Here is a 500,494-nt window from a genome sequence, read left to right on the forward strand (position 1 = left end):
GCATAAGAGCACCAACATGCCTACCGTTCCTGTCCTAATGTTCCCTTTGATTGTATGCCATTTCATTTAGTTATTACATACTTATGATTATATTTATGCTTATATATCGTATAGTTATTTCATGCTTATGTTTACATATACTGTTGTGACAAATAAATAAATAAATAAGTTTATTAATTGAGTAATTAAGCTTATTTAGCCTACCAGGCCCTTAAAACAATCCTTTTATATTCATTTTTAGCTCTGACAACATACAGTTGTTTTATCAATCTCTTGCACTACTGTCAAATGGCTTGCTGTGGAACCAGCTAGTTTTACTCCTGAAGAGTGCCATCTGTTCTGTGCCATGCTACTAGTAAATAGTAAATGAAGTCCTCAATTTTCTCTGGTGCTTAGAACAGTGCTAAGAACATGGTGGTTGGGGAATTCTGTGAGTTGAAGTCTACATGTCTTAAATAGCAATAGCACTTAGACTTAAATACCGCTTCACAGTGCTTTACAGCAAGGGTCATCAATCTTTCAGACCTCAGGGGCCACTAACTTCATAATTTTAAATCCTGCAGATTACTAATATGATTTGCCTACTGACTGGCTGGGTAGGCGTGGCTAGGTGGTCATGTGATTGGGTATGTGTGGCCAACTCCTCACATCCCCGCCCAGGCTCCTTAGGGCCCCAACAGGAAGAAGTTGTTGGAGCTAAGCAGCCACCACAAGAAACAATTGGCGAAACAGCTCAGTTCAAATTGGATCTGACCGAGAAGGAGGCTTAGCAGGAGCACCTCATTGAGGACTACGAGCATAGGGAAGACCTGCAGGAGTGCAAGGCCAGGTACCGGCACTTGGAGGCTCAGCGGGCTGAGATGGTCAGCCAGTTCTAGGCCATAATGCAGTCCCACTGGAACAAGGTCCTCTGGCTCTTCACCACCAACAGCACTACCCTCCAGCCTTCACCCAAAGCCCCGCACCAGGAAGCTGAAGCAGAACTGAAGTCGGAATTTCTGGCCCCCTCTAACCCACACAAAAAGACCTCAAAGGGGACACAAATGTTCATTGCATGTATCTGTCCCAGGGGACGTAGTTGAGGACCCCTGATTTAGTGTAATATTAAAAATGCAAATAATTTTTCTGCAGACGACCAAAATTTTTGCGTGGACCGCCAGTGGTCCATGGACCACCAGTTGGTGACTGCTGCTTTAAACTCTAAGGAGTTTACAGAGTCAACAATTGCCCCCAAACAATCTGGGTCCTCGTTTTAAAGACCAGGGTGGAAGTCTGAATCAACCTTGAGCTGGTGAGTATCGAACTGCTGAACTGGTAGCAGAATTAGCCTGCAATACTGCATTCTAACTACTGCACCACCACGGGTCTAAAGTTGCCAAAGTTGAGAAATACTTGTTTAGAACAAAGACTGCTATGATTTAATGGTATAAATGCATTGGCTATTTTTAAGAGATTTGAAATATATTCATCATGATGAAGAGCTTTGGCTTCTAACCTACCAAGCAGCAATTCTTATTCAGTTTCTCTGGAAATTTTGTTTTCTTATTTTAAAATGGTATTTTATTTTTTCTACTATTTCATTATTAGAAAAAAATCATTCTGCTTCATTCTAAACTGGCTCTGGATATGCACAAGAAAATGAAATAAAACATAGCCCACACAATAATGATGCTAGGGCCAAATTAACATCCTCACAACCCCCCCCCAACTTTATTAAGTAACTACGTTTTTATAGTCATGCAGACATCTACCAGAAGGTAACAGGAGGAATGTGTGAGATCAAACAGCTCCACAAAAGCAATTCCAGCACTGAGAAGACTTGATTACAGATTCTCTGAAAATCACTGAGCCGGTTCATTTAGAAAGAAGTATCCTGGAGATATCAAAGTCCATAACATGTAAGACCTGAAAACTGATAACTTTTACTATATTATCTGTCAGGCTGCAGGCAGGAGGATGTAAACATGGATTTCATCAATATATTTGTGAAACCTCAACCTATGTATACAAATAACTTAACTCAATTGCTTCATGCAGAAATTGAATACTGTATCTGATAGATTGGCTTGTGAAGAGCATTAACAAGAAATTCCTGATTGTACACACATCTGTTTCACAAATGGGCCATGAATGAAATCTCTAAAAAACTTTGTGGCGTTCATTAATCATTTGGGGGAGTGGTAGTTCTTCCTAAAGTCAGAAAGTGTTTTGTTGTTGAATGATATTCAGCAACACTGAATAGAAAGGAACTCTTTCTCTAGTTTGTGGTGCACCCTGTGTGTATCAGCTCATCACCATTACAGGTAAGTGTGCAGAAGAGATATCAATAGGCAGTTTTGTGTCAATCTCTTCAGCAGGTCATCTGGAAACAGCCAATCATCTTCTGACAACCATTTATTAAAATTACTGTCACCTTAGGTTATATATGAGATTTTTGTGGTCAATATTTGAAGGCATACAATGATACCATTGTGAATAAGAGAGAAGCAACTGTAAATTCTGGACAGCTTGCTCATGCAGGACCTGCCTTTTTGAGTCTCTGCAATGTTATGAAACTTTTGTAGGGGTTGAAAATTGAGCAAATTAATTAAAATTCTGGAAGATAGTTTAACAGCATGTTTTGCGGAGTTACAGGATTGACCGAAGTCTGTAAAGATTCTCAGTCATCCAGCTCATAGTTGTCCCAAAGATGCTTTTTCAGAAGGCAACTGGACTTTCTTGTTTTTCCTTTGAAGATGTTTCACTTCTCATCTACAGACTTTAACTATACAGTTTGGGATGGACCACCCTTTGAATGGTGTGGGAGTAGGAATGGATTTCCAGAGGAAAAATTGCAGACCACAGGAAGCAGGAGCACTGCTCAGGTGACCCTGAGGACACAGATAAACCTCCAAGTGCTTCAAGGACCCTCTAAAAGGATGCAAATGACCAGCTGTCTGCAAGGAATATAAATCCTTCCATTCCACACTATCCTGTCAGAGCTGAAGAAGCTTCTTGGATGAGAAGAGAAACGTTTTCAAAGAAAAAACAAGAAAGTCCAGTTGCCTCCTAAAAAAGCACCTTTGGTACAGGATTGACAGTTTTTCATTCACGTTTGCCTCATCATACCTCTTGGGGGAGTTTATTATCTGGTACATCTTGTCATTGGTTATTGAGTCACACAAAAAGTAGCTTTCCATTCCCCCCACACAGTAGCCTGCTGAGGAGTTTTATTTTTTTTTTCCTCATGAAGAAAAGGAATAATAAGTAGGAAAGAGCAGGAAAAAGATGGCTGCTGTTTTTCGAATTTCCAATAGCCAGAAAATAAGACTAGCTTGACCTGAACATGGAAAGATGCTAATGATGGGAGGGTGTTTAAAAAAAAACTAAAGATAGCAGTCACAATCACACAATTAAGCTCCACCCCTTTTAGCATATATTGCACATGCAACACAAGTAAAAAATGATTATGCCTCCAATCATTTCAACATTATCTTGATTTTTTTTAAACTCCCTCAATGGTTGCCCCGTAGTGTAGAGGCCAGTGGCTGTGTAGATGTGCCATAAACATGACAATCCTAATTGTAAAAGAATGCCAATATGCATACAGAACAAATATGTAAAGTAAAATTCACAACCTTCATATGCATTTTGAACAATCTTGGTTGTGTAAATAAAAAAAAGATGTTTAAAATACAGGAGTTTAGAATGACTGTCTAAGTACTGTTTTTTAAAAACTGAAACTATGCATTCACTACATTTTTTCTTTTGAAAATATTCTAATTTAAAACTGGGATTCATATGCATTTGGTGTCTTAGATTAAGCAATTTGAAAAAATATTGGTAAAAATTATGTCTCATCTTTCTGTTTCTAATTTGTATGTAAGAATAACAGTATTAAACAGTATCTCTATAATAGTAGAGATATATTATGTCTGCTCCATTTCCCTTATCCACTAAGCCTTTCATCCTTTCAAAAAACAAAAATTAAATTGATCTGGTTGATCAGTTTTTCACAAACAAGAGTTGACTGCTTTTTATCACCTAATTATCTCTGCAAATTAGCAGATTCATTAATCATTACAGCAATTTACCACTTCCAATATTAATCTTAAAGACATCCTTGTATAAAAATTTGACTTTCTTATTTAATATTTCTTTCATCTTTGTCCCAACAAATGTTTGCTTAATCACAAGTGCTGAGATGACATTTTTAGCTTTGACACGTATTTATTATATATATAAAATTCCTTGATGCACTTATGTATGTAAAGAGAAAATGTATAAATACACTGTTTAAAAAATTCCTTAATGTATGAATACCATAATTTCTATGACATGAGGAAAAGATCTTCTGATAAACCACAGTTTAATGCAGCTTTCTTGATGTCTTCAAAAATATATCTGGAACATAAAGGCCAAATACATAACATAACATAACATAACATAACATAACATAACATAACATAACATAACATAACATAACATAACATAACATAACATAACATAACATAACATAACATAACATAACATAACATAACATAACTGTTCACCAAAGCACCTGAGGGTAGAACAAGAAGCAATGGGTGGAAACTGATCAAAGAAAGAAGCAACTTAGAACTAAGGAGAAATTTCCTGACAGTTAGAACAATTAATAAGTGGAACGACTTGCCTTCAGAAGTTGTGAATGCTCCAACACTGGAAATTTTTAAGAAAATGTTGGATAACCATCTGACTGAGATGGTGTAGGGTTTCCTGCCTGGGCAGGGGGTTGGACTAGAAGGCCTCCAAGGTCCCTTCCAACTCTGATGTTATGTTATGTTATGTTATGTTATGTTATGTTATGTTATGTTATAACATAACATAACATAACATAACATAACATAACATAACATAACATAACATAACATAACATAACATAACATAACATAACATAACATAACATAACATAACATAACATAATAACAGAGTTGGAAGGGACCTTGGAGGTCTTCTAGTCCAACCCCCTGCCCAGGCAGGAAACTCTACACCATTTCAGACAAATGGCTATCCAACATTTTCTTAAAAATTTTCAGTGTTGGAGCATTCACAACTTCTGCAGGCAAGTTGTTCCACTTATTGATTGTTCTAACTGTCAGGAAATTTCTCCTTAGTTCTAAGTTGCTTCTCTCCTTGATTAGTTTCCACCCATTGCTTCTTGTTCTACCCTCAGGTGCTTTGGAGAATAGTTTGACTCCCTCTTCTTTGTGGCAACCCCTGAGATATTGGAACACTGCTATCATGTCTCCCCAGTCCTTCTTTTCATTAAACTAGACATACCGAGTTCCTGCAACCGTTCTTCATATGTTTTAGCCTCCAGTCCCCTAATCATCTTTGTTGCTCTTCTCTGCACTCTTTCTAGAGTCTCAACATCTTGATGTTCTGCCAGGATTCACAACATTATATAGCAATAGCACTTAGACTTATATACCACCCCAAAATGCTTTACAGCACTCTCTGGGTAATTTACAATGTCAGCATATTGCCCCCAATAATCTGGTCCTCATTTTACTGACCTCAAAAGGATGGAAGGCTGAGGCAACCATGAGCCTGTTAAGATTTCAAGACTGTGGGCAGAGTGAGCCTGCAATACAGCATTCTAACCACTATGTCACCACAGTGCCTAATTCATCTAACTCCTGTTTGTTTTGAAATAAAATCCACTCTATTTCCAGGAGTTCCTTCCACACATTGACCATTTTGTTTCCCACATCTTTTAAAAGCAGTTGTCTTCAGTTGTGCTAACACAAATATCGCTGCTGTGTCTGGACTTGCTGCAGAATCTGCAGCAACAACAGCAACAGTGAATATACTTCAGACTTAAGAGAAAGAGGATAAATTACTGGTACAGGCCGCTTCCCTGCCTCCTAATTCACACTGTGTTTATCTGTCTGCCAGTATGCCAGACAGTGGGAGGGAGATGAAAAGCTGTCGATCCACCTTTCTCCTTGAAAGACCTGTTACTCCAGCTATAGTTAGAAGGTATTATAAGGCAAGAATTTCCCCAAATGACAAAAATATCCTCCTACAACTTCTATAAAACTGCAGCATCTAAAAAAAAAAAATATTAGCTTTCAGTAGTTTCAAATACGCCTAACTGGCAATAAATCACAGGACAGCTATAACAGGAGACAGTTTCAGGCCATCCAATATATGTATAATACACTTATTACTGAAGTAACTGATGTAGCTGAGGTCACACTATCCCTGAGCAAGGTTCAAATGAATCTGATAGTTTGGAGAAAACACACACACACAAAACCCCCAACACACAAATGTGGATCCCAGGCAGTCCAATTTGGAATGAACATTCTGATTGCCAGAATGCTATGTATCTCCTGGAACAAAAACTGAAAAGATAATGAACAGAATAGAGTATCTTGGGAATAAGCAAACTTGATTGGCTGCAGTTCAAACAAAAGCAATTCTACACTGCCAACTTGCATGGTTTTAAAATATAACTTTAAAAGAGACAAATGCATGATGGATAAAACTGTCAATGTCAGCAATTCCGATCTTGCAGGATCAGTATCCCTCTAAAGGGCCTCTGGTGGCTCAACAGACTAATGCAGTCTGTTATTAACAGCAGCTGCTTTCAATTATTGCAGGTTCAAGTCCCACCAGGCCCAAGGTTGACTCAGCCTTCCATCCTTTATAAGGTAGGTAAAATGAGGACCCAGATTGTTGGGGGCAATAAGTTGACTTTGTATATAATATACAAATGGATGAAGACTATTGCTTGACATAGTGTAAGCCGCCCTGAGTCTTCGGAGAAGGGCGGGATATAAATGCAAATAAAATAATAATAATTTTAAAAAAAACAGAAATTGGTAAACAACAGTAGAGGAAGGGTATCACCGCCATATTATGGCCATTGGCTTCCTTTATTGGCTGGGCCAAGCCTGAACCAGCAGAGCTTTTTTAAGGGCAATTCCACATCCATTCTGTTTCATTTTTCCATCTCTTAAAAGAACTTGAAGACATTTCGTGATTATCTCCTCTTACGTTGATCACATCATTTCAGGTACAGTACTATGGAGAAACAGCAATTTCCTAACTCCACTACATGCAAAAGACAAATATACAAATGTTGACCCTGTCCTCTCTACAGAACATTCTAGAACAAGGGTCTTCAAACTTGGCAACTTTTAAGACTTGTGGATTTCAATTCCCAGCCAGCATGCCTGAATGATGAATTCTTAGAGTTGAAGTCCACAAGTCTCAAAGTTGCTGAGTTTGGAGATCCCTGCTGTAGAATAAATGAATTATACGGGCCTTTGTAAATCAGCATAAGTGTATGGGATGGGAAGGAGATAGCAGTAGTTCTATTAGTTGATTACCTGTGTTCAGGCCTATATGGGAGAACTGTACCTCTACTTCTGGTCCTAGTAGATATCTCAGCAGTTTTCATTACTACATAATATGGTACTGTTCTGGACCACTTGCAAGGGCTGATAATTGAGATTTGTTTTATAATAGTTCTGTTTTTTTCTAAGTAGGTGTTTCTAGTTTGGATTATTGTAATGTTCTCTACATGGGGCTCCCCTTGAGGTACACCCGGAGGCTTCAGCTAGTCCAGAATGCAGCTGCGCGGGTGATAGAGGGAGTCTCACATAGCTCCCATGTAACACCACTCCTGCGCAGACTGCACTGGCTGCCTGTGGTCTTTCGGGTGCACTTCAAGGTTCTGGTTACTACCTTTAAAGCGCTCCATGGCTTAGGGCCTGGGTATTTATGGGACTGCCTACTGTTACCGCATGCCTCCCACTGACCTGTACGCTCACACGGAGAGGGACTTCTCAGGGTGCCATCCGCCAAACAATGTCGGCTGGCGGCCCCCAGGGGAAGATCCTTCTCTGTGGGAGCTCCTACCCTCTGGAACGAACTTCCCCCTGGTTTGTGCCAAATATCTGATCTTCGGACCTTCCGCCGCGAACTGAAAACACATTTATTTATTCGCACGGGGCTGGCTTAAATTTTGTTGGTTTTTAAATTTATATTATGAATTTTAATGGGTTTTTAGAATTTTAAACGTTTTAAAGTTTTAGGCCAATTGTGTAATAAGTTTTTTAATTCTTTTTTTAATTGTATATTGTATTGTTTGTTTTTATTTTGGCTGGACACCGCCCTGAGTCCTTCGGGAGAAGGGCGGTATAGAAATCTAATAATAATAATAATAATAATAATAATAATAATAATAATAATAATAATAATAGTAGTAGTAGTAGTAGTAGTAGTAGTAGTAGTAGTAGTAGTAGTAGTAGTAGTCAGTGATGGTAGAGGAGAGATCAGCCAGGAGGCCATTCTCCATTATGGGATATCCAAGTCTTGGTACTCGCCTCCTTATTTTTAACATCTATATGAAACACTCTGAAGTAGGTTATTTGTCCGTTTAGGGTGTCGTGTCCCACTCCTCCGCTGACGGCCGGGGCAGGGAAATCCGAATCAGGCTTGCCTCTGCAGCTCTGCCCAAAGTCCTAGCAAAGTCCTCAGAGCAGGCAGGAGACCAGAAAGTGACTTCAGCAAGATAAGTTCGACTTTGCCTGACTCAGAGACTGCCAGAAAGCAGATCCTTTATATAGGCCATGGGGTGTGGCTCCATGACTCAGCACTCATTAAGGCCTGCCCCTCCCTTCCTTCTGTTGCCTCCGCCTATCCAGTCTTCTGATGCGAGGGTCACTCCAAACAGCAGCTGTTGGAAATAAACTTTCCTCAGGCTCACATGCTGTGGAGGAGGGGGAGGGGTCTAGCTGATCCGTTTGCCTGGGCATGGAGCCAGGGCTGGGGCCGGGGGGTGCTCCCTCCTCTGCAGCCTGCTTGGGCATGGAGCCAGGGCTGGGACCGGGAGGTGCCCCCTCCTCTTCAGCTTGTCTGGGCATGGAGCCAGGACTGGGGCCGGGAGGCATACATTCCTCCGTGTTCGGGAGCAGATAAGAAGGCCCCGACTGCTGTGAGTGCGGGCAAGACACAACATAGGGACTGGCATCATCTGCAAAGCATTGAGATATAACTGAAGCCTTGCTATGGTGCCTGCAGTTGTCAGGGTCTAGATCAGTGTTTCTCAACATTGGCAACTTTAAGATGTTTGGACTTCAACTCTCAAAATTCCCCAGCCAGCATGGCAGTTGAAGTCCATACATCTTAAGTTACCAAAGCTGGGAAACACTGAGGCAAAACTAAGTGAAGCTGATTCTAACCAAGACAAAAGATGTGGTTTCTACATCAAGGCACTTTGTGTTATAGGGAAGAGATGCTCTGAAAGGAGCATTTCCATAACCTAGAGGATTCCCTTGAAGTCATAACTGCTGCCACTTGAGCAAGTGATCTGGTCTAATGTGAAATTGCAGCTCTAAATGAAGCAAGATGTTCCTGCGACAATTATTCATTACAATACTTCATTCCTTTATCACTACCCACTGCAATTTCCTCTAAATGGGGTTGCCTGTGGCCTAGGACCTGATTGAAAAGGGTCTAAATAATCTGTTTCCTACAGACTCTTCAGGCCCAAATTTTCTAACACAATTGAGTCAGGGGTGAAATATAAAATTTGTTACTACCAGTTCTGTGGGTGTGGCTTGGTGGTGGGGGGTAATATGATTGGGTAGGCGTGGCCAACTTTTTTTTGCCTTTAAAAGGAAAAAAAGCCTCTGACAATCAGGCAACTCAGCTGGGATCATCAGAGGAACTTTTTAAAAGCATTTTTTTACAACCTCTTTGGCTGAAGAGGTTGTAGAAAAAATGCTTTTAAAAGCCTCTGACGATCCCAGCTGAGCTGCACAATCATCAGAGGTTTTTTTTTTACTTTTAAAAGCATTTTTTCAGCCAAAGAAAAAATGCTTTTAAAAGTTAAAAAAAAAAAACCTCTGATGATCGCGCGGCTTAGCTGGGCCTGGGGGTGGGCAGGGATTTTTGCTACCAGTTCTCTGAACCACCCGCCGCCATCACTACCGGATCGGGTGATCTGGTCCAAGCCAAGAGCATTTCACCCCTGAATTGAGTACAGAGAAGGTTCCTTGGAGATAGGGCATATCTTTACCTTCTTCAAAATCGGTGGAGCCACCCTCTCCCTGTGCTTGCAATGGCCACCACCATTGCAAGGACCCAACAGCCTGTCATCTCCCAGGTGATCTTAATTAACCAGAAAGGACAGGGCAGTAATAATCAGGTAACCATGCTAACAGCATTGACGTTCTCCATTCTGCTGGACTCACAAATTTAAACTCTTTAAAAATAATCAAGATTATGATGATGATGATGTTGATGAATTTCCTTTTAGTGAACATTTGTCTGGTTGCATTGGGGGGGGGGGAATGATACGAGTAGATAAAGAAGTGTTGCAAAACGGCCGATCTATCTTCTTTCTCCTTGAAAGTCCTGAATTCCAGGAGCTGAATTCCAGGAGCTGGATAAAGCAAGCATTCATGTAAATGGGGAAATGGACTGACTACCCGCAAACCTCCAGAGCCAAGCCTTTCAAAGAAAATGCTAGTTTTTCCAGCTAAATTGCTACTGAGCCAGAAATAGCACTTGAACACAGCCAGTGTTTTGGGATCATAGTGATCTACAGCTGCAGAGTCCTCATGTGGAAATATACAGAGTTTTTCTGTGTGGGTTTTTTGGGGGCGGGGGGGGACATATTGGAACTAAGAACAGAAGTAAGGACATTTTATCTTCCTGTTTCTTCCAGAGGTTGCCAATTACCAGTTTGCTTAAAAATGTTATCAACATTTCTACTGAGAAGCCAGCATCTTACCCTTTTTTCTGCTAAGACAATCTGACTAGCTTTGAAAACCACTGGCAAACTGCCCACAAACTAACCTAACTAATTAACCAAATGTAGCCTAGTAGAAAAATATGCATATTTTTTTTCAGGGATAAATTGGCCTTTGAGTTGTTGGAAGAAATGTCCAACTGGGTTCAGTTCCAAGTGGGGAAAAAGACACTGGAAACATGGAGATTGCTTGGAAAGATGGTTTAATGGTGGACAGGATCACATGGTTTGAGTTCCTGAGCAGAAAAGGGATGAGATGCTGAGAGTGCCTTGGTTTTATGCCCTCTCTGAGCTTTGAACTTCCTGGGGCACAGGAAGAGTACCCTGATTGGTTGTCAGACTCCCAGGGGATGGGAGTCTTAGCTAGCCTTGCTGGCTGATGTAATCTTCCCAGGTGCCATGTGGTGAGTTTCTGTTGCTAGATGGGTCCTATTGTGTTGCAGATGATGGTCCATTGACAAAGGTGAGTGGGGGATTGGGTTTCTGCCTCTGGCCTATTGACAAAAGTTGTGGGGGGGGGAGGCAGGAAGGTGGGAACTGCTTTATCTTTAAAACATGTTTCACCATTTCTCATCCAGGGAAATATATGCTGCCTTTTTAATATTTCCCAAAATATCTCATTCTGCTAGGAGAGAAGTGGGTGCTAACTTCCTACAGAGTAATACACCAGAGGCTAAATGTCTATGGAGATTCTCAGTCATTCAGGTCATGGTTGTTCCAAAGCTGCTTTTCAAAAGACAATTGGACTTTCTAGGTTTCTTTTTTTTTCCTTGAAAATACTTTCCTTCTTATCCAAGAAGCTTCTTCAGGTTGATTTCAATACTGAAGAAGCTTCCTGATAAGAAGCAAAATGTTTTCAAGGGGGAAAAAACACAAGAATATCCAGTAGCCTTTTGAAAAGCACTTTAGGGACACCAGAGCCTATATTCCCAAAAATAGTCAATGCAAGCTGGGCAAATGATTGATTACCTCAGTTATTTACATTCAAGTTACAATATGATTCAGTATGTCATATGGATTCCAAAAACTGGGTTAAATTAAACCATAGTTAACCATGAATACACCACACAAAACATAACCTTACACCGCTGAGCCCTTGAAGGCATATATCTGTTAAATGCTCATCGCTAAAGAAAAAGCAATGAGAAAAATCGTCTTAGGTTATTTCTCCACTTGCAAAGAATAATGTCTTGGAGAGTTATCCAACCATCATCATTGTGCCAAAATAACTCTTACAAAGGCAGGCTTTATATCATTTCAATGACATGTGAGCAACGGTATGAAAACTCTATAAGTCACTAGTACAGAAATGATCTTAATCAAGTCTCCATCTTACATCTCTTCGATGCATACAGAGTTCTTCTATCCCCTGATCTGCAGCATAGTCTTTCAGTCTGTTGCATGGAAAGAACCATAATTTGCTTTAATTAGTGAGCATATTCATTAGACTTATTAATGAATGAATTAATGAATAAGGTGCCTCCAGAGGCAGCATACACAACATGTTCCTCCAGATCTATTTGCCACTGTTCAGAGCATTATTTGGCTCAGCAGGCTTGGAGATCAACTGGAAGCATAGAACTAGTCAGCTATTCTCTGTAACTCAGTATTGAAATTGCTATAAATTTTTATTAGCCCTAGAAAGAAGGAAAGGGCAATTAGAATGCAATTAGTGTTTGCTAAAGAATATTTCTAAGTGAATGTTTGCTAAAGAATATTTGTAAGTGAAGATTTGTAAGAATAGTTCTCTTTTAGTTATGCAGGAGAATACTGCTTTATTAGTACTCTTAATTATTTTTATTTTTAAACTAATCCACCTTATGTCATGATGATTTTTTTTTAAAGTCCAAACTTGGTAGTATAAACATGATTCCAGCTATTATTTGAGCTACATACCCTATGTTTCTACTTCATTGAATGTCATTATCAAATCGTATCGATGGGATTAAAATAATTTAAAAGATAGTTTTATATGTAAACTAGTGCTCTTTCACTTATATGTAACTCCTGCTGAATCCGTAAAGCTTGATCTGAATATTTTGTACTGTTAACAAAAAAAAAAACCACTCATATATATTTTCATGGATACATTGATGAAGTCACCAGAAGTTGAGCTTGACTTGAATGAAAGTTTGCTTTTAAACTTCTGAAGGATTGCTGTGTTAAGGAACCAAACTTGTTTTTCAAATTTTGATGTGTATAGTATGAGTACAGTATCTTAGTCATCACTGAAGAGGGGTCCAATTAAAAGAAATCAACATTCAAGATACACAGCTCACACTACTTTGTACATGTTGCACAAATTGCAATGATTCTTAGACCAGTATATTCAGGATAAAGTCCTTATTTCCTGTGTGTAATTAAAATGTGTGTATGTGTAATTAAAATGGATTGTGCTTTGGCTGGTTTTCCCAGCTAAATATAGGGTGTTGAATGGGATCAAGAGGAAACAGTCTCCAGATATTCTGAATTTTACTTTTTAGAATCCCGGACATTAGCCATGGAGGGACTCATGAGAACCATAGAAGACAACAGGCTGCTGATGCCTGAATAAGACAAAACTTTTCTCAACTCCAACAGAGCCATTTTCATGTTCTTGGCAAAACAATGGATCACTCAGAAATTGCCCTATTGAATTCAGTGGGGCTTACCTCAAGGGAACCTCCCTGGATCTGTAGCCTTATATTGCATTCCAGTCTATTCAATGGGGCTTGCTTCATTATAGATAAGGTAAAGGTAAAAGTTCCCTTTGCACAGATGTGCTAGTCATTCCTGACTCTAGGGGGAGGTGCTCATCTCTGTTTCAAAGCTGAAGAGCTAGTGCTGTCCAAAGACGTCTCGGTGGTCATGTGGCCGGCATGACTAAACACCAAAGGCACATGAAACGCTTTTACCTTCCCACCAAAGATGGTCCCTATTTTTCTATTTGCATTTTTTATGTGCTTTCAAACTGCTAGGTTGGCAGAAGTAATGGGAGCTCACCCCATTATGTGGCACTAGGGATTGGAACCGCTGAATTGCTGACATTTCAATCGACAAGCTCAGAGTCTTAGCTGAGCCACTGAGCCACTTTCATAACAGATAGACATACTGTAAATTTATAGTAGCTACAAGAAGGTAGGTAAGATAGATATAAGGCAATCCTTTGAGGTTAGGGGACACAACTGAGAATTCTGAGAATATCATAAGGGCACCCAAGTTTGCCTCTATCATTTTTTTCTGGGAATGTGGACATAATTTCCAAATGGTTACATGAGCAGCATGTTAATTTTCTAACAAATTCCATTGAATCCAGGTGGGATCTAAAAGCAAGTTCTTGTAAATAAAGATGATGGTGTTGTGGTCCGCCAGCAGCTGCAGAGCTTGCAAGGGAGTTGGACAGTGATGAGGCTGAGGAAAAATATGGGCCAGTTTTGGAGGCTGGGGAAGGCCCAGATGAGGGCTCTGCGTCAGAAGCTGAGGTGGGGCCAGGGCCATCTGGTAGTGATGTGTGGACTCTGGAGCCTCTGGAGGCTGACAGTAGTGAGACAGTGGAACAGGAGGACCCTGTTTCTAATGCACGCATGAGAAGAGCTGCCAGAAGGCAAGAGCAGCTAAAGCAAAGACGATGACTTGGGAGTAGGGGCAAGAGATGATTGGCCCCTCCCATAAGGCTTAAAAGACCAGCAACGGCATTTGGGCTCTTTGTCGGAAAACAACATTGATAGCCTTGCTCCTTGTCTTGCTACATTTATTTCTTGAAAGGTAACAATAAGACAGGAATGGTAGGCACTCTTGTACTCTTATGCACGCCCCTTACAGACCTCTTAGGAATGGGGTGAGGTCAATAGTAGACAGTTTTTGGTTAAAGCTTTGGGGATTTTGGGAAGAAACCACAGAGTCAGGTAGTGTATTCCAAGTATTAACAACTCTGTTACTGAAGTCATATTTTCTGCAATCAAGATTGGAGTGGTTAACATGAAGCTTAAATCTATTGTGTGCTTGTGTATTGTTGCAATTGAAGCTGAAGTAGTTTTCAACAGTAAGGACATTGTAATAGATGATTCTATGTCGTGGTCATGTCAAAGGCAGCGGAGTTCTAAATTTTCTAAACCCAGGATGTCAAGTCTGGTGGCATAAGGTATTTTGTTGTATTCAGAGGAGTGGAGAACTCTTCTTGTAAAATATTTCTGGACATGTTCAATTGTATTGATGTCAGAAATGTGGTATGGTTCCAGACAATCGAGCTGTATTCAAGAATTGGTCTAGCAAATGTTTTATATGCTCTGGTTAGTAGTGTAGTGTTTTTGGAGAAGAAGCTACACAAGTTTAGGTTTACAACTCTTAAAGCCTTTTTCGCGATGTAGTTGCAGTGGGTTTTGGCACTTAGATCATTTGATATGAAAACTCCAAGGTCTTTAACAGGGTGGGGTCATCTGTGTTTTTTTTTTCTTGTTCGCGTCTTCTGTTTTTGACCTTTTGCCAAGAAAAGCCTTTGGCAGTTTTCCTAATTAGACCAAGATTGTGATAAACAACAATTGTGTTATGAAGAATTTGCTTTGATTTAGTTTGGATGATGCTGAGAATGAGTTAATCCTTAGTTGCTCTAATAAAGTTTGTTTGTTTTTAAACTGATTGCGTCTACTACTACCTACTTGGGCCTGGGTCACAAAAGATGATGAAAAGTGTTTTGTGATATATCATCAAAATAATATTTTCCAAGAATAAATTGGGTTGTAGCCACAAAGACTGGTGAACATAACAAAGAAATTTGTTATGTAGGTACACTAGTGATCAAAGGCTATCCATTTTCTACCAGTTTTGTCAGTTTAGTCCATTTAGAATTGAATTTCTTTTTCTAATACACTGATTCCACTACTTATTTAACATATTTTCTTCTTCATAGTAATATACGCAGTCCCCATTTCTGTTAAAAGTTAAATAGCCTGATCATGAAGATCAAAGGATTGGGATAATAAATATTACAGAGGGGACAAACAGGCACATTTTAAGGAACACTGCATTTCTATCATTTATATCAGGGAAACTCATATAAATAGTAAAGAAAACCAATTTTTATTCCCAATTTTTTAATATACATAATCTATAGTTTGCCTAAGATGGATCAGTTGAATATTATCATTTCAATTGAACTAGGCAGAGGATGGTTATTTTCTTTATTTCAGGAACTGAAGTTTAAGCATGGCATGTCAGGGGAAAACATAACACAAGCTTATGAAGTCTTCTAATTTCACAATTTTCGCAACATGTCCTCTGCATAGATCAAACAGTCTTTGTTCAAATATATGTTTAAACTATAATATAGAAGAGAGAAAATCTCTAAATACAGTGTTATTAACATTGGATAAGTCTGAAGCTGTTTCACAAGTTATGAAGTATTGCAGTGATGAGCGTGCAAAAATCACAGCTAGAATAATTCTAGAAGGGGCGACACAAGAACTTTTTTCAGACAAAGATTACATTATTTCAATAGAAATTATCTTATAACTCAGCAAACAACACAGGTGGGAGAGTGTCAAAATGGTTATTGTGATAAAAATCCTGCCCCTTTTGAATCTGCATGTGATGACTGCACTTGCCACCTGTTTCAAACGCGCACACACCTATCTTGCTTTTACTTTGGTGACACCAAAACTAGAGAGAGACAGAATTATGGGCACATGTTTACTGAGTGCCTTAAGACAACCATCAAAAAGGGAGACAGTGCAGGGGGAGTTTGAAGAATAAAAAAGACTTCAAAAGTATGCCGTAGCTAAACTATTGTTCAAAAGTGTTCCTTCAGAAGTTCCCAGTTTCTCTAATAATCTACTGCTTTAGCAGCTGGTTGGACCAGCAGTGAAATCCAGCCAGATCTATCTGGCTCGTGTGAGCCAGTAAGGTTGGCGGCGAGAGACTCCATACACCCACCAGGACGTCGTTATGCATGCACAGAATAGGCTCGCACACGCTCACATTTCCAAACCGGTTGCGAAGGTAAGCACATTTCACCCTTGGGTGGGACTAAAAGACATTCTGAGGTCTCTTCCAACTCTTTATTCAGTTCTGTTAGAAGTACTTAGTGGACAACTGTGTGTTACTTCTGGTAAATCTATTTTTCAGGGATAACCAGGTAGTAGTTCCAACATGTAGTATGAATTTTAATGACTAAACAATGATATTTTGCTAGTGGCAGATTTCTTGAAAGATGTTGGAATCCTCTGCAGGCATTAGACACCTAAAAATGGACATCCAAGGATGAACTTAGTAAGCATCTTCTCCACATACATTTTTTTTTAAAGCAGGATGGTTTCATGAGAAACTATAAGGCATGTTCCTTTTTTATCATCTTCCAATAATGATATGCAAATAATACGTCAAATAGGAAGCTGTGATAATTAATTACAGTTTTTCAAAACTGCATTAAATTTCCTTATAAAATATACTGCAAAACATACATCTCTTATTATAGTTATTATAGAATGTGGCATTTAATCTACATTTAATAAAATATTTGCCCTGCTGCTTAGTGTGTGTTTATGTGTATGAAATAGCTGCATTCAGTGTATTTTTTTCTTGAAAAAAATAATATTAAATTCATTTAAACTTTTTGGTAGGCCATAAAGCCAATATAAGAGTAAGGTCTCCCATTACAATAACTTATAGATTGTATGCTTCTTTACATAAAATATTTTGCAGGTAGATATATTGTCATGAGATTCTGCCAATTTTCAGAGTCACTTCCTTATAAGCTTGTCCATATGTCCGTGAAAATTCCAATAATTTAGCATAACATGGAGATCAGCACCACGAGGAATATGGATTTCTTTTAATACTTGCTCCATACCCCATACCTCAGACTGCAGTACGAATGTCAATTTTTTATCAGCATGAGCTGTTGACATGGAAACAGATATGCTGAATGAAAAGCCGGGGGAAAAAATGCATAGCTCGTCTGAGTTATACTTGGAAGGGCTGAATCTGCATGTGTTATAGCAGATTTAAATTCTAACTATACTTAAGTAGAAGAAGCATGCAACTATTTTTGGTTGACTGACTTATTACTAGTTTACATCATCTGGCTCATTTCTGATGCTTCATTGAAAAGCAAAAGCAGCTATGGTGTCCCTATGAAAAAAAAATTCCAAATTTCAATTAAGATCAATAGAAAGATCACCAACTAGCATGTGAAATTTTAACACGTGGAGATTTCTTCATCAGGAACAATGGCAAACAACCAGGTGACACTACTTTTTTCATCTCCCTTCTCTGCCACATCTTTCCTTGTTTATCTTTTTTCCCTGACGAAGAGTTCTGGAGAACCTGAAAGCTTACACATTATTTGTGTGACCTTGGAATTGGACTGATTGACAAATTGCCTCCATCTATGATTTGGTGTTTCTATGGTAACTATTTGTTCACTGGAATTGTAGGTGGGCCTTGCATGATCTTATGAAAACAAAGGTAGAAATCTGAAACAGAAAAAAAAACCTGGAATTTAATACTTCTTTTACTGTGAATGTTTCCTATGTACCATGATTTATTTTTCCTATGTTATTGCAAAAATTGGCAAACAAAAGTAAAAATACTTAAATGACCAGCATACCTTTAAAACTGATAGCATAACAATACATAAGGGCAAAAAAGACAAATAGGCTTTGAAATATTATAAACAGAAAAACTTTTACCAGATTACGCAAAGATTGCTTTTTTGTCTCTTTGTCAAAAAAAAAAGTCTAATAAAAAGGTTGACAAACAGCTCATATCAGGAATCTATGGCTGCAAATCAAGGATAGATTTCTTGTTCCTGTGTGGTACAATTCGTTTAGCCAATCAACATGACCAAAATCCCCACAATTGTTGGTATTCTTAATAAATTTGAAATATTGGAAATTCAGACAAGTAAAATGCATCCTTAATACATAGTCATTGATCCAGTAGTCAAACCGCAATCTTGTTGATGTCAGCCCAAACTGCAACAATAGTAGAGCAGTACCAAATAACATAACTCTTTCCCTGCCAGCAGCATGGAAATTGAAACTGTCTCTTAATGAAGATTCTCTGATGTATCCAGTACCAATGAAGCGTTTTAATTATATTAGCCTTTGTATTATATTATGGGAAATGAATGTTCCACTCTTTTATGCAATTCTTCATCAGAAATGGGTGTTCAAGCTTAGAACAATTAATAAGTGGAACAACTTGCCTCCAGAAGTTGTGAATGCTCCAAAGCTGGAAATTTTTAAGATGTTGGATAACCATTTGTCTGAAGTGGTGTAGGGCAGGGGTCTCCAACCTTGGCAACTTTAAGCCTGGTGGACTTCAACTCCCAGAATCCCCCAGCCAGCAAAGCTGGCTGGGGAATTGTGGGAGTTGAAGTCCACCAGGCTTAAAGTTGCTAAGTTTGGAGACCCCTGGTGTAGGGGTTCCTGCCTGGGGAGGGGATTGGACTAGAAGACCTCCAAGGTCCATTCCAACTCTGTTATTCTGTTCTGTTCTGTTCTGTTCTGTTCTGTTCTGTTCCGTTCCATTCCATTCTACTTCAACAATTTCTGGTTTAGGAGCCACATATAATTATTTCAGAACTTCTAAATGTCCCATGATTTGTATAACATCTATTAAAACTATTAAAAGATCTCCAAACCCCATTTTCCATCTTATACTTTCAGTTCCATTTTAGGAATTTAGAAGCTTTGTCTTCTTACAATCACCCATTCACTTCACCAAGAACGAAACAGGAAAAAGGCAATAGTGGAAGCTTCCTAGTGTCTCTTGCAGTTGGAAAGATCAAAAACAAGGGAAAAATACCAAAGTGGATGGAAGAACCTTTGGAATCAGAAATGCTGCAGGCTTTCATTAGGTTTTAGCCTAAGACAGAACTCAGCAGTTGTCAGGTAAAAAACAATTGAATTGAAAAGCAGTTACAAAAGCAGAGCACTAAAAAGCAACCATTTTTTTTAAAAAAAAACTCATCATTTTGTTGCTATTGTTTTTATTCTTAGGTATTTTTTTACTTTCTTTGTTGACAAAGATTAATCTCCTTTTGTGTCAAAGTGTGACAATTCTGGTAAGGCATGCCTTACAGGTAGTCCTCTACTTACAATAGTTCATTTAGTGACCATTCAAAATAACGTTCAAAGTTACAACAGCACTGAAAAATGTGACTTACGATCATTTTTCACACTTAAGATCTTTATAGCAGTCCCACATTCACCTGATCCAAATTCAGATGCTTGGCAACTGGTTCATATTTATGACTGTTGCTGTGTACCAGGGTCACACGATCCTTTTCTGTGACCTTCTGGCAAGCAAAGTCAATGGGATAGCTAGATTCACTTAACATCTGTGTTACTTATTAACTGCAATGGTTCACTTGGCAAGAAAGGTTGAAAAACGGGGCAAAACAGTGAACAAACGTTTCACTTAACAGAAATTTTGGGCTCAATTGTGGTCGTAAGTTGAGGATTACCTGTGCTTTAGAGCAGAGGTCCCCAATCTTTTGGACCTCAGGGACCACTTAATCATAATTTTAAATCCCACGGGCCACTAATATGATCTGCCTAAGGACTGGCTGGGTGGTCATGGATGGTGGTCATGTGACTGGGTGGGTATGGCCAACTCAGTGTCACTCACATCAAGGGGTGCCTCGCCAGCCTCTACTCACCCCTCCCCTCCCAGCCCCTCCTCATCTGCCTGCCCAGGCTCTTTAGGGCCCCAACAGGAAGCAGTTGGGGCCCTAAGCAGCCTCCATGAGAAAGAGTTGGCAAAACAGCTGGCTCAATTCAAATTGGATCTGACCAAGAAGGAGGCTCAGCAGAAGCACCTCACCGAGGACTAGGAGCATAGGCTTTCCAAGCAGAGGGAAGACCTGCGGGAGTGCAAGGCCAGGTACCTGGAGGCTCAGCGGGCTGAGATGGTGAGCCAGTTCCAGGCGATGATGCAGTCCCACTGGAACAAGGCCCTCTACCTCTTCGCCACCATAGGCGCTTCCCTCCAGCCCCACACTAGGAGGCTGAAGCAGACCTAAGTCGGAATTTCTGCCCCCCTCCAACCCCTGAAGGGGGAGACTCTCTGGAGCAACACAAATGTTCATTGCACATATCTGTCCCGGGGCCGTAGTTTGAGGACCCCTGATTTAGTGCAAGATAAAAAATGCAAATAATTTTTCTGCGGACCACCAACATTTTCTCGTGGACCAGCAGTGGTCCACAGACTATCAGTTGGTGACCACTGCTTTAGAGGACAGACCTTCTCAATCCAGCAGCTACATGATTTGGGACTGAAGATTCTAGAGCAAAAGTTCTTCAACTCATTGTTTTGATACTGCAGTTTCCAGACTACCTTGTATCCTAAAATAATAATATAGCTCTGACAAAATTGAATCTCCTTGGTTGTATGACTAGATATAGAAAATTATCCAGACTAGTAGAATAGATCTGGGATATCTACATAGGCCTGAAGCTGGATTTCTGCCAAGAATAATTCTTCTATCCAAAATCCTTCCTCATCCTTTAAGCCCTGCCCTTTAGGTCTTAATCATCGGAAGCTAGGTAGATCAGAAAAAGTTTCCCCTTTTCTCCAAGCACAAAAAAGGAATGGAATAATTAATCACCAAAGATTGCCTAGTGTTGCTTAATTCTTTCTGAGGAGAAAGCAGGGTGGAAAAAATCTTATCCAGAAGGCTGGAACCTCAGGGCAAGGGATCAGACTTCAATTAGGTGGGATAGATAAGTCTTGCAAGCTGCTTTTGGCCTGTTTGCCAGACATTCTTCATTCTTTCATCTCAAAAGCAGGGGTGAAATGCTCCCGGTTCAGACAAGATCACCCAATCTGGTAGGGATGGCGGCGGGTAGTTCAGAGAACCAGTAGCAAATTGAATAAATAAATTGAATAAATAAAAAATCCCTGCCCCCTCCCGTGCCCGGCTGAGCCATGCGATCATCAGAGGCTTTTTTTTTACTTTTAAAAGCATTTTTTCTTTGGCTGAAAAAACACTTTTAAATGTTTTTTAAAAAGCCTCTGATGATCGTGCAGCTCAGCTGGGATCATCAGAGGCTTTTAAAAGCATTTTTTCTACAACTTCTTTGGCCAAAGAGGTTGTAAAAAAATGCTTTTAAAAGGCTCCTCTGACGATCCCAGCTGAGTTGCCTGACTGTCAGAGGCTTTTTTTTTCTTTTAAATTTTTCTTTCAAAAAAATGCTTTTAAAAGAAAAGAAAAGCCTCTGGCGATCAGGCAACTCAGCTGGGATCGTCAGAGGAGCCTTTTAAAAGCATTTTTAACAACCTCTTTGGTTGAAGAGGTTGTAGAAAAAATGCTTTTAAAAGTAAAAAAAATTTGGCCATGCCAACCCAGTCACATTACTCCCCCACCCACCAAGCCACACCCACTGAACCGGTAGTAAAAAAATTTAAATTTCATCACTGCTCAAAAGGTAGTCACATTTCTGAGTCACCATTCTCAGAAGAAAGTCTTAAAGTCAACTGAATGGGGCTCAATCTTTTGGTGATCCTCCTATCATTAACTCCTAGTTGTCACTTCCTAGCTGCTTAAAGGCCTTTATCATAAAGATTTGATCAATAGTACCAACTTATTTTAGCAAGTAAATGTAATGAAGGACCAAGGTATATGGAGACAACATTGTGCTATGTCATACATGTGCTAAATGATCTGGTGAGATTTTACTTCAGGATGAAGAGCATAGAAACAGATGGAATACAGAACTGATTTTATGCTAGTAGTAAACAACTATGACAACGTTATGACCTGTGGACTTCAACTCCCAGATTCCTGAGCCAACTTTTAAAAGATGTCTTTTTGTATATATTTTAGTGCCCCTAAATTCCATCACTTTTCATTAATTTCTTTTTTAAAACAGTTTAAATAGTTTCTAGTATTTGACTATAAATCGGGGTGGGCTGCTAGGGGTTCGGGAAAACCTCAGGCTAACATTCTGTGCCATTCAGAGAACCTCCAAATCCCACTCCTGGCTGGCCCTGCCCAACCCACCCACCCTGCCCCTCCCAGGAATCCCCACGGGGCCTGTTTTGGATACAGGTAAGTACTGTAGGAAGTAAGCACCCAACCCTCTCCTAGAAGAATGAAATATTTTAAGAAATATTAAAAAGGCTGAATATATTTCCCTGGATGAGAAATAGAGAAACATGTTTTAAAGATAAAGCCACTCCCACCTTTCTGCCTCCACCTCACCTTTGTCAATGGGCCAGAGGTAGAAACCCAATTCCCCCCCCACCTTTGTGAATGGACCATCATCTGCAACACAATAGGACCCATCTAGCAACAGAAAATCACCACATGGCACCTGGGAAGATTACATCAGCCAGCAAGGCTAGCTAAGACCCCCATCCCCTGGGAGTCTGACAACCAATCAGGACACTCTTCCTGTACCCCTGGAACTTCAAAGCTCAGAGAGGGCATAAAACCAAGGCACCCTCAGCATTTCGTCCCTTTTCTGCTCAGGAATTCAAACTATGTGATCCTGTCCACCATTAAACCATCTTTCCAAGCAGTCTCCATGTTTCCAGTGTCTTTTTCCCCACTTGGAACTGAACCCAGAAGGATATTTCTTCCAACAGTACAGGGTGCATGCAGAGGCTGGAGGAGAACGAAAAATGGGCCTACCGGACATTCGGGCCCATTTCCGGCCTCCAGAGCCTGGGGAGGCCATTTTTGCCCTCCTGGGGGCTCGAGGAAAGCCTCCAGAGCCTGGGGAGGGCAAAAATCCCTACCCACTGTGGTACAGGAGGCTGCATAGGCCACATCCACCATGGCCACACCCTGGGCAGAGAACCCCTTGCTAAAAATTTTGAAGCCCACCCCTGCTATAAATCCTATTTTGTCTTATTAGTTTATGGGTGAGGAAGGGAATATATATGGATAATTAATTGTCAGTTTCCAAACTGATCAAAAATTGAAGGACACAAACAAACCAGGTTTGCTGTTGCCTCTTTATTCTTGGTACTCACTGGCACTCCTAGAAGGAATTATTGTTAGGGATTTCCATCACCTTTTATACAATACATCAGTGAACCCAGACCCTCATTTTCCAATCCCCAACACCTACCCTCCCCATGTGACCCAGAAACATGGTTAATGTGTTCTACTCTAACTGTAACTATGACAGTCAGTCCCTTAAGGGGGAGGTTCTACTCCAGTAACTGTAATTATTAAAGTCAGTCTCTTAAGGGGGAAGTTCTACTCTAGTCACTATAATTATTAAAGCCAGTCTCTTATGGGGGAAGTGTTTATGTGGTTTCTTTGGAACATGCTGCTCAATCCTGGCTCTGAGCCTAACAGCTGGTTCTGGGATCAAAAGAGGACAGCAGGGGGAGTCATGATGAAGTGTTGTCCCTCTCTTCCTGATGGAACAACTCCTTGCCCTCTGTCCCGAGTCCTCAGCAGCTGGCAAGGTAGCGTGCAGGGTCGTTGTCCTCTGCGGCTGTAGCGATGGCCGTTCCCCACCCCGCCCCCCGAATGGCAGCTCCGGGCCATTGGGCACGGTGGAGCTGACATTCATATTACCAGGCATGTTGAAGTTAATCTATGGTTGAGTTTTTTCTCAACCTTGGCAACTTTAAGACTTGTGATTGGGTGGGCATGGCTGGTAAGCATGGCTGATTAGGGGAATTCTGAGAGTTAAAGTCCACCCATGAAATTTACACTTGGGAGTTTAAGTCCATGTTCCTTAAAGTTGTCAAGGTTGAGAAAAAGGAGTTTTGTTGAAACTATATTGGCAAACTGCAAAACTAGCTTGAAGAAGCAAAATCCTGTGACTGGAAGCCCCTTGCACAATTTCAAATGTGGATGGTATGTTTTTAATGCAATTTTCATTATCTACAAAGAAAAGCAAAACAACAACAACAACAACACTCAATTATGGATACTTCAGTGATCCAATTTGTAAAGGAAAAAAGTCTGACTTTAAACATAATCACTCACTTCCTAGTAAATTTAGCAGGCTCATCTCATAATGGTATAACTTTTTAAAAAACATCAGTATTATATTTTTCCCATGCTAGATAATGGAAGAACATGCTTTGTCTTCCAAAACAAATACAAATACTTGAATAAAGTATTTCTTATACTAACATGAGATTGGTGAATTACATAGTGGACCTCTGCTAACGTTGCTAGGAATGGGAGCAAAATTCTCATAAGCAGATAAGACAATTGCTTATTTTTGTGAATCTTTGTGTAAGGTAGCAGGAGAGAGAAATACTAAAAGTTAGAAATGGCTACCTATATCCCTCATTTTTAACAAGTCATGGTTATTTTTGCATAGGGAGTTTCAGGTGATATTTTCAGCGAGTGATGGTAGAAAATGTGTAGTGTTTCTTTGAATTTTGAAAAATCAGTCATCTGGTCAAATTTTTTTATTATTATTATTATTATTATTATTATTATTATTATTATTATTATTATTATTATTATTTAATTTTTATACCGCCCTTCTCCCGAAGGACTCAGGGCGGTGAACAGGAAAAATAAAAACAACAATCAAATACATACAGTAGAATAAAATATTAATTAAAAAACTTATTTAAATTAGCCCAATCTAAAAATACTTTTAAAATCCCAAAACCTAATTTAAAAATTTAAAACCCTAAAAAAAACTAAAATTCTATGCCAGTCCCGCACGGATAAATAAATAGGTCTTAAGCTCGTGGCGAAAGGTCCGAAGGTCCGGAAGTTGGCGAAGTCCAGGGGGAAGCTCGTTCCATAGGGTAGGGGCCCCCACAGAGAAGGCCCTTCCCCTGGGGGCTGCCAGCCGACATTGCTTGGCTGACGGCACCCTAAGGAGTCTCTCTCTGTGAGAGCGCACGGGTCTATTTCAAATTCTTTGAATAGAAAAAAATGTGCTCATTTTGGAAATGGTGAGTTTATCTGACATACCCCTTCAATTAAACATAACTATTTTTTTTCTTCTGTTTTTTTTTTTAAAGACATTCTTATCTTTTTTCTGAGACATATCTCAGAGGGTTTCTCTTTTTTTTTAAGCTGATAGACCTCAGAGGTTGGATTAGAGCTTGGGACACATCAGTTCAAATCTTTGCTAATTAAACTGGAGCTTTGTTTTATTCATTGCAAACCAATCTATTAAAGCTAAAAGCTCAGTGGTGGGTTTCAAATTTTTTTACTACTGTTTCTATGTGTGTGGCTTGGTGGATGTGGTATGGATTGATGGGCATGGCTTGATGGGCATGGCAGGGGAAGGATACTGTAAAATCTCCCTTCCCTCCCCACTCCAGAGGAAGGTTACTGCAAAATCCCCATTTCCTCCCGATCAGCTGGGACTCGGGAGGCAGAGAATAGATGGGGGCAGGGCCAGTCAGAATTTTTATTATCGGTTCTCCGAACTACTCAAAATTTCCACTACTGGTTCTCCAGAACTGGTCAGAACCTGCTGAAACCCACCTCTGTAAAAGATGGTAAGCAGGAATTGAAGTAACCAGGAACTATAAATTTACAGGTGCTGTACATAGCAGCAAGATCTTTCATTCAATATTTGAATGGGGGAAAGCATCTGAAGATTACGCTGGTTTCCCCCCCCCCTCCCCACTCCCCCGTCCCCCCCATGGTAATTGTGCTGCCCAGATTTCTCTAATGTCATCTGCATGCCAAATGCAAAATCGTTTTTCAGACTTATGGTGGTTTGTGATTGCTATAGCTGTGGATTTGTACATTAGCCCAATTCTGGGTGGAAAAATTAACACTGAAATGCATCTGGACTAAATTAGCTGCTCAGAGTGATGGGATCTTGAAATAAATGGGAAAGGTAAAAGAGAATGAGGAAGGCAGGCGACATGACTATAGAGACCCATTTACCACAGAGCTTGGGGATAGAGCAATCATTCTTATTTTCCCCAGACATAAAATGACTTGATGCGTACGACTGACAAATGCATATACTCCAATCTCTATATTGAAACTATTTATTTTTATTTATTTTTTTGTAATTCCAGGCTTCATGACCAAAATACACAGATTACTCCCTAGATATCCATGCTTCTTCCCCATTCATGATTTTGTAAAATTGTGCCTGATGATGTTCTAGAGAAAGCAAATGCTTTTACACTCTTGAGTCATTTCAGCTGATTTTCATAAAGCTGAAATTTACAGGTTTTGGATTTATCACTAACTAACCTATGCAAAGCCCCTGCAGAGAGGGGGAAAAAAGAAAGTTAATACATAAGTTAATACATCTTTGAACATAAGACAGTCTTACTGGATCTAGTTTTATATTTTCAGTCATGCAGTGATGAACTGTAGATATTTGGGAAACTTATAGGCCTGGACTGGACGAAGGGCCTCTTTCGACTATTGTGTTGTGGTCTGCCAGCAGCCTGTGGAGCTGGCAATGGAGTTGGACAGCGATGAGGCTAAGGAAGAACATAGGCCAGTCCTGGAGGCAGGGGAAGGCCTGGATGAGGGCTCTGCGTCAAAGGCAGAGATGGGGCCAGGGCCATCGGCGAGTGATGTGCAGACTCCGGAGCCTCCAGAGGCTGACAGTAGTGAGGCAGAAGAACAGGAGGACCCTGTTCCTAATGCATGCATGAGAAAAGCTGCCAGAAGGCAAGAGCAGCTAAAGCAAAGACGATGACTCGGGAGTAGGGCCAAGAGATGATTGGCCCCTCCCATAAGGCTTAAAAGACCAGCAACGGCGTTTGGGCTCTTTGTCGGAAAACAACATTGATAGACGTGCTCCTTGTCTTGCTGCATTTATTTCTTGTCGGCGTCTTCTGCTTTTGAACTTTAGCCAAGAAAAGCCTTTGGCAGTTTGCCTAATTAGACCAAGGTTGATGAGAAGACTGAAGAATTGTGTTATGAAGGATTTGCTTTGATTTAGTTTGGACGATGCTGAGAATGAGTTAATTCTCAGCTGTTCTAATAAAGTCTGTTTGTTTTTGAACTGATTGTGGTTACTACTATCTACTTGGGCCTGGGTCACAACATATTGTTTCTTAGGCCAGTTGCCAACTGTCCTTGAATTTGTGCAGTCCCTTTAAAAACCACCTAAACCGAAGTCCCATCACGTGGCATCTAATACTCTGGCAGGAATTCTAATGATCTATCATTATTGTCAAAACATTCTCCTTCCCCCAATTAATTGATATGCTTCACTGATGGGATTCCAGGTAGTAAAAACAACATCCTTCCATTTCTGAAACGGCAACTCCAAATCAAGGCGGAAGCGTTGTACTGAAACCTGATTTGTTTCTCTCAATTCCAGACACATTAATGAAAAGTCAAGGGACTTTGTTCTGCCTGGCTGTCAAAACTCCCACTTTTTATTAGCTTTAGATGACTTATTTCAAATGCTCAAGGCAGCTCTGAATATTGAGCAAATTAATGGTAATTGTTGAAGAAGCTGAGCAATTGTGAAGGGGTGTTTTTTTTTTTAGGCTCCCTTAAGCTTCTGCAATCTTCACCATTGGTGCATAGCCTGAGCTTGTTGGGAGGAGATGCGCCTTGATCTAACAACTAGGTGCATGTGTAAATTACACTTACGAAAATCTGCATATGCATATTTTAGCCAGCATGAAAGATAAGGGAAAGTCTTAAAATTATGCCTTTTTTTTTTTTTTTTGTAACTGTTGCCATGATATTCTCTAAAGGATATTTTACATTATTTGTTTGTTCAAATAATGGAATGTTTGCTCACTGCTTAGATGGCTACTTTGCCTTTCTTCCAGAATCTTAAGATGGCATTCATAGGGAATTCCCTTCAGTTTACCCCCACAACAGTGAAGCAGGATAGGTTGAAATAATCTTCCTGAAAGACTCCATGGCTGAGGCTAGATTTGAAATAACAGTCTCCAAGATTCTAGCCCAATGCTGTAATTTTTTTAGATAATCCTTGAACTTAAAGAAGAATCAAAATTCTTAGACTGGTGCATGAAAGAGAAACATGTATTTCAACAATAAATGGATTTTACAGGTTTCAACGTGAATTCCACCCTCACCATTCACCAACAGGGAAGTGACCATTGCTCAATGCAGAGTATCTCATTTGCTGTCAATATCATGAGTTCCTGTTGTTTCATAGAGCAAGAGGTATAAAAGATGTTTACTGGAGATAGGTAACACTGTCAATCAGAGTGGACAGCTGAGATAGAACAGCTTCTCTCGATCTCCATCTTCACCGGTGGCAAAGCTCTTAAAAGCAGTATTTCACAGTCAAAACAATTCCATCATGTTGTACCAAAATATTCTTAGGCAGATATTCCAGGTTTTATAACTGGAATAAAACAAGGTTAGAATGCTTGCCTCCTGTGGAACAGAGATATCAACATACTATGACAGCCTTCTAGAAAATCTTCCAGGTGTGTCAGACCACAAGATCCATCAAACCCTACCAACAATCCTCAACTCATTTTCCTTCAGATGTTTTGGTATACAACTCCCACTACCTACTTTAGAAAATTATTTGAGATGATGTAGGATGAGTCCAGGATACCTGGCAGCAAGAGATAGAGAAAGTTTGATTTGGGGTTATTATTAGGCATCTATTAGAAACTTTGTTTCTCCTACCCATTATTTAAACCTTCGCTGATACATCTGCCCCCCCCACCCGTATTTTATTTTATTTTTCATTTAATAAACTGCTTAAATATATTGCTTCATTTTGGAAATTCTAGGTAGAATTACCTGATTTTCAGAAAGACATGCTTACATTTTTTTTTCACAAGAAGCCCAGGTGATAGAAATTAAGCTGATAAGGTTCATCAGTAGTTTTCACCTTCTCTTCATAATGTGGTTAGATTTAACAATTTCCTCATAGATCTGTGTCAGGGTTCAAAGAAGTGCACAGTCCTAGCTGTTAATATAAATGTGGCCATGAGTAAGCAAGAAGCCTGATACTTATAGTTCTCTTGGATAAGAGAAAACTTTGATGTGGATGGTATTTTGCTGCACAGGCCAACTTAATTTATATAAACATTTAGATATTATTGTAGAACTTTGCTTATTCTTTATCTAGTCAGAATTACAGGTAGTCCTCAACTTATGATCACAGTTGGGGGGGGCAAAATTTCCATTGCAAGGCAGTTGTTAAGTGAATTGCACCCAATTTATGTCCCTTTTTGCCATGGTTGTTAAGTGAATCATGCAGTTGTTAAATAACAACAACAACAACAACAACAACAACAACAACAGAGTTGGAAGGGACCTTGGAGGCCTTCTAGTCCAACCCCCTGCCTAGGCAGGAGACCCTACATCATTTCAGACAAATGGTTATCCAACATTTTCTTTAAAATGCCCAGTGTTGGAGCGTTCACAACTTCGGCAGGCAAGTTGTTCCACTTATTAATTGTGGCTTCCCTCATTGACTCTGCTTTGTGCAAGCAAACTGGAAAGGTCACAATAGTGACCATGTGACCAGGGGACGCTGCAACTGCTGGTTGCCAAGTGCCCAAATTTTGATCAGATTTCTGTGGGGATGCTTCAATGGTCGTAAGTGTGAGAAGTAAGTCACTTTTTCAGTGCTGTTCTATCTTTGAATGGTTGGTAGTGGAACGATTGTAGAATAAAATAATAGAGTTGGAAGGGAACTTGAAGGTCTTTTAGTCCAACCCCCAGCTTACGCAGGGAACCCTATACCATTTCAGACAAATGTTCGTCCAATCTCTTCTTAAAAACTTCCGGTGTTGGAGCATTTACAACTTCTGGGGACTAGTTGTTCCACTGATTAACCATTCTAACTGTCAAGAAATTTCTTCTTAATTCTAGGCTGGTTCTCTCTTTGTTTCCATCCATTGCATCTTGTCCTGCCCTCAGGTGCTTTGGAGAATAGCTTGACTCCCTCTTTTTTGTGGCAGCCCCTGAGATATTGGACCATTGCTATCATATCACCCCTAGTAAACTAGACATACCCAAATCCAGCAACCATTCTTTATATGTTTTTGCCTCTAGTCCCCTAATCATATTTGTTGCTCTTCTCTGCACTCTTTCTAGAGTCTCAACATCTTTTTTACATCATGGCGACCAAAACTGAATGGAGTCTTCCAAATGTGGCTTTTCTAAGGCATTATAAAGCGTTATTAACACTTCACATGCTTTTGATCTTCTGCTAATGCAGCCTAAGACTTTGTTGACTTTTTTGGCAGCTGTAGCACACTGCTGGCTCATATTTAAATGATTGTCCAGTAGGACTATTGAGCAAGGTGCCACCTATAATGTATCTGTGCATTTGGTTTTTCTTGCCTAAATGTAGAACCTTACTTTTTTCACCATTGAATTTTATTTTGCTAGATAGCACCCAATGTTCAAGTCTGTCAAGATCTTTCTGTATCTTAAGCCTAACTTCTGCCAGCTTGGTGTCATCTGAAAATTTGAAGAGTTCCCCATCTATCCCCTCGTCCAAATAATTGATGTAGTACATTTTTTTAAAAAGAAAAATACATGAGTTACTTTTTAACAGTATTCAGGGAGTTCTATAATAAGTATCATAGGACTGCACACAATAAGAAACAAAATTCAACAACAATAAAAGTATAAAACAATAAATAATGCAATAGAATGTCATCACTCAATTAGCAAAAGTGAAAATATTCAGGCTAAAATAGATTCTATAAACCTCGGAAAATACAAATGTCTTTATCTGGGATGGAAATACCAGCAAATATTGGATCCAATAAACACAGGCAGATCATTCTGAGGACCATTCTACACAATGGTCCTCTACATTTCACCAAGTGGGATGGTCCTCTACAGCTTATCAAATAATGGCCCTCAAATAAGACCTCACACCTGAATTATGGAAATGAGAACAGAAGTAGTTCTTCAGGAATCCTGGGCATCACCATAAGAGAAACAGCCACTAAACTACATTCATAAAATGAAAAAAATGATCTTCCCTCCCCCGGACCTATTCAGCAATTTCATGAATCAAGGGAGATCAAATAAGATACTAGGAAGACTTCCTTGAAAAGCAAGAAAGCCACATTCCTTCTTATTTATCCTGATAAATATGACCAAAATAGTTTCCATGTCTAAAATCCAACTTATTTATGGTAAAATTAAAATATACTTAATTCAACATGCATACATAGAACAGTATTCTCTTTCAGGGTAATCAACATTCTGCAGAGAGCAGAAGCAAAGTAAATAATAATAAACCAAAGAAGATACAAGCTAAGTAAAAGGCAGATGCCTATATTCAGAATGAACATTTTCTATAGCTTGCCACACTATTTTTATTACCAATCCACACACTGCTTTGTACATTGCCTTTAGGGTTTTTTTTAATATATCTCACTTTTCAAGGATCTCATCAACTTCATCCAGTCATGATTTTCTTGGTCATGTCTTTCTTTCCACCTGTTTTACTTTATTTTCATATATTTGTTTCGCAATACAATTTTCATTTGTTTCCTATGTGATTAAACCATTAATTCAATTTCTTTTTCATTCTGGTCATTCATTTTTGTATTTAGTCCACATTCATTCAGCACTACTTCATTCTGGATCCTATCACTTCTTGTTTGACTACATGAACTTCTTAAGTGACCCACTCCTTTTGCATTCATTTCCTTTCATGTTTCTCTTGGCATACTTAATTCTCATCTCCACAAAACAAAATGGGAAGAAGAATGCTCTTATTCACAGTCATTTTTGTTTTTTTCAATCTTTAGTTTTCCTAACAGACCACATATTGCCCAGTAAATTCTTTAAGCATTTGCACATATTAAACATTGTCTGTGTATTTTCCATATTTAATATATGTTATACCAAGGTGCACAAATAAATCTACTTGTTCTTTGGTTCTTGGTTTCTTTTTTCTGATCATTTTTGCAATCCAATATCCTGTCAAACATAACTACTTTAGTCTTTGATACATTAATGTTCAGATCCATATTTCTTATTCCAATCTTCTTTTTACAATTCAACCATAATCCCTTTGTAAATCAACAAATGTACAAAATATTTTACTTATTATAGTCTTACTTCTCAGTGACCAACTGGGAAGCAAAAATCTAGTAAACATCTCTCCTGACAAAGTCATACTGCATTTTCCAAATGTTGCTTATTGTCATTTTTCATATCCTTTTAGTTGGTATTCTGCCAAAATTTCCCAGGCCTGCTTGACAGACAAACCTCCCAAATTCAAATTGATTGAAAATCAGATTTGCATTGAATTTTAGATAGAATCTATGGTGGAATAAGTAATATAGATCTGAACATTAATGTCTGGAAGACAAAAGCTGTTGTATTTGACAGGGAATCGAATTGCAAAAATGGCCAAAAAAAAATATGAAATTACATTAATTAACACCTTTGAATAATGATTTTAGGCAAATTATGTACTTTATTTATTTTTCAAATTTGTATGTTGCCTATCCCTCCATAGCAGAGGTGGGTTTCAGCAGGTTCTGACCAGTTCTGGAGAACTGGTAGTGGAAATTTTGAGTAGTTTGGAGAACCAGTAGTAAAAATTTTGACTGGCCCTGCCCACATCTATTTTCTGCCTCCGGAGCCCCAACTGATCAGGAGGAAATGGGGATTTTGCAGAAACCTTCCTCTGGAGTGGGGAGGGAATGGAAATTTTACAGTCTCTTTCCCTTGCCATGCCCACCAAGCCACGCCCACAGAACTGGTAGTAAAAAAATTTGAAACCCACCACTGCTCCAGAGGCAACTCAGGGTGATTTACAGACTAATGCAGCCTGTTATTAACAGCAACTGCAATATTGCAGGTTCAAGTCCCACTAGGCCCAAGGTTGACTCAGCCTTCCATCCTTTATAAGGTAGGTAAAATGAGGACCCAGATTGTTGGGGGGCAATAAGTTGACTTTGTATATAGTATACAAAATGGATGAAGACTATTGCCTGACATAGTGTAAGCCGCCCTGAGTCTTTGGAGAAGGGCGGGATATAAATGCAAATAAAATAAAAAATAAATAAAAATAAATTGGGTAAAATTTATAATAATAAAATTTTAAAATAATTAAAATAATCAATGCAGATCTTAACTTTAAAAATTGAATTAAAATAAAGCTAAGCAGAATGGAGAGGGAGGGTGCAAAGTGTGCACAGAGAGGAGGTGTGGTGTTCTCTACTCCAGAGTCCCCCAAACTTTTCAGTTTTGTGGGCTAGCAGGACAGGCAAGGGGATGGTTTCACGTATGTGAGGGAGAAGCATATGCGCATGGAGCTCCATTGCCCACCACGTCCCAATGGCCCAGTTCCAAAAGGCTCAAGGCCTGGTAGTGGGCCTGGAGTTGGGGACCCCTCCTCTACTCCATTAGCTATCTCCAAGTGCCACACTTCCGTTAGACACCCCCCCCACCCCAGGCTAGTTGGCATAGCCATGTCTTCAAGGCCTTTCAGAAGGCATAAAAGGTAGGAGCAGATCTCACCTTGGGTGGGGACAAGGTGTTCCAGAGGCAGGAGCCATACTTCCACAATCAACAGGCAGTAAAGAATAATAGTCAATCCTTTTTTTTTTTCAATTAGTCTGCTAAAGTAAGAGTTTATCATATCAGTGACCTATGGAATCTACTTTTCTCACATCGGACCACAGCAGTCCACATGATACCAGTTCATACTTTCTTATATATACTTTTTCTCTTTCATTCTTATTTAACCTACATATTTATTTACTTGCATGTATTCAGTCACAACATCAGACCACTTTGATTCAGATACAGTGCTTCTTTCTCCTTTCTCTTTATTTTGCAGAGACAGCATATCAATTCTTATTTCACTTCATTCATCCTCTTTACCATTTACTCTTTCATAAATCATGGTTCTCACCAGATGTATCCAAAGAGCCTTTGGATTCTGGCAGTATATAAATACAAGGGATAGGGAAATCTATATTATCTTTTACCATCTTTTATGGTATTGGTCAATCAAGGTTTTCTCATGATGTATAAAATAAAATAAGATGTGAAGCTGTCGACTATTTTATTAATCTTAATATCAACAATGTCACAGGCAGCATTCTCTGCTAATGATGAGATCAGATTTCCAGTCAGATTTCCCACAATTTGGCTACTAAGCACAAAATCCAATTTTGCCTCAAGCATGCTCATGCTATTTTATGCAAGCAGGGATTTCTAATCTATAGACTTCCTTATAAATCTATTTTATAATATTTTATAATTATATATTATATACCTATTCCTTATACTCCTGTTGTTAATGGCATGATGATTTGCTACAAAGATGTATGCAATGTGACCATTTCAATAAAAATATTGAAAATAGGGAATGATATATTCAACATTATCTCAAGGAAGCAATGCTTAGTAAAAAGGTAGTACAGTATTATCCCTAGCCTGATTATTGTTGTTCTGTCATTTCACTGTCATAGAATTAGTTGGAAACCGGAAACTATAATTATGGAATGATCATTTGTTTTTATTATAGCTTTGGTTTATTTTTGTTTCTTAAATGTTAATGCAGAATTTGGTATATTTTTTAAAAATGTATAAATACCACAAAGCTAGTTAAAACTATATTACATCCATATTAAGAAAGTTAAGTTTTCTCCACTTCTCTATTCCTGAGCTAGAAAAATCTGCATTCCATCTATTGTTAAGGACACATTAGTAGGGAAGTAAAAGGAAAAGATAATTGCTAGCCATCTAATAGTTGGGCTACAGCTTGTCTCCATGAAATAAAAGCAGAGAAAACAGTTTATGGATGGATGGAGGAGGGAGGGAGGGAGGGAGGGAAGGAGGGGGGAAGAGAGAGAGAGAGAGAGAGATTTCACTTATCCTAGAGGGCTGGATTTTATCACTAAAGCCGAGATCTCAGCCTCTGGCAGCTTTCAATAATCTGTAATATTTATCGAATGTGCCAATGTTTGCACACCTAACATTCAGCTCATTCTCTGGGCCAGTAAAATGGCCAGTTTTAACACTTAATTAACTCCCGAGGTCTTGAAATCCTTCAAGATAAATTCCTTTTATTTCGCCAATCTCCTCCTCAACTGTTTGTTTGCCAGACTGTAAAATGTTGTCAATTAAAAGGCAGGATAGCGCAATATCATCAGATTCAGAGTTTCTTTAATCAGCCCAGTCTCTTTAAGGCCCCCTCCCACACCCCACAGACCGTCCTCTTTCTTTCTCCCAATCTACAGCATATAGATTATTCTTATAAGACTTGAATTAAATTATGGAAGGTGGAGAACATAATTGTTCTCTTCTTATCCCCTATAGATTAATAATTAAGAATGCCCTTCAGAGAGGAAACCACAACCAGAAGCATCTTTACATTAAGCTAGGATGCATAAAAAATGAATGACAGGTTCAGTTTAATTCAAGAACAGGTAGAAGAGCGCTGAGGCAGCTACCAGCCCACTACCCACCTCTGAATTATTATTTGAGAAGGATGCCAGAGGATTATAGAAGAACCTTGTGTCTGCTCCAATTAAGATCAACATTTTTCCCTCTTCTTCGGTTGAGCTTCTGGCTTGCAAGAATGAAAACATATTGACCCCTGCTGGAACTGTGATGTACTACAGACCTTTTTGGGAAAAACAGAACATTATTTTTTATGCCTGTAAGAAATCATAGCCATGCTATTGCCAATGTCAGTGGGGTAATATACAGCTAAATCGTCCCTTGACTGTAGTTGAGATTAACAAAAGCAGACTGAACACAGATGAAAGCTAGAATCTGACATAGGCTAAGTTACACTCTTTTATGAAAAGGAAGCCCACTTGGTTTGGCAATTGCAACAACATGTAAAATAACTTTTGAAACTTCAGCAAGTTTTTTTATTATTTATTTATTGAGTACGTATTAGATAATATATATATAGTATAAGCATGAATTGAATATATAAAATGAATACAATTAAAGGAAACATTAGGACAGGAACGGTAGGCACGCTGGTGCTCTTATGCACACCTCCTACAGACCTCTTAGGAATGGGGTGAGGTCTACAGTAGCTAGTCTAAGGTTAAAATTTTGGGGATTTTGGGAAGAAACCACAGAGTCAGGTAGTGCATTCCAGGCATTGACCATTCTGTTGCTGAAGTCATATTTTTGGCAATCAAGTTTGGTGTGGTTTACCTTAAGTTTGTATCTATTGTGTGCTCGTGTATTGTTGTGGTTGAAGCTGAAGTAGTCATTGTAGCAGATGATTTTATGAGTTATGCTTAGGCCATATCAAAGATGGCGTAGTTCTAAATTTTTTAAACCCAAAATTTCAAGTCTGGTGGCACAAGGTATTTTGTTGTGAGCAGAGGAGGAGGATTCTTTTTGTGAAATATTTCTGGACACGTTCAATTGTATTAATGTCCGATATAGAATGGAATAGAATAGAATAGAATAGAATAGAATAGAATAGAATAGAATAGAATAGAATAGAATAGAATAGAATTTTTTCATTGGCCAAGTGTGATTGGACACACAAGGAATTTGTCTTGGTGCATATGCTCTCAGTGCATATGCTCTCTACATAAAAGAAAAGATACGTTCATCAAGGTACAACATTTATAACACAATTGATAGTCAATATATCAATATAAATCATAAGGATTGCCAGCAACAAAGTTACAGTCGTACAGTCTTAAGTGGAAAGAGATTGGTGATGGGAACGATGAGAAGATTAATAGTAGTGCAGATTTAGTAAATAGTTTGACAGTGTTGAGGGAATTATTTGTTTAGCAGAGTGATGGCCTTCGGGGAAAAACTGTTCTTGTGTCTAGTTGTTCTGGAGTGCAGTGCTCTATAGCGTCGTTTTGAGGGTAGGAGTTGAAACAGTTTATGTCCTGGATGTGAGGGATCTGTAAATATTTTCATGGCCCTCTTCTTGATTCGTGCAGTATACAGGTCCTCAATGGAAGGCAGGTTGGTAGCAATTATTTTTTCTGCAGTTCTATTTATTCTCTGAAGTCTGTGTGTTTCTTGTTGGGTTGCAGAACCAAACCAGACAGTTATAGAGGTGCAAATGACAGACTCAATAATTCCTCTGTAGAACTGAATCAGCAGCTCCTTGGGCAGTTTGAGGTTACTGAGTTGGCGCAGAAAGAACATTCTTTGTTGTCCTTTTTTGATGATGTTTTTGATGTTAGCTGTCCATTTTAGATCTTGCTATGATAGAACCTAGAAATTTAAAGGTTTCTACTGTTGATACTGTGTTGTCTAGTATTGTGAGAGGTGGAAGTATGGAAGGGTTTCTCCTAAAGTCTACCACCATTTCTACGGTTTTGAGTGTGTTCAGTTCCAGATTGTTTTGGTTGCACCACAAGGCTAGTCGTTCGACCTCTCGTCTATATGCGGATTCGTCATTGTCTCGAATGGTCGAATGCGACCAACCACCAAATATGCAGTGTGGGTCCCAGACAGACGAGCTGTATTCAAGAATTGGTCTAGCAAATGTTTTGTATGCTCTGGTTAGTAGTGTAATATTACTGGAGAAGAAGCTATACAAGATTAGGTTTACAATGCCTTTTTGGCAATGTTATTACAGTGGGCTTTAGCACTTAAATCATTTGATATGAGTACTCCAAGGTCCTTGACAGAGTGAGGGTCATCTACAAGGTCATGTCCACTCAGTTTGTATTTTGTGTTCTGATTCCTTTTGCCAATGTGTAAGACAGAGCATTTGTTGGTTGAGATTTGGAGTTGCCAATTTTTTGACCATTCCAACACAAAGTCAAGGTCTTTGGCATTGTTGGTGGTATTAAATAGTTTTACATCATCAGCGAAGAGAACGCAATTATCTATAATATGATCACAAAGGTCATTTATGTATAGTATGAAGAGTGTTGGTCCTGGAACGCTGCCTTGGGGGACACCGCTATTAACAGGTGCAGGATTTGATAGGGCGCTCCATATTTTGACCACTTGTTGTCTGTTTGACAGGAATGCAGTTATCCAATTATGGAGGGGTCCGGAGATGCCATAGGATTTTAGTTTTAGAAGTAGTTTGTCATGTACCACTGAATAAAAGGCTTTACAGAAGTCTATGTAAATTGCATCTATTGCTTTGCCCTGATCAAGATTTGTAGTCTATATGTTTTTGCAGTGTAGAAGTTGTAGATTACAGGATAATTTTTCCTGAATCCAAATTGTTTATTAGAGAGTAGGTTGTTTGTTTCTAGGTGGAGGGAATGGATTAGTTGATGATTGATTCCATGACTTTGCAGGTGATGCAGCACAAAGAGATTGGTCTGTAATTTTCGACTAGGCTGGGGTCTCCCTTTTTGAAGATAGAGATGACCATGGATAGTGACCATAGGTTGGGTAGGGAGCTGGTCCTGAAAGAGTTTTCAAAGATTATGCTTAGGGGTTCTGCTATAACAGTGGAAAACTTTTTTAAGTAGTATGCACATAGTCCATCAGGTCCAATAGATAGAGATGGTTTTAATCTACAAAGTGCCTCTTCAACATTATCTTCTGTAAAATCTATTTGTGTTAGATCGTTGTAGTTATTAGTGGTATGACTAGGGAATGTTGGGCATGAGCCATTGCTGTTTACAAAGAATACGTTAAAAAGGTTTGCTTTAACTGCTTCGTCATTGCATTCATTACCATTAGTTCCTTTTAGAGGTGGGATGGATCTCGAATCTTTAAGTTTGTTGTTTATCACTTTCGTTGAACTATATCCCTACCATAATCACTCTCACCCTAACCTTGAAAATTACATTTTATGTTTTTGCTTATCCAAATGAATCTTGTTTCATGGTTTCATGAATCAGTTCAAACTTGATTATTTTTGGTTTCGGGCAAAAATCATGTGAAAGATCACACCAGCTTGTGACTCAAAACTAAGCCAATACAGTCCAGTTCCAGAGCTGCCACACCCTACAGCTCCACCCTACCCCAATAAACAACAGATGACTAAGTTAGAGCTTTGCTTTTTAAAATATATATATATGAAGTTATATTTTGCCCTAATCTCTTTGCAATTATTGAAAATCAGGATGCATTTCCCCACCATGTTGAAGCAGAAAACATTGCAAATTTGTAGCATCTAAATGACGTAATCTGGTCCCCCAAAAAGCTAAACTCTTCGTCAATATGTGCATGGGTTTTCAGGACTGTAAACAAGACCTCAGGATGTTTACTTCAAGAAAATCTATTTCTATATTGTTTCTACCATGCCCATGTAATTCCTGAAGTTGAATGGCATGGTTGTGTCTGTCTCTCTTGAATGGATTCAATATAATTAAAGACTAAACATACCAGTGTCCTGGTTTTGTCCACATACAAGATGTGGCCCTTTCATTTTATTTTGACACTCATCACTGTGGCCTTCGGCCACCCTCTCGTTCTCCAGGGGTGGCTTGTAGCCTCCAGCAGATTGCCCACACTTTCTGTAAACAAAAATAAGCAATATATAGGATGGTAAAATAAAATGACAGTATCCTTTGTATCTTTTTTTCCCCCAACTGATACTCTAATTCCACGCCCAACAAATTTCATCTCAGCTTGTGTGGCGAGGCTATACTTTGTCTCTCTGTGTCATAGCAACACCAAAGGTCCACAAACCTATTATTTTCTAGGAAAAGTAGCAGGTAGATCCGACCATTTTCATTGCTGGGTAAGCATTTCATCCATCATGCAGAGATGTGAAATAGTTCCCATTTGTTATGGTGGCACTTGCCGGTCATGGCTTTCTCTCACAACTGTGCAAGTAAAACTATAACTAAAAAGGGCCCAGCAATAGGAAAATATTACAATGTCTGTCAATACCTTTCAGGTGGGATATTATAGAACAGAACATCAAAGTGCAGAACTGAATTTTGAGAAAAAAGGTTCTCGAAAGAGTGCTTCAAATGTCCAATTCTTTTTTTTATTACAAGTCAGTGACCCCCAACTAAATAAATCTTACTCAATGAAACCTGCAGAATATAATCTACAAAGTAGAGCACACAAAGTAAATACTTGCACAATTGTGCTCTCAATAAGTAGGATTTACAAACTCCAAAAACAAACTTTGCAATAATAATAGTTACATAGACTTACATACTGCTTTACAGTGCTTTTATAGCCCTCTGTAAGTGGTTTACAGAGTCAGCTTATTGTCCTCCAACAATCTGGGTCCCCATTTTACCCACCCCACCTCGGAAGGATGGAAGGCTGAGTCAACCTTGAGCCTGGTGAGATTTGAACTGTCAAATTGCAGTCAGTCAGAAGAAGTAACCTGCAGTACTGCACTCTAACCACTGCGTCACGTGTAATGATTGTTCAGGTCAGAAAATAGAAATCCTGAATTGAAACTGGAAAACACAGGCAAGGGTTGCATTTGCAGTGAGCTAGGAGGAGGACAAAGACTATCTTCTCCTCCTGCACTGAGGAAGCAATGATTGGCTTGTAATGGTGATCAGGCAGCAGAAAATGCACACCTAGAATTACTAAGAGTAAAAGATGGATAGTCAAACAGCATTGAAAAGGGTTTAAAAGGAGGGCTGATTTGGATAAAATGCGCATGTACGGGTAATTGCATTTAACAACTATAAATGGGACCAGCAATTCAGTTGTCAAGCAAAGCAATCAATAAGCGATTCTCACCCCAGTGGGATTGGCACACAAACTCATTTCAAGGAGCCAAAGAACTTTGACTGGCAGAGTCTAGGAAAAGAGCCTTTTCTGCGGTGGCCCCTGCCCTTTGAAACATTCTGCACTAGAGAGATCCACATACTCCCTTCTGACCTTCTGGAAGGGCCTTAAAACCTGGCTCTTCTATGCTGGAGATGGTTGATGGGATAAGAGAGAAGACCCCATGCCGTCTGTCTCCTTGTTTTTTAGTCTCTATTTAACAATTATTAATTTTAACTGTTTTTATTTTCAGCTATTTATTTTTTTGCAAGCCACCCTGAGTTGCTCCAACTGTGAGATGGGAGGCATATAAATTTAATAAATAAATGAATAAAATTTTCCTCACACACACACTTCCCTTTCACTAAGTCAGGGGTCTTCAAACTTGGCTCTTTTAAGACTTGTGGGCTTCAACTCCCAGAGTTCCTCAGCCAGCAAAGCTCTGGGAGTTGAAGTCCACAAGTCTTAAAAGAGCCAAGTTTGCAGACCCCTGCACTAGGTGGATATTCCTTCCTTCCTTCCTGCCTGCCTGCCTGCCTGCCTGCCTGCCTGCCTCCTTTTTGTATAAATGTATACCTTCCTTTCTTCAATTTGAATGTCTCAATAGTTGAAAAGGTTGTAACAGATGAAATTTCCACAGTATACAGTATACAATGAATAAACATCTCTGCTGTAAGAACAAGTTAAAAAAATAACATCCATGGTAAAATAATAAAAATTGTCCATTAGGTACAATTAAAACTGTATAAATGATATCCTTATCACACATCAGCATAGATTAAATAGTAATAAACACTCCAATATATATCGAGAATTCAAACTTTAGCTTAAAATTGACCATCAACCTGTGGTATTTTAATTTAAAAGTCTGCAGGACACCCTGCAATCTGTTGAATATTCCTTATTGAAGATATACGGTGGATCATATCTGATACTTCACCATCTGGTGCAAAAATATACGTACAAAAAAATCCTCTCTCTGCATGGCTTTTCTTGATTTTAAGCAGGCCTTTGACTCAATATCCAGGAACACCCTATGGGAGAAATTAAAATGCACTATAATCGATAAATGCCTCCTTTTACTCATACAAAAATTGTATTTCCAATTCCACCTTGATGTAATCCTCAAGGGACTTTAATCGGCCCAGTAAGGGTTCAAAAGGGATACATCAGGGCTGCATCCTGTCCCCCTCCCTTTTTAACTTCTATATTAACCCCCTGATCAATCTTTTACAGAATCCTGGTCTACATCCTCCTAACATAAGGTCAAGGTAAAGGTTCCCCTCGCACATACGTGCTAGTCATTGCCAACTCTAGTTGGTGCTCATCTCCGTTTCAAAGCCGAAGAGCCAGTGCTGTCCGAAGACATCTCCATGGTCATGTGGCCGGCATGACTCAATGCCAAAAATGCACGGAACGCTGTTATCTTCCCACCAAAGGTGGTCCCTATTTTTTCTACTTGCATTGTTATGTGCTTTCGAAACTGCTAGGTTGGCAGAAGCTGGGACAAGTAACGGGAGCTCACCCCGTTACACGGCAGCACTAGGGATTCGAACCGCCAAGCTGCCGACCTTTCTATCAACAAGCTCAACATCCTAGCCCCTGAGCCCTGAGCCACCTGAGCCCCTGAGCCACCGTGTCCTAACATAGCACAACGCAAAATCCCAATTCTCCTATATGCCAACAATGCTGCTTTTATTTCACAAACTCCCATAGGACTGAAGAGAGCAATTAGGGCAACACTTGACTTTTGCAGACAGAACAAATTGGTCTTTAACTTCAATAAATCAAAAATTTTAGTTTTTGCTAGAAGACTCAGGCAATACTTCTGGAAAATTGAAGGACACAGATTGGAATAGGTTAGGACATTTAGATACCTTGAAGTGGTTTTCCACTCACAAGGGACATGGAAGGCATACCTGGAGCAGACATTGCAAGCAGCCAATAGGTCCTCAAATGCAATTAAACACTTCTTTTATACAGGTGGAGGTCAATTAGTACCTGCTGCCTTAAAACTTTTTGAGGCCAAAACATTGGCACAAATTCTTTATGGGGCATAAACAGGAATCCTTGCAAAGAAAAACTTGCTAGAAACCATACAAACCAAATTCCTGCAAGCCATCTTAGCTGCACCCAAAGGAACTCCAAATGCCCAGCTAAGAATTGAGACAGGTATACCTCAAATTCAGGTAAGAGCCTGGAAGATGATGATCATTTATTGGCTAAAAATTCATTTCTTTCCAGAGGGAGTGTCCCCGCTAGTGCTGATGGACAACTTCCCCTCCTGCTGGAAACAGGCAATAGATCACAAGCTGGGCTCTTATGGGCTGTCATCGGTATTCATAATGTCCCTAGGCTTTGACAAAGCAAAGCAAGTAGTAATTGATAGAAGGACATGGAGTTCCAGGAAGGTTGCCTCTCCACAGGCAAAGATTCTGTCCCGACTGTGGAGGTTGCCTCTCTACAGTAGGGACAGAATCAAACAGGGTGTGTGGGAACCAGCAAGATTTCTAAATGATCTGATCTTCCCAAAACAAAAAATAGCTTTCTTCAGAGCCAGGTTTAATATTCTCCCCTCAGCACTTTTCCAGGGTAGGTATAAGAAAACACCAATAGCAGAATGGGTTTGTATATGTAGAAAAGGAGAAGTCAAAGATATCTCACATGTTTTATTGTACTGTGAATTATACAGAGTATGTAGGTCAAATGTGGGTTCTATTTACCTTTACTACCGGTTGGCATCATGCATGTGCAAAAGAGTTTTGATGACATTTGGATCAGTGGGCGGAGCCTCCTGCCAGTTTTACTATAGAACCGGTAGTAAAACCTTTACTAGAGAGATTGCCCTTATTAGAGAGATTGCCAGGGAGGATAGACGACTTTTATGTAGGCTTTCTCCTCCAAGACTCAAACCGGGCTACCACGCATCCTGTGGCAAAATTCTGTGTCGCTGCAATGTCCACAAGAAAAAAATTGGTTACAGAATTATAGATGTCGACCTGTGCCAATTTTTTGGAGATATCTTTAACAATTTTTGAAAAAATACATTTAGCCACATACTTATCGGCTCTCCACTCATGCAAATTAGGGAGTGACGCTAACGGTTTGAGATCATGTATTTTCATAACAGGGATGTTATTATTCACGATTAATATCAGTATTATTTTTAATTTACTGTATTTCTATTGCTGGTCGATGACCGTAATAAAGTTTATATTCTATTCTTACTATCTGCCTTGCATAGATGTAACTATTCTGCCTATCAGAAGAAAGTCAGCCATTTAATACAAGGACTTGGAAGGGAGATATTATTTCATCCTGTGCCAGGTCTGGGTTGTTGTTGCAGGAATCAAATAGTTGTTAGGTTTCTGCACATGATAAATTGTAATTAAACCTTTTGCTGGCAGTCAGTAGTACCCCCTGCTTTGTCTTTTCCACAGCCAGAAACATTTGAGCAGGACTTGCCATAAACCAAATACCAGTCAGCCATCCCATCAATTGCCAGTCCATTTTTAATAAGGGCTTTCAGGATCAGTTGATGTCTGCTGGCAATTGCAGGCACGTCTAATGAGGTTTGCTGCTTTTTTCCCTGCTGGCTCCAATCTCTTGCTCCTTTGAATCCTCTGGGCTTCACTGCGCTTTGAGGCCTGAGGCCAGAGACCAGAATTCCTTAATTGAATTAAATCTATCTTGGAAGGTTTCCACCAGAGGCATCATCCTTCTCCAAACAGGAGGCCTCATACTCCACAGGCAAGTTTCTCCTTCAGAAATCTCTATCAATAGATGGAGCGATATTAGAGATGAGAAATAGGAAGATAGAGAAATTCAGAACATTCTTTAAAACCATTTAACAATTTAATAAAATAAATTATTGTCATTATTATTCAGTCTCCAAAACTTCTACCATCTTCTAGATCAGTTTTAAATGAGTTCTTAGCAAGCTTATATTAAATTTCTGGCATGGGTCTTATTTAAATTATGGAATATACTTGTGGCGAAGTTGAAAATTTTACATGCCAAAATGCATCCCCAAAATTGAGTGCACTCAGTCTGCAAATGGGTCTATCCATGAATATATGCCATAATATTTTTTAATTTTTTATTGAATTTCAGCAAAGCAAAAGATAAAACACAAAACAAGAGGGGTGGAGGAAAAGAAAATGCAATCAGGAGTGCAAGGAGAAATAAAAAGAAGAAGAAGAGAGCAAAGGAGAAGAAGAATAACTTCCAACCTTTTTCAGTAAAGATACAATTATTAAATACAATAATAATAATATAAAATCAACAATAATACACAGTATTTAAATATTATCATAATAGTCCTAGTGGACAATAACTTAAATATGAGCCAGTAGTGTGTGGCACCAGCCAAAAAAGCCAATGCAATCCTAGGCTACATTAATAGAGGGATAGAATCAAGATCATGTGAAATATTAGTACCATTTATAAAGCGTCAGTAAGATTACATTCAGAATACAGCATCCAGTTTTGGTCACCATGTTATAAAAAAGATGTAGAAACTCTGGAAAGAGTGCAGAAAAAGAGCAACAAAAGATGATTGGGGGAGTGAGGCTAAAACATATGAAGAACAATTGCAGGAATTAGATTTGTTACTCTAGTGAAAAGAAGGACTAGGGGTGACAAGATAGCAGTGTTCCAATATGTGAGGGGCTGCCATAAAGAAGCGAGGGTCAACCTATTTTCCAAAGCACCAAAAGGCAAGACAAACTTAATGTTTTTATTATTCAAATTATTCAATAATTCAATAATTCAAATTTATTCAAAATTATTCAAACTTAATCTTAACCGCTTCAATCTTGATTGCAGAAAATATGACTTTTGTAACAGAGTTGTTAATGCTTGGAATACACTACCTGACTCTGTGGTCTCTTCTCAAATTCCCAAAAGCTTTAACAAAAACTGTCTATCATTGACCTCACCCCATTCCTAAGAGGACTATAAGGGGCGTGTATAAGTGCACAAAAGTGCCTACCGTTCCTGTCCTATTGTTTCCTTTCAATATATGTTCTTGTATATAATGTTGTGACAAAATAAAATAAATAAATAAAAATAAATAAGAAACAATGGATGGAAACTAACCAAGGAGAGAAGTAACCTGGAACTAAGGAGAACAATTAACCACTGGAATAATTTGCCCTCAAAAGTTGTGGGGGCTCCATCACTGGAGGCTTTTAAGAGACTGGACTGCCACTTGTCTGGAATGGTATAAGCAGTTGTGGGATTCAGCCAGTTTGCACCACTTCGGAAGAACCGGTTGTTAACTTTCTGAGCAGTTTGGCAAACTGGTCATTGGAAGAAATCATTAGGGCAGAGAACCGGTTGTTAAATTACTTGAATCCCACCACTGGGTATAAGGTCTGCAACCTGAGCAGTGGTTTAGATTAAAGACCTCCAGGTTTTTTTCCAACTGTTATTCTGTTAAATCCCAAAGTTAAAGGTTTATTTTTTTCAATTTTTTTAGCAAAATGTCACGTAATGGTTTCAAAACAGAAACAAAGTTAGACAAAATCCTGTCTTTAATCAGTGTAGACAATTTCCCTATCTTAACCAATTCCATTAGCTTCACCATCTATTCTTCCTTTGTAGGAATTTGTGAGTTTTTCATCTCTGTTGATACAGGTCTTGCTGCTATTGTCATATTGTATAAAGAAACAAATTCCCATGTTTTCTTTCAATCTGTTTATCCATCATAATAGTTTTAAAGTATCAACATATCCCATATACTGTACTCGTATATATATATACGACTATATGAAGATAAGTTAACCCTTGTATTTTTTAACTAAAATAACATAAAATGGATAATCTATGGATTACACTTGGGTAAACCAACTGTGAAAATTGAAACATAGAAAAATTTCTAGAATTGGGGGAGGGGTTATCCACAAGTAAATAGAGTATACATCAACAAATTCTATTCATGCCTACCCTTCAAGATAGGTCAGTCAAGGAATAGGATAGGAGCCCAGGTGGTTAAATTGCAATTTTGTGACAAACAGCCTGGAATTCAGTCCTAATGGAGTTCAAGGTTGACTCAGCCTTCCATTTTCTAATGCCAGTAAAATGAGGACCCAAATTGTTGGGGGCAATATGCTAACATTGTAAACCACCCAGAGAGCGCTACAAAGCACTATGGGGAGGTATATAAGTTTAAGTGTTATTGCTATTGCTAATAGACACTGCAAGAACTATTTGGACTTTGCTTCCTCTTACACCAAAAAGAATCAAGGCAGGATTATCCTGAGTTTCTCTGTCACCTCCTCTGATTTTTCTTCAAGATTGTCTCTAAACACCTCCACTACTGATTCAAGTAATTGAGAAAGCCTTTTCTTTTCATTTTTGACTGTAGAAGGTGGATTAATTTGACATATTGAGAGACTCAAATTTGAAGAATGAATTGGGAATGGTATAAATAGGGCCCCACAATGGGAAGGTGGCCTGGGGTGTCTGGGTAGGTTAATTCATGTAGCTCAGATGTGACTGATCCAATACTACCAAGTTTTATAAAACTAAAAAATCAAAAACCTGGTTTATCGTGTGAACCATACTGAATTTAAACTTTTTACAGTTTCTAACACCAGCTGGTTGCCAAGTGATTACTCTAAAATGTTAAATTCTTTTCCCTTAAAAGAAGATTTAAGGAAAAGTTTTATTTATATTTTTATTTATAGTATAATTAAGTTATGTATCATTAGTTGAAAGTTATTAGTTGCAACAGAGACATTTGTACAATTTTGCACAGTCCTTTATTTAAAGGATACTCTGTAATCTGGAAGATGAGTTACGCAACTGATTTTCTTTTCTTTTTTGGTTTGAAATTTTTCTCTGTTTATTTAAGTAGCTTCTTCAGTCCAAAACATTTCAAACAAAAAAAGAAAAGAAATCCAGTTGCCATGATTCAACTTCCACACAACACTATCTGGATGACTGAAAATCTTCATCAACACTAATTGTAAGATTAATTCATTAAAAAAAATAAGGAACTATGAGTACAGAGATAAGGACTATGGACTATGCCTAACAAGATTTAATACTGAAGAACTTATACTGAGTATGGTTACAGACTTCATTATAGAAATCATCTAGACAAAATTTGAACTCTATATGCAAATTTTATTGTTTTATTCAGTTATTTCCTATTTGATGATGCAATTCTTCTGTAAGAGAAGGCAATCTTAGAGAAATATTAATTATAACCAAAACTTTAAAACTCAGCTATTTTATTACAGCATTGCTTTGTTCTTGTTAATATATCCATTATCACTGCTCTTTAAAAAATTGATTGGCATTTTAGACAAATCAAGAGTCCATCAATCAACATCTCAGAAGTGAAACTCCAGTCTTGTACCTGGTACTTTTCAAGAATCTAAAATAGATTATTTTTATTTTAATGATAGTATGGTTGTCTTCTAGCTATTTCCTTATTGAGTCAAGATATCAAAACATCAAAACCCTGTAGGTGTGTATATGTATTGGATAGTTATTGGATAATTACTTCTAACAGGAAATGCCATTTCAAGCAATTAATACCAAACTACACTTTAGGTTTAAGTATATCTATAAACCTACAGTAAACTATACTTCTATCTCAGTCCTATAGAATTTAATTATCATCTGTCTGTCTGTGTCTCATCTATCTATCTATCTATCTATCTATCTATCTATCTATCTATCTATCACAAAATAGATTTTTATGAAGCTTCATCAATGCTGCAACAGTCATTTGGGAATCTAGAAACACTACTAGCATTTAGCTCATTTCAATTAAAAAAAAAGTCTAATTAGCATGCCAGCTGTTAAAATGTATGCTACCAACCGAGTCCTTCTGCCAGCCTTAAGGAAAGAAACCTTAGTTACTACACAATTTGCTATCAATGGAGCCATTGTATTTAAAAATAGCTTTTCCTTGAGTTGTGGGCCATAGCCAAAGAAACAATTAGTAAGTCAGCCTTAAAAAAATTTCATTTGCCTTCTTGAAAAGAGGCTTGATTTGGTGCCTTTATGCAATTTCTTGAAAGGCTGCTAAAATGTTGTTCTGTTACTCAGTTAGCATTGTTACCTTTGAAAAAGGATGAACAAATAGAATCTGCATTTGAGCAGTGAAACCATTCACATGAACTTTGTAAGAACAGGAGCAAGATGATATTAAGCCAAACTGATTTCTGCTTCCAGTTGCTGAGATTAAATCCAAAACTCCTGATGCCAGCAATGGACAACTGTGAAACCGATGGCATGCTACAGCTGCAAACACATTATCCTATTTCTTGAGGAGTGACTTGGAGTGACTAGATATAGTCTACTTGTAGGGAAAGCCCTGTACCATTCTAGGTTATCATCCATACCACTTTTTAAAATATATTTGGTATACTCCTTCTTGATGCCTTTCAGATCAGTTTCAGACTAATAAACATATAATTTAGACATTCTGGCAGTTTTAGTAAAGTTAATAAATAATTAATCTTTTATAAATAATTAATCTTTATTTACGACAGCTTACAATGTTTACAATTTCCACTTCTGTTTCAGAAACCAAAAAGTTGCCATTTGATATTAAGAATATTATTTTATTTTAATGGATTTATAAATTGCTCAAATTGAAGAAGATTCTTACATTAGATACTATCTAGATCAGTTTTTCTCAACCTCTGCAACATTAAAATATGTAGATTTCAACTCCCAGAATTCCACAGCCAACAAGACTGGCTATAAAATTCTGGGAGTTGAAGTTCATACATCTTAATGTTGCTGAGGTTGAGAGATGTTGATTTAGACTGTAAGGATATCAATATGTCATAAACCAGAATCCAGGATTGACGGTTTTTCAGTTTAATATTTGGTTAACAGATAAATCATCTAAGCAGCCACTGAAATGTTGCAACTTTTCTAGCTAACTGAAAGAAATGCCTTCTCTACAAGATATGGTGCATCCTCTAGTCTGAAATTCATTAAGTTAATAATCCATCCACAGTCACTTCTTACATTTTTAAAAATCCTCATCTTAAGTGTGACATTGGTATTCTTTAAACTTGTTTCCATATTAGTCTTTAACCTGGTTACAGACAAACTATCTTTATCTTCAGATTATCTTTGGGGATTCTCCAGACTTACGAAGAGAGAATGGCTTAATAAGAAGCTGACGGAACATACAAAGATCCAGGTCTATAGTGCTTGTGTCCTGAGCACACTCTTTTACGGCAGTGAGTCTTGGACCCTTTATACACAGGAGAGAAAGCTGAACACCTTTCATATGCGTTGTCTCTGACGTATTCTTGGCATTACCTGGCATGACAAAGTTCTGAATAGTGCAGTCTTGGAACGTGCTGGAATTTCTAGCATGTATACACTATTGAAGCAGCGACGTCTATGCTGGCTTGGGCATGTTGTGAGAATGGCTGATGGTCAGATTCCAAAAGATCTCCTGTATGGAAAATTAGTGCAGGGAAAGCACCTTAGAGAGAGACCACAGCTGCAATATAAGGATATCTGCAAGAAGGATCTAAAGGGAATGGACATTAATGACTGGGAAACCTTGATCTCTGATCATTCAGCTTGGAGGCTAAAGACACAGCATGACCTTCTCCAATTCGAAGAGACACTTGTTCGGCAGACTGAGGCAAACAGGCAGTCCCAGAACCAGCGAAATCTGGCGCTGGGCAGGGGACAGAATGTATCTGCCCTCAGTGTAGAAGGGATTGCCACTCTAGAATGGGCCTTTTTAGTCACACTAGATGCTGTTTTAGGACCTTTTTGCAGAGCATGATATCATAGTCTTTTGAGACTGAAGGTTGCCAATGTATCTTTGGGGACAATACTATGTCAATCACTTCCATACATAGAAATGTGTCTGCTAAGTCTTTTCTATACTTACTAAGAAGAACAATTCATAGAGTTCAAAGATCATTAGATTATTATTATTATTAGATTATTAGATTAGATTAAAACTTGAACGTGATCTAGATGACCAACTTCTTCCAGGTTCTAAGCAGAAACATGTTTTGCACATGTGTCCTGTTATTGACTCACATTTTACTCTAGGAAAAGAGGATGCGTAGACAAACTAGCTCTTCCTATTTGCTTTCTGGAGTGGCACACCATTTGCTTGCAAGTACAAGATGGGAACTAGCAAGCTCACTGTTTTGACCTTAATACGTTAATTGCTAACCACTTTAACTTACAATAAAGTTAAAGAATATAAAGGTTAAAGAAAATAACAATACACTACCTTTCCTAGATATCTTCATCAGTAAAAGATATGGTGGCAAATTAGAAACACAAGTCTGTTATAAAACTACATACATAAGTCAGGTGATCCATTACCAAAGTAAGAACCTAACCTTACACAAAAGGAGAGAGCATTAGTCACATAAGCACAAACACACTGCAGAAACCCAGTACACCATAAATAGAGCTGCACACACTTGTATGCACACCCACTGCTCACACAAATGGATCCACATGAGCTTGCATGCTGCTTTTGTGTGGCCCAGTTCCAAACAGTGTCACAGACCACTACCAGGCCATGGTCAGGGGTTGGGGACCCCTGTGCTACATAGTTAAGTAATGAAATTTCTGCATGAAAAGCTCAAAGAGCACCAAGTACCACAGTACCATCCTCAGCTACATGTATTTTCTTCTATTGGTATTGTGTATATTACTTTTTCTATTGCTGTATAAAACCATCTCTTCAATAGTCTGTAATCTCCATAGCTTCAAACCTTTCAGTTAACATTATACAGAAAGACGTGAAAAATTCTCCACTTGATTTTTTTTTCAGATCAGAAAAGGTGAATAGCCAAGAGGCTTCAGAGGAATGAGAAAATAAGTAATAGAAAGTAAACAGCAACAACAGCAATGCCACAACTAATAATCTATTAACTCAAAAACTTCAGACAGAAATTCTAGAGAGATTTTCAAGTTTTCCAAGAATGTAGTAAAAAGAAAAAAGAAGTCTCTTTCACATGCTGGAGAAAATATTTCAGAAATAGCAAAGTTTGACTTAGCATTAGCCTCACAAGATACACACAATTGGTAAAGACTTTAGGAACTAGATGTGCTGTGCACATATGGATTTCCAGCCTGTATTTTTATGAACCAGGCTTAAAGCTACACCTTGCATTTTATAATTGAGCAGGGATATAAAAATAGATTTTCTATATCTAAATTCATCATTCAATTCACAGAACTATCCTGACCTGTCCTTAGACTCATTAACATTACATAAATCTAAAGAACCAAAAGGAATTCTTTGGCTTAATTTTTTTCCTTCTTCTCTTGTGACAGTTAAAAAGGTTTTTTATTCCTCTTTTATACAAAAACTTCTATTCTCTGAAAAGACGGCTGCCAAAAGGTTTAGAATTCTTGGCACACCTCCATAGAGAGCTACAATTATGGAATCCTTATCCTTTAGCTTCAGGCTCAGCACAATGTCTGTGTATAAGAAAAAAAAATAGCTCCCATTTTCTCCTCTGTTCCTTCACCTCCATCAAACCTTTTAATTATTACCTTTGTCTCAAAAGAGAGAAAAAAGGAAAACATTTAGCAAGGAACACATGCAGCTGAAGTGATTTATGTAAAGTGTAAAGTTCTGTCAACTATGTAGGCTTTTCCATATCAAAAATATCAGCCCCAGAATAGAGCAGCTCGCTCTACTTTCTATGCAACAGGCGCTGCGTGAAAAATACAGCCAAGTACAAAATGAACTACTTATTTTGAAAGCATATCTCAAATCTCTTTGCAGAACAACTTTGAGAAGAAATAGGAAAAAATAATGTCTTAAAAATCAGGTGAAGATGTTGCTTAAAATAATGAGTCCACTGTCCATAGAGTTCTTTCAGAAAGTCTCAGATTCAGTTCCCAGCAGACTCATGAAAGTCCAGAAACTGTTGCCAGTCAGGACAAGCAGTACTGGGCCAGATAAGACAACTACCATTTTCTTGCCTGCATATCAGGGACAAGTATTACTATTTTCAAAATGTTGAGCAACCTGCTTTATAAAAGTCAATATGTGTAAAATCCATCACTTAGACTAGGGGTCTCCAACCTTGGCAACTTTAAGACTCATGGACTTCCCCAGAATTCCTCAGCCAGCTTTGCTCTTATGGCTTATTCTAAATATGACCAAAACAAATAATGGCTTAGTTTGATTTATGGACTCATATTTAACAAAGGATTAAACTAGAAAAAAGTTAAGGTGGACTAGAGAACTGCTAGCCACCGAGCTCCACAGGTTTGAAGGAAAGGCCATTTTTAAGAGACCAAAATCAATTTGTTGCACCATGACATGGAATTGCACAACAGCTATCCAGATGAAGTCAGAAACACTGACCCAAACTTGTCTTTTATATAAATATATTTAATATTCAAATTTACAGCAGGATTAGGAAAAACATAAGATAGGAACACAGGAACATTAGGATGTAAATGAAACAGTATACACAGAACAGAGGGAAGAAAAATGGAGGGGGGGAAGGGAAACTCCCCCTTAATAGTAAAAAACTATTTACTAAATCTGCACTACTATTAATCTTCTCATCGTTCCCATCACCCATATCTTCCCACTCATGACTGTAACTCTGTGGCTTGTATCCTTACGATTTATGCTGATATGGTTTCCTGATTGCTTATTTGTACCCTATGACTATTATTAAGTGTTTTTTGTTTGTTTGTTTTTTGAATTTATATCCCGCCCTTCTCCGAAGACTCAGGGCAGCTTACATTGTGTAAGGCAATAGTCTCATTCTATTTGTATATTTATATACAAAGTCAACTTATTGCCCCCCCAACAATCTGGGTCCTCATTTTACCTACCTTATAAAGGATGGAAGGCTGAGTCAAGCTTGGGCCTGGTGGGACTCGAGCCTACAGTAATTGTAATTGCAGGCAGCTGTGTGTTAATAACAGGCTGCATTAGCCTGTTGAGCCACATCCCAGCCCCTGTGCTGTATTTGTTGTATCATTAAGTGTTAAATTTGTACCCTATGACTACTATTAAGTTTTGTAAGTGTTGTACCTTTATTTATTTATTTATTTGATTTATTTGATTTTTATACCGCCCTTCTCCCGAAGGACTCAGGGCGGTGTACAGGCAAAATAAAACAAACAATACAAAGTACAATTTAAAATGCGATTTAAAAAACTTATTTAAATTAGCCCAGAAATTTAAAATTTACCATACATTAAAAACCCCATTTAAAATTGATAAAAATTTGACATTAAAATTCAATTCAAGCCAGCCCCGCGCGGATGAAAAGGTGTGTCTTCAGTTCGCGGCAGAAAGTCCGAAGGTCAGGTATTTGGCGTAAACCCGGGGGAAGCTCGTTCCAGAGTGTGGAAGCCCCCACAGAGAAGGCCTTTCCCCTGGGGGCCGCCAGCCGACATTGTTTGGCGGACGGCACCCTGAGAAGTCCCTCTCTGTGAGAGCGTACGGGTCGGTGGGAGGCATGTGGTAACAGCAGGCGGTCCCGTAAGTACCCAGGCCCTAAGCCATGGAGTGCTTTAAAGGTCGTAACCAACACTTTAAAGTGCACTCGAAAGGCCACAGGTAGCCAGTGCAGTCTGCGCAGGAGCGGTGTTACATGGGAGCTGCGCGTAGCTCCCTCTATACCTCCTTGATGAAGGTATCTTTTCTTTTATGTACACTGAGAGCATATGCACCAAGACAAATTCCTTGTGTGTCCAATCACACCAATAAAAATTCTATCCTATTCTATTCTACTTACGACAACCAATCATAACTTAGATTACCTCATGCATGAGTCAGCACTCTCTAACTAATCAACTACAACTGTGTGTTCTGGTCTCTTGTACACTTTCCTGTTCCAGCTACTAAATTCAATATCTGAACATACCAATTAACCTAGGGGAAGCTCTAAAACAGAAAGTCCAGATCTAGAAAATGCTATAAACCTGAACATGCTGAACCGAGAGCCACAAAACCCCTGTGAAACATCGGAGTTGCTACATTTTGAGTTGAATTACATTTTTTTTATTTTTTTTATTTTTACATTTATATCCCGCCCTTCTCCGAAGACTCAGGGCGGCTTTCATTGTGGAATTACTCTTTAACAATCCTTGCAAACAGGTTGTCTACTAGCTATGTGCCAGAACCTACCAGGTTTAACATAAAAGAGTAATTTCTAAAGTGATTTGAATCTCCTGAATCAAGAGATTATTAACAAACTTTAGAGTTTAAACCACAAAATCAAATAAAAGTCACAATATTTCTTCTCATCTGTAAATTCCAAGATAAGTTATTTAAGACTTCCATGTCCCAATAGATTCTGTTCTCAAATAAATATATAGAAGTATGAAAAAGAAGTAGCCTGCTTTTTATCTGGAATAGCTCATGCAAATAACAAAAAACCAAAACTTTTTAAGATTTCTACATGCTCAAGGACACAAACAGAAAGATGGAGCAATATCAATTCATATTAAGCCATATCACACTGAGATCAGAGGGAAACATAGCTTTCCATTACAGACTCCCTTAAATATATTGCCATTATAGTTTAGTACAGTAGAATAAGTATAACCTTTGTAAGTATCTTCTTGAAGGCTGCCTTACCCTGCACATTGAAAATTATTTTTATATGGAACCATGGAGGTAACTATCCACAGATCATTCCTAGAATACAATTAATACCTGCATTAAAATCTTTACACACAAGGCAAAAATATTTTTATTCTTCAGGTCTTTTAGTATATTTTGTCTGTGGCTTTAAATATGTATTATAGAATCATTTAAATTGCTGTACATTGCCTCCTCCTAATGCTCTTATTGTTCAGATATTGTAATTGAATTACTATTTTAATTCTTTTTAATTACTATTTTAGGTTTTTTGTAAAACTGAACAGTTACACGTATTTGGATAGACATGGCATAATTTCTTTCAAATTTGTCAACCTGTATTTTAGAACCTTATAGCACCATTCAAAAGTTCATATTCTAAGGTTTGATCTTATAGTAATATTGTCACCTCTCTTGTTCTTTTGATAACACAGTAACTTCTGTGGTGGAAAAATTGTCTACAACTCATTTACTGAGGGAACAATACAAGCATGAACAACTAAAACTATATTTAACTATAACACCTTAAGAACAAATATTACTGGATACCGTGCATAATTCTCCTTGATACCATGCATAATTACAAAATAAATTACTATAATTAGAGAAGATTTTACTATAGTCTCTTTTTATTCTTTGCAACCCAAATGAACACTGGAAAGAAATTATGAAAAGGTTCAGGACTTCGTCTGTCCATTTGTCATCTGAAAAACATTCTGAAAACAAATTTTGGTAGGAGAAAGTTCAGAAACTCACCATAGATTGGATTGCTATTAATTCCATTTCGTTTTCCCCAGTCACATGACCCAGACCCAGGAATTATGTAGAGAAACCCATGTTTCCTAAAGCAAAAGTACAATAACAGACAAAAAGAGAGCAGAGCAGAAATTGATACATTAAGAGAACATATATGTGTTCATGTTGATTATATCTCACATACACAGGTGACATGTATGAAACTCCCTGATTTTATTGTGGAGTGAAAGTACACACCAGTGGTGGGTTTCAAAATTTTTTACTACCGGTTCTGTGGGTGTGACTTGGTGGGCATGGCATGACTTGGTGGGCATGGCAGGGGAAGGATACTGTAAGATCTCTATATCCACCCCACTCCAGGGGAAGGATACTGTAAAATTTCCATTCCCATCCCACTCCAGGGGAAGGTTACTGCAAAAATCCCCATTTCCTCCCAATCAGCTGAGAATTGAGAGGCAGAGAATAGATGGGGATGGGGCCAGTCAGAATTTTTACTACTGGTTCTCTGAAATACTAAAAATTTCCGCTATCGGTTCTCCAAAACTGGTCAGAACCTGCTGAAACCCACCCCTGGTACACACCCAACCAAATATTTAGATATCTCAGAAGTAAATGCAGATGCTTCTTATGGCCAGAAGTGGGTTTCAGCAGGTTCTGACAACTTCTGGAGAACCAGTAGTGGAAATTTTGAATAGTTTGGAGAACTGGTAGTAAAAATTCTGACTGGCCCCGCCCCCATCTATTCTTTGCCTCCCAAGTCCCAGTTGATAGGGAGGAAATGGGGATTTTGCAGTAACCTTCCCTGGATTGGGGAGGGAATGGAGATTTTGCAGTATCCTTCCACCGGAGTGGAGAGGGAATGGAAATTTTACAGTATCCTTCCCCTGCCACGCCCACCAAGCCATGCCATGGGCACCAAGTCACACCCACAGAACCGGTAGTGAAAAATTTTGAAACCACCACTGCTTATGGCCACTGTTGGTAAAAACTTGAAAATAAATGTAAAAGTTACACTCTCCATACATTCCTTATTTCACTTTTTTTTTTTTGCCTCTCTTTGTTCCTTTTTCTGCAGCATAACTATCCATGGCCCCTTTCTTGTCTTACTTTCTCTCCAAGTTCTTTTAGCTTCCTTATGAAGAACTGGCCATTAAACCTTTACCAAAGATTTACTCCAGTGCATTAGGCACCAACTAAGAGTGACTGGCCTCACTGGCAAATACTAAAATATGCAGTGGTGCGATTCAAGTAATTTAACAACCAGTTCTCTGCCCTAATGATTTCTTCCAACAACCAGTTTGCCAAACTGCTCAGAAAGTTAACAACCGGTTCTCCCAAAGTGGTGCGAACTGGCTGAATCCCATCACTGAAAATATCCCTTATTTATTCTCCATGCATCCAGTCCTTATTTTCAAATCCCAGAGGCTTATCAGATTGCCTGGAATTGACAGTGTTGAAATCCTAACAATTTTCTAACCATTAAAGGAGTTAGCATTCTGAACAACAAATGATTTTTCAACACAGAGCAAAATAGGGTAATAAGATTTATGAGTTTTAAAGCCAAGCTTTACCAATGCAATATTACAGATAACCAGAATAAGGCACAGTATGCTGAAATTGTAGAAGGTTTTATAGTTGCTTGGAAAATAGTTACAATTCCATGACTCCAAATTATAGCAAACTTTCCAATTATTGATAATACAGGTTAATATTCTGTGATTACAAGTTGTGTTTAGAGTGATAAACTAGCATGATTATAAGAAGACTCTAATAGAAACTTTGTAAATGTATCGTGAAGAAAATGTATCGTGAAGCTTCAGGCCACAGTGCTGTTAAATCACAATCTGTCCCTTGTTTTTTATGAATTATAAAGGAAAATGTAAATAGTTCTATAGCACAAGTTCATAAGAGAGAGTTAACAGCAGGTTGAAAAAATTACAAGTATAGAACTAAGCCTATTCCTGCGCCATAAAATGACAAGGATAGCTCACATTACATTTTTATTGTCCAAACTACTTACGTTTGCTCTTGAGAGGGAAGGTGTTTTTAGGAGGAAGCAAAGTACAACAACTCAATGAGCACAAGTTTCTATTTTCCTCTTTCAAAAATTCTATTCCCAAGATCATTAGAACTTACATTTCAGAATCAACTATTTTTAGGGTCATTTCTAATTGAATTCAATTATCATTGGAACCATAAATGTCCAGCTTCAAATTATCCTAAACTGGTCATTAGTGAGTTACTAAAAATTCACAACTTGGTGGCTTGTAATCAATCAATTAAATATATTGTTTCTTGTTTCCTTTCATTTTCTTATTTATACTTTAGCTTTACCATTTGGAGTCTGATTCAAAAAATGTTTTGAATAAAAGTCAAAACTTTTGAAATGTTTTGAATGAAACATTTTTGAGTCCATAGTATATTCAAGCAAAAACCTATTCCTGGTAATGTCAAGTTACTTATTTCTGCAAGATTTAATCCCGGGGCAATCATTTTGCCACTATTGTTGTTAAATTCCTGGAAGGTGACAGAAATTTTTGTCAATCTATTATGAATCACCAGAGATCTAGTAGATCCCAATCTTCTTTGATCTGTTCCTTCCCTAAACCTGTTTCCTATACTCTATTTGAAGTAAGCTGTTGACTACTTGGCATGGCAGCTGTCAGATACCATCAAATGCTGACAACTGTGATGTGTCACCTGCCAAATACTGTCAAACAGTAACAGCTGTACTTCAAATATGATCACATCTTAACTGTTGCTCCAGGACAGTTGTCAGATACTGTCAAATACTATTTACAACTGGAAGGAAAAGTATGACAAATGCTAACATTGACTGTTAACTATTTGGTTAATTCCAGAACCATCAAATTGTGCATAGAAGTTTGGGCAAACAAAAGAAGGAGGTTGGACAAGCAATACTTTTTAATTTTAATGTAGATTCTAGGAACATTCTGAAACCACATTTAAAGTAAAGTTGTCTTTTCATGCTGTCCAAACATTGTCTTTTATTGAAATGTTCAACATAATTGTGGAAGCTATGTTTTCATAGCTTTCATCCATGCCCAGAAAAACAGAAGTAGAAGCTGTATCACTCATTTATCAATTTGCAAAAAACTGCAATCTAAAGTAGCATCATGCCTTTCCTGCTTCTTGGCTTGAATTTTTTTTGCAGCTGTAGGAATTTGAAAACTTCAGGCCACTTCCAAAGGTTGAAAGCCTAAAAGCTTTGATCATTTGAGTTCATGTGATTCTGTCTCCTGAAAATACTCTGGAGACTGAAATGAAATCTCGACTTGTCCTGCAATCTGTCAAAGAATAGTTGAAGACAGTCCTTGATAAACTGTTGAATAGAATGGGTTTCACCTATTTCATGGGGATACTGCAAAATGAAACAGAACTGGGCAATCAGATTAAAATCAAGACTTTAAATGTTATAAAGATTTTTTTAGAGGCTGATAGCCAAAAGGTAGGCAGTAGGTGTAAATAGGGAGATATGTACTCCAAAGATCAAATGACTACTAGATAGCTACAGTAGAAACTATTCATTGCTTTGTTGCTATCTAATGATTACAGAGTTGAGGGATTTTAACTATAAATTAATAGACCTAAAGACAAATGCAAATTAAAAAAGGGAGAAAGAGGGAGTAGTGGTAACATATAAATAACTATAATGAATATTAAAACATTTTATTCTGTGTTTTGTTTTGATTTTTGCCTTAGCAGAATACTATTAGTACTAATTTAAAATGCTAATTATATACACAACATTCTACATTTAGGGTGTAGAACTTTCTTATAAGTAAGGGTTGAATTTTAAAACAAAATGCCCTCCAGAGATTTATGATGTTGAAATGAGCAGGATCAGACAAATTTTTGCATTATTTGGAGCAGGAGGTTAATGGATACAATATAAGGTGGTGTAAGGCTTATACGGATTAGATTTTTTCCTTTTAAACTCTTAGCCATACATGAAAAAGTAGTTAATTAGATACTTGGGGTGCGGTTGAAATGAAAAAAAAATCAGTATCTTAAGTCTCTGATAGTTTTGTCTATTAAACCAAAATCTCCAAAACATCTCAGAATATAATTCTTTCTTTTATTTGTGGCAAGAGGCTAGCACTGCCTTATTGATATGTGTGAACAGCTTGTTCATTTATTAATATATATTATATATTTTAATATATGCACAGTATATATAAAGTATGTATTAAAATATTAAAAACTGGTTTAAACATATTTTATTATACTAGTTTATACAGACTTGGTTACCATCTAGAGCACTGTTTCTCAATCTTGGAGACTTTAAGATGTGTAGAATCCAATTCCCAGAATCCCCCAAGGCAGAATTTCCCAGCCAACACTGCTCTCAATTGTGCACAAATGAAACTGAAATTATTGCTGGGCAATCATTAAACCAGCAATAAAATCAAACAGGCATGGTTTTTCGTTTCACTAATTAAAACTTTGAAATTGGTCTCAGATACACTTAGATGCACAGAGCTATTGAAGGGACGTAGCTGGGGTAGAATGGTTCCTAAACTCTGCAGCAATTGTTCTGCTCTCAGGGAGTGACGGAATCGGATATAATGTTCCATATTCAAATTGCTTTTACTCTAATCACTGGAAGGCAGTTGTTTTGCTTCTTTCAGATACATTTATTTGTTCCCAATTTATTGGTTTATGAAAATACATCCTGAAGCAATTTTCAGCAATAATATTCATAATCAGGTTGTTTACAATTGCCTCCCCCACAATTTCTTTGTTTTTCAAACATGAGTATTCTCAATTTGGTCTCTGTGCCAAAAAGGGGGTGGGGGGAAATGCAGACTTTTCACCAAATGTTTCATGGTTAACTCAGATAAAAGAAAACAAAGCTGGTAATCAGACAGATAACATCTTTGATGGATGTGTTGTTAGTGTAGCAACTATACCATTCTGAGTACGGATTACAAATTGCAATATTCATTTCCAAAAACTGTAATGCACAATCAGAAAAATATTTAATGGTCAATTAGCCCATCCATAATTCAGAAGCCCAAGTTGTTGGATTCCTAAACAAAATTCAGAGAGCAAAAACAAAATAATGAAGACCAAAGTCCAGACAAGAAAGAGTTAGTACATTAGAATATTTGTCAATTAAGGTACAAGGCTAACCAGTTGCACAGGTTTGTAAGTGGTAGGTGTTCCTTCTCGCTATGAGCTATCCTGAAATACAGCTTCTTATTAAAAGCTAAAGCAACCCCACCTTTACTCATCTGATATTTATTGAAATTAACCTGACTTCCTTGAGTTAATAGCATAACTTAGCTGGTATGAATCAAGCCTGATCATGCTAGACTATTCTGAAGGGCATGAGTAAAAAGTGAAGCATGGATAATTTTATGGTATGATACGTTGCTTTTGTTCCTGGAATAATTCCCAGGTTTTTACAGCAAAGAGATTAAAAAATGTATCAGGGCTTTGTATACTACCATTTGATAAAATCTTGAATGTTTGTAATTATTTTTTAATAGAATTGTTTTTGAAAATCTCTTAACCTGAATTCTTACCATGTATTGGAGCTTCTTTGTTGGGTGGTTTGCATCCCAATGTTCTGAAGGCATTTATTTTTATTTATTTTTTCATCAAGCATGTATTTTATGACAGATACGAGTGTAAACATAATTATAAATACATGTAAAGGGTATGAATAAAAGAAAACATTAGGACAGGGATGGTAGGCACACTGGTGCACTTATGCACGCCCCTTACATACCTATTAGGAATGGGGTGAGGTCTACAGTAGACAGTCTAAGGTAAAAGTTTTGGGGATTTGAGGAAGAAATCACAGAGTCAAGTAGTGCATTCCAGGCATTGACAATGCTATTACTGAAGTCGTATTTTCTGCAGTTGAGTTTGGATCAGTTTACCATGAGTTGGTATCTATTGTGTGCTCTTGTATTGTTTTGGTTGAAGCTGAAGTATTCATTGACAGGTAGGAGATTATGGCAGACGATTTTATGTACTATGCTTAGGTCAGACTGAAGACAGCGAAGTTCTAAGTTGTCTAAGCCCAAAATTTCGAGTTTTGTTGCAAGCAAAGGAGTGGAGGACTCTTCTTGTGAAATATCTCTGGACACGTTCAATTGTATTAATGTCTGATATGCAGTGTGGGGTCCAGACAGATGAGCTGTATTCAAGAATTTGTCTGGCAAAAGTTTTGCATGCCCTAGTTTGCAGTTCAATATTACCGAAGAAGAAGGTATGCAAGATTAGGTTCACAACTCTTAATGCTTTTTTAGCAATGCTGTTACAGTGAGCTCTGGAACTTAGATCATTTGAGATGAGTACTCCAAAGTCTTTGACAGAGTGAGGGTCATTTGTTAGGTCGTATCTGTCCAGCTTGTATTTTGTGTTCTGATTTTTTTTTGCCAATGTGTAAGGCAGAACATTTGTTGGTTGAGATTTGGAGTTGCCAATTGTTTGACCATTCTGACACATAGTCAAAGTCTTTTTGTAGAGTAGTAGCATTGTCAGTGGTGTTGAATTGTTTAATATCATCCGCAAAGAGAACACAGTTGCTTATAATATGATCGCAAAGGTCATTTATATAAAGTATAAAGAGTGCATTGGCAGATTTAATCTCAAAATCACTGAACGTAATCTTTCAAAGCTCCTGTAGTACAGGGGAACTACCAGGAAAACATCTAAGGAGGTTCTAATTTATAAAAAGGGGAAAAATAGATCAAGGAAATTATAGGTCAATCAACTTTGACATCAGCACCTGTGGAAATCCTGGAAAAGGTAATGAAGCAGAGGATTTGTGAGCACCCAGCAATGATCAAGGTGATTATTAGGATTTGTTAAAAACAGATCGTGCCAGACAAACCTTAAGTCCTCCTTTGATAAAGTGAAAAAATTAGTGGACCAGTGAAATGCTGTAGACAACCTACTCCATGATAAGATAGAAAAATATGGGATAAACAGTGGATATGCAATTGGCTGATCAACTGCATCCAGCATGTGGTTCTTAAGGAACTACATTTACATGGAGGGAAGCAGGCAATGGGGTACCACAACATGCTCTTCAACATCTTCATAAATGATCTAGAGAAGGAATAGAAGAGAAATCAAATTTGCATATGGCACTAGCTGGGGGGGGGGAATGACTAACACTTTGGAAGATAGACTCAAGATTTAAAAAGATTTTAGTAGTGTAGAATTAGAATATTGAGTGAAATATGACAAATCCAAATGCTGGAACATTGGGCCCTGTCCAACAAAATGTAGCTCAGTGCTGGGAAAGTTCTGCACTTAGGCAAGACAAACCAAATGCACATGTACATGTCAGGTACAAATACAAAATGTATTTGTACCTGACGCAACAGCAATGCATGTGAGGGGGATCTATGTGTCCAGATGGACCACTGCCTAGATATGAGTCAGCAGTGTGCTATAGCTGCCAAAAAAGCCAATGCAGTCCTAGACTACATCAACAGAGCATTCTATACTGCACCTAGAGGTAAGGAGAAATTTTCTGACACTGAGAACAATTAATCAACAGAATAGCTTGCCTTCTGGGGTTGTGGGTGCGTCTTCACTGGCAATTTTCAAAAATAGACCAGGCAATCATTTGATTGGTATGATATAAGGTCTCCTGTGTTGAGCAGGGAGCTGGACTATAAGACCTTTGAGATCCCTTCTAGTTCTATGATTCTATGTTCCATAGACGGAACAAATAAAGTAGGAATTCTATTTTATTCAGTCTGTATTAGTGTTTGTATTAACTTTGGATAAAAGTCTACATTCATGGTATTGCAAATTTTAGTTCATTTATCCCCTTGCTTAACTGATCTGCACATGAATGCTATTTTTTTTAAAAAAAATGAAAATACATGAAGAAAAAAATCCCCATATAATCTTGTATGCTTTCACATTATTTTTCAAGTGTTTTATCATTATGCAAATGTGGACACGATGATAATCTAGGAAGCTGAAATCTCTGGCAAACGGACTGTAGTTCTAAAATTAAATCTTTGAAATTCTCACCGTTAAACTGGGATTCAGGAAATGTTGAGCTCTAAAATGAGACAAACAGCTGAACAATAACAGAACAGAGGAAATATGATCATCACTGTGCCTTAGTCTCCATAGATACATATTTAATTCTGAACCGACCCTGTAAATGGAGTAGCATTATGAGGAAAGTGTTCAGAACTATCCGTCTTTGCAGACAAGTGGTTATTTAGCAATCTCTTCTCTATTTGATTCCATCTAGTTTTTTTTTCCCCTGACAGCTCAATAATTCCCAATAGTAGAGCCCTGAGGTAGACAGCAGAGCATTCCTTGGCATCAGAATATCTGTAGACATTTCCTGCCCTTTCTGACTTCAATTTTCTCTCCAATTTTTTTAATTTTAAAAGATGACAAATTGGAAATGTTTAGCTTGTAGATCAAAGAGTCAACCTATAAAGTTTATTTACAAGAATGTTTCTGGGCCCCATGTATAACACACATATTCTTAGAAAATCATATGCAATTATAGCCCAATGCTTTATTTAAGTGTGTCTTCCGGTCCAGAAAAAAAAGTCGTACTTAAGCTGGGTAATGAAAATTATACATGGAATATTGAAGTACAACTTTTTCAGTTTGCTTCTGAATATTTTCTGGTAATATTTTCTGACTTTCTCATTAGGGCAGCCATTTTGCAAAAGTAGGAAAGTAGTACCTTTTTTTGGTTATTTTTTTATTTTTTTAAAACAAATAAACAAACATAAACAGTACATTTTTTCTGAATAGAGTATTGACCGAAATTATAACATTATAATTATAACATTATCTTCTATAAGACTATATATAGGTGAATTCCACTGAACTTATTGACCAGACTGGGTAAGTTTGAATAGCTTTTCAGCACAGTCTTATCATCCTACATCATCTTAAGGTTCTTAGCATCACATTCATTTGAATAATATGTATACATAATCACTCACTGCAATGAGAGGAAGGATATAAAAGAAAAATTAAACACTGAAATTCTTTAAAGCTGACTTCAGCTGAACAAAGCTAGAAATAACTGAAGTTGTGTTTGATGGTAAGGAGAGGAAATGAAAATCTCAGGTCGTTTTAACCTTACCCAGACTATTCTTTTGTATAAGAAGTATACAGTAATCAGATTTGTTAACTATGCTTTCAGAGCACAGTAACCTTCTTTGAGGCTTCGAACAAGATACGTTTTGCATATTTGCCACCTGTCCTGTGTGGAAACTACCTTTAAAAGGGTGCTGCACCTGCAGTCCTGAGAAGCATAGGCTAGATCTGAGGATACCATAATTTCCTATAAAACTTGCATATCTGTTCAAGACACCGGCTGTAAATTTCTAAATGTATCTGCTAGCCACCAGTGCACTTTAACAGCTACTGGTGTACATTTTTCATTATATTTACTTGAGGAAAGAAATTCTGGTGTCATGGCTTGCTTTAAGAAGCTGAATAAGAATGAAAAGTAATCTTGAACAGTAACAGTTTATGTCTTAAGTTCTTGCCAGGCCTGCTTTCAGTTGCCATCTTGGGAACAGATTCCAAACTCTTCTGGACATTGCATATTTTCACCAGAAATAACCTATTGAATCTTCATGGAGAGTGATTATACTACTTACCAAATAATGACCAGCAGCAAAATTTATATCTTTCAGACTAAGAATTGCGGATATTTCAGAGCCTTTTTCCTGATAACAATAGAAGAAATGTGAAACGCAATTCGCTTACAACTATAAGAATCCCTTGTTTACTTAATTGCTTAACTATATGCTTTAAACAAGCAACACCTGTTTGTTCACTATAGAGGCAGAGTGGGAGCCTGCTTCAGCCTAACATCTGAAGTTATTATCACTTAACGTAACATAACATAATAACAGAGTTGGAAGAGACCTTGGAGGTCTTCTAGTCCAACCCCCTGCCCAGGCAGGAAACTCGACACCATTTCAGACAAATGGCTATCCAACATTTTCTTAAAAATTTCCAGTGTTGAAGCATTCACTTAAATTAGACCTTGATGTATACCAGAATGGACAACGGCTGTTGGGCTGGCCTTCTTCCCTGCAATGAAAAAGGAAATGTCAGTTACTGCAAGTAAATGTGAAACGCAGCTCTTAGTTATGGAACAGAGCTGTCACGTAGCTTGTTATTTGCACGGTTTTAACAATTCTTCATGGTTAATATTTCAATTGTTTTTATGTCTATTTTGATTGTGCAATTATGGTTTGATCTGACAGATGTATACGACTATCCTTTTACTTCTGTTATTATACACAGAAAAAAGGAAATTAAAGTCTTGCGGTTTTAAACAGTTAATTTGTTGAAGACTCATATTTGAAATGCAAAGTAGTTTAGATTATCTTAAGAGGGACACATTGATTTTTGACAGAGAGATTCCTATTTGCCATAGACATTTACAGTGAGAAGACTTTAAACATCATCCAAAAAGGTGAGGTTGATCTGTACATCCCAGGACTAACTCTTTCAATGAGATGAACTTGTGGAAGTATACATGGCTACACTGAAATTACATCTGTTCATGTCTGAAATGGAAAAGATCATTGCCAACAATGCAATAGACTTTATCATTCTTGCCTAATGAAAAACTTTTTTTAAAAAAAAAATTGTTATCTGTAGTACTTCAAATTACTGAAACTTCACCTTGCCCCTCCCCCCTAAAAAAGATGGAGGAGAAAAAGCCAGTGATGAGATCATTTACAATTTTCCTTCCCAAATATCATGAAAACTTTGACTAATTTTGTGGTTTTGGGAAGCCTTCAGATAAAAAGCTCATTCCAGTATTGAAATCCTGAGGAATATGTTTATTTCTATAGAAGCTCAAATATCAGATAAAATACTTAAGTATGTGAGACCACTTTGATAGAAATCCATAGAATCAAACAGACCATTCTGCAAGAATTAAGAGGTTATTGAGACAACAAAGCATGCATATGTGAAAATGATGCCATGTTATCTGTATACATACAAGCCAATTTTGAAACCAGAATTCTTTCAATATAATTGTTCCAGGGGTGAAATCCAGCAGGTTCTGACAGGCTCTGGAGAACCAATAGCGGAAATTTTGAGTAGTTCAGAGAACTGGCAAATGCCACCTCTGGCTGGCCCCAGAATGGGGTGGGAAGGGAGATTTTGCAATATCCTTCCCCCAAGAGTGGGGAAGAAATGGGGATTTTGCAGTATCCTTCCCCTGGATTTGGGTGGGAATTGAGATTTTGCAGTATCCTCCCCCTGCCACGCCCACCAAGCCATACCACACCTACCAAGCTACGCCCACAAATCCGGTATTAAAAAAATTGGATTTCACCACTGAACTGTTCCTATCAGTGCATCAGAGGTGGTATTCAGCCGGTTTGGACGGGTTCACCGCCCACCCACTCCGGCTCTATCGCATCCTATTTAGGCATGTTTTGAGGTTGGGCACATGCACGGAAGGCTGGGCGCATGCATGGAAGGTAGGCATGCACATGGACTGGGCGCAATTGTGCACGAAGCAAGCATACACACACAGGGCAAACCGATAGTAACATAAGGTGAAACCCAGCACTGTAGTGCATGCATATAGTATGAATAATGTACAGTTCACTGTTACTCTCTCTTAATGTGCAACAGATTATAAGTAACAATAACATCTATTCCTCATATTAAATTAAAGTTAGAAAAGTCTACATTAAAAGAACCTGATTATTACTTGGTTTGACAGCAGCTCTATAATAGCCGTAAAAAGGGCTTTTTCACCAGAGATCATTAAAAAGATGATGTTAAAGTTAATTCTTAACACTGATAACATAAGTCACTTTGCATCATGTATGAAACAAATAATCACAATTATCTAGCAATTACATGTATAGCTATTAAAACCTCACAAGCTATTAAGTATACTTATGTTCTTTACTATCTGCTAACATTCTTTCTCTGCAGAACATCATGCATGTGGTTCAATCAACTGAAAATAGAGAAACAATTGGTTCCTAACCAATGGTAGACACTTGCTTAGGTCAGAAAAAAGTGTAACCCCATAAATAAGGGTTCATCCATTATCTTCAATGCAAATTGAGTAAGCAACAGCAGCAAAACTGGACCTGAGATAAAAATTTTCATTGTCTATTGCCCTAGGTGATGTGATAATCAGATAAAACTTCTAAACCGTCTTTTCTTCCATTTTTCATTCTGACCAATAGCATACATTTTTCCCCCAATATTTGTACAACCCAATTGCAGAAAATGCAATTGTCACTGGTAACATCTGTCATGCTGTTCTGCAAAAAATAAAAACTCAAAGAACTTAAAGGCGGTTCCACTAAAATGGAAAACCTTGAGAATTTAATCATGCTTTGCAGTTAAGGGATGTGACAATAACCTTAAGGCAACAGTAGGAATGACTGAACTCCTGGAATCCATCTATGCTGAAAAGTGAGCCGTGTACAATCTAGTTAGCAGTGAGTTCTGTAACTGTAGGAGATAACCAGACAATTTGGCCTGTAACTCAATATTAAAAAGTGTGAATACTTAAGAGACCAGCCCAAGTACTGCCACCATAACAGCAGTGAAAATCTAGGGAAGACCAACTCCATCTGCTACTTAGAATCTTTTCAACAAAGTGATAGCAGCATCAAAGAAAAAATATGCACAAGAGTGAACAAAGTATGGTTACAGTGGAAGGAGATCACTGGTGTGCTCTGTGATTGAAGCATTGCCAATCCATCTAAAATCAAAGGTATATAAAACAATGGTGCACCCAGCAGCTCTCTATGGTACTGAGTGCTGGCCAATCCCCAAATGCATTGAGCGCATTTTACACACCATGGAGATGAATATGCTTCATTGGTCATTAGGTGTTTCTCTCCCTGACCGTGTCTGCAATGACACAGTTTGGAAGCAAATGGATACTGCATCAATACAAAAGAAAATGTGAAAGAAATATCTACAGTGGTATGGCCATATTCTACAAGCAGCTTCCACACCATTGCCCACATTGCTTTTCACTTTAATATAGATGACAAGTGCCACATAGAAGGCTGAAGCAAAGATGGCAAGATACAATAAATGCAGACATGAGAAATGCCCAGTTGGATACAAATGCTGCATTTGATCATGCAAGATGGTGCTTGTTCGCCAAAAAGCAGACCCTGCACCTGCAGGGAAAACACTAGGATGATGATGATGAGCGGTAGACAAAGACAACTTGCAGAATTTAGGATAGGCTACATGGCACATAAATTTTATTTTGAAAAACTGGATTTGAAAATAGAATGCACATTTTAAAAATAAATCAATCTGGGATTGCTGCTTGGCATCTGCCATGTGTGATGACCATCTCCAGCTGCTTAATGATAAAGCCAATTCTGGCAATACTTTGCAGAGTGTTCTTGTTACTGCCAGATGATATATGCAAGTTTCCATTAGGATATATGCCTCTAAATAACAATTTCTGGGGATCAAAATCAGCAGAAGAAAATTGCCCATTTGCCTTGATTGGTCATGTTGGAAGCAGGATGCTGAGCCAAATAAGCCTTTAATTGGATACTCCAGATGTTTAACCATTAGAAAGAAGAGCATCTCTCAAGAAGCTGAGCATATATCTTCCGGTTCCTGAAAAAGAACATTAATGAAAGAACAAGTTTATGATACCAAGAAAAAAAGCAAAAGTGAAGTTGCCAAAAAGTTGTTTAAATTAAAAAGGAATTATTGATTTGCTATTGGCCTTATTAATGTTTCAAATTTGACTTTGAGAATCTCTAGATATTCCTGCTCCATTTCTTGTATGCAGTAACTAACTAATAAACAGTTACACACATTTTATAGATTGTAGTTAACATTTTCTATTGTCATAATTGAATAAGGTCTTTAGGACGTGAACAATATTACTCTGATGGAACATAATCACTGAATATACACAGTCATACAGCACAGATAATTATAAAGAACCAGGGGAGGAAAGTTAATATTAGCTAATGTTTTTTTCTAAAGACCCATCTGCGCGGCAGAGTTTTAAAATATTTTCATTGAAAAATTCTGTGCCTTTTATTTTTCTGGTGAGATGATGGCACCATAAAATTATTTACTATAATTTTGTCAACAGCAGGGACCATGGCTGACTGGGGAATTTAGGAGTTGACATCTGTAAATTTTAAAGTTGTCAAGGTTGAACACCGCTGGTCTACAGTTTTGTTCCAAAGGTCAGACTAACACAATTTCAGTATATGCAGCTGCACCAAATTCCAGAAAAGTGGGGTACCTCTCCAGTACTCAAACATTCTTGCCTCCCTGTATTCTGCCCTTGCAAACATCTCCTGCTGTGATGGACAGACGTCTGGAAATTATGCCAAATAATCTCAATTTTTTTAAAGTTTGCTCCCTTGTGGACTCATCTGTTTATCTTGTTTGTCTGATGTGCAAGAAACTCTTAACCCTTTGCTGCCATCAGATGGTCATCTGGATTTTTGGAGCCCAAATAATGTGGCCTCCATGCCTCCCTGGTGGTGAAGCAAAACAGTCTAGGTGAAATGAAAATCTGTGGGGCATAATAATAAATGATCTATGTCAGGGGTCTCCAACCTTGGTCCCTTTAAGACTTGTGGACTTCAACTCCCAGAGTTCCTCAGCCAGCTTTGCTGGCTGAGAGACTCTGGAAGTTGAAGTCCACAAGTCTTAAAGGGACCAAGGTTGGAGACCCCTGATCTATATATCCCAAGGACACAGATAAACCTCAAAGTGGCCTCAATGACTCTCTAAAAGAATGCAAATGACCAGCTGTCTGCAAGGAATATAAATCCTTCCATTCTCCACCGAGTCAGAGCCGAAGAAGCTTCTTTGATGAGGAGTGAAATATCTTCAAAGAAAAAACAAGAAAGTCCAGTTGCCTTCTGAAAAAGCACGTTTGGGACAGACATCTTAAAGTTGCCAAGATTGAGTAACACTGAATAGGCTAAGAATTAATTCATTTAGTCCCAGGACATTCATGATTCCAATAATCTTGCCATTACAATAAAAATAGAGATAGTCCTCGATTTATGACCATAACTGAGCCCAAAAGTTTTATTGCTAAGCAAAACAGTTGTTAAGTGAGTTTTGCTCCATTTTATGACTTTTCTTGCCACAGTTGCTAAGTGAATCTAAGTTGCTAAGTGGCTAAGTTAACAATATGGCTTTCCCATTGACTTTGTTTGTCAGACGGTCACAAAAAATGATCCAGAACACCTCAACCATCATAAATAAGAGTCAGTTGCCAAAAATCTAAATTTTGATCATGGGGATGATCATAAGCAGTCCTAAGTGTAAAAACAGTCAAAGGTCACTTTTTCCAGTACGGTTGTAATTTTGAATGGTCACTAAACAAATTGGTGTAAGTCGGGGACTACCTGTACTTTGTTTAATTGAAAACAATCAAAAGAAAATACATGCGTAATGAAGAATATATAAAGGATGATTATTAAGCCATTTTGTTCCCTGTGGATATTAGCAGCAAGGAAGCAGCAGCAGCTCTTCCAAAGAACAGTTTGTCTAAGAAGCACAAACTGAACTCTCCCCTGGGTAGGAACGTCACCTTTATTTTCTTTCCAAAATAAACTGTGATACCTTAAGATGGTACAAGAAGTACTGCTGAACTTTGCAGAGTCTACCACACTGTGAAGTTTCAACTAACCCAGAGGCAGCAAACTTCTTCCGTAAATGACCAGATCAGAAAAAGAAAAAAGAAAAAAAATCTTGTGCCCTGGGGATGCAGTTGTCTGGTTGACAGGTTAAGGAATGTGGCAGCATTTTATGTGTGGTACCAGCTCACCAGCAAAGAGGTTGTTAATAGGCCACTACTACCTTGCAAAGAAAGACACCCAGACTTCAACCCCTTGCTTGGTTGAGCCTTGGTTCAGAAAAAAAAAAACCACACCACTCATTTCAGGCTATGCAAATACAGACAATGAATCAGATTTGGCCCATGGGCTATAGTTTGCTGACTCCTGGCTTCTCCAATGCAAGTATAGATTTGGTGTAAAGGTTGATAAAAAAAATGTACAGTAAAATATTTGTCTTATGATAAAATAAAAGTCAAAACTTTATGTGAAAATGCTCTAGCACCATATTTATCCAAAAGAATTAGGATTTTATCAAAGCAAAAGATGGTAAATTTTATTTTACCTTTTGTCTCTAACAAAGGAGATATACAGCATTTCCCCATGTATTGATAACTACCATGAATCTACCTGGTTTCTCAGATAGGCAGGAAAACCCTTCTAAAAGTAGTCTACCTTTAGAAGTTCAACTATCCTGGTCTGTGAGAAATAGTTATCTTCCTTATGGCTTCTAAGTTTTGAAATGCATTTGCCTATAAAGTTTAATCTATTCTCCCAATATTTAGGAAGTTGGTAAAACCACATCTCTCCTATCAAGATTTTACCTGTTTATTTAGTTTAAATTTTTATTTTATTTTATTTGGATTTTACATGGTGTTTATGCTTGTATTCTGCACCTTTGTTGTTTTAAGCCACCCCAATTGTTACAGAGCTAGAAAGCTAAGATATAATTCTTATAAACAAACTAAAAATATATTTTTGAGAAGGTACATGTTTTGGAATTTATAAAGTGATACTTGGGAGGCTATGAAATACATAAAAAGTCTATTATGTGAGCTTGAACAGCTCTCTAAACTGTCAGTGTACAGTGTGGACAATGTTAGATACTGCTGTTTTCCAGTCTTAATTTTATCAAAAATCCAACATATACTGTACCTTCCAACATATGGCTGCTGAAAATTGTCTGTTGCATGTTCTGCACATACAACACAATACACTGCACGAATAATTGGTTTAGATGCATACAGCACTCTTCTCGAGATAAGTACATATATTAGTGTTCTGTTAGCAGAAGAGATCAATTTAAGGATTTCTGTGATTCTGTTCATCACTGCAATCACTTTCCACATTGTTCAACAAGATGGTATCTCGGCTTCCGGCTATTGACCAGTTGTTAAAATGACAGGATGTTTTCAAAGTTCAGGTGAGGACAAATGCTCCAGGATACTGTGGGATTGTTTTAGAGATGAAACAAATGAAAATAATGTGTCAAGCTTTTTTTTCTTCTTTGCCATGGAATCAAATCCTTTACAAATTGTGTTGAAATGTTGGAAGCTAAGTCACTCAGCATCTTTGCAAAACATGAATTCATGACAGGTATCTCTATGAAATTTAAAAGAAGAATTAGGGGCAGCTTTGGACCATTTGCAATGGATACCAAACTCAACAAGCAAATTCCAGAAGCGAGAGATCGCAAAGAAACAAAGCAATGATTTCACAATTTTCTGTAAAAGTACCAAGAAATATTTGAGTGACAGATATGATTCCTCAGAAAGTAGCTTTCAGTGATAGGTGTACCAATTAGCCCTGGCAAGTGCTTTGCTTTTTGAAGAACTTTATGATGAGGTAGATGAAATCTTTAAAAAAATGAATTTTGATGTACTGAATGAAAAATGTGAAATTGTGGAGAGTTGTTAATTCTCCTAAACTGGTAAATTGGCAGACAACTTGAGAAGTTATGGTGGCTCTATAATTTCCAGCATACTTCACCATTGATCTTGCTTCAAATTGCTGGTTGTGTTATAGCGAAACTAAATATTTAAATTCAGCATCAGAATGAATTGAATGCATGGTATGCCTGGCTTGGTACAAATTATTGACTCTAGATAGGCCAGGCCCAATGTGGGAAGCAGGTCATATAAATGATGCAAAAGGGTAAAGTATCCAAATGTATAAATTAATATTCACAGCCACTATTTAAATTACAAAACCATTATTCATATTTGTGTATATCTGTTTAATTGCACTTCATCCCTGTACAGATTCTAAACTATATGAGATCAAAACAGAGCAAAATAATGATCAAGAGTCCCAAAGGTGCTTTTTCCAAAAGGTAGCTGGACTTCATTGGGGTTTTTTTTTTCTTTGAAAATATTTTGCTTCTCATCCAAGAAAAACATTTTCAAAAAAAAAAACCAAGAACACTCAGCTGTCTTTTGGAAAAAGCACCATTGGGACAACCATGACCTGGATGACTGAGAATCTCCGTAGACAATGATCAAGGGTTAAGTTTCTGTCTTATAGCTGGTTTTCATTAGTTTGCAGGGTTAGGTTTTTTTTAAAAAACATGCTAAACATTCATTTTTATGTTACATTCATGTCTCATTCCCTTCTTATATTGTTAATTAAATTTGTATAAATTGTAATATGATGGGATGTATTTCAGTGAAAAGCACAGCAATCATCTTCGAACAACTATTCAAGGAGGCTTAGTTTAAAAAAAACCAAAGATAGGAGCCACTAACATATGGTTGAAGTTCTGCCTGTTTTTGCTTTAATTTGTGGTATGTGCTTAGTTCAAAACAGTGGATAATTTTCCATAGCAGTTTCGCATAGAGGTTGAATAGCATGGGCGGGGCATTGAACTCTGCAGTATTCTAAAGAGTAGAAACCAAAGGCTGGACTTCCTATTCCCACGTACCATGAATTAATACTATTCCCCGTAATATAGCACCTCCCCAACTTCTATGTGAAGTTGGATGTGAAGAAGAATGTCATAGTAAGTGGAATCAAAAGCTTCTGGGAATTCTATAGGACTAGAAGAGTTGAACTTCCACAACACAGACACCAACGAACTAGTGACCACTGCCATTTCTGCTCTTTCCAGTATGAATCCTGAATGAAAGTGATCTAGATAATTCACCTCACCTGGGATCTTTGCTGCTGATAGCCTACTCCTTTTCCCACAATCTTCTCTAAAAAAAATAATTGGAGATTGGTTAGAAATGTCCTACCATGTTGCTTCTTCATCTTCCAGAGCTCCTTAGTAATCCAAGAAAATCCTGGGACCAATTAAGGAGTCAAAATCCTGTGCAAAGCCTTTTTTTTTTAAATTTTGTCACAACAATATACACAAACATAATATATAAGCAAAAGTATGCAACAACTATATTAATTTGATATAATGAAAGGGAACAATAGGATAGGAACGGTAGGCACTTTTGTGCTCTTATGAACGCCCTTATAGTCCTTTTAGGAATGGGGTGAGGTCAATAGTAGACAGTTTTTGGTTGAAGTTTTTGGGATTTTGGGGAGAGACCACAGAGTCAGGTAGTGTGTTCCAAGCGTTAACAACTCTGTTACAGAAGTCATATTTTCTGCAATCAAGATTGAAGCGGTTAACATTAAGTTTGAATCTGTATTGCTCTTGTATTATTGCGACTGAAGCTGAAGTAGTCTTTAACAGGAAGGACATTGCAATAGATGATTCTGTGTGTTAAACACAGGTCTTGTCAGAGCCTTAGTTGTCTACAAATTCCAGACGGCAATTAGGCCTACCAGAGAACTCCCACTGTATGGCTGAGAAATTCCCCAAACATCTATTAGTCCATCACCCTTGCAGAGATCACAAAAAATAGCTGATTTCAGGCTGACCAGAAAGTGATTTGACCTCCACAAAGGACTGATAGCCTTTGTGGAGATAGATTCTACCTTTACTTCCTGCTCCAGCAGTTCCAAGATGAAATATAGATTATTACATATCCACCTATGTGGAGTAGGGTTTGACACTTTGGAACTCTCAGTTCCAAAGAAAGATGGAAGAATTAGGTTATTTTCTTTATTGTACTAAGTAAAGCCATATAGTCGAAGGCTTGTGAAATTAAATTTTACTTTCTTTCTTTTTTTTGACTGAAAATTTTATTCACAATAATTAGCCTACAACACACACACAAACCGCAAAACACACTAGATCCATGGTGGTGAATCTATGGCATGCATACCAGAAGTGGCATGCAGAGCCATCTCTCTGGGTATGTGAGCTGTTGCCTGTTGCTCTTCCAGGTTTGGCATGCTGGCCAGCTGGTCTTCACATGCACGGGAGCACCAGAAACTGGAAAATTAGCTGCCCAGTGCGCATGCGTGCACCAGGAAGATGATCTTCCAGTTTCTGGCACACTCATGCGCACTGTCCATTTAGTGTTACGGTTTCTGGCACGCATGCTCGCGCAAAGACCAGCTGGCCAGTGCACGGGAAACCACCAATACTGCACTAGATATTGTAAGAAATCTACCGTAAATATACAAAGTATTTTAACATTTCAGAAAGTTAAGTAAAAATTTTAAAACTAAACATTAGCTAATACCTTCCTTTGAAATAAATACTTCCTGGAACATAAATTTTACTTTCTCAACGCATGATTGTTTCTTTATTTTTTCTCCCAGTCAGGAATGGTTCAGTTTTCAGCAACTTTTTCCCCAAAATAGTGCTCCAACTTCTTTTAAAAGAAAAAAGGGAAATGAAGAGCAGTGCCAAGCAGCCATTCACTCACACAAGCATGCATTCAAACATGCAATTGATTATCCAATTTTCATATAATTAACTTTTCAGAATCTGACTGTGCTTTGCTTATTCATTTGACCATGTAATAATTAATTAGCATTAATTACAATAGATTGCACCTTCACACTTTTCAAACACATTCAATTAAGAAAAGAACACAGGCTTTTGTGACAATCCCATTTTGATACAGAAAAAGAAAAGCATCTGCAAACTCAGAAAGAGTATCTAATGGGAGGGCACATCTGTTAAAAAAGATATTTGGAGTAATGGAGTGTTGCAATATTTTTTCAACTCTCTGTTACAAGTGGATTTTTTTTTAGAATTAAACATGTTTAAATACAAAATCTTAAAAATTATATATTTAAAAAACTAAATTAAAATAATACTTTTAAAATAGTTTAGTATACAACATATAAATAAAATACAAAGCTTCATATATACAATCAGTATAGTACACACATACACATATTTACACACTATACTATAATTTGTATATTATTGAAAGTTTTATAGCAAACTAATGCAAACTAAAATAGAACCGAGACAATAAAAAGGAGGAAAAAAATAGAACAAGCTGAAAGTGAAATAAGAAAAATATTACAAGAATAAAAAGAGAAAAAGAGAAACAAAAATATAAAGGAATAAAGAAGTAGCTTCCGATATTCTTCATAGTGGTTACAATTACATTTTAGCCTTTTTCTCTAAAGTTACATAATGACTCTTTTTATAATCAATCCCGTCTAATCATCAAAACCATAATTTACAAGTTCATTTTTTTAACTTTTTTGCAAAAAAAAGTCCAAAAGGAATTTCCGGTCACCAATAAATGTAGATATTCTTTCTCTAATCAAAGATGTTGGTTTGTCCATCTGAGCAAATCATTCTTGCCCGACAGAAAATTTCAAATCTTTCCATCTTTGTGTATACAAAAATCTTGCCATGGTAATTATGCTGTATATTGAAATAAACTTCCATGGCCTTTTAGCAACTGCTTAACCATCAGTCCTGGTAAAAGTTCTGGCTACAGCTATATATTAATCTTTAAAATCCTCTGTATAAATGTATGTATATGAATCCAAATTTTTTAGCTTTTTTACATGTCCGCAAAACATGATAAAATGCTGTGCATATTTCTAATATATTTGAAAGACATTTATATATTCTAGAATAGTTTTTCTATTCATTTGTTATGTAACTCATACTTCAATTCTGCAATTCTGTGCAAGGTCACTGATAAATGTTTCAGGGGACTTAGGTCAAATTAGATTTTCATTTTCTCTTCTTTCTTTAAATAAATGCAAATCATATCAGCCAGTGGAAAATAGGTCTGTGCAAATCCTTGGAGGAGAAAAAGCTTTCTAAAATATGCAGCAATATCTACAAAGGACATCTTGAATTGTTAAAGCAGCCATGTCATTTTCCAGGCCAGCTCAGCTACTCTGGAAGCTGCTCCCAGCTGTTATTATATGAATATTCATGAATAGCCACTTCTCAGCATTTTTTCTGTGAAGAAGCTTTTAGGTGCATAGGCACGTAGTAACTGAAAACTCTAGTGTAGTGAATCATTATATGTATTTCTTTCAAGGATATATGTCAGATTTGGCCAGATTCTGAAGCAGCACAGAGTAGAGAAGAGCTAGGTTTTAATTTCTCTCAAGAAGTTCAAGAACTGCTCTATTCTAATCCTGGACCTCCACAGAATCATTGTCCCAGTGTGGGACAATTAATGCAGCATCTAGAATTTTCACATATGGCTGTAAAACTCCAGGTAACCCCTAAAGAGCAAACACACTATACTATACTATTAAAAATCTAGTGTCTGTAATCTTTAACAGTGCATCATAGGACAAAACTTTGCCAACCAAAACACCTAAAAAGGGATGACTTACAGAATACTTCCAATATTCAGGATCCATGACTCCTGTGAAATTGAAATTTTATAAAACATTTTATGACATAAAAATTATCATAATGAGCCTTGATGGCATGGTGTTAGAATGCAGTACTGCAAGCTATGCTGACTGCTGGCTGCAGTTCAGCAGTTCAATTCTCACCAGCTCAAGGTTGATTCAGCCTTCCATCCTTCCGAGGTGGGTAAAATGAGGACCCAGATTGTTGGGGGCAATATTCTGACTCTGTAAACTGCTTAGAGAGGTTTGTAAAGCACAGTAAAGCAGTATATAAGTCTAAGTGCTATTGCTGCTGTTATAAAGTACTAGCTGAATACCTGTGCTCTGCTATAAAACTATGTGATCGGGCTTCATAAATTGACACTTACATCTTGAAAATTAATGAATAGTTACGATCGGCCTCTCCTCTCCTCTTCTCTCCCTCAGCCTTGCACCACAGAAGGCTCCCCTATCCTATCCCCTTCTCTCCCTCAGGATTGTCCCACAAAATCCTCCCCTACCCTATCCCCTTCTCTCCCTCAGGCCTGCCCCACAGAAGCCTTTCCTATCCTGTCCCATTCTCTCTTAGGCTTGCCCCACAGAAGCTTCTCCTGTCCTAGCCCCTACTCTCTCTCAGGGTTGCTGCACAGAAGCCTGTCCTATGCTATCCCGTTTTCTCCAGAGTTATTTTCAGGTCGCGAGGGGGAGTAGAAGGTGTAACTAATTACCATCAGAGCATGTTAATAATAATATAAGAAATACTAATGATCTGATGGCCATTTTGAAAAATCCTTTCTTAGCGAGCACCTAGAAGCCAAGAGGAACATATATGCCAAATTTCAAGTTTGTAGGCTTTACAGTTCTGGAGTTTTCACGATCGCGGCATGAGTGGTTTTAGCTTTTATATACAGTATATACAGATTTTATGACATAATACAAAATGTCACAAAACATTTCCTGTGGTCAACTCCTGATCTTTGACTGTGCTACACAATTCAGCATGGGCTACTTTTGAGGCAGATACATCTCTGAATATTTCCCTGAATTTTTAAGACTTCTATTATCCCATTCACGTTATAAACTCTGTCATTGTTGAAAGCACTGAAGAACCTGATAAGGAAATATTTCTGAAACAGTGACCTAAGACAAGAATTGTCTAGTAATTAATTATAGTGGTCATCTGGATTTTGAAACTATATGCGGTTATTCTTTAAAACACCCATAGTAGGGAGCAGTCAGTGATTTCATATCTAATGATACTTGCTGTCAGGCCACCACTGGAGGGTGCAGAGACCTTGGTGCTGAAGATCTTGTATTACAAATGGTTTTGTCTCATTGGAGAATTGTGTAACAGCCTTTGTAAACTGCATCAGCTTACTTTCTAAGCCTAGTAATTTATTAATTTTTATTCTTTAATTGCATAATTTCTCTCCCCTAACACACACTATCTAAAATGCAATTATTATTTGGAATAATTAAATTCTCATTTCCTCTGTCTCCTTCTCATTATTCACTAATGATACCATGTTAAGGTTACCCTCCTTTCCACATTTCTTAATATATATTAGGATAGTAAGAGAGAAGTCCTTTACTTTATGAGATGCCTCAGAAAGCTATCCTTTTCCTGCTTCTTTTCAAAAACAATGAATGTGGATGAACAGCAAGGAATGTGGAATAATCTACATGACTACAGTATATGGGAGCAGTGGTAAAATCCAATTTTTTTTACTACTGGTTCTGTGGGAGTGGCTTGGTGGGCGTGGCAGGGAAGGATACTGTAAAATCTCCATTCCCACCCCACTCCTGGGGAAAGATATTGCAAAATCTCCATTCCTACCACACTCTGGGGCTAGCCAGAAGTGGTATTTGCTGATTCTCTGAACTGCTCAAAATTTCTGCTACCGGTTCTTTAGAACCTGTCAGAATCTGCTGGATTTCACCCCTGTATGGGAGACAGAAGAACCACATACTATTAAAAAAATCAGATAAGAGATATCTCAACCCACAGAAGGAATGAGGCCATGGAAAGCATTTTAGAAGGGACCCGCCTTAATCTTTGGAGCAGAAACAAGGGAAGAAAAGAAGAAGTACTTTCAGACTTGCAACGTTCTGTTGATATAATCTTACAATAAAGGCAGAGTTGGTATTCATTGGTGTGCTTCTTATCTGGACTACCTCAAAGGGCTAACATCAGTTTGGCAAATCTGAAAGGGTAGAATGGTAATCTGAGAAAATGTCTCAGACCAAACCCTCCCTCTAGTTGTCATGAAGTTAAAGGAGGGGGGGATATAGGTTAATATATCTTTAAATAATATTGGTCTGCATGACTTTGGTTTCCTAGTCTGATTTACCTTGAAGGAGTGACAGTGAGATACATTATTTCATAGAGATTGGTTCCAAAGTTTCATGCAATTAAAGTTCCATATCATTTTTTCCATCATCAAACTGCACCAAAATTTCAGAAGCCAAATAAAATCAACTCAGATTAGAATAGCCTCCTATACAGACATAAATGTATGCACTTATAAAAACCAGGCTCCAGCACAATAGCTCAGGCGTATGAAATATGCAGCCCAAGGGCCAAATCCGGACTGGGCAGGCTGTGCCCATCCTAGCCCCAGAAGGGCAAATAAAAAATAAATCCCGATACGTCACAATACGGCACAATGTGATCAGGTTTGACACCCCTGAAATAGCAGCAGCAAACATATAGAAAAGAAGTGACAAAGAAATCAAAAATTACTTGCCAGAGGCTAGAGCCAATGAAAGAATTTTATTTGACTCTTTCTGCACTCCTTTATGTACAAAAGAGATGCCCTATAAATTGTTATGCAGAGACCGAAATGGCTTAGTTAATCTAACTTTTGAGTGGTTCTGATCAATTGGACAGCACATCTGTCTAATCTTTCCCTTCACTTGCTAATATTTTTTAACAACCACAAGTAACCCAAAGATAACTTTCTTAGTTTCTCATAGAAAGGAATTTAAATTCAGGTAGCACCACCTCTGGGAACCCAGAGTGAATCAAACTCTAAAGGGCTACCCCATCCAGAGGTCAACGGTTAAAATCACAGATAGCCTGTTGATCCCAATTGCATGCTTTCTTCTTTGATGCATGAGAAGCTAATAGCAACCTAGGACTTGCTGTAATGGGATAATATATTAAATAATATATAGTTATATAATATATAAAACAGTCAGATTTCAATTACAAATTCAGATTTCTGTAGAAAGACACAATATCACAAGCCAAATGGAAACATATCCTTCCAAGCAAATAATTTTTTGCCCATTTGTAAAGTACTTTTCATCCTTTTCAAATCAATTGGCTTATGTGACACAGTTCTAAATGTCAATGTTTTTCAACCTTGGGAACTTTAAGAACTGTGAAGTTGAAGCATGGCTGGTTGGAGAATTCTGGGACTTGTGGTCATACATCTTAAAGTTCCCAGGTCTGAGAAATCCTGCATCATGGGATCAGGCTGTTAAAAGGACAGTTTGGTATGATGGTTAACATGTTAATAGAGCCCTTTGGTTCTAGTCTACTCTAAGCTGGGACTCCTCCCCAAGATGACTGCTGAATGGTAGGAATTTTTCTTTTTCTTGCCAACGATCTGCTGAATTTTCTACCAAAGCTGGTACTCAGTGCTACTCCCTGGATTTGAATGGGAGCACTTAGGAATGACCCACGTTGTGTTTCAAACAACTAGGGACCCATCTGGGAAGGGGAGTCTTGAAGATTCCAGTTCCTTTGGGAGCAGTCAGAAGGTCACTGGCCATCCAACTTCCTCTTGGCAGTTAATTTTCTTAAGTATGATTGGATTTTAACTTCGTCTTTTGAATTTTTTGTTTCACTTTGCTTTTTATCTTTAAAAATTGACCAGCTGGCTGAATGCTGATTCATTTTAACCCCCAGCTGGGCTTTATATCTTCTCCTCCCCCACACTTTTCTGGTGTTAATTTGAATAACTTTTACTTTTCCATAAGGAAAGATGGCATGTTCCTGGATAATTAGTGGTTTGGGCTCTCAGGACAGGGTTTTTGCATTTTATTAATTTGCAAATTATCTGGAGCTTTTAAAAAAAATATTTTATCTTTGGATCAAAATATCCCAGAAATATCTTCCCTGTTTCTTTATCTATTTCTTCACTTTGATTCAGCATGCTTTGTTCCTTGTGTTCTCTTATTCATCATTGTTAAACTGCACAGAGCAAGAAAGAGCATTATTAAGTTACACAGAGCAGGAATGCATCGTATTACAGGTAAGCAAATGTGTCTGAAAAGAAGCCATTTGGTCAATGCAATCCTTCGTTGAAAACTTTTTTAAAAAGTTTGATCAAATGTTAATGTCTGTGGAAAATATTCAGATGCATGTAGCTCTGGATAAATTAGATTCACAAAAGAACATGATTTGAAAGCAGAAGATTCATTGGAAAGAAATATGGACTGTACAGACTTAGAACCAAGTTGACTGCATAATATATGTACAGGTGTTACATATACATATATTATGCACTTTTTATGCACTTTTTTCAATGTCTTGTTCTGTCTTTTTCTTTTTTGGGGGGAGTTTTATATTTTTTTTAAAAAATAAAAAAAATAGAGGGTAAAAACAGTCTACCAAAGCCATTGATGTTTACGGGTAAATCCCATCCATTCATTATCTCTCAACCCAGTCTGTCTCAAATATGGTTATTCTGAAGGCAACATGGAGGTTGTAAGGTTGTGTATTTCATTTGGAAGAAAAGCAGGCTATAATTCTAACAAACAATAACCCAAGCAAGACTGATCCTTTAAAGAGCTTCCAGTTGAAATGGCACAGTAGTCAGACAGGCATCAACATACTCTGGCATTCCCTGCAGTTTTATTATCCTGACAATTGTTTAAATGTTACTGTTGGAAGGAGAAACAGGTGATTAACTCCAGTTTTATTATCAAAGGGGGTCTGTTTGTTGATTGCTTGGATGGCACCCAAGAAAGTTCTGCTTCTACTTTCCCCTGAAGGCAACAGCTGCGTAGACTTAGATAGATGTGTCTTCCTTCAAGGGATCAGGGAGAGATATAAAAGATATTAAATCTACTGTTATCGCCATAACTACCAGATTGGATATGGTGAAAACAGACTATCTCAACTGGAAGATCACGACAAGTCTGTTGATCCATCTAAAACTGATTTAATGAAGTCTAATAGGAGCCTCTAGGACAAAGGCATGTACAGTACCTAAATCTCTGTCTTGTTGGTCCAATTTTCACATGGTGGGAATTTAAGAACAAGATGGGAGCGGGCAATCTGTTCCCCTTACAGAAGCACTAATAAATACATGGAATATTAATCTTTTTAGAAGATTTTTAACAGAATATCAACTTCTCTTTTGCTATCACTTTTTGCATACTTAGCCTTAATTATCGTGAAGTTTCCCCAATTTTCTATGATGGATGAAAGAAAGCCAAATCTACTGAACAAAGAATAATTCCTGCATTATGGGGGGGTTTTTTGGGGGGGGAGAAGACAATACTATAAAAAGATGTTTGGTTTTATGAAAACCTGCCTTATGTGATGAATTTTCAATATATTATTAAGCATTGAAGAAAATGTGGGGTGGGGGAAAGAATTCAGCCCCAAATGTTCAGATACAGAAGAACTAAAGGAAAACTTAAATCTCATCTGTATGTCAAATAAAACTAACTTGTTAGTCTAGGTAGTAATAATAATAGTAACAGAGTTGGAAGGGACCTTGGAGGTCTTCTAGTCCAACCCCCTGCCCAAGCAGGAAACCTTGCACCATTTCAGACAAATGGTTATCCAACATTTTCTTAAAAATGTCCAGTGTTGAAGCATTCACAATTTCTGAAGGCAAGTTGTTCTACTTGTCTGTTAATTGTTCTAACTGTCAGGAAATTTCTCCTTAGTTCTAAGTTGCTTCTCTCCTTGATTAGTTTCCATCCATTGCTTCTTGTTCTACCCTCAGGTGCTTTGGAGACTCCCTCTTATTTGTGACAACCCCTGAGATATTGGAACACTGCTATCACGTCTCCCCTAGTCCTTCTCTTCATTAAACTAGACATACCCAGTTCCTGCAACCGTTCTTCATATGTTTTAGCCTCCAGTCCCCTAATCATCTTTGTTGCTCTTCTCTGCACTCTTTCTAGAGTCTCAACATCTTTTTTACATCGTGGCAACCAAAACTGAATGCAATATTCCAAGTGTGGCCTTACCAAAGCATTATAAAGTGGTATTAACACTTCACGTGTTCTTGATTCTATCCCTCTGTTTATGAAGCCCAGAACTGTGTTGGCTTTTTTGGCAGCTGCTGCACACTGCTGTCTCATATCTAAATGGTTATCCACTACGACTCCAAGATCCCTCTCACAGTTACTACTATTTAGCAAAGTACCACATATACAGTACCTATGCATTTTTTTCCACTAAATGTAGAACCTTACTTTTTCACTGTTGAATTTCATTTTGTTAGATAGTGCCCAATATTCAAGTCTGTCAAGATCCTTCTGTACTTTGAGCCTATCTTCTGGAGTGTTGGCTATTCCTGCCAGCTTGGTGTCATCTGCAAATCTGATGAGTTCCCCATCTATCCCCTTGTCCAAGTCATTGATGAAGATGTTGAAGAGGACTGGGCCTAAAACAGAGCCTTGGGGTATTCCACTGCATACTTCCCTCCATGTGGATGTAGTTCCATTGAGGACTACACGTTGAGTGCGGTTGGTCAGCCAGTTACGAATCCAACTGGTGGTGGTGCTGTCTAACCCACATTTTTCTACTTTATCTAGTAGTAGGTTATGGTCTACTTTATCAAATGCTTTGCTGAAGTCCAAGTAAATTATATCGACAGTATTCCTCTGGTCCACTAATTTTGTCACTTTGTCAAAGAATGCAATAAGATTATTCTGGCATGATCTGTTTTTGACAAACCCATGTTGGCTTTTGGTTATTACTTTGCTTCTAGGTGTTCGGTGATTCGTTGCTTGATTATCTTTTCCAGAATCTTCTCTGGTATTGAGGTCAGGCTGATAGGTCTGTATTTATTTATTTATTTATTTATTGTTTATATTTATATACCGCCCTATCTCCCGAAGGACTCAGGGCGGTTTACAGGCATTTAAAAGCAAATAAATACAATCTAAAAACAATTAAAAAACTTATTCAGAAGCCTAATAATTAAAAATATAAAAAAATAAAACCCAAGTTAAAACCCATACATTAAAAACCTAGCTCAGTCCTGCGCAATTAAATAAGTATGTTTTAAGCTCGCGGCGGAAGGTCCGAAGGTCCGGAAGCTGACGAAGTCCTGGGGGCAGTTCATTCCAGAGGGTGGGAGCTCCCACAGAGAAGGCCCTTCCCCTGGGCGCCGCCAGACGACATTGCCTCGCTGACGGCACCCTGAGGAGTCCCTCTCTATGAGAGCGCACGGGTCGGTGAGAGGTATTCGGTAGAGAGGTCTGTAGTTTCCTGGATCTGTTTTTTTTCCCCTTTTTTGAAGATGGGAACTACATCAGCTCTTTTCCAGTCCTCTGGCAGTTCCCCTGTGCTCCAGGATCTTTGAAAGATATAGTTCAGTGGTTCTGAGATCTCGTCTGCCAGTTCCTTCAGAACCCTGGGGTGCAATCCATCCTGGGGTGCAATCCTGGTGATTTGAACTCGTCTAGGGTAGACAGGTGTTCACTTACCATTTTTCCCCTATTTTAACTTGTGTTCCTAATCTGTTTTTTGTGGTGCTGTTTTTGATAGGTTGGATTGTTTTTTTCCTTTTGTGTAAAGACAGATGCAAAATATGTCTTGGATATGTTCGAATATTTTGGAAGAAGCTTTTTTTTAATTATTTTTACTTTTGTTGCTAACCTTTGTTCATTGTGAGCCTCAGCTTTCCTCACTTCATCTTTACAGACTCGGGCTATTTGCTGATAGTAAACAACCAAAGCCTAGGAAAATTAATTATTAAAGGAATTGAAAGGTTTTTCTCTTAGAGGAGCTTTAAATAAAAGACTGGGACAGAACAGATTTGTCTTGTTTTGGGCTCTTTTTTTTTTCACAAGAACTGAATCATCTCTTCTTGTGTTGGTGCCAAACTAGGTAAACTGAAGCTCCACCTCCCAGTAATCTGGAATTGGAGATTCAGAAACAGAGTATCCATCCAGGGAACAGTGGAGCTAGTTACATGTTAGAATACCTGATTTTAAATTTGGAAGATGATATAAATTGTATTCCTTTGTTATAGTGTCTGAAATGGTATACTGTTTCCTGCCTGACACTAGAAGTCCTCTAACTCTGTTATTCTGTTATAAAAAGGTAAGGGTTCCCCTCGCACATACGTGCTAGTCATTGCCGACTCTAGGGGGCAGTGCTCATCTCCGTTTCAAAGCCAAAGAGCTAGCACTGTCCGAAGACGTCTCCGTGGTCATGTGGCCGGCATGACTAAATGCCAAAAGCACACAGAACGCTGTTACCTTGCCGCCAAAGATGGTCCCTATTTTTTCTACTTGCATTTTTACGTGCTTTCGAAACTGCTAGGTTGGCAGAAGCTGGGAGAAGTAATGGGAGCTCACCCCGTTACACGGCAGCACTAGGGATTCGAACCGCCGAGCTGCCGACCTTTCAATCGACAAGCTCAACGTCCTAGCCCCTGAGCCACCATATCCTGTTCTGTTATACTATGTTATATGTTATACTATATTATAATATATGCTATGCTATGTTATATGTTATACTATATATGTTATTCTGTTATACTATGTTCTATTTGATCTCTCCAGAATCTGTGTGGACATTTGTAAGTGTTCTTGGTTTGGGAGTGGTCTGAGATAAGCTCTGCAGAAGGCCTGGTTATTTTTCCCTGTATACATCTTCCCATTTATATCATGAATATATGGAACAATATTATTTTGTTTGTGTCTAGAGACAAATAATTTATTTGCTGATTTATTATTATTTCTCACTATCAGTCCCTTTACAAAATATAAATTTATTTATTTAAAGAGCCTATATGGTCACCTATTCCACACACTGATCCTAAGTAGCTCACAGTAACCCATAAAAACAGCATAAATCACATCAAATCTTTCTACCTCAACATTCCATAATACTAACCCTGACAATCTCACCTAACCCAATGTCTAGGGGAAGAATCAGCTCTTCATAGTCTTCCAGAAGGCTAAATGGGATACAATATATGATAACATAACATAACACAACCTAACCTAACATAGATGATGATGTAGATGATAGATAGATAGATAGATAGATAGATAGATAGATAGATAGATAGATAGATAGATAGATAGATAGATAGATGATAGGTAGGTAGGTAGGTAGGTAGGTAGGTAGGTAGGTAGGTAGGTAGGTAGGTAGATACCAGTAGATACCGGTAGATACCAGTAGATACCGGTAGATACCAGTAGGTAGATAGATACCAGTAGATAGATAGATATCAGTAGACAGACAGACAGACAGAGATAATGGGATAAAAATTCTATTTTAGAAACACAGTTTGTGAAATTCACATTTAGCAGTGATCAATGTTTTCTATCAATCAAAAGATGGATGAGATGCACAGATAATTCTTAAATAATTATTTTGCTCCTCTAACAATTTAAAATTAACTAACTGTTGTTTCTTTTAGTTGAAGCATATGCTATAATTTTGGTGGTATTGCATACAAAAAACAGTAATGTAAGCAAGTCCATTAATTTGAAGTATCATTTCCTGTTACACTTGATTAACAAAATCTTTCTTTCAGCAAAAATACAAAGATCCCTTAAAGTATGTAAATTATCATCAGATAAATCAATGAGCTTCAGAAGCATGGTCTGAATTTAGAATAGTATTTATACTGTATGCTTTAACTTTAGATATTAAAAAATGAGACACCATCTAGCCAGAAGTCACTTCTATATGTGGAGAAAGAAATATATGTCTATATTTCAATCGATTTTGACTTATTTTTATTTTACACAAAATGTGTTGTGGATTGAATGTGATTTATTCAGCTTCTAATAAGTGATTGGCAATAGTGCACCTTCATCTTTGTTAAGGCTATATCTCACCTATCACAAATTGTCTCATCTTTTCTTTCTTTAATTTAGTTTTAGAATGTTTTGCTTGAATTGTCACTACTTTTTAAAATAGCAATGGAATTATAGTAGAAAGCACTTTATCCAGTTTTATATTGCTGTTAATATTTTATGTTTTATAAATAGTTTCAAATTGTTTCATTTGGAATGAAATGGAATGGAATGGAATGGAATCAGTGGTCGGATTCAGCCGGTTCTGTCCAATTTGGGAGAACCGATAGCAGCGACTGCGGGAGGCTCCACCCACCCGCCCGGACATAATGTGCGACTACTGCGCATGCACAGAAGACCATGTACAGAGGCGGCCCACATGAGCATAGCGAGCACACACTCACATTTGTGAACCGGTAGGGAAGGTAAGTGAATCCCATCTCGGAATGGAATAGAATGCAATGGTTGAAATATGTTTGAATATTAGTAGCTCAGGTTGGTAGTTAAGCTGTTGGTTTGAGCTCCGAGCTTGGCAATTTGGTTGAAATGCTTAGTCACCATTCAAGGAGACAATTCGGCTCAATTATCCTTGTTTCAAAGAGATTAAATACCTAATCAATGTCAGTAAGGTGAATACAGGTAGTCCTCGAATCATGAGCACAGCTGAGCCCACAATTTCTGTTATTAAGTGAGACATTTGCTAAATGAGTTTTGGTCCATTTTACAACCTTTCTTGCCACAGTTGTTAAGTGAATCACTGCAGTTGATAAGTTACTAACCCGATTGTTAAGTGAATCTGGCTACCCAATTGACTTTCCTTGACAGAAGTTTGCAAAAAGTGATCACATAACTCTGGGATACTCCGACGGTCATAAATATGAACCAGTTGCTAAGCATCTGAATTTTGATCATATGATCATGGGGATGCTGCAAAGGCTGCAACTGTTAAAAAGGGTCATAAGTCACTTTTTTCAGTGCCATTGCAACTTTGAACAGTCATTAAATGAACTAAGTTGAGGCATACCTGTATAACTAATATAATATATTTGATTTTTCTTTAGAGAAGTCTTCCTATATTGATGTCATCAATTTAGGTGAATTTACCTGTTATCCAATCAAATTTTGTAACATTTTCATTGTGTAAATTATAGTTTGTTTATTTATTTATTTATTTATTTATTTATTTATTTATTTATTTATTCGATTTTTATACCGCCCTTCTCCCGAAGGACTCAGGGCGGTATACAGCCAAGGTAAAACAAACAGTGCAATATACAATTAAAATACGAATTAAAAAACTTATTACATAATTGGCCTAAAAACTTTGAAACATATAAAACTAAAAACCCATTAAAAATTAATAATAAAAATTTAAAACCAATAAAATTTAAGCCAGCCCCGCGTGAATAAATAAGTGTGTTTTCAATTCGCGGCGGAAGGTCCGAAGGTCAGGTATTTGGCGTAAACCCAGGGGAAGTTCGTTCCAGAGGGTAGGAGCCCCCACAGAGAAGGATCTTCCCCTGGGGGCCGCCAGCCGACATTGCTTGGCGGACGGGACCCTGAGAAGTCCCTCTCTGTGTGAGCGTACGGGTCGGTGGGAGGCATGAGGTAACAGCAGGCGGTCCCGTAAGTACCCAGGCCCTAACAGTTACCTGTTAGGAAAGTGGATTTAAATGTTCACACTTTCAAATTCACCATTGGCCATTTATCCTAGTGCTGCTATCCTAAAGGGGCATATAACTAGAACAAAATACCAGCAAATAGCCCAAATCTGGAAGGACAGAATCAGGAAGTCTAAGGTTCAAAATAAGACTTGCAATAAAATGGCAAAAACAACACCAAAAAGATTCTTTCAATGTTTAAGGAGCAAGTTAAGAAAATGGGGGGTCTATTAATGGGAGAAGATGAAAAAAAGATGACATACACTAGGGAGAAAGCTTTATACCTTCTTTGCATCTGTGTTTATGCAAAAAGAAAAGAATATTTTTCTCAGCACTGAACTGCATCTTGTTGGACAAGGTCCAATGCTCAAATCTGTCAAGAGTCCTTTTGACTCTTGAGTTTGTCTTCCAAAGCAATTCCTTCAAGCTTAGTTTCATCTACATATTTGATGAGGGACCCTTCAATCAGGTTATCTAAGTCATTTATGAAGACATTGAAGAGCATTGGACCCAAGACGACAACCTTGTGGTACTCCGCTGCATGCTTCCTTCCATGTAGATGTAGTTCCATTGTGGATCGCATGCTGCATGTGGTTGGTCAGCAAATTCATCTGGTAGTGATACTGTCTATCCCACATTGTTCTAGTTTACCAAGAAGTAGGACTGGGGTTTACTTTATCAAATGTCTTACTAAAGACTAAGTATACTAAATGTACATAAGTTCTTCTGTGGTTCTGATTCTGTGATTCTGATTCCTCCAAAGACGTTTTTCTACTTCACAGTCTTTCTTATGGCCCTGCTATTTCCAGTAGTCTCCTATACTGTTGAAGTATTAAACAAAGCTGAGATTATTGAGATGAGCCAAGACTGGATAGGTGTCACCATTTGACTGGAGCCATAAAACAATACTAATAAGGTATTTATTGTCCAAGGGTGAATCGCTCTGTAACTTAAACAGTAAGAAGAGGATTAGCTGGTACTTTCTAGAAGTAATAAAAATAGGAACAAATGTGCTCATCTGGAACAGCTTAAGAATTATTTAAGTACTCATTGAGCATGGCTAATGGTAGAGAAAACAAAAAATGGAAATGAGATCATAGAACTGGAAGGGCTCATAAAGTTCATTTGAGTGCAGCCCCTTGCTTAGTCTTGGAATCCAAATTACTGTATTTCCTGCTTAGCCACATCCTAAACATAGCCTGTGAATTAAAAATACTAACTCTGGAGTAATAGATGCTGGTAGTGGTCTGTTTTTACTATTTTTCCTAACACTCATTTAGAATCTGCCTTTCTCTAACTAAATTATTATTCCCTGTCTTGCATTCTAGAACAAGGGTTCTTCTCTATTGCATTGAAGTATTTGATTATTGTTGTTTAATTCTCTTCTGTCTGCATTTTTCAAGTCTTAACACACCAAGTTCCCACAATCTCTCTTAATAATTTCCATCTACATCTTCCCTGCCCTTTTCTGTGACTGCTCGACTCGATTCTGTATCCAGATTTGGTAAAGATCTTATGAGTGCATAGTATAGTATTATTTCTTTCTATGCTTTTGAATTTATACTACTCTTTGGGCAGCCTAAAATGTTATTTGCTTTTTCTGCAGCCACATGGCACTGTTGATACATAGTTTATGATCAGAGTAATTGTTAGTTTCTTTTCATATGTGTATCAAGCTATGTATGCTTCATCCTGTATCTTGGTTTTGATTTTCTTTCCTAAGTAAAAACCTTGGCTTCTGTTAAATATCATTATGTTTTTTTCAGCCCCCAATTCAATCCTTTGAATTTGTTTTGTGTCTTTTAGTGTACCTTACATAACATCGTGTCATCTTGAAAAATTGACAGTCATTGCCTCCACCTTGTCCTTCATATAATTAATTAAAATGCTGAAAACATGGTTCACAGCACCAAATTTTGTGGGCCCCTCTTAAGTCCTCTCACCATTTAATTGAAGCATCCATTGAATATGGTGTTGGATCCCACTGAGTGTTTACTTAAGCACTGTGCCATATAGTCAAGTTGTCAAGCTTGTTAATTGCTTGTGAGAGCCCTAAAAGGGAACATACTTGGAGAAAGAGTGAAATCTCTTGCTGTGCTTACCATACACTATTTTTCTATGCTCCTTTTAAGCACTGTGGAGAAATAAGGAATGTGCATTTCTTTTTTGTTTTTTTTTAATAGTTTAGCATTTAATCTTGATCAGGCTTAAATGGTTAGCTGTTCCAAACATATACAAGATACATGCAGATAACAATTACAAAAAGAGAGGGAATCCGAATCCCTTTTATATTGTTTAGGAATGTCATAAACCTCCAATCCTGGCAAAGGAATCTCACACAATGCGGCAGCTGGAAAACTGAGGCTTGGAGGAGACATTGAGATGGGGAAAAATGATGGAATAGAGGGAGAGGAAGTTTGAGTTGCAGCAATGGAATAGACAGTACAGTACATCTGAAAGGGCGCTAGAAAGCCCCTTGCCCAGTGACTCTTCAGATCTGACCAAGTCATTGATCAACTCGTGTCCATGTATCTGATAGTGGCAAATATTAGAGGCTTAGTAGGAGGAAGGCAAGAGAGAAAGCCTTTACGTTTATTAAGATCTTTCAACTATGCTGTAATGAGACAACAGAAATCTGATAGAAAGAGAGCTGGTTGCATTGTTCCCCCATGGAGATATAAAATAATCTGTCTCCTGTTCTTTAATGAACAAATAGCCTACTCCCACAGCTGGCTGCTTTTTGGCTGGGAAACCTCAGCACCTCCCTGCACTTCCTCTCTTTTTATGCTGCGTAAATCATTGGTTTTGGTGATTCATCCTTCTGGGGTGGATTTTTCTAAATGAGAATTTAAATGGCTGCCAGCCTATCTGCTGATAACAGAAAACAGATTGTCAGTGTAACAGGGAGGCAATCAAGTCAAACAATTCCAGGGAGAGTGGCAGAAGGCTTAATATTAGGATAACTGGCATTCACAGTCTTTGCTAATGAGTTAACAATTATTTGTGCTGATTTCTGCTGGCACTGATATGCAGGAAGACTCTCTTTCAAGTGAAAATCAGAAGAAATTGTTAATGGATTGTTATCCAATCCAAGTGTGATACTTTATGTATTTTCACCTTAAAAAAGAAAGAGAATGCATGACTTTCATTCAGTAAAGGCTAATTCAGATGAAAATTTGAAATATCCACCGAAGAATGGACATTATTTTTTGTTTCACAAATGTATAGGTTGAATATTTCTATAGATTCAAAGTAGCTTACAAGTAATCAAAAATGCAATATTATAATCACAAAAAAATCAAATAATTATCTAATACACACAAATCACTGGAATCCAAATGCTCTGCAGAACAGCCAGGTTTTCAGTAGCTTTCTAAGAGTTTCAAAGTTCACAATGGCCTAGAACACAGGAACTGAAGTATTTCTGAGTGTGTGAACATTTTTTGAGAAGGCATCTCACTGGACTCTTTCTATGTCATTCCATGTGGAATGGACACTTAAGTAAACCTTCCTTACAAGAACACATGAGACAGGACAATTGTGAATGGGGGACAGAATGTTTCATTCTCTAAGAGCCAAGCAATTCAGCACTTTAAAGTTATTACCAGTACTCTGAATGGGACCCAGAAGCAGTTCAGTAACCAGTGTAGGAGCCACAACATTAGTTAGATGACTGTATCTCTAGGCTACTGCACTTTGGGTCAACACATTGCACTTTGGGTCAACAAAAATTTCTTAAAAGGCTGCCCCATGTAGAGTATGTTGCAGTTATCTAGATGAAAGGTGATAAGACATGTCAAGGCTTCCTGATCCACATAGGTACAAAACTGATCCATCAGCCAAAACTAGGCAAAGTCCCCGTATCACTCTTTATTTGTAGCTCTTGTAGGAGCAAAGAGGACCCCATGGGTCAGGGGGGGTTCCTTTGGGAACAGTGGGGGGGTATCATGTAGATGTTTAGAGCAAAGACTGAAACCAGGATAGAACCAGATGTATCACTGACAAACAACTCTATCTTTTCTGACCTTGTTTTGACTAATCTAGACCCTTATATTCTAAAAGCAGATCAGGACTTTTATAGCATTCCTGGCATATCCTGGGCTTGAAGTGAGTATTATAACCATATTCAAATTGAATGTATAAAACAGGGATGGGCAAAACAGGAAAGTATGTGAGATAAGATCAAGTTTTTGATACTCTTTGTGTAAAATATTGTTTTGGAAAACACAGTATCTACATTATCTGTAGTCTTAAATATTTGGCACAGTAAAAAAAGAGAAGAATCGAGCATTCAAAAATAGCTTTAACTGGTAAAGCAATAAAAATGAAAAGCAATTACTCTATTAACCCTTTATTTGAAAGAATCTATTTTTAAAAGTACATTAATATATATTTAAAGAAGGCATAATTCAAAGCAGAATCTCTATGCCATTCTTTCTTTACAATTTATTCAATGATTTCAAAATAGTAGGACTAGAATATTTCATTTCTCTTCAAATAAGTCACTTGTGTGTTCCTTGTAGAGTTATTAGAGTGAGATAAAAAATGTTGCCATATCTTATCTTTATCATATGTTTTCCTGGTGATACTAACCCAACTTATGTGTTGTAAATTAATAAGACTGACTAATGGCTTTAACAATAAAAGTTAGGAAAAAGCAGAAAAGAGGTGACTCATAGTAGCAAAACTGTCGTGAAGTAGAAGAGTCAAAAATATTGTATAAACTCCATGGTGCCCTTTTAATCTTGAAATCATTTCTTGTAAAGTAATATACAAGTGCCTCAAAGACATTTAGATTGGATTTGTATTCCTTCCTTCCTTCCTTCCTTCCTTCCTTCCTTCCTTCCTTCCTTCCTTCCTTCCTTCCTTCCTTCTTCCCCATGCATATTTCAAATGAAATTCATTTTATTCAATAATTTGATGTAACTGTGAGCATTAGTCATCACGCCTAATAATTTCACAAGAAAGTCAGAGTGAGAAAATTTGTAAAATTATCCACGCACTCCAAAAAGTGTTTATTCTGTATATTCTACCTACTTACTATCCATGTATTGAACAAGTACAGTATTGAATGTAAAAATGCATCCTTCAAACACAGTATAATATTCATAATCCTGTACAATAAATAAGAGATATTTTTCTTTTTCTGAGTATTTATTGTAAACAGGGAGGTGACTGTTAGGCAATTCAGAAAACTTTTATCAAATGTCTCACTATAAGAACATTGATTTGATCTCAGAGTGACCAATCAACTGCACAACAACGCCCACTGTTTTCCAAGCAGAGGGCCTTTAGAGAGTCACACTGCTAATCCATTCCTCATCCCCAGGAATGCTTCAATCCCCCCCTTTTTTTTTAAAAAAAAAGCTGGAAACCAATATTACAAACCCCTAGCAAACCCCAGAGGTGAATTACATAATGTGGGGGGGGGAAATTTGTCGCTCTTGATTCTTCCATTATTGAATTTCATTGTGTGATTTTTGGTTCTAGAATTTTGGGAAGAAGAAAATAGTTTCTCTTTTTCCACTTTACTTGCACTAGGCATAATTTTGTACTTCTCAATATGTCCCCATCTCATTTGCCTCTTTGCTAGATTAAAAACAAAAACAAAACCAAAGTCACAAGTTAGTTATTGTTTCAGTTAACTTCTTGCAGGACTCTTGCCTGGACTTTCTGTTGGTGAATGCAGTTAATTCCCAATGTGTAAATAAAGAGGGGTTTTTGTTTGTGGGGACTCTGTTTCTTGCTTCTGGGAAGGCTGGGTCAGAACAGAGAGTCTTTTTCAAAGGTTGTTTTTTGAAAATCTAAGTCAGAGGTGTCATGCCTTCATGTGACGTATTGGGACTTTTTTCTCCTTTGCTAAAACGGGTGGGCGTGGCCAGCATGTGACACATCTGGCCCATGGGCCACGAGTTTGACACCCCTTATCTAAGTAAATAGTATCTACTGGCTTGCCTTTATTCTGAAAGGTGCAAGAACCAAGAAAAACATGTAGTTTATTTCTGAGTAGTTTCCTTTATTATTCCTTGGCAATATACAAATATCTTGTCAACAAAAGCATCTATTTGCCTCATTATATAATCTAAGAATTGTTAGGGAGGAGCCTTTTAAATTCTCTTTCTCCCAATCAAACTATCTAAGCTTCATTATGTCTTTGCCTTCTGGATTGTAGCTCCGCCCTGCTGGGAATTCAGACTACATTCCACCACAATCTACACGATTATTAACAGTCTCAAAAAACTCTAGAAGTTTAGTTGGACAGGATCTTCCCTTAGTGAAGTCCTACCAGTTATCCTTAAGTAAGTTCTGTTTCTCCAAATGTTTTTTAATCTTTAAATATAAGAATAGTAGTAGGCCCGGTCAGTTTAACATCTATTAAATAGATGTTAAACTGACCGGGCCTACTACTATTCTTATATTTCTTAATGAGCCTTGTTATCTTTTTTGGGGGGACTGTTGCAAATCTAAATATATACATAATTTTACACAAAAAATAGGAACTCAATCTACTTTAGATTTTAAAACCATTAAGACTTCATTATTGTTTACTAAGAAATGTTGAATGGTCAGTTACCAGTGATATTTCATTTGATATTAATGTTATATTAATGTTTTAATATTAAAATTCTGCTTGCAAAACTAAGCTTGATTTAAATAATCTGTTTGTTGAGATACAGTGTTTTTATCTTCTAAATTATACAGAAATAATATCTCCTTCACTATTCCTCAGGTGAACATAAGCTGCAGATTTTGAAAACTCTATTGCTAATTGCTAGCTATAACATTTCTGGTTTCTATATATTGAAATCAGACCCCTCTAGGCTATTGGCTCAGCCTGCTGAGTTCTAATGGAATGTTTATTAACTTTCCAACTGCTGAGAAGGATAGAAAAGATCTGTAAACATAAATATTCAGATAAAGTTAACTGATGCAAAAGATGCACAAAAGAGACAAGGCAACACTGTAACAGTGAGGTAATTCAACTAGTAAACTGAACGTGTGAATGGCATTGGTGTGAAGAGACTGCTACATGAATGGAAAGTGTGAGGAATTGAGGTTCAAGTGTGAATTGCATCGGTTATCAAAAAATGAAAAGCAAGCAGAGAAACAAATAGAAAGTATTTCAAGCAAGCAAGACAAAAAAACCCTAGACCTTTTTTTGCAAGTTATCATTTGTAGGTAAATAATCCAATAGCTATGGCTCTATGCAATGTTTGAGGAAATGAAATATTTGCTTAGGAGAGGAAAAAGCTGTATTGTTTCAGGATCCAAACAGTTGGTCTGCAAACACTGAAAAGTTGTGAGGGGTTTTTTTTAACTGTATATATAAAGGAAAGTGAGGATTGTAAATGACTCTATGTTGAGGAATCATAGTAACAGGTCTTTGGTGACAAAAGACTAGATGAAAACTTGCCAAGATCATGTTTATAATTACATTAGAATAGAATAGAATAGAATATTTTTATTGGCCAAGTGTGATTGGACACACAAGGAATTTGTCTTGGTGCATATGCTCTCAGTGTACATAAAAGAAAAGATACATAAAAGAAAAGATACGTTCATCAAGGTACAATGTACAATACAAGGTACAATACAAGCTACAATTTATGTAGATGAAAATAGCCTTTAACCCAGGAAGAAGTAAATAAACTGTGAATTTCTACTGCTATGGTCAGTGAGATAATTCTGAGAGAAGCTTCCTAACATATGAAAAATTACTTTGCCCACAACACTACCTTCTTGGTTCCTTAGAGCACAATTCTATCAAGTTACTTTCACACCAAGATCCCCTCCTTGTGATTTATATGGTCTGATCCATCATGATTTCTTACTGCCTTCTTCCAGGATATTTCTTGATCATTCCAGTTTAGCCTACAATCCTGGACTTCTCAGACTCAACTCAAATGGTCCTCCATTCAGGCAAATCAGCTTAGTTTCTATATTAACCAAGGCCAGCTAAGTGCTGCTGCATACCTGGACCCACAATCCTACAGGAATATCAGGGATGTTTGCAGATATGGTAAAGAAAAAAAAAAGGTATGTTTCAAACCTAGAAAGGAACATAACTATTTGTTAACATTCTGTAAAAGAAGTCAGCTTTAATCAGTGGTGGGATTCAAATTTTTTTACTACTGGTTCTGTGGGCATGACTTGGTGGGCAGAGCTTAGTGGGTGTGGTAGGGGAAAGTTACTGCAAAATCCCCATTTCCTCCCAATCAGTTGAGACTCAGAAGGCAGAGAATAGATGGGGGTGGGGCCAGTCAGAGGTGGTACTTACTGGTTATCCGAACTACTCAAAATTTCCCCTACTGGTTCTCCAGAACTAGTCAGAACCTGCTGAATACCACCTTTGGCTTTACTGTTAAATTTAATTTCACATTTCAAATTTGTTCCCTCTCACACATCCTAGGTTTGGCAGTGTGTTTATGAAAAAAAAAATAGGCATCTAATTATTTAAAAAAACCATTCATTATTGTGGACTACAAGCAATAAGCTAAATTCCTTAGCAATCTAACGATTTCAGTGCTTCACCCACATCTAATGGGTAATTTTTCACTATCTAAAATCACTCATGAGTTGCACTTTTTTTTTTTTTGGTTTACATTTATATCCCGCCCTTCTCCGAAGACTCAGGGCGGCTTACAGTGTATAAGGCAATAGTCTCATTCTATTGGTATATTTTTTACAAAGTCAACTTATTGCCCCCCCCACAATCTGGCTCCTCATTTTACCTACCTTATAAAGGATGGAAGGCTGAGTCAACCTTGGGCCGGGCTTGAACCTGCAGTAATTGCAGGCTGCTGTGTTCTAATAACAGGCTTCTTAACAGCCTGAGCTATCACGGCCCCTTAATGTCATGGATATTCAGGCAGTCACTGGGATCTTTAGCATCTACTGGATATTAGTTCCTATCCAGAAATGGAGCAAGATTAGGAGGAAGAGGAGGAAATGAGTTATAAAGAGAAAATCAAAAGAGAATGGCCAAGGAAGTGAATAGCAGGGGTGAGAAGGCAACAGGCCAAGGCATTAAATACTCTTTTAAGGGACTCGTTAGGTTGATGGCTAACATTTACCAGAAGACATGCCAAACCTCTAATGCTGTCATTAGTTGATTCTATTTTGGATGGATAGATCACACTTCCAAAAGGCCAGCCTCCAGCTATGTCACAGTTTTTATTTTCCAAAACCTGCTTAGCAAGCCTATCTAGCATTTTTAGGGTGAAAAGACCACCAGGCTGATGTTATACAATGGTACTCTGATTTCATTAATTGAAAGTTAAAAAGAAAGAATTAAGTAGAATAAACAACAATGGGGAGATGGCTGCAGGAAAAGAGGTGAAGAAACAGAGGTGAAGTCTGAAAGGGATGCAAATAAAGACACAAAAAAAAAAGATTCTTAGAATGATGAATTCTTTGAAGTAGCTGGCCAAATTATTGAGTAGTGACCTTTTTGAAATTTGGTGCACCATTTTACACAATGGATCATCTTAAACACTTCCCAGGATTTTTATTATATTTAAATTCTCTGTTTATTCCAAACTAGCATTCTCAATTTTTTTTAATTTCCATTTATATCCCGCACTTCTCCGAAGACTCAGGGCGGCTTACACTATGTTAGCAATAGTCTTCATCCTATTTGTATATTTATATACAAAGTCAACTTATTGCCCCCAACAATCTGGGTCCTCATTTTACCTACCTTATAAAGGATGGAAGGCTGAGTCAACCTTGGGCCTGGTGGGCCTAGAACCTGCAGTAATTGCAAGTAGCTGTGTTAATAACAGACTGTCTTAACAGTCTGAGCCACAAGAGGCCCCTGAATTTTCCTCCCCCTGACTGTATACTGTCAGCTTTCTTTGTGGGTGGGCCAAACCATCCAATGGCTGCTGTGCTCCTTCGCCATAGACCTGCCAGCCATGGCTGCAGGGGGAAGAAGATGGGTTGGATTGCTATAAAGTTGCCACCCTCTGCTGTAGAGCGAAACAACAATAAAAATTGTGTGTGAGAGGGTATTTCTCAAATAAGTATATAGAATTTTGTAAAAATTTCAAGAAAGAATGACTGTATTTCATTGTTATTTTCCATATATAGAATAATCTACTGTAAGCAACACATTCATAAGTCATGAATAACTATAAATTAATACTGTTTCTCTCTCTCTCTTTCCTTTTGTTTTTTTCTCTTTGTTTTTTTTTCTTTGCTCTGTTACATTAAATGAATAAAATTAAAGATGGCAAAAATAATTTTTGACAAATCTTGGACTCCACATAAAAAAATTATACTGCATAATGCAACATGTTAATATCTTTGTAGTACATTAGGAGCTTGGAGTCTGGGTTGTTTTTTCTTTTTTTAAGAGTTGTAACAATATAACTCTACAAGGTAGGCAACAAGATTTATTCCAAGATATTATAAAAGTAGTTAGGATTATAACTATTCCAACAATAGTAATAACAATCACATCTATGAGATACCACATATGAAAGACATCCATAAACTAGCATTATTAAAACAAATTATAACATTATAATATAACACTTCATTCTTAATACAAAGGTTTTGATTTTAAAAGATATTATAAATGAAATTAACAAATATAAAAGATAATACAGCAGCAACTGCATAATTAAAACATCATTATGAAGATTTGAAAAAAGGAAGAAGATACACATAGCAGAATTTCAGAAAGGAGTACTAACATAGAGCTATTAATAGCTATTAATAAGTTATTACATTAATAACCTATTAATAAGGTATTACATTTAGGGTCATTGAAAGTCATTTCAAAAATGTGTTTAAAAGAAAACATATCTCTTGAATCCTCTCCTTAACATCTAAAACTTTTTTTTATAAATAAGATAATTCTCTTGGCTGATTTCCAGGCTCAGTAGAGCTAAAGTTCTTTATAAAATGTCAAATTACATTAAAAAGTACCAAATTTTATGATCTTTTTTCCAGTAGTCATTAAGTAACTATGAAAGTCATTAAATGAATGCATTGTTCAAAATGGGGCATTGAACATGGGGCAAAACCAAAAATAAATGCCAGGTTTTAGCAAAAACATCATAAACCATGGTCAGGTGTCTATGGGATGATGCAAATGGCCACAAATGCAGTCTACTTGCTGAGCACCCAAACTGCAGTTACATGACAAGAATAACTGTTGGAAGTTCAGAACCAGGTTGTAAGTATTTTGGAGGGAGGGGGGGTTCCACTATAACTTTAAATGGTTTCTAAGCAACCATTTAGGATTACCTATAACAGGAAAGAGACATGGTGGCTTAGTGGGTAAGACGTTGAGCTTCTTGATTGAAAGATTGAAAGATTGACAGTTCAGCGGTTCGAATCCCTAGTGCCACATAACGGGGTAAGCTCCCATTACTTGTCCCAGCTTCTGCCAATTTAGCAGTTCGAAAGCATGTAAAAAATGCAACTAGAAAAAATAGGGACCTTTGGTGGGAAGATAACAGCGTTCCGTACCCCTTTGGCATTGAGTCATGCCAGCCACATGACCATGGAGACGTCTTTGGACAGCGCTGGCTCTTCAGCTTTGAAACGGAGATGAGCACTGCCCCCTAGAGTTGGGAACGACTAGCATGTATATGCGAGGGGAACCTTTACCTTTTTATAACAGGATAACAAATGGAATACCAGGGTGTGATTCTTGTCATTCAGTCATTTGTTTAGTTTGCTGTAAACCAAATAAGCCTGCAAATGTCTTCTACTGCCTGTAGCAGAAACCCCAGCATGTGTTATTTTCCATATATAGAATAATCTACTGTAAGCAACACATTCATAAGTCATGAATAACTATAAATTAATACTGTTTCTCTCTCTCTCTTTCCTTTTTGTTTTTTTCTCTTTGTTTTTTTTTCTTTGCTCTGTTACATTAAATGAATAAAATTAAAGATGGCAAAAATAATTTTTGACAAATCTTGGACTCCACATAAAAAAATTATACTGCATAATGCAACATGTTAATATCTTTGTAGTACATTAGGAGCTTGGAGTCTGGGTTGTTTTTTCTTTTTTTAAGAGTTGTAACAATATAACTCTACAAGGTAGGCAACAAGATTTATTCCAAGATATTATAAAAGTAGTTAGGATTATAACTATTCCAACAATAGTAATAACAATCACATCTATGAGATACCACATATGAAAGACATCCATAAACTAGCATTATTAAAACAAATTATAACATTATAATATAACACTTCATTCTTAATACAAAGGTTTTGATTTTAAAAGATATTATAAATGAAATTAACAAATATAAAAGATAATACAGCAGCAACTGCATAATTAAAACATCATTATGAAGATTTGAAAAAAGGAAGAAGATACACATAGCAGAATTTCCAGAAAGGAGTACTAACATAGAGCTATTAATAGCTATTAATAAGTTATTACATTAATAACCTATTAATAAGGTATTACATTTAGGGTCATTGAAAGTCATTTCAAAAATGTGTTTAAAAGAAAACATATCTCTTGAATCCTCTCCTTAACATCTAAAACTTTTTTTTATAAATAAGATAATTCTCTTGGCTGATTTCCAGGCTCAGTAGAGCTAAAGTTCTTTATAAAATGTCAAATTACATTAAAAAGTACCAAATTTTATGATCTTTTTTCCAGTAGTCATTAAGTAACTATGAAAGTCATTAAATGAATGCATTGTTCAAAATGGGGCATTGAACATGGGGCAAAACCAAAAATAAATGCCAGGTTTTAGCAAAAACATCATAAACCATGGTCAGGTGTCTATGGGATGATGCAAATGGCCACAAATGCAGTCTACTTGCTGAGCACCCAAACTGCAGTTACATGACAAGAATAACTGTTGGAAGTTCAGAACCAGGTTGTAAGTATTTTGGAGGGAGGGGGGGTTCCACTATAACTTTAAATGGTTTCTAAGCAACCATTTAGGATTACCTATAACAGGAAAGAGACATGGTGGCTTAGTGGGTAAGGCGTTGAGCTTGATTGAAAGATTGAAAGATTGACAGTTCAGCGGTTCGAATCCCTAGTGCCACATAACGGGGTAAGCTCCCATTACTTGTCCCAGCTTCTGCCAATTTAGCAGTTCGAAAGCATGTAAAAAATGCAACTAGAAAAAATAGGGACCTTTGGTGGGAAGATAACAGCGTTCCGTACCCCTTTGGCATTGAGTCATGCCAGCCACATGACCATGGAGACGTCTTTGGACAGCGCTGGCTCTTCAGCTTTGAAACGGAGATGAGCACTGCCCCCTAGAGTTGGGAACGACTAGCATGTATATGCGAGGGGAACCTTTACCTTTTTATAACAGGATAACAAATGGAATACCAGGGTGTGATTCTTGTCATTCAGTCATTTGTTTAGTTTGCTGTAAACCAAATAAGCCTGCAAATGTCTTCTACTGCCTGTAGCAGAAACCCCAGCATGTGTTATAGTCAGTAAAATCATATAGCAAAAATATATCATCAATATTAAATATCTTACCTGCAATGTGAAATGCCCTACACCAGGAAGAATTACGTTAAGTCCTTTTTTGTTTACTTTGAATCACATTTAAGAACTGGTAGAAACATCAGGGGGAAACTGTTCAATAAGACATCTAGTTCTTGGATGGCTTATTACTCTTGCTATAATTCTAAAGAGATTTCCAGTTATCACAGACTTTATTGTATCCAGTGCAAAGCATTTAGAAAGCACATCAGCTGTCTTCTGGAAGCATTACCATTGGCATGGATACTTAGTCAGAGAGGCTGCCAGAATTATGTGTCTCAGGCAGTCGTATGACCTTGGTATGGTCAATGAAAGGGCATTTTCTCTTGCATTCAAATGGGACTGAAACATGAATACATATTAGTATACTTGCTGATAATGCTCCAAGCAATGGGTGCCTCCAAAAGATGACAAGGATGCTAGCGTCTTTGAGTTTTCAAAAGGAAAGGCAGCATTTTAGAAGAGTAATGATAATGCCATGCAGAATTCATTTGGGCTTTTTCCTCAGTCTATTGCCTCCTCCCCCCATCCCCCCCCCCGCTTTTCCTATTATAATGAAGCTCTTTTATTCATGCCAGCAGGTTAGTTTAGGAGAAGACAGATGGACAGACAGATGTGCTAAAATAAATGTTATATTGTTGGAGATAACCTGATATGGGATGAGAAAAAGTGGTATTCACAAAAGAAGTTAGGTAAGAGATGCAAAGGTTTGCTCCAGAAAGTTAGTGTCCACTTTTTAAAATAGCACACCACTATTTTATTTTTAAAAACTCTGCAGCATCAAAATATAGGATGAATGCTATTTCCTCTTTGACCTTTGCTAAGAATGATGTGTTTCTACTTAAACCTTGGTTGCTTTATTTCATGATGCTCTTTCTCTTCGGTGACTATCAAATTGACATGATATATTTATTTATTCATGGTATAAATAGAAACCACCCAAAGTTTCATACCCAAAGCCTTTTCCAGGCTTTTCTAAGTGAGTGTATGGATGAAAAACATTTTCAATCGGCTCAGTTTTTGGCTATAGGTTCAATGTGATGATTCTGCATTAATTTGTTTATTATTTATGAAACAAACCTATACTTTTGCCTATCTTAACCAATATAATACTGAGGTGAACAAGAACATGAAAACATAATGAATGAACACAAACTGTCAGAAAGCTAACTGAGGCATCTTTAAAATTGTATTCAGTAACATCAGTTACCCCAGTACCTGGATGAATCTGTCTATCTAGACCCGTTCCACCGGTTTCCGACCCGGGTACAGCACGGAGACAGCTTTGGTCGCGTTGGTGGATGACCTCTGGAGGGCTCGGGACAGGAGTTATTCCTCTGCCCTGGTCCTCCTAGATTTCTCAGCGGCTTTTGATACCATCGACCATGGTATCCTGCTGCGGCGGTTGGGGAGTTTAGGAGTGGGAGGCACCGTGTTTCGGTGGTTCTCGTCCTATCTCTCCGACCGATCGCAGACGATGTTGGCAGGGGGGCAGAGATCGACCACAAGGCGCCTCCTGTGTGGGGTACCACAGGGGTCGGTTCTCTCGCGTCTCCTGTTCAACATCTACATGAAGCCACTGGGTGAGGTCATCAATGGTTTTGGGGTGAGTTATCAACTGTACGCAGATGACATCCAGCTGTACATTTCCACCCCTGACCACCCCAATGAAGCTGTCGAAGTGTTGTCTTGGTGTTTGGAGGCCGTGCGGGTCTGGATGGGGAGAAACAGGCTCAAGCTCAACCCCTCCAAGACTGAGTGGCTGTGGATGCCGGCATCCCAGTACAGTCAGCTGCAACCGCTGCTGACTGTTGGGGGTGAATCATTGCCCCAATGGAGAGGGTGCGCAATCTGGGCGTTCTCCTGGATGGACGGTTGTCCTTTGAAGATCATTTGGCGACCGTCTCCAGGAGAGCTTTTTACCAGGTTCGCCAGTTGCGCCCCTTTCTAGACCGGGATGCCTTATGCACGGTCACTCATGCCCTCGTCACTTCTCGCCTGGACTACTGCAATGCTCTCTACATGGTGCCCCTTGAGGAGCACTCTCTCCGGGTGCCCCTTCAGGAGCACCCGGAGGCTCCAGTTGGTCCAGAACGCAGCTGCGCGGGTGATAGAGGGAGCCACTCATGGCTCTCATATAACACCTATCCTGCGCAGGCTGCACTGGCTGCCTGTGGTCTTCCGGGTGCACTTCAAGGTGCTAGTTACCACCTTTAAAGCGCTCCATGGCTTAGGACCGGGATATCTTCGGGACCGCCTTCTGTTACCACATGCCTCCCACCGACCGGTACGCTCCCATAGAGAGGGTCTCCTCAGGGTGCCGTCAGCCAAACAGTGTCGGCTGGCGACCCCCAGGGGAAGAGGCTTCTCAGTGGGCTACCCTCTGGAATGAGCTTCCCCCAGGACTTCGACAACTTCCTGACGTCCAGACCTTTCACCGCGAGCTGAAGACGTATTTATTCTTCCGAGCAGGACTGGCTTAAAATGGGTTTTTTAATTGGATTTTAAATGGGGTTTTATATTATATTATGTATTTTATATTTTAATTTATAGACCATATTGAATAAGTTTTTTAAATAGTGATTTTATTGTAGTGTATTGTACTGTTTTTTATCTGGCTGTTCACCGCCCTGAGTCCTTCGAGAGAAGGGCAGTATAAAAATTAAAATATTATTATTATTATTATTATTATTATTATTATTATTATTATTATTATTATTATTATTATTATTATTATTATTATTATTATTAACATAAAACAAAACACACCTTGTTGGGTTAGTCCTGAAAAAAGTACATTAAGTTTTATCTTTTTTTACATTTATTTTAACCACTATCTCTCAATATTTTTTTCCTGCTCTTACATATCATATGTCAAGGAATTGTGCAGCAGGTGTTCAAATGGAGCCAGATATGCTAACATGAACTTGTAGTTTTATATAAATAAATATATATTTACATCAATATGTACAGCAAACTTGTTGTGGCTCCAGCCCCCCGGGCCTGGCCCCCTGCCAGAGAGTGACGGGGAAGGGCCGTCAGGGCTCCCTTCTGCAGGGCCAACTTCCCTGGCTCAGCTCCAGGAGCCAGAGGCAGGCCAGATGGAAGAAATAACAAGGCCTCTGTCTCCTGTATCTCCCACCCCCAGGCAATGCTCCCAGACCCAGCTGAGGACAATCAGTCCTGGTTGGGCCCTAGGTTTCATAGACAGGAGAGGCGGGAACAACAGAAGCAGGGGTGAGGCAGGCCTAGGAAGTGCTGAGTCAGCCACATTCCACAGGGTATAAAAGCAGCAGGGACTGCTATGCTACTCCATGGCGAACAAATCAACTGCTTAGAGAGAACTTGAGCTGAAGTATTGTTTGTTCCTGGTTTCCAGGTTGACTCGCCAGCATCAAGAAAAGATAACAGAGAAACTTGGCATACGCTCTCTAGTTTGCTGCCAGAGCTGATAGCTGCCATGGACTGAACTGCTGGCTAATTAAGTCATCGCTTGTGCCTCCCGGACTGAGGTGTGGGGGGACAGAACAAAACTAGACATTCAGGCAAACAGGAGCATCACAAAGCAAACAGGGCACACAGAAAAAAAAGGCGGGAAAAAGGGGAACCTCCCCTTCCACATCTAAAGCAACCAATCACAGTGCTGATTGCCTCACGCAGGAGCCAGCCCTCTCCAACCCATCAATAACTCTTGTGTTCTGGCTCATTGTACAACCCCACTGCTCCAGCTACTAAATTTAAATATTTTAACATCTTGCTCATGCCAAGAGGGAATAGCAAAACTATTACATACATACATACATACATTCATACATATATATATACATACATACATACATACATACATATGCATGCACACAATGTATGCACAAACACATATATATTACCAGTATTATTTATCAATTCATACATGGAATACAGCAAATACCTTGCATTATAATTTCCTAATCAGCATTTTAACTGGAGATGATGTCTTTCAACACATATAAATGTTATTGGATAGGGAAAGATGAAAAATTAAGCAAGGAACAAGTGATGAGATACTCCAATTTTGTTTTATTATTATTATTATTTGACTTACAATAATAATAATAATAATAACATCAACAACGAGTTGGAAGGGACCTTGGAGGTCTTCTAGTCCAACCCCCTGCCCAGGCAGGAAACCCTACACCATTTCAAACAAATGGTTATCCAACATCTTAAAAATTTCTAGTGTTGGAGCATTCACAACTTCTGCTGGCAAGTTGTTCCATTCATTAATTGTTCTGACTGTCAGGAAATTTCTCCTTCGTTCTAAGTTGCTTCTTTCCTTGATCAGTTTCCACCCATTGCTTCTTGTTCTACCCTCAGGTGCTTTGGAAAATAGTTTGACTCCCTCTTCTTTGTGGCAACCCCTGAGATATTGGAACACTGCTATCATGTTTCCCCTAGTCCTTCTTTTCATTAAACTAGGCATACCGAGTTCCTGCAACTGTTCTTCATATGTTTTAGCCTCCAGTCCCTTAATCATCTTTGTTGCTCTTCTCTGCACTCTTTCTAGATTTTTCTGCACTCTTTCTAGACAAATTTAGGGCCACCCATTGATTGTTGAAAAATATGATAAGGGATGAAGAACACTCAAAATTGTTGTTTAGCAGCATTTAAAAGGTCACAAAGTATTAAAAAATTGCTTCAAAGGAAGAGTTAGATTCCCACCCACCCCCGTAGGTATACAGTATATGGGAAATTGTGATTCTGCTCAGCCAATGACGCACCAAATACCTTTGGTATTCATTATATGTGAATGTTTTCATGTACTGTACAAATAAATACAACTATTTACTTTTAAGTGGTTGAGGGGTAACATTTGTTATATTGTTTTAGCCATTGTCTATTCACTGCAGGATGAAGGCCTCTTCTGCATGTTTCCAACCAATATTGTCCTGAGCTTCTTCTTTTTTTGCCAATTGGGCTCGCGATACCTGCTGATATTGTCAATCCATCTTGTTTAAATCTTTTTTTTTTTTTTTTATTAAAATAGTTTTACAACAATTAAATTTTTTTCCCCTCCCCCCCTCCCTCCTAAACCCCCCTCCCCCCCCCCGGACTTCCCGGAGCAAACACAAGGTATAGTTCCTTAAACAAAACATTCATACATTAAATTTTTAAAATCTAACACAATTATAGTCTTTCTCTCTCACATAACCTGACTTCTTCCATTAAAATCAAAAATAACATCCTTCATTCAAAAGCAATCCGAAATTTCTTAATCTGATATCTATTTTGAATATAATCAATCCAGTTCTTCCATTCATTTAAATATTTTTCTTGAGTACTGTCTTTCAAGAAGGCTGAGATTTTAGCCATCTCAGCCAAATTGGAAACTTTCAATATCCATTCTTCTATTGTGGGTAATTCTTTTTTCTTCCAATATTGTCCAATCAACAGTCGTGCTGCTGTTATTAAGTTCAAAATCAACTTAGTCTCAATCACTGTACAGTCCGTTGTTATTCCCAAAAGGAAAAATTGCGGTAGGAACTTTATCTTCTTCTTCAAAACATTCTGCATAATCCACCAGATTCTTATCCAGAAAGACTTAATTTTCTTACAAGTCCACCATACATGAAAATATGTAGCATCATCACAATTACATCTCCAACATTTCGCTTGCATATCTGGATACATACATGATAATTTCTTAGGATCTAAATGCCATCTATAAAACATCTTATAAAAATTTTCCTTAAATTCTGCGCTTGCGTAAATTTAACATTTCTAACCCAAATTTTTCCCATGTTTCCAACATTATTGGTTCTTGAATATTCTGTGCCCATTTTATCATACAATCCTTTATTAAATCTCTTTCAGAATCTATTTCTATCAACACAGTATACAATCTCTTTATATGCCCCTGAGTTTGATTTCTAATTTGTTTAACCAAATTTTCTTCATTTTGAATGATACCAATTTTCTGATCTTCTTTCCATCTAGCCTTTAACTGTCCATATTGAAACCAAGTATAATTCCTCCCTTCTTCTTTTAATGTATCCAAAGATTTTAGTTGTAAATTTCCCTCTCATTGTATAAAAGATCTTTATAAGTAATCATTTCTTGTTCCTGTTCTATATTTATATTCTCTACTGCGTGCCTAGGACATGCCCATATAGGAATTTTGTAATTTAACTTATAATAATATTTTTTCCAGACACGCAGAAGAGAAATTCTCAACACATGATTCTTAAAAGCTTTATCTACTTTCTTATCATACAATAAATATGCATGCCAACCATATAATAAATCATAACCTTCTATATTCAAAATCCTTTCCTCCGTCAAATTAAACCAATCACTTAATACCGAAAGAACAACTGCTTCATAATACAATTTTAAATTAGGCATTTTTAATCCTCCTCTTTCCCGTGTATCTTGCATTATTTTCATTTTGACTCTCGCTTTTTTCCCTTCCCATATAAATTTATTAATTCCAATCTGCCATTCATCCAAATTTTTATCTTTCTTAATTATTGGTATCATCTGAAACAAGAACAAGAATTTAGGCAAAACATTCATTTTTATAGCTGCTATTCTCCCTAACAAAGATAATTGTAATTTTTTCCAGGTATTCATTTCCTTCTGAATTTTTTTCCATAACACATCATAATTATTCTTATACAATTTTCCATTTGATGATGTACACCTCCTGTTCCGCTATTTGCAATTTCTTTTGGTATGTAGCTTGCAAAATCTGATTTCTTATTGTAGAAGTTAAAAAATAAATTACAATATCTCTTGGAAGCTTTTTCTGCCTCGCTACCCAAGAATTAACCCTGTATGCCTTATCAATTTGAAAATCAACTTCTCGAGGGTCCATGCCTAACATTTCATCTTGTTTAAATCTTATATCTTAAATTATGTCATTTTGTTTATATACAGACCAATTATTTGCTATTGAATTAACAGTCAGGTTACACGATCAAATTAATCAATTGAATTAATATTATTAGTACTTTACATATACATAACAAACAAAAGAGAACATTTGTAATATGTATTTGTAAAGTATTAATAATATTAATTCTGTTGATTAATTTGATCGTGTAACCTGACTATTAATTCAATAGCAAATAATTGGTCTGCATATAAGCAAAATGACATAATTTAAAATATAGTCCTACGCAAGCTTCTATGGATGTCAATTCCAGTATTATTAATTTTTATTACAGTAGTTTAGGCTGAGATTCTACACATCCCTTCTTGGAAATCAATTCTCATGAACTCAGTAGAACTTTCTAAGTAGATTCATGAGTAGATACTGAACAGAAATATTTAACAACTGTCTATTGAAAACATTCTTGGCAGTGATTTTTTTAAAAATGGAAATACATTTAAATTTTGAAGGGTAAAAGTGTTTAACAACATATATTGGCATCATTTCAGCTTAATTCATGGTGCAATATTTAAAATATGCTGAATATCTTCACTTATTACTCAGCATTTCTGAATGATTCAAATGTGGAAGAATATGATTGGCCAAGGTTTACATTCTGCTGTGACATGATACTTCTATGCATGATATAATGTGTTAACAAAAGAGCTTAGTTTGTAAGCTACCTAAGGCTACTCTAAACCCAAATTAGTTCTGTGGAGTACTGCTGTTTGGAAGTAAGCAGGAAAGACTTTTCATTGAACCCTTAATGTGAGGGTCTGAATTAAGTTTCATCAAACATGAAATACTTTACCTATAATATTTCTGGGTCCTTAAGGATGTGATGGGAAGGAAATGTAGATCTATTGATTGAAATATGTGAAGTCAGCTTGGAAGTCAAGCTACTTCAGGAAAGCATAAGGCATACACTTTGTATTCAAAGATTAATTTGTGTTGTGAGATAATATCCTGTTAGCTGGGCTAATGTAGCTTTATTAACCCTTAAGCAGTAAGATTTGTTGCTTTTATAACAAGTAACTTCTCAAAAATAGTCGGCCACACCTATAGAATAAGCATTTCAAGAATGCAGTCGTGTTCTGCTTTTCAAAAGTAAAGAGAAAATAGGTGAATGTTTGCATTTTCTTTCATTATATAGCAAAACAAAACTATATCATGTTTTATAGGAAGTATGTGGTTTTTTTAAAAAAATGAATTGCAGGCTACACAGATCAGCAGCTGCTTCTTTGTGGATGGGAGGGGAGAAGGCACAAAAAGGATCAGCAGATGTCATGGCATAGATGGAGAAACATTGGCAAGGAAAGGAGGATAGGCTTCTTTCCAAGTAGGAAGAAAGCCAAAGAAGATTCCAGACAGACAAAAACCACCTGTTAGAGATCAGGGCTGGCAGAGACTTTGAACATGAGGAAGAGGTGATTCTACTGATCATTTTAGTAAACGTAACGAACAAAGCAAAGAGAAAAGAAGGGTTAGGAGTGACTTGCTAGTTTTCTTCCAGTACTTGAGGGACTGTTACAAAGACGGGATCAACTTACTGTCCAAAGCACCTGAAGACAGCATAAGAACAGGGTGAAATCCTCCCGGTTTGCACCAGATTGGGGAATCCGGTAGCGATCTTGGCAGCTGGTTCGGTGATCCAGTAGCGATGGCGGAGTGAAGCTCTGCCCACCCGTCTGGGTGTTGTTACTTCCTGGTTTTAACCAGGAAGTCATGTATTCATTACCTTCTGTGCATGCGCATGCACAGTAGGTCTGAGCATACAGCGCATGCACTTCCAAACCGGTAAGGAAGGTAAGTAGATTTCACCCCTCCATAAGAAGCAATGAGTGGAAGCTCACTGAAGAGAGATCCAATCTGGAACTAAGAATAAATTTCCTGATGGTACAATTAAACAGTGGAACAGCTTGCCTGCTGGAGTTGTGAGTGCTCCATCCTTGGAGGTCTTCAAGAAAAGATTAGCTAGCCATTTACCTGGAATACAATAAGGTCTCCTATCTTGGACAGGGGATTATTATAGCAAGTTCGCTAAAATAAGTTAGTGCTTTTTTTTTATCTTTATAGTCATTCTTCAGTTGTGAAAGTCAATGTGATATAAAGGGGAAAGCTCTAGATAGGAGCAAGAAGACTAAGACATACAGGTGACTGGGTGATATTGGGTCAGTTGCTGTTTCTCAGCCATAGACTGGGAAGAAATAAAACATCTGCCTCCCAGTTTACCCTAGACTATGTTAATAGATTATAGTATACAATCTTTAGTAAAGAAACTCATCCTGGAGGGGATTGATTCAGGAGGATGATAATGATAATAAATTGTGCTGTCAAATTGCAATCCTATAAATTTCATTGAGTTGCAGCATATGCAGCCTTTTGAAAATAAAACCTGAACAATAATGTTGAGTTTTAAACCTGGGATTATTAAAGTCTGTGAAAAACATAACAATAGCAGATTCAGATACAAAATAATGTGTACACTTTTACAAGGATGTTCTATAATTATCTTCCTAATCATAAAATATATGCAGTGGCCTGAATTGTCCTAGGAAATTGCAAGCCATGTTAATTTCAAGGTTTTTATAAATCAAGATGTCTTAGTAGGTGGCAACCCTGGCCAGCCTTGTCTGTGACTGGAAACTAAGGAGGGTTACACCTGATTTATACTTGCAGGGAAGACCTAGTGGGACTCATTAGGCTCTAGATCAGGGGTGTCAAACTCACAGTCCATGGGCCAGATGTGTCATGTGCTGGCCACGGCCACCCCCATTTTACGAAGGGGGAAAAAGTTGTGATACGTCACGTGACAACAATATGTAGTCACGAGTTTGACACTCTTGCTCTAGATTACCCTGAGAAGTTAAAAAAAAAAATAAACCTACTATTTATTTATTTATTTATTTATTTTTTATTTATTATTTAAATTTATATACCGCCCTATCTCCCAAAGGACTCAGGGCGGTTCACAGGCATATAAAACATCAATATACAAAATTAAAATAATCTTTAAAAAACTTATTCCAATGCCCTATCATTAAAAATAGAAATATAAATATTAAAATCAATTTAAAACCCCTATAAAATTTAAAATCTAAGCCAGTCCTGCACAGATGAATAAATGTGTCTTGAGCTCGCGACGGAAGGTTCGAAGGTCCGGAAGTTGACGGAGTCCTGGGGAGCTCGTTCCAGAGGCGGGAGCCCCACAGGGAAGCCCCTTCCCCTGGGCGCCGCGAGAGGACACTGCCTAGCTGACGGCACCCTGAGGAGTCCCTCCCTGTGAGAGCGCACGGGTCGGTGAGAGGTATCTGGTCGCAGTAGGCGGTCCCGTGATAACCCGGCCCTATGCCATGGGCGCTTTAAAGGTGGTCACCAAAACCTTGAAGCGCACCGGAAGGCCACAGGTAGCCAGTGCAGCCTGCGCAGGATGGGTGTTATGCGGGAGCCACGAGGGCTCCATCTATCACCAGCGCAGCCGCATTCTGGACTAACTGTAGCCTCCGGATGCCCTTCAAGGGAGCCCCATGTAGAGGCGTTGCAGTAATCCAGGCGAGACGTCACGAGGCATGAGTGACCGTGCATAGGGCCTCCCGGTCCAGAAAGGCGCAACTGGCGCACCAGGCGAACCTGGTAGAACGCTCTCCTGGAGCGGCCGTCAAATGATCTTCTAGAGACAGCCGTTCATCCAGGAGGACGCTAAGTTGCGCACCCTCTCCATCGGGGCCAGTGACTCGCCACCGATGGTCAGCCGCGATTTAGCTGACTGTACCGGGATGCCGGCATCCACAGCCACTCTGTCTTGGAGGATTGAGCTTGAGCCTGTTTCTCCCCATCCAGACCCGTCGGCCTCCAGACACCGGGACAGCACTTGATAACCGTTGGGGTGGTCCGGTGTAGAAAAGTACAGCTGGGTGTCATCCGCATACAGCTGGTACTTCACACCGAAACCACTGATGATCTCACCCAGCGGCTTCATGTAGATGTTAAACAGAAGGGGCGAGAGAATCGACCCCTGCGGCACCCCACAAGTGAGGCGCCTCGGGGCCGACCTCTGCCCCCCTGTCAACGGCCGGAAAGACACCCTCCACCAAAGAGGCGCTCGTAATCGCCTGGAGCCAGCCTCGTGTCACCTCCTGCGTGGCCAGCACCAACCAGGAGGGGCACGGGTCCAGTAAACATGTGGTGGCATTCAGCCTCCCCAACAACCTGTCCATGTCCTCGGGAGCGACAGGGTCAAACTCATCCCATACAATGTCACCAAGACCACCCTCAGCCGTCTCACCCATATCACCGCAATCTTGGTCCAAGCCATCCCGAAGCTGAACGATTTTATCGTATAGATAACCGTTAAACTCCTCAGCACGTCCCTGCAACGGGTCATCCCGCTCCCCCTGGTGTAGGAGGGAGCGGGTCACCAAACAGGCGGCTGGGCGGTTATCTGCCGATGCAATGAGGGAGGAGGCGAGGTACGCCTCGCTTCCTCATTGCCACTAGGTAAGCCCTAGTATAGGACTTCACTAGTGTCCGATCAGCTTCTGAACGGCTAGACCTCCAGGAACTCTCTGGCGTCTTCTCCGGCGCTTCATCCTCTCAGCTCCTCGGAGAACCAAGGAGCTGGTTGGGACCCGCGCCGGGTCAGAGGTCGCAAAGGCACGACCGGTCTAAGGCCCCGCGCGCCCGTTCCCAGGCCGCAACAAGTTCCTCAGCCGAGCCGTGAGCCAGACCCTCAGGAAATGGCCCAAGCTCCGTCCGGAACCCCTCCGGGTCCATCAGGCGCCTGGGACGGAACCAACGTGTCGGCTCCGTCTCCCTGCGGTGGGGAATGGCGGGCAGAAAGGCCAGGCGAAGAAGAGGGTGATCTGACCATGACAAAGGTTCAATGACTATTTCCTTTAAGTCCAGATCTCTCAACCACTGACCAGAGACAAAATCAGGTCCAGAGTGCCACCCCAACGTGAGTAGGGCCATCAACTACTTGGGTCAGGTCCAAGGCCGTCATGGAAGCCATGAACTCCCGAGCTACCGTCGATGACGAGCCGGACGATGGCAAGTTAAAGTCCCCCACGACTAAAAGTCTGGGGGTCTCAACTGCCACCCCAGCAAGCACCTCCAGGAGCTCGGGCAGGGCAGCTGTCACATAGCAAGGAGCCAGGTACGCGACCAGCAAGCCCATCTGACATCTATGACCCCATCTCACAAGAGGATTCGCACCCGGCAATCTGAGGTACAGTGGTCTCCTCAGCTCTAGACTCTCTCTAATCACAACCGCCACCCCACCACCCCTACCCTGGCCCTCGGCTGATGAAATGCTCGGAAACCCGGTGGGCACATCTGAACAAGGGCACGCCTTCTGGGCCCAACCAGGTCTCCGTAACGCCCATAAGGTCCGGCACCCCTGAATAAGATCGTGAATTAGGGGGCCTTATTGGCCACGGACCGAGCATTGCATAACATCAGCGAAGGCCAGGGCCCTGAGGATCCTGACCATCCGGGAACGGGAGAAGTTTGAGGCTCGGGCGCGCGATCGCCTGTAAGCATCGGCGCGCACCCCTAACACGATATGAGCCCCACTTCCGCCATATCTGCCCCTCCCCTTACCGTGGAAATAGCACCACCCTCGACCAATGGAACACCGACTCCCCATGACCCTCGGACCCACCAACCCCGCCACGAGCATGCGCAGAACTGGACTCCCCGGCGGGTTACCCCAACACCCACCCCTCCCTCCCACCCCCAACCCAAGCCCGTCGGTTTCCTCCCCTTAAAATCCCCTTTAAAACTCCCCTTAAAAAATCTATTAAAACAGCCAATTAAAAAACCCCTAAGCCTCCTATTTTTCGCATGCCACCTCTCGGGACTCCAAAGCCCGTCCTCAAGGTGGGCCCTCGATAATCTGGAGGGCCAGACCCGCGAGAGAGGGGCATCTCGCAGGGCAAGTAGGTCAGCCGCGGTAAATGTTCGCATCACTGAGACGGTCCGGGCAAGGCCCATCCTGGGCTGGTCAAGTTGGCAGCAAAAGTCATAACAGATGTCCTCTAACAGATGTCTATACTATATTATTGCCAATAAATTTGTATGGATCTATTCCTGAAGTCACCAGGATTCAAACTGTTTCTGAAACACAGAATAGAGGAAATTCTGTATCTCATAGCAATCAATTTTTGAAAAATCTATAGGCACATAACATTATTACAGGACAACATGTTGTTATTGTTAGGACTGCTTCTAGGCAGTGAATGTTTACGCTTTTCTGTTTATGTCAGTCAAAAGTAAACCCTACAGAGTTCATTAAAACTTACTCCTAGAAATATGAAGTTGTATATCCTGGAACAACTTTCGTGGATTTAACTTTTTAAACTCGCCATATTCAAAAGGTTAGTTGAAGAATAGGCAGTGTGGTGCTCCCTTTCCAGAAAGTTTTGTCTTTGCAAAAGATTGTGTGCCTGTCCAAAATGGGATGCAGTGTTGTCTACCACTGTTTTCCATCCTTGCAGAATAATTCATAATTTGTTGTAATTTTATTACAACAGCATTACTTATAATTTTCTGTAGCAAAGCATTAATAGTACTTAGACTGATATATTCAGAAAAAGGTCTGTATTCCCAGACAAGTAGTTGTGAGATTGTGCTGTAAATCTATTAACTCTCAAAAGAACACTTATCAACAGTTTATAAACTAGTAGTTATTCCTAGTTACAATGTTTATCTCCATTGTTTTGTTTCAATGCTACTATGTCTATACAAAGTTAATAATTGTTATATTTGAAATATTTCTATATCATACCACTTTTCTGCTTAGGTTTGATATACAATAAAAACAAGCCATAGAAGCAATCTAATATAAAACACTGGAACATTTTGTGGACCATTTGGACCGAAAGTTATTATTTCATTTTCTTTATCTTCTTAAAGTTGTAATCGGCTGTATGTTACTGCTAAGAAATTGTTAATGTCAACTTGCAATTGTAAACAAGGATTGCTGGCAACAGGAACCCCAAACGTTTTTTACCCTTATATGCCTTTTGCCAACTTGTCATTCTCTGCACCGACTTGGACTTTCTGCTCAATGAAAAACAATAGTTAAACCTCTCCCACCCACCCACCCCACCCCTCGATCTATTTTTCTGGGTTTTAGAATGTTAAATTCGCGAAAATGCATTCATGCTGGGTTTCCGATGAAACTGTTTTGGAAAGAAAGTTTTGCGAGAGGGGTATCCTTTCTATGCAGGGGTAGTGGGGGCGGGGGAGAGGGAGGGGAATGTATAGAGATTAGGGAAGTGGCACAAAAGGACGCGTGTGCCCTGCAACCGGCGCAGCTAAGTCACAAGGAACTACGCTAAGCGAGACCTCATCAACTTTGGGGAAGTTCCGAGGCAACCTTTGAAAGAGACCCCCAATTCTCCCGGAGACTCTCGCCACCAATGAGCGCTGACTATGGAAATTGGAAGGGCGGGGCTTGCGAGTGGGATGACGCTCGGCAGCGAGCCATTGTGAAAGCTTCCTTCTGCTTAAAGGGAGCGAGGATGCGTGTTTCTCCCCCCCCCCGCCCACCAGGAAACAACATCTGTTAGGAATGACAGCTCCTTGTTTTGAGCCCTTTGTTTGCAATTGTCTCCCGCTGCTGAAAGCTCATCTAGCACTGGTTTTCGGAGACCGGTCTCCTCTCTGGACGCATCTCCCTTTTCCAAGCTATTTCTCCGCCCCAAACTTTGCAAACTCCGCAGCTTTACGGCAACCCTCATTCCCCCCCCCCACACACCCACTAGAGACTCTACTGTGCACCCCTAATCCTGAGTGGGACAAGTGCGTGAAATAATTCCCATCCCCATAAAAAGCTTTCCAGGGAAGTAGTTCTTGGATTTCCCTGGGCAAGCGTATCAGAAGGGGCTCTTCCCGCCCCCCCGCCCCAACCCAAGGGGACAGTTGCGGAGGCCGGCCTATCGCCCGCCCCGGAGCCGGCAGAAGCGGCGGATCGTCCCCTTCCACCTCTCCCTCCTCTCCCCGGTGGGTCTGGGAACTCGTTCGCATGGCAGTCACGTCCGGCAGTGGGAGCGTCGCTGGGGCTTCATCGAGTGATGAGAGAACAGACGTCAAAACGGCCTTATGAATATTGATGCGGAGGCAAGGCTGCTTTCGCAAAGGAGCAGAAGGAAGCAAGATGGCTGCCCTTTAGGATTGGATCGAAGGCAGACCAGATTGCTTTGGCTGGAGTCGGCGAGGCGGAGGGACAGCCGAAGGAGGTCAGAGCCCTTCTCGCGTTCGTTCTTTCTCTCCCTCTCCCTCCCTCTCCCTCTCTCATTCATCCTGCCTTCTCCAGCCTTTCCCTTCCCTGCGTTATCCGTCGAGCTTTGTGGCATGACTTAAAGACTGTGGGGGTTTTTTTGAGGGGGGGAATGGGGGAAGCCCCCCACTTAACTCTCCGAGCCTGCAGGACTAAGTACAAAGGTGGGAGCGGGGAAGAGGAGAGAAGAGAAAATTATAGGTGTCAAGTAGGAACATGGCTGTCAAATAGGGGTTTTTTAAAGCGAAGGTTTAAAAAGAGGTTCCTCGCTCGCGCGTTTCTCTTCCCCCTTTTTTTCTGGACGCGCCGCCGTCGCCTGGAGAACTTTGCTCCGGAGCCCTTGCCCCTGCAACCCCGGAGGGGTGGCTGATTATTCCCGTCCGGTTCCACTCTTGTCATTTTAAGAAAGTTCTTGGTTTTATTTAAGTTGGCGCTTCTCCTTTCTTTCTGCCTTCTTGCCTTTCCTCCGCCCTTTAAATATACGTTTGCTCGCTCACACACGTGCGGACTTCTCCATCGCTTTGGCTTTATTCTGGAAAGCGTCTTCTAAGTGGGGGGTGTGGGAGCACTTTGGATGGTAGCTTAAAAGAAACCGGGGGGGGGGACGGACGGACGCAAAGAAATCAATGGCTGGGTGAGCTGGACAAAACTTTTCAGAATTTATCGGGGTTTTTTGAAGTGGCGGGTGCGTGATCTTTCAGCAGAAAGCGAACTCTTTCTAGAGAAGTATCTTGAGCGTTCTGTTTGCTGGGACAGACAGCGGGTTGGCTGGGCGAATTTTTATTTTTATTATTATCTATACAAACGTTTCTCCTGGGTTTGCATTTTTCATTGACTGCACCTTCATTTTGATTTACCGGTGAGTGACAAGCAGACACAAAGACAGGCGCAGTACAAGGGGGGGGGGGGGAGCTGGCCGAAGGGAAGAAAAGAGGGGGGGGGATTTGTGGAGTTTTGAGGACTAGATAGAAGGTCAGCGCGCTTGGTGAAACTGAGGTGCCGTCCTAGGAGAGGAGACGAGAATTTGAAAGAATTGAAAACATTAGGGTGCCCCTCCCCTCCGTTGAACAGTCATCGTCCCCATTATCTATATTATGGCTATTACTATTTTGTCATAATAACTGCTGGCCTGTTTCAGTGTGGGCTCCAGAAAAAAAAACACAGAAACAGGCATCCCTCAATAAAGATCGCCTGGTGACAACCTCAAGGATCATGAATAATATTGGCAAGGAATGCTCCATTCAAAATGCTTCATTTTAGCACCGAAAAAAGAATCCCAGCCGCCTCTTCAGTGATACTTTGGATCTGTAATGGGAGCCTTTATAACATTGTTTCAATCCAGCTAAGTTTTCTCCAAAGCTAATTTATGTGCAGGTCAGCTTTGTGAAGAGGAAAAAAAATGTGGATTCAGCTCTCTATCATGGGTACAGTATTCTTTTTGTGACTGTTTATGGGGATAGGAGATAAGGAAGGAAGGGAACTGAACTGAGGCTTAGAGACACATTCACTCTTAATGATCTCATTTTGAGTGTTTCCTCCCTCCCCCTTCCACAGGGAGCATATGCAGATGCAAAATCTGATACTACAACATGGCAAGTGATGTAAGAGAGAGGTTTGTTTCGTATTTTTAAAATGGAGAGAAATCTCTCTATGTTAAAGAGAAAGGCAGGGCTGTTTGTCAACTAATGAGGCCATTGTATTTGCATTTTAATAGCCAGCTAACATTGGGAAGGGGGTGGGAAGACAGAATAGTGGTAGCTTGTAAATTCATTTGCTTAATTGAATGTGTATTTTGTGATGGCAGTGAAGAAGGGGACATTACAGGACTTATTTGTTAAACAAATTCAGCAGATAGATGCTAATGGTCAAGGATCACAAAAAAAGTCTCAGTTATAGGCCTGATAAAAAGGCAAAGAAATTCACATTACCAGATATCCCCAAAACAACATTACGTGCTGAAAGTCACTTTTCTCAATTTTGCCATCTTTCTTGAAGTTAACAAGCTGCAGACTTTTTAGAGCACACCCTGAATGGCTGAGATAAAACTCATTGGGCTACAGTACACTGTAGCTGTTTCAGTTACAGTACACTGGCAATTATTCTGTGAATTTAAGAATTAGCATTTCCCCCTTCTTTCTCAAAACCGGCAATAGAAGCTGCTAGATTTATTGAATTATGTAAATTTTGGATAAGTGTTCAGGCTTTTATTTTGAAGAAAGCTATTGATAGTCCCTTGGTACACTAAGCTTCTCTGTCAATGACTGAATCGATCATAATGCTCTTAAATGTATGTATCAAGCTTTTATCAAACGTGCCTATTAAAATCTTTAAATATTTGGATCTTGAATGCTTCTGCCCACATACTGCCTTTTTTAGTTAGAAAATCCAGCATAAGATCATACGCAAACCCAGTATATACACAATTAACCAGTGCATTACAATACAGTTCACGTCCTCAATTACTGTTGTAGATTTCACATTTGTGGATGGATAGAGATATGTCTGGATAGTAGTACCAATGTACATATAGTAAAATAAGTAATTAATTACTTCCAGCTCACAGTGTTTTCTGCTTTAACCTGAAGTTAAACTAGCGGGAATTGGTGTCCGATCCAAGATCTCAGGTTAATGTGGTTCAGGCAGAACATGCTCACCAATTCTTAGTTGCTTTTTCATACTTATTTCCTCCCAAACTTCCTCTAAATGTTCATGTTTCTTTTGAGGTTTAGCGCAATTGATTTCTCTCTGTTGATTGACAGAATTAGAAGAGCCTCTGTTTGTAATCTTAAGAGAATGTTATTTTTTCCCAAGTTGGAGATAACTTTTTGCTGCCTTTCCACCAAACTAATAATTGATGGCATCCTTGAAGACTTCCCCTCCCTCAAACACTTCTAATGTTCAATTAGCACCTTGGGACTATCTACATGACCCTTGGCTGTTCAGAAATAGACAGATGTGTTCCATCTGAAATGGTTCAGTCTACTGTTCCCGAAGTTCCAAACAATAAGGAAAGTGGTTATAAGCCTCAATACAGTTAGTATATACAGTATGCATCAAGGTAAGAAATTTAAATATTTCCTTCTTATCACAGAATACCATTGAAAGCATTTCTTTAGAGGAAAAGACTTTATCATGGTATGAAGCATCTTACAGAGCTTTTGAGGATATTTAATTTACAGTATGTTTTACAGAGGTGGGGGAGAGAGAGATTATATGTTTTGGGGGAAGGAAGGAATATATTATTTGAAAATGTTAATATTTTTTCACTAGGTAGGTTAAAAATAGTGATCTTTTTTCACTAAGCGTAAGATAACTGAACTGATTTTGTTCAAGAACAATATGAATCTATTATTGACTTGATCTTCTGGCCAAAAATGTTGCATTTCATGAACTATTATTGTAAACAATAGTTTTAACATTGGTAATAATGATTTAAGCAAATTCTAGCTGCAGTCAGTGAGGCTTTCTTTTAGATTTTTAACAATCCTGAAGCTGACACCAAATTTATTGGAAAAGTGACATTCAGAATATTTATACAACATGGTTTTGGCAAATAAATGTGCTTTGGGCTTACTGATATTATTCACTCACTCACCCACTCACTCATTCATTCACTTCTATTAGATTTATAGCCCACATATTGTTCAAGAAATCTTCCATTTTTATTTTTTTTTTAAAGTTTTATTTTGACATTCTTATCCAATAACATATCCAATAACATATTTAATGTACCCTCATATACAATTAATCGGGTCTGCCCGGTCACCACCCCCTTCCTTTTCCTTTTACTCTCCTTCTCTACCTTCTTCTACTTTCCATAACCATCCTCCCCCTCTCTTATCTACATCCTCTCCTCTTTCCTCCCTACTCCTTTCTTCTCCCTCTTCCCCTCTTCCTTCCTTCCTTTCCTCCTCCTCCTCTTCTCTTCCATTTTCTTCATAGCAACAATAATCCTATGAGGTAAGTTCAAGTGGGAGCAACTGGCCCAAAGTTATGCAATGAACTGCGGGGAGTTGGGTCTCCCCAGTTCTTGTCGAACACCTTAACTCCTACACTGTAATAGCTTTATTGTTGTTGTCAAAAACATTTTTACCACTAAGATTACATTGAAAACAATGATTACACATTGCATTAAAAAGTCCTCTTAAAATTCACATCTTATTCAGTTATTTATTTATTTATTTATTTATTTATTCAAATTTGTATACCGCCCTATCTCCCGAAGGACTCAGGGCGGTTCACAGGCACATAAAACATTTATATACAATTAAAATAACTATTAAAAAACTTATTCTAATGCCAAATATTAAAAAATAAAAATATAAATCTTAAAACCAAATTTAAACCCTTGTAAATTTAAAAATCTATAAATTTAAAATCTAAATTTAAAATCTAAAATCTAAGCCAGTCCTGCACAGGTGAATAAATGCGTCTTAAGCTCGCGACGGAAGGTTGGAGGTCCGGAAGTTGACGGAGTCCTGGGGAGTTCGTTCCAGAGGGTGGGAGCCCCACAGAAGGCCCTTCCTGGGCGCCGCCAGACGACACTGTCTAGCTGACGGCACCCTGAGGAGTCCCTCTCTGTGAGGCGCACAGGTCGGTGAGAGGTATTCGGTAGCAGTAGGCGGTCCCGTAGATAACCCGCCCTATGCCATGGGCGCTTTAAAGGTGGTTACCAACACCTTGAAGCGCACCCGAAGGCCACAGGTAGCCAGTGCAGTCTGCGCAGGATAGGTGTCATACGGGAGCCACGAGGGGCTCCCTCTATAACCCGCGCAGCCGCATTCTGAACTAACTGCAGCCTCCGGATGCCCTTCAAGGGGAGCCCCATGTAGAGAGCATTGCAGTAATCCAGGCGAGGCGTCACGAGGCGTGGTGACCGTGCATAGGGCATCCCGGTCTAGAAAGGGGCGCAACTGGCGCACCAGGCGAACCTGGTAAAAAGCTCTCCTGGAGACGGCCGTCAAATGATCTTCCAAAGACAGCCGTTCATCCAGGAGGACGCCCAAGTTGCGCACCCTCTCCATCGGGGCCAATGACTCGCCCCCAACAGTCAGCCGAGGACTCAGCTGACTGTACCGGGATGCCGGCATCCACAGCCACTCTGTCTTGGAGGGATTGAGCTTGAGCCTGTTTCTCCCCATCCAGACCCGTACGGCCTCCAAGCACCGGGACAACACTTCGATAGCTTATGTGTGTTTTATTGAATAAAATGGATGGTTCAAACTGCACAAACTGTGCAACTTAATTAAAGTTTATCTTTACTGTATACCTAGCCTTTAATTTCTGACCACAGTCCTTTTCTACTTTATGATTACAGAGTCTTCATGAGGCTGCTTTATTCAGAATTACTTCTGAAAGTCTGAATTACAGTATTTATTCAGAATTACTTCTGAAAGTCTGAATAATTGTTGTCTTGGTATAAATACCATAGAAGAAATATAAACTTAATAGGTTGCCCATTTGAAATTCAAATAGGCATAACAAGTTGTTGAAATTAATGTTGGGGAAAAGTTTTATACTAAATATTATCGCTCTTATTTTAAGGAGAATTTTTATATAGCAACCATATTCAGAATTCAGCAAGAACAGCTTTGCAACCTTATTCTCTATGCAATTAATGGATTTGTTGACTGGCCTGTTTCTTATGGTTTAGCTATTATTAAATATCCTACTTTCCTTAAACACTTAAAAATAACCCAACAGCAGGAAGCTCATAAAGATAACAAACCACACACACAAAAATCCATAATATCCATGAAAATGCCAATCCCAGCAAGACCAGCATAGAGATTCTTTATATTTATTTCATGTATATTTAACAGAATTCTGTTAAAATTCTATGTTCAAGCATGTTACTTTCTTAACCTTCATGTTACATGCAAATGTGGAGTACATAGATGAGAATGGGCCCTGGAATTAGAAAATTATATTACTTCATGAAAGTAAGTATATATTGAAGAGTCATGATGGCACAGTGGTTAGAAAGCAGTATTGCAGTCTAACTTTGCCCCCATTGTCAGGAGTTTGATCCTAAGTGTCTTAAGGTTGACTCAGCCAGGTTGGTAAAATGAGGACCCAGATTGTTGGGGGCAATATGCTGACCCTGTAAACTGTTTAGAAAGGGGTATAAATCACTATGAAGTGGTATATAAGTCTAAGTGCTATTGCTATGCCAACTGCTATATTACCCCTATCATTAAATATATACCATTATATTGAGCAATATAACACTACTTCCAAATCTTGTTGGTATGACAAAATGCTGTAAATTTCTCAAAAGTAACTGCCAAATATTCTTCGGCCTATCAAAAATTAGTAGTTATGTTTTTGTGAGTCAAGATAGCTTAGTTTTATTATATCTGTAATTACTCTAGATGACCTCACTCAGCTGCTACAGCTTCAGCAATTTTTCCCCTAGGATTTCCATTGTTATAGCATAGCTTTCTCACTTTAATATGGGCTATTATTGGCCAATTCTAAGTTACAGCATTTCCATCTGTATTTACATAATCATAGAAAGGGTCGTAGAGGCCTTGAAAGCCATCCCTCTGGTTAATTCAAAAATCCCAATTAAAGCTTCACAATGGATGGCTGTCCAACTTCAGTTTAAATGCACCCGATGAAATAAATGCTTCTATTCCAGGTGGCATGTTCAGCTGTCCGACTTTTATGGTATTAGAAAGGTTTTCATCACATCTAAGTGTAATTTGATTTCCTATATAAAATTCTTTATTCCTTGTCCTCCAGTCTGGGATAATAGAGAATAATTTATGACCAACTGTGTATCTTTTTAATATATTTGAATTATATATCTACTCTGTGTTTGTCTCTTTCTTGGTTTTTTTAAACACTTTTAAGACATTTTTAGGTGGTCAGTTTTAAAAAGGCTTGATAAATATCTAAGAAACATGAGGCTATGGTCACAAATTAATTTGTCTAACAAGATAAAATTATTGATTTATTTCTGTTTCCTGATTGCTGCAAAGGCATTTTGCCAATTCTTAGTACTGTGACATCATTCAAAAAGGCAACTTGCTTGATATGCTTCTGAAACACAGTGGGATGCATTATGAATCATAAAAAATTGACTGCAGTCTGAATCAGAAATACAATAATCATATGACTAGATAGAAACTAAAATCCTATGTATATCTACTGTTTTTGCATATGTATATCTACTGTTACTAAGACTTGCAGGTAACAGCACATATACGGTATTTTACTTGACCTATAGAAACTTAGTTAAGAATTTTTTTTAAATGGTGTTGATATTACTGATTCTATGTTGTGTATTGTACAGAATTAAAAAGTATCTTCTCTGCATTGGAGCTGAGATGCTATTTTCCACTTCCAGATCTTAGCTGCCTGAATGATAAGCACCAGCATCTGTTAGTCCTGATCTATATTAGTTACTAAGAATTTGAAACATTAAAGAAGAGCTATCCAATTTGATTCTTCCTTTTATACACTAATGAACTTACGAACTGTGGCCTTAGCCAAACTATTTTCTATTGAGCGCCATATTTTCCTGTTATACAGAAAGCTACTTGATAAGGAATTAGATCGTTAGGAATATCCACTATAGTATTAGATGGCTAAAGTGGAGATTATCTACCACTGATGGATAGGGATTTATAAATAAGAGACTCTCCTATCCTGGCATGTCAAGATGTAACTTGCAAAGTTCTTCAAAACCAGAACTTTCTATTAAACTGTAAGTTTCTTCATTATCATACACTTTTTTCAGGTAACATAAACAGTTTTCCTTTAGGTTATCCCATTGTAGCAATCCTATGGTATCTGAACAGTTGTGAAATAACTGAATGACATAGAAGATATGGACTATAGAACTTGATAGCCAGTGGATCTTCTGCACATCTTTATAGAATCACAAGGCTGATGGACTCATTTACAATACTTAGTATATCTCACTGCCCATGTTTAAATGAACCTCCATTAGAAGGAAATTAAGTCTTGCTTTTCAACAGATGGTGGCCTGAAAAGCATTAATAAATTGATTAGATGTCTTGACAGAGTGTATGCCTTTTGTGTGTCCATATTATGATTATTGTCAGTAATACAGCAGTAATGTATATTATACACTACTTTGCCATTGGTATAATTACAACTGAGGTAATTGTTTTGTTCATTTGCCTGAGGTATTTAAGGAAATTATAATGTACCAGAATTAGGTGATATTTAGGTCTAATACAGTATATTGGAGAGTGATATTTAGGTCTAATACAATACATTAGAGAGTAAGCTGCTAAGCAGGCTGCAAAATATGGATGAAAGGCATTGTGGCTATAGCTATGTATAATTATTCTCTTGAATGTATTCTTTTATCCCATATTGATATGGACTAAAGTAGCTTTCAGACTCTTTCTGATTGAACTTTGAAGAATTTTGTCTGAATCTTGAGCAGAAAACATACTTTGAAACTTCATTTTTCAATGACATTAAATAAAGAGTGGTTAATTATATACAGAGGTTTGGATAGAAGTAGTAAATTAGTAATCATTCTATTTCCATGCCTATATTTTCCATGTTTTACAGATAACTTCAAAAACATCTTATGTTGAAAGGGAACAGAACTCCTTGAAAATATGTGTGTAGTCAATGCTTCAGTTAAACTGGAATCGGAAAATATACAGGCAGCATATATGGGAAATAAATATAAATCATTTGTTATACAAGCCCTTCTCCAGAGTACTGAACCTGAAAATACTTGTGGGTAGAAAAGAAAAGTAGGAATCTTCAAACATTTAGTTTCACAGCAGTGAAGAAAATACAGGTAACCCTCGAATTATATCTATTCATTTAGTGACCAAAGTTACGACGGCACTGAAAAAGTGACATATAACTTTCACACTCACAACCGTTGTGGCATCCCCATGGTCACATGATCAAAATTTGGGCACTTGGCAGCTGGCATGTGTTTATGACAATTGCACTATCCTGGGATCATGTGATCTGTATTTGTAATCTTTCCAGGTGGCTTCTAACATGCAAAACCAATGGGAGAAGCCAGATTTGCTTAATGACCAAATGATTCACTTAACAATTGCAGTGATTAACAGCTGTGGTAAAAGAAGATTGCAAAATGGAACAGAACCTGCCTTGCTTAACAATAGAAATTTAGGCTCAGTTGTGGTTGAATCTCCAGGACAATCTGTAAGGAATAGTGGCTTTAAACAAAACAAAAAAAAACCCTATCCCACGAGGAATTATCCCAATTCATAATGAAGTTTGTTGAAAGCAAACATTCCTAAATAAATATAAACTCTACAGCTGAGTCTGAATGGTCTTCAGTTGGTTAAGTCCTACTATAGACTTCTGTTTGAACAACTCAGTGCTTGGGAAAATAAAACTTTATTCTTATTTTAGATATCAGGGAGTAGGATCTATTGAATTCAACTGCTAATTACCCTGCCCATGTTTTATGCCTGACTCACAGGAGAGAGCTTTTAGTCTCACTAGATTCAAAGTTTTGCTATCATTGTTATCGGGTGGGTTTCACTTACCTTTACCACTGGTTCGCCCTGTGCATGCGCGCTTGCTTAACACACATGTGCTGTCTGCACATGCGCACAGCCTTCCATGCAGTGGTGGGATTCAAGCAATTTAACAACCGGTTCTCTGCCCTAATGATTTCTTTCAACAACCAGTTTGCCAAACTGCTCAGAAAGTTAACAACTGGTTCTCCCGAAGTGGTGTGAACTGGCTGAATCCCACCACTGCTTCCGTGCATGCGCTTTGCTCACTCAAGCACCTTCCACACATATGCCTGGCCTCAAAAACGTGCCTAAATAGCATGACTTGGGGCCGGGGCAGGTGGGCCGCGATCTCTGCTACTGGTTCAGGCAAACCGGTCCAAACCACCTCTGATCGTTACATATGTACACAGTGTAATGTGTGTACACACAAACACACTTTATTTAATAAAATATCAGCAAAGAAGAAAGTAAAATGTTAACGAAAATCATCTATATAAGAGTTTCTCACATATGTATGTACTGCACATAAAATTTTAGGCAACGTTTTAAATAAAGTCTGACTTTATTTATTATAATTCCCCATATATAATCTGTGGTAATAAACAACATGTACATAAAATGTACATAAAGTAACATTATAGTAGGCCTTCAATCCACTGAATAACTGGCCCATAAATTTATCTTTCCACACTGAAGAACTAATCATTTGGTAAGAGGGTAAAGAATCCATTTCTATTGTCCATTAATAAATTTCCATGCAGGAGAAATACCAGAAAGAGCTTAAAAGAATATGGATGTCCAAAAATACTAAATCTCATATCAAAGTTAAAATAACACATGTAATTTAGCAATAATTTAGTAATTAAATTTAGCAATTTTAGGTCTTCCAAATTCATATTCCTTTTTTGTTCAATTCAATGGTATACTTTAAGTTGAATTTTAAAAAGAATATTCCTTTCCTCTTAACTGATAGTTTGGTGGTGATTCCAGAAGAGTTGTGAAATTTTTCTAATGTTGCTGCCTGTCATTCAATGTGGTAATTACATTTGCTTAGTATATTTTCTGCACAAATTTTCTGTTGCTATAGAGATTAATTTTTTGGATTGTTAAAGAAAAGGATGATAATGAGAATTCAATCAGACATCGATTGAGTGGAAATCTTCAATATCTTATTTTAGACCATAAAAGAATATTGTTCAGTTAGGAAATTGGCTGGCAACTTTTTACCTTTAAATCCATTAAACAGCTTGAGACATAGTACAAATAGTAGTTGTGGTAACTTTCAAGGGATCTAATTGTAAGAACCAGTCAGATATATGTGATCCATAGAATTTGAAAGCTCTGCTAGTCCCTTTTAAAACTCCACCCCAGATGTTGGAGGGAAAAAACTTCCTAGGAAATCAATAGAAAGATGTAGCTGTTTTCTCTTTTCTCAATCCAGAACTCGGAAGGGTATATAAGAAAACATACCAAACTAATTTTTAAAAATCCTTTAGGCTATTTCTGTTGTTGGGTATAAACATTGCTATGTTATTTCAAACAAGAACGTTTCCATGATGAAGGAAGGGCATTGGGTTGTAGCAGGTCACTTCAACAAACAATTGATCCAAATTTGTAGTATAAAATGTATGCACTGAGGCAGATCACATGCCAAATACATGCCACATACTTTCATAAATGAATTCATATTTAATCTATCTGTATCATAATAACATGAACCTATAATGCTGATTTAGCATGTTGCATAAATCACTTCAACTGTATAATTGTCCAATGAATATGAACTTGCATCAACATTAGCACCTTTTAGACTATTTTACAATCATTTATTTGGGCTGGAGGGACAGTATGCCTTAGTTAGGAGTTTTATATTTCCATCTTCACAAACTGCTACTATATAAACCTACATATTTGTACCCTATGCATTAAGTGTTGTTCCTTATGATTCTTGATAAACATTTCTTTTATGTACACTGAGAGCATATGCAGCAAGACAAATTCTTTAGTGTGTCCAATCACACTTGGCCAATTAAAAAATTCTATTCTATTCTATTCTATTCTATTCTATTCTATTCTATTCTATTCTATTCTATTCTATTCTATTCTATATCCCCAAACAAAAGTACAGTGGAAATAAAAGGAAATTGCTACAAGGTTACTTCAGTGAGATTAGATTGAGGGTAATAAAAGAGCAATAATCAAATGGCATCTCTAATTTTAAATTTTAAACTCTCAAAATAAATTCCAGGCTTTTTGTTTCAACTGATAATTTTAACTCCACCACCACCACCTCAATGCACCTTGCATGTTTTTGCTTAACTTTTTTTTAATCTATTCTGGTATTAAATATATTTGCATTGCAGTCTTTTCTTCATATAACCCTTTTAGTAATCACTGAAGTTCGGTACTCCATTTGGTCTTGTTTCAGAGTGAGGACAGCAAAACTAGTATTGAAAATGTCTGTATTGCTTCCAGAATTCAAATACGTTCCAGGACTGATCTTCCTGTAAAAAAATTTGTAAGACGTATTGCCTCTGTTCTACCATGGACTGAGTATTTGTTTTTCCCTATTCAGCATTTCTTCAGATCCAGGCAGAGTAAAGTCACCACGTGGACTTTGCGCACATGGCTACACTGTTTACAAACACCCTCCCAGAATCCTCAAAAGCTGTGTGTAATAGCCAAGCAAGCGCAACGTATCACTAGTTAACAACATTAGTCTGCACAAGTTCCACAGTTTCTACTATATTGTTTGCTACTGCCCACAACCACTACATATTTAATGCAGGCTGGATGATATATTCATGCGGGATGGGGAAGTTGCCTCCCTTTTAAAAAAAAAAAAACTTGTTTTGGTGACACCCGGCTCTGTAGCGTACAATAAGGTCATCTGTGGTGAGCCAAAAATAGAAGCGTCACTACTTGACAGCCAACTGGGCAGTGTAAGCTAGAGATTGTGTGACATAGTGAATAAATATTCGTTTCGGCTTGCCAAAAAGGCTAATAAAAAGTCTGGGGTTACAAACACATGTAAGTCAGGATAAGTAAGTTCTGGTTTGGGGGATTGTAAAAAGTATGGCACAATCCAATCGGCATATATTATTAACCAGAGCTGCAATATGTTTGGGTGCTATAAATCAAGCGAATAGAATGGATATTGGAAAGCGGGAATGTAATCTAAGCTATGTCTTATTAAAAATCCTGTATTATTATTGTTGGTTTTATTATTATTATTTTGGGATTCTCTTTAGCTAGAACCTTTAGTGCATTAAGGCCAGTAAGATGGACAGATACTACCAATTCACAGTTATTAAAGCAGAGAGTGCTTTTTCCTATTTAAACAGCAAGGCACAAATTATAATAATTTTGAACCAATTTGCCATACATGTTTTATGTGACAGGCCCAGAGAACTGTTAGTACCAACCATCATGAAAGCACATAAATATATTTAATTCTCAAAAACCCTCCTTCTTTCAGCAGGACTTGATTTTGAAACACTATGCCAAAGGTAATAATTTTAATTGTTCTTTCAAGTATTTATTTAAAAAAACATAGGTATGTAATAAATTTTGCAATATCTTATTATATTTTCTGCACTTTAAGTAACTTTATTGAATGACCACTGTTTAAAAAATCCCTCTTAATTTGTTAAAGTCTGTTATCATAACACATGCTCACTGTTGCTCTGTGAGTGAGATGGGCAGTCTTTAAATTTGATATATAAATAAATAAAATACTGCCCGCTTCAAATAGCTTATAATTTCAAAGGTCCCGTCTTTGACTTGACTTGATATGAAGGCTATAGATTTTCCTTGTTCCAGATTTAAATAGTCTAAATCAGGTGTAGTCAACCTTTTTATACCTACTGCCCACTTTTGTATCTCTGTTAGTAGTAAAATTTTCTAACTGCCCACTGGTTCCACAGTAATGGTGATTTAGAAAGTGTATTGTCGTCTGCGCATGCCTCTCGCGCATCGTGGATTGGGTTTGGGGGGGCGCCGGGTACCAGCTCTGCTTGTGTGTCACAGCTGGTGATGTGGGGGGAGATGTGCAAGCTATTCTGGGACAAGGCTCTTTTGTTTGTGGTCGCACTATAGCACCATTTAGTTTCACTTTAGTAATGTAAACTAAATTTATGCGCGGGTGATACAAATAGTATATATTTGAAAATTTAAATTGTCACAGAGACTTTTATGAAAATCTAATGAAAATGTTTTTAAATAATGCTATGAAAATTGTTTTAAAAGTCAATTCAATTAAAAAAGGGAAAGTGCTTCAGTATCGGACAAAACCCTTACCGCCCACCATGAAAGCTGAAACGCCCACTAGTGGGCGGTAGGGACCAGGTTGACTACCACTGGTCTAAATCAAGGGCCCTTAAACTCTGGGCCATGGCCCACTCCTAAGCGGCCTATTTGCAGCCAGGCCACATAACTAATGGGCTGGCACACACAGACACATGCACAGCTCAACTTGAGCAAGTAGGCCCAGTTCCCCTCTCCTCCCCATCAGCTGGGCTGCCAAGCTGCAAAGACTGAGAACCATTGGTGTAAATTACTCAAGCTCAGTAGGTTTAATTTGGATGGATGGATGGATGGATAGATAGATAGATACCCTGTTTTCCCTGAAATAAGACATCCCCTGATAATAAGCCCAATCAGGCTTTTTGGCGCATGGCAAGAAGGCCAAGCGATTATTTCAGGATTCAAAAAAATATAGCACAGGGTCTTATTTTTGGGGAAACACGGTAGATAGATGATAGATAGATAGATGATAGATAGATAGATAGATAGATAGATAGATAGATAGATAGATAGATAGATAGATAGATTTTATAAGGATGCCCAATTCATAACTTATGACTCTGGGTAACATACATATATAAGCATAAAACTATATATATATAGTGTATACACAAACACACACACACACCAAAGTAACAATGCATAATCACATACATATTAACTCATTGTGTAAAAGCTTATAACATTTCAAACCAATGGAATGAGACAAAAGTAAATAAATAGTAGATGATGGATGGATGGATGGATAGATAGAATTGATAAGGATGCCCAATAATTAGATAGATGGATTTTACTATACCATTGGTAGACCTGTGGAACAGTTGAAATAAAATAATCCTAATGATAATCTCACTAATCTATAATAAATAGTGGATATGTAAACTTTAATCAGATGTTGAAAACACTTCCATTTAGTAAATAGAATATAAGGGAAAAAAAGTAATGTCTAATGTTTGAGTTGTTTTAAAAATTAGGGTTCTTTTTGTTGCTGTATTTGTTAAAGAAATTTTGCCAGGTTTGTTTGAGATTAATAAAATATTTGTACAGATTATAGTTCTTTTTTTTAAATAGTTACTTTTTTCTTAAAAGGTGAGATTTAGCAATGGACCATTTGTATGGACAACAAACTGACTATAATTAGCTACATTAAAATTGACCAGAAATATTTAAAATATTTTCTATATTATTTGCTAAATAAGGCTGAATGTTTTTCCTTGGATTAATTTTCTTTCTGTAAGTGCAAATTGTTTTTAAAAGTTAATTGTAATGGAAGAAAGCAGAGACCTTAGCCTTTCCTTGAACTTAGGGACATTTTAGAATTAGAAATAAAGGTAAATTGTTTTTAAGACAAATTTTTGACAGCATCTTACCAGCTATGACAAGAGAACTCATTGGCCTCAAAAGAACCTCACATTATTCTGTACAACAAAGACTTAGATGCATAAACTATGTCACGCCAGAGTATCTCCAGAGCTACAGCTACAGGTCATTTTGTCATCTCACAACGTGTTCGCGCGCACATGGCTATAATGTTTACAAACATGATCCCAGAATTCCTGAGGGTGGTTATGTAACAGCGAGCAAGTACAGTATCAGACTGACTAAATGACCTGGATCGCAGATGTCGGTGTAGCCTCAGCGAAACCGTTGGATGAGGAAAAAAAAGCAGAGCCTGGGAAAAACTGCACATTAGATATACCTGAGCAGATAATGTTCCTTTTGCAGCTATTTTCAGTATCATGAGCAAAAAAGCATCAGGAATATAGAATAAATGCAATGATATATTCTCTGTATTACACTGTAAGCCTTTGTGATTTAGAATATATTAGAATAGAATAGAATAGAATTTTTTATTGGCTAAGTGTGATTGGACACGTAAGGAATTTGTCTTGGTGCATATGCTCTCAGTGTACATAAAAGAAAAGATACATTCATCAAGGTACAACATTTACAACACAATTGATGGTCAATATATCAATATAAATCATAAGGATTGATTATGAACATTATAGCAACAAATATCTCTTTCTCAAGGATCTTCTTAGTTATTAAAATGTATTTGACATTTAAATTGTATTTTGAAAAGAAAGACTGGAAGATCTGCTTGCAAATGCAAATATTTGTCCAAGCTATGAGTTATGTAAAGGACTTCATCTGCAACAGCCTTGCTCTTTGTGCAGAATGCTGAATATTGTGAAAGATCATATGTAGTTATTAGAAATCTCACTGGAAATCATGCAGTATTTACACAACCTATGGTAATAATGAAGCCAGTGGGTGTTAATCAACTCATTTGCCATATGTTAAGATTCCATACATGCTGTGAAAATCCTAAAAGTTTATTGTGAACGCCATGCTAATCATAGGAAGAGCTGGTCTGTTGTATTTATAAATATAGTCATAACAGATTTTTAGGGATATATTTTTCTCTTCGTATAGCATATTAAAAACAATCTGTTGCCATAATATATTTCTTCTTGTTTTCACTTCTGGAATTAATTTTATGTTTTCAGTGTTATTTTTATACCATCATAATTCATATTGTTTCCTGCAGTTTCTAAATTGTAAAAGTAAATATTAGACATGTTTTGTAGCTCATCACAGATGTAACCTTAAATGTAGTGTTTTAATTAATACTGATTTTCAAATACAAGTATTAGCTATACAAGTATTAGCTATATACTGTAAGTATTAGCTAGTATGGTATTAGATTAAAAATAATTCAGGGGGAAGTTTAAATGATTGATGCAAATGTTGTCCACAATGTCTTATCATACATTAAGTAAACAATCATCATTGATATTAATCAAATATATAAGCTGAATATGATGGTGTGGATCCTTTAAAGAGCAAAAGGGATGTACATACACACTCACTCAGAAACCAAGGAGCAGCTTATGAAACAACTGTGCATCTTTTAAAAAGGCATGGCTGCTTTATTAATTTGAAGAAATGTTCTTTGTATAGACTTCTGCCCTTGGCAAAATACATTTTTCAAAGGATTTTTAAACCCTGATGTTGAACCATTAAATAATCCAGCATCCATATAGTATCTCATTTAAAGTGTGCGTAAAGCATTATTATATGATGTTTTGTTAGTAATGTGGTATACTTACACATTAATTTAGAAGTTCTGAAGGTAGAATGTCACTGATACCATGAATGAATTTAATCATTATAGCTTAGTGTTACAGCTCCCAGAGATATAGGAAGCTTCATGTTGGGTGTTCGTTCAGATGAATTCATAGATTGTAGTTGATTTGCAATTCTATTACATCTTTGTATCTTATTTTAGTTGCTTCAGAATATATATATAAGGAAAATCAGCAACTCACTTTACTCTTACTTTAAATGGAAACATTCAGAAACAGAATAAAATGTTAGAAGGTAAAGTTGGCACCTCTGCTATCAAAAGTTTATGAAACTCTATATTAAACTGGAAAGGTTCAAGGGCAAAATCAATGATAAGTTCAGAACATGAAATATTCTTGTCATTTACATACTTTTCAATAATTAATGTCTCTATCATATCTTTCCTTGCCCCAGATTTGTTGAGTTCAGTGTCTCTAAATATGTACAAACAGTGGAGATGAATCTCTGCTGATCACATTCGATTATTTGCTAAAGTAACTTGATGGTTTCAACTATTGTTTCATATGAATGAGGTAACCAGTGGCATATACATTGCTGACATCTCATGGTTTTTATATATTTTTAAATGCTATGAGCCCTGCTACAAAAGACTATATTTTAAAGCATGAATTCACTATCATAATCAAATAGTCTTGAAGATACAGTACAACAGTACAAAGTCCCTTAAGATTCAGGATGAGAAATAATAAAGGCAAAATCCTTTGCACAGAATTAAATGTTTGAAGGCTGTAATTGTGAACCTTGAAGGAAACTTCACTGAGCTTAATGAGACTTATTTCTGGCTAGACATGTAATACTGGAAGTATTTTACATCATTCTTCTGACCTCAAGAGCCTTTGAAGTAATATACTATTTTAAAACAACATACAACTTGATAAGTAGAAAACAAAACAATTACTATTTCAGTAAAAGCAGAGCATTAAAATCCATCAACTGTGCAATAATATAATGCAACTTTTTTACCATCTAACATTCAGTGCAGATAGAATAATCTGTTATTCTTTTCACAGTCAAACTGCTGTAATAAAAGCAACTCTGTAAAGCATACATTTAGAATAATCATGACCAAATGTCACTGATGTACAATTTATTGTTTTTGAGGAATGGTATAATTTTTTTGTAACATCAAAACACATTTGCAAGTTTTTCTCTGTACTTTTGAAGTTAACAGATCTTAGCCTAGGACAATGATGGCTAACTTTTTTGTCATGCATGCCAAATGTGGGAAGAGCACAGGGGGGTTGCGTGTGCATGTGCCCACACCCATAATTCTATGTGCCCTGCCCTCCAGCGCATGCACGCGTGACCACCCCGCTGCCCCCCCATTTTTGGCACGTGATGGGAAGGTGGGCCCATTTTTCACCCTCCCCAGGCTCCAGAGCCTTTCTAGGAGCCTGGGGAGGGCAAAAACGGCTTTCCCCACCGCCTCAGAGGCCCTCCGGAGACTGGAAACAGCTTGTTTGCTGACTTCTGGTGGGACTGGAAGGTCCGTTTTTGCTCTCCCTAGGCTACAGAGCCTTTCTAGGAGCCTGGGGAGGGAAAAAACAGCCTTCCCCACCCCCTCAGAGGTCCTCTGGAGACTGGAAACAGCTTGTTTGCCGACTTCTGGTGGGTCTGGAAGGTCTGTTTTTGCTCTCCCTAGGCTCCAGAACCTTTCTAGGAGGCTGTGTAGGGCAAAAGCGCCTTCCCCACCCCCCTCAAGGCCCTCTGGAGGCCAGAAACAGCCTATTTCCCTACTTCTGGTGGGCCCAGAAGGCCCAAAAATGGAGCTGGGCTTGCGTGCCCACCAATATGGCCACCTGTGTCACAGGTTCGCCATCATGGGCTTAGGATATATCATGGATTCAACTCTTTTTTCCTTGTGTTACTATTTTAGTAGATCAAGATTTCCAAAGAGACAGTGTTTAAAATGATATTCAGCATTTCAACAATTTCAGCTATTTTGGTGAAGGTATAAATTGTCTCTAAAGATCATAAAAAAATTTAAAAGTTATGCTATTTAGGGACACATGTAGGCCCAGTTTTTTTATAAGCAGCAGATGCAAGACGTCTGTTTTTGTGTTTTATTGAGTCACTTGAGATGGAAAGTGGGGATTTTAAATTTGAATATTTCTACATTGGAAAGATATTCACTTTAAGTACAAAAATAGTTTGGTAAGAAAAGGGTATTTCTGTATGTAGGCTTTTATTTATTCACTATGTACAAGAAACTGTCAAGGTCTTACATTCTAAATCTGGTCTGATATCTTCATTGTTTAAAAGCATCATAGTGCATCTATAATGAAATAATTTTTCTGAGGATTCTACCCCTTACAGTAGCCCTACTTTACATTCTCTGAAGGAAATACTTCAGAGAATGTAAACTGGGGCTACTGTATCAGGGCTGACAAGGACCAAATTACAACAAATTGACATAGCAATCTAACCCCTTGCTCCCATGTAGAAGTGATCCATATTTTTGGAAGTCGTATTCTAGTAGTAGTAATAATCTATTAAGTATAACAGGGGACACAGGCAATATTCAGAGGGAGAAAACACGTCTTTTTAGATTTGCAAAAAGCAATTACTGCGTGTGTCAGATTTATATTAATGACTCAGAATAAATACAGATGCTGTCATGGGTTTGTCATCTAAACAGCAAAAAGGAAGAAAGAAATCTTGTCCAGCAGGTTTAGCAAAGCCACACCTTAAGTTTGAACGATCAGTCCTTTTGCTGTAACAGAAGTGAGCTCCAGGTATTGAAGGATTAGGTTTAGAAGCCAATTTTATGCAACAATTTTCTTTCTGTAGGAAAGAACTGAAGGCATACTAGAAGGCTTTGGAGGATGACTTTTCATACATGGGCTGCTGAGTTCCTGAACTATAAATAAAAGCACCATCTTCAGACAGATAATATTTCAGCAGTTAGAAACTAGCAGTCTGGGATATAAACCTCTTCTTCTGAAAGTTCTGCATAGTTCATTCCCTCTCCAATAGTCCTTGAGTAACCTTATTTCAGAGTTTTTGAAAAGAACATCTAGACTTAGATAACCTTGTTTCAGAGAAATGGGGAAAGGAGTGATGGGAGCAGAATGGACTGAAAATATAAAAGCAGAATCCTTTTCCTGGGCTTTGATTTCTGAGATTTGGAGCATAAAACTTCCTAGAATTGTAAGAAAAGACGCACAGTATCCTTTAATAATCGAAAGATATGAAATGTCAAGAATAAAATTGCCACATTTTAAACAGAAAAAAAACCCTCGATGAATAATACAAAGAGTTGCTACATAAGTAAGGTAGATCATTGAGAAACAGTTTGAAATTTGTCCACTTGATTGCTTAAATCAGCTCTGTGAATATAAAAGATGTGATTATTAAAGGTATTGTGTAAAGGTCTACTACAGTCTTACATTTCTAAAGAGTTGAAACAAGTTCCAGGAAATTCCAGGAGATGTTAAAAATGTTCAAGAAAGATATTTTTGCATGCTCTCCTTTGTTTCCCATTTTAATATTTCATGAACATGTGATATTATTTTAAAGCCAGCAGTGATGGGCTTGCAAAGTTTAATATTTAAAGCAGATGGCTGCTTTAATAAGATGGTTGCTATAGGAACTGCACTCTGAATGCAGCGGTTAGTATAATGACTGTCTCCTTGCTAAATAGCTGAAATGCTCTTGAAGCAAACACTTGGAGTAGTAGCATAAGATGGAATATAATGGTAATATGGTCACGTGGGTGGTCTCTTTATTTTAAGTGGGATGCACTTGAACTGGACCCTTGATATTTCTGAGCTTTTGCTCAGGTTTTCCTTGACTCTACATAAAATGAGAGTGAAGATATATTCTAAAAATAGCTCAGTTCAGCTGCTGCTGTATGATACGGCAACTGGGATAATTCTGTGTACATACTATTCAGGAAGAAAAAGGAAAGCAATGCATCAGAACCGCCTGTTGTATTTTGATGATTAAAAAAGGCAGAACCGGTCACAACTCGATATGAGAAGCTCTTGTTCATGTAGAAGTTACCAGTCAATACCTGAAATCCTCACTTAAATCATCAATGACAACCTTAAGGGAAAGAAACTCAGTAACTTTCGGTTGAAGTAAAATACTGAGGCGGAGATAGTCTGGATCCAAAAGACTGAGCTTAAGATGAGGAAATGTCTTTGTGATAAGCAATAATTTGGTTTGCTACTGCTTATTAAAGGCACAAAATAATGGTAATCTTTACAGCAAACATGGATTTTTTTTTTCTGCCTTTGAATTCCTGTTGACTCCAGGTGACTGCCTGGACCAGTCCCTGCAGTTTTCTTGGCAAGATTTCAGAAGTGGTTTTCCCTTGCCTTCTTCTTAGGGCTGAGAGTGAGTGGCTGGCCTAGGACAGTGATGGTGCCCAAACTGTTCGCGTGTGCATGCCCAAACTGAAAGGTATGTGCATGCATAGACATGTGCAAATGTGCGGACATGCGCAGGTGCGTATGCAGACATGCAAATGTGCGTAGACATGCACAGCAGAGACCCAAAGGCCAGCTGGCTGGTGGGAGGCGGGGCATCCCAACACCGACAGCATGGCAAGAGGTAAGATCTTTTTCTTTCGTGAGCTTCTGTTTTGTCGTTTGCAGGGAAACAGTAACTCACAAAAGAAATGCCACGGAGATCTGACCTTGGGCGATGTCACATGTGCCAGAAGAGAGGCCTCTGGCACACGTGCCATTGGCTCCCCATCATGGACTTAGGTCACTCAACTTTCTTTGTGCCTAAGTCAGGACTAGAACTTGAAGTCTTCCAGTTTCTAGCTGATGCCTTAAACACTACACCAAACTGATTCTCCAATATTTATTTAAGTTTAAAATTGCCTCACTCTAGGCCAGGGGTCTCCAACCTTGGTCCCTTTAAGACTTGTGGACTTCAACTTCCAGAATTCCTCAGCCAGCTTTGCTGGCTGAGGGACTCTGGGAGTTGAAGTCCACAAGTCTTAAAGGGACCAAGGTTGGAGACCCCTGCTCTAGGCACTGTATCCTCGCTCTACAGGTAGTCCTTGACTTAAAACCATTCATTTAATGACCGTTTGAAGTTATGATGCTGATGGTCTTCACACAACCATCGCAGCATCCCTATGGTCACATTATCAAAATTTGTGTGCTTGGCAACCAGAATGCATTTACAAGGGTTGCAGCATGCTAGGGGTCACATGATCAACATTTCCAAGCTGACTTCCCACAAGCAAAGTCAATGAAGCTGGATTCATGTAATGACTGCATGATACATTTAATAAGCCAGTGTTTTGCTTAGGAATTGTGGCAAAAGGTCATAAAATTGAGTATGACTCACTTAACTGCACCTGTCACTTAATGACAGAAGTTCTGGTCCCAACTGTGGCCATAAGCTGAGGATTACTGGGATAAAGCTAGACCAATAAAATGAAGAAAAAAAAAGAGATGTGCCTCCCTACCTCTCAAAAAAAAAAAGAAAGAAAGAAAAGAAAACCCCACACCCCAATTCATACAAAATAATTAACCAGCTTTTCAACATCCTTCTTTAACATCCTTACACTTGGCACCATATCTGGGGGTAGGTGCAGAAGACAGGTGTTGCAAAAATGAAGATATACTTTATCACTAGATTACACCATTTAATTGAGAGAGCCTGAAGTGTAACTATTCAGAAATAGGTAGTCCATCAAATAATCAATCATTATGTCATAAAAGGCTTTTATATGTGATAGCCATCATCTTGAATTTCATTCAGAAGCTAATGGCAACCAATGCAGCTCCCACATCTCACATTGGTGTACTGTGACATGCTTATTATTGTACCACCGCATTCTGTACCAGCTATGGTTTCCTAGCTATGACAACTAAAGCAGGGTGTCAAACTTGATTTCATTGAGGGCTGCATCAGGGTTGTGTTTGACCTCGGGGGGTCGTTTGGCCAGTGTGGGCATGGCCAGCTCAACATCATTCGGGGTAGTGCCTGTGGTGGCCCAAGCGCTCTATCAGTGAAAACGGGCTCCCGAGTTCTGTTTTCGGCTGTGATAGCCTCTTGCAACCCTCTGCCACAGCCCTCCCAAGCTCCATTTTCATTGGTAGAGGCACCCCAGGCTGGTCCTTCTCTGTTTGCAGGGTAGTCCCGCAGGCCAGATCTAAGCACCCCGTGGCCTGGATCCGGCTTGCAGGCCTTGAGTTTGACACCCCAGCCTAAATTATACCACATTGCTGCAGTCCATACTTAAAGTGATAGAGCAGTGACTGTCCAAAGGGCCTCCTGATCCAGGAATGGGCACAACTGGCATGCTAGAGGGATCTGTAGAAAGGGTCTTATGACCGCAGCTGTCCAAATGTGTTCTTGAATGTGGAGATCCATCCAGGCTTGCACAACCTCCATACATTAGGAGTATGTAGTATGCATATAAGTTGCACAGGGTTAAGTTATATAATTGGCTATCATCAATATATCACTGATACCAGGCTCTGTATGAGTATCCTCAGCAGTTTCATGTAGTTGTTGAACAAAGGGGAGGAGGGAGAGCATTGAACACGAAATACCCCAAAGATGAGGGTTTGTGGGCTTGACTGTGTTTCATTCACAATAATTTAAGTTGACTGGGGTGGGGGGGAAGAAGAGCTTGTCTGCCCTTACTTTCAATAATAATAAAAAAATAGTGGTAAAAGTCTGTGGTAAGAGAAAAGGCTAATTATAGTATCCCTTGTGACCACAGAAAAACTCAGTGTATGTGATGTGTTGAGCCTCCGTCGGCTAATGTGGCTTTCTCACTTTGTACTCTGGTGGAACTCTGGTGGTGACTTGATCTTTAGATTAAGGCAGTGGTCATTGCCACTTTTGACAAGCTTCTATCGCGTGAGAAGGGATTCTTTTTTCTCCCTCCAGATTCAGACCTGCTCACCATCATTTTAGCTTCACAGGCTGAATATTGTCATAAGAACTCTGTGTATAGGCAATTCACAATTATACTCAGAAGCGTAAAACCCATTCTTTTCATGAAGCAGTCAGGATTCTGGCAGTCTTAACACATTTTCAGAAGAGAAATTACAGGTAGCCCTCAACTTACAACAGTTCATTTAGTGACTGTTCAAAGTTACAATGGCACTGAAAAAAAGTCATTCAGAATTGTTACGACCTTTGCAGCATCCCCTCATCATGACTCAGGATTCAGATACTTGGCAACTGGTTCATATTTATGATGGTTGCCATGTTCCAGAGTCACGTGGTCACCTTTTGTGACCACCTGACCAGCAAAGTCAATGGAGTAGCCAGATACATTTAACAACCAGGATAGTAACTTATCAACTGCAGTGATTCACTTAATAACTGTAGCAAGAAAGGTTGTAAAATGGGACAAAATCCTGACAACTGACTTAACAAATGTCTCCCTTTACAACAGAAATTTTGGGCTCAATTGCATATATATGCATGCTTACACATACCTTTTAGGTAGCAAAAGTGGGCTTTGAAAGTATGTGACACAATATTAAAAACTAGCTCATCAGATAGAAAGAAGAGTAAATTTTTAATAGTACCATTTAGCTTTTAACGTATCATTTACTTTCTCCCTTTTGTGACTAATGAAAATGGAATAATTTTTCCAAAGCAAACAAATAAAAATAGAAGTATTGTTTGATCTCATAGTGTAACTGTTTGTCGATTACACAGGTCAATTTTCCTTGGGACAGGCTGACTAACTAACTGGCTGGCTGGCTGGCTGGCTGGCTTAAACTATTGGCTAGAATGTTCTTGACAGTATCACCAAGGCGCACAAATATATCTTAGACTTTTGCAATATCAAAAATAAAAGTATAGCAGTTATTGTCTTTTCAGAGCAAGAAGTTAAGAACATGTTGACGTATGTTTGGGACTTTTATTTTGGCAGCATGTTTCTGAAGTAATATAGCAACTTGCTTGATAGAACTGAAATTCTAGATATGATTTTGCAAGTAACAGTTAAACTCTCATCTGGTTTTTCTTGCCCTGTGTTCCTTTAGGGACTGCTAATAGATATTCATAAGATTGCAGATTTTGTTTTGAATGGAAAAATGATTCACGAATCTCTATTCCAATTACAAAGAATAAAATCTTCACCTATGCGTAATATTTTGGAAGGAGAAGAAGAATAAAATGATTTGATGCTTACAAAAGCAGAACCAGCCAAGGAAAGACGTTTTAAAGGAAACACAGAACATAGTAAGAAAATGCAGCTCTGTTAAAAAAATTCACTTAAAGAAGAGCAGAACACGCTTCCCTTTATCCAGTGGTGGTATTCACCAGTTCAGGCCGGTTCGGAAGAACTGGTAGTTAAATTGCTGGGTAGCATTGTCACAATGGTATAAATGCAAACAAATTTATTTGAAAAGCACCCTCCATTATTTTTTTTTTGAGGTTCTATTCCAAAAAAGCTCTTTCTGTCTTCCATAAAAGCTCCATTTGGTTCAGTGGTTAAGAGTGGAATAAGATATCTTTACTGCCATAGAATAAGATTAGTGGAAGTTTCTTAGTGTTTGGCTGAAGTTGGGCTTTAATAATTTATGCTCCTGTTCCTTTGCCTCCATTCCCTTGAAAAATAAGAAGCTAATGCAAACATTTGGGTTTAATAGTATTGAGAACCTGGACCTTGTGTCCTTCCAAAGTAGCATTTAGGCTACATCAAAATCATTAATTAAGCCTGCTTGAAATTTCCAAAAGATGAGGGGGAAAGATTGCTTTAATCTTCTTCCTTGACAGGATAGAGAAACTGTTTGATAGTGAGAAGATACCATATATCTCAATTAAATCTACATCTCAACATAAAATATTGTCAAGGCAGCAAAACCAAGATAGACGTATGGAATTACTTCTGAGTAGTTTCCTTTTTTGTTCCTCACCCATAGACAGAAATTTTGCCAAACTAAAGCAACTATTTTCATCACTATAGGTATACTTAGAGAACCTTCTTGCCTCTCTTTCTTCTGACCAAACTTTCCATGTTTTGCTGCCTCTTTGCCAACGGTGGGTTTCAAATTTTTTTACTACCAGTTCTGTGGGTGTGGCTTGGTGGGTGTGGCTTGGTAAGCGTGGCATGGGAAGGATACTGTAAAATCTCCATTCCTTTCCCACTCCAGGGAAAGATTACTGCAAAATCCCCATTTCCTCCCGATCAGCTGGGACTTGGGAGACAGAGAATAGATGGGGGTGGGGCCAGTCAGGATTTTTACTACCGGTTCTCCGAACTATTCAAAATTTCCACTACTGGTTCTCCAGAGCTGGTCAGAACCTGCTGAAACCCACCTCTGCTCTTTGCCCGCTGGAATGTAACCCTTCCTCCTGACTTCCTCCAGACTACATTCCACCTCCGATATAGTCACTGAATGCTCACATTTATAACTGGATTTGGTACTTGTTGAAGGAGACTGATTCCCTATAGTATAAGACTGCTGTTTTTCTAGATATATTCAATACAGGCAGTCCTCGACTTATGACTGGTCATATAGTGGTCCCACCCAAAATTATTTATGACCTGGTTCCAAAGTTCTGACGGCTGTCCCCCTTTCCAGCCCCTGCCTTTTGGGCACTCAGCAACTGGCTCATATTTATGGCTACCTGCGGGATCCCACAGTTACATGATGGTTTTGCCAGAAATCAGCATTTACTTCCTGTTTCTGGTAACAACAACAAAAAGCCCATTGTGAATAATGGGTTTACTTAATGACTACAGCATTTGCATAAGGACTTCAACGATTTAACGACTGCCGGAAAAAAGGTCATAAGATCAGATAGGTTGGTCTGCTTTTTGACCATCAAAACTTACAACCGTAATTGCCAGTCTCAATTATGGTCATAAATCAAGGATTACTTCTTCATCCTATGAAGATTGAGTAATACAGATCAGATCAGCATGTTCTTCTGGAATTAAGATAAAGCACTCTGACCAGTTTAATTGACTGTACAGAAATAAAAATTATCCACTAACTAAATGGTATTTGAAACAAGCACTTTGGATCATTCACACTTAGACATGATTTCAAAGATGAACTGGCTCATAAATGTCTCATCATGTACTGTATATTTTTGGACCCTTCTCTGAATGCCAGAACATACACAGTTGTGTTCACTGTTTTTAATCTGTTGCTTGGCCCTAAAGTTACAGGCAGATTCATAGGAACTCAAGGTGATTAAAAATGGGTTCCCTACTAAGAACTCAGATGTCTCTCCACTTCTGTTTTCAGTATAAATATTTATTTTGATTGTGGAAGTTATCTTTGTGGGGAGCACATTAGATAGATGACATACTTTAAATGCAGAATGCGGTAGACACATTTTGAGACACCTCCAAGTTAAAATACGGGATGGAAAACACTCTGCCTAAAGTCTTAACAGAACTTCTGTAGACAACACTTGGCTAGATGCCTGTACAGTTTGTCATGTAAGAGAGCTTCCTAAGATCTCATACTAAATACGTTTCTTAGAAAGGACTTGAGGGCTGCAACACAACCCTCTTTTGTTCAAAGAGGTTATTTAAGTTACTGCTGACCTTCCAGTTGATAGCACATGAACTCATTTATCATGTTTGGTCATGATGCATACTACCCTCTGTCCTTATGTGAACTTGGTAGGCTTTTTTCCAGACTTCTGCTTAATAAATCACCCTGCAGTTAGGCTGCAGTCTGATTTTGAACAAATGCATGCATCAATTACAGAGGGTGGTGGGGTTTGGGGGGTTTGGGGGGGGCATATTTGTCCAGCTTTCCTCAATCTAATGTTCTTATGCTACTTTTCTCTATAGTACATTACTGCTGTTTTAAAATACGCACTGATTTTCCTGCTTAGGTTTTAATTCATATAGCCTCATTCTTATGGGTGCTGATCAACTATAAACTGGAGGCTGTAATTGTAAATTACTATTTCAGTAAACATAAGCTCTGTTCATGCATCACTGTTTCATGCATCGCTGTTTTATGTCTGCTCGCCAGTTTGTTCTCTGGAAAATCCTCCCACTTCCACTGATGTTGCTCAGTCATGCAGACTCTTGGCACACATGGAAGCCAACTCCTGTGTAGGCATCAAGCGTTCTTCCTGTAGATAGTCATGCTGAATGTACAATTGACTGCAGGTTGCTGGCATGATCTGAGCAACATTGTCAGGGATAGGACTAATGTGGGATTCTCTCACATGAGAGAATATTATATTCTCACGCATATTAACAGAAATCTATTTGTATTTTGTCATGCTACAAAAGGCTACAGACTCCCACTGAGTTATCTGTGAATTTAAGTTACTTTGCTTAATAAAACATGAAAAAGATTGTAGTCTACCTATGATTTTACTTGTGTTCTCTGGCTGACTGGCTGGCTGGTTATCTCACACACACAACTTGTTTCTCACCTTAACTTCATCCTTTTAGGTCAAACTGGTAGGATGACCACCTCCTCCTCCTCCTCCTCCTCTTCCCCCCCCCCCCCCGTAGCGTATTCCCACAGGTGCAGGGTCCTCTGTTTGGATCATTGAACCTCATTTTGCACGGTCAGCTGCTTCTCCAGAATGCAGGCCCGTCGCTTCCATATCTTTGTTGATGGTGTCTTGCCATCTCTGTTTTGGACACCCATGAGGTCGCCGGCCATTGACTTCTAGTTGGTAGGCAGTCTTGGCCACGGTGGAAGGTGCTACTCTCTGGACATGACCATACCAGTGGAGTTGGCCTTGTGCCGTCATAGGATGGCATTGTTGCCCAACTTCTGTTTTCATGTATTCTTAAAAGCAGGGAGCTCAAGCCAAGAGGTTATCGGAGGGCTTCCTAAGCAGGGAGGGACAGCCAATATTATGATTATCATCTTTACTTCTTTATTTAGTAAGGATAGAAAGGTGCTCAAACTAAGAACTCTGCTGTATTTCTACAGCTAGTGTGGAAAGGCTATTGTGAGTGCATTTTATAAGATGAGAGTAGACAAGTATCTATGATAATGCTAACACATAAAGACTAGATATCACAAAACGCAGCTAATGGCCAGACAATACTTATTTTCCAGTTTTCTTGTTACATGTTTATTTTGGGACATGGCTTTTGGTCAATGGCTCTTGATTGACATCTTACTTGGAAAGCAAACTGCAAGGAAAATAAAATCTCTGCAGGGGAATGTCAAGCTAATTCAAAGCAAAAATTGCATCTCTTGCAAGCACACATACACTTATCAAACAAAATAAAACATACCTTTCTCAAATCTCTCATGTTTGGTTCAGATTTATTCTCTTTTTCCTTTAAATTCAACAGGTTATATCATAGCTCAGTAAATTTATTTGTGTGTGTCTTTATATGATATCCACTATCCAAAGGTTTTTGTGGTGGGCTACATCTCAGAATAAGCATCTCAGAATAAGAATCTCAGAATAAGCAAAATAAACAAACCCAAGTACAATAAACAATGCTTTAAAACCACATCATAATAATACTGATGGAGAGGCACTTAAAGGATAAAGAAATCAAAGTGAGGTTGTAAACACAAAATCTTGAATGTACAAGCAAAAGACTAGGTCTTCACTTAATGCTAAAATACATAATATCAGCACCAGCCTAGCATCCAGAGGAATAATACTGCAAAGCCAGAAATCCTGTTCCTGTCAAAAGTGGCATTCCTCAAGGCAGCGTTCTTGGACCAACACTCTTCATACTATACATAAATGATCTCTGTGACCATATCTCAAATTATTGTGTTCTCTTTGCTGACGATGTCAAACTATTTAACACCACCAACAATACTACTACCCTTCAAAAAGACCTTGACTTTGTATCCGATTGGTCTAAAACTTGGCAACTCCAAATCTCAACCAGCAAATGCTCAGTCTTACATATTGGAAAAAAGAACCCAAACACTAAGTACAAGCTTGATGGACATTACCTTACTGATGACGCCCACCCCGTAAAACATTGCAACTACATAGCAAAAAAGGCTCTAAAAGTTGTAAACCTAATTTTGTGTAGCTTTTTTTCTAAAAACACCACTACTAACCAGAGCATACAAAACATTTGCAAGACCCATTCTTGAATACAGCTCACCTGTCTGTCTGTCTGTCTGGAACCCATTCCACATCTCTGACATTAATACAATTTAACGAGTCCAGAAATATTTTACAAGAAGAGTTCTCCGCTCCTCTGTAAACAACAAAATATCTTATACCTCCAGACTTGAAATCCTGGGATTAGAAAACTTAGAACTCCGCCGACTCCGACATGACCTGTGTTTAAAACACAGAATCATCTATTGCAATGTCCTTCCTGTTAAAGACTACTTCAGCTTCAATAGCAATAATGCAAGAGCAAACAATAGATTCAAACTTAATGTTAACCGGTTCAATCTTTATTGCAGAAAATATGACTTTTGTAACAGAATTGTTAACACTTGGAACACACTACCTGACTCTGTGGTCTCTTCTCAAACTCCCAAAAGCTTTAACCAAAAACTGTCTACCATTGACCTCACCCCATTCCTAAGAGGGGTGTGCATAAGTGCACAAAAGTGCCTACCGTTCCTGTCCTATTGTTTTCTTTCATTATATGTGCTTGTATATAATGTTGTGACAAAAAAATAAAATAAAAAATAAATAAATAAATATGACAATAGAAAACTAGGCAAGCCAGAGCCCTGGTAGTGCTGTAGTTAAAGTGCCGTATTGCAGGCAAACTCTACCTACAGCCTAGAGTTCAATGCTGACAGGACTCCAGGTTCACTCAGCTTTATATTGTTCTGCAGTTGGTAAAATGAGGACCCAGATTTTTGGAGGCAATATGCAAATAATGCTGACATTGTAAACCACCCAGAGAGTGCTGTATAGCACTACAAAGCAGTATATAAGTCTAAATGCTGTTGCTATTGTTATCCACCCACCATATAATGTCTTCTCCAACTCTGGGAAAGACCAAGGAAACTCTTCCAGCTCTTAATGTTTAGTCGGTATTTGTTTATTTATGTGCATCCCACCTTTATTATTTTTGCTAACAAGGTGGTGAATATATCCAATGTACCTTCCTCTTTCTATTTTCCTCACAACAACCACCCTGGTTGGAGTAAGAGGAAATGACTGTCTTAAAGTTGGCTTTCATGGTCAATACGGGACTTGAACTCAATGATCTTTGTACTGGAAGAAGCATTCCCCAAAGGAATGAGAGTCCAAACTGATAAGGGCCATAAACTAAATTCTGAAGACCAACAGCAAGGGCCCTTTCATGACCAGTGTTGTGATCTGCAGCACAGCTGATAAATCCTAAAGCTAACTGGAATATCAAACTCATTTTTATGGACTAACCCACACAGAGTACCTTGCAGTAATTGAAATGGAAGATTATATGGAAGAAAATGGTCTATACTTAAATCTGCCTTTAAATTACCAATTCTTTGTCCTAATTGTGACTTTGGCACACAAAAGGATTTCAGTAAAGCATCCTTCATGCAATCCTTGGTTTTGAAAACCCACCCCTTACATTTACAATATTTACTCAAGAAAATTTGCAAATAAAAATTGCATTCCGTTTGATTTGAGTTAAATTGTAAGGTCATGCCCAATGTAGGATAATAACTGTACTGTATTACTATCCTGAACATGTGTATTCATGTATAAATCCTAAACTTACAAGTATATCTGGCTAAACGTAGGACTCTACCCTGTGCAATGATGACATGATGTGATTTGGAGGATAATGCTCAGAAATGCGACGATAGGCATACCCATTGCTTGTGCATGTATCTGCTTGCCAAACTGCAAGCTAGAAGATCAGTCACAATACATATCTCCATATGGGAAAAATGCTTTGTACCATAGATGTAATCAAATATTTAACACATTTCCTGTGCTAGCAATAGAAAAAAAATGTTTTCCAAGAGAGGACAGAGCTCCATTGTATACACAGGGTAACATTGTTTCTTATACCTATGGATTAAAGTTTAGAATTCCCAGGAAACAGAGAAAAGTCCAGGTAAGTGAAAGAGAAAAAAACATTTTAGTCAAGATAATTTCTGTTTCTTGTATGATGTAATAGTAATTTGGAACTCTCATCTTTTTAGGGAGTGGACAAGCACTAACCTGTGGTTTCTCAAGAACACCGTATCTATTATTATTATTATTATTATTATTATTATTATTATTATTATTATTATTATTATTATTTATTTATTTATTTATTTATTTATTTATTTATTTATTTATTTATTTATTTATTTATTTAATTCATTAAACATGAAACTTGGTCAACTGAACATTTAAAAATGCATCATAAATACCATAGACTGGTGCTAATGGTTGATACACGTTGCTGCCAGCGTCCTAGGTATTAACCAAGAACCTTCTTAAGATGTACAATGTTCCAAGTAGTGCAGTTTTTTTTGCAGTTCCGCTGATGTTATTGCAGGAAGCTGCAGTTTGTTGATGTATCTTATGAAATTCTTGGACATGGTACCAGTACCCCAATGACTATTATCTTTATTCATAAAACATGAAACAGTCAAGTGAACATTCAAAAAGGCATCACAAATATCATTGACTGGTGCTAATGGTTGATACAGGTTGCTGCCAGCTTCCTAAGTATTATTATTATCATCATCATCATTTTGGCTCTTCCTTTTCAATGAGGTTGCCAGCTTTATTAATGACCTGAGAATCTATGTAATTTATTTCCTTAGTACTGGGGACATTTTGAAAGTTGGACCATAAGAAAGAAAGTCTGAGGGCCAAAGAACTGAGGCCTTTGAACTATGGTGCTGAGAAGACTCCTGTGAGTCCCTTAGACTGCAAGGCAATTAAACCTGTCAGTCCTAGAGGAGATTAACCCTGACTGCTCTTTAGAAGGCCAGATCCTGAAGATGAAACTGAAATACTTTGGCCACCTAATGAGAAGGAAGGACTCACTGGTGAAGAGCCGAATGCTGGGAAAGATTGAGGGAAAAGGAAGAATGGGATGACAGAGAATGAGGTGACTGGATGGAGTCACTGAAGCAGTAGGCGTGAGCTTAAATGGACTCCCGGGGATGGTAGAGGACAGGAAGGCCTGGAGGAAAGTTGTCCACGGGGTCGTGATGGGTCAGACACGATTTTGCAACTAACAACAACAACAACTGAACATTTAATATTTAAAGTTAAAAGATATGCATGTTTACCTTATTTCTTAAAAAACTAAAATTTGATTCTTTTTAACTCAACATTTCTGAAAAAGAGAAGTAAGGCTGAATTTCTAGTCACTGCAGATATATATTACATGATCAGGAGGTTACACGTTTAACATTATTTACATTTTTTGCATTTTAACATTTTAATTACTAGGAGATCAGCACAGGTTATGACACCCCTTTCTTTTTCAGGCAGCATATCTTCTATAGATAAGTATGCTCTCCTCTCTCTCCCTCTCTCTCCCCCCTTCCTTCCTTCCTTCCTTCCTTCCTTCCTTCCTTCCTTCCTTCCTTCCTTCCTTCTTCCCTCCCTTCCTCCCTCCCTCCTTCAAATGCAACAATAATATTTGCTATTATAGGAGGAGAAATGGTGTTTGGAAAACATAACAAAAACATGGAAACGAGGAAAGGTTTGTGATAGTCAGTAATAGTTTAACTCAAAATAGCAGGCAATTTTTGCCGGTGGCTGTTATTACAAAAGCTGACAGATTTTCTGAAGCCCAATGAGAATTAGCTCCTTGTCCTCTTTCCTTTTGTTCTTTTAGCAGAATAACCTTAGGAAGAAAAATACCTGATTAAAATAGATTTTTGGTTTCCAGGCTTCAAAAAGCATAGGGTGCCTATAAGCTTCAACTTTTACCTCCCATAGAACATTCCAGAATTTATTGAACAGTTAATAAATTTCAATAAATAAATAAATGACATTCTATATCATTGAAAAATCCCATGGGACTATCGTAAAATGTAGTTAGAGTTTTAATTGGAAAACTGGAATTTTGGATTAATTCATTTAGAGAATATTATGTATTTCAATTGGGGTTTGCTTTTATTATTATTATTATTCAGAAAGAAGACCACAGAACAGATACCATGAATATCATTATTCATTTTGGCTGGGAGAGGTTCATTTGTCATTCCTTTAAATGAATCTTTCTAGCAGAAGAAATACTAATTAAAATAAGAGTGTTTAGGAAACTATCTGTATCTTTCTTCCTTTCCTCAGAATGCACAGTTTCTCATTTCTGCTTTTATTATCATTATTGCACTATTTCCATATCAACTATTTATTTGGGAAGCCACCTGCCAGTATTTATGCAGCTAGTGATTCGGTTCATTGAGGTCAATTTGGACGCATGATAAAAAATACTGATCATCACATATTTTTTAGTTATTTGTACTGCATATATATTCATTAGCTGCTCAGTTCTGCTCTGAATGTTTGGTTATCCTGCTTACAAGCATGATTTCCTGCCACTGTTAATGCTTATTTGGAGATGCTGTTCTTTCTAAGAATGATCCCAGCTAGATAATCAAAGCATCCGAATGTGATTAAAAGTAAATAAAATGCAGTCATTCTTTGAATTGCCACCCTCCACCCTTGAAAGAGGCACTGTGTTAACACACCTGTTCACGTGTGTTAAATCTATACATACGATTGGTTCAATGCGTATTGGTCAGAATGATGCCCCTTCTCCACAATCTCATTCTCTTCTTTCACTAAGCACATTTATTGTTCCCATTTTAGATCTGTGAAACAGGATAATTAAACTACATTTAAAATTATTATGCTTAAACTAATCCAGCACCTGGGCTTTTGATGAACTCCCCCAAAGACGTTTATGTATGCTGTTCACGAAAACAGTTCTTTCCATTCAGTGACATATCTACATTGCTGGCTAACTGCCAGAAATATGGAAGCTATGGGTGGAAGATTCTTTTTTTCATAATTTATTGAATGGTACTTACATGTAGCCCCAGTCAATCTAGTTCTCCCTGAGAGTTTCAAATAATCCCAAATTCTGCTGTGAAATATTGGAAGATTCTTTTAATGGAGCTTCTATTTAATTTTCTGCAATTGAGTATTGCAAATTCCGGTTATTTTGTAAGCAAATTTTGCAGCTATAGTCCAAAGTGTGAAACAGAATGGGAATGAATAGATAATAATAAGTAACTGATGGCCCTACACACATTGGGGGAGGCGCACTAGACTTGATTTTATCTCTGGTCAGTGGGTTAATGATCTGGATTTAGGAGATATAGTGACGGAATCGGTGTCATGGTCAGATCATTTTCTCCTTCGCCTAGACTTTCGGACTGCCGCTCACCACCACAGGGAGACAGAGCCAATACGTTGGTTCCATCCCAGGCGCCTGATGGACCCGGAGAGGTTCCTGACGGAGCTTGGGCCATTTCCTGAGGACCTTGCCCACGGCACGACTGAAGAACTGGTTGCGGCCTGGGAACGGGCCGCGACTGGGGCTTTGGACCGTGTCGTGCCTTTGCGGCCTCTGACCCGGCGTAGATCTCAATTGGCTCCCTGGTTTTCCGAGGAGCTGAGAGAGATGAAACGCCGGAGAAGATGCCTAGAGAGCTCTTGGAGGTCCAGCCATTCCGAAGCTTATCGGACACTAGTGAGGTCTTTTACTAAGACCTACCTAGTGGCATTGAGGGAGGCGAAACGTTCTTACGTTTCCACCCTCATGGCATCGGCAGATAACCGCCCGGCCGCCCTGTTTCGGGTGACCCGTTCCCTCCTTCATCAGGAGGGACGGGATGACCCTTTAAGGGACGAGCTGAGGAGTTTAACGGTTATCTATACGATAAAATCGTTCAGCTTCGGGATAGCTTGGACCAAGATTGTGATGATCCGACCGAGATGACTGAGACTCGTCTTGTTGAGGTTATTTGGGATGAGTTTGATTCTGTGGCTCCCGAGGACGTGGACAGGTTGCTGGGGAGGTTACATGCAACTACATGTTTACTGGACCCGTGTCCTTCCTGGCTAGTGCTGGCTGCTCAGGAAGTGACACGAGGCTGGCTCCAGGGGATTATAAATGCTTCTTTGGTGGAAGGGGTTTTCCCCACCGCCTTGAAAGAGGCGGTGGTGAGACCTCTCCTTAAGAAGCCTTCCCTGGACCCAGCTATTTTGGGTAATTACCGTCCAGTCTCCAACCTTCACTTTGTGACAAAGGTTGTAGAGAGTGTGGTTGCATGGCAGCTTCCCCGGCACCTGGATGAAGCTGTCTATCTAGACCCGTTCCAGTCCAGCTTCTGACCCAGTTATAGCACGGAGACGGCTTTGGTCGCGTTGGTGGATGACCTCTGGAGGGCCAGGGATAGGGGTTGTTCCTCTGCCCTGGTCCTATTAGATCTCTCAGCAGCTTTTGATACCGTCGACCATGGTATCCTGCTGCGCCGGTTGGAGGGATTGGGAGTGGGAGGCACCGTTTATCGGTGGTTCTCCTCCTATCTCTCTGACCGGTCGCAGACAGTGTTGACAGGGGGGCAGAGGTCGTCCTCACTTGTAGGGTGCCTCAGGGGTCGATCCTCTCGCCTACCCTGTTCAACATCTATATGAAGCCGCTGGGCGAGGTCATCAGTGGTTTCGGGGTGAGTTATCATCTGTACGCTGATGATAGTCAGCTGTACTTTTCCATCCCGGACCACCCCAACGAAGCGGTCGACGTGCTGTCCCGGTGCCTGGAAGCCGTACAGGTCTGGATGGGTCTGGATGGGGAGAAACAGACTCAGGCTCAATCCCTCCAAGAAGGAGTGGCTGTGGATGCCGGCACCCCAGTACATCCGCAGCTGACTGTTGGGGGCGAGTTAGTGGCCCCAAAGGAGGTGGTTCGCAACTTGGGTGTCCTCCTGGATGGACGGCTGTCCTTTGATGAACATCTGGCGGCCGTCTCCAGGAGGGCTTTCTACCAAGTTTGCTTGGTTCACTAGTTGCGTCCCTTCCTTGACCGGGATGCCTTATGCACAGTCACTCACGCTCTGGTCACGTCTCGGTTGGATTACTGCAATGCTCTCTACATGGGGCTGCCCTTGAGGTGCACCCGGAGGCTACAGCTAGTCCAGAATAGTAGTAACGGCGCGAGTAGTAACGGGAGCCGCTCGCGGCTCCCATGTAACATCACTGCTGCGTAGACTGCACTGACTTCCTGTGGTTTTTCAGGTGCGCTTCAAGTTTTTGGTTACCACCTTCAAAGCGCTCCATGGCTTAGGACCCGGGTACTTATGAGACCGCCTGCTGTTACCCTATGCCTCCCACCGACCCGTACGCTCTCACAGAGAAGGTCTCCTCAGGGTGCTGTCTGCCAAACAATGTCGGCTGGCGGCCCCCAGGAGTAGGGCCTTCTCTGTTGGAGCATCGACGCTCTGGAATGAACTTCCCCCTGGCCTACGTCAAGTGCCTGATCTTCGGACCTTCCGTCGTGAGCTAAAAACATATTTATTTATTCAAGCGGGACTGGCATAATGGTTCTAATAGTTTTAATCTTAAATTGGGGTTTTTACTGGGTTTTTTAAATTTTTTATAACTTTATATTTAACCTTTTAATTATCAGCCTTTTGTAATTTGCTAGGTTTTAATTGTTGGTTTTAATTGTATATGTATTGTGTTTTATCTTTGGCTATACACCGCCCTGAGTCCTTCGGGAGAAGGGCGGTATAAAAATTTAATAAATAATAAATAATAAAAAATAAATAATACTATATAAATCAGTTGGTGTAGAACTAAACCATTCATCGTGATGAAATATCAACAAAATTCTTTGTAAGTGTTTGTAAATGCTTCAGAGCTCCAAAGGAGAACATTTTGAAATGTTTATTCTACTTTGTATTTCTGTCTTTTCCCATTATCAAGGAATATTAAAGGGAATTGTTGCAGGTATAGTATGATGCATTGCAAGGTAAATTTCCATTATCCATTTAAGTCTGAAGTTCCTAGTGTGGTCAGGAGCACTAAAGTGCTGGTAGACTGAGCAGTTTCCAAGTGCCTTCTATCCTACCTGATCTTTTATATTTAAATAAACATTTTAATTAAAAATGTTGGTGTGCTGTAAAGCAAAATGCCAGCTTCTACATCACTTTGGAGACGAATTCCAGATCACCTGCTATCAGTTTGGTCACTGCCCATAACAAGAGGATAACGCTAAGCAGGCATGGTAGGGAGAAATGATGAGTAAACCTTAGAACATTGATGCCTTTATCCCTCATGGATTTATTTTTAGGAAAGGGAACAACTTCCATTCCTACATCCAATTTGTAAAAAGGCCCTAGAATAAGTTCTCAAATTCTAAATGTGATTACCAGGTCAAACATTTGGAGAATGATGGTGTACAACATAATACATGTCTTCAATAGTAATAGTAAATGAAACAGCTGTAATTTATGAAGTTGTTTGTTTGTTTGTTTGTTTTGATATGCTGCCCATCTTACTCTGTAAAATAACTCTGGATTCTTTTCCAACCAATTTTGTTTCTTATTGCTACAGATCATAAAAACTTTCTTATCTCTTTTCTCTTCTTCCAATATATTAGCTTGTTTTCCAAATAAACATTATTCTTTCTTTATTAAAATAATTATAACGTACTTATCTGTAGCGAATATATAAAGAGGTTTACTTTCGGTGACGGGAAAGATATATGGACAAAACTGGAGATTGTAATTAACACAAGTAAATTGGCTTGGATTTGTGGATATGTGTGCTGACAAATTATTTGGAGCATTATAGCAGTTAGGAACAGCACTTAGACTTATATACCGCTTCATAGTGCTTTTACAGCCTCTCTAAGTGGTTTACAGAGTCAGCGTATTGCCCCCAACAATCTGGTGCCTCATTTTACTGACCTCAGAAGGATGGAAGGCTGAATCAACCTTGAGCAGGCAGCTGGCAGGCAGCAGAAGTAACCTGCAGTATTGCATTCTAACCACTGTGCCACCATGGCTCATTATACTGTATAAAACAGGGGTCTCCAACCTTGGCAACTTTAAGACTGTGGACTGCAACTCCCAGAATTCAAGTCCACAAGTCTTAAAGTTGCCAAGGTTGGAGATCCCTGGTATAAAACATTAAAGGCCAGAAGTGATCTTGAGCTCCAAAATACAATAATTTTGCTGCTACTGAAACAGGTTCATGCCTGGTCAGTGTTCTAGACTAATTTGGAAATCCGAAACCATGTTATTTTTTTTTTAAAGGATAGTTTTTCTTTTAAAGGATCCTTTAATTTTGATCTTTGCATTGAGTAAGTTATGCACCAATGTCCTGTTTTAATAATAATTCTGTTGCGTGAAACATCTAGATCAAAATAAGAGGACAAATGAATAAAAGAAGTATAATTAATAGTGTGCCCCAATGAAGGAGAAAATGTGGGTGATACCTTCCAAAAGAAACTGCAAAATTTTTCAAAGAGACATGAAAAAGTAATGTTAGGGGACATCAATTATTCAGATATTTGTTGGAAAATGAACTTTGCCAAATGAAGTTGTCTTAACAGAAAACTTTTCCTTCAGAGGTTGGAGAAGTTACGAAAATATAAAATTACTCTTAACTGAATGCTACCCAATAGGGAAAATTTAATCAAGGAACTGGAAGCAGCAGAAATATGTGGCAAACCTGATTAGGTAAAGCTGGATACTCTTGTTTTACGGGAAGTTAAAACTGAATATAAGCAAGCATATATCTTGAACTCCCAATTTTTTAAGCTGGTCAACAAAGCATACTAGTTGTAAAAGTATTCAGTTGAAATAAAAAGAACCAGTACTGTTTACTTTAAAAATATTTCATTAAGTAAATGTTTGTAGTGGGTTAAATTATTTTTTTTTAAAAAAAATCCAACCTTGGAAATATTTAGTGTCTTTTGGAATATTTTGCATTGACCTTCAAACCATTTAAAATGGGCAATTGAAAATTAGCAACAATCATGTAGGGGAGATTTCATATATCTGTTATTAGGTTCACTCTAGTATCCCTTTCTAAAAGTTTGTATGAAAAATGGTGTGTATATGTGTGTATGTGTGGTCAGTTAAGCATATAGATAAACACTATGAGCATTGAAGATTTAAAGTCAGTGTTACTGACTTTAACTGTTAACTGACTAATGGAGAAAACTCAAATTTAAGACTTACTGTATTTTTTGCACTATAAAATGCTCCAGACCATAAGCTTTTGGGGAGGAAAACAAGAAAAAAAATCTTCCTCTGCCTCCCAGCAATTAGCAGCAAACAGCCTGGTCAGCTTCAGCACAGCCTGATTTAGCACCAGCAGCTGATTGGTGGTTGGATCAGCCTCCCAGAATACCGCCGATTAGCTGTTCCAGGCTGTGGCCATCGGCGCCGCCCATTGCCACTGCTGCCGATCACTGCCTCTGCGTGCCCGATTTTTGGCCGCCTCATGCCCCATTTTCGGCCTCCGTGCATCCCGTTTTCAGCCTCTAATCTCAATCTCAATCTCAATCTCTCTCTCTCTCTCTCTCTCTCTCTCCCCGTGTAGATGTAGATGTAGAGTACATGTTCTGATGGAATGGATTTCCTTTTAGGTCTCTTTGTTCAGAAGATTTGAGATTTCTTAGAGAAGATTAGATAGAACAGGAAAAGAATGTAGGATATAATTAGAAGTACACAACTGTACAAATAAATGTGCGGGGGCGTGGTTTAGACTTTCTTATACAACACTTGACTGGATCAATGGGAGGATCAATATCTTTTGCGAACACCAAAAAGGAGTCAGTTAAGGGTGTTAAATTTAGAGCCAAGGAGCCCTAGCATCTACATCAAGCTACATGTCTGGAGGGAACTGACAGTCAGTGATAATCCATTTTTGGTGACTGACAGCTTCCTGCTGAGTAAAAAGAAGCTGTAGAAGTTCATTGTAGAAGTGAAACTAGATTCACTTTCAGTAAATGAGCAAGAGGACGTTTGTGGGACAGTTAAAGGGAGAGTCCCAAACAAAATTTTCCCGTAGCAGATCAATAGGTACTTGGTTAACCTGAGAAAGAAAAATGAAGAAATAACAGCCAGCTACAGTACCATCAATGCCTTCTGAAAATTGAAAATGAATTGAGAAGTGTCAGATAGTTTGCAAGGTGGAAGATCCTGCCCAATCAAATAAGAGAATCTATTGGAATAAGACAGTAGTATGAATTCATGAAACATAGGAAAAAGATGAAAAATTAAGGAATAGAATTAGCGGCTTTCTTAATTGTTTGCATAGTAGTAATTTTATTAAGATTAAAGTTACAACAGTAAAAACTAATACAAACTAAAAAAAAGTAGAAGAATAAAAAGGAGTAGTAGATGCAGAAAAAAGAGAAAAATAAAAAAATAAAAATATAGTAAAAAGAAATATATAAAGAAATGAATTCTCAACTTCATCACAACTATAAACAGTTTTTGTAATTTATCACCTTCCTCTTAAAATGCAACAAATGATCTCTTTTTCCATATCCTTTCTCTGATCTATAAACAAATCCATAAATCGTCAACATGTCAGGCCATTAAAGGTTACCAGAAATAGCAACATATCTATTTTAACCTTGATCAAATAAACCAACTTTATATTTCTTCCTTTGATTTATATTAATTCTAATCTTTAGTCCATTCAAATAATGTCTTAGAACTGATTGCATTTCATTTTTATTTTATTTTATTGCCCCTTCTCATAAGATTCTTCAAAATTTTAGTAATCTCTTTTGTAAATCCAATGTAAGAAAATTATTTAGGTCAATCGCTTGGTTTATTGTTTATATATCCCTTCTAATTATTAAGACATCAGTTTCTTTTGTATGCCTAGTTCAATATAATTTGTTTAGCACTTTCTTCATAGAGACATATGCCTCTATTGGCATTATTAAAATTAGCTTTTGAATCCATTGTTCATTCAATAATTGTAAATTGAGTTAATGTGTTGTATTCCTTTAATTGTAACCTTTAGTTCCCTCTAGTGTACATTTTTTAAAGTTTCATTGCTAGAGAATGTTCAGGACTGAACCAGTGGTGGGTTTCAATTTTTTTTACTACCGGTTCTGTAGGTGTGGCTTGATGGGCATGGTAGGGGAAAATCTTACTGTAAAATCTCTATTCCCACCCCACTCCAGGGGAAGGATACTGCAAAATTCCCATTTCCTCCTGATCAGCTGGAACTCGGGAGGCAGAGAATAGATGGGGGTGGGGCCAGTCATAATTTTTACTACCGGTTCTCCGAACTACTCAAAATTTCCGCTACCGATTCTCCAGAACTGGTCAGAACCTGCTGAAACCCACCTCTATGGGGAAGTGGAATTATGGAACTATGGAATCCTTGGTGCTCTTTGAGCTTGGTTAGCAGACTTTTCATTACCCAACTAGGTAACATCATTGATGCTAGTGAATGTGGGCTTTGTTTCCTGTTTATATACAGTAGCTTGCCCTGCTAGTGTTGCTGGAGTTAGAGTTTTCTCCTTGGTAGTTCCTTAATTAGGATATTATTTTCTACTTGATTGTTTGAAAAAGTTAAGAAGGAAACAAAAAGACTAGAACACATCCTCTCCAGGTGTGTTCCTCTCCCCAGATAAGCACTAGTTGGATAATGAAATGTGCATGGCAAACAACCATGCACAGCTTGCTGGCTGAGGAATTCTGGGACTTGAAGTCCACAAGTCTTAAAGTTCCCAACATTGGAGACTCCAGTTCTGGAGCACTTATGGGAGGTTTTAAGACCTTTCCTTGTCTGGAGACAAATTACAAAGAGCCAATCAACTTGCTCTTTGTGCAACTGCCTTCAGTCTGCCATTTCTTCCTCTGAAAACCCAGCTTTATTTATTTTTCATATAATTTTGAAGCAGCTGTTGAGTGACTCTTTAAAAAAAAATCAGGAATTTGTATCGACTTATTATTCTATAAAACCTTCATTCACAATTGCTGCCCTAAATCTCCACCTAAATCTCAAAAAATAATTTTGTGCAACAGGGGGTTGCTTCATTGTTGACGAGAAAGTCAACCTCCCCTTTTTTAAAAAAATAGCTCATTTTCAGCACTTGAATACGATTGCACAGACATGATTACAGCAGTTATAAGCAGAAGTTTTCCAACTGTGAAATAACATTGACTGTTGGCAGTGTGTGAAGGGATTCTGTGTTAAAACTGACACTGGATCATTTTTCATTAACTTTTCATATATTGCCCATAATAATAAAAACGGAGGAAGTAATTTAGTGCTACTTCAACAAGCTAAAGTTACATAGTTGATGTAACTGAAATATTACCAACTTCAGTGAATTCCTGCCCTGTCAGAGGAAAGTCAGGCAGTCTGTTTTCAAAGTTTTGAAAGTATTTTAAACGGAATATGGGGAAATAAGGAAAGGTTTATGATGCTTGTTCCAAGCTTTACTTAGTGATGACCAAAACCAAGATGTTTGCTAACACCTTTTCTGACTAATACACTTCATTAAAAGGGATAAGGTTTTTAATGAATTGCATCATCAAACACACAGAACGGTTAAATTGATGTGAGTACCGCAGAACTGGTAACTAGAAATAAAAAGTCATCTGCCTGTTTCAATGTTCTTTTAATTCAAATGCAGAGTGGATATGAGGCATTCTCCCCTTTTCCTACATATATTGTTGTATGCAGTATTCTCTCAGGTATAGTAGTTAAGGGGCTAGACTAGGAGCAAGGAAACTCAGTCTTCCCTTAGATACAAAATTCAGCCAGTCAAACACTGTCTCTCAACCCAATGACTCTGCTGTGACAAGCAAGCTGCAGCACAAACATCAAACATTGCATCATACATTGATTCACCATATGAACTATACAGCCACACTACAAAATTGTGCAATCAAGCGTGGAGATATTAACAACAACAACAACAAAAAGGACTGTTTTTCCTTGAAGACACTAGGCCAAAAACAGGTATCCCTCATTTAGTAACCACAGTTGGCACACCCAACTCAGTCATGAGGCAAAATGTTTGGTAAGTGAAACTGCAACTGTACTTATGATCTTACTTAAGCTTTCCTTTGCTTTACAGCCCTAGAAAGGTCATGAATTTGAGGACTGGCCATAAACTTACTTTTTAATCACCACTGTTACTACAAACAGTTGGTAAACAAGGGACAAGCAAGCTTTAAAGTAAACTGCAAACAATTATTATTATGATTTCAGTGATGAACTTTATAACCGTCATAAAAATTGTGTAAATATTTCCAGGATGAAGTTTTAGAAGGAAAGAGAGTAGAGTTTCCAGTCTTGCCTTTTTGTTTTATTTAGTTTGGGGTTTTTTCTGAGAAAAGACTGGTTCATTTATGTCTGGTTCCATAGGTCTGTTGCTGGTCTTTGTTTTAAGAATGTATTTATGAATGAATTTATGAATGCTAAAATATGGGCCTCTGGTGGCTCAGCAGACTAAGTCTGTCTGTTATTAACACAGCTGCTTGCAATTACTGCAAGTTCAAGTCCCACCAGGCCCAAGGTTGACTCAGCCTTCCATCCTTTATAAGGTAGGTAAAATGAGGACCCAGATTGTTGGGGGCAATAAAAGTTGACTTTGTATATAATATACAAATGGATGAAGACTATTGCTTAACACTGTGTAAGCCACCCTGAGTCTTCAGAGAAGGGCGGGATATAAATTCAAATTTTAAAAAAATTATGCTTAGGTATGCTTCATTCCCATAAAATGATTGGCACCTGTTCTTTCTGTATTCCTTTGTGTGTTCTGGTAAATACTGTTGCCTCTACAAGTGACTATCAAGGAGAAAGAAAGTTCTTCCTGTATTTGCATATAAATGCTGTATGTTAGCTGGGTCTTGTGGTTAATACATTTCCAAGAAGGCTACTGTTCCTTTTCCAGCTATAACCACAAATTGAATGTGCTACATCACCATATACCAGTGAAATCGACAGCTTACTGATACTGATACCATTTCATCATTGATGAAACACGATGCAAGGAACAATTCTATTCAAGAAGGAAATGGAGTGGATAAAAATATAATTTAGATATTTTCCCATTAATTTCATCTCAGTATTGGATTTATATTCTACCTTTCCAGCAAATACATTACTAATTAAAACACGCTTAGTTCATGTCTTTTGAAACATAGCAATTCATGTGACCTGATTAATGAGTACAGTGAGATACAATGGGACAAGACCATAGTTGACATTCAGGATATGATATCCTGAAAGCCTTCTAGCAGGACATCTTCAAGTGTATAACTAAAATCCCCTAAACTACTGTTTCTTAATTTAACTTCTGTTAAGTTGAATAATAATGACAGATAATGCACCAGAATACTACTCTTATTGCAAGTATTGCTAGATCAATTACATAGTTAAGATTTATTTCCATAAATTCTTCTTCTTGCTATTGGCCATGGAGATATTTTGGGAAATTATTGTCCAGTCTCCAATCTTCGCTTTGTGGCGAAGGTTGTAGAGAGTGTGGTTGCATGGCAGCTTCCCAAGTACCTGGATGAAGCTGTCTATCTAGACCCGTTCCAGTTCGGCTTCCGGTCCGGACATAGCACGGAGACGGCTTTGGTCGCGTTGGTGGATGATCTCTGGAGGGCCAGGGATAGGGGTTGTTCCTCTGCCCTGATCCTATTAGACCAGGGGAGAAACAGGCTCAAGCTCAATCCCTCCAAGACAGAGTGGCTGTGGATGCCGGCATCCCGGTACAGTCAGCTAAGTCCGCGGCTGACCGTCGGTGGCGAGTCACTGGCCCCGATGGAGAGGGTGCGCAACTTAGGCGTCCTCCTGGATGAACGGCTGTCTCTAGAAGATCATCTGACGGCCGTCTCCAGGAGAGCGTTCTACCAGGTTCGCCTGGTGCGCCAGTTGCGCCCCTTTCTGGACCGGGATGCCCTATGCACGGTCACTCACGCACTCGTGACGTCTCGCCTGGATTACTGCAATGCTCTCTACATGGGGCTCCCCTTGAAGGGCATCCGGAGGCTGCAGTTAGTCCAGAATGCGGCTGCGCGGGTGATAGAGGGAGCCCCTCGTGGCTCCCGCATGACACCTATCCTGCGCAGACTGCACTGGCTACCTGTGGCCTTCCGGGTGCGCTTCAAGGTTTTGGTGACCACCTTTAAAGCGCTCCATGGCATAGGGCCGGGTTACTTACGGGACCGCCTACTGCGACCGAATACCTCTCACCGACCCGTGCGCTCTCATAGAGAGGGACTCCTCAGGGTGCCGTCAGCGAGGCAATGTTGTCTGGCGACGCCCAGGGAAAGGACCTTCTCTGTGGGGGCTCCCACCCTCTGGAACGAACTGCCCCCAGGACTTCGTCAGCTTCCGGACCTTCGGACCTTCCACCGCGAGCTTAAAACACACTTATTTATTTGCGCGGGACTGAGTTAGATTTTAAATTTATGGGTTTTAAATTGGGTTTTAGTTTTATATTTTTAATCATAATTTTAACTATCGGGCTTTTAGAATAAGTTTTTTAATTGTTTTTATGTTGTATTTATGTACTTATATGTTTTTTAAGTGCCTGTTAACCGCCCCGAGTCCTTCGGGAGATAGGGCGGTATATAAATATGATTAAATAAATAAATAAATAAATAAATTTAAGATTTTGGTTACCACCTTTAAAGCGCTCCATGGCTTAGGACCCGGGTACTTACGGGACTGCCTGCTGTTACCTTATGCCTCCCACCGACCCGTTCGCTCACACAGAGAGGGTCTTCTCAAACAATGTCGGCTGGCGGCCCCCAGGGGTAGGGCCTTCTCTGTGGGAGCTCCTACTCTTTGGAACGAACTTCCTCCTGGTTTACGCCAATTGCCTGATCTTCGGACCTTTCGCCGTGAGCTGAAAATGCATTTATTTATTCAAGCAGGACTGGCTTAAAAGTTTTATTTCATTTTAATTGGGGTTATTTATGAATTTTAGGGTTTTAAATTGATTGTTTTAAATTTTGGCCACTTATGTAATATGCTTATTTTTAAGTTTTTGTTTTAATGTGTATATTGTGTGGTTTTATCATTTAGCTGTACACCGCCCTGAGTCCTTCGGGAGAAGGGCGGTATAAAAATCTAATAAAATAAATAAATAAATAAATAAATAAATAAATAAATAAATAAATAAATAAATAAGTACTTTCTTTATTATTTAGCTTTTCTATAATACAAATCAGATCAGCAAATTTTCTGAATACCTTGTCTGTCTGTCTGTCTGTCTGTCTGTCTATCTATCTATCTATCTACCCTGTTTCCCCGAAAATAAGACTCAACCAAAAAATAAGTTCTAGAATGATTTTTTAGGATGCTTGTAATATAAGCCCTACCCCCAAAATAAATCCCAGTTAAGATTGTCAGCCAGATGGATGCATTTAGTACCATATTTTCCCCAAAATAAGACCTAACCGGAAAATAAACCCTAGTGCGTCTTTTGGAGAAAAAATTAATAAAAGACCCAGTCTTATTTTCAGGGAAACATGGTATCTATCTATCTATCTATCTATCTATCTATCTATCTATCTATCTATCTATCATCTATCTATTTTTCTGTCAGATGGGCAACCTTCATTTTCTGTGCTTTGTTGATACCCAATGAAATCTCTCGGAAAATTTTCAAAAGCATATATACGTGCATTCCCATCGCACTATTTTCTTTCAAGATAAACAGTGTTATGCAAAATGAACAAAAAGAGTAAAAAAATAGGAAGCCAAAGAAATTAAAGGCACAATAAAGAAAATATAACTACATATTATGACAAGGTATTATAAGAACACACAGAGAAGGAAATTATGGCTTTAAGTTACAGGACTCTAATTAAATATTCAAAAAGAATAAAAAATAAAAACACCTCCCTATTGATAAAAAAATGATGGACAGTGAAATCAATTCTTAGAGTGATGTTGAGGTCTTTTTTGTTGGATGTCTTCAAACAGAGGTTAGATGGTTGTTTCTCAGAGATAATTTGATTTTGATTTTTTTCACTAAGCAAATGATTGAACTTGATGATTTAAATTGTTCTTTTCATCATTACAATTCTATTCCCCAAGAAATTTAATATGCATCGAGTAGCACTTTAATCTTGCTATGTGCAAGACATCAAACTGGGTCATTTTAAAATAAATATGGTAGAAAAGTAAGAAAAGCTATAATATTTAGAACTATGTAGAATATTTCCTAGTCAGAACACTTTCAGGATGGTTAGAACAAAAGAATTGCAAAATATATTTTGTACCTATAATAATACTATTATTTTATGTAATTTGAATGTACATAGGGATTTCCATCATATTCTTTCATTTTTTACACGGTTTACACTAAAAAACATTAATCAAATCAGTTCATTTTCCTTTCCATAGCATGACCAGATAAAACAGATTTCTGAACCATTAAGCTTCATTATTTTAATAACATATTATTTTTCATGTTCTCTAATACTTTTTAGAAATGAGTGATGATATAAAGAACTAGAAGGAAAATGAGAAACACTTGAATGTAATATTTCAAGAAAATTATATACACCAATCTTGTGGTTGTTTTGCTAGGAATGGAAAAATTGGGATAAATGAATGAGATTATGGACCATCATACTGATATCAGATATTGGAGTTGAAATTCCAGGCACATAGGTTAAGATGGAAGCTGATTAGTGGTAGATAGGTTTCTGGTGAAATAATTTTTTTACAAATACTGAAAGTACTGAAAGAACAAAAAGGACTGCAGGGCATCTGCATCTAAGATTCATGGATGGTAATGTGAATAATTTTAAGGAGTTTGTAAACAAAAGAAATAACAACTGTATTCAAATAAAAAAGGAAGAGCATCAGAATTATGAAAAATATAAAAGTTCATTCTATCTGGATCATAAGTGCAAAAAACGCACTTTAAAAATTCTTCTTACAAATTGTAAATAATTTGAAAGTGAGACAGAAGAAAGCGCCTATCAAAGGAAGTGTTTAACTACTAAGTGGCAAAGAGTGTGTACTATAGCAGGGGTCTCCAGCCTTGGTCCCTTTAAGATTTGTGGACTTCAACTCCCAGAGTCCCTCAGCCAGCAAAGCTGGCTGAGGAACTCTGGGAGTTGAAGTCCACAAGTCATAAAGGGACCAAGGTTGGAGACTCCTCTACTAGAGAAGATTTTGGTGTCAAAATCTGAATCTGACTGGGCTGTGGGGTTGTGTCTATCATGGGTTATTCTCACATGAATTCTGGAGCTGAGAATAGGAGGGAGAGCAGAAGTGGATGGAGTGATGAGTACATTAATTGAAACCTGACATTTGGCCTGATCTAAGAATGTTCTTATTTGGTGCTGTTTGTGTGCAACTTTCAATGACAAGACTTGGTCTTTCTCATCAACTAATATCAATATAACTATTTGAAAATACAAAAAAAAGCAATAAATATAAAAATTGATATGCTCACATCTATGTCGGAGTGTCGAACACGATTTCATTGAAGGCCGCATCAGGGTTGTGTTTGACCTTTGGTGGGGGGGACATGGCCAGCTCAACATCACTCATGTCGGGGGTGCCTATGGTGGCCCACGCATTCTGCCAGCAAAAACATGCTTCCAAGTTCCATTTTCGACTGTAGCAGCATTCTGCAACCCTCTGCAACAAAAACAGAGCTCGGGAGGACCACCCGCGCCCTAGTTTTCGGCTGCGACAGCCTCCTGTAACCCTTGTGAGCTCCATTTTCACTGACAGAGGCACCGCGGGCTGCTCCTTCGCTGTTTCAAGGGTGACCCACAGGCCAAATCTAAGCACCCCCCGGGGTGGATCCAGCCCACAGGCCTTGAGTTTGACAGCCCTGTATTAATTTGGATTTACAGCAGAGAAAATGGATAGTAAACTTTCTTATTTTTAAACCCTCTAGCTACCCTGTTTCTCCCAAAATAAGACATCCCCTGATAATAAGCCCAATTGGGCTTTTGAGCACATGGCAATAAGGCCAAGCACTTATTTCAGGGTTCAAAAAAAATATAAGGTCTTATTTTCGGGGAAACACGGTAATAGCTAGGATCTTGTCAGGTAGTATTTATTGACATAATATTTTGTCCTTTTTTTCCTCTCTCAGAAAAAATGGTGACCCCCCTCAAAGAAAAACTTTTCTGGAAGTCAGATGAAACAATGATAGCCACAATTTATGGCTCACCTTTTGTATGAGGCATATTTGCTAATGTCCTGTCTGATACAGTGTAAAAGGATTTTTTTTTTAAGAGTGAGGGAAGATGGATGAAAAGATTCTTTTGTAATGCTGCAGAAATATGTACCTCTCTTGGTATTTACAGTTTGTGCCTCATATGAAAAATATTATACCAGCATTTCCTCATGTCTCAAAGCATCAGTTGGTGGGAGTAGATTTCTTAAAATGCATATTGGACAAATAAGATTCTCGGTCATTTGCATACTAATGTGCTGTTCTAAGTCATGCATCATGAAATCTTCAAGGAGGCCAGTCATAATTATGATGGATTAGATTGCGGAGTTGGTCCTGGATGCAATAATTGTTTCGCAGATGCTACTCATGTGCCTTGAATTTCTAATACATAATAGCTGGTGGGGGGGAAAAAACCATAGTAAAGTGGCTAAGTGTCTCAGCCCAAGTACAATTATTGAACAGAGTGGAAAGTGAACCGCAATAGTAGACAGCTAGCTTAGAAAAGATACAATTTACTCAATTAAAAAAAAAAGAACCACAATGCAATATGGATTATTTGTGGCCTCATTATGCAGCACTTCCTTCAACTCTATCATTTACTGTTCCCAGATTTGTACAGATAAATGTATATTACCAGGTTTATGGAGGAAGAGGAATTAAATAGGATTTCCCACCACCACCATCACTACCTCCCCCCCGCCCCGCCCCGCCCATTGTTGCCCATTTTTCTTTTTGGCCCTCAGTCAGTGCTATTATTTCTTTTGAATGTAGTTAATGGGGCATTCTCCCACCTAATTCTCTTCTTGCTAAGCAGTCATTACATAGGTATGGTATACCATAGTTTTGCAAAGCTAATCAAATACTAAAAAGAAAAAGAAAAAGACAGGAGGTAGGGATTTTATTGTTCTTGTTGTTTTTCTTTTAGAATTCATCCTAGCCAGTTCCCCTCCTTAACACTTTATTTTCAGTTGTTCCAGAATCTTCCTAAAGGAAAAGGAAGTATTAAACTCTAGTTTTATTCAAAACCAAGTGCTAAAATATTTATTAGGGTTTTTCTTTAGGAATTCTTTAGAGTTTGCAGTAAAACATAAACATTACTACTGAAATATTTTATTAGTACAGTTGTCCTTGACTTATAACAGTTCATTTACTCACTTAACTAATGTCTCGCTTAGTTTAATTTTGGGTTCAATTGTGATTGCAAATGGAGGACTACCACTGGAATACTATTTGATTTTTTTTTAATTAAGGCAACTTAAAACTTCATTATATATAAATCCTCAAGATGTAATTTGTTTAAAGGAATTAATTGTGGAAAGCAGGAAATGATCTCCAAGGAGCAAAGGCTGGAAATCAGTGCTGGGATTCTAAAATTTTTACTACCACTTCTGTGACCATGGCTTGGTGGGCATGGCTTGGTGGGCATAGCAGGGGATGGATATTGTAAAATCTCCATTCCCTCCCCACTCCAGGGGAAGTTTACTGCAAAATCCTCATTCCTCCTGATCAGCTGGGACTCGGCAGGCAGAGAATAGATGGGGGCGGGGCCAGTCAGAAGTGCTATTTACCAGTTCTCCAAACTACTCAAGATTTCCACTACCGGTTCTCCAGAACTGGTCAGAACCTGCTGAATACCACCTCTGCTGGAAATGGATTAGAATTTTTTCAACACCGTTAGGACTAATGGTAGCTTCTTGAAGAGGGATAGACCACTGCTGCTTTAAATCTCAAGGATCAATGTACTCAATTCTCTCATTCATAATAAATCTCTGGATAAGGATTTCTGGGATTAAACAACAGGAATTGGAGCCCAGGGCCTACAGTGGATTTATTGACCAAGCTTTGGGGTAGGTAGTAGCTAGAAAGTAGTAGCTGTGTAAAATATCAAATACACCTTTCAAATAATATCTTCCTCTACCATCACAATCAGAATGTTAGTGCCTGTCCAATTCACATTCTCTTCCCCTCCCACATCAAACTAACTCACAAACTCTACCATCCCTCCCCCAGATCCAAGGATCCCATCAAACATCTATGGGTCATCAGTAGCTTCCAGAACTTTAGTTCACCTCTACTAGTAGACCTAGAATATCTATCAAAGTCTATAAATAATGTTTTTCTAAGCATTCTAAAGCAAGTTCAGCAAACTAAATTGGCCAATTACAATTTAAAATAATCAAAGCATGCTAGGTCAGACTAAGGTGCATTTTAGTACAATCTGCCTCTCTGATTTCTTTCACCAATTTAAAAATGTCCTATGTTTACAAGTTGTAATTTACATTTCTGTGCAATATTTCTACCCATAGTAATTCTATGGAATAATCTATTCTTCCAAAGTTTGCTAGAATTTATGCCCACCTTGATATAAAGAACAAAACCCTATCATCCTTTGTCATTCTCATATAATTTTTATCCAAGAATGCCTATATTCTATTAATTATCTCAGTTCCATCAGGTGTCTATTATACCCCCTATATCAGTGATGGCGAACTTTTTAGGCACAGAGTGCCCAAACCGGAAGGCATGCACGCCAGAATGCTAGAAACCCAATGACCAGCAGGCTGGCGCGCATGTGCACCTCGGAAACCCAACGACCAGTTGACTGAGCTGGGGCAACAGCGTGCGTACCCACAGAGAGATGTCTGTGTGCCACTTCTAGCATGCGTGCCATAGGTTCGCCATCATGACCCTATATCTATCAACTTGTTCATAGTCAAGTCCTCTTAATTTAGCACAGAGAGGCTATCTCATTATTATTACATCTATCTTGATTTAATATACAGAAAAGGAAAAAGTTATTGAAAGTAATATTTACCTTAACAATATGTCCCAAAGTTGCTTTTTCAAGAGGCAACTGGACTTTCTAATTTTTCTTTGAAGACGTTTTGCTTCTCATCCAAGAAGCTTCAGAGCTGAAGAAGCTTCTTGGATGAGAAGCAAAATGTCTTAAAAAAAAAAAAACCACCAGAAAATCCAGTTGCGTCTTGAAAAAGCACCTTTGGAATAACTATGACCTGGATGATTGAGAATCTCCATATACCATAACAGTACAATTTTATTTTTATTTAAAGTGTATTGCTATTGTGCAGTCCATATGCCTCTTGCAGTAACTCAGATGGTTTAAAAACTTGATTACCATTAAGATGATCCAGTGCATTACTCCCCTTGTTCATCTACAAAGAAAATTTTCAGAATGGGATTATTCCAAAATGTTAGTTTATCATACAAATAAGAATAAAATTTAAATGAATGAAAAATTACATGAACGAAAACAAGTGAGTGTTTTCAAAATATACCTTGCAGCTTTTAATGCAGGAAATGTAGTCAAACTATCGTTAAAAGTGAAGCCAATACCCTACTAATTAGAAGTCAAACTTTCTATTTGTGCCAATGATTTTTTTAACTTGATTATTTGTATTTCATAAAGACATTAATCTAAAAATATATGCTTAGTTATAAAGTTGAAAATCAAGGAAGTTAAATACAATGGTCATAATTTGCACATCCCAGGCCACTGTTTTGCACGTTTCCATATCTGTGTACTTTGACTCCCAGAATTCTCTGACTAGCCATTGTTTAGAATTCTGGGAGTTGAAGTCCAAAGATAAGAAAGCTGTCAAGTTTGAGAATTACTGGTCTTATGCAAAAATAAAAAACATCATTCTTTCCTGGAAATAATAATACTTATTATTTATAACTTGGTATTCTTTTGTCTTAAATTATCCTATTTTTTTGGTGCCTTGGGTTTTCCCCCCCACCCACTATACTAAACTCAGCTTTATTTTTATTTCGTGCTGTTCTCAGCCACTGCACAGTTTTGTTTGTATCTGCCCTCCTGACTGTTTAAAAGCTCATAACAGTCTTTCTTCTTTCCAAAGACTGCTGATTGGAACTGAGATATTGGCAGAGAAGTAAAACCCCATCCACTAGTTAATTATTCAATCAGTGAATTCCCTACTTCCGTAAGCTCTTCCCCATCAACTATGAGAGCCAGGAAAAAAAATCAAACGGAAATGGATCAAGATATAACTAGTTCACTACTTTCTACTCATGTATTTTGCTTGAGGGGATAAGGAACATGGAAGAGAAAAATATTTTTTTAAGGAAGATCTAGGATTTTCATTTCTAGAAAAATATTTGCAACCACATCCTTCAAAATAATGGGGACCAACCAAGAGGAATAGCTGCCTTGAGTCACTCTTGATGGTGAGATAGGCAATGTATAAATTTAATTAATAAATATTCTCTCCTAACACAGAGATGCTTCATGGAACAGATAGCACTCCTACTTTCTGCTCAGTATCTTCTCTCTCAATATCCTCAGTCAGAAATTAACACATCAGTTATAAATGCTATTTCTCCAACATCTTGTCAATATTCTCAGAAAATTATTTATTCCACTGCTACAAGACACCAAAGGAATATTCTTTGTTTCAAATTGCATGGCAGGAGATCTCCGCGCCTTGCCCATCCTCCACATTAAGAACTTTTTGGAGCAGAAAACGTTGCCAAATCATATTTCTTGGATTGGTAAAGTTCATTTCTCTTAAATGTTAGGAGCTCATGGATACAGAGCACAGCCACCATTGTTTGTCACCAAAACCATAAGTGAGCGCACCCAGCAAGTTTGTAAAATGCAGACCACGTTTGTCCTTTCCTGCCAGTTTATCCACAATACTCTGTCCAAGGTCCTGATTGATCCTACCTTGTCAAATTCAGAACCTTCTCATGAAGGTTATCTTCAGTCTGTTCTGATCTTGTGGAATATGCATCTGCCTTTTTGCTGGTACATTGCCTGTCAGAAATGTAACAGATAGACGTTCTCCTGAAAACCCAGAAAAAAAACAAGTTATATTTATTGATTATGTTGGGAAACCCATTTGAGAGGAACTACTCATTGTCTGATGATTATTCTTGATTAGAAAAAGCAAGCATTTTTTATTTAATCTTATTTTAAGTAATTTTAAAGAATTGTGTATTAATTTAAAAACTGAGAAAGATATCTCTTTCTCAAAAGTAATCTCTTACCTCAAGAATTACTCTCTCCCTCGCCAAATCCTATACATGGATTGTTCAGAAATGTTGTTTGAATATGGAGACATAAACCAGAGATTTTCTAGAATTAAAAAAAAAAAGATCTAGTAAATACTCTATACATTGTACAAGTATTTTAAAATGTGGGTGAGTGAAAAATGCAATAATTTCCACAGTGAAATCATGGATGGTAAAGGTGATAGAGTTAGCAAAGATGATGAAATTGACTGTTTTAATTTTAAAAAATTACCTAGCTTTGTTTCTCTTTGGAAACAAATAGACTTTTTTTTGCTAAAAACTAAAAAAAGTGAAACATTTTCATTTTAAATTTTGATGATTAGGATGATTTTGTAATTATAGAAATGCCTTGAAATCTTGTGAAATGTAAAATAAAAGAACGTTGTACTATTATGTAATCTACCACACCCCAAAAAATTGATGTCTTTATCTTTCCTCTCTCTTTCCCCATTCCTTTTTTCTATTCTAACTTTTGTTTCTTCTATATTTTTATATTATAATGAAATTCAATAAAATCCTATTACAAAAAAAAAATAAATGCTAAGTGAGTACATATTAAATATACAGGGAATTCTAGCTACATTTATTTATCTATTTGTTTATTACTGATAAAAATTATTATCCACTCTTCTTTATAAACATAATTTCAAGGTTTCACTAGTATGTTATGGTTCATAAGCAAATAATAGCCTTTTAATTCATTTTTCTGTGATATCCATATTGAAAAATAAGAGTTATCTGGCTTTTCACCTATGGAGGAGAAATCTACCATGTACACAAAAGCTTTCTGTCTTAGCATTAGCCACCCATAAACATATGGGCCTAATTTCCTCAGCTGTATGGGTGGATAAATTATAAAATCAAACCATTATCTTAAAAAATTAGTGGAGTCTCAATTTTTCTTGTTACTTGTTCATATAACCTTAATTGTCAAATTGCAGAGGACCAATCATGGGTACCTCCAAGGCTCATGAGTTACCTATCACTCTAATGTAATCTGTGAAGCAATTTTTGATATACAAAGCAGAGAACCGTGAAAATCATATATACAATAGATGGCTATTTGGAGGCATGCATGTTTGCATGCTATATACTGTAGATGTGATAAAGTAATATTATGATAACCAAATAAACATGGCTTTCTCTGTGTCTCCCATTTCTTTCCAGATCCAGTAAGAGGATAACCTTGTGGATGGCCCTTGAATAAGCCAGATGGAACAGGATAGAACTAATCATGATGAAGGCAATAGTTTAAATCATTTTTTAATTCCACATCCTTCTCGTGTTTGCCAAGCAGAGCCTTTGTCAGTGAAGCTGCATAATGGAAACACGTCAGCGGGGAAGATCTACAATGAACTGAATGGCAACCCTATGTGGCTGCACGGGAAGGCGAACTATGGAGTGAAGCATCCTGCAAAAAGGAATGAGAGTAGTCGAATAAGCCCTGACCTTCTTCAGCAAAAGAAACATTGCAGCGGGTATTTGCAAAATGGTGGGATAAAACGCACTTTTAGTGAGCCTTCTTTGTACGGGCTTCACCTGAACAAGAAGCTTAAACAAGATGAAGAAGCAAAAAAAGGGCAAGATAGCTCATTCACTGTCAGCAACCAAGCAGGTGCTTCTAATTTGTGCAGTGAGAAGAGTGTTGTGGGTTTTGGAACAGAACAAAGTACGGCTTCAGTCTTTATACAGTCTTTAAGATGCAACTCTGGTGCTTCAGAAACTCCTCCAGCTCCCCAGATTCAATATGAACAAGGGGATGAAAATAGCAACTGCCACAACAGGGACATTGACATGGCATATAAGAACAAGGCAGTTCCAATGCCTAACGGTGCTATAGTTTCTGCCTCTTCCATAGGAAACATGCATGGTGAATTCCTGGAAAAAACGTTGTCTCAGTATAATCCAGAACATGTTTTCAGTGGAAGGCAGACAACTACGTCTTTTACAAATGCCATAAACACTCGGGCTATTAATGTGTTGACATGTGGCACATCACATTTACTGCATACCTCAGGGCAGATAAATTCCGCTCAAACCTCAAACTCTGAGCTGCCTCAGGTGCTAGCTTCTGAAGCTACTGAAGTCCACAATATAGAAAACTCCACTAAAGAATCCATCATGCAAGCAAGCTCCAATTTTCATCATCCAGAAGTAATGAACTCAGAGCAGCAAAAGTCAGAAAATACCTACCAGCCACCTACAAACAGCCGTGAAGTTTCAGAAAACACAGGGCAGGTCCCCAGACAGGATTTTTCACTCAATCCTAACAACAATCTGAAGACTCATGATAGTAGCTCAGAGATTTTGTCACAACCAAGAGAAGAAACCAGTGCTTCCTTCCAACAAGATTCTGTGTTCAGGAATGATTCTTTTAATCTACCACCTATTGCACCTTCTCCTGGGCAGGAAATAAACAGTGTGCTCTCCATGGAGGCTTCAGAAGATCCTAGAAATATTTTCAATCTGACGGAAGAAAATAACAGAGGGCAACCACATCATCAGGGAGAACATGCAAAAAAAATTTCTGGCTTTTGCCAACAAACTCCCAGTTCTCAACAGGGTCATGAATACAAGATTCAGGTTTCACAAGCAACTGGGAGTGAAACAGATGTCAATCTCAGTAGAGTGATATTGGGAATAAAGCAGCAAGATCATAGTGAAATTCAGTCCAAACTGGAGTCTAAAATTCAGGATCCACAAAGATTAAGAACCAGTCAAGAATTGCAACATTTTCCACAACTTCTGGGCCAGATTAATCAACAAGCTACTCTTGATAATGGCAAAGATCTGGTGAAAAATCACTTAGAGCAGTCACAAATCCACTCACAAGCTTCTTGGATGAGAATGACTTCCCCTCCCTTTCACTCCAGTGATTCTTCCCCAAAATCAAATGAAACTCTTTTGAGGACCATGCTTCAACTCCAGGCAAATTCACCTGAGCAGACACATCCAAAACAATATATTAGAGGTTGCAATGAATCAAAAGGAGTCATAGGGCAATCTTGCTATCAGAACATTATACAGGGAGAGCAAATACCAGCACTATTCAAAAGTGAAGGAGCACAACCGCCTCACCATTTTACTCCTGATTTGCAAATCCCATTCCAAAAACACTCACCACAATCCAAAAAGATGAATGATCAGCAGCAAAATTCAAGGCACTTTAACCTTCAACCACAATCTGAACTCCACCTTGATCAGACTTTGGAGGCACAGTTAAAGCCTCAGCACTTAGATCTTCCATTTGGGGATGACCAATTCATTCATTCACAAATTTTGCCTCCAATACTCCAGACTCAGCCATTACAATCACCACAGAATTCACAAGTAACAATGAACTCCGCACAACAAATAAAAACCACAAAATTGCCCCAAATCTTTCCCCGGTCAAGCAACAGCCAAGAACAGCAAGGGGAAATAACTTCCTTAAACCGGCTTAAATTAGAAGAGTGCTTTGAAGAAGCAAGTAATTACTTCAAATCGGTTGAGTTCCCAGTACAAGTTCCCCAGACTAGAGTGGACCATATTTCAAATGCAGCCAACAAAAACTCCCATTATAATCAGACAAATAATGTAATGAAGCATTCCTGCTCAAACATGCACTTGGTTTCTGAGAAAAAGGAAGATCCCATAAACACAGACCTCTTAACTCAAAATATGTCTCGCAACTTGCAGCACATGCAATATTATCCCAATAGCGTAACTCCTAAACAAGATCTGCCCCAGGGTTTTCAGGAACAAAACCCTCCATCTCCACCAACTTCATTTCTACAGCTGCCCTTCCAGCAAACACAAGAATATTGTAACATGACTAACAGCATGAATAGCACACAAGCTAGTCAGATTCAGCAAAGTTACTCACCCTACAGTCAGCAAACAGCATCCCATGCAATAGATCAGAGTCATGGCCACTGTCTTCCCTCCCAACCTCACAAAGATTTTCAAAAACATGCTGCTATTAGATGGCATATCTTGAATAAACAAGCTAACCAAAATAAATCTGAGTCATGTCAAGCTATGGGGTTCAAATCTATCAAAACTGAAACTGGCTCAAAGGTGAATGCTTGCTTTCCTACACAGGTTGGACAGTTGGAAAACAAACCATGGAAAAAAGCAATTAAGCAAGAGATTCAGCACTTTGGTTGTGAGAACATGCAACAAAGGAGTATCATTGAAACCATGGAGCAGCAGTTGAAACAGATTCAGGTCAAAACACCCTTTGATCACAAGTCTCTTACTATCAAATCACCCAAACAGGTCAAAATTGAGGCTGCAGGACCCATTACAGTTCTGACAAGGAATTTTAATGGTGCAGATTTCAACAGCCATGCCGTCTCATTAGAACAACAACCCATTCATTCTAGTGAAAAAACACCAACCAAAAGAAGTGCTGGAACAGCCCTCAACAATTTCTTGGAGTCACCTTCTTCGTTACTAGATACACCTTTAAAAAACTTGCTGGATACACCTGTCAAAACTCAGTACGATTTTCCTTCATGTAGCTGTGTGGGTAAGTTTTGATTGCTATTGTTTACAAAATAAATAATATAAATACTGCCAAATTTTTTACAGTTTATTAAGAAAGGGTACGCAGTGGCTCAGTGGCTAAGAAGCTGAGCTTGTTGATCGAAAGGTCGGCAGTTCAGCAGTTCAAATCCCTAGTGCTGCCGTATAATGGGGTGAGCTCCCATTACTTGTCCCAGCTCCTGCCAACCTAGCAGTTCGAAAGCACGTAAAAAATGCAAGGAAAAAAATAGGGACCACCTTTGGTGGGAAGGTAACAGCATTTCGTGCACCTTTGGCATTTAGTCATGCTGGCCACATGACTATGGAGATGTCTTTGGACAGCACTGGCTCTTTGGCTTTGAAACAGAAATGAGCACCGCCCCCTAGAGTCGGAAATGACTAGCACATATGTGCGAGGGGAACCTTTACCTTTACCTTTATCCTTACCTTTACCTAAGAAAGGGTAAGTTTCCCCAGTTTGGAATTTTTTAGTTATGTTGTTAAGATACATCAAGCTGTAGAACAGAAACTATTATTAAAGCTTACAGATATTTTATTTGTCCTCACCCTTCATCTTGAATGTTTAGATGTACAGTATAGACCATACCAAACCTGTGTGATATAAAACTTTTAAAACATACTGATTAATCTTTTCATTTCTTTTTTGTTGTAAACAGAACAGATAATTGAAAAAGATGAGGGCCCTTTCTATACTCACCTTGGAGCTGGTCCTAATGTTGCTGCTATTAGAGAAATAATGGAAGAAAGGTAATGAATTAGAAAAGCATGTAGCAGATTAAAATTTATCCACTTTTGCATGTCAGAATTTCTTCCAATCTGTGCGCATAAGTAACATCATCATTGCAAGCCATTGTAATTATTGCTAGGTTGTCTATTCTAGCGTTACCAATTCTGGTCAGAGTCTGTTTAGTGGAGAGTTATAATATTGGTCAGCTCTGCTTCTGGCTGTCATAAGCTGCCCAGGCATTCATCGGTCTGCTCAATATGATGGGCAGCAGCTAGATAATGAAATCAGTGGTCAGTCTTGTGTGCATAGCATGGGCACTTTAAGAAATCTCTCTGTTGAATCACAACAAAATACAAACTCTGGTTTTTCTATTTACTTTGAAGAAGTAAATGAAGAGTAAGAAGAGTAAGAAATAAAGAAATGAGCTTAATCAATTAAACACTCATGGATATAAATTTCCAGTGCAGTTTGAAGACTCATTAATCAATAACATACACACAAACAAACACACACTTTACACAGTAGTATTTTCTATGTTTAAATAACAATGCATGTGCTTGTATAAAACCTGTTTGATCTATTAAGCCTTTTCCCACTTGTGCACTCTCTGTATCGGGGTGAAATGCTTCTGGTTCAGACGAACAGTAGTAAAAAAAATGCTACCGGTTTAGACGAACTGGTATTTCCAACGATCAGCTGTGCCGCACGATTTATATTCGCTAGAAAGCAGGAAATCCTGCTTTCTAGCTAATCTAAATTGCACAGCACAGCTGTTCCCTCCCCTTGCTGTTCTACTTACCTTTTTAAGCCTCCTTTTTCAGTGCTGCGTGGTAGCGCCTGTAGTGTGCTTGCAGGCGAAGCACGCATTTGGTGTGTACCACGCATGCCGCGCACGCTGCATGTTTGGTGCACACTGCAAATTTGGCATGCACCGCACATGCACACCATAGTTGCTGCATGCATGCAGCAAACTGGTAGCAGACTTTGGAGCATTTCAGCACTGCTCTGTATATGATGACTTAGTTGTCAGTTCCCCAGCCAATGTGGCCATTGGTTAAAATTTCTGGGAGTTGAATTTTACATGCCTGGAAAATGACTAGGTTGTGTTAAGCTCAAATGAATTCTGAATCCTTGCTGTCATTTTCCTTGCAATATAAAATTTTCTATACTTTGGGGGAAGTTTCATTTGTCTCATTGAAACATAAACTCAATTGATCTTTAACAAGCAAAAATGTAAGTATTCTTTTTAAAATATAAATATACATTTAGTAAAAACTCAAAACGCTTTTATGTTACACATATAAAGCAAAATTAACTTTCCTCATTAAAGTGCTTTTGAAACATTTGGGTTTGGTTTGGCTTGTTTTGATTTGGTTTGGTCTGGATTTGCTATCTCCTGAAAATCTGGACCAAGCTAATTAAAATGCTATGGATAGTAAATAACCTCAATACAAGGAAGGATTTTAAGTCATAAAGGAAAAGTTTCCCGTGTTCCTATATGATTGCATTTACATTTATATGAAATTCATGTTCTTATATTTACTCATTTCATGATTTGATTTTTTTTAAAAAAGATATGGAGAAAAAGGCAAAGCCATCAGAATAGAGAAAATTGTCTACACAGGAAAAGAAGGCAGAAGTGCTCAAGGCTGCCCTATAGCTAAATGGGTAAGAATAATCTCCACAACCTTATAAAGGATATTGTTCATTTTTATAGGTATAATTAGTGCATGTTGGCAAAAATAAATCTTATTCAGGTTTTTAAAGAAATCATGGAAGTTAATTCAGGATATGCTTTAAATAAAATATGACAGATTAATAACAGTTCTATCTTAGAAATTCTATAGAAAATGTATAAAGGTAAAGGTAAAGGTTCCCCTCGCACATATGTGCTAGTTGTTCCCGACTCTAGGGGGCGGTGCTCATCTCCGTTTCAAAGCTGAAGACCCAGTGCTGTTCGAAGACGTCTCCGTGGTCCTGTGTCCGGCATGACTAAATGCCAAAGGCACAAAGAACTCTGTTACCTTCCCACCAAAGGTGGTCCCTATTTTTCTACTTGCATTTTTTACGTGCTTTCGAACTGCTAGGTTGGCAGAAGCTGGTACAAGTAACGGGAGCTCACCCCGTTATGTGGCACTAGGGATTCAAACCGCTGAGCTGCCGACCTTTCGATCAACATGCTCAGCATCTTAGCCACTAAGCTACTGCATCCCTTAAATGTATATGTATAGCAGGATGAAATCATTGTCTTATGTACATATCCTTTAAAAGTCTGTGGACCTGCAATCTCACTATGTTATATTTTTTTAAATTATGCTAGGTTTATTCTATCTTGCCTTTCCAAATCTATTAAAATTTGAAACTCACAGCTCACAGGCCTAAAGTTGGAATGAAGTCCCACAGTTAATGGACTTTTGATACCACAATTTTATCATTCTTACCTTTTAATATATAATTGAGTTGAAGATACAATGATGGGCAATTAATCCATCTAGTCTGTTGTCTTTCCTAGCTCATAGCTCTTTCAAGTTGTAGGCAGATTCTTATCCTGGTTTGAAAATTCCAAACAAGGAAAGAATAGGATAGGATAGGATAGGATAGGATAGGATAGGATAGGATAGAATAGAATAGAATAGAATAGAATAGAATAGAATAGAATAGAATAGAATAGAACAGAACAGAACAGAACAGAACAGAACAGAACAGAATAGAATAGAATAGAATAGAATAGAATTTTTATTGGCCAAGTGTGATTGGACACACAAGGAATTTGTCTTGGTGCATATGCTCTCAGTGTACATAAAAGAAAAGATACGTTCATCAAGGTACAACATTTACAACACAATTGATGGTCAATATATCAATATAAATCATAAGGATTGCCAGCAACAAAGTTACAGCATACAGTCATAGGTGGAAAGAGATTGGTGATGGGAACGATGAGAAGATTAATAGTAGTGCAGATTTAGTAAATAGTTTGACAATGTTGAGGGAATTATTTGTTTAGCAGGGTGATGGCCTTCGGGAAAAAACTGTTCTTGTGTCTAGTTGTTCTGGTGTGCAGTGCTCTATAGCATCGTTTTGAGGGTCGGAGTTGAAACAGTTTATGTCCTGGATGTGAGGGATCTGTAAATATTTTCACGGCCCTCTTCTTGATTCGTGCAGTATACAGGTCCTCAATGGAAGGCAGGTTGGTAGCAATTATTTTTTTATTTTTATAAATAAAATAAAAATTCTGCAAGCAGAACCGAAGAACTATGGTATGCAAAAGATATGGAAAAATCTGGTTTACCAAAAACTAGACAAAAGCATAATGTGGCCTGCTAACCTGAACCTAAATATTTTTTACAGAAAAAAATATATTTTTGGTATACTTTCAGGTGATTCGTCGAAATGGAACTGAAGAAAAACTTCTTTGTTTAGTGCGAGAACGTGCAGGCCACCACTGTGAAACAGCTGTGATAGTTGTACTTATCTTGGTGTGGGAAGGAATACCTCAGAGCCTAGCAGACAAGCTGTACTCTGAATTGTCTGACACTTTAATGAAGTACGGCACACTCACAAACCGGCGGTGTGCACTCAATGAAGAGTAAGTTAAGTATGTACTTCCTTCACCTCTAGGAAGTAAAATTTTCCTATAGTTTAAATATCTACGACATAGATTGTAATAAACATAGTTTCCCCATTCTAGAATACAATAAATGTGTTCAAACTGCAATTCCTAATGTTCCCAAATAGCATGGCCAGATTGGCAGGCAGATCTGGGACCTCCTTTCGCTGTAAAAGGAGGGTAAGTAAGCAAATGTAGTGCCCAACTTACAACTGGTCACTTAGTGACTGTTCAAATTTACAACAGATCATCCAAAAATATGTATGTACAACCTGGTTCCAAAGTTCCAATGGGCAGCTTCTCCCCCTGCAATCACATGACTACCTGACAGGCATTTGACAACTGGTCCACATTTGTAGACATTTGCAGTGTCTCACAGTTGTTGTTGTTGTTAATTGTGAAGTCTTGTCCGACCCATCACGACCCCATGGACAACATTCCTCCAAGCCTTCCTGTCCTCTACCATCCTGTCCTCTGGAGTCCATTTAAGATCATGCCGACTGCTTCAGTGACTCCATCCAGCCACCTCGTTCTCTGTCGCTCCCTTTCTTCTTTTGCTTTTGTCTCACAGCACATGACCAGAATTAACAATATTTTTGCCAAAAACCAATATTTAAACAATGGGTTCACTTAACAATTGTCACCCCCAAAAAATCATAAAATTGGATCAGTCATGTGATGACTGCTTTATGATCATCATTAGTTACAACCATAGTAGGCAGTTTTCATTAAAGTCATGTTGAGGATTACCAGTAGCCTTACGAAAGCTGCAATTCTTTTACAACCATTCAATGAATAGAAAAACCGTCTTGTTTAAAAAAAAAGTCATTTTTCATCCATTTCATGATCAATCCTATTCTGTTTTATCTCAACAGCAGTATAATGGATTATACCCATTTTGACTGTGCAGTAACAACAGATATGTCCATGGTACATGAGAGGACTCTAATGTCATACTTACCAAATACACAAAAATACCTCACAGAGTTCTTGTGAAGGGAAAATAGGTGTTATACTGCACTTAAATACTAATCTTACTAGCTCTTAGAGTTTAGATGAAAAAAGTTAAATGTTATTTCACAGCGGAAGATCTGTAGATCTGCTGTTTCTTTTCCCTCCATATTTTCTTTAATTATTTAAAGGCTTTATATTTTCCCTTATGGAAATGCCTTCAGTATATTGCACGTAAAGCTGCATCTAAACCATGTATTTCAGAAGTACTTTATGTCCTGATTAATATCATATTTTTAATATATTTAAATAGCACTTTTATTCAGATTATCTCTTAATGTATCCTGTAATGAGACACAATATTGTGTGTTTCTCTCCATGCTGTTCTAGATGGTTCTCTGGTTCTTTTTTGTACATCTTAGAGCTGAAAATCTTGAGGGGAAAGAAGGATGGATGAACATCAACCAATTCCACTTTTTAATAGGAATGTCAAATTTGACTTAGAAATTTTTTTTTAATTTGAATTTATATCCCGCCCTTCTCCGAAGACTCAGGGCGGCTTACATTGTGTTAAGCAATACTCATCCATTTGTATATTATATACAAAGTCAACTTTTATTGCCCCCAACAATCTGGGTCCTCATTTTACCTACCTTATAAAGGATGGAAGGCTGAGTCAACCTTGGGCCTGGTGGGACTTGAACTTGCAGTAATTGCAAGCAGCTATGTTAATAACAGACTCCATTAGTCTGTTGAGCCACCAGAGGCCCTGATGTATAAAATCATCCATTCATTAGCTCATTTAGATAGGGATGGGGAACTATGGCTGTTTTATGACTTGTGGACTTCAAATCCCAAAATTCCTGAGCCAGCCATGCTCAGCACAGGGATTCTGGGAGTTGAAGTCCACAAGTCATAAGTAGTCAAAGACTACTTCAGCTTCAATTGCAACAATACACGAGCGCACAATAGATTTAAGCTTAATCTTAACCGCGCCAATCTTGATTACAGAAAATATCACTTCAGTAACAGAGTTGTTAATGCTTGGAATAAACTACCTGACTCTGTGGTCTCTTCCCAAAATCCCAAAAGCTTCAACCAAAAACTATCTACTATTGTCCTCACCCCATTTCTAAGAGGTCTGTATGGGGCGTGCATAAGAGCACAAGCGTGCCTACCATTCCTGTCCTATTGTTTCCTTTCATTATATCCAATTAATATAGTTATTACATACTCATACTTATATATATGCTTATATATTGTATAGTTATTACATGCTTATGCTTATATATACTGTGTGACAAATAAATAAATAAAAATAAAATAAATAAAACCACAGTTCCCCACTTCTAATTTAGAAGTATATCCTGCTTTTAGTTCAGGCATTGATAGTGCTCTCTCCTTCCATTTTCCCCATAACAATAACACTGCACATACATTAGGGCAAAAAGAATGACTGGTGCAGAGTTACCCAGATAGCTTCCATGACTCAAATGGAAGTGAATCTCTGCCTTACCATGCCTAGCACAGCCTGTTCACCACTATACTACACTGGCTCTTCTTTAATTTAAAACAGCTATGTTTCAATAGTAATCAGAGGTAATTTATGATAAAGAAACTGCTTTAAAATAGCTATGGTATATTGGCAGTATATTGATAGCCCTTGCTAATTTTTTTTCCTTAGACGAACCTGTGCATGCCAAGGACTAGATCCTGAGTCCTGTGGTGCTTCTTTTTCTTTTGGTTGTTCATGGAGTATGTACTATAATGGTTGCAAATTTGCCAGAAGCAAGATCCCAAGAAAGTTTAAACTATTAGGTGACGATCCAAAAGAGGTAAGGTTGTCCTTCAATTATTTTTCCTGGAGGAAGAGGGGAGGAAAGGAAGGGAGAGGAAGGGAAGGAGGGGAAGGAGAGACAGAGACAGAGATGGACAGAGAAAGAAAGATAAGTTATAGTGATGAGATTTGGTACAAAAAGAGTGGCAGTGTCAACAGTCCCATTTTTGTTTTATTTAGTCTGGGCATTCGGCTTCAACTCTGCATTTTTTGTTGTTTTTATTTGTAAGTTTTAAACATTGCTGTTCTGTATAAAGAATTCCAAGAACTGAAACAATACATTAGTTGGATCAGTTTGATTTGTTTTAGAATTCAAATAAACAGATTCAAACCCACCTCCAGTGTAGATATTTTGAGTTTTTCCATTCTTGACGGATGTTGATTCACACCTTACTTAAATACCACTAGCAGATATCCCATTATTTCCCAAGACAATCTGTCATATTGCTGAACATTTTTTCTAATTTTAAGCCAGAATCTAGTTTCTTGAAGTTTTTATTGACTGATTCTATTGCTTTTTGGAACAACAGAGGACAACAGTAGCCTTCGTTATCTACACAAAAGTCCTTCAGATATTTGAAAACAGCTATCATTTTGCCCCATGCTCTTCTTGGGAAATAGGTTTATGATCTGTTGAATCACATTACAGTGAATGAAATAACCATAAGTGTTTTCAAAATCAAAGCTATTAGCTAAAAGTAGTAATTAACTGTTAATGAGTGAAGTTCTTTTTAAAAAAAAATAGGAAGAAAAACTAGAATCCAATCTACAAACTTTGTCAACTCTAATGGCACCCACTTACAAGAAACTAGCACCTGATGCCTATAACAACCAGGTCAGTAAAAAAAGAAACAAAAATGTTTAATAACAATACTAAGATTCATTGCTTTATTTTACCAATGTATAAGTCTCTCAAGATTTTGAAAGAAACTATTGCACTTATAAGGTAGAATTCATTTATGAGGCTACATATTTATTATTTACAATAATATGAAAGGATTAGAAATGGAGTGGGACAGTGGCCTAGAGACGGCTGTGAGTTCGATCCTAGGTAGAGGCAGTTATTTCTCTCACCGGCCACACTGTGAATATATCTGCTGAACACAACTCTGCATTGGCGACAGGAAGGGCATCCAGCCATGAAAACACTCTGCTAGCTCCATTCAGTTGGCTCCACCCTGGAAGGGATTATGGGATCATTAAATGAAGATGATGAAACAATAAGAACTCAACAAAAATTAACTGGTTTTGTTTCTGGCTACTATGGTGTCTCTGAAAATGCATGATTATATCAGAGAGGTAAAAAATTATGTTTCTTTTCAGCTTTTATGATGGACTCCACATTGATGAACCATGGCTTGTTAAAGAAGCATAGTAGCATGTTGTACTTATAATAAAACCATTATTTTCAAGTCACAAGGGCTGGGTTTATACCAAAACTAAGTAAATGAGCTGATATATAAGCCCAAACTTCCAGGATGATAAAATTGGAAATATCCATACATGCAACCCTATGAGTCTATGATTTAGCACCTAGAATCAAATTGACATTGCATGATCGGTTTGCTATCATTGGAATTGGAGAAAGGAACATTGGATTGGTCTTCCTTGATGCATAACAATCAAAGTGTGAAGAACTTCCACAAAACTGAAGAATTTGAAAACAGCTATCATTTTGCCCCATGCTCTTCTTGGGAAATAGGTTTATGATCTGTTGAATCACATTACACTGAATGAAATAACCATAAGTGTTTTCAAAATCAAAGCTATTAGCTAAAAGTAGTAATTAACTGTTAATGAGTGAAGTTCTTTTTTAAAAAAAATAGGAAGAAAAACTAGAATCCAATCTACAAACTTTGTCAACTCTAATGGCACCCACTTACAAGAAACTAGCACCTGATGCCTATAACAACCAGGTCAGTAAAAAAAGAAACAAAAATGTTTAATAACAATACTAAGATTCATTGCTTTATTTTACCAATGTATAAGTCTCTCAAGATTTTGAAAGAAACTATTGCACTTATAAGGTAGAATTCATTTATGAGGCTACATATTTATTATTTACAATAATATGAAAGGATTAGAAATGGAGTGGGACAGTGGCCTAGAGACGGCTGTGAGTTCGATCCTAGGTAGAGGCAGTTATTTCTCTCACCGGGCACACTGTGAATATATCTGCTGAACACAACTCTGCATTGGCGACAGGAAGGGCATCCAGCCATGAAAACACTCCATTCAGTTGGCTCCACCCTGGAAGGGATTATGGGATCATTAAATGAAGATGATGAAACAATAAGAACTCAACAAAAATTAACTGGTTTTGTTTCTGGCTACTATGGTGTCTCTGAAAATGCATGATTATATCAGAGAGGTAAAAAATTATGTTTCTTTTCAGCTTTTATGATGGACTCCACATTGATGAACCATGGCTTGTTAAAGAAGCATAGTAACATGTTGTACTTATAATAAAACCATTATTTTCAAGTCACAAGGGCTGGGTTTATACCAAAACTAAGTAAATGAGCTGATATATAAGCCCAAACTTCCAGGATGATAAAATTGGAAATATCCATACATGCAACCCTATGAGTCTATGATTTAGCACCTAGAATCAAATTGACATTGCATGATCGGTTTGCTATCATTGGAATTGGAGAAAGGAACATTGGATTGGTCTTCCTTGATGCATAACAATCAAAGTGTGAAGAACTTCCACAAAACTGAAGAATTTGAAACAGAAACTTTTTCAAGGTGGGAAGGGCAAGTAACAGAATATGCATCACCACCTTATAATCCAAGCCCTTCTCCTTAATAACATAACAATACTTCATCATTTTGGTATCACTATGATTAGCAATGGATGAAATATAAATATTGCTATACTTCTGTTGCTGAGGGCACTTCAAATTGAGCCTTTCAGGCATATATAGGTAAGACCACAAGCTAAACATATAATTTGTCTCCACAGTTAGTTTCTGACAACTTTGACTGTTGCAAATATGTTGAAACTGGATTTCCCAAAATTGCCTGTTTGCAAAGTGGATTTTTTTTATTGTGAAATGATGAGAACAAATAGAGGAATTCCTTCTAATATCTCATTTTATGATTTTTTTTAATGTCTATGTGACCACTGCTGGTGAAAAACACCTGTCATTATGAAAGGGAGAGAACATAAATAGATGAAATTAAGACGTGTACTACAGCCTGTTAACCTTCGCTAATAATTTTAGACCAATGAGCACTGCTAATTTCAAACTATTGTATGGTTCCCAGCTTGGATATAGTCCTGAGGTGCTACAACTTCAGAGCTTAAATAGTCTATTTGCAAGAGCAATTTGGTAACACACAGTTGGTGAATTAAATAATACAATGTTGGTGAATTAAATAATATAGAATAGAATAGAATTTTTTATTGGCCAAGTGTGATTGGACACACAAGGAATTTGTCTTGGTGCATATGCTCTCAGTGTACATAAAAGAAAAAATACCTTCATCAAGGTACAACAAGGTACAACAAGAGATCCTTGGTGGTCTCTGAGTTTGCTTATTTTCTTGCAGATATTTCATTACCCTAACTAAGTAACATCAGCATTGCTAGTAAGGAGTTCTGTTTGCTGTCCGTTTATATTCTGGTGACTTGCTTGTGGGTATGGGTGATCTTAGAGATTCTTTGGTTGGGCTGTTTACTGATAGTTCTTTTGCAGTTCCTTGATTGGGGTATTGTTTACTTGATTGTTGGTCTGAAGTTAACCTTGGAGTTAATCTATATAAATATACTTGTGTCTAGATTGAATATGAACACAGAGCTCCTGAATGTCGCCTGGGTTTAAAAGAAGGTCGTCCATTCTCAGGGGTCACTGCCTGCCTGGATTTTTGTGCTCATGCTCATAGAGACCTACACAATATGCAGAATGGTAGTACATTGGTAAGTCAGCGATTCACCAAGCCATTACTCGTGCACAACAAACTTCTTGCATTAAGTTCCTTATTTTTCATAATCTCTATTTCTATTAAACTGGCACATGATAGCTACCAAGGAAAATTGTGAAATATTGCATCAGTATGAATGCAAATCCTCTAGGCTTTTAATTTTTTTTAAAAAAAATGAGATTCTCAAGGTTAATTCTTACATTCCTTGCTTTTGTTTGCCGTCCTGTTCTCTTTTTTTTAGTACAGTGAAATAAAGTGAAATTGGAAACTTTAAAATATATAGTTTTGATTGGCATGTGTATTGCAGAATGTATGCATTGGAGTCTACAGAAATTTTGCTGTCAAATTAGTGCATTTTTTTCAGACTTAACAAGATAGAAGCCTTTTGAAAGAAGCTTCATGTACTCATAAAGGATATGTTCTCTACAGTCATGTATTCATCCCATTTCTCATACATCCCTTTGGAGCTCTAGCATGATGTAGCAGTTCAGGCATCTGACTAGAGTATGAGTTGTAGTTTCATCTTAAGCAAAAAGCCAGCTCAGTGATCTTAGGCTAATCGCAGTGGAAAACCACTTCTGAAAATTCTTGTTTAGAAAACTGCAGGAAGTTATCCAGGCGACCTCCAAGATACGTGCTGGGACTGAAGAAAATAATAATCTGTTTAATCTGTTGTCTTCCTTTCCCATTTTCCCCTCAACTTTGCCACGCATAATCCTTTTTTTGCTAATTTGTCATCTCTTTACATCTCATGCCTAGCATTTGTGACTTTCTGTTTGCTGATGATTCCCTGAAGGGAGTAATCAAGATATATTTTCTCAAGAGCTGATTTGTTCTTCTTACAATCTATTGTATTCTTAGTAAGTACTCCAACTCCATAATCCAAAGGATTTTTCTTGCTGTTTCATACTGTTCATCTTTCAAAGTCATACATTACATTAGACCATACCTTTAGCTGTTCTGATCTTTGTTATCATACAAACAGCCTTATCCTTTTTTTTTTTTTTTTACATTTATATCCCGCCCTTCTCCGAAGACTCAGGGCGGTTTACAGTTTATAAGGCAATAGTCTCATTCTATTTGTATATTTACAAAGTCAACTTATTGCCCCCCCAACAATCTGGGTCCTCATTTTACCTACCTTATAAAGGATGGAAGGCTGAGTCAACCTTGGGCCGGGCTTGAACCTGCAGTAATTGCAGGCTACTGTGTTGTAATAACAGGCTCCTTACAGCCTGAGCTATTCTATAACCTTGTCTAAATTTGTAATTGCCTTCCTCCCTAGGATTAATATCCTCTTTACTTCTTCACTGCACTGTACATCTTTATCTATTCTTGAACCCAAGAAAACAAACTATCTACCATCTTCACTTCTTCACCATCAACTGTAAGTTCACTTAGCATTCTGGTTGACACTATTTTTGCTTTTCTAATATTTAACATTAACTCGGATATTTCACTTTCTACTTTTTCTTTCTTACTTGGCCTGACAAAGTGTTATCATCTGCATGTCTCAAATAGTTCATTTTTTTATCACCATTTTTTATTCCAGCAGACATATCTTCTCATCTTTTTTCTATATTATTCAGCATCTTTATTTTGCCCTAATTTTTCCAGCAATCATTCTTTTACATAGTTCCCTCTTTTCTTCTACTCTATTCAACTCAACTCAACTCTACTCATCTTCTGATATATTAACTATATATCATACTTTCTTTTCCTAAAGTCATTCTACTTTCACTTTAATTATATGTCTTCTTTTTCTTCCATGCCTATTTGTCCCATGATCTATTCCTGATATTGTCAACATATGATTCATCTCATATTTAGAACCTTTTATCAGTCTTATATCCTTCTCTCACTCAATTTTTTATCATAAACTATCACCTCAGTGACCATTTTAGATTTACATTCATTTCTCTACAATGTCTTTAAAAGCTCATACTCACAAAGAGACACTATTATTTATTTTTGAGTCCCTGAATCACCTATATTTTTTCTATATTTTCTTATCTTATACTATCCACCAAATTCTTCTGGATTCTATTCATCCAAAATGTTGCATTTTTTTTCCAAAACCCATATTTGATTCTTCCACTACTATCATTTATTGTCACCAATCTATAGATTCATATTTCCATATACACAACAATCTAGATGAATTACATTTTGATACATTTTTTTTCTTTCGTTCCTAGTTAAGCCTATGGCTTCCTTTGTCTGCATATATCAACTTTGATCCACAAAATCAAACTTTCTTCTTTCAGATCAATTACATCCTCTTTTTCGCAGTTTTATAGACATGCAATATAACTATGCCATAGTTATTATTTGTTGGGATAATAGATTCTCGACTGCCATTTGAGCCTTAATTAAAACTTGCACATAACATTTTTAATTAAATAAAGAATGCGTAGTCAAGTTTATTTTAGTCATATCTATTTCTTGTACAGCATTCTCTACTAATGGTAATGAACAGAATTAACCAGTTTGGGCCAATATACCATTAGTACAACTGAAACCCTTTTGTAGCCCAAGCTTGCTTATTCCATTACCTGCAAACTACAGTCTCTAATGTAGGGACTGCTTTAGAAGCCAGCATATTATCATATTTATTTATTTATTTATTTATTTGAATTTTTATACCGCCCTATCTCCCGAAGGACTCAGGGCGGTTTACAGCCAGATAAAAACATGAGAATAATACAAGTAAAAACAACAGTTAAAAAACTTATTAATTAGGCCGAATTAAAAATATCACTAAAATAATATAAAACCCCATTAAAAACTAAATTTAAAATTAAAACCCTAGGCTAGCCCTGCACAAATAAATAGATGTGTCTTAAGCTCGCAGCGGAAGGTTCAGAGGTCAGGAAGTTGGCGAAGCCCTGGGAGAAACTCATTCCAGAGGGTGGGAGCCCCCTTCCTCTGGGTGTCGCCAGTCGGCACTGCCTGGCGGACGGCACCCTAAGGAATCCCTCTCTGTGAGAGTGTACGGGTCGGTGGGAGGCAATCGGTGGCAGTAGGCGGTCCCGTAAATAACAATAATATGCATTGTATCAGCATTTAACACATTTTGTATTTGATACAGAATTTTTTAGTTCCTTCTATCATTGTGTTTGTAGTAAACACAAATTTAATTAAGTATTAATAAGGCCCATTCTGATCCACAAGTTTCACATTTCTAAAATATCCAGTTAGATATGCTTAATTTCCACTTAGGCAATTCTGCAAGATTTCCTCAGTTAATACTTCTTTTGTTATATGTTCCAGTTGTATGTGTCATTCTAAAAAGAGGAACTCATTCCAGCACTTGAGATAAACAGACTTCCTTGGTATGGCCATGTTGTCATTTCTAAACCTAGTCATGAAATTTCATTTTTTCCATTAAGGAATTCTTCTGATGTGACAATTTCATTATACGGGATCCAGATTTCTCCATATATTTTTCTCGAAAGCCATACAGGAGTGGTTTGCCATTTTCTTCTTTCAGCTTTGTTTTAAGTTCCTTCTCCTAGGTGGTCTGGCTGAAGAGAGCTGAGAAATCCATTCATTTGCTAAAATGAAATTACCGTATTTTTTGGAGTATAAGACACTCCGAAGTATAAGACGCACCTTAGCTTTTGGGGAGGAAAATAAGAAAAAAGCTGATTAGCAGGTGGATTGGCTCCCTGAATACCCCAATCAGCTGTTCCCAGAGGAGAATTTTAGCAACAGGTTCCTTGGTTGTGAGCTCTGTGCCTTGCTTTTTTTTGTGCCTCTGAAACTCTGTTTCAGAAAATACTTTTTTCTGCCTCTGAAAGCCTCCAAAACAGAACTTCAGAAAAAAAGCCTCTGAAGCTCTGTTTGGGAGCTTCTTTTCTGAAGCTCTGTTTGGGGCTTTTTTCCTAACCTCTGTGAAGTTCTGTTTGGGGCTTTTTTTCTGAAGCTTTCTGATGCTTTTTTCAGCTTCTGAAACCTCCCTTTGAGAAGCTGGGCAGAGCTACATTCGGAGTATAAGATGCACCCAGATTTTCACCCTCTTTTTGGGGGGAAAAAGGTGCATCTTATACTCCGAAAAATACGGTAATCATTTCCCAAGGCAATGTAAAAGGAATACAGTACTGATCTCTTGAGCATGAATACCAATGAAGATTGGTGGCTAGATATATTCCCAAAGTGCTACTTCTAGATTGATCAACAAATTTAAAACCCTGCAATCACTCATTCCCTTATTGATTGACATATTTTAACTTCTGTATTAACAGAAGTTTAATAGGATTAAACCGAAAAGACCATTTCCTCTTCAGCAATGATTAGCAACCTGTATGCTGATATGTATGTGAAGAAGTACACCTCATGTAAAAAAATTTTTTTCAATTTTACCATATGTGGATATATCAATATTTTATCTCCATTCAAGCAGCATATAAAAAAGTAAATGTGACACAACTGAACAAAAACATGGAAAATTGACTTTATTATTTATTGCATTTATTATTTGCAATTATTCATTCAACAAAAAAGATAATGCCACTTCTGTAGAAAAACTAAGTTGGCTTTAATACCTGATATTTGGAAGAAATAACCCCAAGTTGCAGCGGTTTTTTTATAAATGAACATTTATGTTATCGACTGAGGAGAAGATTTCTGTTCCTCCATGCAGGAATTTTTCCATAGTGCAATATTTGAGGGACTTCTTGCATGCACACCCCATTGGAAATCACCTCACAGCATATTAAGGGAATTTAGATCTGGGCTTTGGGTTGGCCATATTAGCACCCTCCATTTCTCTTCTTTTCAGCCATTCCTTGTGGATTTACTCACCAATATTTTCCCAAAGCTGTGTCATAAGTTCATGGATTTCATCACTGGAACATTTGTTTCTCAGGAATATTAAGTGCTCCGAACATGAAAACGATGCCAAAGCCTTCATTTTATACAAACATACCTAATGTACAAATAGTAGTGAATACAGGAATAAATATGTTGACAAATAGGAGTCCATAGTGCCCCTAGGTGGCGCTCGCTGACCTCTAAATGTTTTGGGGTGGTTGTTTTTTTAAAGGAAAAAAGTAATGAAAATGATGGAATCTTCTAGAGAACAAATCCCACAAAACATTCTTGCATGGTCTAGATTATTTTAGATTGTTATATTTTTAAAGAGTTTTTTGTTGCTGTTTTTAAAGGGTTACTGACCCCTGGGGAAACTATTGAAAAATAGAATATTTGTGGTTAAAAATAATCCTTGTTTAATTTAGCTTGAGACAAGCTGCCTCTGAGGAAAAATTAACACTGTGACTTTAAGGTCATGAAGGATCATAATTGTTTGTAGGCCAAGTTTAACCTCACGTCATTTGTCGGTCCAAGTGTGTCTTCCATTATATTATTTTGACAGGTCTGCACACTAACCAGAGAAGACAATCGTGAAATTGGCCAAATACCAGAAGATGAACAATTGCATGTGCTACCCTTGTATAAAATATCCGATGTAGATGAGTTCGGAAGCACAGAAGGTCAGGAAGAAAAAAAGCAGAATGGTAGCATCCAGTTTCTTAGTTCTTTTCGACGAAAAGTAAGGATGCTGGCTGAACCTGTAAAAACCTGTCGGCAAAAAAAGTTGGAAGCCAAGAAAGCAGCAACAGAGAAGCTGGCCTCCATGGAGAATGGGCCTAACAAACATGAGAGAGAAAAACCATCCTCAGCACGTCAAAAGCAGGTCAATGCAGAAGCATCGGCTCACGGCAAGCAATTAGCAGGTATGTTTTTAGAGGCATTAGCTATGATGTCAGCTCTGTCACATGTACCATATGGGCTATTTGTACTTTGAACGTGAGAACTACGAGAAAGGATCACTTTGAAATAAAATTGTATGAAAATGGCATATGTCTTAGCATGTCATTTATTCCCCAATATGTGATTAAGCAACCAGTCTAGGTTTAAACCCTGCTGCAGAATCATTGGCTTGAGTTGAATCATAATGGTTTCACTTTGTTGTGAAAATGTCAGAATCTATGGCAAAATGAAAGTTATAAGTTATATATGGCACCGAGAAAGTCGAAAAGGAGGGATTTTTTTATTTTCTTTTGTTAACTTTCACAAAGCTCCTGGGGCAGAGCTCATCTAATATAGCTGATTGGCATGGGATTTACAATAAACAAAAGAAATGCTTTTTGGTATAGTGAACCTTTCAGAATTCATTAGGCATAGTGATGACTGATCTTTGGATGCCTTTTAAAGATAAAAGTAGAAATGTTCAATACTTGGAACAAAATGTACAAAGGTGCTTCAGATCTGATATTTGGTACCTTCAGAAGCTTAAAGGAGTCAAATTTTTACCTGGGCTCTTAGAGCACCAAGTAGTTGTGCAGGCTCCAGAAAATACATGGTTGAGTTTAGGTAACAAGGGAGTGTAAAAATTTGATTGCACCCTATTACTGCTTCCTTCGATCCTTTCTCATATAGTCTGTTTGACTATAAACCCAAGGAAAGAGAGGGCTTCTTTAAGAAATTGCCAACAGGTACAAGGAGAATACTAATGCCAGATTTGAAGCACCTTTGCTTACACCAGAATTCAAATATTGCACATCTCTAGAAGGGCTTTGAATACATGTTTCAGAAGAGTACCTGTGTTATTTTTTCACACCTGCTTCCAAGCCCTCCTAAGATATCTGGGAAACAAAATAGTGCCAATATTTGAGCTTTGGCCTGATTCATCAAGGCTATTTTTATCTTCAGAGGGGGAAGATGCCCGCAACATTCATATTTGATCTACAGTAATTTCCCATATCTCATATTTGTGGCATAATTCAATTGTGCAAAACCTCTTCCATGAAAACTAGATTGGGCAACATCTTTCCATAATTGAATTAATTCTATACAAATGATAAAAAAAATTTTAAAAAAGCCTTAAAGCTCTTTCCTTCTCTTTCTTGTGTACAGATCTTTTGCATCTTTCAGGACCAGCTGTGTCACAACAGCAACTTTACCATCACCCATGCCAGGCTCTCCCTTCTAAACCTCAGTCAAATCATGGCAATTTATACTCTGCTTCTGATCCTACCAATCTCTATATGAGTCTGTCTAATGCAGCTAATCCATATTCAAACTCTGCACATCCTTCCAATCCTTACGGAGGATCCAATCCAATGAATATCTACCAAACTTCATCACAACCTACAGGAACTTATTTGAATTCTTCCAGTCTCATAAATCCCTATTCTATTCATTTAGGTCAAAATAACCAGTATCCTCATTATCCATGCAATGGAAGCTTATCAATAGACAACTGTTCTTATTACAATTCCTATTCAGCTCAGACTCAGCATATGGACTTGTTTAGGTATCAGAGCCAAGATTCTCTGTCTAAACTAAGTCTACCTCCAATACATACATTGTATCAGCATAGGATTGCAAATAATCAGAACTTTGGGCACAGGTACTTGAATTATGGAAACCAAAATGTGCCAGTAGATGCTTTCAACAAATGCACCTTTAGACCAAATGTTCATCATGCAGGTTCTTTCCCATCTTACGCCCAGCATGAGACTGATAACCCTTTTATGGACATCACCTCCAGGCTGAAATCTAATCTAAATAATCCAGGTGTGGACTTCATTAATAAAAATGGTGATCATCTGTATCCCTCAGCACACCTTGCCCATGACTATCACAACATGTTCAATGGCTCTTCTCATTCACTCCATCTCCAGAACAAGAATAGTCAGACAGCTAATGGGCTGTCAAACCTTTTTCCAGATTTTAACCATAATAGAACTGCTTCTGAAGTAGGTGCAAATAAAACAGAGGTGCTCAATGTAGAGGATCCTGATGATGTCTGGTCAGACAATGAGCAGAGTTTTCTGGATCCAGAATTAGGTGGTGTTGCAGTGGCCCCATCCCATGGATCAATCCTCATAGAGTGTGCTAAACGTGAACTCCATGCTACAACCCCATTGAAAAATCCTAACAGGAATCACCCTACAAGGATATCACTTGTCTTCTACCAACATAAAAGTATGAATGAGCCAAAGCATGGTCTGGCTTTGTGGGAGGCAAAAATGGCTGAGAAGGCAAGAGAAAAAGAAGAGGATTGTGAGAAGTACGGTCCAGATTATGTGCCTCAGAAAGTACATGGCAAAAAAGTAAAACGGGAGCCTGCTGAATTAAATGAGAACCTGGAACCAACCTATTTTAGATTTATCAGGTCCCTTGCACAAAGGACGATGTCTCTTACCACAAATTCCACAGTAACTACATCTCCATATGCCTTTACACGGGTTACAGGGCCTTACAACAGATATATATAAAAGTCACCTTTGTTTGTTACCTCATAATTATTCCATTAAATTAGATTAGATTAGATTAGATTAGATTAGATTAGATTAGATTAGATTAGATAGAGTCAGAGCAAGATACAGTATTTTTTTTCCACTTGTCCTTGAGGAAATCTTCTCCATCCCACCAAAATTAAATAATTTTGCCACTGCATATATTTGGAGAGCTGTCACAAGTCACAATTCGAAACTAAAACCAAAGTATCCTATGCAAAAATTAAGAAGACATAACAACCAACTAGGACTGAAATACTGCTATTACTACTGGTAAAAAGAATGACCATAATTTTAAAAATGAACATCTTTAACCATTTTGCTCAAGAGCAGATTGAAGCAAGAGTGAGTTTTTTTTTTAATGGTGAAAACTCTGTAGTATTTCTTCTACAGAAAATTGAATATTCTGCTAGGTGCTCAACTGATGGTGTACTGAAATGCTTACTGGAAATGTAGTTTTTAGCATGGAACATTTTGTTTGTTTTTTGTTTGGCTTTCTTTTGTTTTGGCTATGATTTTAACATATATCAATATTAATCAGGATAGCTACACTTACAACAAAAGCACTGAATTTGTTTTGGCTATTCTAAAACGTGGTGCTATATACAAAAATGGTGTCTACTGCAGCATTTAGACAAGTTTTAATGTCTTTTATTAGCACTAGATAGGATAGAAAAAGATCCTGCTCTCCTTAATTCATAAACAAAAGCTTTTCATTTGTGTTGACATCCAGTTTTTTTAAAAATCAGCTACCACTCATTGTTTAAAACATGGGTGCCCAACCAATAGGCTATGGGAGGGACACACTTGTTTTAAAGCATGGAAATCTGGATGAAACAAGGGCAAGATCCAACAAAGCTATCAGAAGAGCACTGCAGGCAGAATGTGCCAATAGCAGCTAGAATAATGGAAGCAAAAAGGCAACCTTTTAAACTAAGAAGACCTCTGCCTATTCAGCCCCAAAAGAATTAATCCTCACACTTCAATGGTTGAATAGTGGAACTGATGGTATTTTTCAAACAAACAAAGCTTAACCATGGGTTAGTACTGGGGTATGCATCCATTTTGGTTTATCTACAGGAACAGTTGAAATGTTAGGATCATGTGTTTGGCATATCCATCTGTTCAGCATCCCCATGTTCTGTAAGTGCTATAGAATGTTTATCTATTTACAAAATGCAACATAATCTTCATAATTAACTTTAACAAAAAAAGATTCAGATGACACAGCAAGTCATGGGTACGATCAGGCTTTATTTTGTCTGTTTCTGATTTAGTTTTATGTGAATTAACGAAAATAAGCACAAGGAGGTTGGAAGAATTTAATGTCTTTCATTCAGTTCTAGTTTATCATGTGTAAATATAGGAGACCATAGTTACATTAAGCCATGATTTGCTAATAACCAAGAATTGGACCATGTTTTATGAGCTGGGTTGAAAAGCTATATTTTAGGCACACTAGAATTTCATAAGATGGAATGCAATTGTCTCTGATTAAATCTATTGAATGCATACTTCTAGTTTTCCTTTGGCAAGTGATCCTAGTCAGTCAACTAATCAGCTTACCATCTAGGTCTATGTATTTTCCCTATGCTTTCAAATGATCAACTGCAGTCAGAATTTGTGTCTTGAGTACGTGGTCTATTTTTCCCAGCTCAATTAAGATGTTTTAATATAGCAAGTATTACTAGCAAATAATATTCTTTTTCAAGGTTAATTCAGCTGGGACATGAATCAAAGCCTCTTGGTAACCATAACAAGATGATGCTAATGGCTGCTACTTATTTAAAAAGAGATCCTTTCCCATTCTGTGCTAACATTTTGAGAAATATTTTCCTGGTGACTTAATACCCTACAGAATTGTAAATCAGAAAAGAAACTGGTCTTCTTTTGTTTGGATAAAGCTATTGAAGATAACAGTTTTATCTTGATTATCAGGAAAATGCAAATAAGGCTTTCATGCAGCAGCCCTGAATTCTCATTCTGCTACTTCTCCATGCTAAATAAGCTTTGTTGGATCTCACCAGAATTCATTTCATTTGGCAAAGATCTGATTAAGAGCAGCAAACAATAGAAAAATATTTTGTGAACGGTGCTTGAAAAACTCTCTAGGTGGTGTTGCAGTGTTGCCACTGAAAACTATTATCTGGGTGCTAAAACTTTCCAGACATTTACTGTAACATTAAAAGAAACTTATTTGAATAAATGTATTTAGTATATACATACTGAATATTACCCAGTATCACTGGGAGTCAGATAGTATATACATTTAATAACTTATTGTTATGATGATTATTAAGAGTAATATGCAATTAGAATCATAGTCTAAGATTGGTGAAAACTTATTAATTCAAGACTTAATGAAGAACTTAAGAATTATTAATATAGTACCTTAAGGATGGAGCCAGTTTCAAGAAAGGTGGCTTTCTGTAAAATTAAGATATTCAGGTTCAATAAATTCAAGGTTTTCAAATATTCAGTAAATCCTTTAGATAGGGCTCCAAGGGCTCCAATCAAGATTGTTATAACAGCAGATTTCTTTTTCCATAAATGTTCAACTTCTACAAGCGTTCAACAAATTATTATTATTGTTATTGCAATCTTTTGATCTTTGGGGCAAATTTATATAAGATGGAAAGGGGAGAAGGTATTTGTAACTGCAAACAGCAGGATAAAGTTTTAAAGCCAATTATAGACACAAACTGAAACCATTTCTCAAACACTCACTAAAAGAACAGAGAAAAAATTTACCTTTATTTACTCTGTTCAACCAGAGGTAACGGGATTTTTTAAAAATACAAGTTTCGTGTTTTGGTGCTCATCTCACACAGGTATATTGTAAATATTAATTTTTAACTATTTTAACAAGAAGCTCTTTCCTGAAATAGTACACATTTTACATTACATATTAGACAAAAACATGCTAAACTTGACCATTTCGTCATGATTTTGAGCTACTTTTTAAGTTACAGATGATGGTTACTGCTTTATTTAATCATGGATTATTTATGCTATGGTATATATGGCACTGCTTGGTGCAATGTGGCCATATTTTCTAGGAAATGTTGAGAAGAGTCAACACAAAGAAATACAGGGTTGTTCTGTAGGAAGTTAGGGGCTGGGGAGAATACAGTAGAGGCAGCTGGCTTGCTGTGGTGGTTTTTAATTTGGTAGTTTGTATAAAAGTGTAAGCAAAACAGATGTATAGTAACTTGTAAACAATTTTAAAGCAATGTTTTAGTATTTTAATAATGTATAAATATATATTATATCTCAATATATATATATATATATATCTATATATGGATTTGGAACTGAATTCACATCATGGTGCTACTTGGCCTGTTCTCTAAAAAAAGTGTGCTAAAACTATGTTCAAATTATGTTTGAATGATGTTCCTACTTGTCATATACCTCAACTTTACTTGGCAGTAGGATTTTAAATGGAGATTTATAAGATATCATGTTCCCCTGATTTTCTGCTTCGCTAATATTTGGGAAAAAGAAATTCTCACTACTTGATAGCAAGTGTAACTTGAATTTTAACACATAGTTTTGTTCTAAAAATTCAGGGATATATCCTCTCACAATTTCCTTAGTAAGCCAATGTATCATCTGTGTATGTGTATGTAAAATTTTATTGTACAGATTGATAAATATTATTGTTGAACCCTTTTTTAAAATTCTACTTTATTTTTGAGAATCTCAACTGTTTTTTAATTCTGCTTCTAACTTTTACTTGTAAATATATTGATGGCAAATTTTGCGGAGTAAATCCATTTCTTCTTTTTTATGACAATGGAAGTGCATTTTTAATATTGTAAACTCTGTTTGAGGTTTTTTATTTTACATCGCCCACCCCCCTTTGCATGTTAAATAAATCATAGATTGCACTGAGCTGACAAGAGGACAAAATAGGTATTTGGCAGCTGACCATTTGCAAGAAGGTTGTGCCTTTTCCAAATTCTATAAATATGTTTTCATATGTGATTGCTGTTTTATTTCATGGGCTTTCAAGCTAGAGTTTAAAGAATAGAGAGATTCATGGAGAAAAGACTGCAAGAAAAGACTACCAGCCATGATAACTGTCGACTACCTTTAGAGTTGAAGGCAGCATATTAGTTGTTGAGACACAACATTTGGGAAAGAAGTATAGTATTTGTATTCTATATGCAATATTTTGCATCCAGTTGGCTACTGTGAGAAAAGCATGCAGGACTTGTTAACGTTTAGTCTAGCCCAGTTGGTCTTACATTAGGCATAGGCATTTCTAAAGTATGGCAGTGCAATATATATACATACATAAGAATGTATGTAAAGGCCCTGATTCTGAAACAAGTTACTCGTATTTTTTGCACTCATTATCAAGGGTACATGGGCATGCCATATCTGAGCTGCAGAAATCAGAATAAAAACTACATGGCAGCAAGAGGCTTTCTGCCTCCTCCTTGCTTCCATTCAGTAAATTATTTTGCCTTATCATTTTGTCATGCAGACTTTTGCAACACAGCTACAGTATGCCTAAGGGAACCAGGTGCCCTTTGGATATTGCTGAGCTTCCACCTAAAGCAGTTGTAGATCAGCAAAATCTGGAGACGTTCCTCACCCTTGTTTTACACAATCAATTTCCCAATGATATCAGTGGAATTATCAAGTTAACCTTTGCAGGACCAATGCCCTCTCTTTTGTTTTTTCTTTAACTGAGTTTTATCTAATTATAATTCTTAATTGAGTATGTCATGATCAAGCATATGCAGTGCTACAATACGCGAGTCCACTGCTCTCACTTTAAATATATGAATTATATCTTACACAGTCACCCCAAACTCAAGCTCTAAGGTTCATGTAGATGTCTTGGTATGGGCAAGGGCTGTTACTTTTTGAAATAATGTCCATGAGGAAACCTTCTAAATCAGAATTCTCTCTTCACTATTATATAAATGTATAAGCATTGTTGGATTGGAAGACATGTCTATCAAGTTAATTGAACTTTAGTTATTCTTCACATGGGTCTATCTGATTTAAAGCAATGTTGATTAAAATACAAACCCAAACAATACAGGCAGTCCTTTACTTACCAATTAGTTTTTTTAGCAATCATTCAAAACTGCAATGGTTGGTAAACATCTTCCCATTTACAGCCATTGAAGCATCTAGGTGATAGGTGCTGTTCAGGTGCTTCAAAACCAGCATGCATTTATGACTGCTTCAGCAGCCCACAGTCTCATGATTGTCATTTGCGAGCTTCATAACTGACTTCCACCACTGCATTTACAGAGAATGTGGAAGTGAAGTTGCCAAGTCACAATCATAAGATGTCTCTCTTAACAACTACAACGATTCACTTGGTTCTAAGTTGGCATGGCAACATGGTTCTTAGTGACTGCAATGCTTAGAGACAGAGTTGCCAGCCCCAATTGTCATTGGTAAGCAAGGACAGCTTTGATAGGCAGCTTTGCAATTTTTCTTACCTTGTGCAAAACAATTTACGTACTCTTGTCACTGGTAGATTCCACATAATTTCACGTTCATCATAAGTGAAAGCACATTGTGTAATTTAGTATCATTTTTTTGGATGCAGTGGTCAACTCCCAAGTAAAGTGCAATCTGTGCATGCCCTGTCCATATCTGCAAGGGCATCTTTGTGTCTTCCCTTGCCAAATTGCTTACAAGCAAGACAACTTCATTGAGGATGAGATGTCAGGGTGAGGAGGAGAAATGCATCCTGTGAATGAAAATTGTGATACTAAGGAAAACTTGCATAAGAGTGAAACAGAAATTCAAAGCAAATACAACGTAGCTTGTATAGGATTATCAGGTTGATTATAGCCATACTTGAAATGTTTCTGAGTGGTGTCAACTCTACTTGAATGATTGTTTTCTTCAACTTGATTAATGTGCAGCAGCATTAAAGTTCACTATTAAACATAGTGGCTATCTTTTATAAAGAAACTCCCAACAGTTTGACACTAAGATTATTAACTTTTTTATGTGTGCATTTCTAAGTTTATGTTCTGCTGTTTGGGTATTTGTTTGGTTTACTCTCACTTAAATTTTATTTTGTCCATTAAAATCTGAGAATGGTTATAAATATTGTAAGTATTGTAATGAATGCAGGTTATTTGAAAAGCTGTTTTATTATATCATTCCTGATAATGCTGAAATGTGGGTGTTTTTAATAAAATTTATATTTATTTAATGCACTCTGTCTCTGAGAACATGCTTGACAGATTCAATCCTTCTCTACTTTCACTTATTCAGTAATTAGAAACAAGTTTTTAAAAAGTGGTTGAGCCTTCCAAGGATCCAAATGCTGAATGAGAATGGTAACTGTTTAGTGACATCTGCTTGGGGAAAGCAGCACTGCTTCAAATACGTGCTTACGTGTAAATCTATTCACAAAACCGCAATGAATGTAAATTTAAAATTATTTTTTTCTGATGGAAACTTCAGAGAATTAGTGAAGAGTACCTATGTGACTGGTGAGAATTTAGACGATGGGACAGACCAGTGGCGGGTTTCAAATTTTTTTACTACCAATTCTGTGGGTGTGGCTTGGTGGGTGTGACATGGCTTGGTGGGCGTGGCAGGGGAAGGATACTGTAAAATCTCTATTCCCTCCCCACTCCAGGGGAAGGTTACTGAAAAATCCCCATTTCCTCCCGATCACCTGGGACTTGAGAGGCAGAGAATAGATGGGATGGAGCCAGTCAGAATTTTTACTGCCAGTTCTCCAAACTACTCAAAATTTCTGCTACCAGTTCTCCAGAACTGGTCAGAAGCTGCTATAACCACCTCTGGGACAGACTGATTTTTAATAGTGACCAAAGTGGACCTTAAGAAAAAATGAGCATAGAAATGAAGTCTGAAAGATGCAACATGAATGACTTCAGTAATAACAGACACAAGTCTTGTATGGAAAGTGTAGGTAGGTCGATAGACAGGATAAATAGAAAACAGACCAAAAAAAAGAGGTTGTGGAAGCTTCTTGGAACAGCATGAAAATAATTATAGAGTGCAACAGAAGTTTGTGAAGTTACACGAGTGCAAAGTATGAAAAATCAAGCTCAGTGGAGGCTGTGAATCAGTAAATTGCATATTACAACAATGATTACTACAAAAAATGAGAATGAGATAAAGATTTTGTATAATCAGTAAAGGCAGAATAATGTGCAAAAAAAATAGTCAAGGAGCAAGGAACTGTTTAGGTTAAAAGAGACAGGAAAATTCAGAACAATTTTGATGGAAATAAAATAACTTGTTTTCGAAATTGAGTGGGGAGAGGGGGTGATCAAATAGGAAGCTTCTAGCAAAGTAAACGAGGTTAAAAATTAAGTAATTTGAGATGAAATTGAAATAGCAATAGCACTTAGGCTTATATATCTCTTCACAGTGCTTTTCAGCCCTCTCTAAGCAGTTTACAGAGTCAGCATCTTTCCCCCAACAATCTGGGTCCTCATTTTACCGACCTTGGAAGGGTGGAAGGCTGAGTCAACCTTGAGCCTGGTAAGATTTGAACTGCCAAATTGCAAGCAGCCAGCAGTCAGCAGAAGTAGCCTGCAGTAGTGCATTTTAACTACTATGCCACCATGGCTCTGAAGGAAAACTGGAAATACATTATAGATTTTTATGGGGAAGTAAGAGTTATGCCATCTTAGTCTGATTTATGGAAATGATAATGCTATATCAAACAGTAGCGTCAAAATAAACGCTACCCAAGATACTAAATTTAGATTAAAGTTTTTATGTTATAAATATTAGGACAATATTGTAAATGTTATAAATGCTAGGACAATGTTAAAAGGGGCAATACTGCCTAGAAAAAAAACAAAAGTACAGTTTGTCTGTGATGGGGGTCCCAAACCACAACATGCTAGGAACACTCACTTCACAAACAAGTGAAGCTCCATCCACGTGATAAAGGCAGCATGCAAAATCATGCCCCCTCCAGGCCTCATAAAAACCTCACTCCACAAAATTGGTCCTTGGTGCCCAAAAGGTTTGTGGGGGGGGAGCTGCTGTTGGTATATGAAGTGGTTGTATTGTTTGTTTAATATGTGTACTGAGAATGCATCTGTACCAGATGACTAGAATAATCATCTAGTTCTTCCTTTATACAATGGGAAATGTGACAAAAATGAATGCAGAAACTACTGGGAATTTAGGAGTGTGTCTAGGAAGGTATCTGGCAGAACTTTGAACAAAAGGATACAGGAAATAACAATGAACCAAATCTAGGGAAAGTAGTGAAGTTGTATGCTTGATAGGAAGGCTTTTTTCCCTCACATTTATTGATTTAGAGAAGCACATGGTAAAGTGAACATGTTTCATGAAATTGCAGAGTTGCCGGTTGGTTGTTGAATACTGTTCTGTCCTCCTTCGCCTCCGTCTGAGTGATGGCTTAATTAGCTGGCACTATCAGCTCTGGCAGCAGAATAGCGAACGTCTGCCAAGTTCTCTGATATCTCCCTTGACACTGGTGAGTCACTTCAGCTCTTAGTTAATCAGTTGATTTGCCGGCTACGAAGAGACACAGCAGTGCTCACTGCCTTTATATCCTGTGGGGTGTGGCTCCATGACTCAGCACTTCCTAGCCTGCCCCACCCCTGCTTCTGTTGTTTCTTCCTCTCCTGCCTACAAAACCTAGGATCCAACAAAGTCTGATTGCTATCAGCTGGGTCTGAAGGCGTGGCCTGGGGGGGAAAGAGTCAGGGGACCGAGGCCTCGTTATCTCTTCCACCTGGCCTGCTTCTGGCTCCTGGAGCTGAGCCAGGGAAGCCGGTGCTCTCAAGGTAAGTCCTGACGGCCCTTTCCTCTCACTTTCCAAGTCACTTTCTGGCAGCAGGCCCGGCTCCAAGTCACTTTCTGGCAGCAGGCCCGGCTCGGGGGGCGCAGACACAACAAATACAATAGAAGAGGTATGCAACATGCATCGTAATTAATGAGATATCCCAAATGTGGTTGCTTGTTATTGGTGTCCAACAATAACAGGCATCCCAGTCCTAGGCTTACCAGCATTCTAGTCTCATTATGAAATACTTCCAAAGGTTCAGAAGTACAAGGAACCAAAAACACAATTGGCACCATAGTATAGACTTTGTCAAATTGGACTCCTTCCAGGTAAGTGTATATCAGTTTTGGAATTCCCAAATTCATGTCCATTGCAGAGTTTTCTGGAATTTGAAGACCACATATCTAAAAGAATCTGAGAGTGGTGTGATGGCCTAGAGGTGGAGCTCTCACCTCACAATCAGGAGGCTATGAGTTTGATCCTAGGTAGAGGCAGATATTTCTCTCTCTGGGCATGTTGAGAATATATCTGCTGAATATAACTCCGCATTGGTGACAGGAAGAGCATCCGGCCAGTCTGATCCATTCGTTTCCCAGACTCCACCCCACAAGGGAATATGATGTCATTAAAAGGAGGTTATGATAATGATATCTAAAAGAATCTGACATTGAGAAGACTACTAAAGATATTTAGTAGCACCACTGTTATTATATGGAACAGAATGAACTTAGAAGGAATGCAAGAAAACTTTGATCTTTTCAATTTTGTTTAGATAAATATGGCCTTTATTTTCAGTGGCTTGGTTTTATATATAGGTATTTCTGGCTTAGTAAACTCATCCATAAAGTCTTAAGCAAAGTGAGGGAGGAGGTGACTTGCTTTAAATGAAGAACAAGGGGCTGGAATGATAGCTAGTGAAATATTGCTATCCCCTAAATTTCAGAGGTGCATTGCCTTTGCAAAAATGATTCGACTAAAGAGACATAAAGAGTGTAAAGGGAATGATTTGGGATGCGACTTTTGTGCCAATTTTTTTAAAAAATGTGCCCACTGCATCAAAACCACAAGGATAAAAATGCAAAATCCTTTGTGATTACACAAATGTAACAATGGTTACAGTGTTCTTATTTGTGAGCACATTTCTGAAATTCTAAAGTTCTGTGAATCAGTGTTAGTGAATCAGCTTGCTTAGTTCTCAGGTGTCTTGTTCCCATCCTCTCCATTGCCAATCAACCATAATTAAATATGTAAATGCCAGTTCCCAGGATGTTATTGCTCTCAGAACTCTAGAGGAGTTATGTAGATGACTCTCCATAGGCCATGTCAATGAAGCAATAGTCGCAATTTGGCACTGAAAACAAGTCATCAACAGACACACTTCAAATAAGGTTTCTTGTTCTCCTGACTTAATTATAGCATTAAAATATTTTAAGAGATATTCAGCCAAATACAAAGCAAAGATTAACCCTTTAGCATCAGCTTTACTGCCAAGGATGTCTCTGGATTTCCATATATTTTAAAGACATTCTTTTTGGGTGGGAGGTGAAGTGTTAGGTAGCTTTCCAAGTCTATCAAGGGAAAAAAAGTCAAAAATTGAGAATGACAGGAAAACCCTCATTCACTTGCCTTTCCAATGTTCTTTATTACAGCGAAAGGAAGGAAGCTCTAGGGTTTTTGAGCTTCCTTCCTAGATCTTCAAAGTCAGTGAGGTTATAGTAGCTCCATTTCCATTTCCATTCCAGGCTCATTTGTACCTACCTGTTTTACTAATAGTGGATACCTTTATTATTTTATTTATTTATTCAATTTACGTGTTGCCCATCTCACTATCAAGCCACCAATAACATCATAAAAGCAAGTACACAATTTTATAACATTAAATATTAAAATAAAGGTTAAATGGGTTAAAAACAAAATATAATGAAGTAGAGAATTTGGATCTTTCTTCTACTTCTCCTACTTTCTTCTACTTTCCACTTATCACCTCCAGCATGGAAATTTGTAAGTCTTACAGATATGACGCATCATTGATTCTCTTATTGGCTGATGGCATACTCCATATTTCACTTTCCTGTCTCCTGTTCTGACTTTGTTTTATTCCATAGGGTTATAAGTTAATTTTTTTTCTTCCTATTAGGCCTTGGAAATTCCAAAACTAAACAATATTTTTGTGTCTGTTGCTTCTGGTCTTCACTCTTGTTGGGCCTGTTCTTTTTTTTTTTCTTTTTTCTTTACTTTTCTTCCAATGGAAAGCTACTTCCTATATCAGTTCCTGTTCTAGCATTTCCTTGATTCGATCAATCTATACCCTGCATCCTCTTTTATTTTGGCAGCTGGAGAGAAAAGGGTGTTCCTAGTGACTTCTAAATGTACAGCAAACTTTGCAATCCTTGTCAATAGTTTTGTGCTGTCCTGTCATCACACTGTGAAGTTTATAATTTGAAACATCGCTGGTCCTGTAACAAAGAGCTCATGTTTTCCCCTTGTTCCTGATTGCATTGTGCTCAAAATTTCCATGAAAGAGAAAGTATAAATCAATTGCTTTTGCTTTTTGTTATTTCAAGCAAAGACTACAAGTGCGATCATTTGAAATATAAGTATAGAAAAAGCTAGCTTTTAAATAAGCACAACTCATTTGTTTTAGTAAAAGCAGAGGGGATAAAAAAATCTCAGAATCTCAACCGGCCCAGACATGAGCCAGTAAAAAGGCCATTAATGTGCTTTCCACTGAGAACCTGAAAGCAGCAGACTCATTGCTTGTTCAAGGGCCAACATGAAGGTGAGGGAGGAAGCCAAAATTATATTTTTGAATTCTTCCTACTGCAGTTTATAATTGGGCTCCCCAAGGTATCCCATTCGCTCAGAAATCACCATGACCATTTTATATCACCGGCAGTCAAGGCAAGTTCGTTTTGTTATAACGAAGACCGTTTTTTCAAAAGTGCCATTATGGGCCAGAAAGTCCTATATGGAAAATTTGCCTCCCAAAGAAACCTTTGCTGTCCTGGCAGTGACTATGTTAGGTGGCAAATTACTTCATTCCCAAGTTCTAATGATGCCTCCTAGAGTTCTTTACTAGCCTGCTTGGAAGTAGAGTTCACCAGATTGGCACACTTAACTCCCCTCAGTAGAAGAGTAGACGTTATTGGCTTTGAAGAGACTGAAAACCAAGAACTACCTGAGGCCCAAAGTATTTGCCTCAGTGCCTGGCTATTGACAATACCTGATCTTGAATAGAGAACTACAAAGTACCCAAAACAAAGGTGTTTTGACATTTCCATTCATAGACCTATTGTTTGTTTAATCAGTTTTTTTTTTAAACTGTCCATCTATCTGATAGAGGACTCTGGGCAGTGTACAAGAAAAAAACAACCATAAAACCAGTGTATACAATTTACAATTTAAAAAGGCCATGACAGGATAAAAATTAATATTAAAGTTAATTAAATGGTGGGGAGGAGAACTTTCAAGGCAGTAACCAGCCCTATGGCTAAATGCTCTTCTGCGACCTCCAAGCAAGGCTATAGAACCACATTTTAACCAAGATAACGGGGGGGGGGGCTATCACTTCTAAGGAGAGAATGTTCTACAGGGTGTGGACAATGGCAGAGAAGGCTCTCTTCCTGGACCCAGAATTCTTTAAGTGACATGATCCACAATTATGCTGTCCCGCCCACTCTTTCTCTTTCTGTCTATTTCTCTCTCTCTCTCTCTCTCTCACACACACACACACACACACAACTCTGGTTTAGTGGGTTTATTAACATTCCCCAGCAATTCCCTTCATCAAAAACCCAGAACTATCCCAATTAAGTCCACCCACAAGCAGACCAATGCTAGTCCAGAAAGCAATGGCTAATGAGTCCACAAGGCAGTTGGAATTTTCCCAGTCAAAATAAACCCACCAAGCAAAATTAAATCCACAATTCAAGAGGTCTCATAAGGGAAGAAAAGTCCAAAGTTCACAAGGCATGATCCAAGTCAAGGCACAGTGTCAGTCCAAAGTAAGGCAAAAATCACAACAACCAGAAAACACACAGTTAGGAAATGAACATGTTCCCAGCATCACTTCCCTCTCTCTCTTCTGTGCTATTTAAACAGCCAGCTTCTGGTGTGGCCCATCAAGAAAGGTGAGGTTTTCTCCTCACGAGTAGCCTGGATGAGCTTCTCTGCTCCTCTGCCTTTTCTCTGCCCTACCTGTTCTTGGATCAGGTACAGCAGCAGTTCCTCTTCCTCATTACTGACTGGTGCCAGCCACATGCTTTCTCCACCTGAAGCCTCTGTCCTGCTGCAGTTGTGTTTGAGCCAAATATCTCTCAGATGACTGTTTGGAGCCATTAACCAATTCCCCTCCAGACAGGCCTGGAACTGGTTCATCTTCCTCCAAGCTGACATCTGGAGAGATAACCCGGGAAGCATCTGGGGAAGTCATCACAACAATGTACCTTTCCTGCTTGACCAGGTGGAATGAGTTGATGTAGTAGGATAAAGAGAGCTCAATAGATCAGGGGTCTCCAACCTTGGTCCCTTTAAACTTGTGGACTTCAACTCCCAGAGTCCTTCAGTCCTTCAGCTTTGCTGGCTGAGGGAGTCTGGGAGTTGAAGTCCACAAGTCTTAAAGGGACCAAGGTTGGAGACCCCTGCAATAGATAATAGAACCACAAATATTTATTTGCTGCAAATATATTTATTTTTGTTAGAAAATGCTCACAATTTCATAAATTTTAAATTTTCATGACTATTTGGTTATGAAATAGTCGTTTTTGTTCCTAAAGTCTCTGGGTCATTGCAAATGTTCAAAAAACCCCACCAGGTCCAGTTTGATAAAGTTGCTGACCACTTCAAGGGACCTGAAAAGCAAAATTGCAGATCTCTTTGAGAATCTCATTTATGTCATGAAATTAGTTAATTTCTGATCAGAGACTTAATTAATTTCCAGAAATCCTTTGTTTGACTTGGGCTGTCCAAATCCGACAACACTTAGGGATTTTTGACTGGAAGAGTTGTCCTGGAATGAGGGAACCCAGATCTCCTTGTTTGCTATCTTAGTATCACTTTCTTCTCTGTATATTTCTCTGATTCAGCTTAGTTATGCATCTTCATAAGACAAGACACTGGACCATTTCTTTGAAGATCTTTCCTCTGTTTAATGTTTGATTCTATAAATAACTACCCTGTGTAGAATACTAATTCCTAACAAACAGGAAGCAGCAGGTGAAGCTAAGCAGAATCACATCAGATACCTATATAATTAGCACAGGGGGCCCCAAGGCTGTGTGCTCTCCCCACTTCTCTTCTCTCTGTATACCAATGACTACATCTCTAACGATCCATCTGTTAAACTACTGAAGTTCGCAGATGACACAACAGTGATCGGTCTCATTCCAGACAATGATCAATCTGTATACAGATGGGAGATTGAACAACTAGCCTCATGGTGTGACCGGAACAATCTGAAACTGAACACACTCAAAACTATAGAAATGGGGGTAGACTTTAGGAGAAACCCTTTCATACTTCCACCTCTCACAATACTAGACAACACAGTATCAACAGTAGAGACCTTCAAATTTCTAGGCTTACCATATTGCGAGATCTAAAATGGACAGCTAACATCAAAAATGTCATCAAAAAAGCACAACAATTTTCTTTCTGTGCCAATTCAGAAAGCTCAAACTGCCCAAGGAGCTGCTGATCCAGTTCTACAGAGGAATTAGTGAGTCTGTCATTTGCATCTCTATAACTGTCTGGTTTGGTTCTGCAACCCAACAAGACAGACACAGACTTCAGAGAATAATTAGAACTGCAGAAAAAACAATTGCTACCAACCTGCCTTCCATTGAGGACCTGTATACTGCACAAGTCAAAAAGGGGGCTGCTAAAATATTTACAGACCCCTCACATCCTGGACATAAACTGTTTCAACTCCTATCCTCAAAACGAGGCTATAAAGCACTGACCAGAACAACTAGACACAAGAACAGGTTTTTCCCAAACGCCATCACTCTGTTAAACAAATAATTCCCTCAACACTGTCAAACTATTTACTAAATCTGCACTATTAATCTTCTCATCGTTCCCATCACCCATCTCCTCCCACTTATGACTGTATGACTGTAATTTTGTTGCTTGTATCCTTACGATTTATATTGATATTGTTTCCTGATTGCTTATTTGTACCCTATGAATTACCTTAGAATTCTTGATGAACATGTCTTTTTTTTATGTACACTGAGAGCCTAGGCACCAAGACAAATTCCTTGTGTGTCCAATCATACTTGGCCAATAAAAAATTCTATTCTATTCTATTCTATTCTATTCTATTCTATTCTATTCTATTCTAGAATACTTATTGTCAGATTTAATTGTTTAGTCAATGTTAAACATATTCTCTCAGTTTAGGACTACCTACTCATAACTGGGAAGAACAGTTTCTTGGTGGCATGGCTTTTCTTACAGTAAAAAACATGATATAATCTCATGCAGGACTCAGTTGAACTGGTAATCTATATAAGGATGTAGTTTTGAACTTTAGGCTATGTAAACAAAACTGCACACAGAATTACAAAACATTTAGTTGTCTGTGTTTGCATTTCTACTGAAGCTATAAAAAAACCTCTATCATACTAATAATAGTTCACAAGAAGCCCTTATTCAAGTGATTAAGATCTAAGATGCTGCTTAACTCTCATACAAATCATAAGGATTCTGAACTGTTTCACTTGCAACAACAAGTCTATTGTGTTTTATTCATAAACCATGGTGGTTGTTGTTGTTGTTAGTTGCAAAGTCATGTCCGACTCATCGCAACCCCATGGACAACGTTTCTCCAGGCCTTCCTATCCTCTACCATCCTCTGGAGACCATTTAAGCTCAAACCTACTGCTTCAGTGACTCCATCCAGCCACCTCATTCTCTATTGTCCCGTTCTTCTTTTGCCCTCAATCTTTCCCAGCATTAGACTCTTCTCCAGTGCGTCCTTCCTTCTCATTGGGTGGCCAAAGTATTTGAGTTTCATCTTCAGGATCTGGCCTTCCAAAGAGTAGTCAAGGGTTGATCTCCTCTAGGACTGATTTGTTTGTTCGCCTTGCAGTACAAGGGACTCGCAGGAGTCTTCTCCAGCACCAGAGTTCAAAGGCCTCAATTCTTTGGCGCTCAGCCTTTCTTATGGTCCAACTTTCACAGCCATACATTGCAACTGGGAAAACCATAGCCTTGACTATATGCACTTTTGTTGGCAGGGTGATGTCTCTGCTCTTTAGTACACTGTCTAGATTTGCCATAGCTTTCCTCCCCAGAAGCAGAAGTTTCTTAACCATGGTTAAAAAAGCTTTATTTATATTAGTAACCTGCTATTTATATTCCAGGTCTAAAACAGTGGTCCACAAACTGTGTCCATATCACTTACCGAGTTGTATCCATTAATAATAGAGTACACTTCAGAGGAAAATTGTAAAAATCCATTTTATTTACAGGAAAGAAGATCTACAGTGCAATAGATTCCAGTCATTGGTGACTTCATTTCAGCAAAGTGTGTGCACACATGGGCCAAATGGTGTACTGTAGAGTAGGGTGGAGACCCAGGAAAGAGAGACGAAGTTGAGAGACAATCTTGTAGCATGATTTCAGACAACAGTAGCGCTCACGGTCCAAGAAAATGCCATCTATCAACTAAGATTAAAAAATGATAATTAATTATCAACACTTAACAATTATAAGAAGTTTAGATTATAAGAATTCAAAATCTAAATCACTGTTATTCTACAGCAGGGCTGTCACACTCGCGGCCAGATGTGTCACATGCTGGCCATGCCCATGCCCGGTTTAGCAAAGGGGAAAAAAGTCCCGATATGTCATGTGACACTGCCATGACGACGTGAGTTTGACACCCCTGTTCTATAGGGTATACACAGGAAAGAGTGTGATCTCATGTTGTTTTGTATATCACTCTAATGGATATTCAAACAACATGTTTTACCACATACAGCTAATCCTTGTTTATCACCATAATTGAGAGTGGCAACTTGATCATTATGCAAAGCAGTCACTAACTGAAACAGTGACTGTGCTTAAGATCTTACTTCAGCTTTCCTTTGCTTTACAGATCTGCAAAGGTTGTAAATGTGAGAATTTATCATAAAGTTACCTTTTATCATCATAATAAATATGAATCGTCATTAAAGGAGGAAGTCACTACATCTGTATTTAAAAATCCCTTTGGATTTGAATGTACATATAGTAGAATAATTAAGTCCGTGAGGTATTTTGAATGTGGTATGTAAAAACACCAACTGTTTTTTATACTTTATTTGCTTAGTCAAGTAACAGGAAACAAGAACGAATTTGAAAATTATTCTTCTGCCATGGTATTTAACTCCCAAGTTACATATATATATATCTTTTATATCTTTTGCAATAGCATTAGACTCTTATCTTCTAAACTGTTCTTCTCCATTCTAGCTTATGACATTATAACACGACATTATATAACAAATGTCTAGTTGCTGATAACTTGCCTTTAAACTTATGCCTCAAAATGGTAAGTATTTCCAACTATAGCAGTATCAAAAACAAAATTGACTTCAAGGTGACGTTTTCAAAAATGAGATCTGGTATCACTCTCCATTTTGATAATCTATTTACTGAGATGCTGCTCATCCCATTTTTCCCAAGTCAATACTTTCCAGATGTGTATTGGTAGTGAACCCATCTGGATGGCATCTGGATATAGATAAGGCATTCAATTTGAGGCTCTGCAGCTCCTGGGTGCGGCGCTTCAGACATTTAGCATGTTTGACAGAGTTACCCAACCAAAAAAATAAATCACATCAAAATCACTGAAGTTTCTACCATGTGCATAGAATTATATATAGCTATGCTTGATAACACAAAAAGAACAACATCACAAGGGATTTAATTGTTTTAAAAGCCTGCAGGAAAATCACTTTTGAAACTTCAGTTAGTAAACGTTCATTAATTCTTGAAAGGGCTACATTCCATCAGCAAAACAGTCTCTGAACATTTTAACTCGCTCCAACAAAGCTCTATTCAATGAAAAAAAAAGACACAAGATCCTGTTAAATGCTAACTCTATATTTCTTATGCTATGGTTATATTAATAATTGCTGAAAATATCACAATCAATTGGAATGAATAACAATCTCACACAAACAAAAAACCCCTCATGGGTGGGTGAGAATTTAAACTCTTCTATTCATCCCTAATGCTAAACTATTCCATGGGTAGTTGTAAGGAAAGAATCTTAAGAAATGCCTTTGGATTTACACATTTACATGCTAGGTACACTTAAGAGATTGTGTTCTGCTAAGAAGCTCACTGAAATCCCAGTGATTTAGTTCTTAATAATTATAGAATAATATTGTTCCTGTCTTCCAGTTGCCCAAGGCACTTAAAGTCTCCCTTCTGCTTTTATCTCAATAGCTCTATAGAACAGCTTTGGCTGAGGGACAATGATACACTAGAGTAGCAGTCCCCAACCCCTGATCCATGGACTGGTACCTGTTGTGACCCAGGCCCAAGTAGGTAGTAGGAAACTCAGTCAGTGTAAAAACAAACAAACTGTATTAGAACAGCTGAGAATTAATTAATTCTCAGCATAGTCCAACTAAATTAAAGCAAATTCCTCCCAACACAATTCCTTAGTCCTATCACCAACCTTGGTCCAATTAGACAAACTGCCAAAGGCCTTTCTTGGAAAAAGTTCAGTAGACACCGATTCAAAACAAATGCAACAAGACAAAACTCTCAACGTTGTTTTCCGGCAAAGAATCCAAATGCCATTGCTGGTCTTTTAAGCCTTATGGGAGGGGCCAATCATCTCTTGGCCCTACTCCCGAGTCATCCTCTTTGCTTGAGCTGCTCTTGCCTTCTGGCAACTCTTCTCATGCGTGCATTAGGAACAGGCTCCTCCTGTTCCTCTGCCTCACTACTGTCAGCCTCTGGAGGCTCTGGAGTCTGCACCTCACTCCCCGATGGCCCTGGCCCCACCTCTGGTTCCAACGCAGGGCCCTCATCCAGGCCTTCCCCAGCTTCCAGGACTGGCCCATGATCTTCCTCAGCCTCATCGCTGTCTGACTCCATTGCCAGCTCCGCAGGCTGCTGGTGGACTACAACAGTCCGGGTCACAGTATGACAGAAACCAGGCCGCACAAAGAAGCAAAGCCACATTCATGGGATGCAGGCAGCATGCCAAACCACACCCCTTCTGGTCCGCGGAAAAAACACCCTCCACGGAACCAGTCTCTGATGCCCAAAAGGTTGGGAGCCACTGCCCTAGAGGTCAGAGCGCTCATATGGCCCAGGACAGACATGCACAGATATGCACATACTTCAGCGTCTATATTACAGTACTCTATATAGCAACCAATTTGTTCTGTAGATCATCTAAAACTCAATATGAATTGTTTAAGTACTTGTTAGGACACATTTAAATAATCTGAAAATAGTTCTCACCTTCTTTGGAAACAGAAGGCTCTTCCACAAGCGGTGGAGCCTACAGAAAAGAAATAACTTATTTTGTAAAATGCAATATTGTAAAATGCTGTACAAAATACAAAAAAGAGACAGTAATATCAAATTCGATATAGCTTATACTCTTATACAACTTATACTTATAATCTGCAGATTAAAAAGAGAAAAAAGTTAGGGAGATAAAAATGCAGGAAAATATCACAATCAATTTACTTATATGTAGTTGGGTTTAATCACAGAGGAATTAAGTGCTTCTGTTAAAGGCTTTGCAAATAATTTCAGGATGGACCTGAAAAATGGCCTCATAAAAGTGATCTGGCGAGAGAGAACTCGGGTCCTTCCAGGATTTAAATTCTTGTTGTTGTGGCTTGTTTTCTTTAAGTAGTCTTCTTTGAATGATATTAAAATCTGCTTCCTTTGAAGCTTCATCTCATTTTTGAAATTACAGTTTGACATAATTAGTGCAAAAGCCTATCTGTGCAGTAAAACAAACACACACCAGCTGTATGTATTTTGGATCCTTAATGTGTAGTTTGCAGTTTCTAGTATTGGATGGGCTCCTAAAGTTGAACACTAATAGTTCTTCAAAAAGTTAGAAAATTGGCCCTGAAAACAGAACGAGTTTAGGCCATTTCAGAAATCATTTTTAAACATTTGCTCTTGTAAGAACAACAAATGGAAAATAGCTCATCAAAAAAACTATTTTTTCTTTTATAAAAAAAGTTCAGGTCACATTTCCTCCAGTTGCACAACTGAAATGTCTGTGTATATCAAATGGATGCTTTAGTTCATGAACAGTTAAAAGGCAGCTTTTCAAAACAGCCGGGAATGTTTTTGAAAAATGCTTAACTTTATTGATGCAAAGTAACTCATACTGTAAATAGATCACCATTTGCTGTTTTGGTTGTGTATGTGTGGGAATATTTTAGGATATAACCAGGCATGTGTAATTTTAGTTCTTGTTTTACTTTTAAAGATAATGATGAATCTAATATGTTGAATGCTAGTTGATAAAAATGGGAAAATGTGTTTCATATTGCACAAAAAAAAGATTGTTAATGCTTATTACATATTCCTCTCTGCTTCCTTCTTTTCCATACTGACCTCAGCCTCCAAGATCATGAGAAACCTGCATTTGCTATTTAATTTCCAAGCTAGCATTTTAGATTATAATAGCATTAACTCTCAATTGCCTGTGCTTCCATTCAATGGCCAAAATTGAAAAGGGGACTGGAAAGGGGGGAAAAAAGTATAATTTCCCTTACAGATTGCACAATAGATTGGATGTCTTCTTCGTTGCAACAATATGGGCTAGTGGCCACCAGAAGGTTGGTGCTGAAAAGAGAGTACAATTATTAAGACTTAAAGAGTGGGGAAAACAGCTGTTATTTAGAGCACAAATAAGAACAAAATAAGCTGTGCTCTAATAGCCAGTAAATGCTATCCAGGATTTGAGATGTTTTGTCCAATCAACGTGGAAAGTTTATAGATTAAACTAGCTATCTCTGCACATACTTTGTGGTTTACATAGTCTCTTAGTAAAAACCAAGTAGAAGATCAAACCAGAACTTGATTTTCAAGTGAGAAATTGCACAAACGCAAGTGTAGGCAGCTTGAGCTATTTCAGATGTTTTGGCTAAAGTCCAAGACAACAGTTGACTGGAGCCGATGAGACTTCCAACCAAAACATCTAACCAAGATCAGGGTTGCCAATTTGTGTACGTTGTACTGCTTGTGTACCTCTGCCCCAGGCAAGAGGCAACCCTGATCTGAAATGGCATCTGAACTAACACTCTGTGGTCACTGCCACAAACCACAACATTTTCTGAGGTACACATACTGTGCTTGCACATTTCAAAATCTCATCTGTCCTGCCCTTTTCCTCCCCAGATCTTCATCTTCTATCTGAAAAAAATCATAATTAGGAAGATTTTGTTTTCTTGCAATGGTTCTAAATTGAGTCAAGGTCCAGACAGCAATTCTATGCATGCTATTCAAAAGTAAATAAAATAAAATTTGACATAGTGGATCTGCGGACAGAAAAAGAGGTTCATTTATCTTAAATCATGTGTGAGAAACCAGCTTGCTAAAAGTACAAGCTGTGGGTCCCCCATGTATTATTTTGTCATCTCCAAGTGCTACATTAGAAGTTTGACCACTGCAAGGACAGTGTGAACCCCTTCTTTTCTTCACCAAGCCTACATCCTCCCACAATGTCATAGCACAGTGGTTCTCAGCCTGTGGCCCACAGACCCCTGAGGGGGCTGCAATGTCATCACAGGAGATCCACGAAGGCTTGAAGAAATGTTATGATTTAAATCTTGAGTTAAGTCTTGGAGGTCCGTAGCCATGGTCTATGGTCACAAAAGGTATTTAAAGGGAATCCATGATGAAGAAAAGGTTGAGAATCACTGTCATAACATATATTATACAGTATGTTATATGTTTTTATATGTTTTTTTAATCTTTTCTGAGTTGTGTTTTACCCTAGTTGTAAACCGCCCTGAGTCCTTCGGGAGAAGGGCGGTATATAAATTAAATTAAATAAATAAATAAAATAAATAAATATCTTGCTGCTGCCATCAGTCTTCCTGCTGAGCCATCCAATTCCCCATCTTACCAGCACCTTCCCATAAACGTCCATTAAACTTTGATCCTGATTAACTTTGTCTATTATTCTGGACAGATCTTAATATTCACTGGTCTGTGACACCCAAAGACCATTAAATGTATAACTGATTTCAATTAGATTTATTGCCAAGTAAGTATATAAATAGCAGTTTAAAATGCCATCGTACACATTACCTACTTTGATCAATAATCATATGCTTGGACTAAGCTTCCCTGAATGAATACCATGCTGAGGTCTGGCTTCCAATTCTTGGAAGGTCTTCAAATCAAGAATAATACTTCTTAGCTAAAGCAGCATTTTTGTGGTCTTTCTTTATCTTCTCCCCTTCCTTCATTACACAGATCTTTAAAGCCTCCCTGACTACTTGTACTTTCTTTTTTTCCCCTTTTTTTAGATTTTTTATTTTTAAATTTACATCAATATCAATACATGAACAGTGTGGTCCCAGGTATAATTCATTTTGATACAAACATCAATAATGATAATCGTAATAATAGTTATATTAATCAAGCTTATATAATCTTAGAATTGATGTACATGATTTTTTAGGTAATTATTCAATATTTCAATATTCCATTTTAATGCCAATGATGTTATAAATGTACATGGTAATACCATATTTCACCCTCTAGTCTTTCCCATCAATTTGTTACTTATATTCCATTATATAAAAAGAAGGGGGGGGAAAATCTGCTAATATTCCCACTAAATGAGGTCACTATTACTAATCCTAATATATAAAGGTGTGTATTCTTATTTCTTCCTCTATAAATTTCTAATCAGGCCATCATTACATTAGAAAAAAAGAAGAAAAAATATCTATAATTTCTTTCTATCCATCGTCTCTTGCCCGTTTTAATACTTCAAATCTTATTAATTTTTTGGCTTGCCTCCCATATTCCTGTCTTGGATCTTTATCTCTATCAACATCTGTATCTTCACCATTCAGACTGAATATTTCTCCCATCTCTATCCTCTTAAGCTCCTAAGTCTCCAGAATATGCATCCATGCCCTTATCTCCCTTTCAAAAGTATCTTCCCAGTTGTCTGATTCCATTTTTGAATCTCTTGAAGTGCTTTTCCATTGGTTTATTTCATCAGTCATTATTATCTTTATCATCTTCTCCTTCCCATCTTTTGGTTTTGTTTGCTGGTTTGTCAGTTCTGTCTTTTCTTCCATTCTTTCTGCTGTCTCCTCTCTTTCCTGTACTCTTTGATTGTCGTTTGTCATCAGTTGTAGCATATTTTCTATTTTCCCATGTATGCCTTGCATTAGGTACTTTATCTGTGTGTGATTCTTTTCCATAGCACCCCTAATGCTTTGAAACATCAATGCCATTTACTCTTGAAATCTGACTCCTTTCCCCCAATGAAGCATTTTGTCTTAATTTAATAAGTCTCACTCTTACTCAAGTCCAAAAGCAATATATTCCAGTCCAATGTTACTCCTCAGAAAGTTCAGTAATCATTTATGATTACTTGTACTTTCTAAGCTGAAAATGTTTATCCCTACGGCTCTCTTCTTGATGTTTTAATTGAAGCATGGGCAAATACTACCATTGTACAATAAGGACAAGCCATTCCTAAATACTATGGTTAAGTAGTAACTGAAAGGGAAAAAAAGCCTTTTTCTCTTGGAGACATAGGCAGGACAGGCTGTTCCCTTTCCTCTAACCTTTAACCAGTGACCTGAGTCACATCCATGATTTCTTATTACCCAATCTGGAATAAAGAATGCTAAAAAAAAAAAAAATCCCAAAACTTTTTCTAGAATATTTAACATTATCTTCAATTTCTTCAATCAAAGAATAGGAATCCAATCCTTTAGGGAATGGCTTAATTACCAAGTAATTAGGGCTTATGCAGAAAGGACAAAAAAAAAGTAACACCCCCCCCCAAAGGTGATATTTATTTATGATAAAATAGCAACTGTCATTATAAAAGCCACCCAGTTCAATTTAGTATTTCAGCTAATCCTGACTGAACAACCACTTGTTCAGTGGCCACGTAAAGTTACAGCGAACATGACTTCTCTTTGAATTTGTGGCCATCATAGCATCCTGTGATCACATGATTGTGATCTGGGCACTTGGCAGATGGTCGTAATGCCCTATTGACATGTGATTGCTATTTGAAAACTTCACTGCAGAAAAGCAAAGTCAATGAGGAAATGAGCAGATCACAAATGTTGATCATATAATGTGGTGGCTTGACTGCCTAGGATTTGCTTAATGAAGGCAACCGTAACTGACACAGTTGCCATTGTACATTGGAATGATCTTCTGACATTATGCTTTATGACCGCATCACTTAGTAATGATATTACCTTAATAAATGACCCTGTAATTCAAATTGGATTTTGACTAAACAACAATAGATGCATACCATTTTATGGCTCCTCCATCGGCCTTTTTGTGAACCAAAGCTTTCCAGCATTCGTGCGTGGACTTGATTATTTCCAAAGCAAATGCCTATTTAAAACAACATTGAGAGTAGGAGAAGAGACAGAAAAAATGTTGGCTAGCTATTATAATTGCCAAAAATGTAAAAAAGAGAACTTTAGGAACACTCAAGATAAAGATTAAATCTGAAACTTGAAATTTTTTGTTTTTTTTAATTTACATTTATATCCCGCCCTTCTCCGAAGACTCAGGGCGGCTTACAGTGTATAAGGCAATAGTCTCATTCTATTTGTATATTTACAAAGTCAACTTATTGCCCCCCCAACAATCTGGGTCCTCATTTTACCTACCTTATAAAGGATGGAAGGCTGAGTCAACCTCAGGCCGGGCTTGAACCTGCAGTAATTGCAGGCTGCTGTGTTCTAATAACAGGCTTCTAACAGCCTGAGCTATCCCGGCCCCTTGTTTAAGCATTCTTGAGGTTTTTTTATGTTAATACCTATTTGACTTTCAAACTTTAAAGCTTTCAGATTGTTGTGGCCCACCAGCTGCCAGCAGAGCTGGTGGTAGACTCAGACAATGAGGAGGAACTTGGGCCAGAGTCTGGGGAAGGCTCTAATAGACGCTGTGTTGGATGCAGAGATAGAGCCAGGGCCATCCAACATTTCCCAACCACCAGAGAGGCAGCTGCCTTTGGAGGCTGATATGAGTGAGGAGGAAGAACAGCTGGGACTTGTTCCAGATGCATATAAGCACAGAGCAATTAGAAGAGGTAAGCAATGGAGGACAAGGAGTCGACTCGGGAAGCAAAGTGGACCCTGAATGGCCCCTCCCTGGCTGGGGAATAAAGGGGAGGGGTTGTTGTAGGAGACAACCGTTCGTATTTCTGAAGATTTTGCTCATTGTGTTTCGTGCCACAAAAAACTGCTTGTCGGAACTTAATTTGCAGCCTTTCAGCTGGGAGCTCATGGCCTTGCAATTATCACAAGGAACTGATAAGGTCTGTACTGAAGGACTATTGCCTGGACTTTTTGGTGGGTGAACACAATTAATTCACAAGAGGTAAATAAAGAGGGGTTTTCGTGACAAGGAGACTGTTTCTTGTTTCTGCTAAGGCTGGGTCAGGACACAGATATCAGTAACTGACATTTCCTACCATCATGAGATAGAAAGGGGGGAAGAAAATTTCAATAAATACAGTGTGCGTTCCATAACAATAGAACATATTAAGATGGTTTAAGTAAATCAGTGGGGGCTATACGTTATCTGGGAAAAAGCCCTGCTTAGCTTTTTCAGGCTTGAAAAACTGCTTTTGGAAAAAACCGCTGAAACAAAAACTCATGAATTATGTTCTTGTTTTGGCTTCGTTTAAAGCAAAGCTGCTCAGCATATGCTGAAGTTAAAAATAACAGCTCTTTGGCTGATATCTTGGAAACCTTGGAAAATATCTAAATAAGGTCACAGATGAGCCAAATCATGACTGGAACCAGAAGGGGGTTTTTCCCCCAAAGGATTCAGAATAAGGGATAGCTGGAAATAGCAATAGCATTTAGACTTATACACTGAACTATAGTGCTTTAAAAGTCCTCTCTGATTATTATAAATATCAGCATATTGCCCCCAACAATCTGGGTCTCATTTTACCAGCCTTGGAAGGATGGAAGGCTTAGTCAACCTTGAGCTGATCAGGACTAAACTCCTGGTTGTGGGCAGAGTTAGCAATATAGCATTCGAACCACTGCACCACCACAGTCAAGCACAGGTAATCATAAAGGACAAACTTTCAATGAAAGTCACAGAAAATATCTTACCAAGCGAGTTTGTGGGTAGGGAGAACTCTGGTCTCCAGGAACTACCTGAAGACCAGAGTTCTCCTTACCCCCAAATTCACCTGTATTGAAGTTGCACTATAATTGGACATCACCAGATTTTCCTTGGGCAGTCTTAGAAAATTACTGCAACTGGGGGAGCTATGTTATTCCTCATCACTTCCAGAATATTATTTTTAATGCAGAAGCTAAAACTTTATCTCCCAACCAGCCAATATCTGAAGATGTTTCTATATGGGTTGATTTTGGCCTCTAAAAAAATATTTTCAGAGTCTTTTAAGAAAATGGAAGATTTTAACTCCTGAAGGTCTTGTATTCCAATATTATTGGGGAGTGGGGGGTTGTTAGTAAAAAAATTGCACTGGTGAAATTGGTTCATTTTGTCACTGAATATCCCACAGTGAGACCTCAGATTAGATTGGATTAGATTAGATTAGATTAGATTAGATTAGATTAGAATTCTTTATTGGCCAAGTGTGATTGGACATACAAGGAATTTGTCTTTGATGCATATGCTCTCAGTGTACATAAAAAGGCAAGATACATTCGTCAAGAATCAAGATGCTACAAGAACTGCATTCAGATTACAAATTGCCCATCCCGATTGTAATAAAGTTGAAAATCCTTTAGAGAAGACTAAGTTCATATTTGATAGGGCTATCAGGGCTTCAAAAAAAATCTAGATGAAGAAAACATGTGAGATGTTTTGACAAAAGAACAGCATTGTTTGTATCTTCATGACATTTTGAAGTGAAAGAAAATATTTTGAGTTACTATGTAATGTTATGCAGTATTGGCTTCCTTACATATTCTTGATTGGGATTCTGTTGGATTTTACAGAGCATTAATCCAGAGAATACACGTTTCATAAAGTAAGCTTATCATCTTAAAGTAAGCAATTTTTCACCTTGTCTTTAAATGTGCCGTTAAAAGCAAACTTATTTTCTGGCTTCCCATCTGGGACTTTATATAGTCTGCACCAGTCAACAGTTGCTTCAAGGTAACCTGGGAAAAACTTCCTGACATCATCAATATCTGCAATAGGTTAAAAATGCATTTAAAAAAAAAAGTTAGATAACAGCTTGTTCCAAATCCACCATTCTAAATATACATGTACAAGATTCTAATACAGCAATAAATCTGTCATAAATATTTCAATGGGTGAGCTCATGAAAACCCAAGTGCATGGGTTGCAGAGTTAATCCTCTGCTTACACAGAGCGTTACGTACAGAAATACCATACAAAAACTTTGAATATAATTCAGTAATTGTTGAATGCATTTAGCTTACACTGGATTATAAAAACAATCACACAGACTCTTATACAAATTGAAGATAGATAGGATGAAGCAGACTGGAAAATTCGATAACCTGGCTACCGATTAAACACCTTGTAATGCAAATTTTTCTTTAAAAGCTCAGTGTTCTAAAATTGTAATTGGAGACACAGCCACTTATATTTGTCTCCATGGTGAGGGTTTTAAGATGCTCCAGAGCAGCTAAAACATTTAAAAATCATCTATTCTGAAACACAAAATCCTTTTGTTCAGCCATAGTCTGTGGAATGGCCTGAGCTAACCATGGTCTGTTACATAAATGAAGTATATTAAGCAATAAAATCACAATAGTTCATAAAAACACCCTGATCTTAAGTATACTTTGGTATGTTAATCCAATTAATGATACTGATTTAGAACAGTAAAGCATCTCTCCAACCAAAGGAATGTATACTAACCTGCCCTATGCATTCTGTATAATTCAAGAAATCTCTCAGAAAACCCAGATCAGTATACAGAGACTGAATTCTTTGGTTGTTTTCAAGCTCCCAAGAACCGTTGCAAAACCTGCCTTCAAACCAAGTGCATATATCATCTTTTTTTAATGACCCCATAATCCCTTGTGGGATGGTGTCTGAGCAACTGAATGGAGCTAGCAGAGTGTTTTAATAGCTGGATGCCCTTCCTATTGCCAATGCAGAGTTTTGTTCAGCTGATATATTCTCAGTGTGCCCAGAGAGAGAAATATCTGCCTCTACCTACCATGTTTCCCCGAAAATAAGGTCCTGTCTTATATTTTCTTTGCCACCAAAAAAGGCACCAGGTCTTATTTTCGTGGGGGAAGGGGTCATCCACCGACTCACCTCACTTGCTTGCGTCCCCCCCGGCCTCGTTTTTGCTCTCTCCAGATTGATCCAGAGCTCTGTTATCGGCTACAGAGGCCTTCAGGAAAGCCTTGCCGGCTACAGAAAAAATGGGTCAAGGTGTGCGAGGCCTGGCTGCAACTATCCAAAGGTAAGTAGTAGGGGAGATCCACCACCCCCATTCCCACCCTAGCTTAATTTTTACCTGTGCACTCTGGAGTGGGTGATATCTTAATTAGGGCTTATTTTGGAGGGTAGGGCTTATATTGGGCGCACATGTAAAAATCAAGCTAGGGCTTACTTTCTGAGTAGGTTGTATTTTTGGAGAAACATGGGTAGGATTGAACTCACAGCCTCCTGATTGTGAGGCGAGAGCTCCATCTCTAGGCCACTGCACCACTCCTAAACCAAGTGCATATATGATGGAGTTTAAATCATTAAGGTCACAGGTAATCATTATTTCAAATTAAAATTAGAGATTATCATCATACCCACTTCCTTATCCTACTTTTTGGCATACAACCATTTACTTAAACCTAAAGGCCGTGTGCAGCCGTAAACCCTTCCAAAGGGCATATTTTCCCTTTAGGAGAATATGGCCACTAAAAGTTGATTTTTCAAACTGCAATGTATTTTTTTTTAAAGTAAAATATCAAATAGAGCTGTAGCAGGGGTAAAATGCTCCTGATTTGGACCGGATCAGGCGATCAGGTAGTGATGGGGGCGGGTAGTTTGGAGAACCGGTAGCAATCCCTGCCCACGCCCCACCGCCCATGCCCACCCAATCGCCCGGTCCCCACTTGCCTACTTAGCAGCTTGCTGCTTCTTTCAGGCTCGCTCGCTATTCCTGCCTTGCTTCAGCTGCTGCAATCAATTGCATCAGCTAGCAACTCAATCTGGCTGTCTACAATTCATCTCATCGGTGAGCAACTCAATCTGCCTGCCTTGTCCCTTCAATTGGGTAAGTAACGGGGGGTGGGAGCTTTAAAAAAATAGTTAATTGGAGGTTTTTTTAGGAGTTCTATTTTTTTTTAGACATAGCAGTTTAAAGTTAAGAAAGTTTTAAATTTAGCTGCTTTTATCTAAAAATATAAATAAAATAAAATAATAAAATAAAACATTTGTGCAACTTTCTGAGATTTGGTGTGTTTCTATAGTGTTTCATTCTAACTACACTAACTACACAAAAACAAAATCTCACAAAGCTGTATGTGGCATTTTGTGTGTGTGTGTGTGTCAGATGTGTTGTGTTGTGTATGTGTGTGTGTAAAGTGTGAAAGTTGGTTTTTGAGCCTTTTGTGGCTGTGTGAGGTTCCTGCTTGTTGCAGGGGCCATTCTGGGTGAAGTGCAGCTGCTTTTACATTGTGTGTGAGTCAGTTGTTTTGTGTTGTGTGTGTGTAAAGTATGAAAGTTGGTTTTTGGTACCTCTTATTGTTTTGTGTACTTTATTATTTTTATTATTTATTGTTATTGGCCATGCCCTCCCGGTCACTTGACCACCAAGCCATGCCCACCAATGAAGCCACATCAACAGAACCGGTAGGGAAAATTTTTAGATTTCACCCCTGAGCTGCAGGTATGGTAGACACCATGTGGAAGGGATGCCCATGGGCCCCACTGTAATGGAATATAGGGATGAATTTGGGATAAGAGGGAGGGGATGCTGCCTAAGAAACAATCAGACAAGAAAGAACCTGGGAGCCCCAGGTGGTTTAAAAGTCAGAGAAAGAAATAGAAAAATTAGCCCAAAAGATTAAGCAGTTAAAAGTGGTGGTGGGAAGCTGAGGTCACTTAGTTATCAATCTTTAGCACCCTGCAGAAAGCCATATCCCAAAGCCCCTAAAAGAAGAAACCAGAGAGACTGGGTTTATGACCAGACAAAATGAATTATTATTCATTATTATTAAATACCATGGATTTTCTGAGCATGTGGGTCATCCACACCGATAGCTATGACCTTCCAGTCAGTTTCTCCTTCATCAATAAGACCGATAATTCCAAGGGCCTTCACCTTAACAACTTCACCAAGTGTCCGAACCTTAAAACATAGAAGATGCTGCACAATTTGTTTGTTTCCAAGATGCTATTTTAAGGTTGAAAATCAGCTGGAACAGAACTGAGAACAGGTTGAGGTAAGATGGGGAACAAAAAGAGAAAGGAAGAAAATTCTGGAGGAAAACATAGTTGGTTAACACCTTGAAGGAGAGAGCATTCTAGTATCAAGGCTATACAGCGTGTGTTCATTACAGGCGGCATTTCTCTACAGTAATGCTGTAACAAGATTTTATATTTCAACTGAATCATAGGCTGAAGCTGCCACTCTGAGATTAAAGAAGGTCATTATATAAAGATATTTCAACTGCTTCAAGCTACCAAATGACCCACTAAATACCCAGGCATTTCAACCCTAAGAAATACATAGGTTTTGGGTTTTTTTTGCACCGTAATGGGCAATCAGGTGAGCAATCAATTAGTTTGAGGCTTTATTCTAGCTGTAAGATTCTAATCTAGCCATCTTGTTTCAAAGACTTCTCCCGTCAGCTTTCGTTGAGAAACAAAAGAATTAACTGTCCAGCCTTGTGTCCAGTTGTGGAACCAGACAACCAGTAAGTTTCCTAGATAAGCTTCATAGCTATGTTAGGAAACAAAAGGTTGAAACAATTAAAGTATGCTTCTGTGGTTATTCAGACAAACCTGGGTACCAATTTCACAAACATCAATGGGATCATTGTCACCACAGCATTCTGTATTATCATCTGTATGCTTTGGATCTTCCCAAGTCTGTAGGGGAGGAAAAAAAAATAAAGTATACCATTTATAGTTGGTTATTATTGCTTTGTTCATTTGTACACATTATTGACATTCTGAGAAGGGAGGGTCAAGTGTTTTTTTTATGTGTGCTACATGAGTAACTTACTCATTTTTTTAATCTGATGTTTTATTTTGTATCCTATATGTATTTTTATTTTGCCTGTGAACCGCCCTGAGTCCTTAGGGAGATAGGGCGGTATATAAATATGAATAAATAAATAAATAAATAAATAAATAAATGTAGCACACATAAGTACCTTGAAAATGATACACTATTATAATAAGTTTATGCCATCGTAAAAACCCTGTGGCCCTCCAAATGTTTCTAAATTACCATTCCTGGCATCACTAAACAATGGCCAAATTATTGTTTTAAAAAGCAATAAAACCAAAACAACTCAGAACTATTCATTTGTTATTTTACCTGAGTCATATTTTTTTAAAAAATAAAGGTGTTCCAGCAGACATTTTTTTAAAGCTGATTTAAAGAACAGAATTTCAGCTTGAGCATGACAGAAATAGACTCAGGGAATGCCAACTGTGACTGAATAAGTACACATTTTCCTGGCCCAATGGTCTGAGCAAACCTCTATCTATATTAATGTTAACAGATCTACAGCAGTATTAAAGACCAGATTATTGGGGAAAGACAAATGTTTTCCTGTCTTTAGAAGTTGATATAGACCATCATTCTGACATCAATATTTGGAAAAGTAAGAACAGGTTGTAAAATGATTGGTCTGTTAACATTTTCAAAATGGTTACTAAATGGTTCCCAAGTCAGTTTCAAACAAATTTCATGTCACTTTTTGCTCAGGTAATCCTCTTAATAGTTGGTGGAATTCTTGGGACATAATATGTTTTCACTTCAACTAATCATGAGACAAAATAACCCATGGTGGTAATAATAATAATAATAATAATAATAATAATAATAATAATAATAATAATAATAATAATAATAATAGTTGTTGTTGTTGTTGTTATTATTATTATTATTATTATTTATTGAATTTCTAGACCGCCCTTCTCCCGAAGGACTCAGGGCGGTGTACAGCCAGGCTAAAAACATACACAATATACAATATTAAAAAATAAATTAAGAAACTTATTACACAATTGGCCGAGAAATTAAAATAATTAAAATCTAAAAACCCCAATTTAAAATATAAATAGAATTTAAAATTTAAAAACTAAACAGTTTAAAAAGTTTAAGCTAGCCCCGTGCGAATAAACAAATATGTTTTCAATTCGCGGCGAAAGTCCGAAGGTCAGGTATTTGGCGTAAACCAGGGGGAAGTTCATTCCAAAGAGTAGGAGCCCCCACAGAGAAGGATCTTCCCCTGGGGGTCTGAGTAATCTGAGTAATCTGAATAGGAGCTAGTTAAGTATGGGCTGAATAAGATGACAGTTAGGAGAGTGGCTTCAAAATCATATCTGAATTGCACTCATTGAATTGGAAATAAATATTGAGCGTGGTGTTCTGGGATCTAAATACATTTTTATTAATGATTTAGCTGAAGAAATAGAGGAAATGTTTATGAAATCTGCAGAAGATTCACAATGCAGTTGGTATCCTACAAGTACAAAATCAAATTCAAACTAATCTTGATAGATTAGAATAATGAGTTTTAAGTAAGAGAAGAAAACTTAACAGAGACAAATGCAACCTATTTCACTTAAAAACAAAAAAATCCAATGTACATGGGACTGATGGGAATATCTGGCTTCACAAAAATGCTAGTAAGGAAAAAAATGGAATAGTAATTGAACCTAACATGATGCAGCAATGTAATACACAACTGCAAAAACTGCAATACAATACATTTACAAATTCCACTTTTCAGAAAGGACTAGTTCCACTTTATTTCAAATTGGTCCAACACTACTTTAAGTAATACGTTAGTACTGAGCATAATATTTAAAAAAAATCAGAAAAACTAAAACAAATTCAGAAAATAGCAATAAGTATGATTAAAAGATAAGGTCAATAATCATCAATAAGTATGATTAAAAGATAAACGACTTGAACATATGTGCTAGTCGTTCCCGACTCTAGGGGGGACTCTAAGGCTCATCTCCATTTCAAAGTCGAGAGCCAGCACTGTCCACAGATGTCTCTGTGGTCATGTGACCGGCATAACTAAACGCCAAAGGTGTACGGAACGCTATTACCTTCCCACCAAAGGTGGTCCCTATTTTTCTACTTGCATTTTTTACATGCTTTCGAACTGCTAGGTTGGCAGGAGCTCATCCCGTTATGTGGCACTAAGGATTTGAACCGCTGAACTGCCGACCTTTCGATCAACAAGCTCAGTGTCTTAGCCACTGAGCCACCGTGTTCCCTTAAGAATGATTAGGAAAGCTATAATTAAGTCTTGTGAAAACAGTCTAATAGAACTACGTATGTCTATATTTGAGAAAAGACAAGGACACGAATAGTGCTCTTCAAATACTTGAATTAATATCTGAAAGGTTGTCATCCAGAGAATTGAGGCCAAAGTGCACCAAAATGGATAACAAATTTAAGTTATAGGAAGGCAGATTCCAGTTAAATATTAGCAAAATTTTCCTAACAGTAAAAAGGTTATCAAGTGAAATGCTGAGTTCCCTTCTCTTGAATCTATCAAGCAGAGACAAGACACCCATCTGTCAGGAATGTTTTAATCTGGTTTCCTGCACGGATCAGAAGATAAGACTTTATGTCCTCTATGGATCCCCATAATTCTATACTATTATGCTATTAAGAGCCACAGTGGCGCAGTGGTTAGAGTGCAGTACTGCAGGTTACTTCTGCTGCCTGCCGGCTGCCTGCAATTTGACAATTCAAATCTCATCAGCCTCAAGGTTGACTCAGCCTTCCATCCTTCCAAGGTGGGTAAAATGAGGACCCAGACTGTTGGGGGCAATATGCTGACTCTGTAAACCGCTTAGAGAAGGCTGCAAAGCACTGTGAAGTGGTATATAAGTCTAAGTGCTATTGCCATTATAAATTGTATTTCAAAAGCATCCAGAGGGCCAAAGATTCTATGTTCCAGGTAATAGTTGGAAGTTGGAATAGTCTTCTCAAATCTTGGCATCCTCTGGACACATCAGGACTATATTTCCCAGAATTCTGCACTATTTGGGAATTCCAAGAACTGCAGACCCCTGCATACATCTGAAAATGGGCCAACACAGGGGATCTATCAACGCTGAGATATAAATACCAATTAAATCTCAAATTATTATGTCATTCTAATAATAAAATTAGAAGTGAAGCTCAAGAAGGCTAAAGAATATATCGTTTTCTTTTTTACATTATTTTTTTTATCTGCCAAAAAATTAGCCTATACTACAAATGCATCTTGCAAAAAATACTTTGGACTAAATCCAGTTTATACCAAAAGTTTTCTTTTCCCATTCTGATAATGAGAAAGCACACTGAGGTGTATGTTCCACTTTGAACTCAATTCTATTTTGAATGTGGTGTTGCAGAACATGCCCTCATTCCCAATTCATGAATTTCCTAAATGAAACAAATCCCAGAACATTACCTGTGGGAGGGCCCCATAGTTCCAAATGTAGCCTTTATAGGGAAAAATATTTGCTACATATCGCAGCTTGCCTTTCTTTACATCTTGCTTAATAGGATTCAGTGGCTCCTTGGTAGCAATCTGAAGATAATAGAAAACAGAATAGAGAAAAATTGGGAGAGATTGTGAATAAATGGCTTAACTAATTACTCCCAGATTGAAAAAACTCAACACAATTCAGACTTTATATTTCAATTTATAATTTAATTAATTTCTAAAAGCAGAAGATAAAAATGGAATACTTAAATGATGTTTGTAACAGAATAAAAAAATAAAAATAAAAAACAGAATAAAAAAATAAAAATTCTGCAGATGGGAATTTCTCTTTATTCTAGTTTCTAGAATTCTAAAATATTAAAGTAGAATGCTAAAAAGAACTTTGGGGTAAGATCTGGAAGACGACTTACTGAGCATGATAAACATGAAGTAATAATAGATTCTTAATTTTGGAGTTCAGAGGAAATTGACAGGAAACTGTATCATTAATATTAAAGGTTTTTTTAAAAGTAATTTTCCATAGGTTGGAGGTAAGTAGCACTCAGCATAGGTTACCACTGCATTATATTTGCAGCCATTTGATTAAAAAGCATATAGTTTATTTTGAATTTCCATTGTTTGGGGAGACATTAGAAACATTTTAAGTTTTGTTCCATTGGAGCATGACCTACTCAAAATAACCTGACAAAATATTTTGTGGGAGATTGGTTGTTCCATGTTCCAGAACAACACTTCTTTAAAAAAAAATTGTGCACAGGAATAACAATACCATACAATTTCTCAAGTCCAACTGAACAGCACATGTTCAGTACATGGCTATCTGCCATTTGTGTGTTCAATAAAAAGAAGAATAGCATCAAACACTTCAAAGAGGTTCCCCAACTGCGGTGCCTTCCTATGTCTTGGAAAAAACAATCACATAAAGATTTCTCTTTCAAATATACAATAACCAAATCTGTAGAACATGCCATTCAAGCACTGGATACAAATGTAAAAAATATTCAAGTTGTATGTAATGTATCTTTAAATATTTTGGCGGGAAACAAGCACGTTGCTGATTGGTTGAAGCCGCCGGTTAAACAGTATATAAGGAGAGGTTTTTCCCCAGCCTGGCTGCTGGGTTCACCATATAGTAAAGAGCTGTTGTCACTACCCTGGTCTCCTGCCTCGTTATTGCCCGAATCTAACACTGGCGACGAAGGTGGGATCTCGAGGTTAAGAGCACCAGGAACGAGCTGAACACACGAAAGAACCGAACCCAGCAAAGCTCAGGGCAGAATCGCAGCGATGGCCAGCTACACTCCGCCCGCACCGTTTGACCCATCCAGGGAGAAATGGGGAACGTACATGACCCGTTTCGAGAGCTTCCTGGAGGCAAATGAGCTGCAAGGAGTTCCAGACAACCGCAAAAGGGCATATTTCCTGAGCCACTGCGGTCCCGAGGTCATCGACATCGCGGAAGCCCTGGCAGAGCCAACGCCGGTACAATCGGTATCGTGGCAAACTCTGCAAAATCTTCTAAAGAACCATTTCGCGCCAACACCGTCCAAGTACGTACGGCGTTTTGAATTTGGAGAGCGCAGACAGCAAGAGGGCGAATCCATCAGCGAGTACATGGCCGCCCTGAGAAAAGCCTCCAAAGACTGTGGGTACCGAGATTTGGACGAGGAGCTACTAGAGCAACTCATCCGTGGGGTCAGAGACATGCGTTTGCGGAGGCGGCTGCTATCAAAAAGCAATCTAACGCTGGCAACCGCTCTGGACGAAGCCAGAGCTCATGAGATGTCCACCCAAGCGGCGGAAACCCTACAAAAGCCACTCACGCCAACGGCGAGTGCAAAAGAAACCCCGGTGCACAACGAAGAAATCCAGACCGAATCAGACGGCGAGGATGAGGAGGGAGTTTGCCTCACCGAGAGAAGGGGCAAAGAAGACCGGGATGAATGCGGAAGTTGCGGAGGGCAACACCAGCGTCAACGATGCAAGTTCAAGGACGCTACATGTCGGCGGTGCGAGAAGAAGGGGCACCTGGCTCAAGTCTGTCGAGCACCCCAACCTTCCCGCCGAAAATTCAAATCGACCAATCAGAGCGCAGGATCGGCAAGGCGACCCGCGATTGGTCAAAACAAAAAGGGCGCGAATTCAAATCGAACGACCGTTGTAATAGGCCGTGCAGCAACCCGGGTGGAGAAGAAAATCTTCACCAAACCCAAAATAGAAGGAGTGTCGTGCCGACTAGAAGTGGACACCGGGTCAGCGATCACAATCATGTCCTGGGACACTTTTGCAAAAGCTTTGCCAAAAACCGCCAAACGGAAACTGCAAACACAACGGCTACGGGTGCACGACTACCAAGGGAATCGCATCCCTGTTCGAGGGACCACCTCCGTCCGCGTCGAGTACGGACCACACAAGAAGACCCTGCCCATCACGATAGTCGAAGGGACCCTGCCAAGCCTGTTGGGACTAGACTGGTTCCGTGCATTGGGCATGGGAGTGACTGGCATCTACAGAAGTGACTGTAACCTAAAAGACTCACTCATGAACGAGTTCGAAGATGTTTTCAAGGACTGCCTGGGCAAGTACAAGGGGACCCCTATTTCCTTCAACTTAGACCCCCAGGTAGCCCCCATTAGGTTAAAGGCAAGGAGAGTCCCTTTTGCCCTTAAACCTAAAATTGACAAGGAGATAGATAAGCTCATAAATCAGGGGATTCTGGTGCCAGTCGATCACGCAAAGTGGGAGACACCAATCGTCACCCCAGTAAAACCAGATGGGTCAGTTAGAATATGCGCTGACTACAAGGCAACGTTAAACAAAGCCTTACAGAAAAGCGCTTACCCGGTTCCCGTGGTGCAACACTTGCTGCACTCGTTGGGGCAAGGGCAAGTCTTTGCAAAGTTAGACTTGGCTCAAGCCTATCAACAACTGCCCGTAGACGCCAACACAGCCAAGCCCAAGCGATTGTAACTCACAGAGGTGCTTTCAAGTGTACCCGATTACAATTTGGGGTGAGTGTGGCACCTGGCTATTCAAAATTTAATGGAGCGACTTCTGCAAGGGCTCCCAGGGTAGTCCCTATTTCGATGATGTATTGATATCAGCGAAAATTTAGAGGAATTGGGGAGCGCTTGAGAAAAGTTCTGGGCATTTTCGGTCAGCTGGTCTAAAGGTTAAAGTGAACAAATGCCAGATAGGGGTAGAATCCGTAGAGTTCTTGGGCTACAGAATAGACAAGAAGGGAATTCACCCCACTGAAAGCAAGGTCAAGGCAATAAGAAAGGCTCCAGCGCCCAAAAACAAAACAGAGCTACAGGCATTCCTGGGGCTAGTGAATTTTTACGCGGTCTTTTTAAAAAACAAGGCAACCGTTGCTGAGCCGCTGCATAAGTTTCTGGGAAAGAATACTGTTTGGTCTTGGGGAAAGTCGGAAGCTAGGGCTTTCGAAGCAGTAAAAAACCTACTCTCGAGCGATAGCTTACTGATCCAGTATCATAGCTCATTGCCATTATTATTGGTTTGCGATGCCTCCCCTTACGGGGTGGGGGCTGTGCTCAGCCACAGACTTCCAAACGGCACAGAAGCCCCAATAGCCTTCTACTCCAGAACGATGTCCTCGACAGAGAGGAACTATAGCCAGTTGGATAAGGAAGCGCTAGCCATTGTGTCAGGGGTAAAAAAGTTTCACGAATACGTTTTCGGTAGAGACTTTGAAATTGTTACAGACCATAGACCTCTGTTAGGGATACTGGCTGGCGACCGCCCAACGCCTGTGGCACTTTCGCCACGATTGACCCGATGGACTATCTTCTTAGCCGCTTATTCCTACAAGCTGCAGCATCGACCCGGAAAAGAGTTGGGGCATGCGGACGCCTTAAGCAGATGCCCACTACCAGGGGCGATCGAAGACCCCACTCCGGGGACGCCCATCCTGCTAATTGACTCTCTGGACTCTGGCCCAGTCACGTCTAAGGAGGTGGCTCGGGCATCATACCGGGACATTATTTTGAGGACTGTACTCGGTTGGGTACAAAGAGGGTGGCCGCTGCGCCGGGCGAGCGTTTTAAAGAATTTGTAAAAAAACGTGGGGAACTTTCGGCTCAAGGGGTGCCTGCTATGGGGGATAGAGTGGTGATCCCAGAGAAATTAAGAAAAGGGTGTTGGATCTCCTCCACGAGGGTCACCCAGGGATCGTTAGGATGAAGGGTCTAGCGAGAAGCTATGTGTGGTGGCCCTTAATGGACTCAGAAATTGCTGAAAGGGTAGGGAAATGCCAGGCCTGCCAAGAGTCCAGACCTCTACCCCAACGGCCCCGGTTCGGGAATGGGAAAGACCCCAAGGGCCCTGGTCTAGAATCCACATTGATTTTGCGGCCCTTCCACGGCCAAACCTTCCTGGTATTAGTTGATGCCTACTCCAAATGGCTGGAAATCATTCTCATGAGATCCATGACAGCCGAAGCCGTGATCTCAGTCCTACGGCACCTATTTGCAACCCATGGGTTGCCTGACACATTGGTTTCCGATAACGGCCCGCAATTCACGGCAACCCAGTTTGAGGAATACTTGGCAGAAGAGGGCATCCGACATGCCCTCTCGGCGCCTTTCCACCCTGCGACGAATGGCCTTGCAGGCGTTTCGTCCGAGCGCAAAGAGGCATTGTCCAGACTCAAGCCAGGCGACTGGCAATCAAAATAGATATTTTCCTGGCCGTCCAACACAGAACCCCTGTGCCACCACCGGCAGAAGCCCTGCCGAATTATTAATGGGCGAAAACTCAGGTGCCCACTAGACCGTTTAAATCCCAACTATACACGGAGGGTTACAAGGGGACTCGAAAAACAAGAGGAATGGATATAGGCGACCGGTGTGGGCACACAACTATGGTGAGGCCCGACCTGGATAACAGGAAAAATTCTAAACATAACAGGTCCAAATCATACTTGGTAGAGTTAACGGATGGCCGAGTATGGAGGCGACATATAGATCAATTGAGGAAACGTTAGCGGACAACCCGAGTCAGGCGAAACAGGCCCTGACTATTCTATGTTTGAACCAACAGCTGACTCAAACCCGGGAAAATCGCAGGACTTAACTGAATTCCCGGAGGTCCAGCGACGCCCACAGGTTCCTGTAGAAAACAGCAGGGACAACTCGGAAAATAATCCAGGGCCGGATGGCCTAGAGGAGGAGCCGAGAGGAGCAAACAGCCCCTCCGGCCAACTCAACCCGCTCCCAGAGACTGTACTGCGCAGGTCCGAAAGAGTCAGGAGACGCCCAGTCTATTTACGTGATTACGTTGAAAAGTAATATGTAAATAAATGTAAATATATAGGTAAAGTGTTTTCTGGGAGGGAAGGAGTGTAATGTATCTTTAAATATTTTGGCGGGAAACAAGCACGTTGCTGATTGGTTGAAGCCGCCGGTTAAACAGTATATAAGGAGAGGTTTTTCCCCAGCCTGGCTGCTGGGTTCACCATATAGTAAAGAGCTGTTGTCACTACCCTGGTCTCCTGCCTCGTTATTGCCCGAATCTAACATTGTATGAGTACTTTCCAAGTCCAAACACCATAGTTTATAAGAACATCTATTAAGACATTTAGAGGGCACCAGTTAAAAAAAGGCAAACATCTGATATTTGAAAGGCACTACAATTGTATCGCTATTCATACAATGTTTTGTTGCAACTTTTACTTCCTTTATTTGGAAGCTGCTTTACAATATTCTAGAGTAAAATTTTCAAATTACCTCCATTTTAGCATTTGTCCAACGAGGCACTTCTACAATCATATTAAATACAACCTAGTAAAAAAAAAAAGAAAAGAAAAATTTAAAAAAATACCAAGACAGGTTAATATATAAAATATAATACCCAGCAAAAGCCGTTTTCTTCAGATGCACAGAAGACAAATGATTCTCTCACTTTCTGAATCACAGCTTAAATTTGCAAAGTAAAGGGAAACAGCCAAAGAGAAAAACTTACCTGTCCCTAAATGGATCTTCCTTCCATGTAGTTTATATATTAAATATTCTGTTGCATGATATAATGCAAGAGTTCAGTAAGAGAAAACAATGCCTGGTTTCATGGACTTTATTTTTCTGAATAATACAGCTCACTTATCTTTTTATAAAAACAAATACTGAGAACAAAAGAGGGCCATTAGATCATATTGGGTATGATAAATGCACAAGTATTTGATGTGGATTAAGCACAATCTCACCACTGATTACCCTGGCAGCAAAATTGGATCTTTGGGTTCCAATGGATTGATGACAGGATGAATACTCTTAGAATTCTATTCCCCCCCCCCAAAAAAAAAGAAACAAATAATGGGCAGAAAAGGTTTCTCTTCATTTCTACAACACACAAAATGCCCAAGAGATCTCTCATATAAAACTAGAGAAGTCAACATTATTCTTCCAAACAATAGGTATTGCTGAAGAGGTTACAGAATCTATGAAATGAATCTATGAATGTTTACCACTTACTTCTATTGATCCAGGGTGGTGCGCAATACTTAATAATCAGAAACTAAAATAATAAAAATCTAAATCTGTAATCCATATAACTTTCTATAATCATCATAACTCCATCAAATTCAAGATAGAAGACTCCGATTTACATATTTTAATGCATGAAATGGAATAAGCTATAGAATATAGAAGCTCAGCTTTGATAAAAAAATCATCATCATCTAAATTTCTTACTCACAAATCACAATGAAAATAATCTAAAAAATAGTCTGCAATCGCACCTCATTTCCATTGTTCTTTGATCGTTTTGCAGGAACCTCCTCATCCTGTGCAAGAAATCAATATAGAAGCAGTGCTCATTCATAAATACGCAGATCTAAATATGATATTAAATGAAATAGTCTTCAAAAATTGTTAAACTCTTGGTAATTATTATTCAAACTCTTAAATATTAAGACCTTTTTACAAGTCACACAAATCATAATTTGTGTAGCATATATTAGTAAGTAGTATATTCAACAATACTAGATTTACACATTACATCAGGCAGATGTAATTTGCATCAGAACTATGGTCTATAATTCCCAGTGGCTGCATTTCTACAACACAGTTAGCTAAAACGAAGGAAGGTTTGCTTACATCAAATTTGTAGTAAACAGTATCTTTTCAGAATCACCTAATGACAAAACCAATATTTATCAAACTGTGATCACTAGCAACTTAGATGGGGCTGCAAAATTTATTGAAAGCTGATTGGCAAAACCAAAGCAATGTGAGAACCTGTTCCCTCTTCGCTTCAATATCAGACATATGCAGGCAAAATGGGAACTAAATTTGGAATGAGTCTTGAGAAATTGTGATTGACAGATGTTTTTCTGCAGATGATAAATTCTGGCAAGGCACCTTGTCTTAACCAATAGTTCTGAAAAGTTTGGAGAAGCACATGTTAGTAAAGTTGAGGACTACTGATTTTGTAAATTGCTTTTCCTCCACTATTTTGACTATGGCATAGCAAAATTTAGTTTTTCAAAACAAATATTTCACTGAGTGATATAAGCAAAAGGAAAGAAAATCAATTTGCTGTAATGTGAATAAAAGCCTGACATGCAATGAAGACTTACCATTTAATTTCTAACATTTTCTAATGTAGGAATACTGTATATTTTAGAACCTAATTTTTGCCATATAATAGCCTAAGAAGTGGATGAAATCAAACTTTAATTATAATTAAAGATTATATGATTGTAGTAACTAAAAACTAGAAGTCAAGAGATTAATTCACACCTGGGGTTTTTTTGTGCTGAACAGAGTCAGTACTTCAACCAAAAGGATATCTTTCATATTTAATTACCTCATTTGGGTCAGCAAACAGAGGGATGTCATGGAATGGGGAAATGTATTTTCCCTTTGAGTTCTCTGCAAGAGGAAATAAAGTTATATGCAAACAGACAAAAAAACACTGGAGCATTTCAGCTGCTTTCCTCTTAAAAGAATTTGTGCTTAACTACAGAAACTATTTGTTTAGGGTTAGGGTTAGCCATGTTCAAATATACACATTGGCAATGTTCAGACACTCACTTCTTTATTGAATTACACAAAACAAGCTGCAGTCTTCTACTCATACTCCTTCTGGGCTGAAACAAATCAGGATATCTTTAATTTACCATGATTTCTTGTCTTGTTTAGAATAGCAAACTAGACTCCAGGCTTAGGGACGGGACTGTTGCTAGCTATTCAGATGAAACTATGAAAACATTCAAACTGGTCTTCTGTCATCCTTACAAAATTGAAAGCAAGGAATGGAGAGTGATAACGTCATTCGTGGATCAAGGCAGATTCTAAAGTGCTGCACCATCCTTATTATCAGCGATAATACACATTTCCACCAGTCTTATCTTTCCATCTGCTCTGTATCTCAACACTATTCCCAAGGATATCCCAGCCCTGTCTTTCATTTCAGGACACAAGGGAGAGGAAAATGCAATCAAGTTCAGGACGGTGCAACTGAATTCACTCGCATATTCAGCTAAGGGAATCGGTGGAAGTGCAACAACTTGGTGCAGACACCTTTTCAACCTTATCTAGACCTATATTTATGCCTATATAAATATTATTAGCCTTCACTGGGGCAAAAAAAAAATCCCTCACTCTGTTATATAGCTGCCGCTGGGAAATTTGACATGTGACAGTTTTCACGGACAAGGAGAACATGTGAAATTTAATCATATAACTCAGGGGTCTCCAACCTTGGCAACTTTTAAGCCTGGCGGACTTCAACTCCCAGAATTCCCAGCTTTGCTGGCTGGGGAATTCTGGGAGTTGAAGTCCGCCAGGCTTAAAGTTGCCAAGGTTGGAGACTCCGATGTAACTCCAGGCAGAAGTTAACTCGGACATCTTATTTTACACCCACACACAACCAGGAGAACAAAGACACGCATAGAAGAACTTTATTATTCAGATCACAAAAGTTGGACGATTATCCAGGCCGTTCCAAAAAACAACAACAAGACGACCGAAGTCCCCTAAACTCGCCCTTTTTTTCTTCCAAGGCACCTGTTTATATTACGCCGCTGCCAACAAAAGGAAAAGGCCCGCCTTCCTGTCCCCTCCATTGGACAAACCGGAGCGGGTACCTACAACGTCATCAAAAGGCGTCATCAACCAGAGAAACCCCCTCCGGGCGCGCTCCAAAGGAATCCCAGGGCCTCCGCAGCAGGGTTTTTTTTCCTCCACCTCCGGGAGCTACTTACTAAAATAGAGGCGAAACTCGGCCGAGTGCAGGCGGCCCCTTCGCTCCGTCTCATACTGAGCCCCAGCCATGAATGCGCCTGAATATCCGCGGCAACTGAGCGGCTGGGCTTGCAGGAGCCGCGCGGCTGCCTTTCTCCTGCCGGAAACGCTGCCCTGCTGCTGAGCTGCCCAAGACAGCCGTAGGAGCCAACCCAAAGCGGCACCCGCACGCATGCTTGTGCTCCCCGCTTCTGCGGAGGTGGTAGTCCCTCCTCCGGCGCGGCGGGTGGAGTTCGAGCATGCCCAGCAAATTCTGTGGACTTGCCGCCGTCCGGGTTAACTTTCCGATCGAACCAGAAAATCCTGGGCAAACGTTCAAGGAGGGCAGAGTTCGAGGCGTTTGCAAAGCGGCGAGAAGGGAAAGGAAGGCGGGAGGCAGGAAGACTGTAATATTTGGCGGGGAAAGGTTGGAAACACCTGCGCCTTTTCGTTGGCTGCAGGTCCTGCGGTCTCTTTGGCCACACTGACCTAGGGGTTTGCTTGGAGCCCAAAAGAAGGCAGCCTCGGCTCTTCTCGAGTTGCATTGTGGTGCCCTGAACGCGCAAGAGCTTGCAGGCCAAGCACGCGGGGGGGGGGGGGACTGGCATATTCCCCTCGCGCCATCAAAACACTTCTGCTTGAAAGGCATATCCACCCCTCTCCTAGAAGAATGAAATGTTTTGGGAGATGTTAAAAAGGCAGAATATATTTCCTTGGATGACAAATGGAGAAACATGTTTTAAAGACAAAGCAGCTCTCACCTTCCTGCCTCCCCCTCTCCACCTTTGTCAATGGGCCAGAGGCTGAAACCCAATTCCTCCCACCACCACCTTTGTCAAGGGACCATCATCTGCAACAAAATAGGACCCATCTAGCTACAGAAACTCACCACATGGCACCTGGGAAGATTACATCAGCCAGCAGGGCTAGTTAAGACCCCGCACCCCCTGGGAGTCTGACAACCAATCGGGACACTTCCTGTGCCCCAGGAAGTTCAAAGCTCAGAGACGGCATAAAACCTAGGCACACTCAGCATCTCGTCCTTTTTCTGCTCAGAAACGCAAACCATGTGATCCTGTCCACCATTAAACCATCTTTCCAAGCAGTCTCCATGTTTCCAGTGTCTTTTTCCCCACTTGGAGCTGAACCAAAATTGGGGTTTTTAAATGGGGTTTTTAATCGAAATTTTTAGGCCATATATCAAATTAGTTTTTTATACTGTTTTTTTAATCTGTATTATATGTATTTTGGTTTTTATTGGCTGTGAACCGCCCTGAGTCCTTCGGGAGAAGGGCGGCATACAAATGTAATAAATAAAGAAATAAACCCAGATAGACATCTCTTCCAACAATTTTATAGGTTGAGAAAGGGGAGGAAAAAACCCTCATGGCTCCATTTAATCAGGAGCGATATGGTGGCTAATCCGTGTGTTTAGATTCAGATAGTGTACTACGCCATAAACTTTGGCTAATAAACCACATGCCATTGATGTAATATTGCACTCTAGGTCACTGAAGATGAAGCCAATAGAAAAAGGTCAACTCTTCTGGTTAAAAGGCAGGGCGGAAAGTCTTCCTGGCTTCTGGAGAAAACTACAGTCTTTCACGCTGCCTTTTAAGTAAAAGCATATAGATCAAATAAATGAGAGGAATAGCATCCTCATCAAGTTTGTCAGCGCATACAGCAATAAGATGGGCAGGATAAAGAAGAAAGAGCATTAAAGCATGTAATTATGGATAGTGCCCAGTTTATTTATTTATTTTATTTATTTATTTTGTCACAACAATATATGTAGGAATCGTACAAAAGATTATATAGTATATAAACATATATGGGTAAATATAAGGAGGTATAAGCATATATATAGAAAGAAGAAAAGAAAAACAATAAGACAGGAACGGTAGGCATGTTTGTGCGCTTATGCACGCCCCTTATGGTCCTCTTAGGAATGGGGTGAGGTCAATAGTAGAAAGTTTTTGGATAAAGCTTTTAGGATTATGGGAAGAGACCACAGAGTCAGGTAAAGTGTTCCAAGCACTGATGATTCTGTTACAGAAGTCATATTTTCTGCAATCTAGATTAAAGCGGTTGACATTAAGTTTAAATCTATTAGTTGCTCTAGTATTATTGCAATTAAAGCTGAAGTAGTCTTTAACTGGAAGGACATTACAATAGATGATTCTGTGAGTTAAACTTAGGTCTTGTCGAAGGCGACGGAGTTCCAAGTTTTCTAAGCCTAGGATTTCAAGTCTGGTGGGATAGGGTATTCTATTGTTTTCAGAGGAATGGAGAACTCTTCTTGTAAAATATTTCTGGACACGTTCAATTGTATTGATGTCAGAGATGTGGTGAGGGTTCCAAACAGGTGAGCTGTATTCTAGAATTGGTCTAGCAAATGTTTTATATGCTCTGGTTAATAGTGTGGTGTTCTTGGAAAAGAAACTACACAAGATTAGGTTTACAACTCTTAGAGCTTTTTTTGCTATGTAATTGCAGTGGGCTTTGGCACTTAGATCATTTGACATGAAAACTCCAAGGTCTTTAACAGGAAGGACATTACAATAGATGATTCTGTGAGTTAAGCTTAGGTCTTGTCAAGGCGACGGAGTTCCAAGTTTTCTAAGCCTAGGATTTCAAGTCTGGTGGGATAGGGTATTCTATTGTTTTCAGAGGAATGGAGAACTCTTCTTGTAAAATATTTCTGGACACGTTCAATTGTATTGATGTCAGAGATGTGGTGAGGGTTCCAAACAGGCGAGCTGTATTCTAGAATTGGTCTAGCAAATGTTTTATATGCTCTGGTTAATAGTGTGGTGTTTTGGAAAAGAAACTACAAGATTAGGTTTACAACTCTTAGAGCTTTTTGCTATGTAATTGCAGTGGGCTTTGGCACTTAGATCATTTGACATGAAAACTCCAAGGTCTTTAACGGGATGGGGTCATCTGTAAGGTAATGTCCATCTAGTATGTACTTAGTTTTTGGTTCTTTTTTCCTATATGTAAGACTGAGCATTTGCTGGTTGAAATTTGGAGCTGCCAATTTTTAGACCAAGCGGTTAGATGATCAAGGTCGTTTTGAATGATAGAAGTATTGTCTGTGATGTTAAATAGTTTGACATCATCAGCAAAGAGAACACAATTACTTGAGATATGGTCACAAAGATCATTAATGTATAGTATAAAGAGTGTTGGTCCAAGAACGCTGCCTTGAGGAACGCCACTCTTGACAGGAACAGGATTTGATAGAGCATTGCCAATTTTGACCACTTGTTGTCTGTTAGACAGAAAAGCAGATATCCATTTGTGGAGGGGTCCTGAGATGCCATAGGATATTAGTTTTAGGAGAAGTTTATCGTGTACTACTGAGTCAAAAGCTTTGCAGAAGTCTATGTAGATTGCATCTATTGATTTGCCTTGATCAAGATTTGAAGTCCATATGTTTTTGCAGTGCAGAAGTTGTAAGTTACATGATAATTTTTTTCTGAAACCAAATTGTTTGTTGGAGAGTAGGTTGTTTGTTTCTAAGTATGAGGTAATGGATTGGTTGATGATAGATTCCATGACTTTGCAGGTGACACAGCAAAGGGAGATCGGTCTGTAGTTTTCGACTAAGCTGGGGTCTCCTTTTTTGAAGATAGGGATGACTGTGGCTAGTGACCAAAGTTTGGGAAGAGAACTGGTAGTGAAAGCTTTTTCAAAGATAATACTTAGGGGTTCTGCTATATTAATGGAAAGTTTTTTTAAGAAGTATGCGCACAGTCCATCGGGTCCAATAGATAGCGATGGTTTTAAGTTGTGAAGAGCTTTTCCAACGTTGTCTTCTGTGAAATCTATATGAGTTAAATCATCATAATCATTGCTGGTACGTTTGTGGAAAGTCGGATATGTGTTATCGGAGTTAACAAAAACTGAGCCAAAGAAAATGTTGAAGAGGTTTGCTTTAACTGTTTCGTCATTGCATTCTTTGTTGTTAGAATCTTTTAGTGGTGGGATGGATCTAGTGAAAGTGATTTCTGACCATCACATACTGACCACATAGTAGGTATATGCACCCCCAACAAGCCATGGCCAAAGAAAAGAACTGTCGGAACATAAATCGGAATCTGATCAGCTAACACCAAGGGCCAAGCCAAGACAGACATCCTTCTGTTGAACTGCTCATGAAAATAGGAAAGTGAAGTACTGCACAAATTCTGGTAAATTCTGCCAGTTGCAAAAGTTCAAATTGAAATTTCTTGCATTTTGGAATTGAGTGAAGAGCAGCGTAGCAGCTAAATATCCATTCTCAATACCTGATAACTGTACCCAGACCTGGACTTTCTGTATTAAAATGGAACATTTCCTGAACACTGATCCTTTGGGCCTGGTAGTGGAAACAGTTTTGACTTCATGATATCTGGGCATATCAGCTGACATAACATTGAGCTTTGGTGCCAAAATGTAAGCTTGTAATGCTGGAAGTACCGTTGGGCTCTGGAAGTACTGTTTGTCCTCAAAAAGGAAATGGAGAGGGCCTTGTAAAAATTTGTTGCATAGATTGGCAGCTGCAGAGATTCTGTTTTCTTGAATGGACAGGTCATCTGTCTCTGGCCACCAGCATCTGTACTATTTTTTATTTATTTATTTATTTTGGAGAATACGCTTAATTCCAGTTATTTGCACTTTCCTGTGATGGAATTTGTCAGGGCTGTAAGGAAAGCTACCTTTGATTTCAGTAGGTGGTAATTGTTACAAATTGAATTAGTTTGGTTTAGGCAACAATTGCCTCACTTTCCTATCAGAAAAGTAGTGTTACCAAACAAAAGTATAACTACTCCCATTCAAGAAAAGAAAAAAGACAGTTTGATGTAGTGGTTAAGATACTGGCCTAGAAACTAGGAGACAGAATGCTAGGCATGAAAGCTGGCTGGGTAACTTTGGGCCAGTAGTTCTCAATCCAACCACCTCAAAAGATTTATTTATTTATTTATTTGCAGGGGAAATAAGAAGCAGGAGTATTGGGTATATTTTCCACCTTGAGTTATATTTTTTTTTTTAAAAATGATTTTTAAAGATGGAAAATTTCAGTTACTCTTGCTCATATAACTTAGCTTTATAAGCATTAATTCTATTAATGACAAAAATGAAAAAAAAAATAGTAATGCCATAGAAGAAAAACCTGCCAGCCCAAGTCATTAATCTGGATTTTATTTATACACAACAATTCTGTCCAGAACAATTCTGTATCTTCATGAACAGCAAAAAGAGCTGTACAGACTCGGACAAAAGCCTAAAATCTAATATCCAGATATATACTTAAATGATGTACTTCAGTTTTGATTTCTCTTCTCTTGAAATTGGATAAATCAAATGAATGTTTGCATCAGAAAGGTTGCACACAATAATCCAACTCTCCAATACTACATATTATTGCAATACCTGCTAAGCACTGAGGAATATTGTAGTTGTGGACTTGGGAAATGCAATCAGGTCAGGATTTAAACCTAGAAATTAGGACTTTGGACACAATCTGGTAAAAGGAGTTAAAATACTAAATGTTTATTACTTTGATAGGTGATAGTACCTATCGGATCTTGGCTGATTATAAAACACTAAATCAAGTCATACCTACCGATAGCTATTCCTCGGACTAGGGGACATTAGGAAATTTCAGAGTTAGACAATTTTTAAAAAATCCTGGGAGCAAGCAATGGCCATCTGTACTGTATTGTTTCAAAGAAACTCATGAGCTGGCTGAAAACTCAATCAAAACTGACTGAAAAGAAATTTCCCCTTTGGGTTTCTGTAGGTCAGTAGGGGAATGTGAAGCAGCTGGCATCCCTTTGCTGTTTTGAAAATGTTTATAGAAAGAGCTAAGTATACGTACATTTCATGGACACACTGCATTCTTGCAAGTGCAGTTTTACAGTAATTCAGAAATAAGTTTGCATCATCTTTTAGTAGCTTTGCTTTTTTAGTACTCCTTTCCCAAGAGGTTTTTTTTTTTTTGCAAGCTCTACAAATAAAATGTTCCATTAATGTTTTTAAGGTAATTTGTCACCCTGCTTCTCTCTGCCTCTCGGCATCTAATGTGTTTCCTTCCTTTGTTGTTTATTTTGATAATCAGATTACCTTCTGTCTATATATATACAGTACATTTGGTACTTGTATATGGGTAAACATACAAGTCCTTTTTCATAGAAGCCTAAAAAATACGCATTACTTCTCCTGGGTACTGTAGACCTTGCTTTTTTGAGTTTTGTCCTCTGTAAACTTTCAACAGATAATTAAGACATATCACTTGATTGATTCATATGCTGGAGCAGTAGCCTCAAGCAATTAATCCAGCAATTAATAAACTCAAATTGAAAGGCTTCCGACATTTTAAGAAAGTAAGGTTCGTTGCAGTGGTGGGATTCAAAAATGGTTACTACCGATTCTGTGGGCATGGCAGGGGAAGGATACTGTAAAATCTCCATTTCCTCCCCACTCCAGAGAAAGGATACTACAAAATCCCCCTTTCCTCCCAATCAGCTGGAACTTGGGAAGCAGAGAATAGATGTGGGCGGGGCCAGTCAGGTGGTATTTACCGGTTCTCCGAACTACTCAAAATTTTCGCTACTGGTTCTCCAGAACTGGTCAGAACCTGCTGAATACCACCTCTGGATCATTGTGGAAAGAGAAGTCTCTTTCTTTATATTTCCATGCTTTATTGGGCTGCCCTGGAACCCTTAATGATCATTAGATTTTTTTTATGATTGTATCAGGAGTGAAATCTGCTTACCTTCCTTACTGGCTCAGGAGTGCACGCTTCGGTGCACTCCTGAGTCGCGCGCCCGCACACATCACATGTGCATCCGCAGAAGGTTAAAAAAAACATTACTTTCTGGTTAAAACCAGGAAGTAATGACCCGGGTGGGTGGGCAGATCTTTGCTTCGCCATCACTACCGGATTGCTGAATTTCAAGCCGTGATTGCTACCGGATCATGCGATCCGGTCCGATCCGGTAGCATTTCACCCTGGATTGTATCCAATTTTGCAAATGGAGTCACCGGATTAGAATTATTTTGAAAAATTAAGTGCTTGCATCAGATCAAAAGATTATTTTTAATAACATGTATTGAAGCGGTTCCTTTCAAAGAACAAGGAACCTTTGGTCTATTCAACAAGCACTGGAAGCAGTATAATGCTTTTGGCACAGTCATTTGTGGAGATACAGATAAAGATTAGTATAGGGCCATAGAACAGTTGCAGCCGATAGGCTTCTAATAGCGTTGCTTAGGAACATATTACCAATATTTTCTACGTGGAGTTTAGCTCCTGTTTCTGCACTTAGGGAGAAAAAAATACCCTGTTTTGAACATTTATATAAGCGTCATCAGTGGGGCTGAAATTAATGGGAAGACAATATATTGTTGTTCATGGATTTATAGTCTCACTCTGAAATATGACTATTTTGTGGAAGCCAGTAAACAGATTGTTCAGTGTACAGCATCTTATCTTCCATTCCTAATAATTTGTTTAGCTGGTTAATGGTTATTTTATTACTCTTCCCCAAAGACAAACATCTGTTATTTTTGATGTTTTAAGTCCATTCTCTCTACCAATTGATGTTTGTTTGTACCTATTCAAGAGTTCACTGTCTGTGGAAAATGGAAATATAAACTTCTCTAAAGATTTATACATACTAGCATATGCATAAAATAGTAAAAATTACTATTTTCCTATCAACTCTTTGGGGTCTTATCTGTGTCTAGTAAGAACAAGTCAAAAATCTGGAATAATATTTCTAAAGTGGGAAAAGGGTGAAGAGAGTGGTCAAGAAACTCTCTTGTTTAGATACAGTGGAGTCTTATTAAGATGCAAAATAAGGTTAGTTTTGCTGTTGGGTTTACCTGTTAATTGTTCTTTTTTATAGTAGATAGATGGTAGGTCAAAATGGTTAGGTAAATAGAACTGTAGAAGCGGGGTGAAATCCAAAATTTTTTCCTACCGGTTCTGTGGGTGTGGCTTGGTGGGTGTGGCAAGGGAAAGATATTGCAAAATCTCCATTCCCTTCCCTCCTGGGGGAAGGATGTTGCAAAATCCCCATTCCCACCCCACTCTGGGGCCAGCCAGAGGTGGTATTTGCCGATTTTCCGAACTGCTCAAAATTTCTGCTGCCGGTTCTCCAGAACCTGTTAGAACCTGCTGGATTTCACCTCTGTATAGAAGTGTATAAATTGTAGACCTGTTTTGCAGGGGGTGGGGGGGAACCATTGTTGAAATATATTTATCAGTATTCAACAGGAGAGACCATCTATGTATATATTCTTCCGTTTTAATTCACATTTTTGTTTTATTTAGTGTTGTTCCCTTTCAGAGTTTGTATTTTTAGCTTCGAAAATACAAATACAAATTATTATTTTTTTAAAAAAGATGCCAAATAAGGTCCAAGTCTGGAGGATTTGATAGAATAAAAGAACGTGGTATTCCTGCTTCAGGCATTTGAACTGCCACTTCTTCTTTTCCCTTCTTTCCTCCTTTGTAGTCATTGAAGCCAGATTTATGAACTAGACTGGCAAGCATCCATTTGCATAAGGGGCAAATTTATTAACACTGAAAATAAGTAATAAATTTAATACACTATGCCTATTTATTTTTTCTAAATCTCTATATCTGACAAAAAACAGTACAAATACCAGACCTATTCTTGAATACAGCTCATCCGTCTGGAACCCATACCACATCTCTGACATAAATACAATAGAAAGAGTCCAGAAATATTTTACTAGAAGAGTTCTTCGCTCCTCTGAAAACAACAAAATACCTTATACCACCAGGCTTGAAATCCTGGGACTTGAAAACTTACAACTCCGTCAACTTCGACATGATCTGTGTTTAACACACAAAATCATCTATTGCAATATCCTTCCTGTAAAAGACTACTTCAGCTTCAATCACAATATTACAAGAGCAAAAAATAGATTCAAGCTTAATGTCAACCGCTTCAAACTTGATTGCAAAAAATATGACTTCTGTAACAGAGTTGTTAATGCTTGGAACTCATTACCTGACTCCATAGTCTCCACTCAAAATCCCAAAATTTTCAACCAAAAGCTGTCTAGTATTGACCTCACCCCATTCCTAAGAGGACTATAAGGGGCGTGCATAAGAGCACAAAAGTGCCTACCGTTCCTGTCCTATTGTTCCCTTCATTATATCAAATTAATATACTTGATGCATATTTTTTTACTTATATATATATATATTTTCTTCAAGATATGTTGTTTTATTTATGACAATGTTTGTGTATACTGTTGTGACAAAAAGAAATAAATATATATATATATATCCTAAGAAATCCTAGCCATTAATTTATCAGATACTAAAATCCCATTTAAAATCAATGGTATTTGATTTTGAAAGAACATGAATAAAGTAAAATAACAAGGTTAGAATCTTATAAAATACTGGATGGGTTCTCACATTGCACTAAGTCGTAATATACTTAATTTGGTTTTGGCACTGTAGGGTTGAAGTTTGCAAATTATGGTTTCTCACCAGTGGTGGGTTTCAAAAAATTTTACTACCGGTTCTATTTATTTATTTATTTATTTATTTTTCGTATTTTTATACCGCCCTATCTCCCTAGGGACTCAGGGCGGTTAACAACCAGATAAAAATATACATATAAATACAAATAAAAACATCCATTAAAAAACTTATTATAATTGGCCGCATAATTAAAATGATAATAAAATAATAAAATCCCCATTAAAACCAATTCGAATTTAAAATCTAGTCCAGTCCTGCGCAAATAAATAGATGTTTATTCTGTGAATGTGGCATGGCTTGGTGGATGTGGCTTGGGCATGGCAGGAAAAGGATACTGTAAAATCTCCATTCCTACCCCACTCCAGGGGAAGGTTACTGAAAAATCCCCATTCTTCTCGATCAGCTGGGATTCAGGAGGCAGAGAATAGATGGGGGTGAGGCCAGTTTACTGATTCCCCAGAACTACTCAAAATTTCTGCTACCAGTTCTCCAGAACTGAAGCTGAACTGAAGCCCACCTCTTTCTCTCCTAGCATATGCAGGCCCAGTTAATTGCGGTTTATTCAATAAACATTGCTTAAATAAACAAAGGCTTAATATTCGATATGTGAGCCCAGCTTCACTTAAAAGCAAACTCTGCTAAATACTGTAGGACTTATTTCTGAGTAAACCTGAGTATGATTTTGCAGTATATTGCTTAAATGCAACAGAGGTACCAGACACAGTCATTAATATTTGTCCATATTTCTACTCCAAAGAGTTCATGCAAATCAGCCTGGAATAATGTAAATGCACATATGTAATGCACTTAAAAAACAGGCAGCATTTTGATTGCAGTTTCATTCCACAGATTGTGACTTCCTGACCATCCTCTGCAAATACCCCTGATGATATAATAGCTAGAATACTGGACAAGTGCCTTCTATGTTCTCCCAAATTTCATTGTCCACCAACAATAAACTTTCAGCCTTACATCTCTTTGTCTCATCCTGCTGAAGCCACCATGTTTATAGTGTGTATGTGTGTTTGTATGTGGGCATTGTGTTGTGCACAACTGGGAGAGTACCAGGGGTGAAATCCAGCAGGTTCTAACAGCTTCTGGAGAACCAGTAAAAGAAATTTTGATTAGTTTGGAAAACCGGCAAATACCACCTCTGGCTGGCCCCAGAGTGGGGTGGGAATGGAGATTTTGCAGTATCCTTCCCCTGCCGTGCCCACCAAGCCATACCACACCCACCAAGCCACGCCCACAAAACTGGTAGTAAAAAAAAAAGAGATTTCACCACTGGAGAGTACAGTATACATTTGACATGATTGGTAGAGTTGTTTTGCTCACATGCATTTTAATTTGTTTTTAACTTAGAAATCAACTGAGATGTGAGAAATGCTGGGCTCAATTGTAGTAAGTTGAGGTCTACCTGTAATACAAAGTGATTGAGGATGGCACTCAATATATTAAAAAGAAAGAGGTAAGGATTTTTAGGAGTACTAATGGTGTTTAGGATGTGGTTAGATTAAAGCCTTCAGACCATCTAGTTACTGATGTTGCCATACAGGAAAAGAAAATCCGAAGCACCAAAGATAGAATTACAGTAAGAACATGGAATGTAAGAAGTATTAGCACAAGGAAGCTCAACAGAGCTACAGATGAAATGCAACAACTGCAAAGTCACATTTTTAGGAATCAGTAAATTTGGACTAGAATCAGATACTTTTGTCAGAAAATCACTCCGACACTTACTCAAGAGTTGAAAAAGGAAAAAAGAACAGTATTTTATGAATGAAGGTGAATATCCCAGGATAATATTGCAGGATCCAATCTGGGTTGGTTACCGGGACCAGAGGTTATGTCTGCCGAGCTTTCGGACTCATGCTGGACCCTACCCTCAGGGAACTTAGACGTTCCCCAACGATGGGCTGCAGCACGAGTTCAAAAGTTTGGAAGGCAGAGCATATTTTAATTAGCATTTTTAGACATAAAGATACAAATTAACAGAGTTGGAAGGGACCTTTTAGATCATCTAGTCCAACCTCCTCGCCCAAGCAGACCCTACACCATTTTTTTTAAATTTACATTTATATCCCGCCCTTCTCCGAAGACTCAGGGCGGCTTACAGTGTATAAGGCAATAGTCTCATTCTATTTGTATATTTACAAAGTCAACTTATTGCCCCCCCAACAATCTGGGTCCTCATTTTACCTACCTTATAAAGGATGGAAGGCTGAGTCAACCTTGGGCCGGGCTTGAACCTGCAGTAATTGCAGGCTGCTGTGTTCTAATAACAGGCTTCTTACCAGCCTGAGCTATCACGGCCCATTTCTTAGAGATGGTAGTCCAGTCTTCTTGAAAGCTTCCAGTGATGAAGCTTCCCCAACTTCTGAAGACAAGCTGTTCCATTGGTTGATTGCTCTCACTGTCAGAAAATTTCTCCTTAGTGATATATTTGCGATTTGTGACTTTACTTGCTGGTTTCTTACAAGCAAAGTCAATAGGGAAATCACCTTTTTCCTTCTGAGGAACCCCCACCATGGAGATCCCTGGGATCTCATAATCTATAGCATCTTTTAGGATCAACAATCAACAAAGAAGTACCCTGCAGACTAGCACTTGGCAGAGTAGCTATGAAGGCCTTGGAAAAGATATTCAGATATTGTGATGTTTCTATACCTGCTAAGAGGTCAGGCCTGTTTGTTTTAGATCTTATGCACAAATATTTAGAAGGAAAGCAAATAACATGAAATAAGCCTTTTTGTAGCCAACTTCAGTTACTGCTGACATCATGGGTACATTCCATGCAGTTTTCTGGCCAACAAAAGAACAACCTTTTTCCAGGATGTTTATTTTCAATTCCCCAGTCTAGATTACAGTCCTGAGATTTCTTAGTGCTCTTTCAACCTAGTAACTAGATCTAAATCAATCTAGCCTCATCAGATCAGTCAAGGGTTAGCAGAAGGTAGGGTAGAAAAGAGCAATTATGTTGTGCCAATTCTCTATAAAGTAATTTGGGGGAAACTGAAACATAATCCAACCTGTACTTTAATAGTTTATTTATTTATTTAGAATATTTGTGGTGTGTCTTTTTAAAAGTTAAGTATTATGTAAAGTTTGTGTGTGTGTGTGTGTGTGTGTGTTGCTTCCAAGTTAGTTTTTCACTCCAACAACTCCCTGGACTAGTCCTTGCAGGTTTCTTGGCAAGGTTTTTCAGAAATGGTTTGCCATTGCCTTTTTCTTAGGACTGAAAGGGAGTAACTGGCCATTGGCGTCTAAGGCAGGACTAGAACTCACAGTCTGCCATTTCTAGCCTGGTTTCTAAACCACTCTACCAAATGGACTCTTGCACGTAAGATATTAAAATCCACTTTGTTTACCTATTTAAAAACAACAACTAAATGCTACAAATTTGAAAAGCTGGATTTTAAAACCAAATTTAAAAGAATTCTGACACATTTTCTGAAAGTGGTAAAAGAAAGGATGAATCATGACTACAGAAGAAAATATGTTTCACTGTTTGAGAACAACACAGGATGTTGTCCTCTGCTTAATGAGAAAAGTGCTCCCTCATTTACGCAAGCTTCAAGCGATCTGATCTAAATCAGCATTTCAAAGCCTTTTTTTCCCCTGACTGAAGTTACTTCTTTTTATACTGCTGTTCCCACCAGAGAGGGACAGATAAAATAATAGTAGTCGTAGTCATCATCTGGAAGGGGTCAGCTCATTGAGTTAATCTGCCCATGTTGCTTTTCCTGATTACACCAATATTACTGATTCACTTTTTGCAAATAGATTTGCAGAACAGTCAGGTCAGATTAAAATCATGGCGATATAGATTCAAAATCTGATCCCCCCCCCTACAAAAGGGGTGTCAAACTCAAGGCCTGGGGGCTAGATTCAGCCCATGCGGTGCTTAGATCTGGCCTGCGGGGCTGCCCTGGAAACAGCAAAGGACCGGCCCGCAGCCCTCCCGAGCTCCGTTTTCAATGGCAGAGGGTTGCAGGAGGCCATCACAGTAAAAAATGGAGCTCGGGAGCCCGTTTTCGCTGGCAGAGCATTTGGGCCACCACAGACACCCCCTGATATGAGTGACATTGAGCTGGTCATGCCCACCCCAGTCCCCAAGATGAAACACAACCCTGATGCGGCCCTCAATGACACCCCTGCCCTACAAAGATCAAGGGGGGTGATTGGGGTTTTGTGAGGATCAGATGGGAGAAGACACTTTCTCTGGCTTCCAGGTCTTTAAACCCACACCTGGGGTTTCAGGACTGCCCTCCTTTGAGATAACTTGCATAGTGCCACAAAATGTGTGTGTTTGTGTATGTTTTGATTTCCTGCCAAGACAGAGAGGGTGGGGGGAGGGAGGGAGAGAGAGAGAAAGTTCTGCCGCCCAATTGGCAAATTCATTTTTTGAATGTTTTACATAGGGCGGGGGGGGGTTTGGGGAAGATTTATTGCTCAACCCCACCCACCCACCCCACCCCAACAGCAAAATCCCTTAATCCTCAAAGAATTAACTTCTTTCTTTTAATAAAGTCCTTAAGTAGGACAATGGAAGAGCTCTCGGCTTCATCTGCATGACAGTGACCCTTCAAGAGAAATAAGCTTCAGAAACCTCCATATATTTTACCTACAGGGGAAAATAAATAGGGCCTTAGGTGGATTTTCTGGCCAGCAGCCTTTAAAGCCTGCCTGTCCATTTTTTGCAGGAATAAAAAAACAACAAGTAGATGTTCTTCAACTTGTAAAAGAAAGAAACCCAGAGGAAAGTAAATGAAAAGGAGAAATGCAAATGTACGTGAACACCGACTTCTAAAAAGAAGTTAATAAGGGAGATCTGGTCCCTGCTGCTATGCTATACATATACCTGCTGCCTGCCGCAAACCTCTCAGGTAACAGGTGTCTGGTTCCCCAGTCAGTGTACTAAAAGATGACTTCATAGGGGTGGAGCCCGGTTACACTGCAAAGGTGGCACTCAGGTGAGCCAGGTAAGAAGTGAACTTATGCGGGTCTCTTCAGCACGTCAGCTGTTTCTTGAAGGAAGCTGATCCTGTTGCCCATGCAAACAAGCACACACACCTCTCCCTGCTAAGCTCCTTGTATTATTATTTTCCCAACCACCGGGAAAAGGAACACCAGCTTGGAAATGGAAACCAAAGATCCTCCTGGAAAAGAAAGTGCGGGGGTCAGGAAAAAGAACCTGACTTTCCTCAAGCAGAGATTGTACATGCTGGAGAGGAGGAAGACGGACACGGTGGTGGAGAGCAGCCTTGCAGGAGACCACAACAGCAGCTCTGCAACCTTGAGGAGGAGCCAGTCAGACAGGAGTGAATACAACCTGAAATTGCAAGGTAAAAATTGGGCAAGGGAGGGAGGAGAAGGGGGAAAAAAAATCAGACTGGCTTTTCTTAATATTTAGTCCAACCATCTCAAAGCAATGTGCAATGATGGCAGGAATAATCCATATATTTGGAAACAATGATCAGGAACAGGAGGAGGAGGATGTTCTACTTGGAAGATTCTTAAGGCAGCTAATATTGTTTTCTTATTGTTTCAGAAAGAGTCATAAGATAGAAATACCGTGAAAGGTACTTCGCTTATCTCATTACACTGAAGGGAAGATTTTAATTAAAGGCCACATTAACTTTGTTGACAATTATACAATGCTTTAAAGCCACATTTTAGACAGGTGCGAAGTACCCTATTTTCAGTGTGGAAAATGCGTTCTGCTAAAAGGACAGACCTTATGGGACAGGCTACACGTGAAGTGAAATAATAAGGAGTAAGCAGGGGAAGATTTGTCTTGGAAAGAGAAAAAAGTTTTGCTTCGTTATGCTGATGTTTGGATCGTGAAACAAGTGAAGTGAGAATATTGATTTTGCCAGGCTTCTGTCCCTGAGGCCATAAATGAAGAAAACACTAATTTGTTATTCACAGAACAAGGCAAGTCCAACTCTAACCGCTATACATTTAAAATAACTGCATGCAGGTGTGGGTGTATGTATAGACACATATATAGATATATAGGTAATCCTCAATTTGCAACTACAGTTGGGACCAGTATATTCACTGATAAATGACACTGTCATTGAGTCTCGCCTGAATTTTTGCCGTAAGGAAATCACATGGTTGTTAACCGACTTGGTCAATGGCTTCCTCCATTGACCTTGCTTGTTGGAAAGTCCTTGGGAAGGTCATAAATGGCGATCACATAATTTGAGACACTGCAACCATTGTAAACACGTGCCAGTTGCCAAACACTCAAATCATGATCACATGACCATGGAAATGCCACAACAGTCATAAAACAGAGGTGGGTTTCAGCAGGTTCTGGAGAATCAGTAGCGGAAATTTTGAGTAGTTCGGAGAACCGGTAAATGCCACCTCTGCCTGGCCCCGCCCCCCTCTATTCTCTGCCTCTCGAGTCCCAGCTGATTGGAAGGAAATGGGGATTTTGCACTAACCTTCCCCTGGAGTGGGATGGGAATGGAGATTTTACAGTAACCTTCCCTGGAGTGAGGAGGGAATGAAGATTTTACAGTAACCTTCCTCTGGAGTGGGGTCCTTCCCCTGCCATGCCCACTAAGCTATGCATGCCATGCCCAGCATGCCATGCCCACAGAACCGGTAGTAAAAAAATTGAATCCCACCGCTGTCATAAACCCATTGTACGTTTTTCAATGCCATTGCATCTTTAAATCATTAAACAAATGGTCATAAGTTGCGAACTCTCTGTAAAGCCGGTGGGGGGGCTTCTACTCCTAAAAAGGACCTTTCCTAATTCTTTATGAGAAAGTTAGGCTAGATAATAATCATTTTGGATTGCTGCCAAAGTGACTTAAATAATAGTGCATCAAACTCATTCTGCTGGTGGAATGTAGGTTATAATGCTGAACAGGTTTGTAACCTTGCCCTAAAGCAACCTCACAGGAGCATTTTAGTCCCAGTAACAGTGGAATTCAGTGACAAACAATAGCCTGCAATGTAAAACTCATCCTTTCCATTTGCAAGAACCTTCCTATAGGATACAGGCTGTATTTCCCTATATGCAAAGGGATTGTATGGTATTGACAGAGTATTGACAGTCAGGAAGAATTTCCCTGTGAAAAAGCATTGCTAGATGCTTCATTTGTTAAGGCCACCTTCTGGTTAGCTACAAAAGGAAGCTGACATTGGGAAATACTTTTTCTGCCCATTTCCAATTCCCAGCTTTAGTCAATATATACAGGACAGGATCTACAGTAAATCCCATTAGTTAGAGAAAGGCAAGAAAAAAACAGGAAAATAATTTACATTATTCTTATATCTATATCTCAAAAGCACAGAACTTCCCCAAACTTGTTTAAACAACACTTTGAGTAATCACTGGATGGTCCCAAAAGAACTGACCTTCAGTTATTATAGCTTTAAGCCTTTTGTGTACGTATATAATGACAGCAGAATAGAGATGGAAAATAAGAGAAAAGGCAATCCCTCCTCCATTCTGCACATGAAGTAACTGGAGAGATGGAGAAGGAGGCCCTTTTGTTGAACACTATATGGGCATTTGCAACAAGCCATAATCTATTTTATTTGCTTTGATTTTAGAGTGATATGTGACCCCAGCCACTATAGTTGATGGATTATGGCTTAGTAATGTATTTGAATAAGGCCAAGAGGGTTAAGACAACGTGTAAACTTAATTTATTTATTTTATTTATTTATTTATTTGATTTCTATACCGCCCTTTTCCCGAAGGACTCAGGGCGGTGTACAGGCAGAAATAAAACAGACGGTACAATATACAAATTTAAAATGCAGTTAAAAAACTTATTTTAAAATTAGCCTGAAAAGTAAAAATATGCAATAAGCTAAAAAAACCCATTTAAAATTAGTTAATAAGAATTTAAAAATTTGTTAAAATCAATTTAAGCCAGCCCTGCGCGAATAAAAAAATGTGTCTTCAGTTCGCGACGGAATGTCCGAAGGTCAGGTATTTGGTGTAAACCCGGGGGAAGTTCGTTCCAGAGTGTGGGAGCCCCCACAGAGAAGGACCTTTCCCTGGGGGCCGCCAGCCGACATTGCTTGACGGACGGCACCCTGAGAAGTCCCTCTCTGTGAGAGCGTACGGGTTGGTGGGAGGCATGTGGTAACAGCAGGCGGTCCCGTAAGTATAATAATTCTTATCAGTATAAATAGTTATTAAAAATATTTTGAGTCCCTGAAGAGAAATCACAGAATTTGTTCAGATTCTAGTGAGGCCTCTGGATGAAAACGTTGCTTTGGGCTATATTATCTGATTATCTGATTTAGACTCAGTTCTCCACGCTGCTCTTGCTACCAGCCCCTCCTGTGGGATTTCTTCAGAGTAGGAAATCTCTTGTGGCTGGATTTTCACAACCAAGTAACCTCTGGATAATGTTAGTTGGTTGGACTTATTCAACTGCCTGGCTTATATAGCACAGTTTATGTAAATAATTCTAACCAGATTTGACAACATTCTCAGCTCCATGTACAGCCACATTTCAGCCCAACATTTCTGTTGTTAAGTGAGACAGTTGTTAAGTGAGTTTGCCTCATTTTTTGCCACAGTTGTTAATTGAATCACTGAAGTTGTTAAGTTAGTGACACAATTACTAACAGTTCTGACTTTGCTTGTCAGAAGATTGCAAATGGTGATCCTATGAGCAATTTAAACAGGAACGGAATCTACTAGAGTATAATATAATAACATAATGGATTAATTGAATAGTTTTCCTCCTTAAGCCAATGTTTGCATAAGGCAGGACTTTTTTGTTATTTGTGACCTAGATGGACGTATAGTGATCCTTTTTATATTAGTTGCCATTCATTATGTCTAACTCTCCTATAAATTATTTACCATATATTTTTTATTTATTGCTTAATGCACCAACCCTGTAGGAATATAAACCTCTGGAATGACTGGATGTTTTTTTGGTCTGGATGGATCAAGTTACAAATAGGATTATAACAGGTCATAATTATCAAAGTGGAAAAACAATGCTTATGTAAATATCTGTTGACCTTTATAACTTCCTTTTTCATGTTAAAAGCTCTATTCAGATGTCATTCTCTTGGAGCTTTAGGTAATCATAGTTAATTAAATTGGTTAGTATTTTTGAAAGCCTAAAAACTTCCTGGTTTTTTATAAGGTAGCAAATACTTACATTGTATAACTAAACTCCCTGTGAAAACTGATCTTTAAATATCCTGTTAATCAAATACATATACTGTAGTACAGCTTAATAATTGTACAAAATGAGATGTTAAGATTAAAAAAACCCCAATGAGTATGACTTGAAGTTTGATTTTGAAGCAATATAGCATCTATTTATCCATCTTCCACTCTGTCATCAATCTAAACTTGATGCAAGAGTGGGAACTGATATATTTATCATTTTAATTATGTATTCTTTAAAATGCAGTACAATGAAGGCAACTTACCTTACTTTTTAACTCGTAATGTATTATAAATGCAAACCTATGAACCAACCTTCAGGCCTTATGGGAATGGTCAGATAAACAATTTTATTTATTTACTTAAATTAATTAGCTGCCCCACTCCAATGGATTTGGGGTGGTATAGTGTTTATGTGATTTGATTGATTAAATACATATAATGAATTACTCCTCTATATTTTAATAGTGTCCTTCTTTCATCATGTGGCCAGGGGTTATAGTGTCTAAGATGTTGGTATAGGTAAGGAGACCAGGTTGAAATGTACCTTCAGTCCCAAAAACTCTCTGGATGATTTTAGCTAGTCAGTCTCTTTTAGCCAAACCTACCTCAAGAGGAATGCTATGGTAAGGATAAAATACAGGGGGAGTCCTTGAGTTGGTGTCTCCTAAAGGTAACTTGGATATAATTCAAATGAGTGCATGAATGAAGATTGGAACCCAGTCGTAATTTTTGGAAAGGTATTGTAAATTTTAGATAGTTGTAGATTGTGTAGCTCTGTCTTAATCTGCCTCCCAGCAACTGTGTTTTATATTGTTTGATATTTCTGAATCACTTTCAATCATCCCTTTGCAATCCAAGTGAATTTACTAATGTGTGGATAAGATTGGCCAGGAGAAATTCTGTTTGTTATGTCCATTTTAGTTGGAAACTGCAGGATGCTTCAGAACATACCTAAGCCTTTAGTGATACTTATGAGCTCCAAGACTGCAAATGTGTCCACAGAATGTAGTAAAAAAAAAGTCAAGAGGGCAACAAGTGCAGTCAAACGTCTGTCTGGGTTTTTTATGTGAAGGTGGAACTTTGGTTGTACTATCACAGTTGCAATCTTGACATTTTTGAATATAGTCTGAAGAAACCCCCGCAAGACTGTAAACATGGTCCTGTATTAGGAGATGGACCATTCTTGTCTGCAACATACTGAACAGCTTCTAGAGTAGATGAGCCAAGGAGCCAGTATCAAAAAATATCTCTGCCTTTCATAACTATGTTGTGATACTGTTAAGAAATGAATATTGGCTTAACGTTTATTCCATTAGTAGCAATAGAATAGAATAGAATAGAATAGAATAGAATAGAATAGAATAGAATAGAATAGAATAGAATAGAATAGAATTTTTTATTGGCTAAGTGTGATTGGACACACAAGGAATTTGTCTTGGTGCATACGCTCTCAGTGTACATAAAAGAAAAGATCATCAAGAATTCTAAGATACAATACTTAATGATAGTCATAGGGTACAAATAAGCAATCAGGAACCAATCAATATCAATATAGATCGTAAGGATACAAGCAACAAAGTTACATTCATACCGTCATAAACAGTGGTGGGATTCAAATAATTTAACAACCAGTTCTCTGCCCTAATGATTTCTTCCAACAACCAGTTCACCAAACTGCTCAGAAAGTTAACAACCGGTTCTCCCGAAGTGGTGCGAACTGGCTGAATCCCACCACTGGTCATAAGTGGAAGGAGATGGGTGATGGGAACGATGAGAAGATTAATAGTAGTGCGGATTTAGTAACTAGTTTGACAGTGTTGAGGGAGTTATTTGTTTAGCAGAGTGATGGCCTTCGGGGGAAAAACTTCTTGTGTTGTTTGGTTGTGCAGTGCTCTGTAGCATCGTTTTGAGGGTAAGAGTTGAAACAGTTTATGTCCAGGATGTGAGAGGTCTGTTAAATATTTCTTTTTGATTTGTGCAGTATATAGGTCCTCAATGGAAGGCAGGTGGGTAGCCATTGTTTTTTTCTGCATTTCTAATGATCCTCTGAAGTCTGTGTCTGTCTTGTTGGGTTGCAGAACCAAACCAGACAATCATAGAGGTGCAGATGACAGACTCAATAATTCCTCTGCAATTTATGCTGCAGAGCCTAACTGAAATGGCTGTTCTTGGATTACCGGTAGATGGGTATTTAAACTATCCTTTTATCCATCTTATAGTTATTTGAAGGTTATAAATGGTTATTGTTGGCAAATATAGTAGAGAAGATTTGCACTTAACAGTATAGAGATCCTGGTGTATTTTCAGTTAATGATTCACAGTTTTGCCCTATTGCTATAGGAATGAATCATTTTATATTTTATTTGGAAGATTTAGAATATTAATATTTTTTGGTTACCATGCTTTGGAGAAGTATCCTCTGAAGATGCTACAGGAATCACATTTTGGAAGGAATTATATTACAGAATTAATTCAGAGATTGTTTTATGTAGTTACTGTAGAATTCACAACCAAGGTAGCAGAGTCATTACCCACCTGAGCCCATCAGAAGCATTCACAATAAGGATATTATTTCATCTTTGATGAAAAAAATTAATTGATTTTTTTCCAATATTCCAGAAAACATTCATTCAATCATTAAAAGAATCTAAAGTCAAGGAATGGAAATCAAATATTTCCTGTAAAACTTAGGTGTCTTTTTCATAGCCACTTGCAATATTTGGTTCAACAAAAAAACTTGGGAGTTTTGGATTAGTTAAATAGGTATCGGTTGATAGGATTGATAATGGTTGAGCAGTGTCAAATTCTCTAGCGATTTGTGCAAGGTTATAGTGACTATAATGTTTCATTGCCTGAAATACATGGGAAATCTGATACTGAGGGGAAGCTTTCTCAGATGGCATACATTTCATGCATTTTCTTCTGAAGGGAGTCAGATAACAAGGAACTATGTGAAAGCTACTAAGCCAGAATTACCTCTGAACTCTTTATATCTTTGAAATGCAGTTGAGAAATCAGAAGTTGCATTCCCCCTCAAATTCTCACAACATTACCTTCAATTAGTTCCATCAACAGTTATATTAATGAGGTTAAGACTAGCAAGGTTTCCCAATTCTGTTCAAAGAGAACTTACCTATTTGCATTAGCCATTATTACTGTTTGTGAGGTGAAACACTCTCCATAAGGTGTTTCACCCATTGTGTTAAACTCGTGATATGGTTTGCTTCCTTCATTAATGCTGCTTTTATGACCATCATTATGAATTAGAATTATATGTAAACCAAGCCACTGTGTTAATCATATCATGATTAAATCAGTCATGGCCAAATCCATGAGTCAATCAGGAAGGGAAGGACATTTATGAATAGGAGTTGAGAAGGTGGAAAATTTGCATATATTCCTACAATTCAACTTCAACTCCTACCCTCAAAACGACGCTATAGAGCACTGCACAACCAAACAACTAGACACAAGAAGATTTTTCCCGAAGGCCATCACTCTGCTAAACAAATAATTCCCTTAACACTGTCAAACTAGTTACTAAGTCTGCATTACTATTAATCTTCTCATCGTTCCTATCACCCATCTCCTCCCACTTATGACAGTATGACTGTAACCTTGTTGCTGGTATCCTTAAGATTTATATTGCCTGTTTCCTAGTATGATTTGATTGCTCATTTGTTCCCTACGACTATCATTGTTTTACCTTAGATTCTTGAAGAATGTATCTGTTCTTTAATGTACACTGAGAGCATATGCACCAAGACAAGTGACTTGTGTGTCAAATCACACTTGGCCAATAAAGAATTCTATAATCTATGATAATTCAGACACATAGTTGATGACTGAATCTCCAATGATCCATCTGTTAAGCTACTGTTAAGCAGATGACACAACAGTGATTGGTCTCATTTGAGACACTGACGAATCCGCATATAGACAAGAGGTCGAACGACTAGCCTTGTGATGCAACCAAAACAATCTGGAACTGAACACACTCAAAACCGTAGAAATGGTGGTAGACTTTAGGAGAAACCCTTCCATACTTCCACCTCTCACAATACTAGACAACACAGTATCAACAGTAGAAACCTTCAAATTTCTAGGTTCTATCATCGCAAGATCTAAAATGGACAGCTAACATCAAAAACATCATTAAAAAAGGACAACAAAGAATGTTCTTTCTGCACCAATCAGTAAGCTCAAACTGCCCAAGGAGCTGCTGATCCAATTCTACAGAGGAATTATTGAGTCTGTCATTTGCACCTCTATAACTGTCTGGTTCGGTTCTGCAACCCAACAAGAAAAACACAGACTTCAGAGGATAATTAGAACTGCAGAAAAAATAATTGCTACCAACCTGCCTTCCATTGAGGATCTGTATACTGCACGAATCAAGAAGAGGGCCGTGAAAATATTTGCAGATCCCTCGCATCCTGGACATAAACTGTTTCAACTCCTACCCTCAAAACGATGCTATAGAGCACTGCACACCAGAACAACTAGACACAAGAACAGTTTTTTCCCGAAGGCCATCACTCTGCTAAACAAATAATTCCCTTAACACTGTCAAACTAGTTACTAAGTCTGCATTACTATTAATCTTCTCATCGTTCCTATCACCCATCTCCTCCCACTTATGACAGTATGACTGTAACCTTGTTGCTGGTATCCTTAAGATTTATATTGCCTGTTTCCTAGTATGATTTGATTGCTCATTTGTTCCCTACGACTATCATTGTTTTACCTTATGATTCTTGAAGAATGTATCTGTTCTTTAATGTACACTGAGAGTATATGCACCAAGACAAGTGGCTTGTGTGTCAAATCACACTTGGCCAATAAAGAATTCTATAATCTATGATAATTCAGACACATAGTTGATGACTGAATCTCCAATGATCCATCTGTTAAGCTACTGTTAAGCAGATGACACAACAGTGATTGGTCTCATTCGAGACAATGACGAATCCGCATATAGACAAGAGGTCGAACGACTAGCCTTGTGGTGCAACCAAAACAATCTGGAACTGAACACACTCAAAACCGTAGAAATGGTGGTAGACTTTAGGAGAAACCCTTCCATACTTCCACCTCTCACAATACTTGACAACACAGTATCAACAGTAGAAACCTTCAAATTTCTGGGTTCTATCATATCGCAAGATCTCAAATGGACAGCTAACATCAAAAACATCATTAAAAAAGGACAACAAAGAATGTTCTTTCTGCGCCAACTCAGTAAGCTCAAACTGCCCAAGGAGCTGCTGATCCAATTCTACAGAGGAATTATTGAGTCTGTCATTTGCACCTCTATAACTGTCTGGTTCGGTTCTGCAACCCAACAAGAAAAACAGACTTCAGAGGATAATTAGAACTGCAGAAAAAATAATTGCTACCAACCTGCCTTCCATTGAGGACCTGTATACTGCACGAATCAAGAAGAGGGCCGTGAAAATATTTGCAGATCCTCGCATCCTGGACATAAACTGTTTCAACTCCTACCCTCAAAACGACGCTATAGAGCACTGCACACCAGAACAACTAGACACAAGAACAGTTTTTTCCCGAAGGCCATCACTCTGCTAAACAAATAATTCCCTCAACACTGTCAGACTATTTACTGAATCTGCACTACTATTAATCATTTCATAGTTCCCATCACCAATCTCTTTCCACTTATGACTGTATGACTATAACTTGTTGCTGGCAATCCTTATGATTTATATTGATATATTGACCATCAATTGTGTTGTAAATGTTGTGCCTTGATGAAGGTATCTTTTCTTTTATGTACACTGAGAGCATATGCACCAAGACAAATTCCTTGTGTGTCCAATCAGACTTGGCCAATAAAAAATTCTATTCTATTCTATTGTAGTTCATTTGCGTAAACATTTTAAAGCATACTTTATAGGACAGTGGTGGCGAACCTTTTACTCACCAGGTGCCGAACATGTACGTACTTTACATGCGTGAGTGCTATCCGCGCTAACATGCAGCTCCTCCCTGTGCGCCGTGTGTACAACCACACCATCTGCACATGTGTGCGGCTTTCGCATGGCCCCCCCATGCGCTGTGTGTGCAATTGCACCATCTGTGCATGAATGCAGGTTTTGTGTGGCTTCCCCTGTGTGCTATGCGCACAATTGCACCATCTGTGCATGCACATGGTTTTCATGCGTGCAATGCATATGCGCAAATGATGTCTGTGCATGTGTATGCTGCGTGCAGGATATTCTGCAAATGAATTCTATTTAGTTATGATTTCCAGTTGTGTTCATTCCCTATATTTCTCCTAGTCCAGAATTCTGAATTCTTTCAGCTTGGAAAGGAAAATCATAACTTAGGGCACAGTGCATATTTTTTTCATGCAGACGATCTCAGATTAAATTTCTGGTACTTCCACAAGATCTTCTGTGGTTCAGAGTCTGGTTTTCTATTTCATAAAGTTTCTGTCTGCCCAATCTGAATGATCAGAGAGAGAGATTTCCTAGTAAGAAAGAGAAGGAAGGAAGGAAGGAAGGAAGGAAGGAAGGAAGGAAGGAAGGAAGGAAGGAAGGAAGGAAGGAAGGAAGGAAGGAAGGAAGGAAGGAAGGAAGGGAAGGAAGGAAGGAAGGAAGGAAGGAAGGAAGGAAGGAAGGAAGGAAGGAAGGAAGGAAGGAAGGAAGGAAGGAAGGACATTTATGAATAGGAGTTGAGAAGGTGGAAAATTTGCATATATTCCTACAATTCAACTCCTACCCTCAAAACGACGCTATAGAGCACTGCACACCAGAACAACTAGACACAAGAAGTTTTTCCCCGAAGGCCATCACTCTGCTAAACAAATAATTCCTCAACACTGTCAGACTATTTACTGAATCTGCACTACTATTAATCGTTTCATAGTTCCCATCACCAATCTCTTTCCACTTATGACTGTATGACTATAACTTGTTGCTGGTATCCTTAAGATTTATATTGACTGTTTCCTAATATTATTTGATTGATTAAATACATATAATGAATTACTCTCTATTTTAATAGTGTCCTTCTTTCATCATGTGGCCAGGGGTTATAGTGTCTAAGATGTTGGTATAGGATAAGGAGACCAGGTTGAAATGTACCTTCAGTCCCAAAAACTCTCTGGATGATTTTAGCTAGTCAGTCTCTTTTAGCCAAACCTACCTCAAGAGGAATGCTATGGTAAGGATAAAATACAGGGGGAGTCCTTGAGTTGGTGTCTCCTAAAGGTAACTTGGATATAATTCAAATGAGTGCATGAATGCAGGTTTTGTGTGGCTTCCCCTGTGTGCTATGCGCACAATTGCACCATCTGTGCATGCACATGGTTTTCATGCGTGCAATGCATATGCGCAAATGATGTCTGTGCATGTGTATAGGATATTCTGCAAATGAATTCTATTTAGTTATGATTTCCAGTTGTGTTCATTCCCTATATTTCTCCTAGTCCAGAATTCTGAATTCTTTCAGCTTGGAAAGGAAAATCATAACTTAGGGCACAGTGCATATTTTTTTCATGCAGACGATCTCAGATTAAATTTCTGATACTTCCACAAGATCTTCTGTGGTTCAGAGTCTGGTTTTCTATTTCATAAAGTTTCTGTCTGCCCAATCTGAATGATCAGAGAGAGAGATTTCCTAGTAAGAAAGAGAAAGATGGAGTCCTTCAGTCTTCTTCCTTTAGAATAGCTAACCCTCCCCACTTCCCCCTCCCAAAGGTTTCTCCTATTCTTGTGCCTCTTTACAAGCTGGTAAAAACTTGTAACAGTTGTGTGAACGTGTAACTGTTAATAATAATAATAGATAATGCAATTTTGGATTTACATTCTTTTGATTATTTATTATGCATTTGTCTGCACAGTGTGTCACAGCAGATCTTGGTATATTGCTCAGAGGCAGTGTAAAAGTTGTAGACGTAAGAAAATAAATATTTAAGGTTGGAAAACTTCTATATGACACCCTGGATTGTTGGTGGTAGTCAACTGGGTTCCCATGTCACGTTAAACTAATGATGTAGTTAGTTTGCTTTTGGATTAGCAAGTTGGTTGAACCAAATCAGGGCAGGTTGGTAAATCATAGTTGATAGATACGATTATTTATGACCTTAATCATTTGTGGCCAATTCAATAAATAATACCAGAATGTATTAGGATGTATAATTCCTATCACTATAGTACTAGCGAGAAGGGCCAGTAGACTAATAGCTTGCTAAAGACTACATTCTAGGAGAAATTAGTGAAATTTAACTGATCATGTTACCAGTGAAATAAATTTTATATAGTTCAAAGCACCAAATAATTAATGTTAACCTGCAAACACAAGTCACGAAAGCTGATTTTCCTGTAAACTATGTGTCTTGCCAAAAAAAAAAATTGGGAAAAAAATGGCTAGACAAATATATCTATCTTTTCATATATATTTTCAAATATTAAGTTATCAAAGGAGTATAGTGGGTTTTTTAAAAAAAGATCTTTGAGTTCTTTAAAATTGAGCTTGTTTATTTAGACTGGAAGTATATTCCTCTGCAATATACTAATTCCTCTTTTTAAAAGAGTAGAAAATCAACGCCCTTAATATTTCTCCTCTGTAGAAGCCTTCCCTCAGGGCCTTTCTGAGCTCTTGCCATTTCTCAGACAAATCTCTCAAGCAGATTCCCACAGAAATGTTGCCTAACCTGGAGTTTCCCACCTGGCAACCCACTTGCCCTCCCTTGCCCTTTTCTTTGTCCTCCCCTTGCTCAGACAGACCTCTCTTCCTTTGAACCTGTTTAAAAAAATGTAGGAAATGGCTTTATTATTAAAATCTAGCCCGATTCCTGACACAAAGCTTTTCTTTATGCTTCCCTGAGGCTTCTTATTTGTAATGTCTTTCCTCCAGGGAGAGCTTGACAGGCAGGTAACCTGGCACCTCCAAGGACAAGCAAGCTGAGCTCCTGTTGTATTTCACAACAGAAGGTGGCCTCAGCTAATCTCACCTTCTTCCAGTGTTCTCTGCTGAGAACACAAAGGAGAGAGAGGTGGTTTCCTGCTTTGCATCTGCAATAGGCTCTCAGAGACATTTGTCCAAATTTCATGCTTTAACATTTTCAGCAATTCCCCTGGTATCCCCAATCTTATCTGAATGTAGAAATTGCACCTTCTACTCGGTGGTAAAATCCAAAGTGGTTTGCTACCAGTTCACTGGCCGCGCGTGCATGCCACGTGCCAAACTCATGCTGCGTGCGCATGCACAGTGTGCACCAAACGCACCCTGCCAAAAGGAGGCTTGGGAAGGTAAGTAAAGCAAAGGGGGCATCAGCTGTGGCGCACGATTTAGCTTCACTAGAAAGCAGGATTTCCTGCTTTCTCGCGAAGCTAAACCCTGCTACACAGCTGATCATCGGAAATATGGTTCGGAGGAACTGGTAGCTTTTTTTAAACTACCGTTTGCCCAAACTGGTAGATTTTTAAACTGCTAGTTCAACCGAAGCGGTAGCTTTTTTTTTTTTACTACTTCTTCGCCTGAACAGGTAGTTTTTATCGCTACCAGTTCACCCGAACCGGAGCGAACCGGTAACATTTCACCCCTGCTTCTACTCCCAACATAACAATATTTGTATCCCTACAGATTGGACATGAAATCCTATATGTGTTACAGAAGATGTTTCTCTTTTGTAGATCTGTCTCTCTCTCTCTCTCTCTCTCTGTGTGTGTGTGTGTGTGTGTGTGTGTGAGAGAGAGAGAGAGAGAGAGAGGGAGGGAGAGAGAGAGGGGTACTCCTCAACTCATGATTTTAAGAGAGCCGAGAATTACAGTTGTAAGTCGTGCTGGTCATTAAGCGGGTCTGTGACTGTGCCCAATTTTACAATCTTTTTTGTAGCAGTTAAACAAATGCCGTAGTCATTAAATGAATGTCGTAATTATTAAACAAACGGCACAGTCCTTAAATGAACCCATTATACCAAAGTAATCACTAATATCCGGCAATATATATCACAAATTACAGTCACATGACTGTGGGGCACTGCAAACAGTCATAAATGTGGGCAGGGTGCCAAGGGCCCAAAATGTAATCATGTGACTGCAGGGGTTGTGGGTGTTGGAACTTTGAAATTGGGTCAAAGTTTCAAAGTTTCTTAGGAAATAGCTCTTGGGGTGGGGGGTCCATTTTTATTTTAAATGGTTGCTAAGCATCAACATTCATCCAAACTTCTTCTAAGTCATAATTAAAATGTTTAATCTTCAAAAGTGGATAAGATAATAAAATTACACATTTTACTACATGGCAAAATGAGTCCAATTTACTTTCAATTTTCACTCTCCTTGTCTTAAGAAACATTTCGAGGCTGACTGCTATTTGTTCTCAGCCTGCGAACGTAAATCCCACAGAATTCCTTCAAGGTGGTGGGCAGAATCCAGTCTTGGCTCCACCTTCAGTTTTTCTTGATTTGTAAAAATATCCCTGCAGTTGCTACAGGTGAGTGGATGGAACTCAACAATGGGAAGTCCCAGTCAACAATGGCTATTCAGCACAAACTTTATCAGATGCTGACAGAGACTGGAAGAGATCAGGAAAAGCAGAAATTCTGACTCCCAGATGTACCATCTCATAAAATCAGCCCTTTTTTGCTGTACTACAGGTGATTGGGAAGTAAATAGATTCAATGGTCCAACAGTGACAATGGCACCTGATCATAGAAGCACCCCACTAGTGCCAAAGTCTTTTATAGAAGTGAACTGGGATTTAATTACCAGGACCGCAGTAACAGAGATGATTATCTCTTTAGTTTTTGGCATTTTAGGAATGGCGCTGTTGCTTTTAATTGTATGAATGTTTCCTGTGGTTTTATTACATTGATTTGTTTAACACTGCATTTTTAAACACAATTTTCTTCTTATTGGAAAACTGAAGCTGCTGATCAGCCTTAAAATTTAATAAATTAATGTATACTTCACGCAGATAACTGTTTTAGGTGGCTTATATGACAGCTAACCAGCATTCTTCTGTATTATGGTGTGACCAGCATTAAGCATGAAAGCCAACTGGGTGACTTTGGGCCAGTTACTCTCTCTCATTCCAACTCACATCACAGGGTTGTGGTTGTAGAGAAAATAGGAGGAGAAAGAAGCATTAGGTATGTTCCCTGCCTTGAATCATTTCTAAAAAAACAATAAATGTGGGATAAAAAATATAAATTTAAAAATAAAATGAAGTACTGGAACAGATGGGAAGTGATTTACAGTTATGTCTGACAGAGAATATAGACAGAGCTTTAATTGCACCTTTGTTGCAATACTGTTTTTTTTAAAGCATATTTTGTGGACGTCCCTATTGACTTACTTTCAAATGTTTAATTTACATTTGCAATACAAAATAAGGCCTTCTCTTTGACAATAAGTGTTTCTCATTTACACTACTTGTGCTTTATAAAGTAACATAAAGAAAATACTTTTCTGTACTGAAAAATATAATTCAGATTGGAGGGAAAACAATAAATGGGATGGAAGGAGGAAAGAGAGAAACAACAGTATTGATTCAGGTAGATAAACCTGTGTGTTCATTTCACTTAATGAAGACTGAAGTCTTAAGTCCAAATAAGTGTATAAAAATAATATTGAATATCCTGAGTATTGTTTCAAAGTATTAGAGCAGAAAGATCAGTATAACATAAGCTCAGGAAAGAAACAGGAAGGTAAGATTACCTTTCATTTCATGAGACTAGCCATAAATGTGTCCAGGTAGTCCTCATTTAGCAATTACAATTGGGACTGATCACTTGGTTATTAAGGGAAGCGGGCATTAAGTGAAACAGCAACTGTCGTTGTGATCTTACTTCAGCTTTCCTTTGCAGATCTGTGAGAGTTGTAAATGTGACAATTGATCATAAAGTTACTTTTTCATCATTGTTATAACTGCAAAGTATCACTAAATGAGGCAATCACTAAACGAGGACTACCTGTACTTAACTTTGAATTCAGAAACATCTGTTTTGTCTATATGAAAGTTCCTGTTGAATATATTCAGCCAAACCATGTTTTCATTAACCATATTTTATGGAACAACACCTGAGTAGTTAGGATCTCACAATGTGCTATGCCATTAATTCGCAGTCAGCAAGTTGTAGTAACTGGCTTTACCTGATGAATCTAATCAAAGAAAATCAGAGTATGGCTTAGTGCTACGCTATGTATAAACTAAGCCAATAAACATGTTTGCATACAATGCTAAATCCAAGCTGGGCATAAAATAAGCCACTAGATCATGTTCATGACCATTGATAGAATATCGGCTGCAAACTTCTGGATTTGTGTGCCATACTCATGTGCAGCTGTTCCTTTGCGTAGGTCATTTAGCCCTAAACAAGTTGTTAACTTAAAACAACAAAAGTTTGTTTGTTTGTTTACAGAAAAGATGGCACCCCATGCAGGATCTGTAGGACCAGTTGGTTTACCCCTGGAAACTGAAGAACAGCTGATTAAGCGAATGATGGTCAGAAGGCAAAAGATAATTGCAGAAATACTCCAAACGGAAAGAGATTATCTTAGTGATCTGGAACTCTGCATCAGAATAGTGGTTGAGCCCTTGAAAAAAAGGCAGGTAAGGAAGTTTTTGTCCTTCCTTCCTTCCTTCCTTCCTTCCTTCCTTCCTTCCTTCCTTCCTTCCTTCCTTCCTTCCTTCCTCCCTTCCCTTCTTCCCCTCCCTCCCTCCCTTCCTTTTTGCTCTTTTTCTACCTGAGAAAAGCAAAGAAGCGAGATGCAATTGCTAGTTTACTTTCAGTTCCAATTCAGAGTGTTGGTCATTATCTTGAAAGCCCTGTATGGCATGGGTCCAGGATATCTGAAGAACTGCCATACCCCATAACTCATCCCACTCACTCCAGTGAAAAGGTACTACTTTGGATCATGTCGGCCAAACAGTTTTGGCCAGCGGGGTCCAGAAGAAAGAGAAACTAGTTGTGTTCACAAGATAAATGAAGCATAAACTAGGTAATTGAAATTTACTTAGTATGATGTGAGAACTTAGTGATAAATTTATGGTTCAGTCAGTTGTGTGTACACAGGAAACCAAATTGAGGAAGCCAACATTCAGTTAATCAGTGGTGTGTCATGCAAAATGCATGTGCGCATGTAATGTCTCTACTACTTGAGCTGTACTAGGTCCCAGTTTGCTTCCAGGTCCAATTCAAGGTGTTGATCATCACCTTTAAAGCACTTCATGTCAAGGGACAGGTTACCTGAGCAACAGCCACCCCATTTGGTGATCCCTGGCTAACACGTGCCATATGCTAAATAAATAAATAAAACCTGAGGAACATATCATCCCAACTACATCAACCCATCCCACCCGGTCAAGCAGGGAGGTCATGTTTCATATACCATTAGTCAAAGAGTTTCAACTGGCAAAACCAGTTGGACCAGGAGGAGGGCCTTCTCTGCTGTTACCCCTTTTCTTTCGAAATTTTACCCTCAATCCAGGGGTGAAATGCTCCCAGTTCAGACCAGATCGCATGATCTGGAAGTGATGGGAGCGGGTAGTTTGGAGAACCGGTAGCAAAAATCCCTGCCCCCCCACCCACCCCCATGCCTCGCTGTTCCACTTCTCTGTCCCTGAAGCTCTTGGTGGTGATATAGCTGCAAATGGCCTTAAATGACTGCCGCTGATCAGCGCTGTAGGCGGCTAATAGGCAACTGGTAGACCGGTGCCTCTATTTTTAAAGAAGGTAGACCAGTGCGCTCCCAAGTTTTGTATACTTTATTATTTTTATTGTTTATTATTATTGGCCATGCCCATTCAGTCACCTGACCACCAAGCCACACCCACCAATTAAGGCACGCCCACAGAACCAGGAAAATTTTTAGATTTCACCCCTGCCTCAATCTTCTGAAGTGTGTGAGGCAACCCTGGGGGCAGCTGGTGGCTTGAGGGCACTCCCACACGCTAACTTTTTAGCCTTCTGGATTTGTGTGCCATACTCATGTGCAGCTGTTCCTTTGCGTAGGTCATTTAGCCCTAAACAAGTTGTTAACTTAAAACAACAAAAGTTTGTTTGTTTGTTTGTTTGTTTGTTTGTTTGTTTGTTTACAGAAAAGATGGCACCCCATGCAGGATCTGTAGGACCAGTTGGTTTACCCCTGGAAACTGAAGAACAGCTGATTAAGCGAATGATGGTCAGAAGGCAAAAGATAATTGCAGAAATACTCCAAACGGAAAGAGATTATCTTAGTGATCTGGAACTCTGCATCAGAATAGTGGTTGAGCCCTTGAAAAAAAGGCAGGTAAGGAAGTTTTGGTCCTTCCTTCCTTCCTTCCTTCCTCCCTCCCTCCCTCCCTCCCTTCCTTTTTGCTCTTTTTCTACTTGAGAAAAGCAAAGAAGCGAGATGCAATTGCTAGTTTACTTTCAGTTCCAATTCAAAGTGTTGGTCATTATCTTGAAAGCCCTGTATGGCATGGGTCCAGGATATCTGAGGAACTGCCATACCCCATAACTCATCCCACTCACTCCAGTGAAAAGGTACTACTTTGGATCATGTCGGCCAAACAGTTTTGGCCAGCGGGGTCCAGAAGAAAGAGAAACTAGTTGTGTTCACAAGATAAATGAAGCATAAACTAGGTAATTGAAATTTACTTAGTATGATGTGAGAACTTAGTGATAAATTTATGGTTCAGTCAGTTGTGTGTACACAGGAAACCAAATTGAGGAAGCCAACATTCAGTTAATCGGTGGTGTGTCATGCAAAATGCATGTGCGCATGTAATGTCTCTACTACTTGAGCTGTACTAGGTCCCAGTTTGCTTCCAGGTCCAATTCAAGGTGTTGATCATCACCTTTAAAGCACTTCATGGCAAGGGACAGGTTACCTGAGCAACAGCCACGCCATTTGGTGATCCTGGCTAACACGTGCCATATGCTAAATAAATAAAACCTGAGGAACATATCATCCCAACTACATCAACCCATCCCACCCAGTCAAGCAGGGAGGTCATGTTTCATATACCATTAGTCAAAGAGTTTCAACTGGCAAAACCAGTTGGACCAGGAGGAGGGCCTTCTCTGCTGTTACCCCTTTTCTTTCGAAATTTTACCCTCAATCCAGGGGTGAAATGCTCCCAGTTCAGACCAGATCGCATGATCTGGTAGTGATGGGAGCGGGTAGTTTGGAGAACCGGTAGCAAAAATCCCTGCCCCCCCACCCACCCCCATGCCTCGCTGTTCCGCTTCTCTGTCCCTGAAGCTCTTGGTGGTGATATAGCTGCAAATGGCCTTAAATGACTGCCGCTGATCAGCGCTGTAGGCGGCTAGTAGACCAGTGCCTCTATTTTTAAAGAAGGTAGACCGGTGCGCTCCCAAGTTTTGTATACTTTATTTATTTTTATTGTTTATTATTATTGGCCATGTCCATTCAGTCACCTGACCACCAAGCCACACCCACCAATTAAACCACGCCCACAGAACCAGGAAAAAATTTAGATTTCACCCCGCTTCAGTCTTCTGAAGTGTGTGAGGCAACTCTGGGGGCAGCTGGTGGCTTGAGGGCACTCCCACACTCTAACTTTTTAGCCTTCTGGATTTTTAACTTTGACTTTCACTTCAAGCTTATAAATTTTAACTTTTTGTCTGTGCTTTCGTTCAGGTTTTATTTGTTATGTTGTTGTAAATTACCCAGAGTCACTTAGTTGAAGTGGTCAGCGCAGAAATTTAATAAATAAAGCCAGAGAGACATAGAGGCTGCATTTGCCCATGCAGGTAGCTGACAATATTTTATAATAATTTGCTTTGTAGACCCAGACTGCAGGGTACTACATCTGAGACAGTGATGCTAATGGAAGTGCTTATTACAATTATATCTTTTCATGCAGGTTTTATTCTGTCAGTTTGTTGTTCAGCCAGCACTTCAGAAACGTCTGGCTACCACTTAAACAGCACATTCTGAGTTTTGTTTTTCAAGCAAAACAGGCAGCCCGCTTTATTAAAAAAATATTTTTTTTTATTTTTTGCACATTTTAATTATTTTTGCACATTTTTTTTATTAAGTGGATTGAATGGCTGCTTTCTATATAGCATTGCAACAAAAAGGGATAACTTATAGCCCATTAGGAATTAATAATCAAGCAATGGATAATGGAGTCACTGAAGCAGTAGGCATGAGCTTAAATGGACTTCAGAGGATGGTAGAGGATAGGAAGGCCTGGAGGAACGTTGTCCATGGGGTCGCGATGGGTCGGACACAACTTCGCAACTAACAACAATAACAAGATAATCAAAATTATTTACATTATTACCTTTAGTTTTATCACATTTTTCTTTGAGAAAGATAGGAAAGAAAGACACCTTAAGATAGGAAAACTTTCTTTACTGGGAGGTTACTGGGAGGGAAAGAGCATTGGCCATTCTCCAACCTTGTGTTACTTAGTTGTATTGACCTTCAGCTTCCATAGTTTTCCACCCAGTATGATTTTGACTCCACAGCTTAAAAAAATTAATGAAGATGGACCTATATATAGCCTGCCATGAAAATATATCAGCTGAAAATATTTGCATTTATATTTCTTTTACATATTTCTTATATGTATTTATATTGTAATAAAAATATTCAATCCTTTTCAATCCAGTTCTTTAATCTGTTGGTTTCAAATCTTAGTAGCAATGTATACATTTTGGTTTATTATATGGTCATCATTTATAGAGAATTATTTCAAATTCAGTTTTATTTTGTTGTTATTCCAATTGTCTTTTTATTTATGGTAAATCTCTCTTTCATCTGATCATGAGAAAACCCTTTGAAAAGTGAGTATGTAGAGTGTGTTTCTGAGCAAAAGAGTAGGTTGACAATAATAGCATCCCATTTTTTTCAAGTTTTTGCCCATTGTTTTGGTTTCATTAGATTGCTCGACTTGATGTGGACAGCTTATTCAGCAACATTGAATCGGTCCATGAAATATCATCCAAACTGTTGTCATTGTTGGAAGAAGCAACATCAGATGTGGAACCAGCCATACAAGTAATTGGTATGTTGTTGTCTTCCTGAATTCTACAGTGCTACCTGCAGTAATAACAATAATTGTAATAATAATGCTGCAATAATTTGCCCATTGCCCCAGCCAGAGTCAAAATTTACCTGTTTATTTTTCCAAACTACCATTCCAAGTAGTGTGCAAATGAAAGATGGAGAATCAGGCCCATAATCAACTGGCAACATCATACACACCTAACTTAATCCAGGTGGCAACAGCTCCTATCAGACTTTCTTACCGATGCTCTTCCAGCAGCATATAATTGTACTAACTGGGTCAAATATATTTTATTTTGGAGAGCCCTGGCCCCAGGATGTGGGAAGGTCCCATGCATCAGAATACCTCTAGCAAGCTTTGTCATTACTAGGCCCTTCCCGATTTGTCAGGCTGGAAACAGTAGGCCTGTTTGCCAATCAGTGTTCGAGAGCAGAGATATCCTCTTGTGGGACCTAAAAAGGCAACACATAGCAGAACTTTTATCTGGGACTGAAACAAATGGGTGGTATTTTGCACTGTAAAAAGTCATCTTCCCTTTTTTGACCTCTTACTCAGGATGTGGCTGTCAAGAGCTGTGTGTCATATTACTTGGCTGTCACGTATGTTCTGTAATGGAGAGGGTTGCTTTGTAGCTCTTTTTCTTAGAGGATATGCAAACAGATCAATTGACTGGCTCTAGGAGTTTCTAGGATACAGGTGACTGGACTGTGTTATTTAACCCTTTTCAAATGTGCTTTATTTGATGTCATAAAAAGCGAACATAACTGACCTTCCATGTATTTCTGAATTATAATATCTAATATTCCTCACAATGTCTGATTTCATCCTGAGCTTTTTTTATTGTTTGAGGTGGGTTTTGTAGTGTTTTTTTACTTTTTTTCCTATGAATGCAAAAGCTAAATAACTTTTTGATCTTTTAGTTGGTTACCATTGATGCTATGATGTAATTCAATATTCTATAAATAATATGTTAGATCAGGAGGAATGGGCTAGGTCTAGGACATATACCTAGAACACATTCAAACATTTTCTTGCTATGAGGAATAATTTGTCACTGTCATCCTCCTATGCTTTTTCAACTTCCAAATCTAGCCTGTAGCTCTTAGATTTCAGATGATCACCCATCTAAATCCTAAACAGAACCAAAGCTGAAGATTTAGTCACATTGAATCAGTTTTTCACTTCCATGAACATGCATGCACTTGCACATGTCATACACACACGCACACAAATATAGGGTGAAGATCTGGTTCAAATTTGACATCCAAATTATGATTAGAGATCTGAAGATAGCAAGATTTACTTTGGAGCATTTGAGTTTGAAGATGTAATTCATAAATATATCAAACTTATGCTGTAGTGGAAAAGCATCAAAATGTCCACAGTGCTTTATGTAACCTGTAGCTTTCTGAGTTTTGTTTTGTCTTTTTTAAAATAAATAAATAAATAAATAAAACATAACAAATCATGATTTGTTGACTGGGATATTGGCTGGGTTTAAACAAGATGTCGCACCCTAAAGTTAGATCTTAGCACAAATGACACAGAACACTAAGACAAAAGGAAGTGCTTCATGATTTAAAGGGATTAATGAAACCAGCCAATGTATAGTTAATTTTAGAAGAAGCAAGTATATTATTGTTGACTGTAAGAGTTGCTATATGATTCCTGGTTTAGAAGCAACAAGGTAGAAAAATAATCATGTTTCATTATATCTAATTATAAGTTGAATGGCTTTTTTGAGACAGTCTTCTGCAGCATCCAAGGACACTCTGATTGAAGGCCTTTGGTAGGTTGTTGATTGGTATTCTTAGTAGTGTTATTAAAGTAAATGATGTGAATGGTGGAGGAAAGAGAAGGTTTCCTTTTCTTATGCATGCAGTAAAAAGGACATGGCTCCATTTAATCATATCCATGTGCATGTTATCTGTAATGAAAGCTGTGCATTTAGCCTCTTGTCAACCGAGTTCACCTTTCTGTGTTTGGCATTTATCTTAGTTACTAGACACAAAGGAAAAATCAAAGACTGAATTGTTTTGTCCCCAAATTAGCTAGAAGCTGAAATAAATACATTGCATAGAGGTGTTGCTTTTTACAGATATATTTTTGCAGCTGAGGTATCAAATGAGACCATGTGTTATGCTTTCCCATTTCTGTACCTGCATCAAACTCTTAATGGGAAGTAAATTCTTTCAGGAAGTTTCTTTCTAGTTGCTTTCAAGAAGTCAAAGATTGACTTCCTTTTTGGTATGTGCTTTTCTTTGTTTAGGGCTTGCCTTTCATAACAGCTTGGTGTTTCAAAATCAGACAAAGTCTCTGTGTGCTCTGAAGCTGGTTATCACTGGGCTCCCACCCTTATTGTGACTATTGAACAAACCAAGAATGATTTATTTTATTTTATTTACTTATTTTATTTATTTATTTTGTCGAGTACATATTAGATAATATATATATATAAGCATGACTTGAATACATAAAATGAATACAATTAAAGGGAACATTAAGACAGGGATGGTAGGCACGCTGGTGCTCTTATGCATGCCCTTTACAGACCTCTTAGGAATGGGGTGAGGTCAACAGTAGACAGTCTTAGTTTAAAGTTTTGGGGATTTTGGGATGAGACCACAGAGTCTGGTAGTGCATTCCAGGCATTAACAACTCTGTTACTGAAGAAGTCATATTTTCTGCAATTGAGTTTGGAGCGGTTCACTTTAAGTTTGTATCTATTGTGTGTTGGTGTATTGTTGTGGTTGAAGCTGAAGTAGTCATTGACAGGTAGGACATTGTAGCAGATGATTTTATGAGCTATGCTCAGGTCATACCAAAGGCGGCATAATTGAAATCAAGCTTGACACCCCTGGTTTAGAGCAATATTCGATAATTGCAGCGCTACCACAAGGCCAACTGAGATTCCAACTCCTAGGTAGACAAAGCAGGAAACAGAATTTCCAAGACCAATTGTTAAGTGTCCTGCAGATTTTAGCGGATACAATATATATCGTTACAAATTTTAAGGAGACCGTGTATCATCTGACAGTGGTTTTGTTTGGACTTATCTGTATTTTTGCTTTCCCAGGTCAAGTTTTTCTACAGATTAAAGATGTACTAGAAGAAGCATACAAAATCTACTGTTACCATCACGATGATGCTCACCTTCTTCTGGAATTTTATGAAAAGGACGAGGAATTGAAACAATGTATAAAAGACTGTCTACAGTCCTTGAAGTAAGATTTTTAGAAAACATTGTTTTCATTTTTTGTTTATTGTATGACATATGCGAGAGCTAATGTTTATTATAAATCCTAAATTATGTGAGAGTTGGAGGGGATTATATTTTCAAGAGTTTGCTTTATTAAGGGTGTTCCTGTTTTTTCAAGAAGTTACTTGATTAGATTTATCTAATGTTTTTGATTCCTTTTGCATGACTTCAAAAAATTAAAAATGTTAGCAAAAATACAATATTACTTCTTATCTTTATTTTACTTTTACTTTATTATTATAAAGATAAACTAATACAAACTAAAAAACGAAGGAGTAAAAATAAAACATAAAGTGCAGAAAAGAAAAATAGAAAAGAGGAAAGAAAAAAAGAAAAGATATATAAACAAATGACTTACCCTTTTATCACAAGTATAAATAATTTCAATAACATCACTTTCTCATAAAATACAACAATGATCTCTTTTTCTCATATCCCATATCTTATCTATAAACAATCCTTAAAGCCTAATTGTTTCAGTACTGATCAGCAAAAGTCCATTAAAGATTATCAGAGATAACAAGATATTTATTGAACCTTAATCAAATAAATCAACATTATATTCCTCCCTTTTAATAATCTTGATCTTTAGTCTCTTCAAATAATGTCCTGGAATTTGATTTCTTTTCATTTTCATTTTTATTTTTTTTGTAAACAGAGTTGTTAATGCCTGGAATGCACTACCAGACTCTGTGGTCTCATCCCCAAACCCCCAAAACTTTAACCTAAGACTGTCTTCTGTTGACCTCATCCAGTTCCTAATGTCCCTGTCCTAATGTTCCCTTTAATTGTATTCATTTTATGTATTCAATTCATGCTTATACTTATATATATTATCAAATATGTACTCAACAAAATAAATAAATAAATAAATAAAAATAAAATTCTTCAAAGATTTAACCTCTTTTGTAGGCAAATTATCTCTTGGTTTGTTATTTGTATCTACAGTACATTTTCATTATTAAGTTATCAGCCAATTTTTTTATATGTCCAGTGTAACATATTTTTCCATGTCACAACCTGTCATTTTAAAATCAAATTTAAATCAATTGTCATAATATCTGGTAACACATGTTCTGCTTCCCATAGCATCTTTTAAATATATTCCATAGAGGCTCATACTTTTAAAACTAATTGATTGTTCAAAAAAATTTTTTCCCAATATGTTTAATGTTAAAATATTTTGCTTCATTCTGTATTAGTAAGTTGAGTGTTCATCTCCTTTGATTGTAACATTTAGTTCCTTCCAGTTCCCTCTATTGTCTATTAGTTAAAGTCTTATTAGTGGTATGTTTTTTTAAATAATTCAAAGCAAAAGTATTTTCCCACGGGAAAGATTCGGCATAATTAATTCCAAAATCTTACTTCAAATTCATCTGGTCTATTTGTAACCTTCCAAAATCAAAATTCTAATTACCCTTTTGCTGTTGATTTAAAAAAAAAAATCACCGTATTTTTCAGAGTATAAACCTTAGTTTTGGGGGAGGAAAATAAGAAAAAAGCAGATTGGCAAGTGGATTGGCCCCCCAATCAGTTGTTCCCACAGGTTCCTTGGTTGTGAGTTCTGTGCCGTGCTTTTTTTTTGCTTTTTTTTCTGCTTCTGAAAATTTTTTCTGCTTCTGAAAGCCTCTAAAACAGAATTTCAGAAAAAAAGCCTCTGAAGCTCTGTTTGGGAGCTTCTTTTCTGAAGCTCTGTTTGGGGGCTTCTTTTCTGAAGCTCTGTTTGGGGGCTTCTTTTCTGAAGTTTCTTTCAGCCTCTGAAACCTCCATTTGAGAAGCTGGGTTGGGCTACATTCGGAGTATAAGACGCACCCAGATTTTCACCTTCTTTTTGGGGGGAAAAAGGTGCATCTTATACTCCAAAAAATACAGTAAGTCTTTAAACTTGTACTTAAAATGTCTGTGGCTAAAGATTGAAGGAAACTCACCTGGCACTGTAAAACGTGTCAATCCAAAGATTTCTAATATCCGAAAAACAGTTAACAAGCAATTTCCAAAAGTGATTAGAAAACTATGTAAATCCAATGCCCTTTAAAGGTGCCAACCATGGGTCGAGGAAGATGCTATTCCCTTATCCCCCAACATAAACATGCCAAAGACCACTGTCTTGCAGTCTCCTCACAAGGAGCAACTTTAAGGAGAACTTGTGGGTAATTTCAGGTATTCTCCTCATCCAGAAGAAAATTGCAAAGAGCCAGTCCGCTTGCCAATTCTTCATTCCATTGCAGTTGTTGGTTCCACTTTTAGCAGAGCTTTCTTCAATTCATCATTTCTTTCCCCAAAGTCCAAAAATGAATATTAAGAATAGGTTTCCTTATTATTCATGCAATAAGGCCCAAGAATTCATATGTTTAAGTACTACACCACAGTTCTATTTACTGGGATTGTGAAAATTCCAGCAATGGAATGGAAGCACCTGGGCATTAACCTCTTCAAGTTTTTGGAATTTTTGGAAGAGTTGATACAAGACAGTGAGGTGAAGCCATAAGGTTGGGTGCTTTGCTTGACTCTTAGAGGGAAATGGAATGTATGGCTTCATGAAGTAGATTGGAAAGGAATAATGCCAGGGTTCCAAGTAACATACCCCTATCAAACAAAACTCTGAGACAGGTAGATTCCTCAAAGAATAAGTTTATTGGATATGTCATATTGGCACACGCTGATGAAAACCGATTCTGATTATTCCCACGGTTTTCACCTAATTAAAAGTAAAAGTTTTCCACTTTCTCAAAACAATCACATGGTCCAATCAGGATATTGTGCAGTTGCTAGGTGACTCCAGTTCGCTCCTTCCAAGCACCTGCGGGAAAGTCCTTGGTTCCCAAGAGAAAGTATTTTGTTTTGAGTACAATGCCCCAACTATCTATATTCCGCCCCCCCATCCCACTTCTCCAGTGTGTCAGTACTGAAGTCTCAAAATGGCATCAGTCAGGCCAGCTTCAGGGTTGACAAATAATTGATTGAGGACTCAATAAAGTGAAACACCTTTTAGAAAATTGCACGATCTAACTCATCCTCCATTGTTCTTCAACCAAGCGGTACTTAGAAGTTATTTAACATAACATAACATAACATCAGAGTTGGAAGGGACCTTGGAGGCCTTCTAGTCCAACCCCCTGCCCAGGCAGGAAACCCTACACCATCTCAGTCAGATGGTTATCCAACATTTTCTTAAAAATTTCCAGTGTTGGAGCATTCACAACTTCTGAAGGCAAGTCGTTCCACTTATTAATTGTTCTAACTGTCAGGAAATTTCTCCTTAGTTCTAAGTTGCTTCTTTCCTTGATCAGTTTCCACCCATTGCTTCTTGTTCTACCCTCTGGAGAACAGCCCAACTCCCACTTCTCTGTGGCAGCCCCTGAGATATTGGAACACTGCTATCATGTCTCCCCTGGTCCTTCTTTTTGTTAAACTAGACATACCCAGTTCCTGCAACCGTTCTTCATATGTTTTATCCTCCAGTCCCCTAATCATCTTTGTTGCTCTTCTCTGCACTCTTTCTAGAGTCTCAACATCTTTTTTACATCGTGGCGACCAAAACTGGATGCAATATTCCAAGTGTGGCCTTACCAAGGCATTATAAAGTGGTACTAGCACTTCACGTGATCTTGATTCTATCCCTCTGTTTATGCAGCCCAGAACTGTGTTGGCTTTTTTAACAGCTGCTGCACACTGCTGGCTCATATCTAGATGGTTATCCACTAGGACTCCAAGATCCCTCTCACAGGTACTACTATTGAGCAAGGTACCACATATACGGTACTGGTGCATTTTGTTTTTTTGGCCTAAATGTAGAACCTTACTTTTTTCACTGTTGAATTTCATTTTGTTAGATAGCGCCCAATGTTCAAGTCTGTCAAGATCTTTCTGTAACTTGAGCCTATCTTCTGGAGTGTTGGCTATTCCTGCCAGCTTGGTGTCATCTGCAAATTTGATGAGTTCCCCATCTATCCCTCGTCCAAGTCATTGATGAAGATGTTGAAGAGTACTGGGCCTAAAACAGAGCCTTGGGGTACTCCACTGCATACTTCCTCCATGTGGATGTAGTTCCGTTGAGGACTACACGTTGAGTGCGGTTGGTCAGCCAGTTACGAATCCATCTGGTGGTGGTGCTGTCTAACCCACATTTTTCTACTTTATCTAGTAGTAGGTTATGGTCTACTTTATCAAATGCTTTACTGAAGTCCAAGTAAATTATATCAACAGCATTCCTCTGGTCTACTAATTTTGTCATTTTGTCAAAGAATGCGATAAGATTAGTCTGGCATGATCTGTTTTTGACAAACCCATGTTGGCTTTTGGTTATTACTTTGTTTGCTTCTAGGTGTTCGGTGATTCGTTGCTTGATTATCTTTTCCAGAATCTTCCCCGGTATTGAGGTCAGACTGATAGGTCTGTAGTTTCCTGGATCTGTTTTTTTCCCTTTTTTGAAGATGGGAACTACATCAGCTCTTTTCCAGTCCTCTGGCAGCTCCCCTGTGCTCCAGGATCTTTGAAAGATATAGTTCAGTGGTTCTGAGATCACGTCTGCCAGTTCCTTCAGAACCTTGGGGTGTAATCCATCCGGTCCTGGTGATTTGAACTCGTCTAGGGTAGACAGGTGTTCACTTACCATTTTCTTCCCTATTTTAACTTGTGTTTCTAATCTGTTTTTTTGTAGTGCTGTTTTTGATAGGTTGGATTGTTTTTTCCTTTTGTGTAAAGACAGATGCAAAATATGAGTTAAGTAGATCTGCTTTCTCCTGTTGCTTGTCATCTTCTTGCCACTTTCTCCCAGCAATGGGCCAATTGTTTCCTTGACTTTTTCTTGTTTTTAACATGTTGGAAGAAGCTTTTTATTATTTTTACTTTTGTCGCTAGCCTTTGTTCATTGTGAGCCTTAGCTTTCCTCACTTCATCTTTACAGGCTCGGCTATTTGCTGATATTCTGCCTTAGTTATTTGCCCTCTTTCCACTTTTTATATTTGTCCTTTTGTCTTTCAATTTGTCAGATAGTTCTTTATGCATCCATGCTGGTTTCTTTTGTGATCTACTATTTTTCTTCTTCATTGGTATTGTGTTAGACTGTGCTTTTATAATCTCACTTTTCAAAATTTCCCAAGCTTCTTGAGTTGTTTTCCCCCTGAGGATTCTCATCCATTGAATCCTTCTCAAGATCTCTCTAAGTTTATTGAAATTAGCTCTCTTAAAGTCCAAGACTCTAGTTTGACTTTGTTCTACTACTTGTATTTGCTTAATGTTGAATTCCAATATTGCGTGGTCACTTGCCCCCAAGGTTCCTGTAGCTTCAACACCTTCTATCATTTCATCTCTGTTAGTGAGAATTAAGTCCAATATGGCTGATCCCCTTGTCGCCTTCTCTATTTTTTGGGAAACAAAGTTGTCTGCTAGGTTTGTTAGGAACCTGTTGGATTTTCCACTTGGTGCAGAGTTTGTTTCCCAGTTGATGTCAGGGTAGTTAAAATCCCCCATTACTACTGTGATGTGCTTCCTACATACCTTAGTTAGCTGACTAGCAAAAAGTTCATCTACTTCCTCTGTTTGGTTGGGTGGCCTATAGTATAGACCTATGGCAATATCGTTTTTCACCCCTTTTATATTGACCCAAATACATTCAAGATGATTTTCATCATTTATTCATCAATATTTATTTATTTATTTGTTAAGTGCCTCATCTTTTCTTGGGGCCACACAAATAGAACTTCCCCTTTATTTTATTCCCACAACATGACAATATAATATCAAACTGTGATGAATCTAAAATTGAAGTGAAGATCCAAAAGTCCCATTGCGCCAGAAGGGATATGAAATATTGAAAAAGTTACTGCCTTATTATAGTAATACTAAATCAAGATATAGTTTGGTTTAAGCACTTAGGGTCTACAATATAGCTTCTGGATTCCTCGTGGGTCTTTTAGGTTTTATTTTTAACAATAAATACTTTATTCTTTTATTGTTATTCTTTTATACATTATTTTATTCATCTTAATAATAAAAGTGGTGGGTGGCTCCAGCCTCTGTTTTGTTAGGATGTGTGTTTACCTGCCAAGAAAAAATTACAAAGGTAAGCTGAGGTGATAGAATGCATCTGAGAGACTTAAAAATGCACTTGTGTGTCATGTAAAAATAATTTCAACAGTTCTGGAGAATTGGTATGTTGTAACTGGTTAGATTCTTTGTGATAGCCATTTCATTAGATGCCTGGGACAGTTCTCAAAATACTTAATGCCCACTAGCTCAAAAAAAAAAATCAGAGATACCTGAACTAGGATCAGCTTACTAATATTCTCTAAGTCTGCTAATTTTGCTGATTGTCAGCAGTTTGAATGTCACCATATTCTTAACTCAGCCTTCCATCCTTCCGAGGTCAGTAAAATGATTGTTGGGGGCAATATGTTGACTCTATAAACCGTTTAGAGAGGGTTGTAAAGCGCTGTGAAGCAATATATAAGTCTAAGTGCTATTGCTATTGCTTTAATTAAGAGACTGCTAATGATTCCATATTTCTTTTTCTTTTTGCAGAAAGATCTATGAAGAAGGGTAAGTTATACATTTATTTAGATGTATTACATCCGTCCTGCATTTGGGATGGCTAATTGTGAACCCAATTTACTTACAACAGTCCTCAACTTACAACAGTTTATTAAATGACCATTCAAAGTTACAATGGCACTGAAAAAAGTGACTTACGACAATTTTTCACACTTATGACCGCTGCAGCATCCCCATGATCATGTGCTCAAAATTCAGATGCTTGGCAACTGGTTCATACTTATGACTGTTTCAGTGCCCCGGAGTCATGTGAACCCCTTTTACGACCTTCTGACATGAAAAGTCAGTGAGGAAGCCAGATTCACTTAATAACTTATCCACTACAGTGATTCACTTAACAATTGTACGAAGGTCGTAAAATGGGACAAAACTCATTTAACACATGTCAAACTTAACAACAGAAATTTTTGGCTCAATTGGGGTTGTAAGTCGAGGACTATCTGTAAGATCCTTATTATATCTTATTATGTGCATAAATCAGTGAATAAGTTATTGTATTCCATATTTTTTTTTGGGAAATCAATAAGATTATTGAGAAAACCATGGACAGCCAAGAAAACAAACAAAGGGATTGTCAGACAGATCAGTCCAGAGATCTTGTTACAGGCACAAATTATCCTACTTTGACCACATTATGTAGCTCTTTGGAAAAGGCTGTAATAGTGGTAAAGGCAGAAGGAAAGAAAAGAAGAGGATGGCCAGCAGCAAAGTGAATGGACTTACAGTGGCATAACAGTTGAAAGGGACCTAGTCCAACCCTTTGCTCGAGCAGGAGACTCTATACCAGTGATGGCTAACCTTTTCAGAACTGGGTGCCCAAAGCATGCCCGAACCCCCAAAATGCAATGAATGCGCCATCCCCCCGTGCCACCCCTGCATGCGCTCCACCCACCCCCATGCATGTGTGGCAGAGACCCAAAGACCAGCTGGCCAGTGGGAGGCACGCACGCATGTGCAGTGGAGCTGAACTGCGGCGATGGCTCGCATGCCATCAGAGAGGGCACTGCGTGCCACCTCTGGCACGCATGCCATAGGTTTGCCATCACAGCCCTATACCCTTTCAGATAAATGTTTGTCCAATCTCTTCTTAAAAACCTCCAATGATGGAGCACTGAAGCAATTTCTGAAGGGAAGCCATTCCACTGATTAATTCTAACTGTCAGGAAATCTCCTTATTTTCTAGGTTGGGTCTCTCCTTGATTAGTTCCCATCCATTGATTCTTGTTCTGCCTTCAGGTGCTTTGGAAACTAGGTTGGCCCCCTTTTCTTTGCGACAGATACTGGAACATTGCTATCATGTCATCCCTAATACTTGTTTTCATTAAACTAAAAGAAACATTAAACAGAGCAGGTTAGGGGCAGTTCATTCAGAAAACACATCTATACGGTGAGGAGTATCACGTACAGTAGTCCTTTAAGGACTAAGAATAAAAAAATGACTTGATAGAACATAATCAGGCAGTTTTTTTAAAATCTCAATCCAACATTCATACAATATATGAAAGGCTTGGATAAAGTCAACTAGCTCACTCTCATCCTCTGGAAAGACGAAAGACCTACTGTTGTGACCCAGGGCTGGGCACGGAAGCAACACAGCTGGAATGAAGGCTTAACTCCCCTTTTATTACTCCAACTTTGCCCCAAAAGTCCCACTGTTCACTGCAAGTCCAGGAACAAAACTCTAAACATGCAGCTCTAATACTTCCTGGCTGCTATTAGTCCAGAGGAACAGCACAGTTCTGAGAGTAGCCACAGTTCAAGGAATTTGATTCCAAGGAGTCCTCGTCACAGGAAGAGTTCACTGGGACTGCAACACAACCTGGAGCAGGACTGGGTCACTGTGAACTTGCACATAGTCTGGCCAGGCAATCAGGGCAAGGCAAACAGGACAAGTCAGAAGTCAGTAACAGCACGTGAGACTAGAAAAAGACAACAGTTGTTCCTAACAGGTGCCCCTTCCAACAGTGTCTCTTTAAATCTCATTCCCCAGAGGGGAGGGCACCCTCTTCCCGAGTCCTCGGGTCCTCTCTAGTCTCTGTGCTCGGGGATCGGGGGGGGCGGGGGGGGGCGGGAAGAGGTAATTGCTCGCTGCCGGAGCTCTGTCACTCCTCTGCTCTGCTTCCTGTCCTCTTTCTCCCCTTGGTCATCCTGTGCTCTCTCTCCTTCACTGGCGACTCTTCCCAGGCCCAAGAGGTCTGGGACTGCTTTGTCCTGCTCCTCCAGTCGTTCCTCCATCACCCCTAGTTCCATCTCGTCCTCCTCAGACCCAAGCTCTGATGGGGCCATGACACCTACCTTCTCACACCTTCATACCCCCTCATGCCTCCTTTATAGCATTAAACATCCATGAGGCCATGCTATCCATGAAGCTCTACATGGAATCTTCCTGTAATGGTATCAGTAGCTGAGGATAAAGACCTTCAGGTCTTTAAGGAATGGGTAGTGAAGACTTCCCGTCCATATCCTCATTCTGTTCTTAAGTCTAGTCTGACTGCTATAAAAACAATGGGGACTAATGATGATAGGAGTGGTGATGCCAACGATAGGCAGGATAAGATAAGTTTCCAGTGACTTCCTCTTTTTTCTCAGTCACTTTGTTGCCTTCTGCTCATGGTCTCCACATACAGTGCTGGATTCAACAAGATTTATTTAATAAAGTGCACTTTGTTGGCTTCACACAACATATGAAAGCCAAATAAATAAATAAAGCATATTCTGGCTTAACAGCTTTGGTAAGCCCAGTTTTTTGTTGATTGTTGAATGATTGGGTGTGTATACCGTAGTTTTGAACTCTAAATATGGCATCCATATAATTAAAGAAAAAACCAGGAAACACTTTTCAGTTTACATACACACACACACGCACATATGTATATGTATATGTATATATATACTTGTCTTATAACAAAACACAGACACAGTTTCAACAGTTGACCTACCCTTCCTTGCATGGTTGTATGATCCTGAGTTGGCATAATAAAGCTCTTGTCTCAATCAAATGTAGTTAAGGTTGTGCTTATACAAATAATATCAAATGACAAAAGGAGATCATACCTAGGCATACCAATAGCAGATGTGCATTAAATTACTCATGCTGAATTTCTGAAAATTAATGTGCCCTTATCATTGTTAAAGTATAGGCCAAACGCTGTGAATTGCACTGATTATAAATTGGTCAATAATTCATTAGCCTTTCAAAATAAAATTTATGGATGGTGCTGTTTGGACTAGATACAGGGGATTCATGTAACCTCCCAAGCATCCAGACACAAAAACAGGCTTGTTCTTTTGGGGAATCCTAATGAGCGTTTTGGCATGTGGATTTCTGCACATCTGTCTACTAGATGCTCCAGCTCCACAATAACCCTTTTCTTTAAGCTTTACCCAGAGCCCTTAACTCCTAGCAAAGACAGTATGTTGGTGATTAGCAGAATAATAGCTCTATGACATCCTATGAATAATTTTGAGAGTCATTTAGGCATGCACACACATATATAGCGGCAAAGAAATGAGAACCCTTCTGGGTGAAGCTTTTGCATTTTAGTTTAAACAGAGAAACAGAGTTATCTGTACTATGAAGTAGGAGCTCCCCCAAGCTGTCAGATATGGCTTGAATAACTCTGCTCAGACAACGGAATTCCTGGCAGAAATTAATTTCCGCATTCTGCAGCATTGATCCTTTTATTTTGTTTTGCTTTTAAATAAAGCCTTCTTTACGTTGAGCTTGAATCCTGATGACTTCATAGACATGTACTGCAGTTCATGTAGTTTTCCTGGAGATAATATAAAAGTGGCTTGCCACGAATATCTGAAATTTTGTTGTTTCCTAGTACGGTTTGCAGCCATGTTATTTAGGAAATGACCCTGCCAAGATAAGATGTATACCTGGGAAAAATAGTAGCAATTCCAACTTTAAAAAGCAAAGAAAATATGCTATACTGTATGTGCCAGTGAGTCAACAGGGAAGGACAACAAGTTCATCAACGGTTTATTAATTTAATCTAATATAATCCAATCCAATCCAATCCAAACTATATTTGGGCTGCTGGCTCCCAGGAGGAAACTCCCAGGAAAAAAACTCAGATTGCAAAAGATGTAGTAGCCTGTCCATTTCTTGTACCATAATGACAGTCTGATTTATAGAAAGAAACAAGCAAGGCTTCCCAAGTCATAGAAGAAACACATTTGCAGCTGCTAAACTAATCTGCTTTTCCAGTAGAAAGAAGGTCAAAATCTGATTGTACTAGTTATATTAGATTAATTGCAAGTGAAGTTTTATTTCCAGTCTGATATACAATAAATGGTAAAATGCCCTGTTTGGCAAAAGGCAGTCTCTGCTTGCTGTAATGGGAGCATTCCCTAAACTCTGCATAATCACCACAAATGCTATTAAGTCTAGGTTCGAAATTAGCTCAGGAATAGCCTTTTGCGTGGCACTTAAACTGTTCAGAAAAGTAATGTTTGTATAAATAGACAAATTTCTCTTGCCATTTGAGACTGCATTTAAGCAATCTGCTTAGCCACAGCTAACTTAACTATCATTCTCTGAATTAAGCAAACATTGCATTTTGTGATAAACTATGTAGACAGAAAGCTAGGGGGTGTGATGGCTCAGTTGTTAAAGATGCTGAGCTTGTTAGTTGGAAAGCTGACTGCCTCAGCTTGAGACCCCAGCACCGCATGATGGGGTGAGCTCCTGTTATTTCCCAAGCTCCTGCCCACCTAGTAGTTCGAAAGCATGCAAATGCAAGTAGATAAATAGGTACCGCTTCAGTGAGAAGATAACAGTGTTCCATGAGCCTCAGCATGTATAACCACCAAAGTTTTGTTGGACAACGCTGGATCCTTCACTAAGAAACAGAGATGAGTACTAGAGTCAGACATGACTGGAAAAGAGAAACCTTTATCTTTACCTTTAGCCAGAAAGCTTGCTTTGTACATCATGCTGAGCTAAACTACAGTTCTCTGTTTGTGGTTTGGTGTGCTATGAATCACTGAAATGTAGATGAGTCAGAATGATAACAGAAGGGAATTAGACTTTTGTGCCCTCCGAGATTCATTCATAAAACCATGGAAGGTGTTGACTATTTGGCACACTAAACAACAAAGATGCTAATGCATTTGCAGAACTAGGCGTATCTACAATTGTAATAATCAAATATTCATGCTAACATTTCCCCGCTACTCCTAAGCTTGTTACAGTAAGAATTGCTGGGTGGGGTTGTTGTGAAAGCTAATTATTACAAGGAAATACAATCTCCTTCTTTCCTATTTTGTAAGAACTCTCCTTTGTACTTAACATGGCATAATTTAAATTTCAGGGGAAAACCAAATCTACTAGATATGGGATCTCTGATGATCAAACCAATACAACGTGTAATGAAGTATCCTTTGTTATTGTGTGAGCTCTTGAATGCCACTCCTAGGTCTCACCCCGACTACAAAGCGTTGCAGGATGCCTTGTTTGCTATGAAAGATATGAATATGAATATAAATGAACTTAAAAGGAGAAAGGATATAGGTAAGAGAAAGTCAACAATATGGGATATCCGTAAGGGACCTGCTTGTATGACCTTTTCAGAACAATGAAATGACCATTATAGAAAATAATAAGATGCTGCACCATATTGATTTTTTCCCTGTATGGAATGAAATTTGAAGCTTGTATACATGGCAAGCAGCAGCAAGCAGTTTTGCCTTAAATATAAGTACCTGAGGAATGACTGTGAAAGAGCATCATTCTCCTTGTTTCCATTCTTGTAAGCTTCCAATATATTTGGCTGGTCGCTATGAAAACAGAGTATTAGACCAAACAAATCTTTGTCTGAATCTACTAGGAATTTTTGTGTGGCTAAAGCTTAGATATACGACTAAAATGCCTTTCTTGAGAGGATTTGTTCATCCCACATTAATCTGGATTGATCTAAAGAGATGACCAAATTATTTATTTACAAATTAAGCCATGGATTGATTTATAACGAATATGAGCAATGGAAGACAGTGGACCTGTACCTGTGGGATTCTTATTTTATGGAACTTTCATTTTAGGAAAGTGATTCTGTCACTTTAATATCTGTCTGATTTCAGAATGATAGTTCTGCGTAGTGAAAGTTTGCCAAACACATTTGCAGAGGTCATACATACTACAGAAGGAAAGATTGTTGTAATAAAGGCATTCAGATAGGAACTTACGTCAAATTCAAGCTACAATAATTACGCTTAGCATTAAGTTTTAAAATTCATTTGGGTTGTACAAAGCATTCCTGAAAGAAATGTGAAAACATCAACATCCACTTATTAAGCCCAAAAATGTAGCAAGATGTAAGACCAGGATTCAAATACCTTTCCAAATGTTATACAGATACTCCTCGACTTATGACCCTTCAGCAATCCAGGGCCTCCCCCACTACCTGGGGCACCACATGCTCCAAGATAGCAGCAGGGATTGCTGGAATTTGGTGGGCATCTCATTTAATGACCGCAATGAGATATGACCATAATTTTGCTCTGAACTGTGGTCCTAAATCGAGGACACCTATACAACAGCCCTAATCTGCTTAACTATAGAACAAACTATATTTGGCTGGTTTCACACATAGTGTCCAGTCATATGTCACATGGTATGGTAAGTTAAATTCAAATTAATCCCATTTTGTATTAATATGATTTGTAAATTCAGCACTCAATATGACAATAATCTACACTTTGAATTTGGCTTATTTTTGGATAGGTATGTTCTGCATTTGGACGCCATACACAAAACTTTATCTGATCACAAAGTAGGGCTGCAAAAATCTAAACAACTGCATATTAGATGGCAGCAAATTGTTAGTGTTATCTCTAACTCTCTTTTTCTACGCAACAACACATTGTTTGAAATTTCACAACTCAGATCTGGGTGTCCAATAAAAACACTTCCCAGGGGCTAAGGGGCCCATAACCCTGAAAAAAAGCTAAGCCTATTCATATTATGAGAAAATAGTTTATTGTGATGTTGAAATATAGGCTATGGCGGTGATATTTGACTGAATCCTTAAACATATTATAGCATGTTCTTTGTAGGATCAAAGCAATATTCATCCGGTTCACAATTCAGTTTTCAACAATTGCTAGCTTCAAAGTGATAGACATTCCTTGCATTTAGAGTTCATGGGTATCTCGTCTCTTTATATGGGAATTCCCTTGGGCTGTTGTTCTTCATAAAGAGCAATATATGCTTATTCATAGGCCAAAAAAAAAATCATTAAATCCCAGAACTAAAAAGCACATTTTGTTCCCATCTTATTTATCTTACTGCATGAGAAGACTGAAAATATTGCTACAGCTCAAGTATTAGATGCTTGCATTTGCTTAAGGCATATAAATAAAATTAAGCATTTTTTTCTTATTGTATCTGAGCTTCTCCCTGATAGATTCACTAAGAATTCTGCTTTGCAAACACATGAAAATTGCTATAGAATTCAAGCATCTATGCATTTTGCAATAAATAGAATAAAGGCGGCTATTGAAAATGACAGTAACAATTAGTGAAATTAAACTTTTAGAAAGTTTATGTAGCCATCAGGACTCTTCTTTCCATCAGTAGAACAAATTGTAGCCTCTGTTTCTTTATTTCTCTAATCGGTGATAGCATTAAAAAAAAAGCATATAGAACTTCATTGCTGCCTTATCAGTGCACATTGTTATTTTTAATGTGATTTGTCTGATTACAGTGCTTAAGTATAAGAAGAATGATGAAGATGAATCTTTGAAGGATAAATTTTCAAAGTTAAATATTCACTCAATTAGTAAAAAGTCCAAGAGAGTGACTGGTCACCTGAAGATTCTGACAGGAGGAGAGCCTCAGGTAATCACTCATTGTGTTTGCACATCATACTAAACCAGGGGTCTGCAACCTTAAACACTCAAGAGCCATTTGGACCAGTTTCCCACAGAAAAGAAAACACTGGGTGCCACAAAACTTCCTGTGCCTGATTATTTCTTGAGCGGCCCCAAAACTAGCATATGTAGTTGAATTAAATGTTCTGTTTTCTTCCGAAAATTTTCTTTTCTAGGATTTATCCATGGTTGGCCTACCAGGGGTTGAAAAGCTCAATAAATTGAGTGCCGGTGGGTGTTGCACATTGGTGGTTGTGATAAATATTTTGAGTGACAGGGAGCCGCACCAGAGCCGCATGTTGCTGACCCCTGTACTGAACTGTACTGGTTTGTTTAGACATGATTTCTTGAGTACTCAAACCTTTGCTGGATTTACTCACATCAATAATTTGCAATCCACAGTGGCCGATTTCATGCAACAACTAAGCCACAACTAAGCCACAACTAAGTCAACATTGTTATGGCTTAGTGCAGGGGTGGATTTCTATGAGGGCCAGATCAGCACTGTAATTCCCCACAGGCTGGCTGGGAGGGAGAGATGGGATGGACACCTCCTGCAGCACCTTGCCAGTCAAAATGGGGCAAGGGGGGGCCCCATGCCCCATTTTTGGCCTGGACGGCCTCTGCAGCACTTTGCTGCCAAAACATTTTGGCTGCCACAGACACCGCGGGCTGGTCCTTTGCTATTTCTAGGCTGGCCCCGTGGATCAGATCGGGCCCATGAGTCTTGAGTTTGACACCCCTGGCTTAGTGCAACATGTATATCCAGCCATTGCTTTACAAGGATTTTAAGAGATGGTTTATTGGTCAGAGTGCTAAGTATTTTCATTCGTTGGGTATCCTTCCTTTTCCTCCTATTATGTCCTTCCTATTTGCCCATTCCAAAACAGGTTTTATCAATTGCCCATGCATTTCTCAAGGTGTTAAGAAATCTGGAGCACATAATTTACTTTAAAGAGAATGTTTTTATATGCCAGAGTCACAATTCTGCAGTTGCTTTATACAAATTAGGGATTGTGATCAGGTTGTTTGTTTAGTTCTTTGCTTTCTGATTCCAACCAGTCTGATTAGCAAAGAAGTGCTAACCAGTAGCTTACTCATGAAATATATATTATGTTAGGGCCTGTGACTGACTTCCTAAGTATGTGCTATTTATTTATTTATTTATTTATTTATAAATAATTTTTATTTCCATTTTCCAACATCATATTTATGTACAAACTATTATCCATCATTAATCATTAATTTTTATTTATTACTGATTCAGGCCTGCCCGATTGCCACTTCCTTTCTTCACAACCTCCCTCTCTACCCTCTACTACTTTCCCATCCATCCTCATCTCCTTCACTTTACTACTTCCTCTCCTCCTTCTCCACTCCTCCCTTCTTCCACCCTATCTAACCTTCTTATTCCCCTCCTCCTTCTCTACTCATTCCTACCTACTTTCTTCCCTCCTTCTACTCCTCTCTCCTTTTCTTCCTGAAATGGCAGTCGAGCATCCCCAATATCATTTAAAAATTTTTAATTTCATATCTTCAAAAATTACTGTACATTAATAATCAATCCATGTATCATTTCCCCTTCCCCCTCCTCCCCTTCCCCCTGACTTCCCAGAGCAAATACCGGTATTATGACCAACAATCACAAACTAATGTATACAAAATATACATAACCTCCCACCTTTAAAAATTTAAAACTTTAGATCCTCACAATAAAAATAAAAGATAGGAAAGAATAATAAAAGAAAAGAAGAAAAGAAGCAATACCAACTTCACATATTACTTCTTACAGTCCATTTTAAAATTAATCCATCTTCTCAAATTCAATTTTTTCCACTTGTATATTCCTTCAAATTTCATAAGTCCATTTCTCAAATTACAGTCCATCTTCTCGAACTCAAATTTTTATCACTTATATATTTCTTCAATTGCCATAACATTTAATGTCCGTTCTTCTTACAGTCCATTTTAAAATTAGTCCATCTTCTAAAGTTCAATTTTTTCACCACTTGTATATTCCTTCAAATTTCATAAGTCCATTTCTTAATTTACAATCCAGCTTCTCAAATTCAAATTTCATCACTTATATATTTCTTCAATTGTCATAAGATTTAATATCCAATCTTCCAATACTACTCCATCAATCAAATATCATTTCAATAAAATCTCTCAAATATAGTATTTCCAGCTTAACTTCAGAACTTTTACTATCTATAAACGTATCATTTAAAACAAATAATCATTTAAACTACATCCACAATATAACAGTAAACAGTTAAAATCATTACATCCACATTATCTAAATTCATAAATTTCACTTTCCATCCTTCACAATTGAATAATATCATCCCATAAATTTATACCATACAAATAGCAAATAACAAAATCCTATAATTTATATCCTAAACAAATCAATTCCAAAATTAACCATAATCATCATATTCATATCTTAAACATTCCTCCCCTCTCCCATTCTATTTTCCATCATTTCCAAACCAATTAACTTAGCATCTAACAACAAAGGATTCCCACTCTTTAAAACATTAATATAAAAATGTCTCGCTTTCATAACTGAATTAAGAAAATACTTTCTGCCTCTAAAATTCACTGACAAACCCATTGGGACTTCCCATCTAAAATCTGATGTTTCTTAAATTCATCCACTAAAAAAGCAAATTCTCTTTTCTTTCTTAACATTTTAGGAGGAATTTCCTTCATCATTTTTATATCTTGTCCCAATATTTGAAATTTATTTTTATAAAAGGCTTGCAAAATTTCATACCTAACCTTTTTAGTTGTAAAATAAATAACCACATCCCTCGGTACTCTATTTTGTCTTGCCCACCAAGAATTAACACGATAAATTCTTTCAATATTAGTCTCAAAATCTTCCGGCTCCACACCCTTTATCTGAGCAAAGGCTTGCATAAAAATCTCCTTTAAATTTTCCTTCCTATTTTGTTTCAACCCCCTCACCCTTATAGCATATTCCATTAATCTATATTGTAATATTACTCTTTCTTCATCTGCCCTATCTACCTTTGCCTGTATATCTTCCATCTTATTATCTAAGTTCCAATTGTTTTGATTTTTTTGAGTTTCTTCTATTTTCCTTTGCAACTCTAAATTAGCTTTATTAATTTCTGCAAGATTATCCTCCATCTGAATACAAGAGCTCAATATTTGCGCAATTGCATCCTTTACCATTTTCATTTCCCTCTTCTGCTCTTCCACCACTTCCTTAAAATCCAACATCTCTTTCTCTATTTCATCAAATTTTTGATCTATTTCTAAAAAATGACTCTCCAAAAACTCCTGTAAAGAATTTCTTAATTCTTCCGGTATGGCTCTGCTTCGTGGAGAGCAGCTATGATTTAGCTGCTAACTCCCTAGTCAGTAGAGCTGTCAGGACATAGTAAATCTGGGTCCGACAGCTTGGAATTCTCTCCTTCAGGCAAAGAAGGAAAGATGAGCATTCAGGTTTGAAGTTGAGACACCCTAATAAGCTTCTAAGGCTTACGGGGAGTTCTCCTTCCATAGCCTGATAAGCTCCTGGCTGGGCGAGGCTTCTGCCTTTAAGGCGGACAAACAAAGCGTCCAATTTCCACGGCAGGAGTTGATTTATGATGGACTGTAACGTGGACGGAGCAGAAACTGGAGTTTTAACACTTTTTTGTAAGAAGACTGCAAACCCCTGAGGATATATTTGCTGCGAAGATAGGAGAGAAGAAAGCAAATGGCGGTTTTGTGGAATGTGTGTATTGAAAACGAAAGTTAAAGCTAACAGCTAGTGTCGAAATAGAAGATATATAGGAATGATTAAATGGAAGAAACGAGAATCTTATGATTTATATTTTTTCTTCTTCTTTGGGATTATAGTGATTTAGAAAAAAAGTTTTTTGAATTTTTCTTTTTTAATTTTTTTTTCTTCTTCTTGGTCCATTATCAAGCTATATATATATATATATATATATATATATATATATATATATATATATATATTTTAAATGGCTTTTAAGCAAATAGTGCCAAAAGTCATTAAAAACTTTGAAATTTCTTCAGCTCAGATTCAAAAATTTAAAGAAGAAATTAAAAAGGTATGTGCTATTTATTGATGAGAGTTAACTTCAGAATGTATCTTAACTTCAAAAAAGCAGTTGCATTTTTCTGTGGCTTACTACAAATCTTTTAATGGAAGCCAGAACTAAACAATATAGCCCGTGAAACCTTCTGCTCTAGACAGGACTCCAAACACACAGTACAAAAGTCAAAATGGGGCTTCGGATGAGGTTATTGTAGTTGGCAGCTCGATTAATTTCAAAGCTTTACTAGTTCACATTTGGATCAATGCCTAAAAATAGAGGAAAATACCTTAAGCTTAGTTAACTGCTTCTCCATCTCAGCCAAAATTGACATTATTAGCATGCGGCAGCCATTCTGATTCTCTAACACAGCCTGCCCTAATTGTTAGCAATGAAATTCAAAAATCTGAACTGACAATAAAAGTTTGTAGATCTTGATTCTGTGCCAGTTCTTATCAGCTGCATGGAATAATATGGTTTAAATAATTCTATGCAGGCTGATAACACTCTTATGATGAAGCGGGTATTCTCTGTGTCGAAGTTTCTTTTTAATCAACATTTTTCAAACTCGAATAGCACTGAAGCATTTTGGGATAGAGTTATGTTTTTATGAAACATAAAAACATAAAAACACAGCATTTTTCTTTCTTCTAAGTCAGGGCTCTCAAACTCATGGCCCGTGGGCGGGATGCATCATGCGCTGGCCATGCCCGGTTTAGCGAGTGGGGGGAAGTTGCGATACGTCATGTGACAACACCACGATGACACAAATTTGACCTACCTGTTCTAAGTTATTGCTTCAGGTCACATTTTCCATTGCTGACATTTGCAGCAGCTTCTAACTTCCTTAATCAATTATTGACCCTCTTCTGTTTAGCAAAGTAAATCAGTCCTAGTAGGATTTGGTTTTCTTTTCATAAAAGCTTTTAACAGATACATTTTATAGTGTACAAATCGCAAGCATTCCAAAAGGTTGTGAGTGCATGTATAACCTAGTTTGGCTAAGATAAGGCTAAAGTCAATTACCAATTTCATCTTTGCTCACTGAAAGCACAAAATTACTATTTCACAGAAAGACCCCACAGACACAAGCTTCTTAAGTTAAGTATCTTTTTTACAGAAATTATGACTTTATATGCTCTCCTCCTGCTTTACAGCCCTCTCTAAGTGGTTTACAGAGTCAGCATATTGCCCCCAACAGTGAGGGGAAGTTAAAAATGCTTGTCTATGAAACATGTCAATATTCATTTTTGGATAATGATGAAGAGGACTGAAAATGATGGAAGAGAATATTTGTTGCAGTGAGTTGAACTGTGGGATCCTTGTTAGTCTCTGAGCTCGGTTTTTTCTTGAAGACATTTCATTACCAAACTAGATAACATACTCAGGGCACTGCTGATGTTACCGAGGTTGGTAATAAAATGTTTGCAAGAACCACCAATCTCAGAGAGCGACAAGGACCCCACAGGTCTGAAATTAAAGAAATGTAACCAGAATGGCAGTAAAGGTATTTTAATATTCCCTTAAAACTGTTATTTATTGTTATGTGAAGATGCTTCAACAGACCAATGGGAAGGAACTCTAAGGCATTTTAGCATTACTATTAGCAATTACGTTCTTATCCTAACTATTATGTTTTTGTGGCTTTAGGTGAAAGATGAAGTTTTTAATAAAGAGGAGAAATTATTCAAAAGCTTAGAAAAGACAGTCAAACTATGTGTGAAGAATATTCCATTGTCTCTTCAGCATTTAGAAGTAAGTGTTGTGTAACAATATTGCAACCTTGGTGCTAATCGTTCACAAGTTGCAAATTGACATTTGACGGGTCAAACCTGATTCAAATCTTGAACTGATCTCACAGATGGGGAAAAATACTGAAGCTCTTCTCTTAATCCATATTAAAAATGTCAGAAACAGAATTCTCAAACCTTTACATGAAGATTTAAACTTCACTTAGTGCGTCTCCTGGCAAATGCACACTTTAAGATTATATTGTGTTTGTAAAGTATGGGAAGTCATTATTAAAAAATAGTTTGGCTATCTGTTGTGCAATCAATTCTGGTTTGTTAAGCAACTCATGGCTTACTTCAATACGCAAGTCAGACCATAAATCTTTGGGCCTGGGTTGTATGAGAATGCTGAATGGTGGATACAATAAGGTTTTCAGATTTATGTATTACGTGTTACATAGTTTATTTATGTAATACATAAGTTATTCAATTTTTTAAAATAAATGTCAACAATTAAATTAGTAGATCAAGTAAACAATGCCCTCTTCTGTTGGGATTTTTTTTTTCATTTACAAGGAGCTCTTAAATACTGATACTGTACTATTGAAAAATCTTCCATTTGAAATCTGAAAACTCCAGTCAATTTCTTTATAGATCTATGCTTCAGGTCTCATCCAAGGGATCATTTTCATGGACCAATCACATTCTTGCAGGCTCTGGAGAAGAATCCTCTGCAGAAGTCAGAGTTACCACACTGGAGTCCAGCTGCAAAGAAATATGGAAAACAGGATCAAAAGCTGACATAGATGCAATATCTATTCACAACATTCTTTTTATCCTGCTTTGGTTACCTGTATTCCTAACCTGTGTCTGTGAGAAGTTTTCTAGATTTATTGATCTTCATCTAGACCAGGGATCTCAAACTCAGTTTCATTGAGGGCCGCATCAGGGTTATGTTTGACCTTGGGGGGCCAGGGTGGTGTGGGGCCAGCTTGACATAATTCATGCTGGGGGAGGCCATGGTGGCCCAAGCACTCTGCCAGCGAAAATGGGCTCCTGAGCTCTATTTTTTGTTGCAACAGCCTCCTACAACCCTCTGCCGACAAAAACAGAGCTTAGGAGGACTGTGGCAACCCACATGAGTTCCACTTTCAGCTGCGACGGCCTCCTGCAACCCTCTGCCAGTGAAAACGGAACTCAGGAGGATCATGGGCAGCCCACACAAACTCCATTTTTGGCTGCGACGGGCTTCTGAAACCCTCTGCCAGTGAAAACAGAGTTTGTGAGGATCATGGGTGGCCCACACAAGCTCCATTTTTGGCTGCGACAGCCTCCTGCAGCCCTCTGCCAGCGAAAACGGAGCTCGGGGGAATCATGGGTGGCCCACACAAGCTCCATTTTTGGCTGCGACAGCCTCCTGAAACCCTCCCTCCTGAGCTCCATTTTTGCTAGCAGAGACATCACAGGCCGGTCCCTCACTGTTTCAGGGCGGCCCCACAGACCGCAGGCCAGATCCAGCCCATGGGCCTTGAATTTGACACCCCTGATCTAGACTATTACCATCTTCTGGTTTGATGCCTTTTGTATCTAGTTTAGAATTTTTATTCCGAATTATTATTGTTATTATTATTGTTGTTGTTGTTGTATTTATTTAAATGATTTAGATGGCCAACACACTTGTGAAATGAGACTATAGGTGGCTGGGTGTTTACTTTGACCTAATGGACTCATTTGAATAATTCTGTGGCTTTAATGTCTTTGAAAGGACTGGTTTACCAGCCTTTTAACATGCACTGTCTGATTATCATCTTTGCCACTCTCTTTTCCTTGCATTTTCACACGATGAAACAAAACGAAAGGGGACAAAGTGCTGGATTTTTGTTTTGTTTTTGCTTCTGTAGTTAGGGCTTTAGAGACCCAGTTTGGTGTTGTGGTTAAAGTACCAGGCTAGAAACTGAGACTATGAGTTCTAATCCTGTCTTAGGAACAAAGCCAACTGGGTGACCTTGGCCCAGTAGTTCTCTCTCAGCACCACTTCTAAGGTCTTGCCAAGGAAACTATAGAGATGAGTCCAAGCAGGTCACCAGGAGTCAACAATAACTTGTAGGCACACACAGAAAAACAAAAAAAATTAAGAGTTTAACTGCGTGTGTTTGTATACCTACCCAAAAAGGCATTTCATTTATTTCACGAATACAAGACAAATTGGATTATTACCGCACAAATTTACATAGCAGCTTTATAAATATTGCAGCAAATGGTAGCAAGCAGATTGTTTCATAAATAAGTATTGACTTCTTATTGCAAATGTTATTGAAGAAGTGTACATGTCAGAGTTCCAAGTAACACCCCCAGCAAAAGAAAACTCCGAGGCTTGAAGTTCCTCAAAGTTCCATTTTATTAGAGATGTCATATTGGCACATCTGGGAAAACCCAAATCTGAAAGCTTCCAGGTTTTCCCCACCCAAAGGAAAGTCCGAGTCCCTGCCCAACACCCACATGTCCATCACATGGTCCAATCCAAGCAACATCCCAACTGGAGATGCCTCCCAGTTCCGTCCATCAAGGTACAGGGCAAGATGTCCTTGACTTTCTGAGAAAGGAATGTTATTATGACTATATATCGCCCATTCTCCATACAATCCTCCCTCCCAGTTTCCCACAGTAGTAAATGTGGCAGGCCTGAAGGCCCAATGAAAAAAATGGCTTCCAAGCCTGACATTCAGGTTAATGTCAGGGATCCAAGTAACACTCCCAACGAAAGAAAAGGGTGGTGGTTTGTGCGTATATGTAACATTCTTTTGTCTATTTCATTTTTTTCAGGACTCTGTATTTCTCGGAGCACAGTGCATAACTGATCTTCAAGATCTGCTACATGAGAATGAAGATGGGGCTAACACATCTTCAGACGCATTGATTAATGCTGGGCATCCCAGCAAACTGTTTGTAAGTTCTTGAATATATAGCTTTAAAAGGACTGGAATAGATTTCATGAAATCTGCTGTGTGTAATATTGCACAACAAATCTAATAGAAAGTAGTTTGTTTTTTAGCCTAGCTACCCACAGATTCCAATTTACTTTAAGTCAGCGGTGTCAAACTTGCATCGTCACAGCTTCGTCACGTGATGTATCACAACTTTTTCCCCCTTCGATAAACTGGGCATGGGCACGGCCAGCATGTGACACATCTGGTCTGTGGGCCGCGAGTTTGACAGCCCTGCTGTAAGTATATACAAAATCCAGCCTTCCATATTGGAAGAATATTCAAAAGGTATGAATTGAGAATGAATAAAAGGTAAATGAAGATTGTAGATTAGGGAGACTTAAAAAAAAAAACTTGCTCAGCCACAAACCTGACTTGGTGAGTCAGGGCATAGCCTCACCACACATGGCTCTTTTGAGGATAAAAGCCACGCCAACCATCTACCCTGTGGTTTTCAAAAGGAAGAAAATCTAGTATATCCCCGTCTTTATTCTTGTGAAAACTTTGCAAGGTAAATTAAAATAGAAAATGTGACTCACCCAGTAAATTTTACACCTCAACAGAAACTTCAGCCCTAGGTTTGTAATTTAAATCTATGGTATGGAAAATTCTGTATTTCTGAATTAGGTTTTCATCTTATTATTCATTATCTAAATTGATTCTCCCAAGACAACCAGGAATTTAACAAGATTCTCCAAACCGGAAGATTAAATTTAAATAATAATAATAATAATAACAGGCATATATTACTAGTAAATATAGGATATAAATAGCTTTACTATTTTACATCCTGAGATGTCTTCACCAACTGTATGAGAACAGATTATCTTCATTCAGATACATTGTCCTTTCTCTTAGTTCCCTGGGTACATAGAACATTTCCTTCCTTCCTTCCTTCCTTCCTTCCTTCCTTCCTTCCTTCCTTCCTTCCTTCCTTCCTTCCTTCCTTCCCTTTTTGTCACTTAATTCTCTCATACTTCATGTTATAATTCTTCATGTGACTTTCTTTTCATGATATTGCCCACAGATATTGATCTCTGCTGCCATCCAGGGTTCAGTTCTGATTTTCACATAATGCTTTTTAGCAAGATAGGCAAGATTAAAGTTGAATACAAACCTTAATTGTCCCTATGCCATATGTATCTCTCCCCACTAATGGTAAAAGTGGTACTAATCAGTTAGGATATACAGGTAGTCCTTGACTTAGGACCACAATTGAGCCCAAAATTTATGTTGCTAAGCGAGACATTTGTCAAGTGAGTTCTGTCCTATTTTATGACCTTTCTTGCCACAGCTGTTAAGTGAATCATTGCAGTTTTAAGTTAGGGTTAGGGTTGTTAAGTGAATCTGGCTTGCCCCTTGCTTGTCAGAAGTTCGCAAAAGGTGATCACATGACCCCGGGAAACTCCAGCTGTCATAAATATGAGTCAGTTGCCAAGCATCTGAATTTTGATCACATGACCAAGGGGATGCTGCAATGGTCATAAGTGTGAAAAATGGTCATACATCCTGCAGAAGGTTAGCAGTTCAACAGCTCAAATCCCTAGTGACGCGTAATGGGGTGAGCTCCTGTTACTTGTCCCAGCTTCTGCCAACCTAGCAGTTCGAAAGCACATAACAATGCAAGTAGAAAAATAGGGACCATTTTGGTGGGAAGGTAACAGCATTCTGTGCACCTTCGGTGTCGAGTCATACTGGCCACATGACCACAGAGACGTCTTCTGACAGCGCTGGCTCTTCGGCTTTGAAACGGAGATGAGCACCGCCCCCTAGAGCTGGAAACGACTAGCATACATGTGCAGGGGAACCTTTACCTTTATGCCACAAATACAAAGTTCAATTTTATTTACTTTGGCTAATATATGCAAGATATAAACTGCCTTCTTTGGGAATATATTGATGTCTGTAGCCTTCAGCTAGGAGGTGTTTTGAGTGTGCTGACATACTTGGAAATATGGGCGATAAGGACTGAGATGCAATCCTTACGTCAAAGTTATGCTAATGTTATTTAATGAATTTCTTCGCTCTGATATATATCTTTTGCCTTTCCTTCTTCCAATGCATGAAGCTGAATCAAGTAGAGAAGTTGGTGTTGACTCCATTGACTGCACTGCACTCTCTTTTCCTCGGCCCCCAGAAGCTCATCCAAAAGCGTTATGACAAACTTCTGGATTATAGTAGCTTGTATCAAAAAGCTTCAGGGGATGATACTGACCTGGCCAGGAAAGAATATGAGGCCCTCAATGCACAGCTAGTGGAGGAGCTCCAGCGGTTCAATGAAGCAGCAAAGAAAATTGTAACCAGTTGCCTATGTTGTCTCATCACTCTCCTGAAAGACATGATGTCATCAGCATCACAATCCTTTTCAACCAATGAATCCCAATTACTAGCAATTAAACCGGAGGTACCAACACCCTGATGAAAGTAGTTTGTGATTCTTTCTTCTTTGAATGGGGGCTGCTTATGTTTGCAATTCAAAATGCCTTTCACATTTTAACCAGCAATTTTTGAGCTGAAATGATTGTCTCTGAAGGAAAATTTAAAAGCAAATTCACCTTTATCCAATTGAATAATTAAAAAATAATGATACTGGAGACCTTTTTGAAGAAGTGATGTTACATTGCTGGTAGATGAAATGTTGAGAGGGATGGAGTGTTTTTAGATTAGGTCTGCATTTTCCATTTTCAAAGGCATCACAGGAAGTTTCACCTCTGATTTTTTCAAAGGTAGTATGGAAATGAATTGGGAGAAAGATTAATATTGATGCTGTGGTTTCTATTACATATTTTCCATCATTCCAAAGTGTCCCTGGCTACGCACACTTCCAAACTGAGCATAAATATATGAGGTTTAATATTGGGATGTGTCCAATCTTAACAACGTTAAGACTTGCACACTTCAACATGGCTGACTCGGGAATTCTGGGAGTTGACGTCCACAAGTCTTAAAGCTGCCACCCTTGGTTTAAACTAAAGCGTAGGAAGCCAGGGAGCCTGCTGACTACAGTACTGATAAGATTCTTGCATTAATAAAAATACAGGACATTGATAATAGAATACAGGACATTGAGTAAATGCAACAAAATCAAACTCATCCATGTAAATTTCACTGAAGTTTTCTTTGTCTCTGCAAGAAAATTTTAAAGTAAATTCACCCTTATTCAACTGAATAATTAAAAAATATTGGAGACATTTTTGAAGAATTAGTACTACCTTGCTGGTAGATGAAATATTGATAGGAATGAAGTGGATTTTTAGACTGGCTCTGCACTTTTCACTTTCAAAGGCATCCCAGAAAAGCTTAGAGATGCCACATAATTCTCATTTCCACTGGTTAAATCTCTCCCATAATTCCACAACCAAAATTTAGTTTTCAAGGTTCGAAGAAGCTAAGGGTAGAAATGGGATGGATGGTCTCCTAGAAGATATTTGTCTCCGGTCATACCATTAACATTTTAAACAAATCAAAAGCTAAAATGTGGATAGTTTTTGCTTTGTTTTGTTGGAAAAATGAAGACTTTGGAAAAGGGAACACAAATGAAGTTGGGTGCTTGTGTGTAAACTTGTGCCCATGAGTTAGTGATCCCTCTTTCTAGGGAAAGTTAGGAGCATCAAGTTATAAGCACTGAGATGCTTCCAGGTTGAAAAGATTAAGGATGAGCCTCAGTGGCACAGTGGTTACAGTGCAGTATCTGGAAGTGGCATATCCCTTACATATGACATTTAAATTCACTCAGCTGGGTCTTTTGCTATCCAATGTTTTCTAATTCAGCACTGTTAGGCAATAGGATGTTGGAAACCTGGAAATGTGCTTGCACACTGGCCGGTAAGCACATGTAGCTACAATGTATTAATTGTGTTAATATGTGTCTGTTGTAATCTCTGATAGAAATATAGATCTGAGTAGAAGCTTCTTCGTACATGAAGCTGATGAATGATAAGGTAACCTTGAGTCTCTTTTACTATTTGCAGAAAACTTCTCCCAGTATCAGTGAAATACAAGATCAGGTTCTTGAAGATGTTCACAGTTTGAATTGTATCAAGGAAAACCACTGTGTAACTTTTATTGAAAGAAAGCTGAGTTTTGAAAAAAAGAGGCCCGTCTCTCTCCAGGTATGCAATTTGCCATTAAATTGAGTAATTATATTAAGCTAGGCGCAAGGGTGTCAAACTGGCAGCCCACATGGCCGGATGAGTCACAAGCAAGCCACGCCCACCCCAGCTCCGCGAAGGGGAAAACTTCATGAAATGTCACATGACAGCAACATGACACTGCGAGTTTGACACCCGTGAAGCTAGGGATTCACCATCTTTATAGTCAATCTACAGATGCTGAGATCTCCCTTTGGTATACTGTAAAACCAAAAATCTACTATGGCGAAGTACATACATGCTAAACCATCACTGAGTAATCTGCACTGAAGCAGATACAATTTTAACAAATAGACATTGCTTTTGGTGATGTATGGATCCCAGTTTTCACTCTGGTCTGCTTCATGCTAACAATATCAGATGCCTAGGAAGCAGCAGCTAAATCTTGATGTATATCTACAATTTGACTGATGTATATCATTCCAGGCATAAAATAGTAATATCATGGATAGCTAATTTCTAAAGAATGGCCTTTTCACTGTAGGATAAGGATAAGGTCAAATGCCTTATATTAATTAATTTACCAAATTAATGTATTAAATACATCGAATGTATTAAAACAAGAGAAACAGACAAATTTAATATGCTTTGTGGAAGAGGAATCTCTCAGCTTCAAAAATATGAACCAGCACAAGTATGTAAATAGTAAGACTGGATTCATACACTGGACTAAACCATAATGTGATTTTGAACTTTAGCTTGGCTTTGGCTAATTGTAGTTTATTTGACAGATCGTAGCTAAATAAGATTTTTCTAATAAACCAGGTCAGGACTGAAATCACATTATGTAGAAAATCACAATTAACAGTGAGCATGCTGTTCCATGGTATAGTAGTTCTTTCAATCAGTTTTTTGTTTCCAGCCTGAATTTCCCCGTCAGAAAGACGTCCACCGGTTAATGCTACTTTCTATGTACAATGTGGACTTGTTATACCAAGCCAAGCGTAAATGCAATGCCACACAGGAGTTGGATATTGATCTTTATGAAGGAGAGGTGGTGGCTCTCATTGACCAAAAGGATCCTTTTGGCTGTACAAGCAGGTGGCTTGTTGATACTGGAAGTAAGTACTTCACATTGTACTCTCAGCATAGATATGCCCTAGTTGCAGAGACCTGATCTTTAAAATTACCTTCTTGGTTTTAGATATGGGGTTAACGGACACTTCCATTTAATCACTGTTTTACCTCTTATCATTTTCATTTCTATATTGCTATTCCTAAATGGCTAAGGGTTTTTGACTTAAATAATAATCTTGTTTGTTTGTGCTATCCATCTCTCCAGTGAAAGTGAGTGGCCAACAATTAAATACATTAAAACAAAATAAGGTATTAAAATCATCTTAACTAATCTTCCAGTTCTTCTGAATCCAGTTCAACATGCATTTGGAATTTTTCAAAGTTTTTAAAATATTCAGCTCTCTAAAGCAGGGGTGTCAAACCAGGGGTAAAAACTACTTACCTTCCTTACCGGTTCAGAAGTGCACGTGCTCCATCTGTGTGTGTGCGTGTCACATGCATGCACAGACCCTCTGAGCATGTGCAAAACCTTTCTGCACATACCCAGAGGGTACAAAACACATTACTTCCTGGTTAAAACAACAGCCAGGCAGGTGGGTGGAACCTCGCACCACGAGGTTCTCCGAACCACCCACCACAATCGCTACCAGTCCGAACCAGGGGCATTTCACCCCTATATCAAACTCAAAGCCCGGGGGCTGGATCCGGCCCATGGGCTATTTAGACCTGGCCTGTGGGGCCACCCTGGAAACAGCAAAGGACTGGCCTGCGGTGGCACCACATCTGCCACCCCGAGCTCCCTTTTCACTGGCAGGGGTTGCAGGAGGCCGTTTTCTCTGGAAGAGCCCTCAGGTCACCACAGGTGCCTCCCGACACGAGTGACGGCATGCTGGCTATGCCCACCCCTGCCACGCCCACCCCACTCCAGCATTCCGAAGTCAAACACAACCCTGATATGGCCCTCAATGAAATCGAGATTGACACCCCTGCTCTAGAGCCATATTTCTCAGCCCCTGCAACTTTAAGATTCATCAACATCTACTTTCTGGAAGCCACTGATTTGAGATTTATGTGAAATTTCCTGACTTAACCAGAAGGCAGTCCATATTAAACTGATCCAGCATTTATGGCTGGTTCTTACCCACCTTTAGTGATTGTCTTCTTTGCAACTCTATGGCAGTGCCTTGTTGAACTTGGAAGAAGTAGTCTAGTCAGTCTAGTCAGAGCTTGCATCACAAGTACTAAGCCTAGCTAACCTGAATACTGGTATGGGATTAGGGACTTGCCAGAACAGAACAAAACACAGTTGATAGTGTAATATTAATTAGATTGTATAGTTTGCAATACTTTAGAGCATTTTCATGACTCCTCCAACTTTCACTGCAATGTCAGATTGCAATGTCTCTCTCTGTCTCTCTTTTTAACTTGCAATAATTTAATGCACTTTCATTAAAATAAAAAACCCTTTTGATACTCTTGGCCTTTTCTTTTTCCTCCCCTATGTATAGTTCTTAAAGGATACGTTTATTCTTCCTTCCTGAAACCCTATAAACCAGCCAAGGGACCAAAAAATCCTGGGGAAATCCATTTCTGTGACGGTGACTTTGATAACATCAGCCTTTTTGTCTCTTCACGACAACTGGATGACAACAGTACAAAACCCACAGAACACAAAAGAAGTGGCAGTGACTCTTCCTATAATAGCCTGTGTGAAAAAGAATCTGTGAATGGCTCAGAATTGGAGAGCTTTTATGAAACAGACGAGCAACACGTAAGCATGATTTCATGATCAGTCCTTTTATTAAAAAAAGGGAGAGGGGATGAATTCAGGGATGAGTTACCCCTAGTTGCTGGACACCACTTTCTAACTGTAGCTGCCTATTCGTTTTTCTTCTCTAGATAAATGAATTGCAGCGTCTACTAATCTTGCCAACTCTTTTTTGTATAGTCTGATCTCAGAGAAGGAAGCGGGGCAAATGATCAGTTATGACAAAGGCAAATAAGTAGGCCTACTTAAAACATGGGATCTAGGTCTTGTTTTTTCCCCCCAAATCTGGAGCTGATACTGCACAGCTACAAGATTATTTTAAATTAGAGCACATCGCATTTTATGGTTCTTAGTGATAACCAAGAAAAGTATTCCAAGACCCAAAGTTACCAGGAGGTAACTTTAATATGCCACTGTTTCATGACTTCGTACTTATCTCATTGGGAAATAAGTATAGAGTTTATAAATTAAGGGATTTGGACCTAATATTAGTGACATTACTTAAATATATTATTCCAAAACTGACACAAGATTTTTTTTAAAAAAAAAAACAAGCATAGTCGGATGTTGCTTGATTAGCTGAGCTGATTTGGTTGGATGCTTTCGCCCCAGTTTTTCACTGAAATAAGGATTAGGATTGAACATTAATTAATTAATTCATTCATTCATTCATTCATTCATTCATTCTCTCTCTCTTTCTCTCTCACTCTCTCTTTTATGTTTCTTATCTCTTAGACTTTTTATGCCGTTCATGCATTTCAAGCAAGGAGTAAGCAGGAACTCAGTCTTCATGAATATCAGCGAGTTCAAATCCTTCGTTTTTCGGACCTGAGTGGCAATAAAGAATGGTGGTTAGCTGAAGCCGAAGGACAAAAAGGATATGTCCCAGCTAATTATCTTGGGAAGATGACATACACGTAAATATCAGATCTAGCTTATGGAATAAATTCTCAGAGCCAGAAGATTTTTATTATCACCCATGAATTTTTGTGCCTTAAAAAATGCAATAAGCTAAGAGCTTCTAAAATCCGGAATTGAAGTACTTATAAAGAAGAATTTTTGATGGAATGCCTATATTTACTTTTACTTTTGAACTTTTGTCAGTGGACTGGACAAGAACTCTTGTAATGCCTTCTACAGATTTCTGAGAAATGTAATTATGTTGAACTCATCCACTGAACCAGGGGTCCCCAACCCCCGGGCCGTGGTCTATTTGGAACCGGGCCTTGCGAGTGCTCGGTTGTGCGTAGAGTTGTGCATGTGCACTTGCGTGCTAGCCCGTCGCTCATGCAAGTTGAGCTGTGTGTGCATGTTAGCCCCCTGGTGGCATGACCCAGTTCTCCTCTGGCCCCTAGCCGGCCCACCAAGCCGCAAAGTTTGGGGATGACTGCGCTAAACCACCTATAACAACAAAAATCTCATAACATAATAATCTGCTTGGTCCTTTAGGTGCCACAAAATGACTTGTTGATCTTTGCTGTGAAAACCTAACACAACTAATCCAACTATGCCAGTTATAAAATTCAAAGTTTGATTTTTGTAGATTTGTGAATTAATCGGGAATGGGCAAGATGAAGCCTATATTGTCCTAGAATGTTCTCAGGTTTCTATATACTCTTAAAAACAGTTTACACTCAGGTACAGAGAAGTTGAGAAAATTCACTGGAGATTTCTTGCACATGGAAGTGCCTTTTTGGTTATGCAAGATATTTCTAGTTCCAAACTTGTAAAGGACTGAATGCACTTTTTGTTGACCTTTCAACATATTACTTTTTAATCTCAGATTAAGAACTGTAATCTCAGAACTGTAGTTCTGCTGAAAATGCCTCCTGAAATTTATTTTAAGTGACAGCTGTTAGCCTCAATGGAGAGATAAATGCAATTCTGTGTATACCAGGAATTATGCTTCATAAATTCTAATGGGACCCATTTCTTGTTTCAGAATTGTATTTTGAGGATAAATCCCACTGTATTTAGCAGTGCTCGCTTCCAATGAAGCATCTGCAATGGCACAGAGGACATGTTCCCCAAGAGTAACAGGATAGAGCTGGTGATAATGAAGCAAATTTAGGTGCTCTGGGAACCAAAGTTTGGAGTGCCGGATCAAGGCAGTCATTAGAATGAAATCTCAGTATTTTCTTTAAACCAGATGTCTAAATTAATACAATATTGTATTGCCCCAAGCCACGAGGTTATTTTAAAAGCAAAATTACTGTGCACTGCTCAATTAATATACACACAAATGATATCCAGGATCCAATCTGGGCCGGTTACCAAGACCAGAGGTTTTGTCTTCTGAGCTTTTGAACTGTCACTGAGAACTTCCCTGAGATTGAGCTCCAGCACAAGTCCAAAAGCTCAGAAGACAAAACCTCTGGTCCTGGTGACAGACTCAGATTTTGATCCTGCAACATTATCCTGGGACACTGATGACTCCCCCAGAAACCTTTCTAGAGGTCAGCTTGGGGGAAGATGAATCAGTTCCTGGCACGGCAGGAGCCAAGTTGATTGATGGCCCCTAGTTGCTCTCTGTCAGGGATTTGGCTGAAGCACAGCTGCAACAGAACAATTCAGGTGGGGAAAGCATGCAGCTGCAGCTGGTCAGTGATGAGGAAGAGAAACTGCCTTCTGCATTGATCCAAGAACACATAAGGCAGAGAAAAGGCAGGAGATGCACTGCACCGAAAGTTGGCTATTTAGCACAGCAGACGGAGGCAATGCTGGGAACATGCTTGTTTCCTAGCTGTGTGATTCCTGCCTCACTTTGGTTTGACTGTGCCTTGACTTGGATCATGCCTTGGAAACTCTAGACTTTTCTTGCCTTGTGACCTCTCGTGTTGTGGATTTAAATTTACCTGGTGGCTTTATTTTGATTGAAAGACTTTCAAGTGCCTTGTAGACTCTTTTGGCTATTGCTGTATGGACTAGCATTGGTCTGCTTGTGGATGGACTTAATTGAGACAGTTCTGGGTTTTTGATGAAGAGAATTGCTGGGGAATGTTAATAAACTCACTAAACCAGTTACGTGTGTGTGTGTGCATGTGTGAGTGAGCGGGACAGCAGTTACATATATTTGCCTTCATTCATATCCTCCAAGGCAATTTCGAAATCACTTAAAAATACAAATACAGAAGTCACTAAATCTGATGCTATTTTCCATGTACTAAGAACTAGTGAAGTATATGTCAGTAGAGTTCAAGAAACTATTTATAAATGGTTTCTAGGATCAATCCTGTAAGGATAGTTTACAGACTTTAGAATCAGTCTGAGTTTCCACTACAAGGCCAAAAACTTGGAAAATTAAATCTCTGGTCCCAATAACCGACCCAGATTTGCTCCTGCAACATTAACTTGGGGCATGTATATGCCTTCATTCATATCAGTCATATATTTCATTGCTGGGTTGAGAACTTCAGCAATATGACTGACCTTTTCAATGACCCCTCATATATGGCAAATACTCCATAAATAATTGATCTATTGCTTTCTGATTTTCAGACAGACATCTATACTTTGTTTGGTACATAAGCTTTCTTTTGCAATTTTGTGACTAATAAAATGCTTGCAGAACTGATTTTTCTTTTACCATAACCATCACTCCAAAGTTCTAAGTTTCCTGTTCTATGAAGAAACAGCAAAAAAGCAAAAAATAAATATTGCTTCAATTCTTTTTGTCAGACTTATTGCAAGTGATGCAGCTTAGTGTGGTAGTCTCTAAATTGTAATCATACCTTACCAAAAAAAATTTTAAATGATGAATAGAATCACTTCCTTTCCTTTTGAGATATTTTACATATAAAATGAACATGGATCTGCCATCCCGAAGTACCTGAATTGTGCAAGTGGGTAAAAATGTTGTACAGTGATATTTTGTCTCATGAGACCAAGAGCTGGTAAGCTATTTTGGATAAATTTCCAGAATTAAACAGTTGGTGGTGCTGGCTAAAGTTTAAATTTCAAATAGATTGAAAACATCAGCTTACCTAATTTCTATAGAGCACAAAAGAAAAGGGAAACAAGATTGTGGTTTTAAGACATTGTATATACAGCATATATGTGAGATATTCTTTGGAAAGATGTGTGACTTAAAAGATAGGATATAAATTATAAAATAAGACATGGTCTTGGTCGGCAAATGTCGAGGATGGAGCACACATATGAAATGCCTGCTGTTGTTTGCTGTACCTTCAGTAGTGTCTGGTACTCATCCTCATAGGAGGGAAGGGATAACCACAGCTCTGAAGACTTGCAGCGTTCTGGAGAGATGGATGTCGTGTTGATGGAGCACCCCAGTGCTTGCTTTGCCCTGCTGATCCTGACTTCAATATCCAAAGAACCCTCACTTGAGATGATGCTTCCAAACTATATTTGAAGCTGTTTACATTTGTCAGCTAGGTGCTATCAACAGTGGTTCTATGGTCTTGAGATTTGGCAGAGGCTGATGAGTATTTCAGTCTTTCTCAGGATGATAATCAGGCTGAAACAACATCTGAGAATTTGTTCAGGATCAGTGTCCTTGTGTCCCAGGAGTGTACAGTCATCAATAAAGAGGGATCCTTTAATGACTCTACAGAGTCACTGTTTACATTCAAGTTGCCAAAGAGGGAGCTTTCCAATTGGTACCTGATGTACACACACTCCCTCCTTCAAACCCTGGATAGCATGTGACAACATCAAATGAAGAAGAGATTGAGTAGGACTGGGACTAACATACAACCTTGTTTATTCCACTGGAAATGGCAAATGCAGCTGATGTATCACCATTGTAAAGGAACACACACACACCCAAGACACATACAAATTTCTTAGCATTCATAATGGTTTTTAGGTCTATATTTGAAGAAGAGTAAAGCATCAAATATATTTTAAAGGAATCAGTATTGTTAAATTGTATTTAATAACTGTATTTAATTAGAGCTATGGTTCCTGGACTATAAACTTTAATACTACCATCTACCAGTAGTGGTAATCTGAATTTTTGTAGCTCTAATTTAATGAGAAAGGTACAAACAAGGCAGCTTGTAGACTAACAGGACCTTTTACTAATATATTAATTCTTATGAATACACACACGGGTGCCAAATGAAAACACAACAGTAATTTATAGATCATTGATTTTACTGTTATCTGGCTAAAGCTGAACGACATGTTAGCACTTTGCAGACTAGAACTAATGATATCATTATCTATTGTTTTAAAAATAGACCTGTTATTTTTTTAGCTTCTTCTGAGCTGCTTTCTTTTTGACCATCTGTAACCTCTTCATAGCATTGAGCTGTGATTCTTGTGACGTTGGACCTTTCAGTGATGGGGACTGGTTGCCCGATTCTGTACTTGACTTACTAGCACTGCTCCCTGCTGCCACACTGCTGCCATTTCCACCAATAGTTGAGCTGTTGCCTGGGGTTGAACTGCCTGCATTAGGAAGGCCTATTTTGCTTACATTGTCACTGCTCACAGACCGAGAGAGACCAACTTTCCCCAATGTCAGAGGTGGTAATGGCTTCAACTGGCTAGGGTTTGTGCTACTGGCAGATGTTATTTTTGATCCTACTCCTTTGGTTGTGGCCAGCCCTGACAAACCAGTAGGTTTCTGATTGTTTGAGCCAGTGACAGGCTTGCCACTGGTACTCTGGGTGGCAGATCCCATCTTAGCTGTTGACGGGCCTGCAGAAGATGTCTTTGCTGCAAAAGCTGCCCATCCTGTAAGGCCACTGTTTGAGGAGGAGGAAACACTGGCAGTGGTTGAGTTCCCTGACATTGTTGCCGAAGTCTAAAATCAGACAGAAACAAGTGTTACCTTACAAGCATTTACCTTCCTATCATTATTAGATGAAAAACTCAGTGGACTCTAATATTTATTCAAAGTCTCAGAATACAAAAAGAAGCACATTAATATCTTTATAATGTTCCAGGCCAACCATAACCATGGCTTCAACTTTTTTCTTGTATATACAATATACAGTAGCTCAGTGATTCATCCTCATACGCCAAAAATCTCAGAATTATTCAAGTAAGAAAACTTGCTGGATCCATACCTAAGTTTTTTTTAAATCAAAAAATATTTTTAACATGAAAATAAATGGTGGATCTCAGGAATATAATTTGTATTTATTGGGACAAAATTAGCAGCAGTTAAGGCATTTAATATGTAATAGGGCATGTGAATAGTACATGTATAAGTTACCATAGTACATAAGTTTCCATAGTACATGTATAGGTTTCCATCACAGTTATTTGCAATTGTTTGACACAGTCAACCACAAATGGTGCTGTACAAGTCTCATTAAAATTGTTAAGGATTGCAGAAAATGTTTTCTAAATGGCACAAGATGAAAAGATAGATTGTGCTTTTTGATTCTGATGAGAAGGGCAGAATCCTGCCAAACTGATCCAGAATTCTCTTATCTATTACAAATATAAAAGAACTCATATAAAATTCAACCATGTGTCCTGCATATTAATTGGTTTAAAATACTAGCATTTTTTTTTAACCTAAAGTAACACAGGTTAATTTTGGTTCTGCATTTTTTGCAGCTGATAGTCAAGGCCAATGATATTTCCAAATTTTCAAGAAATTTAATTACCATGGCCCTGGAATTTGTCTAGAAGCTTCCTAAATTGCAATAGCAGAAGCAAATACAGGTACTCCTTGACTTACAACCACAATTGGGAGTGGAATTTCTAAATGATGCAGTTGTTAACTGAGTCATCGCAGCTGGATCTGATTTAATTACTATTTTTATCATTGTCATTAAGTGAATCACGTGCTTATTAAGTGAATCATGTGGTTATTAAACAAATCCAGCTTCTCCATTTGACTTTGCTTGTCTGATGAGGGTGGTGCAATGGTTGTAATTTTGAGGATAGGCTGTAAGTCACTTTTTCAAAGGCTGCCATAATTTCAAACCGTCATTAAATGGTCATAAGTCAAGAACTACCTGTAACTTTAGCATAAACTTTGTTGGTTATTTCTTTTTGTAATCTTTGCTTTCCTTCAGTCTGTTACTAATACTGCGCTAAAAGAGAAACATAACATTTAACCATTTTATTTGTAAAACTTATTTTACTTTATACAACTTTTAGGTGTAAAAATGTGATTTCCCCTATAAATAAACTTCCTACTACAGTAGCTGTCTTTAATCTGAATGCAAAGAAAGAACAATTAGAAACTTACAGAGATAACACTACTATTATATCATATCTAAATCTAGAAATAAATATAGATATATCTGAAAATAACCTGTAGCATCCTGTTTTTAAATTGAAATATAAAATCTTATTAAATGTAATATTATTGATAATGTTACTTAAATTATGTAACTTATTCAAAATCAGTAGCAAAATGGAAGAAAATTAAGAATAAAAATATTTAACGTGGAATTCTAAGTGAAAGTGGAGGATGATATTATGAGGTTAGGAAAATTACCAAAACAAAACACTCGTTAGAAAAACAAAACAAAATTAAACTAAAAACAAAGCTATAAATTCAATTAATCAATCAATATTTCACAGTACACTCTGCACAGTACCTTGACCTCTGTCCTCTTAAATGCTAGGAAGGCTGGGGTAGTCTCCAATTTTAGCTTAATTTCTGGTTTCTTTATTAGTGGATCTTTCACAGCTGGAGCTACTGACACTACAGCAGGAGCTGGCTTCTGGGAAGGCTTCTGTGTTTTCTGAGCCTTTGTAAATTACATATTGTACATATGAAAAAACGTTAAAATAAAAAATAGTTTTCTGCTTTAACACTACTATCTACTAAACATTCTGGAAAGTAATATTGGGAAATCACAATAAAAGAACTTAAGAGGTGTGCAGGAGAACTTATATAACAGCCTAATGTATTATTACTATATATTATTTTCTTCCAAAAATTTCCTCCAAAGTGCAACATCCATTATTATTTTTTTTGTATCAAGTATTGATCCATTTCTTGTGATAGGAATTGACCAATCAGCTTGTTGCCCCAGTCTGATGTAGGCAGAGAATGACTGGCCCAAAGTCATCCAGCCAGCATTCAAGCGGGACTAGAAATCTAGCCTAACACCTTAATCACTAGAACAAACTGGTGCTTGTATACTATAACAACTATTTATTACAATATTTATTCATCAACATACTTCATTTGTTTCATACAACTAGGCAGCTGCTAATTTATATATCTAATGTACATATTTGAATTTACGTATATGGAAATAAACATTTAAAATTGATTTTAAAATTGATTTTTATTTTTTTAAATAAAATTGATTTGACAAAATGGAATATGAACCTACAGTACATCTAGTTTTTAATCTAAGTAATAAACTATTAATTCCAAAGACACCTACTTGAGACCTTGTAAAATTTTCATAATTAAACAGTAGTTTATTAGCTGGTAGGGAGGATAGGGGAAATTATTTTATGTTTTAAAAGAGCTAGACTTTATTAGACAAAATATTCTACATGACATTATTCCAAATGAAAATACAAGAGTTCATCTATCCTTTGAAAAATTTTCTTGTAATATTTTGATTTTTTTTAAAAAAATTATTCTGTATTTTCACTAATAATAAAATGGTTCTTCTTGTACCACAATTTTACCAATACAAGTATAATACATGTGAAATCAACAATAATTTACATGAAAATAAAGCCTTTTCAGGGAAATCAATATAGGAAAGTACCTCATTTGTTATGAGATTTAAATATTATTAATCTGAGCTAATAAAAACCAGTCTTTTATTAAAATCATCATCATTACCGGGTTTAAGAACATGGGTTGGTGAATCAGATTTAGCATACACTTTTTGGACTGAGTTATTTTTTCCAGTGTAATTATTTAATTTCCTTTAATTGCATTTTTAAAAAATTATTGCTGTAATTATTTTTGTAAAAGTGGTATTAAACTATTAAAATCAAAATAGCAGCTTAAAAACAAAATAGCATATTTCAAAACATTTGAAGGATATTTTTTAATTTTATACTAAAACAACATTAGGAAAAAAAGAGCCTTGTAGCTGTCAGCCTAATTTATTAAAGCAAACTCTTCTTCTTTCTAATCTTCATTTTCTAATGAATCAAGGAATCTCTTCTTTAAATAGTTAAATTAATATTTCCTCACAGATATAGAAAAAAAATATCTTACCATTTTTTTAATTTGCCTGGTACATCGGGCACAATACCACACTACCCGTGGATCATTCATTTCCTTGTCTGTCACTTGAGGTTTGTGGCAGTCTTGGTGATAGAGGTTATGACATTCCTGGCATTCCACTAATGGATTTCCAGAAGTCACTGTTATTTGTCTATAAAACACATAGTAGTCAATTAAACATTTCTTCAAACAATCTCTTGAAACATCATATTTTTACAAATTTGTCAGTATAGACGGATAGCATCAAGATTACAAAAAACTAGTACAGTGAGACCACACTTGGAATACTGCAAACAATTCAGGTTGCAACAGTACAAAAAAAATGCTGAGACTCTAGAAAGAGTGCAGAGAAAAGCAACAAGTATGATAAGAGAGGCTAAACTAGAGGCTAAACTATATGATGGGAACTAGGCATGTCTAGTCTAACGAAGAGAAATATTAGATGTGATGGAATAACTGTCGCTCGATTTTAAGGAACTGTCACAGGGAGGAGGGGGTGACTTATTCTCGTAAGCACCCGAGGGCAAGGCAAGAAGCAATGGGTAGAAGCTCATTAAAGAAGGATCCAATCTGGAACTAAGGAGACATTTCCAGACAGTGAGAATAATTAATCAATGGAACTGCTTGCGTCCTGGAATTGTGAATGTTCTATCACTGGAGGTCTTCAAGACTGGACAGCCATTTGTCCAGGATGCAATAAGATCTCCTGCCTTGGGCAGGGAATTGGACTAGAAGACCTCCAAGCTTCCAGCCCTATGATTCTTTGATTTTGTATCTTTAGCTGTAGAGAATTAGGAATAGCTACACAACAGTGTGAAATTAGAAAAGATGGACAGATACCAGTATGTATAGGGTGAGCAGTGGAGGCCAAATTAGTGGTTTCCAATTCCACATAAAAACCTGCAAGCCTAGGCCCCGTTCTTTCAACCAATTGTCTATCATACGTTTATCAATGGGGATAATGTTTATTACCTGTCAGCATATAATCTAATGTTTACAGGTCAAAGCAACATTATAGTTACCAAAATTCATCATGCTATTTTGGAATTTTATTTTTAAAATTTATATGCTACCTATCTTGAAGTTCATAGTGACTCTGAGCTTCTTCCTCTTAAGCATATATGAAAGCTGCAAGGGAATATATGGCACGAGACAGGGTATCTGGTAGATAAGAGGGAAGATATGCTCTTCTCTTCCTATCTTAAATTACACACAAAACAAAGAGACCAAAATTGTCAACAAAATCAAAGTGACCATTCTTCCAAGTCCCAATTAATTCAAAAAGGAAATAAATCCCAATTGCAGCATATATTTAATGGGGAATTCTAAATGTTAAATTGTGCAATGACATTGTCCAAATCATATTCCTTCAACTCATACAGTAAACATAAAGATAGTTTATAATTACCTATTGAATCAGAAGAAAAGTTAGGCTTTTAAATCATAAGAGTAAGGATACATCACATAAGAATGTAGTAAATTAGTAGGAAAATCATATACATTAAATTTTATTCTACTGGAAACATATGCTACAATAGTAATCCTATTTATGAACTGAAATGTACCTTAACCAGATTAACAAAACACCATTTCCCTAATCGCTATTATTTTTAGATAACAAATCAGATTACTTAATTACTAAGTTGCTTTTGTATATATCCCCATTGGACAGGTACATAAGTAATCATGCAAACTATTTGCAGAAGGCTAGATAAAAATATTTTTTCTATAATTGGCTAGATGGGAAAATATGTTAGAAAAATAAAGATATATTTATGAAAGAGATGTTCATCTTGAGATTGCACAAGAAGATATGTAAACACCCCTTCAGTATATTGAAATTGTTTGATATGAATGTTTTTCTTTTTTTCTTTTTGTTAAAAATAAAATTTATTTAAAAATATATATTTTTTAAATTTAATAGGAAAATTAGAGTTAGCATACTGTATAGATAGCTTTGGGAACATTTTGCTGCTATAAAAACCAAATTAAGGCCGGAAAAAAAAATCCCACATAGTATATAATTCTACGTAACTTTACTCAGGAATAAGCACCTATGATTCTGTAGTAACTGGTCTTAGGAACGTGAATGAAGATTCAAAATATAACTGAAGATTTTTCAAAATTAATTGAATGAGAAACAGTGATTGTTTCCCAGTAATATAATAGAAGGGAATAATATAAAGGATAATTTTGACAAACTTAAAAAATAAATGGAATATAAAGAACATCTTTTAAAGACATTTTTAAAGTTGCTTTTCAAATTTAACACAATTAAAATGGGTCATAAATCCTGAAGATAGGTTAAAATACAAGTTATGATTTAGAAACCTTTCTATGTATAAACTTTACCTTTTGGTAACTATTGTATTTATAATCTCACTGCCATGGAATGTGAATATCTTCTAACAGATGTGCTGTAGATACACATAATATATGAGAAATCAAAAGTATTTAGATCTTGCAACTTATGAGAATTGTTTAAGGAATCAAGATCTCTATATAGACAAAAGATTCCATTTACAATTAATATTTAATTGTGGTCTTCATATATGCTATAACTACTAAATTTAAAAAACTTACCTGCAAACAACACAAGCCAGACCCATCTCCATTGCAAAATCATCAGCACTAGTTTCTTCAAAACTAGAAAGGTCTCCCATGGGTAAATCCTTGCTTGTCTGCACTGTGATTGATGAGGCATGAGGTTCTGGCTTTTCTAGTCTTGGTTTTTTTGCGATGTCAATTCCTTCACTGATTTCCACTTTTACCTAACAAATGATATTCACATAACAAACAAAATGTAAATTCTGAGCAAATATTTAATACATTCTATCACATATTTGTCCCAAGTAATTATCTCTGTTTAGGGGAAGGAAAAGTATCCTATATAAGATAAAGGAAACTGCTGGTAACAAAGAAACAAAGGGGTACAATTATTTATTTTTATTTCTTACATTTATATGCCGCCCTTCTCATCGATAAGGAAAACTGAAGATGTATGTGGTACTAATAATGGATACCTTTGAATCCAAAAGAACCAGTAGCCCCAGGAAAAAAAAGTCATTTTACAATATACCGTGTTAGGCTTGCAACAGCCATTATGTGTAAAAAAACTAGAGAATTCTGGGAAGCCTGACACGCTGACAAATCAGTCATCAACAGGCACATGGAGATAAACTACATCTTCACATCATTCAAAAGAGACAGTCAAAAAGCCGGAAGACTACAGCAGCTTTTCACCAGCAATCAACGCTCAGTTAAGCCGAGAGTAGCATCAGGATTAATACCAACAATATCCCAATCAAGGAACCACCATATTAGACAAACTAATTTAATTAGTCTTCTATAAAGTTGAAAGCCTGCTGTTAAAATAGTAAAGTGAAATTGCAAGGGAAGACTAAATAAACATAGTTTGAATAAAGTAACGTTCTCTTAATCATTGAAAAGGAACAAAGTAACTTGTAGACAAGGAGAAGAGCACCCTTTTAAAACTAAATGACTGGCAGAGGAAAGCACTCTCTATACTTCTGAAATAAATTAACTATTGTTATATAACATATGGGAATGACATAGTTTGCAAAACAAAAATACATACCGTATATACTCGAGTATAAGCCGAGTTTTTCAGCACGTTTTTTGTGCTGAAAAACGTCCCCTCGGCTTATACTCGAGTCTACGTCTTCGGGAACCCCGCACAGGAGGGGGCACCGAACGGACTCCCATGGGAGGGACGGGGAGCGGGCCCGCCGAGGTCTCACGGGATTTGTCGCCCCCAGGCCGGCCCCCATTCCCGTGTCTGGTGGGCGGACGGCGCAAACTTGGCGGGCTGTGCATTGGCGCGGGAAAGCCCTGGTGGTGCAGTGTTCCCGTTCGCCCTGGCCTCCGTCCTCCGATCTCCTGCGCTGGGAGCGAGCGAGCGAGCCAGCGAACGGCTTCGGGCACCGCGGACTTTGGCAAGGAGGAAGGTGGGAGGGAAGCGGAGCTGCCGGCTGTGGGGGTTGAGGCGTGCAAGAGGAGTGGCGTGGAAAGGCCTTTTGTGTGTGTGTGCGTGTGTGCGCGCCTGTGTGCCCTAGGGAGGAAGCGGAGCTGCCGGCTGTGTGGGGGTTGAGGCGTGCAAGAGGAGTGAGCGTGGAAAGGCCTTTTGTGTGTGTGCGTGTGTGCGCGCCTGTGTGCCCTAGGGAGGAAGCGGAGCTGCCGGCTGTGGGGGTTGAGGCGTGCAAGAGGAGTGAGCGTGGAAAGGCCTTTTGTGTGTGTGTGTGTGCGCGCCTGTGTGCCCTAGGGAGGAAGCGGAGCTGCCGGCTGTGGGGGTTGAGGCGTGCAAGAGGCGCGCCTCCTCCTCTTCCTCCACGCCGCTCCTCTTGCACGCCTCAACCCCACCATCCCCACCCTCTCCAGCGTGAAGGTCCCCTCCTCCCTCTTCCAGGCGGCGGCGGCGGCTCCGGCTCCGAGCGGAGCGCCACAGCCGGCAGCTCCGCTTCCCTCCCACTGGTCCCAGTCCAGCCGAACGGTGAAAGCGACATGCCGAGCGCCGCCCGCCACCGCTCGCTGATTGGGACCGCTTGCTGGTCCGCGCGCGGGCGGGGAGCCGCCAGCCTTCTCGGCTGAGGAGGAGGTTTCCCGAGCGGTGGCGTCGGCCGAGAAGGCTGGCGGCTCCCCGCCCGCTGCCTGACAAGCCGGTCCCAATCAGCCGAACGGTGAAAGCGGAGCGGCGCCGGCATGTCGCTTTCACCGTTCGGCTGGACTGGGACCAGTGGGGAGGGAAGCGGAGCTGCCGGCTGTGGCGCCCGCTGAGCCGGAGCCGCCGCCGCCGCCGCCTGGAAGAGGAGGAGGTGACCTTCACGCGGAGAGGGTGGGGATGGTGGGGTTGAGGCGTGCAAGAGGAGCGGCGTGGAGGAAGAGGAGGAGGCGCGCTCCTCTTGCACGCCTCAACCCCCACACAGCCGGCAGCTCCGCTTCCTCCCTAGGGCACACAGGCGCACACACGCACACACACACAAAAGGCCTTTCACGCTCACTCCTCTTGCACGCCTCAACCCCCACAGCCGGCAGCTCCGCTTCCTCCCACCTTCCTCCTTGCCAAAGTCCGCGGTGCCCGTTCGCTGGCTCGCCGCCGCCTCCCAGCGCAGGAGATCGGAGGACGGAGGCCAGGGCGAACGGGAACAGCCCACGCTCCGAAGAGGGAAAGGGAGCGAGTGGGTGGGTGGCTGGGACGAGACCCCCACCACAAACACACACACACACGCCCCGTGAGACGTCTTGCTTGCATGTCACACACGCACCGCTCGCTGGGAAAAAAAAAAGGATGGATGGATGGAAGTAAGGAAGGAAGGATGGATTGATGGATGGAGGCGACCGCTTTGAAGCGCAACCCTTCTCCCGCAACTAAGGGGGGGGTCAATGTTTTCCCCAATCCTAGGGTGTGGGGAAACAGTCATTCTTTCTTCCCCCCTAGTCTCTCCCGAGATCGCACTGCAGCGCCCATCATCCCCAGCCGGCAATCTGAGCTCGTGCCATCGATGTGGTCCTTGAACTTCCCCCTCCTTGTTTCTAACCCAGCCTAGGATGTAGTGGTGGTAAAACGGCCAGGAGAAAGCTTTCGCTCTTTTCGAGAGGTCCTCTTGGAAGGCTGCCTTGGAAAGGGAAAGTGGGAGGGGCAGAGATTTCTCCTCAAGGTCCCCTTGGAAGGCTGGGTTGGAAAGGGAAAGTGGGGAGGGGGCAGAGATTTCTTCCTCGGGTCCTTCTAGAGTCCTTGAGAAACTGATATCATACAAGGTTAATAAATTATACTCCTCCTCCTCATTGATGAGTTTTTCATCCTGAAATTGATTGAAACATTGTACCATCATATGCTGCCATAGTATAGTGTTAACAACATCTGTAAAGATGATATATGAGCATGACACTAAGTTTTTTCTATATTTCCCCCTTTATTGAAAAACTTCCATCATGCTTCTTTCTGAAAACAAAGGTCATTATAATATACCTCATTATATATTTGATTTGATGATATTTCAGTTAATAAATACCATTTAAGGTGTTAAGCTTCTTTTCTTTTTCAGCAGCAAAGATTTTTAAACAAATATGTTTAGAGCTTTTATATCTTTCAAGTTATTCAAATTATCCCCTCAGCAGGTATATAATGGCATCCAATTCCAATATCATGTTGGGGCTTTTGAGCAAGGGAGGAGGAACGTGAGCACCGCCTTTCGCGCTGGCATTCCGGGATTTCCCTTTGTTTAGAGCTGGGAATCCTCCTTCCCCCTTTTGCACTCCCTCCCTCCCTCCCTCTCTCTCTCTCTCTCTCTCTCTCACACACACACACACACACACACACACACACACACACACACAGACTTCTAAAGTCGATTGGCACAATGAAAGGCAAAGACCACAATTGTTTTAAGAAAGAAGCTTTAGCAGGGAGGGGGGATGGGAGGGTGTTTTAAGTTTTGGCAAACAGCCAGGCCAACTGTATTGGAGAAGGTCACACAACTGGCCTTAACATTTTAGCTGCTGTCTTTTTCCTCACACTTGGGTTTAATGATATTAGAGACCCTTATTGCCCTGCCAAAAAAAAAAAAAGAGCCACCCCAACGTCTATGAAAATTAACCTTCTCTGCCAAGAGACACTGTGCAGGGTATTTTCACTATTGGTGTGCATACAGGCTTAGATTTGTGCTGGGTTCTTAGTGCTTAGAGCACTGACCTTCAGAGGCACCCTGGTCCCTTGGAAGCTAAAGGAGGACTCATTTTCATGCTTGCAGTTGTATTGTCAATTTCTGTGAGACAATGTTGTTGAAGTAACTCACTCACTCATTCATTCATTCATTCATTCCTTGTGTGTCCAATCACACTTAGCCAATAAAAATTCTATTCTATTCTATTCTATTCATTCATTCATTCATTCATTTTATTTTGTCAAATACATATTAAATAATTATATAAATATAAGCATGAATTGAATACATAAAAGGAATACAACTAAAGGGAACATTAGGACAGGGACGGTAGGCACGCTGGTGCTCTTATGCACGCCTTACAGACCTCTTAGGAATGGGGTGAGGTCAATACTAGATAGTCTTTGGTTAAGGCTTTGGGGATTTTGGGAAGAGACCACAGAGTCAGGTAGCACATTCCAGGCATTAACAACTCTGTTACTGAAGTCACATTTTCTGCAATCTAGATTGGAGAGGTTCACTTTTAAGTTTGAATCTATTGTGTTCTCGTGTATTGTTGTGGTTGAAGCTGAAGTAGTCATTGATAGGAAGTACATTGTAGCAGATAATTTTATGAGCTATGCTCAGGTCATACCAAAGGCGGGGTAGTTCTAAATTTTCTAAAGCTGGGAATCCTCCTTCCCCCTTTTGCACTTTTATTGTTTTTCGTTCAAATAAATATTCATGTTATTTTACTTGGCTCTATCTTTATTTTTTACATTGACCAGTAGCTGCCTCATTTCCCACCCTCGGCTTATACTCGAGTCAATAGTTTTTCCCAGTTTTTGTGGTAAAATTAGGTGCCTCGGCTTATATTCGGATCGGCTTATACTCGAGTATATACGGTATTTAAAGCAGTACTGTAGTTTTCAGTCTCTTTCATCTCACACACATATCTCATAGGTGAGACTTCCAGGTTATGAAATAGAAAGTCCATCCCAGTAATGTCATGGAACAGGATTCTCAATGTACAGCATTTCCAGTTATATATTTTGGCTCACTGAAGTGCTCTTGTGGACTTTTTGTGGCACACAAATGTGCATGATACAGTGGTTGAACACCTCTGATTGAAACTTGCAAAAAATATTTTTATTTTTTAAAATATGTAACTTTATTAGAACCTCTTTCCTCAATACATCCACTTCTTATTTAGCATTTAGTGACCATCTGCAAATACAATGGTAATAAAAAACATTTTCTGGCCAATAAGCTCATTTCGGGTGCCTAACAACAGAGCGAGAGTATTGCTGGCATAAGGGTGTATGAGAGCGTTAAATGAATGAGGAGGCAGCAACCAGTGGTCTTTATAGCATTTTTTCTCTCTCTAATGTTCACTTAGCAATCATTCTGCTTACAACCTGATTGCTGGAATAGAACTCAGTTACTAAATAAGGAATGGATGTAATGTTCAAAATGTAACAAGGGGACTTACCTTATCCACAATTCTCTTTTCCACCTCTTTTTTCACCTTTTCAACTACAGTGGGTTTCCCATTATTGTTACTTGAAGGGAGGCTTGGAGCGCTCTTAACAGAAACTGGTTTTGGAATGGATACTTTGGGCTGATCTACTTCCTGAAAAATGCACAAAATGTTACATTAAGAATAAAACTGGAGATAATAAACACATCTCATAAATACATGGATTCTTAAAATTGATGATATACTGTATATGAATAAATCAAAATGACTGTGTTCACAGAACTTGCCAAATTAAAATAAAAAATTATTTGATTGACTAGTACGTATAGAAACCAGATCTACTTCTGAAATAAGTAATAAATACACCCATCAAAATTTCCCCCCCAGAATGATTTGTCTTAAACCAGGTCCTTTAATATGGCTACAGTATATTCTGGATAGAGTCGGTAGGATAAGAAAACATAGCATAGGACAGGGCACATTATTTATCCATCTTTGAATCAATATTGATTTGTGGAGACTTCCTGAACTAGTTTCTGCAGTTTTCTTGGAGGATTTTCAAAAATGGTTTTCCATTTCCTCCTTCCTACAGCTGAGAATACATGACTGGCTCAAAGCCATCTAACTAGCTTTGGGTCTAAAGTAGCACTAGAACTAATAGTCTCCTGCTTCTAGTCTGGGACCTTTAACTACTAAATCAAAATGGCTTTCATTTATCGTTACAATATATGCCATGTAAGACAAGTTAATTTTATTCATAAATTTCAGTACCTTTTGCTGTGGACGATAACATGAATCAATTCCCCTAGATAAAGATTCGTCAAGAAGTGCTTTTAACTTTTCAGCAGAATCTTTGCTCTTTGAATGCAAGAAGCCCAAAGCTTTCAAGAATACAGGGTCAAGTTCCAAATTCACAGTAGCAGCCATAGTAGAATCTTTAACTAAAAAGAAAAGAAAATGTCAATTTCAAGTATGCATTTGGCCTTCAGATCTCACATGTTTCTAAGAGAGTTTGGAAACAACTTCATTAGTAAAATCATTCCAGGTTGTTTGAAGAAAAGTAGGTTTCTTCCGTTATTTTACTTTTTACAGCTTAAACTAATGCAAGCAATTAATTCTTCAATTCAGATACAATTTCTGATTTTACAAATTTAAGAAACCCAATGTTGATTTCAAAAGCTAGGATAGCCTCAGTTAAGGCTCATCTGCAAGCTATATTGTAGTTAGCCACAGCAGAGGGAATAATGCATTGTGAAATATGCATATAATACACTTGGTCTTGCCATATACAGAATTCACTTTCAATGCATTTTATCTTACATCTGTTTTGGAGTGATGATAGAGCCGCCACAGAATTTGAGTACTTATTAAGCTTTTTAAAAGTCTCAGTTACGGAACGGCAGAAATTTGACAGTTCCCTCCTGAGCTGTTCTGAACTCTTAAAAAGCAAGATTGCTCATGGTCTGTCCAATATTGCAATTTGTGGGAATTAAAACCACTTTATATATTTTTACATTTTGCTAATCTCACCATCACATAAGATTTCACAATAGAAATATTATCAATTTTTTTTATTTCATAGTATCTACTATTTGTGGGGGGGTGGGATTTCTTTCCCCATGCTGATTCCCAGCCTGGTTAACCATAATACATCTTAAAAGCTGATCTGGATTGCTCCTCTTGTGTCAAGCCAGAAATGCTGACTAATAAAAAACAAAGGGCTGGATTGACCCAAGATGCTGAACACACCACATAAAAAGACCACGGTTCTATCTCACAAGGGCTAAATAACCTTTGGTTTATTTATTTATTTTATTTATTTATTTTGTCAAGCACATATAAGGTTACAGATATAAACATGATTATGAATACATGAAATGGATACGAATAAACGAATAAATAAATAAATTTATACGAATAAATAAATATATTTATCCCCAGACACCTGTCGTTCTCCCTAAAAGTGACATTTTCCTACGCCTTTCTGCTGCCCAGTTCATTACCCATCACGAGTACAACAGTAATAATAATAATAAAAAAATCTTCATTCATAACAACGGAGGGGCAGCGACCACAGAAACAAACCGAGCCTTCGCCCCGTTTCCCCGCCCGCGGCTACTCCTAAACCCCCAACGCCTCACGCTTGGCTCTGACTGACGAGAACACTACAAGGCCGCCCTCTTTTTTTTTTTTCCCCTCGCCAAAATCGCGCCCCGCCGCCCCCGGCAGGTTACCGCTTTGAGAAGCTCCCTGCCGATGCCGGTCGGCCTCTTTTCCTGGGCCTGGCGCCGGAAGCGGTGATCTCCAACCCGGACAAAGCGGAGGAAGGGGTGGAGCTTCGGGGGTAGGGGACAAGAAGCCGTTCGGTAAGGGATAACCGGCGGGAGGGCAGCGGTTCTCCGTCCCCGAGCCGCCGCACCCCACCCACCCCCTCCCCGTCCCGGTCCAGGGTTGGGAACTGAAGGGTTTGGGCGCTCGATTACGAGGCTCCTGGGCACCTGCAGATGTTGTTCCCCTCCCCACATGCCTATCGCCACATGTCTTTTGGAATCATCATAATAATAATAAAATACTTTTTAAAAGCATGTAGAAGAGGATCATAGGACGGGAAGGGACCTCGGAGGTCCTCTAATCCAGCCCTCCTGCTCGAGCAGGAGACCTTCCATTCCAGACAGATAGGTTGCCCAATCAGGGTCAGTTTGTTGTCTGCATGCTTGATGGCTAGTGGAAGTATAAAATAGAAATCAAAATCAGATTTCTTGTTTTCAATTATCTGCCGCTGCAGTGTTTCCTTTCCATAGCCATATGTTGTTGTTGTTTTGGAGGGGTGTTCTATAGATAATGTCTCCTTTGAGCTGACCTAATTACTTCTGTTTATTTATTTATTTATTTTGCAACAAAAATGGTTTGTGATTGCTTTTTTCTGGTGGTTGTTTTTTTTAAAAAAAAACTTTTCTAGTCTAGCTGATGGTTGCAAGATTTCCTTGTGGTCACCCATCCAGATAATGACCGGCTGTGATCCTGTTTTCCATATCAGCCAAGATTAAGAGTACTCAGAAAGATAACTGTATTTTGCTTTTCAAATGAGATTGTGGGTTCAGATTGAAGTAAGGTTGAAGTTCACATCTGAGAATTCCTGAGGACCATAGGATTACCAGAATAATTTTTAAACTCTCATTGGTTGAGTTCATTCATACCCATTATGGTAAGCCCATAAAGCGTATAGTGTGTTTTTAGCTGAGTAGTCTACTGATTATAGTGTAATGTGCTGACTAGTAGAACCTCCATTAGAAACAAAAAAAGCTATAAAGCTGTTGCTAGACATTGAGCTTTAGCAAGTTTTAATTTTATTTAGTTTAAGTAAACCTCAATTTGAGGATTTACTTAATTTTTGTACAAAGGCTTAGAGTTCATCAAATGATCCTTGAGGCTGGGGTATGAAGGGGGACTGACTTTTGGCAACTAATGGAGTGATTATTCACACTACATTACATATGAAGCCATAGTACGATTTATTTGCTCTTATTTCCCTGTAAAGGATAGACACTGCCATTGTGGTTCGGGCATATACAGTCAGCCACATATTCAGTTCAGGTTTATTTCAATAATTGTACTGAGATTACAGGATCTAGATGTGGTTCCTTTCTCACTTTCTTGGAAAAACAGTTGCTGACCAGTCAGCTACCGGTAGGTACAATATCAGCAGATTAAAACTTGTATAATTTCTGTGCAATTCTGCATACTGCATCTCTAGGAGAAGTGAAAGAAATGCAAATAAAATACTTACTATGAAATTGAAAAATTGGAATTACAGTTATTTAGGTAACCACAAGAAATCAAATCTAGAAAGATGAGATGAAGAAAACCCTTTCTAATGTTTTCATGTATTCTCTTAATATTTTTTTTTCCTATTGAGCTCTTATTGTTGGAACCCAGATGTAAATAAGGAATAATGTAGTTGCCTTGGGCATACTTTTAATTGAGATTTTCACCTCTTTGTTTCTACAAAACGAGTTTAAAAGTAGTGTAGAGAGCTTTTTCAACTAACTCTGAAAACTGGAATTGATGCGTTGGCTGTAAATCATCTATGAAGCTCTGGCTGTAGTTATAGATATAAGATGATCATATCCGTAGACTTAATGGAAAGAAATTGTAATTGCATAGTTCATGCAATATTAAGCAAGAAAAGAAAAAACTAATAATGAAAATACTGGAACTGTGGTTCAAAATATATTTGTGGAACCTTGTTAGTGTTAATTAGTAATTGCTAATTAAGTCAGTGAATCCCTTACAGTATTCTATTTAATAATGGGGTCCTGCTTTAAGAACATGTACCTATGTATTACATCTTTGTGTTTACTTGAAAGTGTATCCCATTGATTTAGTGTAATTTATTCTACAAATGCTTTGGGTTACTATTCATCTGTTCAGTTCTGGGCATATTTATTCATGAATAAATGCTGTAATATTTATTGGGATTTGAACTACTTAGAATTGCAATATCATGTAGTGAAGTTCTGAAAAACCATTAAAGAATGTTTTATGAGCAATGTTTTAAGAACAGTTATGTATTGTACATGTTGGGGTAAGCAAGCTTTGTTTCTTGGCCTCAGTGTGTCTGCAGATACCCCTTCTGAAACCAGTGGGTTCCCTTACTTCTAGGCAATTTTATTTTTAAAACATTATTTTAAAAAATAATGTACTATTGACATTTTAATTACACCAAGCTGCTATAAATTTGACATGAAGTCTTGATAAATAATTTCTGTTCCATTTTTTTATTTCTAAAAAAGCCTCCTTCCTCCTCAGGCTTCATGAACATTCTTGGTAAAATAAAAATAGTGAAGTACTGCTTCACTGCAGTTTTTCAAATCATCTCAATTTAAAGAAGTCATACCTGTCAGTCATGTGTTTTTGATACTTATATCACAGCCATATTGTGAATAGGCCATTCTCCCCAGATGATAAAAATTCCTTATCTATAGTAAAATTGCCACTTGAATGAAATGCTCTTACAATATATAAACAATATAATAAATTACTATTCCAATTATATGTAAACATAGGTGTGATGCCTCTCACACCCTGGTGTACCCTATAGGTTACCTGATAAACCATTTCATACGGTAGTAATTTAAGCTATTAACCTATTCTGCAAATGGTAACTGGCTTTTTGTTATAACGGGATTTTGCATTCTTAAACTAAAATTGTTTAGAAGGCATGCCATCTAGTGTTAACATATTACCATTTGAAAGTTATAAAATGTTAATACACCACTAATAATGAGTTTTCTACCTTCCTAGAAAGGTGCAAGGATATACCGTATATACTCGAGTATAAGCCGAGTTTTTCAGCACGTTTTTTGTGCTGAAAAGCGCCCCCTCGGCTTATACTCGAGTCTATGTCTTCGGGAACCCCGCACAGGAGGGGGTACCGAACGGACTCCCATGGGAGGGACGGGGAGCGGGCCCGCCGAGGTCTCGCGGGATTTGTCGCCCCCAGGCCGGCCCCCATTCCCGTGTCTGGTGGGCGGACGGCGCAAACTTGGCGGGCTGTGCATTGGCGCGGGGAAGCCCTGGTGGTGCAGTGAGAGGGCTGGGCAGGGGAGCCGCCAGCCTTCTCGGCTGAGGAGGAGGTTTCCCCGCGCGAGCCGCCGCCCACCTCAGCCAGAAGAAAGGTCATTCCATCGAGTAATGGGCGAAGGCTCCTTCCTCTCCGCCTTACCCATGCTGTGCGAGCCCGGCTGGGCTGCAACCCCGCCGCCGCCGCCGCCTCAGCCTCCCGGGGCTCGCGCTCAGCAGCCGCCAAGCTCAGGCGGACTCGGCAGCTCCCATCAGCACTCGCACGGGCGCGATTCGGGCAGGAGGAGTCGGGCTCGCTCTGTGGCGGTGGCGGTGGCGCCACCGCCACGGAGCGAGCCCGACCTCCTGCCCGAATCGCGCCGTGAGTGCTGATGGGGAGCTGCCGAGTCCGCCTGAGCTTGGCGGCTGCTAGAGCGCGAGCCCCGGGAGGCTGAGGAAGGAGCGGCGGCGGGGTTGCAGCCCAGCCGGCTCGCATAGCATGGGTAAGGCGGAGAGGAAGGAGCCGCCCATTACTGGAATGACCTTTCTTCTGGCCTTTGGGTGGCTCTCGCGGCGAAGCTCGCGCGGTCGGGGAAACCTCCTCCTCAGCCGAGAAGGACTGCACCGCCAGGCTTCCCCGCGCCAATGCATAGCCTGGCGGGAGTTACTGCGGCTCACCCGGCTCCCGCCCCAACTGGTGGTGTCGGGCAGCCGCCGCTTTCTAGCAAAAAGGTCGCCGCCCAAAACTCCTCGCCTTCTCCTGGGAAGGGCTGGATGGCTAGCCGGGAAGGGTTGAATAAGCCAACCTCCTCCTCCTCCTCCTCTCCCCGCAAGCGAAAGAGCTGCCTGCTGGAAGAGAGAGAGAGAGAGAAAGGAGGGCCGCCTCCCTTCTTTCATTCTTTCTCTCCTCCGTGCTTCAGAAGCTGGGCGTGTGTGTGCGCCTGTGTGCCCTAGTCCTTCTCTTCGCGGCGCTGAAGAGAGAGAGAGAGAAAGGAGGCCGCCTCCCTTCTTTCATTCTTTCTTCTCCTCCGTGCTTCAGAAGCTGGGCGGTGTGTGCGCCTGTGCCCTAGTCCCTTCTCTTCGCGGCGCTGAGAGAGAGAGAGAGAAAGGAGGGCCGCCTCCCTTCTTTCATTCTTTCTTCTCCTCCGTGCTTCAGAAGCTGGGCGTGTGTGTGCGCGCCTGTGTGCCCTAGTCCCTTCTCTTCGCGGCGCTGGAAGAGAGAGAGAAAGGAGGGCCGTTCCTCCCTTCTTTCATTCTTTCTTCTCCTCCGTGCTTCAGAAGCTGGGCGTGTGCGCCTGTGTGCCCTAGTCCCTTCTCTTCGCGGCGCTGAAGAGAGAGAGAGAGAAAGGAGGGCCGTTCCTCCCTTCTTTCATTCTTTCTCTCTGTGCTTCAGAAGCTGGGCGTGTGCGCCTGTGTGCCCTAGTCCCTTCTCTTGGCGCTGGAAGAGAGAGAGAGAAAGGAGGGCGTTCCTCCCTTCTTTCATTCTTTCTTCTCCTCCGTGCTTCAGAAGCTGGGCGGTGTGTGCGCCTGTGTGCCCTAGTCCCTTCTCTTCGGCGCTGCCCCAAACGGCCCCAAACGGCCACTCAACCGCCGGAAGACGGAGAAGGCTTTCCTGAAGGTCGATCCCGAGCTAGTAGTCACCGTGCTGGGCGACCTGGAGCAGCTGCTCTTCAGCCAGATGCTCGTGAGTCAGCCTGCCCCTTCCTTCCCGTGGGGTCTGCCTTGCTGGTGAAGGTTATTGGGGCTTTTGAGCAAGGGAGGAGGAACGCGAGCACCGCCTTCGCTGGCATTCCGGGATTTCCTTTGTTTAGAGCTGGGAATCCTCCTTCCCCTTTTGCACTCCCTCCCTCCTCTCTCTCTCTCTCTCTCACACACACACACACACACAGACTTCTAAAGTCGATTGGCACAATGCTAAGCAAACACAGCAGTGGGTCAAGGGTGAAGGGCTAGGAACCTGGCAGGTGAAAGGTTGAGCGACATGAAAGGCAAAGACCACAATTGTTTTAAGAAAGAAGCTTTAGCAGGAGGGGGATGGGAGGGTGTTTTAAGTTTTGGCAAACAGCCAGGCCAACTGTATTGGAGAAGGTCACACAACTGGCCTTAACATTTTAGCTGCTGTCTTTTCCTCACACTTGGGTTTAATGATATTAGAGACCCTTATTGCCCTGCCAAAAAAAAAAAGAGCCACCCCAACGTCTATGAAAATTAACCTTCTCTGCCAAGAGACACTGTGCAGGGTATTTTCACTATTGGTGTGCATACAGGCTTAGATTTGTGCTGGGTTCTTAGTGCTTAGAGCACTGACCTTCAGAGGCACCCTGGTCCCTTGGAAGCTAAAGGAGGACTCATTTTCATGCTTGCAGTTGTATTGTCAATTTCTGTGAGACAATGTTGTTGAAGTAACTCACTCACTCATTCATTCATTCATTCATTCCTTGTGTGTCCAATCACACTTAGCCAATAAAAATTCTATTCTATTCTATTCTATTCATTCATTCATTCATTTTATTTTGTCAAATACATATTAAATAATTATATAAATATAAGCATGAATTGAATACATAAAAGGAATACAACTAAAGGGAACATTAGGACAGGGACGGTAGGCACGCTGGTGCTCTTATGCACGCCTTACAGACCTCTTAGGAATGGGGTGAGGTCAATACTAGATAGTCTTTGGTTAAGGCTTTGGGGATTTTGGGAAGAGACCACAGAGTCAGGTAGCACATTCCAGGCATTAACAACTCTGTTACTGAAGTCACATTTTCTGCAATCTAGATTGGAGAGGTTCACTTTTAAGTTTGAATCTATTGTGTTCTCGTGTATTGTTGTGGTTGAAGCTGAAGTAGTCATTGATAGGAAGTACATTGTAGCAGATAATTTTATGAGCTATGCTCAGGTCATACCAAAGGCGGCGTAGTTCTAAATTTTCTAAAGCTGGGAATCCTCCTTCCCCCTTTTGCACTTTTATTGTTTTTCGTTCAAATAAATATTCATGTTATTTTACTTGGCTCTATCTTTATTTTTTACATTGACCAGTAGCTGCCTCATTTCCCACCCTCGGCTTATACTCGAGTCAATAGTTTTTCCCAGTTTTTTGTGGTAAAATTAGGTGCCTCGGCTTATATTCGGATCGGTTTATACTCGAGTATATACGGTACCCATGTTTTTAAAAATTTTACCCAAATTTTTAAAATTTGATTCTGATAGTTACCAGTAATATGAATGGTGGAACAACACAAGGTAATGGTGTTATACTGATACTAATAAAAAATCCTAAATGTTTCAGGGAAGAGAACTCGGCATTGGATTGCTGTCTATACATAGCATGAATCAATTCTAGTTTATATGTTCTAAAAAAAACCCCAAATGATCTATTTTCTGTGAGGTCTGTAATTGAGGGATATAGTACATTGATTTGTAAATAGATAATTTTCTACCTCTTATTTTTTTTTAATTACATTTCTTGCTTTAAGGAAAAAATGAAAAGTGAAAACGAAGACCACCTATATCTAGACTACTTCGGTCATAATGAAGACTGTATCTATCCTCTGCACACATCTATATCCTTGTTTCTTTTGGCATATTGTGAATGTAAGATCTTCAGGATATTTTTAGTAACTTCAAATGAAATAACTTCTGATCTACAACAGACAGAGGAAATATTGTCAAAGTACCCAGAGATTAGCTTCATCAAAAGATCTGAAATTCCTGTGATGGTTCAAAGCTGCTGTTTACCTGCTGTTGTTGAAAAGAATGGCAGATTTTGTCGTGCAGGACTTGCTGTGGTATTGAGGTATATTGTACAGAAAACCCATGAGGCGGATCCATTAAACAAAGGTGTTTTGGAACTTTTGGGCTTTAAAAGGACCTGTTTGAAAGCTTGTGCTGAAGTGAGTTTATTATTAAAATCTAGAATGTGCTTTGCAATCAAGATCAAACATATTTCTAAACTACTTTATATAAAAGCAAAAGATAGATCTATGTAGCACATCAATAGATGTCTAGAACAAGCTATATAAAATAGTTAAATATACTAACATAGAAGATCCCCTGGTGTCCTGTTTTGCTTTGAATATTAGACTTAATGCTACATCTTAAAAGTCTTCAAAACCAACAGAAGTTGTATGGTAAAACAAAACTATTTTTTGAGGAATACAAACTTGGAGTTATTTTAGGTATACAGTGCTAGCAGTTGAATCTGATCCAATATGTATGAGTAGATATTTATTTCTGTAGCTTTAAAAACAAATAATTTATGTATGCCATTTCAATCAATTTGTTAAAATGCTTATGTTTAACAATTGATTGTTACTATTATACTAATCCTCAGCTACATGGTCAGTCTCTTTATTGGTGGTTGGTGGTGTTGATGATGATGATGATGACATATCCAATATTTTTTCCAGGACCTCATCTACGCCTCCCTTCATTTTACTCTGTATACCTTTCAGTAGGTTGGATTGAGAGACAAGGTCTACCCCGAAGTCATCTATTGAATTTATTTAGTTGAAAGTGGGGTAGAAACTGAATATTCCCAGTCGTAATCCAGCGCTTTAATGTTGCATCAACCTTATCTATTTCTAGGTTAGTGAATGGACCAGGCTTTGTGAGGTCAGTATTCCTCTGGCAGTTGAAAACTTTCTAAAAGTATCTCATAATCTGCATGAGAATGTTCCCAAAGAGATACTGCTGTTTGAAAACAAATTGGGAGAACCTGTAAGAGTGCACAATGATGATAAAATTAGAAGACAGAAAGTTCAACAGCAAAAGATGCTTGACAAGACAGCAAGCACTGATATGTCCTCAAAAGAAGATAGGACCATGGAAAATAAGGAACCTGCTTCTGCAGATTTAGAACTGAGGACAGCTTTCTCTAAACTAACTTTGCAGAAGATGCCACTTGCTGCCAACAGGGAGCCCTCTCACATTAGGAAAATAAAAACATCTGAACTTCCACCTCTGGAGCATATATTTGCTGAAGGACTTTATTTCACTTTGACAGACATAGTTCTCTTGCCATGCATCCATCATTTTTTGGTAAGAATGAATATCTTTGTTTTTTTAAAGTAAATGCTGAACAATGATAAGCGGTGGGAACCACTTTACAACCCGTTCCTGGATTTGTTCATCTTTAGCCTCTAGATCAGGGTTGTTACAGTGTCATCATGTGACATATCGGGACATTTCCCCCCTTTGCTAAACAGGGCAAGGGCGGGGCCAGCGTGTGATGCATCCGGCCCACGTGCCAGGAGTTTGATATCCCTGGTATAGATAGTCTCTTCCCTCTATGTATTCACATCTGAAAGTAAAGGCTGATATATACTAGTCTACTAAAATATAGCTTCTAAATAAGCGTGTTTAAAATTGCTGTTACTCCACAGATCAATATACAGTAATCCAGATTTTAAATCCTTTGTCTACAATTGCCTAGGTGCTTTTTCAAAAGGCAACTGGACTTTTTTGAAGACGTTTCGCTTCTCATCCAAGAAGCTTCTTCAGTTCAAGAAAGACAATCCAGTTGGCTTTTAAAAATGCACCTTTGGGACATTTTCTTATAACTAATCCTAATTTATACATGGCAGTAAATATGCACATGTAACTTTCTCATAAATGCATTCCTATGACTATTTCTAAAATAAAAACAAACTTTTCCTTTAGGGTTTTTTGTTTGTTCATTTTAGTTGCATATTTCATGCTATTTAATAAAAGTCAATATATTCAGCTTGCCACCAAACTGGAGGGAGGGGGAGAGTAGGTTAGGTTTGGAATGCTAGTTCCAAACAACAACAAGAAATCATCCCATGGGAACCAAAATCATCTAACCAGATGGTCGGCAAAGACTTGGACAGGTTTCTATAACAATACCTGGACATCTAATTGGACAATGTGACCTGCACTAAGGGGGGGGCGGGAAGGAGGAGAAACTATTCTTTAACTATGTGAAAATCACAGAAATTAAGTAGAGCTGGTTTTGCCTTCGATCTGTGCCGAAATGATGTATTCAATAAAGTTTTGCATAAAGAGATTGGATCATCTCGACAGTGCTTGCTTGGGTTTGTCAGTCGGAACACAGACAGCCTAACTGGATCCATAGGAGAAATAAAATAGTTGTTAAATTAAAAAATATTTGCCTTGTTTTTCCCCCTATCTCTACGCCCTGCAAAAGCGAAACGGTTGATGAAATGTAAATACAGCATAAATATAAGTGTTGAATGGTAGCTTATTTTGAATATCTCATGGAGGAAGCAAAAATACATGGTAACTCTGATAGTTGTAGGTTTTAAGCAGTTCAATCTCTTTTTATATTTTGGAGTCCTAGACATTTAATTAAGAGTGAGTTCAAAATCTCCAACTTTCTTTGGAATTGTAAACTACCTACATTGTTGGCCATTTGTGAGAATGTGTATCAAGAAAACCAACATGAATATATAGTTATATATATTGTACATGTAATATATATATATATATTTAGTACCAAAGGCACTTTTTGTACATCAAATTGGTGCATAAACTTTTCATCTATCACTTTAAGGTTGCTTGCAAGAAACACCAAAACAACATACTACAGCTGCCTTTAATATTGAGCTGGTACAAAAGGGTTCTAGAAGTACCTGGAATAAAACAAGCCACTGTAAAATGCAATATAAAAAATATCCTGGATTGTCAATTACACCCTTTACCAAATGAATGCCAGCAGAATACTTTCACAGCTTTTAAAGAGCCAGAAAATGTTCCAGAGGAAATTCAATTTATAGGTGGACCAAGACCGACCATAACAAAATTAATGGTAGGTAATTATTTCATTAGGTTAGATATATTAACTGTAAAAAATATTTCCTTATGTTTTAAGAACTTGCCAGTAAAAATAGTTTGGAGAACTGATGATATTTTATCATGTTTGCAATGTTTTTAATTTTTTCTTAAATTCTTCCCTGCAAAATAAAATAATTTGCTTCTGCATCAATGACAATGAAACTTTAACCAAAAAAATGGGTTAAGTTTGGGTCACTTTAGAAATTCTTGTACTATAATGGAAGAGGAGAAATGTATTACTTGGTTAATTACATAATTACGTCCATCTTAAGTGATAAAAAATATTTTATTTGAACTTAAATTTGTAAACTTTATAAAGCAGAAGAGTAACCTCATGGTCAAGAGTGATGATTTGAACAGAGAATGTTTTGGTTCCTGTTGTAAGAAAACAATGCCAGTTTTAGCTAGCTCAACTGTAAATCTTTTCTGGGGCATCGACTTTGATAAATAGAAAAATCGGGACCTAATTTGTCTATAATAATCCTGTATTTCAAACATAACTAATATCAAGATATCATTAATGCATAATGATTTACCATTGTTCACATAAGAGTATTTTGAACTTTCAAGCAGATTTCTGAATTAATGCTTTTTTTCCTTTAAAATGCAGGAAAAAGGAATTGAAGCAATGTTTTCTCCTCATCCTTGCCCTAAATGGGCCCTAGATTGGGACAGTTTACCTGGCGCAGTCAACCCAGGAAAAGGTAAGAATCTTGATATTCATATTTTTTCATTCATTTGTCAAATTATGATTCCACGCTCATATAAACTGTTTCTTTTTAAAAAAAACAACAACTATATATATATTTTAAATAATTGAGAGAATATACATTTTGCTCTTAGCAGTGAAGCTACTAATTAACCATAAATAATATATTTGAAAACGAATAGGATAATGATTGTGTCCTGTTAAGAATATTCTTAGATGAATTGATTGATTGATTGATTGATTGATTACATGCCTTCAAGTTATGTTTGATTCCAAGCAACCACATCGTCTAAAACGATTTGATGACATGTAGTCAATCAATCAGTTCATCTAAGAAAATTATGTGTTTTCATGTTTCACCATGTATTTCATTTACTTAACAGGCATTAAAAATCAGGCCCCAAATCAAGAATGAAATGTGGTGATTCTTCCAAGCTGAGTTCTTTAATGGTTCACATCTGTAGACAAAATCTTGCCAGACTGAGCACTCTACTATCTGCATCTACAATATACTCTATGAACTCTTAGGGAGAGGTTGTCTTCAACCTATTTCTCTCACACATAATATTTAGGCTGAGTTGCCTCATTCTTCTCTGGAATGCATCCCCTCCCTCCTGGGAATCAACCTCCTTACTATATTCCAGGGGTCGGCAACCTTAAACACTCAAAGAGCCACTTGGACCCGTTTCCTACAGAAAAACACACACACAGGGAGCCATAAAACCTGGGTGGGGGTGGCCAGCTCAATGTCACTCACTCCCACCCAGTCACATGACCACCTAGCCACGCCTACCCAGCCACAAAACTATCTCTCTCTCCCCCCCCTCTCCCTATCTCCCCTCTCTCCCCCCTCTGTATCTCTTCCCCTCTCTTCCCCCCTCTCTGTGTATCACTCTGTATGTGTCTCTCTATGTCTCTCTCCCTCTGTATGTGTGTGTCTCCCTTCTGGCGACCATCCTCCTCCCCCCCAACTCCCTGGCTGGCTGTGGCTGAGCTGGGAGAATTCGCACGCACAGGGAGATTCTACCTGAAGTGGCAGCAAGCGAAGGCTGCCTTATGTGCAAATGTGGCGCGAAGGCAGGTACAGGGCAGCTTCGCACTTGCACTCTCCGGCAACCCCCTTCCCACTCCTCCTCTCAGGACGCCCGGGCTAGCTGTGGCTATGCCAGGAGCATGCGCACACAATGGGAGACCCTCCTCAAGCGAACACCAAAGCTCAGAAAAGGCATGTGTGGGGCGGACAGCGGCTCGCTTAAGGAGGGTTTCTCTGCGTGTGCAGACACTTCCAGCTCAGCCACAGCCAGTCAGGGGGTTACCAAAGGAGGGATGGGGAAAGCGCAGGAGTGATGGTGCCCTGTACCTGTTTTCACGCCACATTTACGTGTAAGGCAGCCTTCGCTTTCTGCCACTTCAGGCTGGAGTCCAAAAAAAGAAATAAGAGGGGTGGGACGAACCAGTGATGGGACAGGGAGCTGCAGAAGAGGGCCCAAAGAGCCACTTGTGACTCCAGAGCCGCAGATAGCCAACCCCTGCTATATTCCATCACACTATCATTAAAATAGGGCCCCTGGTGGCTCAGACTGCTAAGACAGTCTGTTATTAACACAGCTGCTTGCAATTACTGTAGGTTCTAGTCCCACCAGGCCCAAGGATGAATCAGCCTTCCATCCTTTATAAGGTAGGTAAAATGAGGACCCAGATTGTTGTGGGCAATAAAAGTTAACTTTGTATATAATATACAAATGGATGAAGACTATTGCTTAACACAATGTAAGCCGCCCTGAGTCTTCGGAGAAGGGCGGGATATAAATTCAAATTAAAAAAAAAAAAAAAATAATATTTGGCTGACTGCAAAACTCCTGTTTCACAGCATTTGTTTTTAATATTTTTTGTCTTCTGGTCAGTGAAGTTCATTATGCTTTCCAAAATGAATGGTCTGTTAATTGAAAATATTCTTGTTATTAAGAATTTAACAAAGCATAATTGGGTTGCTCATTTGTGGATGGTTCAAAGGAGCATCAGGCTTACACCTTGAGTTAGAATAACTTGTAGATACTTAAGTCAAAGAAAACAATAAAAAAATTATACCTTTGGAAGTAAGGTAAATTTTCAGAGATGATTTACAGAATTTTTGAAAATATAATTCTCTTTATTGGGATTTTTGGGACAAATCATTGCTGTTTTATTTTCTTACCAGTTTGCAACATTTGTAGACCACTAGAGGGCAGTAAAATATGTAGAAATAGTGATTTATTTTTTGTAGTTATTCCTTGTAATTACAGTATTCCAAAAATAAATAACATTTAATAAGATTAACTCCACATTATGTAAAGAACTGGTTGATGCAAACTCTTTGAATTAGTTAAAAGTAGGGGGGGAAAAGATGCATGAAAAGATGCAAAGTCATGAGATACACTGAATTTTTTAAAAGTAATTTGATTATATCTTGCCAGGAGTTGTATGATTTTTGTGTATGATTAAGGGCCGGTTTAGCTCTGCCTGGTAAGGCCTGTTATTAAGAACACAAAGCCTGCAATTACTGCAGGTTCGAGCCCGGCCCAAGGTTGACTCAGCCTTCCATCCTTTATAAGGTAGGTAAAATGAGGACCCAGATTGTTGGGGGGGCAATAAGTTGACTTTGTAAATATATACAAATAGAATGAGACTATTGCCCTATACATTGTAAGCCGCCCTGAGTCTTCGGAGAAGGGCGGGGTATAAATGTAAACAAAAAAATAAAATAAAATAAAATAAACTCAACAATTTCCTATTGGGCAACAATTTTAAGGCCTTGTTTTATTATGGCAAATGTACGCCTAAAAAGAAAATATCTTCTAAAATGAATGCAGTATTCTAAGCTGAATTACGCTCTATAATTGTATCACAGGGATTCTATGCACAAAATATATCTTATAGAACAGTGAATACTATATAAAAACATAGCATTATGTCCAGTGGTAGTCATCCAGTCATGGAATGCTATCACTAGCAAGAAAGATGCCTCTTCACCCTCCTTAACTCTGTGTAGCCAATAGCCTATTTCAGTGGAGTTGGGGACCATTTGGAGTAAATTTTGAGTGTGTAAGAAAAGGAAATGGAGAAACGTCCCATCATATGATCTATAGTCCATGTGTGTAAGCTTAGATGGATCAGAAACTCTCTATAAATTACTGTAAACATATTAGCATTCTGTTAACGTGTCGTAAATAGTGTGCATTTCCCTGAATGGCTCTTTTTGTTAATATCCTATATAGGATCATAACTCATCAATCAGGGAAACATTGGCAAGTTTGTACACTTTATATAAGAGCAAGTGTTCATCCTCTTAATGATTTTAATTAGATTATAAATAATTTGTTGTTGTGGCTGATTCTAAACACTTGATTGATTGTGCAAGTTTTCTAAACTAAAATGGAAAATCAAAAATAATTGACTTTAACTAAGCTCTTTGTGCTCTGTAAGGAGTTTTTCTTTCAGGAAAGTAAAAAACATGATGAGGTTCAACAAGTTGTGTGCCATCATCACTTCATACCTCCTGATTTATTGTCAGAAGGACTTTGGCCATGTTGGAGGCTTCTAAGTGCTTTTACAGAACATGGCAATAGACTCTAATTATGATTTTTAGATTTTTGCTTAAAAATGATTTAAAAGGACTTTAAAGCCAATTAGACTATTTTGGCAGGAGGAGAACAGTATATTTATTATTGTATGGTATATTATTTATCATGTGGCACATTCACATCACATTTTGATTAAAAAGCACAAGAGATAAAAAAATAAAATATATAATATGCAATATAAATCTAAAGTATTATAAACATATATCTTGATTACAGATATCATTTTTTGCTTCATTTGTCTCAGTAGCAAAGTGTCCATTATAGGCTGTATTTTGGCACTCTGTCATTATATGTTGGTCTTCAGGAATTTAGAGTTAAAACAGAGAAAGAAAATCACATCTGCTGCAGTTGTTGTTTCCATCTGCCTTTAGCTATCTAAATTAAGAAATGCAAATTGGAATCAATTCAGTATTGAATCAGACATTTATCTTCATTCTTCCTTCAGATTTAAAATCTATTAAAGATATCAGATAATTATATTATCTGATAATGTAAATTCAATTTCATAAAATTTATGAAAATTAAATTAAATTTAAATTTAATTTAATTTTAATTAAATTAAATTAAAATTTAGCAGATTCTGAAGAAGCAACATTGCTGTAAGGTATTTCATTATTTTAATTTAAAGTTCGGCAACTGTATATATACAAAGATTAAATAAAGATGGTTAGCCTCAAAAGTCATTTACTTCGATACATTACAAAATATAAATATTTAATATAGATACGCTCATACTTTTGTAAAGTAGCTGGTCATTTTTAAATATATGTCTTTAACTGTGCTAAACATAATCCCAACTAAATCCTTAGATTAGTAGTATAAAATTAACAGTGTCAACTGCAGATAAGGAAAATGTATATAAAACGTTTTCTAGATGGCACTTACCACCAGCAAGAATAGCAAAGATGTTTAAAAACATATCTGCAAAATGTTGAAAATGTAATCAGATACTGGGTTCACATTATCATGTCTAGTGGACATGTTCAAAGGCAAAAAAAATACTGGAGGAAAGTATATGTTGATAAGGCAACACATAGATCTAAAACCAGAAATATTCTTGTTGGGTATTTTACCAGAAAAGTACAATAAAGGGAATACATATTTAATTTTATATGTATTAGGAGCAGCAATAAGTGTTTTTGCATAACAGTGGAAAAATGAAGAGATCCCTACAGTTGAAAGTATAATTTAAAAAATATTAGAATGCGTAGAGATGGATAGATTAACACTTAAAATTAAGTAGAAGGAAGAAACAATATTTTTTAACATAGGATTCATTTTACCAATGGTTAGCTAACAGAAACAGAAGTTAGAAATTTAAAACTTCAAGAGAATGATTAATTGTACAATGAAGGTTTATTAGTATGGCTAAGCAAATTTTATTTTGTAATTATAGCAATGTTATGAATATTATTGTTAGTATTACTATTGTTATTTGTCAAAATTAACTGTACCCAGACAATACACTGTTCATGTAGATACTGAATTTTTATGTTTACTAAAGAAAAATGTATAAATAAAAATATTTTTTTAAAAGGTTAGTGGAATAAAATTAAGCAGGTATCCTAGTAGCACAGCACATAGTAGACTGTATGATACAGATTCAGGTACAGCTCCCAAGGAAATTTATGATCAAGCAAATTCCACATCTGTTGCAATAAGAAAAAAACTGATAAATGTTAGCACCCTTTGTCTTCAAGCATGCAAAGAATTGTAAAGGGCGGTGATGTGACATGGAACAAAGAGTTGTGTCTTCTCTAACTGTACCCTTAAAAGTTCTTCAACTGGAGTTATCTTCCCTGGGAGATAAAACAATCTTAAATGATGGATGTGCTGTTGTGAATTCCTTGATTAATACTTATAATTTTAGAATCCATTGAATCCACTGAGAACTGTAGTAACTTTCTTGGGAGAACTGACATGAAGCTACCTAATCTTTTCTCTAAATCATTTATTGGAGCAGATTCTATTACAGATGTCTGCAATTACATCAGTAATCATCAGTAATGTATCATATGTAGTAAATATGAAGAATAAATAACACCACCAGAGAGAACTGTTTCCAGAAATCAAAAAGTAAAAAAATAATCCCAAATTGAAAATAGAGCCAAGATTAAGCCAAGTGAAAAGTAATTAATTACTGCAGTGTCATAAAAATACATTTTGAAGGTTCCTATGAACCATTTTTTAAACCATTTCCCCGAAAACAGGACAGGGTCTTATTTTCTTTTGATCGCCCCCAAATAAGGGCTTCGCTTTATTATCAGGGGGTCTTATTATTTTGAGGGTACAGGAGGCGGCAAGCATGGGACTGGATGTCCCGTTGCTGCTGTCACCTCCCCTCCCTGTTCTTCATGCCAGCCGAGGGACCCAACACATCCCGTCCCACCCCAATGGCAACACCTGCTTCCCTTCCCCGCCGTCTCTTTATCAAGAGGGGTGGTATGTGGGGCGGGAGAGAAGCAAGACACGTGGAGCAAGTTGTGGCTCCCTTTGCCATCTCTTCTCCCCCCCCCCCCTCACCAGGCATGACAGGGTTCCTGTCCCTTGCTTAGCCACCCACCCCCTTTAGGGATGCAATTTGGGGTGGCAGGTGGGGCGGGTGAGAAGAAGGATGCAGGTCTTACCTTTCAAGCTCTGTCGCTTTCCTCACATCTGTTGCAGTTGTTGTTTCCATCTGCCTTTGTGGCAGGTTTAGCTATCTAAATTAAGAAATGCAAATTGGAATCAATTCAGTATTGAATTAGACATTTATCTTCATTCTTCCTTCAGATTTAAAATCTATTAAAGATATCAGATAATTATATTATCTGATAATGTAAATTCAATTTCATAAAATTTATGAAAATTAAATTAAATTTAAATTTAATTAAATTTTAATTAAATTAAATTAAAATTTAGCAGATTCTGAAGAAGCAACATTGTTGTAAGGTATTTCATTATTTTAATTTAAAGTTAGGCAACTGTATATATACAAAGATTAAATAAAGATGGTTAGCCTCAAAAGTCATTTACTTCCATACATTACAAAATATAAATATTTAATATAGATACGCACATACTTTTGTAAAGTAGCTGGTCATTTTTAAATATATGTCTTTAACTGTGCTAAACATAATCCCAACTAAATCCTTAGATTAGTAGTATAAAATTAACAGTGTCAACTGCAGATAAGGAAAATTTATATAAAATGTTTTCTAGATGGCACTTACCACCAGCAAGAATAGCAAAGATGTTTAAAAACATATCTGCAAAATGTTGGAAATGTAATCAGATACTGGGTTCACATCATGTCTGGTGGACATGTTCAAAGGCAAAAAAAATACTGGAGGAAAGTATATGTTGATAAGGCAGCACATAGATCTAAAACCAGAAATATTCTTGTTGGGTATTTTACCAGAAAAGTACAATAAAGGGAATACATATTTAATTTTATATGTATTAGGAGCAGCAATAAGTGTTTTTGCACAACAGTGGAAAAATGAAGAGATCCCTACAGTTGAAAGTATAATTTTAAAAATATTAGAATGCGTAGAGATGGATAGATTAACACTTAAAATTAAGTAGAAGGAAGAAACAATATTTTTTAACATAGGATTCATTTTACCAATGGTTAGCTAACAGAAACAGAAGTTAGAAATTTAAAACTTTAAGAGAATGATTAATTGTACAATGAAGGTTTATTAGTATGGCTAAGCAAATATTATTTTGTAATTATAGCAATGTTATGAATATTATTATTAGTATTACTATTGTTATTTGTCAAAATTAACTGTACCCAGACAACACACTGTTCATGTAGATACTGAATTTTTATGTTTACTAAAGAAAAATGTATAAATAAAAATATTTTTTAAAAAGGTTAGTGGAATAAAATTAAGCAGGTATCCTAGTAGCACAGCACATAGTAGACTGTATGATACAGATTCAGGTACAGCTCCCAAGGAAATTTATGATCAAGCAAATTCCACATCTGTTGCAGTAAGAAAAAAACTGATAAATGTTAGCACCCTTTGTCTTCAAGCATGCAAAGAATTGTAAAGGGCGGTGATGTGACATGGAACAAAGAGTTGTGTCTTCTCTAACTGTACCCTCTAAGTTCTTCAACTGGAGTTATCTTCCCTGGGAGATAAAACAATCTTAAATGATGGATGTGCTGTTGTGAATTCCTTGATTAATACTTATAATTTTAGAATCCACTGAGAACTGTAGTAACTTTCCTGGGAGAACTGACATGAAGCTACCTAATCTTTTCTCTAAATCATTTATTAGAGCAGATTCTATTACAGATGTCTGCAATTACATCAGTAATCATCAGTAATGTATCATATGTAGTAAATATGAAGAATAAATAACACCACCAGAGAGAACTGTTTCCAGAAATCAAAAAGTAAAAAAATAATCCCAAATTGAAAATAGAGCCAAGATTAAGCCAAGTGAAAAGTAATTAATTACTGCAGTGTCATAAAAATACATTTTGAAGGTTCCTATGAACCATTTTTTAAACCATTTCCCCGAAAACAGGACAGGGTCTTATTTTCTTTTGATCCCCCCCAAATAAGGGCTTCGCTTTATTATCAGGGGGTCTTATTATTTTGAGGGTACAGGAGGCGGCAAGCATGGGACTGGATGTCCCGTTGCTGCTGTCACCTCCCCTCCCTGTTCTTCATGCCAACCGAGGGACCCAACACATCCCGTCCCACCCCAATGGAAAAAGCTGCTTCCCTTCCCCACCGTCTCTTTATCAAGAGGGGTGGTATGTGGGGCGGGAGAGAAGCAAGACATGTGGAGCAAGTTGTGGCTCCCTTTGCCATCTCTTCTTCCCCCCCCCCTCGCCAGGCATGACAGGGTTCCTGCCCCTTGCTTAGCCACCCACCCCCTTTAGGGATGCAATTTGGGGTGGCAGGTGGGGCGGGTGAGAAGAAGGATGCAGGTCTTACCTTTCAAGCTCTGTCGCTTTCCTCACCATTGTGTTGAGGGAAACATGCTGTAAAAGAAAATATTGTGAGTTCGAGAAGTTTGAATTTGTGAGAAGCTTTTCTTTTACTTGTGTTTCCCTGGACACAATGCATTTAGAAAGACATTTCCATGGTTCCACGTTATCACTTCTGAATAAGGATGTCCAAAAATGTTGGATTTGTCATATTTCACTCAATATTCTAATTCTATATACTAAAATATTTGCCAAACTCATGTTACCATTCTTACATTTTCATCACCATCATGGATCAAAATTTAAAAGTGCAGAAGTTTTTGTTTGCTTGGTTGATTTTTTTTGGCTGCATTTCAGCAAGTTTGATAGAATCAGATAAAATGTTCCTGGAGAGATTAGTTCTCTTTTATTTTAACTGGCAACCCTGTAAAATGCAAAGTCACTTCCAAGTCTGTCTTGCACAATTTTGTGGTAGGAAGATTTGAATTTATTTCTGCTTAAGTCAGATGGTAAGCAGGGAGGAACACAGAGAGGAAATTATGTGGCACCTGCAAAAGTTTGTTCATGTAAAGTTGGATATAACTCAATAGGTTTAGCATAACATATCCTTATTGACATTTTTAGTGGTGGTTTTATTATGAATTTCTAGGTGTGAGCCAAAACTCTAGTTGCAAAGAATATTTCCTAAAAAAAAAAAAACACAGCCTGCCCCAAATATCTTCTATAAAAATATCAAGTTTGTTTCCAACTGTTTCCAAGAAATAGTTGTCTGTGTATTAATATCCAGAAATTTAATGGACACATACAAGCAATTAAATGATGACTTAGTTATCCTTTGTCATATATGTGATGTATAATCATAAAAAAAGTAAAGGAGTCCTTGTGGATTTTATTCCACTAATCATTACTGATTAGGGGACAGAGTGCATCTCCATTTCAAGACCATTGAGCCAGAGCTGTCCAAAGACATTTCCACAATCATGTGGCTAGCATGATGTCACAAAGCTCTGTTACCTTCCCACTGAAGTGGTACCTATTTATCTACACATTGCATGTTTCCAACTGTAAGGTTGGCAGGAGTTGGGGAGAGAATGGGAGCTCACCCGGTCGCTTGGCACTCGGATCTCAAACCTGGGCTGCCGGCCAACAAGGCCAGCACCTTAGTTGCTGAGCCACCACCCTACTTCACCCCTAAATAATAATACATATGATTATTTTTAAAAATTGGCAACATTTTAATGATCTTAAGAAATAGTTCATAACTTGAACGTTGCATTTTCAACATCAATTATTAACATATCTGAGTAGAATAGCTATTGATGAGAATTCTAGGGCTTGAATTCCACCCAGACCATGAAATTAGAGAAGGCTGATTAGCCCTAAAGTCTGTTGCCCTAATTTATTTTCAAGTGTAACTGAGACAATGTTTAAATAGAATCTTTCTATTTTGCAATTGGGAGATTACATGATGTCAGGATTGTAATAAGATTATTGTTCTACAGTCAGACCAAATATTGTTTTACATAGTGACTAGTCTTACATAGTGATTAGTCACAATCTTAGGAATCTCGTAATGTCATTATGTTTTCCTGTAATGGATTCTTCAAATTATATTATTCAATTATTGTTTCAAATCATATCGCTTCCCATTGCAAATTCATGACTGCATGGCGTGAATTTATGACTCTGCATATCTAACAACAAACTGTACAAAACCATGTAACAATAAAAACATCATACAGTACATATAGTCAGGATATTAACTATGGTCAGGATAAAAGAAACAACAAATCAGCATAACCACTGTGCAGGCTGGGTCATGTGATATATGCTATATGAGTAAAATGCAGTCATGGCCGAAAGTGTTGGCACCCCAGAAGTTTTTCCAGAAAATCAAGTATTTCTCACAGAAAAGTATTGCAGTAACACATGTTTTGCTATACACGTTTATTCCCTTTGTGTGTATTGGAACAAAACAAAAAAAGGCAGGAAAAAAAGCAAATTGGACATAATGTCACACAAAACTCCAAAAATGGGCTGGACAAAATTATTGGCACCCTTTCAAAATTGTGGATAAATAAGATTGTTTCAAGCATGTGATGCTCCTTAAAACTCACCTGGGGCAAGTAACAGATGTGGGCAATATAAAAATTATACCTGAAAGCAGATAAAAAGGAGAGAAGTTCACTTAGTCTTTGCATTGTGTGTCTGTGTGTGCCACACTAAGCATGGACAACAGAAAGAGGAGAAGAGAATTGTCTGAGGACTTGAGAACCAAAATTGTGTAAAAATATCAACAATCTCAAGGTTACAAGTCCATCTCCAGAGATCTAGATTTGCCTTTGTCCACAGTGTGCAACATTATCAAAAAGTTTGCAACCCATGGCACTGTAGCTAATCTCCCTGGGCGTGGACGGAGGAGAAAAATTGATGAAAGGCTGCAACGCTGGATAGTCCGGATGGTGGATAAGCAGCCCCAAACAAGTTCCAAAGAAATTCAAGTTGTCCTGCAGGCTTCAGGAGCATCGGTGTCAGTGCGAACTATCCGTCAACATTTAAATGAAATGAAACGCTATGGCAGGAGACCCAGGAGGACCCCACTGCTGACACAGAGACATAAAAAAGCAAGACTACAGTTTGCCAAAATGTACTTGAGTAAGCCAAAATCCTTCTGGGAAAACGTCTTGTGGACAGATGAGACCAAGATAGAGCTTTTTGGTAAAGCACATCATTCTACTGTTTACCGAAAACAGAATGAGGCCTACAAAAAGAACACAGTACCTATAGTGAAATATGGTGGAAGTTCAATGACGTTTTGGGGTTGTTTTGCTGCCTCTGGCACTAGGTGCCTTGACTGTGTGCAAGGCATCATGAAATCTGAGGATTACCAAAGGATTTTGGGTCGCACTGTAGAGCCCAGTGTCAGAAAGCTGGGTTTGCATCCGAGATCTTGGGTCTTCCAGCAGGACAATGACCCCAAACATACGTCAAAAAGCACCCAGAAATGGATGGCAACAAAGCGCTGGAGAGTTCTGAAGTGGCCATCAATGAGTCCAGATCTAAATCCCATTGAACACCTGTGGAGAGATCTTAAAATTGCTGTTGGGAAAAGGCGCCCTTCCAATAAGAGAGACCTGGAACAGTTTGCAAAGGAAGAATGGTCCAAAATTCCGGGTGAGAGGTGTAAGAAGCTTATTGATGATTATAGGAAGCAACTGATTTCAGTTATTTTTCCAAAGGTTGTGCAACCAAATATTAAGTTAAGGGTGCCAATAATTTTGTCCAGCCCATTTTTGGAGTTTTGTGTGACATTATGTCCAATTTGCTTTTTTCCCCTGCCTTTTGTTGTTTTGTTCCAATACACACAAAGGGAATAAACATGTGTATAGCAAAACATGTGTTACTGCAATACTTTTCTGTGAGAAATACTTGATTTTCTGGAAAAATTTCTGGGGTGCCAACACTTTCGCCCATGACTGTATGTCACAATAGTTTCATATCTTAAAATAAGGACCCACACACTATTATGTGGATAATTAATCTCATTCAGGGATTATTCTTTTCCGTTTTCATTTAAAGGATTTGAAATTTAATAGTAGTCTCCTACTCCATCTCTCATCCAAGACTATTTCAGGTGACAAAGTGAATACAAAGGACAATTGATTAGAGATAGCTATGCTATACATGAAAGAACAGTCTCTCCCTTTTTCCTTAATAATTCACTTCATTTGAGCTGTTTATTTCTGTTTAATTATTTGGTCCATTACTTCTGTTATCATGTTGTCTATCAAAAATGTTCCTATTAGTGCCAGTTCTTCTGTATGGCCAACATTATAGTGCATCTGATGATAGGTTATGACTGCTCAAGAAATCTGCAGTGGGATTCTTTCAGGTGTTATTTCATGCAACTTTATTGAAAGAGAATTATTTGTAAAGTTATATTCATTGCCAGGACTTTATAAAACTGGCTTGTAAGGTCAAGACATGTTATGGTAATTCATGGTGATCCATAAGCCACTTTACTCTGGTCTATAAGTTAGAATATAATTATTCAATCAGCCCCGTTCTCACATGGTCCATTGAGAATCAAGATATTATCAAGCACTCTTCCCTATATTTGACAGCAGGGAGATCCAAGTTCCTATATTTTCATAAATGATCTTTTGGAAATTTGTGACTGAAACTAAATTAAAACTCAGTCCATTGATGATGCCAACTGGAAACTTTTCACTTTATGTGAAACAAAAGATTTCCATTCACGATTCACATAAACTAATTTTTTATCCATTCCAATTTACCTTTTAGCAATTACCGTATTTTTCGCTCCATAAGATGCACTCCCCTCCCCAAAAAAGGATGGTGCCAATTCTTTGGTGAATAGCAGCTGGGCTGCAGCAGTGGGGTCTTCTACAGTGCTGAACCCTGTCTCTTCTGTCTTTGTCATTGCCTGTCTCTTTTCTGCAGTGTAGGAGTCAATAGGCAGAGCTGGCACATGAAAGGACACCTATCTGTGGTCCTCTCAGACTCTGCCTGATATGTTTTTTCTTGTTTTCCTCCTCTAAACATAGGTGCGTCTTATGGAGCGAAAAATATGATGTATGTTATGCTCTTATGGAGCATTACAGTCCATTGCTTTCTCCATTCCTTTCCGCAGCACTTTTTAAAAAAGGTTTGCAAAATGTCTACCTCGTACCCCAGTTTCTCCAGCTTGGAGTTTATCAGACATCTATCTGTTTTCACAAAGGTTAGGGTTTTTTTTTACTAGCGATTGCCTTTGCACAACCAATAATGATTTAGAGTTTGTGAATTAAGAATAGATCCTATGAATTTTTAAAGAGAAAAGTGGATTTGAGACTATTCATTAACTTTCTGCTGAAATTGTTTCCAATTTAGGGTTAGGGTTAGGATTGAGATTAGGGTCTTGGCATCTTTTTGTTTGTCATGGCATGCCTAATCAATTTTACTATATTATATAATATATTGGTTGAATCAGTGTTGATGAGGATCTGGCTTGGTGGGCATGGCAGGGAAGGATATTGCAAAATCTCCATTCCCACCCCACTCTGGAACCAATCAGAGGTGGTATTTGCTGGTTCTCCAAACTACTCAAAATTTCCGCTACCGCTTCTCCAGAACCTGTCAGAACCTGCTGGATTTCACCCTTGAGTTGAATTAAATATTTGCAGAATCTTCTATTATCCAGTTGTCTGCTACTGATACAATAGTGGATCTCTTTTCCTAGATATGTCATTACATCTATTGTAGCTCTTTGAGGTAGTTTGTTACATGACATCTTGAAAGCTGCTGTTCGGGCTTGACCTCATCCTTTATTAAACTTTATCAACTGGACACAGGAGCTTGATTATGCTGCATTTATGTGGATTGTTGTTTTGTTATTATTGTTAAGGTTTTATTAAGGTAAGGTGACGGCAGTTCCCCACATATGTACTAGAGAAAGCAAGTATCTGGGTCTACCCAAATGCAGCTCAGCTTTATAATCTTTATAATCAATCAATGCAAGTACAAGATAATTTATTTATTTATTTATTTATTTTATTTATTTAGTTATTTCGTCAAATACATATTAAATAATATATATAAGCATAAAATGAATACAACTAAAGGGAACATTAGGACAGGAACGGTAGGCACGCTGGTGCTCTTATGCTCTTAATTATCAATACCTAGTTGAATCCTTGATATAACTCCAGTTATTTTATTTTTATTTTATTTTATTTATTTATTTGTCACAACAGCATATGTAAGCATAAGCATGAAATAACTATATGATATATAAGTATATATATAAGCATAAGTATTAAAAAAACTATACAAATTGGATACAATCAAAGGGGACATTGGGACAGGAATGGTAGGCACATTGGTGCTCTTATGTACACCCCTTACAACCAAAATTGGAGTGGTTCACATTAAGCTTAAATTGAAGCTGAAGTACTACTCTTCAACAGGAAGGACATTGTAACAGATTATTCTATGAGTTAAACTCAGGTCATATCGAAGGTGGCGGAGTTCTAAATTTTATAAACCCAGTATTTCTAGTCTGGTGGCATAAGAAATTTTGTTGTATTCAGAGGAGTGGAGAACTCTTTTTGTAAAATATTTTTGGACACGCACAATTGTATTAATGTCCGAAATGAGGTGTGGGTTCCAGACAGGCGAGCTGTATTCAAGAATTGGTCTAGCAAATGTTTTATATGCTCTGGTTAGTAGTGTAATGTTTCTGCAGAAGAAGCTACGCAAGATTAAGTTTACAACTCTTAAAGCCTTTTTTGTGATATAGTTGCAGTGGGCTTTGGCACTTAGATCATTTGATATGAAAACTCCAAGGTCTTTAACGGGGTGGGGGGTCATCTACAAGGTAATGTCAGTCGAGTTTGTATTTAGTGTTCTGATAAAGTCAAGGTCTTTTTGAAGGGTAGCCGTATTGTTGGTAGTGTTAAATAGTTTAACATCATCAGCGAAGAGAACACAATTACTTATAATATGGTCACAGAGGTCGTTAATGTATAATATGAAGAGTGTTGGTCCTAGAACGCTGCCTTGGGGGACAACACTATTGATAGGAGCGGGATTTGTTAGGGCACTGCCTATTTTGACCACTTGTTGTCTGTTTGACAGGAACGTTGTTATCCAATTATGGAGGGGTCCGGAGATGCCGTAGGATTTTAGTTTTAGGAGAAGTTTGTCATGTACCACTGAGTCAAAAGCTTTACAGAAGTCTATGTAAATTGCATCTATTGCTTTGCCTTGACCAAGATTTGTAGTCCATATGTTTTTGCAGTGAAGAAGTTGTAAATTACAGGATAATTTTTTTCTGAAACCAAATTGTTTATTACAGAGTAGGTTGTTTGTTTCCAGGTGGAAGGTAATGGATTGGTTGATGATTGAATCCATTTGCAGGTGACGCAGAAATTGGTCTATAATTTTCAACTAGGCTGGGGTCTCCTTTTTTGAAGACAGGGATGACCATGGCTTGTGACCATAGTTTGGGAAGGGAGCTGGTCCTGAAAATTTTTTCAAGGATTAGGCTTAGGGGTTCTGCTATATTAGTGGAAAGTTTTTTTAAGAAGTAAGCACATAGACCAGTGGTTCTCAACCTGTGGGTCGCGACCCCGTTGGGGGTCGAATGACGATTTGCCAGGGGTCGCCTAAGACCATAGGAAATATGGGAAGTATACTTGTGAGTCGAAGAAATGCGGTCCAATGGTTGACTTCACAAGCCATCTGCAGGCTCTTCAAATCGCTAGCCAAATTCGGCTTCAGGCGCGATGAATTAAAAAAGAGAGAAATCTTTGCTCTGATGTCTCCCTCTCAAGCCAGCTGCAATCGCTCCCAATCGCTAGCCTAATCTGGCTTCAGGTGCGATAAACTTAATAGGGGAGGAGTCTCCGCTTTAATGCCTCCGTCCTCAAGGCAATCGCAAGCAGTTCAGATCGCTAGCCAATACGGCTTCAGGCGCGATAAATTTTAAAAAAACAGTTTGCCGCTTTCCCCCCCCTCTGCGGCTGCTGAGGCGCGCTGAGATCGCTGTCTAAAAAAATAATTTTACGGTTGGGGTCGCCACATCGTGGGGAATTGTATTAAAGGGGTCGCAGCACTATAAAGGTTGAGAACCACTGGCATAGACCATCAGGTATGCAATAGTTAACCAATATATTAATGTCTACCCCTCTTAAGGAGAAAGAAATCTCTTGGCATATTGTATTCACACAATTTCCTGCTATTGTTTTTTAATTCATAAGCACAGCAGCAAAAGTTCACACAGTAATATCATAGCTAGCAAGCTTGATTCTGTCTTTCATATTAGCTATTTTTTTTCAATTATAAGCAGGACTAAATGCTATGGTGCTTTAAAATAGAATGATCTAGAAGCCTAAGTAGGTTGTTTTTGTTTGGTTTCCAAAACTGCCTTTAAGTTTACAAAATGGAAAAAATAATAGCTTCAAGGAATGGGGTTTTTATTTAGAAATAGCATTAAGGAAAGCATTAAACTGTCTCTGTTGCATTGTGTTTCTGATATGAAATAGATCTACAGACCAAAGCAGTGAGTTTATCAGTATTTTGTCGAGTTTAGACTATAAAAAGATTAAGAAATACCAAACACAGCTCTTTATTTTAGTATGTAAATTGAATATTAAACTAACTAGATATCCTAAACTTCCAAATCGTTACTTTCTTTTGTAATCATGTCCTAATATCTATAAGAACAGAATATACTATTAATTTAAATACAGCCAGTTAACATTTAGCAATCCTGTTTAGATTAGTGCCCTGAAAAGTAGTTAGAAAACAGACTGAATGTATTTAAAAGTCTCCATGGTGTAGACATAACACAGGAAATAGATACAGTAGATATAACATGCATATAATTAAAATAACATTTTGTGAATTTTTTATTGGTGTTTACAAATAATGGTTATCTTCTTATGTGTATTTGTGAGATACCTAATCAAAGTTTACAGTAATAAATTATTGTTTTTTGTTAATATAAATAAAAGAAAATCATTTTAATATATATACTGTACCTTATAGACCAAATTAGAAACAGAAAGGCCACATTCAGTGTTATAAGTTAAGTCTACTTAAGCCGCTGAACCGTAGGTCATTCCCAAGTATTTGGACTGCTGAAGTCTAGTACAGGTAGACCTGGACTTACAGCAATTCATTTAGTGACTGTTCAAAGTTACAACGGCACTGAAAAAAGTGACTTATTATCGTTTTTCACACTTGTGACCTTTGCAGTATCCCTGTGATCAATGTAATTAAACTCATACGCTGTGATCAATGTAATTAAACTCATAAACTCGTATTTATGATGGCTGCAAATATCCCAGAAGTCATGTGATCACCTTTTGTGACATTCTAACAAGCAAAGTCAGTAGGGAAACCAGATTTACCTAACAACTGTGTTACTAACTCAACAACTGCAGTGATGCACCTAACAATTGTGGCAAGAAAGCTCATAACAGAGGCAAAACTCACTTAGTCTTGCTTAGCAACATAAATCTGGGGCTTAATTGTTTTCATAAACCAAGGACTACCTGTACAGCTATTGTTTTTAAAATGTAGGCCATGCATACAGTTGAAACCTACATTTTTGGCTAGCTCTTGGGGAACTAGTTAGTAATTGTAACTATACCATGTTCATATCATAAATTACCACTACATATATGGAACGTTCAGGAATAAGCAGGTTCTTGGCTCAGATTTTATAGTACACTTTTACAGGGGTGTCCAAACTTGGTCCCTTTAAGACTTGTGGACTTCAACTCCCAGAGTCCCTCAGCCAGCAAAGCTGGCTGAGGAACTCTGGGAATTGAAGTCCACAAGTCTTAAAGGGACCAAGTTTGGACACCCCTGCTTTAGAAATACCATCCTGGGTTTGAGAAGAACTTTGTGTGTGTAACTTGCCTTAAATACTGTATTGTGCTGCAGTATAACATCATTCTACTTTGTCATGTTTTGTGCAAATCCATCTGAATGTTAAAACATTTATAAAACTCTCGTGATAAAATGTAGCTGTCTTTTGGAAATATAAGTAATATATATATTCTACATTGTTAGAATAAATATGTATTTACGATCTTATGAATAGTGAAAAGCAGAACTTTTTAACTATTACAATAGCCATTCCACATTTTTATTACTTTGTACAACTTGATCATAATATTGTCACTTGTGTGCTCTCTCCGAGGGGGGGGGAGAGATACAGACAGACAGATAGAATTAAAGGTCTCTGCTTTTGTGGGTTTTTTTTAAATCTGGCACTAAAAGACTTCTTGAAAGAGGCATCAATCAATCGTTTTGATTTATGTTATCCTTGGTTTTATGTTTATCTGTTAAAATCAGCTGTTTATATTTAGCCAAAGTTCATCCACAAACAATCTTTCCTTGGATTGGAATTGGAATGTTAGAAATTGCTGGCATTTTAGAGATATTTTGTTACTAATTATGATGACAATATAATTTTATTTTTGGCTGTTGACAGTAAGAAACATTACTAGGATCTCAGTGATAGAATTTTAGAGATTGAGTTCTTCTCCATACTGTTTTGTCTTACACTCTTAAGGGTATGGTGAGTTAAAATGGTACTTATTGTAAAATGACTCCCACAGGGTGAATTGTTCTTTCCCACAGGCTTTGAAATGCTTTTTAATTACCTAACAAAACATGATTAGCCACAGTGGCTAGGAATTCCCTGAGTTTTTCAATGATCCATTAGTGATTCTCTCGTATTTTTAATTTCAATTCTAAAGTGAGAGGGAAGATGGGTAACTGAAGGGGTATCATTTGTGAAACTTTACAACAGTTTTATGGTTTTCTATTATTTATAACTATAAATAATAATCTATGACATCTAAGATAGAGTTATTGACTAAAACATGTATTCATTTACTATATAGTAAGTATAGCAAACCAGAAAAAGGGAATGTTATATTGTTTGGTTTTGGTCTTGGTCTTGGTTATAATGGATGGGTATATCTAATATGTTCTTCTTGCTATTCATGAATCTTTGTCCAAATAACTTAAAGTGACAAGATCAAGAAATTAAGAAATATGGTTTAGGAATATGAAGAATTGTATATCTAATATGTTCTTCTTGCTATTTATGAATCTTTGTCCAAATAACTTAAAGTGACAAGATCAAGAAATTAAGAAATACGGCTTAGGAATATGAAGAATTGTTAGTAAGAAATACAAAAAAAGGAAAACAGAAAACAATTTTACGAACTTTTTGTCAGATCTTCAAATATTTTTAAATAGAAAGAATTAGAAAGAAAGTTCATTTTTTTTTGGACTTTTAAATTAAACGCACTAGATCGAATGACTCAAATTAGCATTAGAGTTTGTTGCTATGTATTGCTTTATCAGAAGTTATAGAAATGTCTCTTGAGAATTAAATAAAATTATGTACCAAAGGGAAGAAACTGTCCCTTCAGTGAAGTTCTCACTGATAGCTGTTTTCATAAAGTTTGTTTTGGTTTTATTTCAATTAGTTTCCCAGATTAAAAATAAAGTTATGAAAGGGAACCTAGTCAGAACATTATTTTATTTTATTTGTTAGATTTATACTCTTCTCTTTCTTGATGTGTCAAGGTATTTTAATAGCCATTTGGCCTTTCCAGGAAATAATTGAAAAAGCTGTATAGAAAAAGGCATTATTCTCCCTCTTGAAATCTTTTAAGAACTTATCTTAATAGAAAACAATTTGGCTCGAAGCGCTAAAGCAAACAATAAGAGTTAAAAACATTGTAATGCCATTCTGTCCTGAATTACATTTTAAATCAACTTTTCAAGCATTGATTGTCTCTCATGATCCCTCTTCCATATCTTAGGAGGTGTAGTACCAATTTAAGGGATATTCCCCAAATTGTTAAAGACAGTCACAACATATAGTTAACTTAGATGTATTGGCTATTGTTCTTGCATGACAAGTTAAAGTAGAAGGAATTACAGAAATAAAATGTTTTATCTTAGGGCACAAATTATTCTTTTAATAATGCAAGTCTGGTTTTTATTCTTATGATTTAAATTACAGTTCCTGTTTATGGTCATTGTCTAAATTGCTGTACATTTGTGAAGGAAAATTCTACTTTTCACCAAAAAAAATCCAAACATTAAATACGGGCTGTGTTTTGCAATAAGTTATAGCCATTTGCAGAACACTGCCAAACATAGTAAAAGTTTAGCATTTCATAAAGCCAATGGGAGAGAAAAGAAAACTTATTGAGGCTGCTCTGGAAGAGTTTTTTTAAAATCTACTGTTACTGTTGCCATCATTTTTAATCTGACTCTGATATTTTATCAGTTTTGTTAAGATTTAAAATCTGTGTTATACTATTCATATTGGTTCTGCTGCCTCAAGACAATGCATTTTTAAAATAAATAGTTTTGAATTATGTTCTATAATATGCTCACTGCTGCAATGAGAGTGACAAGGATATGGAATAGATAGTTGGATGAACCCAAATATATCCTTTTCATCTTTTGGGGGGATCTTTTTGTAAGCCATTATTGTTCAGTAGTGCTGGAAGTCTCATGTTTGAAATATATAAACTTCAGTGGAGTGATTACAGGCAGTCCTTGACGTACGACGGTTCATTTAGTGCCCATTCAAAGTTACAACGGCACTGAAAAAGTGACTTAGGACCCTTCTTCACACTTATGACCATTGCAGTTCATGTGATCAAAATTCAGACCCTTGGCAACTGACTCACATTTATGACAGTTGTGGTGTCCCAGGGTCACGTGATCCCCTTTTGTGACCTTCTGACAAGTCAATGGGGAAGCCAGTTTCATTTAACAGCCATCTTACTTGCTTAATGACTGGAGCTATTCGTGTAACAACTGTGGCAAGAAAGGTTGTAAAATGGGGCAAAACTCACTTAACATATGTTTCACTTAGCAACATAAATTTTCAGCTCAATTGTCATAACTCGAGGACTACCTTTATAATTAAGTGTAGACAGTGTGCTTCATGCAAACCTTGATACAGCTAAAACTTGGCTTCTTCGATTAAAAAGAACTTATGCATAGTGGGGACCTCTGCTGGAGATAAATAATTTCTGGTTTTCTTGTTAATTGTGGGTTTCTTGAAAAAAAGAAATCAAACTGGACCTTAATTTTGATGAACAAACATTTCTTTTTAAAAATGAAATAGGAAATATTGTAATCTGCCATGTAGTGCATTTTGTGACTTCTGAACGTTGCATAAGGAACCAACAATAGTAGTGGCTGACATTTAATCCTTAGTAAACTGAAAGTACATAAATAAACTTATTTGTGTGCAAATTATTTTCGTATCAGATTACATTGTCAGATGAAACCAGGGTAGTAGAAAGAAGGAAGTTCTGTTAAGTGCTAATCGGGATCACACTTAGAATTTGTGTGGGGATTGTACAGAAAATAATAAGGATGTAGACCAGACTGGGAGTCAGTAGATATCTTGGAACAATGCAATAGCAAACTACTTTTGTTTTGGCAAAGAAAATTATGCAGATGTGTCAGAGAAATCAACAGAACTTAAGCTTACTTGGAAAGCTGACTTACTGTACAAGCCATTTTCAGCAAGTTTATTCTTTCCTCCTTTTTTCACCATATGAAATCCGAACTACTCCTGCTAAACCATAAAAATAAATCAGTTGCCAATCAGAATAAGTAGTTAAATCAGTGGTGTCAAATTCACAGCCTGCGAGCCAGATGTGTCATGCCCACCCCCATTTTAGCGAAGGGGAAAAAAGTCAAGATACGTCATGTGACAACACAAGTTTGATACCCCTCAGTTAAATGATTCTAAAAAGAAACCATCTTTTCCTCAGTCTTTATATTTCTGTTTCTCATTCTTAGGAAAGATGTCTGCTGATCGCGCTTTGAGGAAACAACAGCAGCTGAACAATCTAATCGCTTTAGTGACAAAACTGGCTAAACCTGGAGATGTAATTGTGGATTTTTGCAGTGGTGGGGTAATGTAGTAACATGCAATCTCAATTACTTTTCACATATACACATATATATACAAGTATACTAACAAGCTACAAGACAGAGGCAAACTGATTAGTGATTCATTGGCTTTCATGTCTCTATCGATATTTTGTTACAATATATTGCATATAAGGATATGCAAAATGTTCCATACCCATACCACAGATTTCAATATTTCATGCCCAAGCTGAAGCATACATCTCTTGATACATTGAGCAAAAGAGTATTTTTTTCAGAGACAGAGGTTGTTTTGAGGTTTACAACAGAAGTGATATGGAAATACGCAGTAAAAAAATCATTGCCAGAAGGAACAAGTGCACAAGCCAGTCAGTGGTGGGCTGCTCAGTTTGCAGTGGTTTGGGAGAAACTCTAGCTAAGATTCTGTGCAGTTCAGAGAACCCCCAAATCCCTCTCTTGGCTGGCCCCACCCACGAGTCCCCATGCGGCTAGTTTTGGATGCAGATAACTGCAGGGTGCGTGTGGAGGCTCTGGGAGGGCGAAAAATGGGCCTACCAGAAGTTCGGGAAGAAGGCCTCCGGAGTCTAAGGAGGCTGTTTTTGCCCTTCCGGAGGCTTGAGGAAAGCCTCTGGAGCCTGGGGAGGGAAAAAACTCCCTCCACCATGGTACAGGAGGCCGACTTGGTCATGCCCACCATGGCCACGCCCACCCAGCAACCAGGCAGAGAACCCCTTGCTAAAATTTTTGAAGCCCAACCCTTAAGAAGGTTGGAGTCCAGAGTAAGATGATTTCTTGAGAGAGAGAAGTCCCAGGCACGCCAGCCTTACCTTACTTAATCCTGTAAAATCACTTTGAGATCCATCCAGATTTTGTTTCCTTAAATAATGAAAACATCCCAGATTTTGCTTTATGATGAACCATGGCTATTCCAAAATTCTTCTGGAACTTATGTAGTGTTCATAAGTTCTTCTGGAACTTATGTAGTGTTATGTAGTTCAAAATAAAGCATATTTTCCATTTAAGCACATGCCCAATTGTAAAATAGTGGCTATGTAGAATTAAGATTTACTTCTTCATTTCTTGTCTTGAACAGGGCCATGTTGGAATTGTTCTTGCTTATATATTACCACTGTGCCAGGTAAAGTACCAATAAAATAGATATTGCTAATTCAAAATTTCATATCTGCAATTGGGTATTATTTATAGTAGTATGTTTTTCAAGTACCTTTTCACCTTTTTCTGGATATTTTTTCTAACTAATCATAATGTACCATCCTTCAATAATAATACTGTCCAAGTTTATAGAACATTATTTCTAAGAAAAAAATCATTATCAGTTTTCTGTATGTTTTTAAAATAACAAAATAATAATGTTTGTGAGAACATACATTTTTATGCCTCTTAATAGTTCCCATTTAAAATAATTCCTATAGATAGTTAGTGAAAAAGACAAAATTAGTATATCCAGGCCGAAAGCAAAGTTAACATTTAGGTTAGCCTAAATATGACAGATTTTATCCATAAGTGATCAGCTGATTGTGGGGAGATATCAGTTTAATAATTAATTAGCAATATTAGAACAAGTTCAGAAGATTCTCTAATAAAATTTGAAGAGCAGTCCTCTGGTGCAACAGTCTATGTCAGGGATAGTCAACCTTTTTATACCTACCGCCCACTTTTGTATCTCTGTTAGTAGTAAAATTTTCTAAACACCCACCGGTTCCACAGTAATGCACCATGTATTGTTGTCTGTCCATGCCTCTCGCACATCGTGGATTGGGGGTGGGGGTGGGGGTGCCGGCTACTAGCTCTGCTTGTCGGTTACAGCTGGGTGGTGTGGGGGGAGATGCGCAAGCTATTCTGGGACGAGGCTCTTTTGTTTGTGGTCACACTATAGCGCCATTTAGTTTCACTTATATAACGTGAACTAAACTTATGCATGGATGATACAAATAGTATATTTTCAGAAATTTAAATTGTCATGGGGAATTTTATGAAAACCTAATTAAAAAAAAGGAAAGTGCTTCAGTATCAGACAAAACCCCTACCGCCCACCTTGAAAGCTGGAATGCCCACTAGTGGGCGGTAGGGACCAGGTTGACTACCACTGATCTATGTAAATATAATATGCACAACAAAATACTGCTTCCCTGCTGCATTTGTCAAGGAACTACCAAGGAGAAAATCACACAACTCCAACAATACTGGCAGAACATGCTACTGCATATAAAAGGAAACAAACCTCACACTCAACTAGCACTGATGATGTTACCTAGTTGGGTAGTGAAACATCTGCTGGCAAGCAGATAACCGCCCGGCCACCCTGTTTCGGGTGACCCGCTCTCTCCTTCAACAGGGAGAGCGGGATGACCCGTTGCAGGGACGTGCCGAGGAGTTTAATGGTTATCTATACGATAAAATCGTTCAGCTTCGGGATGGTCTGGATCAAAATTGGGTGGATCCGGGTGGGATGTCGGAGGGCTGTCTTGTTGAGACTGTTTGGGATGAGTTTGACCCTGTGGCTCCCGAGGATATGAACAGGCTGCTGGGGAGGTTGAACGCCACCACATGTTTACTGGACCCGTGCCCCTCCTGGTTGGTGCTGGCCACACGGGAGGTGACACGAGGCTGGCTCCAGGGGATTACGAATGCTTCCTTGTTGGAGGGGATCTTTCCGGCCGCCTTGAAAGAGGCGGTGGTGAGACCTCTCCTTAAGAAGCCTTCCCTGGACCCAGCTGTATTAGGTAATTATCGTCCGGTCTCCAACCTTCGCTTCGCGGCGAAGGTTGTAGAGAGTGTGGTGGCATGTCAATTACTTCGGTACCTGGATGAAACTATCTATCTAGACTCGTTCCAGTCCGGCTTCCGGCCCGGTTACAGCACTGAGACGGCTTTGGTCGCTTTGGTTGATGATCTCTGGAGGGCCAGGGATAGGGGTTAGTCCTCTGCCTTGGTCCTATTAGACCTCTCAGCAGTTTTTGATACCATCGACCATGGTATCCTGCTGCACCGGTTGGAGGGATTGGGAGTGGGAGGCACCGTTTATCGGTGGTTCTCCTCCTATCTCTCCGATTGGTCACAGACAGTGTTGACGGGAGGGCAGAGGTCGACCCCGAGGCGCCTCACTTGTGGGGTGCCGCAGGGGTCGATTCTCTCACCCCTCCTGTTCAACATCTATATGAAGCCGCTGGGTGAGATCATCAGTGGTTTCGGTGTGAGGTATCAACTGTACGTTGATGACACTCAGCTGTACTTCTCCACACCGGGCCCCCCAACAAAGCTATCAAAGTGCTGTCCCGGTGTCTGGAAGCCGTACGGGTCTGGATGGGGAGAAACAGGCTCAAGCTCAATTCCTCCAAGACAGAGTGGCTGTGGATGCCGGCACCCCGGTACAGTCAGCTGCAGCCGCGGCTGACTGTTGGGGGCGAGTCATTGGCCCCAATGGAGAGGGTGCACAACTTGGGCGTGCTCCTGGATGGACGGCTGTCTTTTGAAGACCACTTGGCGGCCGTCTCCAGGAGAGCTTTTTACCAGGTTCGCCTGGTTCGCCAGTTGTGCCCCTTTCTAGACCGGGATGCCCTATGCACGGTCACTCATGCCCTTGTGACATCTCGCCTAGACTACTGCAATGCTCTCTACATGGGGCTCTCCTTGAAGAGCACCCGGAGGCTCCAGTTGGTCCAGAATGCGGCTGCGTGGGTGATAGAGGGAGCCCCTCGTGGCTCCCACGTGACACCTCTCCTGCGCAGACTGCACTGGCTACCTGTGGCCTTTCGGGTGCGCTTCAAGGTTTTGGTAATTATCTTTAAAGCGCTCCATGGCATTGGGCCGGGTTATTTACAGGACCGTCTGCTGCTACCGAATACCTCTCACCGACCCGTACGCTCTCACAGGGAGGGACTCCTCAGGGTGCCGTCAGCCAGGCAGTGCCAGCTGGCGGCGCCCAGGGGAAGGGCCTTTTCTGTGGGGGCTCCCACCCTCTGGAACGAACTTCCCCCAGGACTTCGCCAACTTCCTGACCTTCGAACCTTTCGCCGCGAGCTTAAGACACATCTGTTCATTTGCGCAGGACTGGACTAGAATTTTTAAATTTTAAATTTGGTTTTAATCAGTTTTATTATTTTATTGGGGTTTTAATATTCGGCCGTATTTAATAAGTTTTTTAAATTGTGGTTTTAACTTGTATTTATCTATGTGTATATTTTACTTGGCTGTAAACCGCCCTGAGTCCCTTGGGAGATAGGGCAGTATAAAAATACGATAGATAGATAGATAGATAGATAGATAGATAGATAGATAGATAGATAGATAGATAGATAGATAGATAGATAGATAGATAGATAGATAAGCAACCAAGCTTAGAGAACACCAAGGACTCCACATTTTGGTTGCAATTTCAATGAACTGCTTATTGCAGTGTTGGCGAACCTTGCCAAAACGGGACCATGCATGTGCAGGGGGGAGCACTGGAAACTGGAAGAGCAGCTCCCTGGCACTCTCATGTGGGAGTGCCAGAAACTAGAAGAGCGGTTCCCATGTGCGTGCCGGGAAGCTGAGTTTCCGGTTTCTGGCGGGTGTATGTGCCGGTCTTCCGGTTTGTGGCCATGCACGCCAGGGAGCTGCTCTTCCAGTTTCTGGTGCTCCCGCAATGGGGAGCTGGTTTCAGGTGGGTGCACGCTCCCGTTTCAGCACTTGGTGCCGAAAAGGTTCGCCAACATTGAACTTTTCTTGAATGAAAAGTGAAATGTTTTCAAGGAAAAAAACCAAGAAAATCAGTTGCCTTTTGGAAAAGCACCTTTGGGACATTAGTTTTAAACTTTTACATAAATTTATATAAATCTAATAAAAAAGCTAAAGCAATTGCCTGAATATTCTTCAGCTTATAGCTTAACCCCATGATGGCGAACCTATGACAAGTGTGCCACTCTGTGGGCACGTGAGCCGTTGCCCCAGTTCAGCATGCCTCCCATCTACCAGATGGTCTTTGGGTCTGTTCTGTGCATGCGCTGGAGGCGGGATACATGCTGAGGGTACATGCACGCACGTGCGCTTTAGGCACTTGGTCTGGAAAAGGTTAGCCAATGGCCTGACCCATTCCAAAACTTTACATAATCTCAAACATGTTGGCAAACTGGAAATCTTGTGCAAAAAACCCTCAGTTTTTTAAAATATAAATCTCTGTTCTTATTCACTATCCTTAAATATAGAAGTGTTATCCGAGAAATAGTGTGAATTAGTTACTAGCTCACAGGACTGTGCTGCTTCTCTAGGAACTATATGTCTCTGTCTTAAGCCTCGGAGAGATTTTCCCTTGGAAATCTGTGTTGATCATTCTGAGGCCTGCAAGTGAACCTGAAAAAAACAGCTTCTTTCCAAATGCTTGAAAAGAGGCCTGCTCACAAATTATTTTAGAACTGCAGTTGCAAAGTTCTGCAAAATGTGAAAATGATCTTAACTGGGCCCATCTGGTATAAATGTGGTCATAAATGCTTGATATGAAAGACAGTGCAAATAGTAACTAGCAAACATCTACTCTTTGTTTTTATAAGCTAACTGGATAAAACCTTTGTAGGTTTGGCACTTATACTGTGTTTATTAAAATGGTTTTGGATGGCACTGCAGAATAATAACTGCACACAAGAATAAATACTAACTTTCGAGAACTGCAGCTAGAGTATTCCTTAAGCCTTTGACCTTAAGAAATACACTGTCCTTTTTGAACTGAGGGGTCACCATCATGATTATATTATTATCAGTGTTAGGTTAGAAAATCCATTCTTTAGAATTAGTATAATTTTTAACTATGAAAACAGATTTTAGTTATCTGATTTTTGTGACATGCCCAGAATAATGCATTTTTGAAAAAACTATTTCAGGCCAAGCTTAATTGCATTTCACTTATGTTTATAATGGAAACATTTCTGTTCAAGGAAACTTTGGTCTTTGATTATAAATATATATATGAGTTGTTTTTTAATCCAGAAATTGACCAAGATTATTTTTTTTCTTTTTTAATGTAGATAATTTTGGTGGAAAATAAGGAACAGTCACTCATATGTGCCGAAAAAAGAAGTGATGAATTAGGATTACATAATATTTGGTTCATCCAAGCAAATATGGACAATTTTAAAGGAAGTTTTAATATTGGGGTAAGCTACTTTAGAATTGTAACTAGCGATTCTGGTCCCAATAATGTTGTTATTGTACTCAAGGACTACCGTTAGGAAATTATTTTCTTACAAATTAGTTGAAACATAATTTGTAAACTGCAAAAGTATCCTATACTGTTCAGGAGGGAGGAGGAGGTTCATGCTATTTTATGTTACCAACCAAATCTAAGCATTATTTAAAGACTGTCTCACTACCAGGTTTCAGGAAACAGGTTTATTTTGTTAAATTTGTAGAATTGTGGTCAATGCCTGGAATATGGATTACTCCATGTTGGCTTGATTACTCTCATTATTTAATTTGAGTTCACGTTGACATTAATTCTCATGTCAACTTCTATAACATTTTTTTCGAATTTGAGTATGAATAATAAAAGCACAATTAATGAAAGCTGATGTTCCAGTAGATAACTCAGCTGTGGAAAAAAGGACATGGGAATGATTGGTTCCCTAAGGAGCAGTATTCATTTTATGCTTTCATTCATAGAAACATTTATCACTGACACTGAGGCTCTTCCCTCTCTGATTTATGCACCCTCCAAATATGCTCAGTGCACCCTCTAATTTTGTAGTATATGAATAGAAAGCCTTTATTTCTCATGGAAGTTTTCTAGTGGGGCAGTATATTCCACCCATATTTGAGTCATTCCTGAGATGGGCGGCCATAGCAATTGAACAAATAAAATAAATATTTGGAGGTTCTTTTTCAGGTGGCACTGCATGCTTGTGGAGTGGCAACAGACATGGTCATTGAACACTGTATCAAAGTTGGTGCAGCATTTGTTATCTCTCCCTGCTGTTACGGGTTCGTACAGAATACATCCAAGTTTGCATTTCCAAAAAGGTCTGTTGCCTTTCCAATTTATTAAAATGTATACCCTTTTATCAAACATCTGAAACTGCATTTTGGGTACAATGGTAAAAGCTTTCTCACATAATAGAGAAAACAGAAAAGCCAAGCATTATGTTTAACAACTGGTATTTTAAAATGTTTAAAGTTGCTTACAAATTATATCCAAGTATTTCAGCTTGTGTTACATAAGAAAAATACAAGTTACTAATGTTGTGTGTTATGTAGAAAAGCAATACACAACCCCAAATCACAGAATCCCAAAACATACAATTGGAAAGAGTCATTTTGTTTATAAAATCCATCTGCTCAATGGTGAAATCTCGATTAAAACATCCCAATAAACGTTTATCTGACTTCCACTTGAAGAGATCCAGTGTAGTTCACTGGTCTTATTTTTGAGAAACCTTTTTCTAACTTTCAGTTGGATTCTACCTTCCTGTACCTTAAATCTGTTCATCGGGGTCCTGCAATCAGAACCAACATATCCTTGTCTCTCTTTGGATGTATTTTCATGTTTACGAAGAGTGCAGGCTATCCTTCCACTGTCCTCTCAAAGCTAAACAGCCCCAATTTCTTCTCAATCTCATCGGAGGCTTAAGCGATCCTCTGATCATTCCTTCTCGGAACCCATTCTTTCTTAAAATGATGCCTAGAACTAGGTACAATATTTAAAGTGTCGTTTGACCATTTGATTATATTAAGCTTTAATTTCCCTTAAAATTAAGAACCCCAACCTTACATAATCACTTTCTTCCATGTTCCTCCTACTATTATTTCCTGAAACATTTTCCCTATTGGTTGGTATGAACTTAGGAAGGGTTCTTCCCTCTGTTAGTAAGACAAGTAAAGAATCTTCTGGAATGACCATAGCCTTCCAAGAGATGTCTGGATGGTTGAAATCCTATTATTACTCTTTGAAAGATTTGATGTTTATTTTAAATAAATCTTATTCACGTTTTCTCTTTGAATTTTTAGACATTTGGAGACATCAGGAAGAATAATAGCAATAGACTTATATAACCCTTCATGGTGCTCTGCAGAACCCTCTTAAGCATATTTGTTCTTCCACTTATTTTAATCAAGATGGTCTCTATAGCATTGCTATGTTGATTCACTTGGATTTGTACACAGGAGTGAATACTTCATTACTTCTATTACTTCTATAGAACATAAATATTTAACTGAGCTACAAATATTCACATTTTTAACCCATCCCACCCCAGGATTCAGTTTTAAAGCTCTTCTAATCAAACACATATTCAAAGTAATTTTTTTCCACTTCTTGAAAGTTGTTAAACCTTGTGCCAGCAGTCCATTATTTAGATAATTCAGATTATGGTCCCCCAAACCATTTTCCCCTGTCAACACCATTTGTATAGCCAATCATTTCACTTGTGGTTTTCTAATTTTCCTCTCCAGATTCTTCTGTTGCAATCTTTGGGGAATGTAATCCTTGCAGATGTTATCATGTCTGTATAGCTATGGAAAGATAAGGCAATAAGTGCAACTATTCTAAAGTATTCTTGTTTTTTTTTCCAGGAACATTTCTGATCTAAGTTTTTAAGAGTGCAACATAGTTAAAAACAAACTGAACTACTGATCCATTTTTAGAAGGTAGTCTACTAAATGAAACATGTTTAGGGTACTTCTCTCTTATATTATATGCAACAACATAGTCACTTGATTAAGAATTTGTTTAGCATTTAAAATAAGATCTTCTTTTCTATTATAGCCATCAGTTCAAGAAAGTGCTGTCATACAAGGTAAGATAAAGATAAGCTTTAGGTTTAGAATTTCATTGTGCGTATCTTTCTTGTTTAGTTTAGTTTGTACTGTAAAAGAAATCTCTCATTAAAAATATATCAAAATAGCAAACTTTAAAAAGCATATGTCTTGTTTTCCTTTTATTAATGGAATAAACATTTAGTAAATATAAATTTATTTTTAATTTATTTTCTTATCTTGTTTTTCAAATCCAAGAATCTCTAAGGCAGGTCATAAAATAGAATTTAGAACAGCTATTAATAATTTAAAACATGGGCAAAAAAAACCCCTTAATTTTGATATTTAAAAAACTATATTCATCCATCAATTGTACATACAAAGAATAGCTGTCAAATAGGAAGTTTCTTTCTAATGTCTTCTATGGTATCTTAAATATGTCTGGAGGCAGTTTGAGCCCATCCAGTAGTATTAGCACACTAATCGGCATACATTAAAATGTAATTTCATTGCATATTATTATTATTATTATTATTATTATTATTATTATTATTATTATTATTATTATTATTATTATTATTATTATTATTCGACATACGTTAAAATATAATTTCATTGCATATTATTATTATTATTTATTTATTTATTTATTTATTTATTTATTTATTTATTATTTGAATTTATATCCCGCCCTTCTCCGAAGACTCAGGGCGGCTTACATTGTGTTAAGCAATAGTCTCATCCATTTGCATATTATATACAAAGTCAACTTTTATTGCCCCCAACAATCTGGGTCCTCATTTTACCTACCTTATAAAGGATGGAAGGCTAAGTCAACCTTAGGCCTGGTGGGACTTGAACTTGCAGTAATTGCAAGCAGCTGTGTTAATAACAGATTGCATTAGTCTGTTGAGCCACCAGAGGCCCTTCATATATAGGTCTCAAAGGGTCTTTTAAAGCAGTGAGATATTTGTATCAAATAACCATCTCACAAATCCGAAGGGCATTAACCTTAGCATGCTGCAACACACTTCCCACAGCAGTGTTGGAGGACCGACATTAAAAAAATATCAATGAGCTGAAATTGCGCTTCAGTGGACAATGGGCCATTGAAAAACAGCTCACATCCTGCTACACTGCATCTTCTATAACAGGAATGTCAAACTCGATTTCATTGAGGGGCGCATAAGGGTTGTGTTTGACCGGGGGGGAAGGGGGGGGGCATGGCCAGGGGCCATTACTGCAATTACCTCCTACAACCTTCTGCCAATAAAAACGGAGCTCAGGGAAGCCTTGTGCAGCCCACCCGGGCTTCGTTTTCTGCCACAACAGCCTCCTGCAGCCCTCTGCCAGTGAAAACGGAGCTCAGGCGGTCTTCCCCAGCTCTATTTTTGCTGGCAGAGGCATCATAGGCCAGTCCTTCACTGTTTCCAGGGAGGGCTCGCCAGCCAGATCTAAGCACCCTATGGCTGATACCCCTGTTCTATAAGGACTCACACTGATTCAATTCATAGCATCTTACCTAATAAAATGTCTGAGAAATACTGATCTTTTTTTATGTGCAACTGTCATCTGATCAGTATGAAGTAGTTTCTCTGAACGTGGCTAAATTCTGCTATGCTGTATGTAAAATTAGATCAACTTTAACGCCCAACTATTAATCTATTATTAATCGCAATATTCTTTTATTTTTATTCTTTACTATTAGTATCGTTTTAATGCTTTTATTTGTTATTCTGTGACCATAAAAAAATTGAAATTGAACCATATTAACGAATAGTTTTAATGTTTCTAATAAATGAAATATATTTTAAAGAGGTAATACATGCCACTCCTTAAATCAATCATTCATATGGAACATGATTTTTTCTTTACTCACAACTAAAAAAGTAAGACGAAGAACAGAGGATTAAATCTTTTCATATAATTTTTTCAATTATTGTGAACACTTATTTAGATGAAACCACTTAAAAGGTATTTCATTTACCAAAGTTATTTTCTACGTATATTCACTACAATGGCCATGTCCATACCCTCAACATGTCCTGAAATTAAAAAAAGTTATAAGATGTAAAGGCTACATTCTATCTTTATTTTTGTGTTTTGACAACATTTTACTTCACACCTGTTTGAACTGGAAGTATTACACCAGTGAAAAAATAAAACACTACTAATGTAAATTATTTTAAACTTTTTTTTCTATCATGGGTGCAGTATATTTTTCCACTTCTTAAATTTCTGAAAATTCTTCTTTCATTGAATATTGCAATGATAAGAAAATAGCAAATTCAGAAGTTAAGAAGATGTGTCATAGTGAAACATTGCAGGTTCTAAGAAACAGATTGTTTTCATAAATGTGCAACAGGTTTTTGTTTTTTTAAAAAAAGGACATTTTTGCCAGGAAGACATTCCAAAATCAGTCCAATTTATTTGTAGATTTATTTTATGTAAATCTATCCCAGATGGTGTCCCAATTCCAAGTTTATATCTTATAACTTAGATGTATCAGCACTAATGAGAACCCTTCCAGTTTGGATTGGTATGCTTTTAATTATCCCAATGAAGCCAACTTGGTGGCTAGACATTGTCACATACTTCATCGGTTATCCCAATATGGTTTTTTTAATTTATTTATCAAATGAAACTAAAAGCATTCATATCCTTCAAATTTTTTGTTCAAAATAGTAGTAACAACAATCCAGAGTAAAGAAGTGATTGTTGGTCACAGATTATGTGAATTTTCTTACAGAAAATTCCTTGTATCACTAAATGAGATTACTTAAATATTAAATGCATATATATGTGATATAGAATAGTGCTTTTTAGAAAAGAGGAACAAGGGAAAAATGATGGAATGATTTTCATTAATCTACCTTTTTTTTTTTCACATAGGCCTTTCAGATAAAGTGGTCTCTTTGTCTGCATTGAAAATAATGCAACATTTGATTCTTCTTAAGCTATACAGTTGGAAATAGAGGCATTCAATCACTTTTTCTCCACTTAAGAGCATGAGCTATGTGATATCATGTATGTATGTGAAGGGTACCCGAAAAATTAGGAAAACTTGCTGTACAGCTTAATAAAATGATTTTGTTCCATTAAGGGGATAAATATCCAGAGAATAAAACTTTTTTCCCCATGAATAGAAAGTCTTAGGTTAAAGAACCAGTTTTCTCACTTAAGCTAATGTTTCCTAAGAGGGAGCACATTCCACACATAAAGCCATTAATGGATCTAGGGAGGCTTTATTCCAATTATGGCATTTATTACACATTACATTTATCTTCTGTTTCCCAGACATGTAGAATTGAAAATAGCTAGTTAGTGTTATTTCTGCCAATGATAGGAAAATCAAATTCTATATCTATTTAATTCTGCTTTGAATTACACTGTTAAATAAACATAGAAACAAAAACACTGAGATTTAAAATCAGGTTATGTGTACATTATATATAGGGGTGTGTGTGTGTGTGTGTGGCATTTCATACCGGGGCTAGTAATATATATTAACATTTCACCTATATTAGTAAAACATAATGAAATATAAATAGAATAGAATAGAAAAGATTTTATTGGCCAAGTGTGGTTGGACACACAAGGAATTTGTCTTGGTGCATATGCTCTCAGTGTACATAAAAGAAAAAATACCTTCATCAAGGTACAACATTTACAACACAAATGATGGTCATAGGGTACAATTTAACCCTTAATGATAGCAACAAAAAGTTACAGTCATACAGTCATAAGTGAATAGAGATTGGTGATGGAAACGATGAGAAGATTAACAGTAGTGTAGATTTAGTAAATAGTTTGACAGTATTGAGGGAATTATTTGTTTAGCAGAGTGATGGCCTTCAGGAAAAAACTGTTCTTGTGTCTAGTTGTTCTGGTGTGCAGTGCTCTATACCGTCGTTTTGATGGTAGGAGTTGAAACAGTTTATGTCCAGGATGTGAGGGATCTGTAAATATTTTCACAGCCCTCTTTTTGATTTGTGCAGTATACACGTCCTCAATGGAAGGCAGGTGGGTAGCCATTGTTTTTTTCTGCAGTTCTAATGATCCTCTGAAGTCTGTGTCTGTCTTGTTGGGTTGCAGAACCAAACCAGACAATTATAGAGGTGCAGATGACAGACTCACTAATTCCTCTGCAATTTATGCTGCAGAGCCTAACTGAAATGGCTGTTCTTGGATTAGATGGGTTTTTAAACCCATATTTTTAACCCAAATATTTTCACAGCCCTCTTTTTGATTTGTGCAGTATACAGGTCCTCAATGGAAGGCAGATAGGTAGCAATTATTTTTTCTGCAGTTCTAATGATCCTCTGAAGTCTGTGTCTTTCTTGTTGGGTTGCAGAACCAAACCAGACAGTTATAGAGGTGCAGATGACAGACTCAATAATTCCTCTGTAGAACTGGATCAGTAGTTCCTTGGGCAGTTTGAGCTTTCTGAGTTGGTGCAGAAAGAACAGTCTTTGTTGTTCTTTTTTGATGATGTTTTTGATGTTAACTGTCCATTTTAGATCTTGCGATACGATAGAACCTAGAAATTTAAAGGTTTCTACTGTTTTTTTTTTTGTGTTCAAAAAGTTTTTATTGGTCAAAAAAGGTTTATACAAATACATATCAGGTATGGTAAATTTTCATTTTTCTTATGCAAGATAAGAATTTTGCTCAAATTTTTAACACATACAACAGCCATATGGCAAGCAGGTGACACGAAGTAGCTAAGTTTACAAATCTTACATACGCAATAAAGAAGGGTCAAGAATAAACAGAATATCATACAAAAGAGAATAAGGAAAACCAACACAATACCAAATATCTTTATCACTTCCTAGTTTTGGATCTCAGAACTCTGGGTTCAGCCTGACCCAACTCCAGGGCCGCAACAGCGGCAGCCGCCTCCGCCCCATGGTCTATAACCTCCCCTTCTTCAATTCCTGGATCATCTAATTCCAGGAGGGCTTTGTGTTCCTCCACGTAGGCCGTAGCCTCCGCAATTGTACTAATTTTTTTCGTAATGCCCTCCCGGAAAATCATCAATCCCTCTGGCATCAGCCATCTGAAGCCTACTCCCTTCTGGTACAATTTGCTTGACAAAAAGTAATATTTCTTTCTCATTTCACGTACCTGTCTGGGAATCTGCCTCAGAATGGCTATCTCCCTGCCCCTATAAGTCAGTGCCCCACTCCTATGTTTTCTAAGAATTTCATCTCTCGTCTCTCTTCTCACAAATTTGACATGAACTTCTCTGGGAACTGCATGCGTGCGTGCATATTGTGAATTAACTCTATAAACTCGATCCACATCCCAATTCATGAAATCAACACCTCTCCCAAGAAATTCTCCTAACAATTTAGTCACAACATCTCTCAAATCTTCTTGGTCCACTTCTTCCAAATTTTGAAACCTAAGGAAATAAGACATTTTATCCATCTGTAGTCCAAGCACAGCATTGCCTGTCGTCTCCTCTCTTTTCTGCACTGCCCGCATCTCACCCTCCAGACCTTCCACTTTCTGCTTGTTTTCTGCTGAGACTTGTTGAGTATCCTTTAAATCCTTTTGGATAGTCACAATTTCTGCTCTTATTTCCGTTTGGCCTCTTTGCAAATCATCCAGTTTCTTGTCCATATTGGATAACTTTTCCAGAATTCTCTCCATCTCTCCAGCAGTTGGTCTCTGACCTTTTGCCATTTAGAAAAAAAATTTCAAAATCCTCAGGCAAGCACAGTATCCTTATAATTTCCTCCGGATCCACCAGGGGGCACTCACAGGAGCAACGAGTCCAGAGTACAGTTAGTCAACCAGGAAGCCGAAGGGAAGTGATGTCATCAAAATTCTCATAGTGAAGGCGGAAGCTGACGCCACCACTGTTCTCAGAGGAGGGGCCTCAAACCTCCCTCCTAAATTTCTCCATCACCTCTTCTCTCCAGAGCTCCACAAAACCGTAATCTTCTTATTTTAAGTTCTCCTCTCTCCAGAATGACTCGTGCTCCTTCCAGCCGCAGGGGAGAAAACCCCCGCACCGGAGCACTCCACTCGCGTTTACCGATATCCCTTCCTTCTCCATTCCTCAATTCTTCTCCGCCCCTGTTCACCACCAGGCTGCTGCAGTTATAAATCCAAAGCCCCGGTGTCACCGGGCACAGCGGCCCAGGCGACGACCAAAGTAATGGCCGTGGCCCGTGGCCTCCAAACCCCGCCGAGCCTAGGACGCGCCAGCATCGGTCCCCCCAGTCCTGTATGTCGGCTGGGAGACCCCTGGCGAGCCGTCCGTGCGGCAGGTGTCCTTTTTCGGAACACCTGGCCCCTGGGGGCCTCGGCGGCGGCCGGATTCGGGCGCTGGGGGCAAGAGAAGCCTCCAGACGACCGTTGCCCCTGGACACCGGAAGTCGTCTCCCCAGGTTTCTACTGTTGATACTGTGTTGTCTAGTATTGTGAGAGGTGGAAGTATGGAAGGGTTTCTCCTAAAGTCTACCACCATTTCTACGGTTTTGAGTGTGTTCAGTCCCAGATTGTTTCAGTCACACCACAAGGCTAGTCGTTCGACCTCACGTCTATATGCGGATTCATCATTGTCTCGAATGAGACCAATCACTGTCTTGTCATCTGCGAACTTCAGTAGTTTAACAGAATGATCATTGGAGATGCAGTCATTGGTATACAGAGAGAAGAGAAGTGGGGAGAGCACACAGCCTTGGGGGGGCCCTGTGCTAATTGTACAGGTATCTGATGTGATCCTGCTTAGCTTCACCTGCTGCTTCCTGTTTGTTAGGAAGCTTGTGATCCACTTACAAGTCTGTTCAGGTTCTTGTAGCTGGTTTTAAAATGTTAAAAAGATCTATGTTCAAAAACCAATGTCTAGGCCATCTAATCATTGAAACACAGCATTGTTTATATTTAAAAAAATCAGCTACTGGACCAGTATATGCCCCCTGCTTATGGTCAGTCATGATGTGATCTACAGTTTGACGTGGGATCCCGCAGTCGTACTGAGGGGAGAAGGTTATGCCCCATTTATACAGAGAATCCTGGCAGATGCCACGTGAAATGCTAATTCTATTCAGAATTGTCCATTGCTAATGTGGTAGTTCAAAGCCTGGCACCTTTTTTTGTAGGATCATTAATATGTCATCCTATGTCTATATTTCCAATACATTTCTCTCTTAATTTAAGGATTTCAAATTTTATCTGTGCTGGTCTCAGGGCTAATAATTTGCACCTAAATCAATGTAGCTTCCAACAGTGTAGTTTTAAGAACCAAAAATAACAGGTGTTCTACAAAATAAAAAACAAAATACATTGAATACATTGAAAAAATAAAAATAATACATCTATTGGCATGGCATTAATCTTTATCTTTTATCTTTAATCTTTATCTTTTCAAGACAAATTCCTTGTGTGTCCAATTGACAGCGGAGGGAACAGGGTGATTTGGACTCCTACTTTCCCACACATGAGAAAGTGGCAGCACGGAAGCTTCCAACCTCGTATGGCTTCCAAAACTGACACCAGTCACACTTGGCCAATAAAGAATTCTATTCTATTCTATTCTATTCTATTCTATTCTATTCTATTCTATTCTATTCTATTCTATTCTATTCATTTAACAGGGAGTAGACCCTATATATACCCACTTCTAAGGTCTTCACTGCAGGAAGCATGTTATGCACAATGTATTAAGTCAATTACAGCATGTGACTGACATTAATGAATCTCAGTTCCAGACTCAAGGGAGAAAGTTAATCTCTATTGGTAGAGTTTAATAGCCAAACAAATCAAAACTTCAAAAACTCATGGTATAAAAGTATAGGATTATGAATTCATCTGGGTGTCATGTACTCAGTCTCAGAATAGTATGCCTATCCAAGTGACAGGAATAATGGAGGTGAAGGCACAAAATAATAATACAGAAGGCATTACAAGTGGGCTAAAATCATTTAATGCTTTAATAGTAAAAGCAAAGAGGCAAAAATACAGTCCAGGATATGTTTCTTTTCCTTTTCCAAAGAATAGTTGCCAGTGGATAAATCCTGCAGTTTTCATTTGCAATTATAGTAGCTATGTCCAGTTTTGACTGAGTCAGAGGAACATTGGGTTAATTTTCCCTTGCCCCCTTTCATTGACTTTCAGTATAATCCAAAAATATAACCCAAAATGTTATGATAATAATTTTTAACAGAAAAACCTTCTTTTTTTGGATACTCCTATTAAAATAATTATTTTTGTAGAGTAAAAACAATTGCTTGTGACCTTTTGTGTGTGTGTGTTTTATTTTAGGAGCACATGATTCTTTGCAGATTTGCTGATCAGACAGCTGTCCAGCTGCCCCCTGAACGCAGGCAAATAGGTATGCTTTTCTGTAGAACAGCTGTTGTGTATTATATACGCTGTATTGGTGATGTTATTAGCTTGCTATTAATGGGTGGTTGTGACATGTTCATTAACAAGAAGTTATAATAGTGTATGTACTATTCCAATCTCTTATCAACCATGCCTCCCTCTCTCCTTCTCTCTTCAGAATCTGTTTCCCGATTATTCTGATAGAGGTGCTATATGTAAAATTGATTTTCTGGTAAAAATATCACATTCAACCACAGACTCTTCCTTGTGCTATATAACATTGAACAATTTAATTATGTATAATATGTAGATAGATATCCAAAGTGGTCAATGACTCATAAAAAGCAACAATAACGTGCTTTAGTATGGATAGTATAGAAATCATACTATCAAAATTGATAAATCAGACATAGTACTATAAAGTTAAAAATAAAATAAACTGAGGCATTATTTACAATAACAAAAGACAAAAGGTAGGCCAACCAACAGAAATTATTAGGTTCACTTTAAGGCAGAACAGAACAGAAATTATTAATCTTACTGGTAAGATCCCAGCAGTTTTAAAATATTTGATGGCATAGCTTGACCAGACTCTAGGTTCATCCTTAGTTTAAGCCTTTAAGATATATGTCAGGCATAGCTAGTTAGGAATCTTTATTGCATACCAATAACTCACTAAGGATTGATTGCTGTCTGTTAGCATGAAAATACATCTCCCTATTTATCCCCACTCTAATTTTAGTTACAGTGCTTCTCTTATCTCTTGGGTTCTCTGTAACAAACTCTTTGCCTTATGCCTATTAGTCTTGGTGATTGCTTATATCAAAACTAATTGTTCTGCCTTGAAAAACTGACTGTTGACTAAATTCTAATGCTGATTAATTTGACTATTTTTAAAACTTTAAATGAAGTTCTATAGTTTTATTCTAGCTTATTTTATATTTTAGTCAGTATTAAATGTCTTAGGAAGCCATGTGGTTGAAAAGTAAACCATAGATATTTGAAGTAAAATATTTGCAATGTGTAATTGAAAAATGTATCTGGTTGCTAAGAGTCAGCAATGACTTGATGGTGCATCAATCAGGAGAAAAACTGAGGATGGATATTAATGAAGGTAACAAAATAACAGAGTTGGAAGAGACTTTGGAGGTCTTCTAGTCCAATCCCCTGATCAGGCAGGAAACCCTATACTACTTCAGACAAATGGTTGTTCAATCTCTTCTTACAAACTTCCACTGCTGGAGCATTCACAACTTCCGGAAGCAAGTTGTTCCACTGATTAATTGTTCTAACAATTAAGTGTTTAGTTAAAGGCTGTATCACAGAGGTTTTAACAACAGTACAAGTGTTTGCTTTGACACCTGCATAAAATATTCAGTCTCTGTGGTTCAGAGTACATAATGAAATTCCAAGATATTTTATCCTTTTGTATATTCTCAGTAAATCTGGCAGATTTTAAAGTTGAATAGAATAGAATAGAATAGAATAGAATAGAATAGAATAGAATAGAATAGAATAGAATAGAATAGAATAGAATTTTTTATTGGCCAAGTGTGATTGGACACACAAGGAATTTGTCTTGGTGTATATGCTCACAGTATACATAAAAGAAAAGATACCTTCATCAAGGTACATCATTTACAACACAAATAATGGTCAATATATCAATATAAATCATAAGGATTACCAGCAACAAAGTTACAGTCATACAGTCATAAGTGGAAGGAGAGGGTGATGGAAACGATGAGAAGATTAACAGTAGTGCAGATTTAGTAAATAGTTTGACAGTGTTGAGGGAATTATTTGTTTAGCAGAGTTATAGCCTTCAGGAAAAAACTGTTCTTGTGTCTAGTTGTTCTGGTGTGCAGTGCTCTATAGCGTTGTTATGACGGTAGGAGTTGAAACAGTTTATGTCCAGGATGTGAGAGATCTATAAATATTTCCACAGCCCTCTTTTTGATTTGTGCAGTATACAGGTCCTCAATGGAAGGCAGGTGGGTAGCCATTGTTTTTTCTGCAGTTCTAGTTATCCTCTGAAGTCTGTGTCTTTCTTGTTGGGTTGCAGAACCGAACCAGACAGTTATAGAGGTGCAAATGACAGACTCAACAATTCCTCTGTAGAACTGAATCAGCAGCTCCTTGGGCAGTTTGAGCTTACTGAGTTGGCGCAGAAAGAACATTCTTTGTTGTTCTTTTTTGATGATGTTTTTGATGTTAGCTGTCCATTTTAGATCTTGCGATATGATAGAACCTAGAAATTTAAAGGTTTCTACTGTTGATACTGTGTTGTCTAGTATTGTGAGAGGTGGAAGTATGGAAGGGTTTCTCCTAAAGTCTACCACCATTTCTACGGTTTTGAGTGTGTTCAGTTCCAGATTGTCTCGGTCGCACCACAAGGCTAGTCGTTTGACCTCCCTATATGCGGATTCGTCATTGCCTCGAATGAGACCAATCACTGTTGTGTCATCTGCAAACTTCAGTAGCTTAATAGATGGATCGTTGGAGATGCAGTCATTGGTATACAGAGAGAAGAGAAGTGGGGAGAGCACACAGCCTTGGGGGGGCCCCTGTGCTAATTGTACAGGTATTTGATGTGATCTTGCTTAGCTTCACCTGCTGCTTCCTGTTTGTTAGGAAGCTTGTGATCCACTTACAAGTCTGTTCCGGTACCTGTAGCTGGTTTAGCTTAGTTAGCCAAATTATGCTGTTATCAACACAGCTGTGCATTTGAAAAGTGTCATTCACCAATTGGGAGTGAAGACCTTTTTCAATATTTTGGTGATATAGAAAGGAAATGTGTCACATAAGGATGGGTGGAATGGCTGTGTCTTTGTGCGCTTTTAAATGTTGATTCAGCGTTTCAGCAGTCTTTTCTCCCTTCATGGATAAAATAGGGAAATGAGACATTTCTGAACCTCAAACACCTTCTTTCCCTCCCTCCAGCTTTTGTGTTCTTATTCTTGTCTTCTCAGTTCTGATGTGATACCTGACATTAGGCTCCATTAAAAGTCTTTTCTATTTCAGTCATCTTTCTTCACCTTTTAAACTTGCTAATGGGTGTGTAGTTTTATTTTCAGATGACTGGGGGGGAGAGGTCAGATCGGATTAGCACAAAACACATGTTCCCTAAAAACAGGTACTGAAATACACTGGGGTGCAGTTAAGTTTAATCTTAACTAGTCCTCCCTGAAAGTAATGCTTTTTGAACCGGTGGGGACTCACTTTTGAATATTTACCAATGAATGTTTAAGTTTCTGCTGTTCACTTTCTCCCTTTAAGGCTTTTGTTATATATCTTTCGTTATAACTTTTGTTATATATCCAACCCAAATTACTCTTCCAAACAATACATTTTCTTTTTATTACTCTTCTGTTACTTCTACTTTCTCAGTATCTAAACAAAATAAACATAGTTTATATACTATTCTGTCTCTGGATATGATTGTTATAGGGATTTAACACTGTATACATTATAAAGTGTAGTAGTTACCAGATGTACAAAATTAGTCAATGTGTAAAATTTTATTTAGACCAAAGATAGATTACAAAGTAGCATTCAAAGGTATTAGTATTTTGTCAATTATTATTATAGACCTCCAGAAACCCAAAATACATTCCAATTTCCTCCCAACAATAACCCTCTAGGACAGGTGACGATGAGAGATTTCTGGCCCATGTTAACCAGTAAGCTTCCATGATTGTGGGAGATCTGGAATTTGAGTCTCTCCAAGTCTAAGTCTAAACTGTAACTGGCTTTCAGAATTTGAAAAGGATAGCAGATACAACACCATTTAGATTGCTTTAATTGCTGTAAAATTCTGTGGAGTTTAGTTCTAGGATACCCAGAGAAAGCAATATTCCTACATGTGATAATGTAATTGCTGCCAAAGTGCTTGTTTCTATATCATATGATATTATAACAATTAGAAATATATAAATATATTCTGTTCGTATATTTTAGGTAAACAATGCATGGGACTGGTGGATCTTGATCGAGCTTGGAGTGTGGAAAGAAGCAACTACTCAGTCCAAGTGATAACCATGGAACCACAGTCATGTTCCCCAAAGAATAATTTGATAACCGGTATCCCGGTTTAGTTCAAAGGTTTTTCTATCAAGCTGAATTAATATTAGTTCTCTTGATCGAAGTCCAAATAACATTTTGGAGACTGGAAAGGAAACACTGTACATCTTGAATCAGTTGTCTCCAAAAAAAGGAAGGAAACGCAGTAGGGGCTATCTTGCAAAGGTTCCTAATTCCTGCTTGAAATATGTGATTAAATGACATCTGGCTCTCCCAAAATGTTAATCAGTCTACATTAGAAGAGCAACCAATACATCCTTGGGAGAATGATTTCCTTTTCTATGAAAATTGGTCTTGCATGTTGGAAAACATTTTGTAAGGGTTCTGAGCTCCTCAGTATTGATCTAAAGAACAACTCACAGTATCTTCCTTTCAATGTTTTACGATTATACTTTCTATGCTCAGTTACAATTGTAAATAAGAAAGTATCACTTTTCTCAAATATTTTAATTGTTTTTTTAAAAAATATGTTCTAAATAAAATCTCACGCTGCAGACAATTTATAATGACTGTGTGGTCAACATCCATGTAGTTTTCTTAACAATCGTGTAATTGTGTTTTGTTTATTTGCAATTTCCCAGCCTAGCTTAAGCTTAAGCTTTTTAATATTTTTAATAATCTCTCATTAAAGTACTAACCAGGTCCACAACTTCTTAATTTATTTCAAGATAGCCAAGGTCATCTAGAGAATGCTTCGGATCAAATTATTCACAGTATTTACAGTATGTAATTTACAAGCTGATTTATACATTAACTTTGATTACTGTCCTTTGTAGGACAAAGCAAACTTGCAAGAAATTATTTAAATGTGCATGTGTATGTTTACCTGTTATTTCTCTTTATCTTCCTTCAGAGTGAGGATTGTTTAATGTTTTCCTGTGCAGATTATATTTTGCTTTGGCCACATGAATGCGGGAGGAAAAAGATAGGGAAAAGAAAACAACTGTGGAATGACAATTTCAGTAGAAAAAAGCCAAATGCCTGTACTTCATTCCCCCCCTCCCCACCAGATCTGTTTCTGTAAGAAAACTAATTGTCTTTGTTTTGAGATATGTGGTCAGGTGTAAGTTAAAGTTTGGTAACTTGAAAAAACACTGAAATAGCACTCCTTTTTTCAGGCTTCAGCTCATTTTTTTAAAAAACTCATTTTAACTTATGTTGTCATAAATCATCCAGACTGATTCTTCAAAAGGTGAAGTAGTGTAATCAGATTCAGAACACTTTCCAATCTATTACAATGTTTAGGTTCTGTTTGGTTTACTCAGGCAATGAACTGTAAACCTCCTCCAGAATTAATTCATTTGAGTAGACTTAGTTGTTCCTCCATTAATGTCAGGGCTAGATAAACTATTCAAAGTCCTTATCATATACAAAGCTCAGAAATCTCTATATATTTCAGGCTTGATTATGTTTCTTCTCTCATAGTTCTTGTCTGAAAAATTAAACAGATTGTTCAAAGCTAATCAGGGAGAGAGCAGTGTATGTAATACTTCTGTTAAGAAACATTTTGTTTTGAGTGGTTTTTATAAGTTTACTATTATGATGGCATAACAATGAGCATATCTTTTCCTTATTATATTGTGTTAGCCTTCTAATGTCAGAAAGCTAATATCATTGTAATGTATTTTTGAGACTCTTGGATTCTTTCAATAACAAATTTAATATTTACTATTGAACATTTAAGATGGTCCCTTACATATATAATGATAGCTTTTGCTTGTAATACTTTATATTGTATGTTTAAGAGAGTTTACAACTGAATTTCAAGACAAACAGTTCCAAGGCAATTTGTTCATAGTTTAATCCTGTGAAGATAAAAGGCAGAAAGACCCAAATGTGTGCACTTTTGATATTTCAGAATATAAATGAACCAATCTTAAAGGAAACATCGTTTGTATTACCATTCTGTTTCATTATCAAATCATAAGTGACAAAGGTGTGAATACAGTGTTATAGAACTGAGAGCTTCAGAGAGAAATTTGATAGGTAATTACTAAGATCAGCTTTTAAAAAAAAACCACTCTTAAAAGCTTATTATCCAAAACGAACTCACACATTGAAATGAAAAAATGCTGGAATTTGGAAGCAATTGGAAGCCCTGAAAAGTACGTCATTTTTCCCTAGTCAGTGGGAGAAAGGAAAAGAAGCAGATGGCTAAGCTAAAGGGCTCAAAAGACATTTTATGAGCTGATAATGAAGTTTCATAAGTGGCAAGATCATGGTTGGAGAAAATGAAGTCTACGAGTGCTCTGAAAGTTGTTCAGTAGATGCTAGTGAGAGGATTTCTTGTACATTGGTCACAGCCTATCCAAGATACACAACAGTGATACAACGCGGAAAAATGAATCAGAGACTTTGTTGTAAATACTTCATATAACAAATATTTATTTATTTAACAATATTTTTAATCTGTCACAATCCAAATGTATTAAAGATTACAGTTAATACCAATCTAGCAAATTGTAAGTACCATTCAGTTAAACTATAGTAAGGGCTATATATCTCTTGGAACAACACTTTTTTGCTTAGTTTTAGAAATGCTTGTAGCGTAGAGGCTGTCTGCACTTCCAGATTGGAGAAAAGTTGATAAAAGTGGGAAAATCTGTTACTTGATCTCTGGCTCAAAAACTTCACTATTACCTCCTTATGAAGATGACCAGACAAGGTGAGGAGATAAGATATTGGCAAATTGCAGATTTGAATTCAATTGGACCTCTTAACAGCTGTGTTATTCTCACACGATAGGGTTGACCTATTAGGAAACTTATCCACTACACCAGGGGTCTCCAACCTTGGCAACTTTAAGACTTGTGGACTTCAACTCCCAGAGTTCCTCAGCCAGCAAAGCTGGACTTCAACTCTGGGAGTTGAAGTCCACAAGTCTTAAAGTTGCCAAGGTTAGAGACCCCTGCACTACACTGTTATAACTTCGGGTCATCTTTAATAGTAGCTCCAAAGTGCATTGCTTAGTCCAAATAAGTATGTGATCAGAACTTGGTTACCACCACCTATTAGAATCCTGCCCAGTCGTAAGTGTTTCTGGGCAAGAAATCATTTTACTGTATTGTAGGTTTTTTTTTAACTGGGCAAAAATAAATCTAATTTGATATGTGAATATTGCAAATATTACCTCCTCTTCCTATGATAACAAATCTTCCCATATATGTTTCTATTTAACATTGATTCCTGCCTAAATAAATTTCCCTTTATTTTAGTCTGAATGGTCAGGGAGAGCCATTTGGGAGTAGAAATAAACATTTTCTCTAAAAGTAATAGTTTGGTAATCACCATCTGCTGTATATTATCAAAATAAATAGATGAAAATCAGTATGAAGCCACAAACTTTTGAGGGTGCCCATAAGTCATTCTACTCTAATCAAAGCTATTATTGGAAGCTCTCTCAGATACTCGGCATTTGTTCACCATTGGGTATCAACAACTAGAGCTGATGCATATATTATTACATAGTTTCCCAATCTATGCTACTTGTAATTTTATCTGCCCAACTGTTGTTTCTAATTTATTCTTTAAGATTGTAATGTTCCAAATGGGGTCATGGTTTAGGGCGTATTAACAAAGCATTCCAAATTGTTTTCAAATTGGCAATCAGCTTTCATGCATTCATTCTTTTTTTTTCTTCAAAAAGGTCACAACACTTTTCATGCTTTATTTTTAGCTTTTAACTTTTTTGCTGGCATAAAGTTTAGTAGTGCAAGTATGTGTTACAGAGCCCGATGTGACAACCCTGCCAAATTTATCTGATAAAGACCAAATAACAGAGTCACAGAACTCTGACTAGACCTGCTAATTTTATTTTTCTAAAATTGCAATACCCAATTACTTTAAATGCTGTATGTGCACATGCAGATTTAACTAGTTTTTAAAATTAGTTTCCCTAGGCCCCATATATCAACAGTGTGGTTTAATACAGGAATGTGAAACTCATGGAGCCCATGGGGCTGCTTAAATCTGGCCCACCAGGCCACCCTGGAAACAGTGAAGGACCTGCCCGCAATGCCACTGCCAGTGAACATGGAGTTTGGAAAGGCTTCATGCAGCCCTTCTGAGCTCCATTTTCACTGGCAGAGGGTTGCAGAAGGCCATCAGCACCGAAAATGGAATTTGGGAGCTTGTTTTCACTGGCAGAGAGCTCAGGCCACCACTGGCGCTCCCAACACAAGTGATGTCGAGCTAGCCACGCCCACACCACCCACACCATCCCAGCCCCACAAAGTCAAACAGCCCTGATGTGGCCCTCAATGAAATCGAGTTTGACTCCCCTGGTTTTTGATATTTTATATCAAATGGATTGGTAGGTTTTTTTTTATTAAAAGCAGTGATTTTCAGTTTACCAACTCATTTACTCAAATTGTTTTAAATAAAAATTACACCAAAGGATTGTAATGCAATAAGGAAAGAGGGAGGTCTGCTTCTGTCACTTTCTTGCTTCTTAGATGTCCTTTATAGGTCAGCTTCCTAGAAGGTGAATTTGTTAAGAATGTTGTTGCTAAATAGACAAGTGCAGCTACTTCATTCCAATTCTGGTATTGGAAGAGATTTCTAGGATAATCAGTACAAAAAGCTTATAAAGTTAAACTTCCAATTATTCTTCAATAATTATGAAACAAAATGCAATTTATATTTCCATTTTTATGACAGGCTGGACTGTAAATAAATGCCATGATGATTTTTATATATTTAACTCTTTTCAGTTCTAACATGGAACCCAAATAATTTATTAATTTAATTTTTGTAAGTAACATGCATGTCCTTTAACATGCAAATAATTGCTGTGGAATAGCAGCAAGTTATCAAAATTTCAGCAGACAAGATGGGAATTTAATATTCCTTCCTGCAATCCTCATGGAAATTACCCTTCTGAAATTAGGGTTTCCACCTAGATAAAATTTCAATTGATACCAATGGATTTTTCCCCTTAATTCAAATAGTGCTTTTATAGTATAATTTTCATGAAGGATTTAGAAGGGGAAAGAAAGGGTTAAATCTCTCCTTGATATTCCTATATTCTTACTTCCAAGCAACTGTATATGGATTCTTAGGAAATCATACCTATAATTTTGTACTAAGATATAAGATAAAGGCACATGAGTATTCATTACAGAGAATATCAATAAGTTCCTGCCTTGCTCATCTATGTTTTTTGGCCTGTTAATTCTATTATCGTTTGGTAGAAGCTACACAACTTGTATTATAGAATCCACTTCCATATTTTTTAAAACAGATTACTTTGTGTTTTTTAAGAATTCACAATAACCTATGTTGTTTAACCAAGGTCTACTAGACAAACCAGAACTCACTCATTCTCTTAGTGATGATGGGCATTAGAAAATCAGAAGATTGACTCAATTATCCAGGCACTTTACAGTCACTTTCAATCTTTGTTTGGACTCATATCTAAACTATTTAATTTGGTGCAACTCTCTACCGAAATCAGCCAAATCATATATCTTAGTGTGAAAATTGAACTTTGTCATAAACCTTTATCATTGCAAAGCCTGATGGCAACCGTGAAAGATTTAAGGTAAGTGTGGCTACCACATTACTTATTGAATTAACATAACATAATAACAGAGTTGGAAGGGACCTTGGAGGTCTTCTAGTCCAACCCCCTGCCCAGGGAGGAAACCCTACATCATTTCAGACAAATGGCTATCCAACATTTTCTTAAAAATTTTCAATGTTGAAGCATTCACAATTTCTGCAGGCAAGTCGTTCCACTTATTAATTGTTCTGTCAGGAAATTTCTCCTTAGTTCTAAGTTGCTTCTCTCCTTGATCAGTTTCCACCCATTGCTTCTTGTTCTACCCTCAGGTGCTTTGGAGAATGGCTTGACTCCTTCTTCTTTGTGGCAGCCCCTGAGATATTGGAACACTGCTATCATGTCTCCCCTAGTCCTTATTTTCATTAAACTAGACATACCCAGTTCCTGCAACCGTTCTTCATATGTTTTAGTCTCCAGTCCCCTAATCATCTTCATTGCTCTTCTCTGCACTCTTTCTAGAGTCTCCATATCTTTTTTTATCAATAATTGATACTCTATTATTCCATTAACTTCAGTACTCAAAGCATTTTGCAACAAAGATGGAGAGAATAAAGCATGACAATTACCAAAGTAAAACCAAACTTAAATCACAATTTAAATCACAAATCACAAAATAAAATGTAGAAAAAGATGTGTTTTGCCAACTTCCTGTGTGTTTGGAAGATAGGAACCAAATACATCTTAGGAAACAATTACCACTACCTACAAACCCAATGAAAGGACAGGTTAAGGAGCATTCCCTAACTACACACCAGCCCTTTGAGCATAAGCACAACTCCACTCCCAAACAGCCAGCACCTTTGCACTTTTACAATCTTGAGAGTGGTTTAAAAATTACTAAGAAGGAGTCTGCCCAGCTACTGGCTGTTCTAAAAACTAAGTAGTATTGGATCTAGATCAGTGGTTCTCAACCTTTATAGTGCTGTGGCCCCTTTAATACAATTCCCCACGATGTGGCGACCCCAACCATAAAATTATTTTTTTTAGGCAGCAATCTCAGCGCACCGCTGCAGCAGCAGAAGGGGAAAAAAGCGGCAAACTGTTTTTTTGAATTTATCACGCCTGAAGCCATATTGGCTAGCGATCTGAATTGCTTGCGATTGCCTTGAGGACGGAGGCATTAAAGCGGAGACTCCTCCCCTATTAAGTTTATCGCGCCTGAAGCCAGATTAGGCTAGCGATTGGGAGTGATTGCAGCTGGCTTGAGAGGGAGACATCAGAGCAAAGATTTCTCTCTTTTTTAATTCATCGCGCCTGAAGCCGAATTCGCGATTCTTCGACTCGCAAGTATACTTCCCATATTTCGGATGGTCTTAGGCGACCCTTGGCAAGTCGTCATTCGACCCCCAATGGGGTCGCAACCCACAGGTTGAGAACCACTGATCTAGATAGTACTAGATGACCATCCAGAACAGGGGTGAAATGCTACCGGTTCGGCCGAACTGGTAGCGATGGCGGCGGGTGATTCGGAGAACCAGTAGCGATGGCAGTGTGAGGCTCCGCCCACCCACCTGGTTGTCGTTACTTCCTGTTTTAACCAGGAAGTAACCTGTTTTTTTACCCTCTTCGCATGCGCAGAAGGGTTTGTGCATGCGCAGAGGGTCCGTGCATGCACATGATGTACGCGGCGCATGCACTTCCAAACTGGTAGGGAAGGTAAGTAGATTTCACCCCTGATCCAGAAATACCAGCCATAGGTTACTCTGGAAGTCAAAAACCGTCCAAGAAAAAGACAGTGACAAAAGTGGATGATGTTTGTTTGGAAGTTGAGCTTAACTTAATGGAATGGCTTAATGGAATTTGCTAAATTTTCAGAGTAAGAAATGGCATGAAGGATAGGGAGTCTGTCAAAAGAAGCTGCAGGGTTTGGTGCTATCTTTCCCAAGTTCAGTCCATGACACCATCATTGCTGCAGTTGCTCAACCCACCTCTGTCTTCCTGGAAAAGACAGCTGGACCTCTTGACTTGATTTCCTGTTGCTCAAGATGTGCATAATTCTTACTTTATGTCAGTGGTCTTCCTTTTACTGATGTGAACTGCTTTGTAACTGAAAAGCAATAGAAAATTATAGTTAGTACAGTAATTTAAATGAATAATAGAGGAGGGAAGAGGAGGGAAATTGTAAGTATGGCCCAAAGATGTGCAGATATGAAATTTGCCAGCGGAATAGATTTGTTTTATCTGCTGCAATCTGGTGCCTTCAGATGTTAGGAGACTGCAATTTCAATCAATTCCAGACAGTTTAAAATGGGTCTCCTTTTAGGGATGACAAGAGTTTTAGAAGAGTCCTTATTTCAAAGCTAATCTGAACATAGTAGATGTTATGGGAATCTTACAGAATTGTGCAGCAATTCAGATCCAAAACAGAAAAAATGCTTTAGAAAAGATGTGTTTTGCCAACTTCCTGTGTGTTTGGAAGATAGGAACCAAATACATCTTAGGAAACAATTACCACTACCTACAAACCCAATGAAAGGACAGGTTAAGGAGCATTCCCTAACTACACACCAGCCCTTTGAGCATAAGCACAACTCCACTCCCAAACAGCCAGCACCTTTGCACTTTTACAATCTTGAGAGTGGTTTAAAAATTACTAAGAAGGAGTCTGCCCAGCTACTGGCTGTTCTAAAAACTAAGTAGTATTGGATCTAGATCAGTGGTTCTCAACCTTTATAGTGCTGTGGCCCCTTTAATACAATTCCCCACGATGTGGCGACCCCAACCATAAAATTATTTTTTTTAGGCAGCAATCTCAGCGCACCGCAGCAGAAGGGGAAAAAAGCGGCAAACTGTTTTTTTGAATTTATCACGCCTGAAGTCATATTGGCTAGCGATCTGAATTGCTTGCGATTGCCTTGAGGACGGAGGCATTAAAGCGGAGACTCCTCCCCTATTAAGTTTATCGCGCCTGAAGCCAGATTAGGCTAGCGATTGGGAGTGATTGCAGCTGGCTTGAGAGGGAGACATCAGAGCAAAGATTTCTCTCTTTTTTAATTCATCGCGCCTGAAGCCGAATTCGCGATTCTTCGACTCGCAAGTATACTTCCCATATTTCGGATGGTCTTAGGCGACCCTTGGCAAGTCGTCATTCGACCCCCAACGGGGTCGCAACCCACAGGTTGAGAACCACTGATCTAGATAGTACTAGATGACCATCCAGAACAGGGGTGAAATGCTACCGGTTCGGCCGAACTGGTAGCGATGGCGGCGGGTGATTCGGAGAACCAGTAGCGATGACAGTGTGAGGCTCCGCCCACCCACCTGGTTGTCGTTACTTCCTGTTTTAACCAGGAAGTAACCTGTTTTTTTACCCTCTTCGCATGCGCAGAAGGGTTTGTGCATGCGCAGAGGGTCCGTGCATGCACATGATGTACGCGGCGCATGCACTTCCAAACTGGTAGGGAAGGTAAGTAGATTTCACCCCTGATCCAGAAATACCAGCCATAGGTTACTCTGGAAGTCAAAAACCGTCCAAGAAAAAGACAGTGACAAAAGTGGATGATGTTTGTTTGGAAGTTGAGCTTAACTTAATGGAATGGCTTAATGGAATTTGCTAAATTTTCAGAGTAAGAAATGGCATGAAGGATAGGGAGTCTGTCAAAAGAAGCTGCAGGGTTTGGTGCTATCTTTCCCAAGTTCAGTCCATGACACCATCATTGCTGCAGTTGCTCAACCCACCTTTGTCTTCCTGGAAAAGACAGCTGGACCTCTTGACTTGATTTCCTGTTGTTCAAGATGTGCATAATTCTTACTTTATGTCAGTGGTCTTCCTTTTACTGATGTGAACTGCTTTGTAACTGAAAAGCAATAGAAAATTATAGTTAGTACAGTAATTTAAATGAATAATAGAGGAGGGAAGAGGAGGGAAATTGTAAGTATGGCCCAAAGATGTGCAGATATGAAATTTGCCAGCGGAATAGATTTGTTTTATCTGCTGCAATCTGGTGCCTTCAGATGTTAGGAGACTGCAATTTCAATCAATTCCAGACAGTTTAAAATGGGTCTCCTTTTAGGGATGACAAGGGTTTTAGAAGAGTCCTTATTTCAAAGCTAATCTGAACATAGTAGATGTTATGGGAATCTTACAGAATTGTGCAGCAATTCAGATCCAAAACAGAAAAAAATGCTTTGGAAGTGATGTCGTTATGGCTTGCTGCACCTTTTCCTGCTATCAGGAAAGAATGCGTTTGAGTTAAAGAAGTGTTAAGGAGGTGGTAGCAAAGATGTGTGCCTTTTTAACACTTCTATATTGGAAATATTTTCTTGGGATGATGCAGCTATCACACAAAATCAAAGGAAGACATAGACTCTTTAAAGAGGTGCCAGCAGGTGCAGTAACTATATTCATCTTATTGGTCAAACTCCATCTGACACATCTGCCGATTTTCTATATTTGCTGCTGCATTCAGGCAGCTGAGAAAATATAAGGATACACTTAGGATACCGTGCACCATTGATCAACAAACTCTAGGCAGGATGATAGTTGTTATCGCTCTGGAATAACTTACATTTTTTTATCCTGAGAATTTCAACACCCATGCTGAGGTTGCCTCATGAGAAATGGTTAGGATCAGTGGTGGGATTCAGCCAGTTCGCACCACTTCAGGAGAACCGGTTGTTAACTTTCTGAGCAATTTGGCAAACTGGTTGTTGGAAGAAATCATTAGGGCAGAGAACCATTTGTTAAATTACTTGAATCCCACCCCTGGTTAGGATTTCATGGACCTGTTTGGTATCTCACTCTGCATATCCAGCAGGATGCACAGTGGATTTATGTTTGGCTATTCTGTTTGGCTAATGATCTGCTAGAGCAGGGGTGTCAAACGTAAGGCCCACAGGCTGGATCTGGCCCATGGGGTGCTTAGATCTGGCCCATGGGCCACCCTGGAAACAGCAAAGGACCAGCCCGCGATGCCTCTGCGTCCTCGTGTGGCCCTCCCGATCTCCGTTTTTGCTGGCAGAGCATTTGGGCCGCCAGAGGTGCACCTGACACGAGTCATGTCAAGGTGGCCACAGCCACCCCAGCCCCTGAGGTCAAACACAACCCTGATGCGGCCCTCAATGAAATCGAATTTGACACCCCTGTGCTAGAGGATCATTCTGTAACTCCAGATTAATGGGCAGATCATTCTCTCAGCAATTTAGAATAGCTGCTTCTATAAACCTTTGTTTAAAAATTCAAACAAATCTGGATATATATATATTTGGGGGGATGAACTTGGAGAATTGGTCTTTATTATTATCAAAATCGTGATCTGTAGAATATAGCTATGGCCTAAATAGTTGGTACTATAACATCTAAGAGGGACGTGGTGGCTTAGTGGGTAAAACGCTGAGTTTGTCGAACAGAAGGTCAGCAGTTCAGCGGTTCGAATCCCTAGTGCCGCGTAACGGGGTGAGCTCCCATTACTTGTCCCAGCTTCTGCCAACCTAGCAGTTCGGAAGCACGTAAAAAATGCAAGTAGGAAAAATAGGGACCACCTTTGGTGGGAAGGTAACAGCGTTCCGTGCACCTTTGGCATTGAGTCATGCCGGCCCCATGACCACAGAGACATCTTCTGACAGCGCTGGCTCTTCGGCTTTGAAACGGAGATGAGCACCGCCCCCTAGAGTCGGGAATGACTAGCCTTTACCTTTACTATAGCATCTAAATGCCCTCCTCTCTTTAGCAGAAATCAGTTGACATTTTAGGAACAATTAAGCAAACAAAAGAACAAACAGAGGAAATATAATGAGCAATCAGGCTGAACCATAGGGGTATTTTTTAGGCCCATTTATCACTTAATTTTTAAGACTGCTGCACTCTTAAGACACTTGAAATAATATCTGCAGCAGCAATTGCCATAAGGATATGCCTTTCTCCCTCCATTATGTCTGCAAAGAACAGTATTTTGCTTTAGAAAAAAAATGCTGCAACTCCACCAGGATTTTGGGAGAGTGCCAAATTCAGAATCCAGCTCAGGAATTTTCGCGTTGGTTTGTTTGTTTCTGCAGATAAAACTGATCAGATTTGCTTCAGTTTGGACTCTGCTCTTGAGACAAATTATGCTCATATTCTTTTCATCTGAGGAAGAAGACAGGATGTGTGGCAATGAAAGCTACCACTTACTTGTTCATTCCTTATTCTTCAGAGCAGAATAAAACAGCCACTTTCCAACAGACTTCATAATTAAGGCAGGTGATCAATTATTTCCCGTGTGTGGAATGAGACCTGCATATTAAATGTAGGCAGAAGTCTTTATTTAAAAAGACCTCCTTTCCTTGAAAAACCTTTTATAATTATAGGTTACTTAAATCTTCTACTCTTGGATAAAGTATTGATAAAGTGATGACATCACAATTCCAGATGCATCATACTCATTTCAGTAGTGTTCCTCAAAAGATAAAATATTGAGACACCTTTGTCATCTGGAGAAATGATCTATGCTAGAGATCATAGCTGGAGGAAAGTGCACCTTCTATTGGACCACTTGGCTGCTTTCTATCTTCAGGGCTTTCTAATGGTTTGGGCCTTGGGGACATGGTTTTGATGGGACACCAAGTCTTATTTCAGAATGTGTCCAGAAGGTGGTGCTGGAAGAATATTGTTTGACCACTAGATAATGACCTATGGAATGCTACATGGTTCTTTTTTAAAAAAAAATGTTTTATTGAGTTTTCACAATTAAACAATTCTTATTCACCTCTTGTGCATGACTATGACCATTTACATATCTTCACACTACAATTTATCTATATTTTATACATCTTTACTAAATCTACTTTTTTATTTTATCTATTTTTCTATTTTCGATCCAATTGTACCATTTCTCCCAAAATACGTAAAAATCTGAATCCATCAATCCTTTCAATTCAAGCGTCACTTTGTCCATTTCAGCACAGTCCAATACTTTTTTAATTATTAAGTCTTCAGGGGATATATTTGTGCTTCTCCAACACTGCACAAAGGCCAGTTTTGCCGCAATTATCATGTGTAAGATGATACACTTTGTATTTTACATTAAGATTATACATTATCATATTTTCTTTTCATTATTCCTAAAAGAAACAATTCCGGTGTGTATTCTATCTGGAAGTCTGTTACTTCCTGCATCCAACTATGTATTTTCCTCCAATATTTTTTTGTTTCAGAACATAACCACCATGTATGAATGAAGGTACCTTGTTTTAGTCCACATTTCCAGCAGTTGGGGCTTAAATTTGGATATATGCTTCTTTCATGTCTCCTATGCTGTTTAATATCTAAGTGCATCCTTTTTGGAGAGATGGTATCAGGATGCTAATGACAATCTGGAACCCTCTGGAACGAGCTTCCCCCAGGACTTCGACAACTTCCTGACCTCCGGACCTTTCGCCGCGAGCTGAAGACATATCTATTCTTTTGAGCAGGACTGGCTTAAATAGGGTTTTTAAATATGGATTTTATTGGGGTTTATTTTTTATATTTTGTATGGTATTTTAAATTTAGGCTACTTTGAATAAGTTTTTTAAAATGTGTTTTATTGTAAGATATTGTATTATTTTATTTGCCTGTTCACCGCCCTGAGTCCTTCGGGAGAAGGGCGGTATAAAAATTAAATTATTATTATTATTATTATTATTATTATTATTATTATTATTATTATTATTATTATTATTATTAATTCTATTCTTCTACCTACCTTTTAACTCCAAAGGAACAAGCAGTACTCTTGAATGCTGTCTCAATGATGGGCTGCAAAAGGAACAGCTGAAATTAAATTCAAAGAACAATGAAGTGCTAAATTTGGGATCAAAGTGAAGCTTGTTCTGGGTAGGAATGCATCTCCACATAAAAAGTAGGATCAGATTTAGGGATTGCTTCTTGATCTCCAGCTGACTCTGGATTTGCAAGTGCCAGCTTTGCCAAGGGGCACAGTTGCACAATTATAGTCAGTGCATCAAGTGCAATACTTCCTGAGTGGCTTTGGCACAACATTGATCAATGTCTCAGTTACAACCCATCTTGATTAATGTGAAGCTCCTTTACCCTTTAAAGCAGGGGGGCGGGTTTCAATTTTTTTTACTACCGGTTCTGAGGGCGTGGCTTAGTGGGCATTGCATGGCTTGGTGGGTGTGGCAGGGGAAGGATACTGTAAAATCTCCATTCCCTCCCCAATCCAGGGGAAAGTTACTGCAAAATCTCCATTTCCTCCCAATCATCTGGGACCTGGACAGTAGAGAATAGATGGGGAGGGGCCAGTTAGAATTTTTACTACCGGTTCTCCAAACTACTCAAAATTTCTGCTGCCGGTTCTCCATAACTGGTCAGCTACAGAGATAATGTAGATTCTGTGATCAAGCTATTCTAATATGAATCCTGTGGTGCATGATCTGGACTGATGCCCATTGCTTATAGGGCACAATTTAAGGTCTTCCTATGGACCTTTAAAGCTCTAAGTAGCTAAGGACCTCATTCGTTTCTGTCCTGCTTACAGAAATCTGCTGGAATTTTTCTGAAGATGCCTTCTCACCCTGCTTGAACCTTTGCTATAGAGCTGTGGGAAAGAATCTCCATTGGCTCTGAACTTATGGAATGTACTCCCTATTGAGCTAGTTTGACTCCTACACTCAAAAAACTTTTAGGGAGAGGTGCCCAGAGCACCTCTTCAGCAAGCTTTTCGTTAATTGTTTTAATGATTGGATTTCATTTTCCCTGATTTAATTTAGTTCTATTTATCTACACTTCTAGTTTTTACATCCAGAGAGTCAGTTTGGTGTATTTTATTTATATATTTATTTATTTTGTCACAACAGTATATATAAGCATAAGCATGAAAGTAAGTATATAATATATAAGCATATATATATATATATATATATATATATATATATATATATATATATATATATATATATATATGTGTGTGTGTGTGTGTTTGTGTGTATATATATATATATATATATATATATATATATATATATATATATATATATATATATATATATATATATATATATATATGTATATATATATATAAGCATAAGCATGCAATAACTATATTAATTGGATATAAAAAAGAAAACAATAGGACAGGAACGGTAGGCACGTTTGTGCTCTTATGCACGCCCCTTACGGACCTCTTAGGAATGGGGTGAGGTCAATAGTAGACAGTTTTTGGTTAAAGCTTTGGGAATTTTGAGAAGAGACCACAGAGTCAGGTAGTGTGTTCCAAGCATTAACAACTCTGTTACAAAAGTCACATTTTCTGCAATCAAGATTGAAGCGGTTAACATTAAGTTTAAATCTATTGTTTGCTCTTGTATTGTTGTGATTGAAGCTGAAGTAGTCTTCAACAGGAAGAACATTGCAATAGATGATTCTATGAGTTAAACACAGGTCTTGTAGAAGGCGGCGGAGTTCTAAGTTTTCTAAACCCAAGATTTCAAGTCTGGTGGCATAAGGTATTTTTTTGTATTCAGAGGAGTGTAGAACTCTTCTTGTAAAATATTTCTGGACATGTTCAATTGTATTGATGTCAGAAATGTGGTATGGGTTCCAGACAGGCGAGCTGTATTCAACAATTGTGTAGTAGTAGTTAAAGCACCAGGCTAGAAACTTGGACACCCTGAGTTATTTAACAGCCAGATGACTTTTCGCCAGTCGCTTTTTCTCAGCCCTAGGAAGCAGGCAATCTCAAATCACTCCCGAAATCTTGATCTTGACAGGAAAACCGCAGAGACTACTTTCAGGCGCTCACCAGGAGTCAGAAACTGACTGGAAAGAAACCGGGGGTGGGGGGGGGAGAGGGAGAATCATCTGAAGCGTTGGGATGTACATGAAATAAAATAATGTGATTGTTACCCATTCTTTGCTTCCCATTATATTTTAGCTTATTAATTTACTGCCTTGGATGAACGGTACTTCATGCTCCCTCATGAAGGGTAGCGGGACTGATCCCCACCACCACCACCACTCCCCAAAGAAACAGACCCCGACACGGGGGCAATTGAAATCTTCATCAGAGAGAAGCTTCCTTTTGGGACATCCACCAGTAAACACCACCCGAGGACCCGCGCTTTTGCTCCCCTATTCCGTGTTTGTTTCCAAGAAAGCCGTCTGAAAACGGCCGCCGTCTCTTTCTCTCTCTTTCTCAGGGAACCCGGCGCTGGGATCGGCCAAAGGCTCTCCGCCGCGCTTCTCCCATGCTACTCCGAAGGGCGAGCCGAGACGCGCACGCCTGCGCCCCAGACTCTTCCCGGCAGCGGGCGGCGTGACCGCCTCCGAGCTCCAGGGGAGGGGAGGGGAGCGCCAGGCAGGGACGCGCGGGTGTGGTGGGGGGGTGAGAGACTCCCTCCTGCCGCTTGCCTCGTTGCCGACCTCTTCCCTTCGCCTGCTGCGAGGACTCGGATTAGCTGCCGGCCCCCCCCCCCCCGCCCCGGAGGCCCCCGCTGGCGTTCAGTTCCCGGCGTGTTGGGCTGAGTTGAGGGCGCCTCCTAGAAGAGCCGAGGGGGGCCCCGCTCCGGCGCCTTCCCCTCTTGCATCTCCTCCCAACCTGCCGTTGCCGCCGGTGGTCGAAAGACCCAGGGCTGTTCTCCCTCTCCTTTTCTTTTCCCCCCCCCTCTCTGTGTCTGTCTGTCTGTCTGTCTTCCCTTCTCGACATGGATTTCTCTTTGAGGGTCCTCGTTTTATCCTGGCTTTACCTGGAGACTTTAGGGGACTTCGACGGAAGGTAAGTTGGTCGGTTTCCTGGAAGGAAAAGGTTTGGGGTGGGCAAACGAAAGAAAGGGTGGCGACCCGAAGCTCACGTTTCTTTTCGGAGCTGGTGAAGAACGAGCAATTGTCCAATTCGCTAAGAGAAGGAAACAGTTCTCAACCTTTGGCGCTGTCTTCTGTTTCCCGCCCCACTAACATCTAAGAGCGGCTCAGGCGGGGCAGAAAACCTGTTGGTGGTGGAATCGGACTGCGCTCCGTTTTCTTTGCACAGGATCAGAACGCGCTCCGCTCAAAATCGAGCACTTTGCAACAAACGCAACTGTGAAAGTTTTCCCTTCCTCGAGGAAGCAGAGCTGGGAGGTATCCGTAGCAGAGGCACCTGCAGTAAGAAGTTTGCAAGACCCTAATAATAACCCTAAATAGATAAAGGAAACAGGGGTTTTATTTTTTTCTGCTCCTTTCTTTTGTAATAAAGCGTAGCCTTTAGGTGCAGGAAGCAGTTCATCTGCCTAAAACAGGGGTCCCCAACCTTGGCAACTTTAAGCCTGGTGGACTTCAACTCCTAGAATTCTGGGAGTTGAAGTCCTCCAGGCTTAAAGTTGCCAAGGTTGCAGACCCCTGGCCTGAAAGACTTGTGGCATAATGATTGACACATGCTCCCATTTGATCAAATGCATGACTTACTGATAAAGTTCTAGGAAGACTCCTGTTTGTTATTTAGCATTTTTGGCTTTGTTTTGTTTTTCACTATTTTAAGGCTATCCCTCTCTGGAAATCATAAACCATGAATTGTTACAAGGATTCCAGCAATCCTTTGAAGTTGGTCAGTTTCAAATTCCTAACACAGGGGAAAAGCCACTTTGTTAACGGGAGACTAATTCAGCGCCAGGTTTTCTGGTTTCTAGCTTGGTCTCTAAACTACTGCACTGCACTGATTCTCATTGAGGGAGAAACCATCTGAAACTAGGAAGGCTTACAGCTGGCATCTTGGCATTTATTTGAAAGTAATTTCATTACTTCCAATGGAATTTACCTCTAATGAAATGTGAACAGCTCTGAGTCCTAATCTGAACTGATTATTTTTTTGACACAGGTAACTGTGGTAGTCCTAAACAGATCATTGAATTATTTTAAATGTCTAAACTGACTGATGGGAACTCTCTGTTTTTAGGTGAAGATGTCAGGGCTTAAGTCTACAATCTTCTGTAAATAACCCATCAAGCCTAGTCTTTTACTTTAAACATCCTTGCTGGTAACAGAAACCAATAATAGTACCATAGATTCTTGATAGGGTTGGGAGTTTTATACACTAGTGTAGATGGAAATAATTCTGATCTGCATTTGAATGTGCAGGAAGAATGCCAACAAGAAAAAATATTCTAGTTTAATTGATAGGCTACCGAGAGCTGTGTTACTACATTTGTAGGGATGGTAAACATAACATATGATTATGTTCTATGGATATTAATCATATTTTGTTGCTTGTACTTTTTGAAAATAACATGTTCACAAAAGGTAAGCATGGAAGAAAGAGCTTTAAAACAAAATACTTTAATTGCTGAAGTGGTGATTTCCCCACTGTTCATGTATAATTATATGGATTGTCATACCAAGTAACTGCAGGCTTCAGAACTCTTATGTTTAAGCATCCATGTAGCTTCAGTGTTTGGGGGTGCCGTGAAATAAGAAAGGGGTATCTCTTGTCAGATAAATTATGCAGTTGACAGTAAACCAAGGACTATTTATAATCTTGTACAACTTTTAATTTGTTTTTATAATCTGCTATGTTTTCCAGGAATGCTTGGATATCTCTAAACACATATGTAAAATAAACATTAATCAGACAAGCTGTAACATTAAGGGCACAATTATATTCCACCATTCAATGCAAATATTTCAGTTGTGTAAGGATGCATGATAGGCAAGCCTTGACAGGTTTAGGCAGTCCAGATTTCTTTTGAAATACATTGCTTAGTTGCGGGCAATCCTTCTGCAACCGATAGACCTATTAGATATATTATCTTTGTGCAATTGTTGAATAGATCATAACAACAGTACTTTGACCTCATTTATCAAGTCATTTTCATTGGAAGACAGAATAATAGATACAGAGCTGTTTTTTTTAACTAGGTAGCGCAATGCAAACAGTCAGGAGGAACAACTCTAAATGGGATCCTGCACATGGGAAGGGTTTATCTCTCCTTGTGATTTGAAGCCATGAAAAGAATGCACACCTGCTCTGTTTATTGACTGGAACGGATATAAGTCTCCAGACTTACTTGGTTTTAGAAATTCATGAAGACATTTAGGAATGGTGAGGAATAACAGATCTTGTGGCTGTACCAGTAGGCAAATCTCATTGTAAAAAGCAAATCCTTCTTTAATATTATACTAGCCTATTTGGTCTCTGGGTATGCATCCCCACTTGTGTGAGCCAGAGGGCAAGTGCATGCGCGCATGCTCCATTTGCATGAGTAGCAAGCACACTCCATTCGCATGAGCGGTGTGTGCGAATGCCCACCGCTGGTGCAGATGGACCCATGCGTGTGTGTGCGCTTGCTCGCCACTTGTTCAGAACCATCCTCTCTCCCTTCCCCCACTGGTCCCCAAAACCGGAAAGGTTGGGAAATTCTGCTCTATACCAGGGGTCTCCAACCTTGACAACTTTAAGACTTGTGGACTTCAACTCCCAGAGTTCCTCAGCCAGCTTTGCTTTCAACTCTGGGAGTTGAAGTCCACAAGTCTTAAAGTTGCTAAGGTTGGAGACCCCTGCTCTATACTATGCTGAAAAAATGGGATTTTCTTTGACCTGTCTGTCTAAGCCAGGGGTATCAACCTCGCGGCATCACATTGTGATCATGTGATGTATCGCAACTTTTTTCCCCCTTCGCTAAACTGGGGGTGGACGTGGCCAGTGCGTGAAGCATCCAGCCCGCAGGCCACAAGTTTGTCTCCTCTGGTCTAAGCTATTATATTTCCTCAAGGAGAATTCAGATGAATTTAGTCTATTTTGGAAATCTCCCATCCTGTACACATGCATAATCCTTTACAGGTAGTCCTCAACTTATAACAGTTCGTTTAATGACCGTTTGTAGTTACAACATCACTGAAAAAAGTGACTTTTCACCGTTTTTCACACTTATAGCCATTGTAGCCTCTCCATGGTCCTGTGATCAAAATCAAGACGCTTGTCAACTGGCTGATATTTATGACGGTTGCAGTGTTCCAGGGTCATGGGATCTCTTTTTGTGATCTTCTGATAAGCAAAGTCAATGGGGAAGCCAGATTTACTTAAAAACAGTGTTACTAATTTAACAACCGCAGTAATTCATTTAATAAATGTAGAAAGAGAAGTCATAAAATGAGGCAAAATTCACATAACAACTGTCTCAGCAACAGAAAGTTTGGCCTCCATTGTGGTCGTAAGTCGAGGACTACCTTTAATGGATTTAGTCATTTTTTTTTAATCTTACGTTTTTGGCAGATTTGCTGATATACACACACTGTGTATTTTACTAAGAAAAGTGAGCTTTTGTCTATTCAAATGAACATTCACTTTTCAATATACCTTTCATTATCTAGATCCCTTATGTCTCTCTATAGCTTAGTCTGATACCTCTGATTCTGCTTTGAGTGCTGTGCTTTTATAATCTGATTAAAAGTTTAATGAGAGCTTGCTGTACATTTTTCTTCCCAAATCTTTTTCTGCCAAGCAAACTGAAGTTTCTTTTAAAAAGAAGCCTTTGGCTCCCAAGGATAGTTTTCAACAGTAGAATTGCTATCATATCTGAAGGCACAACACATTCTGTTGAGGCTCAAATTGATTATAGGAACCTGATACAATTACAAACTTCTTCATATATGTGTGTGTGTTTGTGTGTATACGTATATATGTATGTATATATATATGTAGGTCTTTGCCCATGTAAATATATATCCCATTCTATGTTGTTGTTAATTGCAAAGTCGTGTCCGACCCATCGCGACCCCATGGACAACGTTCCTCCAGGCCTTCCTGTCCTCTACCATCCTCTGGACTCCATTTAAACTCACACCTACTGCTTCAGAGACTCCATCCAGCCATCTCATTCTCTGCCGTCCCGTTCTTCTTTTTCCCTCAATCTTTCCCAGCATTAGGCTCTTCTCCAGTGAGTCCTTCCTTCTCATTAGGTGGCCAAAATATTTCAGTTGCATCTTCAGGATCTGGCCTTCTAAAGAGCAGTCTCCTCTAGGACTGACCAGTTTGATCACCTTGCAGTCCAAGGGACTCGCAGGAGTCTTCTCCAGCACCATAGTTCAAAGACCTCAATTCTTTTGCACTCAGACTTTCTTATGGTCCAACTTTCACAGCCATACATTGCAACTGGGAAAACCATAGCCTTGACTATACATACTTTTGTTGGCAGGGTGATGTCTCTGCTTTCCCATTCTATATGTATTTCTTATATACCTACCTTGCAAAACAAGTGGTCTGATCTTCTGCCACATAATTATTTATTAACCCTGAAGCCCATTTACCATATCCATTCAGCTCCTGAAAATTGTAATTCCCCTATCTAGCATCTTCCCTGCCCTATGTGAGTGACTTGGAAGACGATGGAAAGTGCCTTCCCTAACTGATCGCGTGTATAACTGCACAATAACAGGAACCACGTATGCACGCAGGCTCAAACAGATGACTTTAAGGGGGCCTCTGTCATCTTTTGTTTTCTTCCAAGTGGGGAGAATTGCTTCACAATGATCAGTAATACATTCTTCTTCTTTGAGGGAAGAAATCTTGTTGCTCTGGACATTTCATTCTATTTAAAACAACTTATCTTCTTTTCTATGGCTCTGTGGCTTTTTTTGGCTTCTTGGAATAGTGTGTATGAAAGTCAACATTTCTTTTTGCTACCCTTGTCAACTTGCCAAATATCTTACCAGAAGCTGTCTGCACTGTTTGTCTCTTTCAGGGGCCTTGAGACACCATTTCGTTGGCTTTTATTATTGACTGACCTTATGTCAAGGATCTGGATGCCATTCTAGTGGTGTTTTATTTTCCCTCCACAATGGCCCATTTCATTTCCTGTTAGGGTTTTTCCTCTGCTCGGGAAAGAGATTATCAGCTCATTCAAGCAGATTTTCCAGAACCACATGTTATGAATTCATTTAATTTCTGATAAAAGCCAACAATTCATTTTGTTTCATCTGTTGGATGTACAGTTGTTCCTAGTATCTCCTGCCTATCACCTATATTTAGATGATGAAACAGAATTCCCCCATTGCTGCAAGATCATTGGACTGATATTTTGCCTGTGACTGGTTCTCATTTAATATGTCAGTTTATGCCACAACGCTAGCTTGCCATTTTAGATCATACACAGTTATTATCCATGACTGTTGCTTAAAGTTTCCTGCTTGTCCCCTTTCCCTGAGAGCTTCTATTTTGTCCAGAGTAGCAGACAGATCAACATCTCCTCAAGGATCAGTTGTATCAAGCCAAGACCACTAACGAATGTTTTGATAACTGACATCACCTGCCTTGCTGAAATCTCTCCCTTGTCTAGTAAGGGAGAGATTTACAGAGATTTCTCTCTGTCATATGACCATTCATATGACACCCTTTCCTATACCCATCCTGCAGCCTTTTATCAGCAGCTTCAAGCTGCACTGAACATACATCTGTTTGCTACCATTTGTTGTGTCCCACTCCTCCGCTGACGGCCGGGTCGGGGAAGTCCGCATCAAGCGTGCCTCTGCAGCTCTGCCAAAGTCCTAGCAAAGTTCTCAAGGCAGGCAGGAGACCAGGAAGTGACTTCAGCAATCCAAGGTAGACTTTGCCTGACTCAGAGAATGCCAGAAAGCAGATCCTTTATATAGGCCATGGGATGTGGCTCCATGACTCAGCACTTATCCAGGCCTGCCCCTCCCTTCCTTTTGCTGACGTCGCCTATCAATTCTCCTGAAGCGAGGATCTTTCCAGGCTCCAGCTGTTGGCAATTCACATTCCTCAGGCTCACATGCTGTGGGGGAGGGGGAGGAGTCTCGTTGCTCCATTTGCCTGGGCATGGAGCCAGGGCTGGGGGCTGGAGGCATGCCAGGACATTCCTCAGCGTTCGGCAGGAGATAAGAGGAACCTGGCTGCGGGGAAAGCGAGTGAGACACAACACCATTTGAGCTCGGAACCTCATGTACATCTACAGGCTTATGTATCATTGTTCTATTGTGCTTATTCCATCTTTGCAAGTAGGGATGAAGAATTCAAGGTGGACGTTTTTTCAGACCCCTGATGCATGAGAAGCGATCTGTAATATTGGAAGTATCCATTGGAAAGGATACATAGAAGAGAGATATCCTGGGAAATAGCCAAGGATTGCTTCCTTTGACATTCCTTTGATTTAGTGTAATTTGATGCAGTACTTAAGGTATCATGCTAGAAACCAGGCGATTTTGAGTTCTAATCAAGAGGTGGTATTCAGTCGGTTCAGACTGGTTTGGGCAAACCGGTAGGGCCCACCCGCCCTGTCATAATGCTGTCTTATTTAGCCACATTTTCGAGGCTGGGCGCATGCACGGAAGGCACGTATGCAAGCAAAGCACATGCAAGGAAGGTCGGGCACATGCAAAGAAGGTGCGCACATGCGAAGTGAGCACGCGCGTGCAGGGCGAACCAGTGGCAAAAATATGTGAAACCCACTGCTGTTCTAGTCCCACCTTAGCAATGAACACTGACTGTTTGACTTTGGGCTAGTCACAAACTCTCAATGCAAGGCTGTTGTGGGGAAAATAAGAGTAGAAAGGAATATTAGGCATTTAAATGAAGTTATCGAAATAATAATCAATACATTGCCCTCACCAGTTCAGACCTAGTTGATTATATCCTTCACCTTTGGTGCATTCCAGCAGCTTTGATTTTGAGATAGAAGAGGGCTGATTTGGGAATGGGGAAGATATAATTACGCTGATTAACCCCCTTATAAAGGAGGGATGAATTCAGGAATAGACAAGCGCCTGACAAGAGGGCGCAAGAGTGACTGCGTGTGTGGGGGAAATTCTTTCCAGAAAAAGTAATGGACATTCCCCTTTCTCTGGAGATCTCAGGAAGGGACAGCTTGAAAGAGTTGAAGAGGAAAAGGGAGAGAATCCAATCCATCATTTATTTATTATTAGAATAATTTCCACTCCACCTAAAAAAAGGAGTTGGAGATTGATTCTTTCAGAGATCCTTGGCCGGGGTGGGGGGAGCTCAGAGGGTTAATGGTGGGAGAGACTTTATCTGCTCTAGTTGAAAAAAAAATGGAAATGAAAAGAGTAATATAATTCCTTCCTCATAGCTCCCCAGTTTTTTGGCCAGAGTGGGGAGGAGAAGATAGATTTTCCTAAAAAAGGCAAATGGAAGAGGCCCAGGGTTTAAATCTGGCTATTAAAAAGGGTGTCATGGCTCATCAGTTAAAGACATTGAGCTTGTCAGCTGGAAAGCTGACAACCCGGATTTGAGGCCCGAGCACTGCACAATGGGATCAGCTCTCATTCCTGCCCAGCTCCTGCCCACTTAGCAGTTCAAAAGCAGGCAAATGTGAGTAGGTAAATAGGTACCACTTCGGTGGGAAGGTAACAGCATTCTGTGCATCTCGGCATATGGACATGCTGGCCACATGAACACGAAAGTGTCTTCGGACAACTCTCACTTCCTTGTCTAAGAAACAGAGATGGACATTGCCCCAGTGGTGGGTTTCAAATTTTTTACTACCGGTTCTGTGGATGTGGCTTGGTGGATGTGGCATGGCTTGGTGGGCGTGGCAGGGGAAGGATACTGTAAAATCTCCATTCCCATCCCACTCCAGGGGAAGGTTACTGCAAAATCCCCATTTCCTCCCAATCAGCTGGGACTTGGGAAGCAGAGAATAGATGGGGGCAGGGCCAGAAAGAATTTTTACTAACGGTTCTCCGAACTAATCAAAAGGGATGCTCATCCAGAAAACTGTTTACCTGTGCAGGTTAAATGGACAATTATGAATCTTTTCTGCTACACCTGATTTCAGGCAAGCAGTTTACTAAAGATTCTATGATGGTTCAGGAAAAGGCACGTGTCTGTTGAGGACTATGAGAAGGTGCTAAATTGCTGCCATCAGATCTTTATTCTGTGTATAACACACACACACGCACACACACACACACACACACACACACACACACACACACAGTAGGTTGCAGGAATATTACAGGAAGAACAATTTAAATGTCTTGTCTTTTTAATTCCTATTGCTGCTATCAAGTAGGTCTATCAAATAGTAAAAAATCTCAATCCTGAATAAGTCAGAAGTTAATGATTTGAGCACAAAATTGATGAAATAGCATGCTGACAAGTTTGCAGCTCAAGTTTAAACATGAATGCAGATTAATGAAATCTGAAAGCGAGGGCTGAAAAGCAGGAATGTGCATGTAATTGCTACAGTTATAATATGTCAAAATTTGATGAAAAACGTTGATGCAAATTAGGGAATAAGTCATGCAGACTACAAGAAAATATGCTGGATGGGATCTTAGTTTAAAGCTTACCCTTTACCTATCCTTTTCACCATTTGTTGAGTAATCACTATTTATTCCATGGAGTCAATTGATTTGCTCAAGTAAAGCACACTTTACTATTACTTTTACTATTAGTGTGTTGTGCTTTAACAGGAGAGGTGTGCAAACTTTGAATAGCATTGGTAATCAAAGGGATATTGCTATAGCTAATCAAAGGACAACACATCATCGTAAAGTATTTGTAGGTGCTCCAACTTTATCCCTTTACTGAGATATGGTCCCTTCATCTTGAATATGTATTGCAGCTCTAACTTTTAGCATGTTGGAAGAAATGTTTTCTAACTCAGCTCCATAGATAGAACTTCTGATCTTATCTCTGGCATGTTGTATGTCCAATATATAATTAGAGTACAGGATGGTACACAGAATGTTGACCTTATCCTAGTTTTAGATCTGGGGAATTGCCTAGAAATCAATATCTTCCAGCTCAGCTATTGATTTTGTGGTGAATAGCTAGAAGTAAAGGCTGATTACCTAGAAGAATTTACATGCAACTTTTGTTTTAAGACCCCTTATCAAACTTTGACTTACGTGGTCAAGTTATCTTTACAAAAAAGCACCATAAAGATTTGATTCCCATGGTAAGCCTACATGGCATTGGATATGTTGAGCTAATAAGAGATGGAAGGAAAGAGAAACTAAAAAGACAAAAAGCGTAAGAGGGAAAAATAGTTTCCCAGACCTTTTAAAGATGGGATGAAACAGTAGTTCAAAAACATATGAAAACTTTATGACAGATGGTTTCAAGATGGCTTATCAAGATAACAAGAAGAGTAAAACCATGCTTTCCAAATAATGATAGAATCTGGAAGCTTAAAAATATTATTTAATAAATGACAGCTGAATGTCTGAACCAGTTCCAATTAAAAATACAGCATCTGGGATGCAATGAAATTGTTTGAAAGTTTTGTCTATTGAATGAACATCTCCAATAACCATCATATACTACATGTGCCCTGTTCCTTGATGTTGCAGTTATCCAGTAGGGCAGTGTGCCTCAGCCTTGGCAACTTTAAGCAGCATAGACTTCAACTCTCAGAATTCCCCAGAGCTGACAGGAGAATTCTGGGAGTTAAAGTCTGTGCCTCTTTAATTCTGGGAGTTAAAGTTGCCAAGGTATAGGGCTGTGATGGCAAACCTATGGCATTCATGCCATAAGTGGCATCTCTGTGGACACGTGAGCTATCTCCCCAGTTCAGCTCTGCTGCACATGGGCGCAGGCACCTCCCACCAGTGTGCCGGGGGGGACGCATATGAGGAGTGGTGGGGTGTGTGCGGGTGGGGGGGCTGCGAGTGGGGGGGCACATTCAGGGGCCCGAGCATGCATTGCATTTTGGGGGTTTGGGTGCACACACGCTTTGGGCACTTGGTTTAGAAAATGTTAGCCATTACTGGTATAGGGTATATAAACAGGAGTTAAGCAGTAAGATATCTCTTCTGCAAGAAGAAAAACTCAGAAAAATAGAATAAGGACATAGAAATGCAATGATTGGCTTCTTTCTTGAACGTTTATAATAATAAAAAACCCTGGGCAAAAATATTGGTGTAGTGTAATTGAAAAAAAGATCGGCAATGCACTCATTTCCTTTCAGTCAGGGTGAAAACTGGATCCAAACGAGGGGTGAAATTCAAATTTTTTCCCCACCAGTTCTGTGAATGTGACTTGGTGGGCATGACAGGGGAAGGATACTTCAAAATCTCCATTCCCACTCCACTCTGGGGCCAGTCAGAGGTGGTATTTGCTGGTATTTTACTCAAAATTTCCACTACCGGTTCTCCAGAACCTGTTAGAACCTGCTGGATTTCACCCCTGATCCAAACATTATACAAAACCAAGTGTTGTGCATATAGTTCTGGTTGGCATATTGGGTAAACCCATCCATTTGGTTTCTAGTATCATAAGTTAGTACGTTGTGTGAACCCAGCCAATTGAGGTTTATTCAGTTCAGCACCACTGGGCCATCTGTAAACTTGATTTGGGCCACATCAGGGTTGTGTTTGACCTTGGGGGCCGGTGTGGGCATGGCCAGCTCGACGTCACTCATGTTGGGGGTGCCTGTGGTGGCCCGAGCGTTCTGCCAGTAAAATGGGCTCCTGGGCTCCATTTTCGGCTGCAACGGCCTCCTGCAACCCTCTGCCACTGAAAATGGAGCTTGGGAGGGACGCATGGGCCTCCTAAGCTTCGTTTTCACTGGCAGAGGCACCACGGGCCAGTCCTTCACTGTTTCCAGGTCAGCCCCATGGGCCAGATCTAAGCACCCCACGGTCCTTGATTTTGACACCTTTGATCTGTAACTTAATGCAAATTGATTCATTGGGCTTACTCTTTAAAGCTTATTTTTGGTGCTGGTGCAGGTGGCCCAGGCAGATCCTTTCCACAACTGGATTGTGTCGTTTTGGGAGCAGAGTGGATTGCTGCTGGGGCTGGGCTCGCCACGCCTGGGGCCACTGCCAACGTGAGTATCACCACTGCTGGGGCTTTGAGCCATTCCTCATGGGGCTTGGACATTTCTAATACTGTAATAGCTTTTCTGAAATCATGGACACTCACCTGATGAAGGGCTTATAATACATACTGGCTATTTCTTTTTCCTGGAGGGACACTGACAGGTTAAAAACTCTGCCCATTTTAAACTGCAAGTATTCATACAAACAGTACTGTAAGTGGCAGAAATAAGCAATGGAATCAAGTATTTCTTTTTCTTTACCTCAGTATTAAATTTGGTCTATCAGCTTTAATTGTCCAATTAATTTTTATTTGAAACTTAAATTTTAAATTCACATGTTCTGTGTGTCAGCAATTGCTCTTTAACTGGAATTTTTTGGAAATATCCTACCTAATATTTTTTTAAAAATACAACAAAAACAATTGAGCTCTTCTTTTATCTTTCATTTTTCTGTTTACCCTGACAGTGTCCTGTATTGGTCATTTATTAATAACATTTCTCACTTTTTCATTGTTCTATCAACCATATAAACTGCCCACTCTGAAAAGGTATGTTAGAAGCTATGGAAGTGATAAAGATACAGAAATGCTGGCAATTAATTGAATTAAGATAGTTAGCTTGTTAAATCATTATAGTCTTCATACAGCAAATACATATATTAGATATTTATACTTTTGACAAATTGTTGCAAAGTTAGATATGTGATCTTCATAGATTATGAAGCATATGACAGTCATAATCATCTAGTAATCTATAGGTAATTTTTTTCACCCTCAAAAAAGGAAGCATGGAGCTTAGTGGCTTCATGATGCTAGTCTCAGCTCTGGCTATTCAAGCCCAGGTACTATGAGGAGGGTGAACTCCTGTCACTCGCCTTAGCTTCTGTCCACCTAACAGTCTGAAAGTATGTTCTATGAAAGTAGGTAGACAGGTACCACATCAATGGGGAGATGAGCTGTGCTTTGATCAGGAGTCAGATTCCCGACGGCTCTGAACCTTCCCAGTTGTAGCTCTTGTTTGCAAGCCAGCTCTGGGAAGAGACAGGGCCTTGGGTGAGGTGCAGGAAGAACCACTCTGTGGTGCAAAGTCAGCTCGCCTTCCTGTGGTGCACCTTGGGAAGCACACAAGTTTGTCCTATAACAGGACTGGTACCTTGAAAAACCAGACTACTACTCTGCAATAGCATTGGGGTCTCTTGGCTACTGTAACTATGCCTGATGATGATGATGATCTGTCAGACTACTATACAAACAGCTATTCAATAATACTGAGAACAAATTGTGTCTTTAAGAAATATACCAGTAGTTTTTAATGAGGATATAATAATAATAATATCCCCATTAAAAGTATATTTCTTAGAACCACAATTCGTCCTCAGTATTATATTGAATAGCTGCTTATATAGTAGTGTGACACGTTTTGTTTTGTTTTGTTTTATTTTATTTTATTTTGTATTTTACCACCCAACTCATGTCGAACGATTCTGGGTGGCTCACAGCAAAAAAGCACTAAAATCACCAGATATAAATAAAATGAAAAGATAGATAAATTAAAATCATTAACACAAGATGGCGAAGGAGGGAGCCAGGGAGGGAGAGGGGGAATTAGCTTTTAATTAGTCAACCACTTCCAGTGTAAAGCTCTCCCCCTGCCATCTGGCAGAGTCAGGTCTTAAAGCTCTTTACAAAAAGTCAGGCGGGTGGGACCAGTGGTGGGACTCAAATAATTTAACAACCGGTTCTCTGCCCTAATGATTTCTTCCAACAACCAGTTCACCAAACTGCTCAGAAAGTTAACAGCCGGTTCTCCTGAAGTGGTGCGAACTGGCGGAATCCCACCACTGGGACCCAATCTCACTTTGAAAGTAAGATGTTCCCGAGGGCAGGAGCCACAGCAAAGAAGGCTCTCCTCCCGAACCCAACTGATGTCCCTTGACTGATGGGAGGGCCAATAGGGTGTAGGGTGGGCTAGTTACATATGTGGCAGAAATCAGTTTTTCTCTTGGTCAAATTAATACATTCTTTTGTTGACCGACATTTGGTAGTGGCTTTATCAGAATGCTATTCACCAATTATGAATGTACATAAGTACAATCAAGACTTCAGAACTAAATCTCTCATGGTGTTTTTTTTTAAAATGAAACAAACTGCATGTAAGATTAATTATCTACTGAAATCAATTTGAATTTTAAATACTTAATCATTGAATGGCTTTTTTCTTCTTTCTCCTTTTTTTGTCTTTTTTCCTCTTTTTATTCTTAGCCTCTTCTCCAAATTAAAGTTAAATTACATGCAAATCTGGCAACGTAAACCTCTTAAAATAAACGCAAAGTTAAATGAAAAAAGAGGAAGAATTAAGAAGAAGCAAAAAGATTCAGAAAAAGCAAAATTAATATTTGCTTATTCTTCCCATACCAATATATATCTATTTGAGAGTATGAGACGGTGGGATTGCTTGCCCTTTGTATGCGTCTTTGTGAATGTTTTCCTAATTGTGGTGCTGCTTGAATATTAATTTCTGTAAATTAAAGCTGACTTCTGTTTAGACTTGTTTATAATTGTTTAGAATAGCACAGCTGATGAGAACTAAGTAGAAATAAATTGGAATGCATCTATCTGATCCAGTAGCATTTTCATTGAAATAATTTACTTTTTTTCAAAATCCAGCATGAAAAAAGTCTCATTTTTCAAGCCATATGTTATGCACATTGTATTTTATATAGACCATTTATAATAGCTGTTATTTAGGCTCTGGGAAAACAAACAAAAATATTTAATGCAATGGAAAAAAATCAAGTAAGATATAATTTAAAGAAGCTTCATAAGTAAACATGATTTCGCCAGATCAGGTGCCTATCCCACAAACATCTGTTTCATGTGGTCAGATATCTCCTTAGAGATAGTCCTCACTTAGCAACTGCCACAGACAGTGACAGTGTACAATAATGACGGTGATAAAAAGCTAATTTTCATTAGTTCCAATCAGTTCTCACATTTATGACCTTCGCAGGCCTGTAAGGTAAAAGGAAAGCTAAGGTAGGATTTCAAACATAATAGTAGTTTCACTTAGCAACCATTTCACATAACAATCAAGCTCCAGCCCCAGTTGTGATCAGTTAATCTGATTTGGCACACTAGGCCTTTAAAGATCTTAAAATTCAGAAATGCTGGCTGGCTGGTTATTTAGCTTGCTTGCTTGGAAGAAGGAAAAGATGGCGAGGGCAGTTCTTCAACTACAGGTAGTCCTTGACTTAGACCACAATTGAGCCCAAAATTTCTGCTGCTAAGTGAGACATTTGTTACGTGAGTTTTGCCTCATTTTACAACCTTTCTTGCCACAGTTGTTAAGTGAATTACTGCAGTTATTCAGTTAGTCACACGGTTGTTAAGTGAATCTGTCTTCCCCATTCACTTTGCTTATCAGAAGGTTACAAAAAGGTGATCATATGACCCAGGGACACTGCAACCATTATAAATATGAATCGGTCGCTAAGTATCTGGATTTTGATCATGCCACTATGGGGATACTGCAACGGTCATAAGTGCGAAAAACGGTCACAAGTCACTTTTTCTAGTGCCGTTATGGCTTTGACTGGTCACTAAGTGAAGTTTCATAAGCGGAGGACTCCACGTATACATTAAAGTTGTCCAGGGCTTTATAAATTAAGACCTGTGGAGAAAAGGGGCCTCTGGTGGCTCAACAGACTAAGTCTGTCTGCTATTAACACAGCTGCTTGCAATTACTGCAGGTTCAAGTCCCACCAGGCCCAAGGTTGACTCAGCCTTCCATCCTTTATAAGGTAGGTAAAATGAGGACCCATATTGTTGGGGGCAATAAGTTGACTTTGTATCTAATATACAAATGGATGAAGACTATTGCTTAACACAATGTAGGCCGCCCTGAGTCTTCGGAGAAGGGCGGGATATAAATGCAAATTTTAAAAAAAGGCTGGAAGACTGTTTATCTGACACTCTATGGATACAGTGTGATTAAAACATTCAATCACATCAATAAACTTGGGAATTCCTTCCGACCAGCTACAATTTCCAAGCCACTTTTAAAAGTAGCCCCAGGTGGTATACAGGGCACTACTATAGAATGGAGATGAGAGAGCTTAAATTATTTTGGCAAAACACTATTATAACAGAAAAAAATGGCAAAAATTCACTGTTAGTTTTTAATAAGTAGCCTGTATCAAGATATACAAGTAGACTGGGGGTCTAATTGCTTATGCTTTATATGATTGAGGGAGTCAAACTATTCTCCAAAGCACCTTAGGGCAGGACAAGAAGCAATGGATGGAAACTAATCAAGGAGAGAAGCAACTTAGAACTAAGGAAAAATTTCCTGACAGTTAGAACAATTAATCAGTGGAACAACTTGCCTCCAGAAGTTGTCAATGCTCCAATACTGGAAGTTTTTAAGAAGAGATTGGATAATCATTTGACTGAAGTGGTGCAAAGTTTCCTGCCTAAGCAGGGGGGTGGACTAGAAGACCTCCAAGGTCCCTTCCAACTCTGTTATTCTATTCTATTCTATTCTATTCTATTCTATTCTATTCTTTAAAATACCTAGAGAAGTTGGGGACCCACTCACCATGGTGGATGACTCGTGAAGCAGATATGAAATGTGCATCTCTAGATCACTTGCTCAATCAATAGCACCAAAGGCAGAGGGCATAATTTTTTCTTCTAGTACATGGGAAATGACTGGGGTTTTTTTGAGCTTTAGAGCAGAATATCTAAGCAGAATATTTTAGCAAACAAGCTGTATGTTTTGGCATTTTGCATAGTCTGCCTAAGACATAGCACATCACTTTAAAGTTAATATGCAACCTTAGCTCCATAAGAAAAATTACCTATGGGATGGAAAGAGAACTCCAGTCTCTTAGGTGGGGCACTAAACAAATTACATAGATTCGTAGATTTCTTTCAGGTGCTTTTCAAATAATACCTGGATAATGCCGAGTTGAAGGATTGGGTTGTACATCAAAATACTGTGGGTTTATTGTTGCTATTATACAATAGAAAGGTATTCTTTTGATTTTTCTCTCTATTCTTTTACTTTCTTATTGAGATCCCATTGAAATTATTAAAGGTTAAACTGTTTTACTGAATCAATACCTCAGTTTTTATAAAAGTAATCTCTGGCAGCAGAATGTGAGATTTGACAAAGGTGGTGTAAAACTTTGCAAAGATTCTTCTGGATATAGTGAGGCACATAATACTGCCTCAAAACCATGCATTACCAAAAGTGAAAATGCTCTTAGTCTATCCTTCCCCAACTTGGTTAACTTCTTCAGGTACCCGGACCAAAGCTCCCAGAATTTCTAACTACCCAGTAACCCCCAACACTTTGCCAAAAGGCTAAGTTGCAAGAGAATGCTTCAATGTCTAGAATAATTTTGTATCTTATATTTATGCATTTGTATTTTTATCTCTTCTTATGTCTGCTTATATATCTCTTTAAAATACTAACTAAGTAAGTAAATTAATAGGTGGAGGTTGAAGGATGGCTGACTTAGCCAGATTACAGGTCCATCTAGTCTTAATATTAACCTTTCCAGGAAAAGGACCAGAGAACTGTAATCTTTTTCTATATTTGACATTTTAAGGCTATCTTCTGTCATCAGAGGAAATGGTTGCCACAAATGCACACCCATTCACAAAATGGTTATCACAGCTGATCCAGCTATCCTGGGGAATCCAATTTAAAGCAGCAATGGGCTTCCAATATTCTTACCACTGGTTCACCACCCACATGCGCCTTTCACGCATGCGCCTGACCTGCGCATGTGCTTTGCTCATTCGCGCACGTTCTGAGCATGCGCCTGGTCTTGAAAACATGCCTAAATAGGACGGCATAGAGCAAGGGCAGGTGGGCGGGGGCAGGCCCACCCGTGATCTCTGCTACTAGTTCGCCCGAACTGGTATGAACCAGCTGAATATCACCTCTGAAGACAAGCTAGTGAGGTTGTTCTCTGTTGTCTTCTCTATCTCTTCAGGATAATTATGGTCAACTATTTACTAGTCAGTAGTCCCTTTACAAAAAAAAATACAGTACTGGCCTAGTATCATTCACCATTTTTAATTTCTAAAACTGCCTTATGGAATCTCTACAGGATCCAGTTCTGGGCCACACTTTGCTTTGCAGATTGACAGATTCCTTTTAATAGTTATTTAATATCAAAATAATACTTTAAACATTGAAAAAGTAGAATGGGATAAGAAAGACACCAAAAAAGTCTACAGGTACCCTAGTGATCATGAGTGTCATTGAAGATATCAGGACCGACGAGATGGCAACTGAAATACTGTTTCTTAATAGCTAGAGACTACTCAGTTAAAAGATGTTTGCATTAGCTGTTGTAGAATATATTGTGAACAGCTGGATAAATCAGCATCACATCCTATTATTTAATATCTTTGATTAATTATCCTCTTTCAGGTTATCACAAGAAGGTCAAAGCTAGGTTTCTCTCAACATCTGTCACAATGTCTAGACAAATTTTAGGAGATTGTGATCTAAGCTTTGAAGTATTCCCTTACAATGGTTCCTGAATAAATTTACCAGTTTGCCATGTCTACACAGTAATCAGCCTGCCATTTGGACTGGCATGTTTGCTTTTTCCGTGTTTCTTTGACCCCTTGCCATTCCTCTGAAGCTATTTTCACAAATATGCTCAAAAGAATGACCTTGGAACAATAATGCCCTACAATGGACAGATAAAGAATTAAACTGTTATGAACACTGGTACAGGTAGAGTGTATTCTTAATAATTCCATTCAGCTGAGTTGCCTTGCTACAAGGAGGAAGGGCAGTTGTTAGGCAACAAGTAATTGGAAAGTCTTAAGTGAAATTTACGACAAATTAAGAAAAAAGGGGAAAAAATCAGAAACATAGCAGATTATGCTAAAATTAATTAAATGTTATTGTCAGGCATTACAAACACTCTGGATTCTGTTTGCTGCAAATTCAAAAATTCAAGGCCAGTTCATATATTAGAATCTATCTGGATTATATCCATTCAGTTTAGTTCCCATAATGTGTGAAGGTAAAGTTCTTAGTGCAATACTGATAAAGAATATTTACACCTTAGGATTGAAAAAAGGTATCTTTGGTGTTCTCTGAACTTGGTTGTTTTCTTGCAGACATTTCATTACCCAAACTAGATAACATCATTGATGCTCAACATCATTGATGCTCTGCATCATCAGTGCATTGATAAATGTTACCTAGTTTGGATAATAAAATGTCTGCAAGAGAATACCAAGGACCCCTCATCCTGGGTACTCTTTATTTTCTTGTATGATGTATGAATAGTTTCCATCTCACTTTCAGTTCTATATTGGCTACTTTCTTCTTAGTCTTTCCAGAAAGCTGATGATAACAGTCAAGTCTGTGTGAAAATTCTAGCATTGTTCCAATTTTAAGTTTTACTGAACAGATTATCCATCTGTATTATATACAGTGTGTTAATCATCCTGAAGACAATAACAGCAGAGTAGTTCACTAAATCCTGATAGAAAATTCTGATTAATTCCATATATTTAAATAGATTTATTTTGCCTTTGTCCTGGCTGGAAATTTAATTCTTAATGTTTTTTCAAGATTTCAACTAGATGTTGTGAGTATTTGGTAAATTATTTCTGTTTAATTAGAAAACAATCGGGGTTTGAGGTGAGCCAAGGTTCAGAGGCTGATTCAAGCTCAATCCAGTCATGGATTTGTACCACAAAATGTATATAATTATGGTCTCATAATTGCACATATCTGATTGTCTACTTTTCCCATGCTACTTTTTTAGTGTAAGTAGAACACAACAGTTGAAAAGCTAAAGAGGAAGAAACTCCTAACTTCCCCAGGAATGTAGTTTTCCAAGCCCTCCTATCTTCTCAGAATTGCTCAGCTATCTCCACATTTTCTAGTCAGCACAGAATGGTAGTTTAGGAGACACATTGAGGCCTTTGTAAAAGCAGGAATGGCAATCACTCTTATCTTCATCTCCCACCTATTTGCAGGTCCAGCACTAGCCTGTGAGAAGCCAAATTAAAGTCATTATAATTTATAATGAAAAACATTTTAGAAATCTATTTGAATTTTATCCATTCAATTTAGTTCCAGTAATGTGTGAGGGAGGATAAAGTTCTCAGTACAATGAAACAAAATAAAACAAAAACAAAATTATTCTGATTTCCTGATTTCAGTTTAATATGAAAATAGTCTTTTCATATCTTTTTCTCTCAGTGTGTGTCTTTGTGTTTGTCTGTTTGTCTGTTTAGATTAAAAGGGCACAGCCCTGATAAAGGTTTCAAGTTTTGTATAAGTTGCATTGTATATATCCAAATTTAATTCCTGTATACGGCTCAAAAGGAAGGCAGCAATTTTTTTCCTAATTAAAAGATATGGAAATACTGGGTATTTACTGATAGAGAATATATATTGCCCTATACATTGTAAGCCGCCCTGAGTCTTCGGAGAAGGGCGGGGTATAAATGTAAACAAAAAAAAAAAAAAAAAAAAAAATAAAAAAAATATTTGTACCTTAGGGTTAAAAAGAGGTGTCCTTGGTGCTGTCTGAATTTGGTTGTTTTCTTGCTGTTGTTTAATTATCCAAACTAGATAACAACAGTAGAAACAGAACAGTGGATGGGTATCAAAAATGGGAGCTGTTTTAAAAAGTTTCCCTCCTATCTTCATACTACTGAAACTTCTACTTACACTTTCCAAGACTGGAAGAGAAGAAAGGAATTCATTGACTTCAAAGCAACAGATGCAAAGAATTAAATGCTCCCTTTGTGCAATATGATCTTCTAGTTCCAAGAAAGAGCTTGGCCTAGGAGTCAAATCTGTAGCACTTGAAGCATCCTCTTCAGAGACCACTAGAAAGTAACAGGTGATGGGTACCATGGCATGCAGTCTGAATGGCAACTGTAGGCTGACACTGATCATCATAATCTCCTTCTCATTTTTAGCCATAGGATAGCTACCTTTGGATCAGTTCAACTTAAAAATCCCTAATGTTAAAGCAGATTTTTATTATTTCTTTTAGCAACACATTAGTGTTGTCTGAAAGAGCTCACCCACAACCTTTTCCAGTTTTATGTGACTATTCACATCAAAAGTAAAGGAATAGGGTAGAGATTAGATAATGTTCTTAGATTTTATCTAAGAATTTGAAAAGATTTTATCTAAGAATTTGAAAAGAGTCAAAAGAGAAAAACTAATATAGACACAGGCCAGTACATGAGAAATTAACATTGGTAGCTGTGACTTGTATAAGTGTGTGTGTTTGCGCATGCGCAAGCTATTTTTTATAGCTATATGTAGTCCTTGACTTGCAACGGTTCATTCAGTGACAGTTCAAAGTTACAAGGGCATTGAAAAAAGCGACTTACGACCATTTTTCACACGACCATTGCAGCATCCCCATGGTCACATGATCAAAATTCAGATGCCTAGCAATTAATTCTTATTTATGATGGGTTGCAGTGTCCCAAGGTCATGTGATCCCCTTTTGTGAGCAAAGCCTGACAAGCAAAGTCAGTGGGGAAGCTGGATTCACTTAACAACTTTGTTACCAGCTTAAAAGCTGCAGTGATCCACTTAATGACTATGGCTAGAAAGGTTGTAAAAATAGGGGAAAATTCACTTAACAAATGTCTTACTTAGCAAGAGAAATTTTGGGCTCAAGTGTGGTCGTAACTTGAGGACTAACAGTACTAAACCTATCTTGGGATTTTAACTAATTTCATTAATAACTCAGGACACTCTCCTTCATACTAAAGCAACATAGCACAGCAGTGGGTGAATTGGGTAGCTTTGGAGATTCTGAATATATAAACTTTTTTTTTTATTCTTGGAAGAATAAATTGTTGGAAGATATTAATCTGGGTTTTTCTCATGTGCAACATCTTTCCACATTGAAGCTAATTAAGGGTAAAGAGGTTAATGGCTGGCATGTTGAGGATTGCTCTTCGTGTAGGGGTGTAGGTACATATATAACTGAGGGGTCCTTGGTGCTCTCTGAACTTGCTTGTTTTCTTGCAAACATTTCATTACCCTAACTAGGTAACATCATCAGTGCTCAACAGTACCTAGTTAGGGTATTGAAAGGTTTGCAAGAAAAACAAGCAAGCTCAGAGAGCATCAAGGACCCCTCATTTCAACCCTGAGCTACAAATATTTTCCTTTATACACATATAACTGCCTAGGAAAGGCAGGAAAAATTACTCTGGAAAAGAGACATTGGATATGTAACATAAGGAAGGAGGGATCATTCTGCTTATTTGCAAGATCCCTATTAAGATCACAGCCTGAGCAACCAACTCTTAGTTACTTCTTATAGAAATACTTTGCAGTATTTGGCTGGCTGGTTTATTTATACCATATCAGCCTAGCCTGCTCTGATTTAAAAATATTCTTTGGAAGGGCTAGAAAGATTTGTTTGATAGTAACTTCACTAAAGTTCAAGAAATAACCTTGCCAGCTGCAGGGTGGGAGTCTGTATCCTAGAGGCTTTATTTGGGTTTATGACTGTGCATTTATGTAGTAACTCTGTAATATAGGCACACAGGAAACAGGATGTGTCTGTTTTTCAGGGTTAATTAATTCCAGAGATTCCTAGAAGGGACTCTGAACCCCCCAAAATGACATCTGTAAGCAGGTTTGGGGAAATTCATCACAGTTCCATCCAGAGGAGAGTTGCAATCCATAGAAGTGTAGATAGACATCAGGTCTATCAGGTAGATAGACATCAAGAAAAAAAAATAGGACTGTTCAAAAACCCTGCAGACAGTATTTCAGTTCAAACTGTTCGTATTACAGGCAGATCTCAACTTAAAACAGTTCGTTTAGTGAACTTTCAAAGTTACAACAGCACTGAAAAAAGTAACGTACGACCATTTTTCACACTACAACCATTGTAGGATCCCCATGGTCATGTGATCAAAATCTGGATGCTTGGCAACTGACTCGTATTTATGATGATTGCAGTGTACCGGGATCATGTGATCACCTTTTGTGATCTTCTGACAAGCAAAGTCAATGGGGAAGCCAGATTCACTTAACAGCTGTGTTACTCACTGAACATCTGCAGTGGTTCACTTAACAACTGTGGCAAGCAAGGAACCTCTGGTGGCTCAACAGACTAATGCAGTCTGTTATTAACAGCAGCTGCTTGCAATTACTGCAGGTTCAAGTCCCACCAGGCCCAAGGTTGACTCAGCCTTCCATCCTTTATAAGGTAGGTAAAATGAGGACCCAGATTGTTGGGGTCAATAAGTTGACTTTGTATATAATATACAAATAGATGAAGACTATTGCTTGACATAGTGTAAGCCACCCTGAGTCTTCGGAGAAGGGTGGGATATAAATGCAAATAAAATAAAAAACCAATAGAATATGGGAAAGACCTTGCAAAATTAGCCCTGGAGACACTACCTAGGGAATGCCCGGATAAGATCCAGCATAGACTGCAACTAGATAGCGATTAGAGCAAGAATTTCAAAAGATACCCTCCCTTTTCAACACATTCTTCGGTTCAGTCTTTGTAAACAGCAATGGCTCATGCCTCATTTCCCAGTCGTACCACAACTACTCACAATGATCTACTACATGTCGATTTCACAGAAGATGATGTTGAAAAGGCACTAGGCAACCTAAAACCATCTCTATCGATTGGCCCTGATGGATTTTGTGCCTACTTCCTAAAGAAGTTCCCAACCACCATAGCAGAACCACTTAGCATAATCTCTGAAATATCTTTCAGAACCAGCTCCTTACCTAACTTATGGTCACTAGCCACGGTCATCCCTATCTTCAAAAAGGGTGACCCCAGCTTAGTTGATCAGGGATGAAATCTATTTTTTTTTGCTACCGGTTCTGTGAGTGTGGCTTGGTGGTCATGTGACCGGGTGGGTATGACCAACTTGTAAAATGTGGTGAAACTCACTTAACAATGCTCTTGCTTAGCAACCAAAATTTGGGACACAATTGTGGTCATAAGCTTTCTTTCTTTCTTTCTTTCTTTCTTTCTTTCTTTCTTTCTTTCTTTCTTTCTTTCTCTCTCTCTCTCTCTCTCTCTCTCTCTCTCTCGTCTCTCTCCCTCTCCCTCTTTCTTTCTCTTTCTCTCTCTCACTCACTCACACACACACAAACACACACACACACACACACACAAGCCTGGTCTAGGCACATAGACAGAGCCCTTCCTGGGGAGTTTTCCTGCCTGGATGCAGCAGCAACAGTGGCAGTGGTAGCAGCAGCAGAGCTCCCCCACCATACCGGAACTGTGCTGCGCCGGGGAGTTTTGCCACATGGACGATCCTGGCAGCAGCGGTGGTGGCAGCGGCAGAGCTTGCCTGGGCTTCCCTGCCTTCCCGGAACTTTGCTGCACCGGGAAGTTTTCCTGTGCGGCCACGGTGCCAATGGCGACAGCAGCAGCAGCAGAGCATACCCTGCCCTTCAGGGACCCAAAGGTGGGTGGCCCGGCTCAGAAGTGGCGTATTCCCCATCATGGACTGGATGCAGGGGGGAAGGCAAGCAGGCGGCATCAGCCAAAGGCCCCACGGAAGCCAAGCGCAAAAGTTGAGCGCGCCACACCCAAAAGGCATGCGAGCCTTGCCAGGTCTGCCCGATGCCTAGTGGGTCTCCCTCCTCCCCCCCACTGCCAGCATTGGTTTACCTTCTAGATCCTCTCCCTGCAGCCCTGCCATGCTTTCCTCAGTTTCATGCCTTCCACTCGCCTGCCTTCACACATGGATGTGGGCCGCAGACTGGTTCAGGGGTGTGGCCAGCCAGAGATTGCCACCGGTTCGCCGAACAAGCCCCAATCTCCGCTACCTACTCATCCGATCCGGTCCGATCCGGTAGCATTTCACCCCTGTTAGAGACCAATCTCATTATGTTGCATTTCAGGGGTGAAATCCAGCAGGTTCTGACAGGTTCTGGAGAAGCGGTAGTGGAAATTTTGAGTGGTTTGGAGAACTGGCAAATACCACCTCTGGCTGGTCCCAGAGTGGGGTGGGAATGGGGATTTTGCAGTATTCATCCCCTGCCACGCCCACCAAGCCACGCCCACAGAACCAGTAGTAAAAAAAATAATTTCACCACTGCTGCAAAGTCATGGAATCAATCATCAACCAATCCATTACCCACTACTTAGAGAGTAACAACCTACTCTCTAACAAGCAATTTGGCTTTAGAAAAAAATTGTCCTGCAATCTGCAACTCTTATACTACAAAAACATATGGACCACAAAACTTGACCAGGGTAAATCAATAGATGCAATTTATATAGACTTCTGTAAAGCCTTCGATTCAGTGGTACATGACAAACTACTTCTAAAACTAAAATCTTACAGCATTTTTGGATTCCTGCATAAGTGGATAGCTGCATTCTTATCAAACAGGCAATTAGTAGTCAAAATAGGAAATGCCTTATCCAGCCCTGCACCTGTTAACAGTGGTGTCCCCTAAGGTAGCGTTTTAGGATCCACACTCTATACTTTACATAAATGACCTTTACGATCATATTATAAGCAACTGTGTTCTCTTCGCTGATGATATAAAACTATTCAACACCACTGACAATGCTGCTACTCTACAAAAAGACCTTGACTATGTGTCAGAATGGTAAAATTGGCAACTTCAAATCTCAACCAACAAATGTTCTTATACATTGGCAAAAAAAAATCAGAACACAAAATACAAGCTGGGCGGATATGACCTAGCAGACGACCCTCACTCTGTCAAAGACCTTGGGGTACTTATCTCACTGTAACAACATTGCTAAAAAAGCATTAAGCGTTGTTAACCTAATCTGCATAGCTTCTTCTCCGGTAATTTTGAACTGAAAACTAAGTGATACAAAACTTTTGTCAGACCAATTCTTGAATACAGCTCATCTGTCTGGAACCTACTCTACATATCAGACCTTAATACAATTGAACGAGTCCAGAGATATTTCACGAGAAGAGTCTTCAATTCCTCCACTTGCAACAAAATGCCTTATGCCACCGGACTTGAAATTTTGGGCTTAGACAACTTAGAACTTTGCCATCTTCGGTCTGACCTAAACGTAGTACTAAAATCATCTGCTACAGTGTCCTACCTGTCAATGAATACTTCAGCTTCAACCAAAACAATACAAGAGCACACAATAGATATAAACTCGTGGTAAACCAATCCAAACTTGATTGCAGAAAATACGACTTCAGTAACAGAGTGGTCAACGCCTGGAATGCACTACCTGACTCTGTAATTTCTTCCCCAAATCCCCAAAATTTTAACCTAAGACTGTCTACTGTGGACCTCACCCCATTCCCAAGAGGTCTTTAAGGGGCGTGCTTAAGAGCATGAGCGTGCCTACATCCCTCTTCTAATGTTTCCTTTATTCATATCTATTTCATGTATTCATAATTATGTTTACACTGGTATCTGTTATCAAATATGTGCTTGATGAAATAGATAGATAGATAGATAGATAGATAGATAGATAGATAGATAGATAGATAGATAGATAGATAGATAGATAGATAGATATAGTTTCTTCAGCTGTAAAGGAGATGGAGGGAAATTGTACTTTCAAATTTATAAAGTTCTGTTAATGTAGCTTTACAGTAAAATAGAATTAGCTCATCAGGTTGTGTCTCTTGTCTGATCTACCTAGTAAAGTTGACAATAACCAGCACTGCTCTTTCAAAACGAAAGAAAATCCGAGTAGCAAATTTGATGTGGTTAATAAGAAAAGCCCAAAGGCACATACCATTCTTTACCTTGGCAAGTTTTATATCTTTAAATATATAATTGAAATTTTGACTTTTATGAAAGTTGAAGAAGGCTGGCCACTTGTGAATTTGTGTTTCTGGATATTTTTCAGAATTGTTGTTGTTTCCTATGTAATAAACAGATGTCATTTAGGTCATATGCCATTTTGGAACCAATTTGGTTCCTTAAAGTAGAGGTAACCCATCCAAAATCACTCGTAACAAGCAGGCATCTTTTCCTAATATAGTTAGGCTGGCAATTTGCATTATACATCTTGAAGTTAATTGTATAAGGCAGGACTGCTAACTGGGTGGCTGTAAATAAAAGCATTTATTGTTTTTGCAGGAAATAGTATCCATACATTTATATCACACTGCAATATTCTCTTTTGGGATGGACAACACAATACAAAGTCCAGCTGTGAAGTAATGACTAATACATTGGAAAAAATCAAAGACACAGTAAAGGAAAAGAAATACAGTGAAATCTAGATTACAGCAACTGCATATGCTATACCCTTCATGCCTTTCCAACCTTATTCTGAGTTTTTACCTTTCTACTGATTGTTAAATCAACAATTCAAAGGTAGGTTAGATAAACATCATTACTAGGGAACTGTAGAGAACCTGGATCACTTATCAGTACAGGTAGTCCTTGACTTACAACCATTTATTTGATGAACGTTTGAGGTTACAATGGCACTGAAAAAAATAATTTATAAGTGTTTTTCACGCTTACGACCATTGCAGCATCCCCATGGTCATGTGATCAAAATTCAGATGCTTGGCAAGTGGCTCATATTTACAACGGTTGCAGTGTCACAGGGTCATGTGATCCTCTTTTGCAACCTTCTGACAAGGAAAGTCAACTGGGAAGCCAGATTCACTTTACAATCATGTTACTAATTTAACGACTGCAGTGATTCGCTTAATCACTGTGGGCAAGAAAGGTTGCAAAATGGGGAAAGACCAGGGCTGAAATGTAAAATTTGTTACTACCGGTTCTGTGGGCATGGCTTGGTGGGAGTGGGTGGGTAATGTGACTGGGTGGGCGTGGCCAACTTTTTTTTTTTACTTTTAAAAGCATTTTTTCTATAATCTCTTCGGCCATAGAGGTTGTAAAAAATGCTTTTAAAAGCCTCTGATGACCAGGCAACTCAGCTGGGATCGCCAGAGGAAAAAAAAGCTCTTAAAGAGTTCTGACGATCCCAGCTGAGTTGCCTGATACCTTTTAAAAACATTTTTTCTACAACCTCTTCGGCCGAAGAACTTGTAGAAAACATGCTTTTAAAGGGTTCTGATGATCAGACAACTCAGCTGGGATCACCAGAGGGAAAAAAGCTTTAAAGGGTTCTGACGATTCCAGCTGAGCCGCGCGATCATCAGAGGCTTTTTTTTTTACTTTTAAAAGCATTTTTTTAGCGGAAGAAAAAATGCTTCTAAAAGTAAAAAAAACCCTCTGATGATCACGCGGCTCAGCTGGGGTGGGAGGGAGAAGGAATTTTTGCTACTGTTTCTCTGAATCATCCACCACCATCACTACCGGATCGGGCGATCCAGTCCGAACCAGGAGCATTTCACCCCTGGACAAGACTCAATTTTCACTTAGCAGCAGAAATTTTGAACTCAAATGTGGTCGTATGTTGAGGATTACCTGTAAATAGGTGTCTTAAATATGATACGTGTTGGGCTTAATTTCCTTTATGCTTCAGTGTTACATACGTACAGATGTGACCCAAAGTATTGACACCCTCTGTGTTTTCTTAAAGAATCCCAGTGTGTCATGAAATAACTTGAACATGTCCCAAATACATGACCTCCACCATTCCTTATTCCACAACCCATAGAGAAAGTATTTGCTTTTGATATACCGTGTTTCCCCCAAAATAAGACCGGGTCTTATATTAATTTTTGCTCCAAAAGAGGCATTAATGGCTTATTTTCTGGTTAGGTCTTATTTTGGGGGAGATACAATAGTAAACACCTCTGTCTGGCTGATGATCTTACCTGGGGCTTATTTTGGGGGTAGGGCTTATTCTACGAGCATCCTGAAAAACCATGCTAGAGCTTATTTTCTGGTTGGGTTTTATTTTCAGGGAAACGGGGTATCACTTAACATATTCTTATTAAACTTGATTGCTGCTTTTTTATGTATACAATCTTAAACAAATGTTAAGCTGCGTTACATGCGATCTTCTCTACGTACTCTGAAAGTACAACAATAACAGAGATGTAAAATGCTACTTTTTAAAACTTCAGCATAATAGGGTAGTCTTCAGATTTAGGAATTTTTATAAATACATAATCAGTTATTTTAAAATACAAGATACCTTTGCTTAAATTACTTCAAAAAGATCAAAGGGGCTGAGAACAATATCTAAGTTATGTAATTTATCTAAAGATAATTATCGTCTGTTCTTTGTAGTTGGCTATGATTATAACCTCTGGAAAAGTCTTTTTTGTGGCTGGGAGTGTTTTTTTCAAACTTACCTTCTGAGTTACTCAGCTACATGCAGATTGTTTATTTTTGCAGCAAGTTTGTGTCTATGAATGTGTGCAAAGATCTCTGTGATGTTTGTTAACTTGGTCAAAGACCATTGATTGGTTTGAAAGGAAATTAGAAACTCTTTAGAGAAGGATGTTCTCACAATTATTAAAGCCAACTCAGAATGAAAATAAATAAATAAATTACATTGGCAGGACTTGGCTTTTATAATGCATGACAGATTATTCAGTTTGCAGAGATGACAATTTTAAAGGTACAACTCCATTCAGATAAGCAAGAGGGTTACAAAAATTTAGAAAGAGTGAAATAGCAATAGCAATAGCATTTATATATTGCTTCATAGTGCAGCCCTCTCTAAGCTATTTATAGACTCAGCATATTGCCCCCAACAATCTGGGTCCTCATTTTACCAACCTCAGAAGGATAGAAGTCCGAGTCAACCTTGAGATGGTGAGAATCAAACTGCTGGCAGTGGATAGAGTTAGCCTGCAATACTGCATTCTAACCACTGTGTCACCATGGTTCCCTAATAAGCTCTGACCCATTGTAGCCCTTCCTATGAAGAGTTATCATAGGATGTAGTTTTGCTCGCTTTATTATAAAATCATGAGTTGCTTTCCAGTCTACTTTCCACACTTGTCAATCAACCAATCCTACCTTTAGTGTGATTCTCTGCCTGATATAAAGCTAACTGTGAGTTGGCTAAAGTAATTTGGTGAAAGCAAATATGTACAGGAAATAGTAAGAATTTAGTTTCTGATTTTTTTAATTTTTAGCTTTTTTTTTCTATTGATATTTTTCTTTTTTTAGAACAAAAACCCCACTTATTGACAATATCAACATTCCTGCCAAATAAAATTGCACTTTTTTTTACATCCAGCACTTAGAGAAGAAGCTACAAAGACCAAGTGGGTTCAGTTATAGAACATTCCAAGCCCGAATATGGTTTATTTGTTTTGGTGAAGCATGTATATTATTGAAATGCGAATTATAAAGAAGTAAAGTGTGTTAACACTAAGGTGAGCAACTTTTTTACAGTGAGAAAGAGGACACAAATAAATTGAAGAAAAAAATTGTAAATAAAACTGAAACAATAACATAAGCGAATAAACTTGTAAATAAAATTATAGATATTTGGAAATTATTAAATAAATAATGAATTAATAAAAAGTGAATTATTGTGCTCACCTGTGTATGATTGAATATTCTCTGCAAAAGAAGTGAGTCTAATGCGTGCGTGTGTGCCGTGTCGTGTTTCGGTAAGAAGTAAAAAAAGCCACTTGCGTGTGGCGCACTCTTGCACGTGGCACACTCTCTCAAAACAATTCTTTTGTGCGGAGCGCATGCATCTCATAATCGCGTCTCACCGTACTGTATCGAGCCTTGATGAATCATCATGTCAAATACAAATACGTCACATCATACGGATCGGATCGGCATTGATCGAATACGGAGATTTACAGATTAGTCTTCAAATATTGAAAAGGAGGACATGTAGGAGGACACTTTTCGAGAGGGGATAGAACTTAACAAAAGAAGGACTATCCTCCCTAAAGGAGGACGATTGGTCACCTTACTAACACAAATATGGTTCATTTGTTTGATTGGTTTGACTTGCTGTGTTGCATGAATCCAACTATTACAACAAGTTATAACCCAAGTGGTTAATTTTAACATGTTGTATATACTCTACTCAGCAAATTGTGGCTTATTCAATAAATCGTAGCTTAACAAAGCAAGTCTAAACAAGATAAGCAAATCTAATTGTTAAAACTTCCTTCTGAACAAATCTGTTTATGATTGCATGGTTAATGATGCACACTTTGTAGTAAAAGCACAGAAAGCACTCTCTGGCTTTTCAAGCATATTTCACATTAATGCAAATATCCTAAGAACAATTCATATGTTTTAAAGTCCACAGACATTGCAGATAGTTCTTGCCTTACCAACCATAATTTCAGTGACCATTTGAAATTATGACGGTATAATTATGACGGTATATAAAAATTATGATGATAAAATAAGATCTTGTGGCCGTTACAGTGATCATGATTTAGGGCTGTCAAACTCATGATGACATGTCGTCATGTGACATATCACAGCTTTCTCCCCTTTTTTAAACTGGGGGGGCAGCGTGGGATGTATCCGGTCTGGGGGCTGTGAGTTTGACACCCCTGATTTAGATGCTTGTCAACATATGCACATAGAATCTTGTGGTCGTGTGATCGCCATTTGCAACGTTCACAGCCATTTTCCAACAAGCAAATTCGATGGGGAAGCTAGCAGAAAGTTGCAAGTCACGATCACATGATATCACACTTAATGACTATGCTACTTAATAATAGAGTTGCCGGCCTCTCATGTGGATGGTAAGTGAAGACTACCTGCGGTCAGATTTAAAGACTTCATTGCCAGCCCAGAAATGTAAGGCAATATATTGCAGGACTACAGTAGTTTGCCACAGTCCGAAAGCTGCTTTCAGCTTCAAAGAATGCTCATTTTCCACTTCTGTTCATAAAATTACTTTCTAAGCCAACATCATGAAAACCCCTTTGATCATGAAAATGCTTCCAAAATACTGACTTTGCTTAACTACTTCACTAAAACACAGACAAACTTTATAAGAAGCTTCATCAAAAAGAGCCCAGGAAACATTACAACTTAACCCTTTGCATGCTTCTGCCCTTTCGCTGCAGCTGCAGAAAAAAAAACAATGCTTGAGAAAATACTGTTTCTTTTTTATGCTTTGGGGCTAAAACTACTTGCTAAATTCTGCCCTTTCAAAATATTAATGTTTCTTTTAATGCATGTTTATTATTAACTGTGGAATTTGTTTTTTGTGTGTGGCCAAAAGATATCACGGAAGGGGAAAATATTGTTTGGTGGGGAGAAGAATTATTATGTTTTTTAATACAATTCTGTATATTAATTTAAGGTAGCTTAGTCTGAGAATCAGTTTTTTGGCTCTGCTCTGTTCCAGAGTATAAAACTTTCCATTTCAAAAAAGAGAAAAAGTACAATATGGGGTGGTTATTTTCACTCTTTTAAGTTTTAGTTTATGAATCTGAAATATTATATGCTGAACTAATACAAAACTGCATTATTGGGTTTGCACAGAAAAGAATGAGATTCTGTTATTCTTTTTTCCTCTTCTCTAATGATATTTTGAAAAAGTCTGATGTACTTTGGCAAAATTTCAAAGGGAATATGCATTGCATTTTTAAGGAAACAGTATCCATTGTGACAAGATTTGTTCTCGTTAGGAATTTTTGCTTTTCTGTCTTACTTTCATGATGCACAAGTAAACAACAGGAGCAAGCAAACTCCCTTCATAAATAAGAGGGAGGGATAACAGGTAACTGCCTTTTCTTCGATGCTGGTTCACATAACATTAGACCATGGTTTGCTATTTTCCTAAACAAGGTCTAGGTCAGAAATTACTATTTTTTTCCTAGATCTTGAATTACATTATTTTTAATAACTGAAATTGAAATTAAACTGAAATGCTACAGGGCTGTGGTGGTGCAGTGGTTAGAATGCAGTATTGCATTCTGCCGACTACCAACAGTTCGATTGTCACAGCTCAAGGTTGACTCGGCCTTCCATCCTTCCGAGGTGGTTAAAATGAGGACCCAGATTGTTTGGGGGCAATATGCTGACTCTGTAACTGCTTAGAGAAGGCTGTAAAGCATTATGGAGCGGTATCTAAGTCCAAGTGCTGTTGCTATTGTTTTTCTTCTCTAGCATTTCAGTTTAATTTCAATTTTGGGGCATCATGGCTTGAAAGGCTAAAATCACACAATGCTACAACTGCAGCAAATTAGTTATTGCAGCCTTTTAAACTACTTTGGGTTGCATTACCAAAGGAGGTAATGAGGAGGAGAGCAGCTGGCAAGGGCCTCCAGCTAGATCCCCTAGCTGGTTTCAATAAGCTACTGTGAAACACTGGATACACTTTCCCCAATATTCGATGGAGGCTAAGTTGGACAGTCACGGGGTTAATTACCTTTACTATAGGGAAAGGACCTATAAATTTGGGACCAACTTTTTTGCTAGGCAACCTCAATCTTAGATGTTTAGTTGACAAATACACTCCATCTCCTACCCAGAAAGGGGGTTGAAGAGATCGGCATTTGTCGGCTTGGGCTTTATATTTCTCTGCCGATTCAGCCAAAGCTTTCTTGGAGTGCCTTATTATCATTACTGCTAACATTGTTTTGATTTGTATCCCACTTTAGGAGCTCATGGTGAATTTTCATGAATTAGCATCAATTGCTCAACTGAATAATTGAATTAGCATCAGTTGATACTGGACCTTCCCAATTCTAGACAAACAACTTAACTCTTGGCTTTTTAATTATGACAAAGTTATGAATTGTTGAATAAGCCATAATAGCTTAGTTCAGGAAAAATACTAAAGCATAAATAATAGTTTACAAACAACAATGGTTAAGTTCACATATCACACAAGCCAACAACAAACAAACAAACAAAAACCCATTCTATAAACTGTTGTAATCCATTGTATTAAAAATGCAACGATTTTAATTGATGCTATAGTTCAGGGTTCTCTAACCTTGGTCCCTTTAAGACTTGTGGACTTCAACTTCAGTTCCAAAAGACTCTGGGAGTTGAAGTCCACAAGTCTTAAAGGGACCAAGGTTGGAGACCCCTGCTATAGTTGGATAGAAAAGGATACTGTTTCTTTAAAAGAAAAATTATTTTGAATATTTCAATTGCATTTGAACTGGGATTTTGGAATAGACTGTTTTACCACAGCGTGGTGAGATTAGGAAGTCTATTTCACTGTCTTTGGAGTTCATTAAGGTAGGTTAAAAGGGAACCGCATGACACAATTTCTTTTCATTAATTTTTATATAGAATGTATCTCATTGCAAATCCTCATAGCAAGTTAATGACATATAAGGTATTCTCTTTTTACATGTGTCCCAGTTTGTTTATTTTTTTGTTTCAGAAAAAAAATAAGAATGTTCAGCGTGTGTGTAAGTCTATAGGAATGTAGCAAGTTGATAAAATCCCATCCAAGTTCACCCTCCTTTCAGGAATAATTTTTAAAAACAGCTTGCATTGCTTTTTATGGAAATTTGTTTTGCAGCTTTCTACATCTTAAGGCAGAGAATAGCCAGGATAAGGTGCCAACCCAAAGGTTAGCGGAACATATTTCTTAAAATAATTTTGGCACAACGGTGTTTTGGAGCTATAACTGATAATTTGGGGAAATAACATTTTATGTAAACTCAGGAAAAATATGTATTTATTTTATTTATTATTTTAAGGCAATTAAACACTTTTTTTGAAGTATTCCCATACAGTGGAGGATTTCCTAACTAATATGAATCAATTGTGGCATCATTTTCAGTTTTATAGATAAGATATCGGGAAAGTCTGTTTTACATTGTTTATCAATTTATAATTTTAAACAATGCTATACTGTAACATGGTCATTTATTTCAGTGTTATTATATGCAAATATCTATATGAATCACTGCCAGAAATAATGACCAAACTAGCAATGTTGTATATCAGGGGTGTCAAACTCGATTTCATTGAGGGCCACATCAAGGTTGTGTTTGACCTCAGGTGGATGTGGCCAACTTGTCACTCATGTCAGGGGTGTAGGTACTGGCCCGAATGCCCTGCCAGCAAAAACAGACTCCCGAGCTCCATTTTCAGCTGCAACAGCCTCCTGCAACCTTCTGCCAGTGAAAACGGAGCTCGGGAGGGTCCTCCCGAAGTCTGTTTTTATTGGCAGAGGCCCCATGGGTGAGTCCGTCGCTGTTTCCAGGGTGGCCACAGAGGCCAGATCTAAGCACCCTGCAGGCCTTGAGTTTGACATCCCTGTTGTATATGCTTACCTGGGAATTTGTTCATCTTTATGAACAAATCTTGTTAGGATTGCACTGCATTTCTATGTATGTTTCCTTATAAATATTTCTTATTGTATCTGGCTAGATCCTATCTAGGTGTCCAAAATCCAGAGGAGAACATAGCATATGTGGTGTCCTGCTAGATTGTACCGTTGGACCACCTAGTACAGCAGACTCGTCTCACACTTGCCAACCAACTACATGGGAAAGCCCACTATCTGCCTTCAGTTGGCCTGATGGCAGTCACACTGCTATCAAGTTAATAGCTCTTGATCCCCATGACATCTGCAACTGCCCCAGCAACATACAATAGCTATGCTCAACCAGTGGCTTTCCAGTTCTGTTAGGATTGAATTTCTAGCAGTTGCAGTCCCAACGCACCTAGAAAGAGCCACAGTGAGAAAACCCAGTGCGCATAAAATTAATCTAGCTGCACTGTGCCTTGATTAATGTAATACAGGTATATAACTCAAGACAAGACCCTCTGCTGTAGAATCTGAAATACGTTTACTAATTCAATTAGAACTAATTGACAAGGGTTCAGAATATTTGTAATTACAATAGCTCTTTAAGAGTTCCTGAACAAATACCTATCTAGGCATTTACCTCACTAAAGAATTTCTTCTCAACAAATTTGCTTCAGATTAAGGTGTTCAACAGATTTGATATCTGGGTTATATCCCTGTGAAAGATTCTTTTTACTATTCTTTTTATAGATCCAAGTGAATATTGGAATTTGGCTTACAAGCATAGAATTATGTATAGAATAGGATTGCTACCACAAAGGGTGCCATTTGGACTGAATGTAAAATACCCAGTATTTTCTAGGTCAGGAGACTGCCTGCGAGTGGAATGCCAGTCCCTACACTTCCACCTATATAGGATGCTACTATAATAATCATTCTTTAAAAAATTACATTGACATTTACCATAATAAAGAAGTTTAAATGATGATTCTCTACAGGCATAATGTTATTCCTTTATGGGCTATGTTGATAATTTTAAGATTTCTCCCAATCTTCTAGTTGTTGCAGAAAATAGAGCAAGGAACCCTAGAATGGACTTCAGTCCAGGGCTTATGTAGGCTGAAGTCCCTGCCCAGATATTTCAAGAGAAAATTAGGTTTTAAGTTATCTGGATATTTTCAATTCTCAGACCAAAATTATGGGTGGCTTTGTTTCCAAATTAGTGTCAACCTCCCTTGTGGCAACTTGTTTGCTTGCCATAGTATTTGAGAATCTACTTCAGACATTACTGTCTAAATAATTCCACTGAACTTTCTGGAGGCATTCCAATATTATGTACTACACTAAGGAATGTTCATCATATATTATCTTGATTTACAGCATAGATGTACTATTACATGAAAAATCCAAGTAGCTTAACTTCTGGGCATTGGAGATATTTTTGTCCATGAGTGCAATGAAAATAACACTTTCAAAATGTAAAGTAGTGCATTATTTGCAGTTCATACACAATTCTAATCTAAAGTGGCAGTGATTTAACCAGTTGAAAATCTCTCCGGAATTCTAATGCCTGCTATATTTAAATTAGACAGAATATTATTTTCCCTGCATTTGGCACTGTCATTCCAAAGATGATAGAAGAAAAGATTGCACATTGAACTGCTCAAAGATTAAAAACCACCTGCCTACAGTAAAGATTTCTGAAAGCATGTTAACAAACTGTAAACGTGCACTTCCAGCCTTTGTAATTCGGGGATAATAAATGTATCTGGAATAAAGAATATCCTTTATAATAGGGGTGTCAAACTCAAGGCCCGTGGGCCGGATACGTGGGCCCACCTGGAAACAGCGAAGGACTGGCTCACGGTGTCTCTGCCAGTGAAAATGGAGCTCTGGAGGGCTACACGCAGGCCTCCTGGACTCCATTTCTGGCCATGATGGCCTCTGCAGTGAAAATGGAGCTCTCAGGCTCTGTCATGGCCAGAAATGGAGCCTTGGCGAATGACGTTGAGCTGGTCACACCCACGCTGGCCATGCCCCCCCCCAGCCCCCTGAGGTCAAACACAACCCTGATGTGGCCCTCAATGAAATCAAGTTTGACACCCCTGCTTTATAAAGCCATACATTCCATTTAAATTTTAATCAGTAAAACAAATTATTATTAGTTATATTAGTATTTCTTGTCAGCAAGCAAAGATGATCAGGTAGCTCCATAATTAGAAAGAACATTTAGTTTTCAGAGGTCAGTCCTTGCTTTAAGTTGCTCCCGCACTACAGTAATCCTTTAATCTGGAGGTATGATTCTTCATACAGTCATATTTACACAGCATTCTAATTTTTTCTGCTGTTCGTATCATATATATTGGGATGTTTTTGACGGAACTTGCCAATTTGTAAAATGCGAGCCTAACAAAGTGTTGTTGAAGGATAAGCTTACTTTGCATTTAATTAAAAGCAATCTCTTTGCAGTTGCTGTTTATTCACCATGGCAAAAGGATTAATTATGCACTAAAGGCTGCAACCTTATAGTAATTTTCTTGGGAGCAGCCCCTGCCCCTCCCCCACCAACCCAACTCAAGGAATCTTAATTCTGACACTCGTGATTATCAACTTGCATTTGTTACAATTTTTTATTTCTTTACATGGCAAAATATAGCTAAGATTTCAAATATATATATCAAAGAAAGATGCTTGCTTTTTGTGGCAAAAAGATAACATTTTTTGTCAAGAGACCAGTTTTGTTTATGATTTTTTGTTTTATAAATAACTCAGCTTTATTTTATTTTTTCATGGGGAAAATGTGTCTAGCAGTGAAGTTTTGTAGTAGAAACATACAGTACTGGAAGGCTGTACTACTTCACTGCTCTAACTCTAATAAAGGCTACTATTGAATATATTTTTATAACAATTGGTGAAGACCTTGCTGTTCTATTTTTTAACTTCTCAAAATAATACAAAGTTAAAACAACAGCAACAACAATAAAAGCAGGTAACAAAATACAACAGCTACAAAGACCCATGAAAATTTATTTAATATTTTTAATTTTGTGTGCGCTTTGATTTGAAAGAAAAATAATAGCTTTCTTTTTGGGTATTTACAGCTGTTTGTCAACCTGGATGTAAGCATGGAGAATGTATTGGTCCAAACAAATGCAAATGTCATTCAGGATACACTGGGAAAATATGCAACCAAGGTAAGGAAAGAAAAAAATGGAAAGAAAAACAAATAAAACTCAAACTTCTTTATAAAACTTCAGTTAATTGCTTTGTTTTCATCGTAGCTATTAGCTATTGCTTGGTCCTTATCAGATTTGTAAAGGAAAAGTAATTTATACTGTAGAGGTATAGTTTCATTCATTCTCTGGGACAAAGATGTTAGCCACTTGATTTAATGATAATCAAGATCAATAGTATTTTTTATCAAATGAAAGTGAACAATCATGGAATCTTTGATATATTTTCCTTATTTCCATTGGTTTAAGGACACATCAATATTTTTCACTCCCAAAGTGAGCTTGAGGATAGAAAATTTTTATTTTCCCCATTTAAAATATCCTGATTACCCCAAATAGAAAAAGGGAGTATTTTTTTAAAGGGGAATCTACCCACTTTTTGGTAATCTTGGGACAGAAAAGGGGGGATTTTGGCAGGATATATGTGGCTTATAGGTCACACTATTTTCCCCCTTGGCCAATTTGAACTGAGTGAGAAATTGTATTATCTCTTAGAGAGATTTGTTCAAATTTTTGTTGCTGAGCTCAGCCAAGCACAACCTTCCACAAATATTTACAGTTTAAGCAAGCTGTGGAAACTTAACACAAATTGCAATTATCAGGACTGCTTTCTCAAAAAATAAGCAAAGAAATCCATATGCTAAAATAATTTAAATAGAAATAAAATCCATTCCATCTAATGAAGAAAAGTCCAACTAAGTGACAGGTATACCTGTTTATTCTCTGTTTTCAAGTGCTTAAAGGTGTAGTTACACTCAGGAATTCTAATAAAGATTTGTGAAGCTTCTGATGGAAAATCAAGTTAGCATTTTAGAATATCTGACAACTTGAGAAAGTTGGTGAAACAGAAAATGTGTTTCCTGGGAATTGTTTCCAACTTTCCATAGCTTAGTGAATACTAAATGTTTTTTTAAAATTTACTTGTTCAGATATATTAAACTTTGCCTGAAAGATTCTTGTGAGACCTCACCTTTGTCCTAGCCTCTTCCCTGCCTGCCTTACCCCCTCCCTCTGCTTCCCCTTCCCATAATACATCATATTGTTATATTTCTTTCTACTTTTGGTAGTATGACCAATGTTATACTTCTTTCTAATCAAAGCAAGAATTGCCAAAAGTTTGGGGCTAAAGGAATTCCCAGAACATTGGAAATTCTGAGTGCATGCAATGGGGCCTATCAAAAAACTCTTTGTGTAGTAGATACTTTCTACCACTTCAGTTTGTGTTTCTTTCTAAATATAAGCTTTCACTTCATTTAAATCTGAACTGTTGCACCGTATATCATTGGTGGGTGCTCCAGTAGTAGAAGATGTGCTCATCTGTTCAAATAATTTCTGACTTCGGATTTACAAGAAGATTCACCTTCTCAAGGTTTGTATAGCAGCGACTTGTCTATATCGCAGTTGAACAATCAGCTTTTTCAGGCAAATGCTGCAAATTCACCTGGATTATCTCTTCCCCTGAACCTAAACTGCTGCTGCTCCTCCTCCTTTTAAAGAGAACTGAGATCGTTGAATGTGACATGCAAAAATGGTATTTCATCTAATAAAGTGCCATGTTGTGTTGCTGAATGAGTTTCAGTCATTTGACTTCTATTATGCCTTCTCCTCCATTGTGAAGCTGCACACCTGTTTGCAACCTCTGCACACTGGTCCAGTGAATCACCTTCTTTCACCACTGCAGAAGATCATGCCACGTATTTACCTTGGAGGGGTGAGGACAATCCTTTTATTTCAGGTGGTCGACCTGCACGGCTTCAATACCAATGGAAACCTCTTTTGCAAACAGGCTGAAAGGATAACAAACTTCTGGCTGCCACAAGGAAGCCTGCAATATAGGCAGCATGCAATTAGACTGAGCATTGACACTTCCTTAAGATGGTTACCCTACCTTCCAAACAATTCTCTTCCGCAACTTTCTTCCTGTGGTAGTTCTCCTGCTCAGAGCTTTTGAGATGTATGCTACTTTTTCTGCACTCTTTTTTAATTGATAAAATGCTGCTTGCTTATATAAGGATATAAGTAAACATAATTGTAATAATTGTTAATATCTCTGGCAGCCTCTCTTCCAGGAACAGCAGTGCTAGTTTTAGCATGTAAAATGCATGCATAGTATAGTATGAGCAATGGCAATAATAATATAACTTACAGGCAATCCTGAAGCTTTATAGGTTTGCTGTATACATCTCTTGACACATTTAAGAAAAAGGCTTATGATTTGCAAAAAATCCAGGATTTGATGCTCCACCTAGAGATTGAGAGGAACATAAGTAAAAAGTGCTGCACCTGGATAATGTCAGACCTAACAAATATCAAAAGATAAGAAAGACAACTATTGTATCTAAGATGCTGCAGAATAGGAAAAGGTGAGCTTGACGAATGGATGGATCTGATCTTTGATATATTTGATTAAGGGGTACAGCAGACTTCTTAGCGCTTTGCAATATATTATTCAAGAAGATAATTAGATTATGCCCAGAAGTGTGCTAGCTGTGACAATTAAGCAGGTCCTTGGTGAATTTTCTTCAGATGTATATGGGACAATAGTAATCAGAAGCTGAATGCTTATAGACCTGAATGTACTACAAATGTTAGGGATGCGATGGCTCAGTGGCTAAGACGCTGAGCTTGTTGAGCAAAAGGTCGGCAGTTCAGCAGTTCAAATCCCTAGTGCCACGTAAACGGGGTGAGCTTCCATTACTTGTCCCAGCTTCTGCCACCTAGCAATTCAAAAGCACGTAAAAAATGCAAGTAGAAAATAGGGACCACCTTTGGTGGGAAGGTAACAGCATTCCGTGCGCCTTTGGCATTTAGTTATGCCGGCCACATGACCACGGAGATGTCTTCGGACAGCACTGGCTCTTCGGCTTTGAAACGGAGATGAGCATTGCCCTCTAAGGTCAGGACCGACTAGCACATACGTGCAAGGGGAACCTTTACCTTACTATAGATGTTAGGATTATACTTCTAGAAATCCCATCCAGCAGGGCTTTCTGGAGTCCCATCATATCTTGAGAATAGCAAATTCATTTAGAATAATGCTGCATGTTTGATAGAGTTTATTCAGAAAATGTGACTTTTGCAACATGTGGCTTGTTAAGGGTTATTATATTGACTGGAACTATCACTCACAAGATTCAGGTTACAACCCATGTAAGTTATTAATTATAAATAATTAACCCCAAGGTCAATATTTTACCACATCTTCCTGTGCAGGAAGTTGTCCTTAAGGTTCTTTAAACATTTTGATTGTTACCTGCTGAACTGAGGGTAATAGCTCCTTTGTTTTCTGCTGGTGCACTTGCAGGCTATAATTATCAGTGGGAAAATGGTCCCTACAGTTAGATCTCTTTGATGGTTGGAAGATGGCTGTCTTGTCCCTAGCTGAACTTCCATTTGGGGCATGTGCAGAAATATTGGTAGGCAAGAACGAAGAGAAGTTGAAAAGGATTTAAATATTGCAGAGTTGTCATGTTCCTTCCATACCTCTGTGGATGGATCTCAGCACTGATGAAGTCTCCAAGCCTGATCCTGGAAGCACAGTTTCACTTCATCTAGCTGAAAGTGATTAAAAGTTTTGATTTTATGAAACCTGAAAAGCAGATTTATATTTCATTGTTGGAGGCAACTGTTATATTTCATTGTTAGATGCAACTGTTAAGTCTTTGTTGTATATTTTAGCTAGGAACTGCTCTGCAATGATAGCACACATAAACCCTTTGCTTTGTAAGAAAAGCATTAACCATTTCCTTTTCCTATAATGCAGTAGCTAAGCTTGGCAGCCTGCGCTTTTGAGACTGGCTTTTTTAAAGGGCTGCTTCAACACCTAGCTTTCTCTATATGTTCTTCAATATATGGTTGTAATGATGCCAATATTCCTGTTTTATTATTTTAGTGCTACCCTTTTGTTTGTATCTGTAGCCTCTGGTTATGTAGAAAAATCACTTCTCATTAAATTGTTTTCAAAATGCAAAGAAACATGGAAAACTGAAGTGGAATTTTTTAAAAAAGGTTTTGATAATTAATGTTTTGGTAACTCTTTGTTACATTTGATCCAACTTGCTAAATTTAACCTTTTTAGTTCATAGCGTATTCTAAGCAATATGTTTATCGAACATTTTTTCTGATCATTTTGAAAAATGCAACATGTATGCCAGTTTATTAAAATACTTACACTTTTTTGGCTAAACTAATTACTGACGTGTTTTTAGCTCTAACTAGTCCTTCACTTTATATAGTTTCCACTATACTGGTCTAACAGTACTGGCTAAAACAGTGAACTAAAATTGGAAACTTTGGGGAGAAGAAAACGTAACTGTACCATAAAAATGTTTAAGCTTGCCCTAATCATTCTTATTTCAATCTTAGGCAAGCCCTGGAATTGAAGAAGAATGTGCTATATTTTACAGTTTTGTGTGTGAATAGATTTAAAAACAACAACAACAGGGTTATATGGTGTAGCTAACAACTGCAACTAGTGTAGATTGAACAGGCTTCAAAATTACTTCTGAGAGTGGCTGGCTTGTATCTGGAATGCTGCACAGGATTGTGTGCTTCTAAAATGTGTATTCAGTGTATTTGTAAGGCACATGGAGATACGTGCATTCCTGTTGCTTTGTCTGCATAGTTCACGTAAATCAGGGGTCCCCAAACTTGGCAGCTTTAAGACTTCAACTCCCAGAACTCTCTAGCCAGCTATGAGTTGAAGTCCACAAGTCTTAAAGCTGCCAAGTTTGAAGACCTCTGACGTAAATGATCAAAGGTACTGAGGTCACTGAAAAAAACACAACTCAGAGTAAAGGTTGCCTTCTGACTATTGTATAAAATCCTTTGCGACTTTATGCCTGCCTTAATGGCCTTAAATTATTTTCCGAATGGACAAAATAAGTCTATGGCCCATTTATAGACAATTGTTTCTACTTGAGAAATCCCTACTGAAGGGTAGTTTTTTTGGGTGTGATTCAAATTTGCAGTGGTACCTTTGATATTCATATTATTATCATCATACCATATTGCTGATAAAAATATTGTTGCATATATCCAATCTAGGAAAGCTGTTACAGAATGTAAACAAGAAAGGCAGTTTATTAGAGATGCTGTTACAGTAAAACAGTTGGGTTTTTAAAAAAAGGATTTTTTTTCTTTAATGAAATTATATTGGAGAACTCTAATTTAACATTCCTAGCCTTTGACTGGAATACCAATACAGAAACAATGAAGATGATGTGAAACGTCCTATTTCCAGTGCGTCTATAAGATTTGAACCTTAAAATAATAGAATCCAGACTTTTGACTTCTTCTCAAAGTTACTGAACAAAGCCAGCAAAAATATATAATTAATTTTTAATTAAAATTAAGCAAACAGTAAAAAGCTTAGTGAAACAGTGTTAATATATTTCCCCTATTAAGGTTTATTCTAACACTGTGCCCTAACACAGCCAAAATCATTACATTCATGTACCAAACTGTGTCATAATCTACACTTTCTGAATCTGAAAAGTGTAAAAGTTTCAATAAACTATTGCATTTTTCCTACAATGTATTGTATATATTCATATCAATTTACTAAATTTGGGTTATGTTGTCCAGTAATGATTGAATTCCTCATGACAACCACTTAACCAAAGTGAAGTTTTTTCTAAAAAGAACATACTACATCAGTTTAACTAGACATAGTCATGGAAATCAAAATGTATGCTTGGTTCTAAGAATAAATAACAGAACTTCCATAAACGACATTTTATTAGCATTTGTTATTGGGAATATTAGACAAAGGTAGAAAGCTTAAAACTATTCACTGCCTTAGTTCAAATGATGTCATTCTTAGGTATTATGTGCTTGCTTGGTTTATGTATGTATGTATGTATTTTTCACATTTTTGAACTGCCCATCTCCTTCATGGAGGGACTTTGGGCGGTGCACAATAAAACTTCAAAATATAAAAACAGTATATAAAAATAAAATTAGAATTTAGTGTATTATACAAGCCAACATTTACTGCTTAAAATCCTGTACAAGCTAGCCCACTGTGGTCCATTCAACAAACTATAAGTACATTAAAAAAAAACTTCAGCTACTATGTAAAGCAGGCTTATTTTTCTAAAAGAACTGACTTTGAAACTCCTGAAACTTCAAAATGCTAGCATTTAATGTTTGCTCTATTTTTATTTCTTCCTCCTCACCCTCTTTATATCCTATTTAGATCTCAATGAATGTGGATTGAAACCAAGGCCTTGCAAACATAGATGTATGAATACCTATGGAAGCTATAAATGTTATTGTCTGAATGGGTACATGCTTATGCCTGACGGATCGTGTTCTAGTAGGTTAAGTTCTCATTGTTTCAATTTTTTTTAAACAGTGGAATTCCTTGGAAGCAGGAGTTAATTTGCCTTAAGCGAAGGACTCTATTAAATGAGACCATAAAACAAAACAAAAAGAAGAAATAGCATTCCATTTGTTTTACTTTCACAAGATACAAGAGTCACTTTTGATGTGACTCACAATTGTCATATTTGAAATGCAATAAGATAGCAAGAATTAATGATGTTTGTTAAATTGCAATATTGCTGTCAGAATTCCATGGCCAGGTCTTGACAATAATTGATTAATCTTCTGACACAGATTGGCTTCTTAACTTATCTTGGCAGTAGATTCAGATCTCCTCTAGTTATAAATATTTGTTGCAGACGGTAATGAAACCATACAAAATAGTTAATCATTGTTGGTCAGACTATGCAAATCCATATACATTCAATAATATACATTTATTTCTTCTTCCTGCCTAACCCAAGATTTAACAGGCTCTTAAAGTAGTGCTTAGTAGCCTTGAAACCAAGAAATTGTATTATATGACTGCCATGTTTGGCAAGAAAATCACTAACTACCCTCTAGCCTCAAATCTATTCTCTATCTCTGACTTCCCCACCACCATCATATGACTCACAAAATACTTGTGGATTAGAATTGAGAATTAGCCTGCAATACTGCATTCTAACCACTGCGCCATTACAAGTCTTAATAGTAGAAAGGAAGTTCCACCTTTCTATTATTAAAATAAATTTGACCACTATATTTTTATACATCAGGAATGGGAGAAATAACAGAACACAGCAATGTTTCCATTGGCTTTTTCTGTTGCTAAAGTGCATGGCAATGCTATTTTAAAAATAACAGCGTGGAACATTCTGAAGCATTTGATTAGCATATTGATTTCTCCACAGATGCTCTCACATGTTCAATGGCAAACTGTCAGTATGGTTGTGATGTGGTTAAGGGGGAAATACATTGTCGCTGTCCTTCACCAGGGTTACAGCTAGCATCAGATGGCAGAACATGCATTGGTGAGTCAAAAAAATCTTTATTTTCTCTCTTCCACAAGACGTGGAAATTCTGGCCAGCCTTTCAGAATACATTTTATTTGAAGGTGGGAATTTTAGAAACTAAAGGAGCCTTTATAACAGGGGTATCTAAGCTTGGCCACTTTAAGACATGATGGCAGGGGAATTTTGGGAGTTGAAGTTTATACACCTTAAAGTGGCCAAGGTTGGATATCCCTGCTTTATAATAATCAGTTTACTAAGAAATGCTGAGCACATATCACACTTGTGTCAAAATAATACTCAAGCAAAGTCAAATTTTTAGAAACAACAGTTCTCCATTCCTGATATACTAGTGGGATTTTTTAAAAATATTCTTGGACATTTGAATTCTGTTATTAAGCATATTGAGCTTTTTTTTTTTTTAAAAAAAGTTTTTTATTTTATAGGCAAACATACATTTAAAACATCAGCAATTCCTTCTGTGTGATGTCTCGGTGATTTTTCCTGGCTTCATCATTTTGTTGTTTCTTCTTTCTTCACTTCAATTTGAACTATTATAATTTTTCCATAAATACATTATTATCATTTTCTTACATAATTATCCAAGCATATTGAACTTTTAAAGCAGTGTTTAAATAATAAAACTGGAAAAAAAACCAACCATACTAACATTCTTAAAGTTAGTGATATCTGTAGTGAAAAAAGATTAGAAAAAGTGCCATTTTTGTTTTTTATCTGCAATAATGAATCATTCATCATTGTTGATGTGGGGCGGAAAAAGAGAGAAGCAAAAAGTCATTCTGATTCTTGAAAATCTTGAATGATAACCTGAATGATTTTTAAGAAGTAAAGAATCTTCATGGATTTTCAACCAACTTGAACAGCTCATTCAGAAATAGCTTTTGGAAATAAAGAGTATTATACAACTGAAAGAATATACTAAAACAGGGGTCTCCAATCTTGGTCCCTTTAAGACTTGTGGACTTTAACTCCCAGAAGGACTCTGGAAGTTGAAGTCCACAAGTCTTAAAAGGACCAAGGTTGGAGATCCCTGTACTAAAGTAAAGGAGAACATCTCATGACCACTAATCCAGGAAACTACAGACCTATCAGCCTGACCTCAATACCGGGGAAGATTCTGGAAAAGATAATCAAGCAACGAATCACCGAACACCTAGAAGCAAACAAAGTAATGAGCAAAAGCCAACATGGGTTTGTCAAAAACAGATCATGCCAGACTAATCTTATTGCATTCTTTGACAAAGTGACAAAATTAGTAGACCAGAGGAATACAGTCGATATAATTTATTTGGACTTCAGTAAAGCATTTGATAAAATAGATCATAACCTACTACTAGATAAAGTAGAAAAATGTGGGTTAGACAGCACCACCACCAGATGGATTCGTAACTGGCTGACCAACCGCACTCAACGTGTAGTCCTCAACGGAACTACATCCACATGGAGGGAAGTATGCAGTGGAGTACCCCAAGGCTCTGTTTTAGGCCCAGTACTCTTCAACATCTTCATCAATGACTTGGACGAGGGGATAGATGGGGAACTCATCAAATTTGCAGATGACACCAAGCTGGCAGGAATAGCCAACACTCCAGAAGATAGGCTCAAGTTACAGAAAGATCTTGACAGACTTGAACACTGGGCGCTATCTAACAAAATGAAATTCAACAGTGAAAAAAGTAAGGTTCTACATTTAGGCAAAAAAATAAATAAATGCACAAGTACTGTATACGTGGTACCTTGCTCAATAGTAGTACCTGTGAGAGGGATCTTGGAGTCCTAGTGGACAACCATTTAGATATGAGCCAGCAGTGTGCAGCTGCTGCCAAAAAGCCAACCCAGTTCTGGGCTGCATAAACAGAGGGATAGAATCAAGATCACGTGAAGTGTTAGTGCCACTTTATAATGCCTTGGTAAGCCACACTTGGAATACTGCATTCAGTTTTGGTCGCCACGATATAAAAAAGATGCTGAGACTCTAGAAAGAGTGCAGAGAAGAGCAACAAAGATGATTAGGGGACTGGAGGCTAAAACATTTGAAGAACGATTGCAGGAACTGGGTATGTCTAGTTTAATGAAAAGAAGGACTAGGGGAGTCATGATAGCAGTGTTCCAATATCTCAGGGGCTGCCACAGAGAAGTGGGAGTCGGGCTGTTCTCCAAAGCACCCGAGGGTAGAACAAGAAGCAATGGGTGGAAACTGATCAAGGAAAGAAGCAACTTAGAACTAAGGAGAAATTTCCTGACAGTTAGAACAATCAATAAGTGGAACGACTTGCCTGCAGAAGTTGTAAACGCTCCAACACTGGAAATTTTTAAGAAAATGTTGGATAACCATCTGTCTGAGATGGTGTAGGGTTTCCTGCCTGGGCAGGCGGTTGGACTAGAAGGCCTCCAAGGTCCCTTCCCACTCTGTTGTTGTTATTGTTGTTATTGTTATTGAAATGAATTTGTTCACTTTAAATATTGTAGGAAATCAACACATTGTTTTAAGTACTTTCTCCGTATCACAATATTTATCGGAAGTAAAAATTAACCGTTTTTAGAAACTATTACAGAGATAGGTATCTGTTCCTAAGATGATGCCAAAATGACGAAATGTGTGTTGGGTCATCAAGATGAAATCTCTGTCTTTTTATACTTGTGATGTAGTATGCAAGAGGCAGAGTGTGGAGATTTGTGAAGTTCATCTTATGCCTTCCTCCTCTTGTGGCCACTTAACAATTACAATGTGAACTTAAACTTCAGATGGAGATTCTGACTAAAAATTGGGAAAAACTTGATAGTAAGGGTAGTTTGATAGTGGACCACTTTTGAAGGAACCATTCAATGGGTTCCCTCAATTAAATGATGTCATCTCTTAGGACCCAGAAGTGTGCCTTCTTTGTATCAGCCCCTGCTCTCTGGAATGAGGTTCCTTCAAAGAACGAGATACCCCCACCTGCTCTTGATTAACAGAGACATAAAGACATGGCCCATCTCCTTCCACTTATGACTGTATGACTGTAACTTCGTTGCTTGTATCCTTACGATTTATATTGATTTTGATTGGTTCCTGATTGCTTATTTGTACCCTATGACTATCATTAAGTATTGTACCTTAGAATTCTTGATGATCTTTTCTTTTATGTATACTGAGTTCATATGCACCAAGACAAATTCCTTGTGTGTCCAATCACACTTGGTCAATAAAAAATTCTATTCTATTCTATTCTATTCTATTCTATTCTATTCTATTCTATTCTATTCTATTCTATTCTATTCTATTCTATTCTATTACTCAGACCTTTGGTGAGGAAAAGTGAGACCCCTCACTTCATCGCTCTAGCCCTCTTTTATCTTTATTTTTTATTGACTTTATTGTAATTCCTTTGTGTGATTATTGTGAGCAGCCCAGAGTCATTTAGAGTCAGATGGCATATAAATTAAATTATTGTGGTTGGTTGCCGAATTATATTATATACACAACAATGTGAAATTAGAGTTGCCAGTTATTTGATTGGTATTGGTTTTCATATGTATCAAGTTCTTTCCAAGAACCTAAGATATTATAATGCATCAGGGTAGTATATTGTATGTACGGATCCAAGGATTTGGCCTTTTGTAATTGACAGATGGAAATTTTGTCAATATGCTGATTTTCTAAGTGCTATCTAGGATTATTTATTATAGCACCTAGTGTGCCAAAAGCCACAGGGACCACCACAGCTGATTTATAGTCAGATGTTGTCACTTGATGGGGTTAATATTATTGTGTTCAGACAGAAACTGGATAAAGATCTATCACAGATATTTTCAGTTGGATTCATAATAAGGCAGGGAATTGAACCCAGTAGCCAAAATCCCTGTTTTCGGTGTTGTGAAACATATATATATATATTTGAAGGAATCTTTTTTATATATTGGTGTTGATCCCTAGAATCTGGTATGCATGGACTCTTGGAAATGTTCTCTATAAATCTTTATGTGAATACATAGTTCCATTTTGTAATAGTTTCCAGAAACAGTTAATAAAGATTTTGACAGGCATTATAGTTTGGGTATGAAACCTCTCAATGATTGGATTGAACCAATTCTTTTCAATAGCCATTTAGTGTCCTTGGCTGAACCTCCTTTTTAGCATGGAGATCTGCCAATAAATTCACTAGTGCAACAGAGTAAATTATAATAAATCAAAAATAAATTGTGCTTTTGAAGGATACTAGATTTTAGTTATCTCTTCCTAAATTAAACATTTCAGTATTCTAATTCTTCCTTTATCACTCCTTTTCTAACATTCAGAATATTTCGCACACAATTGTTCTTCACAGGATTTAAACCTGCATTTTATAAAGTTATGCCACATCAGGGGTAAGAGATTCCATCTGAAAAGATGGGTTTTATGGAGGAAAAGTAGAGTTATCCGTACATTAATCTTAAAATTTAACTGTAATTTCTGCACAGCTCTAATAATGCATAAAAAGTAATGTCCCAGAAGACTATTAGCCTTTCAGATTATCCAAGATAAATGTGTGTTTGAATTTGAATACATGAAATTATTTGCTACAGATTATTAATGGACTTCTGTTTGTAGATGTGGATGAATGCATCACTGGGAGCGTTACCTGTCCCCGATTCAGGAAATGTGTCAACACTTTTGGAAGTTATATTTGCAAGTGTCATAAAGGCTTTGATTTGATGTACATTGGAGGCAGATACCAATGCCACGGTAATGGAAATCATTCATAAAAGAAAACCATTTATAAACATTTGTTGTACCAAAGTCAGCTTCACGCATTTGAAAAATATAAGTCTGAAAGAGAAGCAGGATTGCTCTGCTCTCTGTCTTCAACTGCCATGTGCAACAGTGAATCTCTGAAGGGATTTGATACCTGTATTTGCCTGAATATTGTCATCATATTTTGTATAATCAGAGACATCTCTTCTACAAAATTCAGAAACCATGTTTTTGTTGTTAGTTGCAAAGCCATTGTTGTGACCCAGGTCCAAGTAGGTAGTAGTAAACTCAGTCAGTTTAAAAACAAACAAACTTTATTAGAACAGCTGAGAATTAACTCATTCTCAGCATAGTCCAAACTAAATCAAAGCAAATTCTTTCCAACACAATTCCTCAGTCTTATCACCAACCTTGGTCTTAATTAGGCAAACTGCCAAAGGCCTTTCTTGGCAAAAGTTCAAAAGCAGAAGACGCGGATAAGAAACAAATGCAGCAAGACAAAGCTATCAACGTTTTCTGGCAAAGAGCCCAAATGCTGTTGCTGGTCTTTTAAGCCTTATGGGAGGGGGGGCAATCATCTCTTGGCCCTGTTCCCGAGTCGTCCTCTTTACTTTAGCTGCTCTTGCCTTCTGGCAGCTCTCCTATTCCTCTGCCTCACTACTGTCAGCATCTAGAGGCTCCGGAGTCCACACATCACTCCCCGATAGCCCTGGCTCCATCTCTGCCTCCAACGCAAAGGCCTCATCTGGACCTTCCCCAGCCTCCAGGACTGGTCCATGTTCTTCCTCAGCCTCAACCCTGTCTGACTCCAATGCCAGCTCCGCAGGCTGCTGGTGGACCACAACAGTCATGTCCAACACATCGCAATCCCATGGACAACGTTCCTCCAGGCCTTCCTGTCCTCCACCATCCTCTGGAGTCTATTTAAGCTCACGCCTACTGCTTCAGTGACTCCATCCAGCCACCTCATTCTCTGTCGTCCCAAACCATGTTTAACCAAATGCGTTTGCAACTTCACATTTTAGGAACTGTAGAATTCTGAATTTATGCTTTCTGGACCACTATAGCCATTTTTTTTAATTACCAAAGTGAACTCACACTTATCTATGCTAGAGCTAAATTGAGAGCTGTAGGAGGTAACTTCCTTATCTTCTGTAAAATTTATGATAGCCATTTGGGCTATAAACACATTAACATCATCTATTGATTATATGGGCTTTTTATGCCCGGATCTGAAAGACCTGAATTATGGAGAAAATGAAGAGAAACTTAAAAACTATTAGAACCAGGCTGGTGGAAATGAGGCAAATTTTTGGCTGGATTCAAATATCTCAAAAAATTCAACTTTTAAGATCACCAGACAGCATGCCATTAATTTCAAGCAATGTGAATCCATCCTGTAATATGTAGTTCTTTTTTGTAGCCTGCAGTATTCTATTATCACAGAAAAGTTTAGAAGTCAAAACTCAACTATCTAAAACTTCTGATCTTTTATTATTTTGTTGCTCGTATAAGTCCCGAGACCTTAAAATTTGAGATTTATTCAAGGCTCTTCATATAATTTGTTTACTATCTTAATTTTCACCATTAGCATTTCAGTATTTTAATACAGCAATGGGATTTATTTCAATTTTTTTACAAGAAAGAATGTTAATTTGAAAATGCAAATGTGTGACTGTTATCATTAAAATGGTATTTTTCTCCTTTTCCCCCCGTTACAGACATAGATGAATGTTCTCTTGGCCAATATCAGTGTGGAGGTTATTCCCAGTGTTACAATACACTAGGGTCTTACAAATGTAAATGCAAAGAAGGGTACAGAGGTGATGGATTAAACTGCATAAGTATGTAATGATCCTTTAATCTTGTATTCTGAATCCAAATTAGACATGACCTCTTTGTGAAGCTAATTTTTAGAACCATTTATGGTTATCTCAGTTTCAGTTACACTTAAAGAAAAGAAGAATATTCTGAAAGTTTTAAGAGCCTTAATATTAGGGCTATGACATTTGGACTACTTATATCCAGATAACCCCTGGGTGGTCATAGGGAAACACTGTAAACTCAAAATCTTTGCCGCTATCCGATTGCCATCTGGACATCTATACCATTTTGGTAGCCATATTAAAAGGCTGGTGTAAAAATATATTTTTCAAAGTTGGTAGGGTGTTTGTAGTGGCTGGAATTCTATGATGAGGTAATTTGTCCAGTGTATGCGCCAAGAAGAATGTGCTTTCTTCTATTGAACAAATACCTCAACCCAGTAGTGAAATTCAAATTTTTTTACTACTGGTTCTGTGAGTGTGGCTTGATGGGTGTGGTGTGGCTTGGTGGGTGTGGCTTGGTAGGCGTTAGAGGGGAAGGATACTGCAAAATCTCCATTCCCTCCCCACTCCTGGGAGGAGGATATTGCAAAATCTCCAGTCCCACCCCACTCTGGGACCAGCCAGAGATGGTATTTGCTGGTTCTCCAAACTACTCAAAATTTCCACTACTGGTTCTCCAGAACCTGTCAGAACCTGCTGGATTTCACCCCTGCTTCAATCATTTAATTTAAATAATATTTAAGCCCAGGTGTATTTGCTTATACATTTTACAAGTTTAAAACCTTGAAGCCTCCGCCAAGTTTACAAACATACACCTAAATAATTTCTGTTACTATTAAAATGCACTGGTGCTATCTAGTTTTGTTGGAACTATAGAAGTCCTATTTATTTTGAAGACTACATATCCAATTTAAGGGGGAAAATATATCCCTTTGAATGTTTGATAATTCCATGTAGATATGAAAATTGTACTCATGAATTAAAGATAGAAATATCTTTAATTCTGATATCCACAGAGCTATGAGCAAACAACATAATACTTTTATATTATATTAGTCTAGAAATCCTGTGTTTTGTTTTGTTTTGTGGTTGTTTTTGTTAGTGTTAACAATGCATCATTTCTTAACTTTGCACATTTTTCGGTTCTTCCTTGCCAGAGATTCCTAAAGTTATGATTGATCCATCTAACCCCTATAGTGTATTTAAAAGCAATTCAACTTTTCTGAAAGGAAGCAGTGGCATGACCAACAGAATATCTGAATCTGGTGGTACAAAATATCCCGTCCAATTGCCTTATATACCGTATGTAATTACACCAAAGCCTTATGTGAAGACAACAGCAAAACCAACTGTGAAACCAACATACAAACCATATACCAGATTGGCAACACAACCTGCCACGACAAGACCAGCTTTCAGGCCAGTGACAAGATCTCCACCAGTGACAAGTCCTCCCCAACAATCCACAGTACCGTTTAAGCCTGTAACAACAACAATGCCGCAAGTAGTAACTGAGGAGCCTCTGCCTTTTCCTAGCGAAACTACACCACAACCAGGACTTACGGTTGACAATTGGATCCCAATTGAGCCACAGAAACCCAGAGGAGATGTATTTAGTAAGTAAGCCTAGATTTTCTTATGTGTTCATGTGAAATCTAGTTAATTAACTAAACTAAATTCATCAGTCAGGGAGCAGGAATAGGAGAAGAAGGGGAGAGAGTGATGGGTTAGAACAAAACTATTTGTGGGGGGTTAAACAACATGTTTTTAATATTGATCCACAAGGTGACATTTTAGAATCTAAAACTCTAAATTTTGTCTCAGGGTATTTCTATACTATCACTTACTGTTATAAACTACTTTTAAAGAATGAAAAGAAAGGAATAATAAAAATGAATACATTTATGTCCGGTGTGGCAAAACCCTTTTCTCTACCCCTCTTAGTACAAACCAGGATTATGCACTGAAGGATGGTTTTAAAAGCACATAATTACTATTTGGAATATTGTATCACAAGATCTGGTATAACTTGATGTTCTCCTGATGCTCAAAATAAGATTTCCCTCACTGTCACAAACAGTGTAGACACATTTATGGAGAATAAGATAATCTATAGCAGCTAATCATGATAGTTAGATGCTTCCACTATCAGAGGCAATGCGAATATTATATGGTAAGGGACATGTGTTGGGGGATGTTGTTACTTTCATCATGTTTTGTTTGCAAGTTGACTTCCTTCTGACATTGGGCATTTGTTCGTTGTGGGAATAGAATGCTGGACTTGTAGCTTGTGGTCTGTTCTAGAAAAATCTAGATCAACATGTCCAATCATAACAGATGGACATTTGAAAATTGAATGGAATGCTGTGATATAGGAAATTTGGCTATGAATTTAAAAAAATCAATACCAAGTATGTAATGGGTTAATATTTTGGACCCAAGTTTAGTTTAGTTTTTGAGAGACGTGTTGTTTCGTGACAATTCTCAAAGCCATCTTGTGGCTACTTGCTCAAGAATCAAATGGAAAGTCAAGTTAAATCTACTGGTAATTGTTGATTTCTGCTTTATGGAATCTGCTCATCAAATGGGAGACATTTAGAACTCATGGTTCCAAAGGTGCTCCTTCAGTAGGGAGCATCATTTTAGAGAGATGTCTTACAAATATTGAAGTACTTTCATGCCAAGCCAGCTTCATGCCACAAATTACATTTGATGACTTGCATGTTTTGGAATGCATGCCAAGAAATACACCAGTGCTCTGTTTCATTTTTAGCATCACAACTGATGTTAATTATAGAGTTTGCAGTGTATTTTGAAAAGTCTTTGGTGCTCAGAATGGTTACATTGCATAGCTAATAGAAAATGAATTTTGTTATCTTGCGTGGACAAGTGCATTCCTGAATAACTTTGGGAGTGATTTTGGCTGTATTTCAGCAACTCCTAGTAAAATACTTTCTTAAGACAGTTTTTTTCTTCCCCCCAAAAAGCAGTTCATTTGAATCTCCCACCTTTAATATATATTGTAGGTATAAAGTCCTCATAAATTAGGGGCAGAAAATGCAGCAGTTAAGCTTGAGGAAGATGAAGGTATTATCTAAGAATACCCAGTGTTTTTGGAAAAAAAAGATGTTATCACATCATAATCCTCTGTAAGAATTATTAAGGGTTCTTTAAAAATTATTTTGCAAACATTGTTACCAAACACTCAGGATAGGACTCTGCCACCCAGAGTTGTTGGATACAAGATAGGCAGCATATAAATGTTATAAATAAATAAATACTGTAAATAAATCCAGCGAATGAAAAGTGAATAATATGTAAATTGCACAGATATCATTGTTTTGCTCATAATGTCTAATATGCAATGCAAGGGGATGCTTATTGTGTATTTATGATGGAAAAAAAAACTGAACTATGATTGGCAATATGGCACATTCACAAAATAGCTAATGTTCAGGAAAATCTGTTAAAATATTTACAATCTCTACACTGTCCCACTCCCTCCTGAGATGAGGATGGCTTCATCACATCTAAGATTTTGAAGGTCCCTCAAGATCTGGTCATGCTAGGAGGCCTGTGGCCACAGAAGACAGGTGAACTAATGAAGTAGCTTCATTATCAGGGGTGAAATGCTCCCGGTTCGGACCGGATCAGTTGATCCGGTAGCAATGGCGGCGGGTGGTTCCGAGAACCGGTAGCAAAAATCCCTGCCTCCTTCCCCCCCCCCGGTCCCCCATGCCCACCCAATGCCTGGTCACCCGCTTGCCCGCTTGCCGCTTCTTTTAAAAAATGCTTTTAAAAGGTTAAAAAAGGCTCTAAAGATCACAGCTGAGTCGCACGATCGTCAGAGCCTTTTTTTACTTTTAAAAGCATTTTTTTACAACCTCTTCGGCTGAATAGGTTGTAAAAAATGCTTTTAAAAGATAAAAAAAAAAAAGCTCTGACGATCCCAGCTGAACTGCCTGATCATCAGAGCTTTCTTTTACTTTTAAAAGTATTTTTTACAACCTATTTAGCTGAATAAAATCTAGACTCTCTATAAAATATTTTCTCGGCTGAAGTCATCATTTGATGCAACAGCATCACAATATTTCTCCTCTCCTCCTTCTCTTTAATTATACTTGCATGCTATTCCATTTTAGTCCAATATTGAGTTTGGACGAAACATAAATAATAAATCAAATAAGTTGTTGCTACTCATTCATTTCTATTAATATCGACACAGCTTAAAACATTTCTCTACCCATTTCCCTGTTTTTAATAAGCATCCCACCTAGGTACACAATTTCATTTACTTGCTCTAATCTTTCATCATGTGGCTATCTTGCAATCATTCATTCAGTTTTCCAGAATTTAATATATATAGCTTCTTATCTTCAAATGATAAAGTGCTGTATTAAAATCAAGGTTTGGTATAGCGATTAAGACATCAGGCTAGAAACTGGGAGACTATGAGTTCTAGTTCTGCCTTAGACCCAATATCAGCTGGGTGACCTCGAGCCAGTCAGTTTACCTCAGACCTAGAAAGGAGGCAATGGCAAACCACTTCTGAAAAACCTTGCCAAGAAAACTGCAGGGATGTATCCAGGTGGTCTCTGAGAATTGGACGTAAGTGAACAGAAAAAAAGGGAAGATACAGGCACTATATTGGGTTAAAAACAATTCACACACACACACAACACACACACACACACAACACACACACACACACACACATTTTTTCTCAATATAATACATATTATAGCCTGTGGAAATGCTTTTGAGAACATATCAAGTTGGAACAGGTTTGGAACTCACAATTTAAGTCTCTGACTATTTTTCTGAATCTGTGCAAATGTTTTCCTTTAAAATGAAGGACAGTGAAATTAACTATACTTGGGCTTTTGAAAGTGCTTACAACTGACAGTAGTTTATCTTTCCAATTCCATGTGTGTAGATGATCCTGCTTCGTAATGAATAAACATTAAGGTTTATCACTTTCTGTTTAGCCGGGCAGACTAGGATGAGCTTGGAAGAACTGGAGATGCTTTGACTTATCAATTAATGATACATCCTCAATCAGCAACTAATCTTAATAACCACACATGTAGACATCCACCAAGATAATCTGTTCCCATCCTAAATTTTCAGGTTTCCTCACAGTGTACTTATCACTGTTGTAATTATATCCATGGAGCTTGTTGTTGATCATTCTGTTCTTTCTCATCATCAAATTTGTAATAATAAAAATGCCGGTCAAATTTCATCTTTCATTTGTACAGGTTCTTATGAATAGGGAATATCTTCTAAAGTATGTTGGAGTTGACATCTCTGCTATACAGAATTTCACCATGCTTCCATCCTGGTTTTTTTCTTCTTCTCTGACTCATGCACCTTGTGACCCTTAGCATACCAATTCAAATAATAGATTTGCTGTTGTGTCTAAAAAGATCATGTACCTCCTTCATCTTCCCATATTGCTACTGTCTAATATGGGCACCTGCTTGCTTTAGCTAGGCAGCTGAGATAACCTTTATACTATAGGTGAATTCTCAAACCAGCTTTTATTTTTGGTATATACTCCTTATGTTTTTCATTCATACCCCCAGAAACTTGACCACCAGATTGAGGTGAAATAACAGGGCTTGGGGAATGGGGGAGGGGAGAAGAGATGGGCTGCTACTTAGAAATCTATCGTTGCTTAGAGATGCAAGGATGTGTAATTAATTGAGGAAACTCTTTTAATGAATCCACAGAATCTTAACTAATAAATCACTCAAATTAGTTCACTCTGCAGTCTTCTCCTTTTTATATATAGCTAGGTGCTCTTTACCTACTGTGGTTTTTAGTGCAGAATAGTGAATTCCTCAGTGGCTAAGACACTGAGCTTGTTAATCAGAAGGTTGCCAGTTCAGCAGTTTGAATCCCTAGTGCCGCGTAATAGGGTGAGCTCCTATTACTTGTCCCAGCTTCTGCCAACCTAGCAGTTTGAAAGCACGTAAAAAATGCAAGAAGAAAAATAGGGACCACTTTGGTGGGAAGGTAAGAGCGCTCCGTGCGCATTTGGCGTTCAGTCATACCGGCCACATGACTACATCTTGAGACATCTTCAGACAGTGCTGGCTTAGAAACAGATATGAGCACCGCCGCTACAGTTGGAAATGACTAGCATGCATGTGTGGGGAACCTTTACCTTTAAAACCAAAGGAAAAGGGTTTTTTTTCTGTAAAGGATTAATTATATATACCTATCAGGATAGGCTTATTGTCCCTATTGTAAGATCCTAGGCATGTCTGTTCAGAAGTTAAAAAATTCAGACTGTAAATCTGAAAGAATTATAACTTTAATATCAAGGGCTCAACACTCATGTTTTTTGCTGGTTTCTCTGGAAAATATTACTTACACAGCACAAATAGTTTGGCATTTAGAGATATTGATATGAGTAGTCCAAAGCTATAATAATTGCATGTTATTCTTTAGTTGTTATACATGAAATCAAAGGCCCAGCTCTACAGTTTTGCATGTGAAATTCCTTTGGTGTTTTGGATTACATCAATTTGTCAAGCTTTCATGTGGCAAAGGGCCTAAGGCATTATTCTTTCAAAAGATTTAGATCCTTTTGTAGGCCTAGCTCCAAATTAGGAGGAACTTTTGAGATAAAAGTTGTGGACATTGAAAGGTAATTTTAAATTTAAGTGTGTTGATGCTATTATTGTTACAAAGAATTATATTTTTTTTCCAAAAAGAATGTCATAATGATTTAATTGGGAAAGATGTTCTCTCTACTTACCTGTAGTATGCATATTGCTTGCCTCTTCTATTGTATTGTCAACAAGAATTTAGCCTTAGGAAGCATACTTTTTTCGCACACAGATCTTGATTCTTAACAAAGTCACAAACTTTATGGTGACCATGTATCAGGGTATATGTTACATACGGTTAGGGTTAGGTTTACTATACAGATAATTCTTGGCTTAAAACCACAATTGGGACCAGAACTCCTGTCTTTAAGCAAGACAGTCATTAAGTGGGTCACACTAGTTTTTGTTACCTTTCTGCCCTGGTTGTTAAATGAATCACACAGTTGTTAAATAAATGACATAATAACAGAGTTGGAAGGGAGCTTGGGGGGGTGTCTTCTAGTCCAACCCCCTGCTCAAGCAGGAAACCCTATACCCATGATGGTGAACCTATGGCACGCAGAGCCCTCTCTGCGGGCACGCCAGCCGTCGCCCCAGCCCAACCACCATGCATGTGCCTGTGTTTCCCGCCGGCCAGCTGGTCTTTGGGTCTGTGCCACCTGGGGGGCGGGGCACATCGAGGACATGTGTGTGCATGTGTTGAGGGGTGGGATGCATGCATAGGGGTGCAGGTTGGTGCAGGAGGCTTTTCAGGCCCAAAATGGGGTGGGGTGGGGCTTGCACGGTGCCCCCGTGCCCCGTTTTGGCTTCCAGGTTGGTGCAAGAGGCTGTGTGCACTCAGCACCAAAAAGGTTAACCATCACTGTCCTATACAAATGGCCATGCAAGCTCTTCTTAAAAACTTCCAGTAATGGAGCACCCAGTTGGCTTCCTCCATTAACTTAGCTTTGAATCAGAAGCTAAGCTTTGTCAGAAACTGATTGGAAAGGTTTCAGATGGCAATCACATGAACCCAGAATGTTGAAACCATTGTAAATACATGCTGGTTGCCAGGCACCCAAATCTGATTACATGATTACATGGACACTGCAACAATCATTAAGTGTGAGGATCGGTTGTAAATTATTTTTTTCAATGGTGTCATAACTTTGAACAGTTGCTAAACAAAAATAGCAATAGCATATAGACTTGTATACCACTCCATAGTGCTTTACAGCACTCTTTGAATGATTTATAGTGTCAACATATTGTCCCCAACAATCTAGGTCCTCATTTTACTGGAAGGATGGAAGGATGAGTCAACCATGAGCCCCATCAGGATTGAACTCCAGACTGTGGACAGAGTTAGCCTGCAGTACTACATTCTAACCACTGTGCTACCAGGGTTCTAAACAAATGGTTGTAAGAGAAGGATACTTGTACTAGCTGATATAAATTGAATTCCAAAATGTCTGGTTGCCAACTCCAACTACAGTTTTACTCTAGACATTACTGGCAAAAAGAAAAGTAGCAGTGGTCACTGTAGCTAGTAGCCTCCCATTCTCCTTTTCCATCTGTTAATTGTAATTGGAGAAACTAAAGAGAAATTCTGAGGAATACTGCAGGATTGGGATTTGATCATTCCTGCATATGGAGTAGAGTAGGAACAGTGACAGTGTTCTTTTCCTGAAAATTGGAAAGGAGCATTAGATTGTCCTGGAAGGGTGAAGGCCCACAGGCAACGGATTCTCCAGTGGTGGCTCACCAGAAAAGTTAGCCATTTAAAATGGTTCATAGGATGTGCATTTTGCCTTTCATGTCTTAATTTAAAAACATAAATGCATGTTATACAAAATAATGGAAAATAAAACTGTGCCTCATATCACATCACAGTGGGGGATACCGAAGGGCAAAATTCATACCCAGATACCAAATAAAAGCCTATCACATATTAGCTGTTCAAGCAGACTGCTCTCAATCAGGCCTGTGTCTGAACAGTCACAACTAAAAACCAAAACTATCTTAGTGAAAGAACAGTTTCCATGAATTATCTGGCCTGTGGCATCATTCCGGTTTTTCTTTTTAGCAGTGAGAACAGCAGATGTTCCAGATTTTTTCTCCCCTAATAAAAAGGATCTTTTGAAGCATATTTTTCTACAACACTTTTAAGACGGGCTAATTACTGATATTTTATTCAGATTCTTTTAAAACAATTCACATCTTCCATCATTTTAAATTTCAGAGGTTGATATTATTTACTTCTGGTTTTAGTATCAATTATATTTATTGCAAACTATCGTGCAGGTTGTGCTGACAGCATATATATCTAAGAAATAAATAATGCTATGTGCCACCAAAAATATATTCAACATCGTTGCTGTACTGTAATTATAGTATTCATGTTTTTCCAGAAAATTAAAATGGCATACGTACAAGAATTTATTTCTTTGTGTAGACAAGCTCAAAATTCTTAAGCAATGTCTACTTCAATATTCAATATTTCATTAAAATATCACTATTGTGTTGTCTAAATTAGGAGTTCATATCATCGCTTCTCTTTCAGAGTGAGGAAAGGTCATCTCAGTTGCTGAAGCATCAAATAGATCAGAAGACGCATCACACTTGTATAAGAATATTTCTCACAATATGGCTGATTATCTGTAACGTGGTTGGGATATTAAGAAAAAAATGAAAACAGAGCAGTTTGACAATGGAAGCAGAAACGAAGATTGAAGCGAACTAGCCTGTTCAAAAGCTGTTAGGAAGGAAATGCAAGAGGACTTGAATATGGTTCTCCCTCTATAGCAGGGGTGTCAAAGTGGCGGCCCACAGGCTGGATGCGTCACATGCAGAGCATGCCCACCTCAGCTCCATGAAGGGGAAAAACATCACAATACATCACATGACAGTAACATGATGCCACGAGCTTGACACTCGTGCTCTATAGACTTCTTCATGAGTCATAGCAATTGGTTGTGGCCTCAATACTTATTGCTTAGCTGAAATCCTTGTATTTCTTACAAGCTCACCCAAATGGCTTTTGCAGTGAAGCTTGACAGTAGGTTGGTGGGTAATCTATGTAATAATCTGCGACTGACTTCCTTCTCTGTTTTATTGTTTCTTTTTTAATGGCTTAATGGTTTCTCTTCCAGTTCCCCGCCAGCCTGGAGTGAACAATCATCTCTTGGAAACATTTGAAATTGAACAAGGGATAAGTGCCACTGAGGATGAAGCAAATGATGATCCAGGTATTTATTTTTATTTATTTATTTATTTTATTTATTTACATTTATATCCCGCCCTTTTCCGAAGACTCAGGGCGCTTACAGTGTATAAGGCAATAGTCTCATTCTATTTGTATATTTACAAAGTCAACTTATTGCCCCCCCAACAATCTGGGTCCTCATTTTACCTACCTTATAAAGGATGGAAGGCTGAGTCAACCTTGGGCTGGGCTTGAACCTGCAGTAATTGCAGGCTATTGTGTTCTAATAACAGGCTCCTAACAGCCTGAGCTATCCACGGCCCTTTGCACTTTGTCACTTTGGATGTAGCTAGCATTGTAGAAAGCACTGGTAAGATTACTGTTTGTTATGTACCACATTCCTAAGAATATGTGCGCATATGTGTACTTTAATAATGTGTACAAACCAGTCATGCTTGCAGTATAAAATGAGAACTCTACGTACTAAAAGCCATTCCTTGAATTCTGAAGTAAGTAGTAAATGAAACATATAAAGCACTTCTTCTTCCCCAGATTCTCGAAATATTGGTTTTTCCACAATAACCATTTTTCCTTCAGGTATTTATTAGATTTGAAAGCACATTGCAGTTCCCCACTTCAGTTGCAAGAATTCATGATTTTAAAATCTAGAACGCTTCCTCTTTGTGCACAAAATTTGGGTGAGATAGATATATGATAGAATGAAAGTAGTAGGATAAATCTAATGAAATCTACACAACTTTGCCCCAATATGGCAAATTTTAATTAAATTGGGCATCCCATACTTTTCTAAAAGCAGAAATGAAGAGAAGAGCACAGCAGGAAAATGGCTTAGAATTTCTTTGTCTTCATCAACTGAAGGATTAATAAAAGCTGCTCCTTTTTGCAAATGTGATCGATATATTTTTAAATTATTTGTACAAAAAGGGACTACACATAAATAACCTCACACTTAGCTTAGCCTCTACCAATCTAGTTCAAAATATTGGAATGAAAGCCCCAGCATATTTACAGAGGAGTGAGTTAACCTGTCTCAAGTCTGCAGGCCTTTTTTTTTTTTAAATCTCTGTAGGTGTTCTGATTCATAGTTGCAACTTTGATGGTGGTTTGTGTGGATGGATCAAGGAAAGAAATGATGATTTACACTGGGAACCTGTTAAAGACTCCTCAGGTATTGTTCAATTTCCTTCTATTTAAGGTGCTATACGATAAGCAAAGACTCAGAAATAAGAAAAAAAAGTCTTGGCATATAGTTTCTGGCAATTGATTTATTTGGAGTTGAAGAGTGTTTCTGTTAGAATGTAAAGTTTTGTTTTAGCTTTCCTATGTATGTAAATTTTCAAGGGCCATTTTCTTCCGACTGCTCCCTGAATGGAAAAATTTGAAAAGCAGTTTGTGAACGACATGGTAATACCTCTTAAGGCAATTTTCTTGCATATTCATTCATTTTTTGTTCCTAAATCATATTAAATTTACTTCTTTTCTTTGTAATTGACAATGTTTGATGAGGGCTATATATCTAAATCTAAATACTGTATGTATGGCCTATTATGAAGCTGAAGCTTTGGAAAACTACTTACTAATAATTTGTGATTCTGAATACAGATTTAGATAATTAGTTGCAATGAGACATCTCAAGTCACTTGAATAGGGCTTGGAAAAGAATCACTTTGGGCATTACAACTAAATAATATAGCCACACTACAAGTACAGTATGTACAGTATACATCACTGAGCGCGCACGTGTCTGGGCTACAACCCGGAAGAGGAGCTGCTCAGGGCACATGAGCGTGCCCGAAAATGAACTTCCGGTTTCAGCTATTGAACTTCTGGTGTCAGCCAGCTACTCTTCCGGGTTTCTGGCACACATGCGCATGTGACGATTAGCTGGCCGGCGCCCATGCTCATGCAGGAAAATGGAAGACCATCTCTTCTAGTTTCCGGCACTGCTTCATGCAAAAAGACCAGCTGATCGTTGTGCGCGCATGTGCGCCAGAAACCTGGAACAGGTGACGCTGTGTGTGCCTGGTGACATGGCTCCCCTGCCACTTTGATCACACGTGCCATAAGTTCGCCCTCATGGGTATATATGGAAGGCTAGTTAAGATGTTATGCCTTTTAATGCTATGCCTTTGTTTTCTGAGTATCACATTTGTATAAAATATACATTCTTTAGAGAATTTTTCTAACTTGAAATATTAAAAATAAATTCAAAATATATATACATTTATTATATTGATAGCATGTTTATGTGGCATGGCAACTTTAATAGACTTTTGAATTCTCAAAAGACAGTGAAATAAATTACTACCTTTTTGACTCATTCCAGTCTTCTAGTTCTCCTCTAACAGTTGATAGTTTTTGCACAACATATTATTTATCCTGGCATGAAGAAGTACACGGAGGAGACACTAATGGCAAATGTTCAGTATATTTCTGGAATTATGGCTCTAAATACTATGTTTACAGGAAGTGGGAAGATGTTTGCATAAATGAACACATTTAAAGTTATCTGAAATCTATGAATACAAACCTGCATATATCCAAAAGAGAAAGTGGAAGAATTTCTATACTTTTAACTTCCTGAGAAACATGAATTGTTCCAGCAATAAATATTTTAAGATTACAGTTTCAAATGCAAAGCTCTTATCTTCTGTCTTAGAATGAATGTTGTGTGAACATTCTAAAGTAAATAATGGAAATTCATTAAATGATTAGATTATTAATACTTTGGTATCATTTCTTTAGTTGCAGCCCTAGTTTTGTTTGGGAAATATGATCCCCAAAGTGTCCTTCCATCAATGAAAAATCATAGGATAATTAAAGAATATTGATGAGAAAAGATTTATTTATTTTTTTGCAAAAAATGTTTCTCAAGACCCAACATTCAGTTATTAGAGCTTGGGATTTTTAAAAAAAGTATTGATCATTCACCAATTATCTGAATTGGATAAAATATCTTCTGCAACATTATAGAAAAATGTAGATGATAGCACATATCCTGGAAATGTATAAATAATTTAAAATAAATAAATCAGTGCTGCATTCACATTACTTACAGTGTTACAGCTGGGTGGTCAGTATTAGCCTTTTGTTGCAGACACAAATTTAATTCCTTATTATTGTGTTCCTTTTTTCAAGGGCATGTTGAAGTAATTTGTTTTGTCCTCCTACTTTGTTTTAAACAGGTGGACAATATTTATCTATTTCTCAACCCAAAGGGAAGGCAGGTCGATTTGCCCGCTTGGTTCTCCCACTTGGCCATTTTGCTCGCTCCGAAGATCTGTGCTTATCCTTTAGGCATAAAGTGTCTGGATTACACTCTGGTTTGCTTCAAGTCTTTCTCAGAAAGATTGGTATTCATGGGCCAGCAATTTGGGGAAGGAACAGAGGTCATGGTTGGAGTCAGACGCATATAACATTGAAAGGACCTGGCATCAAAAGCGTGAGTACAATTCTGGGATCTAAGGAAAAAAATAAACAGAGAGAGAGGGCGAGAACAATATTATTTAGAATAGAATAGAATAGAATAGAATAGAATAGAATAGAATAGAATAGAATAGAATAGAATAGAATAGAATAGAATAGATTTTTTTATTGGCCAAATGTGATTGGACACACAAGGAATTTGTTTTGGTGCATATGCTCCAAGTGTACATAAAAGAAAAGATAAGTTCATCAAGAATCATAAGGTACAACACTTAATGTTAGTCATCCGGTACAAATAAGCAATCAGGAATATAAATTGTAAGGATACAAGCAACAAAGTTACAGTCCTAAGTGGAAGGAGATGGGTGGTAGGAATCACCACCCATGAAAAGATTAATGAGAAGATAGTGCAGACTTAGTAAATAGTTTGACAGTGTTGAGGGAATTATTTGTTTAGCAGAGTGATGGCATTCGGGAAAAGATTGTTCTTGTGTCTAGTTGTTCTGGTGTGCAATGCTCTGTAGCATCGTTTTGAGGGTAGGAGTTGAAACAGTTTATGTCCAGGACGTGAGGGGTCTGTAAATATTTTCACAGCCCTCTTTTCGACTCATGCAGTATACAGGTTCTCAATGGAAGGCAGGTTGGTAGCAATTGTTTTTTCTGCAGTTCTAATTATCCTCTGAAGTCTGTGTCTGTCTTGTTGGGTTGCAGAACCAAACCAGACAGTTATAGATGTGCAGATGACAGACTCAATAATTCCTCTGTAGAACTGGATCAGCAGCTCCTTGGACAGTTTGAGTTTTCATTTATATTTAGTATATTCAATAGAGTTACATATTGTTCTATTAATCTCTATATGTGTTACAATTTCTTCAGTGAATGTCTTGATTGTTTAATGTTAATTATCAAAATAGTATTTGCATTGCATCTTTTTCTATGAACCATGGTAAAAATTAAACCATCTAAGATCTTAATCATTATGCTTTCTAATAATTAAAGATCTTCCCCAACTCTCCCCAGTATTGGACTAAATTTCCTGTTGTATTATTTTATGGATTGAGCTTGAAACATAAATCATATCTTCTTTCTCAGATTTCTCAAACTATTGATCTTTCCACAATAAACATTTTTCTTCTGGTATTGATTAGATTTGAAAGCACTACTTAAATTGCAGTCCCCCAGTTCAACTGCAAGATTTCATGATTTTAAAATCTAGAACACTTTCTCTTTGTGCACAAAATTTGGGTGGCATGGTTATTTGTAGTATGATAGAAGGAAGGTTAATGTAGATTTTTAAAAATCATTATGTTAGATGTGCCCTATTGAGAAAATTCAATAGATAAAAATTCAGGTTGTACCTGAAAACACTTCAGTGCCTCTCAGCATAAGAAGCATTTGATGGACAAGAAATAATAAATAAACAAATATAAATGGCTAACTTATTGTGAAAAATTAGAAATTTGTCAAGGAGAATACAAAATAAAATTAAAAGAGACAGTTGCCAATGGTTTCCTTATTTACAGTTGATAGAAGTATTTAAAGTAGACAAAAAGGAATTTATTCTTTTGAATATTGTAAGACAGTGTTTGAAATGGAATTGTGTACAAAAGAGGGACCTGGAATTTTAAAATGTATACACTTCAATTGAAATTTGAAACAGAGCAAATGAAAGAATGATGAAAAGAATTACTGTATACAGGGAGTTAACTTTTGAGAGTAATATGCATATGGAACAATGGGATAAATAAGTGGTTGAAAGGATTGAAATTTACATTATGTTATAATCTTAAAGAGAATTTTTACAAAATTATGTACTGCTGGTATATGATAGTGGAAAAATTGTCTACAAGTATAGAAATGTAGGAAAACATTTCAAATAAATGTTGGAAATATGAACAGCAAAGACATTTTATCGTATTTGGTGGAAATGTAAAAAAACCCTACAATATTGTGGATTCAAGTATATAAACTGATTTAGAAGATTTTAAAGATTAATATACAATAGAGACAAAAGGTCTTTTTTGGGGGACCAATGGACCAACATTTGGAAAAATTAAGCGAACCTTTCATATGATAACCACAGCAAAATTACTGCACGCATACATATGCATATGGAAAGATTTGGTGGGTTGCTTTCTAAGATGTCCTTTAACTCTCTTTCAAGTAGAATCCCATGTTGATCTCCATGAATAAATTATTGCAAAATTATTTTCAGCCAAAATAATTGCACACAACTTGTAGTTGTTATTCAATAATGATATCGACCTATAATTTCTTGTGAAAGGCAAATTTTGTCCCCCTTTGGATATTAATGCTCTATTGGCCTCTTTCCAATTCTCTGGCATTTTTCCTCTCTGTAAGATTAATCATGCTTTGTAAAGTTGTAAGAGTTCATCCTCAAATCATTTATAATAAGAACCTGATCATTTATCTGGTCCAGGCAATTTTCCTAGTTTAATTTTTTTATAGCTTTAGAAACCTCCCTTATTGTTATAAATCCATTCATAATCTGTGATTAATTTACAGCTAAACCTGCATAAATGTATATCATAAGTAAATGCAAATGTACTTGGCTGCTTTGATAGTACTCTTATTCAAAAAATTCCATATTTCTCTGAACATCCTCGATCATATAACAAACAAAAGGAATAAAACTCTATAAACTGAAAGTTGCCAACTTCACACATTACACTTATCCAAAATTCAGTGCTGTTTACTATAATGTGTGAGCATAATTGTTGGGTTTCATAAATCATGGTTCATAGCTTGGTGTTATGTATAGCTAAAGCCATTGTTACTTATTAAGTAAGCAACAGTTTAACATGATACATGAACCCAATCAATCTCATGTGTGTTATTTTTTTTTTCCATTTTTCCTCTCTCAGGTTATTTTTAAAGGTGAAAAAGGAAAAGGAAGAACTGGGGAAATTGGTTTGGATGATATAAGTTTGAGAAAAGGCCGATGTTCTCAGGACCATTAGTGGTACAGATGGGTGAAGAGAAGAGACTTTCATTGTCCATACCTATTATTTGAGACATGTGGATGATTGATAACTTCTTTGTCTTTGTGAAATCACAGTGGATCTCCATATAAATAATTCAAATTTTCTATATTAGCAAAGAAAGCTTAAACAGAAGAAGCCATTAACTTTAGTTAACATTGTCCGTGCTTTAGGAGATTCTGAATGGAGGATATATACATGTCCTTTATGAAGAAAAGACCGCCTAAACATCCTCAAAAAGAGTCAACATCTGAATCCATGTCTTCTTTGTGTTTTCCATTGGCTGATTATGGCTCATTTTGTGTCACAAGCTGAAGATACATCCCTTATTATTGTACTGCATCAATTTTTAAAGTAGAGTGTTTTATGTGTCTCTGTGTGTATAAATAACATTTATCCCGTTATCTTATTGCAAGAGGCAGTTAAAGAGTAGCACTGCAATCCTTAATATAGGTAGTGCTGTGTTCTGTATAAATATGTATTATTATTATTATTATTAATGTATTTATATATGTTGTATATTTGCAAACTCTAGTTGTAAGATGAAATAGCATTTGCACACGTTACAGTTAAACCAGCAAAACAGGCCGGTAGTCCAATAGCAAGTTCTTTTTAAAATATATAAGACCTGGCAATGTTCCTTGCCTTTCTAAACTCAAACAGTAGAATATTTTACATGATTGCAAAAATGAATATAATGTAAATATTACCAGATTCAGGAGAATTAGACTTCCACAATCCTTTTCTGAAAAGAAAAGCATTCATGATTGGTATCAGCAGCACAACTTGGCCTTGATGGATTTTTTATTTTTTTAATATATTCAAGGAAAGTTTGTGAGATAGGAGTGTTCCCTCTCTTATTCAGATGCTAGTAAGAAACAAAATAGGTTTTGGGATTCATCAGCAAAGAAACAGAATGACTTGTCATGTATTAACCAGAATTATATTGTACCCTGTTTCCCTGAAAATAAGACTTCCCCTGATAATAAGTCCAATCAGACTTTTGAGAGCATGCGCTAAAATAATCTCCCCCACCCAAAAAAATAAGCCCTCCCCAAAAATATTTAAACACAGAGCTGAAAATCAGATAAGATGGCAAGAGGATCCCCATCTTGCTCCACGCACCCCAAAATAATAAGACCTCCCCGAAAATAAGGCCAAGCACTTATTTCAGGGTTCAAAAAAATATAAGACAGGGTCTTATTTTCAGGGAAACACAGTAGTCCTCAATTTACAACAGTATATTTAATGACCGTTCAACGTTACAACAGCATTGAAACAAGTGACTTACGGCCATTTTTCATACTTACAACCATTGCAACAACCCCAATCAAAATTCGGGTGCTTGGCCACTGACTCATATTTATGACAGTTGTAATGTCACCTTTTCCGACCTCCTTAAAAGCAAAGTCAATGGGGAAGCCAGATTCACTTAACAACTGTGTTACTAACTTAATAACTGGAATGATTCACTTAACAATTGTGTCAAGAAAAGACCTAATAATGGGGCAAAATTCACTTAACAAATGTTTCACTTAGCAACAGAACCTTTGGGCTCAATTGTGGTCGTAAGTCGAGGACTACCTGTTCATTATTGCATAAATTCTATCTACTCTGTCCTCTTTTCAGACAGTGTTGTCTTTATTTCTGGGCAGATGATTTAATCCACATCGTAAAGAAGAAAAACTGTTTCCTGAAGATAGCAGGAGGGTTGCAAAATGGCTCAGTTTCAGACTGATCAAAAGTCCATCTTGCACAGTAAGGCATAGAGAAAAAACACAACAAAAATGCAGTAGAATGAGGTAGAAAATCCAAAGAGAGTTTTCAATGGCTTAGAATTTGGAACTTTTAATTCTTATTTGCAAAAATGGAAAATTTAAAAACTTTCCTCTTGCATCCAGATGGCAATCACATTGCTGGCATGTTAATCTCCCCAAGAAGCTATCCAGGTGGTGGGGACTGCCATGGAAAATCCTCTTTTTCGTTGCCTCAAAATGAGTAAATCTTCAGCTGTTCCCAGTGTGGCTTGATAGAAATAATACAGGCGGCCAACCTATCACATTTTTTAAGTCCAAAATAATTTAGCTCAATTTCTCAACTTACTCCATATCTGAAGTTGCTTCTTACTAACATGTGATTTCTTCCTGTATTTCTCAGAATACAACAGAAGTCAACAACATGGCACCCCTAAAAGCTGTTCAACTACCCCTTTCACCCAATTAATTATATATATTTATTTCTAAAATATATTCAAGGATCAAAGTCTCATTAGTTCACAGGGGCATTCTTGGATAAAATTGCAGGATATATAAGAATTAAAGTCATTAAAATCTTACAGTTATTACCGGTAAAAGTCGGCAACATTCAGATTAAACCATTTATAGATATGATAATTTTTGACAGAAATATAATTTATTAAGGCACAGTACTTTGAAAAGAAGCACTATAAAAGTAAATTGATGGTCTTTAATGCATTCCATTACAGCCATTGGAACAGCTGAGCAGTTTTTTCCCCCAGTTGTAATTGCAATTTGCCTGCTTAGTCAAGCCAATGACTTTAGCAGAAATATCGTAGACCAGGGGTGTCAAATTCATGGCTCACAGGCTGGATGAGTCATGTGCTGGCCACGCCCACCCCGGTTTAGTGAAGAGAAAAAATGTGGCGATACGTAACATGATGACAACGTGTCGTCGCAAGTTTGACGCCCCCATCTTAGACCTACTCCAGCTATTGACAAGATTTTTCTTCTTCTAATCATGGCTTTCTAAAATATGGCATGTAGAATGTCAATATGGCAAGTTACATTTCTCTGATAAAAATGATGCTATTTTAAATAAGAAAAAACTAATACCCTAAATGCATTTTTTTCAGTTGGACAAATAATGATTTTTTGTTTTAAATTTTTTTAAAAAGTGAAGTTATGTTTCAATATTATCATATTACAAGACCATCAAGCGTAAACCTTTAAAAATGATAAACGAACTCCTTACAGATATAATTAATGATTTTCTTTGGAGTTAGAGTTGTAATAGTAATAATGTAATATACTACTTGTAATCAATTTTAATTTATAAGGGTATGGTAGCCTAGAGGTGGAGCTCTCCCCTCACAATCAGAAAGCTGTGAGTTTGATTTTAGGTAGCAACAGATATTTCTCTCTCTGGGCACAATGAGTAATTGTCTGCTGTGAACTCCACATAGGCATCAGAAAAGGCATCTGGTCAGTAAATGCTCGAGCTCTGTTTAGTCATCCCTACTTCACCCGATGTAAGAGATTAAAGGGTCATTAAAAGAAAAAAATCAATTTAAATTTATATATCAAATTAAACAATAACAAAAGCTACATGTTTATAAACTGAAATGATTTTTTAAAGTCTTTCCATGTATACAGTTCTATAGAAGCTACAGAGACCACAGATTTATTGTTACACACTACAATGCAGAGGAGATAGACATGCAAACCTGAATCAAACTAGCGGTAGTCAGTGTCAGTGGATTTGCATATCTGATAATCAGCTATCACCCTGGAAAAGTAAAAGTTTTTTACTTTTTGAGTTTTGTCCTCTTTCACAGAGTTGAAAGCTGCAGTCCACAAAATTTATTATGGTGAATTCGGAATATGTTACAAAAACTTAATATTTTTGACATAATGACAATTGTAATGGAGTAAACCAAGCATTTTGTAGAATAAATAGATTTGGAGTGCAAGCTACAGGAGAACAGCCCTGCCCAAAATCCTCTTAAGTGAATTGGTTTTATCAAGAGCAATGGAGAAAGAAGTCTTCATTTGATATCTGGATCTAGAATGAGGTAGTGCTTCATATTTGGCCAAATAAATCTATATTATTCCTGAATTATGCTGGCTGTATTAAATAATACCCTCTTTAAATTATGCCTTGATCATGCTATATGAAAACTATATGCATGTTTATATTTTCTAAAGCTATGCATAGAATAGAATAGAATAGAATTGAACTGAATTGAATAGAATAGAATTCTAGAACAGAACAGAATAGAATTCTTTATTGGCCAAGTGTGATTGAACACACAAGGAATTTGCTTTGGTGCATATGCTCTCTGTACATAAAAGAAAAGATACATTTGTCAAGAATCATAAGGTACAAAACTTAATGATAGTCATAGGGTACAAATAAGCAATCAAATCATATTAGGAAACAGTCAGTATAAATTGTAAGGATACCAGCAACAGAGTTACCGTCATACAGTCATAAGTGGGAGGAGATGGGGATAGGAACGATGAGAAGATTAATAGTAGTGCAGACTTAGAAATTATTTAATTAAATAAGAATGTATATTTTTTTGATATCTTTGACTTTCCAATGAATCTACTCAATCTTAATTCCACTTAATGGGCTTCTATTGGAGTGAATAAGATATAAGATCAGCTAGGAATGTCATGTTTGTGTTGTAATATGTAGGCAATTCAAGACAAAGTTGTTATGATTCAGCCCTGATACAATTCATCCATATCAGGCTCCTATTTCAATAGGCAGACTGTTAACTATTTTCTTTCTCTTTTTTTTGGTTATTTTTTTCTTTTATTTTTTAAAGACAAACAAATATACAACACATTTTTTCTGAATAGAGTATTGACCGGGTCGAAATTTATACAGCTTATTTTCCCCAAATTTAATTTATATAATTCAATTTCTGCCATTATATTCCTTTTCTACTTTCCTTTTTTCATCTTTATTTTCTATTTAATAAATAATCAGTATTATCATCCGCCCTAACCTCCTAATCTTAATCTTCTTTCATTTCATTCTTTTTCTCCCTTTCACATATATTTTTCAATATTTCTTTATTCTATTTAAACCTTTTAATTTACATACAATCATTTTGCTATTTCACACTTATTTCTGAATATCCATTGTTTTCTAAAAGTGGGCCAGATTATCATATCTTAGTTTCTAATTAATCGTTTTATCCTTTTAACAATATATTTCTTCAATTTTATTTTCCACAAGTAAAAATATCTTATTCCATTTCCCTTTCATTTAAGTTTCACAGTTTATATCATCATTTCCAATCATCTTTCCCCTAAGTAAATAATTTTAAGTTATCATTTAACATTTAATTAAACCTATCTTCCATTTCTCTTTCATTTAAATTTCCTTTTCTAATTAAATCATTATATTCACAATTTTATCATCATTTCCAATCCTGTTCCCTTCTACATAATTAATTTCAAATTATCATTAATATATCATCTTAAGTTCAATTTTTTTTCAATTCTACTATTAATACAATTCATTTAACCTCTTTTAAATATATAATTTTATATTTCAATCCTATTGTTAATACAATTCATTCAAATCTTTTATAATTCACAACCATTTTTTTACATTCTACCATTCATATTAAAGATTATATTTCAAGTTATTCAAATACTACAATCACCAATATTAATCATAATGCCATTATTTCCATACTTGCATACCATATTCCTTTTAACCATTTCTCCTGGTCCATCTAGCCAACCCCTTCTTAAAATTCCCTTCCTTTTGTTCCATTCTCTCGTTTTCTTCTTTTTCTTTGTTTTCTTTTTATAGTTATTATACCTTTTCCCGTTTCCTTCCTTTAGTTTTTAAGTCCATTACTCACTTATTTTGTCCTATATTCCCATCTGGTTTATTTCCATTTTCTCTTTTCCCCTTCTTTTTTCCCCACTGTTATTCCCAATATAATCATTTAATTATTTTGTCTCTAATCTTTTCTCTTTTTCTTGTTTCTTTTGTTTCTCTCTACCTTCTCTATTTTTACCACTGTTAATTCCAGTGTAATCATTAGAAATGTTTTTCTCTAATCTTCTCTCCTTTCCTTCTCTTAATTTTCTTTTTTACTGGTTGTGCCCTTCTGAACTTCTCTTTTTTTCATTGTTACTCCCAATATAATCATTTAATTGTTCATCAATACCTTTATCTTCAGTGTTGTTTTCTTGTTTCTCATTGGTAGGCTGTTTCTCCAGTTGACAAAATTCTTGTTTTCTTTCTGTCCAAATCAAATGATACACGTACAATTTTAATCAACTCAATTAATTCCTGCTATATTTTGACGTTCTGCTTAGGTTTTAGTTCCAATTTAAAATTTTATTATTTGTCACCTCTTTTAATTATCAAAGTCAAAGAGCTGAAAAGAAAACAAGTCCTCCTTAAAACTTCTCATGTCTCGTTAATCAAGGTCACTGTATTTTTTTCCAGATTTTTCCAAATGTTCAGTGTAGTATTTTTTTCCACCAGTAGATATCTTTCTTCAATCCACAAGTTTCAAATCAATAACTTAACAAAGTATCCAATTTGTGTATTAAATCCACTTATCTAATATTTCTCTGATTCCTTCTTTCTCTTCTTAATTTTTATATGTTCCAAATCCAAGTTTTACATTCCAAGTCAGATCCAATTAAAATATCTTTTCTTTATACTTCCTTTAAGGTTGAAAATTTTTCTTAAAATTTATATCCAATCCTTTACTATTTTCTTTCGGGTTTCTTTTTCATGTAATACTTTTAAACTCTCCAAATCCAATTTCCAAATCCAAATATCAAACTCCATTTTGGGCTTTAGTGTTTCTACTTCCGCTTTGTTCTTCTCCCTGCATTAGCATTCCCCAGTGCTAATTAGCTGCTATTTCCATGCCGAGACTCTTCAAAGATTTCAAATTGTTTCTTTATTACCTATGAGTTGGCCAATCACTCACCCGGGACCAATACTTCATCCAAAACCTTGCTTCTGCACAATTCTTAGTCCGGTTATCCCAGCTTTTTGGTGGTCGCAATGGCCACCACCCCCGCCGCTGGATCAAAGAGTTTTCTCCGACTTCCCTCCACGACTAAGAGGCAAGACTAACTTGCCTCTTAGTTGTCTGAGATGCCTCTTCTTCTTCACTGTCCCTACAAGACAGTTCCAGTCCAAAGACTCCCCGACAGCAGTTTGTCTGGCGGATTTTTGCCAGGCTCATCAGAACCCGCTACTTTCCAGCCAGTCTCACCGCGCCACTTCCAATTCTCCTGTTAATTATTTTCTAGATGGAAACAATTCCCCAATAAAGATATGGGTTGCTGCATCTAATAGCAATGAACTGAAAGAGATTGGCTTCTGAAAAAGTAAAATGTAACTCACAGAGGCATGAATTGCTTCCATATTTGGTTCTAGAATCATAGCAAAATAGGAACTCGTAAATCTCAAGTGAATCACATGAGCACCATATGCGAATATAACTAATGGACTTCATGTTTGGAGAAATACCCTTCCCTTTGAATGATCAAACCAATATGAAGAGCAGATGCTAAAGTCACATGCATATATTTGGTTCAGTGTCTGTTGAGCTGTCAAAAGATTTTCTGTTGAGAATTATTTTCTGGAAACTTCTTGTGACAGGTTAATGCATCGAAGCCATTTCTAAAATCATTTGTTATGGTCCAAATTCATAAAAGCAGCAATAATGGATTTTCATATAAGCTACTACTCTTAAATTGTAGGTATATTTGTGGAGGTATACAAATAAATAAGTAGAATACATATATATTTAAGGAACACAGTGTTGTGTCACACAATATTTATGATAATTTATACAGACCTACCTGACTCTCACCATATATGTGGTTTCAGAAAGAGTATATTACGTGCAGTAGATGGATTTTTAAATCGTCTTTTATGAAGGTGAGAAAATGCTCTGGAGCAGGGGTCTCCAACCTTGGCAACTTTAAGACTTGTGGACTTCAATTCCCAGAGTTGAAGTCCACAAGTCTTAAAGTTGCCAAGGTTGGAGACCCCTGCTCCAGAGCAACAAATAGAACTATATCTAAAAGATGCACATCTGAATCTTTCATCTATATTTAATTGGCATATATTCTTTTTTTGAGAAATGTTAGTATTTAAAAATGCCTAAAGTCCATGATTAATTAATGGCACCTAGGTGCATCTATATAATAACTTATCTATCTTTTCTTCTTTTGATTACTGTCTTCATAACTGTCAAAATAGTTAAACCTATTAAAATGATATGGTATCCTTGTTTAATCTAATTATGTTTTACTCAGTTGTTCAGATACGCATGACACATTCATAAACCATGAACTAACACAGGAACTTTATACAAAACAATATTCTAAGAATTTCTCACTATATGCAAACAATGTGGATTGGTATTAAGTATGTTTGTTAAATCTGGATTATATATGAGTATTAAAAAATGGAATCAGTTCAAAGAATACACAACACCCATGAACATAGTCACACAGCCTTTCTTGCATTTAGGTTATCCAATACATTGACATTAATATCGATGTCCTGATGTTCTTATTTCCTTTATTGGTGGGAATAAGACTTTAACATAAGATAGTTTAACTTGTTTTATCTGTTGGGGTTTTTTTGGATGAAGGAAACAACCAAAAGATACCATAAAATCAACAGTATTTCTTAAATTGTACTTCATGATTAAGTTTTGTCTTGCAGAAATGGGAGGTTAGTTCTTCAACGGCTCAACCAGTTTTTAAACCTTTTGAATTAAAATTCATTTGTTTCTATCACAGACTATTTTCTTCTTCCTCAGCTATTGTTTGAAGAGTTATTGTAAGGGTTGCAGAGCCATTTGCTTGATTTGCCTTTGATCTTTGCCCAAGGTGATGAAGATGATGTGGTTCTTGTTACTGTGCTTTAAAATGAAGATGATAGTAGAAGAAGAATGATGGAAAGTGAGTTGAATTGAGGATGGATTACTTTTGTCTTTTTAAAGGTTAGTAGAATTGTTTTTAGAATGATATTTTATACCCAAAATTGCAGAACAAAGTGCCATCAACTTTTAGTCACTATGAAATAGAGAGGCTTTGGAAGAGGCAAAGAAAAAAGTTTCATGGAGTCCCAAGATTGTTATTTTGGATATAGAAGAAATGAATATTGTCTCTCTCCCTTCTTCTTTGTCTCTCTTCCTTTCTCTCAGAAGGAAAGAAGAAAAAATGAAAGAGAGAGAGGCTGCTACAGAAGATATATAAGTTTGAAGAAATGAATTCCATTTACAGCAACTTAATATTAAAAAATATGATAAAATTACTAAAACCAAAAAAGTTTTATTTTTCATACTTTTGGATTGGTTTGTGAATGTGCCCTGTTGATGTAAAAGGATAATCAGTTTAAGTGAAGCAATAACTCTGGAAACATTAATTCTAAAAGACATATATTGGCTGCAATGGTTTTCTAAAAATTGCTAATGAGGCTTTTTCCTGAGGTATATAGTTCCCAATTGTATATTTTAAGATTTAAGCTTAAGAATCATGATCTGAATAGGCTTCAGCATGCTGAATGCTGTGCTGGGCTTCAGTTGACATTTCTAAAGAGCTTACATTTCTTAAGTGTTCTTTTTACCATAATCTCAAGTAAATAGTCGTTGCCGTAACACACGTTCTTTCAGTCAAAACTCTAGAAATATGCAAGGTTCTAGGCAAGCAGATGCTTCTTCATTCCTTTCCATAACGTCAAATCAGGCTGAGATTAATTGCAAGAAATAAGGAAGATTAGACTTTTTTTCCAGACTGCTAAATGAGAAGTTTTTTTAAAAAAAAATATTATTATTATGGGTGAACTTTATGAATTGTGTTGCATCATTTTACTTTATATCCAAAATTCTGACACCAGGAAGAGGTGGGTTTCAGCAGGTTCTGACCAGAACCAATAGTGGAAATTTTGAATAGTTCAGAGAACCAGCCCCTCCCCCATCTATTCTCTGCCTCCGGGGTCCCACCTGATTGGGAGAAAATGGGGATTTTGCAGTGTCCTTCCCCTGCCATGCCCACCAAGCTATGCCACACCCACCAAGCCACACCCACAGAACCGGTAGTAAAAAAAAATTTGAAACCCACCACTGACACCAGGTTACAATTTTGCATTATAACAATGCAGGAACATACAGGAGTGTAATCATATTGTGATAGGGAGACAAATGTAGTAAGAAGCAGAAGTGTCACAGATTTTATACATGGCAAAAATGACTATATTGCAGCTGCAGCTCAAGTCTTTCTACCCTACCCTTGCCTTGGACCAGTTGAGAAATTGTTGTGAGCCAGGAAAAACAATTTGCAAATCTCCACAGGAAATTTCCTTGGACAGATGACATACTTAATTCTTCATATTTAATGGGGGACATGGGCAGTATTAACCACATGGTATTTCCCACGTGCTCTTGCAGAATAATCTAGCATACTTATAAAAAGTGTTATGTAATTCAAGCTAAAGGCAGAAAAGAACCTGGGCAGTAATTTACATAAAAGCCAGACACATTGACTTTATTACAGTATTTATGAGCCCCATTAAACCATGACTGAAAGAAACCGCCACCTCCATCTACCATTCTATCAGCTTGCCTTGTTTATAATTGAGATATTATGGCTGCTTGAACGGCAGTGCCGGTTTCTAATTTCTTCAGGGGGGAGCTATTAAATTAATTGTGCATTAAAACATTATGCAGGCTGTGAGTTGTTTGCAAAGTACCAATATCGTTGCAGGATTGGTGGGATTTTGTGACTATGGATTTAATTTAATTTGGACAATTAAATTGAGGCTAAAAGGTAATATACAAGAGAATCACAGGAAGAGTTGAATTTCACTGTTCTGTTAGGGTGAATTATTAAGAAAAAAAGTAATGTTGAACTACAGATTTCCCTGCATGGAGAAGAGGCAATATATTTTGTAGCTGGAGAACACTCTGAAGGTCAATGAGAGCACGTTTTTTGATCAACCACCATACACATGTCACTTGTGTACAGATAAGAAGGAAAATTGATACGAACATGGTAAAAAAGCAGGAAAGCCTCATATTTTTCTTAAATTATTAACCTAAACTTGCTCTACAGTCCATTTTCTCTGCTCTTTTCCAGTTGTGTTGTATCTATTTATTTTTTAACTTCCATAAAATTAGCAACAGTGGCTGAGGAGGAAATGAAATTACATTCAAAAGGGCCAAAAATATGCTTGTTCCTTACATAATAGGCTCTTTCTTGGCACACAGGTAACACAAACCCATGCCATTATACCATCACCCAAGACCAGTGATGGCGAACTTTTTTGCTGTCACGTGCCAAAAGTGGGGAGAGTGCGGTAGGCCCATTTTTCGTCCTCCCCAGGCTCCAGGGCGCCCTCCCCAGACTCCTAGAAAGGATCAGGAGCCTGGGGAGGGTGAAAACAACCTTCCCCACCCACCCACCCCGGAGGTCCTCCGGAGTCCAGAAATGGCCTCTTTGCTGACTTCCGGTGGGACTGCAAGGCCCATTTTTCACTCTCCTCAGGCTCCAGATTTTTTCTAGGAGTCTGGGGAGGGCAAAAATGGCCTTTCCCACCCTCCCCTGGAGGCCCTCTGGTGACCAGAAACAGCTTGTTTCTCAACTTCTGGTGGGCCTGGAAGACCCGAAAATCAGCTGGCGCGCCAGAGCTAAACTAGGGCAACACTTTTGTGCCCACCGATATGGCTCCATGTGCCACCAGTGGCACGCGTGCCATAGGTTCGCCATCACGGCCCTAGACTGTTTTAAGGCACTTTACATGAGGATACCCTTAAATATTGTTCAGAAACTACAGTTGTTCAAAATGCAGTAGCTCATACCATTTTGGAAACATGATTTGAGCATATCTAAGACCAGTTTTATTGACCCTGCATTGGCTACCACTTAGTTTCTGGGCCTAGTTTAAAGGACTTTGGTACCCAGATACTACACGACTGTCTTCATTAACCGGTTTTGGCCTGATTAGATCTACCAGGAAGAAGCTTCTGCAAAACCTATACTTTCAGAAGATTCAGGGAGCTGAGGCAAAGAGGCAATGTTTTTCTGTTGGTCATGGACACTGTGGAATGGCCTCCTCTTGATCAGGTTAGCTTCCAAAACCTCTTGAAGACTAACACCACTCTATAAAGCCTTAGTAAGACCATACTTAGAATACTGCATCCAGTTTTGGTCACCACACTATAAAAAAGAAGTTCGGACTCTAGAAAAAGTGCAGAGAAGAGCAACTAGGATGGTGAGGAGACTGGAGACTAAAACAAATGAAGAACAGTTACAGGAACTGGGCATGGCTAGTCTAGTGAAGAGAAGGACCAGGGGAAGACATGATAGCAGTGTTCCAATATTTGAGGGGTGCCACAGAGAGGAAGGGGTCAAACTATTTTCTAAGGCACCTAAAGGCCAGACAAGGAATAATGGATGAAAACTGACCAAGGAGATTTGACCTAGAAATATGAAGACATTTTCTGACAGTGAGAACAATCAACCAATGGAACAGCTTGCCTTTGGAAGTTGTGGGAGCTTTATCACTGGAGCTTTCAAGGGGAGATTGGACTGCCATTTGTTGGGGATGGGGTAGGGCCTCCTGTTTGGGTGGGGTGTTGGACTAGATGACCTACAGGGTCCCTTCCAACTAATCTAATCTAATCTAATCTAATCCCAATCTATTTTAGCCAATCTGATTTGTTTTGATGTTGCCAATTTTTCTAGCTTCTTCTATCTGTGTATTGTTACCATGTTGTTGTGCTTTTATTTTATATTGGATATGTTTTATAGTAAATAGTATTTTCTAGGTGAGCCACCAAGAGTTATTTAAAAAGTTATTCAAAAAGACTGACTATGTGTCAGATTGGTCTTAACAAGTGGCAATTTCAAATCTCAACCAACAAATGCTCTGTCTTGCACATTGGCAAAAAAAAATATCAAAACATAAAATACAAATTAGATGGACATGACCTTATAGATGACCCTCACTCTGTCAAGGACCTTGGACTACTCATTTCTAAAGATCTAAGTGCCAGAGCCCACTGTAACAACATTGCCAAAAAGGCACTAAGAGTTATTAGTGCATAGCTTCTTCTCTGGTAATATTGTACTATTAACTAGAGCATACAAAACATTTGCTACACCAATCCTTGAATATAGCTCATCTGTCTGGAACCCGCACTGCACTGCATATCGGACAATCAAGAGAGTCCAGAGATATTTCACAAGAAGAGTCCTCCACTCCTCTGCTCACAATAAAAATACCTTATGTTATGTTTGGGTATTGACGAGGCAGGAGACCAGGTTAGTGACAACAGCTCTTTAATATAGTGTGACCCAGCAAAACTCTGGAGAAAAACCTCTCCTTATATACACTTCAGCCTGAGGCTGCATCCAATCAGAAACGAGATATTTCCCGCCTAAAACTCCCGCCAAAACTTACAGTAATACATTACACTCCTTCCCTCCCAGAAGGCACTTTGCCAATATTTGCATATTACTTCTCTACGTAGTCCTGCAGGTACGTGGGGCGTCTCCTGACTCTCCCGGACCTGCGCAGTTCACTTTCTGGAGTTGAGTCGAGCTTGCCGGAGGGACTTTTCGTTCCTCTGAGCTCCTCCTCCCGGCCATCCGGCCCTGGATTATTCGCCGGCTCGGACCTGCTGTCCTCTAGAGGGACCGGAGGGTGTCGCTGGACCTCGCCTGACTCAGATAAGTCTCTGTTTGGTTCTTTGCTTACGCTTTCTGTTTGTTCTCGGCTCCAGTCAGCTGTGGGGTTAATTAAATCATAGTCAGGGCTGGTCTCGCCTAATTCTGCCTTATCGCTCAATCTGTTTCTTAATTGATCTATGTGGCGCCACCAGATTCTGCCATCGTCTAGTTCCACTAGATAAGATTTGGGGCCCGTTTTGTCTATGACTATCCCCCTCTTCCAGTTAGGGCCGTCGCTGTAATTATGTGCCCACACGAGTCTCCTATGTTTAACTCTCGGATTCTATCTGGTTTTGTTTTGAACCCGTCCTGTACGTAGTTCGGGTGTAGCCGGTCTAGCGGGCACCGTAGCTTCCGCCCCATTAATAGCTCGGCTGGGCTGCGGCCGGTGGCCACACAGGGGGTCCTGTGTTGGACGGTTAGGAATGCGTCGATTTGTGCCTGCCAATCCCCCCGGCCCCTTCGTGATAGCGCCTCTTTCGCACTGCGAACAAAACGCTCAGCAAGGCCGTTCGACGCAGGGTGGAACGGCGCTGAGAGGGCATGTCGGATGCCCTCTTCAGCCAGGTACCCTTCAAATAATGCTGCGGTGAACTGTGGGCCGTTATCGGACACGAGGGTGTCCGGTAGCCCGTGCGTGGCGAAAAGGTGTTTTAGTGCTGAGATGACAGCTCCGCGGTTGTGGATTTCATTAGGATGATCTCCAGCCATTTGGAGAATGCATCCACCACAATTAGAAATGTTTGGCCGTGGAAGGGCGGCAAAATCAATGTGTATGCGGGACCAAGGGCCTTGGGGTTTCTCCCACTCCAAAACTGGGGCCGTGGGTGGTAGTGGTCTGGATTCCTGACATACTTGGCATCGGCCAACCCTGTCACTGATTTCCTGTCCATTAGGGGCCACCAGACATAGCTCCTAGCCAAACCCTTCATCCTCACAATTCCTGGGTGACCCTCATGCAGGAGTTCCAGAACTTTTTCTCAGCTTCTCTGGAACTACCACCCTATCCCCCAGAGCAGGCACCCCTTGCACAGACAATTCTTTTTCTTTACAAATTCCTTGAAACGTCGCCCGCGCAGCGGGCCATCCCTTTGAACCCAACTGATTACAGTCCTTAAAACAACGTCCGGTAGGAGGCCGAGCCACTTCCTGCGATGTGACTGGCCCCGAGTCCAAAGAGTCAATTAGTAGAACGGGTGTGCCCGGGGTGGGGTCCTCGATTTCCCCTGGCAATGGGCATCTGCTCAATGCGTCCGCATGCCCCAGCTCCTTTCCAGGCCGATGCTGCAGCTTGTAGGAGTATGCGGTCAAAAAAATAGTCCATCTGGTCAGTCTAGGTGAGAGTGCTACTGGCGTTGGGCGGTCGCCAGCCAGTAACCCCAATAGCGGTCTGTGATCAGTAACAATTTCAAATCACGCCCAAAACGATTCGTGAAATTTTTCACCCTGACACTATTGCGAGAGCCTCCTATCTAGCTGGCTGTAATTCCTCTCAGCCGGGACATCGTTCGTGAATAGAACGCTATAGGGGCTTCAGTGCCGTTTGGGAGTCTGTGGCTAAGTACAGCTCCTACTCCATAGGGGACGATCACAAACCAATACTAACGGCAGTCTGTTGTTGTATTGTATTAACAGGCTATCGCTTGATAGCAAACTTTTACTGCCTCAAATGCCCTATTCTCTGACTTCCCCACGACCAAACAGTGTTTTTCCAAGCAATTTATGCAGCGGTTCAGCAACGGTTGCCTTGTCTTTTAAAAACACGGCGTAAAGTTTACCAGACCCAGGAAAGCCTGGAGTTCTGTCTTGTTTTTGGGTGCTGGGGCTCTCTTTATCGCCTTGACTTTGCTCTCAGTGGGTGAATCCTTTTGTCTATTCTATAGCCCAAAATTCAACAGATTCGACCCCTATCTGACACTTGCTTGCTTTGACTTTTAATCCTGCCGACCTAAAATGGCCAAAACTTTCCTTAATCGCTTCCCAGTTCTCTTAAATCTTCCCTGATACCAACACATCATCGAAATAGGGTACGACTCCGGTAACCCTTGTAGGAGCCGCCCATCAAATTTTGAATAGCCTGGGCCACACTCACCCCGAACTGTAACCGGGTGCACTTAAAGGCACCCCGGTGCGTTACAATGGTCTGGGCCTCAGCTGTGCTAGCATCTACGGGTAGCTGTTGGTACGCTTGTGCCAAGTCTAATTTGGCGAAAACTTGTCCGTGCCCTAGTGAGTGCAATAAGTGTTGCACTACTGGAACTGGGTAGGCGCTTTTGCAATGCTTTGTTCAAGGTAGCCTTGTAATCAGCGCAAATCCTTATGGACCCGTCTGGTTTTATAGGGGTGACGATTGGCGCCTCCCATTTGGCATGGTCAACTGGCACTAGTATCCCCTGGCTGACTAATTTATCTAACTCTTTGTCGATTTTAGGTTTGAGTGCAAAAGGAACCCTCCTTGCCTTTAACCTAATGGGAGCTATTTGGGGGTCTAAATTGAAGGAGATAGGGGTCCCCTTGTACTTGCCTAAACGGTCCTCGAATACGTCTGCGAATTCCTCCATTAGGGCGTTTTGCAGGTTGCATCCGCTCCGGTGGACGCCAGTCACCCCCATTCCCAACGCCCGGAACCAGTCTAGCCCCAGCAAGCTTGGCAAGGTTCCCTCGACTAACGTGATGGGCAGGGTCTTTTCGTATGTCCCGTGATTTGACCTCGACGGTCGTTGTCCTCGAACAGGGATGCGGTTGCCCTGGTAATCCTGCACCCGGAGCCGTTGTTTCTGTAGCTTGCGCTTTGCGATGTGCGGCAAGGCTTTCACAAAAGTGTCCCAGGACATGATTGTGATAGCTGATCCTGTGTCTACTTCCAGTCGGCACGGTACGCCTTCAATTGTCGGGTTTGTGAAGATCTTTTCTTGATGCGGGTAGCTGCGTGGTCTATGGTAACAGTCATTCGGTTTGACTTCGCTCTTTCTTTCCTGGCCAATCGCGGTCGCCTCGCCGATCTCGCTCTGATTGGCTGGTTTGAAATTTCGGAATGTGGGGTTTGCATCTCTGACTCAGAGCCGCTCTGATTGGCCGATTTGAATTTTCGCGGAAGGTTGGGGTGCTCGCAGACTTGAGCCAGGTGCCCTTCCTTTCACACCGCCGCAAATGGCGCCCTGAACTTACATCTTTGGCGCTGATGTCGCCCGCAACTTCCGCATTCCTCCGGTCTTCCTTGTCGATTTTCCGTGTAGTGGACTTCTTCCTCCTCTTCGCTGGTTGACTCACGATAGGTTTCTTCGTGGTGGACTGTGCTCAGCTTTGCGCCCGCCATCGGCGTGAGTCGCTTTTGTAAGGTGTCTGCTGCATGGTTGGACATCTCATGGGCTCTGGCTTCGTCCAGAGCGTTTGCCAATGTCAGGTTGCTCTTGGCTAGCAACCGTCTCCTCAAACGGATGTCTCTGACCCCCCGTATAAGTTGTTCCAGCAGCTCTTCGTCCAGATCGCGGTACTGCAATGCTTGGAGGCTTGTCTCAGGGCTGCCATGTAGTCGCTGATAGACTCGCCTTCTTGTTGCCTGCGCCCCAAACTCGCATCACGAACGATTTGGACGGGGCTGGTGCGAGTGATTCTTCAGGAGGGTCTGAAGGGTCTGCCACGATACGGAGTGTAGCGGTGTTGGCTCCGCTAGGGCTTCTGCGACGGCGATGACTGCTGACCCACAGTGGCTTATGAAGTAAGCCCGTTTGCGGTTGTCGGAGGCTCCCTGTAGCTCGCTTGCCTCCAGGAAACTTTCAAACGGGTCATATATATTCCCCATGTCTCCTGGGCAGGGTCAAACGGAGTGGGTGGCGTGTAGCCGGTCATCGCTGCATTCGCCGTCACCTTGCTGGGTTTGATTCTCGTAGTGAGTTCAGCTCTGTTCTGGTGCTCTGCCTCAAGATCCCATCCTCGTCGCCAATGTTATGTTTGGGTATTGACGAGGCAGGAGACCAGGTTAGTGACAACAGCTCTTTAATATAGTGTGACCCAGCAAAACTCTGGAGAAAAACCTCTCCTTATATACACTTCAGCCTGAGGCTGCATCCAATCAGAAACGAGATAGTTCCCGCCTAAAACTCCCGCCAAAACTTACAGTAATACATTACACCTTATGCCACCAGACTCCAAATTTTGGGCTTAGACAATTTAGAACTACGCAGACTTCAATCTGACCTAAGCATAGTACATAAAATTATCTACCACAATGTCCTAACTGGTTTTTTTTTTTTTTTGTTTGTTTACATTTATACCCCGCCCTTCTCCGAAGACTCAGGGCGGCTTACAATGTATAAGGCAATAGTCTCATTCTATTTGTATATTTTTTACAAAGTCAACTTATTGCCCCCCCAACAATCTGGGTCCTCATTTTGCCTACCTTATAAAGGGTGGAAGGCTGAGTCAACCTTGGGCCGGGCTCGAACCTGCAGTAATTGCAGGCTTTGTGTTCTAATAACAGGCTTCTCTATTGCCTGAGCTATCCCGGCCCAGTACTGTTAATTAGTACTTCAGCTTCAACCACAACAATACACAAGCAAATAATAGATACAAACTCAACGTAAACCACTCCAAACTTGATTGCAGAAAATATGACTTCAGCAACAGAGTAGTCAATGCCTGGAATGCACTACCTGACTCTGTAGTTTCTTCCCCAAACCCCCAAAACTTTAAGCTTAAACTGTCTACTGTTGACCTCAACCCATTCCTAAGAGGTCTGTAAGGGGCGTGCATAAGTGCACCCACATGCTTACCGTCCCTGTCCTAATATTCCTTTTTTTACTTACTCTTTTCATGTATCCAAATTATGTTTATACTTTACCTGTTATATATGTTTGACAAATAAATAAATAAAAATGTTCACTGTAGTAGCATGGAAGTGTTTTTAATAAATGTACAATCAAACAAATGTACTGCAATGCACATGAGGCAGCTTTTGAAGGCAATATGGAAGCTGTGGTAGCCAGACAGCTGGTGAACAACTCCACCATTGCAAGATAACATCGATTTCATTCCTGCATTGGCTCCTAACAGGCTTCTGTGTCCAATTCAAAATTATTGCCTACAAAGACCTAGTGCAGCATATTAATGGATTACATCTGCATTATTCATTGATCTTGTCCATGTGGTCCAAATACATCAAATGAGTCTGCCAAGAGACCTCTCGCTCACAGGAAGCCCATGAGACCTAAATCAAATGGCAGACTTTTTGTGTGTGGTGGCTCCAATGCTTTCTAAAATCTTTCCCTAGAAGTATATTTCCAGTGTTGGAGCATTCACAACTTCTGCAGGCAAGTCGTTCAACTTATTAATTGTTCTAACTGTCAGGAAATTTCTCCTTAGTTCTAAGTTGCTTCTTTCTTTGATCAATTTCCACCCATTGCTTCTTGTTCTACCCTCAGGTGCTTTGGAGAACAGCCCGACTCCCTCTTCTCTGTGGCAGCCCCTGAGATATTGGAACACAGCTATCATGTCTCCCCTAGTCCTTCTTTTTATTAAACTAGACATACCCAGTTCCTGCAACCGTTCTTCATATGTTTTAGCCTCCAGTCCCCTAATCATCTTTGTTGCTCTTCTCTGCAGTCTTTCTAGAGTCTCAACATCTTTTTTACATCGTGGCGACCAAAACTGGATGCAATATTCCGAGTGTGGCCTTACCAAGGCATTATAAAGTGGCACTAACACTTCATGTGATCTTGATTCTATCCCTCTGTTTATGCAGCCCAGAACTGTGTTGACTTTTTTAGCAGCTGTTGCACACTGCTGGCTCATATCTAAATGGTTATCCACTAGGACTCCAAGATCCCTCTCACAGGTACTACTATTGAGCAAGGTGCCACATATACGGTACTGGTGCATTTTGGTTTTTTTGCCTAAATGTAGAACCTTACTTTTTTCACTGTTAAGGTTCTACATTTAGGCAAAAAAACAAAACAAAATGCACCGGTACCATATATGTGGCACCTTGCTCAATAGTAGTATTATTAATAGTACTAGTACTATTAATAGTAGTGCTCAATAGTAGTAGTAGTAAATGTAGTGCTTTTTTCTTGAATTCCACAAGCGGGTGAAAACATTCTTATTCCACTGTGCCGCTGGTGCTAATTAATTAATTGTGATCATTTCATTTTTTGATTATAATTTGTTTCTATTATTTTCTGCTTTTCTGGCTTTGTTATACACTGTATAGAATCTTGCGATTGGAGCAGTCCGTAAATAAATAAAAATAAATGTCTATGTAGTTGAGGTATATATGCCTTCAGAGTGTTTTTTGGAAAATATATAGTTGTGTGGTTGGTAATGTCCAAGTTATCAACTAAGGCAGAACTTGGTATGGGAAAAAAATCCTGTAAACTATTGTAACTTGAAGCTCTGGAAAGAGGAATTTGTATTCTGGATTTAGATGGTGCCTAAAAAAATCTCATTATTGTAGTACCACTAGCAGGAAGGTCAGAAAGGCCAACTTAACATTTGAAACATCAATGCTACTAGTGCTATAATGCTATAATGACCAGCTGTTTGCAAGGAGTATAAATCCTTCCATTCCCTACAAGCCAGTCAGAACTGAAGAGGCTTCTCGGATGAGAAGTGAAACATCTTCGAAGGAAAACAAGAAAATCCAGTTGCCTCTTGAAAAAGCACCTTTGGGACATCAATGCTAGTGGATTATACTGCAGTATGCAATGAAATTTCATTTTAATGTATGCAGATTAGTGTATATTCCTCCCAGTTTAACAACTGGTTCGGTAATTGCACGCTTTGCGCGTGCGGGCCCACACCTAACACACGCTGCGCGCACGTGCACAATTTGAATAAATTTTTACCTCCGAGTTTCTTCAGAGGATTAACACAGCTGATTCATGCGGCAATTGGCTCTGCCACGAGAATCAGCTGAGGAGATAAAGGGAGGAAAACAGGCAGGCTAATGCTTGATGAAATAAATAAATAAGTAAGTAAGTAAGTAAATAAATAAATAGCTGGACCAACAAACAGCATCTGGAATGAGAGGTTATCCTGCTGATGTTTTGTATTTAGGCTAAAGCTATATTGCTACCTATTACAATTTATCTGGAATTATGTAAGGTACAGTGGAGATATATATGTATGTATTTAAAATAAATAATAATGCCAAGAAGCTGTTCCTGTCTATTATTTCATTAAACGTTAATGAGACCACCTTATACTAAACTACTTGAGAAAGCCAAGCATTTATGGCTCTATATGATTTTTTTTTGTCATGATTTATGGTGGTGATAAAGAAACACACATTTTGAAGAAGTGTAAAAAAGATTTATTAAAGCTTTTTATACAAAAGGGTGTGTATTTAAAACTTAAGAGTTTATCTTTGCACCTCATTATCTTAATGTGTGCTATAGCTGATAGGTTCTGCTTGATCCAATATTTAACAATAACATCAGTTTTTGTCCTTGGGATATATATATATATTTTCCTGGATGTTCGTTCTGGCATGAGTAACCAACTTACTTTCACAGAGCTGTTAAATAAACAGGAATTATTTGACGCAGGAAACCTACCTGTAGGTCCCATCATGTTAACTTCTCACATGGAATGCCAAGTTATCTCTTTAAAAGCTAATTTCTATTTTTTTAAAAAAAATCATGAATAGCCAAACATTCTGCCAAGGTATTATTACAATATTTATCTCACCTCAATGCTTGTGTTCCATTCCAAGATTACTCAGTTGTCAAAAAAGAAAGACATTTAACAGCTTTTATATAAGTCTTACTGTTCAAAGCTTCTATGAGTTACTAGCTCAAGATATTTTTTTGCTGTTTTGCTAAATTTGATAATCTTTTTTTGTGTCCTCTTTTAGCCATCATCTACAGTGAGAATGGATGAGATGCTTCCACAAAATACAACTTTCTCGTCCCAATTTGTTCAAAGCAATCTGAAATGGGATATAAATTGATTTCTGCATATAACTTTGGGATTCTGAATACACAAATCAGTCAGTGCTTTCTCTCCAGCTGGCTATTAATTATAATTAATCTATTGTTATCAATATAAGAATAGAACTAATCTAAAATATACTTTTAAAAAACTCAGTAATGTCATGCCAGCCACAAGACTTTGACATTTAGTCATGCCGGCCACATGACCACGGAGATGTCTTCAGACAACGCTGGCTGTTCAGCTTTGAAACGGAGATGAGCATCGCCCCCTAGAGTCAGGAAAGACTGGCTCTGGCCCTTCTTAGGTATTTGAGAATGGAATAAAGAGATGAGATCCTGTCTTGAAACCAACTGGCACTCGAATCATATTGTAACATTTTGCACATGTATTTTCCCATGCTTTAAACTCTTAAATGTTAAATAGCCTAATAGATCACAAATCCTCCATGTGATTAGAGCCCATGTGGTTAAAAAAAATCCCCACAACTTAAATGGACAAACCTGTTCAATTTTTCTGAGTTGTTGCTGTGGCCCACCAGCAGCCAGCAGATCTGGCAGCAGATTTGGACAGTGAGGAAGTTGAGCAGGAACATGGGCCAGTTCTGGAGTCTGGGGAATGCTTGGACAAGGGCTCTGCATCAGAGGCAGAGATAGGACCAGGGCTGTCTGACAGTTGTCAACTGCCTTTGGAATCGGACATCAGTAAGGCAGAAGAACATCAGGATCCTGTTCCCAGTGTGCGCATGTGCAGAGCTGCCAGGAGAAGGGAATGGCTAAGGAACAAGGGTCAATTCAGGAGTAAAGCCACAGGTGGACAGTGAATGGCCTCTCCCATAGGAAATAAAGAAGAGCGAAGGGGAGGGGAGTTTGCAGGAGACAATTAGTTCATTTGGGTGAAGATCTGTTCCTTCTTTCTTGTCAAGTATTGTCGGTTACAGTGTGGAGTCTGAAAGATATAGGCCTGGCCACTGTACAAGCCTGATAAAGTTCGGTAATTGTGAACTATCTTGAAAGACTGTGGGAAAGACTTTGCTGGAAAGGAATTCACTGTAAATTAAATAAAAGGGGTTTATCGGGATGAGGACTAGGCTTCGTGCTGCTGGGGAAGCCTAGGTCATTACAGTTGTCTGACTAAAGCAGGGGTTGGCAACCTTAAACACTCAAAAGAGCCATTTGGACCTCTTTCCCACAGAAAAGAAAATACTGGGAGTCACAAACCCTTCCTGTGCCTATTTCCTGAGCGGCCACAAAACTAGCATATGTAGTTTGAATTAAACATTCTGTTTTCTTCTGAAACTTTTCTTTTCTTGGATTTATCCATGATTGGCCTACCAGGTCGAAAAGGTCAATAAATCACAAGCCAGCAGGTGTCGCACATTGTGACGCCTATTTTGAGTGACGGAGCTGCAGCAGAAGGATGAAAGAGCCACTTGTGGTCCATAGCCACAGCTTGTTGACCCCTGGACTAAAGCCTTGCTACATTTGGTATGTACATTTGGAGAAAGGAAAAAGAAAAGAAAAAAAGGATGAGAATTACTGATGTCAACTACTTAAAGCAATTATTTTTGTAACGCTTTCTAAAAATAAATCTTTGCTGACACTTTTTCTAATATATTGAAACAAAACTGAGCTTTACCTATAGGAAATTCTAAAGGAGCTACAGTGGACCATCTGATTATGACTAGACTTCTTCTCACAGGCCTCTTTTAAGCAAAAGCTAAATAATCTGGTCACCTCCAAATTTTGGAAATCTAAAGTGTGGGTTCGGGAGACAATTTTTAGCAACCCGAAGAGCATTTGAATTTTCTCCACAAGCCATCAATATTGTCTAGCTACTCATAAAAGAGATTTTCTTTCCAGCAAATAGAAAGAGTGCATTGTTCTTAGTTAGCTAGTGCATAAATGATCTCTATTCACTTCCTTTTTGAACACTCCTGATCTACTGAATAAATCAAGAATTAAGGCTGCTAAAGGGGAAGCAGGGGTGGACAGGCAGTCTGAATATCACTGTTGTTTGACTTTAGAAAGCCATCTAAGTCTATGGATGTTTTTGGTCCTGCAAACAGAATTTATAGGCCATATATTAGAGAATCAGATTAGGACCGGGCAATCTGTACGCAACTCTAAAATTGACTGGAAGATTTAAGTAACTCATTACCGCTTGGAGCATCTTAACTGTAGAGTTGCTGTGAAAACAAAGTGATGAAAAAAATACAATCCCTCTGAATTTCTTGCAGTTTATTGAATTTATAGTAAAAAGTAGGACTTGTGATGAAATGTATTACATTTTCCAAAACACCTTTTTGAATCTGCTTTGCAAACCATGCTCAACCTTCCTGTTCCAGAGAGAGGATCTCAGAAATAATACCAATAATACAAAATGCTCTGATGTTAATTTATCTTATTGTTGCGCCTCAATTAAATAAAGAATATAGACATCTATGGAAGAAGGGCAAGGATGGGCATAGGATGAACCAGGCACTGCAGCAGAAACTCCACTCCTTGAATATTTTACTTTGACTTGGTGACACAAGTACAAAGCAGCAGAGCTTGAATTATAAGATCATGATGCATATTTAATTATTTGGGGATCATGATGGTTAGAAACACATTCCTATAGTGAATAGCATTACTTCTAGGTTGTACAGCATCTTACTGAAGCAAGTATACAGTAATGACCATGAGAATGCAATATATGATCATTAAATAAATGATTTAATTGCCAATTAATCATTATTATTTTGCTGGCTTAAATCATAAAATCTGGAACTGAAGAACGTGTTCTTCAAATTACACAGCTCCCTTGCTGTGTCTACCTTGGCAGCAGGACCTAGTAGCATTATTCACAAGAGAAGACTTGATATATTAGGTTATTTTCTACTTTAATGCAGTCCATAATCTTTCTGCTACATTCCACTCTGCTTAGGATAAACCAGCCAGCACTGATTGCAATTATACAAACAGGTTTAACACCAGAGATGTATATGCAATCATTGTACCAATTGTTATTGTCCTTCAGGTGTTTATTTGTCAACAAATAGACTTGTTTTATCACGAGACTGCTCAACCTGAATTGATTGGAAGCTTAGCATAATATCTTAAAAATTAAACAGTGAACTTCTTTGAATATTATCCCTCTCTACAGCATTAGATGAATGAAAATAAATCCCTCCTAAAGCTAATCTTTCATATACCTGAAGAAGCAGATAGACGCTGTGAAAGCTTAAGCAAGAAGAAGCTTTGTTATTAATCCGCAAAATATTTTATAATCAGCCTAATCAAATCAAATCTTTATTATAGTCATAGACCAGCATAAAAAGGATGGGGTAGACTAGAGCATAGAAGATATATGGGAGTCTAAAAATAACAATTATGAAAAGCTTATAGATGTAAAATATATTAAAATATATATTAAAAAAGAGCCTAAAAATCTAATAGGGGAATATAAAGATTAGCACCTGGAAGATTATATTTATCAAATTACAGAGCATTCTAGTATGTCAAACTGGGTGATTATTAAGTCTAGTTTATGGCAGAATGATCCAATAAATTTTAAGCGGCGTTGCACAGAATCTAGTAACAATGGTATGTTGTGGCATGGTTGATATCTGGAAGCAGCAGGAAAGTGTAGAATGGTTTTATGCACTCTGGGTATTTAATGGATAATGGTAAAATGAGACTATTATGAATGTCTCTGAAGTACAGACAATGAAGACTCACATGCTCTGTTGTTTCTGTATGTCCAGAGTCACAGGGACATTGTCTCTCCAGGTAAGGAATGTTCCGGTATCAGTTTTCAAAGACAGCTGAGGGGGAGGTTGTGACATTGTCTCAGAGTCAAAGCCCTCCAGTTTTTACGTATTTTGACTGTAGTTCAGAATGCCATAGAGGAAGAAATAATCTCAGTATTTTTTACAGTAGATAAACTTATAGATGGGGTTAAAGTCTAAATTCTTATTATGGCATCTGTAGGTACTTATGAAACGAATCCCAGGCTATCTCCTAGGTTCCATATACAACATTATTTTATTTTTAAAACACTGTTGTAAATAAAAATGAATGTTAGCATTATGAAGCACCACCTCAAATATCCTCTTTATTTTTTAAGTATGCTCATAAGATCTGAATATACCCCAGATGTGGAGTTAGAAAAAAGCAATATTCCAGACCACTGTAGTATTTAAAGGAATATCTACCTGCCGAGAAAAAGCATGAATTATGGAAGCTCAATAATAGAATGATATCCTGGAAGGTTACAAGTATTTGTGGGTACCAATTTTGCTGTTTTTTTTCTAATAAAAATATGTATTTTATGAATAACTATTCCATTATGGTAATAATTTTATGAATGTGCTGAAAGCATACTGTCAAAAAGCTGCTCACAGGCCTGAAAAGCCTGGGCATTTTTCAACCAGGCCCTAAAATGTCATTTGTTTTGGCTAGTAAAGTTTGGAGGGAGGAACGTCAACAATCTTTGATATTCTAATGACACAATTCTCCTGTCAGAATCCAAAGAAGGCCTGAAACGTCTGATCAAACAGATTAAAAAAGCAAGTGAGAAATTGGGTCTCTTCTTAAATATCAAAAGAAAAATGAAGCCCATGACTTCTGTGAGGCATGGAAATGTCAAAATGACAACTGACGGTGAAGAAATCAAATGAAAGATGAAAGCTATGAATTTAGCCCAGAAATAAAGCATCAAATCACACTAGTCACACAGCTGAGTGCAAAGAATTGAGCATGGAGAAGAAGGATATCAGCCTGGCAACTAAATGAAGATTAGTCCATGTTCTATTCTCTGAATAAGGTGTAAGAAAGAGATGAGGCAGGGTAACCATTACAACTGTTTATTTACTAATAAACATTAGCTAACAGTGACTCGCTCGGTTTCGCTAACAACCTTGGAGAGTGAGCGCTTTTCTGAGGCACTGACAGCTCTTTTATACTGAGCTGTCAGTGGCTGGGCCAATCAGGAGGCGTCAATTCCCCACCGGCTGGTTGACAGCAAACAAACCAATCTGCTGCTCTCTTTTTCATCACATGCTTGACATACGGACGTAACATCCCTTTCTTCCCGGATGGTACATGCGTAGTCAGCTAAGTAAGCTGGGCATCTCTGGCTCCTCCCTGATCTGCGCAGTTCAATAGTTTCAGTCATGGTAGGTGGACTTATATTAGGAGCTTCTGGAACGCCCAAAGACTGCTCGGCAACTTCAACAAGGGACTCGTTTGGCCGTGCTGGCCCAGGAACAACAGGTGAGTCTGCAGCCCACTCAATACCGGGTTGAGAGACAGGGTGTGGTTTGTCTTCGGCTACCGTGTCTCCGGCAGCCTCTGGAGTGATTGGCCTGGGTAGGGCCTTACTTGTAATAGTCTCTAGTGGAGGCAAACAGCTGCGCTATAGTTGGTCCATGTGCCTCCGACAGGTGCGGCCATCTTCCAACACAACCTTGTATAAGCAGGATCCCGTCACTTCAATTACTTGCCCTGGCACCCAACGAGGGTCTCCCCCATAATTTTGGGCACACACCCACTCTTCTTCCTGGAGTTGTGGTGTTGGAGAAGGCTCTTGTGCATTCCTTGGACAGCAAAGGTGACAAACCATCAAGTTATGGGATATATAAAACCAGACATATCACAGTAAGGCCAAATCACAAAATTCTGTCTTATTTCAGCTATGTCATGTGATCAAATTCACTGGAAAGCCAGTTATGTTCAGAGTGGTCAGCGGTAAAAAGGAATGGGGCTCCCCAAAAAACACAGTGGCTATTACAATATCCAAATTAACACCAGCCAGAGAATAAAACAAGTGAAATAAACCACACAATACTGCTGGTCCATAGAATTGCTGAGACTTATTAGGCATGATTAACAGATAGCATCGTCAGCAATATGTAAAACTGTAGTCTGTAATACAGACATTGTGTTGTATAGTCCATGACTTTTGGCTTAGTAAGTTTAGTAAACTCAGTTTATTGTGATACATAATTCACAATGTGATACACAATGTGATAATCCAGTTTGTCAACTTCCATGAAAATTGTGTGGAATAACAGATGTTAATATATCTATGATATAATAGAAATAAATATGACTGTTACCACTATGAATGTTCCAAGTAGTATCATTAAAAAAAAACTTTGATGATTCAAAGGCGCCATTGATTGATTAATTATGTGCCCTCAAGTCAGTGATGACTCTTGGAGACCACTCCCACCCCCCGCATAATGATCTGTCCTTAACCTGGTCTTTTAATAGTGCACCTGTTACCGATATAACTGAGTCCAACTATCATGCTTCTGGTAGTCATCATCTCTTTTTTCCATTTTTCCCAGCATTAGAGCCTTCTCCAGAGAGTTAGGTCTTTACATAATGTCTCCAAGTGGGATAACAGATGAAGGAGGAGCAGAGGTGGTATTCAGTCGGTTTGAACTGGTTCGGGCGAACTCTTAGCGCTGATGATCAGTTGGCCCTGCTCACCCGCCCCCGCTCTATCATGTCCTTTATTTCCTGCTTTGTAGCTCATCTCAATCATGCGGCACAGCTGATTCCCTCCCCTCGCTGCTCTACTTACCGTTACTGACTTGGAAGGTAAACAGCTGAGCTTCTAGATGCTCCATGTTGCACCCTCTGGAACGAACTCCCCCCAGGACTTCGTCAACTTCCGGACCTCCGAACCTTCCGTCGCGAGCTTAAAACACATCTATTCATCTGCACAGGACTGGATTAGATTTTAAATTTTATATTGGTTTTAATGGGTTTTATTATTTATATTGTTTTTTAAAAATCGGGCCATGTAGAATAAGCTTTTTAACTGTTATTTTATTTTGTATTTATATGTACCTTTTTTATTTGCCTGTGAACCGCCCTGAGTCCCTAGGGAGATAGGGCGGTATACAAATATGATAAATAAATAAAATAAAAAATAAATAAATAAATAAATAAATGTTCAGTGCTGCGTGCAAGTGCCTTAGGAGTGTGTATGCTCACTGAACCGGTTGTTAAACTGGCAGCATCCCACCACTGGTGAGGAGCCATTAAAAATTGCCTCCTCTTTATTTATTATGTACTAACTTGACTTGCAGGTGAATTGATAGCAACAGCATAACAAAATGTTTCAAAGACGAAGCATGGAATTTGAGCCTAGTCTGCCTTAAACAAAAACTTTGCAGCCAGCTCAAATCCCTCTTCTTCTGAAATAATGTTATCAAATGTCAAAATCTCTGCTCATTCCTTGTTTGCAGTGTGCGGTTCATGTGTGTGTGTGTATTCGGAAGTGACTAAACAGCTCCAAAATGTGCCAGTCTCAGAAATAGGAGCCCATAATAGAATCACAAAAGAAAACAACAGTTGTATTATTAATAGCATCATCCCAGGACTGACACAGAGTGTAGAGTTCCTACTTATGCAGAGCCCCACAAAAACATAACTGCTGTTAACTTATCTCTTGAAGCAGCAGCAGAGAAAGTGTTTGGAACAAAGAACGGCTAACCGTATCTTCTAATGAGATCAATTTTTAACTCTTAGTTCTTAGTAGAAAACTGGAGATCATCATCTGGCTGATGAGCAGTCTAGAGAAGATTGGACTTTTGTCCTTTCAAATGCCTTTTGTGTGTGAGAGAGAAAAAACACAACTAGAGTAGATTGTATAATTTATTCTTTTACTTCTAATGAGCAAAAATTCTACTAAAACTTTGTAGGAAGTTAGAAATGTCTATATCCAATTAATTTATTTATGAAAGTATCTAGGTACACCTTCCATCCTGTAAAGTATTTGAAAAATAAAACAATAAGGCAATTTTTACAAACTAACAGCATATTAAGAGTAACATATGCTGAAGAATGTATGTCCTATACTCACTCCATAATCTCACCCATCTAAAAAAGTTGCCTGAATTCCTCTAACAAATACATTTAACTAAGTTCTAAATTTCATTACTGGAGTTCCATTGGCCAAAAAACTTTGTTATCAACCTTCTCATTTTTCAACGAGAGCAACAGAACAGAGCTTCTGCTTCTTGATCATTGCATATGGGGCAGAAGAAAATAGCCCATTAGAAATGTTGGTCAAATCCTTTATGATGTTAAAGGCAAGAAAACAAGTTGTGAATCGTAAAGTTTGATTACTGATTTATAAAAATTACAAGCTGGTACAGATCAGGGGTGCGTTCCACTTACCTTCGCTATCGGTTCTCAGCAGGAGTGAGTGCGCACGCTTTGCATGCACAGAGCATTTGTGAGCCTCCCGCCACCTCTACGACCGCTTTGCAAGATCCGGAGCGAACTGGTAGGAACCCACTAATTAGAAAAATGAGTTAATACAAAAGTAAACCTTTCCTTGTCTGCTGGCCTGGATTTATTAGAAGCTGGCTTAGCCTTTTTAGACTACAGATAAATGCAAATACACTATCTATTGCTATTATTAAGGGAACGTTTTCCAGATTTCCATGTGAATCGGAGAAAAAGAAGACATTGCTTTAACAGTTAACTTTAATGAGCAGTGCCCTTAAGACAGCATCAACCTTCCCCCCCCGCCAGATTTATGCCAATGGTCAGAGTCCTTCGATGAGTAGCAGAAAGTTTCTGTGCTGAAATAATTTATCCCAAGTAATTTCAAAAGCATGCCTAGTCTTTATCAATAGTCCACAGCATTTTTAACAAGGATGTTATTATTCCAGTGCTGATTCATAGGTAATTTCAGAGTATTTACCAGATTTACAAGATTTCCATACTGCTATAGGCTAAACGTCTCCTTGAAAAAGGAACCAATGAACATAATGACAAAAGAAGCACATTTTTAAAAATTCAATTTCATTTGAGGGCTGCATCAGGGTTGTGTTTGACCTTGCGGGGCCATGGCTAGCTTGATGTCACTCAGGTTGCAGCCCCATGGTGGCTTGAGCGCGCTGACAGCGAAAACATGCTCCCAAGCTCAGTTTTTGGCTGAGATGGCCTCCTGCAACCCTCTGCCAGTGAAAATGGAGCTTGGGTGGGCCGCAGGGAGCCCTTCCGAGTTCCATTTATGCTGGCAGAGGCATCACGGACTGATCCTTTGCTGTTTCCAGGGTGGCCCTGCAGGCCAGATCTAAACACCCCATGGGCCTTGAGTTTGACATGACTGGTCTTCATGAACAAGAAGAGGAATATTTAGATATTACATGTGTACAGTTTTAAAATGAATAAGTAGATACAATAAATAAGCATCTGTCAGGGGGCCGTAACTGACAAATTGTGGTAGCAGAGTATTTTAAGCGCTGAAATTTATAAATATTGGACAAAACCTCCATATGGAAAATGATCCTTTAAAAAATTGGGTCTAGGTTGTAATTTCTTGAAACAAAAGCATTTATAAAGAAGAAGCACCAGTAAAAGGGAAAAAAAATGATGCTGAGAGAGATATTCATGTCGTTAATATTTTAGTGTTAATTTTTATTCACTTATGTCAGCGGTCCTCAACCTTTCTGTCTTCCCAGATCGCTGGCGGCAGCCATGGCAGCAGTGGGGGGGGGATAGTTTCATGCACACACCTAGCTCCTGCACATGTGCAAATGAGACGTCTCACACTTGCCCACCACTTGCATGGCCTGTTTTCCAGCGGGTCACGGACCGGGACCAGTCCAGAGCCCAGTGGTTGGGGATCCCTGATTTATGTGATACATCTATTGGAGAATCTTGGAATCTGAGAGTCTAAGGGTTAGCTTCCAATGCTTCTCTGAATTATGAAGAATGGGAATTCTATTTCTCAAAGTTCACATGCCAAACATTTCTACAGCCAATAGTCCACCTAACTCACAATTATCCACACTCCCTAGCAATGGCTGTTTGGAATTCTGAGTAAATTTTTTTCCAGGCCTACTGGAAATCCAGAGATGCTGAAAATTGAAGAGCTGTAGAGGATCTCAAATCTTTGCTCCACCACCAAATCTTGGCCTAGTTCCCATTATTGAGAAAGGAGATGCTAGTGGTAGGAAATATCTGTTTTAGAGAACCCCAGAATGCGAGTAGTTTTCTATCATTAATCACTGATCATGGTTTTGTTTAACACTTCCATATTCAACATGTGGTACCATTTAATTGAAAAAATATTAAGTTACATTCCAATCAGTCTTTCATCCTTTAGCTTTTTAAGAAAAATGATAGTTGTCAAATTCTTAGGTTTTAAACAGTTTCCTTCTCTACAGTTTTTACTTTAATAAAGATAATTGCAGTTGCTTAAGAATGCCTGTATTGTACTGATCTGTAAGTTTCACAAAATGCACAGAATATTACCCATCAATCAGACTTCTGTGTCTCAGGCAAATACATTGTTTTTAAATTACAAGATAAGTGAACATGTGCATTGACAATATAAAAATAGTAATTAAACACACTGGCTGTTTCTCAGTATTCTTGAAAATCAAGTGACCCAAAACATGGCCATCAGAGGAAGACATTTATTGAGATTAAAATAAATAAATAAATAAATAAATTATTTATTTATTTATTTATTTATTTATTTATTTATTTATTTATTTATAAATAAATAAATAAATAAATAAATAAAACACTACATGATGTTAAGGTTAGATAGCAATCTAATTATTTCTCTTCAGAGTCA

At 38.4% G+C, this 500,494-nt stretch overlaps 6 protein-coding genes across 19 annotated transcripts; 4 read left to right on the plus strand and 2 right to left on the minus strand.

Moving 5' to 3' along the window:
• Nucleotides 1-175,446: 175,446 nt before the first annotated feature.
• Nucleotides 175,447-201,837, plus strand: TET2 (tet methylcytosine dioxygenase 2). Its single transcript, XM_058192644.1, has 9 exons — nt 175,447-178,786; nt 179,460-179,550; nt 181,105-181,198; nt 182,911-183,119; nt 185,776-185,926; nt 186,674-186,763; nt 189,716-189,853; nt 195,236-195,596; nt 196,780-201,837. The coding sequence occupies exons 1-9, from the start codon at nt 175,486-175,488 to the stop codon at nt 198,144-198,146; spliced, it is 5,802 nt and encodes a 1,933-aa protein (XP_058048627.1). The 5' UTR covers nt 175,447-175,485; the 3' UTR covers nt 198,147-201,837.
• Nucleotides 201,838-214,408: 12,571 nt separating this feature from the next.
• Nucleotides 214,409-242,282, minus strand: PPA2 (inorganic pyrophosphatase 2). Of its 2 annotated transcripts, XM_058193107.1 has the most exons (12): nt 242,059-242,282; nt 240,660-240,724; nt 239,590-239,634; nt 238,583-238,636; nt 232,800-232,919; nt 229,147-229,233; nt 228,364-228,490; nt 225,220-225,347; nt 222,467-222,552; nt 218,715-218,784; nt 217,432-217,471; nt 214,409-214,629 (listed from the first exon to the last, which is right to left on the minus strand). In XM_058193107.1, exons 1-12 carry the CDS (start codon nt 242,270-242,272, stop codon nt 214,601-214,603), a joined length of 1,065 nt encoding a protein of 354 aa, XP_058049090.1. In that variant the 5' UTR covers nt 242,273-242,282; the 3' UTR covers nt 214,409-214,600. The 2 variants fall into 2 exon arrangements, with proteins under 2 accessions (XP_058049090.1, XP_058049089.1); XM_058193106.1 differs by lacking the exon at nt 218,715-218,784.
• A 14,336-nt stretch (nt 242,283-256,618) lies between these two features.
• On the plus strand, nt 256,619-314,989 carry ARHGEF38 (Rho guanine nucleotide exchange factor 38). Of its 3 annotated transcripts, XM_058193640.1 has the most exons (14): nt 256,619-256,939; nt 273,161-273,351; nt 277,638-277,761; nt 280,841-280,988; nt 287,546-287,563; nt 292,897-293,096; nt 295,288-295,421; nt 301,186-301,290; nt 304,089-304,211; nt 306,318-306,653; nt 308,221-308,361; nt 309,263-309,461; nt 310,926-311,188; nt 311,921-314,989. In XM_058193640.1, exons 1-14 carry the CDS (start codon nt 256,735-256,737, stop codon nt 312,104-312,106), a joined length of 2,373 nt encoding a protein of 790 aa, XP_058049623.1. In that variant the 5' UTR covers nt 256,619-256,734; the 3' UTR covers nt 312,107-314,989. The 3 variants fall into 3 exon arrangements, with proteins under 3 accessions (XP_058049623.1, XP_058049621.1, XP_058049622.1); XM_058193638.1 differs by lacking the exons at nt 256,619-256,939; nt 273,161-273,351 and adding an exon at nt 274,871-275,030; XM_058193639.1 differs by lacking the exons at nt 256,619-256,939; nt 273,161-273,351 and adding an exon at nt 274,871-275,030 and having other exon boundaries at nt 310,974-311,188.
• Nucleotides 314,990-315,251: 262 nt separating this feature from the next.
• On the minus strand, nt 315,252-330,804 carry INTS12 (integrator complex subunit 12). Of its 2 annotated transcripts, none has more exons than XM_058192878.1 (7): nt 330,698-330,804; nt 329,235-329,404; nt 328,476-328,616; nt 322,908-323,095; nt 320,316-320,475; nt 318,718-318,870; nt 315,252-316,958 (listed from the first exon to the last, which is right to left on the minus strand). In XM_058192878.1, the coding sequence occupies exons 2-7, from the start codon at nt 329,388-329,390 to the stop codon at nt 316,395-316,397; spliced, it is 1,362 nt and encodes a 453-aa protein (XP_058048861.1). In that variant the 5' UTR covers nt 329,391-329,404; nt 330,698-330,804; the 3' UTR covers nt 315,252-316,394. The 2 variants fall into 2 exon arrangements, with proteins under 2 accessions (XP_058048861.1, XP_058048862.1); XM_058192879.1 differs by having other exon boundaries at nt 329,235-329,398; nt 330,698-330,755.
• On the plus strand, nt 330,803-385,185 carry GSTCD (glutathione S-transferase C-terminal domain containing). Of its 6 annotated transcripts, none has more exons than XM_058192874.1 (13): nt 330,803-330,829; nt 332,002-332,150; nt 337,505-337,921; nt 338,616-339,068; nt 340,564-340,818; nt 341,455-341,548; nt 363,475-363,590; nt 364,661-364,705; nt 369,588-369,716; nt 370,445-370,578; nt 372,320-372,350; nt 380,590-380,659; nt 384,613-385,185. In XM_058192874.1, exons 3-13 carry the CDS (start codon nt 337,511-337,513, stop codon nt 384,747-384,749), a joined length of 1,875 nt encoding a protein of 624 aa, XP_058048857.1. In that variant the 5' UTR covers nt 330,803-330,829; nt 332,002-332,150; nt 337,505-337,510; the 3' UTR covers nt 384,750-385,185. The 6 variants fall into 6 exon arrangements, with proteins under 6 accessions (XP_058048857.1, XP_058048859.1, XP_058048858.1 ...); XM_058192871.1 differs by lacking the exon at nt 330,803-330,829 and adding an exon at nt 330,835-331,668; XM_058192873.1 differs by lacking the exon at nt 330,803-330,829 and adding an exon at nt 330,835-331,156.
• A 15,345-nt stretch (nt 385,186-400,530) lies between these two features.
• NPNT (nephronectin) lies at nt 400,531-476,522 on the plus strand. Of its 5 annotated transcripts, XM_058193878.1 has the most exons (14): nt 400,531-400,989; nt 411,897-411,997; nt 434,379-434,429; nt 438,218-438,310; nt 439,968-440,060; nt 444,549-444,668; nt 445,570-445,689; nt 450,260-450,394; nt 452,125-452,247; nt 453,387-453,845; nt 461,981-462,076; nt 463,124-463,222; nt 465,240-465,496; nt 468,366-476,522. In XM_058193878.1, exons 1-14 carry the CDS (start codon nt 400,919-400,921, stop codon nt 468,459-468,461), a joined length of 1,914 nt encoding a protein of 637 aa, XP_058049861.1. In that variant the 5' UTR covers nt 400,531-400,918; the 3' UTR covers nt 468,462-476,522. The 5 variants fall into 5 exon arrangements, with proteins under 5 accessions (XP_058049861.1, XP_058049863.1, XP_058049864.1 ...); XM_058193880.1 differs by lacking the exon at nt 434,379-434,429; XM_058193881.1 differs by lacking the exon at nt 439,968-440,060 and having other exon boundaries at nt 400,536-400,989.
• The last annotated feature ends 23,972 nt before the right edge of the window (nt 476,523-500,494 follow it).

This window comes from Ahaetulla prasina, chromosome 8 (genome assembly GCF_028640845.1).
Source record: "Ahaetulla prasina isolate Xishuangbanna chromosome 8, ASM2864084v1, whole genome shotgun sequence".
NCBI classification, from domain to species: domain Eukaryota; kingdom Metazoa; phylum Chordata; class Lepidosauria; order Squamata; family Colubridae; genus Ahaetulla; species Ahaetulla prasina.

Coding starts and splice junctions, on each gene's coding strand:
- TET2 (XM_058192644.1), top strand. CDS start 175,486: ATGGAACAGGATAGAACTAATCATGATGAAGGCAATAGTTTAAATCAT. Junction 179,551..181,104: donor AGAGAAATAATGGAAGAAAG/GTAATGAATTAG, acceptor TTTTTAAAAAAG/ATATGGAGAAAAAGGCAAAG. Junction 181,199..182,910: donor GCTGCCCTATAGCTAAATGG/GTAAGAATAATC, acceptor GTATACTTTCAG/GTGATTCGTCGAAATGGAAC.
- PPA2 (XM_058193106.1), bottom strand. CDS start 242,272: ATGCGTGCGGGTGCCGCTTTGGGTTGGCTCCTACGGCTGTCTTGGGCA. Junction 238,637..239,589: donor CAAAGAACAATGGAAATGAG/GTGCGATTGCAG, acceptor TTTTTTTACTAG/GTTGTATTTAATATGATTGT. Junction 225,348..228,363: donor ACATGCTCAGAAAATCCATG/GTATTTAATAAT, acceptor AACCTATTGCAG/ATATTGATGATGTCAGGAAG.
- ARHGEF38 (XM_058193640.1), top strand. CDS start 256,735: ATGGAAACCAAAGATCCTCCTGGAAAAGAAAGTGCGGGGGTCAGGAAA. Junction 304,212..306,317: donor GGCATCCCAGCAAACTGTTT/GTAAGTTCTTGA, acceptor CAATGCATGAAG/CTGAATCAAGTAGAGAAGTT. Junction 311,189..311,920: donor ATGAAACAGACGAGCAACAC/GTAAGCATGATT, acceptor CTTATCTCTTAG/ACTTTTTATGCCGTTCATGC.
- INTS12 (XM_058192878.1), bottom strand. CDS start 329,390: ATGGCTGCTACTGTGAATTTGGAACTTGACCCTGTATTCTTGAAAGCT. Junction 323,096..328,475: donor AAAAGAGAATTGTGGATAAG/GTAAGTCCCCTT, acceptor ATCATTTGTTAG/GTAAAAGTGGAAATCAGTGA. Junction 316,959..318,717: donor TTAAGAGGACAGAGGTCAAG/GTACTGTGCAGA, acceptor GTCTGATTTTAG/ACTTCGGCAACAATGTCAGG.
- GSTCD (XM_058192874.1), top strand. CDS start 337,511: ATGAAAAGTGAAAACGAAGACCACCTATATCTAGACTACTTCGGTCAT. Junction 363,591..364,660: donor TGGATTTTTGCAGTGGTGGG/GTAATGTAGTAA, acceptor TGTCTTGAACAG/GGCCATGTTGGAATTGTTCT. Junction 369,717..370,444: donor AAGGAAGTTTTAATATTGGG/GTAAGCTACTTT, acceptor GTTCTTTTTCAG/GTGGCACTGCATGCTTGTGG.
- NPNT (XM_058193878.1), top strand. CDS start 400,919: ATGGATTTCTCTTTGAGGGTCCTCGTTTTATCCTGGCTTTACCTGGAG. Junction 411,998..434,378: donor CGCCTGGGGCCACTGCCAAC/GTGAGTATCACC, acceptor TTTGTTTTGCAG/CTTTCTACATCTTAAGGCAG. Junction 465,497..468,365: donor AAGGACCTGGCATCAAAAGC/GTGAGTACAATT, acceptor TTCCTCTCTCAG/GTTATTTTTAAAGGTGAAAA.